Raw genomic sequence first — 576,716 nt, 5'->3', positions numbered from 1 at the left:
GAAATTCTTACATAAGGAAATATGCACAGGAATATTTCTTCAATATTGTTTGAAAGAGTGAACAAGGCCGGGTGTGGTTGCTCACGCCTGTATTCCCAGCACTTTGGGAGGCTGAGGTGGGAGGATCACAAGGTCAGGAGATGGAGACCATCTTGGCCAACAAGGTGAAACCCCATCTCTACTAAAAATACAAAAATTAGCTGGGCGTGGTGGTGCATGCCTGTAATCCCAGCTACTCGGGAGGCTGAGGAAGGAGAATTGCTTAAACCTGGGAGGTGGAGGTTGCAGTGAGCCGAGATGGGAGTCTCAAAAAAAAAAAAAAAAAGAAAGAAAGAGTAAAAAGAAAATGCATGCAACCTAAATGTTAATCAAGAGCAGAATTGGTGAATAGGTTGTATAACTCTACTGTAAGGTACTATGTGTCAGTCAAAATTAAAAAAAAAAGATCCAGAGCTACGTGAATCAATGTGGGGAAATCTCACACACACACTATTGGATGAAAACAAAACACAACAGGACAAAACAAAAAAACAAATCGCAGAAGGATATACAGTAGGATAACATTTGTATGAAGTTTAAAGGCAGGCAAAATGATACTATATAACGTTTATGTTCACACAAACTCAAAAACATGCAAAACGATACTATACAATGTGTGAAGGAGTATAGGAGCATAAGATATAAATGGAAAGGATACATCCTATCTGGGAGGGTGGTTACTGTAGTGGGAGGGAAAGGAATGAGGTTGAGGGGAGGTCCTCAGAGGTCTTCAATTATATGTATATTGTTTTTATTCTTATCAGAATAGTGGGCACTGGGTGCTCATTTTCTTATTCTCTGTACCTTCTGATGTCAGACATATTTTATAATTGCAAAAGACTAAGTGTTCCTTTACAACAATAATAACTAACTAGAAAATCGAGTAAGTCCCCCTTTTTACAATAACAATAGAAACTATAAAGTAGGAGTTAAGAGTGTGCAAGAACTTTATGAAGAAAAATTTCAAACTTTAAGAAAATATAAAATAAGGCCTTAATAAAGGAATAGAGGCAACACGTTGATGGACTGCATAGCTGTTAATTCTCCCCAAATTAACATATAAACTCAGTGTAGTATTATAACATTTCCCTCTCCCCTCATGCTCACCCTATTCTTTGAGAAAGACAGTTGATGTTTTCTTAGTTTTATAAGCCAACATGTCTGAAGCACTGAGCAGTGTCTCACACACAGTAAACACCATCACATGAGACTATTATGATGGTTCAGTCCACCACCTCATAACGTGGACTCTTGCACTTTGATTTTTTTGGGGGACTCCTAAAAGATCAAGGTCCTTTGAATGTTAGCAGAATAAACGGTAAACCACTGATTCGTCAAGGGTGTGTGTGTATGTGTGTGTGTGTGTGAGAGAGAGAGAGAGAGAGAAGTAGCTATGAGAGAGGTTACCATTTTCAACTTACAATGGAGAAAATGGGACCTAGAGAAAGTTTTATTCAAGGTGTGCAGCAGTTGTGCTGAGAAGGAGAAGGAGGAAAGGTTGTGGAAGGGACTGGTGAGGAAGAAAGCTGGGATGGGAGAGAAGAGAGAGAAGGGAAGGCACAGTGAGGTTGCTGTGGAGGTAAGATTCCATTTGTGTCCCTCTGCTGGTTCACTGGTGATGGAAATAGTATTTGCTCTCCCCACTCATGGTCAACGACACCTCCACCTCCTCTTCTGACAAGGGAATTACTTGTCAGTCTTCATGGAGCTGTTTCATTTCCCCACTGCAGTGGGGTTCTTTGGCTAGCTGGGCACTTCCAACCCTGACCGCATCTCTCTGCACTCTCATGAAAAAACCACAAGTTCTTAAATGGTCCAAAACACAATGTCAGTTCCTGGGAATTGCTACTGAAGGAAGATTATTCATGACACTTGTTAAAGATGGTAAGGGAGACTTTTTCCAAGTAGGACTATTGCAACGGGGGTTTTGCAGGAGGGGAGACAGATCAGGCTCAACTCCGAATACAGCAGGACAAATGGGGAATTATAGCCATGGAGCAGGGTGGGGGGCAGTGTGTATGGAAAATTACTAAGAGGAAAGAAACATCAGGGGGAAGAGGGATTCTGGGTAACCTGACTCGACAGGATTCTTGCTGAAGGCAAGTTGGGTGATAAGCTATAGAGAGTGGGGATGAGGAATTTGATCATATATGGAGGGTGATCAGAGGCCGGGGATTTTCACTAAACTGATCAGCAGGATTTTTGCTAAAAGTGCACTAAGCAAGCCAAGGATAGGGCCCTGAATCAGAGCCTAGTCCAGAAGAGGGCTCAGAGGAGCTGACTCAAGATCCGTCAAGGAGCAAGTCCTTGTCATTTCAGCCAGGAGAATCCCTGGGAGTTTGGTGAGGGATGAGTGCCTGGGCCCTGCTTGGAGCAAAATCCCATGACTTCTCCTGGGCCAGTCCCTTGTGAGATGTGAGTCCAGCAGAACAGGATCATCAGTGGGACTGGTGTAGGTCTCCAACCTGGGGACAGATTCACCAAGGGTCTCAAGGCGCATGGGAGGGCTCTCCATCCCGATATCATAGTCACCCCACACTGTCCATTTCACCTGCACCCTCTATTGGACACAGTTGCATCTGCATGCACAGGAAGTGGTGAGCTGCTCTCTGGGGTAAGGCTGGAGATTCCTTGACTGAAAACATGCCACCCTTGTGGAGGGGACAGAACAGCCTCTCACTACAAGAGGATAGAGCAGAAAGTAAGGAAGGACACTGGTTTCCCTTCTGAATTCTGCATTCTGAATTGTTTAATCTTCACAATAACTCTATGAGGTGGGCATGACTAATTCCTGTTCGCAGAAGAAGAAAGTGAGGCTCAGAGGGGTGAAGTAACAAGGCAAGGAAACATAGTGAGCATATGGGGCTGATGGTGGTGGAGTCAAGAGCCAAACCTACAGACATCTGGTTGTAAAACTAGCTGTTTCTGGTACTATTCTATGATGCCTTGTGCTAGAATCACATGGCAGGGAATAATGTTAGAATTACTTTCTAAAACACTTGAGGCTGGAGCCAGAAAGAGAATGATAGAATCCCGGAGCAAAACCTTGGAGATTGCAAGGGAAGGACTCTCAAGAAGGGACCTAGTCCATGTCCTGATTATCTCAGGACATGAGGTCCTCTGGTCTTGCCTCCAAGTTTCCCTTCAGGTTGTAACTGCTCAAGCCCACAGCTCACTGAGCTCTCTGGAAAACCAGTTGTTCACCTCTAAGCCTCTTTCCCCCATATCACAATCATTATCCTCTGGGATGTGGGTCTTGGCCCATGGCATGGCTGCAGAGCCCAACCTCAGGCATGGACACCTACGGTTCCCACACTGGACTCCTGTGAAGTGAGAGCCAACATCTTTGGTAGGTGAGGATGGGAATGTTTTATACGAATGGTGGTGGGGGGCATGCCTCCAGGCCTGGGGCACAACCCTCTGTTGGAAGGAAGGGATCATACTGAGGCAGCCAAATCTGGAATCTGTTAAAAGTCGTCATCTCCAGTCCTCAATTTTCTTGTCCATGTTCCTAACTCTGGTGCCATACAGGTGGGTGTGCATGGGTGTATGGTGGATGTATATGCTTATGGCAAGTATGTGTAGATAATATTTACTTTGTGAAGTGCCTCCACTCTTCCTCATCCTTTTGCATTAATTCACTAAATCATGCAATCCAATAGGAAGAGCCATAAGCCTTTCCTTGGGTACCCGCACCTCTGGGATAATGTCCAAGCTCCTCTGTAGACTACATCAGCCCTCCCTGACCTGGCCCTGATGGCCTCTTGGCCTCTTCTCTTGCCATTCCTACTCACCACCTGTACTACTCCCTCACCTCAGGTGCTTGCCATTCTCAGAGGCACCAGACTTACTTACCTCTACACTTTTGTACATGTCTCTCTGCCTGCAATGCCCCTTCTCTCCCCTATGTCTGGCCAACACAGTCAAGGGCCACTTCCTCCAAGAAGTCTCCTCTAACCTGACCAGGGTGGGTTGGCTGTGCTGGCCTCTGCTGAGGAACTTCCCCACACTCACCTCTGCCTTTGCCCCACCGTAATGACTAATTTTTTTATTCTTCCCCTAGACCGTGACCTCCTTGTGGGAAGCGGGTCTAAACCATCAGGGTGTTTCTAGAGCCCAGTCCAGGGCTGGGCACGATGGAGGCATTCAGTGAGTGTTTGATGAATAAATGAATGAATGAATGAGTGACACAGTGCCGGGGTTTGTGAATGCTGGCCTTGGAATCCTCCTGCTTGGGTTGGAATCCCAGTTACTGAACTTGTTGTATGTGACTGTGAGCAAGTTACTAATTTTCCTATGCCTCAGTTTTCTCATCTGTAAAATGGGGCTACATAAGAGAAACTATCTCATAGTGTTGTTTTAATGACTCAATGAGTCAATACATGAAAAATGTTTAAAATGGTGCATGGCACATGGTAAGCAGCACAGTAAATATTAGTCATAATTATTGCAACTAAATCATTTATTCATTGATTCAATCATCACTCACTTTTTTCCATAAAAAAATTTTCATCTAGTATCTTTTCTGTGCTAGGCACTTGGCTGGGCCTTGGAGCCACAGATAAAAATCAGACAGCTCTTGTCTTCAATATGGAATCAGGGGAACACAGAAGCAGATACTGGTAATTACATCCCCAGGGAGGGATGCCCAGTGCTTAGAGGGGCATGGCTCAGGGCCAGCGGACAGAGACCCCGCACTTGGAATAGACAGACCTCTCTCCTCCCAGAGATCCCTGAGGACAAGGCAGCTCTCGGGAGAGGGATATGTGTAAGTGAAGGCTGGGCCTGGAAAGCCTGTGGGGTCTGGGAGTCTCGGCTCGGCCTTCATGGACAGCTGAGCCCTGAAATCCAGGGCCTTTGATTTTTCATTGACTAATGCTGCATTTCATTGAACAGAAGCTTCCTGTTAAATCAAAACAGATGAGGTTTCAAAAATAATTCTAATTGATTCCATTCCTAAAGTTCACATCAGTAGCTCTCAGACCCAGCCAAGAGAGAAGAGTTGTGTGTGTACGTGTGTGTGTGCACGTGGCTGTGCATGTACATGCACAGGTATGTATGATAGATAACAACAGCGGTCACTTTTCAAACACGTGTGATGCGTTTTTCCTATTTGACTTCATGTAGACTTCACAGCACCCCCAGTAGGTAAGTGCTATTATTAGCACCATTTCCAAATAAAGAGACTGGAGCTCAGAGGGCTCAAGTAACTTGCCCAAGATCATAAAGCTGTAAGTGGTAGAGTCAGGGCTTGATCTTCTTTCTCACTTCAAAGCTTCAATTCCTAGCAACACGAGGGAAAGATTAGGAGAGGAGGAGGCCACTGGGTGATGGAGTCACCGAGCCTGTTTGACCAGGCAAGGAACCTGAGAGGCATGGAATAACAACGAAAAACTATCATGACAGATGCCATCTAGTGACCCCAGCTACTACTTGCCAGGCTCTGTCACTGGTGATTTACAGATACTAAATCCTCACACTATTTCAGTGCAATAAGTATTATTTCCACTTTTCAGATAAGAAAATTGAGGTACAGAGGGATTTAAACAAATCCTCCAAAGCCATATCACTAATGAATGTTTCCGTTCCCCCAAACCCTTGTTTCTTTGTGGATATTATGTACATTATATGCACGTGTATATATGGCAGGGAGGTATGAATTAGGCCTGTTTCTTCAGAATATTGCATTTAGTTCTCATATTATGAGGTGTGAGCAGCTTCATTCATTTATCCATTTGTTCACTCAACAACTCCCCTGGGCCCAGCTCTGTTTCAGGAAGTCAGAGCAGACAAGATGGACAAGGTCTTTGCTTGTCAGAGACAGACAATATGCCCCTGAATTGAGATAGCAGGAGGGCTCCAATTGGCTAGGGATTGGCTACTTTGGTAGGTAGACTTAGAAAGGGAGAGCATTTACAAAAATAAAAAAAGAGCTGACTATGTAATATTCTTGGGGAAGAGTGATTCAAGCAGCGGGGCAGCTACTGTAAAGATCCTGGGACTGGAACAAGCTGGGTGCGTTGGAGGACCAGAAAGAAGGCCAGGGCGGATGGTGCTGGTGACAGGGAGCAGATGATTCCAGAGGCAGAAGCCTGGATTAAGTAGGCCTTGTAGACCAGCACAAGGAGGTTGGATTATGTTTTAATTGCAGTGGAGAGTCAATGGAGGGTTGTAGCAAGTGTGTAGCTTGATCTGATCTCCATTTATAAGGATTGCTTTGGCTACAGAGTGGAGAATGTTGAGGGACAAGGTAGGGAATGTGGAATCAGAGCAACCTGTCTGGAAGCTACTGCAGTGTCCAGGAGAAAGATGACAGTGACTGACTAAGATGTCTCAGTAGAGATCGAGGGAGGTGGATAGATTTGGGATGTGCTTCTGAGGAACAGTGCTTTCTGATGGATTAGATGAAGGGCAAGTGGGACAGAGGAATCAAAGATGATCTTTATGTGAGCAACCTGGGGCAAGGTGGAGACATTTACTGAGATGCAGGAAGACTGGGGAGTAGGATTTCGCGGTAAATCACGAGTTGGACAGGAAAGTGGAAGATGCCAATTAGAAGCCTAAGTTGATGCATCTGGAGTTCATGGCTATGGATTTAGATTTTAGAGTCATGGTCAGAGAGTCAATATTTATAGCCAAAACACTGGCCAAGATCACATAAGGGAGAGTAGGGGACAAAATCAAAAGGAGCCAAGGGAAACCCAATGCATATGCATGAGTCAGCCATGGTTCTGTTTCAAACTAGAAAGTCCAAAGTCCAGCCTTATGTGGATCTTTCAGGGCAACCATGGGGAAAGCAATGGGGGCTTCCAGGGAGGAGATCAGTGTTTGATCTCAGTCTGCTACTTTTATTATTTCCTAACTTCAGTGACTGCTCTTCATTGTGCCTTGGTTTATTCATCTGTCCGATGGAACAATAGTGCTCACCAGAGAATGGAATGAGTTAATGACTGCGACAGTAATACAAGTATGAGGGACAATACTCTTGCTTTGGGATGAATTGGGAAGGAAACAAAGTGCTTCAGGTAATTTAAGGTTCTGGTTTGAAACTGGAATTTCAATAGACCATGCTAATTGTAAATCCCAACCAATTTCAAATCATCCTCAAGTAGTCTCCTTTAAAGACTTTCTCTAATCTCTCCAGTGCAGTGATTGACACCAATGCTACTCTCACTCCTGATTGTCCCCTGGGGTAGAGGAGGAGGAGGGAGAGGAAGGAATTATCTGATTGCCAAGGTTGGGAAAAAAAAACTAGGCTTGAGTACCTGCTCACAGAGCACTTTCCCAGGTGACCCAGCCTCCTCTTATCTCCCAGCACCCCCCACCACCTCTCTCTCTCTCTCTCTATATATATATACACACAAACACACACACACATATATGTGTGTGTGTGTTTGTGTATAAATGGGGTCTCACTATGTGACCCAAGCTGATCTCTAACTTGGGTTAGTGTTCCCCCTACCTCAGCTTCCCAAAGTGTTGGGATTACAGGTGTGAGCCACTGTACCTGGCCAACACACTCATCTTCTACATGGGTGAGCCAAACCTACCACCCTGTGGACTTGTACTTTCTCTCCTCCCTTTTGCCTTCCTCCCTGAGGATGCTAATGAATTGGCTAGAGAGCCATAGGTAGTGCTTCTGTTCAGCTCAAGTCCATAGACTGTCCTCGGCCTCTCTGTGCAGACCCTGTGTTGGGCCTGAGGAGATGAGACAATCCCATGAGAAAAAACTGGGAATAGATCCAGGAGGGGATCAAACCCAGCATGGAGTGTGTCACCAGGATCCTTCCAGTGCTGAAATAGTGGACTGAGACAGCCAGGGACACACCGACCCTGACTCCTCCTCTGGTCCCCAAATCCCCACATCTAAGCTTCAGAGTAGACATCTCCACTACAGCCTCCAAGTTAACATGGTCCCGGCTGAGCCCACCATCTTCTCCACGTGCCCATGGAGTGTGTGCCACTCACTTCTGTCTCCTCCTAGACTGTAGGCGCTGTGAAGGGAAGGAAGGTGCCAAATTTGCATTGTTTCCTTAGTGTGGGGTATAAAGCTAGTGTGGAGCTGACCTGCAGAGGGGTGATGAATGAGGGAACTGAGGCCATAGACCCTGAGGCTGCAGGGCTTGTGGAGAGAAAGAGACCCAGCAGGCAGGCTAGTGGGGCACAGGGAGTAGCTCAGGATGGGTTCAATACTGTTGGGTATGGTGCTTACAAATGGCTGTAGGGCTTTCTGAGAAGTGAGGGAAGACTTCTTGCTTGATCAGCCCAAAGTCTAGCTCTAGAGTCAGAATCACAAGAGACTGAATGAATTGGCCATTTACATGGGGGAAATTGTAAATGGGAAAGATAAACTTTGGAAAATTAGGCACTGACCCATGGGCTCACCAGTGGGACAGGGAAATCTGAGCCGAGCTCATGGAAAAACTATAACCAGAGCAGGCTGAGCTGCATAGTCCCAGAAAAGCAGATGGGGGCAGCCATAAAACATGACCCCTTTGAGTCAGCCAGGCCAAGCTGCACACTATTTTTAGATGCCAGGATATTTTTAAAGCATTTCTTTTCCTTTAAGTGCTGCCCTTTGCCCTTGTGGGCAGTGTGATTGGGGCAAGTCACTTAACTTCCCTGGTCTTCCATCTCCCCATCTGTGGAATGGGGTTTTATCTCTCTTTCTCTCTCTCTGTCTACCAATACAAGTCTGCTTGGGTTAAGAGCGTTCTAGAGAGTGTTTTTTGCTAGAACATCCTAGATACTCTGAGATTTTTGATTCCCGCCTTCACTTCCCCTCTAAGCCCTAATCTGACCAGGGAACCATGTATAATCTTTCTCTGGGTGTCTCTGGCCAGTCCAGTGCTCACATGGATTTTTGTTTATTGACATTCCGACATGGCTTCAGGGTTTCCGTCCTAACTTTCAGACATCATGTCCTCTAGAGTAGGGCAAGACCTTAAAGATGATCTTGTCCAACCCCTACTTTTATAGTTGGAGAAACTGAGATCTACATAAGGGCAGATTTAAGACACGAGTGTGGATCTTCTGATTCTGAGGCTAGGACTCTGCCCAGCCCATGGCCTTCCTTTCAGAGCCTACAGCGTCCTGGGCAGAATAAGATGGGGAAGCAGGAGGGAACTGTGGCTGGTGGTCCTTGGATCTCACTTCTTGGGATATGATCAGTCTCTCGAGGGACCCCTTTGCTTGTCATTTCCTCCCATCCATTTTAAGGGCAAGTTGCTTGTAAAACAGTAAAACTTATGTCATTCATAGCTGGGAAATTTGGAACGGGTTATGAAAATGTGTGGTTGGAGTAGGGAGATTGTTTTTCTTTTTCCATTTCTCTTTTGACTTTCTCTTCCAAGAGCTGAACTGGAATTATCTGGAGCCCAGAACTCCCCAAAAATGAATGCCAGCAAGGGCCCAATTGTGGAAAACTGTAAGGAGTGGGCATCACTCAGGCAGGCATTTCCAGGAAAGATTGGGTGTACACCTTCACAGGAGTCTGAGTGGACTGTGGAATTCCAAGACTACAGCCTCAGAAACATATCTGAGACATTTCTTAAGAAGAAAGAGAACATGGAAGAAGTGAAGGAGATAGACAACAGGAGAGACTCAAACTGAAGCTGGAGTTTGGGAAAGAGAGAGCCCCACAGGAGCAGGGAGGGGGCCAGGGCCAAGGTGGTGGGACAGTGTAATGTTGGGGAAAGTGCTTTTGCCTGGGTGTCAGAAGGCCTTGTCCAGCCCCTACTGCAAACTCTGCAAGACCATGAGCATCTCCTGACCCTTGCTGTACTCATCCCCAAAATACAGAGACTGCTCCCTGACCTGTTCAAATGGCTGTTAGTCCATGGAGATTCTGGAGTGATAGCTTCATGTAATGGTCTAAATAAAGAAAAGGAAGCATTTTGGACATCATTGTTATTATTTGTGAAGGATGGTAAATCCTCATCTTGGGCCTTGGGAGAATCACAGCTGAGAGAGCCTGGCCTGGGCCGCCATACAGCCCTGAATGGGCACCTTGCCCCAAGGCCCTGTCCTATGGATCCACTGTCCAGGACAGGTCAGTGGCATAGTCTCCCATGTGCAGAACCAAATGGTACAGTGCTTCTCACTGTATAGGCCCACCTGTCCACCATCTAACGGAGTTCTTTCCCCAAGCCTACAGAGCAGGTACGGCAGAGATCATTGATATGATCTTATGGTAACTTGCTCAAAGCCATGTAGTTACTACATGGAAGAGGCAGACCTGGAGCCCAGACTTGCAAATTCTGACCACTGGGCCCCTTGCCTCCCTAACAAGTGAGTACCAGCAAGTTGGCCTGTAGCCACAAACAGAGTAGGTGTCACTTGTTGGCTCTTGCTGGCCTGTCTCCACACTTACTTTGTGCCAGGCACTCTCCTAAGTGCTCCACATGCACAGCAATGCACTTTAATTCTCACATCAACTCTAGGAAATCGGTGCTATTATCATCCCATGTTTTCTGGGGAAACAGAGGCACAGAAAGAGCAAATCAAATTGCCTGGGGTCACGCAGCCAGGAAGTGGTAGAGCTGGGATTTGAACCCAGGCAATCTGGCTCCAACACCCCATCTTCTTAAACACTAGCTATATGCACATTCCCTGGAGGAATTTCTTGGAATAAGGTGGCATGTGATGACTACCTTATTCTTTCCTCAGATCAGTTCATAGCAGGAAGGCCAGAGAACCCCAGGCCGGTGGTGGGAAAGGCAGTCCCTCTGAGTTCCAGCATGAGGTTTATTTGAGTCTCTCTTGGTACTGGGGAATCTCATGTGCCATGGGCCAGTTGACAAGAGCACTCTTGCCTCCCAGGCTCCTCCAACTCTATATGCAGCACCATAATCTGCCTAGTTCTGTGAGCCATAAACCAGGGTGTGATTCCTGATCCCCCAACCCTTTGCTCTCCTTCCCCATAGCCAATCCATCTGTGAGTCCTATCCATTCTGCACCACCTGGTGCAGTGCCAGCCTCTTGAATCTGTCTACCTCTTCCTGCTTCCCCTGCTGCCACCTCCTGGACTCACAGCCTCTGCTTCCCCTCTCACCCCGCCGTGCTCCATTCTCCACACAGCTGCAGGAGGGATTTTCTTAAAATATAAATCAAATCATGTCACTCTTCAGGTTAAAAACTCTTCATTGCACTTAAATAAAATCCAGATTTCTGGCCATGACTAGAAGATCCTGCGCGACCCAGCCCATTAACCTCAGCAACTTCATCTGTGCCTCTTTGCCTCTCACTCATCAGGCTCCAACTAGACCAGTTCCTTTCAGTTCCTGTAACATACCAAGCAACTTTCCTCCCCAGGGCCTTTGCACATGCTGTTCCCTCTGCCCACACAGTTATCTCTCACTGTTCCTGAGGCGAATCCTCATAAATGCCATGTTCTCAGGTCTTCTCTGGCTGGCGTCTTGTTGGTTTTCTTCATATCTCTTGTTATGGTTCAGGATTATTTTAGTTAGTTGTCCATTTTTCTAACCTTTCCCTTTAGAATGTAAAATCTTCAAAGAGAAGGATTCCTATTGAATCACCTAGCATCAACTGGCACATGGTAGATATTCATAAGTACTCTTGGATGAATGGATGGATAAATGAATCCTGGATAACCAAAAGGGAGTCTATGGAAGCTTCCCTTTGCCAATTACCTTCTTCCCCTGCCCACCCCTGGCCAATCTCTCCACTCACAGACAGCTAGCTCCTCTCCTCCCTAAAATCCCTTGGGTGGTGGCACATTCACCCATTTTCCTGAAACAGCCTCATCATTCCTAGCCTTGGTCAAGCTTTCATTAGCTTGTTTGATCTACATGACCAGCTCATTTGGTTTGGCTGTGTCCCCACTCAAATCTTGTTTGGAATTGTAGTTCTCATAATCCCCATGTGTCATGGGGGGGACCCGGTGGGAGGTAGTTTAATCATGGCAGTAGTTACCCTCACACTGTTGTCTTGATAGTGAGTGAGTTCTCATGAGATCTGATGGTTTTATAAAGGGCTTTTCCCTCTTTTGCTCAGCACTTCTTGCCATCACGTGAAGAAGGATATGTTTGCTTCCCCTTCCACTATGATTGTAAGCTTCCTGCGGCCTCCCCAGCCGTGCAAAGCTGTGAGTTAATTAAACCTATTTCCTTTTTAAATTACCCAGTCTTGGGCAGTTCTTCATAACAGTGTGAGAACGGACTAATACACCAGCCTTTAAGGAATATTCCCATTTTACAGATGGGAAAGTGAGGAAAGGTCATGTCATTTGCCAAGGCAACAGGGATAAGAAGTAAAGGAGGCAGGCAGGACTCTAACCCAGGCAACCTGAGCCTGGAGCAAATGCCCACACCACGGCCCATGTCCACTTTCTGTGACAAGCACATGGGTGTGTCCCTCCAAGGCACAAGACTGTTGAGTGACTTGGCAACTCACCCAGTAGTGTTTCCCAAACTTGCCCGGTTCATAAGAATCACCTACGGCACTTGATAGAAATACAGATTCCAGATTCCCAGGTCTCTTGCCAAGGGGCTCTGTCTCAGTAGGGCTGAGGTGGGGACCTGGGAATCTGTATTTTTAAGAATTGCCACAGGTAATTCTGATGATCATGAAAGTTTGGAATACACTGGTCTGGAAGATAAAACCTCTACTACACAGCCTAGCCTACAAGGCCTTTGCTGTGGCAGCCCCTGTTCACTTCTCTGGCCTCATCCATCCATGACACCCCCTGGGCCAGCGCTCCATTCTTTCTATGCCTGTTTACTCACTGTTGCCAGAAAACCCATATGGCATCCAGCCCCTGTGCCTTTGCTTCTGCTGTGTCCCCCACTGCAATACTCTCCCATCTTCTCTCTCTTGCCTCTTCCTCCTTCCTAGATGGGTCTGCTGAAATGTCCTGTTCCTCAAGGATATTGTATCTAGATTGGACCCCTAGGGCAAGGTTGCAACTAGGGCTTAGAATTTCAGAACTTCAGAGCTGGAAGAGACAGGGAGACCTTGCCATCTAACCTCTTTATTTGACAAGTGAGGAAACTGAGTCCCAGAGAGAGGAATGGACCTACCTGAGGTCACAGAGTGCTGTGGCAGAGCCAGGAGTGGGTGGATCTGGGGACCCACCTAACCCCTACTTAATTCAGTTAATTTTTCAGACTTCCTTCTCAACTGAGTATTTCTAGAAAAATCTATTCTCTGGTCATGAAAATGCAGGGCAGACAGTGGACTTCTTAGTCACTCACTCAACCAACACTGAGTTCCCACTGTGGGCCAAAGGGTAATGTTGGCTTCACACCTTGGAGCTCACAGATCAGGGCAGGGACCAGGCACAGGGGTCACGAGCCGCAGTCATTGTGGTTGCCATCATGTAATAATACGTGTAATGGATAATTTTAATTGAGTGATGACTCTATGCCAGCCTTTGAATCAATGTTTACTTCTCACTATAGCCCCACAAGGTAGATGCTATTACCATCTTCATGCCATGGCAGTGCCTGCTCTGACCTTCAAGTCAGGGCCCAATTTGGGGATCCATGGAGGAGAGCCTTCCCTCTGCTGGCTGGAGTAGGGAGAGCTTTTTGAAGAGGAGTGATGAGCTCACCTTGAAGGATGAGTAGCTTGGACTGAAGATGTGAGGTGGGGAGGGCGTTTCAGGTAGCAGGAAGAGCATTTCAAAAGACTTGGAAGAGGGGACATGTTTAGCATGGGAAGAGGTGAAGAGGGTGGAGTGGTGGTAGTGGGGATCCCAGCAAGAGGGCAGGGCCAGGTGGGAAGTCAGCCCTGCTTATCCCTGAGGGCAGGACTCCCGGCCTGTGTTATCTCCACAGCCATATTAACAGCACCATCAGCAAGGCCTGGGGTTGTCTCTGAACTTGGAAATTGAGGCCAGAGAGCCTAGTGAGGCTGGGTTCTTAGTTGCAAGGCCCTGGCAGCAGCGACTTTTCAGGGTTGTCTGACAGGGGTCTCCACCCGGGTGACTGTGCAAGGTGAGGAGCAGCAGGCATTCCGGTGTGCTGGCCAGATAGGGCTCTGTAAACGCCTGTGGAATGTGCGTGCGTGTGTGCATGGTGTGGGTCTTCAGGGGGTTGTGCAGGCTGTGAAGTGTGGGATCTCTGTGTGTGTGCGTGCGTGTGCATGCACGTGTGTTTCTAAGGGGTGTGCTGCCTGTTCGGCTTTGTGAACCTGTGTGTCTGTGAGTCTCTGCAGGCGGGTGCATGCGTGTGTGTGGCGTATGTGAGAGCTGTGGGTGTGGGGCCGTCCTGTGTGTAGTTGCTCCCCTCAGCTGGTGTTAAACACTCTTTGGACAGCTCAGTAGGTAAACATTCAATAATGTAATTTGGAAACCCGTCCCCAGGGCTCTGCTGTGTGGCCAGGCAGCTGGCCGGTGGTGGCCAGATTAAGATATTAGCGCATTAATGCCATATCAAAGCCCAGCACCCTCAGCCTCGGGAGTGTCTGCTGACAGCCCCACCATGCCCAGGGCTTCATGGGCCGGCCACCCCCACCACATCCCTCTTGGAATCACAAGGAGGCCTTGTGTTCAGAGCCCACTCTGAGAGCTGCAGGGCTCTGCAGACATGAGCTCATGCCTGCCGGTTCCTTCGGGAGGAGGTGGGTGGCCTGCCCAAGCACCAGGCCTCTTCCCCACCGCAGGGGCCAGGCCATGGGAGCAGTAGAAGCTGGCCTTTGGGTCTGAGCTGGTCTTTTGACCTGGCCAGAGTAGGTGCTTATGTATTTGTTGAATGAACGAATGACTGAGTCTCTTTCCAGGAACTTTCTTAAAATTCCTCAATAGCATGGGCCAAGTCCCTCTCACCTTGATACTCCCAGCGCCCTAGCAGTGCTTGGTACTCAGTTATTGTGTATTGAATAATAGACTGCTGGACTGCTCACTGCTAGAGCGGTACTGGACTGGAAGTCAGGAGACCTGGAATTGAGGCCTGATTATTACCTTTAATCTGCTTGGTGGCTGGGGATGGGGTGGGGGGTGGGGCGAGGCAGAGGGCCCTTTACCTGACTGGGGACACCCGGCTCACCATGACGTAAACAGTGATTCTGATTCTAGCCTTTAGTGTCACACTCTGTGGGTATGCAGGTGGTGGCTGGGTCTGACTCCCTTTCCCTGGGAACCGAACACATGGAAGGTTGAAAATATTGACAGAAATCATTGTAAGGGGAGGTCCTCAGGACTGACAAGAAGAAAAAGGGCCAATGTACAGATTTCTACTGAGTAGATGGGCTGGGGAAGGGAGGGGCACAGCGCTCAGATAGATGACTGAGGTGTCTGAGGCTAGGGCCATCTCAAAGAAAATTTAGCCTGATCCTCCATTGTATAGCTCTGCAAACTGAGGCCCGGAGGAGAGAAGGGATGTGCCCAAGGTTGCTCTCCCAGAAAAGCAGTGTCCAAGCTAGGACTGGGACCATCTCTGAGCACAGGGAGTCTGCTGTTCCTGGCATCTGAGGCTGCAGGGAAGAGGCTAAATAAGGAAAGGAAGAGGGTAGAGAGTGAGGCTGGGCACTAAACCTCAGGCTGGTGAGAAACTTTATCTTTTCATCCATTTACCTGGGGCCTGCCCTCACCTCAGGTAGTCAAGAAGCATTTTCTGGCCATTAGACTGCTAAACAATGGCCAGTATTGTCAGTAATAACAGTAATAGGCCAACAGGATTAGTGATGGTAATAAAAACTACCTTTGATAAAGGCCTCACTGTATGCTGGGTGTTATGTTAAGTGCTCTACACATTTTGTCATATTAATCCCCACGAAAACCCTATTCTCACAAAAATCTCAGAAAGGGACAGTTATTTGCCTCAGATAACAGTGCTGGTAAGCCAAGGACTTCTTTACCACTAGATAATACTGTGATCCCTTGAGGTCTTGGGCTTGCTGCCTCTGGCACCTGAGCAGGGGCTGGTGGCCCCTTTAGGGGAGATGTGGAGGGGTCCTGGTTTTGAGGCCAATGAAAAATGGGGGAAAATATCAGACCTGATGACTTGTGAGTCTATCATTCTATTCCTGGAAGAGCTTCTGGTTGCTGTGAATCTGTACTGTATATGAAAGTCAAGGAGTTTGAGGACTTATGTTAACTTCTACCAGCCATCATGATTGTTTGCTCCTCTGACCTTGAAGGAGGTTGCTGATAAAAATAAAGAAACTGTCCCAGAGCCCCATGTCTGCTTCCCAGACCAAGGAGGAGTCATATCCACCAGCAAGTGAGGGACAGAGTGGAAAGGACACACTTTCTGCCTGTGGGGACTCTTGCTTCTTGGCGTCCTAGTTTTTCAGAGTTGGAGATTCTTTGGAGATCACTAGCTTAAGGCTCGCCTGCTATAACAGAGCAAGTTAATAGAAGAGTCATACTATGGAATCATCTCATCAGTTCATTTTTACCCCACTCAGCTCAGCTTACTTTAGCTCAACTCAGCTTAAATCAATGCAGTGGAACTCAACTCATCGCTCAGCATGGTACACATGGAGCTCAACCTACTCATCCAACCCAAACTAAACAAATGGAGCAGAGCTCAATCCAAACCGATTAATCAAATTCTACTCAACCCTCAACTCATCGCAACTCAACTCATATTCCAGGCAGGAGAGACAGCATGAGCAGAGATATGAAGGCAAGAACACTTGCTTGGGGGAAAACAGGAGCATAGTGGGCCAGGGCAGCCTGACCAGAACAGCACAGTGGAGCCAGAAGCACCAAAACGGCACAGATTGGGAGGAACCTGGGGGTTCTCACTGCCATGCTGTCCTGCAGGGTCGGGCAGACAGTTTTGTCTACCTCCACACTTGCCTGCCTCTCAGCTGATGCTGTGAGTTCCTTGAAGGAGCTCAACTCCGCAGAAAGAGGGGGTACCCCAGAGCTCTGCTGAGGAGCTGCGAGCAGCAGCAGCTGCCTACTAGGCCTCTGCTGTGGTCTTGAGGAGGATGCTGTGAGGGGAGGTCTAGCTGCTGCCCCTCCCACAAAGGCTTTCCTGGGGAGCCACTGAGATTCTCCATAGTGTGGCAGAATCTGGAAGAAGAGGTTGCCTTCCTTTTCCAGGAGCTCCAGAAAGGAAGGGGGCAACCACCCCACGCTGCATGGCTTTGGTCCCTGCCATGCCACTTGTTAGCTCTGTGTATGGCCCATGGCAGGGCACATAGCATCTCTTAGTCTCCATATCTGTCAATGGAGCCCTCATATGTTATCGTGAATGTCTAATGAGGTGGCATCTCCTAGATGCCAGGTGCTGTAGCTTGAACTTAGCTCATGCACGGCACTTGGCATCTAGGAGCTGAGGACAAACAGCAGAGTTCCCTACCTAACTTCCTGCTCGCCAGGCGGGAAGAAGGCCAGGCCCATGCTATGGGGAACGACAACCTGGGTGACTATCCCAGCTCTGCTACTTACATCAACCAGTGATCTTGGAACAATTACCCACCCTCTCCTGAGCTTCAGTTTTCTCAAGTGAAGCCAATTCAGCATTTATCTTATGGCATTGACAGGACAGTTGAAAGCACTTGACACAGATCCTGGCACTTAGCAAACATTCAATACATGCTTTCATTATTACCCACCTTCTCCCATTTGAGGTAGAAATCAAAAATAAGAAAAAGCTCATTTTCCTCTGCTTTGGGCCGCGACATCTCCACCTGTCTAGTGGGTGTGCCCAGCACACTGCAAGGTCCCTTGCTTCTGATACTCTAGGATTTCTAGTCTATGCGGGGCACGAGTCTCAGGGCCAAGTAAAGGCAAGGGGACATGGGGTTGGGGGCAGTTTTCCAATATGCTGGGGTGAGCCCCAGAGTGTCCCTGAACCACAACCTCTGCAGGGCCCCGAGCCCGCCCCTCTGTTCTCCCCTGGGGCTGTCATGGGAACAGTGCAAACCGATGTGCAGCAGCTTGTGATAAATATGCATGAATGGGCTGTGGCCGCGGCCCCTCCTCAAGTCCATTTGGGGCACCTCAGTGAGCTAATTGAGGGTGGCCATTGTCCCTGTGCTCCCAGTGCCTGGGCCCCGTTTTCACGTTCAAGTGCCTGGCCTCGGTTTGAAGTGGCCGAGTGGCGGGTGCTATTTTATTCAACAAAAGCCCCTTGAGAGGGTGGACAGAGAACTCTGTGGGCTGGCCCACTGCCTGAGCCCATTCCTGTCCTAGGCCAGGGGGAGGGGGGGCCACACCAGACCACCTGATCGCAATTGAGGTGGAGGCGGCAGGCTGGGCACAATGGGTGCTCGAGAGGCCGCTCAGCCGCTGGGATGAATAGAGGGGACGCTTTCCTTCAGTCCCCATTAGAACCTGGTATAATTTCCCCCTGAATGGCAGTGGTGTGGGGTGGGCTCTCCAGGATGAGAAGGGGAAGGGGAGAAAGCCAGAGGCCCTTTGAGAACCACCCAAAAGGCCCTGCTCCTTTGCCCCCCTCTGCTACCAGGAAAATGTCCACTTAGCTTGATGATGCAAGTGGCCTTCATGAAAGGCAGAGAACTTCAGGACCACGGGTGGAGGGGGAGAGTGCAGTCATGTCTTGGGGTGTCTCACCCCCACCCACAACTCCATGGTGGGGGCTCTCAGCTGAAATATAAAGAAGAAGACAACAGCAAGACACCACCCCCCAACATACAGACACTCAGTGGTGGCCCCTTTCAAATGCAGAGGCCAAAGACTGGATGGTCCAGGGCACCAGCTCTGTGTCTGAGCTATCAATGTCACTAGCAGAGAGGAGAGGGCAGGAAGAAAGGGGGCTACTGCGCCCTAACTCCATCCACCGACAGGGAGCACATGTGGAGAGGGTGGCAGCGCCAAGGTCCCAGCACCTCTGTTCTGGGTGCTCCTCAATTCTCACAAGCCCACAGGAGAGAAGGGGTCAGTTTGGTGTGATGGAAAGGCTGAGCTCAAACGGCTGGAACGACTTGCCCAAGAGCAGGCACCGGAAGGCAGTGGGGCACAGTGGTGAGGACACAGGGTGTTGGAGGCATTGGCTGTGACCATGAACCCCATAGGGTGTGTAGTCAGAGCCAAGGACAGAACCCTGGGGAACTGAATATGCAGAAAAGGTGTGTATTCAAAGAATAACAAGCAGAGAAAGCAGAAAAGGAAGTGGCCTGTGAAGAGGACAGTGGGAGAACTGAAGTGAGCACTGTCCCAGAAACCAAGAGAGGAGAGAATTTCAAGAAAAAGAGTAACCAACAGTTTCAAATTCAGCAGAAGCTCAGGCAAGATGAGGACCGAAAAGTGTCCATTTAGCACAGGGAGGTCCCCAGCAGCCTTGGTGAGCACTGGCTCCTGGCAGCTGATAGGTACCAGCCAGACTGGGGTGGGTGAAGGGGTGAGTGTGGTGTGAACGGTTGGAGAAGGGCTTCGAGAGGTAGGGCCAGAAAAGAGGGGCCTGTGGGGGAGTGAGTGAGGGGCTGGGGGGATTTGAATCTGCTCAGAGGCAGAGGGGAGGGGCTTTTCAGCTCTTGGGCCATAACGCAGTGCCATCAGCTGTAGTGGTTAAGAGCTCAGACGCTAGAGTTAGGCTTCCTCAATTCAGAACTTGGCTTTACCATTCTCCAGCAATAGGCCTTGGTATTCCTCTCTGAGCCTCAGCTTCTGAAGCTTCATCATGGTATTGTCATAAGGATGAAATGAATCTATGTCACCCCTTAGCACAGTGCCGGGATGTAGCCAACACTCAATAAAAGTGAACTCTGTTATTATCTTACTTTTATTATTATTCTCTGCATACCAAAGCTAAAGATTTCAAGCCACATGGCACTGGCTGTGAATTCCACCTTTGCTACTAGCTGTGGAACTTTGGAGCAGCTCAGTGCATTCATTTCTTTCTTAAGGTGGGACAGCAGTGCCTATCTCACAGAGCTGCTGAGGGGTCACCCAAATCCAGCGGTCCTGCAACTGCCCCAAACTTTTCACCTGTTCCGTCATTTTCTTCATCACCAGCGTGTGAAGTGGTATCTTTATCGCTCCCATTTGACAGATGAGGATACCGAGGCTTACACAGGGACCTGATTTGCTCCAAGTGACAGAATGACATCTGGCAAAGCCACAGTTAGAATCCAGAGGTGTCTGGCCCTAACCTCTACTTTCCATTATTTCAGGCTTTGGAGAGGAGACACTGTCTGAGGACCACCCCAGTCTCAACCTGTCATGGAAACAAGGCTGGACCACAGCAAAGCCCAGGGGAGAAGTAGCATAGAGAGCTCGGAAGGCTTCCAGGGGGAAGTGGCTTGTGGGGTTACGGCATGGTTGGAAATAGTGTTCCCATCCTTGGGCATAGGATAGGAAAAAGAAGGAAGTGGCTCTGATGACAGAGAACTAAAGGGCCAGATGGGAAAGGACCATCTGTAAGGATGGCCACCACACATCCCACTCCGTGCTGATGGGAAGATTCTAGCTTGGGCATGGACAAGTCTCTTCCTTCTTTGACATCTTATCATCCTGTCCCTCCCTGTCTTCCTCCCTTTCCCTGCCCTTTACTCCATCCAGCCACTGTGTCAAGTTCTTCACTAGGCACTTGGGATGAAGACACGAATCAGAGTCCCTGCTCTGAGGGTTTCACAGTCTGGGGGACAGGGCAGGGTGCAATAGAAAAAGGATATTAGTAGAAATCACTATGCAAGATAGTATTGTTTGATTGCCCCCAGGAATAGAGAGCTCACTACCCCATGAGTTCACCTTGCTTTCTGCTTTTTTCTGGATATGCAGAGGCATATCCCAGGCCCAGAGAAGGTGTGGTTTTGCTAAGGACACATGAACCTTCACATCGGAGTCAAGACCTGGCCTCAGGGGCTCAGTGGGGCTCCACTCAAATCTGCCTCTGGGCCTTTGGCAGCTTCCCAGAGCCAGGGCGAGACAGCAGGGGGACAGTGAATGGTAGAGATTTTTTTTTGTCATGAGAGGCGGTGCACTGGGGGAGTTAAGAGCACAGATGGTAGTGCCAGACTGCCTGGGTTCAAATCCCAGCTCTGCCATTTACCAACTACTCAACCCCTCTGTGCCTCTGTTTCTTTATCTGTAAAATGGGGATAGTCGTAGCAGACATCTCCTGGGGCTATGGTGAAGGTTACAGGAATTAAGATACATAAGGTGCAGCCAGGCATTACAGTTGTTCCTCTGTAGCCATGGTTTTGCTTTCCATGGTTCAAGTTGCCTGTGGTTAACTTTGGTCCAAGAACACGTGGGTACAGTACAATATTTTGAGAGAGACAGCGCACATTTACGTAACTTTTATTATGATATATTGTTATAGTTATTCTATTTTATTATTATTGTTGTGAATCTCTTACTGTGCCTAATTTATAAGTTAAACTTTATCATAGGTATGTATGTATGTATGTATGTATAGGGAAAAACATAGCATATATAGGGTTTGGTGATCCGTGGTTTCAGGCATCCAGGGCGGGGGATCTTGGAGTGCCTTCTTCCAGAATCAGTGGGGACTGCTGTACTTGACTCTCAGGCAGCAGGTGCCAGTGCAAATGGCCAGGCTTGGTCTCAGATAGGCCTGATTTTATACTCTCTGCCTAATTGTACAGTGTGGCTGATCCCTCCGTGAACCTCAGTACTTCATCTATTAAATGGGACCATAGTAGTACCTGCCCCCCAGGCCTGTGGTGCAGATGGGTTGAGATGACAAGGCATGTGGACCGGGAGAGTGTCACATGCGTTACCTGCCTGCCACATCTCAGGTGCTGTCCCGGGGGTCAAGTGGTACCCGACAGGCACTCAGTGGAGACTTTCAGGGCCTAAACCTTTCTGCCGACTTGGTATTGCCCACTGTGCTTAATGTGGAATTAAGTAGAGGAAGCCAAAAAGGCCAGGTGCACACATTCCCCTTGACCCCTGGCTTTTCCAGCTGGATGCTTCCACCTAGGGCACTGAATCTGGAGCTAGTGATGCAAAGAAGCAGAGATGATTAAAATTTATCCCAGCAGGAGCAGACAGGCTGCCTGAACCTGGCTGTTTCTGGGGAATGACCCTGGTTGTGATACTTTTCCCTGGTTCCTGCCTGTTTTCTGAGCCTGGTTCTTCATTCAGGATTACCTTTAATCCTGTGGACCATCCAAAAGCATCCTAGTACATCCTTCTCCTCTTCTTCCTTTTCTACATTCTTTTCCTCCTCTGCCTCCCCTCTTCTTCCTTGCCTTCCTCATCTTCCTCATGGTTGTTGCCATCCTCCTCGTCCTTCTCTTCATCCCTTTTCTCCTTCTCCCTCCACCTCATGTTCCTTCCTTTTCTCCTTCTCCTTCTTCTTCTTTAAGTTAGCTAGAGTTGATTTCTGTTACTTGCAACTAAGACCCATGACTGATTCATTTGGAGATTTACTCATTGCCAGAGCTAATCTGAGGTACTGATTCATATTGAGATGTGAGTGGTTGATAGAGCCAGGAGGGCCTCTAGAGATTACAAAGTGTAGCTTTCTCGTTGTGAGAAAATGGAGGAAACGGAGGTCCTAGGAAGTGAGGGAATTAACCTAGGATCACACAAAATTAATATCAGGGCTGTAGCTTGAATGCCAGCCGAGGGTACCATGAGTGGAAATTCTCCTGGAGACATTTTTTGAGGCCTTTTACACCTTCTATGTTGCACCAAGAACCCTCCATTGGCTATATTTAAGTTAATGATGGCTATTTTTGGCACAGAAATACACCAGGGGAGGCATCATTGTATTGAGGCTTTGTCTTCTCGTCTCCCCACCCGTTAGGCAGTGGCCACATGAAGGGCCAGCCCTGAACTCTGGAGCTTCCCTCCCTGCCCTGCGCCCCTCTGCCTTCATTTCCCCTGGATGGGATGGCTGAAGGCTCTTAGAAACGCCAAGAATCCCAATAATTTGAACATATTATTGCTGCCTCTGATTTCTTTCCATCATGCTTTTCCGTGGCTGGTAATTTCCCCCCCAGCCCTGGGCTCCTGTCCTTTCTGTGCCACTGACTCCTTGTGTGACCTTGGCTAAGTCACTTGCTTCTCTATGCCCCAGTTTCCTCCCCAGTAAAATCAGACCTGTCAGCTCTCAGAGTCACCTACCATTCTGCTCTGCATATTTTGAGGTCAAAATATGGACTGGACTAATGATAAATGGTGACAAAAATCCCACAAATGGGAGATTTTAAAAGTTTTTATAAAAATCTCAATGATAAGAAAAAATTCCAGAGAGGAAGAAACTGAGAATGTTTTGGAGAAGAAGATGAGCGGAGGTGAGCATGGGTGGAGAGTAGGGTCTCCTCACCTTGTAGAATTGTCACAGACCAGATAAAGCAGCTATGATCTGTGTGGGGCACATTCCCCCTGGAGGCTGGGGTCAGGTAGGTTACAGGCAGGCAGATGCCAGTCCTATATGGGGAAGAGCTTAGCAGTCAGGGCTACTCCACAGCAAAGCTAAAGCCCTTCAGGTAGTGAGGTACCCGTCAACAGAGGTGTGCAAGCGGGGAGTGATGCCGCCTGAGATGCTGCAAGGAGATTGAACAAGATATCTCTATATGCCTTTTATCAGAACCAAGAATCCTCTCAGTCACTGAGAGTGTTTTAAGTGTGCAGGGTAGAGTGAAACCACCTGGAACTACTTGGCAACTAACTGCCAGGCGAAAGGCTGCCTGCTGTGCCAGCCCAGGAGGAATGTCCATGAGGGAGCCATGGCAGACCACAACCTTGGCAAGACCAGATTGTTCCATCACAACTGACAGGCGTTGCTAGGAACTTCGGTGGCTGTTCACAAGAAACTAGGCCACTGGGATTTATGGGAGTACAGAGAGGCGGTCCTGGGTCTGTGTCACTCACAGGTGGGGGCCTGGCCAAGTGGGTGAGGTGTATGTGCTCAGCAGGGCCCCTGCCTGACCATTGGCCAGTCGGCAAGTATTTTATTGAGCAACTATTATGTGCTGGGCACTGTGCCAGGGCTGAGGCTACCACAGTGAATGAGATGAGCTGGGCCTTGCTTTTAGAGTCTGGCAAGCAGACACAGAAGTACAATAATAATGGATAACCCTTACCTGGCAGAAAGTGTCCACTTTCCACCAGGCCCTATTCTAAATGCTTGCATTGGTCAGGATAGGACAGTTTTGCTGTAGAAACAAATGCCACCCAAATCTTGGTGGCTTAAAATAACAAGGCCTTATTTCTGGTTCATGGCATGTGTGCATATGGGTTAGCAGGAGGTGCTTGGCACATCTCACTTAGAGACCAAGGCTAAGGCAGAGACAGAACAAGGGGGCATGGCAAATGTCTTTTAAGCTGCCTCTGGAAGTGGCACATATAACTCAAATCACTGGCCAAAGCTAGTCACATGGCCACCATTTGACTTCAAAGGCAGTGGGGACATCAGTTCTAGGGGCGGATGAGGATAGCTGTGAACAGTGGCTATCACAGGGCTTCATGTCCGTTATCAATGTAAAATTCACACAAACCTCTGGAGTAGGGAATTGTGTTATCCCAATTTTACTGGTGAGGAAACTGAGGTGCAGGGAGGTTGTGGGATGGTCCTAAGGACACAGAGCTGGTGGATGGCAGAGCTGAGAGGTGAGCCAGGCAGTCTGGCCTGGAGTCCATGCCCTTAACTGCTGTGCCTCACTGCCACTCACTGAAACAGGAAGGATACAGAAGTATGATTGCAGTGGCAAAGGGAGCGGGGCAAGGGGCTGAGGGAGCTGAGTGCAGGGGACTCCGGCACAGTGTGGGGTCCAGGACGGCCTCTGAGGAAGTAACCTTTGTCCTGAGCTGGGAAGAAGGAATATGTGAGAAGACAGCACCTTCCGGGTGAAGGAGGAGCACTGTGGCGGCCCAGGAGGGAGGCAATGTGGCATATGAAGCCCGGGCTTAGTGGGTGAGGTGCCTGGGTCGGTAATGAATAAGCCAGCCGTTGTCAGGGGGTCACCTGCAGGGATTCAGGGGAGCTGGAGCTGGGGGCTGCAAGATCCCAAAGATGACTCCATCCTGAGGGCATCACAGAGAGCTTCCTGGAGGAGGTGAGATCTAAGCTGGATAAGGGGTAGGGGAGGACAACCATGTTCCTCTCAGAGGGAGCACCATAAACACAAGCCAGGAGGAAGGAGGAAGTGTGGAGGGCCCAGGGAATTGTGGTTGGCTCACCAGCCTGGGGTGGAGAGGGGGAGGTGTGAGGGTGGGCAGAAAAGGACTGTACCAGAGAGGATCTCTGCTTCTCGTCATCCTGGACGCTAGGAGTTTGGGCTGAGAGTGTAGAGGCAGGACTGTTTGATCTGAGATATTGATTGAGAACCTACTGTCTGCCAGGCCTTGGACCTGGGGTTTGGGCTGGTTGGAGTGGGCTGTCTCTGGCTGCCACACACCCTGTTCTTATCTGACTTCCTTGTTGGTAACTGTCTGGCTTCAGGGTACCAGGAGCGCCACTCATGCCTCCTGTCTGTCTGCGAGGGCCACCAGACCCTTTTTCTTGGCAGGCAAACTAGGAGCACACCCAATATTCCATCCCAGAATGAAGCCTGGATCCTTGAGAGGGCAGCTGTCCACTCTTTGTCTCTGGACGGGACTGGACTGCTCCTGTGTGCTGTGGGCTTGCCCATCTCCAGGCCTTCTCCTAGGCTGGCCCCCTCCCAGCAGAGCTTCCAGGCCCATCCTGATCCTCAGGTGAGGTGGGCCTTCACGAGTGGGACACTGTCTATTGGGAAAAGGAGACAAATCACCTCAATTTAAGTCAACTCATCTCAACTGCACACCTAACATGTGCTCTGGCCCTTGCTAAGTGCTCAGAAGTGACTGCTTATGGCCACCTTTACCCCTATTCTCCACCCGAAGCTTGCATGTATAATGTGTCCAGAGAAAATCCAGTCCTTATTAGTGGTGTAAGAGTCCCACGTGGGAAAACCCAGAGCCACTCATCCCCATTCTCCCTCCAGCATCCAGTCAGTCACGAAGTACCATCCACGCTGCCTCCGAAGCAGGTCTCAGATCCATGGCTGCATCTCCACTGCCTCTCCTGAGTACAGGTTGTCAGCATCTCTCTTACAGAGTCTGCTGGAGCCTCTTAACTGGTCTCCCACACACATCACAGCCAGGGAGACCCTTCTAACGTGGAGATTTAATCATGGCTTAATTATAAACATCTCCTACTTAAAATCCCTTGATACTTCCCCACTGACCTCAGGATAAAGTCCAAACTCATAAGCTTGGTATGTGGGACTCTGTCTCTTCTTATCCTTCCAGACTCAACTCCAACCACTCCTCCTCCAGGAAGCCTTCTCAGATCACTCAATAGTCGGAGATTTCTGCCGCTTCCTCCATCCTTCTTGTCTGTCCTACCAGTTCTGTTCCAAATCAATTTAGCTGTTTACCTCTCCCTCACCTTTCACTCTTCTTCAACAGATGTTTTTGGCCAGGTCAATAGATACTAGAGACTGGTGAACTACTGACTGACTGAATGAATAGATGTATCTCACTCCTTACAGGGCAGGAATCCAAGAGACATTCCTAGAGGAAGTGAAGACTGAACCAAGACTTAAAAAGGAATTGATATTTTCTAGGAGAGAGGAGTTTCAGGTAGAAGGGACAGCATGTTCAAAGTTGGAAAGCGTAGGAAATGTTGCACTTTTAGAAGTGCATGTGTCTGGAATGTGGAGTGGTAGGGGAGAGGTGGCAAGAGATGAGACTGGGAGAGGGCAGGTTAGCCAGGGCCTGAACACTGAGAGTCTTGCAGGTCTTCGTCTTGACTCCAGAGTGTAAGGTTTTAAGCAGGGATATGACCTAAGCTTGTTTGGGTTTTAGATAGATGACTCTAGCTGCTACAATAATTCAGGTGAGTGGACAGATTCTAGACATTTAGGAGGTGGCCCTGGCAAGTCTTGGTGACTGATAAGATGGTTGGGGGCGGGGGTGGGGTGAGTGGGAGGAGGGGAGAATGAATATCATCACTGTGGAAATCCTAGTCCCCTGGGCTCTAACCACAGTCCACAGTGGGTCCCATTGAGTGCCTGGACACCATCCGTGGGGCTCTCAGCTTGGAGCTCCAGTTGTCACTTACACTGAACACAGACCCCATGTCTTCTCTGGCCCTTGAGGCTGGTCCAAGGGCTTCACATGCCAGAGAGCCTTGGCTGAGATTTACAAAGCTTGAGGGGTGAAGTCTGAGACTCAGTGTACACATCCCTGTCTGCCCCTAGGCACATCAGTGTGGGGCGGGGTGGAACGGGGAAGGTGTCAGGGGCCAACATCTTGATGATTAGAGGGACAGGCAGGCTGAGCTCTCCTGAGGGCTTGGAGAGTAGGGAATGGATCAGAGTTAGATTTCACAAGCACTGATTGAGCTATTGCTATGTGCCAAGCACTGTGCTAGTTGCTGGGGGAGCCAGAGCGACACAAGTCTCTGCCGTTGGAGAGCACCCAGTTTCGATAAGTAAAATGTGCTGAAGGGTCTCTGCCTTTTAGCTGCCCCAGCTGTAGGTGAAGGAGGCTGAAGGAGGCCAGAGGATGGAAGAGAGGGTTCAGGACAGCCAGGGGAGCAGCTGTGGCTCTGGCTGTGCACAGGACTCTGCTTTTAGACTGGGGCTCTGTGACTGGCTTTGGACTGCTGGGGGGTTAGCTGCAGGTCGTCATCCCCCTTCTTCTTGGCAGCCCTATCAAAGACCTCCTTCCCCTTTGCTCCACTAGCCAGCCCATGGCATCTGCCCTCTGGAGCTCACCCAGTATGGACTAGGGCTTTATTCCCAAATCTCCACGCTCCCTGCCACTCCTGATAGCTCTGCCACTGGATCTTAATCTATTTCTGTCATTCATATACTCATTCATTTATTCATTCAACACATTCTGAGTGTCCTTCCTTATGGGCGTTTGAGCAGGCACTAGAGTAGGGTAGTAAACAAAGTTCTCAAGTCCCGGTGTTCATGGAACTCACAGTCCAAGAAGGAGCAGACGATAAGTAGCCAATTCTCATTGAGTGTGAGTGGAGCTGAGAGAGCCTGGAGGAGGGGCTCCCAGCAGAGTGGGAGATCCAGAGCCAGCTTCTCAGGGCGAGGCCAAGGATGGGCAAGTGTTACCTAAGTGACTTAGCATGAGGGCTTCGGGCAGAGGGAACAGCTTTTCAAAAGGCATAGCGGTAAGAGAGCATGGACTTTCAAGGCACTGAAGGGAGTGTGTGACTGGGGTGTTATCAGCTCTTCCTGGCTCTCCCCTTCTGAGCACATGGGAGGGTGGCCCTCCTGGCTCCTTTGCGGGTGATTGGTTCCACGTGACCAGTTCCAGCCAATGCATGTGAGAAGTAGCATGTGCCATTTCCACATTTCCAGACCTAAGTAATTTGTTCTTTTTTCTTTTTTTTTGAGACAGAATCTTGCTCTGTCGCCCAGGCTGGAGTACAGTCATGCGATCTCTGCTCACTGCAACCTCCGCCTCCCCCAGGTTCAAGCGATCCTGCCTCAGCCTCCCGAGTAGCTGGGATTAAAGGCGTGCACCATCATGCCCCGCTAATTTTTTGTATTTTTAGTAGAGAAGGGGTTTTACCATGTTGGCCAGGCTGGTCTCCAACTCCTGATCTCAGGTGATCCACCTGCCTTGGCCTCCCAAAGTGCTGGGATTACAGGTGTGAGCCACCAAGCCCAGCCCAGGCTGAAGTGTTAATTGCCAATGCACCACCTTCCAAGGCAGTCTTTCCTTCCATCACAGTGACTGACAGCTTTCAAGATGGCAGTTGCTCCAGCAGCCCAGCACCTGAGTGAGCCCCCATCAACTCTTAATGGCCATGTATGAGTGAGAAACATTGATAGTTTAACTTTGAGAATTCTGAGATATTAGTTACCACGGCATATCCTATCCCATCTGGACTAGCACAGTGATGATGTGGGGTGTATTTCCTATGAATAATTAATGTAAGGGTTTTGAGCAGAGAGAGCCCAGGTAAGTTCTGTGTTTTAGGAAGATGGCCCTGGCTGCTGGGTGGAGGATGAATGGGTAGGTGGGGGGTCTGGACATCATTCCAGTACATGCTGTGGTGAGGCAGGCATGAAATGGTGAGACCTGAACAAGGGTATGGTAGTGAGGCTGGAAAGATGTGAATGGATTTGAGGAATCAGGGGAAGAAGGGATGGATGGGGCTTTAGATTTTGGAAACTGGATGTGAGAGGAGAGGGCAAGAGAGGTGGCAGGGAGGAGTCCCTGGGTTCAGGGTGGGGCACCTGGTGGATGGTGGTGCTTTCTCTGAGATGGGGAACACTGAGGAGGAGCCACTTCAGGGTGATGAAGAGTCCTGGTTGGGACGTGCCAGGTCTCGGAGCCTTCAGACATCAAGGAGAGGGTGTCTAGCAGGCATTTGGATACATGGCTCTCCACTCAAGGCGGAGGGGCAGGCTGGACAGAGAGTCAGGGTCGGAAGTACAGAGCAGTGGCCTGGGGCAGTTCCTGGGGCAGAGGAGCAAAGGAAGTAGAGAGGCCCTGACTACCCGCAAGGGGAGCACATCCCCCCTGTGACCCCACCCAGCACTCTGGGGCAGAGACCCTTGCCCGGAGGCACTCCTTGTCCAGGGGTGGGAGCCTCCCTTCTGTCCCAAGGGCTCTCCCAGTCCCTGGAGGCTCAGGCACCTGTGTGGGTCTCCAGGCTTCCCAGGCCCCACTACCACCTCTTCAGCAAATCAACACTTCCAAGCATGGAGACAAGTTCAGCATTTGGGATTCCCTATACCAAGGGGAGAGGCTTGGAGAGTCTAAAGTTTCTAGAGCTCTCTGCTGTTAAGGGTCTGTGCTTCCAGACCTCTCAGGCAGTTGGATGCTCGGATCTGCAGATCCTGTTATTCTAAGACCAAGTGACTAGGGCCCACACTAACCCCTTCCACCTCAGGACGCTGGTGGTGGAACAGATAGGGTCCCCGGTTTTGGCCTTGCCTGTGCTGGCTATGCCATGCGTTAATGTGGCCCAGTGTGTGAGTTCATCTCAGCAGGTTCCCTGAGCGTGGCAGATGCCGCCTTTGCCGACTCATCACCAAAGATGCCTGGAGTCCTCCGGGGAGTGTGGGTGTTTAGAGGGCCAGGTCTCATGTGGGGACTGCATGAGCTTCAGCCCTTTCCAAGTCTTGGAGTCCGGAAGGCACCAGGAACCCAAAGGATCTTTGCAAATCATTGTTTTGCAGCAGTTTCTTCTCCAGGGCAGCCAAAATCTGGCTGGGGTGAGCCTAGAATTTGACCTGAGGCTGTTTCCCAGGAGGAGGTGGCCGGAGCTTCCAAGGAAGAGGGCAGTGGGGGTGGGCCAGGACTCTGGCCCTGGGCCCCTGCTGTCCTCTGACTCTCCATCTGGTGCTCGGGCCATATTAATGATTTAAGGAACAATTATTGTAAGGCCGAGTTTCTTTTTGCAAACACCGTGTTCCATCCTGCAATGAATTCCAGATGGTGGGAGCTCTCAGTGAGGGAGCTGGCTCCTCCGAGGATGGCCTTCCCCTACAAAGTGACAGCAGGCCGAGGACGAGCCAGCATCTCCTCAGCACTCCAGGCTTTACAAGTTACCCGACCCCTTTCCAGTTTGTTTAAAACCTTTTTCTTTTTCCATGCAGATGTTCCTCTGGGTGAGCAATCTTTATAGTTTTGAAAAGATTATATCAGTTTTCCATGATATTGTGTTACTGTATTTCTTGGGCTCCCCCTTTTTCTAATAGCACTAGAAAGGCCAATTCCTTAATCAGACATTACTAATGGAATGCAGAGAGGGAGGGTGGAAAGCCAGGCGAACCGGGAGAACTAAGCCCTGGGCTCAGAGTAATGCAGAAGGAAAACAGACTTCCAACGGACTCCTTCCAGAGGCGGCTGTTATGGTCAGAAAGCTGAGAAAACTGCTTGGGCCGTGCATTTTTCGATGATTATCAAAGGTGTTAAAATAGAGACAGAGGCACATGTTTGGCTCAAGGGTGGGAGAGGCTGCCACACAGTTTTGCAGGCTTCAGCTGTCTTGAATCAAAACTATCACTTTGATACTGGAAAATTATTATGAAAATGTTAGTTTTGGGCCTTGGAGCACAAAGCAAAGATTGCTTGGAAGGCTGGGGGCTCTTCATTTAGCATTTGTGTCAGGTCCAAAAATAACCTCTCCCAACTGTTGGATTTCACCTTTATCCAGGCTTAGAGGCGGCTCCCTTCTGCCCTGCAGCTCTTCGATTAAGGGACCGACAGAGACGTGAGTGAGCTGGAGGCCACCTAGTTTCCAAGCTCAGCAAAGTTGGAGGATGGGGAGGTCAGGGAAAGCCTCCTGGGCAAGAGGGATTAACTCCTGATATTGGGAGAGAAAAACAATTTATACAGGGAAAGAAGGCAAGAAAGGGGAAACTGACATTTTTTGAAGGCTTGTTCCGTAGCAGGAATCAGCCTCCTGTTTTAAGGTGGGGGTTCGAGTAGTCACGCCACATCCAGGACACCTGGTGAAAGAGTTGAGGTTCCGCTTGCACTTAACCCACTCCACTGGCCAAGAGGGAGAGAAGGGAGAGCGGAAAGGGAAGCTGGAAGCACGTGGCCCTGCGGGGTGGGGAATAAATGATCCGAGGTCATCTCAGTTGCAATATGAGAGGGTGGGGTTGGGGCAGCCGTGACCCTGGGGAAGGCTGGCTGAGGAGGACTTTATTCTATTAGATACTGGGAGATTTAAACAACCACTGTTCAAATTTCAAATTGGTATTTTTATGCTTCAAGTCTTTTTGCTGGGCTCTCTTCCCAGAAAGGAAAGGGAAGAGATCTAGACATTTACTGACCTCCTACCACATGTGAGGCTCCAGGAACCGGGAACCAGGAAGACATAAACCCTGCCCTCACAAGCTTCACAGTCCACCTGGAGAGGCAAGAGGAGGATGGGGCTGCAGGAGCCCAGAGGAGAGGCTCCTCCCTGAGATTGGAGGAGGCTTCCTGGAGGAGGACTAGGGTACCTGCTCTGAGCTCTGGAGGACAGGGAAGAGATGGCTGAGCTAAGCCTTCAAGGACGGCAGGCATTTGCCCAGGAAAGAAGCTGGAGCAGTCTGTGGGACGGAGGGACTGTGGGCAGGCCAGTGCTGCCACAGCTCCAGGGGAACAGCAAGAGTGGTCCTGAGTATCACATGGCAGTGGAAGGAGTTAAATCTGGGCTGAACTAACAGAAAGATCATGAGAGAAAGAAGGGGATCACAGCCCTTGCAGACTCCAAGCTGCTTGGACTATATTGAGGCGGGGTTTGTGACTCTGGCTGGGAGAGACACTCTGCAAGGGAGATGGAGAGGGACTGGGGTTCCGTCCTGGCAATGATGATGGCAGGAGCTGGGCAGCTGTGCCAGGAGTTGCTCAGACACAGGGCAGAGCTACTGCCTTTAAGTATTGATAGGCATGTTCTGGGGCAGAGAAAACAGGTACGCTGTGGGGACGTAGCTCCCAGGAAAGGCTGGGACAAGTCAAGGGCAATCATCAGCACTGTGGGCTTTGCACAGTGGTCAGTTGTCTACATGGTGTTCTCAGATGTGCCACCATGTTTCATTCCCCTTCACTCCCAGACCTTCTTTCCACTGGACAAATTTTGACACCTTGAGCCTCATACCTATGCTCCTTTGGTGTGACATCTGCCTCCTTTCTCTGCCCTAACATTTTATCTCAATCTTTGAGGCTGTTCATTCCCACAGGGCCGGGTTCTTGATAGAGTGCTCATTCTGGGGAATAATCTCATCTAACTTCAGGTCAGAGGACAAGCTAGTGAGGCCATGTTCCACTGATGTGTTGCATGATGCATGGTAAGCCCATTCACCTCCCTGGGCCTGGGCTTCCTGAACTGGGTCAGGGAATTGAAGACCTCTGTATCTGCCTCCCTCGCCGAGGGCTGGAAGGGCCAAATGAGGTCAAGGATGGCAGTAAGCACATTCTGATTGTTAAGGAGGCAGCCCTGGGCCTGGGAAGGACCTGCTTATATACTAGATCCTGGCACTTACTGGCCAGATGACTTTGGGCCAATTCCTTCATCTCTGAAGCCTCAGATCCTAGAAGTTCTTGCAGATGGGAGGTGAAGAAGTTTTATCCATGATCACAAACTCGCATTGGCATGATCTTTTAAAGCTGTAAGTAGAGTTGTACAAAGCCCCTGTTGAACACAGTTGGGGGCTTCCTGCCTGCTCTGTTCTGTCTACTTTACCAGCTTCACTTCATGCTACTTCCTCCTCTCTTTTTGCTCTCTGCCCATGAGAAGGAAATGAGTCAAGTGCTTCCCTGCCTCAGGGCCTTGGCACATGCTGTTCTTGTGCATGACACACTCTGCCCCAAACCCTTCTTCTGGCTTACTCTTACTCAGCATTCAGGTCTCAGCTCAGATATCATTTCTCCAGACAGGCCTCCTTCACCCCTACCCCTTTGAATGCTCTCTAGCATGCACACATGCACCTAGCATGTCCTTTTCAAAGCATTAACCCAATTTGTAAATTGTATGTTTGTTTGTGTGTAGACTTGTTTTTCCTGTCTATCATGTCTGTTTTGTTCACCATCATATTCCCAGTACCTCATCCAATGCTTGACCCACAATGAATGCCCAATAAGTATTTGTTTAATTGAATGAAGGAACTACCCAGTAAACTAGGAGGTCATTATTAATGTGCCCATGTTGCTTATAGGAAAACTGAGGCTCAGAGAGAAAAGGCAATTGCCCAATTTCTCCTCACAAGGGAGTATAGTTTAGACATTAATAAATCCTCAGAGCCTGTATTGGGAATTAAGAGGAAGGGGAAAATAATCAGCGGTGGGAACTGTCCCAACAGCAGTCTATGGCCTTACCCTACAGCCCCACAGTTCCTCCAAGTTCAGGAAAGTTAGGGGCTGAACTTGGTGGGCAGCCTGAAGCTATCCTGCGTCCAGGCCGCCTACAGGTGCAACCCACATGAGCAGGTGAAAATGCAGAGGTGCTGACAGCTCTCAACCCTGCACGCCCTGGGGCATCTGGTTTGGATTTGGTCAGGGTTTTTACTAGTTGTTTTAGAGACACTTAAGCCTGCACATTACACCTTGAGCCCACCACATGGCTCCTCTAGGGCCTCATTGAGCCACCCAGGGGCAGGGAAAGGGCATCTCACAGACCTGCCACAGGGAGAATAAGAGGTCCCTGCCAAGACCCCATTGGGAACCAGGCAATGAGCAATCTCCCCTGGCCTCTGACAGTGCCATAGACCATGCTACCAAGAGATGCAGGAGAGGCATGCAGAGTCCAGCCTCTGAGCCTCCTGGGCCTTTGCCATTTTATCCCAGCATCCAGCATCTTCTCTTTTCCATTGCCCCATTGTGCCCTGGACACCCTGACATATTTACCTTCTGTGAACATGCCCCATGCTCTGGCCTCTCTGCTTTTGCTTATGTGCTTGTCCTTGTCAGGAGTGCCCTTGCTGATGTGGGACAAAGTATTGTGAACCCTCTTCCATTAGTCTGACATTCTACAGAGGCCAGAACCAGGACAGGATGAGGAGATTCCAGATTAAATTGATTCCAGAGCCATATAAGAAAAGTCTTCCCATCAGAGCCACCCAGCAATGAGCTGACTTGCCTCAGCTTTGTCCGGGACCTGGGAAATCCTCCATTAGCAGGAAATGAGACCAGTCAAGAAGGTCTGCCTCCAGCTTGGCCTTTCCTTATCCTATCTGGGGTCTCTGTGTCCTTGGTCTTTATTTCAGAGCCACTTCATGCCTCAGCAGAGCTCCTGCCATTTGCCCCTTTCTCATCCTTCGGGCCAGTTTCCTCTCGCTGGTACGTGTCCTGGTTGCCACCCGCTCACTGACATTGTACTGGAAATGTCTTTTCTCCTCCAAACTTGCCTCCCGTGCAGGGTGGGCTGGCCTGGTTGAAACAGAGCATGACGTACAGAGACCTCCAGCAACCTGTGCTGGCTCTGTGTAGCCCTAAGGTTCTGGGTTTCCAAGGTCCCGTGATTCTAGATTTTATTTATCTAATGTCTTGTGATTCTAGATTCCAGGATCTGAAGAATTCATGACGCTACAGTTTGTAGGATTCTCTGACTCTAGACTGTCCTGTACTTTCAAGTCTCCAGGGTCCCACGTAGGGCCTGACACCTTGTGCGTGTTTAATGTTTGCCTGTATGATTCTCTGAGTTGATTACTGGGAAATTCTATGCATTTCCAAATTTCCAGGACTCCCCACATCTGTAGTTGGTCATTTCATTTAGCATCAACAGGGACCAATCTTTCCATTTTCCAACTGATTGTTGCAGAGACAGCTTAAAAGAGGTTACAATAAGTCAGCGTTTGGGGAGTGGGAGTTTGGAGTGGGGAGGTGGCATGTAACATGGACGGCCCAGTTTTTTAGCTCATTTCCTCTATTTAGAGGTGGGTGGTTGGATGGAGTCTTGGGGGTCAGCTTTTATTGGGGCAGGCTTGTATACTTGATAGGGTATGGAGGGAGTCAGGATTGATGGCCCAGCATGTGTCTCAGGACAGCCTGTGTCTCAGGCAGGGAGGAGCTCTAACAAGTCACAGGCTGGAGCCAGCACAGGTCTTGGGAGATCCTCTAGGTAGTTGCTGTGCCCCCTTGGGACTCTTGTGAAGGAGATGGGAGCTTTCTGGGTCTTTAGCCCCTCACAGGTTGGAATCCCCGGGCGTTTGAGGACAAAAGGACTTTCAGTGCTCCCCTAAAGAAAAAACACGAGTGGCTTCTAGGCTATCCTTCTATTCCTTTTTAAAATAAGTTTTTAACTTTTGTGGGTACATAGTAGGTATATATATATTTATGGGGCATATAAGATATTTTGATACGTCCTTTTATTCTTATGCACCAAAGGTGAGCCTACCCCAGACAGATCAAATTTCCTCTTAAGGTGGAAGGTGTGTCTGGTTTGGTTTGAGGCTGAACACCTGAGTATGAAGGCAGTGCATGGGGAGGACCCATCTCTGGGAAAGAATCCCCTGGGGGCAAGAGTGAGGGGGTCAGCATCCTGAGGGCAACAGAGGGACCCTGCCCAATACTCATGGCAGAAGCCCTTAGGAGGAAGATTCTAGCCTGAAAGTGAGAGTGATCCAATCTTGGATACATGCAGGGAATATGCAAGAGACTGCAGAAGCCCCAGGCCCAGGTGCTTTTGAAGGGAAATTGGTGACATGACTTCAATGGTCCCTTTCTGTTGAGGGGGTCTACAAATTCAGGGTGCCAGCGCAAAAAGTGGCCCTTAAGATAAATCTCTCATTGTGCATATGGAGAAACTGAGGACCCAATGAGGAAATAACTCCCCGTGTGAGTAGATTGCAGAGCTGAGACAAGATGCCCCAGACTTTGTTTCAGATCGATGTTAGCATTTTTATTATTAGCAGAGTATTGAGTTTACATTTGTAACCCTCTTGGCCTCTGGAATACAGTGGTTCTAAGTTAAAAACCTTTAGAGCAAGAGGGACTTGGTTGGGTTCAAGGACCAGCTAGACCACTTGGAAGGATGGACTTAGGCAAGTTAATCGTTCCAAGCTTCAGTTTTTCATGTATAAAATGGTAATAATAAGACTGCCATGGAAGCTTTCCTGGCCCCCAGTCCTCAAACTATTTGTGGTAAAAGACTATTTTTTATTTTCAATCTTTTGCTGACCACTGATATTTCCGTGAAATACAATCAATGTCATGGCAACGCCAACTATCTATAAACATTTCTAATTGTTCTCTCTCAATTTCTGTGAACTCATCACAAACCGGTAACCAGGCAGGGGCTGGCTGGCACCAGGCCCTGGAGCACACTTGGAGTGGGCTGATCTAGGCTGTGTGTACTCAAGCACTTCTCGAGTAAGTTCAGGGTGGAGGAGTGAATCAGCATGAATCACAATATTGTCATGTATTAAGCACCTGCTCAGCGCCTGGTGGGCCACATACATTATTTCATGTAAAATCCCTTCCGCCTGCCTGGGTGGCATGATGACTTCATTCTGCAGGCTTCTCTCTGTTTCCGTGTTCCTTCCCCTGAGAGAAATGCCCTGGATGATGATCACATTTTATTCTCTGCTCTGCTCTAGAATTGGCCCTACAAGGGTTATTGAGGTTGAGAAAGTGAACATTTCCTGTTGCTTCCATGGCCCTGGTGAGCAGCTCTGGTCCCCATCTGGGGCAGAGAAAACCAGCCAGCACCTCCCCCAGCTCCTTTGTGGGGGTTCCAGACTTCAAGGGGACTCACAGGGACTTGACCCTTGGGTGATTGGGCACAGGACTCAAATCCATGCCTTGCTCTGCCACTCTGAGTGCACATGGGAAGGGAGATTTATGGTGGCAATCTGGGGGAAGGGATAGTTTATCTTCTAAATGAAAACTTGGGAATCCTCTGCTTGGGACCCAGACCTCACAAGGATCTCATTAAAGGCCTATTAGTCAAACTAATTCCTGACATGACATCGGTTTGCATTAGACAAACATCTCTGACTTTTCAAACACCCTCTTGGGAGCCAAGACTAGATTGTGTGACATCTATTGATACATTATTGGGGAAATGGCTGACACAACATCGGGCTATCCGATGCCAGGGAGCTCAAGTGCTGGGAAATTCGGAGGGCTGGTTTTATATGGTTGGCAGGTGTTCATCTCATAAAACCCGTGGGACCCCATAGCTCTGCAAGGTGATTGCTCTCTTTGGTTTATCGATTAAGTGAATGATTAAAGATCTAATAGGGCCCTCGGTAGTGTCTGTGCTGGGCCAGAGGCTGCTCACCTCTGAACACTCAGCAGGTGTTCAGGAGTGAGGCAGAAGGAAGGATCAGTGACAGCAGCCTGGCCTGCAAGTGAATAAACAGTCCCTGCCCTCAAGGAGAGCAGAGGCCAGAGGGTGGGTGCACACATAAACAGTGATGCAGTGACAAGTGCCGTGGCTGGGGTAAGGAGCGGTGAGAGCTTGGGAGGGAGGAAGACTGTGCTTTCAAAGGCAGGCTGCGCTCCACACAGTGCTGAGTGTAAAATATGTCTGCCTCCAGCATCAGGGATCTGGACATTGCTCCAGGCATGGCTATGAGCTGCACTGAGCCTTTTACATTCATTGTTTAATAACAGGCATCTGTTCATGAGGCCGTAGGTCAGAGTCAGGGCTCAGTTGTGACAAGGATCTGGACTCAGTCTATAAAAGAATTAAACTTCAGACTGAAACTGGGCCCAGTCTGAGTTGGGCCTAGGGCTTAGTTCAGGGCTCAGTTTGCTGTCCAAAATTAGGGCTGAGTCTAGAAGAGAATCGGGCTCGGACTATGATCAGGGTCAGGGCTCAGTCAACAGCCAGGGTCAGGGCAACATCTGTTTTCCCTTCTGAAAACTCTCGGAGGCAGGAACCAGTTCTTAACCATCTTTCTTCTCATAATCTTGTTGCACAGTGAGTGCTCAGTTAGTGTTTATTAAATCGAACTCTGCCGACTTAAATCAAGAATGATCACAGACTTTGCACAGTTCTGCTGTGGCAAAGGAAACAGACAAAGGGCATTCTCTGAGTGACCCCACACAGAGAGCTTCCCCACAGCCTTTATAGGTAGTGAGCTTCTCATTACTAGAGGTGTGCAAGCACTGTCCTCACAGTCTCACATCAAGCTGAGGGAAGAGGGGATTCCTGCTCTGGCAGGGGATGAGCCACAGTTCAGAGGTTTGGATTATGGGCATTTAGCTCCTGGACCCTGACCAGCATGATAAAGAATCTGCACAGATAGCAGCAGCTTCCCAAGGCACAGCCAGGGACCAGTCCCAAGCTTCTGATTGCTCCCCATGTCTTCAGCTCGCCAGGGTCAGCCTCATCCATCAGCAATGCTGCCTGTCATTGGCGCTCTGACAGGCCTCTGGCCACCAGGGTCTGCTGCTTGGTGAAAGCCCTTATTAAAATTAATCTCATTTTTACGACGGCACCATCTATCTTCTATCCAGTGGGAACTCGGGGTCACTGTATTTTTGTTTACTGTCAGGCTACTTCCTTTGGCCATAAATTGCTTCCCTTCCCAGCTGAGCTGGAGCCCTAGAGAACAATCCAATTCTGGTGTCTGTGTGTGTCTGTGTGTGTGTGTGTGTGTGTGTGCGCGCGTGTGTGTGTGTGTTTTCAAAGCCAACCCTGCTTGGCTGCCTCATTTCTCTGGCCTCTGCTGCTACCCTCCATCTGCTCTCTATTTGAGGAGTCTGAAGATTTCAGCTTTTCCTGTCTCTTGGTGGCAGCCACCTACACTCTATCCTCTGTTCCCTCTTCTTGTTTAGAGAGTCTGGTTTTTCTCTTGAATGTTCAAGAGATAGTGCTGAGCATTTGTCACAACAGAGACTTGCACTAAGGAACCAGGGAGCATAGTCCAGTAGGCGAGACCAATGGGATGCACAGGGAGTGCTGCTGCTCCTTCTGCTTACAGTGCTTTCTCCCATTACCTTCCTCCAGGGAACTCCTACTCATCCTTCAAAACCCAGCTTCAACTGTGCCTGCTCTGGAGGCTTTTTTTTTTTTTTTTGGAGACAGAGTCTCACTCTGTCGCCGGGCTGGAGTTCTGTGGCCCAATCTCTGCTCACTGCAACCTCCAGTTCTCTGGTTCACGCAATTCTCCTGCCTCAGCCTCCGAGTAGCTGGGATTACAGGCAAGTGCCACTACGCCCAGCTAATTTATGTATTTTTAGTAGAGATGGGGTTTCACTATGTTGGCCAGGCTGGTCTTGATCTTCTGACCTCATGGTCCGCCCACCTCGGCCTCCCAGTGCTGGGATTACCAGGTGAGTCACCGCGCCCCGCCCTCTGGAGGCCTTTTTGGATCCTCTTCCAAGGCTGAGTTACTTGTTATGTCCTCTGTGATTGTACAGAGCACATCCCATACTATTTTGTAATTATTGGTTTAATATATTGTTCCTTGAAAGTGGCAAACATTTCTGTATTTGTTTCCTAGGAATGCCGTAACAAAATACCACAAACTGGGTGGCTTAAAACAACAGAAATTTATTCTGTCACAGTTCTGGAGTCTAGACATCTGAGATTAACATGTTGGCAGGGCCGTGCTCCCTCTCAAGCTTCTTGGGGAGAAGCCTCTTTCAGCTTCTGGTGGCCCCAGGCATTCCTTGGATTGTGGCAGCACCTCTGCCTCTGTGCGTCTGTATCTCTTCTTGTACTGATACCACCCTACTCCACTATGGCCTCATTTAATGTTACTAATTATATCTGCAATGACTCTATTTCTAAACATGATCACATTTTGAGGTACTTGGGGTTAGGACTTCAACTTGTCTTTTTGGGACACACAATTCAGCCCATCACAATCTCTCATTCATGATTATATTCCCGACATCTGGCACAACCCTTGGCATGGAGCAGGTGCTCAGATCACATCAAACAAATGAACACTTTCCTAAATGATTAAACAAATATATAAAATATGACAGCAAGATATGTAAGCCCCAGTGAGAGACCGAAGTGAGTGTTCCATGCACCCAGTGGGAGGGGGGCTCATTCCACCTGGGGCTTCTGGGATGGCACTTCCACGAGGCTTCGAGGAATAAGTAGAGGTTCAACTCATGCAAAAGTTGAGACAAGGCACAAAAGGACCAAAATCATGGACACAAAGTGAGGACTATTCACATTGACCTGAGGACCAGCTGAAGCTTGGACGGTAGACTTTATTTTGGGCCACACAGCTAGGAAGTGGCAGAAGTAGCACTGAGACCCGTGACACTCTGTCACTTTCTCTGTTATTATGTTTCTCTCTTGTGTTAAAAACAAGTTCCCTCTGTGGCCCCTGAAAGACCTGTGGCTTGGCTCTTTTCTTGAAAGATCTTACTTGCCTTAAATAGGCAAGTCTCTGAAGCTTCTCTCCGAGACTTTTGTAATTTATGTTGTTATTGTGGGTCTGTGGACAGATGTTAATTTTCACTTTGCAAGCCCATTTTTCAGATTGGCTTGTGGAAGCAGAGCGTGCTTTGGTGGCTGGTCCTTTCAGATCACCATGGAGTGTAGGGAACTGGACAGGCCACAGAGAGTGGCTACTTACCTGCTCCCACAAAATGCCTCACATCCAATAATTCCTCTGGCATTTCTTTTAAAGCATATATTCAGAGGAATATGGCAGGCATGGAAAGCCCGCCCATTAACCTCTTTCTCTTCATCAGAGTCTTATGAGTGATTAACCCCACCAATGAAGCCTATCCATGGGGTTGTGTGAAGGGAAGAACTGGGTCCCAAATGACAAGCAGCCAAGAGTGGGGGTGTGCAACCTGAACCCCAAAGACACATCCTGGGTTTGAATCTTGGTTTGGCCATTCATTAGCCAAAGCCTGTGCCTCAGTTTACCATCTGTCAGTGAGAATTCTGGTGGCATCCACCCCATGAGGCTTTTTGTGAGAATAAAATGAGTTGGTAGATGTGAAGTGCTCAGAGCAGCACCTGGTACAGAGCAGGCGCAGACAGAAGTGGTAGCTGCTGCTATTGTTATTGTAATGAATAGAGCTTCATGTATGGAGTATGGAGAGAACTGGGTTGGAAGGTTTGGGTTGCTAACATATTATCTATGATGATAGTAACTTTTGGCTAAAGACCTTTAGCAAAATCCAGCATTATATCAACATCATTTTCATTGCACAAGAAGGCTGCTGCATGTTAGAAGGAGCTATTGAGAGAGAGTGGGAGGACAGGGTTTCAAGGCAGAATCTTAGTGAACAAATGCCTTGAGGCAGCAGGGTGAGGGTGCTTAGGCCTCGGAGAAAACCAGAGACTTAGGAAGCAATCATGAAACACAGATGAAACTAGAGAAAACATCAGTTTGTGCCTATTCCACATATTTATTTCAGTCTTGCTCATTTAAAAAATCTTGCTTTATATATATGTATAACTGAGATTAATCTTATCTTTTAAAATATGCTGTTATTTGGGTCCAAAAAATGGCCCATAACCGAGGCTGGGGAAAACCAGAGGACTCTTTAAGGGCAGCTTTTTCTTCATCATCCTCAAGTGAAGTCAGCTTCCAGATGCTTGAGTCCCCCTTTCCAGCCGCTCATATCTGTCCCCTTTCTCCATCCAGCCTGCCCTGGCCCTGCTGCCTCAGTATCCCTCACTTGGAGCCCTGCAGGAGCTCCCCCAGCTGGGGCAGGTTGGGCTTCCGTCCCTTCAGCCTCTCCTCCCCGTGCCAAATGGCTCTGTTGCTTCAGAGCTGGGCTGGCAGAGATTGGCATCTGAGGCCCCCCAGGATTTGGTCCCAACCTCTGTTTCCAAACCTCTTTCCCACCACTCCTCGAACATATCCTCTCCTCTAGCCAAACTGGACAGCTTGTATGGGAAAAGAAAGGAAAAACCATTAGGCCTCGTATGCAAAACCACAGTTAAAAAAAAAAGTTCATGTCTCTATAAAGTTTGTGATTTCTTTCTTCGCCATGTTTCCTGAATGACTTCCCAGCTCTCTCCCCAGTTTATCTACTGAACCTCCCCTCCCCTAGCTCCCACCAGTTGTCCCAGCTCCACTCTGCCAGCCATTTCCCATCCCCAGCCCTGCCAGAGAAACTTATGTCCACTCAGAGCCTCTACAACTGTTTATTTTTCCATTTCCTTTGACATTGATCATTTTCTGCCTTTTATTATTTTTTCTATAGTTTCTCTACCAAGCTCTGAAGTCCCTGAATGAATAAGCTGTCATTCATTCACTCACGTACTCATTCACGCATTCATTCATTCATTCATTCCATTGAACGTCCAAAATGCCAGGTCTTTTCCTACACAGTGATGACACCAAGATGAATAAGACAGGTCCTTGTCTCTAAGGAGTTCAACTCTCAATTAAAAAGTTGAATAAAAAAGCCAGTGATTCTTAGCCTTTTGGGGTATTTCTCCCCTTAGAGAATTTGATAAATGTTTTCACCAGTGAAGATATGCACAGAAAATATTGTCTATCACTCGGGGTGTTTCCAGATCTTCAGAAGCCATGGGCACCAGGGTTAACAGAGATGAAGAGAGCACCTACTAAGTGTCAGTTCCTGCAGAAGGTGCCTTGTTTGTTTTGCCTCTAAATCATCACATCCACCAGTCTCTCCCGCCACCCACTGCAGACTGACACATTGGCAGCTGGAGATGAGCAAACATAGACATGTATGAGGGGTACAGCTCCCCCTGCCCATGCAGCCAGTGCCCAGGTCACTTGGACCTTCTCTTCCCTGCCCTACTGAGGGATGGGTGGAATGGAGGCTGCCAAGAAATTGCCCTCCAGATCAGAGGCTGTTTCTTTTTGCTGGGTGACTCTGTGTTCTCAGAGGCAATGGTTTCGTGTTTCTCTAAGAAACGGTTTCCTATTTTAGACTTGTCACTGGAACAGGATGGCCTTTGGCCAGCCAGTCTCACTGTGGGGAGGCAACTATGTTTTGGAGTGGAGCTGTCCCAGGCCTATCACACGAGAGCCTCCGTCTGGGCCTCCCTGACATTTATGCCTGTGTCTCTGCCTATTACAGCCCAGGAGCAATGGGAGAGGGTGAGGAGAGGTGCCCAGACTTAGCCTTTCTGGACCCATGGAAGTAAGGAGGAGTGGGGAGGAGAGGACTCAAGTCTCCAAGGAGCTGTGGCTGAGAGTTCTCACTGCAGCACAGACATGGGTCCTGGGACCTTGAATGCAGCCATCTTGGGTCATGTTTGCATGGAAGAACAATCTAGAAGTCCCTCCTTGGTCACTCTTTCTTTTTTTTCCCTCCAGCAGAAGATTTGTGGTATCTGGGAAAAAAAGAAAGGAAAAACTATTAAGTCTTGAATGTAAAACCACAGGACTTTTTTAAAAAGTGTTTATTTTTCTGCAAAGTTTGTTTTTCTTCTGATGGGAGCCAAGACGCTCTCTAATGCTGGTCTTTGCTGGCAGCGGGGAGCAGTGGAAAAGATTGCTCTATATGGAAGAAGTCTGCTGATTGGGAAACAGCAGGCCCAAGTGGAGCGGGTCTGATTCACACGTCTTCCTGCGAGTGGCTCATGCAGGGCAGGAAGAGGTCGTGTCTGAGGAGAAAGCGGACCAAGAAGAATAGGAGGGCAACACGTGGCCCCCTTCCCCAGGAAGAGAGCTTTCCCGACTGCAGGGCAAAAATGATGCTACCAGTTCCTGAATACCTACTATGTGCCAAGCACTGAACTAGGTGCTTTACATTTATATAATTTGCTCCCCACCAGAAACTCGTGAAGTTGGTATTGTTACTATTTCACAAATGGCAACACTGAGGCTAGAGAATGTAAGTCATGATGATTCCACGGCAGCCAAGTGGTATAGCTGGGACCTGAACCTAGGTCTAGCCAGATTCCCATACCTGTGCTTTAGAGTTCTGTTATTTAGTGTCTCTCAAGTGACACTTGAGAGACACTAAATATGCAAGTTACTCAACCTTTCTGAGCCTTGGTTTTCTGATATGTAAAATGGGTACTGCAGAGTTTTTCTGAGGATCCAATGAGAAGATAGGTGTAAAGCAACTTAGAGTAGGGCCTGTAAATCGTTACTGTGTAAGAGTTTGCTCTAATAAAAGTAATTATTAGTGCTACATTCTAACAGGCTTGTGCTTGACAACATGGTATTGAGGGACAGATGAAGAAGGACATTGGTCTTTGTCCTCAGGGTGTGCATAGTCTGGTTGCACAGACAGGCCCCACCTATTTGGTCATTAAGTCCTTCATTCACACATGTGTACCCCCTCCCCAGCATGTGCCAGGCCTCAGGTCATTGCAGGGCTCCCAGGTGAGAGTCAGATGTAGTCGTTGCCCTGCGGGAGGACACAGCTTGTTGGGCAGAACAGATGGGTCCACAGAGGAGGACGACACAGTGTGATCAGTGCTGTGATGAAGGGCACGCTGTGATCTGCCCTCCCCTCTACCCTGGCTTCTACCTCAGCTCTTGCCTGGGCTGTCCCCTCTTCCTAGAGTGCCCCTCTGCCTGGCTAATTCCTCCATCTTTCAGCACCGACTCAGGTGCCATCTCCTCCAAGAAGAGTTTCCCAACCCAGGCTTCACCCCCAACCCCCATCTCCAAGCTCCTGGTGCTCCCCTCTCCCAGTCTTGTGGTCATCTACTCCTCCGTCATTCCCTTGCCAGGTGGGGACTCCGGTGCCTCACCCTGACCCTAGCACATGCTCAGGGAGTTTTTGCTGAACTTCTGTGACTCTCATTTTTTTCCCTCAAGGTAAGTGTGGCTTTGTCAATCATGCCAAAGGAAGTGCCAGAACGGTGTGACTTCAGGCTCTGGTTGGAGGAAGAAGGGATGGGTTGGGTGGGTGGAAAAGGTTTTTGGCCACAGCAGTTGCAGCAAGCCTGCATGTTGAGCATGCTTGTTGGAGTTGGACAAACATGGGCCAGAGACCAGGTTCTGACACTTTCATTAATGCCCTTATGAATGACTTATTTAATCTTAGTTTCCACATCTGGAAAAGGGGTGCCAATAATACCTACTTCACAGAGTTGTCAGGAGCTTAAATGAGTTAATTAATATAAAGTTATTGTACCCAGTGCCTATCTGTGGTCAGAGTACAATAAATATCAGTGCTGTCACTGTCATTACCATGGCGATGATGACAGTGGTCAACCAATGCTAGCTGGACTGAGCCTTGGCAATGACCAACAAGTTATCTCTTTAAGGCTGATTTCCTTGAAGAGTGCTAAGAGAGCCATTGAGACATCATCCTCTGTGCTGGAGGAAAGAGAAATGTGTGTCGCTGTGTAACAGTCATATTTGAAATGTCACAGCTCCTGCGTGGGGCTCCTCCTACAAGAAGCTTTCGCTGACCGTGCCTGCTTGGTCTGTTCTCTCCTCTTTGAGCTCTCACAGCACGTAGCCCCAAGCTGCCCATTCAGCACTTGATTATAGACTGTCTGGCTTGCCCTCTAATTGCTTTCTCTGTGTATGGGCTTGTCGGCCAGGCTAAATCACAAGATCTATAAGAATAATGATTGCCTCTCATTTACGTCTCTCCAAACACCTAGTTCAGTACTTTCTACACAGTAGAAATTTAATAAGTAACATGTTGATTTGACCTCCTTAGAAACATTTGGTGTAGTACCTGTCATAAAAGAAACATTAAGATCCCAGTAGAAATAGGGCAGAAATGGCCATGTAAATGGCCAAGAAATATGAAAAAAATTAATTTGGCTTATTAGAAATCAAAGAAATGTAAATTAAATTGAGATCCCATTTTCCATATTTGTAGACACTCATTTAAAATGATAAAAGTGCTAAGGAGGTGGGCTAGGGGGCTCTCTCAAACGTTGTTGACGGGAGGGTAATCCATTTCTTTCTATGACAATTTGCGGTATTTAGCAAAAGTCTAAAAAAAGCCTGTACCTATTGACTTAGTAATTCCACTTCTATAAATCTTTCCCAGGAAATACTAAGAGATATAGACAAATATGTATGTACGAGGATGATCATCACACTGCAATTTTTAATAGTGAATTTTGAAAGATGGGCTAAGTAAATTATGGCATAGGATGGAGTATTAAGGAGCCAATAAAACAATGGTTTTATTTGAAAAGATGCTGAACTCTTCCACAGTGAAAGAGATGAAAGTTAAGGCACTTTTTAACTACAAAAATAAAAAATAATAATTTATGAAACCCACCCTAGAAAGACAAGCATTTAAACAGACTGTGAGGATATTCATCCTCAATGACAATTTTGCAAAAGACATCACATTTTAAAAATGCACATACCTTTTGTACCTCTAAGAATCTAGTCCATAGATATGACTTCCCTTATATGCACAGATAGATGAACATGGTTATTTATTGTATATTATTTAAAATAGCAAAAAATTGAAAATAGCTGAAATACAAATCTCCTGCCTCGCCTCCCATTGGCAGCATCCAACCAGAGGACAAGGAAGCCACTGGATTAATTAAAAAATGAGATAGACCTTTATTTAAGGAAAGCGTGTGAAGGTATGTCAAATGAAAAACAAAACAAAAGGTATAAGGCAAGAACTTAAAGATATATTATTAAGTGAATGAAATCACGATCGATACATATAATATCTTCAATTTATATAAAATCAACAGACAATATTTAAATGAGGATAGATGTAAATGTTAGTGTAGTTTTTTGAGAGGCAATGTGTGTAAGTATATTTAAGAGCACAGATTCTGTAGCCAGGTTACTTGGGTTTAAATCCCAGCTCTTCCACTTATGAGCTGTGTGACCATGGGCAAATCATTTAATCTCTTTGTCCTTCAATTGCTTCATCTATAAAATACTATACATGTCAGCAATTATTATTTTTAAACAAATAACTTTTGAGGGTGATCAACTTTGAGCAGAAAACTTGGGAGCCTGCCAAAACCAGGGAAGAAGACTCTTCTTCCCTGTATAACTTTGAAATGGCTAATTATCAGTGCACATGAAATTTTTATCCATGCACATGTTGTGCATGGATAAAACCGTCAGGGCCCCAGCAGGAAACAGATGGCCCAATCAACCTGGATAATTTGACAAGAGGTTAACAAAAGGGCTTTTTAGGAAAGTGTAGGCAGGGAGTAGGGATAGTACGCTAAGACTAGCAACCACAGGTAGCTGTTAGCACCCCGGGCCTTCGGGGCTAGGGGAGGACACGGTTAGTGAAACTGGAAAGACAGCTGTGTGGAGAGGGCCTCCTGAGGGGGGCTGTGGCTTTGGGTAGAGGGAGGCAGCCAGTCTACAGCAGCCCCAGCAGGAACAGAGCCCTGGGAATAACAACTCCAGCTTCTCTCTGTCTCCTGCCATGCCTCCCTTTGGCATAACCAACCAGAGGGCAGAGGAGCTGGTGGAGGCCATCCATACACATGAGCCCACTGAGGCCTGGGGCAGGGAGAAGGGAAGAGAGCATCCCAGCACATGGGGGTAACTCAAATGACGTAATTCCTAGGCTGGGAGAATGAAATGGCTCCATACATATGAAATCCTGGAAAGGTGTTGACATAGTGAACGTTCAAGAAATGTTAATAACCATGAGTACTAGCATTATTCTCCATGTATCAGAGCAAATAGAAGACATCCTACGCACATGTATTATTAATATTGTTGGCCGGGCTCGGTGGCTCACGCCTGTAATCCCAGCACTTTGGGAAGCCGAGGTGGGCAGATCACGAGGTCAAGAGATTGAGACCATCCTGGCCAACATGGTGAAACCCCGTCTGTATTAAAAATATAAAAATTAGCTGGGCGTGGTGGCAGGTGCCTGTAGTCCCAGCTACTCAGGAGGCTGAGGCAGGAGAATCACTTGAACCCGGGAGGCAGAGATTGCAGTGAGCCGAGATCACACCATTGCACTCCAGCCTGGGCGACAGAGCGAGACGCTGTCTCAAAAAAAAAAATTTTATATATATATGTATACGAATTATATATACGAATATATATATACAAATATATATACATACGAATATATATACAAATATATATACATACGAATATATATATACAAATATATATACATACGAATATATATATACAAATATATATACATACGAATATATATATACAAATATATATACATACGAATATATATATACAAATATATATACATACGAATATATATATACAAATATATATACATACGAATATATATATACAAATATATATACGAATATATATATACAAATATATATACGAATATATATATACAAATATATATATACGAATATATATATACAAATATATATACGAATATATATATACAAATATATATATACGAATATATATATACAAATATATATATATACGAATATATATATACGAAAATATATATATACGAATATATATACGACTATATATATACGAATATATATATACGAATATATATACACGACTATATATATACGAATATATATACATATATACGAATATATATGAATATATATACGAATATATATATACGAATATATATACGAATATATATACGAATATATATACGAATATATATACGAATATATACGAATATATATATACGAATATATATACGAATATATATATGAATATATATACGAATATATATATGAATATATTCATAAGAGTTTTTTTAAATTTTGCTTTTGAGCCTTTGAAGAATTTCTAAGGACATGGGAAAAGTCTTATGGTGTGACATTAAGAGAAAAAAATAAAATTCCATATAGCCTAGGACTTCAAATTTATGAAGGTAAGCAAGCAAACCATGTCCTACAGGATAAGAGACTTGGAAATAGCTACAAAATATCAGCAATGGTTGGTTCTGAGTAGTGGGATTATGGGTGATTTTTAAATGTTCATCTTTGTACTTTTCTATAATTTTTTTAAAAGAGATGGGATCTTGCTGTGTTGCCCAGGCTGCAGTGCACTGGCTATTCACTGTTCACAGGTGCGATCATAGTGCACAGAACCCCGAACTCCTGGCCTCAAGGAATCCTCACACCTCAGCCTCCTGAGTAGCTGGGACTACAGGTGTGCACCACTGTGCCCAGCTTGTACTTTTCCATGTTTTATGAGTTTTCTGTAACAAATATATTTTGCTTTTACAAAAGAAAGAAAGAAAACACAGAAAAAACCAACACTTTTTAATGTTTCTTCATGGATCAATAATAACAGTGGTTTGACTCACAACAGGGTCATTACTAACCCTGTTTTGATATGAGGAAACTGAGGCACAAAGAGACAAGTGACTTGCCAAAGGTTTACATGGATAGGAAATGGCCAAGCCGAGGTTCAAATTAAGGAGGCTGCTTCTTGAGGCTGCTCTCTGAATTACTTTCGTCACTTTGCCACCTCCCTTAGTCAGTAAAGCTCAGATTTTACCTGATGCTGTTCGCTGTTCCAGCCTCACTCTGCCTACCCTGACTGCTGTCCCACCTATGTCACAGGGATGCTTTCCTCCCAGATGTCACCACTGCCACACCAGTCCTTAAGACAGGCTGTTTCCTCTGCCAGGAACATCTTTGTCACCTTGTTACCTGCCTTACATGTCTTCATTCTTCATGAACCAAACCCAATGTCTCTTGCTTCACAGTCCATTCCTGACCTTCTTTGGCTAGGTTAGGTGCCTCTCCTGAGCTACTGCAGCCCTGGGGCTTAACTTTCCCTGCATTTAACTCCCCCTTTTAAGATTATTGTTTGTTATTGTTATTATCACTGTTGTTGCCATTTAAAGTATTCCCTTTCTTCCATCAATTTAGAGTTGCAAGCTGGAGGCCTGTGGGCCAGATTAGGCCTGCAGATGCTTAGACTATGCAGGTTAAAGATAGTTAAATTGTTAACATTTAAGCATTGGAAGATCTTGCGTAAGTGTCCTGATTTTTGGCTTGTCTTTAAAACTCTGCCTGGCAACCCTGGGTACGCATTCCTCAATGGCAGCAATTAGAAAGAGCTGAATAGAGGCTGTTTCCTTTAGTTGAAGTCCATTTGCCATCATTTCCACTACTCCCTGTACCAAGCTAGTTTCACATATTTACTTACTGGCCTGCCTTCTAAGGTAAAGAGAGGTCTTTATGAGCAGTGTCTCAGTTATTTTTTGCTGCATAACAAACCACACAAACCTCAATGTCTCAAAACAACAACCACGTATCTAGCTCACGATTCTGTGAGTTAGTATTTTGATCTGGGCTCAGCTGAGTAGCTCCTCTGCTGGTGTTAGCTGGGCTCACTCAAGCATTTGTTGTTGGTTGGCTGTTGGTGGGGGTAATGAGGTGGCATGATTTTCATCATTCAGCAGGCTAACCTGGGCTTCTTCATAGGGTGGTGGTTGCAGGGTTCTCAAGAGCAGCAAAAGGCCTCACTGACAAGGTGACATTTGAGGAAAGTCTTGATGGAAGTGAAGCTATGGGAATGGAGGAGAAAGCCCCCAAAGGAGTGGATTCTTATTTGGGGTCTGTGAGCAGAATTCTGGAGTCTGGGAGCATCTGGAAACTGGGTGGATGTGTGTGTGTGTGAGTGTGGACAAGCTCAGTGTACATGTGCTTTTCAAGACATGCCTCCAAGTCGCATAATGTCCCATTGGTCAAAGCAAGTCATGAGGGCAGTCCAGAGTCAAGGGGTTAAAAAACGTATTTCATTTCTTGGTTGGAAGGTTTGCAAAATGACATTGCAAAGATGCAAGAATGAGGAGAGTTTGTGGTCATTTTTCCAGTGTACTGTGGGAAAAGATCTTATTTATCTGTGTGCCTGACATACAGGAAGGTAATCAGTAAATGTTTAATTAAATGGAAATGAATGCAAATGAACCTATCTCCCTCTGGCTTTGAAATTTCTTCAATAGACTCTTCTTGTAGGCCTTCATTAGCTCACCTTGCATCTTCAAAGGCCCCTGATGCTGAGAAGAAGCAGGGAGGATGGACCTTTCAGGACCCTGAGGACAAAGGCCCTGGTTAGGGCAGACTTCGGAGGAAAGCACCATTCCAGGCAGGGTTGTTGGGAGTGAGATTCTGTTGGATCTATGGCCACTCTAAGCAAAGGCCAGTGAAGCCACAATCGAAATGCTAGTTTGTTGGATTGGTCCCCTGTGATTCTGAAATTGTGGTGAGAAGTTCCCAACATATCTAAAGATGACCTTGTTTCGGGCGGGGGTGTAGTAGAATCCTCTTGCTAAATGGCTGTACCTGCCATGTAACCTGACCTTGCCCTTGACACGGCCCATGGCCCACTGCTGAGACCACAGCCACCCCCGAGGCAGAGCTGGAGACAGAGGTACAGATGGTGACAAAGTGGCACCAGGCTGGTGATACATGATGACCTGGTTTTCCACTCATGGAGCAGCCAGCTACTAAGTCCTGGGCCAGGAATTGGAAGATGTGAGTTCTCATCTCAGCCCAGCAGATAACTTGCTCTCTGCAAGTAAACTCAGACTTCTGCAGTAACACAGGAAGGTGGGGATAGGATGAAATGTTCTTATTTTTGTTTGTTTGTTTGTTTGTTTTGAGACGGAGTTTCACTCCTGTCACCCAGGCTAGAGTGCAACGACGTGATCTTGGCTCACTGCAACCTCCGCCTCCTGGGTTCAAGCAATTCTCCTGCCTCAGCCTCCTGAGTAGATGGGACTACAGGTGTCTGCCACCATGCCCAGCTAATTTTTGTATTTTTAGTAGAGACGGGGTTTTGCCATGTTGCGCAGGCTGGTCTTGAGCTCCTGACCTCAGGTGATCCACCCGCCTCGGCCTCCCAAAGTGCTGGGATTACAGGTAAGAGCCACCGCACCCAGCCAGAATGCAATGTTCTCTAAGTGCCCTTCCAGTGCCGAGACTTGAAGAGTTTGTACACACACACACACACACACACACATACACACACACACACACCCAGCTTCAAGATGCTTCCAGACTCCAGAATTCTGTTCACAGATCCTAGATAAGAATTCCAATCTCTTTGGGGCTTTCTTATCCACTCCCATGGCTTCCGTTACTCACCTTCACGATTTGGCTCAAATGTCACCTTCTCAGTGAGGCCTACCCCAACATCCCATTTAAAACTTTCGTCCCTTCCCCTTTGCTGCCCTCCCCTCATCCTGCTCTACTTTTTCTTTTGGTCATCACATTTATAACCTAATATGCCACATGATTTACTTATGCATTATGTTTGTTGTTATTGTATGTCCCCCCCCCACAGAATGCAAGTGCCATTGGGCTGAATCTTTATTTGATTTGCTGATGTATCAGTGCCTAGAAAGTGCCTGGCACAACAGTAAATGGTACAAAGGTATTGAATGAATTAATCAATCTCTGTGCCCGTAAGTGCCCCAGTCCACTCCTTCAGCTCACTTCTTTGGCCTGAGTATCACACCCATAGACCTAACTGCCCACTGGGCTTGCCCAACATCCACGCCAGGACCTGGTTTTACCCTCACTGCCTTCCTTCTGGTGGTGGCCATCATTCCCATTTTATAGGGGAAGAAACTGAGGCCCATTGAGAAGTGGAGGCTTGTCCACAATACGCAACTTCTTTGCTGGACTCACCCCTGCACTCAGTCACATTTTGAGGCTGTTCTGAGGTGAGCAGGGTAACGCTGATTCACCTGATCCATCTGCCTAATGCTTTCCCCACAGGTCAGCATGAGAGAGACCCTCAGAGGAAATGATCCTAGCCGGAGCAGACCAGAAAGAGCCAGATCCACAATAGCAGTCACTGGAATAAAGGACATCTAGTCTAGGTCAGCCTGACGTCTCTTCCCTCCAGACACTCCCTCTTCCTATGGGGAGACAGCTCCTCTCCTGTTCCATGAGACAGGTGCCCAGTCAGTCTGTCCTCTCTGTTCATGGAGTTCTTTAGAATACCCCGTCTTTTTGAGCACAGAGATTGGCTCAGGGGTAGGCACATGACCAAAGCTAGACTATGCATTAAATCCTTCCTTAGGATTTAATATATGGACACCAGGAAAGAGAAAGTCTGGAGTCATCAAGCTAGGATAATGTAAGAGTGGAGCTGTCAGAGATCATCCCTCCCCATCCCTCCACTCTCCACCCCAAGGCATGGAGGACAGCTGTCTAGAGACAGGAAGCCTGTCTACAGCAGAAAGTATTAATAACACAATGCAGAGAGCCTGAAAGAGAAGCGGAGTGGAAGCAGGTGCACACACGTGAGAGATCCGACAATTGTCCTTTGGTCCTGATGCTAGTGCCACTCCTGGACTTTCTAATAAAGTGAGGTAATAAATCCTCTTTTTGGCTCAATCAGTTTAAGTTGGGTTACTGTCAATTACAACTGAGAGTGCCCTATGGAATGCTCCAGGTCAGGTTAGGAGGAAATCAACCAAGGAAACTCAATCCAACAAAACCCAAATGAATGGAACTAAACCAGTGCAATTCAACTCAATGATTCCAATCCAAATAAAACCCACACCAATGGAACTTAGCAAGTGGCCTTTCTTGGCTCCCCGGGCTTCAGTGTCTGAGTCAGTGTAGCATTGAAAGAGCCCTAGCGGTAGTCAGAGGCCTTTTTCTTCAGGCTTGTTCCTGGCCTAACAATAAGCCTTGGGTGAGCTGCTGTAGCTCTATGAAGCCTAATTTCTTTTTTCTTTTTTTTTTTGAGATGGTGTCTTGATCTTTCACTCAGGCTGGAGTGCAGTGTTACAGTCTCGGCCCACTTCAACCTTTGCATCCCGGGTTCAAGTGATTCTCCTGCCTCAGCCTCCCAAGTAGCTGGGATTACAGGCACATACTACCATGCCCAGCTAATTTTTTTGTGTTTTTAGTAGAGACGGGGTTTTACCATGTTGGCCAGGCTGGTCTTGAACTCTTGACCTCAAGTGATCTGCCTGTCTCAGCCTCCCAAACTGCTGGCATTATAGGCATGAGCCACTGCACCCAGCTGATGGAGCCTAATTTCTTATCTGCCACATGTGGTTAATATACACCCGACCTGAGAGTATCCAGTGAGAAAAGAGACGGGGCAAAAACGGTCAAAGTTGAGTGGGTTCCTACTGTGGTTTGAATATTTGTGTCTCCTCCAAAATTCATGTTGAAACATCTCCAATGCAGTAGAATTAGGAGGTGGGGCCTTTTGGAGGTGATTAGGTCATGAGGGCTTTTCCCTTGTTAATAGGATTAAGGCCTTTATAAAAGAGGCTTCATACAGCAATTGCCCCTTCTGCCCTTTGCCCTTCTTGTCTTCAGCCATGGGAGGACACAGCATTTGTCCCCTCCAGAGGGTGTCATCTTGGAAGTAGAGAACAGCCCTCACCAGACACCAAACCTGCTGGTGACTTGATCTTGGACTTCCCAGCCTCCAGAACTGTGAGAAATAAATTTCTATGGTTTATAAATTACCCAGTCTCAGATATTTTGTTATGGCAGCACAAATGGACTAAGACAGTTTCCTAGCATGTATGGCAATGACCCTGAGGTCCTATTCCTCATTCTAATGCTCCCTGCTACTCCCACAAGGGGGCTACCTGGCACTTACCTGGAGGAGAAAGCTGAGAAACCCTCAGAATGAGTTCCCTTGAACCATGGCAGGAGGCAGCATCAGGTAGCTCTGAGCACAGGCCCCTCTGAAGTAGGACTGCCTACATCTGTTTCCTGACTCCAGCACTTCTTAGCTGAGTGACCTGGGGCAAACTACTTACTCCTAAACTTCAGCTCCTTCTCATGTAAAATGAAGCTGGTAATTGTTAACTGCTTCCTAGGATTGTAAGGGTTTCATGAAATAATATCTATAAGACACTCATAGCCCTGTGTCCGACACATGGAAAGTACTCAATCAGTGTTTTGACTATCATTATTGCTATTGACATTTACACGGCATTTTTCATTTCCTAATTTTATGCATAATTATATGCATAATTTCAGTTAATTATGATCTTACCCGTGTGAAGGAGAGTTTAAAATCCCATTATACGTAGAAAGACACTGAGGTTTGGAGAACAAAGGGACTTATCCAAGGTCACGGAGTTGGTGAGCGACAGAGCTTAGCACCAAACTCAGCGCATGTATCACCATGACTTTAACCAACACTTGGCTGTTTCAGATTTCTGCTCTGAGACAGAACACATCCATCCTCTGCTCTGAGACATCACAACTTGAAGGGAGGGCATGACTGAATCAATAAGCTTTTAGTAAAGACCCTCCAGGTGCCCAGCCTGGTACTGGGGTCAGGGTGGAGGTGAGAGAAGGAGGAGGTGGAGGGAGGTCCCTCAAGGTGAACCTCACTTGGGGACATCCCTATATCCTTCAAAGCCCGCCTCTGGGAATCCTTTGCTAGGGAGGGAAAGGGAAAAGGCTAAATCTTGTTGAGCACCTACTATGTACCAGGCATGTACCTGTGTTATCTTATTTGGCCCTCAAAATATCTTGGCAGGATCCCCCTGCTTTACTGATAAAAAATCTGAGGATGGAGAGTTTAAGGAACTTACCAGGAGTCCCAGCTAGAATGTGGTAGAGCTAGGACATGCCACCTGTCTACCTGATACTGACCCATGCTCTTCTTTTTGTTCCAACAATGGTTCCTTCAGCCGCAGCCCGAGGTCGCTTAACGCTTGCACATCTCTGCTGTTGCACTGAGTGCATCATATTAATTTTTACTTGCTCCTTCTGTAGACTAAATTCCTTGAGGGCCAACACTATATTAGCCATCTTTGTACCTCTACTATCTAGTATAGGGTTGGGTACAGAGTGGGAGAAGAAGAAAGTTTTGATAACAATGAGTTTGAGGGTTCTGGGAGAGGGCTTGTTCATGGTATAACGTTTGAGTTTTAAGAGTCAGATAAGACATCTGGAAGATGGAACCACTGGAGTGTAGGAAGAAGATTAATTTTTTTTTTTTTGTTTAGCCTTTTATCTAATATAACACACTACAGGAAAGTGCAGAAATGAAGATGCGCTCTGATCATCGCGAAGTCTATGCATCAGCACGCCAGAAGCTTTGCTTATGACCCTCCCCAGTCTATTCTCGTCTTCTCCCAAGGGTCACCACTACCTGACAATATCATAAATTTGTTTTGGCCATTTTAGAACTTTATGTAAAGCCAGGTATGGTGGCTCACTCCTGTAATCCTCACACTTTGGGGGGCCGAGGTGGGTGGATCACTTGAGGTCAGGAGTTTGTGACCAGCTGGGCCAACATGGTGAAACCCCATCTCTACTGCAAATACAAAAATTAGCCAGGCATGGTGGTGGGTGCCTGTAATCCCAGCTACTCGGGAGGCTGAGGCATGAGAATCGCTTGAACCCAGGAGGCAGAGGTTGCAGTGAGCGAGATGGCGCCATTGCACTCCAGCCTGGGTGACAGAGTGAGATTCTGTCTCAAAATAAATATAAATAAATAAATAAATACGTAGATAAAATCATGTATGTAAATAGAATTATATTTTTTCATTTCTTGCTGCTTTTGGGTAGCATTTTGTTTGTGAGACTTACACATATTGCTGTATGTAACTGCGGTTTATTATTTTCATTTCTGTATAATATGCGATTGAATATGCTACAATGTATTAATTCATTCTACTGTCATTGGACAAATAAGTTGTTACTGGTTTGGAACTGTTACAAATACTATTGCTATGAATATTCTTGAGCATGTTTTTTGCTTCACATGTCCACGTATTTATGCTGGACATGAATACCTGCCTATGAGTGAAATTTCTGAGTAATAGGGCATGTATATTCTCAGGTTTAGCAGATAATGCCAAGCAGTGTCCCAAAGTGGTTATACCAATTTGAACTCCCACAAGCAATACATAAGAGCTCTAATTCAAATCGTCTCCAACACTCATTACTATTAGTTTTGTTTGTTATAAATTTTAGCCATTTTAATGGGTGTGTACTATTCTCATTGTGGTTTTAATTTGCATTTCCCTGAGGACCAGTAAGGTTGAATACCTTTTCATATATTTATTGACCATTTGGATTTCCTCTTCTGTGAGTTGGCTTTTGAAATCTCTTTTTAACTTTTTAATTGGTTCGCCCTTTTCTTGTTGGCTACTAGAATTCTTTAAATATTCTGAATCAATTTCTTTGTCAGTTATACATGTTGGAGATATCTTCTTCCACTCTTATAGCTTGCCTTTTTGCTCTCTTAATCAAGTCTTATAATGAACAGAAGTTCTTGATTTTAATGTAATCCAATTCATTAAAGCTTTCTATTTATGACTAGAACTTTTGTGTCCTCTTTAAGAAATCTTTCCCTATGCCTAGTTCATGATGATATTCTTCTATGTTGTCTTTATTGCTTCTTGTTTCACTTTAGATCTATAATTTGTTTTTAATTGATTTTGTATGGTGTGAGGAAGGAATTTGTTTTAATCCTCTCCCTCCCTGCATATTATAAACATTTGACTGAATACCATTTGTGAAAAAGTTCATTCTTTCTCTAATGATCTGTGGTGTCATCTTTCTCTTTAAAGAAGCCCCCATATAAGCACGAGTCTTTCTGAACTTTGTTCTGTTGATCTATTTCCCTATCCTTGTGGCCAATTAGCAAAATAATTTCTGTAGGGTACTATCTCTTTGTAATATATTTTTGTATCCACAGAATAAGTCTTCTAATCTTACTATTCTTCCTGAAGTGAATCTTGGATGTTTTTAGCTCTTTGCATTCTATGTAATTTTAGAATCAGCTTGTGAACTTTCATAAAGCAATTGTGGGGAATTTTATTAAAATTCCATTGAATCTATAGATCAAATTGAGAAGAACTGATATCTTTGCAACACTGAGTTTTTAATACATGAATTTGGAATGTCCTTCTATAGGGTTTCTTTAATTTCTCTCAACAATGTTTTATAGTTTTTGATGTAGAGATTGTACATGCCTTTAATTAGATTTATTTATAGGTAATAAACATTGTTTAGTATTATAATATCTGTCACCTTTGAAGTGTTTGGTAAAGAGATACAGAAATAAAATTGAATTTTTGATTATTGATCTTATATCCATCAACCTTACTAAAACTTTACCTTAAAGTTTACATAGTCTGATATTAGTATAGTTACACCAATTTTTAAAATTATAGTTTGCATGTTATCTTAGTCTATTTTGTGCTGCCATCATAGAATACCACAGAAAGAGTAATTTACAAAGAACAGAAATTTGTTTATCACAGTTCTGGAGGCAGGAAGTCCAAAGTGAAGGCACTGGCATCTGGTGTCTGATGAGGGTCTGCTCTCTGCTTCTAAGATGGCGCCTTGAATGCTGAGTCCCATGGAGGAGAGGAACGCTGTGCTCACATGGCAGAAGGCAAAAGGGGAGAAAGGGCTGAACTCCCTCATTAAGCCCTTTTATAAGGGCACATACTCCTAGTCGTGAAGGAGGAGCCCTCATGGCCTAATCACCTCTTAAAGGCCCCGCCTCTTAATACTGTCACATTGGCAACATATTCAAATCATAGCACATGTTATGTCCTTTTGCATCCTTCTATTTTCAATCTTTCTGTATATTTATATTTTAGGTTCATTTCTTATAAGCAGCATATAATTGATTTCATTTTAAAATATGGGCTAACAATTTTTGTTTTTTAATTAGAATACTTTAGGTCATTAATATTTTAATGTAATTATTAAATTATTTAGGTTTAAATCTTCATTTCATCATTGATTTTCTATTTGTCCTTCCTGTTCTATGTTCCCCTTTTTCCTTTTCTTGCTTTCTTTTGCATGTATTATTTTTATTCTTTTACTAATATTTATTTAGAGATTATAAAATGTATTCTTAACTTATTGAACATTACATAATATATAAATTTATACTTTTACTTCTTCCTGAAAGTGCTAGTTCTTAGAACAATTTAACTACATTTATCTTTTCTGAAATGTAATAGGATTCTTTCATATTTTTAAACTATTTATATTTCTAACCCAAACAAGATATTGCTGTTGTTATTTTACATCATCAATATTCCTTTCTATTTGCCCATACACTCATACTTTTTATTGTACTTTCTTTCTTTCAGCCTCTCCAACTTTCTATCTGGGATATTTTTCCTTTGAGAAATTTCTTAATATTTCTCATAGTTCAGATTTGCTGGTTGTAATTCTTTTATTTCTTAAATTTTGTCTAAAAATGATTTTACCATCAATTTTTGACGGATATTTTCCCTGGGAATAGAATTTCAGATTAAGATTATTTTCTTCCATCTGTTTGATGTTATTCTATTGTGTAGTTTTATTGTTTCTGTTGAGAAGTAAGCTTTCAATCTACTTATTACTCCTTTGAAAGTAATGTCTTTTTTTTTTAATTTGGTTGCTTTTAAGATTTTTTTTGGTCTTTGATCGTCAGCAGTTTAACTGTAATATGAAATGGTTTACTTTGAGTTAATCCTTCTTGGGTTTTTCAAAGTTTATCGATTCTGTGGTTTGGTGTCTTTTGGCAATTTTAGAAAGCTCTCATTTATCATCTTTTTATATAATGCTTCTGTTCTATTCTTTCTCATTTTTCTATCTGGGATTCACATTATAAGTATGTTAGGCCTGTCTTATATTCTCTTTTGTATTTCACATTCCTTTGCTCTCTGTATGTCATTCTGGTTATTTCCTTCTAACCTATCTTCTAACTCACTAATTCTATCCTCAACTACATCCAATTTGCCATTAAACTGATCCATTGATTCACTAAGTTCTTAATTTCAGAGATTTTAATTTTCAGTTCTAAAATTTCCAATTAATTCTTTTTTTGTTTTATTTTCTCTGCTGAAATCCTCCAAATGTCACTTAATTTCTTAAACACATTAATGATGTTTTAAAAATATTTTAAGTTGACACATAATAATCGTATATATTTATGGGACACAGTGATGCTATGATACATATAATATATAGTGATCAGATCAGGGTAATAAGCTTATCCATCATCTCAAACACTTATCATTTTTTTGTGTGTGAACATTCAATATCTTCCTTCTAGCTATTTGAAACTATATATTGTTGACTATCGTCATTCTACAGAACTGTCTAACAGTAGAACTTATTTCTCTCACAACAATGGTTATTTTAAAATCTATGTCTGATTAACTAAATTATCTGGCTTCCCTGTAGGTCTGTTTTGTTGTATCTTATATGTTTTTTTAAATTTGCAGTCTTATGTGCCTAGATATTTTAAGTTGTTTTCTAAACATTGTCTATGAAAAATTATAGAGATAATTTTGAGGCCTGGGCTGATATTATATTTGTCCAGAGATGATTTACCTTTTCCTAATAGTGGTTGTGGGTACTATCTATGCTAGATCACTTTAATACAATCAGTGATTAAAATCATTTAAAACTAGGCCACAGTCCCTCATAGAGCAGTCTATTTCCTGTTCACCCTTTTCTTTTAGGATGTAGTCACCAGGATCTCCACCAAAAGCCTTAAGTGTTACTAGAATCCTCCCTTCTTGGCTGACTTTGAACTCCAGCTTTTGTTTCCTTGGTTTCGTGAATCTGTTGAAAGTTCTGTTCAGTTTCTCAGCCTCTCAATGGGTCTTCTCTGAAATCAGCAGATACACCTAGTCAAAAAGCAACCTTAAATGCTAAGTCTCCCTGTCTGAGTTTCCTTTTTCTTTCAGTTTTGTTCCTATAATTCTTCACTGCCTTGTTAGCTCTCCAGTGTCTTCAAACAGATGTGTTTTATTATTGTTCAGCTTTTCTATAGTGCCTAACAGGAGATTCTGGTCTGAATTAATCAGTCTGCCAGTACTAGAAGTCACACTGAATTATATGTAATAACAACGGTAACAAAATTAATGACAACAGTGGTGTAGTGGCAAATATTTAAACCTGTCCCTCAAGAAATGTGTATATACGTATAATATACATATATATGTTTATTATACATTTTACTGATACAAAGAATGTGTAGCACACAATTTACACATAATTAAATGTACAGTGTATTTATTTTATTGTTGATTGCATATTGCCAATTAATTCTTACAGAATGCTTTTGTTGATTTTTTTTTATCCATAGCCAGCTAATGCTTATAGTTGATGAATGAAGGTAGTTCTTACAGAAACCTTGGTTGATAATTTTGTTTACATTAACAAGAAAGATAAAAGTATATCAACAAAGATATTATGTCACAATTTCACTCATTCATCAATGATGTGAACAAATTTCTTGCTGAATTGCACAATAGTTTTGAATGCTAAAGAGAATTTTTTCAAATTTTTGTGGTACAGACATGACATACTTTTAAGTTTGCATTGCATTATTACATTTTCTCCACCATTTTCTTAAATCTAGACATTCAACAAAACAGTAACTCAAACCCTGATTGGTAGCCTTTGCAAATTTTGGGTATAATTACTCCTATCATAGCTAATTCCAAGCTACGAACCTGACGTCATTAAACAGGCTTGAGATGGGATGCACAGTAGCATATCATTATGTAGTATCTATCTATGCCACACAGATACAACAGCTATTAAGAGTATAAATACCAGTAAAGTGTAAATCATTAGAAAATGATGAGGTTTGAATGTTACCATTGTTTTTAATATAATGCCTTTAATTGTAAGTTTATATATTTTAAGTTTTAATAATAGCTGGCTTATACAATTCCTGAACATTTAATAATCTTTCTTTTACAAGAGGAAAAAAGCTGACTCCAACACTCACTTGACCGCCCACTTCCGTATTTCCTCTGTGTCAGACACCATGACAAATTTCACACATTCATTATCTCATTTAATCATAACAACTGTGCAAGGGAAGTTCTGTTATGCTCTTTTTTGAAGGTATATACTCCGAGATTCAGAAGTTGAATAGTTTGTTCAAGGACACACAATTCGAATCCATATCTGTCTGACTCTTAATTATCAATAATAATTATTGGGATCATGAGTACCTTTTACTGAATAGTAACTGTGTAGGGCTTTACCTAGGTTAGTTCGTGTAGTCCACTTAATTCTTTCAACCACCACCTTTGTTCTCTGCAGTCAATGCAGTCAACACTTCCGGAAATAAAAAGGACATTCTCCTGCAGGAGGCAGCACTAGAAGGGTGGGGTGGGAACAAGTAGAGTGGCAGTCAGATGGCAAGGCAGGCTCAGTCTGCCTCACATGGTCTCAGCTCCTTGGGCTTCTGTGGATGGTCCACAGGGAGTCTCTGAGGCTCTCTTTGTCCCTGTCCTCCTGACTGCATGCCTACTGAAAAGTGTCGGTGGGCCTTTCTGGACGGCAGGTCTGAGCACCACCCAGGGGAAGCACTGGCTCTCAGTCAGGGCTATCCAAGAGAGCCCCAGGAGGTGACAGCAGAGGCGCAGGGCCCTGGCAGGGAGGCCGCGACTCCTGCCTCTCCTCCTCATACCACACCCACACCAATCTGTCTGCAAATCCTGTGTACTCTGCCTTTGAAACATCTAGAACCTGACAGTTTCTTACCACCTCCACAGCTAGCACCCTGGTCCAAGTCACCACCATCTCTTGTCACACCTATGGCAGTCACCTCCTAAATAAAGTAAGTCGTTTCACATCACTCCTCTGCTCAAAGCCCCCACTGATTCCTTATTTCACTCAGAGCCCGAGCCAGCACCTACATGGGCCTGCGGGACCTGCAAGGACTGGCCCCTCTTCCAGTCCTACCCTCATCTCCTACTGGGCCTCGTGTCCCCTCCCCTCAGGCCCACTCTTCTTGCTCTCCATGGACGTGCCAGGCCCGTTTTCCCTAGTGTCCTCACAGCTCGCTCCTCCACACTCTCAAGGCCTCTCTGCTGGGTATTCCCTGAGCTGGGCTGGTGTGAGCACCCTGCTTAAAATCACCAGCCTCCTAGCACTCTCTCCTCCTCCCCTGCTGCTTGTATTCACAGCTCCCATCCCCGCCTGCCAGGCCATACATTGCAAGCCTTTGTTTCTTATTGTCTTTCTCCTCTCACTAGGAAGCAAGCTCCGTGAGGCTACATTTCTTGTCTCTTGTGTTCACTCTGGTATCCCCAGCAACAGGAGGACTGCCTGGCACTTAGTAGAGGCTCAATAAATAGTTACTGAGTGGATTCCTGTCCTAGTGGAGGCTGGACTTCCTAGCTTTCAAACTGGAGTCTGATTCTATGAAAAACACAGTGGTCCTTGGCCTCAGAGCAAGTGGGATCCTTTCCTTTCTTCTCTTCCTCCCCATCAGCTCAGCCAGGATTCCTGATAGCTCTCGCTTCACCAGCCCTCCATCATCACCACCACTGCAGCCCCCGCAAAAGGGCTCTTTCCTCCACCTCCCTGGGCTCCCCTCACGGCCACCCACCCCAGGCCTTCGACACAGTCCCCCTCCCGTGGGGACCCCATGGACCTGTGCTCTCATCCCCTACCTGTACGTCTGGGGACTTGCTGCTGTCCAGGAAGTGGGTGAGCAGGCAGATTTGCATGACAGGGCCTGAGATTTGAATGGCCCATACATTTGTTCTAAATGAATGTGGAACCAACCCATGTCTTTCACTGGGGTCACAGAGATTTGGTTTTCTCACCTCAGTGTCCTGTGTGGACTGTGACAGCCTCCTCCACATTGGCCTCTCCGCCCACAGCTCTTTCCTTCTCTCTCTCCTGGCCCCTTCCTTCACTTCTTCCTAGGCCCTCACTCCCTGTCTGTCTCATCTTTCGGCTCTGTCTGGAGCTCTCTCTTGCTGTCTGTCTGTCCTTCTTGCTGCTTCTCCATGGCCCCAGCCCATGCCGCGGTCGCTTACTGCACGGGTTTACCGTCCCCTCTCCCTCCTTGCTCTGTCCTTCCCTGTCTCCGAGGCTCTCCATTACCATGCGCTTTTGTTCTTGGAAACTTCCTCTGTTCCTTTCCTGCCCAGTCTCTGTCTCTGTGTCATTCTCAGTCTTTTTGACTTTGGATCTCTCTGTGCCTGTGTCTACATCTCTGCCTGTCTTCCCCCGTCTCTACATCCCTGTATCTCTGTCTCTGTGGCCACTCTGCAGCCTCTGAGACCAAGAGGGTCTGGTGTAGAAGGGGCAGAGAGCCAGGCCAGGCTTCCCTCCCAGCACACCAGAGCTCCGTGGCCCTCTCAGAACTTGCACGAGGCCGTTCTGCCTGGCAGAATGTGCTTGGGCTGAGGCCTGGAGCTAAGGAAGTCCATTTGTCATTTCTGATGGCAACGGCCCCTTCCCAGGAGGCCCCTGCCTCCCCGTCGCCTGCCGGTGAACTCTGTGAGCACCTGAGGGAGAGCTCCTTGCCGGGAAGAGGGTTCCACGCAGGAGCAGCTTTCCAAGGAAAACATCGCCCTTGACAGATCGTGTGTCGGGAGAGAGTTGGTCCCACACACCATAAATTGCCAGCCTGACCTTCCCCCGCAGGGCCCCGCGGTTCCAGAGCTGAGGTTCTCCTGCTGGGCCAGGCTGGGTCAGCACCGCTGGACTCGACGCCCAGAGAGGGAGGCCTGGGTGCAAGTGGAGCTCGAGGACGCCCAGCAGCCAGGCTAAGACACCCCAGCCCAGGAGCTACAGGGGAGACTGGAGCCACATTCAGGGGGCTCCCTGGGGCTTTGTAGTTTACAAAGTGTGCTCACAGCCAGCACCTCCTCTGTTCTCAAATCAGGGGCCTTCCTGCCCCCCATTTTAGGGAAAGGGGTATTAAGATTCAGATTCTAATAGGTCCACAGAAATTGGGGACAAAACTGAGAATGTCTGGCTTAAAATCCCATCCTTCCTCCCCTCCTGGTACGTATTTATTATCAGAGAAAATCTTGGAAGAGAAAGGTGTTAGCTTAGGCCTGAATGTTGAGCAACATCATTCATTCATTTATACACCAAATATTTACTAGGCATCTACTCTGTGCTAGGTGCTCAGGAGACACAGGGTTGAATCTTACATAATTTTTGCCTTCAAGAAGATCATAGTCAGCCGAGCACAGTGGCTCACACCTGTAATCCCAGCACTTTGGGAGGCCAAGTTGGGCGGATCACCTGAGGTCAGGAGTTCGAGACCAGCCTGGCTAACATGGTGAAACCCTGTCTCTAACAAAAATACAAAAATTAGCCGGGCATGGTGGCTCATGCCTATAATCGCAGCTACTCAGGAGGCTGAGGCAGAAGAATCGCTTGAGCCTGGGAGGCGGAAGTTGCAGTGAGCCTAGATAGCACCACTGCACTCCAGCCTGGGTAACAGAGTGAGACTCCATATCAAAAAAAAAAAAAAAAAGAAAAAATAAAGCAGCTTACAGTCTGTGGGTTGACACACTCCAGGTAAAAAGTGAATAGGGCTGTTCGGGGGAAATACCAGTGGGAACTGGAGGAATCTAAAGGAGAATCTGGGGAAATATAAAGTCCCCTTCTAGCTGGGACTGAGGCAGTTAGGGAAGACTTCCTAGAGGGAGTGGTCTGTGAGCTGCTCTTAGAGGAAGGGTATTTCAGGCAGCTGGAACAGGCAGGGTGGTGTGGAGGTGCAGAGACCTGAAAGCAAACTGTGTTCAGGAAGCAGGCGGCAGCTAACTTGGCTGGAAGGAGGGGCACAGTTAGAAGCAGAGGAAAGGAAAGGAAAGGGTAGTGAGGGGTAGGTCACGGGGCAGGCCCTGAGGAGGGAAGGTTGGATTTCATTCTGAAGACGAAGATGTCATGGGAGGGTTGAAGCATGGTGGGGGTGTAACAGGCTTAGATTCACATTCAAGATGTAGAATCTATGGAGGGGGTTGGCAGGAATGCTGGTCAGGAAGATTTGGTGACCTGGTGTAGGGACTAAGATAGCTTAGAATCCTGACTCGGTCACAGAGCAGCTGTGGAACAAGTTAACTTCTCTATGCCTCAGTTTCTTGATCTTTACAAAGGGACTAATAATGGTACCTTCCTCTTAGAGCTGTCCTTGGGATTAGATGAACTCATGCAAAGACCGATGCTGGCTATTAACACTATCATGGGTGTGAATCTTAGTCCACACATTCAAGTATGCACGACATAGTGAGCCCCTGTATTGCTTAAAAAAGAAGTTGGCGTTTGAGTCCCCACTTCGCAGAGCTGATAGGAAAGGTGACCTTAGTCACTCGCGATCCAGGATTTTGCACTATGCTAAGGTGGGGAGGGGGCTGCTGTGGTTGTCAGCCAGCTGAACTCACAGCAACATTAGAGCTGTCCCTCACCCCGTCACATGGCCCCATCTGGCCTGGCAGCTCTGGGAGGCTCCTGCGCTGTATTGGGGGTGTGTCTGTCTAGACATACCTCCCACAGATGCATTATCCCCGGAGCAGTCAGTCCTCTCCACTTAGGGGATCCACAGATCTTGCTCTGTTCCTCCGCACAGCCTGGGTCTGTGGAAAACCCTGCCTCTTCCTGTGTCTCCAAGCTGGTTCGTCTCATTTCTCTGTTTTAGCAATTCTGCACAGCCCTGCTTCTCTTTTCCATCTCCTCTGCAGGCCCTCTCAGTGCTCTTGGGCTTAAGCTTTTGGAAAGAAAAGCCAGGAGCCTTTGCTGACCACATTTTTTCTGCCACACACCTCTCATGGGGCAACGAGCATAGAGTCGGTCTCTGCTGGAGTGAGGGGGAGGGCAAGAAGAAACTACAAGGGGAGGAATGAAACATAACCATTATCTTCACATACTATCCATTATCACTGTCATAGTCATCATCTCAATAAGAGAAACAAAACCAGGAGCAGGGAACAAGCGCCCCGAGAGGGGACACATTACATAGGCAAAGGTCTGACCGCTGAACTGAGCGTACTCTGTATAGGGCAGTGGGTCGGGGACAGGGACAGGTCCAAGGGGAGCCACCGCTGTCTCAGTTTCTTAATTTTTCCCCTCCACCACCCCTCAAGGCTGGGCCTATGCTAGCTGGGCCCAACCTCACTTCAGAAAGCGCTTTCTGTGAGTCCACCTCATGGAGGGCCAGCCGCTCCAGCTCCGACGCCTTCCAAGAACTCAGCTGGGGCAGAGACCCCATCACTGCCCCAGCCACAGAACATTCCTGGAAGAGGAGGGTGGACACATATGAGTGCAAGGACATACTTGACACACAGAGACCCAGACTTGAGTTCACATGCACCATCACTGACATGTTTAGACCCATAAAGACAGGCACACACTCATTGTCATGTGAGCACATGGATATGCCCAGATGCACACTTGTGTGGAAAGCTCACGGACACACACAGCACCATCCATGCTTACACTCCCGCATCTACCACACCTCTGTTCACACCTGGCCATGTGCCCACTGGCAGGTACATCTGCTCTTACAGATAGATACACTCGGAAACACATATTCACACTGTATCACAGATCCTTGCACGCTCCCACATGTATAAGCGTCACACACATTTATGCATATTCAATCAACAGATATTTACCTAGAGCCTACTTCGGGTAGGATGAAATGCTATGCTCAGGAGAACAAGGAGTAAAGAAGACAGTGTCCCTCAGGGAGTGTATATCAGCTCAGGCTGCCACAACAGTGCCACAGACTGGCTCACATGACAGAAATGCAGATTCTCAAAGTTCTGGAGGATAGAAGTCCAAGATCAAGGTGTTGGTAGGGTTGGTTCCTTTCGCAGCCTCTCTCCTTGGCTTGTAGGTAGCCGTCTTCTCCCTGTGTCTTCAGAGGGTCCTGCCTCAGATCTGTCTGTGCTAATCTTCTCTTCTTATAAGGATCAGGGCCCAGACTCATGACCTCATTTAACCATAATTGCCTCTTTAAAGACCACACCTCTGAATACAGTCACATCTGAGGCCCTAGTGGTTAGAATTTCAGCATGGAAATTTGAGGACACAATTCAGTTAACAAGGAGCTTGCCTCAAATAGGGCAGATGGGCACAACAGGTGGAAATAACGAGTCAGCTGTGATGAGGGTCTGAATGAAGAGCACAGGGTTGAGAGAGGCACAGGGAGAGTGGAGTCATGCCTTTGGACAGGGCAGTTGGGTAGGAGCCTCTGCAGAGCTCAGGCCCCCTGCCCTGCCCTGGGCTGAAGGCTGAATGCACTGTGGGGCGGGGCGGGGGGTTCATGAATCTGTTCACCTTCCTGTCTCCAGGCTCCACACAGGCTGTGGCCCAGAGTGGAGCTCAGTGAGTGTGTTGGGTGGATGGGTGGATGATGGAGGGTGAGTGAGTGTGGAGCTCCCTGCAGTTGAGGAGGCTGTGCTGTCATGCAGGAAAGCCCTGCAGAGGCGTGCGAGGCTCATCCTGGACCTGAGTGTCTGGGTGATCGGACAGGGTGTGGACAGCCTGGTGGGAACCCAGAGCCTGAGCCTCGGAGAAAAGCAGGAGAGAGGGAAGGATGGAGATGCTGAGGGCTGCCCTGAATACCAGCCTGGGTCTGCTGTGTGACTTTCGGCAAGTTACCTTACCTTTCTGAGCCAGTTCCCTCATCTGTAAAACGAGAGATAAAACAGGAGCCGCCTCACAGAACTGCTGTGAGGATTCAATGAGATCATGCATGTAAAATGCTTAGCACATTGCCTGGCACATAATACGTGCTCAATACATGCAAGTGGCACCATGAGTGACTCATGTGTGTGCCGTGTGTGTGCCCTTGTTTGTTTTCCTGAAGGAATACTGTGGCTATTAATGGTATTCCTTCTGGAAAACAAACACAGCACACGCCTGAGTCATTCATGGGCCCACTTCTCCCTCACCACACACATCCTCCAATCACCAAGCTCCTGTCAGCTCTGCCTCCTGCATGGGGCTTCAGTCTGGCCATGCCCCTCCGTGCCTCTTGGTGATGGCCTTATCTATCGTCTCTCCCCTGGACATCCCACCAGCCTCTTCCTTGGTTTCTCAGCCTCCAGCCTCTTGCTCATCAGTCCAGCCTCCTCACTGGCTTCCAGAGAAACTTTCTAAGCTGCAAATCTGATACATGACTCTCAGGCGTAAAATCCTCCAGAGCTCAATGCCACCCATGTGATAAAGGGCACTTGAGGCCTTTCAGGCTATAGCTTTGAGTTCTAGCCTCATCTCCAGCCACGGTCAATGTGCCCCATACACTACAGGCATATGGGACCACTTCCCATGCCCCAACTATCTCAGGCTTTCTCAGACCTCTGTGCCTTTGCACTTACTGCTCCCTCTGTTGCTTTATTTGCACTTACTGCTCCCTCCCATCTTCTCAGCCTTGACTCTCTTACTCATCCTTCCAAGATGGAGCCTGAGGGTCAGGAAGTCAGTGAAGCTGCCCCTATCACCCCAGCCAGAGTCAACTCAGCCTTCTGGGGTACTGGTGAACTGGGCCCAATCCCTGGGACAGCCCTTCAGCTGCTGCACGGCCACGGTCTGGAGCCCCTTAAGAGCAGGAGCGTGCCTTGCTCTTTCGAATGCGCCTGGCACCTGCACAGGGCCTGGCTTAGTCGGTTCTCAGAACATTTTTTTGAATGGCTAAATGAAGGCTTGACCCTGCGAGGCCCATACTGTTCTCTCAGTTTCACAGATAAGAAAACAGGGGTTCAAAAAAGCTAAGCCATATTCCCAAGCTTACATAACCAGGCTGAATCTCATTCAGGCATCTTTCTGCACACCGTTTTACCATTTTCTCTGTCTGTAATTCTCTCTTCTCTCTTTTTCCTGGCTCATTCTTTAGACTCAGCTTAGATATCACTGCCTCTAGGAAGCCCTCCAGGGTCTTTCTTCTGGGCTCACCCAGCACTTCTCTCCCAACACTGCAGAGTAGACTGTTTTTCCCACTGGATTGTGAACACAGGGACCAGGACTGCCTCTAGGGTGTGTGAGGCCTCTGTCTCCGGAAACAATTTGTCACCTAAAATCAGTATGTCAGCGCCATTCTGGAGGCCCAATTTCATGGGATTCTACAAAAGAAGTACTACACTGGCCAGTGGAAGTGATCCATTTGCCAGACTGCTCTACTGGGACCAGGGCCTGGCCATGCAGCCCCAGGTAAAGCCTATAGGAGTGAATCTTAGAGCTCCTTAGGACATCTGGTCAACGCCCGGTGTGAAGGAGAGGGTTGGAAAAAGCCCCGAAGGGGAGAAATGGACCAGGGCCTATACAGGTCTCAGTCTGGGCTCACAGCATCCCATCTGTAAGATACTGCAAGCCCTAGTCGCCTGATACTGTCACCTGATCCAAGTACCCACAAATAATACTCAAACCTGGCTCAGATGTCACCAGCAGGGATCAGCAAAGACTAGCATATTCTAGGCCTCAGTTTCCCCACTTGTAAAATAAGGCTGTTAGGTTGAATAGTCTCTGAGGATTTTAGGATTGCTCCAGGAAATCAGTGAAGGATCATTATTGATTGCCTCCAAATATTTCTTGGGATTTACTGCAAATCCCAAGTCCCAGGCAATGGAGAGGGATTTAGAAAATGTTGAGGTTGGCACTCAAAGCATGAGGCTGCTTGAGAAGTGAGGCAGGAGCAGTGTCCCTGCACACCCAGGTGAAAGAGCAGTATTGGCAGAGGCCTTTTCCATCCCATTCACCATTGGGGCAACGTAGTCATGGGCCATGCATATGGCCTGGGAGGTATACACAACCCAAACCCAAGATGAGCCTATGGAGTAATGAAGTTGCTAAATGTGTGGGTGGCCCTAGCAGAAGAATAGTCTCTAGATCAAGGGAGGTCAGTATCTGCTATCCTTGCTGACCAACCCACATCTAGAATTAGGCATTCTGTGATGAGCTTCGTGTTTCAAGAGGAACATGGAGGAATTATATACTATGTCTAGCTCTTAGAAGGGTCGTTACATAGAAACAAAAGCAAAATTAACATTGTGAGACGCCAGAGGGCAGAGCAAGGGTAGACGATGCAAGTAGGGAGATTTCAGCTAGATTTGAGAAAGTATATTCTAATAATCCCAGCCGCTCAGAAATGGACTCAGCTGCCTGGGGAGATAGTGAGGTCTCTGCCCCCAGAGGTGTGCAAACAGTGGGTGGATGGGCTATCTCTGAGAGGCTGCAGGGCAGGTCCCTGCCCCGAGAGCAGTTCTGTTAGACTCCCTTTAAGGTCTTTCACAACTCTAAGATTCTGAGACTAAATCATCATTGAGAATCTATCTTGTGCTGGATGCCGTGGAGGTGAAAAGAGAAAAGAGACAGGACCCCAGCCCCCAAAGTGCTCTCATTCAGGTGGGCAAGACAGACAGGACATTGTCATTTATAATTGAGTGGCAACTGTCATGATGGGGGTAGTGAAAGTACTGAGGGCTGTGAAAGCCTGGAGGAAGGGGCCACCTTGCACCATGACCACAAGCATGTCCTTGGGGGCTGGTGATGGTGGCCCTTAGAACAGCGCTATCCAGTAGAACTTTCTACAGAGATGGAAATGTGTTATATCTGTGCTATTCAATATGGTAGCCCTTGAATTGTGGCTGGTTGGACTGAATTTTAAATTTTACTTAATTTAATAGCTGTATGTGGCAAGTGTCTACTATATTGGGCAGCACAGACAGAAGACATTTCTACCATTGCAGAAAGTTCTATTGGACATCACTGCTCTAACGAGTTAAAATAGGCAGCTCCGTGATCCCAAGGCCCCTTCCTTTCCTGCCCTCACCGTGTCAGTACCACAGAGAGGGAGGCCTGCACACATGGGTGTCAGAGCACCGCACGGGCCAGCTTCCTATGTGACACTGAATCAATCCCTCCACCTCTCTGGGCTACAGCATCAATAAAATGAGGCATCAAACTATAAGGCTTTACAAAATAATAACAATAAAGACTCTGAGGGTCTAGGACTAGGAGAAAAAAGGAAGCTTCACTTTTTCTCCTTGTTCTTCCTTTTTCCCTCTATTGACCCCAACCTTCCACCACCCAGACCACAGCTCCCAAAGACCCCAAGAACTTTTGTATTTACCGCTTAGCACTTGCTATACGGGTCTATGACCTTCTTTAGAAACTTTTTCTTTACGAGTTTATTTTGGCTTGTGCTGAGCATTCATAAAATTCCTAGGGAACTGGAGGTTTAAACGTTGGGCTTGTAAAAGGAGTAGGTGGGAGGGAGTGGGAACCCGGCAGAGAAGGGAGAGGACTGCAGCCAGCCCTTGGAAGTTGGAAGACAAGGCTGAGTTTTCCACTCTCCACTCAAGGCCTCGCCTTCTGTGAGTCCTGATTCTTTTAGGTCATGAAAAGGGAGAAGAGGAGAAGGAGAAAGAGAAAGAGGGGTGGGGTGGGAGGCGGGTGGAAGGAATTGGAGGCATGAAGGGCTGGGATTTTCCCACTGAGTGAGCAGAGCAGGGCCCATTTCTGATAAGTGTCTCCTCTTGGGTTTTTCTTGTCATTCATCTCTTCTCCAGCCAAGCTGCTCCTCAGCAGGTTGGAAGCGCTGGTGAATGGCTCAGAGAGCTTGGGGCATATGAAACAAATTAGTTCTCTGTTACAGCCACCCAGAGGCGGGTGATGGATGGGGGCCTGTGTTCACGGCAAAGCTAATTGGCAACACACAGAGACATCCAAGAAAGTATATTATTTTGCCAGACTTCAGAGTCATTGGACTTTTTTTCTTATGGTAGAACATTATACAGCCAGAGATAAGCACAGTGAAAGTTTTAAATCTAATAAAAGCTTTTGACTGCGGAGTAAAAATAACATACACATAGAAGTTTGATTTGGATTCAGGTTTTATTAATGTTCTTTCATTGCAAAATGTTTCCAATTATAAAACAATTCGGAGAGCTCTGCATTAATAAACTTGCCTGTCTTTCAGAAGGGCCAGAGATTTTGAAATGCCTGGTGGACAAACACACACATACACAAACACAGATACACAGTGTTACCAGAAGGTTATTACAACAATATCTAAAATATTCCAAATTCGGACTTGTGTGGCTCAGACCTGGGTAGAGGTGAAAAACCTCATGACTGAGCTTAGAGAAAAAGCACCTGAAGTTTACTTAGCATCACCTGATCCAAGTACCCGCAAATAATACTCCAACCTGGCTCAGATGTCACCAGCAGGGATCAGCAAAGACTAGCATATTCTAGGCCTCAGTTTCCCCATTTGTAAAATAAGGCTGTTAGGTTGAATAGTCTCTGAGGATTTTAGGATTGCTCCAGGAAATCAGTGAAGGATCATTATTGATTGCCCCCAAATATTTCTTAATTTTTACTTTAGAAAAAGTTAACTAAATCTGAATTTGATCAGCAATGGGAAGAAGGACCAAATCATAGTTCTAACCTGACAAACCAAGAGCTGAAGCTTGTGACAAGCTGTTTGTAAAGAATAACTACTAGCATGACTAACTCCAAGTGGAAGTTTGCAGAATAACCAGCCATCTTCATCAAATAGGAGAGGGATATCAGATTGTTTTAAACCAGTAGTTTTCAAAGGAACTGCATGTTTGCAAAGTGACTGGTAAATTAATGTTTCTTGGTGAATTGCGGACAAGTTGTTTCTCAAATAACTGGCCATTTTCAATTCAAATACTTGCTTAACTATATCCAACTGTTTTGTTTTCTGCCCCCACATAACTGAAGTTTTAACCCTGGGGAGGAAATACAATTCTAGCTCCGGGCTTTTTTTAGGTGGCTTCAGCTGTTTCGTCCAAGAGGCCTGGCCGGTGTGGATCAATTAAGAGGAGGTAATATCTTCTTAGGAGACTTCGCACATGCTCAGTCAGCCCGGGGCCAGGAATTTTGATCATAAACCTAAAGATAAGCACCTCCTTCCCCAAAGGCAGGAGCAAGATCTGTTCCGGCAGGGTGTCAGAGAGGGTTGGGCTCAGGTTTCACTGTTTGCAGATTTGGAAGCCGAATGTACTCCTTAACAGCATCCCCCACCCCATAACGTCCCTCTTTCCCATCCATCCTCCTAGTCCCAGTCCTGGCCCCTGATCTAGAGCTCCTCAGAGAAGAGCAAAGACAGAGTCACTCGGTCAAGACAGACACATGGAGACAGGTTTCCAGAGCTTTCACTTCCACGAGCCCTATGCAGCCAGCTCAGCACCAGCTTAAAGCCCACTGCTTTTCCAATGGATGAGAGAAGGGAATTTACTTTTCTTTTCAGTGGCTCCAGATCATACTCCAACCAGCCCTTCCCCACACCTGCGCTGCCCCATACTGACTTCAGGGGTCTGGAGAAAGGACACGGTCACCAGTGTGAAGTCCAGGCCTGGTTTCCCCGGGGAGAACAGAGTAAGCCCATCTCCCTGCCCAACCTCACCACCTGAGGACCTGTCCAGGCCCCTTGTCTACACCACACCCCCCAGCCCTTGGCTGGCTCGGCCTGGCAGTGACCACAGGCCCCGGGCTCTCTTCTCTCCACCTTCCCAGGGCCTGGATGGCCTTTGAGTAAACAGATAGCCCAGCGAGGTATGTGATCAATTAGCTTTGCTGAAAATACAATCATTTTGTTATTCCAAGCTGATGAGAAGGCCTGCTCTCCCAGCCTCCACATGCCAATCAGCCCGTGTCACCGATATAATTTTCCACATAAACACAACCTTTGTGCAACATCTACTCTTGTAAATAGATGTAATTCCCAAACCAAATAACGCACTTGGAGGGGAAATGGATATTATGCATGCAAAAAGAAAAGCCGGCGATTTTTACACATTCCAGGCAACAAAAGATCACCCCTAATTGCGAACAGGGGAGGGGGTGGCGGCGAGGCAGGGAGGTGGCCCGCTGCTAGGAAGCCGGGGAGGCCAGCTTCCAGGCAGATTTTTTTCTCTCTCTGCACATGTGTGAGCACAGACCACCAGGAACTGCTTAACCAGGGACTTGTCCTGTTTAGGCAACTGGGGAGAACGTGGTTGTTGTTGTTGTTGATATCTTAAAGGAAAGGAGAGTTAATTATAAGGTTTGGACTCTCTTGCCAGGAGAGACCCCCTCCAAACCCTAAACTATACACATCCTGTTGCAGAACTTCCCCCTACATTCCTGGTAGGGAATGGCCTCGCTGGGTTGTGGAGTGTGTGAGTTCCTCTGAAATGCATTGGTGTGTCTTTTTCAATGTTCTGCTCATTTAAGTGAATCCGTAAATTAGACCTTGAAAGCAGCGGAAATTCTCGGGCAGCCAGGGAGTAAGAACGCTGCAGAACCCACTTATAATCCTGGCCAGGTTCTGGACACGGGCTGCTCCCTGGGCTCTGTGAATGCTACGGAAATGAAGGCTGGGACGCCTCTCCTGAGACCCTGGCCTCTCCTCATCCCCTGGCACAAGAGGGAGAAAGCTCTTTGGGGTCACTGTCAGCCCCCTCAGAGCCCCGGGCCAAAAGGAGAGAGCAGCCCGGCACAGGGAACAGCAGGATTGCTGAGCTGCCCCCGTGTGGTGCCGGGGGGGCCCAGGGGCTGGCATCCCCAGGGACCCCACAGGCAACCCCACCCCGGGCCAGGCGGTGTGGCCCACATGAGAGCTGACAGCAGCCTCTGGATGTACTCCCGTGCATCTGGAAGGGGAGAGAATCACAGACGATGTAATTTCAACAAGGATGATGTCTGTCTTTTGCAAAGACCCTTCTATTAGCAGGTGAGTAATCACATCTTGGCCTCAAGAAGGCCTCGATGTTTCCTATAATGCTTCTGGGTCTTTATTTCATCAAGGTTCAAAACAGTGGGTGAGGCGTTAGAAAGGGAGTGTGGGTCTCTATATTGACAGCAAGCAAACATGGGCAAGCAGGAAGGAGCAAGCAGCGTGACCGCGGCTCTAGCTCCTTTCCAGGTTCTGTCCCCAGGCCTGGGAGGGGTGGACGGCCCCTAATACTTCAGCTACAAAACATTCTCCTTTCTGACCCCCACCGCTCCCCCTGCCCACGGAACTCAGCCTAAGAACCTCCTCTCTGAGCGTCCATCCATCCCTGGCTCCCAAAGCCCATCTGAAACTCATTAGCTGCTTGAAATGATTGTCATGGGAGCCCTTGATGGGGAACAAGAAAAGGAGAGGGATACTTTTAAAGGACAGCAATCGGGACCCAAATGCTGGCAGATGTTTGGAAACCTGGCTTTTGAGGAGGGGCCTCCCGGAGGCATGGGGCCAACTCCTCGGCCTGACCCTGGCTGGGCCCCCACCTCCCATGCCTTTGTCTTCCCAGGCAGCTCCTGGAGCCCTGGCTGGGTAAAGCAGCTGTCTTCAGGTCTCCTTTGCCACTGAGGAAGAATCCATGGCCCTGGGATATGCTCCAATCTGATTAGGAGGACAGCTGTGGAGGTCCCTTGATTCTTTGTCACTTGCAGCTTAATTCCTGCATTTTGTAGATAAAATGACTTTGTATTTGTAATAATGATATCATAAAACATGAGACATGTTGGAATCATGATAGCATATAATATTAACGTTTCAGAACTAAGACTCCTTGACATTTAATCTTCAAAATATAGAACATTGGATAAAAAAAAATTTGTGTTGTAGGATCTTAGAAACCCAGTATGTTAGAATCTTAGATTGTGGGAATTCTTGAAAAATTGATTAACAAAATCATATAAATGCTTTAGATTTTTAGTAGCATGAAACATTAGAATTCTAGAATTTTAGGATTATGAAATCAGAATTCTAGAATACTAGAATTGTAGAGCATTATAAATATAAAAGAAAAAATTTATAGAAATACAGAATCATGACCTCTTTCAATCATAGAACTTGAGAATGGTGGAATATTAAATTAAGGAAACATTGATAGAATCTTAGAATTACAGGATGTTAGCATCATGGAACGGTAGAGTTAGAGAACCATAGTGTCTACAATTAGAGAATCATAGCAGTTTATAATTACACACTCATTGGATTATAAACTCTTAGAATCACAGAACCTTAGAATCAGAGTGTCTGTTAGAGAAGTGTCAGATCTATGAATTACAGAATTTTAGAATTATAGGCTTTTAGACATAGCCTTGAGGAATTTCAGAGGCAAAAAGGGATTTAGAGGCCATTTGGCCCTACTCCTTGCTCAGTCCTATTCACACACACACACACACACATACACACACACACACACGAAACCTCTTGGTAACCCTGTGCTTATGTCTAGACAACACAGTCTAATTTTATCATTCCTTACATCCCCTAGAGCCGTCGACCTCCTGTTCTGTCTCCCCTCTCTGCCTGCCTCTCATCACAAATTCCTACCAGCCCCCTGTTTTTCAAGGGAGAGCTTGCTTTTCGTTTTGCAAATCATCCAGCATCTCAACTCACCATGCCTGTGTCTTGCAGGACAAGGCTATTTCAGTGATTAACGTATCAGTGAAAGGAAGCCTTGGCTTCATTTGGGATATGGGAGGGAGAGCAGGAGGGACAGGCAGGGGTGTATGTGTGGCCTCCGTCATAGAAACAGCATCAAGCAGGCCCACATAGGAACCCATGCTGCCCATTCCCTCTTGGAAGGAGGTGGGAGCCACGATAGTGGCTGCAATCATGCAGCCTGGCCTATCTAGGGGAGAGGAGATTCGAAACTATAAGCCATTTCATGCTTATTTATTTTATGATCCTCATGGGCTGGGTTTACACAGATCAGACAACATGTGGATTAGATAATTTGCTGGGAATTAACAGCCTCCGATGGTTATCAGTCTTGGGGATTAAAGCTGGGTTGATGAGGATGGTTCAGTGATGAGTTGATGATGTTATCCATGTCCTCATCGGGGTTCAGAGAGACGTGGTGGCTCATCACCCAGTCATAAATCCCCACCGGGACAGCATAGTGGAAGAGGATGGTTAGGTATCAGCTGGAGATTAACACTTGGGATTCTATTACATTTAGGAATAAACCAAAAGCAAAACAAAGTCGGCTTCAGAGTCACCCTGGTAATTTAGAAAATATTGCCTTCGGAATGAATTCATCCCAAAGCTCTGTATAAGAACTAGCCGAAGATAAATAATTTAAATATGAAACCTCCTGCTTTTTATTTAAGCACTGTAAAGACAGAGTCTGAGCAGTGACCGCCAAAATACGAGGCTATCTTCCTCGAATGATCTTTTCTCTAGCTCAGTTCCCATGCAGAGTCTCCCAGCCCCAGGTTCACATAAAGCGCCTCCTAGGGGAGGGAGCAGCCTGGGTTAGAAATGCTCAGAGATCGTGGCAATCTTCCCACAGATGAAGCATTGAAATCAACCGCTTTTGCTGCTTTCACGTCTATTCTTTTATTATTATTATTATACTTTAAGTCCTGGGATACATGTGTAAAACGTGCAGGTTTGTTACATAGGAATACACGTGCCATGGTGGTTTGCTGCACCCATCAACCCGTCATCTATATTAGGTATTTCTCCTAATGCTATCCCTCCCCTACCACCCCCTCCACCCAACAGGCCCTGGTGTGTGATGGTCCCCTCCTTATGTCCACGTCTTCTCATTGTTCAACTCCCACTTATGAGTGAGAACGTGTGGTCTTTGGTTTTCTGTTCCTGTGTTAGTTTGCTGAGAATGATGGTTTCCAGCTTCATCCATGTCCCTGCAAAGGACATGAACTCATCCTTTTTTTATGGCTGCATAGTATTCCATAGTGTATATGTGCCACATTTTCGTCATCCAGTCTATCACTGATGGGCATTTGGGTTGGTTCCCAGTCTTAGCTATTGTGAATAGTGCTGCAATAAACATACATGTACATCTGTCTTTATAGTAGAATGATTTGTAATCCTTTGGGTGTATACCCAGTAATGGGATTGCTGGATCTAATGGGATTGCTGGATCAAATGGTATTGCTGGGTCAAATGGTATTTCTGGTTCTAGGTCCTTGAGGAATCACCACCCTGTCTTCCACAGTGGTTGAACTAATTTACACTCCCACTGACAGTGTAAAAGTGTTCCTATTTCTCCACATCCTCTCCAGCATCTGTTCTTTCCTGACTTTTTAATGATCGCCATTCTAACTGGCATAAGATGGTATCTCACGGATGTATTCTTTTTTTTTTTTTTTTTTTGACGGAGTTTTGCTCTTGTTGCCCAGGCTGGAGTTCAGTGGTGCGATCTCAGCTCACTGCAACCTCTGCCTCCTGGGTTCAAGTGATTCTCCTGCCTCAGCCTCCTGAGTAGCTGGGATTACAGGCATGTACCACCATGCCCTGCTAATTTTGTATTTTTAGTAGAGACAGGGTTTCTCTATGTTGGTCAGGCTGGTCTCAAACTCCCAACCTCAGGTGATCCACCTGCCTTGGCCTCCCAAAGTGCTGAGATTACAGGCATGAGCCACTGCGCCCGGCCTGACACATCTATTCTTAATAAACCATTTAGTTTAGAAACTGCAAAGCCACACAGCTAACCAAATTGCAATGCCCAACTGGTTCTAGGAATACCATTTCGATGTAGCCAAGATTTTTCCAACACTGAAATGCCTGCCGGAGAGGTAGAGGATAGTCAGGCCAAACCTGCCTGCCATGCTGTGTGCCTTTGGGCAAGTTAGAGCTCCTTTCTTGTCCCCAGCAGGCCCACCCACAAATAGGTAGTTGGATTAAATAATCTAAACGTGGGAGCAAAAATATTAGAAACAGAAAAATTACAATTTGGCTTTGTTCCTTTTCGTGAGTTGAATTTCAAATTAGTCAGGTGAGTGTTTCTATTTATTTTAGAGGCAGTTCAACAAAGATCTGCTATTTTCATGGCTCTAGCTTTTGATTTCAGATGTGAAACAACAAAACCATGACCCCAAACTTCCTAGACTGTTGGCTGCAGCCATTGTACACAGTTTTCAGTGGTGTGGCATATTGTTAACACACATGACAAATGTCATTACCTCCTCAATTCTGAAAGAAGAAAAGAAATGGGGAGTGAAAATGAGCTAATGGAATAGCACACTAGGTGTCAAGAGGCCTCATTCTATGACTCTCAGTTTCCCCATCTGTAAAATGGGGAGCGGGTGGAGGCAGGAGAAATCTAGAGGTTGTCTTCCGGCTCTGAAACAAAATTTGAGTTTCTGAGGCCTCAGCCCTGATTCTAAACAAGGGTGTTGGGTGTGTTGTGCTCTGTTGTGTCCATCTGCAGCTCTGCAGGGGCCACCCCTACTGATTCTGGAGATGGGAGGGGTGGGGCTGAGGGAAATGGAGAGTCTTTACAAAGGGCACAATGGTAAATCCCCGATTTCTGGACAAGTCCCTTTCACCGTGAGCCTGAAAGGCCAAGGAGGGGTGGGCAGGGTGAATGGGCCTGGGGGTGGGCGGGTGAGTACCCTCTTGCCAGAGCCCCATTGAAAGCTGGTGGACCTGTCAGCAATGAAAGGAAGTGAGTTAAAGAGGCAAGTGAGGGGGCTGTGCTAGGGGCTCAGCAATCCCCCGACACAGATGAGGGACAGAACCGCAGGCTCGGTCCAGCCCACGTGGACTGCCTGGCAAGGCTGCAGGGCACAACAGGTCCTCCACTGGGACTTTCTGCCCTCTTGATTTGAATCCCAGTTTTAAACCCGTGACAATAGTGTGTGTCCTTTCATGGTGGATTTGGCCAGGATTTATGCCTGGAACTCGTGGAACTGCAATTCTCTGGAAAGGCCAAGGCTGGTGGTGAGGTTGGGGAGTAGGGCTGGGGTGATTGCAGGGCTCAGACCAGTACATTTCATCAAAATATCTAATCTGGAAAGCTACACACCAACCAGCTCCACATCCACAGCTGACCGTGGCCGACAAACAGCCTGTCAGTTGAGTCCAGCAACCGGTCAGTTTAGATGAACAACAGCCCAGTCCAATCAAAGCAATCAGTTCAGTTATAAAAACGGTAGGGGGGAAAGGAACAACAGAAAAACAACAATACCAGCAGTTCCATTTTTACAAAGTGACCGTGCAACTTCCTTGACTACGTACAGGGAAGCAACCAAGCGGTTCCCCAACACAATTGCTCAGCCTTGTCCGGTCAATCACTTGGCAGGTCTGGAGGTAGAAGCATTTAGAAATGATCCTGTGGTCCAGTCTGACCCCCTGTCTCATGCCGTGGAACCTCAGAATTATGACATTGTCAGAACTGGTAGAGAGTGGGGCTTGGGAATCATGCAGCCTCACCCATCCTCATCCCAGGGGTTACAAAGAGTCCAGGGTCCTTACCAAGATACCACGGCACCTCAGGAGATTCCGCTTCTTTCTCTGAGCTGAATGTCCCTCAGTGGCAGCTAGTTCTTCCTTGTGTCTAACCAGAGTCTCTCTCGCTGCAGGAGCAGCTTGGATGCTCCTCCTCATGGCCAGTCTCCAGAGGTGAGTGTGCTGGGATCCTCGCCTGGGAGTGGGCTGGTGACCCCTCTTCCCTGAGGTAGCAGAGGCCTGGAGGGCCGTCTCTGTGTTTGGTGAATAAACATCAGAGTCCAGTTGCCGGCCTGTCACTCTGCAGCCTTTCAGCGTGTGAGAGGCCAGGTGGGCCGGAGGGAGTTCCCATGGGCGGCATATGAAGAGGCCGGGGTCTGCGGGGGCTGTGGGGGCTGCAGGAGCTGGGGCCCAGGCAGGGCCTGCTCTGGATAGCCAGTAGAATCAGCTTTTGCAGGCCATGGAACTTCACACCTTTGAAAGGCTCCAGAGCGGCCCACAGAAAAAATAAACCGTTCCTCCCATCCGTGGCAGATCGGCCATCCTTAGGGGCTCCCGGTCATGCACATGGAAACCCTGTAAAAGGACCCAGTGTTTCCTTTTCCACTCCCTGAAAGGATATGGGCTGAGTCTTGCCATGGCTGCTGGGGTCGGGCAAGAGTGCTTCATCCACACCAGCGAGGCCTGGGGCCCAGCCCCGCTCCCCTGGGACAGCCACCCCAGCCTCTGAGCCTTAGTTTACACATCTGGCAAGCAGGCATTTAAAAGACCCACCTTAGGGTTTTGTGTGTGTGTGATGGCAGAATAAGGCATATATATGTATGAACATACTTAGCACACAGTAGATGCATGATCAATGTCTTCCTCCTCCTGCTGTCTATGGAACCTAGAACAGGTCGGATTTCCTTTAGGAGCCACAGTTCACTTTCCTGGAAAGTGGGGTAGCATCTATATGTGTCAGGATGAAATGAGACAAAGGGCTTAGCACAGGGCCTGGTACCAGAAGGTTCTGTTATAGTATAATTTCTTTTTTCTTTCTGTTCCTCCTCCCCTCTGGGTCTCGGGTACATCATCTTATAAATGGGAATGGTAATACTTTCTTGACCTACTAGGTCAAGAATGCTGAGGATAAATGCAATGCTACCAGCACTTGATGAGCTTCATTATGCTGCAAAACCATAGGAGAGACTAGATCTCAAAACACTTTGACAGCAAGAAGAAAGATTACAAAGCTTAGAGAGTCCTAGGAGTATTATGACAAGACTTAGATGAGGACATGGCTCTTGTCTCATCGAGTGATGGTTCAGGAAGGAATGTTGGGAGTCTTAAGGAGAAAGAAGGGTCCCTGCTTCTTGTTGGTACCAGGGAGGGCTTGCTGGAGGCATGGTTTGTCCAAAGCTGTGGAGCTCTGTCTTTTCATGGGTCTAGTTTGTTGCAAATGCTTGAGGCCCAGGCTGCTGCTGGCTCCCAGCAAGTTGGGAGATGTCCCCAGAAGCGTCCGTGGTCTCTTGCCGGGGCTTTTCAGAGCTGCAAAGAGACAAACTAGGACCAAGGGGGTTAGGAGGAGCGAAAGTAAGAGCAGATCCCAGTGTGAGCTCTCCAGCCACAGAGCTGGCTGTCTCCAGTGGCAGTGAGCTCCCCAACACGGCAGGTGCCCAGCAGAGGCTGGAGGACACTGTGACAGGTACTGAGGAGAGACTGTGGCAGTGGGTGAGGAGTAGGATTGTCTGAGACATAGGCTTGGAGTCAGGTACCCTGGGCTCCTGCTCAAGCTTTGCAATTTACTCCTGTGGCCTTGGATTAGTCTCCTACCTTTGCAAAGTTTGTTTCCTTACATGTAAATTGCCTGTAATTCCTACTTCCAAGAGTTGTTTTGGAGATTAAATGAGATAATGCACATAAAGTATTTAGTACAGTGTCAGAAACTTGGGGGCTCTCCCTGTCACAGCTTAGATTCTAAGATCTTACAGGCTGAAATTTGTAGGGGAAGGTTAAGATCCTATTCTTTGAGGATTTTGAAATTATAGGAGATTGAATCCATTTATTTAACAGGTACTTGTTGTTTAAAGCTTATCCTATGCTGAATACTTTTCTATGGGCTTTATAAATATTCATTCAGTCTTCACAGCACTATGAGCTAGGTACTATTCTTACCCCAGTTTATAGATAAATAAACTGAGGCAGAGAGAAGGTTAAGTAACTTGCCCATAGTCACACAGCTAAGGAAGTGATAGAGCTGAGATTGAAGTCTGGTTCCAGAGTCTATGCACAGAAGATTCTAAAACCATGAGACTTTAAAACCATTCCATATTCCTAAGGTTACAGAGAATTTGAGATTATGGGACTTATATTAATAATCGTAAATGTCCAGGATGAAACAGTTCCAGGGCATACTTTTTCTGCAAAGGACCAGGTTGTAAATATTTTCCTTTGGCTTGGCAGGCCATAAGGTCTCTGTCACATTACTCAACTCTGCTGTTGTAGCCATATCTAAACAAATGGGTTCCAATAAAACTTTATTTACAAAAGCAGGTGGCAGGTGGATTTGGCCCTTTTGTTATAGTTTGCTGATCCCCGTTCTTGATGCATTGTCTGCTCTGCTGAGTGCCTTGGTGGGGGCTCCCTTCAGGACTGAGCCCCAGAGGAGCCCAGCTGTGCCCCTCATTTGGAGATGCAGAGGGGTCTGCGGGGGCCAGGCTGGCTCCCAGGGTGCGGGTGCCTCTGAGTGTGGCTCTCCCTTTCTGTCCTAGAGAGGCTGTTGAAAAGGCTCCTCTCTCCAGCAGTGGCGCCTCATTACTCATGGTTGGAAAACAATGTTAATTTCCCCCAAGCGGGAAGCAGCTGCACTTGTGAGCCAGGGCTCATTTTGCTGCATGAATATTTATAGCATGTCCCTTAATTAAGCTCAGAAATAAAATTTATCCTGCTAACAGGGTCCACAGAAGACTGGAAGGCCGTGTCAGGAACCATCCTCTTATGCCTGTGAAGTAGGGTTGTCAATGAAACATTTGTTTCCAGAGCCACTTGGCCAGGGACAGTGTCCACAGGAGCATTTCCTGGAAGGTCAAGCACCCTTGGTGTAGTCACATGCTTGTGCGAGGGGACACCTACGCCACCTTGCCGAGCAGTGATGGATGGCTGTTGTCCCAGGCCTGCATGTGGTGACACAGAGGTGACTCCAGGCCAGAGCCCTTAGCAATACTTCTTTTCTTTTAGCCAGTGTGACTCAGGTATTTTCTGATTACATGTCAAAGGCCACCCCAGTATAAATAGCCCAGGGAGAAAGCGCCCTGGCATGGGAACCAGGAGAGATGGGTTTGAGTTGCTCCCCGACACTGATTCTAGCTGACCTGGGGCCGGCCTGCCTGCTCTCCCAGCCTCAGGCCCCCATTTCGTTAAAATGATGGTGGACTGTCAACATCATGTAGTTACTGGGAATCATGGGAGACGATGGAAGATAAAGTCTTTTGGGGAATGAATCTCACCATAATTTGGAATTTCCTTTACCTCCAGGCCCTCCCTCCCTTTAATCCCCGGAACCAAGGAAAGCCTAGGCCTAGGCCAGTAACCTTGAGGGCTTCCGGAAACCATAAATCTTGGCCTTTCCTTGAGGGGTCCTATCTCCAGAGAACTGCCTGGGCCCTCATATCCTCTTCCACAAAGCCAATAAACCAAGCAAACACCATAAAGCTCCTCACCCCACCTGAGCTTTCCCCCACGGTCAGAGTCGGACCTGGTCAAGAGTCATGAGTTTCAGAACACAGCTATAAAATTGCACATGGCTCCTCCCCCTTTCCTTTCCAGAATGGAACTTACCTTTGCTTTCTCTCTTCCATCCTCTTTTCGATAAGTTTCCTCTTTAATTTCTTTCCAGCACCTGAGAGATCCCATCTTGTGTTCCCAGCCCCACCTCCCAGTTGCTGGTGGGGGCTTGGGGAGGAGGATGATTTCCTAAGGCAGGTCCGGGGGTGTAATCAACCGGGGGCCTTGGCAACTGGCACACCTTGTAAATTCAAAAGTCAACAAGATGTGGAAGCAAAGGAGACCCTGGAGCTGGAGAGGAGGAAGTGGGGAGGTGAGGGTGGGCCTTATCTTGTGAAGTCGGTCAGGGGTGGCTTCTGTGCCCTCTGCCTCCCCTGGCGGGGCCTGCCCCACCCCCTGGAGCCTGGAACTTCCTGCTCTTATTCTTCACCTTCACATCCTGAGCTCAGAACTGATCACAGCTACAGCCTGGACCCTGGAAGGGGCCCTAGAGGCTTTCTCTCCCACACCCTCTCACTATAGATAGGGAGGCTGAAAAAACTGGGAGGGCCTTGCCCTAGGTCAGTGTCAGAGTAGAAATAACAGTGGGCTGGGGCCAGGAGACCTGGTCTCTGGTTCTTGCCTGGGCTGAGTCCAGACCTCAGTTGCAGACTGTAGCCTTACCTCTAACCCCTAGGTTCCCGTGAGATGGGAGGAAAGATCACAGCTTCTTAGGGCCCATCTCAACCAGAGAACCATGGGAACCACTTAATGGCTATTTACATCAGGGACACACTCTTCGCTGAAAAAGGATGCCATGATCTTACCAATTTGGAAGTTTGGTGCAGTGGGCTCATTAGAGCACTGTAGCAGAGGTGTGACATTCACAAGAGACACTTTAACGTCTCTGGACTTGAGCTTCCTCACCTGTAAAATGGGGATAATAGTCCCCCTCGCACCCCTCCACCCCCTGGCAACTATCCCCTCAGCTTCTGATGAGGGGCAAACGAGATACTGATTCAGTGTTTTGTCAGATGAATGTGTTTACATGTGAAAGAATAAATATTAAAATTATACCTATTGTTTTGTTATTATTTGGTGTTTACTCTCCTTCCTGGCTAGCCAGAAGGAGCTGGTGTTTTCTGAAGATCTAAGCCCGGGAGCAAATTTTTCCTGGTCAAAGAGGCCAAGAGTGGTCCCAGGATCTCTGCCAGCGCCTGCCAGGGCCCAGAAGATTTGGGGAGGGGAGCTGCAGCATTAGAGGGCTGAGACCCCTTTATCCTTGATTAGGTCCAAAGCTGTTGGGTGGAACTGTGGCACCTGCAGAGTTAACCGCATCCATGGTGTATTATTGCACTAAGACAGGCTTCAGAGAGAGCTCAAGGGGCCTACATTTAAATACACACCTTTCTGTTTCCACAGCTCATGTATTTTGGGGAGGAAAATTTAATCCGTATACTTTTAGTTCATTTGCATTAAAGTCATCACAAAGCTTTGTCTGAGCCATTTTGAGCTTGTGTGGCCTGTTGGGGAATCTTCACTATCTTTCGAAGGCCTCTTCCTCCTCTCTAGGCAAACAGGAAATCATTACTCTGCCCAGGAGCAACCAACCAGAAACCTACAGTGCTGCCTGCCTCACCTGCCTTCTCACACCTGGAAATGACAGGCCCAGATCAAGTTCCCCTGGAGCCTAGCAAACTCTCATGCCTGGCAATTAAATGCCTCCATGATTTGCCCCAAGCTATCTTGATAGCAGTTGTCCCCTAACCACTAGGCAGGGTGATGTTCATGGAAACCTCTGTTCCTGCCATTCCCTCTCCCCCGGCTACATTTCCTCCTGACATTTTGCCCATTCTTTGAGGCCCAGCTGTGGCTCAACCTCAGCCTTCCCTTGATCATCCTTATGCAAGCAGTTGCATAAGCAGTTGCCGGCTCAGGATTCGGTACTAAGTGTCATCGGTAAATGTTTATTGGATGGATGAATGGAATGGTGGATGACAGGGGCTGGGATAATTTATCCCATATTTTCTTCTTGCTTCTCCCTCTTCTCCTGAAATGTGTCTGGCCCAGGTTTTGGTACCCACGGAGGTTTGAGGAATGCCTAAAGAATGAAAGCATGTGCAGTGAATGGATGGCTGTAGAAATCCATTTATAGAGCACATGCTATGGGCTCTGCATGGGGCCAGATATTGGTATCACAGCTGTGAAGAAGACATGCTGCCTGCCCTCATCTTCCACACTGTAGCTGAGAAGTCAGGCAGACACCGGGAGTTGCACAATCTATTATGTATTTAGTTACTCTTGTGATAAATGCGAGGAGGGAGGAAAATGAATATGTGTATGAGTGAAGAAAGGAGTAAACGAATAGAATGAGGGAGGAAATGAATATGTACATGAATAAATGAATACTAGGGAGAATACTTAATGGAATGATGGATGAAGATGAATTCATTGTGAAGGAAAAGACCCCAAGCCGTGTGACACAGTATTTGTGGACACAAGGCCTAGAGGCCACTAGGCCACTGTGGCCTGAAGTCAGCCCCTCTCTCGTTTCCCAGGGGGCAGGAGCAGCAGGCGGGTGGGGAGAGGTAAGTCCCTCTGCATCCTGAGGTCAGCAGCACAGCTACCGTCTTAGCATCTCCCAAACTTTAGTCTCAGAAAGGGTGGGTGTTTGTGACTTTAACCTGGAGAATCTCAGGGCCTGCAGGATCGGATTTTTCTTTTTTTTTGAGACAGTCTCACTCTGTTGCCCAGGCTGGAGTGCAGTGGTGTGATCTCGGCTCACTGCAACCTCCGCCTCCTGGGTTCAAGCAATTCTCCTGCCTTAGCCTCCTGAGTGGCTGGGACTACAGATGCACACCACCATGCCTGGCTGCTTTTTTTTTTTTTTTTTCGAGATGGAGTCTCGCTGTGTCGCCAGGCTGGAGTGCAGTGGTGCAATCTTGGCTCACTGCAACCTCCACCTCCTGGGTTCAAGCGATTCTCTTGCCTCAGCCTCTTAAATAGCTGGGATTACAGGCATGCGCCACCACGCCCTGCTAATTTTTGTATTTTTAGTAGAGATGGGGTTTCACCATGTTGGCCAGGCTGATCTTGAACTCCTGACCTCAGGTGATCCACCCATCTCGGCCTCCCAAAGTGCTGGGATTACAGGCGTGAGCCACCGCACCTGGCCACAGGGTCTGAGTTTTGCTCAGCACACGGCATAATCCTCAAAGCTTTCACAATCATATCCACACCACACGTATCCTCCACTGGGAGAAATTAGCTGGAGAGGGAGGGGCCTGCCCAAGGCCCCAACACCAGAGTCCTGACCTCCAGGAGCCTGAGACAGACAAGGCCCATTTTGACTTAGCTCCTTTCGTCCCCCTCTGAGTTCTCCTAATCCTCTCCCTTTGTGCCCCCTCCAGCCCCACAGGCCCTACCCTTTCCTGGCACATGCTGGGCACGCTCCTGCCTTGGAGCCTTGGTGCTCCTAATTCCCTTTGCCTGGGATGCTCCCCCTAGATGTCTGCAGGGCTCACTCTCACTTCCTTCCAGTCTTCTCTCAGAAGTTACCCTGTTAGCGAGGCCCTCTGTGGCTACCGTATCCATAATTTTGTCACTGACCCCTTCCTTTGATATCCCATTCCCTTGCTTTGATGTTTCTTTATAGCACTTATCCTTATCTAACACTGTATGTTTTTCTTATTAGTTTATGATCTGTTTCTCCCATGATCTGTTTCTCCCACTAGGATGTAAACTCCAGGAGGGCAGAGATTTCATATTGCTTTGTTCACTACTGTATCCCAGCAGCTGGAATCCAGCCTGACACACAGTAGTTGCCCACCACATATGCACTGAATGGATGAACGAAGCAAACTCTCAAACCCGGCCTCTTCTCTCCATCTAAAAGTCACTCTCACTGTCTTTCCTTGCTGGGACCGTGCAACAGCCTCTTACCTGATTCTCAGCCTCCTCCCTGACGCTCAGCCTCCTCCCTGACGCTCAGCCTCCTCCCTGATCCCCGGCCTCTTCCTTAACCCTCAGTCCCCTCCCTGACCCCCAACCTCCTCCCTGACCCCCAGCCTCCTCCCTGACACTTGGCCTCCTCCCCTACTCCACAATCTCTTCTTTGGCTCAGAGCAATGTTTCCTCTGTGGTAAATCTGACCATATTTTTTGACTTCTGGAAACTTCTTACTGTGCTCCCTTTCCTTTCTCTTGGTTCTGTCTCTCCTGATCCTGTAAAACATTGACCTAAAATAACACACGTGTAGTGTCTGACCCACAGCGTGCACTTGTAAGTGGTAGTTCTCGCCACCCCTGATGACAGGGCCTCTGGACGGACGGTGCAATGAGGAGGGGAGGCTGTGCGAGGGTGTGCTGGGTGTGGACGGCATGGGCAAGCAGCTGGGGGTGCAGTGGTGTAGAGTGAATGGACAGGGTGTGGCCAGGCCCTGCACACCAATTTTAGTAGGAGGATCCTGGGACACCAGGTGAGAGGATTGGTTGGGATCAGGTCCTAGAAGGTATTGACTGTAAAAGTGAGAGCTCTGCCCCATTCTGCAGGCAATGGGAAACCTCTGTGAGCTCCTTCAACAAAACTCAACATGTTGCCAAGCACTGATTGTGAGTAAGTGCTATAATGGGCACTCTCATGGGCAGGCTTCAGTAGTATCCTATACTAATCCATGGACATCTGTATTACCGTCCCCATTCTACATGTGGGGAAACTAAAACACAAAAAGGTTGAATAATTTCCCCAAGGTAACCTTGGGAAACTCATACAGCGGGGAATTGAGCCCAGGCCTAGGCGACCCTAGATCTTTGTATCTTTTCACCATCCAGAGGCCTACTGCTCACCAGATGTGTGGATGAACAAACCTGAACAGCCTGGAGGCTGGTGATATCTACCCCCACAGCGCTTCCTCCTTGGTCCCCCAAGCAGGCTCCATAACTCCAAGACTTCACACAGCCTTTTCTGAACTTGGAAGTCAAGAGAAAATTCACAGAACTTTGGAAAATACATTTTCTTTTAAGGAAGAATTTTTTGTTTTCATTTCAACAGCCGTGGCTGGTGATGAGGGGTGAAGCGAGGTGCCCTGTTTTCCATCCTAACACCTATTTCCAGGTGGGGGCAGGGAGGGCTCCAACCTGAAATGTTATTTCAAAACCTTTCCGGGCCTTGCAGCTCCATTTCCAGGCCACATGCTACAAAGCACGGCACGATTTCCCATTACGTGCTGTTGCCCTTTCTGGTCTGAGCACCTTTCAAAGTGGGAAGACCCAGCCTACTCCAACACCCTCCCTCCTGTCCCCATAAATTAAGTCTCACTGCCTGATGTGAGGCTTAAATAAATAGCCTTGCCCGGCACCCGATGGCCACACTCCTGATAGATGGGCTTGCCAAGAGCAGCAAACTCAGCTCGCTCCTCCTGGCCCCTCCACAGAGAGAAGATGAAACTGGTGTTTTGCAAATGCTTCCTTCCTGATTTCTGCCAGCCAAGGCACATTCCAAGAAGGAGCAGGCCAGCAAAGTCTTGTCATCTGACGGGGTGAGGACAGAGATGGATGATGCGCTCTTTGCCAGAGAAGGCCATGTTCAGACACTCCCAGATAGCCAGCTGCCACTTTATTAACAGCAAAGATCCCCATCTGAATGAGGCTGGGAAAGAAAATATTTATGCTTGCCTGTCAGGAGGACCTTCATTTTTCTTCTGGGGAGCCAGCCAGGGTGCTAGTCCAGGGATGGAGGAGTGTGACGTGCCCATGGGGTTGCCCGAGGCCCTTCTGCAGCCCAGGGTTGATGGAGAGTCCAGAATGTTCCCAGGGCAGCTCTGGATGGGGTCGGGAGGTTTCAGAAGAGCTGGACATAGGGAGTTCAGGGCCTGAGAAACCAGAACACACCCTGGCACCTGTTAACTGTAAACAAGAGGACCTGGGTGTGGGAGTGGGTGCTACAGTTAGAAATCAGTGGCAAATAGGCCATTAAATGATCTCATTATTAATTAAAAACACATAGCAGCATGCATCTGATAAGAAACTTTGTACTAAGAATAAAATAATTTTGTATTGGCAGAAAATAGCAACACTGGAGCAGAGCTTGTCATTTAAGCTGGGCATATATTAAAATCAGTTTATATTATTACTCTTCTCATGGTCATTATTTTGAACGAAAGTTGAAAACCAGTTCTTTAACGGTTTCAGAGATGCCTGTGAATCTGCACTTGGGAAGACCTTGCCGCACTCTGGGAGACAGCTGTACCCAATTATAGTAAGTGAGTCATAAGGTGCTAGGCTGAACAAGTCCCGCGCCCTAGGGAATGGAGGCTTTGGCCTCACTGGAGCGCCAGGATTGTTCTCTTAGACCCTACTGAGGTTCCTCTCCCCCAGCTCTGAATGCTGGATTATTTATGATCCCGACAGAGCATGCACATTGCAGTCAGCAGATCTGAGTTCAAATCCCAGCTCTACCACTTAGCAGCTGGGCAATCAACCCTGAACACCTTATTCATTTTAGCCTCCTGTTTTATAAAATGGAGCTAATAAATGTCTCCCTCTTGGGGCTGTCCTGAGAATAAAGTGAGAGGAAGTCTGTGAAATGCTTGCCACGGTAAGAGTTGCATACATAAGAGGCAGCAGTAATGGGAGCAGTGCGCACACATTCCACTATGTCTCTATGAGTGTAGCAATAATTTTTATTGATGTGTGACTGAATATGTGCAAATGTGTGCAAGGACCGTTCCTAGTGCGTATCTGTTTAAGTCTGCTCAGGCTGCTATGACAAAATACTATAGACTGGGTGGCTTAAACAACAGACATTTGTATCTCATAGTTTTGGAGGCTGAGAAGTCCAAGATCAGGGTACCAGCAACTTTGGTTTCTGGTGAGGACTCTTTCTGGCTTGTGCGTGGCCACTTTCTCCCTGTATCCTCAAGTGGGAGGGGAGAGAGAGACAGAGAAAGAGAGAGAGAGAGAGATCTTATAAAAACACTAATCCCATCATAGGGTCCCACCCTCAAGACTTGATCCAAACCTAATTACCTCCCAAGGGCCCAACCCCAAATACCATCACACTGGGGGTTAGGGCTTTGACATGTGAATTTTAGGGGAACACATTCAGTCCACAACAGTATCTACATCTGATATCTGTATAGTTCACATCGCTATCAGCTGGTGAACCTGTACATTGTGTAGGTGTTATTGTCACTTATGGAGGTATGGAGGTTTATAGATATTGTGTACACCTCTATGTATGGACCTTTCTACACATGACAGTGTACCAGAGGTTAAAACCAAGGGCTCAGACTACAGGTATGTGTAGCATGTGTACACATGTGTATACAAGCATGGGAAGGGCATGACGGGCTACAGTAGGCAGCTACCCCTCAGCCCAGTATGGCAAGTCTCCTGCTCCCACCAGCCCATAGCACTGCCAAAGGGACCCAGGCAGAGGGACTCAGAGGTTCACTAGGACTGGGGATCTGTCAAGCCTGAGATCCTCTGCTGCAGGTACCTGAGGATTTGTCCTGTGCTGTGGCAGAGCCCCTGCCCTTGAGGGTGCAGTTTGCCTGGGGAGGGGACATGGAGCCTGTCTTTGATATTATGGGAACTTTATTAGCTCATCTTCATCCAGTGTGGGACCCATCTTCATCTATTCAAATGGATCATTTTTCTCATTGAGAGCCTTCCAAGCTCCAGCTGAAATGACATTTGCTTAGCAATTGGCCTGTTTGAAAAAGCCAACATATTGGAGCTGAGGCATGCACAGGCTGCACCATCTTTCCGAGCTGAGGGTGCAGGGAGACAGACCCACGGGAGAGGGTAGAGGGAGGTGGGGGCATTCAGTTGGTCAAGGATCCCGCGGAAACAGGCAAACACATTATCCACTCCAACGCAGGCAATTTTTTCCCCAGGGTAGCTAATTAGCAGGCGGCTGCACGGGCTCTCGACTTGACTTGCAGAATTAGAATGCTCAGCACAGAGATCTGTGTTTATGTTCAAAATCTGTTGTCCCTCTTCTCCAATCAGGAGAGGAGCTCTGTCAGCTCTGGAGCCAAGAGATTGCTCAACTGGCATTTCAGGGGCCTGATGGGCTCCTCCTCCAGAGAAACTTCTTCCCTGTTGGAGGCTTCAGAAAATGGCAAGCCCATCAATGCCCGCACAGGACACATCCACACAAGCACAAATATCTCCTTATTTACATAAATGTGACACAAAGGCACAGTCACACACATTGGCCCAGAAGCATAGGCACCCACCCCCAGAGACACATGTGTGTAGCATATGCACCTTCACAGCTTCTGGGAACACATGTGTAAGGGTACACACATAGAGAAATTGCTTAAATCTACAGAAACAAAAATTCTCAGAAACCAGCCTCAGTGATTCTCAACTGCAATCTCAGAATCAGACGAGATCACATAAGAATGATAGGTATCAGATATCTGATACTAGACTCAGAAATTATATGAGAATCAGAATTCTCAAATCGGAATCACCGGGGGGCTTTGTAGAAATACTCATATTGGGTTCCTCCAGAATCTGGTAAGTCATCAAGTGAGACATCGTAGTAGCCATGTGAATTTTGAAAGGCTCACTTGTGTAATGAAAACAGAACTTTTTATTATTAAAAATAAAATTAAATGGCTCATCCCTATTAAGATGAAGAATAATTTGATTTGGTGAGAACTGTTATGATTTAAAAAAATTTTCCTAATTTTAGTTTTTTTGAGACAGGGTCGTGCTCTGTTGCCCAGGCTGGAGTACAGTGGCATAATCTTGGCTTAGTGCAACCTCTGCTTCCTGGGCTCGAGTGATCCTCTCATATCAGCCTCTCAAAAAGCTGGGACTACAGGCACACACCACCACACCTGGTTAATTTTTGAATCTTTTTTGGTAGAGATGGGGTTTTGGCATGTTGTCCAGGCTGGTCTCGAACTACTAGGCTCAAGCAATCCTCCAGCCTTGGCCTCCCAAAGTGCTAAGATTACAGGCCTGATCTACTGTACCCAGCCATGATTTTTTTTTAAATCATGATTTTTTTAAAATCGTCATGGCATTCTTGTTTTGTTGTTTCAAGAACCGAATTAACTTGAAGCTGGAACTTTTCTGGTGGATGCCTTTATGTCATTTAAAACAGATAGGAACAGTGACAAATACAACTTGTCCAGGAGATTTTGTTTCCATTACAGGTGTTTCAGACTCACCGTCTAAATAGGGAGGGCCTCTGGTTCCACCTTTCCTGCTACAGATAGGGAAACTGAGGTCCAGGTAGGACGAGCTACTGCTTGAAGTCATAGAGCCATTAGTGATTTCTGTGAGTAAATGTATACAGAGCACACAGTAAGTGCTCAATAAATGTTAGCTACTATATTACTATTATTGTTATCATCATAAGTTATTAAGATTAGCAGAGCAAGGCTAAGACTCCAGAACTCCTTCTCCCTCTGGTTTATGGGCTCAAGCTCTCTCTCCCAGTTGAGAAGACACTGAAGGTGAAGTAGAAATCTGGGCCCCCACCCAGTCCTATCTTCTGTAATTAAGCCTAGTGGATGTACTCCAATTCTTCCAGTTTCCAGAGAAAAAGGCTAAGGAAGGTTGTTAGGAATAAGTGGGGGCAGGGAGAGGGGGCAGCATGATGAAACTTTGAAGGGAGGTCCTGTCTTGGTGAGGGGCTTCAAAAGACAGCAGCCTCCTTCTGCAACCTTGGGAGAGGCCAGCCTTTGGAGACACCATCTTTGATTAGCATGGGCAGGACACAGCAGCTGCAGGTTGTGGGGCTGGCAGCACCCTTTCTGCCTTCAGCTCCCTGGGGAGTCTCTTCAGGCCAAGGAAATCTTTGGTTCTAACCACTTCTCCGAGCCAGGACTGCTGGGTGGTCTAGGGGCAGGAGGGCAGAATGAGGGTGGGTCAGGGAAGGCCTCTGGTGCAGCAAGGGGTGTGGGGTGGAAGACTTGGGATGGGGGGAGGTGGAATCGATGTGAGTGGGGTGGGGACGGGGAGGGCTGGCGCAAAGGGAGAGTTGAGGTCAGCGTTGGGAAAGTTTGTGGGGAGGGGGAGCAGGGAGTAGGCGGGACCAGCAGATGCCAGAACCCTAAGAGGGTCCAGGGGACCCGGTAGGGGTCCATGACAGGGTGGAGAGGAGACTCCCTCACTCCCTCCCCCCAAGATCCCGCTGTCCCAGGTGGCTAGCAGGAGGGGTACACCGCGAGTCACTGAGCCCCCCCCTACATTTTGTGTCTGAGGCTCCAGAACATGTGGCCGACACGCCCCCCACTACCAAAGGGCTGTCATTTGGAACGTATTTGCAGACACATGGATTGTTTTTAAGTTAATGCTTTTTAATTCACTGTTTCCCAGTTGTCGTTTTTTATTGCAAAGGCGGATTCTGCCCGTGTGTGTTCCTTTGCGGGGGCGGGGGATGGGGGGGTAGCTTCGCGGGCAAAGATCCGATGATAGAGAGGCAGAGACAATGAAAGGCAGAGACAGAGGCAAAGGCACAGCGAGACACCGGGGAAACGGGGAAGCAGGTCAGAGAGGAAGAGAGAAACAGGCCAGAAGAAGCTGTGCCCAGGAGCCTGGACAAGGGATGCCGTGCCCAGGGAGGGGAAGGCCAGGGGCCGCTCTAGCGGCGAGGGGCGGAGGGTGTGCTGAGAAACCCGGCTCCGGGGATCTAGGCTGACGCCCCCACCTCCGCCTAAGGCCCCTGGCGCTGAGCTTGCTTCCCCCTGGCTCTCTGGTTCCTTTCCGAGTAGAGAAGGGTGAACTGGCCCTTGGGAGAGGGCTGGAGGGACGCGGCGGGAACGGGCTGAGTACGCAGGACCCGGGTCTGCAAGGGCTGGGGTTCTGAGATCAGAGAGAGAAGAGGACCCGGGAGTCGGAGGCGATCTGCCTGGCCCCAGCCGACCCTCTGAGCTCTAGCGAGCCTGAATCCCGCTCTGGGGGTGGCGCCCCCCGCCTGCTGCGCCGCCCGGGGCCAGCGCCCTAACCTCTCGGAGCCTGGCCCTGCCACCTGTAGAAGGAAGGCGCGCTGGTGGCCCGTTCAAGCAGGCGGTGGCAGCACCGGGGGCCTTCAAGAAGGGACGAAAAGGCTCAGGGGCCTGGGAAACTTGTCTCGCTTGACAACGCCTGGGCTGGGCGGTTGCAGCAGCAATCCCGGGATTCTCGGCCCCGGGGGGTCCTGTTTACGCAGGACTCGCGGCGGACTGGAGGGAGTGGGGCGCTAGAGCTTCCTTCCTTAGCAGCTGAGAACCATTTCATCCCCACCACCGCCATCCTGAGACCCCTCCTCTCCCCATCTGCGTCGGCTTCCCGCGAACCTTCCCCGGCGGCATCTTCAAACACACAGCGGCGGACACACAAAGACGCTTGCGAGCCAGCACTAGTGTAGGCACTCGGGCACACACAGATACACGACGCAAGGTCCCGGGGACTCGGATGGAGCCGCAGTGTCCCCGGCCCAGGCGGAGAGGGCTCGCGCGTAGGGGCAGCTGCTCCCGGGCCGCTCTCACCCCGGGTGTGCGGCTCTCAAGCCGGGAGTTGGCGAGCTGAAAGCCCAGTTTAATTAGCGCTAATTACATGTGTGCAAACAGCCGCGGCAGAGGGCGCGGGCTGGGCCGCGGGGCCGCCCCTCCCCCGGCCTGACCCCGGCAGTCCCACCGCAGTGGAGGGGCTCTGCTGGCGCAGCTCGAGCCGACAGCTAGGGAAGGGCGCGCAGGAGGACCCACGAGACCTGGGAATCGGAGTGCGCCGTCCGCGCCCAGAGCCACCGATCCCCGACCACACACGCGGGCGCGCGCTGCGGCCCGGGAATCTCGGGATGGCGGATCACAGTCTGGCCAGAGGCTGAGCCCAGAACTGGGGGCCGAACACCCGCTGCCCTTCGCTGCCCTTCAGCGGGGCCCGGGCGGGGTGGGGCTGAGCATTCTGGCCCCTAGGCTTCTCCGACTGTTTTGGCCTCCGGAGCAACCCAGTGTGTGCGGAAGATTGGAAGCGACTCTCCAGCACCCCGCTGCCGAGGCCCGCTCTCCCAGGCCATGCAGGCTGGCGCCGAGGCCGCGGGACCTGGAAGTGTCGGAGTCTGGTGCTGGTGCCGGAAGGCCAGCCAGTCTCTGTCCGGATGAGCCACATGATCCCCGAAAGAGCAGCCTGAGCCTTAGTCTGAGCGCCCAAAAAATGAGAATGCAGAGACCATGCATACCTCGTTGGAGGGGCTTCAGATGCTGAGTATACGGGGGTGGGGGCGGGGAGGGCAGCAGAAAGGGCTTTACACGAATCCTAACGTGTGAATGTTTGCACTGAGAGCCAGACTTAGCGATCTCTTTTCACGGGCTTAGGTGCCTGCGGCGGCTGGCTTGGCGTGGCGGCGGATAATTATATTCCTATAATTATAAATGAAGCTCAGAGAGGCCAAACGTCTCACAAGAGGTCACACAGCAGTAAGAGGCAGCTGGTTTTTCTGACTTCAAATTTCAAGTTCAGACTGCACAACTCTCCGCCATCCCTCCCGGACGCCTCTGGAACCCCAAGCACCTCCGGGCCCTCAGCGAGGCCTGGAAGCTGCGGGCGAAGCGGAGCGCAAGAGAGGTTGCGCTCTGCGGGTCGAGCAGCCGGGGCTCGCTGCAGGCCCATGGCGCCCTCTTGCGTTCGTGGCTGGAGGCGCAGGCGGCTGCTGGTCTGACCCGTGTCCCGCGGTCCTGCTGGACTTGGACGCGGCATCTGACCCCTCTCCCTCAATGATTGCGCAGGCGAGGGTCGATTAGCTGCGGAGAGGGTGACCTGAGACAACACGAGGATGCATTTTGTATACCGTACGCTTCGTATGCTGTAAAGCACGTGGGACATCCGGTCACAGCGTTTGAACACCACGGTAGTTTTCCACTCGCTTCCACCCCGTCCTTGATTTTTTACAGGAGTCCTGTAAGGCCAGCAGGACAAGAATTATTATTCCCACTATACAGATGGGGCAACCAAAGCAGGCCCAAGGCCACTCGCTGGCGAGTAGCGGAGCCAGCACCCGGACTGGATCTGCTTCCCCCGTCACGTGCACCCGGCTCCCAGGCTGGGGTCTGGCTCTCACCGAGGTTTAAGGAAGAGGGCTTTGGGGTCAGACAGACTCGGGTTCAAATTCTAGTCTCGAACAGGCTGTGAGGTCTCAGACAAACTACAGAACATTTTTGGGTCTCAGTTCTGAATCTGTAAAATCGGGAGGACCCCGCCTCTTAGGACTGTTGGGGGAGGGGTGAATTACGAACCAGGGCCAGGCGACTGGAGCACCGAGTACAGCGCGGGGTACAAGCGCCATGGCTGCTTTAATCAGGGAGGATGGCATTTGGTGTGACTACCCCAGCTGGTGGTGGGTGGGCGGCAAACCGAGGATTACATACCTCCGTGGCTAACCAGAGAACCGAGAGCTCAGGGTTGGGGCTGCTGCTGGGACATGAGCCCAGCACTGTGTTGCCGGCTGCCCACAGCCCTGCAATTCAGCAACCTTTCTCCAGGGCCTTGGACAGGTTCTGGGAGGCCTCCTCCTCCTTACAGGTGGGGACACACAGGCCCCGAGATGAAAGCTGTAACCTTCCCCATCTGCAAGACCCAGAGTCTAGGGCTGTCTTCAGAGCCAACAAAAACCAGTGTGGGGAAGGTGGGGCTTCCTGAGATCTAGCTGGGAAGACATGTGCCTGGCTGCAGGTGCAGGGAGTTGGTGCAGTTTGAGCCCAGTGGTTCTCAAACTGCTGGAGCATCAGAATCAACTAGAAGCCTTGCTAAAACACTTGCTAAGCCCCTTCCCCTAGGGTTCTGACACAGTAGTTCTGGTGTGGGGTAGGAGAATCGGCAGTTCCCAGGTGATGCATGACACTTTGAGAGTCACTGCTCTAACCCTTCAGAGAACTTCCTCTGAGGCTTCTCAGTTCACCAGCTCCACATTCACACTACCTCTGTCTGGGCTGCTTTTATTCTGGTCAGTTTCACAGAACATTTCTGGGCTAGCCCTCAGCATCAACAGGAGCAATGTGGCTGGGCCTCCAAGCCCCCTTCCTCCTGGTCCCTTCACACCTGTGGCTCAGAGGAGCACGACTTCTACAACTGCCAGATAGGACAGTCAGGCCAACTTTCTGGAGGAGAACTGAACTTGAAGGTCTGCTAGAGGGGAGTTAGGGCCACAGCCTGGCCAGGGAGTGAAAGGTGGACACTGAGCCAAAGTCAGACCCTCCGAAGGTTGCGTGCATCTAGTCGGCAGGGACTTAGGGTCCTGGCTGTAATCCTCCCGGTGGAACACTCAGAGCCCAGGGCTGGAAACAGGGGTGAAGGGGATGGCAATAAGCACTCAAATGAATGAACCGCTGCCAGCCAGGCAGGCCAGGCCCAGGTGGCAGAAAAGTCCTTCAGATGGTGGGTTTAAACAGGAGTACGGCAGGGTGGCCACAGTAGCTGCCCTTCCTGCCTTGGTTTCTCCATCTGAGGAATGCACATCATGTGTTTGCTGTTTCCCTGACCTTCCCAAGCTGCCAGCAGGATAATATATGGAAATTGCTTTGACCTCCTGAGAAAAGAGGGTCTCCAGGAATAGAAAGTTCAGCTGCTAATCCCGTCCCCCCAGACTTCCCACTAATTCTGGCTTCCGATGTCAGCCTGGCAGGTTGAGTTTAGCAAAAGAAAGAACAACTTAGAGGGCTGATGGTTTTTCTAATGGCCCCAGTTCTCCAAACACACCCACACACAATACACATGCACACACAGCCTGGTCACAGACCTCCCCACGTGCACAGCCTTCCCTACCCTCGTTCACACACGCACCTCCCGTGGAGCAGTCATAATTGTAGAGAATAATTAGAACTAACATTTGCACAGCGCCCTGCCATTAACAAAGCAGTCCCACCCAGCACTTTCATTTAATCCTCACAACCACCCGAGAGGCAGGGATTATTGCTATTATTAACTGAGGCTCAGCAAGGTTAAGTGACTTGCCTAAGGTCACTCAGCTAGTAGGTGACAGGCATGGATCCAACTTGGGTCTCCTGACTCCAAATGTTATTCTCTTGCTGCTGGCCCATGCTTCTTCATACATTCACGTGCATTCATTTGTTTACTCGTTTATTCATTCATTTATTCATTCATTTATTTGTTCACTAACTCAACAAATATTTATTCTGCATTAGTCGTGGACCAGACTCTATGCTAAGTGCTAGCTGCTTTGCTGCACCTTTTCACCTATCCTCATAATGACCTGGTGCTTTTCCCATCCTCATTTCACAGTGGAAGAAATGGGGTTGACAGAGTAAGTAAGTGACAGAATTGAGATTGAGCCCACAGTGTGACTTTTCCAACCCCTCCTCTCCCAGGCAGGGGCTGGAACAGCAAGTAGCTCTGCCCATGCCCCATGGATCAGAGCTCCTAGCTCGTCCCTGTCACCCAGACATTTCAACTGAACAGGCCCAGAAAATCATGGATAGGATTTTCTCCAAAATGCCATTGGCATCTCTGGGGACAGAGTCACATTTTCCTACTGATTACACAACACGGTAGCATTTACAATAGTCACTCCATCCATCAATATCAGTCGGAGCCAGCAAGAAATGTCCCCCTTCCCCCAACCCTGTGGTGACCCAGACTGAGAGCAGAGGCAGGATGGAGGGAAGAGGGGACATGGCTCTGCTCTTCACAGAGCCCAGGGATGAAGGGGAGATGCGCCCCTTCAGGGGGGAGCCTGGGAGTTTTCTGGCATTGACACCTATGGACCTTGGAGTCACACAGACGTGGACTCTGATCCAGGCTTTGTACTCTCTAGCTCTGTGACCTTGGGCAATTCAGTTACTTCTTCTCTAGAAGCCTCAGTTTTCTTATGTTCAAAATGGGTATAATGACCCCTCCTTCTGAAGCTTGTCTGGGCAAACTGAATAAGACCATGTTCTGAGCAGTAACTGCTTGGAGGCTGGTTGACTGAGTAGAGAGATATGGTCTCAGACTCCTGTCTGGGCTGGTTATCCTGTCCTCTCTTGGAAGGGCGAGCCCATTTTCCAAATGGAACTGTCTGGCATCTCCTCTATTCTCTGCCTCTAAAAAGGGTCTAACTGAAGGCAGACGATGGAGTGGGGTGATGTTTGTTGTACACCTACCATACCAGGACTGGGCCAGGCATGCTCGGAGGTCTGAGTGCAGAGGCCTCTTCCCTTGATCCTGAGCCAGTGTGTCAGGTCCAGGAAAACCCAAGGAGCAGAGATGGGATAAGACTTCAAGGACATGGGACAAGGGGCCCTTGTCACAAGGGCTGTGTGTGTATGTGTGTGTGTGTGTGTGTGTTTCTGAACATGGGTTTCTGATACTTGGATTTCTTTCCCCATTTATTTAGTAAGCGTATATGTGCATTGAATAAATGTAATTGAGCACCTACCATGTGTCCTAACTGTTCAAAATGCTGGGGCTACATCCATGAACAATGGGGCAAAATTGCAAACCTCATAGAGGCTGGATGCTAGTTAAGGAGACAATGTTTATGTAAACAACAACCAAAAAATCAAATCCTAGCCCTGCTGTGTGACTTTGGACAAGGCACTTAGCGTCTCTGAGCATGAGTGTCTCTCTTTGGGATGTTACCTAATGACTCCTGCCTTACAGAGCTACTCGGAGAGAATGTATGTAAACTGAAACTGCATTGCAAACTGGAAAGCTTTGTGCTTATATGCATTACTCTGCATGTAAACATGTGTGCTTGCCAGCACCCATTTTCCTTGGCTCAGTGAACACAGCACTTGTGGGACTCTGAAACTGGTCCCAAATTCCATAAAATCCACAACTCCTCCCACCAGAAATGTAGGGAGGGAACCATATGGCTCTGATATCCTGACTTTGGGTTTGATTTTGCCCCAAGACAACACATCCTGCAAGTTTCTCTGCTTGTAACTTATGTCCCAAGCCTCTTGCTCTAATAGCTTTCATGTTAAGGAGGGCAGAAAAGGTTGAGCTGAACATTGGAAATGCCCTAAGCCTGGAGAGAGGTCTGGCTTCAGTGAAGGGGACGTGAGCCTGGCCCCAGGAAGTGGAGAGGAAACCCAATGAGGGTGGACTGACAGAGGTGCTACTATCATCAATAATGTCATTCTCCAAGTCCTCCCTTCCTGGCTGTGAGTGAGTAAAACACTCACACTCCACTGCTCTCAAAGGGCTTGACACCAGTGCCCAAGCACTGGCCTCCCTGAGGCTCTCAACATAAATCACCTATCCTGATCCAACTCCTGCCAATGCTGCCTAACCCAGCTCAGTCCGGCTCACCTAAGTATAGCCCATACTTTCCAACATAACCTAGTCCAACCCATCCAACACCTCTCTTAACCTAGCCTAGTCCAACCCAGGCAACCTCGCCCATTGCAACTCATCCCAGCCCAACCTGTGTAGCTCAATGATGGTAGAAACTGTAGACTGATTCATTCAGCCCCTTTCCCTCGCCCTTTCTAGCGTGCCCTTTTATCTCACAGGGGCTGAAAAGCTAAAAACTGTATTTCCCAGACTGCCCTAGAGTTAGAAGGCAGATGTTATGTAGGTTTTACCACACGCCATACATTCATGCAAGGCTTGAAGTCAGAGGTGTATCGAATGGGCAGAAAGGCAAGGAATGAGCCGTCCTTTCAAAACAATAACCATAGAAACAAACTCATGCAAAAGAAGAGAGAATAGTGTGATGTACCTCTATCTGTATGACCCAGATTCAACAATTAGGAATATTTTTCCAATTTTGTGTTACCTGCCCAAATAATTTCCTCATCATACTTTTTTTATCTGGAGAGAAGACCTGTCAATGCTTTCACTGAAGTGTGCATTTAGCTAGTGTGGACATGCAGGCGAGCATGTTTCTGGAGTCAGAAGCCAAATTGGTGGCTTCCTGACTTGGCAGATGGTTTCCTAATGGTTGCAAAAGGAGCAGCTGCCTTGGTGGTCCATTCTGCAGCCTAACTTTGGGAGTTGGTCCTGAAGATGAAGCCTAGAATCTGTTTTCAGCTCTCCAAATATTTCTGTGAGCCATGAAATACTGTTAATACATTTATTTTTGCTTAAACTATTCAGAGTAGATTCTGTCTCTGCAACTAAAAGCTAATACATCCCCAACCAAATATATCCTCAGCTCAGTCTAACCCTGCTAAAAACCAACCCATCCTAAAATCATTCCAACCCACCCAAGCATGTTAAATCCAGCCTGATTCAAATTAGCCTAGCTCAGCCAAACCCAGCCCCAACCAAGCTACCCCTGACTCACCTCTTTCTACCTCAGCCCATCTAAACTCAATGCAATCCATCACATCCCAGCCTAGGTCAATTCTCTTAATCTAAACAAGCCATTTAATCTCCACCTCAGCCTGTACGACCCATCCAACTCATCTCAACTCAGTCTCTCCCAGCCCTAATCCCAACCTACCCAATGAATCTCAACCCAACCCATTCCATGGGAGTTGAGTGACACAGCCCATTTAATTTCACACATATTTACTGAGTATCTTCTGGGGCCCCCTTGAGAGAACAAGGGGAACCTGAACTTCTTTACAGATGTAAGGCTGCATTCTTTTTTTTTTTTTTTTTTTTTTTTTTGCATTTCCTTTGTTCTTTTTTGCCTCCTTCTTTCCGATTTCCCCCCCACTATAGACCCTGCCTCCTTGTTTATGTCCTTTCACCTTGGCTATCCAGTGTCCCCACAGTGCTTTCCAGGTGCTCAAGACCTCCAGGGGGAAGCCCCTTTCCTTCCCAGTCCTACCTGTCTGGAGAGTACCCCTAGAACCTCCACTCCTGCAAAGCTTATCTATTGTAGTAGTCAGAATTTCTAAAATGGGCTCCCAAAGATGCCCTTCCCTGATTCCTGAAACTTGTGAATCCGATTAGACATCACTCCTGTGATGATGTTATGTTATATGGTATAGTTGGCCTTAAGATAGGGAAGTTATCCTGAAGTATCTGGTGGTCCCAGTGGAATCAGATGAGCCCTTAAAAGCAGCAAGCTTTCTTTAGCCAAGAGCAGAAAAGGAAGTCAGAAGAAGGAGAACTTGGAGATATTTGAAGTATGAGAATAACTTGCTGCATCATTGCTGGCTTTGAAAATGGAGAGGACCACGTGAGAAGGAAAATGAATGGCCTTAAGGAGCTGATGGCTAGCAAGGAACCAGGGACTTCAGTCTACAACTGCAAAGAACTGGATTTTGCCAACATCTTGATTGAGCTTGGAAGGGCATTCTTCCCAGAGCCTTCCCATAAGACCCCAGATGGCTAACACCTTGATTTTAGCCTGTGAGACCCAGGGCAGAAGACTCACATGAGCCCACCCAGATTTCTGGGCTACACAATTATACCATAGTAGATGGGTACTGCTATAAGTTGCTAAATTTATGGAAATTTGTTCCATAGCAATAGAAAACTAATATGCCTAGCCTGTGTTCACTCTCTCAGAATTATCTTGATTTTTTTTTCCTAATCAACCTAAGAGATGAATCATCACAGAACAGGGAAAGAATACAGTATTGAACACAAATACACCTGGGTTCCAATCCTGGCTCAGTCACCTACTAGCCATGTGACTTCAGCCAAGTTACATAACCCTTCTAGGAAGAGCTTTGTTCATCAATAAAATATGAGGATGATAACTTTCCTGGTCAGTTTGCTTGGAAAATTAAATATAATGCACATTGCATGTCTGACACATAGTAGGGGCTTAAATGTTTCTTTTACTTGTTTGGGATAGCAATAAGCTAATATTAAGTAGTCAGTTTAAAGATGTTAGAGTAAGTGCAGTTATTTTTTTCACTACCATCATTAATAGTAGGACAATTTTAATAGCACACCACTGACTTGACCTAGAGGGAGAGCTACTAGTGGAATTGAGGCCATGCTGATGAAGAGGGGTACTTGGTAGAGTGCCCAACATCACAGATCACTAAGCCTATGTCAGAGTCTGGGTCTTGGATTAGTCACTGGACACACTATGAGACCAGGAGGAAGGAAATAAGCAGTGGAAATGACCCAATGTTAAATTAAGAAATACATGCTGTACTCTGGAAATAAAATCACCTGATCTCCCTTTCTGGACCCAGGGAGCAGGTGACCCCAGCCACGGCTTCTTCTCTCAGGAACTGCAAAGCAGGCAGGACTGAGCTCACACTGCCACATCCTGCTCATAATCTACGAGGGTATCAGGAACCAAGCCATTTCCCTTTCTTCTCCCCAAGTGTAAACTTTACAAGTTATCAGAGAGAGCATAGAACAAGCAATCTTGAGTGTGTGGAGAAGGAAGACCCACTGAACTTTTCAGAGTTCTTCGAGGTTCAGCATTTTGTCCCTCCCCTTTTCCTTCTATCCTCATAGCCCCACTCCTCATCTACATGGACCCTTGGGGCCGTTGGATTTGGTGGTATCCTGTAAAGGTCTCCAGGCTTGTCAGAAAGCCTAGGTTCTGGTCCGCGGTGTGCAGAGCTTGTTTGCACCCACTGGCCAGAGCTGACCGTAAGTGCCTCTGTTCAACTGCACTATCAAGTGATTTCACTTTCAGTTTGAAATCTGCCATGGTGAGAACACACCATAGAAACTGGCAAAGACTGCAAATCAGGCTTTATCTTCTCTAGAGAGCTGGTGTTAAATTTACCAGTAGACTGACGCTTCTAGCCGTGGCGGCCTGGGAAGAGGCAGATTCCTGCCCTTTTCTGGGCCTCAGTTTCCTCTTTAGTCAGTGCCTTAGCTATCCTCTAAGGGCCTTTAAAAAAAGCTCATTAGATACCAAAGAAAAGAGACAAAGTGTGGATAACAAAATTATTGCTTTCATGGTAATACTTTCACAATAAAAATAGGGTTCACAATAGTCATATTTAGAAAGAACTCTCTCTGCTAAATACCATGCTATGTATGTCATCTAAGGCCCTCCCTTGCCTTACTTAACCCCCCCCACACCTGATTCAATCAGCTAGTGAGGTACGCAGGGTTGAAGATTTTTCCCCACTTGGCTCTGAAATTTGAGTGTCTGCATATGATTCTGGGCTCCACCAGAATCAGTTAGTTTGACTAAGTTATTTAATTTCTTTGTCTCTTGTTTCCTAACATGTAAAATGGAACAATAATAAAAGTTTCTACTTCTTCAGGTTGTTATGAGTATTAAGTGAGAAAACCCATGTAAAATGCTTAGATTAATGTCAGTCACACAGTAAGGGCTAAAGAAATGTTAAGAAATGTCTTAACATTGTCTATCCCTGCATCTGTGGAGCCCACACAGGCCTGTTCCATGGTAGATGCCTAATAAATGTTTGTAGTGGAAAAGAAGGGAGGCCAATAGACAAAAAATGACAGAGAGAAATATTTTGTATTAATAACTAATGAATCTTTCACCTTTACTCACCTCGGTCTTTCCCATTTACTTTCACCAACTAATCTCATGACCGCCCTCATAGATGTTCTACAAAGAGTTGGAAATTCATTTACGTAGTCACTCAACAAATATTAATTGAGCCCCTCTGGTACCAGGTCCTGGCTAGATGCTGAGGCTACCATTGGGAATGAGCTCTGGGTTTAGCTGGCGTTAGAATCATGGAGCCCTTGATCTTCTGGTGGGCAGACAGGCTCTGAGGGGCCACAAGCTTTGTGCTTGCAGGTACAAGGGGTGATGTGCTATGTTCCACTGCCACCTGCCACTCTGATCCCTGGGTTAAATGATCCTACATTTGAACCTTGGCTCTGCTATTTACAAGCAATGTCTCTTGTTCTTGGGCAGGTGGTCCCCTCTTTTTTCTAAATCCCGCTTTCCTCTTAAGTCAAATGGATAAAAACATCCACCCTGCTTCAAGGTTCAAACCTGTGTTTGAGGGGTAGAGCGTGATGCTGGCATCTGGCATGGAAAAAAACACAATAAGTACATGCTTGCCCCTTCCTTTGGGCCACAGCCGGAGGTAGGCCCCCATTTTTCAGGTAAACAGAGGCCCAGAGAGGTGAAGAAACTTTCTTAAGCTCCCCGAACCTTGTGCATGCGGTGGGGAGCAGGATTCCAGCCCACCTCTGCAGCCTGAGCTTTGCCACTGCGTGGGTCCCCTGCCCATGTGGAAGGAAAGCCACTGGGGACCTCGGGCTACAGCAGGCCCAGGCGGGCCACAGGGGAGGGTGAGGGGTGTACAAGCCTGGGCCGTGGACATGCAGAGAGCCCTCGCTAGGAGATTGGCTAGCCCCACACAAATAAACCCAGACATGGGGGCTGGGCCTGGGACTCACTGGGGACTGCTCCAGGGCAGGGCTGGAGTTTCACTTTTCACCCAGCTCAGATGGGGAGTGACAGGGCTGGGGGCTGCCTGACAGTTCAAAGAGGGTATGTGGCTCTGAGGTCGCAGTTCAGCAGAGAAGTCATTCCCCAGCCCCCTCAGCTGGGAAAAATGTGTTCAAGCTGTTCCCCCTCCTGGAGTGTTCTTGCCTCCCTCTCCCCTCCCCGCCGTCCCTCCCACTGCACTGCTTGCAGGGGTTGGTGGGGGTGGTACTCCGGGACCCACTGGGCCACTCCTCCTGCAGGAGGTCTACCCTGAACATTCTTGCCCCCTCAACCTCTTTATTTCCTTCACTCTCATTTCACTGAGCACCTGCTATATGCCAGGCCCTGGGCCAGGCACAGGCGATGCTGAGATACATAAACTCTGTCGGCTGAAAGAGCTCATGAGGTGATGAGAGAAATAGACAAAAACAGATAATGTCAGTGCAACATGATAGGAGCTAAGATAATGGTAGTTTCTATTTACTGAGTGCTTGTTATGAGCCACAGGTTTTATATGTAGTATATCATTTGCTCCTCACAAGAAATGTAATCCCTGCACAGTAATTACTCCATTTGACAGCTGAGAAGACCGAGGCTTTGGAAGGCAGCCTGCTCATGTCATATGACAAGCTCCAAAGCCTTGCCCTTTCTACCATCTTCTCCTGCCCATGGGGCTATGATAAGTCTGGAGAACCTTGGGAAGGAGAGGTGGGTTGGGGATGCTTCCTGGAGGAGACTGTACCTGGGAAGCACCTTGGACTAGGCAGTGGCTAGCTGGCTTGGTGGGGAGATGGCTTTTCAGACAGAGAGAGGAGTTTGTGTAAAGATCCCGGGAACTGAATGCCAGTCCTGTCTTGGGCGCCATGCTTTGCTGTTCTGACTGCTTTCTCTGAAGTCTTTTCCTTGCTCATCCTCTCGTCCCAGGTGGTTAACTTCCATTCTGCTTCCTCTCCCCACAGATTCTCTCTCCTCACATGAGCTCATCCATGCCCTTGGCTTCAGCCACCATCTCTCTGCCAATGACATGAACATCTCTCTCCCATAAGAACCGTACATCCCACTGCCTGCTTGACCCCTTCAGTTCAGTGTCTTAAAGGGACTTGAAATGCCAACAGGCCCCAAAGAGAATGTCCATTCCAGGGCTCTTGTCTCTGGGTCTGGTAACAGCCTTCAGCCTGCAGCCTGTCCCTAGGGCAGAGTCAGCCTGACACCTCCTCCTCCCTCACCTCCGCAGCTGAGCCCTCACCAAGGCCCATGGATCCTGTCCCCATCCACATTTCCCATCTCCACTTCTGCTGTCCTGTCTGAGCTACCATCCCATGGCTGGATTATAGCAAAGCCTCCCCAACTGGGCTGTCCTCTCCACTTCTGTTCACAATGCAATCCATGCTCCACATCGTTGCCAGTGTGATCTCTTGAACACACCTTACATTCTGCTGCTTACATCCATGGCTTGCTATTGCTTTTAGGATAAGAGTCCAGTTCCTTCCGTGGCTCCCAGGGACCTGTGTGATCTAGGCCTGCCAACTTCTTCAGGTTTATCTTTCACCATGGAACCCACTGAACAATCACATCACCACTGTGGACTCTTGCTATTTGAAATGTTCCGGGCTTCCTCCCACCCAAGGACCTTCAAATGTACAGATTCCACTGCTAGGAATGCCCCTCCCAACTCCAGGCCAGCCCTAGTTAATTCCTCTGTGCGGCCACATCTTACATCCACTCCTCACTCAGGAAAGCTTCTCCCGACACTCACAGTAGGTCGCCCTTGCCTGTTGGTGTGCTTATTGTCCCCTGAGCTTTTCTATCACAGCCCTTATTCACTTATGTATCATATTAGGTTAAAAATGACGCTGTTTCTCCATGAGGGTATGACCATGTGTTTTTTGCTCACTGCTGTCTCTATCCCTGGTGACTGTCATAATCACTACTTCTCTAGTAATTTCCTTTCCTTCTTGGTGGTGCCTTCTCCCGCATTCGGCCGTGAGCTCCTCCAGGGCAGGCCTATGCCCAGGTCGTCTCTTTCCCCCACAGTGCTCAGCACAGTGCCTAGCCAGCCTAGGCCCTCAGCCAGCCTCTGCTAAGGGAGCCCCCGGGAGCTGGTGTGGTTTAGTGGCAGTGGTTGTTGTGCAGGCTGTGGCTGAGATTGGCCAGGGAAATGCTAAGCGGCATCTGAGAAAAGCATCGCATCTGCAACTCACCCTTTATGTCTCAGCGAGTAGGCAAGCTCTGGCTTCACCTCTGGCTTGCTGTGTGACCTAGGGCAAGATCCTGTACCTCTCTTGGCTTTGAATTACTCAGGGGATTGGACCCATGACCTTGTGGCTCAGTCTAAGACTCCAAATGGATAAACCCTCTGATCCTGGAGAGGAGGTTGGGGTGTCAAGGGCCCATTTGCAGAAGTCTCTGGAGACAGTAGAGTGCTCTGAAGCTGTGGAAGAGGAAGATTTCAGGCTCAGGGTCCATGGAGCTCTTTTTCCTGCTCCTACTGCCCATGAGGAGGCAGCCACAATAAGCCTCAGCCTCCCCCTGCCACTCCCTGTGACAGCTACCACTCACATCTGGGGAGCAGCCTGGCATCCCCAAGGTCACGTTAGGACAGGGAGCAACACACATCTTGTGTTCATAAAAACGTAGTGGCAGCAATGGATGGAGGCCTTGGCCCCCCAGAAAGGTGAACACTGCCAGTGATGTGCCCCTACTCTTTATCTCAGGGACCTGGCTTGCCATCTTATTTTACAATGGGGTAAACAGAGGTCCCAAGCAGGGGCATTGTCCCCTAGGGCCACACCGCCAGGTACTGAATGGCAGAGCTGGTACTAAAGCCAGCCGTCTGAAGTCATTGCTCAGTGATATGTTGGTTGGTAACCCAGGCCTGGCTGTGCTAGGGGAAGGTGCACATTCAGAACCCTGGGCAGGGAGCCAGGAGCTGGTGTGGCATGGAAACCTGGGCTCTAGAGCCACTGACTCGGTGTTGTGACCTGGGCAAGTTGCCTTGTTTCTCTGGCCCCAAGGTTCTCACCTGCCTGATGGGAGAAGAGCAAAGGATCAGGCTGAAGTGGCACAGCATATGTTGGAGCGTGGATGGCGGCCCCTCAGCTCCCAGAGCTCCGAGACAGCATGGTGGGCCTGCGGGTGGCGTGACCTTGCCAATGATAACCCTACGGGGCTCGGGGCCAGGCCCCTTCTCTCCGTGGGTCATTCATTTACCAAGGCAGGGGCACCGGGGAAGAGGACTGGGCAGGACCTTATCTTATCAGGACTGATCAAGGAAGGGGCTGCTAGGGGGCTGAGGGGAAGAGCGGCAGGAGAGGGGCCACTCCTCAGCTCTGGGGCCACCTGCTTCCCTGGCTCCTCAGAATCTCGAGTCAGGTCCTCCTGGGCATGGCTGGTATTCTGGGCAGACAGTTATTCTGTGTAAGGCATTAGCACCTATGGCAACTCACTGTGACAAAATGTTCCCAAACATTCCCTAATGCCTCCTGGGGTGGCATGCAAACCCCTCTGGGCCATCCTGTCATCCCTTCTGCTCAGAGCTCATGAGTACACCTGCCTCAGTGCACGGATTGGGGCCTAGGCCACAAGAAGGCCGTGGGGGAGAGTGAGGTACTCATTCCCCAGTGGGGAGACTGCCTGAGTCTCTTTCCCCCGACCCTGTCACGCTCATGCTGATGGCTGCCATCTAGAACCTGGGCCCCCTCCATAGCACACATTGCAGGCAGCCAAGACCAAGGCGAGCAGCACACCACAACCTATCAGGAGTCTAATCCCTGTTCCAGTGCTAACTTGCTGAACAAGCTGAGGCAACTGTCTTCCCCTCTCTGAGCCTTAGTTTGCTCGGGTGTAACATGTGGGGGTAGGGGGAAGGATCTCTAAATAAACCAGAAGACATTCTCTTAGCGCACAGGTGGGTGCACTAAGGTGGGTGCACAGCATTGTCCTCACCCGCTTCCTGCCAAGGGTCTGCCATTTCAAGTTGCCCATCCCCAGAGCTGTCACCAGCAGCAGCAGCAGGGTGCAGTAGGCAGAGCATGGTTTGAATCCCAGTTCCTCCCTTTGCTGACTTTTATGGTTCTGGGCAAGTTGCTTCCCCTCTCTGAGTCTCAGTTTGCTCATTTGCAAAAAAAAAAAGTGGAGAAAAGAATAGGTACGAGAATTAATGTGATACCTTTGCTGCGTTGGGCGCTTCAGGGGCATTCATTAAACACGCACTGTGGCTCCTGTCCTGGGGGGAGCTGGTCTAACGCGGTGGTATATGGTGTGAGGCTGCCTGTGCTGCAGTTTCCAACAGACCGCAAGGGGATTCCCAACGAGGAATCACTAAGACCTAACTCTGATTGCTGCAGCACCTGGGCACACACCGCAGCCACACCTTGGGCGTAGCCACACCCATGTCCATGCACACATCCCAGATGTGCACTCACACAGCCTAGCCACCCACGAATACGCGTGTGAATGTGTCCTTGCCTGTCCAGGGCCAGGTGCCCTCTGACCTGCCTGTTTCAGGGGATGAGTCTGAGGCTGAAGCAGGGAAGTGACTTGCAAGAAGAGACAGGGCAATGGCAGAACCAGAATTCTGGCACACAGAGCTCTGGCTTCCCAGACTGGCTGGCTCCAGTGTTCCAGGTAGCCCACGCCAGATGTCCAGGTGCATGGGTGCACGCCCAGGCACACTCTCACAAGGTTACACAGGCCGTGCATTCAAACGAGTGGCCCTGGAGCAAAAGCTAAGGCACAGCCACATTACCCTACCCACCCAGGACCCACTGGAGCCCAGGAGGGTAACCCTGAGGGAGACAGACCAGAACACCGCACACTGGGTCCCAAGCACATCTACCCTGCGGTTCCCCTGCCCCGGCCTGCCGGCCAAGCCGAGTCCTCCCCAGCACAACAGCGCGGCCTCTCGGCCTCCGCTTAACCTGGGCGCGCGGTCCGGCTGGGCCGGGGCCATTATGCAGGCGCATGGCCGGCCGCGCAGGGGCGCAGAGCAAACTTAACCTTCATTTGGGAGCGCCCAGCGGCCGGAGCGCGCGGCGCAGCCATCGATCGCGGCTAATGGCCTCGTCTAAATGCGGAGCCGCTGCCTCCGCCCCCCGGGTCAGGGCGCCCCCGCCCTCGCCCCGCGCTCCGTGCAAAATGGTGTTTACCAAAGTCAATATTGGCCGCGGCGCCCGCCCGGGGCACCCGGGAGCCCCGCTGGCCTCCCCCAGCCCAAGGCTGGATCTGGGCCACCAGAGCCTCATCTTGGTGTCCCAACTGGCCCCGGCCCTGACAAGGAGTCTTTTGAGGGCTAGACACAGGCGGGTCTCGCTCAAGGTCTCCTAGGACCCGACCTGGAGTCTCAGGCCTCCTTCCTGTCTCGGCGCTGTACTCCCTGGGCAGCGACTGCAGTGGGAAGAGAGAGCAGGAGTTTCGGCCTGGAACACGCCTCGGCTTGACTCCTGACTCCATCTCTGTATAGATCTGGGCAGGTCCCTTCCCCTTTCTGAGACCTCAGAGCTGTCGTTTTTTTAACGCCTTCCTCAAAGGGTTCTTGAAAGGATTGCATTAGAGATAATGCAGACCAAGTGCCCAGCACAGAACCTGACATTCGGGGTCGTTTTGGGAGGGGCTGCTCTGACATAAGGCAGAGGGGTGTCCGCCCCTGTCCTGTGTCACCCTTCCCTGTCTTCTGTCTGGTTCCCTCCTTCAGGGCACTGCTGAGCGGGCTGCTGCCAGCATCAGCTTAACAGGGACACAGCACCGGCCGTGGAACATTCTTTATCTGAATCCTACCTCACTACGGAAGAGCCTGAGGCAAATCCTTGACCCCTTGGATGCTCTCGTCTGTGAGGGCAGCAATGAGAATTCCTGCTCTCCCGGCCGCCGGGCAGATCTGCCCTCCCAGATGAGTGGGTGTCTGAACTGGGGGCACTGAGGACCACACAGCTCCCAGGCAGGGCGGCGGTGTGAGAGGCCCGGAACGTGCTGATGCGTCGTCTCTGCCTTTCCAGCCTGCAGCCAGTGAGCCGTGTTGAAACGGCATCATATTAAGCTCATTTCGTTATGAAACCTCCGCCCCGCTCTGGGTCGCCTTTCATTCTTGCATTGCGGATCTTTGGATTGATAAGAAAAACACGGTAATTGCAACTTCCCCTTACTCCCCCTTCATTCTCTGTTCACATCAGAGAAAGGAACTTTTAAATGAGAGCCAGAGAGAAGACTTTTGAGGGCGGGTCCCAGAGCTCCTTGGCCCACCAGATTATGGTTACGGTAACCTGAGCCTGCCATCTGGTGGCCATGGCTGTGCTGACAGCCTTGCTTCTAGAATGCGGTCTCAGTCCTAGTCCCTGCGAACTTAGACTGATGTGTGACATCTGAGAGTCACAGAGTCCTAGAATCACAGGATGGTACTTACTTAGGATGGGAGAATATTCGATTCTTGAGATAATGCATTCATGGAATGTTAGAACAATAACAATAGCTACCATTTCTTGATAGCTTTCTCTGTGTCAAAGTATTAAGAAAGTGCTTTTGTGGGCGCTGTTTCATTTAATTCTCTCTCCATCATCATCACATGGTGACGGCATTTACCCCCATTGTATAGGTGAGAAAACTGAGAATCTCATTAAGTAATTTGTTCAAAATCACATTATGATAAGCAGTGGGTTGAAATGTGAACCCAGGTCTCCTGACTCCAGACCCAGGCTGTTAACCACCATACTTTACTATAGAACCTTAAGATAGTACAATCTGAAACTGCCAAATTTTAATATTATAGGATTGTCGGGTATGAGAATCTTAGAATTGGAGAATCTTAAGATTTTGGAATCATAAAATTCTGGGAGGAGTGCATCTTAGACTTGTGGACTCAAGAACCATGGACAGTTAGGGCTGAGAGAGTCTTTAGGGGCCCCCGGTTTTGCACATGAGGTCAGACAGGAAAGGCGCCTGGTTGGATGGTACAGCACAGGGTGGGAAGTCTGGGCTTCCTGTCTCCTGACCTAGAGTTCTTTCCACTGTGGGTTTCTCAATCAAGGCTTTTCCAATTATGCTCTTTTATAGCCACTGCAATAAAGCTGTGGACTTTTGCTCCAGAACAGCACATAAAATATCCCATTATTTGCCTCTTAACCTGAGCTTCTGTTTTACATCTTAAGTCTAAAGTGTAAGCCTCATAAAAGGTAATCATCTAAGGCCTGTTCAAAGAGAAGCCATAAATTGACCATTTAGTCCAATCAGTGTTTATTGTGCTCCTACAGGGTACCCAACCAGTACTAGCGTGTGTTTTGTGGAGAGGAAGGGGGAGCATAAACCTCAGTCCTGACCGTAAGCTGCTTAACTCTCCTTTGGGGAGGAGTGCAGAGATAACAGTGTCAACCCGAGACAGAAATATCATAGGAGGTGTCACTCCATAGTTAGGTACAAGACAGGATGGGGGACACGGGAGAGGCCAGTGTGGGCTGTGGAAGAGTGAGAGCAGAGGGGGGCTTTCTTTGGCTACTAATTATTAAGTAATGACTATGCCCTAGACCCTGGGCTAAGTCTATGAGGTACATTATCACACAGAATCTCATAATAATTTTATGAGGTCGTATGGGCAAACCGAGGCTCAGCGTGGTTAAGTGGTTTACCCATAGTCACATAGTAAATTCTGGAGCTGGGATTTGGACCTAGGTCTATTTGACTTCAAAGCCTTTGCTTTTAACCGCTGTGTCACACTGCTTTGGAGCTGAGCCTTAAATGACCACAGTGGTTTATGCATGGAGGCCATGTGGGGTATGTGGATGTGCAAGGTTGGGAAGCAGGCAGAAGGTAAACTCAGCTAGAAAATAGCAACTCTCCCTGCTGGGTCACCCTGCTCACTCTGGTCTAATTCTGCCCTTCAAAGTCTCTGAGTTGAACAAGAAAACAGGTCTTCCCATAGGACTGGAAACCCAGAATTCAGCTCCACTGTTAGGCTGTCCTGGGCTGGGCCGGGGCCACGCTGCCTTAGGCAGCCCAGGCTCCCTGGAAGCCATCTCTCAGGGAAATATCCCAACCCAGTTCCAAACCTCCTCACTAGAGGAGCCTCCCAGCTGTCTCCCCTCTCTCCCACCAACTCCTAAATCTTCCCAAGACCCATAAAAGCCCAGGTTTGTGGCTCAAAACTATTACACAAATTAAGATTATTGTATTATTATTATTTTCCTTTTTAGACTTCGTTCCTGTTGCCTGTCAAATTTCTATAGCAGTACAACTCTTAATGAAATAATGTTTTCCCAGCACTTTGAGATGATAGCTAACACTTACAGAAAACACAAAATTAAATTTAGCAATAGATACTGGGTAGACAGCCTGAGAGCCATGCCCTCCAAACACCCCTTGTTGCACAAACGTGGCTAAATGGGTTTTCACCCATTGCTTATCATGATTGGTGACTCACTCCTAGTCATCATTTTCTCCAACGTGAGACCAGACCAACAAACTGGGAGGTCCATTCCGGCACTGAGGGATGATCAAAATCTAACTATGGGGTGATTAATCAGCCATGCTTTCAGAGAAAGATCTTAATTAAAAGGAGAAAATGTGAAAGTTGTCAAAATCAAAAGAAAGCCACATGCTAAAAATTCTCACAAATGGAATCAGGGGAGGCCATGAAGGAAGGGTTGTCTTGTACAAATACCTGATAACAGGAACTATCACAGAAGACTGTGTAAAAACCACAACCTTGAACAAAGGTGACCATACTCTTACACACACACACACACACACACACACACACACAAATACTTGTATGAGGCCCAGTAACTGCCTGTCCAACCTTGGACTGGCAACACCCTTGTTATTGATCCTTGTAGCCAAAGACAATTACCTCAAAACAATTAAGTAATCCTCCTCATTTCTTTCTTTAAAAACCTTTATCTTTCTTTACCTACCTGATAAGCACATAGTTGACTTTGGCACACATATTCCAATTGCAGTGCCCATTTCCAAATAAATATAATTTTCCTTTAGAGAGCTGATATAGTTAGGCTGTGTCCCCACCCAAATCTCATCTTGAATTGTACCTCCCATAATTCCCACGTGTTGTGGGAGGGACCCAGTGGGAGATAATTAAATCACAGGGATGGTTTCCCCCATACTGCTCTCATGGTGGTGAATAAGTCTCACGAGATCTGATGGTTTTATAAGGGAAAACCCCTTTCGCTTGGCTGTCATTTCTCTCTTGTCTGTTGCCATGTAAGACATGCCTTTTGTCTTCTACCATGATTGTGAGGCCTCCCCAGCCACATGGAACTGCGAGTCCATTAAACCTCTTTTTCTTTATAAGTCACCCAGCCTCAGGTATGTCTTTATCAGCAGCACTAAAATGGACTAATACAAGAGCCCTTTAGGTTGACACCTTAAATGTGGTCTGGTCTGTGACCGCTTTGACCAATATAGTGTAACAGAAGTGACACTATGCTAATTTTGGGCCTGCCTTTAAGAGGACAGGCTGTTTTCATTTTGGTATCTGGGAGCCTTGGCCATGTGAGAAGTCTTCTGACCATTCTCCTGGAGAGACGATATGGAGAGGCCCTGAGACTTCATAGACAGTGCCCAGCTGAGTTCAGCCCTCTAGCCATGCCCACCAAGAGACTAGACTTCTGAGTACATCTGTCTTGTATCCCAAGCCCAGTTGCTAGCTGAAAACTACTGAGTGTTCCCAGTTGACACTCTGTGAAGCAGAAGAACTACCCTGCCAAGCCCTGCCTGAACTCTTGACCTGTGAAATCAAGGGATATAATAAAAAATTTACTGAGTTTTGGGATAGTTGGTACACAAAAGTAGATAACTGAAACAATGACCAAGTGGTGTCTGGGCTTGGAGAGAAAGACTCACTACCACTGGTATTTTAAAAATATTTTTAAAAGATATTATTAAACATCAAATAATAATTAGAAACAAAGCAATATTTAAATATTTTAATATGCTATAAACTTAAATAAGCACATTGTTTTACATAGTTCAAACTGCAATTATACATTTTGCAATATATACTTTTGACTCTTTCAAACTCAGGAAGCAAACACATTAAACATATACAAAACAGAATTATTATAACTTATGACTATGTTGCCATTTATACTTGTTGGTTTCTTTTTTGTTTTTTTTTTTTTTTTGAGATGGAGTCTCACTCTGTTGCCCAGGCTGGAGTGCGCTGGTGCGATCTCGGCTCACTGCAAGCTCCACCTTCCAGGTTCACGCCATTCTCCTGCCTCAGCCTCCTGAGTAGCTGGGACTACAGGCGCCCGCCACCATGCCCAGCTAATTTTTTTATATTTTTAGTAGAGACGGGGTTTCACCATGTTAGCCAGGATGGTCTCGATCTCCCGACCTCGTGATCCGCCGACCTCGGCCTCCCAAAGTGCTGGGATTACAGGCATGAGCCACCACGCCCGGCTCTACTTATTCTTAAAGCATCAGTTCCATGGGTTAATTTATTTCTTTGTTATTTCTATACTGTTATATCTTCTTAGCTTTTCATATATTTATTTTGATATCTACCTAGGGCGCAATAACTTTCTAGATTGAAGCAAAAAGTAATAATAACCCAGGATAGGATCTGGGTTACCTATTCGATTCTTAATTCGACATGGAAACTGATTACTTTTTCCAAGGGTTTTGAAGAGCCATTGGTCAACAGGCTGGGCTGCCTTTTTTTTTTTTTTTTTTTTTTTTCAACATCAGTGAAATTTGTAAGTCTGGGTCTTTTACACAGTCTTCCGTTTTATTGCAACCTGGTGTCTCTCTCCAAAATTTTATACATTGCAAGTCTCACTTGGCCAATGTTACATAACCCATTGTCCTGTCATTATGACATATGGATCTGGTCTGTGAGCATTATTTAAGACTGCTAGATACCTTTTATTATCTTGTAATTAGTGGGGTCATCTAGAGGTTTCACAGGAGATGAGAGATGGGGTCTGTGTGTTTTTCTCCTCCCCAAGACATTCAGCTAATCCATCACTATGAAACACCTGGCAAAATGTTCCGTCTACTTGGTTACTGGGTCCACATGCCTGCCACAGCTGGCTCACCAAGCTCATCTTCCATCTGATTGTCAGTGAGGCCAGCAGTGCCACCTTGTCCTTTTGGTTCTCTTACCATTTCCATGACTTCTTAGCTTACTCATGGGTCCCCGTGATTTTTCTTTCCTGTTTCTATAGCTAGAAACAGCTACATGGTAATACATTATAAAGAAATACAATGAATAGCAAAAAATAAAAGATCCATATGTAACCACACCTCAACTTATTGGAATAATAAAAACAAATAGATCTTGTTATTTTACCTTTTAATTACAACCACCTTTTTGTATAATTTATATTAACTTTTTTAGTGTCATGAATTCATGGCTTTTCATTAACTTATCTTGTTCTAATCAACTATATTTCTTCCTCTCCTCCTCATTTCCTTCCTTCTTTTTGCTGTTCAGATGATCACAACTTTGCCAGTGGAAAGCACTTTCAGCTGCCCCCTCCCCTCTTTTAATGCTACACTGATATCCTTGAAAGCAATCTTATTTTCCGGCAACAGCAGGATGCTTGATAGCCATCCTTACTTTCCATTTTTTTCTCCAAGGCATAGAACCACCTACCCTCTAAAAGATCCCAATTCCTTTTAGTGGGAGAATAGTGTTAGAGCCCAGGATCTGAATACGATGTGGGTGTGTGCAGTCTCGGTGCCCGGGATCTGAATGTGATGTGGGTGTGTGCAGTCTCGGTGCCCGGGATCTGGGATCTGAATACGATGTGGGTGTGTGCAGCCTCGGTGCTGTGACTCCAGCTGTTCTGTTTGGGTTTCATGTCATGCTGCCCCATGGGACCAAACGCAATTGTACTTCAGACTCATGGTGCTCTGCTAGAGGCTGTTCTTTCCACCACTGGCCTTGTGAAGCAACAGATGCTGCTCTTCCCACCACCACTCTGGCCTAACATTCCCTTAATTTCTCACAGAAGAGTGGAGATTGTTCATATCTTTTGATGGGAAGGTTCAGGAACAATGGAGCGGGCATTCCATAGAGGATAACATAATCTCTACTATTGGGGGTTTCTCTTAGAGCCCTAGAGCCCAAGTCCATTCTAAAATCAGTTTCAAAGCATTGCCTGCTTACCTCCCTACATGTCTCTGCAGAAGAGAGGCTGGAGCACCCCTCCCATCCCTGCTCCTAGCCAGGAATTCATTGAGGATGTGTATGTTACAATTTTGGACCAAACACCACAAGGCCCAGTGAGAAGGAGTTTTTTCTCATTTCCAGTGTCACGATCAATGGCTGGCCTAGATGATTGACAATAGGGATGTCTACTTCCTTATCCGTATTTGTAAGAATGAAGCCTTGTCCTATGTGTCCCAAGACAATTACATCGGAAAGCAACAATCAAACATCAGTCAGCACACTTCCCAAAGCCTGAGTCATTTAGGCTTAAGTAACCTGTGGAGGACATCATAACCGTGGTCAGCTAGACCCAGCCAGCTAACCCAGCCCAGTTAATTATTACCATTGGTCCTTCAGGTATCATGTCTGGACATATCTCCAGACTCTCAGCTTAGACTGTCTGGAGAACTACTATTAAATAAGAACACACACACACACACAATCACACACAATGAAGTGTAACTCATATAGAGCAAAGAAATAGTTTTTCTATTTTTGTGTGTTTTTTTAAAAGACAATAAAACCTACAGAAACACAGCCCTCACCACAACCACAAGATCAAATATCCACTTCAAGCTACTTAAATGTTCCCCAAAAAGAAATTGGAGGGTATTTGCTTTATAAGATATTACTAAATGGCCAGTTCATGTATTTTCCCAAAATGAATAGATATTCTGCCCCCAAAGACTGAAATCACATGTAAATTTTTGTTTTTCTAAAAAACTTTATTTTAAAAATTTATTTTAAATTCATGTGACCCTAACTATAGAAGTTACAAAAGGATATACAGTGAAAAGTCTCCTGCCACCCCTGTCTCCAGCCTTTCAGCCATCCCCTCTCCTGACTCCCACTTCTGGAGGATCCAGTGTCTCTTTCCAGAGACATTTTTATTCATTTGTAAATGAATGTGTGTATATGGTCACCCCATCCTGCTCCTTTTTAAAAAACAAATGGAAGCATACAAAAAATTAGTGGGGCATGATGGCAGGTGCCTGTAATCCCAGCTACTCAAGAGGCAGAGGCAGGAGAATCACTTGAACCCAGGAGGCAGAGGTAGCAGTGAGCAGAGATTGTGCCAATGCACTCCAGCCTGGGCGACAGAGCGAGACTCCATCTCAAAAACAAAGAAACAAAGAAACAACAAATGGGAGCATACCGTACACTGTGTTCTTCTCCATCTTTTTTGCACCTAACAATGTATTTTGCAGAACATTCCTTAGCAATTCGCTAAGATCATTCTTATTCTTTTCCATGGTTGCAAAGAATGGAATTGATGAGTACACCTCAATATATTTAAATGTCCCCTATTAATTAACATTTAGTTTATTTCTAATTCTTTACTGTTACAAACAATGGTACAAATAACAATTTTTGTGCCAACATCACTTTGCAGGTGCGTAATTATGTCAGCAGGATAAATTCCTAGAAATGGGGAGTTGCTGGTACACAGAGTATGTACATATGTACTTTAATTGCCATTCAAGGGAGCAGAGCCAGTTTACACTCTCCAGCAATGTGATGTTGGCTTCAACATATCCTTGCCAACATCGTATATTATTGGATTTCTTTTATCATGGCCAGTCTGGTAGGTATAAAAGAGATCTTAGTGAAGTCTTAATTTGCATTTCTCGTATTTTAATCGTGAACATCTTTCCACACACTTAAGAGCTGTTTGTATTTCCTTTTCTCTGAATTGTGTGTTTTATATCCTTTACCTATTTTTGGAGGTGGGGGTGAAGTGTTGATCTTTTTAATCAATTTTCAGAGCTTACATTTTAAAGGAAATTTACTTTTGCCTGTGATATGAGTTAAAAGTATTTTTCTCAGTTCATTATTTGTCCTTCAACTTTCTTATAAATCATTTTTACATATTTACTTTTCCATATGAACTTTATTTAATTTGTTTTATTTTAGATTCAATGGGTACATGTTTCATATGAATGTTAGAGTTTGTGAAGTTCCAAAAAAAAAATTTTTTTTTTTTTTTTGAGACGGAGACTCACTCTGTCGCCCAGGCTGGAGTGCAGTGGTGCTATCTCCGCTCACTGCAGCCTCTGCCCTGCACCCCCACTCCTCTGGGGTTCAAGCAATTCTGGTGTCTCAGCTTTCTGAGTAGCTGGGATTACAGGCGACTGCCACTACACCCAGCTAATTTTTGTATTTTTAGTAGAGACAGGGTTCCACCATTTTGGCCAGGCTGGTTTCGAACTCCTAAGCTCAAGCGATCCTCCCACCCTGGCTTCCCAAAGTGCTGGGATTACAGGCGTGAGCCATGGCACCCAGCCACGTTCAAAAAAATTCTGTTGATACTTTTATTGAGTGTTTTTGCCATGAATAAGATTTATAGTTTTTTATAGTCAAACATTAGCTTTTTAAAAATTTGCAACTTCTTGATTTTGTCATATTTAGAAAGGTCATCCTTGCTCTGAAATTATAAAATCATCCTCTCATGCTCCTTTGAACTTTTATTTTTTTACATTCAAATCTTTGATTCATTTGAAATTTATCCTTAAGTAAGGTGTAAGGTTAAACTCAGATTTACTTTGTCCTAGAAGACTACCTAGTTGTTGCCATACCATTTATTAAATAATGCATCTTTTCCCTACTGATATGAAATGCCACCTTCACAATACACTAAATTCCAGTCTGTATCTTCATCTTTCTCTGGACTTTTCATTCTGTTCTGTTGATCTGTCTGTGTGCCAGTACCACATTGTTTTAATCAGCGTGGCTTTGTAAATGTTGTTTTAACTATAGGGCTAGCCATCCCTCATTACGCTTCCTTTTCAGACTTTTACAGAATATTATTGCATACATTTTACCATATAAACTTTAGAATTGACTATTCAGTTCAAAAAATATTGTTGATCCTTTCATCAAGATTACATTAAATTTTATATTAACCAAGGGATAACTGGCATCTTTATGACGTTGTGTCTTCCCATACAGGAACATGGGCTAGCCTTTCCCTTTGTTCAAGTATGTTTTCATGTCTCTTGGGAATGTCTTTAGGGTTTCTATGCATAGATCTTGCACATTTCCAGTTGAGTTTATTCCTAGATATTTTATCTTTATCGTTGCTATTATAAATTTTTCCTCCATTACACTATATCTTTGAATTGAATGTTATTTGTATATATAGGAGCTATTTATTTTGTAGTCAACTGAATTCCTGAGCCCTCTTAATCTTTCTGTAGATACTTTCTCAGGTTTTCTCTACTTCATTTCATTTTTTTAAACCTCAATTTTGTTCGTCTTGTCTTACTGCATTGATTAGTACTCACGGAGTCTCAGGGAATTCGATTAATACTTTCCTCTTCCCTGCTCAAGACAGGGAGAGTACAAAGCAGACGCCAGCACCAGTTTTATCCACGAGGACTAGTTATTGGAGAATGTGGCTCGTATCTGTAAGGTAAGGGGATTTTCTAAAACGGACTGACTTACCATGTCATGGGCACTGTGGGATGAGTATGGACGCTCTCATGTGGTGGAGTGAGTGGCAGCTGCTCCTGTAAGATTAAGGTATGGGGGGTGGGTGCAAAGGGGAAGGTGTACTCTCTGTGGACAGGTCTCTCCCAAAGGAAGGCTCCCAAATATACCAATCTAAGCAACTCCATTTTCCCTGGAGTGGAGTGAATGAGGGGTGGAGAAAGGCCAGGTGTGTTATTCTGATTGGGCTCCCTCCAAGATGAAGAAAACATCAGAAGTGGAGAGGAAACAGTTCTGCATCCCTGTCTCCTGCAACAAGTATCTTCAGAATAAGGAAAAATAATAGTTGAAGAAGTGGCCATTCTTATCTTTCTCCTGGATTTCAGTGATAGTGCTTTTGTGACATTAAAGCTGATACTGCTTTTCCTTATCCCAAGGAAGATATACTTAGGAACATCCATCCATTTCCACTCTATTTTGCATTTTGTTTCTTTTTCATCAAGAATTGTTGAATTCTATAACATATCTTGTCATCGTCCCTGGGGATCATCATCTGATTTTTCTTCTTTACTCTTTTAATATGATGAATAATAGTAGATTTCCTAATATTGACCTATCCTTACATTGTGAAATAAATCCCACTTGGAAATAGTAGTATTCTTTTAACGTTCTTCTGTATCCTGATTGTTAATATTTTACTAAAGATTTTGCATCTAAATCTCTAAGTGAAATTATCCTGTAGTTGTCTGTTTTTTGTACAGTATTTATTGTTTTTTTCTAACGTTATGGTCCATTTTTGAAAGATGTTTTGAAGATTTCCTTATTTTTTTCTACGCTTTTGAACAATTCAAATAATATCAGCGTCACCCCATCTGGGACCATGTGTCTGTGTGTGTGTTTAATATTCACAGTAACTCTACAAGGGAAGCATTATTATTGTCTTCATTATGCAGTTGAGGAAACCAAGGCTCCAAGCAGTTTCTTGCCCAAAGTCACATAATGAATTAGTGGGGATGACACTTGATTCAGGGTCAGGTCAGACTCAAGGTCGGGTCAAACTCAAATTCAAACTTCTGTTTCCCTTATATGCTCCTTCATGCAGCCACTCTCAAGACAGAGAATGTGGGGCTTGCAACAGACAGATCTTGAGACAACATCTCAGTTCCGCCACTTTCCAGAAGTGTGCCCTTGAACAGATCACTTCACCACTTGACATATGTGTTCCGTTCTCTGACAAATAGGTATAATAATGCCCTCTTCCCCATGGAGTTGCTGTGAGGATGCAATGGGGCAGGATACGAGCAAGAACCTAGTGGAGAAGGATTCACATTCAGCAAGTCTTCAATGCTCACCCACCGTATGCCTGGTAATGCCCACAGGGTGTGGAGAGGAGATGTGGCCTCAGCCCCTGCTCCTCTGTAATTGCACAGCCACCACACAGGGTGGTCACTGTGACATATCTTAAAGTGGTGGGAGTTGGGGGGGGAGCAGTCACACCTGCAGTAACAGCTTTCACACAATTGTCCCCAGTGTTTGATGTGCTCCTCTCAGTAGACTGTGATGCTCTGTGGCAGGCCCAGTGGTTGAGATATGTTCCCTAATGCTGGGATCCAATCACATTTCTAAGTACCAAGGAGATGTTGGCTGGCCCAGGGCAGTGGGAAGACATTTGTGCTTCCTTCTTGACCTTGAATCTGGTGGGTCTCAGAAGACCTCGAAACTCTCTATCCCTGGAGTCGAAAAAGTCCAAAGACTTCCCAGTTGGATAATGAGCTTTATAGACTATTTGGAGAACCATTTCCCCGCTAATGCAATACAATTTTATTAGCTTTAGTTTTCATGTGGTACCTTAGGCCTCTCAACTTGTTCATCCTACATATGTGCTATTTTATATGCTTTGACCTGCGTCTCCCATTCTCTCTTCCCTTCTCTACCTGTAGTAAGCACTGTTTTATTCTCTGAGAGAACCATCTTAATACAGATTTATTTCATATTTTTAAATATTTCTTTTCTTTCAGTTTATTCTACTATTTTTTAGGTTTATTCTAATTTTTCATTGTAAATGAAACACAAGCTCATTACAAAGATTTTAGGGAATAAAGAAAAAGAAAAAATGAATTCCCCAGAACAACCATTAAGAATATTTGAGAGTATTCTCTCATAATCTTTCCGCACATGTATTTTTATTTTACAGAATTGAGATAATACTTCCTATACAAGTTGTAAACTGTTTTCCTACCCCCAAATTAGCTCAAAACTAAGTCCTCACATTATTATACAACATTTATATGCATTATTTTAGTGGCATAATATTCAAGCAAATGGATGTGCTATAACTTAGTCTTCTATTGTTGGGCAGGTTGGTTGTTTCTACATGTTTGCCATTACATACAATGATGGATTGCGCTTTCTTATTCATGAACCTCTGCCCACATGATGAAATTACCAGACCAGTTTTTGAGGCATTCAGTCCAAACTGCCAGAACAATGCCTGTGGGTTTAGAAAAGAAATAGTAGCTGAGAATAAGAGAAATACTTGTTTCCTTTCACATGCCTTCTCCCATAACTGTAAGTTCCTCTTGATACCTTGCATGGGGTCTTAAATATTGTTGTTGCTCATGAAATATTTGCCGTATTGTAATACCAATTGGAATTATTAGCTAAAGTGACAGCAGAGAAAAACAGAACTGGAGAGAAGAAGGGAAAGACAGGTAGATCAAACATTAGAGGGAAATACTTTGAACCACATCTGTCCCTCTCTCTGCCCTGCTGCAGTTTTCTGTTTTAAAGTCCCCACTAGGCACTTAGGGAATTGTAGAAAGGGTAATACATTGAATCCAGGAAAATGAAGTGTGAAGACCCAGAGATGTTCCCAGAACATAAGGTGGAGGGGCCAAGGCAGAGTTGGGCTGCACTGGGCTGGACAGCGGTCAAGGGCTCCGGGGTTGGCCCATCTCATAGATGAACTCTAGGTGGCGCTGTGGCCGCAAAAGTTTTGGGCTGAGGAATTTTGGCAAAGCTGTTAGGAATCTCTGGGCGGGAGCGAGGAAGGGAGAGAACTAAAGAAAGAATAGTGGACTGGAGTGAAGGAGACACAGACACACACACACACACACATAGATGGGTGGATGGGGGGTGGTGGTGGTGGCAGGAATAAGGGAATGGCTCAGACAGTGGTTGGTCCAGAAGAGAGAAAATAAACTGAGGGATCATCAAATTCATTCATTCACTTAATGTAAGCATTGATCGAGACCCATCTTGTGCCTGTAGCTGGGACAGATGGTGGGGATAAAAGGGCGGCTGAGCAGCCACCTCCCTGAGGTCCTGTGGCTTATGGGTAGTGAGTGTGATGGCCATCCATTAGCCCCCAGTGAATCAGTAGTGGCAGATTTGAGATGGACCCTGAAGAAAGAAAAGGGGGCCTATGAAGGGCTGTGATGATAAGGTGACCTGGTTTTGTAGAGAAGGAGGGATTGCAGAGACGGTTGCCCAGTGGAAGGTACTAAAGGTGAGATCTGAAGGTAGCCAAGACTGAACCAGGGAGAGAGGATTGCCTGCAGGCTTGACATATTCTGCTCTGCTCCTTCTTTCATGTAGGAAGCATGTTGGGGCAGTGTCTGGCCTGCCTTCTAGAGTTTATCCAGAGTTTGTACCCTCTTTGCTCCTATTATTGTGGTTCAGTGGGCATATAGAAGTGGTTCTGCAGGAACATGTTTGCTCTGCTGACCCAAATGCTCACCTGGGTGCATCACCCAAAGGACTTGTGTTGGGATAAGTTTTAGGCAGTATGATTGTGGCCATACAGCAAAGCAGCCTTTTCAATCTAGATTCACCAATACTGAGGCTGATATTTTTATCTCCTCCTATATGATTCATATATCTGTCTCTCTCTTGGTTTTGAGTGGAAGAGATGAGTGTGAATTATTGCCTTAGAGACAGCTAAATGCAGATGTCAACTAGGTCTGAAGCTTGGATGAGAGGTCTCTCTGGGCCAGAGAGATAAATGTGAGTCACCAATGAGAGATGGGAATGGAGGAGAAGAGACGAGGCCTTAGGCTGAGCCATGGGGAGCTCCGACATTGAAAGGCTGGGCATAGGAAGATAATCTTACAAAGCGATCAAATGAGGGAGAGTAGAAATAAATTCAGGAGGAGGTGTCACTGAAGCCTGTAGAAGAGGGTGTTTCCACATGATTATCTCAACAGACACAGAAAAGGCTTTCAATAAAATCCAACACCTCTTCATGTTTAAAACAGTCAATAAACTGGGTATTGAAGGAACATACCTCAAAATATCAAGAGCCATCTATGACAAACCCACAGCCAACATCATACTGAATGGGCAAAAACTGGAAGCATTCCCCCTGAAAACTAGCACAAGACAAGGATGCCTTCTCTCACCACTTCTATTCAACATAGTTTTGGAAGTCTTAACCAGAACAATCGACAAGAGAATGAAATAAAGGGCATCCAAATAGGAAGAGAAGAAGTCAAACTATCTGTTTGCAGACAATGTAATTATATGTGTAGAAAACCCCATGGTCTCAGCCCAACAGCTCCTCCAGCTGATAAACAACTTCAGCAAAGTTGCAGGATACAAAATCAATGTACAAAAATCACTAGCATTCCTATATACCAACAATTGACAAATGGAGAGCCAAATCAGAAAGGCAATCCCATTCACAATTGCCACAAAAAGAATAAAATGCTTAGGGATACAGCTAACCAGTGAGGAGAAAGATCTCTACAATGAGAATTACAAAACACTTCTCAAACAAATCAGAGAAGACACAAACAAATGGAAAAACATCCCAGGCTCATGGGTAGGAAAAACCAACATCATTAAAATGGCTACTGCCCAAAGCAGTTTACAGATTTGATGCTATTCTTATCAAATTACCAATGACATTCTTCACAGAACTAGAAAAAACTATTTTAAAATTCATATAGAACCAAAAAAGAGCCTGAATAGCCAAGGCAATCCTAAGCAAAAAGAACAAAGCTGGAGGCATCATGTTACCCAACTGCAAACTATACTATAAGGCTACAGTAACCCAAACAGCATGGTAGGGATACAAAAACAGACAGATGGACCAATGGGACAGAATAGAGAGCCCAGAAATAAGGCCACACATCTACAACCATCTGATCTTCTACAAAGCTGAAAATAACAAGCGATGGAGAAAAGACTCCCTATCCAATAAATGGTACTGAGATAACTGGCTAGCCATATGCAGAAGATTGAAACTGGAACCCTTCCTTATACCTTATACAAAAATCAACTCAAGATGGATTAAAGACTTAAATGTAAAACCGCAAACTATAAAAACCCTATAAGACAACTTAGGCAATACCATCCTGGACATAGCAGCAGGCAAAGATTTTATGACAAAGACGTCAAAAGCAATCACAACTAAAGCAAAAATTGACAAGTAGGATCTAATTAAACTTAAGACCTTCTGCACAGCAAAAGGAAACTATCAACAGAGTAAACAGACTACTTACAGAATGTGAGAAAATATTTGCAAACTATGCATCTGGGTGTGTAGTGCTGTGAAGTAGAAAACTCTCCCTCTCCCTCTCCCTCTCCCTCTCCCTCTCCCTCTCCCTCTCCCTCTCCCTCTCCCTCTCCCTCTCCCTCTCCCTCTCCCTCTCCCTCTCCCTCTCCCTCTCCCTCTCCCTCTCCCTCTCCCTCTCCCTCTCCCTCTCCCTCTCCCTCTCCCTCTCCCTCTCCCTCTCCCTCTCCCTCTCCCTCTCCCTCTCCCTCTCCCTCTCCCTCTCCCTCTCCCTCTCCCTCTCCCTCCCCTTTCTTCGGTCTCCCTCTCCTTCTTTTTTCGGTCTCCCGCTGTTATCGAAGCTGGACTGTACTGCCATGATCTCGGCTCGCTGCAACCTCCCTGCCTCGGGCTCCTGTGACTCTCCTGCCTCGGCCTGCCGAGTGCCTGGGATTGCATGCGCGCGCCGCCACGCCTGAATGGTTTTTGTATTTTTGGTGGAGACGGGGTTTCACCGTGTTGACCGGGCTGGTCTCCAGCTCCTGGCCTCGAGTGATCTGCCTGCCTCGGCCTCCCGAGGTGCTGGGATTGCAGACGGAGTCTCGCTAACTCAATGCTCAATGGTGCTCAGGCTGGAGTGCAGTGGTGTGATCTCGGCTCACTGCAACCTCCACCTACCAGCCTCCTGCCTTGGCCTCTTAAAGTGCTAAGATTACAGCCTCTGCCCCGCCGCCACCCCGTCTAGGAAGTGAGGAGCATCTCTGCCTGGCCGCCCATCGTCTGGGATGTGAGGAGCCCCTCTGCCCGGCCGCCCTATCTGGGAAGTGAGGAGCGCCTCTGCCCGGCCGCCCATCGTCTGGGATGTGAGGAGCGCCTCTGCCCGGCTGCCACCCCGTCTGGGAGGAAGTGAGGAGCGCCTCTGCCCGGCTGCCCCGTCTGGGAGATGAGGAGCACCTCTGCCCGGCCGCCCCGTCTGGGAGGTGAGGAGCTCCTCTGCCTGGCCGCCACCCCGTCTGGGAGGAAGTGAGGAGCGCCTCTGCCCGGTTGCCCCATCTGGGAAGTGAGGAGCGCCTCTGCCTGGCCGCCACCCCGTCTGGGAAGTGAGGAGCGCCTCTGCCCGGCTGCCACCCCATATGGGAAGTAAGGAGCGCCTCTGCCCAGCCGCCCCTTCTGGGAGGTGAGGAGCGCCTCTGCCCAGCCGCCCCGTCTGGGAGGTGAGGAGTGCCTCTGCCCGGCCGCCCCGTCTGGGAGGTGAGGAGCGCCTCTGCCTGGCCGCCGCCCCGTCTGGGAGGTGAGGAGCGCCTCTGCCTGGCCGCCATCCCGTCTGGGAGGAAGTGAGGAGCACCTCTGCCCAGCTGCCCCATCTGGGAAGTGAGGAGCGCCTCTACCCGGCTGCCACCCCGTATGGGAAGTGAGGAGCGCCTCTGCCAGGCCGCCCACTCTGGGAAGTGAGGAGCGCCTCTGCCTGGCCGCCCACTCTGGGAGGTGAGGAGCGCCTCTGCCTGGCCACTCCGGCTGGGAAGGGAGGAGCGCCTCTGCCCGGCCACCCCGTCTGGGAGGTGAGGAGCGCCTCTGCCCGGCTGCCACCCCGTCTGGGAGGAAGTGAGGAGCACCTCTGCCCGGCCGCCCCATCTGGGAAGTGAGGAGCGCCTCTGCCCGGCCGCCACCCCGTCTGGGAGGAAGTGAGGAGCGCCTCTGCCCGGCTGCCCCATCTGGGAAGTGAGGAGCGCCTCTGCCTGGCTGCCACCCCGTATGGGAAGTGAGGAGCGCCTCTGCCCGGCCGCCCCGTCTGGGAGGTGAGGAGTGCCTCTGCCCGGCCACCCCGTCTGGGAAGTGAGGAGCGCCTCTGCCCGGCCACCCCGTCTGGGAAGTGAGGAGCGCCTCTGCCTGGCCACCACCCCGTCTGGGAGGAAGTGAGGAGCGCCTCTGCCCGGCTGCCACCCCGTCTGGGAGGAAGTGAGGAGCACCTATGCCCGGCTGCCCCATCTGGGAGATGAGGAGCACCTCTGCCCGGCCGCCCCGTCTGGGAGGTGAGGAGTGCCTCTGCCTGGCCGCCACCCCGTCTGGGAGGAAGTGAGGAGCGCCTCTGCCCGGCTGCCCCATCTGGGAAGTGAGGAGCGCCTCTGCCCGGCCGCCACGCCATATGGGAAGTGAGGAGCGCCTCTGCCTGACCACTCCGTCTGGGAGGTGAGGAGCGCCTCTGCCCGGCCGTCACCCCGTCTGGGAGGAAGTGAGGAGCACCTCTGCCCGGCTGCCCCGTCTGGGAGATGAGGAGCACCTCTGCCCGGCCGCCCCGTCTGGGAGATGAGGAGCACCTCTGCCCGGCCGCCCCGTCTGGGAGGTGAGGAGCGCCTCTGCCTGGCCGCCACCCCGTCTGGGAGGAAGTGAGGAGCGCCTCTGCCCGGCTGCCCCATCTGGGAAGTGAGGAGCGCCTCTGCCCGGCCGCCACCCCATATGGGAAGTGAGGAGCGCCTCTGCCTGGCCACTCCGTCTGGGAGGTGAGGAGCGCCTCTGCCCGGCCGCCCCGTCTGGGAGGTGAGGAGTGCCTCTGCCCGGCCGTCACCCCGTCTGAGAGGAAGTGAGGAGCACCTCTGCCCGGCTGCCCCGTCTGGGAGATGAGGAGCACCTCTGCCCGGCCGCCCCGTCTGGGAGGTGAGGAGTGCCTCTGCCCGGCCGCCACCCCATCTGGGAGGAAGTGAGGAGCACCTCTGCCCGGCCGCCCCCTCTGGGAAGTGAGGAGTGCCTCTGCCTGGCCGCCGCCCCGTCTGGGAGGAAGTGAGGAGCGCCTCTGCCTGGCTGCCCCATCTGGGAAGGGAGGAGCGCCTCTGCCCAGCCGCCACACCGTCTGGGAAGTGAGGAGCGCCTCTGCCTGGCCACCCCGTCTAGGAGGTGAGGAGCGCCTCTGCCCGGCCGCCCAGTCTGGGAAGTGAGGAGCGCCTCTGCCCGGCCGCCCAGTCTGGGAAGTGAGGAGCGCCTCTGCCCGGCCGCCCTGTCTGGGAGGTGAGGAGCGCCTCTGCCTGGCCGCCACCCCGTCTGGGAGGAAGTGAGGAGCGTCTCTGCCCGGCCACCCCGTCTGGGAAGTGAGGAGCGCCTCTGCCCGGCCGCCCGGTCTGGGAAGTGAGGAGCGCCTCTGCCCGGCCGCCCCGTCTGGGAGGTGAGGAGCGCCTCTGCCCGGCTGCCACAGGGTATGGGAGGAAGTGAGGAGCGCCTCTGCCTGGGCGGCCCCGTCTGGGAAGCGAGGAGCGCCTCTGCCCGGCCGCCCTGTCTGGGAGGTGAGGAGCGCCTCTGCCCGGCTGCCCTGTCTGGGAGGTGTACCCAACAGCTCCGAAGAGACAGCGACCATCGGGAGCGGGCCATGAGGACGATGGCGGTTTTGTTGAAGAGAAGGGGGGGAAGTGTGGGGAAAGGAAGGAGAGATCAGATTGTTGCTGTGTCTGTGTAGAAAGAGGTGGGCATAGGAGACTCCATTTTGTTCTGACTAGGAGAAATTCTTCTGCCTTGGGATGCTGTTGATCTATGGCCTTTCCCCCAGCCCCATGCTCTCTGAAACATATGCTGTGTCAACTCAGGGTTAAATGGATTAAGGGCGGTGCAAGATGTGCTTTGTTAAACAGATGCTTGAAGGCAGCATGCTCTTTAAGAGTCATCACCACTCCCTAATCTCAAGTACCCAGGGGCAGAAACACTGCAGAAGGCCGCAGGGTCCTCTGCCTAGGAAAACCAGAGACCTTTATTCATGTGTTTATCTCCTGACCTTCTCTCCACTATTATCCTATGACCCTCCCATATCCCCCTCTCCGAGAAACACCCAAGAATGATCAATAAATACTTCATAAATTTAAAAAAAAAAAAAAAAAAGAAAAAAAAAAAAAAAAAAAAAAAAAACTATGCATCTGACCAAGGTCTAATATCCAGCATCTATAAGGAACTTAAACACATTTTCAAGAGAAAAAAAAAAACCATTAAAAAGTGGGCAAAAGACATGAACAGACATTTTTCAAAAGAAGACATACATGTGACCAACAAGCATATGAAAAAAAGCACAATATCACTGATCATTAGAGAAAAGCAAATCAAAACTACAATGAGATACCATCTCACACCAGTCAGAATGGCTATTACTATTTAAAGTAAAAAAAAAATCAGATACTGGGGAGGTTGTGGAGAGAAGGGAACACTTATACACTGTTGGTGGGAGTATAAATTAGTTCAACCATTGTGGAAAGCAGTATGATGATTCCTCAAAGAGCTAAAAGCAGAACTACCATTTGACCTAGCAATTCCATTACTGGGTATATACCCAGAGGAATATAAATCATTCTACCATAAAGATACATGCACATGAATGTTCATTGCAGCAATATTCATAATAGCAAAGATATGGAATCAACATAAATGCTCATTAATGGCACAAGATAAAGAAAACATGGTATATATACACCATGGAATACTATGCAGCCATAAAAAAAGAATGAGATTATGTCTTTTGCATGAACATGGATGGAGCTGGAGGCTAATATCCTTAGCAAACTAACTCAGGAACAGAATATCAAATACCACATGCTGTCACTTATAAGCGGGAGCTAAGTTATAAGAATCCATGGACACAAAGAAGGAAACAATAGACACTGGGGTCTACTTGATGGTGGAGGCTGGAAGGCGGGAGAGGAGCAGGAAAGATAACTATTGGGTACTGGTCTTATACCTGGGTAATGAAATAATATGTAAAAACAGACCCCTGTGAAGTGTGTTTACCTGTGTAACAAACCTTCACATGTACCCCCAAACCTAAAATAAAAGTTAAAAAAATTCCCATTAACTGATGGGAGCACTTTGGTTTATAAGAAAAGGCACATAGAGCTTAGGAGACAAACTAGCATGGTACATGAGCTTTCCCTTACTGCCTCCCTCATACCTTGTAAATTGTCACAGAAGTCTCCCACACTAGATTCAGTTTTAGAACAGGAACATAGTTTATTTTTGTTAAATCAATCAAATAAATTTGCCAAATACTGCTTAACAAAAAAAAAGAAGGTGTCTGTTAGGTTAAGAGAAAGGGAGTCCGTTGGTGACCTTAGCAAGCCATGTTTGGGAGAGTGATGGGGGTCGTATAAGCTGGATTGCAGTGGGGAAGAGAATGGGAGATGAACAGAGGTAGCTAGTGTAGACAACTCTTTTGAGGAGTTTGTGTGAGGTGTAGGAGTAGGCACCAGTCATTCTTTTTGGTTGCCCAGTAACTGTATCATCTCCCTATTTTTGGAGAATTCTCTACCTATGAATCTTGCTGAGAAACAGAGCCTGTCTCACATTACACATGAGGAAGGTACCAGATAAATACAGTACCTGTCTTCCCAGCTGGCCTGGAGTGGGGATGAACATAGGGCAAGGCTTATGTATCAGAAGTGTCATCCCAGACTCAGAATCAGGAACAAGTGAAGCACAAGAGGAATGTGTTCTGAGAGCACTGCTGGCTGTAAAATGATGAGTTCCTGGGATAGCAGAGCTGGCTACAGTGGTGTAAGCAGGGCTCACCGTGGCACCAACAGAAAGGGAAGTGGTGGTAGTGGTAGTGGTGATGGTGTTAGTGGCGGTGATGGTGGTGGTGGCAGTGGTAGTGATGGTGGTGGCGGTGGCAATGGTAGGGGCAGCGGTGATGGCGGGGCGGTGGCAGTAATGGTGATGGTGATGGAGGTGATGGTGGTGGTCGTGTTGGTGGAAGTGGTGGTGGTGGTGGTGGTAGTGATGGTGGTGGTGGTGGTGGTAGTGATGGTGATGGTGGTGATGGTGATGGTGGTGGTCGTGTTGGTGGAAGTGGTGGTGGTAGTGATGGTGGTGATGGTGGTGATGGTGATGGTGGTGGTCGTGTTGGTGGAAGTGGTGGTGGTAGTGATGGTGGTGATGGTGGTGATGGTGATGGTGGTGGTCGTGTTGGTGGAAGTGGTGGTGGTGGTGGTAGTGATGGTGACGGTGATGGAGGTGATGGTGGTGGTCGTGTTGGTGGAAGTGGTGGTGATAGTGATGGTGGTGATGGTGATGGTGATGGAGGTGATGGTGGTGGTCGTGTTGGTGGAAGTGGTGGTGGTGGTGGTAGTGATGGTGATGGTGATGGAGGTGATGGTGGTGGTCGTGTTGGTGGAAGTAGTGGTGGTGGTAGTGATGGTGGTGATGGTGGTGATGGTGATGGTGGTGGTGGTGGTGATGGTGATGGAGGTGATGGTGGTGGTCGTGTTGGTGGAAGTGGTGGTGGTGGTGGTAGTGATGGTGATGGTGATGGTGGTGATGGTGGTGGTCGTGTTGGTGGTGGTGGTGGTAATGGTGGTGATGGAGGTGATGGTGGTGGTCGTGTTGGTGGAAGTGGTGGTGGTGGTGGTGGTAGTGATGGTGATGGTGATGGAGGTGATGGTGGTGGTCGTGTTGGTGGAAGTGGTGGTGGTGGTGGTAGTGATGGTGATGGTGATGGAGGTGATGGTGGTGGTCGTGTTGGTGGAAGTGGTGGTGGTGGTGGTGGTAGTGATGGTGATGGTGATGGAGGTGATGGTGGTGGTCGTGTTGGTGGAAGTGGTGGTGGTGGTGATGGTGGTGATGGTGGTGATGGTGATGGTGGTGGTCGTGTTGGTGGAAGTGGTGGTGATGGTGGTGATGGTGGTGATGGTGGTGGTCGTGTTGGTGGAAGTGGTGGTGGTGATGGTGGTGATGGTGGTGATGGTGGTGATGGTGATGGTGGTGGTCATGTTGGTGGAAGTGGTGGTGGTGATGGTGATGGTGATAGAGGTGATGGTGGTGGTGGTGGAAGCGGTGGTGGTGGTGGTGATGGTGATGGTGGTGGCAGTGATAATAGTGATGGTGATGGTGGTGTGGTAGCGATGGCAGGAGTTGTAATGGTGATGGTGATGGAGATGATGGTGGTGGTTGTGGTGGTGGAAGTGGTGGTGGTGGTGGTGATGGTGGTGGTTGTGGTGGTGGAAGTGGTGGTGGTGGTAGTGGTGGTGGTGGTGGTGATGGTGATGGAGGTGATGGTGGTGGCGGTGGTGGTGGAAGTGGTGGTGGTGGTGATGATGGTGGTGGTGATGGTGGTGGTGGTGATGGTGATGGTGGTGGCAGTGGCGATGGCGGGATTTGTGTTGGTGATGGTGGTGGTGGTGGTGGAAGTGGTGCTGGTGGTGGTGGTGGTGATGGTGGTGGTGGTGATGGTGATGGCGGTGGTGGTGATGGTGGTGGTGGCAGTGATGGTGGTGGCAGTGATGGTGGTGGCAGTGATTGTGGTGATATTGGTGGTGGTGGCCATGACAGGGGTGGTGGCAGTGATGGTGATGGTGATGGAGGTGATGATGGTGGTCGTGTTGGTGGAAATGGTGGTGGTGGTAGTGGTGGTTTTAGAAGCAGACCCAAACTGGTTTCCCCAACCTCCTGGCAATTCTGTAAGCCAACCAAGTGTCTATGCACCTGTTAACTATGTATGTATGTATGTATGTATATGTATGTATGTATGTATGTATGTATCTATAGCTTTAAAAATACACTTCATTGAGGTACAAGTCAATGAATTTTGAAAAATGTGTACCCCTATGTGACCACTTTTGTAATCAAGATATGGAGCACTTCCATCACCCCAAAAAGTTGCCTTGTGCCCTTTTGCAGTTCATTTCCCACCGACTTCTGGTCCAAGGGAACTGCTTATTTGTTTCTATATCTATAGTTTTTCCTATTCTAGAGTTTTACACAAATTCAATCAATATTATTGTATCTGACTTCTTTCTCTCAGCTTAATGTTCTCGAGAGTCATCCATGTAGGTGTGTGCCTACCTACAGTAAACATGTTTATGTACAGTGGTTAATGCTTTCTTGGTGCTGGATCATATTCTGCACTATTTAATATACTGCATGTGCTTATCCACTCACCTGTTGGTGAATATTAAAGCCATGTCCAGTTTTTGGCTACGATGAATAAGGCTGTGATGAACATTTGTGTACAGGTCTTTTTGTGGACGTATGTTTCAATATCCTTTTAATCAGTTCCATTTTTGCTTAAATCAGCAAGGATTAGCTCCTGTTACTTGTAGCTAAGAGATCTGACTGCAATAGAATGAGAGAAGGGAAATTAGCTGGCAGCTGGAAGGGGATGTTAGGTCACAGAGAGGATTTTATTTTTAAGGTGTAAAAGACTTAAGCATGTTTAAATACTGATGCTCATAATCTGGTTGAGAGGGAGCTGTTGAGAAGAGAAAATTGATCTTGTGAACCCCCGCAAAGGTGGGAGGGGAAGAGTTCCAAAGCCGAGGTGGCAGAAATGTCTTTGAAGGGGAGCAGAAGCAGGGCCTCAAGTGGAGCAAAGGGGAATGAGGAGAGGACAGGAAGGTGGGTACGGAGGGAGGGTAGCAGGAAGTTGAGGAAGCTCTCATCTAAGGTCTTCAACTTTTACTGGGAAGTAGCAGGCAAGGTTACATACTGAGACTGAGGGAGGAGGTGGGTGTCAGAGGTCTAGGGATGGGGCAGGTATGCAATGGTCATTACAAGGAGCTCAAGAGGGAAGTGATTGCAGAAATAAAGCAGCAATGCCAGGCAGCCTTGAAAGCCCAGCTGAGGCTGGTGACCATAACATAGAGTGATACCAACAGCTCCACTGTTGATGTCCCAGCAGAGCTGAGGTCCTTGGAGACAAGCTTGGGGAAGGGGGTAAGGGAATGGGAGATTTTTCCAAGAGTTAGGGGCCTGTACTGAAGATCCCTGCCCTACCCCAGGATCTAGCACAGCACCCTGAGTTGTATGCTGTTCTAACATTAATATTTGTTGAATGGATGAATGAGTTCAGAGGGCATGAAGAATGAGAGCTTAGCATTGGATTGATATCCCCTCCTTGTTGTATAGAGAGAAACCCTGATGTACAGAGAGGGGAAAGGACTTGGCCAAGGTCACATGGCAAGCCCATGGCAGGGATGGGATTTACCTTTGGGTCTGTCTGATCTCAAGTTCAGGGCTCTTTTTATGATTGACTGGACAAAGAGGTCTGTGTTCAAATCCTGTCTCCACCAGTGGCTCGCCATAAGACTTCGGGCAAGTCACTTAAGTGCTGGAAAGCATTATTCACTCATTTTGTTGTTGTTGTTGTTGTTGCTTTTTAAAATTTTTAAAAATTTCACTGTAAGTTCTGGGCTACATGTGCAGGTTTGTTGCATAGGTATACATGTGCCGTGGTGGTTTGTTGCACCCATCAACCCGTCATCTAGGTTTTAAGTCCCGCATGCATCAGGCTCCATTTTATAGATGTGGATACTGAGTCTCAGAGACATTAAACAGGAAGCCCCGACTATGTCACTGGAAACAGGTAGAGCAGGATTTCATGCATTCCTTCGTTTAGTCAATATTTATTGGTTACTGGGGTAGATTAAATTTTGGGTCCCAATTCTTCATTCCATTGTAATAGGATTACACACCTACACTCTTTACCACATACTTTTGCACTGAGAAAAGTACTTCCTCCTTCCATTGATGTTGGCTTAGCCATATGACTTGGTCAGTGGTAAATTAGTGGATGAAACACAGCAGAGGATGTAAAGGAGCTGGTGTTTTGGTGATTTCCATAAGAAGAGCATGCTTTAGAAAGCCACTGCCCCTTCAGCCTGCCCCAGAATGAACACACACAGGCTAGACTTAAGCTCAGCTGCATCCTGGAGCCCATCCAGCTGCTCTTCAGTGTGGACATCATCACCCAACTGAACCCGGATTAGAACAGCCACACTGAAGTTGGCCTGCAGTCAGCTCCTGAGCAGGAGAACAAATGTCTGCTGTTGTAAGCCATTAAGCTGGGTGGTTTGTTATGCAGTATTGTTGCAGCAGTTATTGACTGATACAGGACCAGGTCCCATGCTAAGTGTAGACTTGGCTTACAGAGATGAATCAGATACTGTCTCTATTCTCAGGAGTTCACAGTTCAGTGGAGGTGGGGAGTTTTTTTTTTTTAACAAATTCTTATTTCTAAAATTCATATCTAAATCTAAGAGGCAAATGAAAATTTGTTCAATGCTTCTTTTAAGGGCAGACTTAGATTATCCTTGGAAGATGAAACTGACAAATAAAAAAACACTTAATAATTTCTGCAGTTTACAAACGTCAGAATTTATTTTGGGATAAAAAGAGATGGGTGAGCTGGGAAGCTGCCTTTACTGAATGATGTCATCAAACAATATATTTGATGAGTCCAAAGGCAAACGTCTTTGGCAACTATTTTAATGAATGAGATTAACTTGATACTTTATCCTAGAGTTGTATAAAAACATGGATGTTAATGATTTGGCCATTTTATTACCTTTTTCCCCCAATGTATAATATGAAGTCTTTGCATGTTAGTTTACAAAGTGCTTGAAGCAATTTTCAATCAAACGTGAGTGTTTGGTGAGGGTTGAATCTGCTGGACAAATCCATGGCTGTGTGAGCACCTGCACTCAGGCCACTGTGTGGTCCTAAGTCAGGGACTCAGTTTCCTCATCTGTAAAGGGGATAATACCACACTGTCTAGGGTCATTGGGGAGATTCACAGAGGCGATCTGAATGCAGCACACAGCACTGGCACGGTCCCACCTCCCCTACACCCACCTCCCATCTCTTCTGTATGGGACGAGCTTCCCTGCTCTCTGACTCCACCAATAGCTTGCAAGTCAGTTTCCCTCTCCAGGTCTCAGTTCTCCATCTGTAAACCCACCAATACCACATTGATTTATGGCCCCCTAAACTGCAAAGTCCTTGAGAGCCAGGCCTGTGTTTGACTCACACCCACAGCATCCCTAGGATTTGCCCAGGGCTGAGTGTATGATGGGCTGAGTCAATGCTACTTTTCATGAATATTATTATTGTTTTGGTAGAGGTTTCTGTCACTACGACCCAGAGTAACACCTTTAGTAGGGCGAGGGTGTAATGTCCATGGTTTAGAAAGCTTGCTTGCTGTTAACTGGTGGTCCACTCATACGGACCAGAAAGAAAGTTCTTTACTTCAGCCTTCAGTCATATCCTGAAGAGCATGTGTTATTTCTCTGTGGGTCCTCATGGTCCAGGCAGGGATTGACACATTGCATACATCTGAGATCTGGCCAATGAGTCAGGCCCCTGAATTGAGGTTTGAAACCAGCCTCAAATTTTCCTATAATTATTTTATTTATTTATTTAGTCAATCAATCAATCAATCAATCAATCAATCAATCAATCAATCACAGGGTCTCACTCTGTTGCCCAGGCTGGAGTACACTGGTGTGATCACAGCTCACAGCAGCCTCAACCTCCTAGGCTCAAGCAATCCTCCCAGCTTACCCTCCCGAGTATGTGGGACTACAAGCGCACATCAGCAACGCCTGGCTAATTTTTTATTTTTTTGTAGAGACAGGGTCTTCCCATGTTGCCCAGGCTGGTCTTGAACTCCTGGGCCTGAGCTATCCTTCTGCCATGACCTCCCAAATTGCTGGGATTACAGGCGTGAGCCACCATGCCCAGCCTAAATTTACCTATAATTACACACATTTCATAAAAATATGTAACCCTAATTTCATCACAAAAAAAACTTTTCAACACTCATAGCACAAATATTTTTTTGAGAGCTGGCTCTGGGCCAGACAGTGGAGGCACAGCAGTGGAGATGCAGAAAAGGTGTGAGCCACAGGCAGTTCCTGTTCTAGTGGTGGTGGTGAATGCTGACCTCAGGCACAGAGAAATCTGCAATACGATGTCAGGTGGTGACTGGTGATACAAAGAAAACTAATACAGGAAAAAGGATAGAGAGAGTCTTGGGGGTAATATTTTATATGAAATGACCAGGGAGGGCCTCTTTGAGAAGGTGATATTTAAGCAGAGATGTGAGAGGAAGTCAAAAAATGTCTAGGGAAGAAAGTTCTGGGCAGAAGGAACAAGTGCAAAGCCCTAACACCGGAAGATGCTAGGGATGTTTGGGGAGTGACAAGGGGACCACTGTGGTTGGCACAGAATAAGCAAGGAGAAGGGGGTAGGGAATAACGTCGGGGGTAGGGAATAAAGTCAGAGGAAACTGGATCCTGGCAGGCCATGGAAAGCAATGGTGATTTCATTCTAAGTCTGATGGGAAAGCAATGGGGGCTCTGAGCAGGGGAATGCCATGATCTGATTTACATTTTAAGGGGTTTGTGACCTTGTGGAGTGTAGACTGGAGTTGGTGGCCACAATGGCAACAAAGAAAGCTGCTGGGAGGCTGGAGAGATGAGGGTGGCTTGCTCAGGGTAGAAGCAGTGGGGGATGAATGTGGCCCGTTTCTAGATACGTTCTGATAGTAGAAGCAAGACGATGGAAAGGATGTAGGGGATGAGTGGGGAGAGTGATCAGGGTTGACTCCACCATGTCTTGTCTAAGAGACCAAGTAGATAGTGGCACTATTTACTGAGGTGGCTGCTGGAGATCTGGGGGAAGACGTCACAAGTTTGGTTTTGAATATGCTGCCTGGGAGATGCTTTCTGACCTCCAAGTGCAGAGGTCTCAGTGGCAGCTGAGTGTCAGGGGAGAGGTGGTCTGGAGTGTAAGTTTGGGATTCAGCAGAGTATTTAGAACCATAAAATGGATTAAGGTCACCGGGGGAGTGAGTGTGGACAGAGAAGAGGACTTAGACCAAGGGAGGCATTAAAAAAAAAAAAAAAAAAGATCTGGCTACCTGTAAATATCATTATATTAGTCAGACTGTCGTGTGCTGTAAGAGAGGGCAGTATTGTAGTGTGATGGGGGTCGGAGGAGGAGGAAGATTCTTTGAAAGATGGAGTTGGGCTGGGGACTGGGGGTGGTTAAGATCTGGACACGGCAACATTTTAGGTTCCAAAAGTCAGGGCTGGGGCTGGGGCTAGGTCAGCCCCTGGCTGAGGGTAGTTGAGAAAGCACAGGTTTAGAGTCCTATGGGTCTTAATTCCCAACCTTGCAGCCACTTCTTAGGTGTGAGGTCTGGAAAAGGTGACTCACCTTCAAAAGCTTAGTGTCCATGTCTATAAAACAGGGTCAGTAGCACTGACCTCATTAGGGAAGTGCATGAGACAATTTATGTACAGTGCCCTGCACAAGAACACCAGAAAAATGAGGCCTGAAGATAATGGATATTAATGGGTATTAATGGATGTTTCATACTGGCCTTTTCATGTGAAATGTGAACTTGAGTGCCAAGTTTGTGAATCAAGATCTTACTTTAAGTCAGAGATATGTCACTTTTGAGAATCTTTCATGGAGAATCCTTTGATAAAATTACCACCCCATGGTGGTGGGTGCTGGATGCTGACTTGGTTCTCTCTGGGCTCCAGAATCTGGACTCTGATGATCTACCCAGTTAAGTCATATCCACATAACAAAATTTGCAGGTTTAAAAAAAAAATAACTCAGAACTTTCATTTGGGGAGTGTTTGAGCCATACCCTAGAATGAAAATTATACACAGCTTACTATGTACTTAACACAATCATATTGAATTGCTCTGAAGTGCCCCATCAGTGGCTTCTGAGATGGGTCTCCAATACCTCCTTACAAATGAACTGGAAAGAATGATTATGGTACCTGAGGGCAGAATCCCAGTGACAGTCTGGTTTGAATTCCTTTTCTCCTTGCCCCGCCTGGTGCTACTTGTGTGGCCTACTCCAGGGACCTGGTTTCCAAATGTAGCCCGCTATTGATCCAGTTGAACTTATTGGAGCACCAAGAGAAAATAACTTTAATTTTTTTCCAACTCCCCCTGCCCCTTTGACTGGCTATATGGCAGACCCCTTCCCCATCCCTGGAGGGCCTCTCATGTAGATTCAATAGCTTTCCTTGTCACTATCAGGGACACTATCTCCTTTTCATCTACAAAAAAACTCTCATCTGATCAAAATCAATCTAAATTTTTCACCAAATTCAAATGTTTGTTTCCCCTTAGCTCAGGGAAAGCCCAAGACTCTTGTCCCCTCTGGAGGCTGCTTCTGGCTCCTGCAAGGATGGGTGGGAGGTGAAATGAAAGGAAAGGAGGACATCGGTGCCCTCTGTGTGGAGACATCCAAATGCTAGCTCTTTCCCTGATTAGGGGCTTATATGTGGGTTTTTTCAGAGCCACTGTGCTCTTCCTTGGTGTGGGCAAAGCTCTCCCTGGCTGGTGTCTTCCAACCCCCTTGCAGCTTCTGCTCTGACAGTCCACTCCTCATACCCTGAGGATGACTGGCTTCAATCTGGCCCATCGGTTGGCTGGTTGGGGAAAAGTGAGAGGGTGGGGGCATATGAGGTTCCCAATCAGTTTTGCTCTCCCTCAGCAAGTCCTGCATGAGTGGACTGGCTGCCTTCTTCTGAATAGGAACATACTATCTTCAGCTTTGGAGCCTCAGATGTGACTTCCAGATACCAGAAAAAGTTCCAAGTAATATTCTGTTATATAAGATGTTAACTTGTTCAACTCAAACGCTCCACTTTTATCTTCAGCATAGAAGAATGGTTAAGTCTGCAGTTCTGGAGTCTGACATTGGCCGGGTGACCATGGGCAAATCACTTAACCCTTCTGGATCTCAGTTTCCTGATCCGTAAAGCAGGGGCGATGTCCTTCACTCTCAAGTATGTTGTTTAGATTGATTTGTTCTTCAGGTGCCAGGTGGCACACAGCAAGCCCTCAATAAACGGAAGCCCTTATTTGTATGTTTCTGAGGAGTCCTCATTTCCTCCAACCTAGACTGGATGTCAGTGCTTCTTGCTAATCCAGGTACCATTCCCTCCTGCCATTTGCCTGGCCTGCATGGCTGTCTTTGATAATAACACTCAGTGTATCTCGAGCATCACTATCTTATTTACATCTCACAACAACCTTGCAGGATACATATTATCATCATTCCCGTTTACAGATAACAAAACTGAGATTAAGGAGGAGGGTGAGTCACTTGCACAGGGGCAAACAGCTTGTAAATAGCAGAACTGGGGTTTGCCCCCAGACCTGTCTGATCTCAAAACCTGCCTGTTCTACCACCCATTTTATCTCCTTAATTATCTGTCCTGTCTCTTTGTGCCTTCTGCCAAGAGTAACTCTTCTGCACTCTATGGACATAATAGCGGATCCTTTGAATGAAATCACTTCCTGCTTGGAGCGCACCCTGAAAATGGATCCCTCACTGCCCAGTAAAATGATACTTCCTGTGTTACATAAAAACAAATTCCCAAAGCAGATTTGTAGAGGTAATATTGACTCCATCCACTTCCTGTGTACAGTTATTCAAGTTATATAAAGTTGCATTCTCATGAAAAGCATCCGGTTACTGAAGGTGTCCAATGCTGGATTAGCCAAGAAGGGAAAAGTGTTTTCTGATCTTAAGCCTAGAATCTATTTTGAGTGTAAGACAGGTAAAAAAAATTACTGCCAATGCCAAGATGTATGTAGTAAATACCTGTGAGGGGTCACCAGAAGTTAGTACCATGGGAACTTAAATGTGGGAAAAATCAAGTGGCTGAGTGGGTGGGGAGGGGCAGGGAGGAAGTCACAAAAGGCTTCCTGGAAAATCTGGAGCTGGGGCTGAGCATTGAAGGCCAGGTAGAATGTGCAGAGGTGAAGGTGAGAAAGACATGTTTGGTGTGTTTGCAGCAGAGGAGCAGGGGCCCAAAGAGGCAGGAGCCCAGCATGGGTGCAGAGACTCATTCTTCCAAAATAGTCTCTCTTTTACAACTGTGAGCCTCTTTGCTCCCTGCCTGGGGATTTTTATGACCCCATCCATCTGTTTGCAGTCAGCCTCAGGTTTGCTTTGAAATTCAAAAGCTGAAAGGGAAGTGTTATATTGGAGCCAGAGCAGCAGGCTGGGCAGCTTTCTCAGAGGAGGAGGAGGGAGCGGCCTCATGGAGCATTAACCACTGCAGGCAAACACCTCTTCTTGTTGGCCTGAGTCCCTGTGAAGCATGGGACCAGGAGTGCTTAAAGGGGCGGTGGATGACCAGCCAGGGAGGAGCTTCCAGCACGGGTCTGAGCTGGCGGCTTCATGCTCACCAGTAGGCAGGCCGTGAGCGTGCATGGCCAAGCATGGAGATTCAGGAGACCTTCAGCTGGGGCTTCGTGCCCGCTCCGGATCCATCCGGCCTGTGTTTATTTCTCTTTCCTGCTCTGGCAGACGGGCCTGGGCCCGCTGGGAGAGTTGGCTCAGCCCTCCCCTGCCTCCTGAATTCCCTGGCCCAGTTACCACCCCCTGCATTCCTTAGGAGCCTCAGTGTCCCAGGGAGACACGATTTTTTCCATCCTCTTGAATAAAAGACTTTTAGGGACAGTCACTGATCAAATCCAAAATCCACAGTCCGGGCTTCCAAGTCCTGCTCCAGACCCTCTACTTCTCTCAGTTCCATGTGCTCTAAGACCACATCCTCGCTAACATGCTTTGCCCAGCACCTCCTCTAGCACGTCTCTCCATGCCCTCCTTCTCTGTCATTCATACAGCCACCAATGGTCTACAGCCCCCACCTCCCTCTTGAAAGTCCTGCTGGATGGCTCCGTCTTACCCAGCCTGTCCACGCCGCACACTCCCACAGCTGTCTTTCCTGCCTCCCCTTCTGAGTACCCCCTGAGCCCACTCTCTATGCCCCACCCACCACTTACTCTGGCTGCACCTTCGTGCCTCTGCCCGAATGCGTGTGGAACGCTCCTAACGTGGATCTGGAGCTTCTCATCATGTCCTGGAGACCTTAAAGGGCCCCTTCGAAAGAGGATCAAGCTGCCAGGTTGGAAGCTGCTAAGGGCAGCAACTAGTTGTTGGGCTTTAGCATTTGATGCAAATTAATTTTTTAGAAGGGATGGCTTCAAAACTTGGCAGTTTTTTATTATTATTATTATTATTATTATTATTATACTTTAGGTTTTATGGTACATGTGCGCAATGTGCAGGTAAGTTACATATGTATACATGTGCCATGCTGGTGCGCTGCACCCACTAACTTGTCATCTAGCATTAGGTATATCTCCCAGTGCTATCCCTCCCCCCTCCCCCCACCCCACAACAGTCCCCGAAGTGTGATTTTCCCCTTCCTGTGTCCATGTGTTCTCATTGTTCAATTCCCACCTATGAGTGAGAATATGCGGTGTTTGGTTTTTTGTTCTTGCGATAGTTACTGAGAATGATGATTTCCGATTTCATCCATGTCCCTACAAAGGACATGAACTCATCATTTTTTATGGCTGCATAGTATTCCATGGTGTATATGTGCCACATTTTCTTAATCCAGTCTATCATTGTTGGACATTTGGGTTGATTCCAAGTCTTTGCTATTGTGAATAATGCCGCAATAAACATACGTGTGCATGTGTCTTTATAGCAGCATGATTTATAGTCCTTTGGGTATATACCCAGTAACGGGATGGCTGGGTCGAATGGAATTTCTAGTTCTAGATCCCTGAGGAATTGCCACACTGACTTCCACAAGGGTTGAACTAGTTTACAGTCCCACCAACAGTGTAAAAGTGTTCCTATTTCTCCACATCCTCTCCAGCACCTGTTGTTTCCTTTTTAATGATTGCCATTCTAACTGATGTGAGATGGTATCTCACTGTGGTTTTGATTTGTATTTCTCTGATGGCCAGTGATGGTGAGCATTTTTTCATGTGTTTTTTGGCTGCATAAATGTCTTCTTTTGAGAAGTGTCTGTTCATGTCCTTCGCCCACTTTTTGATGGGGTTGTTTGTTTTTTTCTTGTAAATTTGTTGGAGTTCATTGTAGATTCTGGATATTAGCCCTTTGTCAGATGAGTAGGTTGCGAAAATTTTCTCCCATTTTGTAGGTTGCCTGTTCACTTTGATGGTAGTTTCCTTTGCTGTGCAGAAGCTCTTTAGTTTAATTAGATCCCATTTGTCAATTTTGGCTTTTGTTGCCATTGCTTTTGGTGTTTTAGACATGAAGTCCTTGCCCATGCCTATGTCCTGAATGGTAATGCCTAGGTTTTTATGGTTTTAGGTCTAACATTTAAGTCTTTAATCCATCTTGAACTGATTTTTGTATAAGGTGTAAGGAAGGGGTCCAGTTTCAGCTTTCTACATATGGCTAGCCAGTTTTCCCAGCACCATTTATTAAATAGGGAATCCTTTCCCCATTTCTTGTTTTTCTCAGGTTTGTCAAAGATCAGATAGTTGTAGATATGTGGCATTATTTCTGACGGCTCTGTTCTGTTCCATTGATCTATATCTCTGTTTTGGTACCAGTACCATGCTGTTTTGGTTACTGTAGCCTCGTAGTATAGTTTGAAGTCAGGTAGTGTGATGCCTCCAGCTTTGTTCTTTTGGCTTAGTATTGACTTGGCGATGCGGGCTCTTTTTTGGTTCCATATGAACTTTAAAGTAGTTTTTTCCAATTCTGTGAAGAAAGTCATTGGTAGCTTGATGGGGATGGCATTGAATCTGTAAATTACCTTGGGAAGGATGGCCATTTTCACGATATTGATTCTTCCTACCCATGAGCATGGAATGTTCTTCCATTTGTTTGTATCCTCTTTTATTTCCTTGAGCAGTGGTTTGTAGTTCTCCTTGAAGAGGTCCTTCACATCCCTTGTAAGTTGGATTCCTAGGTATTTTATTCTCTTTGAAGCAATTGTGAATGGGAGTTCACTCATGATTTGGCTCTCTGTTTGTCTGTTATTGATGTATAAGAATGCTTGTGATTTTTGTACATTGATTTTGTATCCTGAGACTTTGCTGAAGTTGCTTATCAGCTTATGGAGATTTTGGGCTGAGACAATGGGGTTTTCTAGATATACAATCATGTCATCTGCAAACAGGGACAATTTGACTTCCTCTTTTCCTGATTGAATACCCTTTATTTCCTTCTCCTGCCTAATTGCCCTGGCCAGAACTTCCAACACTATGTTGAATAGAAATGGTGAGAGAGGGCATCCCTGTCTTGTGCCAGTTTTCAAAGGGAATGCTTCCAGTTTTTGCCCATTCAGTATGATATTGGCTGTGGGTTTGTCATAGATAGCTCTTATTATTTTGAGATACGTCCCATCAATACCTAATTTATTGAGAGTTTTTAGCATGAAGGGTTGTTGTCAAAGGCCTTTTCTGCATCTATTGAGATAATCATGTGGTTTTTGTCTTTGGTTCTGTTTATATGGTGGATTACATTTATTGATTTGCATATGTTGAACCAGCCTTGCATCCCAGGGATGAAGCCCACTTGATCATGGTGGATAAGCTTTTTGATGTGCTGCTGGATTCTGTTTGCCAGTATTTTATTGAGGATTTTTGCATCAATGTTCATCAAGGATATTGGTCTAAAATTCTCTTTTTTGGTTGTGTCTCTGCCAGGCTTTGGTATCAGGATGATGCTGTCCTCATAAAATGAGTTAGGGAGGATTCCCTCTTTTTCTATTGATTGGAATAGTTTCAGAAGGAATGGTACCAGCTCCTCCTTGTACCTCTGGTAGAATTCGGCTGTGAACCCATCTGGTCCTGGACTTTTTTTGGTTGGTAAGCTATTGATTATTGCCACAATTTCAGCTCCTGTTATTGGTCTATTCAGAGATTCAACTTCTTCCTGGTTTAGTCTTGGGAGGGTGTATGTGTTGAGGAATTTATCCATTTCTTCTAGATTTTCTAGTTTATTTGCATAGAGGTGTTTGTAATATTCTCTGATGGTAGTTTGTATTTCTGTGGGATCGGTGGTGATATCCCCTTTATCATTTTTTATTGCATCTATTTGATTCTTCTCTCTTTTTTTCTTTATTAATCTTGCTAGCAGTCTATCAATTTTGTTGATCCTTTCAAAAAACCAGCTCCTGGATTCATTAATTTTTTGAAGGGTTTTTTTGTGTCTCTATTTCCTTCAGTTCTGCTCTGATTTTAGTTATTTCTTGCCTTCTGCTAGCTTTTGAATGTGTTTGCTCTTGCTTTTCTAGTTCTTTTAATTGTGATGTTAGGGTGTCAATTTTGGATCTTTCCTGCTTTCTCTTGTGAGCATTTAGTGCTATAAATTTCCCTCTACACACTGCTTTGAATGCATCCCAGAGATTCTGGTATGTTGTGTCTTGGTTCTCGTTGGTTTCAAAGAACATCTTTATTTCTGCCTTCATTTCGTTATGTACCCAGTAGTCATTCAGGAGCAGGTTGTTCAGTTTCCACGTAGTTGAGCGGTTTTGAGTGAGATTCTTAATCCTGAGTTCTAGCTTGATTGCACTGTGATCTGAGAGATAGTTTGTTATAATTTCTGTTCTTTTACATTTATTGAGGAGAGCCTTACTTCCAAGTATGTGGTCAATTTTGGAATAGGTGTGGTGTGGTGCTGAAAAAAACGTATATTCTGTTGATTTGGGGTGGAGAGTTCTGTAGATGTCTATTAGGTCCGCTTGGTGCAGAGCTGAGTTCAATTCCTGGGTATCCTTGTTGACTTTCTGTCTCGTTGATCTGTCTAATGTTGACAGTGGGGTGTTAAAGTCTCCCATTATTAATGTGTGGGAGTCTAAGTCTCTTTGTAGGTCACTCAGGACTTGCTTTATGAATCTGGGTGCTCCTGTATTGGGTGCATATATATTTAGGATAGTTAGCTCTTCTTGTCGAATTAATCCCTTTACCATTATGTAATGGCCTTCTTTGTCTCTTTTGATCTTTGTTGGTTTAAAGTCTGTTTTATCAGAGACTAGGATTGCAACCCCTGCCTTTTTTTGTTTTCCATTTGCTTGGTAGATCTTCCTCCATCCTTTTATTTTGAGCCTATGTGTGTCTCTGCACGTGGGATGGGTTTCCTGAATACAGCACACTGATGGGTCTTGAGTCTTTATCCAATTTGCCAGTCTGTGTCTTTTAATTGGAGCATTTAGGCCATTTACATTTAAAGTTAATATTGTTATGTGTGAATTTGATCCTGTCATTATGATGTTAGCTGGTTATTTTGCTCATTAGTTGATGCAGTTTCTTCCTAGTCTCGATGGTCTTTACATTTTGGCATGATTTTGCAGTGGCTGGTACCGGTTGTGCCTTTCCATGTTTAGCGCTTCCTTCAGGAGCTCTTTTAGGGCAGGCTTGGTGGTGACAAAATCTCTCAGCATTTGCTTGTCTGTAAAGTATTTTATTTCTCCTTCACTTATGAAGCTTAGTTTGGCTGGATATGAAATTCTGGGTTGAAAATTCTTTTCTTTAAGAATGTTGAATATTGGCCCCCACTCTCTTCTGGCTTGTAGGGTTTCTGCTGAGAGATCCGCTGTTAGTCTGATGGGCTTCCCTTTGATGGTAACCCGACCTTTCTCTCTGGCTGCCCTTAACATTTTTTCCTTCATTTCAACTTTGGTGAATCTGACAATTATGTGTCTTGGAGTTGCTCTTCTCGAGGAGTATCTTTGTGGCATTCTCTGTATTTCCTGAATCTGAATGTTGGCCTGCCTTGCTAGATTGGGGAAGTTCTCCTGGATAGTATCCTGCAGAGTGTTTTCCAACTTGTTTCCATTCTCCCCGTCACTTTCAGGTACACCAATCAGACGTAGATTTGGTCTTTTCACATAGTCCCACATTTCTTGGAGGCTTTGCTCGTTTCTTTTTATTCTTTTTTCTCTAAACTTCCCTTCTCGCTTCATTTCATTCATTTCATCTTCCAGGGCTGATACCCTTTCTTCCATTTGATCGCATCGGCTCCTGAGGCTTCTGCATTCTTCACGTAGTTCTCGAGCCTTGGTTTTCAGCTCCATCAGCTCCTTTAAGCACTTCTCTGTATTGGTTATTCTAGTTATACAGTCTTCTAAATTTTTTTCAAAGTTTTCAACTTCTTTGCCTTTGGTTTGAATATCCTCCCGTAGCTCGGAGTAATTTGATCGTCTGAAGCCTTCTTCTCTCAGGTCGTCAAAGTCATTCTCCATCCAGCTTTGTTCCATTGCTGGTGAGGAACTGCGTTCCTTTGGAGGAGAGGTACTCTGCTTTTTAGAGTTTCCAGTTTTTCTGCTCTGTTTTTTCCCTATCTTTGTGGTTTTATCTACTTTTGGTCTTTGATGATGGTGATGTACAGATGGGTTTTTGGTGTGGATGTCCTTTCTGTTAGTTTTCCTTCTAACAGACAGGACCCTGAGCTGCAGGTCTGTTGGAGTACCTGGCCGGCCGTGTGAGGTGTCAGTCTGCCCCTGCTGGGGGGTGCCTCCCGGTTAGGCTGCTCGGGGGTTAGGGGTCAGGGACCCACTTGCAGAGGCAGTCAAAACTTGGCAGTTTTATTAAGAGGTTAGAGGGTAGAGAAAGATCTTGGAATCCTAACCTACCAAACTTAGAAGGCTCTTCAAAGATCATCTGCTCTAATTGCTGCATTTTTTGCATAGGGAAACTGAAGCTCAGTAAGGAGATGCCATTGGCCTAATGTTATTTATGAAGTCAGTGGCAAAGCAGGAATGGAACTCTCTTTGGGTCCTGAATTAGTCAAAGTCTTCCACTCACAGCACCTGGGGTTCTTGAGTGAAGGTTGAAGCATTGTGGAAATTCAGGGGCACATGCTTCTTCCCTCTTTCAAGAACCATGATAACATGCATTGAAGTTGATTTTGCAGATATAAAGCACTTCAGGCCTGTTGTCTCAGGTCATTGCCATTACAGCTCTGTAAACTAAGTCATATTTATCTCCATTTCCCAGATAAGGCTAATAATACCAGGGTTAAGTGACATGCCCAAGGAAAAATAATCAGTAGGTAGCCAAAGAGGGTCTTGGGCTCAGGCCTGTTGCTATGTGCAGTGTGTCACTCTACCTCCTATTCCTCGAAAGGTGCTCCACTCTTTTAGAAAATCATGCAGAAAAGGCTGCGGTAGAAAATAGAATAGCTCCAGGATCCAGGGACTGGTACAACAGCTCAGGACCTTTCATTTCTCATAGTGGAAAGAAACATCTAGAGCAGGGGCTCTTTATCCTTTCAGACCTAGGGTCCCATTTTATCACAAATACTTTAAAGTGTCCCTTCTGTACTGAAATGAAACTTATGAATAATTTAACACACCTACACATATGATTTTTAAAAATTAATTCAATACCCTAACTATAAGGAAAAAGAAATAGTAGCTTATAATAAAATAATATGTAATTTGGTTTGTCCACACTTGGGTCCATCAACACCTGTAGACATAATGTAATAGTCAAAGCTTGTACCTAACTGCTGAGTCACCCTGAAAGTGACAGCTAAAATACCAAGGAGTACAGCTGTGTGTCTCTCTAACACCTGGAATACACAGGCATTGCTGTTAGTAAGGTGACACTCAAAAATAGTGAACAACTCTTGGTAAAGTTCAGAACAAAATGAAGCACATTCTTCTCTCAATCTACATGGCAATTACATTCCTGTAAGATTTAGTGCATATTAAACCTTTACAAACAAATACTACGTGTTTACATAAAATGGATTCAGGTTCTAGGCTCAGAAAATTACAAATGATTTTTTTTCTCCCCTAATGAATGTTTGGCAAAACATGCAAAAATTGTGCAGGATGGGGGATAATTCTTTATGTGGGACTCTTAGCAGGTCACTAAGTGTCGCTAGCCCTTGACCACAACTACCCCCGCACCATCCCGCCCCCGCAACAACTGTATGAAAGCCAAAAACTCCCCGACGAATTCCGAGAGCATCCTGTGGGTGTCGATACTACCCCTGCTGAAAAACACTGATTTGGAGGTTTTCTCTGAGAAGCCAGGCATGGAAGAGGGAAGGCTCAGACCTCTGTTGTCCCTAGATGTTTGGATTTCTCTCAGTTTTGCTTTTGATGAACATAATTTAATACTAAGTTTGGATGATGCTTAGTCTTCAGACTTAAAATTAATGCAATAAATGTTGACCACGTGTCCTTTATTTTAAACACTGTTCATCCAGGGGATGGAAAAATGAATATGACCTGGGCTCTGCATGCATGGCTTTCCCTTTATCATATTCCAAGGGTGATAAGCCATACGAAACCCATCATCTAAGACTGGATGCATACAAAGGCTGGGGCTTCAGGAGAGGTGGAAGTGTGAGCCCAGGGGACCAGGGCACGCTTCTACGAGGAAGCACAAATTAAGTGAGGCCTTGAATACCAGGAAGGAAGTTTTCAGGTGAAAATAGGGGGAATGAGCAGCTAGCTGTGGAGGGGACAGTGGGGACGGAGATGGAGTTGGGAAATTGCAGATATGTTCAGGGAGCCCGAGTAGCTCTCTATGGCTGGAACATGGTTTTAGGGGAGGAGAGGAGACACACATCTGGAGAGGTTGGTTGGGCAAACTGTAGAGGACCTGGGAGGGAGGACTGCTGGGAGGGGAAAGAAGGGAGAGAGGAAGCAAATGCATATTCCATATTAATTTTAACTTCTTGAGGAAGGTCCCCAGTACTATGGTAACCATCACATACTTGATGGATGCTACTCAGTGTCTGCCTCCCCCACCGAGCTGCAGGCTCCGTATTTCTCTAGTTGGGCCTGACACCCTGCAGGCTCAGGTTTGGGATGTGGAAGGCTTTTGGACCCGAGGTGAACTGGACTCTTTGGGCCAGTTCTCTGTATCTAGGTGAGCCAGTGTGCTGAGGCCAGAAGCGGGGCCTGGGAGTCTGGACTCCTGGGTTGGCCTCTGACTCGCACATGCCAAGAGGCCTTGGGTGGGTCCATCTCTTGCTGTTCCCCTTGTCTGTTCAGTGAGGGGCCTGAGCCCACAGAAGAATCATGTCCCCTCCAGCTCCTACGTTCCCGCCTTGTTCCGTCAGGTCACCTGTTTAGAGCCTGAGGTCATGACCTGAGCAGCACTGCCCCCTGGTGGCAGCTGCTGGATGGCAGGAGAGACAGTAGTACCTTCCAAGTCCAATCCCCCTACCAGTACCACCTTCCAAGTCCAAGCAGAGGTTGGCCCAAGCTTCAGTGTCTGTCTTTGGGTATGGCTCCAGAGCAGAGGGGTGGGCAACTCGGCAGAGTCAGTCCCTTCCCAGGGGACTCCCAGTAGTGCTTCCAGTGCCTTCCCATGACCACCCACCATCACTGAGGAAAGTCCCTGGGACCACATGACTTCATGGGTCATTCTGTCCCTGGGATTGGGCAAGGGGCATAGGGGGAGGTGGGGCTCAGGAAATACCGTCCTCCCTTATCTTCATCATCATCACCACCACAAAGCTCTTGGGGTCTACGAGCACAGGCGCACCTGCCTTATCCTAAGTCCTCACGGTAACTCTGTGGGGTGAGGCTATCCTCTCCCATTTTATTGATGGGAAAACTGAGATTCAACGGGAGGAGGAGATGGCCCCAGGGCATCAGGTTTTTCCTCGACCTCTATGCCACTCCTCTGTTCTTAAGCTGCCTGGGGCTCCTGCTGCCCACCGGATGGTGTCCTCATGCCTTGACCTGTGAGTCACAGCCTCTAAAGCCTGATTCCACCAGCTCCAGAGTATCCCCTCTACTGCCACTTGGAGCCTGGGCACTCTGAGGCCAGCCCTCCACCTGTGCTGCTGGTCTCTGCCACCTGTGGGGGTGGCAGTAACAGCTAACACATGCTCTGGGCCATGGTTTCCAAAGCTTTCTTACATCCACCATCTCATTAAAACCTCACTGCAGCCTGTGCCAGAAATATTTTTATTAAACTTACTATAGAGATGAGAAAAACGAGGCTGAGAGAAGGGAGGGACTACTTGGGGCAAAAGCAGGTCCAGGACTCTGGCTCCCCCTGACCATAAGCCCAAGACCCCGACTGAGCCTGGACAACCTCTGGGACAGGGGTGAAGGGTGAGAGGCTGAATGTGGGGAGACTGGCTGGCCCTGGAAGCAATTTGTGTTTTCAGGTCTCCCTGGGAGCAGGAAGACTGCTGTACCCAGGAGCTGTCTCCAGTGGCCCGTCTGTCTTGGCCCCTCCAGCCAGGCCCCAGCCTGTGCTGTGGGTCTGAACCAGGCCTCCTCCCTCTTGCTGAGATCCTGCTGTGTTCTGACTCCAGCCAGTCCTGTCTCTCACTGTTTCCACCCATGCTCATCTGTGTTTTTCTGCCTCCCCACCTAGGCCTCTTCCGATGACTCCCTTTCATTCTCCCCCTTTCTCTCTGCCTCTCTCTTTGCTTCTCTGTTGCTGTCTCCTACTGTGTCTTCACTCTCTCTCCATCCATCTTTCTATGTGTTTTTGTCTCTTTTGCTTATCTTCTCCTTCATTCTTCATCCCCACCCTTGGTCACCATCCTGCTCAGCCCCCTCGTCCCCCTCCTGGGCCTCAGGGCAGCGGAGGTGAGGGAACACTGGGAAGGGATGTCTGGGGACCTGCAAGTTCCCAACCCTTCCTTGCCTGGGAACTTGTGTCTTCAGGTTGGGAATTTTATCAGTTTTTTTGTGGCTTATCAGGGAGGAAGAAATGAAAACTAAGAAAAAACAAAACAACGACAACAACAACAAAACAAACCAGGAACTGTTTTGCAAGCCCAGAACCAACTGATATGAAACAGGATTTTACGAATATTTTCTGAAAATAATTTCATTTTACGATACCGTAACAGTGGCCGGCCCAGCTCCCCTGGCTGGCGGCTGCTATGAGCAGCAGCTGGAGCCCCTACCTCCTCCCCTCCCAGCCCAGCTCAGCCCATCCCAGCCTTCATTCTGTCCTGCTGGCTAGGCCAGGGTGCTCCCTCTGCCGCAGCACCCCTAGAAGGTAGTTGTGAGGTGGGGGCTTTCTTGCCTGCCTGAGAGAGCCCTGCAGCTCCCGAGTCCCTTACCTCATGAAAGCCCAAGGCTGGCAGGTCTAAGCTTGTTATTCCCATTTACCTGTAACCCAGTATTGCTACTGCAAAGTACCTGGTTAAGACACTCTTGGCACCCTACTCTGTGGCTGAGGTTCCAAGCCCTCCCAGAGTGCATGGGCTCCCTGGGGCTCACACACTTGTGATCTTGGTCTCCAGCTTGCAGCCTCTGCTTTACCCCATGTCTACTTGGGTGCAATCAGTGCCTTCCATGGTACCACCCTGCTCCGTCCCAAATCTTCACAGGCCATGAGGACCTAGTGGAGACTGGCAGAGCAGTTGGGGGAGGGGTTCTCATGGCCACTGTGAAAATGACTGCTGTTGGCAAGTTTTCTCCCCATCAAGATGTTCCTCCTCCTTCGGTTTCTCTCCATTTGCCTAGCTCCTGACTTCTCGTCCTTCTCTCTTGATTCCTTCTGTCTCCTGCTCTCCTTTTCAGGCGTAAAATGATAAAATTCCTACCCCAGTCATAAAGAATATCTTCTCTCTACCTCCTTTGAGGTGGGAGACAGTGGTTTTCCTTCCTACCTCAAGCCCCGGTAGAAGCAGTCTTTCAAAGAAAGATGCTGCTCTTTCTAAAAGGTATTTTAGTGAATACAATTTGCTCCACTTTTTGCTCTTTTTATGCAGATAAGGAGACAGAGGTCCGAGAAGGGCAGAGCTTGCCCAAGGTCACACAGCAGGCCAGCTGAGCTGGGACTGAAACCCAGCACCCGTGGTCGTCATCTCAAGAGTCCGGCTGCTGCAGGACATTGTCCCATGGTTCCTCTGAAGGGCTAGGCTGTTGAACCCTAGATGTTCAGGGACAGAAAGGCCTCAGAGAATGTAGAAAGATGGAGAGGGAGTGAAGACCTGCTGCCGTACGGAGAGCAGTGTGTCAGGAGCTCTGAGGAATCCTTTGCCCCTCCCTCAGCCACCCATTCCGTCATGTCTGAGAGCCTATTTCTGGGCCACGGCCTCTCCAAGGAGTAAGTGAACTGGGGACTACAGCCCCTAAGAAAGGACAAGACCTCATTTGCTCACTGAACTTCTGGGTGGATGGACGACAGCAGCCTCCTTCCTGTGTGTGAGGGGCAGAGAGGCCAGGGGTCACAGCCGCAGCAGGAATCCTCACACCATTGACGTCAACTCCTAAAGACCATCATCGGGGGTGGTGGGGAGTGCGGCAGGGCTTCTCTGGACCTCTGCCCAGAGTCTGGTGGGTGGGACAGAGGTCTGGGCAGGCTCCTGGACATGGAAGAGGCTCACTGTGTTGGGCCTCAGTCGCTTCCTGACTTTGTCCCCCGCCTGTGAAATGTGGATGCTGGATGCATCCTTGCCCACCTCACGGGCCGCAGCCCACACCTGACATCGTGGAATTGCCGGATAAAAATGAGGAGAATAGGCCTGGAGCTGGACTACTTGGGTTCCCAGGCTGGCTCCAGCATTTATAAACTGTGTCAGGTTTCTTAACCTTCCTGTGTCTCAGTTGCTTCATCTGTAGACGGAGACAAGGAAGAGCAGCCGCGTGAGTTAAATGATTTAGTATTTATAAATGCCTAGAACATTGTCTGATGCATCATAAATGCCCAACAAATGTTAGCTTCCAGTTGCATTGTTGTCACCGTATGTGCAGGTGGGGCCACTGTGTGGAGTCCATATTCCTCTTAGTAGGAACCAGAAGAACTCAGTAACCATGGGCAATAAATCGCCTCTGGTAGAGGCTTCTGGGGCTTTAGAGTACAGTCCTCTTCCTCTCTAAACTTCTCAGTGACCTGTCCCTCCTTCCCCCCAATTCCAGTGACTAAGTCTCTCCCGGGTGAAACTTGCGGCAGGAATACCTTGTGTGGATCCCAGTCAGCTGACACTGGACGGTATGCTGTGCTGTGATAGAACAGATATGACATGTTGTATTTGAAGTCTTCCCTTCTTTCTTTCCTCTTCATTTACTCCATCATTCTTCCACAGGTCCCCGCTATACATAGTGTCTATATGGCATACATAAACCACTGTGCTGAGGCTGACTTCACAGAGAGGCAGCCCGTGGCCCTGGCACGAGGAAGCCAAGGGGCAGAGTGAGCACTGCAGATCATCTCAGCACAACCTTAAGTGCTCCAAGGAACAGCGAGCTGTATGAACAGAGGGAAGACATGGCTTGGGGAGTTGGGGAAGTCTGTGCAACAGATGCCATTGGAGCTGGGTTGTGCAGGATGTGTAGGAGTTCAATAGAGCAATGGGTGAGGCATAAAGAGGAAAGTGTGGCAGTGCTGTGGGAACAGCAAGTGCAGGGGTGGCGGGTGGTGAAGCGGGGGATGGAGTTAGAAAACACTGAGGCTGGCAGTAACTCTGGAATGTGGAATGCTGGGGAAGACTTGGCAAGAGGCGGCTTTCTTGTAGGAGGCATGGGCAGGGACCAGATCTTAGAGGGCCTTGTGTAACCTTTGTCAACATTGAGGAGACACTGAAGAATTTTCAAAGCAGGGGAGATATGTGATCATTTTTGTTGGTTGACAGCGCTCTCTGGCTGCTGAAGGGAGAGTGGACTGGAGGGGCCTGGCTAGGTGGCAGGGGCTCAGGTAAAAGGTCTGGACCAGGGTGGAGCAATGGGGGATGAGGGAGTGTGTAGGAAGAGCTGATCGGGAAGAATCAGTAGGTCTTGGTGAGTGAGAAAGGCAAAAAAAAGGGAGACTGCAAGCCTGAGCCCCAGATTCGAGCTGTGTTTAAAGTCCCCGAGCAGCTCCTTCTCCACATTGTTGGGCAGCTCAATCTGGCTGGGGAGAGGGTATCTGGACCTCATTTGGCATGAGGCCTCTCAAGCCACTGGGCTCCTGCTGAAACCACCCTCCCAAAGTCTGCCCGATTCTGTGCATGAAAACCGGGCTCATTCCAACTCCTCTGCTCCACTGCAGGCCTCGGCCCTCACAGCAAAGGCAATTTTCCTGAACGTTCCCTGGCAGGAAGAGGGGAGCTGTCACACAGAAACACTAAGCCATTGGATTCATAATATCTTTTATTAATATATTATGCTACAAAAATATTTTTGGCAAAATAACATTAATAGCATCTTTCTTTGTCTTCTATTATACTCTTAAAGGACTCTTCATGATAATTCACAGAGGTGAGGGGCAGAGGTGATAAGAGAACAACATCATGAATACCTTTCAAATACATGAATCTGAAGCCTGTGTTGCACAGTGAATCAACTTGGGGACAAGCTCTGTGAGGCTCAGGAATGGCGCAGGGGCTCCGGCTTCCTCTGTTCTGGGCTAGAGCCTCCTTTGGCTGAATCAGCCCCTGCCCACCCCAGCCACTGGGGACCCAAGATGTTTGAGAGCCCTTTGTCCCTGGCAGCTCACCGGAAACATCTTAGACTTGGATCCTGTTCAAAGCCCACTTTCCCCACAGCAGGACTGGGATGAAGGGGGCCTTCGAGGCATGCCACTCTGTCACCTTTCCCACCTCCACATGCTTTCAATCCCATGGCAGCCTGTGGGTCCTGGGAAGAAAGCCAAGCACCTCATCTCCATGGAGGCCCAAGATTGTCCATGTCACCCCTGCCCTCCAGCCCTAGAACCGCCCAGGCAGGAAACAAAGTCTTCATTTGACAGATGAGGAAGTGAAGGCTCAGAGAGGGACAGGAACTTGCCCAAGGTCATCCAGCAAAGTGAAGGAGTATCCAGAGTATCTCCGGAAAGGAAGAGCCCAGCTCCTACCTGGAGAAAGGGTGAGGATAGCCGATGCTCCCTGGAAAGAGCCAAGTAGGGGGTCAATCAGTTCTCGTGAACCCTTTCTTTCCTCCCCTGGGGTCAGGGAGTGGGGCAGAGCGGGAAGGAGCTCTGGGCTGGGCTGCGGGCCTGGGTTCCAGTTCACTCCTCCTCCACCTTTCAGAAGTTCCCCCACCCAAGGGCAGCAGGGAAGCCCAGCTGGGTCGTTGAAGGGGGCGCTGTGAGGGGTGGTGGTGGTTGTGGGTAGAGTGGGGAGGCTGGACTTATTCCCGAACCTTACTGGTTTAGACAGCCAGCGGGGTGATTTTTTTTGGCTGCTCAGATGAATTTCTGGAAAAATAACAATGTTCACAGAACCTGATCATTGCAGAGCCAGGAGGGACCCTCAATGTCATCTACACCAGGCCCTTGCCAAGATGTCAACTCTCCTACCACTTCTTCAGCCAGTAGGCACACTGCCCCTGCTCAAACACCTCTCCTGATGGGAAACTTGCCACCCTCGGGGGCTCCGGGCCATCCCCAGACAGCTTTGGCTTGGTGGAAATTATTCCACTGGCGGAACTAAGGTCTGCCTCTGTCCTTCTTTTCTGCCTTCATTCCTTTCTTCCTTCCCTTCTTTCTGCTTCCTTCTCTTCCTCTTTCTCTCTCTACACATCTGTTGGGCACCACCTTTGTGTCAGATGAGGATACAAAAACAAATTTACATGACCCCTGACATTAAGCTGCTCACAGTCCAAGAGAGGAGCAGATACACAACTAGACAGTCACAACACTGGGCAGTGGGTATTGTCATAGATGCTAAGCAAGCACAAAGGAATGAGAGGGGGCTTCCTGGAGGAGGTGCTATCTGTGTTGATCCTCAATGGATGAGCAGTTACAGGGGAGAGAAGGGAGTTTCCAGGGGTAGGGAGCAGCATGTGTGAAACATCCTGTCTATTCTAGAGATGACCGCACATCACGCTGGCCAGGCACAGGGTAAGAGACATAAGAGACGTGGCTGGTCAGCAGGGTTGGGTCATGAAGGGTCTAGAGGACCCTTCATGGGTGAGGCTGAGGACTTTGGTTCTTATCTCACAGTCACTGAAAAACTATCACCAGCCCCAATTCTGCTGTCTGCCACACAGGATGCCATCAAAGCTGCAATTCCCTGGAGAACTTCTCTTGTCCTTCACAGCATTTTCAATAGACTTTCCTTTTGGTAGAAGGACTTTCCCTCCTATTTGGGATCCACTGTGACAATAGCCCTGGGCTGGAGATTAGGCAAGTGGGACAAGGGGCCTGAGCACCTAGGCTTGCCCAGGTCTAGCCGAGGCCAGGAAGTTGTAGATAACACAGTATTTAGCACAAAGAAAATATGCTTAGGGTCTTTCAATGCAAGGACAAATTTGTTCATAGCCAGCACAAGGTTCCATGCTTCCTAGATCCCAGATCTTTGACTCTCAGGGCTGGAGGCGCCCTCAGCAGCCCTTTGCAGCTCCCTGGCAGCCTGATTCTTCTCCCTCCACTGTGGATGACAGGGCTCTCCCTGTCTTCATCTGGCTACTAGTGCATCAGACCCACCACTGGAGGAAGACCTGGAGACATGGCCATTCTGACATGCCCCAGAGAGCCCTTCATCACACAGTCAGCTTTCGTGAGAGGTAGAGGACCCAGGGCCACACTAACATGCTGCCCGACCTTAAGCAGATCACTTCACCTGCTGGGTCTCAGGCCTTTCATCTTTCCTGCCTGCCTCACAGTCAACAGAAAAGTCTAAGAAGTGCACACAAATATCTCAGAGGAACAGGAGCATTTTATGAGGCTAGGCACAAAGAACATTTTTGGAAGAAATGTCAGTAAGTGGTGGATAGATCGTGTCAAAGGTGTGGGTGGCTGCTTATGGAATGGTGGTTCTCTGGCTCAGGATGAGAGACTTCAAGTGCCCCAGCCATGCAGATTCCTGCATATGTGCCTCAAGTCTTTTGGGTCATAAGTCAGCAAGTTGAGTTCATTTCAGACCCTGGCCAGCTGGTGGTCCTCAGGGATCAGCAAACTTTGGCACCAGATGTCTGACCACATTGGCTCTTGCTCTCCTGTAGGTACATGTCTACTCCATCAGTTAGTCCAGCCATCTTTCTTTAAACACTTGAATTAAGGTAAGGAAGAGTTTAGGATCCCCTAATATGCCCAGAGGAGGGATCTGGGAAAGACTAGGGCTGAATCTTCCTGAAGTTAGGGGCCAGGACGACATAACCTAGCATTGTGCTGCTTGTCCCATCTTGATAATGAGTTCCTCTGGGCCAAGGAGAGTGGTTAGATTCAGCTCCACTACAGAGTCTGGCATTGCGTGTACTCAATAATTACACGCTGCATTAATTTACCTTCTTGGCTCAGTGCCTGGCACAGATCTGGGCACATGGTCAGGTGTCTGGACTGTTTACCCAAATGCTTCATCTTTAATTAACCTCAAGCTCCATCTCAATACATCTCATGCCATACTCTGCCCCAAACAGAGAGGAATCTGGCCTGTGTGCTTCTAATTCCTTTACACTTATCTCATCCAAATAGTGCTCTGCACGATCCGTTTGATGTCCAACTTCTGAGCCTGCTTTATAAGTCAGCTAAGCCCCTTCCCGCTCAGAAATAGGAAGTCACATTTTTGCCAAGGATAAACCAACTCCAGCCTGGACTGAGGTCAAGTTCAGTTTAGAGCATGGTGCCCACGGGGCTGGCTGGGCCCTCTAAGGCAGAGCTCCAGTCTCCTGCCAGGTCTCAAGCTCAAACACGTCCATCAGGGCTGAGCTGTAAAGAATTCAGCTGCCTGCCAAGATGCCCGTGGGACTCCTGACCATCCCATGAGCTGCCCAGAACTTGCCATCTCAGAAGGGAGAGAGCTGCCAAGCTGGGCAATATGGCACTGGGGCCAATTAGCTGCCATCAAGCCTGCCAGGGAAACCCACGAAGCTGTAAAGTTGGGGTGTACTGGGCTGGGAGTCAGCAGGCCCACCCGGCTGTGCAGTCTTGGAGAAGTATCTCCTCTCTGTGGGCCTTATTATTCCTCCTACTGTTACTATTATCCATCAAGTGAAGGGTCCTTTCTGCTGTCAGGTTCCAGAACTCTGTAATTACTGAGGCACCTGCCCCGTGGGGTTTCAGCCTGGGAGTTAGCCCACCTGGGTCCTCTGTCTCCTCAACCACCACCTTGAGGAGCCAAGGGGCTAAAGTCTCTCAGAGTCCCTGTCACCTGCCTCCCCACTTGGCTGCTGTGCCTCCCCAGGTGCCCCACAGCTGTGCCCACCTCTCAGCCTTTGATTTGGCAGGAAAGCTTCTCATGGGCTCCAAGATCTGGCAAGTCAGGATATGCGACACGTGGCACATGCAGTTGCCAGAGCCCTTTGGCCAGAGGGGTCAACATAACCAGCCGGCCAAAAGGTTACTTGGTGGACTGAAAGCTTGTGCTGGCCCCAGTTTGGGTGAGATCTGCCTCCCTTGGAGCTTCCCTGGCAGAGAGAACGCGGCAGAACAGGGAGCAGGAGGCAGGAATTGTTTTGCATCACACTGATCTGGGGCCACATCCTGGCTGGGGGATCTTCAGCAAGTCCCTTCACCTCTTTGGGGGGCTCAGTTTCCTCATGTGTGAAATGGGGATAGTCACATCTCACAGAACTAGCGCAAGGATCAGTGAAGCAAGTGTGCAAAGTGCTTGCCACGCTGCAGGCTTTGGACAAATGGCAGCTCTCATTACTATTAACATCATGTGAGGCCTAAGCCCCTGTCTCTAAAACTGCCCTCCTGTGCCCACTGCAGTCCCTCGGCCCAGCTCAATCCATTTAGCCAGGACTTCAACAGCCTCTCCTTTAACCCAAGCTGGATTCATGACACCAGAACAGAGAGGTCTGGATTTATGTCCTTGCTCTCCCACTTGCCATGTGACCTTGGGCTACCCACCTGGTTCTCTCTGGATCTCAGTTTATTCATCTGTTCTGTGGGGTGGGGACTGCTTTTCTCAGCACCAGTATCCCACCTCCCACCCCATCCCAGCACTTTGGTTGAAAACACTTACCAAGAGCTCTGGAGGGCCAGTTCATAGACACTCAGGGGTTTCAAAATAGCAGCATTCTCTTTCCTAAATTGTCTTCCCAGGCCGCAGGTGCATCCAGCGGAGGGGAGGATGGCCAGCTTTCACACCTCTGGCTCCCAAATCCAGCTTCACAAAAGCTAAGCCTGTCTGCCTGCCCCTCCTGCTGAGGGCCCCACAGTCAGAGAAGCCAAACCCAGACCCAGGAGGCTTCGGTGATCCAAGAGCAAGCCAGTCCAGAGCCACAGTCCACAGGAGGTCACTGATGTCCCGGGTTCCCCTCCCGGGCCAGCACTAGGGCTAGGGGGTTATAACATAGGCCACATAAAAATAGTTTTATCGGTAGAATAAATACATTTTTCTCTTTTAATATGGACATGTATTTTACAAAAGAGCCCCATAGCACTATGGGAAATTAAGATCCTTCTACAAAAAAGAAGATGTAACTTGGGTAGAGTAAAGCTCTAGAGTGTCTAGCCAATCCCATCTGGACTGCCCTCGATGTGTTGGGCACCCCTGGAGGTGGTGGCAGGAGCAGTGGGGTGTGGCCGAAGACCCCTGTGTCATTTCTCTGGCTTCTCCACTTGGGGTGGCCGAGGTCAGGAGGGCCCAAGGGTATGCAGCAGGAAGCGGACAGCGATGGTGGTGGCGACGGTGGGGAGGAGGCCCAGGGCGGGTGCCGAGCTGCTGGCGGGCCCTGGTGGGTCCTGCTGTTGTAGCTGGTCTGAGAGCTGGAAGAGGGGCTTGGCGGTCCCCGAGCTGTGGGTGGGCTGCAGGGGCAGCGGGGGCGGCGAGGCGGTGGTGCTGGAAAGGAGGAAGCACATGGCAGAGTGACCATCGGCAGCCTGGTCCTGGGCAGAAGCCTTGGGGCTCAGATCTGATTTTTTGAGGTCTATTTTGCCTCATACAATGGAGAAGGGAACAAGGAGCTTGAGCAGGCAAACCGGGCAGCCCAGAGCCACACAATCAGCCTGGCTGAGCTCCAGAGTCCACACGGACCCCCTATGCCAGGCTCCGGGGGATGGGCCAGGCCCTGGCAGCCACAGGTTGTCACCTCTCAGCCACTCAGATGTCACCACTCGAGAGAATGGGTCCTAGGCAGGAAGAATAGTGTTTTGGGGAGATAGATCTGGGGTACCATGGGGTGGTCAGTCATCGAGGTACACAGGTGCCCTGCCTGCTGGCTGCTCTCCCCTTGCAGACCACCAAAACACGCAGAAAACAAGACAAGCAACCCCACCGCGTTCCCTGCCATCATCATAACTACCGCCTGTTGAGCATCCATCATGAGCTCAGCACTTTACAAGCAATATTTCTGGTCCTCATAACAAGCCTTCAAAATGGGTCTCATTGCTCCCTTTCCATGAGTGAGAAAACTGAGGCTCAGAGAGGCTGTGTGGTGGCTGGGGAGGCTACCTGGTGGTCAGGTCCCAGAGGAAAGTGGGAGTGGGACGCCATGAGGCAGGAGCCCTGGGCCTGCCTTACTTTGCACAGCTGCAGGATATGTTTAGTGAGAGTTGCAGTCCTTCACAAATTTACAAAAACAGAACCTAGTTTCGGAAATAACAGGTGAGATTCTTGGCTCAAGAAAGCCCACGTGACAGAGAGAGATGGAAGGAGAGTCAGGGCAGGAGCCAACTGGAGGCTGACCTGAGCCCAGCACACGGTGGCCTTGGGAAGCTGGAGGCGGGGGCAGGGGGTACTCAGGGCCAGGTTACTGGCTCAGGTCCAGGAAAGAGACACATAGGAAATGGACAGGCAGAGAGAGACAGAGGCTAACACAGGGACTGAGGAGGGAGTGCACAACTACAGAGGCCTAGCAGAGAGGTCAGCAGTCTGACAGGAGACCTGCGGACGAGAGGGACAGGCTCTGGGATAGAGAAACAGGCTGGGCCCAGAAGCAATGGCCATGCCTATCCTCGAGGAACCCTGAGCAGGCAGGAGGCAGACAGAGATGCAGATGCAGACAGAGGAACCCACAAGCCCCGTCACCCAGAGGGGAGCACCGGGGGGCAGCAGGTAGATGAAGGGAAGGCCATGAGGGCCTCCCGGAAGCAGGGAGGCCACAGTCAGCCTGAAAGGCAGAGTGAATTTAGTTCGAGCATGGGGAGGGCACTCCTGGACGGTGAGAAAAGAACGTACAGAGCCCTGCCCCTGCACCAGGCTCTGTGTGAAGCACTGGCCACTCCTTAACCTTTGGACCTCACAACAACACTGGGAGGCAGGGATGACTGTTGTCCCCATTGTACTTAGGAAGAAACTGAGGCACAAAGGGGTTACGTGGCTTTCCTCCAGGATACAAAGCAGGGCCAGGATCTGAACTGGGCACACAGTAGGTGCTCACTAGCAGATGGGTGGGCAAGAAGCTTGCCCTTCCCTTTGGGCTGGCCAGCCTAGAAGGTAGGCTGTAGAAACAGGGCAGGGCAGGCTTCATGGGGTCTGCAGCATGTGTGCCTTCCTGCCACGCGTCCCATTGCTTGCCCCCCCTGGACAGGCTGCCCTGGGTAACTCCGGGCTGCATTTCCTCGGGCTGGGCCGTGAGGTCCTAACAGCTGGCCATAATCACATTGGTGAGAGCCTGTAATCATCACCACCAGAACTCAATCCAGGCCACCGTCCTGGCCAGACGCCTCTCACACAGCCCTGGCTCAGCCTCAGCTAGGCCGGGTGGGCAGGGGAGGGAACCCAGGGCCACCAAGCACATCCCGAATCCACATGGGCTCTTGGCTTGGGAGCAGGTGTCCAAACGGCCTCTGGCACTCTGTCCTGGCTTGATGTATGTCATTAAAGAGAGGGGTCCTCACTCACTGCCCCATCCCTCTCTCCCTCTACTCTCTTCTGGTGATGCTCTGGCCTTCAGAACCCCCCGCAGTTGCATAAGGTTCCTTTCAACCTGGTGTGATAGGTGCCATGATCTTCTGTCTTTAGAGAGACTCCAAGGAACTATCAGGAGGGGAGGGAACAAACTCTTGTTCCACCCAGAGGATGCAGGGATGGCGTTTCTGAGTAGAATGTGTGTGTGTGGAACGAGGGGGAGGGCCAGGTGGCTTCCAATGTCCCTTACACACCCGCAGAATCGAGCACGTTGTGCCTCCCACCCCGTGCCAGCCTGATCTGGCCTGACTGCCCTCCCCTTTCATGATTCTCTCAACACATACCACCCTCTCCATCACACCTACAGTCTTGCTGCCATTTTCCTTTGAAGCCTCACCTTTGAAGGCCAGACTCAATGCCCTTCCCCTGGAGGCCTTCTTTGATCTGCCTTCCATCCCTCAATGCCACTTGGGGCAGTTAAGGCTTCCCCCAAACCTTGTACATTTCTCATTGACCTCTCTGTGTTGTAGGTCTCCATTTATTATACGTAGTTTGCATGGGTTTCTATATGTAACGTGCTTTGAACAGTGCCTGGCACACAAGAAGTGCTAGATGAGGTTGGCTATTTTTAGCATCATTATTAATATTTTTGTGTCTATGTCTCTCCTAATAACACCTTCCATTTATAGAGCACTTACAGTGTGCTGGCAGACATTGCTTGGTGCTATACATGTGTTATGTTATTATTATTCCCCTTTCTAAGGTGTGGAAACTGAGCTTGAAGGACTTCAGATTTCTTGCAAGAGACAGTGTCTCCCCAGCCTGAGACAGGCCAAGGAGCTGTCCCTGACTGAACAGATGAGCAAACCCCTGATGGAGAGCCCATGAGCGAAGCGTGGGTGCTTCCGGCTGAGATCTCTCAAACCCACAGACGGAGGCTTGCCAGGCAGGGACACTGAGGCCTCATCTGGCCTCAGCCCCTGGAGGGGATTAGTGCCTGTGCCGGGCAGGGATTATTACCTCAGCCCCTTTCCTCCCTTTCTTTTCTAATGAAAACAAAAACAAAAATAAAAAAAAGAAACCCACATACAAAACACAAGAAGTCCATAAAAATGTCCTCCTAGCTGCTGCCCCATCTTTTCAGCCTGAGGAACTGTTGGTTTGGTGGGCTGGCTTCAGGACAGCAGGCTGGTGTGCCCCTTGAGGTGCCCGGAGCTGGGGCCCCCACCGTCAGAAGTCGAGACCAAGTAGGAGTTATGAATACTATGTCTCACAAGGCGCCTAAAGGCATTTTCTTTCACACTTTGAAAACCAAAGATGAAAACTCCCGCTTGGAGCCTGAGCAGGCTTTTTATTGCTTGGAAGGAGTCCCAGAGAAATGGGGCAGGACTGGTGGGGGGGGTGGGTGGAGGACAAGCCCCTCCAAATGCCCCCAGCCCACCTCCTGAGCCTGACTCTGCTCACGAAGCTCAGTCCCCCAGTCCAGATCCCCACCCCTTCCTAGGCTCACAATGGGGGAAACTGTCTCATGGCAAAGTGGCCTCAAAGCCAAACCAAACACTGCAAGTGTTCCCAGGCTCCCCAGATGGCTGGCACCAAGAGGCCACGTCGGCTCTGAGTCAACAGGGACCCCAAATTGGGGAAGAGGCCCTCTGCTTGGGCAGACGGCAGAAACCTGGCTCTAGCCTGTAGTGCGTTCCTGGCTTGCTGTGTGACCTTGGGCAAGTGCTATCCTCTAGACAGACCTCGGTTTCCCCATCAACACAATGAACAGGAACTGACCCATGGACTTTACAATGTTTCCTAGCAGCAGAAGCCAGAGCGAGACCTTAGGTAGGAGCCCAAGGCAGAAATCACAAGCCCAAGGCAGAAAGCAAGGCTGTGTGTGTCTGAGACACTGTCAGTTGTCTGACCATGAGGCACCTCCAAGGGGCTCCCTGGAGCAGGGGTGGATCTTGGCACTAGAGGGTCTCTGAGAGCCATCCCAGTCTAGGTTCCGGGCATCCCGGGCCTTCTTGCCAGTACAAGGGGCTGGTGGGCTGTGTCCTGACTGACCTCCTTAGAGAGCTTCAAGGAGACACAGAGAAGACCGGATTTGGGGCGCACAGGGCCTGGGTCACAGGTGGCCCTCTGCCTGGGGATAGAGATCTCACTGTGATCACTTAGCGGAGACCCTGTTGTGATTCCAATCTGGGCCTCAGCCTCCCTGGGCCAAGCAGGTCGGATGAGAGATCCAAAGCAACTGGTTTGCCTGCAGCTCTGGATATCTAGGACTTTGGGATATCTAGGGCTCCTCCCACCTCCACACCTTTGTCCACATGATCTTCTGTGCTGGGAATGCCTTCACGCTTTGCTCAGCCTCACTGGGCCATGACTGATCAATTCCATCTTGGGCACAGGGCAGACAGGCTTGTTTTCTAATAGCTTCATAGCAAACCGTAGCTGGAAGGGCCTGTCTGTCCCTCAGATGGGAAACTGGGCCCAGAGAGGAAACGGGACTTACCAAGATCACTCAGGAGAGCTGAGGCAGGGTCTCTGGACTGTGGCTCCGGGGCTCTTCAGTGGCACCACACTGGGAGCCATCTGTCCCTGGCCATGACACGAGACTTTTCCTCTTCCTGTCCCTCACTAGCACTAAATGCAGTATGTGCCCAACATGTTCCTGTTAAACTGGGGGAAGTTCACAGCACCCACTCAATGCCTCATTTAAGGGTTCAGGCCGAAGGCCCCTTCTGCTAGGGTAGGGGGCTGGTCATCTCAGACCAGAGACTCTGAAAGTCACAGGGGTCAGTACGAACTGCAACTGTTACCGAGTGTTACTGGTGGTCTGATGCCAGCTTAAAGCTTACGAGCATCATCTCACATAATCTCTAAGCCTCAAAGCAAGTAAAAGGGGGGACTGGATTTGAACCCCATTCTGCCTGAATTTGTCTGTTTTTATTCATTGGATGATCCTGCTTCTCATTCTTGTGGGGGCATCTTCTACCTCTAATCTGATGGGGTCATCTTCTGCCTCTAATCTGGTGGGATCCTGTCCTCACCTGGAGACTCTGCCCATCTCGAACCATCCCAGAAGGAGGCCTGGTTGTGCTATGGGGAACTGGAGCTGGAGAATCTGGGGGCAGGAGGGAGACACTGCGTCTCTTCCCCTCTTTGAGAGCTCTAACCATCTGCTCAAACTTCAGGGGAAGCTGAGACCCAGAGGGCAATGACCCTGAGGCACATGTGTCCTGCACCCCCTTCTCCTGCATGGTGGAACCCACCAAGGCTCTGCATCTGTCTTGTCACCCACCTCTGTGCTCTGCTTTGGGCCCTGCCTGGCACTGGGAAGGTAGTCTCTTCCCTACACCTGGCCAGCATGACTTGCCCAAGGACTTCCAATCTAGATGGCCCAGACATTCTGCTCCTTATTTATGAAACTCCCTTTCCTCTCCCATGTCAGCTGTGGACTTGGAGAATAAGAGCTGGCATGACCTCCAAAAACCCATCAAGGCCCTAACTGCACAAAAGGAGAAACTGAAGGAGTGCTACAGGTCCCACACTGCACAGAAATGACCTCTACCCTGTTTTAGAGCACCCTGGTCACAGCCCTGCCCTTCCCCCAAGCCTGGCTCTCAGAGGTGGGGGTTCCCCAAGAATATTCTGCCACTGTACAGCCATCTGTGGACACACGCTTTGTCTGCCCTTTCCATGGGTCCCCATAAATCATCCTGCCATGGGCTACTGCTTCTCTAAACTTCCTTCAGTGTGTGTTTACATCTCGGGTAATGATGGGCAAGGGGGAGGCCAGCCTGTTCCAGGTGGCATCCGGGACAGGCGCTCCAGGCTCGTCCCTGGCTCACTCCCTCCTTCTCACACTCGCTCCCAGCCCAACCCAGATCTGATCCTCACGGCCTCCCGGCCTAGAGCACGAGTGAGGACTCGCAGTCTGTGCTACTGTGTCAGGACAGGGGCACCCACCGGCACTGCGTAGAGGAAGGGAGGGCTTAGCTGGGCTGGGGAGAGGGGGAAGGGCAACCACATGGTGCTGGGTGATGACAGTGACCCTTAGAATCAGGCAGGTCTGCCTGACTCTCTGCCTGGCCTTAGGCAAGTTACCTAACCTGCTGAGTCTGTTTCCTCTGGTATAAAATAGGTCTACCTTCCACAATTCTTGACAGAAAAAGGGACAGAATGGAGGCAGGTATCTGGCACAGCAGGGGAAGTTTGACAAATATCCACTGGCACCCCACTCCAAGCAGAGAGAGGAGCAGGATGAAGGTGTGGAGGTGGGACGGGACACCTCGGGTGGCACACAGCCTGGTGAGGACAGGGGCAGCAGACCCCGAGGAAGCAGGGTGATGGCTGAGGCGGAAAGAAGGTGAAGGCCCTGCATCTGGGCTGAGCAGCAGTGTGGGGGGCACTGTAGGACCCCAGGCCGAGGAGCAGCCATGCAGGAGGGCACTCGGGGCCAGGATGACAGGTGCAAGATGAGCTGGGAGAAGTGATGGGGAGGAGGGGATGGCTCCAATGGGGTTTCGGAGAAGAAAAATGAGAAATGGGAGTAAAAGCTTCCCCAAAAATGGTTTTGTTAGAAGGACTATCAATGGGCCCCAGGTCACCCCCAGAGAGCTCTTATCTGCTTCTCTTAGAAAATTGGAAACCTGGGGACTGCAGGAGGGTGGAGTGAGTCCCCCTGGGAGCAACGGAGGCTGTGCCCTGCACCTGGGCCTCTCAGGGAGCTCAGGGCCTGCTCCCCTAGAAGCGGCAAGAAATTTCAACAAACAGCCTGCCAGGCAGTGGTGGAAACTTTCTTCTCCAACCCAACCAGATGGAATAAAGTTAGCCAACTGCAATTTACCTGTGGGGATAGAGAAGGGGCTCCCTTCTTGCCAAAGAAAAGCTGTTTTCTTCTCCTGAAATCAGGCTCTGTGTTTTGGAGTTATGTGTTGTGAGAAGGAAGCCGTTTGGAGTCATTTGCTGAAATTTACCTTTCAGACATGGTTAGGGGCTGGAGCTCCATTGCTGGAGCTGACAGCCCAGCTTCCCGTCACCCTTTGGGCTGGCCCCACCACTGGCCAGGTCTCCTGATCACCCTGGTGTGTTGATCAGGGCTCTGAGTGACCAGCCTAATTGGAATTTTTAACGGGCTGCCAGCTCCTTCACTTGCCTCAAGCCTCCTTGGCAGACTGCAAACCCTCCCTGCCACTGACGAAAGTGGCTCTCAGTAACTCTATGCCCTCACTCCTGATTAGAGGGGGGAGGCCCATGCTGGGCACATGACCCAAATGTGTCATAGCCAATATAGCCACAGTAATGCCTCTGCCTTAGGCAGGCAGGGTGATATGGTTAGGCTGTGTCTAAACCCAAATCTCATCTTGAATTGTAACTGCCATAATTCCCATGTGTTGTGGGAGGGACCTGGTGGGAGATAATTGAATCATGGGGGCGGTTTCCCTCATATTATTCTTGTGGTAGTGAATAAGTCTCATGAGATCTGAAGGTTTTATAACCCCTTTCGCTTGGTTCTCATTCTCTCTCTTTGCCTGCTGCCATGTAAGATGTGGCTTTGCTCCTCCTTGCCTTCTGCCATGATTATGAGTCTTCCTCAGCCATGTGGAACTGTGAGTCAATGAAACCTCTTTTCTTCATAAATTACCCAGTCTCGGGTATGTCTTTATTAGCAGTGTGAGAACAGACTAATACACAGGGCCAGGTTCTGCAGAAGTACACTTCTCAGTAACCCAAGGTTCTCTGAAACCAATGCCCAAAGGATCAATGGGCTTGACTCTTATTTGCTGGAAGTCTTTTAAAGACAGTGTGTACCCCACAGTTTATGATAATGGGCTGGACCATGTCAACATTTTGTCATTGGCTCTGAGACCTGGCTATAGGAGATTCATGAAGTGCAAAGTGCAAGAGGCAGCCCTTGATTCCTTGTGGGGACCCTGGTCAAACCCTCTCCGACTTGGGCCTTGGTTCACCATCTATAATGCAGAGCGTAGTCAGGGTTTCCCACAGCTGCTCAGAAGTATCTCCAGGTGTACACGCAAAATACAGATTCCCAGGCCTTTGTCCTCCACATTCTGATACATGAGGTCTGCTGTGGGGCCTGAGAATCTGTTTAACAAGTAGCCAAGGTGATTCTCTCTAGGGTTTTGGGGGAAAATCCTGGATGGTGATCTCTAGGGTCCAGATGGAGAGTCTGAGGCTCCCTCTGATAGAGACTCTGAGATGGAGACTCTATGACTGCTGAGCATGGCATATTCAGGGCTGGGCCACTGCAGTGGGTAGGACTCTACCCCATCACTGACAGTCCCTCCCTGGGACATTCCCTGTGCTCTAGCAACACTTTTCACTAAATATGGAGATTCCTGCCAAAAAGTGGAATCTAGGGAAACTCCTGTGTACTGAGATTGCAGGCACAGGTTGGAAGACAGCATCCTGGTCACAGCAGGACTTTGGTGACAGACAAGCTGAGGTGGGTGGTAGAGGTGGCAGGAGGGACATATAAGAAGAGGACAGAAGGGTCTCCGTACATTAGGATGATTTCTTGTATCTGCCCATTTTCAACAAGGTATATCACAAATCCCCCATCCGCTCCCAAGATGGAGCCCACAGCTTCAATGGCATTGATCACCATCTGTCCCATCTCTCTCTTAGAGCACGGTCTCCTTTGCAGCCTCCCTGCCAGGGTGTCGGCTACTCACACCTTCTAGGCACAGGGAGCTCATGCCTTTTGGCTTAGCCAACTTGTTCCATTTTCTCCTAGTTTCACCTCCAGTCCATGGGACAAATGGTGCCCTGTTTGTACAGGTGTGTCCCAGGAAAGCTGAGTGCAAAGCAGATTTGTGCACTGTGCCTGAAGAAAGCTTCTATTTCCTCACCTTTAAGATGCAGAGAACTGTACTTGTTGTTGAATTGCTTTTGTTTTGAGAATAAAACTAAAAAATCAGATGTGAACGTGCTGTATAAAGCCACCTGCCACACTTCCTTAGAGCAGGGCTGGCCTGACGACAGTGTGCTCAGCTGTGGGGGGTTCAGGGTATACTACCCCGGGTGCAGATGCCCAGCTCCTGGGCAGACCTGCCCTCCCTGGCTCACCTGTCCTCGATGCGGACCCAGAGGTCATTGAACTGCCGTGGCCGCTGATGTGTGCTCTGCCTCTTGTGCCACTTCCTCTGCCGGCCAAACTCCTCCAGCTGGCTGAGGCTGTCGGGGAGCAGGAGGTGTGGCGACAGGGCTGGATCCTCATCCTCAGGTGGGGCGGTGGGGGTCACGGAGGGTGCTTCGGGGACAGCGGCAGCTGGGGTCACTGGGGCCGGGCTCGTCGAGGTCCCCTCAGGAGAGGGCGCTGGGCTCTGGGGGGCAGGGCTGGAAAGAGGTAATGACACATGGGGCACGTGTTGGAGAATGTCATCCATGTGTGGCGGGGAATACAATCCAATTCAGTGGGAGTTTGTCATGGCAGGAGAAAGTGCCAGGGTGCCCCTGCTGGGCCCGATGACAGCAACCCAAGAAACCTTGTCTGGTGCTGAGAGCCAGTGCTTTGAGTCATGCTTTCATTTGTTTAGTCGACGGATATTTACTGAGCACCAACCCTGTCCCAGGCACTTTTTTAGGAGGTAGGTATCAGCATGATGGAAACAGACAATGCCTCTGATCTCTGAGTTTACATTCCAAAGCAGAAGACAGAGAGTAAAACAGAGGATGTCAGACACTGCCAACTGCCGAGGAGCAAATGAAACAGAGACAGGTGTGAGAGTGGGGGTGAAGGGTGCTGCTCAGGGAAGGTGGTCTGGTCACCAGCAGGTGATATTTGAGCCCAGGCTAGGATGAGGTGAGGGAGCGAGCCCTGGGTAGGTCTCTGGGGCGTATCTGAGCTTGGTCAGCGTCTCATTTATTCAACAACTCTGGCTGAGACTTTAGGTGAGTTTAACCTCACTGTGCTCAGTCTCCTACTCTGTGAAATGGGGGTGTTGCAGCCTGTATCTCACAGGGTACTTCATCAGGATTATGAAGGTGAACACCGGCAAAGCACCGAGAACAGTGTCTGGCAAATAGTAAGCAGCCAAAACATTTAAGTAATTAATATTATTAGCATTGTGCATTCATCCAACCTTCCATTCATACATTCAATACACATTTCCTGTGCATCTTTTCAGTGGAGCAAGGACAGTGTTAAGCAGTCAGAGTTTGAGCTGGAGGTAGACTGATGTGGGTCCACAGCCCAGCTCCACAACTTGCAGGCTGTGTGATGAAGGGCAAGTTATTTAATCATCTCAAGCAGCAATGAGCTATAGCACAAGAATAATACTACTACATACTTCACGGGGTTGTCATGAGGATGAATGAGATGAGGTCTTAACACAGTGCCTGGCACATAAGCCTCTCTTGGATGTTGGCCGACAAGCAAATAGACCTGGCTGTCAGGCAGGTGCTAAAGTGTCATTTGTCACATTGTGGAATTCATGTGTATACAGGGGCATACACGTGCACCGCTTAGCCCAAGGGCACCCTCTGTTTTTCTCCCTTTTATTCTTTCCTCTCCATGGCCACAATAGAATTTGTTTTAGGGACGTGTGATCCTGGGAGAAGGTTGGGAATGGTTTCAGGAATTGTGGCTGAGTGGGCAGCTTGCATGGTTAGGCAGTACCCAAGACAGCAGGCAGGCCGTCTTCCCAGCCCACTCTCACACGGCACGATGGGTGAGGAGCCTCTCTCTTGGAAGGCAAGAAGGCCATCAGCTCAGCCTCTCCTCCCCTACCCCCATGGTAACCCCAGATTCTCAGGATTCAGGCTGCCTGGCGATGCCGCAGCTGCTGGGGAGATAATTCAAAACAGTCAGACAAAAAGCTAGATCCAGGAAGCACCTGTGGCCGATGATGGCTTTTATTGTTGGAGCCTCCTCAGCGTCCCCGCCCCCCTCCACCCTGCCAGCTCCCTTGCTCCCCCGTGCAGGAGGCTAAGGCTGAGAGTCCTTCGAGCAGAGCCCATGGGGGAGCTGTGGAGGGCCCCCTCCCCTAATGCCTGGGCTCTGAGATGAATAGGAGGCTTGCTAGCCTCACTGGCCTGCCTGCCTCCCCTGCCCTGGCCAGAACAGACACAATAAGCTTCAAGGGGAAGGTCCTTGGGGCTGCTGGGGTGAGGGCTGGGGTGAGGGGAGAGGAGGGAAACTTGAAGAAGGCTTTGTCCCTGAGGCTACCTTGGAATCCCCACCCCTCAAACACATGCTTGCCCCTGGCCCCCAGTACAAACTAATGTGTGCTGCGCTCAAACGGTTCAGGCAGGAAGAGCAGCCTTGTCAGTTTGACTCTGATGATAAGTGGTGGGAGACTGGGATGAAGTACCAATGTGAGGGTTTATCGAGACCTCAGTTCACCCTCAGAGCTGGTACACGGAGTAATAGGAGTTCAGGGAAGCCCTGGAGCCAGACTGCCACTTACACCGCTGTGTGTCCTTCTGCAAGTGACTGCACCTCTCTGGGCCTCATGTTCCTCAAGGATAAGGTGGGGAAACTCATAGCTTTGACCAGACAGGGCTGTTATGCAGATTAAATGAGTTAAAAGGTCTTAGAGCCTGGTACGGAGTGAGCAGTTAATAAATACTGGCTATGAGGATCCAAGCTTCTTTCAAACTCCGGGCCTTTATGCTGGAGCACGAGCTGCATGGAACCCTGGAGTCTGAAGATCCTGCCACCGACCTCTGGGGCTCCCCGGGACTCAGAGCCTGGCTCTCGCTGACACCTCTCATGCCTGGCCTGGTGCTGGTGCTGTGGAACCACAGATGGACTGAGCTGGTTCCTACCCTCGGGCAGCTCCCAGACTGTGGGGGTGGGGGTTGGAAGACCTGGCAGGAATAGCGGATGGCCACTAGTGGCTATTTGAGCAGGGTGGGTATGCCCTGGCAGGAAAGTTAGGGGTGAGGGGCATAGCCAGAGACAGCAACGGAGAAGGTGAGAACCAGGAGTGGGTGTGGCAGCAGGGCTGCCACAGAGTGGGGCTGTGACCCAGGAAAGAGACCAGGGCCCTGACCATCCTCCCAGGACCATCTCGATTCAGAGCCAGGGCAGCCACACAGTCTTCCAAGCAGCACCCAGGAGTTCTACTGAGTCCCTCTACCCCCGACCCAACCCACCATCTGTAAATCATAAGCACCTCTCCAGTCCTAACGCTGCTCTCACTCCCACCCATGCTCTGGCCCTGCTGTCACCTACAGCCAAGATGGCTCACCAGCTCCTTCCCAATCTCCTGCCTCCAGCCCAGCCTTTCCATTCTTGCTTCCTGGTAGAGACCCGCCCCTGCCTCACCAGAAGCTTCTTCACAGCTCTCCTGAAAGCCTGGGTAGGAAGGCAGGGTCAGTGAGGGCCAAGGCACACCCAGATGTGGCTTACCTGTGTATGGCCTGCCCGGCAGGTGTGTGGTCCACCTCCAGCCCTGCCTGCCGCAGGATGTCGATGACTGTGTTGTTCCCCAGAAAGTGACCTGGAACACAAGTGACAAAAGGGGCTCAGCCACATGCCAGGCCACCGGCCACAGGGGACTGCCCCAGGCCATCCCCTAAGTTTGTATCTGGGCCAGTGACCTACACCAAAGTCAATGCTCCAGATTCCCTGAGAGGCAGTATGGCATAGAAGGTAAGACATGGTCCTGGTGCCACCCTGCCTGGGTTCAAGTCCTGGCTCTGCCACTCATTAACTGTATCTGCCCATGCCTCAGTTTCCTCATCTGCAAAGTGAGAATGGTTATAATGGCAACATCCAGGGTTGCTGTGAGGATTATAAGAAACAGCTACCTGCACATAGTAAGGGCTCTCTGTGCTTCCCTGGTGCATCTCTGTGCCTCATACCACGAAGCTGACCCCAGCCCCCAACCGTCCAGGCTGGGACAGCCTCCAGCAGTCACTCAAAGCCCAGCTCCAGTGAACCCTCAAGCCCTAGCAGGGCTATGGCTCATGTTGGTAAGTTCTACCAGCAACTCAGGTCTCCCTCCTTTAGCATGGGAGTGGGGTTCTGTGTGTTCATGTGGGCCTCCTCACTCAGCTCCCAGAGAGCAGAGATGGCATCTCCACTGCCCTGCACAGGCTCAGCACCTACCGGCTGGATTCACAGACTCATCCGCCCAGTATCTGTGGAGAACACACTATGGGCCAGGTCCTGGGACTCACTGAGGTGTAAGATCCCGGCGGGGGTAACCAAAAAACCCTGACTGATTGCAGGGCCCGGCAGACAGTGACGGTGACCTACAGGAGGCACAAACACAGAACTGAACCCTCCAGAGGTGTGTGTGGGGAGAGGGGCTGGCCTCCATCTCAGTCCCCTACTCACTATTCATTCATTCAGCAAACATTCATGACAACCTTGCTCTGTGGTCAGTTCTGCGCTAGGCACAATGAATACAGAAATGGGCAATTTAGTTGAAAGCCCCGGATGGGAGTGGAAATCGTCTTCCTGTGTTGGAATGCAGGCTTGATGTCTGAGTACTCAGGGGAGCCTCTCCTGGGCTCTAGTTGTGAAGAACCCTCAGGAGGCCCAGTGGCTGTGGACACAGGAGGTGCTGGGAGTCAGCACTCTGGGATGTCCCTCTGCCTCGGGGGCCTCAGTCTCCCCCACCTGCTCAATGTGGACACTGGGTGCTTGTTCAGGGCCCCTGGGCCTCTCCTGCCATGGGCCTGCCCTGTGGCAGCACTCATTAGGGAAGTACTCTCCCCTCCTGCTCCCTGTTCATCCCGGACCCTAGGGTAGATCCCTACACTATTCCTCTTATTGCCTGTGAATGGTGGTGACAGGTGGAAGCCAGAAGGTCAGCATGCTGACAGCCCCAGGGAGGTCTAGGAGAACAGAAAGTGGACAGGCTGTTGGGGAACAGAGATGATCTGGCAGAGGAAGCCAACACGGAACTGCATAGTGGCTGGAGCAGAGAACGAACCGTGCCGCTGTCTTGCCCCACTAGCCTTGCACACCTCTGGGCTGGTTTCACAACTCCTCAGGAAGTCTCCCAGCCCAGTGATCTCCCTCTTGCTGACCATGCCCCGCCAGAGCATCTGGAGTTACCTTGGGCCTGGCTGACCATGCCTGACTACGTGCCACGTGGCTGGCTGACCCTGCCTCCCTGAAGTTTCACTTGAGGATCACTGGGAAAGGTCACTGGGCTTGGAATGTCAGAGGGCTCTAGTCTGGCATCCACCACACTTACTCTGAGACCTCAGGCAAGCATATTACCCTCTAATGCCCTCAGTTTCTTGCTACGCATAATATCTATGGGCTCTTCTGGCTCTCAGAGCCTATGGGGAAGGTTTTTATTTCATTCCAGAGACCCTTATGAAAAGATACCTCCCTCTTTTATTTCTTTTCCTCACCTATTCATTTCATTCATTTAATGAACACTGCCTAGGTGCATATCTTGTGCTGGGTAGTGATGAAGAGGCAGGGTCCTTTTCCAGGCACTCACAGACTTGAGAATGGGAATCCTGTAATCCGGGCACTAAGTATGATGGAGAGGGAACTGTTCACACAGGAGGCTGTGAGGGCACACAGGAGGCCTCTAAGCCAGCCTGGGGTCAAGCAGACTTCCTGGAGGGGGCACTGCTATCTGCAGGGTGGGATAAGAGTTATCGAGGTGAGGACAGGAGTGGGTGGCACAGTGGGGGAGGCTGTTCCAGTAGGGGGAACAGCATGTGCAATGACTAGGAGGTGAATGATGCACATTTGGGAAGCTAACTGCAGAAGAGGCATGGGCAGCACAGGCATGAACAGGCCCTTCCAGAGCTCTGGCCCTGACCTAGTGCTGTTGAGGACAAAAGATCCAGGCTCCTGCCAAGGCTCTCATTCCACCCCTCAGCCTGTGATCTTAAGCAAGTGGCTTCCCTGCCACCAGCCTCAGTTTTCTTGTGTGTCAAATGGGCCTACAGTTCTTTGACCGACTCCTTGGGGCAACTGTAAAGCCCTAATGAGGCAGAAGAAGTGGATGTCCCTTGGAAAAGCCCAGAGTGCAGTACTGAGTGATGGGCTGCAGACAGTCAATGGCAGGGCTGGGGTCATCAGCACTCTTGCCTTTCCCCACAGCACCATAAGGCTGGAAAGGGATGGGAAGAGGCAGCCTCCAGCACACAGGCTAGAGGAACTCTCTGCAAGCAGTTCTTGGACTCTACTCCTGGCAGCAAAGGCAATTCCTTTTCTGCCTCCATGGAGACCTGTTCAAAGACAAGGCCTCCCAGCCCAACAGTGGTCCTTGCGTCTGCCCAGAGGATTTCAAGAGCTGCCAGGGAAAACAGCCCTGCCTCGGGCTGTACAGGAGCAGCAGCAAATATTTACTGACTGCTGTGTGGCTGCTCCAAAAGGAGCATTTCTGGGACTTAGTAGAGGAGACACTTAGAGGGCCCAGGCCCCAGCCCAGCTGACAGTGCAGGCCTCACAGGATGCCCACTGGATCCTGAGCACTGCGTGGCAATGGTTCACGTGTCTGGCCAGTGTTCCTATCCATCCCCTCAACTTCAACCATTCCAGACCTTTATTGTTTTCTGTAAGACCCAAAACAGAAGACTTCAGATGCTTTGAGAAAATGAAACCAATCAGGAATAATCCTTCCAATTCCCATTCTCTCCTTCTCTAAGCCACACTCACCTTCCTTTCCCTCTGCCAGGGCAGGGAGAATGGTCACCTCCACCCAGGTGGCTACTCCTTGCACAACTCGAGGAGGCGCCACTCCCATGTGGCCTGTGCCCCAGAACTGTGTAATGCAGTTCCTGCACTCCTGAGCCCGTGTTTCTACCACCCTTCCCTCTCTGGGCTTGGTTTCACAGCACCCCACAGCTGGGTTGGCAACACTGGCAACTGCCCTAGTGCTCACGACTCCATTCCATCCTGGTTCTCTCTGTACTTCTCTCACTGCCCCCTATCTGTCCTGTTGGTGAGCTCCTCCTTCTCCTGCCCAGTCAATGTGGGAGCCCTGGGAACCATGCCCTTGGCCCTCTTCTTCTCACCCACAGACAGATCATCCACCCGGATGGTTTTGGTAACTCCACAATGCTGACCACTCTGGAATTGCCATTTTTGCCCAGATGCATTTGTCCAGTGACCTACTGGACATCTCCACCTAAACATCCTCAGAACCTACAGAATCCAACTCATCCTTCTCTGCAAGAATGTCTTGTGTCTCAACCAGGCTCTGCTATTCAACCTAAATAGGTCCTATCTTGATTCTCCTCTCCCCTCATCTTCATACAATCAGTTCCCAGAGGCCCCCTGATGTGACCTCCTAAAGGTGCTTAACTTTGGCCTAGGTCACCATCACCTTCTGCCTGAATCACTGCAGAAACTGCTCTCCTTGTTCTCCCTAGTTCACACCCCAGAGCTGACTTTGTCAGAACGTGCTCCCAACCCACATGAGGGGGATCTAAGAGCTTTTTGAGGGCAGGGGTCATGCCTGATTCATCTTTATCCCCAGAGGTAAACTCAAGTGTGGCATGTGGCAGTGGCTTTGTGAATGTGTGTTAAATGAATGAGTGAAAAAACCTGTTACTCCATATCCTTTCCATGATCTCATCCTATCCCCAGGAGACCTGAGCTCATGGATCTCCTCTTCTTGTAACTCAGCCTTGCCCCTTGGTGGTGCTCCTCCAGATTCTACCAATCCCAGGAATTTGGCCCTTGGACCAGCCCCTGAGTCAGGGCCCAGAGCATGCTGTCCCCAGGAGCTGGCAGACAGGAACTATGTTTGCCTCCAAGGTCAGAAATCCTAAAATAGGTGCCACACCTATCCTGGAACCTGCAGGGAAAGTCATGGAAAGTCTCCAAAGGGGCCCCACGATGTTGGGGCTCAGCCTGCAAGGCTTGCCCAGGCTCCCCAGGTCTCCTGGCCACGGCTCAGCAGCCCCTTCCAGCACTGACAGCTGTTCTCTGGCCAGCTCTCTGCAGGAAGATACGTTCCATTTCATCTGCTGAGGCCTCGTGGATAAGAAGAGGAGGAAACAGAGGGAGGACCATAGGGTTGGGGGCGGGGGGGTTGCGGCACACAGAGCCATGCAGACAAAGAGAGGGAGAGAGGAGACAGAGAGAGAGGTAGGGAGAAGAGCAGAGAGACACTCACAGAAAGGGGCACGGAGGAGGAAGAGAGCTTCAGGACCAGATGGGGAGCAGAAAGACAATGTGGAGAGAAAGAGAAAGGGGCCCAGAGACAGGCAGTAAGAGACACAGAGACAACAGTAGGGAGAGATGGAAGAAGAGACACCAAGAAAAAGAGAAAGAGACAAGGACAGGACAAAGAGATACAAAGACACAGAGACAGACAGGTAAGGAGAGAAGGGAGAAACAGGAAAGAGGGAACCCAGAAATGAAGACAAAAAGCGTGGTGGAGACCAATTCACTGAGGACATCAGGGAAGGCTTCCTAGAGGAGGGGCTCATGTATCCAGTCATGTATCAAGGACTCCCCCAAGATGGGTGGGATTCAGATGCAGATGTAAGAGAAGACAGGCAAAGTAAGGAGAAGCAAGGGCCTGAAGGTGGATTGGATCTTAAAAATTGTGGGGCTGGGATGGTGCTTGTCTATCTTGAGAGAAGCCAGGGTCCCACATAAAGGACACTTATATACAAACAGGAAGAGGTGCCCTGCTCTGAGCATGTGCAGCCCCCATGATGTTTTAGTGCAAAGAAAAAGACTCCCTTTCTCCTAAATGCAATCTAGCCTATGCCAGGGCACAAGGCTCAGTGAGCAGAGCACAGGCCAAGGCCAGATCTACCCCACCTCCCATCAGCCTGGCACAGCCTGATAGCCCCTGTTGATCCTCTGACATCGGAAGGCAGGGTAGAGCGAGTCCTGTCCTGGGGTTAGGACTGTTAGAACACCCCACTCATCAATTAACCATGTCACCATGGGGAGTTTCCATTCTCGCTTTCTGCCTCCGTTTCCCCACATGGTGTTGGGCCCCATGGTCTCATGGGTCCTCCAACCTCTCTGATTCCTTCGTTTGATGACCTGAACACACACTCATACTTAGTGGGCCTCCCGAGTACAGGATGCTTCTCAAACGTCATTTCATTTCATCCTTGCAGCGGCCCTTTGAGGTGTTGCCAGTTTCCAGATGAGGGAACAGGCTCAGTGAGGGGACCGGACTCGCCCAAGGTCACACACCTGGTAAAAGGCAAAGCTTGGACTTCAATCTAGAGATGTCCCAGTTTACTGCACGTCCTACTACACCTACTCTGAAGTATTGGCAGCTGCGAGGGGTCCTGAGTTCACATTTGGGGGCAGGAAATTGTCAGAAACATGTGTCCCTTCCAGTGTTCACCAGATTGGAGAAGAGAGTGTGCAAGTGCTCAGCAAGAACAACACACAATTAACAGGGCAGTTTCAGGACCGTGTTGAGGGGCTGGGCAGAGGGAGGAGGGGAGAACCAGATGTTCCCACAAAGGCTCCAAAGCAGCACTGGCTCCCCCTGACCAGCACACATGTTTTCTCTCCAGTGAGTATGCTGGGTTTCCAGTTTTCTCCTCCTGGAAGAGGCATCCCAAGCCCATATTTACGTTCCGTCTGAAATTAATGCAAGGAAAACTTTCAAATGCTAATCTAGCTGCCAGGACAGGCCAGCCGGATATCAAGCTATGGCGGTGTTTGTTTTCCTGAGGAAGTATGACAGGAGGGCTGGATGGGAGGGCCAGTGGAGGATGGACAACTGGTCTCTCAAAGAGCGTCTGGAGGGACACTGGCAGAGCCAAGCTTCCTTTCTCCTGCTTTGCAGGCTGCCCAGGGAAGGGCTGGGGACCTTTCAGTTCAGTGGGGCCTGAGATGACACCACCTCTGTACCCAACCTTGTGCCAGGAGCTGACACACAGTCCCCTCCCCTGAGGCGGTCACAGTATGGAGAGGGGGAGATGGGCAGGCAAACACTCACAGGACAGCATGAGCCATGCAGTGCCAGGGGCCATGGGGTTGAAGTGGAAGGAGGGGGACCCAGACTAAGGAGATGAGTGAGGAGTGAGAGGAAGAGAGGAGGAAGGGCATTCCTGGTAGAGAGCACAGCAGGAGCAAACGCACGGAGGGGAGAGGTGGTGTGGCACATGCTGGCCAACAGCAGTTCTGGGTTGCACTAACATAAAGTGAAAGGGGAGGTGGCAATAGCGGGGGGTTGGAGCAGGAGGGTGTCCCTCCTCCATGACATTCTGATTGCTGCAGGACATGGTGAAGGGGACAGATTCAAGCTGGGACCAAAAAACACTCTCCCAGGCAACTGTCCAGCTGTAAGGAAGTGAGTGCTCCACCTTGGGAGGTGTGTAAGCAGAGGGTCGAAGAGCACTTGTCAGGCCTGTGAGGGGTATTCAGACATCCTATGGGGAACTGCTGTGTCTGGGTGGAACCAGAGATTCTGCCTGCTTTAGCAGCCTTTACCAGCTGCTCCTCTTTGGAGGCTGTTAGAACGCAGGACGTCAGAAATCAAAGTGCCCCAGGCTTCAGCTGGACAGCTCAGCTCTGCCAAGAACAGCGCAAAGATGGATACAAATTCCGAGAGGAGCAACCCTGCTGAGGCTAACAGAACTTGCCCTGTGTCACACTGGCAGAAAGGGGCAGAGCTGGGCTCAAGCCCAGGCATGGCACGGGGTACGTCCATGTCAAGGCCCAGACCCAGGCAATGGCCATGCAGGGTGATTCCAGGTCAGCACAGGACAGAGCCTGTGATGGGTTCTGTGAACTGCAGGAGGCAGTGCTCAGTCAGGGATCTCCTCGGCCATGGCAGTCACTTTTTACAACATCCAGAGGCTCCTTTTTTTAGAATCACAATACCCCAGGATTCCTGGGAGCTCCCTGTTGGCAGGGACAGGGCCCCATGCCTACTGAGCCTCAATGCTACTTGGAGCTGAATTTGGCTCTTGGGGTTTTGCCACAGTGTCCCAGTTGCATCCTCAGAGGCCACCAAGCACTTCTGCCCCTAGACCCCAGTGGCTCTACTGTCTCCTGTGTGGGAGTCCTGTTCTTAGAGGACGTTGAGCTCTGGGGGGCCAGGGACCCTGAAATAATGGTGGCAATACAAGAGCTCACATTTACGGAGTGACTGTGCAAGGCCAGGCCCTGAGCTGTAGTGCAAGGCCAGGCCCTGAGTGCTAGTGAGCTGGATCTCAGGCTCATCTGCAGAGTGGGAGGCTGCAGGATGAGAGAAGTGAAGCAACTGATCTGCCCAAGGCGACTTCTGATCAGGAGAATGCAGGGTTTCTAACTCACACAGTCTGGGTCCAAGCCCATGCTCTTAATCTACACTTTTTTCTCCTCTTGCCTTTCTCACACTGTCCAGGAAGAACGTTGAGCTCCCTGCCAGATTCGTACATTCTCCTTCACTGATGGAGCAGACCTGGGATCCAGCCTGGGGTGTGGGCACTCTGTTCTTCTAGACTCTCCCCTGTTTCAGAGGGTGAGGGCTGGCTCCAGCCAGGGACAAGCCAGGAGGGGGTGTTCCTCTGGCTGGCTGGATGTTCTGGCCCGAAGCAGCAACAGCGACTCTGGCCAAGGATTGCAGCCCTTCACAGGCATGCCAGCTGCCAGATGCATGCGTGGTGGGGTGGCAGGGCCCTTTGAAGCACTGTTGGAAATTCTGAAACACTTCAGATGCCGTGGCCTCAAGCTCCAGCTTGGGGAGGGTGGCAGACCAGGGCGCTTGCCAGTGAGAGAGGATAGCAGCTGTTATTTTTGTTTGTTCATTTGTTTTGTTTTTTTTAGAGATGGGGGTCTCACTCTGTCACCCAGGCTGGAGTGCAGCCTTGGCTCACTGCAGCCTTGACATCTGGGCTCAAGCAACCCTTCCACCTTAGCCTCTTGAGTATCTGGGACTATAGGCATGCATCACCATGACTATGACTAGTGAATTTTTTTATTTTTGTAGAAATGAGGTCTTGGGATATTGCCCAGGCTGGTCTCAAACTCCTGGCTTCAAGCGATCCTCCTGCCTCAGACTCCCAAAGTGCTGGGACTACAAATGTGAGCCACCGTGACTGGCCTGCCTCTTGTTTCCAAGGTGAAAAAGGCCCTATATGGACCATGGCTGCTCTTCTGTGCCCAGCTATGAGCTCTGAAGGGCTGCCATTTCTGAGGCCACCAAGTGAAGAACCACGATGGAGAAGGAGGTGGGTGTGGGTCTTGCCCTGAGGACTATGGAGATGATGAGTAAACTGGAAGGCAGCTGGATCTGCATCAGGGAAATTTCAACCGGTTTTCACCTCCTCCAAGAGGCTTTCTCTAACTTACCCTGCCTCCTTTCAGTGCCAGTCACTCAAATCTCTGTTAGATATGTGTGGAAATGCTGAATGTTGGGGGCTAAAGGGGATCTTGGACCTAGCTCTGTCTAAAGCCCCTCACTGTGCAGACAGAGGAGGAAAGACTCTGAGAAGGCCACATAGAAGATCTCAGAATCCCCTTTCTACCTTCACGTCTTTGGCGTAACTCTCACCTTGCTCTATTTTCTTTCTTTTCTGGCTTTTCCCTACCTAATCATCTTGCCGCCTCCCCTCCCTACAAACGCTCCTGCTTAGCACTCAACTCCCCCTCCTCTAGCTGTGATTGCATGGTTTACTCAACAGTACCTGGGACTCTCTTTCCTTAGGTCTTTTCATTTGTCAATCTGCCTCAACTTCCAAAGGCAGATGTGATGTGGCTGGACCCCTCAGTCTCCCACCATGGGGGCAGAAGATGTAGGTTTTAGGCTGGGTTTTGCTGTGGGGTAATGTAGAAGCAGGCAGCATTTCTGCTTATGGACCTCAGGGTTGGTGCATTCATTCATTCATTCATTCATTCATTCATTCATTCAACAAGTGGGTAATACGCATCTTCTTAATGCTCAGGGAGTGGACATCCTAGACTGGGAGCATGACAGAGGCTGTGATAGCAAAATCCTGGAGGCCTATGGGAGCCCAGAGAGGAAATCAGGGAAGGCCCAGCAGAAGAATTCCCAGCAGAACAGAGGGCCCAAGTGACAGCTAGATGGATTTTTTAGGGATCAGGATGACTTCCTGGTCATCAGGAAGAATGACCTAGATAATGTGACCACCATTTCACTCCAGTTCTAAGACTCTCTGACATCCCGTCTGTACTTGGATTTACTGATCTGCCAAATGGAATAATAAATACCATCCTGTTTCCCTCCAAGAGGAATTGAGGATGTGGAAGGGCCATATAAGTTGATGGATATGGGAATTTTTTCAAGCAGGATGGTGTCCACTCTCTAGGAAGCAATTTCTATCGTTATGAATTTTAAAAGGTGTTAATGGTATTCTGTGTGTTGGTCTTATATCTCTCCCTTCTCTCAAGCCTGGGTCTTTACCTCTGATCTGCTTCTGTGTCCCAGCTTCACAGGTGTGTTTTGAATTATGGGTCTGCAGCACTCTAGCTGGGGTAGAAACAGGCTGGCATGAGCCTGGGGGCTGCATGTGCCAAATGTGTGAGTGCCTGGGTAATGGAGCCAGCCTCTCTGTCTCTGGTGCTCACACTGTTTGCCTCTTAACTCTTCAAGTTCTGCCTTCTGCGTGGACTTCTGCTCCCTGTGGAGCAGGTGATAGCAGTCCTGCGAAGAGTGATTTCCATCCCTGGAAGGCTCTTAGCTCCATACTCCTCCAAAGGAATCCAAGAGAGGCTGGAGCAATAATGCTAGCATGTTAGAAGGCTCTGATTACAGCATGCTGGAATGTTAGAGCTGTGCAACTTTAAAGCAACAGCATGTTAGGGTCAAGGATTTTGGAATGTCAGAAGTTAGAATTATACTCAGATTATAGCACGTGCTAGGGACGGAGTGTGTGATAACCACTGGTTCTCAGAGTTTGAAATGAATGGGCCCTAGAGGTTACCTGGTCCACCCCTGAGTCCGGCTCATGTCTCCAGCCCAGTTCCTCTAATTCCTACATTACTCATTTTAGTCCAGGAAAAAAGAATGCTAGATTTCTGGATGGCTGAACAAGTAAATATCCTGAGAAACCTGTTTCCCTGGAACTAAGGGTAAAATTGTAATTTTCTTCTAGTGCATAGGACTGGACACCACCCCCGCAACTGGGCCTGGAGATACCTTGACTCAATGGAATGAACTTCATTCTGTGTGATTTGGTCCAGTATGTCCTCATAGAACATCTCCTAGGTGTCAGCAATTCTGAGGCGTATGTGCCCTGTCCTGGAGTAGTTCACATGCATTGGGATGATCACTGAGCAGTGGGTGCTAGGATAAAATCAGCACACAGGCCTGGGTGACAACATCCACATTTATACCCCAGCTGCTTGGTGTTGCTGGAGAAAATCTTACACCTGTGACTTGGCACGTTCATGGGCCCTCATTGCAGTCAGCATCCTCTGTGTTCCTAGCATAGACAGAGCAGCTGGCATGTGCCCTAATCTCGGTCCCTAGCAGAGATCACAAATCAATCAGGGCCTCTTCTCTGCTGGGCTCTGATGTGACTTTATCATCTTATACCATAACATTCCAGGCAGGTGCTACCAATCAATCATAAGGGCCCACGGGAGGAAACATCTTTAACTTCTTGTCCTGGTTGGTTCTTGTGGTCAATTTCTCTTATGTCAAATAGTCTCACCTCTTCAAACCAAGAATCCTCCCTTCTCTCTCCTCTTCCTCTGTGGATGACTTCACCTTCTACTTCAGATAGTGGTGCTCTGATTAGAAGCCATCAGCTGAGAATTTGCTCCCTGTTTGGCTGCCAAATTACTTGCCTGCCAGCCTCCTCCCTCCTTCCCTTCAGTTATAGGTGAAGAGGTGTCTTCCTCCACCCAAGGTGTCCTCCTCAACCCTGCACCCAAGCTCTGGTCCCCACCTTGCTGCCTTCTTGGAACCTCAGGCTTATCATTTTTCCCCCCTCTCTCCTGTATCATCAGCCTCACCCATCCTAGAATAGTCTCTTCATCACATTTCAAGCATGCTCAATTTTTTCTCATCTTAAAAAAAAAAAAGTTGGGTGAGTGGGGAGAACAATGCAATTACCAGATTTTCATTTTGCCAAGTAAGGACTTTGAGATTTTTATCTGCCTCCCACCATCATCTTTTTAATTTTCTTAAGTAAAGAATATTTTAACTTCAAAGACAGTTGAAAGAAGATAATTTCAGAATATAAACCTGTAAACTGAATAAATTTAGCTAATAAGGAATTCACCACCTTGTACTTATTTTTCTGTTAATTGTAGACCAGAGGAAACCCAAGGACCTGCATCTACAAGCAACTGGACTAGAAAATCTTGGGGGGCTCTTGAGGCTCAGCCTGTCCAGCTACAGGAGCTCAGCAGACAGAAAATGGGCTTTTTCTCCCCTCTGGATGACATGCCCCCTCCATGGCCACAGCCTGGCTACTTCCAGAACATCTGGGCTTGCACACTGGCCACAGCCACCTCCTGGATAGGGAGAGCTTCCATCTGGGCCCCCCCAGCATCACCCAGGTCTGCTCAAGGTTGTCACACAATTGCACCCCACCTGCCCCGAACTGCAGAGTAACCTCCAGAAGAGGTCACACAGTGCCCGGTTGCAGAAACATCACAGATGCTAAGAGTATTTCATGAGATGCACCAGTTAAACAGGCACTTGTTTCCACAAAATCATCAACATTTTTGTACGCATACAGCAAGGGCACCACGTGCAAGGGAGATGGCCACACCTGGGACTCAAGAGGCCAGGGTTCACATGGCAGGTCTGCCTCCATGGCCTTGAGGAAGCCGTTCATCTTCCCTGAGCCTTTGTTTTCATCTGCAAAATGAGCATCATTAAAACCCATCTCGTGGTGTTATGTAATCAGAGAGCCTGGAATGGTGGCTGGCACATAGTAAGGGCTTTTATGATAAGAACCCTTCCACCATGGAAGAGCATTTTAATACTGTGTTCTCAAATGAGTGTATCCAGAACAATCCCATGAGGCAGATGTATTGTCCCAGTTTTACAGATAAGGGACTGAGGCCCTTGGAGGTGAAATGGCTTTCCCAGCATCTCTTAGCTCACAGTGGCAGAGTCACACTTTACACCCAGGCCTCCTGACCCCAAAGCTCTTACCCTTTGCACTGAAGCCCCCTCAGAGCAGAAGAGAGGAGAAGCCAGACTGCTGTCAGCACTGGAAATCCCTGTCTGTCCTCACAGGCTCTCATGGCAGGATTCTGGAGCTGGGCTGGGCCGGGGTTGGATCCTAACAAGCACTGGAGGGGCCAGGCAGGCGGAGGCTCAATCTCTCACCTTCACATGCTTGGCCCCATCCAGACTCCAGAACCACAGAGCTTTCAGGAACTTCAGCTGGACACTGAGGCTGGGCCTGTCGTGGAATGACAGAAGAGCCCCCAGCAGGGGCTTGGCTCAGACGCCTGGCAAGGCTGGGTTGGGGTGTCATTGGTGTGTCTTATAATTATGTTTCTATTTCCTGAGATATTTCTTAGAGATACCCATGGACTCTAGGCTTGAGAGACATTTGCATGAGCAGACATATGCCTGGGGGATGGATAGGTGCGTTCTTGGTAGTATAGACCCTTCCTACATCCCATAGCCTTGGGGGTCTTATGAGTTATTTGAGACCTCGCAGGCAATGGGCTGCAAGAGCCCAGCTAGTCCCAGGGTCCCCACTGCCCGGCAGTCCGGGGACAGAACAGCAGGGGCCCCCAGGTGGGTAGGTGAGGAGTGGAGCGGGTATGTCTTCAGGTCTCACTCCACCAAGAGAGTGCTTAGTCCCAGCTCTGCACATAAGTCAGCCTGTCACCGGATGTGGGACTCAGAAATTACATGATCATAAGAATGTAACGAGGCCGGAGTGGGCTTCCCTCACCACACCTTTCGTGCGGATGCGTTCCATGTCAATACGCTGACTCTGCAACAGGCCTGCTGGGCTGGCTCAATGCCCCGCACACAAAAACAGAGCCCTTGGATCATAGATCCTAGGCCTGGGGTACAGTTCTGGCCTTGTCCTGGACTTTCTGGGGGCTTTGCTCACGTCCCTGCCCTCTGTGGACCTCAGTTTTCCCACAGCTAGGATGAGGTGGGCAGCTCAAGCTCAGAGGCTCTGTCCAGCTTGGAAATTCTTGGGTGGAAAGGAGATCTGCTGTGCAGAGTGGGCCGTTTGTTCCGGGCATGGCTGAGCCAGGAGAAGTGGCAGCTGCCAGCAAGATCTGTATGTGGCTCCAGATCTGTTGTTTTTGGAGAGTGGATTCATGAGAGCGGAGGTGAGTCTCCCTTTGCCCTGACTTTACTGCTGGCCTATCCTTATAAATTCACCAGCCCAGAGGAAAACAGGATGGGAGACCCTGGTCAACGTTCATTTCTTCACTCATTCATTCTTTCATTCACTCAGCAAGCTCAAAGTCTATTACACGCTACCAAAGACACAGCGATGATTAAGTGGTGCCCCACCTCTGAGGCGAGCATGGGAGACAAAGCCAGCACCACTCACTGACCACAGTGTAGGGAGCAGTCCAGAGGCAGGGAGGAGGGGAGGAGGCTGGGACTGGGATAGTGCCAGTGGGCATGGACAGAGTGGATGGGTGTGAGGTCTTTCTGGTGGCCTGTCAACAGGATTCACTGGGGACTGATTACATTTTGGAGATGGGAGAAGTTGGCACTGGGCATGATGCCTGTGTGCTGGCCTGGTGCTGGAGTGGACGTCGGTGCCCCCACAGACCTAGGGTTTCAGGAAAAGGAGGTTAGCGTCCACGGCTCCCCTCACTGCTGTGATTTTCATTGTTAGACTCTTCTGCTTTCTTGCTTACAGACAGAGCTGGTGGTAGCTACCCCCAGCCCTGGGAGACTCTGCTCCTGGGTCCTGGGGCAGGCAGGACTACACAGGTGGGGTGTGTGAACTGAAGGCCCCCTCACTGACTGCACTCTCTGGGGGCTCCCCTTAGGCCTGGGGAGGAGCCTGGGGGCTGGATGACTCGGGGTGGTTCCCCATTTGGAGTCTACTGGGGGCTGTTCCAGAGCAGGATGCACTGCCCTGATGCCTATAGGAGGGAGGGCGGACGAGGCAGCTGGATGGTGGGAGAGTGGGAGGGGACTCTTCCCTGCACAGTCTTCAAAGCTGTCCTGACTCACACCGAGCTCCCAGAAGGTGCCCTGCCGTTGGAGAGTGGCTTACCCTCTCCATGCTGCCAGTCAAGGTCCTGCTCCTGCCTCTAGACCCCTACAGGAATCCCTCCCTTCTCTAAAACCCATGGCTGAATAGCTCTGGAATCCTAGATGGCCCAAGTGAGTCCTGGCTCCTCCTGTTCAGATGAGTAAACTGAGGCTACAAGAGGGAAAGAGACTTGCTGGAAGCCACAACAGGCCATGGCAGAGATCCCGCATGAACCCAGAACTCTTTCTGCCTAACTGCTGTGCCTTAAAGGGGCTGTCCCAGGAGGACTGTATCTACTTCTGAGCCCCTCCCCTGTGTCTCTACTACATGAGGGCTGCAAAGGAGGGGCGAGGCCCAGCAGATGTGCCCCTGGCTCTTGCCCTTAGGGGTGAATGTTCAAACAGTGGACATATCCCATTACAAAATCAGGACATCCACAAGGGCCCTTGTGGGTTAGACTGACTGCTCGCCCTGGAGGTTGGCATGAGGGTGGCAGGAGGGGAAGGGAACACAGTGGCACCAGGTGTGGTGAGCATGTCCAGGAGCCATCTCATTAATTCTCACAATGCAGGAGGTGAGTTCTGGCAACCCAAATTGCAGGTAACATGAGCAAGAAATAAATGTCTGTTGCTGTAAGTTACTGAGCAAAAGCTGGTTAGTAACAGGAGGCAAACACAATATCCTGGTCCCAATGTAAACATAGTGTTACTGGCAGGGACAGCCATATAGAAGGGAACAAGGAGTGAGGGAGGAGAGGAAAAATGAAAGGAAAAGGAACAGGGAGAGAAATGCTAAGTGAGCCCGGCACCTGAACATGTAGACTCCCCTTTGCATGAGGAGGCCACATCCCCCAGAAGCAAGCATCAAGTTCATGGTTCCACAAGTGATGATCATACTTATACTCAGTATCACCATCATCATGATGATCACTGCAGCTGCCTTTTTGAGTTCCTACTATGTGGCAGGTTGTTTTTAAAATATTATCACTAATTTTTACAACTATTCTACAAAGTAGATATTTTCAGTTCATCAAATAGTTATTGCTATCACTGCCCATTTATATAAGAAAGAATTGAGTCTTTGAGAAGGTACCAGCCAAGGTGATGTGGTTGGGCTGGGACCTAGAGCCAGGACTGTGGGACACCAGAGCCAGCCTCTCCGTCTGGGGCCACATGGGCTTCACAGCCTTGCTCCTGGCTCTGTGGGTGGGCCTGAGGCTGGGCTGGGCAGTGGGAGCTGGCTTTAGTTCTGGGCTCTCACGTGGCTGCCTGGGGGCATGAAGGCACCACAGAAATTATCCTGGCCATGGCAGGGGTCATCACTCCCCTTTCCTGTGGGGACCGTTATGGAAGAACCCTTGACCCGAATCAGGAGAACTGCCTTGGATCTTGGTGCTGCTGCTAAGCACTGTGTGGCTTTTCCTGCCCCATCCTGGGCCTCGACTTCTCCCTCGATGAAGTAGAGGTTAGGGGAGAGCCAAGCAAATCTCCCAGGATTCTGCAAACAATCCCTTCCCCACACTGGCCCAAACCTGCTCCGAAGGCAAAGAAGCAGATCTTGTCCTCGTTCTCCCGTAGAAGCGCCATGACCCTCTTCCCCATGCGCTCATTCCTCTTGTAGATGAGCTCCTGGCGGAAGTAGCTGTCAATCTCCTGGGCCGTCACCTGCTCGTGTGGCGGGAGGGTGGTGTTGATAAAGTTGGGCAGCTGCAAAGGCAAGACAGAGGCTGCCTTCAGTTTTTTTTTTTTTTTTTTTTTTTTTTTTGATAAAGGGTCTTACTGTCACCCAGGTTGGAGTGCAGTGGCTCACTGCAGCCTCAACTCTCTGGCTCAAGCCATCCTCCTGCCTCAACCTCCCAAATAGGTATGCACCACCATGACCAGCTAATTTTTAAACACTCTGTAGAGATGGAATCCCACTATGTTGCCCTGGCCGATCTTGAACTTCTCCTGGCTCAAGCAATCCTCCTGCCTTGGCTTCGCAAAGTGCTGGGATTATAGGCATGAGCCACTGTGCATGACCTGCTGTCAGTTCTTTATGGAGCAAGGTGGACTTAGGATAAGTATGCACAGCCCCAGTGGGGCTGGGCAACATCCTTTTATGAGGCCCCTACAGTGGGCTACATGTTTTGTACATGTTTCTCGTCAATTCCCAAATCCTCTCAAATAAGCATTGTTATTCCAGTTTTACAGATGAAGCAAGCAAGAGTGGAAAAGATCCAGAGATGTGCTGGCAGTGCCAGGATAAGGCTTAGCTGCTGGGCTTCCACATGTGTTGCTCTGCCTTGTGTCTTTGCCCTGTTGAACCTCAGCAGATGCTGAGGTCTGGGGAGGCTGGCACTGTGCTCATCTTGTTAACTGCTCTCACTTCACCACCGAGCCCAGTGCTGGCAAGTACAAGGAATTTAGTTCAGCAAGAGGATGTGCAGGGTCAGTTGAGCTGCCTGGTACAGCAGGAAGGCCTCTGAGTACAACAGTAGGCTCACCCCCTGTTCTGATGCTGCATGGCACCAGGCAAGTTACTTAACTTTTCCAAGTCCCAGCTTTGTCACTTGTAAGATGAAACTGATGATATTGTAGGGATTCAATAAGAGGATGGGGGCTGTCATGGCTGCATTCAGCACATGCCACCCTACAGAGATGAGAGAAAGGATCATCACTTTTGATTTTCTCAATGCCTGAGCCACCATCTCCTGCCACCACCAACTCCCCATCCCTACACCACCACTTTCCAGGACATAATGCAAATGTCTCCATCCCTTTTTGAATACCTCAACCCCAGGACCACGGCTTCCTCCATGTTGGCTTGCTCAACAACCTAGCTTGGAGCTGCCTAGGTGTTTCGCCATCACCCCACACTATACGCCCAGCCACATGGCCTGGGAACAGCATTAACAGGGTCTTGAACTAGGCAGAGAGCTTCCTGGGTTCAGGGACAGAGCTTTTGTCATTCCTGGCTCCCAACACCCGGCACAAAGAAGGTACCCAGATTCCTTGAACCTTGAACTTAAAGTTGTGCTGTCCCTTTCTGACCACAGTTGCCCCACTGTATTCTTCTATTCCCAACATTTTGTCTTTCCAACCTGGATAACAGGCCCAGGTGCTGCTGCACTGCCTCCTCCAATATGTGCGTGGGGCTGTTGAGGAAATTGAGGCAGGGAGTCAGAACATACTCTCTCTTTCCTCACAACCTGTCAGTGTTATTCCAACCTCCAAGCTCCTGCTCACAGGATGGTTTCCACCTGGTGTCCCCTCTTCCACTTCTCTATCTTCACCTACCCAGGCCCAAAGCACAAGACACCAGACCTTGCAAACTGAAGGGTAAGGTGGATGGAGAGCCTGGCATGAAGAGGCTAATTTTCTACAGGTTTAAGCCTCCAAATGGTCCTGCAGCCCAGCCACATGGCTTCTAGAGCCACTGCAGTGTTGTCAACACTCCTTCTGAGGAAAATGGAGTCAATGGAGGCTGAGCCCTAAGGGACTCTAAGGAGGCTAGGATATTTGCCTCTGCTATCTGCTGGCCAAGGCCTAGTGTGTTCCCCAGAGTGAGAGGAGAGGTAAAGGTACATGCACCATGGGGCTTCTCTGCCAGAAAGGCCTGACTCACCGCTCTGGGATGAACAAGACAATAACATGGCTGATGTCCCCTAACCTCGTGCAGTGCGCAACCTGGATAGCTGTAGACAGCAGTGTTGCTAGTGCCCAATCAGAGTTGGCAATGGAATTCTTACTTCCCTACATGTCCCCTTTGAAAGCGATGATTGGAAACCCTAACACAACAAGGCACGCTTGAACTTGATGCAGCTATGGGAACACTGAAGGCTTCTGAACTGGGAGAAGCACAGAAAGCCCATGACTCAGAGGAGTTATTTCTGCAAATATGACCCTCACAGGTTCTCCCTGTTCTTTAGGTATGGAAAATAATGTGAAAACTATGTTGTACCACCAAATAAATATTTGTCTAATCAGTGAATGAAGGAGTGAGCTGAGGGGCCTTAGAAGTATGGGGTTATGAACGTAGGGCCTGAAGTCAGACAGCCAGGACAACTTGGGTTGGAATCCCTCCTTTGCAGCTTACTAGCTGAGTGGTCTCTCTAGAACCAGAAAGTGACTTGGCCTCTCTGAGACTAAGTTTCCAAATTGGTAACATGGGGGTAACACACATTATTGTAGGGATTAAATAAGATGCATTTTGGAAAGTGCTTACTGAGCACTGTGCCTGGCACAAAGGAAGTCCTGAATCAATGTCAGCTATTACACAACTGGCCTGGGGATGGAGCTGGCTTCATCACTTTTCCCAGTGAAGGGTGGCCTTGGGCAGAGGGTAAAGATGAAGATGACAAATAAATGGCTCTGAACCATCGGAGAGTACCATGAAGGCAGCCGTCCACTTCCCCTCTCCTTCCAAGGGTCCCTGGAACCTGAACGCGTGTCCAGCCCCTCCTCCTATGCTTCTTGACCACAAATGTGCATGAACACAAAGATGATTCTCCATTTTTCATTGGGGAGTCAAAAAAAATTAACAAGGACAAGAATCCGAAAGTGAAAGTTTAAAGCCATGAAGGAATTGGGCTAGCTCCCCAGGCTCCCGGGGCTGGCCAGCCGCTGGCCGGCATTCTCTGCATGTTTCATGCTGATGGGCCTTGGCTCCTTGCCAAGGATGAGTTCTGGGTTTGGGCCAGGGCTGGGATGGAAGCAAATTAATGATGTCATTAGACTTGTTGGGGGTCTTAAATCTTCTATGACAAGTTTAAGTGCAGGATGCACAATAACATTTTAAAGAGGACATGTGAGGTCTCCAGGGATGGGGTGATGCAGTGATTGGTTGGACAGGGCTGGGGTGGGGCTGTGGGGAATGAGTTCAGTGTAGTCTTCCCTGACCCATGAACCATGTCAGGTCTAATGGTCAAATGCTCAGGTCTGCTGACACCACCTATCTCAACTCTGCACCCCTTCCTTGTAGCCCATCCATCCAACAGACACCCTGTGGGAACTTCCATGAGCCGGGCCCTGTGTTGGGCTAGTGGCCTGAGAGCTTCCTCAGACTGGGTCTGCTGCTCTCGATGAGGCTCACAGGCTGATGGGGGAGTCACATATGTGCACAAGAACACTGATGGATATGTGCTTTGAGAAGACAACGAGGAATGTGTGAGCCCAGAGGAGGCACCTAATAGGGTAACTACGTGTCTTGGTTTGACCAGAACAGTCTAGGTCGATGGCTGGAGGAGATTGCTCCATGCCTGTTAATTATTTTGATCCTGAATTGTATCTGCCTCTCAAAATTATCTGGGTTTGGACAATAAATGCATTCAGCAACTCTACACCTAAGGCAGTCTTGAGGCTCAGGCCAGGCTTCCAAGGGGAAGGCCTTTGGATCACCCTGCTGTTGCTAGGCACTGACAGTGCCAGTGGCCTGGGGGCTGCAGAGACCAGGGATGCAGCCATTGCTGCAGGTGGGGACAGTGGAGCCAGGATGCAGGCCAAGGATGAGGTGCCCCTGGCCCCTTTCCCAGTGTTACCCACCCAGGACTGCACCTGTCCTGCCCTAGCCTCCAGATGTTGCTTCCTCATCCTCCACATTATAGCCAGAGGCATCTTTCTGACCACACTGCTCTCCAGCTTGCGCTCTCCACCCCTCAGCATCCCCTCTTTACCCCCATCTAGGGAACTCTACTGCCAAGCCTGGTTCTCTTATCATTTTCTCCCTAAAGCCTTCAGGCAAAGGGACTGTGGCCCCACAGCCTCCATATCCTCAGTGCCCTGCAGACTTTGAGGCCCCCAGCTACAGACACAGCCCCACCTCCACCAGATCCCCATGGGAACTGGATTCAGCCTTGCTACCCTGACACCAGGCTTTTCTGCACCTTGGAGTAGGGTTGCCTAGCCCCTCCTCAAGCGACTAGATTCTATCTGTGCATCCTTGGGGCAGCCTGGGTTGCTCTTCGAATCCAGGTGGCCCAATCCACCTTCCCTCTGTCCCACTTCAAGTATGGGAACTGTTGGGAGACCTCTGAGGCAGTTCCACTTGCCAAAGACAAATCAGTGGTCTGGACCCAAGCTCAAAGAAAATCTGAGCTTGCCTTCTCCTGAGGTCACCTCATGCCTCCATTTCTCAGCTTAGGGTCAGCCACAGTCTGGCCAGCACCCTGTCCTGCACACTCCCACCCTCCTGGCCACATCATGGTCAGACCATCCTGAGTCATGACCAGGGCCTCCTTTGCCACAGAGCTCCCTGGCTGCTCAGGACTCATGGGGGTCTCCCTCAGCAGATGAAGCAGGGTGGGCCTGGCCACAAAGGGGGTCACTCGTAGGTGAGATTCCTAGGAGCCTCGTGGTGTCAGGGTTCTTCTCTCCACCCTCACTTCTCTGCCACTGAGTCAGAGCTCTCAGAATCCTGAGCGTCCTGCGGCAAAGCCTCCAGTTCTTTTCTCTTTCATTCTCTATGCTGCAGCAAGGACGCCACATGCCTACATTTGCTCGGGTGACAGTCACTCACTGCCATGTGCTCTGTGCCAGGCCTAAGCTGGGCAACGGGGACCAAGATAGGTAGCACACCATCACCCTCAGGAGCTCCTGGTCGTGTGGGGGCAAGTACTGATGGAACACCATGGCCCGGCCTGGCTCTGTCTGCAGGCTACACTCTCAGCACCCCTCTGCTGTTCTCTCTGGCTCACTGGTGCATGATTTCCTCCGCTGGAATATTATTCCTCCCCTTGTCTATGGCCAACTCAGGCTCTTCCATGCCCTCTCATCTTGCAAAAACTTTCCTTCTCTCCCCAGTCCCAGGCCCTATCCACAAGCCCATCTAAATCAGCTGTTCCTTCCACAGGCTCCAAATGCTTCCTCCACTCCATCCTCATAGCAAGGATCACACTTTGGTGCAATTCATTCTCGAATCTCCCCATCTTCCCTATGTGACTGTAAGCCCTTTTTCATACCACTGTGTCTAGCATTTATAAACTATTTCATTCATTCATTCATTCATTCATTCATTCAGCAAATGTTTACTGAGTCCAGCTCTGGGCCAGGGGCTGCTCCAACCAGTTGAGATAAATCCATGAATAAAACAGACCAAACTCCCTGCCCTCACGGAGCTTATGTTCTAGTAGGGAGAGCAACCAATAAACAGTCACTAATCAATGAATCAAGTAGATGGTGTGTTAGAGGATGGCAAAGGCCATGGGGAAAAAAAGTGGAGCATAATGAAGAGGGTGAGAGTGTGGGCATGCAGGCCAGGTTGCAATTCTGAGTCGGGTGGTTGGGGCCAGCCTCATTGAGATGATGAGATTTTAGTTAAATGCTGCAGGCAGAGAGGGAGTGAGCCATGGTCATACCTGGGAGAGGCATTCGGCAGAGGGAGCAGCGAGTGCAAAGGCAGAAGCTGGTGAGGTGGGTTCACACACCAGCAAGAAGGCCCATGCAGCCCAAGTGGTGTGCAGGAGGGGAGAGCAGAAAGTGACAGGGTAGGGAGAGAGCATGGGGGCCATGCAGGCCACTGTAGAGACTCTGGTTTTCACCTTGATAAAAATGGGAAGTCCACGCAATGTCCTGAGCAGGGAAGTGGTGTATTCTGCTGAATTCAACTGCTTCTTGAATGAACGGGTATTCAAGCACCATGACAGAGGAGGCACAAGGGCCTAGAGGTGCCTGGGAGAATGCCTGACCCTATCCAGGGGCTCAGGAAGGTTTCTCAGGAGGTGACATATGACTATGACCAAGTGGGAGGAACCCTGGAGGAGAAAGGAGCCTGAACAAAGGCCCAGAAGCTTGAAAAGACAAGGTACAATTGAAGAGTTGCAAGTTCCATAGTCTGCAGAGCAAGGTCTGTAGGGTGGGGGACCTGGGCTGTGACAAGGCCAGCAGAGGGCACGTTGTAAGGTCCTTGAATGCTGGAGGAAGCATCTTGGAATTCACCCTGAGAGCAATGAATGGGGAGGCATGGTGGAGTCTGAGCAGGGGTGAGCCATGCTCAGCCCCTTAGGTTCTACTTGCTGCCCGACCAGCTGGTGACAATCTTTCCTCTGAGACTCAAATCAAAGCAGAATGCTCTGGGCTGGACTCAAGTCCAAGCTCTGAGTAACTGTGGGCTTTTCCTTCCCTGGAACTTAATTTCCCCAGATGTAGAACTGAACCTCTCAGAAGCCTCCCTGGTCTTACAAGTTAAGTTTCCAGGGTCCTAGGCCCCAGAGCCACATAGATCTGGCTCAAGTTGCTGCTCTTGGTAACTTAAAACTCAACAACTCATAAGCTGTGTTGCCTTGGACAAATCTCTTCTCATCTCTGAGCCTCAATTTCCCCACTTATAAAAGGGGAATAACGATAGCTCCTTGCCATGGCTGGAGAGAAGATTACCTATGCCTGGCACGTAGTAGGGATCTAATAAATGCCAGGTATCCAGGTCTTTGGAGAGGAGCCTCACCTGGGATGTGTCATGGTTGAAGATGACTGTGCTGAGGTCTCCGCAGTTGTAGTGCTTGATGAGGTCCTCCGTGGTGTAGGAGGCTTGCAGGCTCCCGGCCCGCACACTCTCCTGCTGCAGCAGGGTTTGGTTCAGGGCAAACAGCACCTGGGCCGAGGAAAGAGAGAGGAATGAGGGCTGTGCTCAGGGACCCTGGCTGAGCTCTAGGACTGGCCCTCCTCCCTCTGGACTTCAGAGCAACAGGCCTGAAACAGAGGTGTGTGGGGCTGGCACCAGCTGGCTCAGGCTGCATGTTTCCAGTTTCTGCTCCTGCCTCATGTCTCTGAGCACGTTCAGCCTGCTCTCACCTCCAGCCCTTTGCCCACACAGGTCCCCACTCCTGCTCTGGGTCTCAACATCTTATTAAAGAAGCAGCAAAATGAGAACCCAACTTGTGTCTGGGTTTCGGAATGATGGGTGAGTTTTTCTTTTGACTCCTTTGTGTTCCTGTGCTTAAAAGTGCATGAACTAATTTTGTAATCAAGAGCATCCTGCAAACAAAGCAACAGGACAAAAACAAAAGGCCCGGTTGGATGTCAAGGCCCAACCTAAAGGCCGCCTACCCGGGAAGCCTTCCTCCCCCAGGGAAAGGCCTGAGGAGCTCGGTCCCGAGCATCTGATCTATCCTTGTATTCAGCATGCAAGTCCTTAAGCTCCTCTGTCCTCCGGGACTCGTGCCTGTGCCCAGCCAGATCTGTGGGCGTCAGGATCACTTGGAGTGCTAGACAAAATGTCAGATGCCCAGACCTCGCCCTCTGGGATCAGAGGCTCTGTATTTTTAACAGGATCCCTGCACACCTCCTAAGCAGTCTGACCGCCTCTGGCATTTGAGGATCGTGGCTCCAATGGAACACAACCTGCTCATTTTAGATGGGGACACTGAGGCCCGGGGAAGGGAAGGGAAGGGAGGGACTTGCTCAATTCACACGGCTAGGCCTGGAGCTAGTTTTAGGTGACAAAGTATCCCAGACTCCTTTGTTCAACAGAAGGGAGGAGGCTGATCATTATTTGGGCTATTTAACACAGGTAAAGAGAAAAACTTGGTCCCTGTGCAGAAAGTCAGGAGGCTTTCTCAGGGAACTGGTCCCTGCTGTTAGCCCAGCCTAGCTCTCAGTCTTTAGGCTCTGCTCATTCTGTCTGCACAAAGCCTTGGACATCAAGTTCCCAGCCTCGTCACCCACCTCAATTCAGGCCCAAGCATCTCTCGTTGAGTCCCCTGCACCAGTTCCACCCATCTCCTGGCACACCCCCTCCCTTCTCTTCTATACCACCCCCTCCCTTCTCTTCTATACCATAGTTATCTGTCATGGTCATCTTTTAAATGCACCCCCTCCCTTCTCTTCTATACCATAGTTATCTGTCATGGTCATCTTTTAAATGCACAAATCTGATGATTTCTCTCTCTCTCTTTTGCTCAAAACGTTCACAGGTCCCTCCTGCCTGCAGGCTAAAGGGCTAGCTCTTCAGTAGAGCCTCCAAGGCAGTAACCTGGACCCTGCTGTGGTCAATAACCTCATTTCTTACATGGCTTTCATGCCTCCAAATACTAAAATACTCAGCATTCCTTTAAGCAAAAAAAAAAAAAAAAAAAAAAATCTTCTGCCTTTGTGCCTCTGTATATGCTGTTCCATAGGGAAATCCGGCTCCCTCCAGTCTCCACTTGCAAACTCAGACTTAGCTGTCCAGACTCTCCTCAGCTGTCTCCTCCAGGAAGCTTCTCTGACCACCTGGGGACTGGGTTAGCCCCTCCCTGGGGTTCCCACAGCCTCCATGGGTGGCAGACTGATAGATTAATGGCCCTAAACCTTAGCCCCTCCCTGTATTCATGCCCTTTTCCATGGAACTTTGTAGCTCCTTTCCATGCTGACCCTGGACATCCTTCAGCCAAGGGGATGCTAGTAACCATTATAAATGCAGGCCTGAAAAGTAGTTATGTGCTGCTGATGCTGCTGCTGCTGCCTGCACCTCTGCCACGGCCCTGAGAACAATCCAGGCTAGCCTGCTGGATGATAAGAGACGTGGGGCAGAGCCGTCCAGTGAAGGCCATCCTCCACCAAGACCAGCCAACAGCCTGCCAATCCCCAGACATGCAAACCAGCCCAGCCAAGATCAGCACAGACTATTCACAATTGGCCCCAGATGCATTGTTATTGTTACACAGCATAGTTGTGGTGATAGATAACTGATACACCATGCTTCCTTCCACTATGGAGTGAACATTATATTGTATTTGCTGTTTAGCTACCAGCCTTCCATATTAGGCTATGATCTTCTTCAAGACAGGAATTGTGTCTTGTTCATTTTTGAATCTGCAGCACTCAGCACTGCCTGGTGAAGATAAAGTGTCACTTTATTGTTTCTTTATTTCTTTGACACCTGCTATGGTCACTTCACAGTTCAAGGCTGCTCATTGAGTCCTTAAATCTAATCCCTACAACTTCTGCACTCTGCATTTTGAGGCATGCCACCACCTTGTGGCAGAAGGTCCCACCAAGTGGCAGCAGTCACTTGGTTCAGGAACACATAATCTGACCAGAAAAGCTCATAAAATAGGTGTACACAGCCAGGCCAAAGTACTAACACAGGCAACAGGGCCAAGCGTGTGCTCGTGAGATCACCTCCCTCCCCTCTCATTTTTGTTCATGGCTGGGCAGGAGCGCTAGATTGCACTGGATGCAGCCCAGGCTGCTCCACATAATGAGCTGGCTGGAGATGAGGTCAGCCCCCACCACCCCCTACCCAAAACTCTACCTCTGGGCCTTCTCCAGGCCTCTAGGCTCTGGCCGCCACCACTGAAATCTGATATGTAGCCATCTGGTGCAGGGTGTCGATGGCAGCATGGTGGCTGGGGACGGATCACAGGAGGCAGTGGCCCTGTTGCTGTGGGCATTGCTAAGGCAACAGGCACTCCCTCCCACACAGCACATGCCTCAGATGAAAGTGTCCATGTCGAGTTGATCCACTCTCCTCCTCTGAGGGCCTGGGACACAGGTTTCCCGTGACTACACTCGGCCACTGCACACACCTTCTCCCTTGCTTCTCGGCGTTGGCTTGGCCAAGGCACCACCTGACCTGTAGTGAGGTCATCGGCTCAGGCACCCAGAAGACCTGACTGGAGGAGAAATGTCTCCCCAGGACCTTGCTCGACTCACAGAGTTGCTTCTGCAATCATGCAACCATCACAGAGCTGGAAGGTGTTCCAGTGAATTTAGTATGTTATAATCTGTGGGGTGCTAAAAACAGTCCTGGCATGTAGTAAGTGCTGGGTAAGTGTTTGTTAAATAAAACTGAGAGGAAAATAGACCTAAAGTTTCCCAGATTGGAGCTGGAAGAGCCCTGGAGGTCATCTGGTCCAGAGGCTTTTCAGGCCTTTTAAAGCCATGTTCTTGCTGTTGTTTTCCAAAGGAACCTTACTTAGAACTCAAAATATGGAGAAGGTAAAAATGGAAACTTCCCTGGTTGATGTAAGGGAGGCAGGCAGGCGCCTGAAGTCTCACTAGCTCAATGTCTCCCTGCAGCAGGGACTTCTGCACCAAGGCCCTTCTGTGGAACCCACAGGTACCCTGGAGCCTAGTTTGAGAACCACTGATCTCATCCTGTGGCCTCCTCAAATTAAAGAGGAGAGGAGGCTAGGGTCCAGAGCAGGCAGGATGGGGCTTGCCTAAGGCCACACAATGAGCTGAGGGCAGAGTGGACTCAACCCCACTCTTAACTCCTGGTCCAGAACTCTGCAGTGCCCTGGACCACATAGCTGAATTTCCAGATGTCCACAGGCACAGCCCACATTCATCCACACACACTGCCACACCCATTTTTTTTTTTTTAGAGCCTTGTGAAATAGCCAGGGAATATTTATTGTTAGTCTGTTACTAATAAGTCTGTTATTAATAGTCTATTACAAAGATATAAAACAGAGGCCAGACCATTTATGAGGCCTTCCCATGTGTCACAGTAGGAGTGTGGTGGGGCCAGGACTGAAACCCAAGCCTATCATCCTGATTCTCCCTACCTGGGTGAGGTTTGGTGTCTCCCAAAGACCCCTGTCCTTCTTTTGCTCTAGACACTTACCTCACTGAATTGCCCTTCTCTCTGTCTCTCTGTTTCCTGCTGAATCGCAATGTCTCCATTAGCAGACATTCAGGAAGCACTGCAAGAAGAGGGATGCTGATCCAGAATCGTGCGCACTTTCCCTTACACCTCCTGCCCTGTACCATCATTTTGCAATTTATAAAGAAGTATTCATCCATTCATTACCAGGATTACTATGTTTATTGAGCACTTACTATGTGTCAGGAACTTTCTAAACTCATGTTCATTTATTTAATCTTTATGGCAACTCTGAGGTAACTCTATTATTAGCTCCATTTAATTAAAAAAAAAAAAAAAACTGCAGCAAAGAGACAGCAAATACCTTGCCAAAGGTGACAAAGTTGGAGAGGGATGGATCAGGCATTTGGGCCAGGCCTGGAATGTATCCTAGTTAACCACTGCCCTGTAGGCCCTCCCTCTGCTCTCCCTGGAAGAGAGCCAAGAGGGATGTTGTCCATAGTCACAGATGGGAAACCAAAGAAGCAGAAGGGAGTGATGGGCACAAGGCCACACAGCTGGTAAAAGACAGGGCTGGGGTTTGAAATTACGTCTGGCACCAGACCAGGTTCTCACAACCAGGACTTCAGCACTGTATGTGCTCCTTCACCAGCATCCTTGGTGCTTCCAACAGACAGAGGGAAGCTACATCCATTCATTCACAAACATTTACTTTCAGCTCTTCTCTGCAGGGATTTGAGATTAGTAGATTAATTGGACTTGGCTTCCGTCTGTGCAGAGCTCATTTTAGAGGCAGATGTGCCAACTGGCCAGCACAGCAAGGGTGGTAAGTACACAGGCTTTATAATGAAGCGCCTGGCCCTGACTCCTGCCTTCCTTTCACTCACCCTGAATTCCCAAGCCTGGTGCTGCTCAGACTCGAGATGTCTTCTGCTCCTGGCCACCTTAGAATAACAAACCTTCTTTGCACGTAGCCTCGGTGGCCCACTCTAGGATAATGTTTATGATAAGGCTTTGACATGGAATAACAAACATCGGGTGAAGGCTAGAGCTGCCTCTCTCCCCCTGGATGGCTGTGTGGAGGCCCGGCCACCAGAAGCTCCAGAGCATCCTCTGTGGACTCCCCTCACCAACGCTGGCCGGACATGAAATGGCTTGTGGCATCTGCTGAATGTAGGCCCAGAATTTAAACACGTCTTCAAACGAGGAGCTAGGAAGGAGTGAGGCAGGCGCCAGGAGGGTGGGAACAGATTTATTGTTCCAGAGTATTCCCATAAACAGTCCTAGATGGGCTGGAATGGTAGACATGAAGACCTACGTTCACTCGATGGCCCAGCAATGGCACTGAGAAGGCAGCAGGACCCCCTTAGTTAAGAAGAGGGTTTGGAGTCAGGGTCCCTTGGGACAAGCCTGGCTCTCAGCTTGCAAGTCTGCTCACCCAACTCAAAGCCCAAGGGAATCACTGCAAAGGCCCCAATCCACTCAGCCATTCTTCCTGAGCACCAGGCATTGTTCTAGGTGCTGGGGAGTTAGCCAGGGACAAAACAGACTTAAAAAATCCCTGCCCTTACAGAGCTTACCTGCTAGAGGGGTAAAGAGAGAATACATAAATTATTAGTAAAAATACTAATATGCAGCATGTTGGACACACAACAATGGCTTCATTAAACTGGAAGTGAAGACTGCCACCCAGCCACTTGGATTCCTCACACCTCTGAGTCAACAAGCAAAGAAGGGATTACTATGCTGCCTGGAATGATTGATCCTGACTACCAAGGGGGAAATTAGATTGCCACCCCAGTGGAGGTGAGGAAGAGTGTTTCTGGAATGCAGGAGACCTTTTAGGGCATCTCTTAGTATGACCATACCCTGAGATTAAAGTCAATGGAAAACTACAACAACCCAATCCAGACAGGACTACTAATGGCCCAGACCATTCAACAATGAAGGCTTGGGTCATGCCGCCAGGTTAAGAACCATGAGCAGTTGAGGATGTTGTTGAAAGCAAAGGGAATACAGAATGGGTAGTAGAAGAAGGTAGTCAGCAATACCAACTATGATAACGTGACCAGTGACAGAGATGAGAACTGTAATTGTGATGAGAGTTCCTCCCTATTTTGTTATTCATATTTGTGTCTGTGTGTCTGTGTGTGTGTTTCTATCTCAAATATCTTTGCTTTCTTCCCTCTCATGCCTTTATCATATAACATAAGATATATTGACTTACAGTATTTAGGTATTGTTAGCTTTACATCATATATTTAAGGTACAGGATATCAACAAGAGTAAATGTCACCCAAAGAGTTTGTATCCTCTTCTGGGGAAAGAAACAGAGCATTTTTGGTGTATGCAGGATAGCTGCATCATGTTAGGTTGAACTACGGCCATGTTATTATCAGTATTTGGAGATTCAGTATGGTTTAAGATGTGTATGGGAGCCCAACTGACAAGGCGTGAACTTGTGATGTTAATTTTATGTGTCAACTTGGTTAGGCCACGCTATCCAGATATTTGGTCAAACTTTTTTTAGATGCTTCTGTGAAGGTACTTTTTAGATGAGACTCATATTTAAATCAGTAGACTTTGAGATGCAGATTACCCTCCATAACGTAGGTGGGCCTCAACTGCTCAGTTGAAGGCCTTACTAGAAAAAGTTTGACCTTGTCAAAGAACAAGGAATTCTACCAGTAGACTGCTTTTGGACTTGAACTGCAGCATCAACTCTTCCCTAGATTTCCAGCCTGCTGGCCTGCCCTGCAAATTTTAGACTTACCCACCAATACCACCACCACTACGTGTGTGTGTGTGTGTGTGTGTGTGTGTGTGTATAAAATGTATATACCTATATATATATTTACAGAGATACATACACACATACATATATTCTATTGGTTCTGTTTTTCTGGAGAACTAACACAGAATATGTTATAGAAAAAAATAAAGCAGTAAATCGGATGGGGAGTGATGAAGGAAGGGGAACTAGCAGGTGCAGATGCCCTGTACATATGTGAGGAGAAGCAGAGGCCAGCGTGGCTGAAGCTGAGCCAACAAGGAGGACAGTGATGGGAGACAAGGTTAGGGTTAATGAGCATGCCCCCAATTACATGGAGCATTGTAAAGATGCTAGGACACCATCTCACACCATAATTCTTTCAGATAAGGACTATTTCCATATGACAAACAAGGAAACTGAGGGCTTGAGGAGGGTAAAGTCATTTGCATAAGGTCCCACATTGAAGAACTAATGAGCTAGGATTCAAACTCAGGTCTAGCTGGCAGGTCTGGGTTCTTTCTGCTGTCCCTGGGCCTGGCCCACCAAGCCACCTCCACCCAACCAGCTGGTAGGAAGTACAGACACGAAGAGACAGGTAGGGGCCGGTCTTTGAGGCCCAGGTTCTGAGCTGTCAGCTGGGAAGGAGAGGGGGTGTTAGAACTTTAGCGGTGGAGCGCTGTCAGAGCTGCCATATGAGAATAAGAAAGAGGTCACCCTTGCCAAGGTAACCTCAACTGGTTCATGGCCTCCCCAGTCTGTTTTCACTGCCCAGGCTGATGAAACCTTGCTCCCTGCCCAGGATCCCCTCCTCTGCATGTCCTCTGTCTGGAAACCTCTCTCCATCTACCAGTTCACACTCCCCTTTGCACCTGGCTGTAGAGGCTCCTTCCCTCAGGAGAACTCTGAGCCATGGACTGTACAGGCCCCCTGCTAAGTGCCCCCAAAGCACCAGACACTTCCCAGGCCAGGCACTCCCCATTTTATTACTAACACTCGTCCTTCCTGCTTGAAGATGAATGCTCTGAGGGCAGGCAAATCCCTGTCTTCATCTTGACTACGTTCCCAGAGTGCAGTGGCCAATACACACATAGTAGATGCTCGAGGAATGCTTGTAGGATGAATAAGTGAATGGAAAGCCAAGTGAGTCGCCCGTCACAGGACCCCCACCCTTAGCAGCTCCCTGCCAGAAGCCAGTATCTCTCATGGTGCAGAGCTGGGAGGAGCTGTGCCTGCTAGATCCTGGGCCCAAATCATCCCTCAGCACTGGGTAGGGGTGGAGGACAGCTCGCTTCACAGGAAGCCTTCTCTGGCCTGGGGGACATTTCTTCAAAGGTTAGAGCCTGCCAGTCTCTGGCTGAGATTTATTTATTTATTCTCCTTGCCCCATCGGCAGCACCAAAGCCATGCCGACTACTTCCCTGCTTCCTGTTCAGTATTCTGAGTCTCCTAGGCCTCCAGCACTGAATCCTGTCTCCGGACACTGGGCTACTGAGCAGCAGGCATCCAAATAAACACAAGATTTCCTGGAGCTGGGGACTGGCTCTGGGCTGGGAGCAGGGACCAGGCATCTAGTCACCACTGGACTCTTCACTACGAACCTCTGGGTGAATTATTTTCCTTCCCTGGGTCGTGGTTTACTCACCTTTGAAAAGAACTAATTTACACATTCATTAAACAAATATTTATTGAGCACTTATGTAGCAGATGCTGTTCCAGGCCCTGGAGGTACAGGAGTGAACACGGCAAATAAAGATCTCCACCCTAAAGGAGCTTTCATTCCAGTAGGAGAAAGCTGACCATAAAGAAACAAGAAGTAAACCATCCAGTATGCTGGAGAGTGATAGTTGCTATGGAGAAAATAAGGCAAAGAGGAATATAGGGTGTGTGTGTGTGTGTTTGGAGTTGATATTTTATTATTATTATTTTAAATTTTTTTAGAGTTGGGGCCCTGCTCTGTTGTCGAGGCTGGAGTGCAGTGGTGCAGTCTCTGCTTGCTGCAGCCTGAGCCTCCTGGACTCAAGCGATCCTCCTGCCTTAGCCTCCCAATAAACTAGTACAATAAGTTCGTGCCATCACCCCCTGCCCCCCCACCCATTTTAGATAAGATGTCCAGGTAAGGCTGCAATGAGAGGCGACATTTGAGAAAAGATCTGAAGGAGATGAGGGAGGGAGCCATGTGGATATCAGAGAGAAGAGGGAACAGCAAGGGCAAAGGCCCTGAGGCAGAGCAGGCCTGATAGGTTTGCAGCCAATGTGGCTGGAGATGCATGAGCAAGGGGGAGTGAGAAAACGGACCTGTGTTAGGCAGGGACCCAACAGCAACCAAGTGGCACACTGCCAGTGAGATGAGTTCCAAAGAAGTAAGTTCAGCTGAAAGAGTGACTGAAGAGCAGTGATTTGTCAGAATATTCACGAAGGTGTGGGCAGGCCATAGTGAGGCAGCAGGGAGTAGCTGCAGGGGGAAGCTTACCTGTCCCTAAACCTTTAGGGGAAGAGAGGGAGCAGGGACCTGGACCCGGCCACAGCCACAGGCTTGAAGGGGAGCACAACTATGGCTGAGCATGGCCTGGACCATGGCAATGCCAGGTAAGGAGGAGAAGGGTGGGTGGAGGTAAGAAATATTCAACTCCCTTTCCCTTTTGCCTGCCCATCTCCTGCCAGGGAGGACAAGGCGGGAGCCCAGGTGATGCTGCATCAGCTCATGCACAGGGCGGGGCAGGGAGAGCAGAAAGTGGATCTGGAGAGGAAAGTGGAGAATTTCCAGCACAAGGGAGAGAGGTCATAGTGAAGCGGGTGGCGGGCAGGGCCTGTAGAGCCCTGTGGTCTTTGAAGGCCTGTGGCTTCCTGCTGAGATGGGAAGTCACGGGGAGTCTGGGCAGAAGAATGTGGGGGGAGCTGTGTTGATAATGGAATCTAGGGAGGCAGGGGTGAAGCAGGGAGGTCCAACTGAAGATGAAGGCAGCTCTGCCCTCCTCCCTTCCCCTCACCATCCCCCCATCGCCCACCCAGTGCCCAGCCACAACCCAAGAAGCATGGACTTGGCCTCTAGTACAGCTGTTGCCTGCCCCGTGGACCTGGTGGTGCTGCCCACACCTCCATCTGCCTTGCAGTGGGCTGGCTGAGCTCTCAGTGCTTTCCTGGGCGGCCATCGGGAAGCCTGACTCACCCTAGCTTTCTTTCCTTCTTTTCTCTGAATGCTTAGTTTCTCCACCCAAAGACCACCCTTAAAGATCCTAGTGTTCCTCCTCTGTCCTTCATGTCATGCCAGAAAATGCTCATAAATCCGGAGCCACCCACATGATGAGATTAGCATTCTGCTGGGTGGGTAGGGAGGCTGATGGTTGGGACTGGCTGGGGCTGGCCCAGAGGCTTGGGGTCTCCAGGAAAGGAGTTTATGTGGGGTCTCCCCTGTTGGAGGGCAAAGGGATCCCTTCGATTTTAGCTTTCAGTACAGCTAAGCCCAAGGGAGCTCAGAGATGCATATTCTGGTGCTGTGGGCTCTGACCCAGACCAGCTGTGGGACCCACTCTCTGGGCCACAGGGTTCCTCTGAAACAGGAGGGTGTGGGAGTACCTCCTAGCTCTGGAAGACCTATTCCAGGAGCCCAACATTTCAGAGCATTACACCTACCATCCCATGATTTCAACAGTCTATGTTTCCAAATACTTTACATGTGGAGGCTCATTTATTTTTCTTCAGAGCCCTGTGAGGACAGCATTATTGAAAACCCAAGGCTCAGAGCAGTAAGTGGCATCCCTTGTTCCCCAGCGATGGGGCACCATACCCAGGGCCTCCACTCTGCCCAGGCTTAATGCATCAAGCTCTCTCTGCTTCTGCTGTGAATCTTCTATTTCTATTCTAACTACCTTTGATTTCATAAACTGAACACACTCTGTCCATAGAGGAAAAAATAAAACATACTGGAAAGTCCCAGAGAATCACCTACACCAACTTATCCTCAATTATAAAGCTTTGAGCAACTTCAAGGTGATGGAGGAGATGACAGAAGGAACGGGTAATTATAATGTGGTAAGTTAATGATAAAACACAGAGGTTGGGGGCCTCAGAGGGGGTTTCTGACCCAGCCTGGGAGTCAGTGAGGGAATCACAGGCTTCAGCTGGGCTGCAAAGATGAGTAGCGTTGAGAAGGAAAGTGTTCACCGCAGGCTGTGCATGGTGGCTCACATCTGTAATCCCAGCACTTTGTGGGGCTGAGGCAGGAGGATCGCGTAAGGCCAGAAGTTTGAGACAGGCCTGGGAAACACAGGGAGACCCCATCTCTAAAAGCAACAACAACAAAGAGCCAGATACGGTGTCACGTGCCTGTAGTCCCAGCTACTCGGCAGGCTAAGGTGAGAGGATTGCTTGAGGCCAGGAGTTCAAGGCTGCAGTGAGCTATGATCTTACCACTATACTGCAGCCTGGGCAACAGAGTGAGATTCTGCCTCAAAAGAAAAAACAAAGAAAGAAAGAAAAAGAAAGTGTTAACTGCAGGAGGATATGGAGGAGCATGGCGTGTTTAAAGATGAGCCAGCAGTCAGGGCTGGAAGACATCCAATAGTGGAGGGTCTTCAATCTCATGCCATGGACCATGCACTCAACCCAAGCAGCATACATGACCCTCTCTACCTGATCTTCAGACATTGGACAAGTCACCTATGGAGGCTGGAATGGATGAGAAATCAGAGATGAGCTGACTGAGGCCCATGGAGGGATAATGGTCTACACGGGAGGCGATCAGTTAGCGGTAGCCTTGGTTACCATTATCACTGTTATTGTTATTAAGCAGCTGCTTCCATTGGTTCGAAGCATGTCATTTTTATTTTTCCTGCTGTCTCAGACCTGCCCTGCTGACACAGCTGCCTAAACTTCAAAAGGCAAGTCTCCATTTTCATTTGCAAAATCAGTATGAAATTCCTAGAGGGCCCCTCTAATTCCTCTGGTCTGACCACATAGCAATTACCAATTTGCAGAGGAGGGAGGGGGTCTCACAGGCCCTCCAGCAGTATGGGGACCTCTGCTCTTCCTTGGTCCTGGGCAGTAGCCAAGGAGGACCGGACTGGAGGGGGCACCTCCAGGTGGCCAGGGGTGGAAGGAGAGGAGTTGAGTCTGGGAGTGCTCAATACTGATGAGAGAAATTGTAACATGCCTCTCCGTTTGTCTGCTAAGCCACCGGTTACCAAGCCTTCAGAGACAAACAGCAGCTGAAAGGGCAGAGATCTGACCCAGTTTCAAACCTAGGACCTGCTACATGCAGGCTGTGTGAAGTTCTTATTCTGGCTCTTTGGGGCAGACTCTTCTCTTCTCTTTGCTGCGTCTCAGCTCACCCATCTGCCAAGTGGGGTGTATATTTGTCCTGCCTGCTTGAGACTAGCATTCTAAAAACCTTGTGAAGCAATATTGCCCTTCCTTAGGACACACACCCACACCCACACACACACTTTAAGAAATTTCTGTTCCCTAAGCACCGGGGTGGGTCCCAGCTGCAGGAGATGTTCTGAAGAGAGGCTGGAATTCTGCATATGTGGATGAGATTTCCGTTCCCTCTTCAGTCTGCAGTATGGACTAGTGCTAGGCTCTGTGCTGGGTGCCAAGGCCACGGGACCAAATCAGTACCCTGTCCTCCTTGACAAGCTCAAACGCAGGGTGGAGCAAGGGAGGAAGTTCCAGGAAGACTTGCGACAAGATCAAGTAACATTCATTAAGGCTGGGGCTAAGGGATGGACAAGGTGCTGTGAGAGTCCAGCAAATGTGGGGGACCACAAACAAGATTCCCAAAGAAGGTGGCTCTGGCTCTGCAGCAATCCCCTGTGGGGGCACATATTTGCCACACAGAAGGGAAAGAAAAGGAATTCCAGGCAGTGTCAACAGCCCATGCAGAGGAATGGGGGCTGCGGTGAAGCTGGCATGTTCAGGGCCGTGTCAGTGACGGCAGGGGCTGGAGTGCAGCCTGTGGCTGGTGGAGGTGGACATGGGATAGATCCAGAGCAGGGAGTCGAGGTGGATCTGGAGCTCAGACTTTACAGACAATGGGATGCCACTGAATTTATTAAGGAGGGAGTGATCATCAGGCTTTCTCTTTAGAAGCTGCCCCTGGCTGCTGCGTGGAGAAAGGCTTTGAGGAACACTGACTGTAGCAAGAGACATTCTTGGCTCTGGACAAGGAGAGGTGAGAAGGCCCCACCTGGGCCCCAGGGGCTTTGGGGAGGCATGGAGGAAGGGAGAGGCAGATTAGAATTCCAAATCTTTCCTGGCTTGCATGTTTTAGAACTCTCCAACTCAGGGCTCTGAGGCTTTCCTATTGCCCATCACTGCTCCCTCTCTCCTTCCCCGACTTTTGAGTCTGGGCCCTCCCCACTCCCTTCCCTTTTAGGAATCCTTGAGCCCCACTTGAGGGAGCGGTTGGACAAAGGCAGATGAGACCCAGAATGGCCGGAAGAAAAGAAGACTGCGTGGGACCCGCCTGGGACTCTGTGGTGCTGGCAGTCCAGGGAACAGACACTCCTCCCAGGGTGCATCAAAGGAGACAGCTGCGCAGAACTTGGCCTCAAAGACAAAACTAAAATGCAGTGCCAACTTCTCCTGCTTTTTGCCTGTCTGAAGTCATAGGAGACACTTCTTGGCAACAGGATGGGAATGCTGGAGACTCTGGCACTGCAAGAGACGGTCAGGCAAGGGAGGGTCCTTAGATCCTGCATGGGGCTTCTCATTGTGCAGAGAGAACACTGAGCCCCAGAGAGGGCAGCAAAGTGCCCAAGGTCACACAGCAAGCCAGGGGATGCAGACTAAGGCAAGAACAAGGGATCGGTCTGCTTCATTTGGGCAGCTCGGGTCTCCTATGCCCCCTTATCCCCTCCTTCCCCCTACCACAGAAAGGGAAAATGTTTTTAGACCCAAGGCAAAAGAATGTGAAACTGAAATCTGAGCCTTGGGTCTTGGGAAAAGAACACAGAGAAGTGAGACACATTCTGGATGAGCACAGATCTGCTTACATTGCAGATGGGAAATACTCAGGGCTATCCAAGGCCTCCTTGTTGTGCAGGTCTGACCTGGGATGGGGGGCTGTGTGTGAGGCGATGAGAGCAGACAGGGGCCCTCGAAGGAGCAGGTTAAAGGGGCCAGTCTGCTTCCAGGATCCACCTTGGGCAGAGGGAGTACTGCTCCAGCATTTTAGCTCCCTGCCCAGAATCTTCTCAAGGAGCCTCAGGCTCATGCAGGCATTCCAGCATGGACCTGCCACCAGGGACCCACCAGGTCAGAAACAGGGGTCCCTGCTGGCCACCACTTGTCCACAGCCCAAGCATCCATCCTGCCCTACCTGGAAGCTCACCTCCTCTAAGAAGGCCTCCCCTTCTGCTCCAGCCTATATTTGTCTTCCTCTTGTGTGAGCTCCTGCAACCGGGAAGCACAGCTGCAGGCCAGGGCTTCTTTCAACCTGGAGTGTCTGGGGCTCCAAGTGACTGAGGGTTGTGTAAGAATGTGTGTGCACACATGTGTGGGCAAGAGAGAGGTAGAGATAGTGACAGAGATAGATAGATAGATAGATAGATAGATAGATAGATAGATAGATAGATAGAGATAGAGTCAGGGGTGTGGGCTGTGCTTTGTGTTATCCCAGCCATCAAGAGACCCAACCACAGACTTATATTCACACATGTAACAAGCGTGTGTGTTTGTTCTTGGCCAGGTGCTGTGTAGGGGTCCTGGGGAGACTGAGATTAACGGGACTTGGTTCCCTCCTTCCTGATACCAAGGAACCCCATCAATCATTCTCCATGGTCTGGTCTTAGACTGACTTGCCAGGCCCTTTGTGATCTGGTCTGGCTGTTTTTGTGTCTTCAACCTCACCTCACCCCCTTCCACTCTCTCTCTTTTACTTTTACTTCTCTTTGCTGATGGAGGGCATGCACACAGTGATCTCAGGCCCTGGGGCCCAGGGTCTGGGCTGCATCTTGAATCCTGAGCAGCCCTGACCTGAGGTTCTGGCCTAATGGGGAAAGGGGATGCTGTGTGTGGGTGAGACCATGGCACTTCCAGGCTTAAATTCCCCATGGCTCCCCTCTGCCCTGGGAATAACCATGAACTTCTTCAACATGGACTCTCAGAAGTACTTGGAAGGGACCTGTCTGTCTCTCTGGACTCCTCCTGCTCCCTGACCTCCTTGCTTTGGGTTTTTACTGCCTTCATGTGCTGCCCATATAGTTTTTTTGAATGTGCAATTTGTTTCCTGCTTCAGGACCTTTGCACATGCTGGTCCTTCTGCCCGGTGTGCCCTTCCTATCATCTCTCTCCTTTGCCTCCTTAACTTCTAATATTTCAGACAGTTGCTCAAGCACCACCTCCTGCACACTCCTTCCCTGATCCCCCAGATCGGCTCAGGGGCCCCTGTTTGAAGCTCTCCTACACCCTGGACTCTTTATTCAGAGTACTTATAATGGTTTGTCTTTATATACTTATGGGGTTAATCATTTGTTCCATGACAGGGAGTATGTGAAGTTTGTCACAAGTATTTCATTCAAATCCTGCCAACTCTGTGAGGTGGTTCTCAATTTTATCCCCATTTTACAGGTGAGACAAAGGAGGCACAGAGAGGTTAAGTGACTTTCCTGAGGTCACACAGCAAGTAAGTGGTGGATGAATGAAAATAGTCTAGCAATTTTAGCCATGTGCCAAAGAGTCATCTACCGACTTCTCCGCAGACATAACGAGAGTGGGGGCTATGTCAGCTTTACTCATTCTCGTATCCCTGTACCTAGTCCAGGACCTGCCATTTGTAGCCACTCACTAAAGGGAAAAAGGGAATGGATAAAGGAAGTGGGAAGGAAGGAAGGAGGGGAAGAGTGGCTGGTGTGCCAGCTGTTAGAGAGATATCCTTGAGCAGCCATTCCTACAGGAGCGGCCTCCAGAGGCCATGTTTTCCAACCCCCACCCCCAACACCTCTGCCCCAGCTCCTGCATCCAGGAGAGCCAGTGTTCAAAACCAGTCAGTGTGCTTTCTCAAAAGAGGATGGAAGGAGCACACTGGGAACCCAGATGTGAGCCAGAGCACTCCCATCTGGGTTCCCAGTGTGAAGCCAGGGCAAAAGCAACAGAACCTCGGGATTAGGGGGCCCTGAAATGGTGCGTCCAGGGGTCCTCAGCTGTGGGACCTCCCTTTTCAAAATACCTCCCCTTCCCTCTACCTCCAGCTCCCACCTCATCTCCTTGGGGAACATGCCTCAGCTACAGGGAGGGACTTGTCAGTGTAGTGACAGGGAGCTCATCACCTGCCTGGCTGCTCCATGCTCTCTCGGGGCATGGATGTCGGCTGTGAAGAGGACCTTCCTTCTCTGGTCCTGAAATCTGTCCCCAGGAGGCTTCATCTCTGCTGGGGGAGCCCAACTCCACCCAGCCTGCTCCCGGGACTGGCATCTGCTCCTCTAGGGATGAGGGCCCAGTCCCTTCACGGGCTCCTCGCAGGACATGCAAGGAGGCCTCACTGCTCTCTCTTGTGGCCAGACTCCCACCATCCCCAGCCACACCCAGACCGGAGCTGTCCTAAGCCGCTCTCAGGGGCCGTGGGTCCAGGAGCAGGCCTGGGAGGTCAGCAAGCCTGGGAGGCTTCCACCCCAGCTCCTCCACCCTCCTTTGAAGGGGATCAGGTTCCCCCACAAACATAATTGAAAGAAAATATGAGAGAGAAAAGGTCTTTGTTCTCCCATTTACAGCGTCAGAAAATATGTAACAAATTAGCCGTTTATGAGGTAAGAGAGCAGGGCTGTGTGCCGCAGCGGCGAGGCAGGGCTGCACATAAGGGGGCCTTTCAGCCAGCTTCAGGGGGCGGCCAGGCAGGCGGGCGCTGCGGGGGACCGGCTCTGCCCCAGGCCTGCCAGCACGGCCTGGCACCCATGGGATGGAGGGCTGGGAGGCCCTGGTTGACCTCTGGCTTGGACTCTGGGTGAGGCTTGGCAAATGGGGACGTGGTGCCCACCAGCCCAGGGTGCACACAGCTCTTGGAAGTCAGGTGGCCAGGAGGGGGAGTGGCGACGGCAGGGCTTGGTTCCCAAACATGCCCCTCACCTGGTCCCCTGAGTAACCCCGAGTCCTTCTTCTCCTTCTCGGGACCTGTTTTGCCATCTCTGACAGGAGTGGGGTGTTCACAATGATATCTAATAGTTTGTCCAATGCTCTTGGGGCACCAGTGTCCAACTGCACGGACTTCAATATCTTCCCCGATGGTTTCTCTGAAACTTAGGAGCTGGGAGGTGGTTCTTGGTATTACATATGACTTTCCTCTCACACACCTTTGATTTCTCTTCCAAGGTTTGAAGAAGAGTTCTAGCGGAAGCATCAGCCAGTCATTAATTCCAGGGGAGGGTGCACGTGGAACCGGAAGGGGTGGCTGGCCAGGCAGGAGGCAGCCCCTCACCAGGGAGAGGAAAGAGCGCTCCTCTCTCCAGCCTTGCTGTGGCCTTTAACTTGCTTCACCGGGTGTCCAGAATCACAGGTGGGTGGAATGAGAGCAGTGTGAATGACACCTGGTGGGCAGACAGTTTGGTATTGAAGTGCTGGGATCTCGCGTCCTCTGGGTTGTCTCGCTGCGGCTCCGATGCCTTTGACGTGAGCAGCTCACAAGTCCATCACTCGCATTCTGTAGCTTCTGGCATCTCCCGATTTGGAGTTTCTGATTCTGTGGTTAGACCTTATGTTTCCAGGGCCTGGGCTTTTCATTCTTTCTAATTTTTTTAAAATGTATGATTATTGTCTAGAGACATTATTTTTAAAAAGTATAAACCGTCCCAGTGCTGACAAGCCTGTTGTGGGGAGGACTCAGTGTGATAAGGCATCTCAGGGCGCTGGCATTTAGCCTCCAATACAATCTAGCAGGGCTAGGGCACAGGGCCAGCGGCCACCCTGCAGGCTCACAGGGACAGGATTCCGCTCTGCAGTTAGCCCCAGGGATGGGACTCTCCAGCACTTTTCCCTCCAGTCGCTCCAGGGCGGGAGGATCACGGCCCGTGCCAGTGGAGTGTAAGGAATCCCCTGGAAAAGCGGGGCGCTTGAATATCCTGAGTGTTTGGTCTGCAGTCACAAACACATCGCTTTCCTGGATCTGATTTTATTTATTTTGATTGGATCTTTAACAGCTCTTTACAAGGCTGAAACCGAAGCCGCCTGAGGTCCCCGGGAGACTTGCTAAAACTTCAGCTGCACCCAGTTTAGCAGAGCAACTTGAAAGTTAATCAGCGGTGAGGGACAATTTGCCTCATTATTTCCAGCCCTGGAATTTGGCGGCAGATGGAATTTGGGGCCTGGTGTGGACACGGCAATGAACACAGCAAGGACCGTCGCCTCTTGGTATGGCCTTGTGGGGTCTGGGCCTGGATGGGCTGATACTCCCTCTGAAGATGGGCGGTGCCAGGAAGGATTTCCCACTTGAGAGAACAAGGGCAATAAGGCTGCCCTATCCCAGGTCCAGGCCAGTGTGGAGTAATCCTTAGATACACAATTCTGAGCACGTATTCGGGCTGAACCCTGCACTGGATTCTGGGGAAACAGAGGTGGAATCCGATACAGTTGCATCCAATATAGGATGCAGACCAGAGACACTGGGGTAAATTCTCACAGGAGAGGAACACCTGTGGCTGGCACCTTCTGCATGAATCTACGAAAAACACATCTGCCCCACTTGCCCTCACTTTCTCAATAAGGTCCACTCAGACCCTTGACTTTAATGGTAACCCCCTCCCAGGCACTCCCACCTCCACACTCTGCCATACTCTCCACAGCACGTAGCACTGACCACCTTCTAACACACTATGTTAGTTCCTCACTTATCATGTTTATTGTTTATCACATCACCTTCCACAGGAAGGTAAGACCCTCCTTCCATGAGGGCAGGAATGTTTGTTTTGTTCATTAATGTATCTCCAGCCCCAGTACATAAAATGCACTCAATAAATGTCATGTGAACAAATGAATGAACTGTGTGGCCTTTTATTACCAGTTACCAGTCCCGGGCCCTCCTATGTAAGTAAGTCCAGTCCCCCTGAGCCTCCATCCTTTCAGCAGCAAGGTGCTGGTGCCTAGGGAGAAGGCAAGGTGGTGCTTACACAGCAAATGAAATTGCTTACTTTACAGAAAAGCTCAGAGAGGTGCAGGGGCCTGTCCAAGGTCACACAGCACGAGAACACATGTTTAGACAGACTGGGATATGCCTGGGCCTGGCCTACCCCAAGCTTGGTGAGGTACCAAGAAAGTGCCCCTAAAAGGAAGAAGTGGAAGCTCTCAGTGAGGTCAGCAGCGGTGGGCAGGGCTAGGGCCCCTGGCTTCCAGGGCATCCTTTCCCACCTTGCTTTTTTCCCCAGCCAGCCCTATGCCCTCACTGCTTCCAGCACCTGTGACTCAAGGGCCCACCTTCCCTTGCTGGTCTCATGTCCGTCCTCCATCAGTGGGTGGGAATAGCAACGTTAAGGCAACAGATACCATTTATTCAATACTGAGAACTTCACACACACCACACACACACACATACAATCTTACTTACTCTTCCCACAATCCATGAAGGAATTATTATTTCAGTTTTTAAAATAATAAGACTACGGCTCAGAGAGGTTGAACAAGTTGCCAAGGTCACTCGGGTAGTTGCAGGAAGTTCTGACCTCAAGGAGTTCTTTCCTTCCTCCTGGACCTTTGGACACCCACTGTCCTTGCATCCTCTGGGCATCTGTGTATTGTGATGGTGCCCCTGTCTGGGTTCCCCTCTCCTTGATGCTGTCTTGCAGACCGCTCCCTGCAACATGAGCACAGGCTCTCACCCTCTGAGCTGAAAGGGCCTCCTGTTTCTCCCAGTAGTGTTCCAGAAATGCCATGATGGTGCTACAGAGGCAGCAAGCCAGTCAGTGGCTACCCACCAGTGGCTGTTCTGTATAAGGCTCTGTGCTATGGAGTCTTGAGAGGTGGACAGAGAAACATATTAGCAGTCAGAGGCCCTGGGTTCAAGTCCCCCTGAACATGGTTAGGGCCAATCAATTCACCTCTCTGAGTGTTCCATGTTCTCATCTGAAAAAATGGATATAAGAAATCCCAGGACTGTTTGAGGAATGGTAGGGGTCCACAGGAGTCTGACTCAGCTACAGGACTTGGCTGTGGGAGCAGAAATGAATAGCCCCAGATATCAGGACTGGAAGGAACCCGATTGTTTCTCCAGGGCGGGTGTTGCCTTGGCAATGCCCCTGACAGGCAGATGCTCAGGGCTGTGCCATGCCTCTGTGGCAGGAGCTCAGTATTCCCAAAGCAGCCTGCCACATCCTTGGACCACTCCCACATCTAGAATGCTTTTCACACTGAGCTTGACCCTGCCTGCCTGCCTGCCTCAGTCCAGCCCAGTAGCCCCTTAGAACTTGTCTACACCCTGTGATCCTGCAAAGGCTTGCAGAGATTTAGGGCAGCAACCACCAGTGTCAGCCAGTCTTTCTCCAGCATGGATTCCAGGATGCCCCTCAACCCTGATCACCCTCTTTGTACACCCTTCAGGCTGTCATCACCCCTCTTCAAAAGCAGCAGATGCAGACATTTGAGGAAAAAAAATATTCTACAGGGGTTGGAACAATGAGGCACTGCTGATTAACTCTCAGCCAACCAGAAAATGTAACTGCCTACCCCTGCAGCACCGGGTAATGTGTTCTCTCATAGACATTCACACATAGACATGCACAAACACATGCATGCACACACCCTCAGTCATATTCATACTCTAAAACATACCACTGACATCTTACACAAAGGTATATTTCATGTACAGACACAAATAGATGCACACAGACCCCAGGCACATGTGTGTGCACGTACACACACATGCACACAAACACACATACACTCCTCCAGTGGAGATTCAGCTCACCCCCGAGGCCTGACTGATCCACTACACATTGCTCTGGGCTCTCTTCCTCCTTCCTACACACCTGTGGGCTCACTCTTGGGAAAGAACTCTCCACCTTTCTACTCTGGGCATCTATAAGTCCCAGAAATTAGGCCCCTGCCTGGTTTTTAGGTTCTGGAGTGAAGTGCAGATACCACCTCAACTATCTTGGGACTCAAACAGGCTTTTCAGTACAGTGCCTGCTGAGCTCTGAGCTTCCCTGTCACAGGGGTGATGAGGGGAGGGGGGCAGGTAGAGAATCAGGCTGTGGAATCAAATTCTGGCTTTGTCACTTGCTCGCTCTGTGACTCTGGGCCAGTCCCTTGACCTCGCTGATGGCATTTTCTCATCTGTAAAATGGGGATGTCTTTCTTGCAGGGCTGCTGTGAAAGTTGGAGATAACATACATGCTATGCTTTTCATTTGTTAATAACTCTTTTAATCCTATAAGGTAGCTACTCTTATTATTCCCATTTCAGAGATGAGGAAACAGAAGTTAAATCACAATACATGGTTGTGATGATAATTTGTAGCATTGCCCTTTCCCAAGATGCCTTCACATTTTAATTCTAGCAGCTGAGGGTCAGGACACCAGTAATAAGAACACACTTGTGAGCATTAGCAACTCCTGATCCAGGTGGTCTTGTAGAAGGCTGTGGTTCCATCCAGCATGTCATCCAGAGAGAGTGCCACCTGGCCACACCCTCAGCTCCTGGATTATCTGAGTACCTCCAAGGTGCCATCTTCCCTGAAGGCCTCTCACCCCAGGGGTGGACTCCTTCTCCACCCTAAGAGAAGAGTGGTAAAGGGGACATGATGCTGGTGACGCATTCAGGGCATTGAAGTGAGAGATGGGGCCGGCCTGGCAGATCCATCTGTGTGATTGGGTCTTGCTGTGCTCATGCATCCCCTGGGACGCCACAGGTTCTTGCCTGGAGATCTGCTGCAGGCTGGGAAGGCAGAGGTACTGAACGTGTAGCTGCACGGGGGAAGCAGACGGCAGAAAGTCTGCCAAGCTGCTGCAGTGTCAGCACATTCTTGGAACAAATGCCCTGAAAGGCTGGTCCTCCGATTCCACTTCCAAGTGAGAATCAGGACCTTGCTGCCCCAGCAGGGTCGTGCCTGGGTCACTGACTGCGGCTGGAGGCTTCTGGGGGAAGAGGAGAGGCTTCAGAGCTCTGCCAGCTGCCATTCTACACAGGCAAGCCCCTCTGGCCCCATCTGGCCTCCCTGACCCAGGGCGCTGGCCTCTGATTGCATTCCCCTAGTGACAGGGAGCTCATTAGGGCCTGGGGCTTTGGGGAAGGTTGTTCCTCTGTAGGCATGCCTGGTTCTAGAGAATGGATATGTGTGTTTGCTGGGGCTGTCAGAGCAGGGGGAGGTGCAGACAGATGGGGAGGAGAGAGGCACATCCTTGCTACAGACTGAGAATGGGGTGGTGAGAGAGAGGCCTTCAGCCCGGCTGAAGAGGAAGGCAGAGACTTTGTTACAGAGCAGCAGCATCAAGGCAGCCGAGGCCTGTAAAGATCTTCCTTCTAGTCTAACCCTCTGGGTTTTCACAAGGTGGAACCAAGGACCAGCATCAAAGTCTGTCATTTCCTACTTCAGAACTCTTTCTGTGGGGTAGCCACGTAAGGGGTGAGATTTGAGGGGCTCCGGGAATCACTACCAACCTCAACAGGGCTCTTCTGGGGCCTGCCTGCAATGGCTCCTTGCTCCTTCTCTGTTTGGAAGGTTGTAGGTGCCTGATAATGTGCACAGCTTCTTGGGTGCCCTGCCTGGGGGAATGGGTGTATCCCAAGTCTGGAGGCCTGATCGCTGTCACTGGTCTTCAGAGGAAAGTTGGCAATTCTCTCATCCTTCCTGAGCCTGGATTTCCTCACGGTGAGGTGGGGGCTGCTCGTATCTACTGGATAGGGTTGCTGTGAGGGTCAATGACACATAAGGATGTCACCCAGCACAGGGCCAGGCTCGCTCGTGTCCTCTTTCCTCACTCCTTTTTTTTGGAGAAGGCAGTGTCTGGGCAGGCCCAGCTCCTTAGGCAACACAGATCGGTAAATCCATTTCCCGCCAATTCCACAGAGGCAGGTCTGGTGGGGAATCCTTCAGCAACGTGAGTTACCAGCGCCCCCTCAACAGCCTGCAAATTCAACCCTGACTCTGGCGCCCACCTACTGACCACTCACTTTGTGCTGTACATGCCCTTCATCCCATGCTATAACTGGTCAGACTGGTCTAACAAACCTGTGGGTGGATGGGGTTAACACACCCGCTTCACAGATGAGGAAACTGAGGCCCAGACACACAGTTCACCTGGTAGGCAGAGGAAGTGGCACTCAAACCCATGTCTGCCTGACTTCAAAGCCCATGCCCTATTCATTCTGATCTCAAACTTGCTGGAAGCAGAGGACACAGGCAGAGAAGGCCTTCGTGGGAGAGAGGCCCCACAACCAAGAGGCTGAGGGCAGGTGCAGGATGAATTATTGAGGGTGACATTCGAGGCTCCTGGCCCTTTAATAGTTCCTTTCCTTCCTCTGTGTTCCATTGTTCCCCGGGCCCAGAGCTGGCCTGTGGAGCCCCTAATCATCGGCAGTTACCACAGTGGCACATCATAAATAGTCTGTAAAGGGCCCAGGGAGCTCAGCCCACACCCTCAGAGCCAGGCAGCACCCTCCAACATACACACATTCACACGGCTGCCCACAGGAGGAGGCCAGCTTGGCCAGCACAGCCCTGGCTTTGCACTGTCTTCTTCATGGTCAGAAGTCCCTGCAATGAGGAGGAACCGCCAGCCCAATTTTACCCATGGGGGATCTCAGGCTCAGAGAGAGGGATGACTTTGCCAAGGTCACAGAGCGGGCTGTGGGAGGAGCACGGACAGGATGTCTTTGTTTCACAGAACAACATGAGCAGGAATAAAGGCAGGCCCCACTGTGTTTTCCAAAGCTCTTCCAAATCTGGGGTCTCGCTAATTCTCACAATATCCATTTTGCAAATGCAGAGAGTCAGGTTCAGAGAAAGAAAGTCAAAGTCCATCACGAGCCCCAATGATGGAATTACCTTCCCACAGCAAAACTCCAACTGCACTGCCTTGCTCCAAAGCCCTGTGTGGCTCCCACAGCCTCCTTATCCTCCACAGCCTGTCACCTCCTTCTTACATCACTGTCCCCTCATTCACACCACGGTTCTGAAAAGCCAAATAACAACTCATGAGTCCCCCAAGACCCCATTCTCTTTTACTCCTCCACACTTCTGTTAAGCTATGCCCTCCGCCTAGAAGGAACTCCTGCCAAACCTCCACCTGGCTGACACCCACCTGCACTGAGCACCCATCATTCTTTACCTGTGGGATTGGATGCTGAGCTCTGCCAGGGCAGCATCCTTGGTACTGTTCCCAAAACCCAGCCTGGTGCGGAGTAGGTGCCCAGAAAGGCCCTCACTTCAATAATCACTGTCTATACTCTCAGAAGGCACCCACCCTCCCAACCCTTAGTTCAGGAGGTTCAGGAAATCCTCAGGGTGGGCACTGAGCCGGGAGGAAGTGGCTGAGTTCCCAGCACGTAGTTCTACTCTTAAGGAAGGGAAAGCAACTCCCTGAGGCTCTAACAGTGTGTAGGGCCTTGGACTGGGAGTCAGGAGCCTGGGTTCATGTTCTGCCTCCACCAATAACTTGCTGTGTGGAACTGGGCAAGTCGCCAACCCTTGCTGGGTTTTGGTTTCCTCATCTGTTCAACAGGGAGAGGTTAGAGGTTTCAACAGAATGGAGACCAGGTCTGTTTGCTCACCAATGCAGGTCCCCCACGCCTGGCAGATGGTAGATGCTCAGGAAACATTTATTTACCCAGTGGCAGTTGGGCAAGTGAGGTTGGAAGGTCGCATGTAGTTTGAAAGTCTAGCAGCCCAACTGGCTTGAAGGGGACTGTGGTGAGCTCCATCCATCACACATACATCAAGGCAGAAGGGCTGGGCTGGAGCTGAGCCACAGACTTAACTGTGGTCAAAGGAGAAATACCTATCTTTCTAGTTGAAAGGACATTTCTAATTTTACCATTGTGTTTGGCTGTGGTTTAGCTCATGACATATAATTTATTTAATATGAAATATATTTAAGTGGGGTGCAAATCTGGAGTCTCACTAATTCTCACAACATCATTATATCATATGTCATTACATATGTGATATATAATGTATTTTACATATGTAATTTCTTTTAAAATGTATATTTATTTCAAATAAATAAAAGAGAGTTTGAGCTGCTCAAGTTGCATTAAAAGGAGCCATGATGTTAAACATACAAAGAGTTGAGAAACACTGTCTTAGGTGAAGGGATGTTTGTAGGAGCCATTTTTTTTGGTGGTTGTTTGTTTTTTTTGAGACAGGATTTCACTCTGTCACCCAGGCTGGCGTGCACTGGCGTGATCATAACTCACTGCAGCCTCAAACTCCTGGGCTCCAGCAATCCTCCTGCTTCAGCCTCCCGAATAGCTAGAACTACAGGTGCGTGCCATCATGCCTGGCTAATTTTTAATTTTTAGTAGAGGCATGATCTTGTTATGTTGCCCAGGCTGGTCTCAAACTCCTAGCCTCAAGTGACCCTCCCTCCTTGGCCTCCCAAAGGGTCGGGATTACAGGTGTGAACTACTGCGCCCGGCCTAGGGAGCTGTTCTTGGAGAAGATGATGTTTAGGAAGCCTGCCCTACTGGGGCAGGACTCTTGAGTTCTATTTCTGTAGTGACCCCCACATGCTGTGGAGCCTAGGGCAAAGACGGGGAAACCTTTGGGGCCTCATAGTCTGGCTCTGCCAAGGGGTCCACACTCCATGGAGGACTGAGTATGAATGGGTGTGTGACTGTAGGGTGGGGAGGGCGAGGATGCAGCAGGGGCCTCGCTGGGGCTGCCGGGGATGCCACCCAGACTCTTTACTCCCTGTAATGCCATCTATCCCAGCAGGCTCCCCAAACTCAGCCTCCGGCTCATAGGGTGTGTAATGGAGGAGACAGCCAGGGAATTCCCCAGCTCATCAGCTCAGGGCTCTGGAAACATGAATGCATCAGGGAAATCTGCAGGCAGTGCCGAAGACACGCTTGATTTCTCAAATCGAGAGGCACATTTTCAGCATCTGCATGTGCTCTGCAGTGGGACCACCTAGGTTGGAATGCCTCTGTCTGTGTGGCCCATGGCAAGACCCTTATCTCTCTGCTCTGCATGCAGGGCCTTTAAATTGCTGGGACATGAAACATTTGGGGTGGAGCTGGCCAAGGGAGCTCCTAAAAGATCCAGAGCCTGAAAGAAGCATTTCCCTCCCTTCAGATTCACAGCACCTGACTTGTCCTGTTTGTGGTGAGGTCAAGGCCCACAGCCCTGAGAAAACAAACGGCAAACTGAGAAGGGGCCTGTTAGGGAAAAATAATCAGAACAGCCACTTGTCACTGCTCTGAGAATGGGAGCTGAGGCCCCATCAAGGGACAACCACCAACACTTTGGCCCACAATGAGGTACCCCCCTTATTAAACAGGAGGGATTTAAACAAGGTTTGAGTCCACTTTGGCCCACAATGAAGCACCCCCCTTTTTAAACAGAAGGGATTTAAATAAAGTTTGAGTCAAGCTGAGCCACCACCACCTGGGGACAGCTAATCCAAGGCTCAGTCAAGTGAGCTTGGATGTGGGGGCATAAAGGGGTGGGAGTCCAGCAAGGTCAGAAGGCTTGGCCACCCTTCAGCCCGGGCACCTCAGGCTGGAACCCTCAGTTTCCTCCTGTTAACTGGGGACAATGAGCCCTTCCTTGCAGGCCTGCCTGAGGTATTAACAACATACATACAAACGGGAGCATAAGGGATCAGTCCAGGGCCACACACAGTAGGTGTGACCTAGATAGCCAATGTTTCCTCCTTCTCTCTAGGGCTGCTGGGTTCTAGCTCTCACCCTCTGTGGTCCCACCCCCATGGGCAGCACTGTCCCCCTCGCTGGCTGGTCCTTGGAATTCTGAAGTCTTCCAAACTCCCCTCCTTCCTCACAAACAGGCTCCTGAACTGAAAATCCCACCAAGTCCCTGGCGTCCCCCTATGTGGGCGAGAGGGGACAGTATAGGCAGGAGGGGTGAGTGGCGACCACATCACTTGCCCCTCCTGTCTTCCCATCCCCTTTAATTGTGCTAGAAAGTCACTGTGATTTGACAGTGCATGAGGGCCGCTCAGTCAGCAGCTGCTGCAGCCTTTGAGGAACATATGACCTACGGTTTGTAGAACAAATAATAATGGAAAAATACTCAGCAAATGATTCCCTTTTGTGGCCAGAGCATGCCGAGGCCAGAGGTATAAGTCCCCTCAGTCAGGAACTCTAAGTGGCCCCTTGTCAGGATTTGGGGTCCCAGAGGGGCTTCTTCACCCTCAGCCTCTCTCAGAAGCTGCCCCTGGTATTTCCTATTGTAGATGGACTGACTTTAACCCAATGGCAACACTGGGTGAGCCTCAACATTAAGCACCCACATCCTAGAAAGTGGAGCCCTTAAAAGATCAGGGAGTTTTAGACTTTCACATGACAGGTGCCACCTAGAGCAGTCTCACAGCACACAGGTGGCAGAGGCAGGGCTATGACCCGGCCCCCTTCCCTATGAGCCTCTCAAGCTCCACAGCCTGCCTCTGTCCTGTGCACACCTACTGTGCATCTGCATCGGCCAATGCTACGGATGCGGGAATCATGGCTGGAGGACAATGCTCTCATTTGATGCCTACCCTGAGCCTGTGATGTGGGGAGGGCAGGGAGGGTCATTACTGCTGAGGAAACTGAGGATGACTGGCCCCAGGGACCCCAGAGAGGTCTGGCGCCAGACTTGTCTCTTATGCTGGGACATCAGTACGGGTCTGGTCTTACTTAGCTTTTCAAATGCTTACAAGAGACTAATTTTAAATATCCCAGGGGACAAGAAGGAAGGAATGTGCTGGCTTCTCAAACCTCGAGCTGCCCATAGAGTTCTTCTTTCAAGGAGTAGTCTCCAGCCAGTTCCCGGAGGGGCTTCACTTACCCCCATTCCCCTGGGAGAGGGGCTCAGCTAGGGCAGGCTGTGAGCAAATCCCAGGTGTTTAGAAGCTGCAGCTTGAAGAACCTGAGGTTGCAGCTCAGCTCCTACGCAGCCTAGGAGTGACTGCTGGCATATCACTCCTGTGCGCTAGACTCCTCGCTGTCGATGGGGTGCATAATCCACATCCATCTGCAGGAGCAGATGCCCTGGGCTGGGGTCAGCCTGGACTCCATCCTCTCCATCACCACTCCCTGCCAGATCCCCAAGCCTACCTCCCAAATCTTCAACCCAGAACTCCTCTCTGTCGCCACTCCCATGCTCAGGCCACTTTCCTGGTCCTCCCTTCCTTATCCTTCACTTCACTCTTCATCAGTTCTAAGATTTAAATTGGAACACAAGCACCTATGGCACATTCAAGTGCATATGTCAAGTCATGCATGACACTTAGGACATTCTAAAAAATATTACCAACCACAAAAAGTCCTTTACTGCACCCCATTGTTCTTAGGAGAAAGTCAGTTTTGTCCACTGAGCACTGGGGCCACTGGCCCCCATGGCCACTTCCTCTTGGTCTCTTGTCACTACTCACCCCATGGTTTTGCCTGGCTATACTGGGCTTCTTTGTGTCAGGCCTTCCCTGGTCTCTGGGCCTTAAACTTTCTTCTGTCTTTCCTGCCACCCCCTAAGCCTCTTCCATGACCCCCTCTGCCTAAATTCCATCCGTCCTTAGAATTCCCGGCTAAGTATTACTCTTGAGACCCTTTCCTGCCTGGTCAGAAGTCCTCCTGTGCTCTTGACTCTCCATCTGCTCTTCTGGGGTCTTACTGCCTTGCCCCAGGATGTCCCCCTCCCAGATGGGACCTCCCTGAAGGCAGCAGCATCACACCCTCATTCACCCCTTGCCCCGTTCCCAGCCCCAAGGATGGGCCTGGCCCAAAGGATGGCCCTCAATACATCTTTGATGAACACATGAAAGTCAAGTTGCCATGATAACATTAAATTCTAGACCCTTCAGGAGATAGTAAGGACAGAGAGATCACAGGGGCTGCATATGCCCCAGGCATTTGCTACCAGGAAATGAAGTGACTTCGTAAGTTCACTTGCATGAGAAAACCCACCAAGCTGGGAATCAGAAGGAACTGGGTTCTAGTCCCAGCTCTGCCTCAAAGCCAAATCAACTTTATTCTCCAGGGCCTTGGTTTCCCCTCCTAACAAAAGGGATGTGCCCCTCCCTGCTTTGCACATCTTTGAGGATTAAACAATGTAAGAGTGGTGAAAGGAAGCTTTGACAAGTACAAAGCTCTAGTCAGACATATAGATGACGGATATTATTCAGGCACAAAGAGAGGTTTCTCCAAGGCCTGTTATCTCTTTTTTATTTTCTTTCAAGGAAATGGCTTAGCCCAGCCTGCCTGCATTATTGTTGGCACTGTGAGCCAGGGAAAGAGGGAGGCAGAGAGGGAGAAGGAATCTTTAAGAGAGACTCTCTGGGGGACACTAATATTTTTAATAGTTTGTGGGTTATGAAGCAAATCTCTGTTCTCCGTATTATATATCTCAGCTGAGCCCGAAGAATGTTTCCAGCGTCTTTAATGAAACTGAAGCAGTAACCCAGCAGAGAGAGAGAAAGGCAGAAAGAGGAGATTTATTTGCAGAGATGTTTGCTCAGAGAAAGGTGAAAGCGACCAGAGGCAGGGGGCCCGACTGAGCCACATTCCCCCAGCCCTTGAGTGCCCTGATTCTGTCCTTGGTTGTCGCTGGACCACCTGTCCTCACCTTTGAAGAGTCTAGGCAGCTACGTGTGCTGGTCTCCTATCCCCATGGCTGGGGGGTGCCTGTGCTTTTCCCTCTAATTGTCTGGAGACGGGGGCAAACTCACCAACAGTTGGGAGGACTGGCTTTTACAGCACGTAAGAAAGCCGGCTGTAGCCCAGAGCCTCGGTGGGAGAGCAGAATTATTAATAGGTCCTACTGAGGCCTCGGGAAAAATGCAAGACTGCATGGAGTTTAAAAGGTCAGCGTGAATAACAAAAACAGACTTTCTGGGGAGTCAGAATGGATTTAAAATACACTCAGAGGAGCCTGGGGCTCCTTTGCTGCTGTGGGCGCAGCGTGAACGTCTTTTGTGTGTTCGCAGGCGTGTGTGTATACACCTCCGGGATCTGCAGACATTTGTCAGCTCCCAGGGAGCTTGCAGCCTCACAGGGTGTGTGCTCTGGGCAACTTCTAGGTGCCAAGAATGGCAGCTCAGTGGCAGAGCTGCTGTATGCTGGGTGATCACTCCCCCCTCTCTTTATAAAGAGAGGAGAGTGGATTAATTGGTCTTAAGGACATTTCCAATTCGAAAGTTGAAGCCGTGGAGGATGGAGAGAACCTTTCAAATCACCAGCAGGTCGCGAACTGGCTAGGTGACTCTGGGTGAGTTGGCATGCTCCTTGGCCTGGGTGTGTAGCTCCCACTCACAGGGCTACTGCAGGACGACTGGCACACAGAGCACCTGGCTCTTTCTCCTCTTGCCAGGCCTATTCTTCCAGTCTGTCCTCGCTCATCCTTTACTTGAACTTTGGAAGACTCATTCAATTAGATGAGTATTTACTGAACACCTACTGTGTGCTCCAAGTGCTGTTCTAGGCACTGTGATACAGTAAAAAAAACTCCTATGGTCTGGAGCTTATGTTTTATGATCACTGGTGTCTGCCTGTCCTGGAGTCATGTGAGTCAGACTCTTAAAGAAGAGGTCGGGCTGGGCGCAGTGGCTCATGCCTGTAATCCCAGCACTTTGGGAGGCCAAGGTGGGCGGATCACAAGGTCAGGAGATCAAGACCATCTTGGCTAACATGGTGAAACCCCATCTCTACTAAAAAAATACAAAAATTGGCCAGGCATGGTGGCGGGCGCCTGTAGTCCCAGCTACTCGGGAGGCTGAGGCAGGAGAATGGCGTGAACCCGGGAGGTGGAGCTTGCAGTGAGCCAAGATCGCGCCACTGCACTCCAGCCTGGGCGACAGAGCAAGACTCCATTTCAAAAAAAAAGAGGTCAGACGTGGGTCCAGTCCGACCAGTCATGACCACAGAGGAGGCACATCATCTCTCAGAAACTTGGCTTCCTAAACTGCAGAATAGGGATAACAATAGCAATCCTCTTTTGGGGGGATGATTTAAAAGCATGGGACTAGTAGGGGCTTAGCAAATATTTGTTAGTGGATAACTAATAGGTACAAAAGCATTTACAAATTTAAATGGCTATAATTCTTCCTTCCTCTCTCCCTTTCACAGTCCTCTGCAGGTGCTAAAGGGCTGCACTGTGACTATCAGGAAACCCTAGTAAGTCCCAATAATTTTATAATAGTGGGGACTAACATTACTTGAGCACCTGCTGTCTACAAGTCCTGACGCTGGGTGCTAGGGGCACAGAGAAGAATCTGGTAGTTTCTTTGTTCTTTTTATATTTGGTGTGGTTAGGGAGACACAGTTGCAAATAGTCACTAGCTATTTGGGGCTCTCAGAGTAGGGCAGAGGGAGGCACGGGAGCTTGTGAGGACCTGGGAAGGCACCTAACTCTGCTTTGAGGAGCTGGGAAGGCTTTGCAACTCCCTGAAAAAGTGACCCTCCACCTGGCTGTCACAGTCATAGGCTCCTAGTCTCAGAAGGTCCTTATTTAATAAGATCCTCCTGTTTATTTTACAGCTATAGAAATTCAGACCATATAAATTGTGTGGTAAGTGGCAGAATTCATTAGGATTGACTCCCAGGCTTGTAACCCCTTGAAACTTGTATTTTAGCAAATCAGAATTCATTTAAATACAGATGCTTGGACCAGACAATGATGTAGTCAGCATTGATGACTGGAATCCCAGGCTCTGTGGGGGATGGTGGCAGAGAGGTTCTGAGCCAGGGAGTCTTGATCTGACTCCTGATTTGCCAAGGAATTCTGAGTCCAGATTTACCTGGCCCTGGGCTTTTAGGTAGCAGGGGAAAGGATATATCACAGGTGAGAAGAAGATGTGGAGTTAAGATAAAGTCTCAGGTCCTACCTGGCTGAGCAGGTTAAAAGGTGCAACCTTGAAAATAAGTTGAAATTTAAAAACTAAAACCAACTTTCCCAGATAGGGCAGTAGCATTTGGTTGAGTTAAGATAACCATGACCCTGGTCAAAGGTCTGGCTGGGGAATGATCATTGGCAGAAGAGGTTGTCAGGAGACAGAAGATGCTGGGATGGGTGAAGACATGCCTAGTCCTTCCCTCTTGGTGCTGGAGTAATCTGGAATCTCATTGCCTCTAGTAACATTTACCTGTTTTTCAATCTACCTTAATCATGCCCTTCTGAGGGCTTCTATGACCCTTATAATACCCATACCTTTTGCCACTTAGTAGATCTTCAAGACATTGCCTTCTGCATTCTCTTACATCCAACTTGCCCTTTCACACCTGTATATCCTGCCTCCTGGTAAAAGTGGAAGGAGTTGGATATTGGTGAACCATTTGGTGGACTAAGGACCTCTGAAAATTCCCCCCTTCATAAAGCAACAAGAACACAGACAAAAATGGTCAGAATAAACTTTTTCAGAACTCTGGAAATTAACCAAAGGCTTGCGGGATTCCAGGGAACATTAATCAGCAAAATCTCAGTAAAAACAGTAAGCTTTGTGGCATTTTAACTTGCCCTATTTCCCATACGCCTTCTGCAGCATCCTTGAAAACCAACACCTGCAATCCCAGTGAAAACCAGCAGCCTGGCAGTCACTGGTAAAGGAAAAACTGGGTTGGATCTCCCTCAAAATCCCATTCCCAGACAACTATCACTGTTTGACCTCTCTGATGGTTCTCTGGAAGATCCCACCCTCAATGCTGTCTGTATTTGATCTGACCTAAAGCCTGCTAAGTGCTAACAGCATTTTCCTCAGGGGTGTTTGTTGCAGACAATCAGAGTCAAGTTTTTGAACATCACAGCAGCCTGAGGCATTCGAAAACAGCTGGATCATACAAGAGAATAACCAAAAAGCTTAAAAGGAAATGCTAGGAAATAAGATATTCACAGGGGGCTCTAAAAGAGCTCCAACATATTCCTGAGAATCTAGAAGGCTGCATGCAAGCATAGGGCTGTGTAAATGCCCAGAGCTATGTACATGCTCAGGAAAGACCTGAGAAGGCTCTAAGCTCTCACCTCTGCTAACCTTGAGGCTTTAAAACAGGAAGTGAAGGCTAAGGCAGAGTTGTAAACTGCATGCATGGGTGTTAAGGATGTGCTCCAACACACACACACACACACACACACACACACACACAGAGCCCTTCAGCAAAGACTGAGGAACTTATTGGTTCCAGACATTTAAGTAAATCTCTGTCTAATCATTAGCTGATCACAAAGCTAACTGAGCAGAGACTTCAATGGCTTTACAGACTTTACAGAATTAGTTCAGAAAAGTCATTAATTAAATAGTGACAACAAACAGCAAAGGCAACAACAAATCCTGAGAAGGGAAGAGAATCTGATTTCCAGCTTTGCCACATCATATTCTTTTAAGTGTCAAATTTTCAACAAAAATATTACTAGAAATACATAGAAACAAGAAAATATGAGCCATAAATAGGAGAAAAAAGCATTTAATAAGGAGTATCTTTGAGGAAGTCCAGAAGTTGGACTTACTAGGCAAAGACTTTAAATCAGCTATTTTAATATGATCAAGGAACTAGGAAACCATGTCTGAAGAACTAAAGAAATGTACGAGAATTATGCCTCATCACATATAGAATAGTAATAAATAAACAAATTATTTTAAAGAAAGAACCAAATAAACATTCACATATTGTATGGTTGAAAAGTACAATAACTGAAATGAAAAATTCACTAGAGGAGCTCAAAATATTTTAGCAGGCAGAAGAATCAACAAATTTGAAGATAGGCCAATTGGGATTATTCAGTCTGAGGAACAAAAAGATAAAATAATTTAAAAAATGAACAAACATGGCACACCATCAAGTGTACCAACATATGCATACTGGGAGGTCAAGAAGGAAAGGAAAGAAAGAAGGATAAAGGATTTTGATGAAATAATGGCTGAACACTGCCCAAATTTGATTTAAAAACATTAATCTATACAACCAAGAAGCTCAGTGAACTCCAAGTAGGATAAATTCAAAGAGATCCACACCCAGACGTATCATAATCAAGCTGTCAAAAGCCAAAGACAGAAAGAACCTTGAGAGGGGCAAGAGACAACTGAACCATCATATAGCTCAGTAAGATTAATGGCTGATTTCTCATCAGAAATCATGGAGGCCAGAAGGTGATATATTAAAAAGTGCTAAAAGGAAAAGAACGTCAATAAAGAATTCTATATCCAGCAAAACTATCTCTCAATAACAAAGAAGAAATTAAGATATTCTCAGATGAACAAACATTGAGATAATTTGTAACCAACACACCTTCCCTTCACTGAATGCTAAAGTGAATCATTTAGGCCGAAATGAAAGGACACTAGACAGTAACGTAAACCCAGGAAGAAATAAAGGGTACCAGTAAAGGTAACTGTGTAGGTAAGTATAAAAGACAGTACAAATGAAAAATGAATTTTGAAGGGTTCCGGTTCTTAGTTCATTTCTTCATTTGTGACTTTTTTTCACTGTCTGATTTAAAAGGCATAAAAGCAGTTATAAATCTATACTGATGAGGTACAAGGATGCAATTTGTATGACAATAATGGCACAAAGGAGGAGGGAGGGAAAGGAGCTACAAAGAAAAAAGTTTTTATATATTATTGTAATTAAGTTGATATTAATATGAATTTATAATTCTTCAGGCAACTACTAGGAAAACTAACTCAAAATGCAAGTAGTCATAGACCTGGGTTCACATGAAAAAGCTGTCATTTCAGTCTAGATGACCTTGGGCAAGTAATGCCCCATTTTTGAATCTTAGTTTCCTTATCTTTCAAATGGGGATAACTATGCACAATCCAAGGTTTATCTATATCCCTAATAACGTAATGAGTGTGCTGTGCATGTCAAAGAGAAGAGACTGACCTCCAATGGACTGTGGGAGGCCACCCTGGTGGCCTGGCCTGAATCTTGCCCCTCAGCCTTCTTAGCTGTGTGGCTTGGGGGCAATCATTCAACTTCTCAGGGCCCCACTTCCTTCTTTTGAGCAAAGGAGAAACAACAGCCCCTCATCTGGAGACTGCATGGAATTATGTGTGTTGTCCTTAAAGGAGAGTGCCTGGCATGTAGTAGATATCCAATAAATATTGGTATCCAAGAAATGTTGGTGATTATTCTTAACTGTGAGCAATCCAAGAGGGCAGTGATGCCTTCAGAGACAGAATGTTTTTGTCCCCTCAAAGTTCATTGTTGAAACCTAATTCCCACTGTGATAGTATTTCTACGTGGCGCCTTTGGGAGGTAATTAGGTTATGTGGGTGGAGCCCTCATGAATGAGATTAGTGCTCATAAAAGAGACCCCAGAGAGGTCCTTTGCCCCTTCCACCATGTGAGGACACAGCTAGAAGACTGCCTTCTATGAACCAGGAAGCACACCCTTACCAGACACTGAATATGCTGGTGCCTAGTTCTTGGACTTCCTGGCCTCCAGGACTGTGAGAAATAAATTTCTGTTGTTTATAAGCCACCCAGTCTACGGCATTCAGATCCAGTAGCCCAAATGGACTAAGAAACCCTCTTAATCTGGGGTCACCCAAAGCCTGTCATAGAGTGGCTTCCTATTAGGTGGGGTATTTGTTCACTGAACTGAAATTCACTGGCCCTTTTGTCATCCAGAGAGAAGCCTAAAATCCTGTGAAAGTTCACACCACAGGGGAGAGCACTGGGGCTCAGGAAGCCAGGGCTGGGATAAGAACAGTTGCTGGTGGGATCCAACCCTCTCCCCTGCTGGGCTCTGGGAGTCCACAGCCAGAGCCAGCAGTACAGTGGACTCCTTAGGAGGAAATGTCATAACCCCAGCACCAAGAGGGAACAGATCTGCATTTTTCCCACATTAGGACGTCTTGTTAAGAATGGGTTCTTGGCCCTGACAGATATTTGGGATCCAAGGGTGACCAGGCCTGTTTAAAATCTCTTAAAGGAACCCTCACACTCCCTCTACCCGACGCAGCCCCATCTCCTTCACAGCCGATCTCCACAGTCTCCATTTCCTACCTCCCCATCTCCCACCAGATCTAATTTGACTTCCACCCAGACCCTCCCTGCCTCTACTCCCACCAAGGTCTCCAAGAGTCTCCTGTGACTGTATCTGAGTTCAGCACCTTGGACTTGCCTCCTGTGTGTATCACCTTGACCATCAGGCCTCTGCAGGGCAGAGAGAGAGACGAACCGGGCTTCTGAAGAATGCACCTTCCGTGGACCGAGTCCTCCTGAAAACTCTGAGTGATGAGTGGAAAATGATTCCTGAGGGCAATTATTGCACCAGGTTTGCACAGCGGTGCAAATAAGCAGGAAAAAAGGAAGAATGTAGCCTGCTATGGGCCAGGCCTTTTCCAGGCCCCTTCCATGGGTTTCATTTAATACTCACAGCAACCCTAGGAGGCAGATACTATTATAGCCCATGGTTCATCTCATGAGGAAACCGAGGCACAGATAGGTTAAATTATGTGCTCAAGTCCACAGAGTGAGGAGGTGGAGCCAGCACAGGCATTCAAGTAATCTCAGGGCAAAGTCCAGCCCTTAACCAGAATCCCATGTAACCTTTGAAGGCTGGACACCTGCCCTGGGCAGGCCGGCACAGCCCTGCCTTTGTGTAATTTAGGGCCAATTTACACAGCACTCGAAGGAAGCAGTGTGAGACAGTCTGTTTGCAATCAGACTTTGCCACTGTCCTCCCTCTCACCCTACCCCCCTTCCAAGAACACTGGTTTCCCTTTGTCAGAGACATCCATGGCTGGTTTCTGAGCCAGCCTGACCTTTCTAGAAGTCATTCATCCAGGGACCCAAAGGCATCTGGGCAAGAAGGCGAATGTTAATTGTCCTGCTTGGAAAATGAGGCAGGGAAGGCTGAGGCCTGAGATTATCAATACGCATAGCAGAATGGACTTCCCAAGGAGGTGGTGAGCATCCATCTCTGGAGGAGGGTCAGCAGGGTCTGCAGCCCAAGAAGAGCAGCTGCAGCTCATGTCTGAGGTTCCTGCAGGCTCTGTGAGGCTCTGAGTCTGTCTGCAGCTTGCTGGGTGCTTTTGGGCACTTCACTAACTTCTCTGAATCTTCTGTTTCCTGGTCAGTAACCCAAGAGTGTTGAACAATAGTCCCTAGGGTCAGTTACAGCTGATAGGTTTAGATATTCACTTCCGAGTCATCCACTGAAGAAGACTAAGTTCCTTTGGTGACATTTGTAAAGTGACACAGTGTAAACCACAAATGGTCAGTGCTGGAGAGACGTGGCTATCGACTGATGCAGTCACATGGCTGACAGATGTGATGACTGAGGCCTAGAAGAGTAAGGGACATACTGAGGGCCACACAGCAGATTCAGCACATCGGGGCCTGACCAAGCAGAGAGGAGGAAATGGAGAAACGAGCGGTCCAATCAGAGGGTCAAGGCTGAGCCCTAAATACTCCTGAGACGAAACGGGAGAGATGTCCAGGCAGGGGCGAAAGCTGGAGCTCCAGCTGGCTTGCGGCCTGGGCTGTTTCTGTCTGCCCTTGTTACTCTGATACCCTCATGTGGCGGGAGGGCGCTGGGTTGGCACAGAGGCCATCAGTCCTGGTCCCCATCTGCTGTGATAAAGCACACTCTTGGCGTCAGGCCTTGTGGGATAGATTGGAACGCTGCCTTTGAGACATTGTGGGATACGGTGAGATCATGGATGCCAGGTGCTCTGGTGATAGGACATGTTATACAATGGTGTAAGCGTTACCCGAGAGGTCACAACCCCACCGCAGAGTCTATTCTTAGAGAAGAGACTACCGCATAAAGGTCAGGGGCCTGACATGCACACCCGTGAGCAAGCAGAGGAGTGGGCACGGGGACATATGTGATGGCCTTTAGCTCTGTGCACACCTCCACTGCACATGCCAGGAGCCTGCCCCCTCACTCCCACCACACACACACACTCACCCACACACATACACACTCACTCACACCTAACCAGTCCCCCAGTCAGACTGATTCAGCCTCTTAAATGTCTCTGGATGCTACAGCTTTCCCTTTACCAAGCTGACACTACCTGGCTTCAGGCCTCATGGTCCTCCACCCAGACTAGTGGATCAACCTCCTCTCTGGATCCCTGCCATCCACGCTCTAGCCTGCAGCCAGAGGGAATTTATGAAATGCAAACTACGCCTCTGATGGGAAGGGCAGAGAGAGAATGAACTGAGGCTGTTCAAACCCGACGGTCTGGAGCAGGCCCAGCTCCTGCATGGAGTGCGTGGGGACTTTGGGCAACACTGACAGTGTCCTTGCCATCATCACTGCTGTTACTATAATGGCCAGCAATAAATGACCAGGGAAGGGCAACCACTTAACTCCTGTCACACCATTTAATCTCTCTCTGTGGCTCTCTCCATAGCAGTAAAGCAGAACCCCTGGCTACCTGGTAGAATAAAGTTGAGGGTGGGGAGCTGGACATGGGCAGTGTTGAGTACTGTGTCTGGCTGCCCCCTCCATCGATGGCCAAGCTTGTTGCTGCCACTGTCATCAGCCTTTCGGTAGGTCCAGGGTAGTGTGGACATCTCCCCTGTAAACTGTGAGTTCCTGGAGAGTGTTTACCTCCTCGGATTCTGTTCTGGGGCCTGGGGTGCAGCCCAGGGCCTAATGAAAGTGCGGGTTTCCTGAGTGAACAATTGGAGGATCTTGGTCTCTGGACCAGGACCATGAGTCCTGGTCACCATCACAGCAGATGGTGGGCACTATCATGTAGGGACTGGGGAAGTTAAGGATGCTCATTCCAGGGTCGTCCTTTCCTCAGTCAACAACTGATGGGCACTCGCTACATGCTGAGCCCTTTCACATACATTGCCTTAAGCAGTCTTCAACAAGGCCCCCAGAGGTATGTATCATCCTTTCCATTTCCAGCAGTGGAGACTGAGGCCCTAAGAGATTCAGTAACTTGTTCAAGGTCACACAAGTCAAGCTAGTAAGTGGTACAGCCATGATTCCAAGGCAAATCCCCTGAGTCTTCCTCTAACATTCTTTTCTCTGCTTAGACAGACCCTATAGGCCCAGTCTCCTGTCCCTCCCTGGTCCACAGCATTCTTCAGAGCACTCATGTTGGCAACAGAGTTTGGCAGACCCACTGGGATTAATTAATGACAGGCCTGTCTTCAGGGTGGCCCTGGCGGCTATCGAGGCTGCTTCATACCTGTTGATTACATAATCCATAAATATATTTGACATCTTTAATTGGAATCAGGCCCCCCCAGGTCCTGACCACAGTTGAGTTATGAGCTCCAAACTCCCTGCTGGCAGCACTGAGCTTCTGCCTGAAGTGGGGCCCAGGGAGAAGGAATCAACTTGGGGTGTGATGACATTTCTCAAGGATTAAGAAAAAGAGAAAATTTGCTGCTTAAGTGTAAGGATGGAGACTGTCCTTAAGCTCTGTGGCTGTAGCTCACCTGCCAATTCCATCTCCCCTCCTCCAGAAAGCCTTTTTAGACCTTCTGAACCCTGGGCTGCTGGACCCATGTGACAGGGAAGGAAAGAGACAGAGAATGAACTGAGGCTATTCAAACCTGACAGTCTGGAGCAGGCCTACCTCCTGCATGGAGTGCTTGGTGACTTTGGGCAACACTGACAGTGTCCTTGCCATCACCACTGCTGTTACTAAAATGGCCAGCAATAAATGACGAGGGGAGGGCAACTGCTTAACTCCTTAACTCATTTAATCTCTCTCTGTGACTCTCTCTCCATAGCAGTAAAGCAGAGCCCCTGGCTACCTGCTGCCTGCACCCATTTTGGTTTTGATGCAGGGCCTTTGGACTCTCTTGCTAGAAAACTGGGTAAGGCACCAATTTGCCTTACCTGTCTTGTCTCCTAAGGCAGGCCAAGGCTTTCCCCAGCCCAACACACATACCAGATGTTGCAGCAACAAGATAAGACTCCCTGCTCCCCTGGATACAAGGTTTTCACCTGTTCCTATATCTGCAGGGGCAGCCAGGCCAGAGCCTGAATCCCTGAACTGTCACACAACCCATCCCTATCTTCATTCACTCACTCATTCACTTATTCATTCATTGTCACTGAATGCTTACCACTTGCCAGGCTCTCTGGGAGGTGCAGGGAGAGGCATGGATGGGGAGCTACACTGCCGAGGAGCTCCTGGTCTAGAGGAGCCCACAGCCTGGTGGGAATCATGTCAGCAGAGAAGCCAGGGGAGGCACAAGACAGGCACTAATGAGCTCAGCTTGGGGAGGGGCAAGGTGGAGGAAAGGGAGGTTCCCAGAGCCAGGGGCAACCAGTTGAGCAGTCTTTCTGGACAGGTCTTGCAGGGATGACCCAACCCTCTCCTTTTCTTTTCTTTTCTTTTTTTTTTTGAGACAGAGCCTCGCTCTGTCGTGCAATGGTGTGATCTCAGCTCACTGCAACCTCCGCTTCCTGGGTTCAAGCAGTTCTCTGTCTTAGCTTCCTGAGTAGCTGGGATTACAGGCACCTGCCACCACGCCTGGCTAATTTTTTTGTATTTTTAGTAGAGATGAGGTTTCACGACCATGGCCAGGCTGGTCTTGAGCTCCTGACCTCGTGATCCACCTGCCTCGGCCTCCCAAAGTGCTGGGATTACAGGCATGAGCCACCGCGCCTGGCCGAAACCAACCTTCTCTTTTGCCTTGTTTGATAACAAAGCTGGCTGCTGTGAAAATTTAAACAAAAGGTTTGTAGAAAGTGCCGGGCACAATGTAGCTGTTTGATTTTAGGTTCCCTTTCTGAGCTTTACCCCATCTAAACTCTCATAGAGAATGGTGATACTGGCAGGGCACACTGGGGTAAAAGGCAGAGACTGCCCATGGTTGGAGGCCACTGACCCAGGGGCTCTGGCCACCTCAGACTTCGTTTGACCACCCCCAGGGCTCAGGGGATCACATTTTGGCTCACCTTGCCTCAGGGCAGGAGACTCCATCTGTCCCCAGGCTCCCTCCCTTGCCTTTCTTATTCTGCCTGGTCCCTGCTGGGGCTATACCCTCCCAGGGGGAGGATACTGGTCCTGCAGGCATGTGCCTTTCCTCTCCCTCCAGCACCAGCCTCGGTGGAAAGCTTCCAGGTGACATGGTTTGGAAGTTCAAACTCCAGGAAAGAAAAAGCATGCTCTATAACAGAACAAGTACGCAGCCAGGACTAGATTCAGTCCCCAGTGTGGGCACTCACTTGGGCAAGTGGTTTACTTCTCTGAGCTTCATTTTCCTCCCTGCAATGCTTCTGAAATAGCTAATTGGATGATTCATTCCTATGGATGCGTCTGCCCCATTCAGAAACTGTTTATGGCAGTGAACAAAATTAACTCTCTAACGTGTGGAGATTTCATTGTAGCAGAAGAGAGGAATTAACAAGTGGATACTTGGTGTGTAGGGTGGTGATAACCCCTGTGGACAAACATAAAGCAAAGTAAGGGAGGTGGGCAGGGGCTGTTCTGTTTAGTGTGGCCAAGGACAGCTTCACTGGCATGGGGACGTTGGAGGTGAGAACTGAAGGGGCTAAGAGAGCTGTCCTGGGGAGATCTAAGGACCATTTTAGACAGAGGTAATGCCATGATGAAGGAGCATGGCAGCTGCCCGAAGGACAGCAAGAGGCCAGTGTGGCTGCTGTACAGTGAAAGGGGGTGGAGGAGGGAGGTGTGAGATGAGGTCAGTGGTGACAGCAGGAGTGGGGTGATTGTCAAGCAGGACCTAAGGCCATCCTGAAGACACTTTTCCTTAGAGCAAGGAGGGAGCCATTGGAGGGTTTTAAGCCGGGGGCATAAGACCTGACTTGCATGTTAAAGGCTCCCTCTGCCTGTAGAGTGGAGGAGAGAATGCCAGGGTGCAGGGCAGACGCAGGGACCCTGGTCCAGAGGCTTATGAGAGAAGGGGAGAAAGTGAGCAGGGGTGTTCTGGATGCAGACTGAAGGTAGAGCCAATAGGGTATGCTGACCAACTGGATGTAGGGTGAGAGGAAGAGGGGTCAGGATGAGCTCCGTTGATCTGGCCTGAGCAACTGTCGGAGTGGAGCAGGCTTGGGAGTAGGGGAAGATTTGGAGTTTGGTTTAGGGTATGTGCATTTTGAAGTGCCTGCTGAACAACCAGATGGAGTGTCAGGAAGGAAGTCCAGGATGGTGTTATACATTTGGGAGATGACTTTTTAAAGGAAGGAAGACAGAAGAGAGGTTTATGGGTGGAGACCTTAATGTTTAGAGGTCAGGGGCAGGAGGAGGAACCAGCTGGAACACTGTGAAGGAGTGGCCAGCCAGGCAAGCAGTGAAGAGAGAGGGGTGGCCCGAAATTCAAGTAAGAACTGTTTTAAGAAGTTGCCGACTCAGTCAAAGCCTGCTAACAACAGGACTCCCTTGCAGTAGAAGGCAGATGAGTGGCGTGTGGAGCCTGAAAAGAAGAGGGAATCAAACATGAGGTAGTTTATCCCCTCCCAAGATGCCAATTCAGAATGGATCTTTTTGGAAATGGAATGGCCAGGGCTGTGGAGCCTCTCTCGATGGGCACCCAGCCCCAGGCCCGTAACATGTGGAAGAAAGCCCCAGTAGAAGCTGACTTTAGCCCTAACTGCTGGAATGTCTTTGAACCCCACAAGGAAAGGCTGGAGCTCGGAAGCAGGTAATTTCAACCAAGTGCACTGTGTTTGCTTAGAGTTTGGGTGCAGCAACCAGTTAATTACTCAAGTAAATCATGTCACCGTCCCCTGCAGCCCCAGTGCAATAACACCGTGCTGACCACACTTTAAAAAGTGATATAAGCCTCTGAGTGCAAGCTAAGAGGTTTTATAGGCCACCCTTTGAATAGGCCTTTTTCTCTCGGAGCCCACAAGGTCGTGTGTGTCCATGCTTGCCCAGAGTTGGGGAGGGAGGGTGGCTCTTGGGGGCCACCTTCTTATACGAGGTCCATATGAGTTGGGGCCCATACAGGGCTGGCTGGCAGCCCAGCTTGGAGGTGGGAGAAGTTCGTCTTTTCTGTGTCCTCTGATCACATCAATGTGATGTGTTTCTCTCGTTGCCCAGATGCCATTAGCCCTCCAACTCCAATCCCTATGATCTCAATGAACATCTTCTGGGCCAGGCTCTGGCCTGAGTGCCTGGGACTCAGGTGTGCCAAGGTACGGTGCTTACTCTCTGGCAAACACAAGAGATGGGCAGACGCTCTGCTCCAAGGGTAAGGCAGAATGAACTAAATTCTTCACAGGAGAAAAAAGCATAAGGTGATGTGAGTCCTGGAGAGGGGATGATGGATTCAGGAACATCTGTTGGGCCTACGAGGATAAGATTTCAACAGACAGGATTCATGGTAAAGGAATTACAGGCAGTGGAAGCAGCACGGGTAAAGGTCAGGAACTTGGGTATATTTTCCAATCGGATATTCACAGAAGCTGAGATCCTTTGACTTAGACACTCAGAGTCAGACTCTCAGGTGGCTTGACTCACAGACTGACGGGCCCCTGTAATGTAAGAACTGCAGTTCTTTGAGCGAGACAGAAGTGCACCTGGTTACATCCCTCCCCCAGGGCAGGAGATCCTCCAGCAGTCACCAACAGGTAGCACCTTCCAAGACAGGTGGAGACAGGGCGAGGATTCCATCCTGTACAGGCATCCGCTCAGCATCACTGTCCCCCGTCCATCAATCTTCAGACGCTGGTCAGGTGTGCCCTTGTGACCAGCTTTGGCCCCCGTGTTCCAATGACTATGCCTTGCCCCTTCCACCGCCAAGAAAAGCTCAACTTCCCACCCCTTTTTCTGCCACATGTTATGGAAAGAGCATGTCCGTTAGCATGGTAGTGATTGATAACTGGAGATGATCTCATTTAGGAGCTTGGTCTCAGGTCTAACCCTACCCTGACATATTTTACCTCCTTAATCCACACTTTCTCTTCTTAATATTAGGATAATAACAACAAAAATAGTGAGTAATTATTTTGCTCTTACTAAGTGTCTGGCACTGGGGTAAAACCTTGACAGGCATGATCTTTGCTAATTTTCAAAACAATCTATGCTACAGGCACTATTATTCTCTTACATATTAGGAGACTGAGGCACAGAAAGGTAAAGTAATTTGCCCACAGTCACCCAGCCAGTAAATGGTGAAACTGGGATATGAACCAAGGAAGTCTGACTTTAGAGACTGCTATTAATGACAATGAGAAGAAAAATTGTAATCATAATCATAATAAACTATCTCTCCTCAGGCATATGTGCAGCAAATTCATTATAGAGTGAGTGTTTAAAGTCTGCTTTTAGGGGCTTTAGATACAAGGTATGTGAATATAGGACCACAGACAATGTGGCTGCTGAGAGATTATTTTTGTATAATAAGGAATTTATTTTTATAATCTGAATAGTTACCTCCTAATGTGTTTAGTCCTCATTGAACTGTGGGCTTCTTAAAGGAAATGAACATGTTTTATTCTATTTGAAATCCCCAGAACAATGCCTGGCACATAGTGGGTGCTTAGTAAATGCTTGCTAAATGAACTGACACACACAGTAGGTTTCCTCTTTCCAGGGCTGACTTGCATGCTGAGAAAGTGAAAGGGTGGAGGAAGTGTCTTTATCTTTATAAATTTGCAAAGGGGGTCTGCGTGAGTAGCCAGGCTTAAGGACTTCCCACACCTGGCTTTATGGCAATACTTTAATAGCTGCTATGCAAAGACTGCTAGAGCTTCTCAATGAAGAAGTTAAAAAAAGAAAAGAACCAGCATATAACTAAGATGTGGTTAATACATTCAGCATGCTTCCCCCTCCAGTTAATTAAAAAACTTTATTACAGGAAAGTTGAAGTGGCTTTTCTTTCCAATGGAAATGCACCAACTTCTGAGGAACGGGAAAGAGGAATGCCAAGAGCTGCCCCATTCCCATTTCCACCTGCTCCAACTGCCCATGTGGCTCATCTGTGAAATGAGCTAGACTTACTCCTGGGCAGTGAGAAGGAGCTGAAGTGGCAGAAGTGATATGTGCTCGTCTAAGAGCAGAAGGCCTGAGTTCCTAGCCTGTTTCTCTAATTCTCTACATGACCATAGCTGGGGCTGTGCCTGTTTGGGTCTTCATTTCCTCACCTGTGGAGGGGATTGATTGTGACCCTCACGTCTGAGGTGCTGGGGAGGTTGAGTGAGACAGTGAGAGTGAGGTGCATGAAACATAGAGGCCAGGTCTCAGGGAAGGCAAGGCATCTGGTCAATTCAGCGAACAAAAGGAAAAAAATTCCTGCAGGGGCTCACTGAGTCCTGTAGATGACACATCTGGGGGACTTACTGTATTTTTCAGTTTGAACCACTCTTGAGTTGGAACATGGACAATGGGTGACCATCCATATAGACCATCCACCTAGACTGGGAGTGATTCACACCTGTAACACATTCTGGCTTAACATAATGCAGGCCAGGTTAAGTTAAAACATGCATACACACACACGTACACACACACACACACACACACACACACACACACACACACACAAATGAGGGCTGGGTGCCCTCTGACCCTCAGCTCGATAGCTACCTCCTGGGCAGTGATCTGCGGGAGATAGGAGTGTCCAGATCAAAGGATGGAGAGGGGTAGATTTATGGTGTGCAGGGATCCTCCCAGGTGTTTCTTCTCTGACCTCCTCCCCACTGGAGCATCTGGAGAGGAGGTGTTGGCCTTGGGAAAGGAGAAAGAATAAGCGCTTTTCCTGGAAACTGCTCCTTTTGGGGAGAGTTTTGGGGGAACTTGGAGGTGGTCTTGTACTTGGGAAGCTGGGCCTGCCACCAAGGTCTTAGCTAAGGTTAAAGAGGACACTACCTCAACTGAAAAGCTCTGCAGTGGGTCATTCCTGGCCAGGTAAAATGGACTTATCCTCCATGGTGCACTGCCACACCACCCCCTTCACAGGAAGGACTGGTCGCCTCTATGTTCTGAAAGCATGCAACTCGTTTCAGAGAGTTCTTCCATCTTGGAGGGAGGGCCCATATTGATTATCCTCGTGCCTCCAATGGCCAGCACAGTGGCTGGCATGCGTCATTATGCATGGAAATGTCTCGGGTTGCAATGAGTTGAATAGTTTTGACATTATTATGTCGGCTGACATTGAATGGTGTCCTCTCGCTGGACTGATGGGGAAACTGAGGCCCAGAGCTGGAAAGTCAATTGCACACAGTGGCTGCAGGAGTCAGCAGCAGATGCAGAACTGAGCTCAGTATTCCCTCACATCTGCTCCAGAGCCCTGCAGCTCTTGGACATGGATCTGGGCCTCAGAAAAAAGCTCTCCCTCTCCATCCTGCCTTAATCCACTCAACTAGGTTGTGCACAGCCCAGTCAAGAGGGGGAAATGTCCACATTACCAAAATCATACGAAAGAAATTATGGATGGAAAAATCATTACCTTATAAATCGGCCGAGCTGTTCAGAACTTGTAGGAAACAGGGTATATAAAACTCATACGGCACATTAGGGCTTTGATAGCGCCTCATTACAGCCCTCAGACTCCGGTGAAAAATGTCCTCACCCAGAGAGGGCTAATTTTCCTTTATTAATGACATGGGGCGGGGCTGACGCCATAAATTCCAGCTACCTGAGAGTCCTGAGCTTGAGACAAACTCTTCTAAGAGACGTATCTCTCCAGGCTAGGCTGCTCCACCCCGTTTTACTCTGCTGTATGCAAAGGAAGCAAGACTAGAGAAGACAGCCTCCCCCTGACTCAGGACCCCAGCCCCTAGACTAGAGAAACACATGGAGAGACAGCAAGATCTTTCTTTTCTCTATGAGGGCCAGACCCAAAATGTTAAGTAATTCAGCCACTTAATAGAAAGTAGAGGGCTGAGAAACGGGGGATACACATATTACCCCCAATTTTAGGTGTGATTTCTATAATGGAAGTTGTGTGCATTCTACCATCCACATTCCTCACAGCCAGTCTGTGACCAGGGTGAGGGGTCAGCTATGACCAGGATCAGGGCTCTGGCTGTGACCAAGATTAGGGCTCAGGCTGTAACCAGGATCAGGGCTCAGGCTATCCTGAGTGGGCAGAACTAGACCCTGGTCACAGGCCCACAGGGGATTTAAGAATGTAGTCACAGTCATCATATCAGAAAACACTCAACCAAACCTGGCCCCTAAAAGCAAATGTGGCTTCCAGCCCATGGTTTTGCCTTTGTTATAGATGCATGAACCCCCAGAGTGACACAGCTTAGCATCTTCTAGTTTAAATTCTCAGCTTGCCCATGACACAAATGAGGAAACTGAGGGCTGCAAATATTCCCTGAATGTTGGGTTAGTAACCTGGAAGGGCAGGGAAAGTTTGTCCAGGTCACTAGACCCCCAGCCAAACACAATTTCCTAGCTGCCTTCACTTGCTCCACAGCAAAGGAATAATGGGAAATCATGGCCTGTCAAGTCTGGCTGTATGGTTCTAATCCTTGACCATGTGTCCCCAGGAGAAAAGAAAAGGGAGAGTTTGTCTGTCTTCTCAGGTAGTCACATGTCCTTAGGGATATTAGGCTATCTTCCCTATGGACATGGCTCCCTGAAATGCCAGGGGCCTTCATCCCTGTGGGTCCCCATCGGCAACCCTTCCTGTCTATATGTGGTCATTAAAGGCTTCATGCACATTGCCTGATGTGAGCTCTGCAGCAGCCTTTCAGTCTCCGGTACAGCTGAGAAAATAACTGAGGATCAGAGCAGTTAAGTGGCTGATAAGGCTGAATTGTGTCCTACTCCCTCCTGATTCATATGGTGAAGCTCCCAACCCCAGGACCTCAGAATGTGATGTATTTGGAGATAGGGCCTTTACAAAGGTAATTAAGTTTAAATGAGGCCATTAGGGTGGGCCCTAATCCAATCTGACTGTTGCCCTTATAAAAAGAGGTAGATTGGCAAACACAGAGACACCAGACATGTGTACAACTGGACAATCACGAGAAGAGGCGTACAGAACACTGCCATCTGTGAACCAAGGAGGAAGGCCCCAGAGGAAACCAATGCTGGCAGCACCTTGGCCTTGGACTGTGCCTCCAGGACTGTGAGGAAGTACATAACTGTTGCTTCGGCCACCCAGTCTGTGGTTCTTTGTTACGGCAGTCTCAGCAGATGAATACAGTGGCTCACCTAAGATTTGCCAAAATAAGACGGGAAAATCTTCCCAGTGCTGAATTCTTCCCTACTGTGAGCGGGCACCTCTCAAAGCTCCAGCTAGCTAGAATGTAAGTTCTGAGATGGCAGAAGTTGTGTCTTTACCTCTCTGTCTCCGTCTGGCATTGGGCATTGTCAGTCTTTGTTGTTTTGTTTGACCTGGTGTGAGCCGGTGGGGTTGGCTACTGAGTGAGGGGATGGGGTGCGGGAGGGAAGACAGGGCAAACCTGGCCCCTGAAGGCCAACATGGCTCCCGCCCAGGGTTTTTGCTTTTGTTACCACTGTGGTCAGCACCCTGCCTTACACAACTGCCTTCCTGCTCCATCCCCACCCACTGCAGCCCAAAGTAGAATCCCCTGATGGGACATTTGGCTTAACCTGGCATTTCACAGGCCTGTTCCTTCCAGAAGAAGCTGCAGCCCCAGCCAGCACTGGCCCACAGACTCACAGGAGAATTGCAAAACCGAGGCATGCACCCCAGATCATATTCCCCTGCCTTGGGTCTTCGAGCTACTTGTTTATACAAAAGAAAATCTATTTCCCACCCTCAGCTGGGAGGTGGCTGGACCACAGACAATCCTGTCATTGGGGCCTGCATAGGAGGTGTGGCTTCTAGGGAGCCTTTCCCTAGTCACAAGTCCTAGAGGATGCTGTAGACTTCTCACAGGAGCTGGCCCAGCCCCTCTCAGCCAGGACAGGGGCAAAGGCCTGAACACGGAGTCAGTAACCAAGAGGACGTGTGATGGAGGACTTTCTCACAGTCAGTGCTGTCTCATGATGGAGTAGGCTGTCCCAGGCAGGGCTGAGCTCGCCGGCAGGAGTATATGCAAGCTACTATCAGAAACTGAGGAAAGGCCCCTAACACCATACGGAAGCTTGGCCAAAATAATCCAAAAGGCCTCTTCCAACCTTGAAAGAGCAGGGGTCTAAGAATCTAGATTCATGCATTCAGTGAACATTCATAGGTGCTCTCCACCCTAAGGGGACATTGCATGGACACTGCAGAGCTAAGCCTTGACCCTTGGTCTCCCACACTCCAGCTTGTGCCCTTCCCTCCAGGCCAAGCCACCTCCCCATCTCGGTGCCCCAGTGCCTGACTTGGGATTTGGCCTGGACCAACGGGTGAGTGAGTGTTGCCTGGCACCACCAAGTAGGAAGTGTAAATGAGAGGGAGGGAATGAATGAATCCTGTGGGTGGGCCCCTGCCCACTCTCCGCCTCCTCTGGCTCACGTCTTCTACATCAGTGGTCCCCAACCTTTTTGGCACCTGGGACCGGTTTCATGGAAGACAATTTCTCCACAGACTGGGGGGTTGGGAGATGGTTTAGGGATGAAACTGTTCCACTTCAGATCATCAGACCTTAGATTCTCATAAGGAGCACACAACCTAGATCACTTGCACGCACAGTTCACAATAGGGTTCATGCTCCTCTGAGAATCTAATGCCACCGCTGATCTGACAGGAGGCGGAGCTCAGGTGGTAATGCTTGCTCATCTGCTCACCTCCTGCTGTGTGGCCTGGTTCCTAACAGGCTATGGACTGGTACCAGTCCACAGACCAGGTGGTGGAGACCCCTGTTCTATATGAATGTTCTACCTGAGAAGGAGGGCAGGAGTCTGGGCTCACTGAGGACTGACTGGTGACAGGCCCCATTCTCCTTGTTTCAGGCTGTCTTGGACTCTGCTGCACACTCATGACTCTCCTTCTTCCCACCCCATGCTCCATGGCCCACCGCAGCCCTTCAGAACTAAAGCAGCTCATCAGCACATACAATAAAACAAATTATAAATAATCAAAATGGGAAAACAGCCTCTTAAATATCAAGGCCTCTTGGGATGATAACCATGTCCCCCAACCTAAGGAGAGTCACAAGAATGTATGTGAACCTGTGGGGTGGTGTGTGTAGTCACAGAGTGGGACATGGGTGAGGAAAGAGAGGGAGGAAGGGAGGGAGAGAGGGAAAGAGATTGATTTTTGACATTATGCTCAGTAAGAAATTTAGATCTTCTTTTGAGTTATACTGGAGCTGAAGAAATGTCAGAGAGTTTTCTAGAGTCAGAAGCTTCTGTTCCAAGTCCTTCTCTGCCATTTGCTTGGACAAGTGATATTCAGTGTCCCAAGCCACAATGGGAGCGACAATCCCCACTTCCCAGGGCCACCGTGAGAATTAGTTGAGTGTGTGTGTACATATCCCACAGAGGCTGACCTACTAAGTACTAGACATGAGCAAATTGCACCACATGCATCACTGTCCTGGACCTTCCCATTGGCTCTATGAGCATTATCATTTTATTGACGAGGAAGCCTAGGCTTAGAGAAATTGCAGAAATAGCTCAATATAACTCAGCTAATATGTGCCAGAGGTGGGATTTGAACCCAGACTGTCTGGCTTCAGAATTTGTGCTCTTAATCAGTGTGATTCACAAAGTAGGCTCTTGACAAATGTCTATGAAATGACAAAAGGGCAACCCAAAGGCAGAGTGAGCAAAAGCAGGGGAGGCTAGCAAGAGTCATTCTAGAGCTCTGTGCTAAGTGAAAGGAAAACAGAAAGCTAGAAACTGTCCAAAGAATAACCCCAAACCCAAACACCCACCAGCCACCGCCATGGGCCCTGGGGGGCTAAGCTCCCGAGAAACCTCGGGGGCTCTGGAATGAGAGCTGGGCCCAGACTGCGGCCTGAGATAGACGAGGCCAGGCAGGGGTTTGGGGCAGAGTCTCTTGGTAAGGCCTGCGGGACTCCTGGCCCCATGGAGTCACACACATAAGGATTCTAAGGCAGCCTTTGTTGCTGTTGGAGGCTAGGAATTCCAGGCCAAAGTAATCTAACCGACCATGAACAGAATTAAGTTTCTGCTTCCCCCACCTCCTGACCCACTATGGGATTCATTTTCACGATCCCCTTTCAATGATGTGAGCCTGTTTCAGAGAGCTGGAAACAGGCCCCATGTGGCTGCGCAACGCCAAGAATCTGAGCCTTCCCTGCAGCCCACCAGGGCCACCATTGCTGGTCACGTCTGGCCAGAACTCTCTGGGAATGTCAGCTCTCAGCAGGACCAGCAGACTCTCAAAGTACGCTGTGATTGCCCAAGCTCCCTCTGAGCCTATCCATTTCTGCTGTGTTCCAGGCACTGGTTACCTACTATTTCAATAACCCCAGAGGAGGAGGTACCATTGTTATCCCCATTCTGCAGATGAAGAAATGGGATGGGTGGTGGTGGTGCTGTTGAGGTTAAGTTATTCATCCAAGTTCATTTTCCCAAGTGTCTTAGACTGAAGAACTCTTAACAACCATAATACCTGCCCCAAAGCTGAGTATTTCAAAGTATATATATATTTTTGGTCATCTTTAAAACAGGGCGATGGTGACTAATACCTCTTTGAAGGCCTAGCTGAGTTCTCATATTCTTTTTGATGGGGTTTAAGAGTTTCACTTCCACGGCTCCCCAAAGGCAGCCAGGGCTGGTGGGGCAGGTAAAGGGGGGTGGGTGGGAAAGCCTCCCCAACATCCTGGAAACATGCCTAGCAGAGAAAAGCCTTTTCTAATGAATGTTGGCTAAGCAGAGTGGCCACTGAGCAAATACCCTGAACAGGGGCTTGGTTGATGCTAGGGCCGAGGGCCACTCACTGGGAGATGGTCAAGCCGGGGAATGTCAAGCTCTGGGAGTTGAGCAAACACATATCCCTGGGACTCCACATTCCTCAGTCTGCAGCCTGGGGCCCAAACCCACCAACGTGCCCCGGCATTGTCTAGCAGTGGCCCGAATTAGCCAAGGGGCAAGATCAATATTTGCTGGTACATATTGGGTCCCACCTCCGGCAGCATCTGTGTTTGGACAGTGCTGCCTCCCACTGCCCAGCATCTTTTCCCAAACGCACTCTGGGCCCAGCAGGTCTCCACAGGGTGGTGGTCACTGAACTTGGAGGCTGAGGGTTGGGGATAACTCTGGTGGGATTTCTCATCATGTCTGACCTCAAACCTTTCCACATATTTCAGAACCAGGAAAGTCACGCAGGAAGGAGTCTAAAAGGATCTGTGGGAGCCTAGCTCAGGGACTGTGTGGAGACCATGATGGTTAATATGGGTTATCCTGGGAGGAGTCATCTTTGATTCTTCTTCTCTCTTTCCAAACCCTACCATCCACTCACCCATCCATCCACACACCCATCCACCCATCCAATATTTATTAGATTTTGAATAGCTCTGTCAATCTGTCTTCTTCTCAGCTGTCACTGGCCCTACCCAAGCTTAAGCCCTTCTGGCCTAGAAAACCATAACAAGACTTCTAACTGGGGTCTCTGTCTCCCACCTCTTACTCTGCAATTATTCTCCAAGTTGTAGCTAGAGTGGACTTTCTAAATCACAAATATGATCACATCTCTCCCTGTTTAAACCTTGCAACGGCTCCTGCTGCCTGCAGGAGCAGGCAAGCCTAGCTCCTTAGATGGCTTACAGAGAGACTATAATGATTTCATTACTGTTTCCTTCTCCCTCTAGCCTCATTCTGGCCTATCTCCCACAATTCATATGACATAATAGTTACAAGCAGAGCTTTGGGGTCAGAAACACATGGGTTTCAACTCTGCTACTTACTAGCTATGCCATTTTGGGCAGGCCACTTCAATTTCTGAACTTCTGTAAAATGGGGACAGTCTCCTGGGTTTGAAACTAGGAAAATATATGTCAGATTCTTAGCACAATGCCTACTGTCTAGAGTTGGCAGGGTCAGTCATGCTACCTCTTGGGAAGGGGTTACTAGGAAAGGATGTGAATGACTTACCCTCCTTTGGCCTCTCTCATGAGGCTTTTGCACCCCTGTTCTCTTCCTTCAGCTGATCTCGAGAGTCTGGTTCTGTTTTGATCAGGGAAGGAAGGTATTGCAGATGATGCTTCAGGCATCTGAATTAAGGCTTTTTTCCTTTGAGGTCACATAATCAAGATGTAACTGGAGCAGAAACGTTTTATCCAATCAATGAAACTAAATCACTTTGCTAATTGCCTGGAATAAGTCATAGTCCTCTGTGATTTGATGGTGAGGGTCTCAAATCAGAGTGTAGGGTGCCACAAGCCACTTTAGCAAGTACTAATGACACTAACGAGGTGCTTTAGACCCTGCTAGGGAAGTGACCTCGCAATTTGCATTTTGCATTTAGAGCAAGTAAAGCTGAAAGAGGGAAAGTAGTTCACCAAAGGTCACAGATAGGCAGTAACAGAGGTAGAATTCAAGGTCAGGCTCTGCCCCTGAGCTTGTTTGCATTTCGTTTGGTGTTTGTTTATTGAAGTTTGTAGTATTTTATTTAAAAAGGCAGCTTGTATAGGTGGTGAGAGGTAGGGGAGAGAGTATGCCTTTGGAGTCACATGTAAAAAAGTTTGGAGCTCACATTTTTCAAGTGAATAGCTGTGTGATGTAGGGCAAGCTGCTTACCACCTCTGAGCCTATTTCCTCATTTGTGAAATGAGGGTAATAGGCCTTCTTGGGATGATCAGAAGATATGACATAAAATGGCTCAGAGTACCTTGGCACTGAGCTGAAACTTCAGAGGCCCTTAGACTGTGGTTCATGTGGGTTTTTGAATAAGACTGGGTTTTGTTTAAACCTTTTTATTTAAAATGAAATATTTCAAAAGAAGAGTACAGAGAAATCGAATAAATACCTATGTATTTGCTACTGAGAGTTAACACACATTGATCTTCCACTATATTTGTTTCCCATATTTTTTAAAAGATTGATCTTCTACTATATTTGTTTCACATGTTTTTTAAAAACAAAATGTATAGAATCACAAGTTCCCTTGCCTCTCCTTAATCCCAGTCCCTTCTCTTCTCCTCCAGAGGCAATCACTTCTGAGGCTGGGTGTATCCTTGTCCGCATTTTTATTCTTCTATTACATGCACATATGTGCATAAACAGTATAGGATATCGTTCTGTTTTTAAATTTGCGTAAGTAGAGGACTGCACATATTGTTCTGATTTGCCTTTTTAACCGGATATTATCTAAGTAAGATTTACCCATGTTGACACACATAGGTCATCCATTCTAACAGCTGTCTAGTATTTCACTGCGTGAACATAGTATGATTCGTTTATCCATTTGTCCACTGCTATGGATGGAATGCTTGTGTTCTCCCAAACTTCCTATGCTGAAATGTGATGGTAATTGGAGATGGGGGCTTTGGGAGGTAATCAGGTCATGAAGGTGGAGCCCTCATTAGTGCCCTTACAGGGAAAGACACAGAGGGCTTACTTCCTCTCTCTTTCCACTTTGTGAGGGCACACTAGAAGACAGCCATCTGCAAACCAGAAGAGGGCCCGCATCAGAACTTGACCATGCTAACACTCTGATACGGAACTTCCCAGCTTCCAGAACTAAGAGAAATCAATGTCTGTTATTTAAGCCATCCAGTTTGTGATATTATGTTATAGCAGCCTCAGTGGATGAGGGCGCTTGCAGATGAAAAATGCCCCAGACCCTGGCCCCTAGTTTTTCACTGTGCTGTCATGAAGAAGAGAGACGCGAGGAGAGGAGAAACCATTTTCCCTGGAAGGATGGACAAGCCACTTTCTAAGCATGAGATCGGACTCAAAGAAAGGCCCCTGAAATGCTGTTCAGCCTGGCTGAGTGGCACAGAGATAGCTCCCTTTCTGCCCACCATGTAAGTGGGGTCTGCGGGCAGGACCCCTGCCCGCTTCCAGGCACCCCTTCCACACACACTGTGGAGTGCTTCCTGACCCTACTTTGGGATCTCTCTGCCTCCCTTGCCATGGATCCTGCTCTACCCTCTGCTGTCCTACTGCTGCCATGGTGCTTGGCACACAGTATGTGCTCAGTAAATATCAGTGAGTGAACGCATGAGAGTGTGAAGTGAAAATGAATGAGTGTGTGAATAATGAAAGGGCTGGGTGGATGAATGCAGTTAGTTCTTGGATTTAGGATATGTTTGGGCTAGAAAACCATCTCCCTCAACTTTGAGAAGGCATTTTGAGGTGGGCTGAGAGTCCCAGTCCCTGATTCTAGGCTCAGCTTTGCCATCGTAGGACATAGCATGGTGCTTAGAGAGGCTCAGAGGTTTTCCAGTCATGATGTCCTGATGGTCTAAGTGGACCACTTCACTCCAACCATGCACCTACCCTCAAGCTCTGGTTACACACTGTCCACACACAGCCTCTCATTTTTCAAGAGCACAGTCTGGGTTGAATTCCTTGCTCACCACCTACGGTAAAAGAGATTTATTACTCCTACAAACTCTTTTTATCCCACTCCTTCTCAGAGACTTTGATAGATCTTTATCTTGATAAATGATGAGGCCTGGGCCCCGCAGGCAGAGAGAGAGGTGAGCGGTAAGATGTGAGCCTGGAAAGGAAAAGGAAAAGGAAAATGTACTAGAGGCTGTCAGCCATTGATGTGCAGGAGAAGCTGTCACTCAGAGCTCCTCCACAGCCAGCTGAGAATAGCTGAATAGGAGGTTTTTTGACAGTTTCAGCAATGGTCCAACAACTTGCCAGGTGACCGCAGTAGCACTGCCTTCGGTCCTTGAGCCTGTTGGGAGATGGCCTTTGCAGCCAAGCAAACCGTGGCCTCTGTTCACCTTTATGTTTTGGAGTTGACCATCATAAAGGCACCTTCTGCGTCTAAGTGGGCAGTCTTGGTGCATTGTAAGGATTTTCCTGAAGAGGCTTCCCCTTCCCTCAGCCCCTGGGCCTTTAGTAGGTGCTCCCTAATCAGGGAAACCCTAGTATCCTGGACCCTCCCCCTTCCTGAAGCCACTCCCAGAGCTTGCTGCCTGAGCTCTCATCTTCTTAGCCTGCAGACTTGACAGGTGCTCCTGTTTAGGCACAATGAGCCGGGCCAGCCACGGTTGCCGCATTAGCCCTGCCCTACCGTGTGCCTACCTAGCAACCTTCTATGCCTCCTTCCAGGCACAGAACCATAGACTTCTCCTTGGGGAAGCCTTCCCTGATCCCGTGAGCAATGGGGTTAAGGCCCCCTTCTCAGTACCTACCTCTGGGTGTCCCTCTGAATTCCTCCTGACTGCTGTGCCCGAGGTCTGTCTGTTCACTTGTCTGTCCTTTCAGCTGAACTCCTAGGGCATCATTCTGATCAACGTCAGTTTCCCAGGGCCCTGCCCTGGGAAATGTGCATCATTTTGACACACAGTAAGTCCTCATTGAGGAGTAACTGCTAATAATGTCTGTGTGCAAGGCCTGTGCCAAGCACTTTGTATCTTAGTTAATGTGGTACCTATCCCCGACCCCTCATCCACAGTTTCACTTTCCATGGTTTCAGTTACTTGCAGACAGGTGAGTACACACAATAAAATATTTTGAGAGAGATAGATAAAGATCCCATTTGCATAACTTTCATTAAAGTATATTGTTATAACGGTTCTATTGTATGATTAGTTATTGTTGTTAATCTCACTGTGCTGAATTTATAAATCAAACTTTATCATATGTACGCATTGGAAGAAACAGCATATACAGGGTTTGGTACTATCTGTGGTTTCAGGCATCCTCCAACAAGCGGCAACTACAATAGTCATTCATTCTTTATTTTACTTTATTTTATTATTTTAATTTTATTTTGTCATTTCATCATTTCATTTCATTTCATTTCATTTTTTTGAGACAGGGTCTTGCTCAATCACCCAGGCTGGAGTGCAGTGGTGCAATCACAGCTCACTGCAACCTCAAAATCTTGGGCTCAAACAATCCTTCCGCCTCAGCCTCTCGAGTACCTGGGACTACAGGCATGTGCCACCATGACTGGCTAATTTTAAAATTTTTTTTGTAGAAACAGGGTCTTGCTATGTTGCCCAGGCTGATCTCAAACTCCTGGCCTCAAGTGATCCTCACCCCTCAGCCTCCCGAAATGTTGGGATTACAGGGGTAAACCACCACACCTAGCCATACTATATTCTTAATAGCCTTACAAAGTGAAATTTATTAATCCAGTGTCAGATAATGACAGCCTCAGCAAAGGGAAGTGACTTCCAAGTTTCCCACAGCTTACGAGTACAGTCAGGATTCAAACATGACTGCCTTGTCCCCAAAGCCATGTGCTTTAACTCTGCCTCATCCTGAACGGTGGTAGGCAGCCAGTGTTGCTGTCTCTTCCAGAAGCCTGCCAGACAAGAAGAGGCCTTTGCCCCGCTAGAGTGGCTAAGCCTGCAGACGCCTCTAGAGAAAGGTCCTCAGGATGGCGGCCTAGTGGACTAGTGGGATAACTGGGCACAGCAGAGAGCTCCTGTCTGGGCATGGGAACCGTGGTGGCTTAGTCAAGGTGGGCAAAACCTGTCTGCTCCTTAAATGAAATCCAGCCACAGTTACCACCCCTCCTCACTCACATACACATACTCACGGGCTGGTCTTTGAGCCTGCTTAGGGGTGGTCTTTGCAACCAAGCAAGCTGTGGTCTTTGCTCAGCTGGCAAGGAACAGAGGGGTACTTGCTGAGAGTTATCATTTTCTGGGACACAAAGCTGCCCCTCTTGAGGCTGGCATGGTGCTTCATTCCAGCAGACTGCAGCTTTGCAGGCCTGACCCTTTTGTTTCCCCCATCCTTCCTTTCTTTTTCCTCCTCCTGCCCTCTGTAACCCATCTGGCCTGCTCCTCCCACCACCTTTGCTGTGGTCTGGTGGTTACCCAGAGCCAGCCAGCCACACACTGGCTGGGAAACGGATAGGCGTAACCAGGTACTCACCTGGCCTTTGTGGTTCATCTGAGCTCCAGTTGGACCCCAGCCCTGTACTCAGAATCAGCCCCACAGCCCTGTCCACCCCACACCCTCCTTTTATACTTCTTCCCAACAACTGTGTGTAGGATAGGCTCATGTAGCCCCTGGGCATTACCTGCCTTAGTTTTGACTTGTAGAGCTCTGGCCACAGAATTCAGAAGTCTTTCTGCAGCAGCCCCTTTCTGGCCTGACCCTGGAGTTTGGGGAGGTTTCTGCATGCACCAGCAGGCATGTGGCCAGAGCATGCCTTAGCTGCTGCTCATCGTGGTGGAAGAAGCAGTGATCACACCTCCTGGCTCAGAGTGGCCCCCACTTCCCCACCATCTCCACCTGCCCAAATCAGACCAACCTGACAAGTGTCTGCCCAGTTTCTCCCTTGAGGATGAAGTCCTTAGCACCTTCCAGCCTTGACACTTCTATCACAGGACTGATGTCATTCTATTTTGTATGATAATGATCACTCCTCACATTGACAACTCTTCATGGTTAACCAAACCCTCAGATTCATGAGCTCACTTAGCCCTTACTACAATCTCATTAGTCCTGTTGACAGATGTGAAATGAAGCTCAGGGAGGTGACGTATCTTGCCCAAGGTCACCCAACTGGAGATGCAGTGGAACCAGGGTGTGAATCTGCTTGGTCAGACTGCATTACCTTGTGTGCCTCCCAGGTGCTAGACAGTGCAGGTACCAGGGCTGTGATGGTGGACAGGGCAGGCACTGGCCCTTGATGTCCTGAGGCTTTCATTCCTGGAGAACTAAATGCTGGTTGATCTAAACTGACTCAAATCACCACCTCCACTCCTTCATTCCTGCTGTTTCCCTCTCTTAAAACTCTCCTTCAAATTCCTGAAGGCTCAGCTGAAGGCTGCTTTCTCCTATAAGTCTTTCCCACCTCGTTGTTACTAAACACTCGCCCTCTTCCAAGCTACCACAGCTGCACAAGCTCACCCTGATGGTGTGCAGCCATTACTGTGACCTATGTGAGTTGGGTCTACCCGAACATCTCTGTCTCCTCCTTCCCTTTATCTCTTAATGGGTGTCTCCTGGCATAGGACTGGACACTCAGAAAACATGCCTCACAGACCACCCAGGGGCTTGAGTCTGCTTGAGAAATGGTCCCAGGTGCCAAATCCCTGTTACAAATGACATAGGGACCTGGGTGAGTCCTGGATTCCTGAATGACTTTTCTCCTCTGGGCCCCATCATCTTATTAGTAAAATGAGGGTGTGCTATGGTTTGAATGTGGTTTGTCTTTGCCGAAACTCATGTTGAAGTTTAATTGCCAGTGTGGCAGTATTGGGAGGTGGGCCTAGTCAGAAGTGTTTTGGTCATGGGGGGTCTCTCAAGAATAGCTTGGTGCCATTCTTACAGTAATGAGTTCTTCTTTCATGGGTTGTTACAATACAAGGTTCCTCCTCCCATTTGGTTCCTTTTGCACATGCCTGCTCCTGCTCTGTTTGCCATGTTATGATGTAGTATGAAAGCCCTTGCTAGAAGCCAGCACCATGTCCTTCAACTTCCCAGCCTGCAAAATCATAAGCCAAATAAACCTCTTTTCTTTATAAATGACCTAGTCTCAAATATCCTGTCTAAGCACCATGAAATGGACTAAGACAGGGTCTCATAGACCAACGGAATGTTAGCCTTGGTGATCATCTCTTCCAATTCTCTGTGCTAGAGGGGAGGAGATGAAAACCAGAGATGTTTACTGGTTCCCAGAAGAACCAGGACTACATCTGGTCTGGCTTACGTGACCTCAATAATCCCTTTTAGGTTTAAATTATTTGATTATCTATAGCAGTGGTTCTCAAACTGGGGACAATTTTGCTATTTCCCATCTCCAGGAGACATTCAGCAACGCCTAGAAGGCATTTTTGGTTGCACACATGGTGGTGGCGGGGGTATGTTATTGGCATCTAATGAGTAAAGGCCGGGAATGTTGTAAAACGTCCTACAATGTACATGACAGCGCCCCCCACCCTGCAACAATGAATTACCCTTCCTAAAATGTCAATAATGAGACGAAGAGATAATTAATATCAGAAATAAAGGAGGGTACTTCCTACAGATTCCATGGACATTAAATGGAAAATAATAAGACACAACTTGATAACCTAGATAAAATGGGACAACTCCTTGAAAGACCCACAATCTGCCAAAACTCACACAAGAAGAAATAGACAATCTGAATAGGCCTATTTCTACTAAAGAAATTGGATCAATAATTAAGAATCTTCCAAAACAAAAAGCACCAGGCCCTGATGGATTCACTAGTGAATTCTGCCAAACATTTAGGAAAGAGATTATACCAAGTCTCTAAATCTCTTTCAGAACACAGAAGCAGGGGGATATTTCCTAGCTCATTCTGTGAGTCCTAACCTCAGCCAACCTCAAACCAGACAAAGACATTACAAGAAAAGAAGGTTACAGACCAATATTTTTCATGAATATAGATGTAAAAATCCTCAACAAAAGATTAGCAAATTGAACCCAATAATGTATAAAAAGAATTACATACCACAACCAAGTGGGATTTATCTCAGGTATGCAAAGCTGGTTCAATATTAAAAAATCAATTAATATAATTCATCAAATCAGCAGGTTAAAGAAGAAAATACATGTAAAAAAAGTATTCGACAAAATCCAACACCCATTCATGATCAAAGCTCTCAGTAAGTAGGAATAGAGGGGAACTTTGTCAAGTTGATAAATAATAACTACAGAAAACCTACAGTTAACATCACACTTAATGCTAAGAAACTTGAAGCTTTCTCACAAAGATCAGGAAAAAAGCAAGGATGTCCCATCTTATAATTCCTTTTCAACACAGTACTGGAAGTCCTAGCTAATGTAATTAAGAAAATGAAATAAAATATATACTTATTGAGAAGGAAGAAATACATCTTTTTTCACAGATGACATGATTATCTATGTAGAAAATCTGAAAGAATTGTCAAAAAACTCCTGGAACTAATAAACAATTATAACAAGTTTGCAGGATACAAGATTAATATACAAAAGTCAGTCACTTTCCTATTTGCCAGCAATAATGATGATGAACAAGTAGAATGTGAAATTAAAAACACAATACCATTTACATTAACACCAAAAATATGAAATGCTAGGTATAAATCTAACAAAATATGCACAGGATATATATGAGAAAAACTACAAAACTCTTATGAAATATAAGAACTAAATAAATGGAAAGATGTTCCATGTTCATAGATAGGAAGACAATATTTTCAAGATGTCAGGTCTTCCCAACTTAATCTACATATTCAACACAATCCTAATCAAAATCCCACCAAGTTATTTTGTGACTATCAACAAACTGATTCTAAAGTTTATATGGAGAGGCAAAAGACTGGATAGTGAACACAATATCGAAGGAGAAGAACAAAGTTAAAGGAATGACAGTACTGAATTTCAAGACTTATTATAAAGCTATAGTCATCAAGACAGTGTGGTGTTGGTGAAAGAAAAGACAAATAGATCAAATGCAACAGAAAAGGTGCCCAGAAATAAACTCACATAAATGTAGTCAACTAATCTTTGACATAGGCACTACGGCTGCCTTTTCAACAAATAGTGCTTGAACAAATGGTCATTCGCATGTAAAATAATGAATCTAGGCACAGACTTTACACTCTTCACAAAAATTAAGACAAAATGAATCACAGCCCTAAATGTAAAACACGAAACTATGAAATTCCTAGAAGGCAACATAGGAGAAAATCTAGATGGCTTTCAGTTTGGTGGTGACTTTTTAGATAAGACACCAAAGCATGATCCATGAAAGAAAGAATTGATAAGCTGGACTTCATTAAAATAAAAAATCTCCTCTGTGAAGGATACTGCCAAGAGAATGAAAAGATAAGCTCAGATTGGGAGAAAATATTTGCAAAAGATTGATAAATATAAATATATATACACTGGATAACTGGATAATTGGATATATCATATATATATGTATCTCTCTTAAAACTTAACAATAAGAAAACAAACAACCTGATTAAAAGATGGGCCAAAGACCTTAACAGACTACTCACCAAAGAATGTACAGATGACAAGTAAGTATATAAAAAGATGCTCCACATCCTATGTCATCAGGCAAATGAAAATTAAAATAACAATGAGATACCACTCAACTATCAGAAGGGCAAAAATCCAGAACATTGATAATGCCCAATGCTGGAGAGGATGTAGTGCAACAGGAACTCTCATACATTGCTGATGGGAATGCAAAATGGTACAGCCACTTTGGAAGATGGTTAGGTCTTACAAAATTAAACACATTCTTACCATGTGATCCAGCAATCATACTCCTTGGTACTTACCCAAAACATTGAAAACTTATGTCCATACAAAAACCTGCACACAGACATTTATAACAGCTTGATTCATAATTGACAGAACTTGGAAGCAACCAAGATGTCCTTCAGTAGAATAATGGATAAATAAACTATGGTACATCTAGCCAATGGACTATTACACAGCACTAAAAGGAAATTGGCCATCAAGCCATGAAAAGACATAATGGAAACTGAAATGCATTATTACTAAGTGAAAGAAGCCAATCTGGAAAGATTAGTTACTATATAATTCCAACTATATGACATTCTGGAAAATGCAACAAAACTATGGAAACAATAAAAAGATCAGTAGTGGCCAGGTGTTGTGGGGAGGGAGGAATTAATAGGTGGAGCATAGATAATTTTTAGGGCAATGAAATAATCTGTATGATACTATAATGGTGGACACATGTCCACCATTTGTCCAAACCCACAGAATGTACACCACCAAGAGGGTCCATTAGATAGGACTACATTAGTCCTATCTAATGTAGTCAACTAATCTTTGGACTTTGGGTGACGTGTCAATGAGCTTAATCAGTTGTAATGATGGACACACGTCCATCATTGGTGGACACGTGTCAATGAAGTTTCATCAGTTGTAACAAATGAACCACCCTGGTGGGAGATTTATAACAGGGGATGCTGTGCATGTGTTGGTCAGCAGGTGTATGAGAACTCCGTAACTTCCTCTCAATGTTGCTGTAAACCTAAAACTGCTCTAAAAAAAAAAATAAAGTCTTACAAAAAGGTCAATAGTGTTGAGAAACTTTAGTCTACACTAAGGAAAATTACTCAGTTTTCTCAAAAATTCGTCCTTGTGATATCTGTGGCCTTTTCCAGAGTGATCTGAAGTAGCCTTAGTTTGCTTCTTAGGAACAGATGGTGCCTCACTGGGTTTTCCTCTTGGGTTAACTTTTCCTTCTTCTGCATCAGGCCTCCTGGGAGCCTCTCCCAAATCCACATGGCTGCCTGAAAACTAGTCATCTGCCTGGAATCCCTGCCTTTCTCCTTTCTCTCTGTGCGTTGGGTGGACGATCAGGGCTCAGTTACCCCAACAGCACCCAGGTTTCTCTATTTTTGTCAAATAGCCACTCCTAAACCCTGCCCTGGATGAGTAGAACCCTTGACTGCCCTCTGCCCTAGGCACACCACCACCGGCTGGACACCTGGCCTTGGCTTCTGCAGCTCTCAAATCATGGGGGTTGGGGTGGGGTGGGGTGATCTCCCAGGGAGGCAGATGGGACTCTGCAGAAAACCTGACTGCTGGCGGGAAAGGAGGTTGCAAGTGGGTCCTCCCCAAAAACTGGGCATAAGGCCTAGCAATCTGCTCCCTTCTTTTGAGCAACACTTCTTTGGGAGGTCATTGCCCATTTCTGCCTTCAGCATCACAGTAGGGCCCAGGCCTCCTCTCCACTTGCAGCTGGGACCAGGAAGCCAGGAGCAGGAAACAAGGCCTGGTTTCCTTCTGGTTGGTGGTGTCTTACCCCCGCCATTCCTTCCTCTGCTTGCTACTTCTATTTTACAAGCTGACCCAAAGGCCCCACTTCTCGCAGTACTGATTTATAGGGACTGAACTTCCACCCAAACACTGGGATACGGGGCCTGCTGGTGGACGCTTTACCTGACCAGCTAATGATTCTGACCAAGTTTCACTGAAGGTTGAACAGTTATGTGGAATTTTGTTAGACATCTGATGGTTCACTTTTATGGAAAAGAATGCAGTTTCATAGCATGGGCACTTGTCCCACGGTTCAGGAAATATGGTTTGTGGAAATACAAAAGTTAAGACACTGGATTCTCTGCCCAGCTCCAGAGAGGTTCTCATCCTCTTTCTGAGCCTTGTTTTCTCACTTTAAAATAAAGGGTTTAGACCTGCAGGTTTCTAATGATCCTCTGGCCTTGCATCCTAGGCGCCTGTCACATCCGTCCAATGGTGATGATAATTCACACCAGACTATGGCTCTTAGTCAAACATGCAGACAAGTGAGAGTGGCAGACACTACCAGGAGGCAGAAGGATGTTACTGTGCACTCAGTGGGTTTGAAATCAGTTGAGCCTGGGTTCGCATCTCAACTTTCCACTTATTCTCTGTTGCCCAGACAGGCTTCTCCATTCCTCTGTGCTTCAGTCTCTTCATCTATAAAGGGAGAGACTCAGGACTGCTTTAAGGATTAAAGTCTGAACATAAGGCTCTAGTAGAGTGCATGAGTAAGTACTTTGACTCTTGTTAATCATCATCACAGGCCAAAGAGCGCATTTGCACTGCCACTGTATTCTGCTCTGTGTGCAAACAGGAAGGTGAGCCCTGTCCATGTGCTTGGCAACCCCTAGTCTGGAAGGAAATCAGCCTCGGCATATGAAACATCACGAACAAGCAGGAATGAGCAGACCCAGGCTCTAAAGTCGATGTCCGAGGGGCTCTGTCCCTTGGAAGTCATAGTCCAAGGGAGGCAGACACACAACCAGTATCTCAGTTCAGGGCTGGCTAAGACAGTCAAGAGCAAAAAGCAAATTTCTGTATTAAAAGGGAGCCTTTAATTCCTAGAAGATCAGAGAAGGCTCAAGAGATATAATTTGACTTTAGGCATCTTGACCATTTCTCTACACCCTACCCTTTTTCAGAAGGTCACTGTGAGGCCACAGGGAAGCGCCTCCTGACTGCTTCCCATGCTCTGAGAGGGAAGACACTGGCTCAGTTTCCTTGATGCTTCTGAACCACTGAGTGCCCAGCCAGGACAGCGCTCCCTGTTTGCCAACCCTACTATCACCAGCACAAACTTCCCAAACCCTTCCTAGTCTAGGAGAGTTCTGGAAAATTCCCAAGGCATGCACTGGAATGAGGGTGAAGGACAAGCCAGAGGAGGCCCCTTGGCTGTGTTCCTCCTATGTTGTAGAACTTGGCTGTGCCTGTGATGCAATCCAATGGTTGTGCTCCCTCTTGGATCCCCTCTCCATCCCACTGGGCCCGTCCAAGCCTGTTATTCCCTGACTTTCTAACAAACACCCAAATGAAGGCAGACTGAAAGGCCTTGGGGGCCCCAAGGTCTAGAAATGAGCTACTAATGGATTTCAAAGGCCCAGGTTTGATTGCAAAGCTGCAACCAGCTAGACCCCCATTCTCAGGCCCTGTCACAGCCAATCTGCCCCTTACCTGCTGGTAGGAGGAGGCTGCCCTACACTCAGCCATACAAACTTCACAGCCACCCGCCTGTCTCCTGCAAGGAAGTGAAATGTGTAATGACAACTGCGTTTACAGTGCTGCCCTGGATTGTGGACCCAGATGCTCTGAAATCACTCTTGGCTGTAATGTTTGCAGTGGCACATCTGCTTACACATGAGAAAACATGGTCTTTAGCCAAGAGGGAAGGCAAAAATGTTGGTTCTTTTCTAGCTTGTACCAATATCCGGGCTTCCATATCTATATCTTTTTCTACAAAGTGGGAAAAAAAATGGTGTGGCATCAGGATATGAAACTAGGAGCTGGTGGTGGTAGGAAGGGAGGAAACTCATAAAAATGCAACAAAGTGTGGGCTGCACGTGCTGCTTCCTCGTGGGTGACTTGAGTCATGTTAGCCAGCTTGTCTGAGCTTCAGAAGGGGCTGCTAGGAGGATTAAATACGATAATGTTTGCAAAGTACTTAGCATTACATGCACTGGCTTCCTTCCATTTCTCTGGAAGGAAGGCGAGGACAGAGGGAGTGAAGAAAGAAAATGGTGATCCCTTCCAAGGACAGGCAAACATGCCCAATGGACATCAGAAGTGTAAAATTGTGTTTTTGCAGCTCCAGAGTAACTTCCTTGTGACATTTGGGGTTTTAATGGATTCCAGAAACCTGAAAGTTTCTCCGCAGTCAGAACAGGATGTTTAACTTTAGTCCTTTATGAGAAAAAAAAAAAATGATGCACTCACTAATCTCTTCATTCACTGGAAATACGTGGGAAACAATGAGAAATGGGCTCAAAAAAGCAAACGTGAAATGTGCTATTTTAAAATACTAGCAGCCAACAGAGTGTTGCAAAATGTGGCTGGAATCAATAAGAAAACTTTTGGAGATGAATCATTGAAATCGATGCTTTATCAGGGGTAAAATGCTTGGGAAGCTCCAATTTTGGAGGCCTGAAATGGAGTTCGGACTTCCTTTATTACCTCGAGGGCAGGAAGAGGAGATGCATTTGTTAGAAAGGGGTAGGAGGCGAACCTGATTGCTGAAAAAACACCATCTCCTTGTTTGTTTCTCTTGAATTCCTACCTAATGTGAAATGAGGAAAAGGGAACTATTTTACAGAAAACCTCAATGTGGAGCAACTCAGAAGTCCCAAAGCACCATTGGCATTTGGTGTCTAGAGGGACAGGATCATTCTTCAATTTAAAATGACATGAATTTGAATTCCTGAACTAGATGCTTTATGAAGCCAAGGCCTGTGTTGACTTTGGATATCACTATTCCCAGAGCCTAACCTAGCATCTGACATATGGCTGGTAAACACTTTTCAGTGAAGAAAGAAAGGACAGAAGGAAGACAGCAAAGGAGGAAGGAAGGACAGAAGCAAGAGAGAATGAGGTCATGGTTGGGACTCTGTAGACTCTAAAGCAGGGGTCCCCAATCCCGGGTCATGGACTGGTACATGTCCATGGCCTGCTAGGAACTGGGCCGCATAGCAGGAGGTGAGCGGTGAGCAAGTGAGCGAGCATTACTGCCTGAGCTCCGCCTCCTGTCATATCAGCAGTCTGATTAGATTATCACAGGAGCAGGAACCCTATTGTGAACTGCACATGTGAGGGATCTAGGTTGCATGCTCCTTATGAGAATCTAATGCCTGATGATCTGAGGTGGAACAATTTCGTCACTAAACCATCCCCTCCACTCTCCTCACCCTAGACCGTGGAAAAATTATCTTCCACCAAACTGGTCCCTGGTGCCAAAAAGGTTGGGAACCACTGCTCTAAAGCATCATCCAGATTGGGGGGACATCACTCTACTCAAGTGCAATCTGCCTAGAAACATAAAGGAATTTTGAACTGTGAGACTTCACCTTCCCCAGCTGGGCAAGTGTCCACAGCCATTTTTGTAAAAACTGAGATATTCATTTGTTGGTAAACTGGAGACTCTTCATCCCAACAGTCCCTTCTTGGGTCCTCAACTCTGGACTCTGCCCATGAGCATCACACAGCAGTTAGAGAAAGGTTTGATGCCTTTGGGAAGGTTCTCCTAATTGGTCCCCTTCTTCTTTCCTCCCTCCCTCCTTCCCCCAAGTGAATTATGCTCATCCTCTATCTGTGCTTCCCCCATAAGAATTCCATGTCATGGAATTGTCTCTTAAAGTGTTCATTTCTCCCACCTTGAGGGTAGGAACTGTCTTACACATATTCCATTCACACACATACATGTATACATATATACAAAACCATTCATATTAGGTTGGTTCTCAATAAAATTTTACTAAATAAATGGACAGACATTGCTGATTAGCAGGAAAAAGAAAAGGAAAAGTCTCAAGACTTGTTGAACCTAAGACAAATAAAAATATTTTCTGATTTCCAGCAATAGGTCTGCAATGTGCTGGAAAGTAAACTCATCGTAACCACCAAATCAGTCAGCAACAACAGGTGTGATCACTGATTTAAGCAAACATGCGCCATGGTGGTCCACAAAAGAAGATGATGCTGTGATGGCATGTGTCCTCTCCAAAGGGCACCCTGTTTTCCATTCTGGATATCTGCAGTCTCCCAGGTTCAGAGATTCAGCATGGGGAGGTAAGGACTGGTTCGCCAAGTCTTGGGGCTGTGGAGTTAACCAGTTCTTGGCCAGGGTTACTTCCTCTTCATCAAGGGAGAGGGCAGAGAGAGGGTGGGAAAAGAAGGCTTGAAGAACCTATTTCTGAGGCTCAACAGCCATCAGATAGTGCTCAAAATCGCATTGCCTTTGAGCACAGGAGAGCTGAATCAGAAACACATGGCACATTTCCTCCCAATCACATGCGGTTTGGGAAATCAAGGCAAATCAAAAGCAAAGAACATTTGGAAGCCACGGAGGCAGCTGGGGCTGGGTCCCAGCAGTTGTGCTACAGAAGGGGTACGAGGGTGGTGGAGGGGGAGATTCTCTGCAGATCTAACCCATCAGACCAACAAGAAAGTGGGAGCCCCTGGGTATCAGACAGGATCCAATCAGGAAACCACACAGTAATTTGAGCACACCTAGTGTCCCAAGAGCTGGACTGAAGATCCCCATTTCTCACCTTGAATAATGATTGCCTTTGCCTAACTGGCAAGGAAACCTGCAGCTAAAGATTTAAAATTTCACCAATCAATATGTTATCTGGTATTTCTTGTACTCCCATCCCACCTGTAACTGCGAGGGAGAAGCAGGCCTTCATCTCAGAGTGGAAGTAGAGATGGGGGTTAGGGAGGGGAGCCTGGAGATCAGTGGATAGATCACTCCCCATTAGAGATGCAGACCTGAACCCAGCTCTGATGACGATAAACAACACAGCATGATGATGTTCTTGCATTACATAGAGAAAACTGATGGGAATTCTGTGTTGCTGGTAGCTGCAGAACAATTTACACCTATGAAGCACTTCCACAACTAGCTGGGGGCTCACAGCCTCACCTCATCTTCCTCAATTCCCTACACCCCTTCCCCCCAGCCTCAATCAGAATGAATCCCTCTCCCAGGCACCCACCTATGTCTGTCTGTGTCTTTATGGTGGCACTTGTCACCATGCATCAGGATTACTCATGCACACGTCCCCTCCTGTCTTCCAGCACACACGGAAGGAAGGAAACATGCATTGCCCACATTGCCTGCCTCAGGCCTTGTGTTTGTGTTAGTGTCACAAAAATAAATCAGTTGTAGTTCCTGCCCTCAAATGGCTCAGGGTCTAGTGTGGGACACAGACATGGGAGGAGGTACATCACAAGCCAGCATGACCTACGTTAAATGGGAACAAAGTGCAGCAGGAAGCCTGACTGGGATGTGATGCACTCTTAAACTTAGTGTGTCAGGGAGGTTGGGTCAGTTTGAGCTGAATCTTGAAGGACAATGGGATTTTCTAGGCAGATCAGACCAGGAAGGGCATTTAGGCAGGGAGAAGAGCATATGAAGAATGTGGAGGCACTGAATTTTATAAAGCATCAGGACTGCGGGGAGACATTCCTTTGGGTTAGAGCATACAGCATAAAAATAATCATAATCAGGGTAATAATGATAGCTACACCTACATCTTTTCGTGTTTTCTATATGCCAGACTATTCTAAGTGCTTTACATGTGTTAACTCTTCTTAATCTTCACAAACAAGTCTATGAGGTAGATAATATTATTCCCATTTTACAGTTAAGGAAACTGAGGCACAGTCACTCGCCCAAGTAGTAAGGGGCTGAGAGTTATGAGAGTTACAGGGTGGAAGCTAGAGAGGTGGGCAGGAGCAGGAGAATGTGCTTGGGTGAACTGCAAAGGACCCAGGAAACCCCAGCATACCTGCCGTCAGTGTGGCCCCTCCCAGATCCTCCCCTGCCCTCAATCCCTGCAGTAACCAGAACCAGACCCGGATTAGGGTTTGAAATCTGATAGGAGGCAAGTTGGCTCAGAGCCAGCAAGGAAATTCATTCACTTCCAAAAACAAACCAGCCCCCACACCCACCCCGCCACACATACACACTGGATGCCTACTGAACAGAATGACTTGGAGCCCTGAATGAACCGCCCTCAATGGCCGCCCAGGGAGTGGAACCATTTTCATCCTCTGTGGGCTGGTTCCTGCAAGGCTCATACCTGCCGCACAAACACTCAGAGCCAGAGATGGTCGGGACAGGTGGGAAGATGTGTTGGAGGGAGCTGACCCTGCCCACTTCACAGGTAGGGAAAGTGAAGCCCCGAGAAGGCAGTGGTTCCCAGTGAGCTGGTTAGGGGCAGAGCCTGCTTAAGGATCCTGGTGCTCTGACCTCCATTCCAGTGCTCTGTCTTTTCATCGCTCATCCATTTCCTCCCAGCCCCCCAGGAAGTCATTAGCTCTCTACACCAGCAACATGGGGATCTTGGTACAAACAATGGCCAAATGGCCTCTGCAGTGATCAGGGACTTCTCCAAGGAGGGAGAAGGACCAAGGGGGCCAACAGGTGCCTGTGCGTCAGTGCACTGGTGCACAACCAAGGGATATCTGGGATATGAGTCATCTTGCATCTGCCCTGGGGAACAAGAGTCTATTAAGGAGCCACTGAACTCTGGGTTCCTGCAAGGCAGGGCAGTTCCATGTTCAGGATGGACCAGGTGTGTGATGTGTCGGTCTGATGCATCCTGAGAGGAGAGCAGTATGCAGGGTCATGGCAGCTCTAGTCCCATCCTCTCTGGGGACCCTATGTCTGTGGGCTCAGGCCTGTTTTGCATCTACAGTCTAATTCACTCCAGTCCCTCTGGACCTGTGTCTGGCCTCCCAGGATAACATTCCACTCCCTTTCTGGGTCATGGCTCAGGCTTGCAAGTCAGGCTGTTGTGGTTTCAGATGACCTTGAGCAGGCTGCTTGTATTCCTTAGCCTCATAGACCCCACTGGCTGCCACTCTCCCTGCCACCTCTGGGAGACTGAAAAGAATTAATGAATGGAGGAATGGATGGATGGATGAAGAGGTAAATGCCAGGCCCCACAAGGAACAGGGGCAGCAACAGAGCTAGCAGCCTAGGGTCCCAACTCCCAGCCCAGGTATTGCATTTACCTCTCTGGTTTCAACTCCCCATGTGCATGTAGGGAGGCAGCTGAGCAGAAGTGGATGGGCAGTTGGTACAGATGGTGAGAGAATGAAGATGGAGGGAGAGGTAAGGCCAAGGAAGAGTCAGAGAAGGACTGAGATGTCTACTAAGAAGCTGTCCCATGAAAACAATCCTTATACATTATTTACCTTATCTTGGGGAGAATCTGGCTCCCTGGAGGGATAGGGAGTCCCTTGAGAAGACTAAGACTGGGTTGGCGGGGAAGGTCCAGGGAGTGCGGGTAAGGTTGGGAGTTTGACCTGGGCATGGCTGCTGCCTGTAGGGGCCCTCAGGGCTCCTGTGCCTGACAGACAATGATGTCTCCTATCTTCGTCCTTTGGGGCTGCTATAATGAAATACTATAGACTGAGAAATTTATAAACAACAGGAATTTATTTCTCACTGTTCTGGAGGCTGGGAAGTTTAGATCAAAGTGCCGGCAGATTCAGTGCCTGGTGGGGGCCCGCTTCCTGCAATCATAGATGGCGCCTTCTTGCCATGTCCTCACTGGTGGAAGGGGCTAGCTAGCTCTAGGGGGTAGCTTTAATCCTATCATTAATCATTAACAAAATTAATCATTAACAGCATTAATCCTATCATGAGGGCAGAGCCCTCATGACCTAATTACCTCCCAAAGGCCCCACCCTAATACCATCACCTTGGAGGTCAAGATTTCAACATATGAATTTTGGGGGGATAGAAACATCTGGACCATAGCACCTCCCATGCTTAGAGCCCAGAACCTGAGAGAGGGATGAAGCTGGTGTGTGGCCCACCCAAGTACCAGTAAGGGAGCTTTTTCCAATGTGTCCACAATGTTGATGTGAGGTAGTCTTTATTTGCCTCTCTTTACCAAATTTATGGGGTGGATATATCCATTTCTGGCTCACTGTCTAAAGAGCTCCAAACATACACTCTTTACAAGCAAAAGTCAGCAGGGGCAGCAGACAGCATGTGGCTGGGGCGAGGGCGTGTGCTACACAGAGCAAGCTCACAGGGCCAGGACAATGAGGGAAGCAGGGTGTTGGCTGCATCATCTTCCAGATGTGTCTACACCACCAGATTTTCCTGTCTAGACCATGCGACTGATTTTCCACTCCCAGTGGAGAAGGTCTGAACACGTGTCAAGCCATGCACAGTCTTGGTGGCCCTGTGAAGCCTGAGAGAGGACCACACCAAGAATCTATTGTGCGCCAGGCCCTGGGGACTAGAACATTGTCCAGCACATTATTTTACTATGTCAGAATCTGCATGAATTAATACAAAGGACTAAATACCAAGAGTGGGTTTGGGAGTCATTTCTGACACTATATAAAGTAGGTGTTTGCTTTTTTTCTCTCCTTTTAAGACAAAACACTGGCTTTCTGTGTAAGAACATGGGTTATGAGAGGACACAGATGCTAGGGGAAAAAATGTGTGACTGGAGAACTTGCTGTCACTTGTCTCAAAGCTAACCATGGCCAGACTGTGACCTTGTCTTAGAGAAAGAAGACTACCTGTCTAGCAGAGGTCAGGATAGAGTGAGTAGCTTGTAAAAATGGAAACTTGGAAAGAGAGCCCCGTCTCTAGTGCAAGGGGTAAGTGGGTAAATTCCCAGTGGGCAAAGTGGCCTAATGAGTGAGCAACTTGGGAACTTAGAGATAAAATAGTTCAATTCTGTTCCCTAACTCCCAGATTATTTTATTTTTAAATTGACTAATTAATTAATTTTTTTTTTTTTTTTTTTTTTTTTTTTTAAGAGACAAGGTCTCCCTGTTGCTCAGGCTGTAGTGCAGTAGCAGGATTATAGCTCACTGAAGCTTTGAACTCGTGGGCTCAAGGGATCCTCCCACCTCAGCCTCCTGAGTAGTTGGGACGACTGACATGCACCACCAGGCCTGGCTAATAGATAGATAGATAGATAGATAGATAGATAGATAGATAGATAGATAGATATTTAAGAGACAGATTGGTCTCCAATTCCTGGTCTCAGGTGGTCTCCCCGCCACAGCCTCCCAAGTGCTGGGATTACAGGAGTGAGCCACTGTGCCCAGCCTGCACTCTCATTTTAGACAGGAGAAAACTGAGGCCTTGAAATGAGAAGTGGTTATTCTTGTCTCCTCACTCACTGTTTCTGAACCCAGGAGCTCCTCAACTCAGTCTGTCCTCACACACTTGCTCATAGTGACTTCAAGATCCTGGTGGGGTTTTGGTGAAGGATGTAACGCTTTCACCCAGGACTCTGCATGGGAGACAAGATCAGTGCTGTAAGGCTCATGGGCTCAGACCGAGAAGTTTGGAATATGTCTCTAGGGCAGGCTGAGCCTCAGGTGTTAAAAGGAGATCGGCCCCTCCCAGATAGGAAACAGTCTGTTCCAAGTTGTTAAAAGCATGTTAGCACTCCATGGAGACTTCTTCCTGAGTACAGTGGAAGACTGAAAATTTCCTACTACAATAGGAGCTGAGAGTGTTCTTTAGTATTCACACACACACACACACACACACGTGTGTGTGCACGCGGCAGCACTAGATATGCTGCCCTTAAAGCTGAAAAGTTCTAGATTTCAATAAGCTTTCTCTTAAGCTAAGAAGGACAAAGTGGGCTGGGCGTGGTGGCTCATGCCTGTAATTCCAACACTTTGGGAGGCGGAGGCAGGAGCATTGCTTTATCCCGGGAGTTCAAGACCAGCCTGGGCAATATGGCAAAACCCTGTCTCTACAAAACATATAAAAATCAGCTGGGTGTGGTGGTGCATGTCTGTGGTCCCAGCTACTCAGAAGGCTGAGGTGGGGGCATCACTTAAGCCCAGGAGATGGAGGTTGCAGTGAACCATGATCGTGCCACTGCACAACAGAGTGAAACCCTGTCTCAAAAAAAAAAAAAAAAAAAAAAAAAAAAAAGCAGGAAAGGAAGAAAGGAAGAAAGAAAGAGCAGAAAAGAAAAGAAAAGGACAAAGTGACTCTTTCTATCTGCAGGTAGGTCATTATACTTCCTCAATATCCCAAGTCCCCTGAGAGTTCTGATCCTGGCCCCCAGGTGAGTTCTCAACCCAGCCACAGATCAGTGCTGGCTCTGGCCACAGCCCTGGCCTCTCTGCACACTCACATCTATTTATATTTGTGTTTCCCACTGAACCTTCCACCGTGCTTTGTGCTGCATCAGCACGTGATGTATATTTACAAAATGAACATGTGAAAGAAGAGTGTCACAAACAAAACCAAGACAGACAGATATATTTTCCACAACCAAAGGAAATGGTGCTCCCTCCAGCCCACTGGAGGTCCCAGCCTCCCAGAAGGTCCACTCCACTACTCTACAGTAACAGGAATGAAAAGAAGTGTCTGGAGTCACACAAGCCTGACTTGTCACTGAGCTTGAACAAGCGCATCACCCTCTCTAAGCCTCAGTTCAGTCAACTCAAGTGGGGAGCATAACCCTGAGATCACAGGGCTGCTGAGAAAAATCAAATCAAATAACTCATGGGAAAGAGCCACATAAACCCGAACACAGAACAGTGTGATGTCGTCATTGCCCTGACTTGAGAGAACAAAGCACAGATCCAGTGAAGGGACTTCCCATGGCAACCTGGGAACCATAACTGTCTCTGACACCTGGCCCAGGGCACAGACTCTAGGTTAGCCAGCCAACCCCATCTCTGCAACATTAATCATTAAGTCAAAAGGTCAAGAGGCCTCTAGCTGGGAGACAGACTAAATACCTAAAAGTGGGGCCTGTGTGTGGTGGTGGGGAGGGGCTAGGAAATCCCCGGACCTTCAGGATTCAGAGCTCTCTGGAGAAGTAGTACAGGTTCATGGAGAAGGAAGCCATAGCCCTGTTCCTCAGAAGCCTACCTGTAACATGCCAGAAATTTCCCCTGGCCCAGCCGGGGGCCCACAGCCTCCAGCAGTGCTGGGAGGGGTTCCAGGAGGGAGGGAGTGCTGCCCCACTCAGAGAGCGCTGACAGCAGCAGGCAGCACTCGTTCATGTCTTTGCTTACTCTTTATATATGCACATACTAAGCACCTACTGTTTGCCAGGCACTGGGCTACATGCTAGGTCATTCATGCATTCATTCATCCACTCATTATTCCTTCAATAACAACTGTCTGTCGAGCTCTTCCGGTGTGCCAGGCACTGCGCTAGGCACTGCAGATCTATAATAGTAGCTAGTAAGTCATGCATGGCCCCTTTCACATTAAGCTTACAGTCAGGTAAGGAACAGAGACAAAGAAATATACGTTGCAATTGTGATAAGTATCATGAAGGGATCAAATTGGGGTTAGGGAATAATGATGCGGACAGGAAAGAGGCACTCAGAAAGGGACATCTGAAAAGGACTCTTTGAGTTTGTGAAATACAAGCAGGGGCCCAAAGGACTAGAAGTCAGTTCTGTGTATATTTTGGCAATGGGGCTGGGGGGTGGGCAGGCGAATGTTTCAAGCAGAGCAAACAGCCCATTAAGGCTGTTGGGAAGACAGCTTGGTGTGTTAAAGGAGCTCACAGGAGGCCAGCTCCAGCGCAGCTGGAACAGAGGGAAGGGAGAGAGTGGCCAAGCAGGGGATGGTGATCTACTCTAAGTGTATATCCAGCTTCAAATGGCAAAGCCTTGGGTCCTTTGAAAAAGACAAATACATTTGTGTCCTCCCTTACTTTCCTCCCTCCCTCTTCTGTCCCTTGAATAAATGATGGTACCCCATATTGGCAGGTGCTGTTAACACAGGGATTAGTGGAAACCATCTGAAAGCATCTTGCCATCTCTATCAAAAACCTTAAAAATGTTCAAACTTTCTGAATAGCAGTTCCACATCTCAGAACTCACTTGAAGAAAAACACACTTTGGAGGCATGCAAAAATTACCTGAAGGGATGTGTGTAGTAGCAGCATTTATACAATTATAAATAATCTAAAAGTCAATCATAGAGAAGTGATTTTAAAAAGATGCAGTCTTCCATAAATAAAATATTATGCAGCTACTGGTGGATTGCCTGAGGTTAGGAGTTCAAGACCAGCCTGGCTAACATGTTGAAACCCTGTCTCTAATACAAATAAAAAATTAGTCAGGTGTGGTGGTGCACGCCTATAGTCCCAGCTACTCGGGAGGCTGAGGCAGGAGGATCACTTGAACCCAGGAGGCAGAGGAGTTGCAGTGAGCCTGAGATCATGCCACTGCATTCCAGCCTGGGTGACAGAGCAAGACTCCATCTCAAAAAAAAAAAAAAAAAAGAACATGTTTGTGGTTGGGCATGGTGGCTCACTCCTGTAATCCCAGCACTTTGGGAGGCCGAGGCAGGTGGATTACCTGAGGTCAGGAGTTTGAGACCAGTCTGGCCAACATGGCGAAATCCCATCTCTATTAAAAATACAAAAATTAGCCGGGTGTGGTGGTGAGCACCTGTAATCCCAGCTACTTGGGCAGTTGAGGCAGGAGAATTGCTTGAACCCGAACGGTGGAGGTTGCAGTGAGCCAAGATCGCACCACTGCACTCCAGTCTGGACGACAGAGAGAGACTCTCCCCTGCCCCCAACAAAAAAATAACATGTTTGTAAAAATGTTTTCAGTGAGTAGGTTATAATGAGACAACATGATGTGCCTAGACAGAAGGGATTACACTGTGGCGATTCACACAATGCGGCATCACACAACCACAAACTAGAGGGGCCACCAACACAGGCAACATCAGGGAAGATTTTTAGTGACACGATAGTGAGTAAAAAAGCAGGTCTCAGACATCTACGCATGACATCATTCTCTCCTTAATGACATCAAAAAAGCAGGCACAATCAAGCAATAGCATTTATATGACACTGCTACATTTTTAAAAATTAAAGGAATGAGAAATACAAAATCTAGAATTGAGTTATCTCTTGGGAGGCAGGGGCCAGGAGAGCAGGTGAGCACACAGGTAAATGTGAGTTACTGATAAGATTTTAGTTCTTGGGTTAAGTGGTAAGTTCAGAGTTTTTATTACGGTATTCACAAATAAATAAGCAAACAAGGAAAAAGAAATAAGGTTATGGGCCAGGCACAATGGCTCCTGCCTGTAATGCCACCACTTTGGGAAGCTGAGGTAGGAGAATTGCTTGAGTTCAAGAGTTTGAGACCAGCTTGGGCAACATAGTGAGACCACATCTCTACAAAAGATATATGTATTTTTTTAATTAGCTAGGTATGGTGGCATGCACCTATAGTCCCAGCTACCGAAGATGCTGAGGTGGGAGAATCACCTGAGCCTAGGAGGTTGAGGCTGCAGTGAGCTGTGCTTATGCCATCACACTCTAGCCTGGGTGATAAAGTAAGACCTTGTCTCGAAAAAAAAAAAAGTTTATGCATAGACCAGTGATGATAGTACGACATGTAGGAAGCATTATGATAAAAAACATTCACCAGTATATGGCCTAGTCTCAATTTTATTTAAAAAACTCACATACATATAAATATATAATCATGTGCCACATACTGATGTTTTTGGTCAATACAGTCAGCATATGCAACAGTGATTCTGGAAGATAATATTTTTACTATGTAAAATTTTTATTTTATTTTATTTTACTTTTTTATGTTTAGATATGTTGAGATACACAAATATTTACCACTGTGTTACAATTGCCTACAATATTCAGTATAGCAACATGCTGTACAGGTTTGTAGTCTAGGAGCAATAGGCTATATCAGACAGCCTAGGTGTGTGTAGAAGGCTACACCACACCTTCTAGGTTTGTGCAAGTACACTCTATAACGTTTGCACAACTATGAAATCATCTAACAACACATTTCTCAGAGCGTATGCCTGTCATTAAGTGATGCATGACTCTATACCTGTGGAAAATAGGTAAGAAAGCAATACATTGACATGGTAACAATTATTTCAGAATTATTTTTATATTATTTGTACTTTTCTATTTCTACAATAAATTTATATTTAACAACTAGAACAAAAAGTTGTTTAAAAGAGACAGCTCATTTAAATGTTATCTATAACTTGTTCTTAGGGAGGCCAAAAAGGGCCAGAAGTGAGAGTGGGGAGACCCCAGAGCCCAGAGGGGTGATGTAGTGTGGGGCTGTTACTGGTGTGGCTGAGATGCAGACAGGGAGCTGTGGGGAGGCCACCCCTGCCAGGCTGACCCCTTTCGTGCTTTCTCCCTCCCATTTTAGTCATCTGTGTTGATTCTTTGTCTGGAGTAACAACTGTTTCACTCCTTTTCCACCCTTAGCTTCTAGGAGACAGGAGGCTCCTTAAAGATGTAAATACAGGCGAGGAACAGTGGCTCATGCCTGTAATCCCGGCATTTTGGAAGGCTGAGGTGGGCGGATCACTGGAGGTGAGGAGTTTGACACCAACCTGGCCAATGTGGTGAAACCCATCTCTACTAAAAATAAAAAAATTATTGTATACTTGGGGGTGGTGGTGGGCACCTGTAATTCCAGATACTCAGGAGGCTGAGGCAGAAGAATTTCTTGAGCCCAGGCGGTGGAGGTTGCAGTGAGCTGAGATTGTGCCATTGCACTCCAGCCTGGGTGACAGAGTGAGACTCGGTCTCCCGCCCCAAAAAAAAAAGAAAGAAAAAGATATAAAAACAGAAATGAATTGATCATCAACCAATCAATCATTCAGTCAATTCCTTTTGGGCGAAGGTTTTTATTTTTATTTTTTGAATCAGGAAGCAATAATTACACAGAGACTGTGAGACAATCAGTTTTGTTTTAAGTCGTTAAGTGTATGGTCATATTGTGACACAGCATGGAACACGGATACTAGGTCAAAATAGGGGCTATGAGAGAACAGAGTGGGGAGTGGCTAGGTTTTAGACATCAAGGAGAACTGTCCGGGGAGGTGTCATGGGGAAGCAATGTGGAGGCACAGCGTGTACACAGGTTCTCCTCTGTCCCTCCGTGTTCTAGGTCTTACCTGGGGAGATGCTCCATGGGAGGCCTGCCTCCTCTGGCACTGTCTGAGTCCTGGGACTGGGTCTACCCAATTCTGGGATCCAGTTAGCAGGCTTCTCTGCCTCTCACAATAAGATATGAGGGCCAACCTGAACTTTCTTAGTAATAAAGGTTATGCTTGGGCCCCCACTTGCTTTTTTTCCTCAATTGCTGAGAACTAGAGGGTACTGTTCATTGGGGGTCCCCTCGCAGCAGTGAGAATAGCAATCCAGCGGGGAGGAGTGAGGTTTGGAGAGAGACGAGAGCATCGCATGGAGGTCCATAAATTCAGGCTCGAGCTTAGATCTTGTCCTGTAGGCCATGGAGAGCCACAAAAAAGTCTGTGTGTTTCAGTGGCTACAGACTACACCACAGGGCATGGGCCTCCACAGCCAAGAATCTGGTTTTCGGTTTTCCTTAACCCTGCATGGTCTGGTCCCATGCCCATGATCAACTTGGGTTGCAGTGGTGGTGGTGGTGGTGGGCCCAGGAGTGTGTGTGCAAGCACAGGCCTACGTGAGGTAGGTCCATGCAGGCTTGCTGTGAGCTCATGTGAATGGATCTGTTGTCTCTCTGTGTCCCCCTGTGTCACTTGGTGCAGATGTGTGTTTGTGTGTCAGAATATATTTGAGTGTCCCATGTTTATGTGTAAGCCCATAACTTGGACGGTGTTAAGACAGAATAATACCAGTTAATATTTGTGGAGTGCTTAGTATACAACAGGAACTCTGCTAAGAACTTGACATCCATTTTCCCATTTTTATCCTCATAATGACACCGTGAGATTGGAACTATTGTTACCGCACTTTACAGTTGAGGAAACTGAGGCACAAAGAGGCTAAGAAACAAACCCAAAGGCACAGTTCTAGCAAAAGGCAGATTCAGGAGCAGACTGAAGGTTTCTGGTTCTGAAGCCATGTCTACATGTATCCTCGTAAGTCTGTGGGTATGTGACCACGTGCTTGGGTGACCGTGTTCTCATGGGCTCTGAAAGCACGTGTGGCAGGCTTATCTGAACCTATGTGGTCAGACTATCTGTTTCACTATGTGCTCATAGGCACCACGTGTCTGCATGGCTTGTGGCATCTGTCTTTGTGTCTGCATGTCCTGATATAACTGTGCATCCTGGTGGCCCATGCTTATTTGCATGAATCAACGTGTCTCTGTGTTTCTGTGTGTCTCTGGCTGCCTGTATGTGGCCGTTCATCTGCACACCCCCATGAGGAGCTGGGCAGGGCTCAGAGCCACATCTGGCTCTGACGCACTGCCTGTGGGGAGAGGGTGACTGCAACAGTAATCCCCGCCCTGTGAGCGTGTGTGCCTTCTGCCCTCAGAAGCCTGGAGAAATCCAACAGACGCCCCGCTCTGCAGCAAGCAGGCAGGCAGGCTGCATTGCTGGGGGCCTGGCTGGGTTTATTTTCAGCAACCGAGGAGGCCCTGTGGCATTTAATTAATTCCACTCCTTATGTAAACACCAGCAAACACAGGGCTCCAATGGCAGAAGCACATCCTGCCTCATGCTCCCCATGCTGCCGTGGCATGGGACTTCACTGTGGGGACTGCACGTGTGTGCCTGACCACCCGCCACAGTGATCTCGTCCGTTCTGCCACTGCATCTCCCCCAGGATCTGCCCCCTGAGTCTGATTCCTCATCCCTCTCCTCCACCCTGTGACATCTCCCCTGGCTCAGGCCTTGACAGCTCTAGCCCAGACCTTTGCAAAAGTCTTAGGGTCAGGGGTGAGGCGGTCTCTGTTCTCAGCTCCATCTGGTGGTCCCAGGGTGAAGGAGAAACTTATAAAATGCAGGTCCATCAGATGTTTGGTTCAGATAGTCTGCTGACTTTGTCATGCACATAGGGGTGTTTGTGTATGCAACAGTCACCTTGTATCTAACACAGACAGCACCTATGTGAGCAGAAGCAGAATGCCCACCATAGCCACCAAGGCCCTGGGTTTCAGTCCTGGCCTTACCAGGAGAGCTCTGTGAACGCTAACATGCCGTGAAGCTCTGGAGGGGAGCAAGGGTCACAATAACCTCCAAATCCGGTCATCAGGAAATAGCTGTAAGTTGGTAGCTTGTGGGGAAATCTTTTATTTGAGGAACGAGGAAGGTAACAGTGAGGAAGGAGGCACCTGGAGGGGCAAAGCAGATGATGCACCCCAGGAAGGAGGCAGGTAAAAGGATTGGGAGAGGAGTCCTGGAGAAGCTGCTCATTCCCACAACCCCGGGCAGGTCTCGCAGTACCATGTGGTAAGAGCATGACCCTGGGCAAGTCACTTAATAACACAGGAATCTTTCTCCAATGTGAGCTTTCCTTGAAGAACTTACAAATAATAATTATCATTCTAGTAGTTCTCACTTTTCAAGACACAGTGTCAAGTGCCTGATTTGTCTTATCTCACCCACTCTTTACAACATCTCTATCAGCTCTCTGCCTCCATATCCTCTGCTTGTAGGCCAGGAAACAGAGGTTCAGAGATACTAAGTACCTTGTCCAAGGCCACACCTGGGTTAAGCAGCAGAGTTGGGACTTAATTCTAAGTCAGGCTTCTCCCAGAGCCCTTGGTCTTGACATTGTCTCAAAATTGAGTTCTCTAGCTCAAAATGCTGGTATTTGAGTTCTGTAGCTCAAAATGCTGGTATTATAGGCTTGATGTTCAAGTTCATCTCAGTCATCATGAGAATTTTAGTTCCACTGAAACTCATACCTATTGGCAACAAGACAGAGACATAACTAGGGGATAGGGGGTAGAAAAGGAAGGCTGAGGCAAGACAGCTGGAGGAGACTCAGGGATGGAAAGTAAGTGTGGCCCTGAATATGGATGTGTCTTGGGGCAGCTTCTCTGAGATCTTAGAAGGACCAAGAGCCTGAAGCCCTCAGCTGCGTCACACAGTCAGGACATCTGGATGGTTAGCTAGACCCAGAATAAATAAATGCCCCAGTGCATATGTAGTGTCTTCACCAAAACACATTTACAATCTTCTTGTTCCAACTACAGGGAGGCAGATGCTCAGAGGGATGGCAAACGCAAACCCACTGTGCAGTCTCCATGATGTCTCACTTAGATGTGTAAGTGCCACTGGCTTTCTCTTTATTCAGCAAGTTGCTTGTATTGCTCATTTTAGTGAAAGTAAAAAATGTACTCAAAGCATCTGGGAGGTCCATGCCTACTCAACTTTACCAGAAGCTCTGAGGTTCCTGAGCCATGATCTGTCTCTCCATGGGGATTTTAGGAAGCTGAGCCTGGTGTCTTGGAAAGGATGATTGTGCTTGACCCCCAGGGGAGGTGGGAGGATAAAATGTGGCCAGGTACATGGAAATAAATTCTAAAAGCACTGGATCAGCATTTGTGATGGTTGTACGATGGGAAAGCCACAGAGCCTCTAGTCTCACAGTGCTAGTCATTAGGTGCCCAGTCCATAAATAGTCTGGTTCTGCAATCTTCCCAGAGCCCTGTAGGGTGGCTCTTTCCTATGCTCTTTGAAAACAGCAGTGGCCATGTGATTTGCTTTGGCCAATGACATGTGAATGGAAATGATGCCTGTCACTTCTAGGTGGAAGCTTTAAGAACCAGTGTGGAATTTTCCTGTCCTTTTTCCCTCTCCAAGTTCTGGACAGTGGCTGGTCTGAGGCCCCCAGCAGATCTGTGGTGTTCACATAGCATGGTAGAAAATAACTCTTTCTTGTTTGAAGACACTAAGAGTTTCGGGGTTGCTTGTTCCAGCTGCACACCCTGGCTATCGTGATGAACTCCTTACAACCTACACACCGGCTGGTAAGCCCCAGAAGCAAAGTGTGAAGAGCATGTGTTTCATCCTAACTCTTCTAATGGAGTCCAGCCTCAGTCCCAACAGTCCATTCTCCACACAGTAGCCACGGTCATCTTTTTATTTATTTATTTATTTATTTTTTAATTTTTTGAGACGGAGTCTCACTCTGTCGCCCAGGCTGGAGTGCAGTGTTGCGATCTCGGCTCACTGCAACCTCCACCTCCCAGGTTCAAGTGATTCTCCAGCCTCAGCCTCCCAAGTAGCTGGGACTACAGGTGCGCGCCACTATGTCCGGCTAATTTTTGTATTTTTAGTAGAGATGGGGTTTCGCCATGTTGGCCAGGCTGGTCTCGAACTCCTGATCTCAGGGGATCCACCCACCTCAGCCTCTCAAAGTGCTGGGATTACAAGTGTGAGCCAATGCACCTAGCCAGGATCATCTTTTTAAACTACAAACGTTATCATGGCACTCTGCCTCCCACTTTAAGTGCCCATTCAAAACCTGAACATAGCACCCCTCCCCTTCCCCTGCCACCCAGCTGCTCAAAACCACAAACGATAAGGCTCAAGGATATCATGGACCTGGTCCAATTCACCTCTCCAGCCTCAGCTCTTGCCACCTCTTGCTTCATACTCTAAGCCCTATTAATCAAAATTACTTCATTACAAGGTGCCATGCTTTCTTTCACTTCCAGAACTTTTGCACATGCCATTGCCTGTACCTAAAACACTCTTCACTTAACCAACTCCTACACATCCTTTCGGCCTAAGCTTAGTGTCCACCTCCTCCAGGAAGCCCTCGCTGACTCCCAGGCCAGGCTAGGTGTGTTCTCAGCGCCTCCACTCTTACCATGTGTATCACTGTGGACCGTCTTATTTACTCGCAGCACCCCCTTTCAGGCTGTGGGCTCCTTGAGAGAAAGGGCTGTGTCTGCTTTTTTCCCCATGGTATCTCCAGTGCCCATCACAGCATCTGCCATCTGGTAACTGTGGAGCATCTTCTGAATGAATGGATGATGAACCCCTCCACATACAGGTCCTCTGTTGGTGGCAGAGGACAGTGATTTAACGAAGCAGGGGTAGCTCCTTTTTGTGCTTTCCCCCCAAATCTCTGGGTTGAAGCGGGAGGCAGGGAGTTCATGGTGATAAATGAGGGCCTTTCAAGTAGCTCGGTGGCTGGGACACTCAGAGGGCAGCAGCCTGGGGCCTCCTAGGGAGCTAATGGTTTTCAGGAGCAGTTTGGGAAGGCATCCTGCAAACAGCCAAAAGAAAACGTAACCTCTCTAGGCTCCTTCTGTCCTGAGTGCTCAGCTGAGATAGAGCTCAAAGGAGCTTAATGAATTATTATGTCCACATTGCTTGCTGATAAATGACAGTCTCATGCTCCGTTACCAAACGCTGGTTGTAATATTTAATCAAAGTCTAGTTTTATGCATCAGTTGGTTTTGAAAATAATATTTATGGGTCTGGAATGCCTTCAACCTTCAGGCATATGGCTGAAGAGAATCTTTATTTTGTAGCTATTGGATAAGAATATAGGAAGTGAGATAGAGAAACTGCGAAGCTCACTTTTGCCTGCTCAATGCCAGGTCCTCTACCAGATGTCAGAGATGCTGAGATGAATACCAATTCCTTCATGCCAAGGATTCATCCTCAGGTACAAACCTTTTCCCTAAGATCCTTCCATCCTCACCCAAACCTGGTTCATTGTCTAACCCATCAGTTCAAACCTGATTCATCATCTAACCTACCTCCTCCAGGGAGCCCTCCACGACCAACCCAGTCCCCAGGGATCTCCACTCCTCCAAGCTCTACTTGGTCTCGGCCACTATGCAGAGCATATGCACTGTTCAGCATGATGGATGAACTTTACCCGCTGAAGTGTTGGCCGTTCCGCTCGGCTCGGGCTCCCATGGGGCAGGAGCGGTTTGCTTCTTGTTCCTCTCTACCTCTCCTCACTGCTGGACACCTAGCTGGTGTTAGGGAGATTTCTATCAAATGGTTGACAGAACTGAATTTATAGTCTCTGGGCTTTGCACACACGAGAAGTTTAAAAGTTATCTGAGATTCTATTATAAACCACTCCCTGAATTTTGTCGTCTTCCCTGTTCTCTCCACTTCAGTGAACACGCCAAGCCAGACACCTGGAAGTCATCCACGAGTCACCCCCCCTCCTCTTTTAATTGTTTGTTCATTCGTTCATTCATTCATTCTTCTATTCCTTCAGAAATAACAACAAAAAATATTATCTGTTTACTCACTGCCATGCCCTGTGTTAGGGGCTGGGGACAAACAGTGGTGAATTGGCCAGAAATGGTCTAGGGGGAATTTTAACTTCTAAACAGTTTTTCAAACAGTTTTTCTCTTGTACCTCCAAAGGGCCTGCCTTGGTCCGGGGCCATTTCATCTCTGACAGGTTTCTAATGTGTCCCTGGCGCCCTGCTCCAGCCTTCTCCACCTCCACACCATCATCATCACACTTGGTAAACGGTTTCGAGAACATGGAAGTGGGAGTGGGGTGGCGCAGAGAAAGCACTGGTCAGGAAGGCTGGGTTCTAGCTCCCCGTGAGAAGCTGGATAAACCCTTCCCTCTCTAAGTCTCAGTTTGTTCAAAGGTAAAGTGGGCTAATAATCTACAACTTGAGTGTGGCTCTACCTTGAGGTAAATCTAGTGATAATAATTCCATTTCTGAGCAGGCCAAACACATTACATGTATTAACACAATCCTCTCAACAATCAGGGACAGGCAGAAGTTCCTATTACTGCTATTCCCATTCTGCAACATAGCAACTGAGGCTCAGAGAGGTTAAGTAGCTTGCCCAAGGTCACACAGCTATAAGTGGAGAACTGGAATTCCATATACAGGACTGACTGACCCCAGAGGACCCTGATCTTAACTTTGACATTCTACTAGCTCTCTCAGTCTGTGGAGGATGCCCTCATGCCTAGTGGTTTTATCTGTGGCTTTGAGTGGGGTGGGGCTTGGGAGTCATGACTCAATTTCCCCTAAGTAGGGACCAAGAGACATCCTATGTTTTGAGATAAGCACACTCAAATCTCCCACTTGTCAAAACATTTTCAGGTTCTTTGCCATAAGTGAAGGGTGTGAAAGTCCTGGGGTGGCGGCCAGCGGGGGGTGGGTGATTACATGACAAAGCCAATGAACAGTCTTAACCTGAGCAAAGCATGTGGATTGGGCCAAGGGCACCAAGTGCAAACAGTGTTGCTGCAGGCAGGGGTACCCGGGGAAACCAGCCTGCTTCCTATTAGTGCTGAAGAGCAGCGAAGACAGGATGTAAATCAGGAAAGGACGGGGCCAGGTTCTTGTCTCCCAGAACCGCCTTTAGGCTTCTTCCCCAGGTCCCTCCAAACCAGTCCTGGGTGCTCCCCGCCACCCCTGACAGCTTCCTCTCTCATTAGGATCTCTCTGACAACCCTGAGGATTTACAACGTGAAATGTTTCCATTTCCCTGACAAGATGTCTCTGCTTCAAAGCGCCTGCGCCTGCCCTCCGGAGCCCAGGATGAAGGTGACTTCGCAAGGGAGACAAATGAATCAAAGGGCTGACACCCATCCCTTTCTTTCCCCCCATAATACATCTGTTTATTATTGAACGGGGGCTTGCATGGTTTGTGATGAATTGTCTTCTCCTCCATAGCCATGTCCCCAGATGGCTGGGGAGGCTAAAGTGTCTTCCAGGAGCATTTGCTTTTGATCTCCGGTCCTTTTAAATCTTGGGTTAAAATCTTTAGCCTGACGGGCCTGAAAGGCAGCCTCCAGCAGCAAAGCAGGGGCAAAGGAGTGTTAAAACCCTGGAGAGGATCATCTGGGTTCTCCCCAGAGACAGCCCCGTGGAATTCCCTCTGATGGGCTGAAAACAGAGCAGGGGGCTTTCTGTTCGGAGGGAGGCCCCTGCTTGGGTCTGAAGGCAGGGTTCTCATCTGCAGGTGCAGTGCCCTTGGGACCCTGGGAGAGGAGTGGAGGCTCAGGCTGTTCACCCCATACAAGGCTGGGCACTGGCTGCAGAGAGGAGGAGCCTGTGGTCCTCTGGTCAAAAAAGCACCAGTCACCTGCCATCGCTACCTCCTGTCCCTTCTTCAGATCTCCTCTGAAATGTCACTTCTGTAGGGAAAATTCTCTTGATCACCTCTAAACTGGGAGTGACAGTGACTGTCACCTGCTTACCACACCCATATCCTCTTCTTTCCAGGCACACAATTTAACTGCCTTCCCCCAGCTTCCTCTGTAGGTAGACAAGGCCATGAGACTGATTCTGGCCATTGGAGCATGAGGTCACTTCCAGGCCTGGCCCCTGAGACCCTCCCAGTGTGATCCTTGTCCCTTCCCACAGACGCTGACTGCTGTCTCTGCCCACGAGAGAGCTTCTGTCCACCTGGGGCCCTGAGTTTTCCCTGGCCCACTGGGAATACTCACATTGGAGCTGTGAAGCTACTGAATGATGGGGGCTTGTTGTCACAACAGTTAGCATCACCCACCCTAGGTCAGGTGCCTGTGGGCCCACACTCCCCAGCTCCTGTACTTCTGGGTTGTACTTGGCGCCCTTGCTTACACTGCACTCTCTGGAGTAATTTGTATGATGTCTGTCTGTCTCAGGAGACAGTGTTTTCCCTGAGGGTAGAGATCATCTCTCTTCTTCACCACTGAAAATGTGGGCCTAACACAGAGCCCAGTGCACAGAAAGAACCCAATGAACAGCTACCAGATGACTGATGGACCAGGTGACGGTGAATCCCTCTGAGATCCACAACACACCTTAGCCTCATGGAAGCTGCCCAGAATGGGAGGTCAGGAGTGCTGGCTTGGATCCCAGCTCTGCCCTACCATGCAGAAGCCGAGTGTCCTTGGTCATTTCACAACACTTCTCTAAGCCTCAGCTTTCTTATTTGCCAATTGAAACAATTTCTCATCTCTCAGGGTTTGGAGGAAATAAAGGACAGAGAGCCTGTGCAACTGCCAAGCACGGTATGTGACTTGTCATGTCACATTATTCATGTGTTCATGTCACATTGATGGCAGATACCTGAATCTTATTGCCAGAGGTGGGGATGAGACCTTGGAAGTGACTCAAGCCACTGTTGACTCTGCCAATAGCAAACTGTGAGGGCAGTGAGGCAGGTGTCACCAGAAGATTGTAAAAATAAGACCCATACAGGGTTATCTATTAGGTCAAAGATGCATAGCTGCTGAGAGTTGGTGACCGAAGGATTCAGTGGAAGGATTACTCTCCAGGTATCTAGAATCCTGGACTGGGGCATTTCTACTCAACATCCCATCCTTGGCCCCTGAGGCATGAGCTCTGGAGCCAGGCAGTACCCTGACACTGCCCAGCTGGGTAACCACAGGCACAACCTTTACCCTCTCTGAGTCTCACTTTCTCCATTTTAGAAACGAGGAAGACAATACTTAACGTCTTAAGGCGCAGTGTAGATTACATGGGTCAGAATTTGTAAATGTGCTTAGGGCAGTGTCTGATCTAGAGGAAGCCAAAGTAAATTATTAGCTCCCTTTGTTCACTGAGCTTTTTGCTACCTGGATGGAATGAAGTTGCTGAATATCTCTGGCTGAGTCTCCTTTTTCTCATCTGGTACAGGTTACCCTGCCTGCCTCACCCGCCTGCTGTGACAGTCAAAGCAAGCATGGATGTCACTCTGCTTTGTACACTGCAGAGTATGCTACACAGGTAGGTTGTTAATAATAGCTACAACTATTAGTACTAGTAATAATAATATCAGTAGCTGTGGTTGGAAATGGTAGAAGTAACTACAACAGACTTGGGTAACAGGATCGGGGTCAGGTGGTAATAGCAGCAGTGGCTGTGATGGATGTAATAGCAGTGAGGGTGGCCAATGCCTAACACTGCCCCAGTTAGTAGCAGTGGCCATGACCAGCATGGTCATGGAGGCGGCAGGTACAGTAACAGTAGCAGCAGTGATAGGCTGGTGGCAGAAGAGGTGACAGAGGTAGTCACTGTGCTCAAGCCTTGCTGGCCTCCTTTCTGTTACCAGGCCCATGGAGCCTGCTGTTCTGGGAGATGCTGCAGCTTCCTGGGCATCAGTGTTCTACAGGGTGACCAGGCAGTGAAAGAGCATTTCTTCAGCTTCCTACTGCTGGGGGGGCCCAGGTGTCCATAGGTGACTGCGCACTGACAGGTGGGCCAAAGGATCCACAGACCTGATGCTGCAGGCCTCTCATCTGCCAAATGCCTTCTCACATGGTCACCCCTAGGAGCCTTTGAGAATCTCCTGGGCAAAGTTAGGTGTTTTTTCCTCTACTGTCCCTTTAACATTCATTCAACAAATATTCAATGGAGCCTACTGTAGGCCCTGAAGAAGAAGAATATGATTCCCAACTTCAAAAATGCAACAGCTTCGAAAGAAATCCTCTGTGCATCTTCATTACAGCAGGTAGGTTGCTGTATTAAGGACATTTATGTGGCTGTCCTTGGCACTAGTGCCGGTTCCCATCCTTATCTTGTTTGGTATGGAGTCTGGAGGTGCACAACAGCACTCGCTGGATCCCATTCATCTAAGAGGTATTTTTGGAGTAGTTACCCAAGGAGAGGCATAGGGAACAGTGGCTGAGTTCCAATCCTGGCTCACTATAACCTTGGGCAAGTTGCTTAATCTCTGCCTCAGTTTGTTATAAGGATTAACTGAATTATTATTACAAGTAAACTGTTTAGAATAGTGCTTAGTGTACATAATAATGCTATAGAAGTATTAGCTGTGAAAATGTGCCAAGGATCATACTAGGCACTGTTCACATAGCAATGAGTCAAACAAAGTTCCAGCTGTCATAGAGCTTACATTTTAGCAGGGGAACAGATGAGAAACACACAAATACACATGCCATGTAGGAAAAGGTGCTATGAGCAATAAAGCAGGGCGCAGAGACAGAGAGGAAGGAGGGCTACTATGCAGGCAAGGGAGGCTTCTCTGGGCAGGTGATATTTGAACATAGGCTTGGATGAAGTGAAGTATATATGAGCCACGGGACTACCTTGGGTAAAAAGGGTTCCAGGCAGAGGCAAGAATATGTTTTGTGTGTTCAATAAGAGCCAGGCACGGTGATTCATGCCTGTAACCCCAGCACTTTGGGAGGCTGAGGCAGGAAGGCTGCTTGATCCCAGGAGTTCGAGACTAGCCTGAGCAACATAGTGAGACCCCCATCTTTACAAAAAATATTTTTAAAAAATTAGCTGGGTGTAGCAGTGCACACTTTTAGTCCCAGCGACTTGGGAGACAGAGATGGAAGGATTGCTTGAGCTTGGGAGGTTGAGGCTACAGTGCACTGAGATCAGGCCACTGCCTCCAGCCTGGGCTACGGAGCAAGACCCAATTTCAAAAAAAAAACACCAAAAAACAAAACAACAACAACAACAAAAAAAAAGAAAAATGAAAGGGAAAAAAAAAGAAAGAACAAGGGACTAGTATGGCTGGAGTGGAGTAATGGTGTCAGTGGTCCAAGATGAGGTCAGTGAGGTAGCTGGGGTCAGATTATGCAGAGGCTCTTAGGCCATATTAGGATTTAGCTTTTGCTAGGAGTAAAACAGAAAGCCAGTGGAGAGTTTTCAGAATTAATGTTTTGAAGGATGGCTCCACGCTCTGCGAGAAGCACAGCCTCCTGGAGTGGGAGAAGGCAACAGAAGGGAGACCTGTTACACGCAGCTTATTACATGCAACTGTGATGGTGGCTGAGGCCATGGTGCTGAACGGGAAGGGTGGGGAGAAGTAGTGGAATCCTGCTGTCTGTAGGATGTAGACATGACAGAAACTGCTGACAGACTGGATGGAGGTTAAGAAAGAAAGAGAACAGTCAAGGATGACTCTAAGACTTTTGGCCTGAACAGCTGGCAGAATGGAACTGCCACGTGCTGAGTTGAAGAAGTCTGGTAAGAATCAGGACTGGGAAGCCATGAGGAGGAGAATCAACTATTGGTTAAAAGTTGTTAAGCTCTTAGAGTTGTGTATTTGCCACCCAAGTGGAGATTCTATACCACAGCTGGACATATGAGTCCAGAGAGTTTGTACGAGGAGAGAATTTGGGCTGCAGACTGAAATGAAGGCCTCCTTGGTACAAAGTAAGAATGGGTAAGTACAGAAAGAAAGGACTGAGGACTGAGCCCTGGGACCCTCCAGAGTTTAGAGGTCAGAGAGGTGAGAAAGAACCAGCAAGGAGACTAACAGAGGCTACTGAGGTAGGATGAGTGAAGGACGTATTTCAAGAAGGGCCATGTGTTGATGGGTTGAGGAAGATAAGGACTGAAAATGACTCTGGGATTCTTCTATGTGAATGAATGGTGAGGAGGTGATAACAGCTGAAGAACGTACTACACAATGGAGGAAATGGAAGCCATCATCGGAATTCAGGTTGACCATGTGGCTCTGGGAAGGCCAGCACCATGAAACAGCAGGTACAAATCCAGTCTCCAGTTTTAGAGCCTTGGGAAGTGCAGTCTGACATGCAAAGCTTTTAAAATTTTACGAGGGCATCCAGAGGAATAGGAAGAGGAAAAAAGGTAAGCTGGTGGGGAGTGATTTATACACATAACAGAAGTACATAAACGGTGCCAAGGGCTTCCGGCACCTTGCAGAAGCCATTGTGAGGTCAGTGGTGAGACAGGTCTATGTCCAGATGCAGTGTCATCTGGCCAGATGGCCCCTCAGCTGGTGGGTGTGTTTCATCTCCCCTGGGTTACCAGGAGAAGTGGATAAAGTTAGTGACTTATTTATTGTTTTCTGTTTCACATTTCAATTCAGTTGATTATATACACAGTTTTCAAGTATCTAAAAACAAAACAAAACAAAACGAAACAAAACTGATTTGCTTCCTAAAAAGTGTCCTCGTTATCCCGACTCCTGGTGTTCTATGGGACAGAGTGCATTCACAGAGCCTCTGGGGGGCCAGGCAGAGGGAGTGGCCAGCATGTGGAAAGAACATCCTTTGAGATCAGACTTAAGTAGAAACCCTCACTCCGTCACATACCACCTGGGGGATGTTGAACAAATAAGAGCCTCCCTGAATTCTACTCGGGTTTCCTGGGTGTTGCCTTTTTAGGAAAGCCCTACTTATATCTGCCCTTAGCCCAGGCTGGTGTAGGTTCTCTTTATAGCCATGCTCTTAGTGCACCTTGCCTCACATTTCAATGCTTGAGAGCTTGTTGACACTTGGCTATGAGCTTTTTGAGGGGAGCCCTTGTGTTTGATTTGACAATGAGTACACTGTACAGAGAAGTCGCCAAACATGCTGTTGTTGATTAAATGCACAGTTGCTACCTTCCTAGGGTTGTTCCAGGGACTAAAAGAGAAGAGTTATGAAAAAGTTCCCTGCCCACAAATCAACAGAGGGGTCAGGCATGTCTGCAAACTGCCTGGATTCATCAGAGGGGCAGGCTCTTGGACTCTGGTGGGGCCCAACTTCTCTGGCTGCTTCAGGATCCTGGCTTTGGTGATGGGATCACCAAAAAGCGATTTGTGAGACAATGCTCTTCCAGGCCTGGCATTATCCCCAAACCCCCAAATAACCTGCTGTGGATCCTCCCTCTGAGAGTTGATTGTGCTCCTCCTTGAACTTACTTATATTGTCAGCCTATATTCATTCATTTATATTCTTTCTTTACTTCAGTAATTCAAATACTATTATTGAGTGCTCGGTGCATGGGGAGGCACTGTTCTGTATGCTGGGGATACAGTGATACTCAGTGTGGGTGGGGGTGTTGTGGATGCAGCCTACAATAATACTTAGGACTCTGCAATTGAGAGCCAAGCCGCCTTGGTTCACATCCTGGCTCTGATACTTAGTAGTGTGACCTTGGGCAAGTTACTGAACTTCTCTGTGCTTCAATTTCTATATCTCTGTAATGGAGATATAATGGTACTTGGTTACTGGGTTTGGGAGGATTAAATAAATTCATCACATAAAGTGCTTTGAACAGTGCTTGACACATGGCAGGCACTCAGTAAGTTCTTGTTATTCTTACAGCAGTGAACACAGAAAAGTCACTAACCTCACAGGGATTACATTCCAGTGGGGAGACACACAACAAGCACCTTGACAAGGAGCTACCTAATACCAAGTGCCACAAAGAACAGCCGAGTGAGAAGATGGAATAGAATGGGACCAGGGTGTGCTATGTGAGATATGGCAGTCAGGAAGGCTTCTTTGAGGAGGTGATATTTCAGCAGGGCACTGAATGCATTTCGGACCACATGAGACCAAGTCATTGTGTCAATTAGCACCACACCAGCAGTATGTGTGAGTGCTGGTAGTGAAGGAGGACACTTCCAGTAGCAGAATGAACAAGACAGGAGCGAAGAATAGGGACAGGGAAGTGAACATGACGTACCACTCCTTTCACAAAGAATCTGGGGCACCATGACACATGCTCTGCAACATGTGCTGAGGACACAGACATGACTCAGATGGCAATCCTGCCCTCAGGGGAGTGGCCAAACATGGCCACAGACAACCAGAATACTGGGTAGGAAGAGCTCAGGAGAAAGAGCTCTGCCAGTACAAGGGCAGGAGCCTCCTGCCTCCTCCTTCACCACCCCAGTCCTGGCTCAGCTTCCTGCATAACAAGGGATCTAAAAACGCATCTCAAAGGGTTGGGAGATATTCAAAAAGCCCTCAGGACAAAATCATATCCTGCAGCCCCTGCCTCACCCCAAGGATATAGATTTGACACTCAACAAAGGAATTCCCCAGGAGAGGGCCACAGGGAGGAAGACCTGAGTTTCACAGCCTGAGCCTACACTGGACACAGAGGATGAGCTGAGGGGACATGGATAATCCCTTGCAGCCCGCTCGCCCCACCCCCCAGCCAGGAAGCCCAGCCCAACACCCGCTTCTCACTGAAGTTACCATAAAGCACAGCCTGTATCTGATCACTCTGTGTGAGCACTGAGCGAGCTGTGGGTTGCTCTGCTGAGCGGAGGGAAGCATGTACACTTCCAAGTTCAACAACCTTGATGCCTGGCAGTGGGTGCCCTGGGACTGCCCAGCCTGGACCCCACTGCCCCCCTCCCACCACAGTTAAAGAAAGGCTCCTTGTCGAGGAGAGGAGCTGGTCAGGCTGCCCTCAGGTCTCGCTTCCCCAAGGACCAGGTGTTTTACTCGGCAGCAAACCAGAGCTGTCCTGGAACCAACCCTGTTCAGACTTTGTCACCCTGTCCATCTCCCTGGCTTGGCTGCAGGGCCCAAGGTGGCAGGAGACAGAGTTCACTCCTCATTTATTTTCAACATCCACTCTAGGGAGGCTGGATTAAAAGTCTCCTGGAATGACAGTGCCAGAAAGCCCTTGGGTGATCCTCTGGGCTGAAAGGGACCCATAGGGCAGAGATTTCCTCAGGTTGCGCTGCTGAGGAGGGAAGGGCAGAGATGGTGCTGGCACAGATCCCATGCCCACCCCACTCCCAGGCCTGCCTCCTCGTACTAGTGTTTGCTTTCCCCCAGGCCTGCTCATATTCTCCATCACTGGGACTTGCCCCACCAGTGAAGTGGGGAAGGCTCCTGTGTGCCTTGGCCCCAGTGGCAGGACTCATTCCAGCAATGGCTGCCGGGGGCATGGTGCCCAGCACTGGGCTTTACAGGCACACATTGTGATCTTCAGCCCCTAAACCACAGGCTGTCCCTGCATCTGTCAAGTGCGATCTCTCCCAGCCCCTGCTGGCCCCTCCAAACAAGCTATCTTTATGAAATGCAATGACTGCCCTCCATATATTAAAATAACACCTCCCCAGGAAGGACCTCACGTCAGGGCTGCCGCACAAAGGGACATTCACAGGATGGCAGAGGGAAGCCAGTGGAGGCTTGGCCCAGGGCCTAGAGGGAAGAGAGGATGGGGAGTTTGGGGGTCTTGGGTTACAGAGAGAAGGGTGGGTTAAGGGAGGCAGGGATGGGGCTGTGGAGGCTCAAGGCTAACAAAGAAACTCTGGGTTCAACAGAGCCACACAGCCCACTCCACACTGATGAAGCAGACCCTGGGCTTGGCTATTTACAGCCTGGGTCCAAATGTCATGGCCTCTACTGCCCAAACCTCCCTCTGGAACCCAAGCAGAGACCCTGGTGGGAAGTGGGGATGGAAAAGGCCTCAGATATTAGGATCTGCTTCCCAAAGATGTTATAGCAAGAGTGGGCACAGAAGCCCAGTCTGTGCGTCACTAAAATCAGGCAGGCTTGGGGAACTAGGCTTGCCAGGCTATGTGTGATCTGCCCACGAGCTGAGCTCACCCTCTCTGAGGTACCTCTACCTCTCAGCCTGGGGAATACAGTCTAGATTCAGATTGGCCTGGGTTCTGATCCTGGTACTGCCACTTCTTGGGCAAGAAACTCCAAATCCCTTGGCATCAGTTTCCTCATCTGAAAAGTGGGGATCATGACAACTCATCTAAAAGATGTGTTATGAGGATTAAGCAAGATAGTGTCAGTAAAAGTAGTTGCACATAGTAGGCTCTCTCTCTTTCTCTCCCTAACACATATATACTGAGCCCCTAGTATATGTTGAGCACTGTTCTCAGTATGTGGGATATTCGGCATGCAACAGGCCCAAATCCCTGCTCTCCTGGATCTCACAAGGTATTGTATGTGATAGGGTAAGATGACCAATAAACAAAAAACATAGCAAGTAAATTATATAACATGTTAGATGACAGGAAGTGTTACGGGAAAGGAGAAAGTGGAGCAGGAACAGGGGACAGGTGCACTAGGCTGCAGTTTTAAACAGAGCAGTCATTGAGAAGGTGACATTTGAATAAAGACACACAAGAGATGAGGGAGAGCAAAGACCCTGAGACAAGATCATGCCTGGCATGTCCCAGAAACAGCAAAAGGAAGCCAATGTGGCTGGAGGGGAGGTAGGAGATGATCAGAGAGGAAGCGAGCTGGGGGCAGCTGATCATTTTGGGCCTTGTAGGCTGCTGTACAGCACTTCCTAGGTGGCCATAGAAGGAGTTACCTGCAGAATGGCCCTGATGGATGAGGAGAAGTTCACTGAGCCAAGAAGCAGACAGGCTCAGAGGTGTGTCCAGAAAACAGGCTCTTCCAGAGGGGGAGGACCCTGGAGGGCAGCTGGAAAGATGGAAGATTTTTGATGTGAGTTTTGATAAAAGGTGAATTGCATCTGAGGAAGAAATAGCTCTTCTTTTAAAAGGCAAGGTAGGGCCACCATATCTCAGATCCTGTATTCACCACTTTTCTTCCTAAGTACATACTTGTCCTTATCACAGCTCAATCAGTTTCCTCCCTACCCCTCATTTGCACCACACACGTGTACACACACACATACACACATATACAATCTGACCTGCCCCTGCCCAGCTAGAGAGCAGGTACCCAATGGGCCAGAGAGGTAGAGTAGGTAGCAGCCGACCTACTCTACCTCTCTGAGCTTCTGTATTCTTAAGCTGGAACTGACCATATCTTTTTTACAGGGTTGATTATTGGTAAGGATTAAACTAACATGTGCAAAAATCCCTTGCAAAGGATAGCATCCTATACAAACAGAAGTGCTAGCTATTTACCTGATACAAGAAAAAAATAACTGGAAGTTACTTTTATCCTATAAGAATTTTCCTTCAGTATCTACACTGTCCCAATTCATTGATAATCACTCCAACAACACAGGTTGTTGGGTGGCACAGAATACTGGCTCAGAACATTTTTGTTAGATGAATGAATGAGCAGATGGAGGAAGGGAAGAAGCCAGGCATAAAAGCAGGCAGGTAAGCTACTGGTGAGGAATGTGGAGGGGGCTATGAAGGCGCTGGAACCCTGAGCCCTAACAATGGCAAGAAAAACAGTCACAACCTCCCCCATTCCCAGAGGCCTCCACCCCAATCTTTGAGCCCTGGCTGCTCTGGCTCTCCCTCTGATAAAAGTCACTGCCCTCTCACTTAGGTGCCATTAAGATGCTAATGATGTGTGAACAGACCTGCTCTGAGACTCCCATTTGACTGACTCAGGATGGCAGAGGTTTGCCTGGAGGCCAGGAAAGAAAAACACACAGAAAAGGAGAGACCCAGGGAGCTAAGGCGCAGCTTAGGCTCTGGAGGGAAGCCAGGGAGGCACTGGGTGGGCACAGTCAAGAGCAAGTTAGGGGCTCTGCATCTTCAAGGGGACTTTTTTGAAGCCAGAAAGAACCCTGATGGTCATATGAGCTCTAACTCCCTTATCCACAACTCTGAAATCCAAAACGCTCTGAAGAATGTCTTTGGTAACTTGACCTGAACGTATCCAAGGCTATATGCCTTGATTTCTCCCACTTTTTGTGAATATTCATGTTTTGCTGCACAAATGTTAATATATTTGATTAAGAATGCTGCTCCAGGCCACAATGGGGTGTTAAATGATGTATGGATATATAGCATATTTTGCCATCTAACATCCAAAAAATTCTGAATTCTGAATTCTGAAACAAATGTGGCTTCAAGGGTTTTGGATGAGAGATTAGAGATCTACTCTACTCAGTTGTGGATTTCTTTAAATTGCTTATTCCTCCATTGACTCATTCACTCATTCATTCATTCATTCATTCATTCATTCATTCATGCATTCAGTCTTCACGGCCTTCACCACCTACATGTATCCTTTTGCTGTTGGAGAAGGCCTTACATCCATATTTTTCCTCAGCAAGTGCCCACTGAGTCTTTCTGGATGTGAGACCCTGGCCTGGGCCCATAAGGGCTCATCTTACATATCCTTCTGTCTCTGCATTTGTCCACTGGGCTGTGTCCTCTTGTTTCCATCTGACTTCCACTCCAGGTGGGGGTTCTTATGTGCACAGGGCATGATCTTCTGCTTGCCCCACAGATCTTGGCATGCATGTTGGTCTCTGCAAGTGGAGTGCCCTCAATAACCTCCTACAGACATGGAGAAGGCCCAGGCCCTGTTCTCTAAGGTGCTCATGCACACCTGGAGGAGTGGGCCACCCAGAGTGGGACCTAGAGAATCACAGACCAGTAGGGCAAGAAGGACCTGCCAGCGCTTCTGGTTCAGCCCCTTCTGGTGCTTTGGTCCCCTGAAACAAGGCCCTGCAAGGCCACTGGGACACTGCTGTGGCCCACTCCATTACATACAATGCCACCTCTGGAAAACTGCTGTCTGATAAGAGGATATCTGCCTACGTGGCACTCTGCCCATGAATCTTGGGAGCAGTGAGAGATGCAATCTTTCAAAGTCGGGGAAACCAGGGAAGGCTTTCTGGAGGAGGTACTATTAGAACATTTTGAAGAAGAAAAAGGATTTTGGTAAGCTTTGTGTGTTTGTGCAGTAGTGGTGGTGATGGTGGTGTGTGTGGTGGGTAGATACAGCATTCCAAGGGAAGCTCTTGGAAATGATAATGAGCCCTGGTTGTGGTGGACAGGGTGATGCAGCCCCCAGGTCCCATGTTAATGAAGGACTTGTTGCCCCAGCTGCTGTCAGTGCTGTCAGAGTGCAGCCTTGCACTGTCAGTCTCTTTTGCCCCAGTTGCAGAGCCTCCTTGATCAAAGTTGGGCCCTTCAATGCGTGACCCATATCCAATGAGAGTCAATCCAATGAGGAATAAAGGCAGGTATGTAAAGGCACAGCCAGCTATTTCAGATCTAAGTTTCCCTGTGGAAAGTGCTTGAGCCTGCATCTCAGCTTGACTTCTCCCTCTGCTCCATTTGTTTCCTCCTCCCACCCCCAAGGACCTCCCTAATAAATACACATGGAAACCACCTCAGAGTTTGCTTCCCAGAGAACTCACCTGCCAGACTGAGGAGGTGAGGGGGAGGAGGTCAGAAGAGGGTGCTGTTGGCAGACTGTTGTTGGAGGGACTGTTGGAAGATTGGGCTGGAGAGGCAGGACCTGGCCAGCCCACAAGACTCTCCCCATTTGGGTTTAGGGTTCCTAAGGCAGGGCCCACTTGCTCTCACATGACTTCAGGAGAGGGTGCTAAAGCCATGAGTTGGCAGGAACCGAGCAAGTGCCACCTGCCAGGCACTCTGTTGGGTACTTAGTGACTGTTATTTAGTGGGATCTTCACACCAACTCTACCTGTAGGTTGTATAATTATCTTATCTTTAATAGATGAAGGAACTGAACACTGTAGAGTTTCAGTCATTGCCAAGGTCATGCAGCTAGAAAGTGGGAGCACCTAAAAGTGAAGTCTGATGCCAAATACACAAGCCTGTGTATTTCCTCCAAGAGGCCCCCACCCCTCCAAAGAGCAAGAGCACTGTTATCTCTGATGGCCAAACCTGTCCAAAATTTCTATGTTTGCTAAAGGAACAAAGTAAAAACCTAGTTTCCTTTTCTTGGTGTCAGCTAAGTGCTCTAACTATGGCCAGGGTCGGGGCTCTGTGCCTCACCTGATGCCAAGGCCTAGTTGTGTGTGTGATTTTGGGTTCAGTCTGAGACCACAGGACAGCATTTTTGTCTTGGTAAAATTAACTAGCCATGACACTATTGGAGGGCCATCCTGCTCTCTCAATCCAAGCACCATCTTTTAAGAGAGAAAGAAAGCAGAAAGGGCTGGGAGTGGGCACCAAGGAGTAAGGAGACGGATTTGAAGGGGTTCTATTCAACCTTTTATCTATCATCAAAACCCTCCATCATTAGGTTAGCTGTGCCCGTCTGTCCCATAACATTTACAGACAATCATAAAAGGGAGGGTAATGACTGCAATTACAACTGAAGGACTGGTTTAATGAATATTAAACAGCTTTGAACATCAAAGTACTGGCTAAAGTGGAAACCTAATATCTCTCCTCTCAGCCCCTGCCGCCCTGCAAAAGGGTAAGGCAGATGGCCTGGCCTTCTGCAGGGCTGTCAGGAACAATTTGCAAAAGTCACCAAGTGGCACTTGGAACAAGTCCTTCTGCCTGGAGGCCAGCCCAAGAAATAAAGGGATCTGCCATTATCTTCTCTGCAGCAATCAGCAGGGAAGAACAGCCATCTCACAGAGGAAACAGAGTCCACAAGAAGGAGTCTCCCTTCCTAGCGAAGTCTGCTCAGGTGGGACCACAGGGAAGCTCTTGCTCAGCCAGCATGGCTCAGCGGCAGGGGGCATGGACAGCCTGCTTTCACCCCTCCACCCCTCCCAGCACCTTTCCTGATTCTGTCTGCCTCCAGGCCAGCTGCTATTCAACAGCCTCCACCTCCCTGACTTCACTCATTCACTCAGGTATTTAGAGAGCTGAACAAGACGTAGCCCCTGCACTCAAGGAGTTCATGGTCTAATGGAAGCAACAGGTACATAAGAAGTAACACTGATATAGATTGATTACAGCCATGGGGGCAGACTTCTGGAGAAGAGTGGTTCAGGCTAACGGAACAGCATAATTAACCAGGCAGGTCTGTGTCCTCAAAGAAGCCCAGGGTCTAGTTAGGGGGACAGGCACGTTGGCAGTCTGTGGGACAAGCGTCATGTGAAAATCCAGGATGAGGGGCAGTTGGGGCTCCTTGAGCAATCAGAGAAGGCCTCACAGAGGAGATGACATTGAAACTGAGCACAGAAGAGGAAGAAACTCATCTGTGGGGCAAGGAGCCACAGGGTGCCCTAGAAACAGGCAGCTACTGTCCTGGTAAGTCTCCTCCTGATCCCTCCACCCACTCTTCTGCCCACTCCCCCAGTACAATCTTGAACTGGCCAGCCCCTCATGGTTGCCCCAGTGTCTACTGTTCATGAACGGCCAAATATTTTGACCAAGCCTCCCACAAGGTGCATCTTCCCTGGTGGGCCCTGACTGGTCTTTACCAAGAGTTTACACGTGTGCTGTGCTCACTGCTTTCTCACAGGACCCTTGGAACCTCATGGCTTGCGGTTCTGAGGAGGCTTCTAACCCTTCTCCCATAACCAAGTTCTCAGGCATGTGCCTCTCTTGAAAACCAGGGGCACAATAGATGTTGATAAAATGGTGGGATGAAAGAGAAGCCTCTGAGTTCCCAGGGTGACTGCCAAGTAGATGGGCAAACAGGGGGTCCAGAGAAGAACTGAGACCCACGAGAAGGAGTCCAGAGTCCTCAGGCTCTTTAGGATCCACAGTGGCTCTATACTCTAAGGCCAGCACTGGGCAACTCAACTTCCTGTGGAAGGAAATTCTTTCTTTAAGAGACAAGGTCTTGCTCTGACACCCAGGCTGCAGTGCAGTGGCACGATCACAGCTCACTGCAGCTTTGAACTCCTGGGCTCAAGTGATCCTTCTCCCATATCCTCTTCAGTAGCTAGGACTACAGGGTTACACCACTATGCCCAGTTAATTTTTTATAGAGATGGGGTCTTACCATGTTGCCCAGGCTGGTCTTGAACTCCTGGCCTCAAGCCATCCTCCCACCTTGGCCCCCCAAGGTGCTGGCATTACAGGTATGAGCCACCCTGCCTGGCTTGATGATGGACATTCTTAAGTACATGTGGCTGTTGAGCACCTGAAATGTGGCTATTGAGACTGAGGAATATAATTTTAATGTTGTTTAATTTTAATTAAATAGCCACATGTGACTAGTAGCTATCATATTGGACAGCACAGGTCTAGTCATAAATTCATCCTGGTATCTTAAACATGCCAGATTTTTTCATGCCTCACGGCCCCTTCTGCCTGGAAAGTCATTCCCCTCTTCTCTGTCTGGGTTCATGAAGCCATTCAAGAGTCACCTCCCTGGAGGAGTGTTCCCAAGGCTGAGTGAGATGCCTCCTCCTGTCCCTCAGAGCTCTTGGGCTTCCTCTGGTCATGGCACTCACTGTGCACAGTGTTGCTTATTTATGTGTCTGTCTCAGCTTCTAGACTGGTGACGTCTGTTGGAGGGTACCCTTGAGAGTGTACATCAAATTGCCTTGGGGCTTCTATACACCCCCTCCACCTGCAACTTCTGCACACCCTACGTCAGAGGGCTTCTGACACCCCTCTGCCTAGGGGCTTCCAACCATCCCCTATGCCTTGCCATTCACAGAGACCCAGCTGTGCCTCTCCTACTGCCCAGCTGTGCCTCAGGGTCTTGGTGTGAAGACCTCACTGTGAGGTAGTACATAAGAAAAAGGGTTGGGAATCATTTTCAGAGCAGGGGCTCCTTGAGGAGAAGGAGCTTTGTCTGCGCTGTGTCTATGCCCCCAGGGCCCAGCAGAGCCAGGCACAGAGATGGGGTGAAGATTGTGTGAGTAGAGAGGGAGGGAGGCAGTGGGAGTTTCCTGCGGGGTGGAGTCAAGCCTTGAGACCCTGAGAAAATAGTTGGAAGGGAAGGCAAAGCTGAAGCCCCACTACCACAGGGCTTCCTGGGCAGAGGCAGTTAGAGTCAGTGCAGTTCTGAACCCAGACTGCACGCAGGTGGAGGAGTTTCCTTTCCAAATCCCCCAGGGTGGCAATGCCTCTCATTACCATAAATGAGAATGGCTGCTAAATCCTGCATTAGGCTAAAAACTTAACACCCAGTAAATATTTATTGATCACATGTAACCCTGATTAACCCCTAGAGCACTGGGGGCTCACCAGGCCAGGCTACAGGATCTGCCTGCCTGCTCCAGTTCGGTCAGATCAGGTCACTCTCCTGCCTCTGCCTCCTGCTCTGAGGTGTCTCTCCTTGACCCACACCCACTGAGCACACCCTTTGGGCCAGGCCCTGTGTGATGAACCCATGAGCTCATTCTGGGGAATAAAAGAGATGGACATATTTCCTCCAAACCTAACTTGAGCACAAACTAAAATAAGGCCTGCAGAAGAAGCTGTAACAGGGCACTGATTGTGAGATTTGGAGAGTGGGATGATGTTTGCAGAGGGAAAATGAGGGAAGGCTTCCTGGAGGAGGAGTGATCTGAACCTAACCTTGAAAGATGGGTGGGAAGAATGTGGTAATAGGTCAGGGTCTTGGAGGTCATTAAAAGAGAAGGAAATAGCATGATCAATGGCTGGGATGGGGGAAGCACAGAGTGTGGTGGAGAAAGCACTGGGGTCTGAGAAGCAGGCAGGAGAAATTGAGGAGTCTAGATTTTACTCAGTAGGTGAAGACATTTATATGACGGTTCCTTTCCCATCATGGGGCAACTCTTATAGGAGCAAATATTCAACCCCTGATGGAAACCATGTTACTGTGTTACAGCAGCGGAGCAGTCCCACTAACCAAGCGCCCAGGGTCCCAGGGCTCTCACTCTTCACCTGAGAGAATCTCATCTTCATAACAGGATCATGCACTCCCAAGGGAGAGACCATGCAGCCTCCTTTGTCTCCTGCAAAGCCTAGCACAGGAGAGGAGGAGGGTCCTGGAAAGCCATGTTGATTCACAGCCCAATTCCTCTCTATCATACTTGCCTCCATGCCAGAAATTCCACCATTAACACTGTTCTTCTAATTGAGTTAAGCATTGCCCTCCATATATTATATCCTCACTCTGCTTTCAAAATATAACATCCTCTGTGTTCTCTCCCGATATAGGCTGACTCCTAATGCTCCAAATCACTTAAATTATATTCAGTATGCCTCCCTAAAAATTAATCAGATTTAAGTTAACATACTCTGATTCTACAGAAACCAGCTGACATGTTGAGCCCATAGCCTGGGGCTCTCTGTGGAGGACACAAAGGTAGACACAGGCTGAGCTTGCTTTCGGGGAGCTCATTGTCAAAGGGGAGAGGAGAGGAGACAGGGAACAAGTAACTGGAAAGAGGGAGAAATCATGACTGCTAAAGCAGGGATTCACAGGACAAGGGGTGCTTAAGAAAAGCAAATGGAATGAGGTAACACATGTATAAGCATCTGGCTCATGCCTGGAGGGGAGCAGGTTCTCAATAAATAGTGGCTAAGTTTAAACTCCATTCCTTCATTTTTCTCAAAGGATCCAAGACCTGGGGACCACTATGGCGTGAGGACCAATGAGAACCAACTTCCCAGAGGAGCAGTCCTGGCAGCCGGGGATGGGGAAGGGAGTGGTAGCTAGATGTCTGAACAGGGAAGTGTCTGAAGGTTTCCCCAACCCAGACTTATCTTTGGGCCTGTTTCTGGTTGGGGTTCTCAGGAAGTACATGTTGCAACCTACCCCATCCCACTCAGCAGAAATAAACTAGCACCCTACATCTACATGGTTCCCTAGCCATCCGTGTCCCCAGCCTCCCATGGCTGTGCCTCCACTTCGGAAAAGAAATCTGCATTTCACATCCTTTGCACCTGATGCCACAATTCTTCCACTCTGCTGCTCTACGTAAACTCTCTTGACATTCTCCTTTTCTCTCTCTGTATGTCTATTTCTCTGCCTCCTTCCCTCTCTCTCTCTTTTCTTTCTCTTTCTACCTCCCTTTTGTCCCCAGCCCTCAATCTCTATGGCATATGGTGTGAAAGAATACAGCCATACATATTTTGGAGGGGTCACCTCACTGGCCCCCAATACTGAACCAGCTGCAGAGAGAGCGAGAAGTGGAAGGCAAGCCTTTAATTCTGGGGAAGGGCTACCTGATGGTTCTTGCTTCCCATTTGGAATCTCACCAGCCTCTACCCCTTGCACCTGCCGCTCTTAACCTCAGCACTCCACATTACTCCTGGGCTTAGAGGTCTTCCAGCTTTCCTGCCATGTCTCATTTTTTTATGCCCAGAAACAAGTAAACAATGGCTCAGAGAATAGCACACACTTGCTCAAGGTCATACCACAGGCCTGCGGCAGAGCTGGGATCAGAAGCCAGGATTTCTGAGTGCTCCCCACTTCAATGGCCCTCCTGTGGCACTGACTAAGGCCCCATGAAAGAAAAACACTATTGGCTACATCGTGTGGTGTGCACACAGTGTACCAGCCACAGGGCTTCGTGCTTTGAATAACTCATTGAAGAAACATAACTCATTTATAATGAGTTACAGTCTTGATAACCCTAGGAAGTGGACACTATTATTTTCCCTATTTCACAGATGAGAAAACTTAAGCTCAGAGAGGTTAAAGTACTTACTAAAGGTCAACAGCAGTGAGTTCACGTTAGCATTTGATTCAATCCAGGCTTTCTTGCACCAAGCTCCATACTCTTAGCCATGGCGAGATAATGCCTTTCTGAGAACCCAGGAATTCTGATCCCAGTTTTGAGGTTGCCTTTCTTCCCCTCTTCTCAGCTCCATTCTCCCAGATAGGATTCGAGTGTAGCAGGGCTCAGTCCAATCTCCCCATGGGATGAGACTGATTCCCTAAGCCTAGACGGGTAATACTGCAACCCTGCTTGGTAGCAGCCTGGCTGGAGGCTGTCAGCCGGCTGTCAACCACACCACAGGAAAAGCTGGATTTCTCCACAGCTGCCCCTGCAGTTCAAAGGAACAGGGGCCCAGAATCTTGGCTAGGATGGCCTGTATTATGACAGGTCTAGGAACCTTAAAAGCAAAAGACAGCTTAATAATGCAGCAAAGAAAACACAAGTCCGTTGGCCTGGCTCTTGAGGGCAGCCAGAAGCTTAGCAGGGGGACCTGCCAACACCAATCCCTTGTGCTGTCGGTCCCCCTCCGGCAATAGGCACAATGTTGGAAAACACAGTGCCTGCCCAGTTTCAGCCCCTTCCCTGGACAGTGATGGCCTGCTCCCTGGAATAGGCTTGGCGGTCTCCTGCCTGCACATGACAGGCAGCCCGTGCGAGCACTAGCCGGCCGCTGGCGTGGGGAGGGAAGGGAGGGGGGAGTCTGGCTCCAATAACACACATTTTCCAGGCACAAAAGTGTGGCTATTCAGGCAAAGATGCTATAAGCTCCAGCAGCTGGGGCTGCGGGCCCCAGGCTGCCTTCACAAATACACTTTCATGCTTATCAGAAACACTTTCTTTCATGACCAGGGATTTGTTCATTAGTCGGGCTGGGCTACTAACATGGCTTTTTACAAGAGAGTCATGGTCATTGAATTTGGTTTTCTAGCTCTCCTCAAGCCACTGAATAATGGAGATATTAAAGCAAGAACAGGTGGGCCCATCTCTCTTAAAGAAAACTTCTGAGAACAGGAAATGATATAATATCAAAAAGTATTTGTTGAGTATCTATTCTGTATCCTGCACCTACCAGGTATCTTTCATGTTGCCTGTGTTCCTTCCATTTAATAGATGAGGAAACTGAGGCTCCAACATGAGTTAGGGCTTGAGGTTGCCCTGTAAATAGGGAGGGGAACTGGGATTAGAACCTGGTTTGTATGACTTTTGGGCCTGGTGCTTTCTCCATTATGCCATGTCAGGAGGGAGAAGCCAGTTGCTGGGTACATTCATGTTTGTTCTCACTCTTTAACCATCTAAAGGAGGAGGATCCCAGGTCGCTGGAGGCCACGAGAAAAGCAAAAGAAGGGAGTCCTGATTCTAGAAGTCAAATTGGTAGGAAAACCCTCACAATATTTCCTTTGACCTGCCTCCCTTCTGTGTAATAACTGATTGAAAGAACTGAGCTTTAACTGTCTTTCTAGCAATAATGTTAACTGCAGGATTCACTGGCATCACAATGTCGTAGAACTCACTTGGGAAGGCAAATTGAGGTACCTGGTTGTGGGTGGAACAAAGAGAGGGACTAGGTGAAGTTTTTGCCTCCTCTCTTCCTCCAAATTTTCTGTATTTCTTTTCTTTTCTCATTAAAAAGTAACCTGAGAAGTGTTCTCTCCCATGAAACGGTGGAAACCTGGAAATGACCTAAATGTGGTCTGTGGCCATTAGAAATGAGACCATGGATATGTATTTACCTGTAGTGGGAAGATGTTCATGATATATGGTGAACTGAATACAGGAAGTTTCTGAAGAGTATGTATAATAATAATCCCATTTTTATAACTATGTATTCATGTATATGCACATATAGAGAGAGACACAGACTTGCAAAGGGAAATGTCTAGAAGGATATACATCAAATGTTAACAGTGGGTATCCCACCAGACGGTGGAATTTTATAATTTTTTTGTTTATGCCTTTTATGATGATTACATACTATATAACAATACATACTAGTATGGTTTGTTTTTTAAAAAGAGGAAAAATTTTGCAATCAGATAATTGATTGGGAGAACTCAGGCCTATCAAGAAGTCCTCTGGGCCTCAGCTTCCTCATCTGTAAAATGGGCTTCCTACCCCACCTCCAGAGTTGATGCAAGGGTTAGATAAATTCCATGGACAGACCTGGTGCCTGGGACTACCCAGTCTGCACAGGCTCCTATTCTCTCCCTTCTGTGCCTCTCCCTCACTCCCATTTCCTGTCTCTTGCCACCTCCTCTGTCCCTTTTCCTTCCTCCATTCTGTCTGCAGCTCTTTCTCCTCCAAGCCTCGCTGGCCTTTTCTTCAACCCACAATGGCCAAGGAGCCAGCTCAGCCAGGCATACAAGTCCCATCAGTGTCCCAACTGGGAGGCAGCAGGCCATGGAGGGCCCTGGCTCCTCATACCATGTACAGAGATGGTTTTGGGAGGAGGCAGTTCCAGCATTCTGGAACACCTGCCCCCTGAGGCCCTTCCGACTGCTCCTCAGGACAGTCTGTCTGAACTGCAGCTCCCAGAAGACATAGCAGACTTCCTTTACAGAGCTTCAGTGCATGAATCTAGGATGGCTGACAAGGGCTAGACATCAGGAAGGTCTTTCAAACCTCCAGGAACCTCCAGCAAAAGCTTCTGCCGAGCTCCTGCTGTTCTTGACTTTCCGCTTTCCAGGCCAGCCTCCTGAGTGGCCTGTGCGGTTAGTCACCACCTGACCTTGGCTCCTGCCATTCTTTTTGCTAGGCATGCTCTTGATAATAACTGACATCTATTAAATACATGTGGACACGTTCTAATTCCCACTTCAACTGTGCAAGGTAGTGTGCTAATCTGTTTTGCATTGCTATAAAAGAGTAACTGAAGCTGGATAATTTATAAAGAAAAGGGGTTTATTTGGCTCATGGTTCTGCAAGTGCTACAAGAAGCATGGCAGGAGCATCTACTTCTGGTGGGGGCCGCAGGCTGCTTCCACTCCTGGCAGAAGGAGAACAGAACTAGGCATGTCACATGGCGAGAGAGGGAGCATGAGAGAGAAAGAGAAAGACAGATGGGGGGGGGGAGAGAGAGAGAGAGAGAGAGAAAAGAAGAAGGAGAAGGAGGAGAAGGAGAAGGAAGAAGGAAGAGGAGGAGGAGCCAGACTCTTTTAAATGACTAGATCTCATGGGAACCAATAGAAGGAGAACTCACTCATTATCATGGGGAGGGCACCAAGACATTCATGAAGGATCTGCCTCCATGACCCAAACACCTCCCCACCTCAAACACTGTGGCATTTCTTTTCTTTTCGACACTCTTGGTCTGTTACCCAGGCTGGAGGCTGGATGGAGTGCAGTGGCACGATCACGGCTCACTGCAACCTCCACCTTGTGGGCTCAAGCAATCCTCCCACCTCAGCCTCCTGAACAGCTGGGACTACAGGCACGTGCCACCACGCCCAGGTGATTTTTGTATTTTTTGTAGAGATGGGGTTTCACCAAGTTGCCCAGGCTGGCCTTGAACTCCTGAGCTCAAGCAGTCAGCCTGCCTTGGCTTCCCAAAGTGCTGGGATTGTAAGTGTGAGCTACTGTGCCCAGCAGGGATCATGTTTCAACATGAGATTTGGTGGGGACAAGCATCCAAACCATATCAGGAAGGTATTCTTACTACCTTCATCTTATAGGTGAGGAAACCGAGGTTTAGAGAGGTTAAATAAAGTGTCCAAGGTCAAAGACTAGACAATAACTCCAATTCATCCTCTAGGACTGACTTTCATAAAGCCTGACTCCTCAGAAGGCCTTTCCTGACTATTCAGCCAGGATCAGGGACTCCTCCTGCCAGCCTTCACAGCTCTGTCTGTCCAGGATGGTCTGCTCATTATTTGCTGAACGGAAACAGTCGCAATTAACCAACAAAGTTCTAGGATGGCTATGGGAAGTAGTGAGTACCTTGTCACTCAGAGAGTGCGAGAATGAGTCAGTGACCCTCAGTCACAGAGCCATGCAGTGGACCGGCACTGGGTAGATGTACCCTCCCCCATGGGAGTCCAGGACGCTTCTTGAAGCTCAAAACCCTAGAGTGTAGTAGTTAGAAAAAGCATAGACCTGTATGCTGTGCGTCCTGGGCCACGCCATTTCTCTCTCGGAGCCTGTGTCTTCATCTATAAAACAGAGGTAAAATACCTATCCTCATATGGCATAGATTGCTCTTTTACCTGCATGTCGATTCTCTCCTTTTTTGCATAGTAATAAAACCCCTCATTTTCATCTGGGCACATGGCCACCCAGAAGAGACCCCATTTCTCAGTCTCCTCTCACAGTTAAGTGTGGTCAAATGACCAAGTTGTGGCCAATGGGTCATGAGCAGGACCGACGGGTCTAATTCCGGGCTCTGCCTTTCTCCTTGCCCAAGGCTGGAATGGCCAGGCAGAGGATGGAGCAACCTTTGATCGGAGGCAATTCCTGGTTATGTCGGAGAAGCAGTGAAAGGAGCCTGAACCCTCCATAGCTTCCTGGAGCAGAGCGCCAGCCCCAGCCAGGATGTTTACATGGAGAAAAATAGAAAAGTCTAATAGAAAGCCAGCCTACCTTTAGATTAAATCTGCATTCCTTCTAACAGCCTTATAGGGTAATTGTGACAATTAAATGAGATAATGCACATAAAGGGACACCTCAGCAGGGTGTAATGTGCAGGTGGCATTCTGGCGGTTAAATTCATTTTTTCCAGCGAGCTGACCCTTGAGGACCCACTCTGCACAGGCCTGGGGAGACACCAAGCCAAGACCAGTCTCCTCAGAAACTACTGGTGCAAGTTACAACCTTTTCCCCAGGCCTTTCCTGTGACAGAAAGAGTAAGATGTGATAGAATGATAGAAAGACACAGACAGGAGGCAGCAAATGACTTTCTCCTTAGAGAAAGAACAGGCCGAAGAACTCCTGAGTCACGGAAGTGGCTGGACTGACTCAGGCTAATGTACCATCTGTCAGTTCTGTAAGCAACACTCACCTTGCGAACACCACCCTCATGTGGACGGGTCCCTGGACATGGGTCCCACATGGTCCTGCTCCAGGAGGAGCTTATGGGCTATTGTGAGCCCCTTGTGTCCCCTATGGAGCCACAGCTCCGGAACGCAGGCCCTCGTCTCCTCTATCCCTGTGTTGTCTCTATGCTTTCTATGCTGTCTGTCCACCAGGACGGGCTACATAATTTGCAAGGTCCAGTGCAAAAGGAAAATGAGGAGCTCCTTATTCATAAATCATTAAGAATTACATAACAGCAACAGCAGAAGATGAAATAAGCACAGGGACTTGAGTGACACACAGGTTTCATGCCTGTGAAGGAAGTCCTGCCACACTGGGTGCCCCATGCTCTGTGCCACACACAGTAGGCAGTCATGGAGTGAATGTAATCAGTGTGGATCGCGCAACGCCCAAGTACTATGGCTTCATCATCAAAGCAGTTGGGTTGGATGTGGTTTTGTTTTTCTTTTTCCCAAGCCCAATTCTTTACATGTTTTGGAGGAGGGGGCTGAGGGAGGCATGGGGATCAGAGGCCAGAGGTCAAACAGAAAACAAACTTCCCTGAATGACTGAGTGGGCAGGAGTGAGCAACAGGCATTTCTGAGCCGTTCTCCTTGTTTCTTGCCACAAGATATAAACTAATCTATTTAGTTAGAAAAACATGGTTTATTGCAATTGAAGTAATTTGTATTTCTTTTTCTACCACAAGATGTAAACTAATCTAGTTAGCTAGAGCAAGTTGGTTTAACTGAATTCAAAGTAATTACCTTCCAAAGCAAAGCGATGTGTGCGTTTTTTCAGTTTGCCTGGTTTTAAAATTTTTTTTCCTTTCCAGTACTCAAAGGTTGAGACATATATGTACTTATGATTAAATAAAATCCAGCCGTCTTTTGGTTTTGGTTTGCTAGGACCTTGGCCTTTCTGGAGGGTCTCAGCCTCCATCCCACCACCTGGGATTTCCCGAAAATGTGCTGGAGGTGGCATGGAAAATCCAGTATGTGTTCTAGTGGAAAAACAATTTGTAACAACATTTCCTGGAGTGGTGGAGTTTTAACTCATTGAGAGGGTATTTGCCATATGCTGGGAGGGCTTAGAGAGGGCAGCCCAGTGCTGGGGAGACACTGGGCTTTGTCTCGGTCACCTCAGGTTGGGGGTCCTCCGGGGCGGCCCTTCTGTGTATGCTCAGCCTTGTGTGACAAGGGACACTCACTCTTCTCAGGCCCACCTCGTCCCAGGAGCTGGCAAGGAAGCATCTCACTCTCCCTAGTCATTACCATCTCCAGGGCATGGGTGAAGCCTGAGGCTCAGCGGGAAGAAAGGACTTGTCGTGGCCACAGCTCTAGGAAGCAGCACAGGCCGACCCTAGCACTCCTAATCCAGAACCCCCTGTGCCTTCCACCAGAGGCCACAGCAGGTTACTGACTGATTTCAAGTGTCTGGGCAGCTCTTGACTGTGAAAAGGTTCTTTTTACTTCTTCAGTTCAGTTCCCCCACCAGGCCCAGCTCCATGCTCTGGAGCCCTCTCTTTACCCTCCACTCCAGGGCAGCCCAACAGACATTTGGGGAAAATGACTTTGTCCTTCCCAAGCTTCTCCTCTCCAATGCTTAGCCCCAGTTCTTACAGTTCCTCGTAGCTCCCAGGTTCACTCTCACCACCTTCCTCTAGATCGATCCATTCTCTCCTGAGCACTCGTGGGCACTGGGTGCTGCCTTTTATCCAAACTGTCCTGGGGCTGGGAATGGGATTAGGCTGGAGCAAGCCAATATGGTTTCCAGCGTTAGCTCTCTGCAAGCGGGATACTTGGGCGTGACCTAAGTGTGCTCTGCACCCACCAGAAACGACACCATTTCTGATGGCAGAGAGGCACCCAGTCGGTTCTGGGAAACCCAGCTGACTGTTTACCCAGTGCCTATTTTGCACTTTGTCCCCAGACAAAGGTGTCTGACCTTTCCTGCCTGGCTTTCTAAATGATACTTTTGAATGGCTGCTTTTTTGTCCCTTGAGGTCCCAGCACATACCCAAGACAGGAATGCATGCAGCGGTCAGCACCCCACAAATACGAACCGCTATGAAAGCAGTCCGGGGCAGCACGGAGTTCCCACTTTCCTCCTCCCTTCCTTTCCTACCTCATCATGCTGCCATCATCTGGCTCCAAGAGAAGAGCAGCCATGTCCTTTCTGGTTGAAAACATCAGGAAAAGAGCAATAAACAATTAAATAAAGAAACTTAAGGCAAGGAGGGGAAAGAGCCTTCTATGTGCCTGCACAGGAAAACTCATTTCTTTTAATCCTCCTATCAACCCTTAATGAGGGGTACTATTGCTGCCATTTTATAGATGAGGAAACTAAGTCATGGTTGATTAATTTGCCCAAGTTCAGCAACCGAATAAATGGCAGAGTCAGGCTGGGGCCTGTGTCATTGGCTTCTACAGCCCCAACATGGCGCCTGCCTCGGTAAAGTGCTGGAACTGCTCACTCTGTCGCAGCTTCTCAAATTCTTTGTAGACTTCCAATGTTCCCAAACACACCATATGGCAAAGCCTGGATAATTGGAAATGGGGGCAAATTATCCACCTTTGAAATCAATTCCAGCACCTGGCAGGTGAAGTTGTGAACCCCAGTCCCAAAGATTACAAATACCTTCCTTTGCAGTTGCCTTGGTAAAATGACCCCTGGTTGAGAACTAGCCCAGGGAATGCAAGCATTGCGCAGACACGAGAGTAGCAGGAGGAGAGGTGTCTGACCTGAAACCTCTCACAAACACAAGTGTTTTTCTTAGGGAGTTTCCTCCCCCTCAGCTCTTTCAGGCTACCGTCCTGGTGACCTGGACAGATTCCGTGGTGCCCACTGTGGGAAGAGCGGGGAGCTCCTTGGTGACAGGGAGGGAGCCAGAGCAATATAGGGAGGGGGCTGCTGGAATGAATGGAGTGAGGGCCCACAGCCAGCTCATTTGCCCAGGGGCAGTTTTAGCAGCAGTGTGCAATCGGATAACTGAAATCTGGGGTGAGTGCTGGTACACAAGGAGTGGCTTCCAATACAAATAGAGAAGACTACACCAGCGCCCACTGTGCCGCTTTCCCTCCATTGCCAAATCTTCCAGGGTGTCTGGACCTGGCCCCCTCCATAGAAAGAGCTGGTCCCTTGGCACTGCTCAGAAGGCCTGAGTCAGCAGAATCGGAACCGGGTCTTGGTAGAGGATGGAGATGGAGTTATCCTTTCTGTGAGGGCCAGGGAATGAGCAGAGCTTACCTGAGCCCTTCACTTATTCATCCAAAGGCACTGGCTTTAGGCTGAACGCTGGGGGGCAAGGATGAACCAGATAGACACAGTCCTCTGTGGTCCGTGCTCTGAGTATAGATCTGGTTAGATGTCCCTGCCTTCCAGGAGCTCAGTCATGGGGAAGATAGACATGAAAGCAGCCCACTTCAGTACAGTGAGACAAATGCCGTGAGGCAGATTCATTAACAAGGAGTAGAGGCACGTGAAGCATAAGGAGGGTCTTGCTCACTGGTGTATTCCAAGTACTTGCAACAGGGCCTGGCACACAGTAGGGGTGCAGTTAGCACATCTTGTTACTGCAAGGAGTGAGGAGATTAGGTCGAGGCATTCTGGGCAGATGGAACATCATGCACAAAAGCAGGGAGGTGCAAGAGAAGGGTGACCTATGCAGGAGACTAGAAGCAACTCCAGAGAGCATTGCCTCGGTAAGCAACAGTACAGTGGAGGCTACAGACTCTTCTCAAAGGCCTCTGAAGTTGGGAATACCTTGCTGAAGTTCACACAGTCTTTCAGCGATGGATTTCAGAGCCAGAGGCATGGGGACTTACACTTAACAAGTGTATTACACCCAGGCCCTAAACTGGATCATTACCATTTGCATGCGTATACGCTGCCTGGCCCAGTCCCATCCCACTAACAGGCTCTGAGAGTCTTTACTGACCCATTTTACAGATGAGTGAAGTACAGTTCCAAGAGGAAAATGAGTGCCTAGGTTCACATAGCTTGTAAGAGGCCAGGCAGGGATTCAAAGCCAGGTGATTTAGGACATTCCATGTTCCCACACTCCCTGGAGTGCAGCTTAAATTTGAGATGGTGAGGTGGGAACAAGGGCCAGGTCTTTGTATCTAGCTGTTCATACAGAACCAGAACTCCCTGGCTCCTCTTGCCTTTGGGGGATGTGCTGTCAGTCACAGCCTCCTGTCGCAGGGCATGAGGTGGCTGCTGCGCCCTGTGCCGGACCCTGGGAGCTGAACATGCAGGGTAAGCCCTGTCGTGCCCCCATACTCCCCTACCCCCACCAGGCGGTGACCCCAAGCTGCTGCGTAGCTATGGCTGACAGGTCTGCGGGAGACACCTGTTTTTCATTGCTGGCCCCTGTGGCTCTCTGGCAGTGACTGTGTTTGTTTTGGGGAGGAGGGTGCAGGCTGGGAGGAAAAAGCCTTTTCTGCAGGTCTGCAAGGACCTGGGGTTGCTGAGGACGCCGCAGACAGCCCTAAAGGGGACAAGAGAGGGGAAGGCACCGCTGGAGCAGCAGTGGACAATGGCTGCTCGCCTGCTCCTCACCCCTCAGTAGTTGGGTGGGGGGCGGGGTTTGAGGGGGAAATGCAGTCTCAGCAGCAGCAGGAGATGAAATCTGCTGAGGCCCAGCCCTTACAGAAGCCTCCCCCACTTCACCGCCTCCCCTCGCAGCTGTTCACTCACTGATTCATCCATTCATTCAACATTCCAACATCCACTAAGGAGCCCACTACTGTTGGGAGCCCTGGAAGCACAAAGATGGATCAAACATGCCCCTGGCATCAAGGGACTTCCAGACAGGTGGGGGAACACTGAAGGAGGGGACCAGGCGTGGGATGAGCACTGTGACTGAGGGCAGCAGCACAGGGCTGGGGGAGGCATGCAGGGCTGGAGCAGCTAATTACTGGGGACCAGGTCAGTCAAGGAAGGCTTCCAGGAAGAGGGAGCACTTTGCCAAATCTTGGAGGTCAAGTACAGGTGGAGGAAAGTAAGAAATAACATCTCACAGAGGGTGACGAAATGGAAGCAGGAGAAATTTCTGCACATTGGCTGAATGACCAGAAAATCCACATAGGTGGAGAAGGGCCCATTAGGGAAGCTGCAGGACATGGGCCAGCAGGGGGCAGGGTCAGACTGGGGGGGCTTGCACCCCCTCTTCTAATGCCTTCCCACCTGGCTCTCCTCCTTCTCTATTCAAACCCACTTCACAGTTGCCTTCTCTTGTCTCTTTTCTTCTCCCCATTATGTTTCTTATCCTCCCCAGTCCCTATCCTGACTGTGATCATGAGAGGCACAGTCGAGAAAGCTCCGACTATGTCTCAGGCACTAGCCAAAGCACTGTACACAGTTTAACGTTTGCACTTAAAACTGTTCTATGAAGCAGGTACTGTTTTCCCATCTTGCAGATGAGAAAACAGACCCTGAGAGGTTAAGTGATTTGTTCAAGACCACGCACAGCTCCTGCAGAGCAGGGTCAGTGATGTATCCAGACCCAACAGATGGTGTTCAGGTGTCATGGACCAAGTCCAGCACACAAGGACCGGCTCCAGGACTCCCCTGGAAGTTGGTGGGCCACAGAGGTGAGAAGAGAGAGTTCCACAGGCCCTGGGCAGGCAGTCCAGATAGGCCAGGAACCCCAGAAACCCTTAGAAAGTGAGTCTGAAATGCTGGGTACTGAAGTCCAGGATGCTCCACTGAGATTCTAGCCTATCTTTCCTGCCACAGTGAAAATCCATTCCCTCATATCTGCGGATGGGTGGGCGTCAGGCAGCAGGCTTAGAGGCTATTATCTCTGTCACTCATGGGACACTCCTCCCAAGTTCTAATGGGCTAGAAACCAGCGTTCTTGGCCAGGTGCAGTGGCTCACGCCTGTAATCCCAGCACTCTGAGAGGCCAAGGTGGGAGGACTGCTTGAGCCCAGGAGTTTGAGACTAGCTTGGGCAATATAGTAAGGCCTTGTGTCTATAAAAAATTAAAAAAAAAAAAAAGCCAAGCGTGGTGTCATGTGCCATGTGCCTGTAGTCCCAGCTACTTGGGAGGCTGAGGTGGGAAGATCCCTTGAGTCCAGGAGTTTGAGGCTGTAGTGAGCTATGATTGCACCACTGCACTTCAGCATAGGTGACAGAGTGAGACACTGTCTCAAAAAGAAAAGAAAAAAAAAAAAAGAGCAAGAGAAACTAGTGTTTTTGCCTCCCTCTTGTCTTTTCCTGAACAAATCCTCCTGAATTCATTATGATCTATGACACGCATGTTGGCCTGCAGGCATGTGCTGCTGGGGAAGGGCTTTAGACTCAGATTGGCTGGGTTTGGTTGGTTGTTTTCATGAAAAAGTGCTCTTTCCCATTACAAAGCTTCTTAACATGTGCTGTCCTGTCTCATTCTTGCAACAGTTATTATTCCCATTTTGCATTTGGAAGAGCTGAAGGTCAGAATAAAGTAATTTAGCAGTCAGAGGTGCTACCTGGATTTAGAAAAGAAAGCCTCCTATGTACTCTGCTTTTAAGGCCCAGTCAGAATGTCATCTTCACTCTACAGCCTGCTGTGGTTCCTTGAAGTGCCCTGAGTGGACCTGAGACCCCGGCAGTACCACACTGCATGGAAGGCAAGAGTTCACCTGTCTGTCTCCGTGGCTAGGCTGTGAATGCTTTATGTGTCTGCATCGCCAGCTCCTTTCTGGCAGTCCTGCACATGGCAAGTGTGCTACAACTGTGTAGCAAGTAGATGAATAGGAAAACATTAGCCACCATATTTGGAGAACAGACTGTCTGTCAACAATGGTGACACAGAGAATGTGACCCACCCTCCGAGTTACATGCTATTAGCCACATTTTACAGAGAAGAGAACAGGCTCAGAGGGACCTGTCCAAGGTCGCATAGCTAGTACGCAGCACGGCAGAATCTGAATCAATGTATATCTGATTCCAAACACAGTGGCCTTCACTGCTATCCCGCCCATAAAGAAATTCTTGTTGAGTTTATGAATACCCCCTCCCTCCTTCTCTTCCTTTCCTCCAACTCAGGCAAGCAGGGGTAGAGAAGACCACATGGAACTGTGCACCCAGATAATAATCAGGAAGCCTGGCCATAAGCCAAGACGGGGGCGGAAAGAAAGGACTCCAAGCTCTTCATGCCCAGCCGGACTCATACCATTCTATGCCCCCATGCAGACTGGGGAAAATCAGCGACTAAGGTCCAGAGTCAGGGCTAGAGGTAAACATATCCAAGAACTTGATGTGAGCCATAGTCTGGGCTGTGGTTCCTTCTGCCTAGGCCGACCAAAAGCCAAGGGATTTGGGAAGCTCAGCTCTAAGCGGCCCTAGAAAACCACATCAGGAGCTAACAGATGTTCCTTCCTCCTCTCTCACCTGGAGAATCCTTGCTCATTCTTACAGGCCCTGTTGGGACGTCACTCCTCTGAGGTGTCTCCTTGGAGCTTAGTCACTCCCTCTTGGCCTCCCGCAGTCCGCCAAGCTGCCCACTGTACAATCATTGTGTGTTGTGGTCATCTGCTTTATTATAGGTCTCCCCAGTTCACGCAGGCAGAGTGCTCTGTGCTTGTTAAATGAATAAAGGAATAAATGGGTCAGTGTATAAGTGAATGAACAGACAATTACCTGAACAAATGAAAAAGGAAGTAAATAAATGTATGGATGGGAGGATAAAAGAGAGTGAATGGAGTAAGTGGTGGCTGGCTGGGCCAGTGAATGAACTGCATGCGCTCAGCCCTCCCCATGGTGAGCTATCCAAGGAGACTGAAACATCTCTTAGCCATAGAGGGCTCCAGAAATCTAAGGGGAGCCAAACAGCAAAGTCTATCTTAAAAGCTGCCTGGAGCTATAGTACTATCCCAGTTGGGGGTAACAGGAAGCAGAGAGGAGCTTCCTGCCTTCAAATCTCTCCAAGGGAAGTTGGAAAAAGCAGCTCGACTGCTGGTTGGGTTCCACCTTATCTGCTGGCTGACCGTGGGGAAATCAGCACCTCTTTATGGACTTCAGTCTCCCCATCTGTAAAATGAGAGGATTGGGCTGGACTAGACAGTTCGTGAGGACCATCTAGTGGAGCAATGCACAGGGCAAGAGTTCTAAGGAGGACATCACTCAAGGGAAGAGAACTTGCATGCCCATGTCAGTTCCTGTGCCTGAGCTGGGTCACTGCTCCAGTCAGCACGCCCTTCCAACAAGGCATGCTAAGTGCACAGCACTGCATGCCAAGTGCTCAGAAGGAGGGATATGGTAGGGCTTCCTGGAGAGGGGGGTGCTGGTGCTGGGGCAGGAAAGAGAGGGAGGATGTAAATAGGAGGAGAGGGGTTGAGAGGGCTCCTGGATGTGGCACTGAGCATTAGTGATTGTTCCTTTAGGTAATGGGACAGGAGATGAAAGAGATCTAGGAACAGACCTGCTTCAGCTTCCTGAACAGACTTTACACAGAAAGCTCAATTATCTTTGGAGACATTGGTCTGCTACTTTCTAGTTGTGTGTGAGACTTCGGTACATGTATAGTAAGATGAGACTCATTATGGCACCTGTATCATAGGGTTTTCCTGAGGATCGAGTGGTGAATGATGCCCAGTGCCTGGCAGAGTACTCAGTGGCTCTGTGAATCAGAGGCAGGTGTTATAATTATTCTTGTACAGTGAAGGCAGTGAAATTCAGAGAGGGGAAGTGATGTGCCCAAAGTCACACAGCAAGTCAACCCTAGATTTCTGGATGTCCTGTCCCCAGCTTAATCCCCGTCAAATTAGAGGTCAAGAGGGCTATAGGTTTAAGATAATGGCCTCTCCTGTCTTGAAAATGATGACCTAGACCACGTGACTCTGAATCAGAGCACTTTCCATCCAAAAGATTGTTTCCCCATTCAAGGTGGCCCTGGGGAGGCTGGGTGTTTTCCCCTGGGGGCGGCCCCACTGACCCTTCCCTGGGTTGCTGCCTCTTTGGAAGCCACTCTGGAAGCTGAAAAGCATTCTTTAGCATGGCTCTGAAGTGGGGAAACCTTGGTCTTCTGAGCTGGAAGCAGCCAAGATGTGCAGTCAAAACTCAGAGAAAAATGGAATTTAGCCACTAGTCAAAGGTCCCTGGCAGTGCCTGTCCCCTATCCTGAGCTGTAACTCCCTGCAGGGCAGGGACCCTCTTTTCCTTATTGGTGTTTCTACAGTGCTGAGCACAGGGCTGCGTGCTTAACAGGTACTTCAGGATGAATGAATGAATGACACTATGGGAGATCTGGAGGACCTCTCAGACACCATGTGGTCTATCTCTTGTACTTTATGAATGGTCTGGCAAGGGGAAGGGGCTTTCTCAAGGTCATACAGTCAGTGATGCACACAGAACTGCAATCCACCCTCTTGGACTCCTCTCAGACTATAGTGTTCCTTCTGCTGCACAACTGCCTTCACTATGGAACTACCCATTTTATTAAAGGAATTTAGAAACACCTTTGAGGTATGCACTCTCAACTTGCTGCACCATACTTGTCCTAGACACACACTCACTAAATGTTTGTCAAACTGGACCACAGAATTTGATCTGTGCTTGGTGCTCACTGAAACCTTTCCCTGCCACATCTGCACCCTTGGTGGTCTCTTCTCAACTTCAGACTCCTTAGGAATGACAGGTCATGGTAGACCAACTGCTGGGTCAGAATGACCTGTGAATTTCCAGAAGTGGAGATGTTTTCTGGGCTGGAGATGATGATCTCCAAAGACACAAATATGCAAGTTGCCTCCGCTGCCAGGGCCAGCAGCTAAGAAAGACAAGTCCCAAGGTGGGGTTGGTGGGCAGAGCAGAAGCTTCCCAGGCCCTTTCCAGATTCCTTCCAACAACCATCAGACCTCCAAAGGGTCTCCAGACTGTGATACACACAACTTTCATGACAAGAGAGGAAAAATGAAGTCACTGTTTCCCTCCAGGCATCCCAGATGTCTCTCTCTTCCCACCCACCTATGTGACAATGTCTCTGCTGTATTTTAGAACTGGATTATTCTATGTTTGTATTTTTGTTGTATGTTGCAAAAATGCTTCTGAGAATCTGATAATGCAGGGCTCAGCAAAGCCAACTGTCTCTAAAACCCTCTTTGGCTTCACGACCTTTTATTTACAAAGCACCTACTATGTGCGATGGAGTGTGCTAGAAATTCTGATGCAATGCCAGGAGACTCTGGCCGTCACCCTTGTATCCTCAGCATCTAATAAAGGACCTTGAATCCAAATACATAGTAGTCACTGAATAAGTGACTGTAAAGAAAATTAGGGGATCTGATATGTATTGAGTACCTAATATAGGCTAGAGTATATACAAGCTCACTAATCCATACCTCAACTAGAAAAGTAGGTCTGTGATCCCCAGTTGACAAGTAAGGAAACATGTTCAGAGAGGGAAAGTAAGCTGTCCATGGTCACACAGCTAATGAGAGGCAGAACTGGGGTGCAGACTCAGGGCTGTCCATCTGCAAAGCCCACGCCATTTCTGCCATCTGTGCTGCTGCAGTCCTCCAGGTCTCTGCTTAGCCAGCAGGATGATTAATATCTACACTCTCTCATCTGGTTCCCTAGATAAGCAGCAGTGTGAGCTGGCCTGGGGGAGAGAGATCCACGCTGTGGCTAACATGTACCTAGCCTACTGCCATGGAGAGTGGCTACTTGCTATCTCTACCAAGAATAACAGAATCAACAAGCCTTGGCCCAGGCTCCAAGAGCAGGAGTGAGTGGGTGACCAGGGTCAGGGCCTGGTCGGAGGCCAGGTATGAATCACTGGGGCCAGGTCAGGGCTGAAGCTTGTGGTCAAGGACTCTGAGTGGTCAAGGTGGATCATAACACAGAGCCTAAACCTTGGCTTCATCAGCACCACACAGAATCTAGCACAATTAAAGAAAACCAGCCAGAAAGGTGCCAGGGGTGGAGTTGCACGGGCCTGGGCTGCACTCTGGTTTCGCCTGCCACTGGGTGGGTAAGTACGGGCATCTCCCTGGGTCTCTCTGAGTCTCAGCTGTCATCTATAAAATAAGATAATGATATGCACCTTTGATTCCTTCCTTTCCTTACCTCCCAGATCGGAACACACACTATGCTCTGTTGATTCCACCTCCTCAATGCACTCAAATCTGTCCTCTTCTGTTCATCTCCACAGCACTTCTGCCCCTGGAAATCTAGACTTCTTTCCTAAGTTTCCACATCTACTCTGACCTCCCTTTAGGCCATTCTCTGCAGTCCACTGATGGTGTGCTTTTCAAAAGAACAAATCTTCTCATGAGACTCCCTTGTTTAAAACCCTTCAAGGGTCCTTAGTGCCCTTCAGCTAAAGTGAAAGATCCTGAACGGCCTTATAAAGCTCAGGGTCTGGCCTCGGCCTTCCTCTCTGTCTCAAAGACGACCTCCCTTCCTTGTGCACTGCAAGGCATGTACACAGTTGCTTCCCTCTGAGCCTCAAATGCGCCAAGGCCTTTCCCACCTCAGCTCTTCACATTCGTGGTTCCTTGGCCTGAAACCTTCCTCTTCACCACCTTCCCCTGCAGGTCAACCTGCTCAGCCTTCAGGTTTCAGCCTGAGTGTCACCTCCTCAGAGGAGCCCCCTCCGGCCTTGGGTCTCAGGCCAGGCCCCATGCCAGTCATTCTTACATGCTCTGTACTCCTCCTTCTCTGAGGGATTCATCACCCTGGTAATTAGACAGTAATGCATTCAGGCAATTACTTGTTCAAGATGAGTCTCACCACTGGATTCTCAAGAGGGAAAGGAATGGGAGTGACTTGGTGGACGCAGTATCTTCAGCACCTAACTGTGCCTGGCATAAAGTCAAGGTTCCATGCAGCCAATTTACAGGATGAATCAATGAAGCCTGCCCATCCCTGACCACTGCACAGGCTGCTAGAGGATCTTGGGAAAGGATGGCTGAGAAAGGGATTTTTCATCATAACTGGCTCTTCAGATGTAGATGATGGTTAATTTTATGTGTCAACTTGGCTGGGCCATGGTATCCAGATATTTGGTCAGACATTATTCTAGATGTTTCTGTGAAGATATCTCTTTAGATGGGGTGAACGTTTAAATCAGTAGACTTTGAGTAAAGCAGATTACTTCTATAATATGAGTAGGCCTCATCCAATCAGTTGAAGGCTTTAAGAGAAAAAGCCTGACCTCCCTCAAGGAAGAGGGAATTCTGCCAGCAGACAACCTTGGACTCTTCCCTAGGTCTCCAGTCTGCTGGTCTACCCTGAAGACTGTGGACCTGCACCTTTAAAATCTTGTAAGCCAATTCCATAAAATCAATCTCTCTCTCTCTCTGTCTCTACCCACACACACACACACACACACACACAAACACACACACATCCTATTAGTTCTGTTTCTCTGGAGAACCCAACTTATGCAAGTGGCCTGAGATTTATGGTCTAGAATGTTTCTGGTCTTTATTCAGCCTTCAGTATCACTCAAAGGGGCGGCTGCAGAGCCTCGGGTCTGCACCTAGGATTCAAGGGGAAGTTTTCACTCTGCCACGGAATACGTAGGTGGCCTCCCCCATACCAGAGTCCCTGTCCAGGTTCCCACAGGTGGAAAGGGAGTCGCAGTGAAATTTACCAGCTCAAGCATCTTGGCTGTTTCCAGGAACTGGACTCAGAAGACCCAGGTTTACCCCCTTCAGAACCATCTGAGGAATGATACAGGCTCTCAGGCAGATCAAAGCAGAACACAGTACAGCAGTGCATTGTGAAATGAAAAGTACAACTTAGGGCTGAAAAGCTCTTCTCCCCAGCCGACACCTGATGCTCAGAACGTGGACTCCTACACCGGTACATGGTCCCTTAAGGAATTCAAGCCGAGGCTGCTTTCTCTGAGAACAAGAGGAGCAGCGATTGGGTAACACTGAATGATGTAAGATGATCCTATTAGCTGGAACAGACGCACTCAGCCCTTTCTGTCCCCTGTCTAGTTCCCACCTTCTCAGACTTGACCCCCAGCTGCGGAGGATGCCAACAGAACCCAGGGTAGACTGCTGGACAAACGACATGGCATTTTCAAAGCAGTAATTTTGCCTGCTCTTAGCCTGAAAGAGGAATGCAAGTAAGCAAGTAGAGGACACATAAGTTCAAAACCTCTTCCTACCACTCTGCCTGCAGTCTCTTTTCTCAGTGAAAGAAACTTCCCCTGGGGCCATCTAGGGCAGAGGACCGGTGTTCCCACTGGCCTGCCTGCAGGTGGGAAAGGTGCAGGGAGCTATCCCCCACCCTTTCTTAGTCATGGTCTTTTAGTGACTAAGAACCTACTCCTGTGAAAAGGGCAAGTCTCTGTCTGCAACCAGAGGCGGGGCTTGGCTCAGTGTGGGGCCAGGGTCAACTGTTAGGCTGTGACCCCCAATGGCTTTGATTCCTGGGAAGTCACCTAGCCCAGAAAGTAACTGAATCTTTCTCTTAATATTTCCAGCAAACTGATCAAGCCTTTTTGAAACCCAGTCCAGAGATCTCACCTTCTCTACCTCCTAAGGTAAGATAGAAACTCTCATGATTCCAGTTTTGATTAGTCTGACTTCCAGTCCTTCTTGTTACTCTCCCTCAAAACATCCCTATCCCATCCTCTGAGGTCCTTACACAGTTTCATGAGGATCTTATAGAAAATAGGCTTTAAAAACATATTAGCACTTCTCAGAGCCTTTTATCCCTCATAAACTAAGAATTCAAAAAGTATTAAGGAATTAAATTGAAAAAAGAAAGCAAAGAACAAGGATATGAAAGAAGATTTTTTGTATTTTATACTGAAAATAATTCCGATTAAGATTTTACTTCACGAGATTCAAGAACTGACCTCCAAAGAAATGGGAAAAAAATCTCTGTAGTGTAATAGCATCAGTAAGTAACATACACTAAGAACTAATCACTTAGCAAGTTCTGTTTGATATACTTTCTTTCACTTAATCCTCACTAAATTGCCCAGTGAGGTAGTTTCTATTATCTGCATTTCGCACAGTGCTGAAGATGCTGGAGACTCATGCTTTGGTTTGGTTTAAATTAGATCTCAGAGGACACAGTTTGTCCTAAGGAGTAAGTGTTTCTCTCAGAGTTCAAGAGATGGAGCTCGTCTTTCTTTGAGCACTTACTACATGCCAAGCATAGGCTAAGCAGTTTACAAGCATTATTTTGTTGAATTCTTACATACATTTACAAGTATCATTATCCTTTCTTACAGAGACAAGAAAGAAATGTCTGAAAAGTCTAGGCTGCCATGGTGCAGGAGGAGAGGGATTAAAGAAGAGGCTGGTGTATATCTTCCTTTATTTATATCTTTATTTTCTTTCAATGCATTTTGTAGTTCTAGGATAGAAGAATTATACCTCTTCTGTTCAACTTTTACCTGTGTTATTCGTATAAGTGTGATGCAAATGTTATAATCATTTAAATTTTATGCTCTATTTGTTTTTGATACATAGAAATCTAATTGACTTTTATATGTGGACATAGTATCAAGTGACTTTGCTAAAGTCACTTGTTTATTCTTATAATTCGTTTTGGATATTTTAGGTAAATCATATGTTATCTACAAATAATAAAAATGGAATCATTCCTTCTCAAAAATAAAAAGAAGAAGAGCTGGGTCCCTGCCCTCTCAACTTCTTACCATGTCACAGAGGAAAAGGCACCGAGGCCCAAGGATGAGACTGGGGAAGTAAAATCTCATACATACAGCAGCATGGCTCCAATAGTGCGCTCTATTGCACTGCAGATCTGCCCGGGCCAAGTCATGGCTCCTGGGGGCTCCTGGGGACGAGGTGTTCCCAGCATCTGGGGAGGAGGAAAGCATCCCAGAGGTTCTTGCTCCAGGAATGAGTGCTTGTGCTTCAACCCTACTTGATCTGCCGGGGCTCTCCCACTTTGCAGGACTGTTGGTCCTGGCTGTGCAAAGCATTCTGTCCTTTTAAGATCCCTCTCTTGGCATCCACCTAGACCACCTCCAGATCCTGCCGTGCTGTGGGATAAGATCTGGTGGCAGGCCCCCTTCCTGTTGAGAAGGGCAGGCATTACTACCCAATGGTTGTGGGTACAGAAGGGTTGGAGAGAATGGGGAGGGTTGAGGATAGGGCATAGTTTCCAAACATTTTTTAGAGGAAGGAGGCCAAGAGGAATTCCCTGGAGCATGCAGCACCACAGACTGGTGCCAACCACTCAGCCCTACTCCCTTCCTCTCCAGCACACCCTTCCTGCCTTGCTTTAGAGAGCTCATCCTATAGTCTTTGCTAAGCGCTGACTGTGTATTCAGCTGAAGAATGCAGGTTCAGTACACGTCCTGGTTCCTAGGTTCAAGAAGTAGGTTAAAAACAAGATCCACCCACAAACAAGTCCATGCAGCATACATCTATACACAGGCACTATGGTAGGCAAGTGCTGGATTGTATGACGCAGGCCAAGTTCACAGAAAGGATTGATGGAGGTGAGTGGGAAAGCTTTCTTGAAGATCTTTGGAGGGTCTAGCAGGACTAAGATTGAGAATGGCACAAGATAAGAGGTCATTCTTGGGAGGGGGACCTGCATGAGTGAAGGTGAGGACAGAGGCTGAGCTGGTCTTGGTGAAGGCCTGGCACAGTGGCCCCAGGGCTGGGTGTGCTGAGACCACCAGAGGTGCCGGGTGCAGCCTTCCTGCTCTGGCTGACTCAGTCTTGCAGCCCCGTCTCCCTGACAATATGGTAAATACAGAGCCTATAAATCCATCTGCAAACATTCACTCTTCCGGTGCCTTCTCCCTTCCAAGCCAACAAGCCCAAAGCCATCCCATGGAACGTGAGCCTGCCAGTGCCAAGCACTACGGAGCTGGCTGCAGGCACGTGGACAGGCTTCCGGGTTGAAGCTGGCTCCTTCTCAGAGCACCTTCCTCCAGAGAGCTCAGGCCTGTCTCAGTCTAACTAGGCTGCAAGTGAGAGACAGACAGATGCTCCAGCAGCCACTAGCAGCGGAAAAACACTGAGGCCACAAAAAAATGCATGTTTGTCAGGAGGGACCTCTCCATTAGGGGAAATATGGGGGCCATCCATTGTGGGAGGTACCTACTAAAGAGGCTGATCCCCAGTGTGCCAAGAAGAAGCTATCAAAGGGGGAAAGGCACCCTGCAAGCCCTGTTCCTCTCTGAGCCTCTGATTCCTCATCTGCGAAATGGGAGACATTCTCCTTGCCCTGATCTCTGCATAGAAGCTGAATGGAATGGAAAAGAACTGCAAGAATAATCTTGGCCTGAGCAAGACCTCTGCTTCTCTCCCCAACAAGAGTCAATCTTTCTGGATAGGGGGACCCTTGGATAGAGTTCAGCCCTTGGTATTCAAAGTGCAGTCTTGGACCAGAAGCATAAGCATCCCTGGAAGCTTGTCAGAAATGCTGCCTCTCGGGCCCTACACTAGAACTTCTGAATTGGAATCTGTATTTTAACAAGATCCTCAAGTGATCCATGGGCACAGTAAAGTTTGAGAAGTATTGTTCTAGTCCATGGAATGTAACCCCTTCATGTTACCAGTGAAGAAGCTGAGACCCAGTAGAAATAAGTCACTTACAGGAAGCCACACAGTAAATAAGTGGTAGACATGGGCCCAAGTAGCAGTGTAGTGCAAAGGAAGAATCACAGGCCCTGAAATCAGAGCTACTTAGGTTCAAATCCTGCCTCTGCCACAACATACTCTGTGGCCTAGGAAGAAAGCTAATTTCTCTGAACTTTGGTTTTGCCACCTGTAAAATGGGTATAATAATAGCTATCTTTTAGGATTAATGATGAGGATTAAAATGAGATGATGCATCAGATGCCTTGCACTGCATGCATTTCATGTTTGATGTTCACAAGCTTTGCCTTCAGCTGCACCCCACAACCTCTAAACTCCACACCCCATGATTATTGGGCCCAAGAATCCGTGAAAAGACTGCTTTTCTGCCTCCAACAATGCAGACACAGTTGCTGAGCCGAGAAGAAGGGAAAGGACAGGAAGAGACAGCAAGGCTCTTAAAGTCTAGACTGACTTATCCTTTAAATTCTGAAGAGTTCCCAGTCCAATCCTCTAGCAAAAAGTCAATCTGCAAACATCATCAGTTACTGCAGTGCCTAAATGTACTAGTACATAGCCCATGCTCAGTAAGGTTGATGAATGCAGGACTGAAGGGTCCCTCAGGCCCTCACTCTGCACTCGTTCAAGCTCACATCCCTCATTTTCACGTGTCCGGATTCTGGTCATCCTTCAAGGCCCAACCTACACATCATGTCCTCTGAAAGTTCATGACTAGATCCCCTGTTAGAATTGATCTCCCAGGTAAAACCCTAACTGCTTTAACATAACTTAAAAGGCTATCTACCTCTCAGCCTTGCATTTTGACCCTAGATTAGATAATTTGCAGGTCTCTGGGCACAGATGCTTCTTGCTTCAAGGCCTTTGCACATGCTGTTCCCTTTATCTGCAATACTCTTCTCGTAAAGCCCCCTCTATCTAATTCCTACCCAGCCTTTATGTCTCAGCCTAGATGTTAATTTAGACATACATTTTTCCTGCAGAACTGGGACTAGGATGAGGCAAGCAAGGCACCTGGAGCACAGAATTTACAGAGATCCCGAGTCTCATGTGCCAACCCTGCACTTGTGTGACTTGGAGAGAGAGAGCCTCCTTAAATTTTGAGTCCTAGATGCCTCCTTTGCCTCTCCCTGGTCCTCTGGATGTCTCCTTGAATCCCCTGCTATTTTAGAGTCCCTGCTCTGTGGCATCCCCTGGTTGTAGTCTTTACTTAAGAGGACTGTGATTGCCTGGGTGTTTATCAGTCCTCTCTCTGAACTGTTAAGCTCCAGAGCCAGAATACTTCTTCCTTGCTCCCCATTTCATTCTCAGAGCCTGGCAGAGGGCAGACATTGAATCAGCACTTGCTGGATGTGCATAAAAGTTTGATCTCCCTCCTCCTGTGCTCTCAAATCCCACTGAAGGACCCAGTGTCCTAGCACCTACCAATCTCCGCCTTCTGATCCACAAAACTGCCCTCATCTGGCTAGACTGCACTCCCAGGGGCCGGCCTTCACTTTGCATGCTCAGAACCCAGCCTGGGACCTGGCAGAGAGTGGGTGCTCATGCGCATTTGCTGGGCAGGGTTAGCACTGGAGGAATGCTGTAATGATGGGCAACGCACACTGCTCGGACTAAACCCGGTGTGGACAACTCCAGCAACATCCTCATCTCCCTCTTCACCTCTAGGCTTTCCCTGCCCAGCTCCTCTTTAGCCAAATGGGCCTGTCAGAAACATCTAACTGTCTCTAGCTCCACGTCCTGAGCCAAATGCCCTTTCCCAGCCCCCCACTGCCCTGCTCCGGTATGAAAAGAGGTGGTTACTGTGCCTACCTGGCTCTCTACTTCTCCCGCCTCCCTGCTCCACATATATACCAATTCTACTGTGATACACTGTGAGACCAACTCTCCCTCGTCTTCGGTTCCCCAGGACCCAGCCAGGGAGGTGCCCAGTTCTGGAGTGGAGGCTGTGGGGAACAGCACACCCTTCCCCTCCTCCCTGCCAAAAGGCAGATCCTGAGCCACGGTCGGCCAAGGTTTAGGGTCCAGTTTCCCGGATGCCTTTCAGTGTCTGATAGGAGATGGCAGAGAAGAGAAAGACCAGGAGGCCAGGTGATTTATGAGGGAAGTCTTGGCTTTGACAAAGCTTTAGCCCCAGAGATTAAGGCAGGCGAAAGCAGAGTGCGCAGCCTCCTCCTGAGGGGTGTTGGGGTTTCTCCGGGATCGGGATCTGGATCTGGATCCCTGTGGATAGAGCTGAGCTCTTGGCTGACTCCAGCTACTCCTCAGCGCCACATCCTGGAGCAGAACAAGGCCCCTGGTGGCTTAGGAAGTGGGGAGAGAGGAGCTACGAGTCAGCAATAGTAAACCAGGCCTGCTCTGCCTGCCCTCCTCCCCGCTACTGCCCTGCAGAGGCTTCAAAGGACAGCAGGAGCCTCAGAACTGGCTGTGTGACGGGAGACACACACATACCTTGGCTTATAGTTGGCAACAAACAGGTGGAGACTAATTTTGCCTTCATCTTCTGGTCTCCTCTCCAAGGATCCCTTATCCCGAGAAAGAACATCTCAAGCCTGTGAGTCACACAAGTCCTCTCTCCCTCCCAATGGCCTTCACCTCCAGGGCTCTCTGTGGTTAGAACATGCTCATGTCCCTCCCTTTACAGACAGGCAGACTGAGGCCCAGAAAGGAAAAGGGACTGACCCAGGGTCTCACCAGCAACCTATGAGCCAAGCTGGGACCCGACCCCACAGCTGTTGATTCTCCCCTGGTGCTCCCAAAGACCACCCCTTCTTGATGGGAACAACGTAAAGACCGTGGCCACCTTCAATCTGTGACACTGACATTCCAGAATGTGGGCATCTGCTTACTTTATATATCCTGTGTCATTCACCAGAATATGGGCTCTGTGAGGGCTGAGACCTTTTCTGTATTATCTATTGCTCTATCCCCAACACCTAAAACAGTTCCTGGCACATAGAAGAGATCAGAACAAATGGGTGAAGGAATAAATGAATGAGCTAATGAATGAATGATTATGTGTAGAACAAGCCACTTGTCCTATACAGGCTTTAAGATTCCTTCTTTTTTAAAAAAGGGAGTTGATTATTCTTGCTTCGGCTTTGGAGTCCTAGATTGTTCTAGAGCAGGAAGAACTTTAGAGAGCCTCTAATGCAGCCCCATGAAGGTATAGCCAGATTTTTCTCTTTTCACCACCAGCAGCCATACCCCACCTTATGTTTTCTCCATCTGGACAGGTGTGCTGAGAAGACCTTTGGCAGGGGGTCTATGTCCCCACTCCTCAGATCTTGGTGGGTTCTGCAACTACTTTGACTAAGACATCAGGCAGAAGAGATGCTGTGCCTGTTTTCTGGCCCAGGACTCAGTAACACTGGCCATTCCCACTTCCTGTCTCCTGGCATATATACATGGGTTCCTGAGGTGCCACGTGAGAAGTCCAACTATGCTTCTGGAGACACCACATGGGGAGGGCAAGTATCGCAGCTGCCATCTCCCAGCCACACCTGCCTTCTAGAGGGAAGCTTCTAGAACTCATCACACCAGCCCAGCTGCCTGCCTAATACCCGAGTGAACTCTCAGGATGCTACATACAGCAGAATGGCCCAGCTGCTCCCTGGCCAAGTCCTGATCCCATGGATCAGGAGCACAATAAAAGTACTGTGAAGTCACTAAGTCTAGGGTGGTTTGTCACACGGCAATAGATAACCCCAACATCCAAGCAGTGACAAGTGCTGTGAGGGAAATAAAGTAGAGGAAAGGGACAAAGGGTAACAGGGCTGTACCTCTCTGAGAATGTCTCTCTGAGAATACGATATTTGATTACAGGACTTAAAGGAGGGTTACGGGCCTGAATCATTCACTGAGATGAAGTCTTGGGAAGGAGGAGTTTGAGAGGTGCAGGAAGAGTACCTGAAATCAAGAGTTCTTTTATGAACATGTTAAATTTAAGATGCCTGGTGCACATCCAAGAAGAGTTGCAGAGTGAACACTTGGAGACTAGTCTAGAGCTTTGGGGTAGAGACTGCTCCAATTTTAAGACCTCTACATGCGTCCATGATGTAAACAACAGCATCAGTGGAATGCCAACATGGATTCAAGGCCATGGAGCTGGGTGGGATTCCCTGGAGTATAGCTACAGAAGGTGCACCAAGGAGAGGACCAAATGGCTGACCAACGGATTGAACAAAAGTGGTGGCAAAGCAGAAGTGAGAATGAAATAGCGATAAGGATTGGATTGAGAAGTCAATGGAAGGCAGTGAGGACAGACAGTGGAGGAGCTGAGTTATAATGGGAAACTGAGAAATAAGGCAGGAGCTGAGGAGGGATGTGGAGTCAAGGGAGTTGTTTCTAGATGGGAGATCCTATAGCATGTGTGTCTCCTGAGTGATCAGGAGAGAGTGAGAAATTGATGCAGGGAAGAAAAGGGATAAGCACAAGAGCAAAAATTCATGCAATAGGAGAAGGAACTCGTGATTAAGGAAGCAAGTGAATAAGCGGGTGTAATTTATCCACAAGAACAGCCATAACATGGCAGAGCCTTGGGTTCTCAAAGAGGAGAGGCCACAGGTGACAGTCCCAGCCCCACTATTTAATGGCTGGTTGACTCTGCGCAAGTCACTTCTTCCTCATCTGAACATGGGGATTAATGATCCTTATCTCACAGGGCTGTCAGGAGGATCATAGATACTGACAGTTGTCAAGTGACTAGTTCAAAGAACGGGTGGCTCTTGCAGCAGTTGATACTGGGGTTCTTGGTCCCAGAACGTGGGCTTGGGTCATGTGATCTGCTTTGTCATGCAGCAAACCTCTTTGAGTCTGAGCTTTGTGGTTCAGCACCAGCACAGGGCAAAGGACATGAGTGGCAATGAGCAGACCAGGAATTGAACTCAGTCTCCCATCTCCTTGGCATTCAGAGCCCTCCTTGAGCCCCCATCTCCTGTCAATCTCTTTTTTTTTTTGAGACGGAGTCTCGCTCTGTTGTCCAGGCTGGCGTGCAGTGGTGCAATCTCGGCTCACTGCAAGCTCTGCCTCCTGGGTTCATGCCATTCTCCTGCCTCAGCCTCCTGAGTAGCTGGGACTACAGGCACCTGCCACCATGCCTGGCTAATTTTTTTTTGTATTTTTTTTTAAGTAGAGACGGGGTTTCACCGTATTAGCCAGGATGATCTCGATCTCCTGACCTTGTGATCCACCCGCCTCGGCCTCCCAGCCTCCCAATCCCCTGCTGAGATTACAGGTGTGAGCCACCACACCTGGCCTCTCCTGTCATTCTTTACCTTGCACTTTGTGCTTTGGCAGCAATGAGTTTCTGATAGTCTCATATATGAGACTATGAAACAACCATACTGCTGTTACTCAGCTTTATATCTTTGGGAATGCTCTCCTCTCTGCCGTGCTACCTAGAATGTCATTCTCCACTTTGATGTATATAAATAGCAGCTGACACATTCCCCTCCAGAGAAACTTCTCTGACTCCCTCTAGTCCTATGTAGGTACCCTTCCACTGGGGCTAGCTTCTTGCACACACTGCTCTGTTGGTACACTGTGTGCCCCTGGAGAGACAGAACAGAGCTCCAGTCTTCTTTGTAACTACAGGGCTTGACACAGTGAGTATCTGCTGAACCAAACTTTTCCCAGATAGCAGATGAATCAGAGGGATAGACAGCACTGTCCAACAGAACTTTATGCAACAACAGAAATGTTCTGTGTCTGTGCTTTCCAATACAGTGATCACTCAACACAAGTTTGTGGTTATTGAGCCCTTAAAATGTGCTGGTGCAACTGAGAAACTGAATTTTTAATTTAATTTAGTTTAGGTTTAAATAGTCACAGATGGCCAAGGGTTGTTATATTGGACAGCACAAGTTGGAGGGCAGAAAGAAGGGGTTGGGGAAAAGCTGATGTTATTAAACACTTAGTATGTGCTAGGCTTTTGACACTCTTCAATATGTTAACCTTTACAATAATTCTGTGAGATGGCAGGCACTATTTTCCCGTTTTAGACAAGAAAGTTGAACCTCAGAGAGAGGCAGTGACTTGCTGTGAGCCCTCAGCTTGGAGACTGCACAGCAGGTCCCTGATCCCCCAGTCTCTGGTTCATCCCACCACACTAGGCTGACCTCACACCTATGCAGGGCCTGGCCCTGGAGGTGCTTTGTGAAGGAGTCCTCCCCATTCCCACGCCCCCTCCCACAGTCCCTGCAGGCACACAGGTCAGGCCCACAGCCCTGTCCTAGCTGGCAAGGCGCATTCCTCTGGCAGTGCTGCTGCATCACTCGCAGACGTCTGGGGGCAGAGGCTGAGTGTGGTGAGGCAGGAGGCCTTGGCTGCCAGCGGGAGGGGCAGGCAGGGCCCAGAGCCTGCTAGCATTCTGCTCCTTGGATCTCCCCTCGCGTGAGCAGCTTTGGGGAGTTCTCTTGGTGCTGTTGTAATTTATTGTTTCTGCTCTAATGATTGCTCCATGTCTGATTATAAATGCCTTCTGGCTGGGGGCCCAGACTCAGAAAATTCCCATGATCTGCTTCCAAAGCTGATGGAGCCACAAACGGGACTCATGTCTCTGTTTCGTCATCGGCCACATTTACAAGGGAGGAGGATCCAAGGCCAGACACAGGGCTCAGAGTGGGGATGTAACAGAAGGCATCTGGTGACCTGGAATTCCCATCAGAGCCCCAACAGGGCATCTCCTGGGTCCTGGAGAACCTTCAAGATGGTACTCAAAAGAGCCTGCTCCCTTCCTCTCAAAATGCAAGGCAGAGTCCGAGTTGGAAGCAGCGGGTGATACAGTCACAGTGAAAGGGGCCTCCGAAAAACACTGTCCAACCCTGCTAATGCCCTCTCTTTATCCACCTGGAAAATTCCTACTCATGCCTCGGGAGGCAGCTTTGGCGTCCTGCAAGAAGCCTGCTCTGACACCCACAGCCTCCCACCCGCAGGTAGACAAGTAGTCTCTGCTCCCTGTAAATCTCTTCTAGCATGGCACACCATAATCATAATTACACCTACTATTTATTGAGGGTTTCCTCTTTGCCAGGCACCATGTATCTTATCTATTTTTCACCTCATCCCTGGGAGAAAGGCACTATCCTTATCCACATTTGACAGACTAGAGAACAAAAGCTCAGAGAAGTTAAGGGAGTTGTTTAAGGTCAAACAACTGCCAAATAATGGAGCTGGACTTAAATTCAGGAGATTCCAACCCCAAATTTAAGCCTTACACCACATGTGTTCACACCCGTCGTCACTGTATTGCAACAGGCTGTTTTGTCTCTTGCTTCATTAAAATAGAGCTTCTGGGGACATATCTGACCTCAATAACACGGGTGCTCAGGAAATGACCACTGAGCAAACTTCACATAAAGAAAGTCCTAGTGCACTAAGTAGGTAATAAAATTAGGGCAGTCACTTATTACTGCCCTACTGCAGGATATTTAAAAGGACTCAAAAAAAGCAGTGGGCAAAGGCTTCAATGAGCAAGTAAGGCAGGACTGCAGGAAAAAAAATGCTATATCTCAACTGGGACTGAAAGTCCTGAATTTTCTAGTGTAGTCCTACTTTTAAATACCATATCTCATCAGTTCCTTATGTCACCAGAATGACCTAGAAACCCCAATATATATCTAAACTGTATCTCTTATATGATATTTCATGCCCAGAAGAGGCATCCCAAATATCCCACTATGTCTTGTAATTTAGGATGCAGGAAATAAAGCCACAGAAAAAAAGAGCATCAACTTTAGAGGAAGGCAGACCCATGCTCAAATTCCAATTTTGCTGCTCATTAGCTGTGCAATCTTGGACAAACCGTTTCCCTTCTCTGAGACTCAAATGTAAAAACAGAGCTAAGAGCTGCTGCCTTGCAGGGCTGTTAAGCGTAGTAAACAGAAGAACATATGGGAAAGCACCCAGAATGGCACCTGGCACACAGGAGGGACTCAGGAACTATGAGGTCTCTCCTCTCTCTCAGATGAGGTCAGACAAGAAAGCCATTCTTAGCAACAGACTCAGCTGAATGCAAAGGGTGTGATGTGCTGGTGGACCAATGATCAAAGAGAAGAGATTGGCTTACTTGGGGCTGAGGTCATGAATTGACTTCTTCATCATTTATAGACTCACAATGAGTGCGGATGAAATAACAGGCTACCCTAAGAGCAGCCCTACATTAGGGCAGATGGAAAGAGATGGGTAAAATCTTGCCCCACTCCCAACTAGGAGCTCACAGTGTGCTGGAGCAGAAAAACAACAGGAAAGGTGAACAGAGGACCCAGCAGGTATGAGGGCAAAGGGCAGACAGACCATGAGGAGCTCTACCAAGCCTAGAGATGTCAGGAGAGGCTTGTGGAAGAGCTGAGTCTTAAGGAAGGGATAGAACTTCTAGGAAAGTGTATCTTCGGTTACAGAGGGGTGCCGTACAGACAAAGGAAAACGCATAAAAAGGATAATAAGTTTTAAAAATTAGTTTGCCATTATATTTCAGATTTTGGAGGAAGCTTAAAAAAATCTATTGCACTCTCCTTGTTGTCAAAGGTATTCTGTTTCCTCTGCTTATGAGCTGCATGATCTTGGCCAAGTTAATCACTCAATTTTTCAGTTTTCTCATCTGCAGAATAAGTATGATAACAGTACCTGCCACATTGGAATGTTCTATGGAATAAATATGTGGAAACCATTTACAACACATTGATCAACAAATAACAATCATCATCATCATTACCACCACCACCACCATCATCACCATCACTGCCATCACCATCATGATCATCACCATCACCACCACCATAATTATCACCATCACCATTATCACCACCACCATCATGATCATCACCATCACCACCACCATCATGATCACCACCATCACCATCATCACCACTACCATGATCATCACCATCACCACCACCATCATCATGATCATCACCATCACCATCATCATCACCACCACCATCATGATCATCACCATCACCACCACCATCATGATCACCACCATCACCATCATCATCACCACCACCATCATGATCATCACCATCACCACCACCATCATGATCACCACCATCACCATCATCACCACTACCATGATCATCACCATCACCACCACCATCATGATCATCACCATCACCACCACCACCATCATGATCATCACCATCATCATCACCACCACCATCATGATCATCACCATCACCACCACCATCATGATCACCACCATCACCATCATCATCACCATCATGATCACCACCATCACCACCACCATCATGATCACCACCATCACCATCATCACCACTACCATGATCATCACCATCACCACCACCATCATGATCATCACCATCACCACCACCACCATCATGATCATCACCATCATCATCACCACCACCATCATGATCATCACCATCACCACCACCATCATGATCACCACCATCACCATCATCATCACCACCACCATCATGATCATCACCATAATGATTATCACCATCATGATCATCACCATCACCACCACCATCATGATCACCACCATCACCATCATCACCACTACCATGATCATCACCATCACCACCACCACCATCATGATCACCACCATCACCATCATCACCACCACCATCATGATCATCACCATCACCACCACCATCATGATCATCACCATCACCATCATCATCACCACCACCATCATGATCATCACCATCACCACCACCATCATGATCATCACCATCACCATCATCATCACCACCACCATCATGATCACCACCATCACCATCATCATCACCACCACCATCATGATCATCACCATCACCACCACCATCATGATCATCACCATCACCACCACCATCATGATCATCACCATCACCATCATCATCACCACCACCATCATGATCATCACCATCACCACCACCATCATGATCATCACCATAATGATTATCACCATCATGATCATCACCATCATCATCACCACCATCACCATCATTATCACCACCACCTTCATGATCATCACCATCACCACCACCATCATGATCATCATCATCACCACCACCATCATGATCATCACCATCACCACCATCACCATCATAATCATCACCATCATCACTATTACCATCATGATCATCACCATCATCATCACTACTATCATCACCATCATCATCACTACTATCACCACCATCATCACCACCACTGTCACTATCATCACCATCATCATCACTACTATCACCACCATCATCACCACCACTGTCACTATCATCACCATCATCACCACCACTGTCACTATCACCACCATCATCATCATTATTACAAATGAGAAAACTGAGGCCCAGAAATTGGAAGAGGTTTGTTCAGGGTGACTCAGAGAGTCAGAGGTAGGCCCCGACACTTTTACTTTTCTAACATTCACATAATTTTTAGGAAAAAAAAAAAAAACAAGCTTCCTGTCACAGGTAAGAGACCTAAGATCCTTGATAAAGGAGTAGGGTTCATGGAGATGGGGCCACCCAATGTTTAGATGAAGGTATTGTCTCTTAAGGCCAATCATTCTGCCTCCTGCACTATGGATGCAAACTGTCCTTCAGCTCATACCACCTGCAGCCAAGGACAGAGGGGAACATTCCAATCCCGATACCCAGGGAGAGGAATCAAATGCTCCATACTCAGTGAAGGATTGAAGCAGGGGCAGTGCACACGTCTGTCATGACTTCCTTGTTCCAAGAGGATATGGGAAAAAACCTTAGCTCCCCACCTCAATCCCACAGTGGTCTCCAACAATATTATCATTCTCCAGTTCTACTACTCATGATATATTTTGCCAGCCGCAAATGGGGCCTAAATTACATATTGTAGCCACCAAACTTCCGGCACAGGCCCACAGAACAAGGCCTGAGGGAAATTAGATGAGGCCAAAGGGAACTCAGGCCTAGAAGAGACTAGAAAACAGAAAGGGAAGTACAGTCCATTAGCAGGACCCTTCTCTCTTTTAAGTGTTATATAGGTGAGCGGGGTTCAACGCTGCAGGCACAGAGAGGGCACAGAAGGTGAAGGAAAGGAGAGCAGAGAGGCCAAGCAAGAGTAAACTCAGGATTAAAGAGTCAAACCACCACTGGTTGTTTTAGTCCCAGCTCTATCTGTCTCTGGAGTATGGCCGTCTACAAACCTTTTCACCTGTCCATCTGTTTTTCTGAAAACTATGGTCCCTTCTGTCTCAAGTCCTGGACTAAACATAGTGGTGGATAGGGAGGTAGAAAGCAGTGGTAGAAGGCATCTGCTCCAACCTGTCTTCTTTTTGGAAGCACTAGACACTGGGAAAATGCATCTCTCTCCTCTGCTTTGAGAATAGTGCATACTCCATGACTTTAGCTTACTAACAGCTGGAGGGATCCCAGAGGAATTCTTCTCTCTGGGATTGAGAATGGGAAATGGAGAAGAGGGATCTCCCACTTTCCTTTTACCGGAATCATGTGTCCCTGTCTAAAATGATGGTGTTGGACTGGATTCAGTTCAACTCCAGCAGGAAGCACACAACATTTGAGACCTATTGGGTGAAGACAGTGTGCACAGCCGGAGAGAAGGTCGTGGCTGAGAACCAGAGGACTCATTTCTTCTGGAGGCAGGGATTTGGGATAGTTTCTTGGCAGGAGGGGGATAAAAGGTTGACTTTAATGGGTTCCGAATCTCATACACAGAAAAGTAAGAGTGTGTGCATGAGACAGACAGAGAGAGACAGAGACAGAGACAGAGACAGAGACAGAGACAGAGAGGGGCAGACTGACACAGGGTGTGAATTAGGAGTAAGAAACAGCTTAGGGAAAGATGAGTGGCATGTAGGAAAGAGCTTTCCAGGCTTGGGTTCCTGGGGTAATGGTGATGAGGAAGAGAAGGAGGATCACGGAGACCATATGGTGAGGAGCCTTGAATTCCTAATGCCACCCCCCACCCCCAGGATTCTGTAATTATCATTAATTAATAAGTTCCACTTTCGATTAGGGTACGCAGGCAGAAGATGGGTTTGAAAGCACAGGCAGAGAGTTTTGAAAGTTTTTGAGGTCAAAATCCAATAAAAGCAAACATGACAATGAAGAGAAGACATTCAATGAGCAGGCTGGTGCGCACAGACCAGGATACCAGGATGGATGTTGTGATTTAAGTTAGAGAAGTTCTACTTTTAAATGTTATCATTAAATGATAAGAAGATTTTAAATGATAGTAGTAGCAATACTAAGAATAAAATAAGGTAGCAGTGAAGAACGCTGATGAGAGCTTACAGTTATGTAGGATTGCCGTTTGCCAGATGCCATGTTCTCTGTTCTGAGTTCTCTTTTAGTCCTCTCAACAGCCCTATGAGACAGGGACACTGTAATCCCCTGGACAGAAAACTTACAGGAGCTTGGAGAGGTGGAGTTACTTGTCCTAATTCACCCAGCTCATGAGAAGCTGGGCTGAGAGTCTAACTCTGATATTAACCACAAGACTATTTCAGTGTCACTGTTACAGTCAGGAAAACTGAAGCCTCCAGAGGACAAGTGACTTACTCAAGGTCACACAAGGAGTCCTCCTTTCCAAGTCCTTTATTCAAACATAAACTCAGAGCTTCCTAGGAATAAGGCTCTGTCTAGCTCAGGCCTCTGGTAACTTCTGGACTATTCCATAGCCTCCTTACTGGCCTTCCTGCCTCTGGCCTCTCCTTTCTAGTCCTCCTCCCTCCCACACTGAATCCAGAGTGGTCCTTCTGAGATCCAAGCATACCTTGCAGAGCTCCCAATGCCCCAGGAAACACTGTCATGGAAGGCCCTTTGCAATCTGGCCCCAAACTAATTTCCCAGCCTTCCGTTCCCCACCATCCCTGATGGACCCTTTATTAAGCTTCTCCCTGGCCCTGATCACCATGCGGTTTCCCACAGGGACTCTTGCTTACACTGTCTGCTCCTCTGTTTACAGTGCCCTTAGACCCCTTCTCTGTCCTATCCGTAAACTCTGACTCTTCAAGATGCAGCCTTGGTGAACCTCCCCTGGCTCCCAGGTAGAATGGATAATGCTTCCAGCACCCAGCACCCCGTAGAATTCTCGTGCCGCAGGATCACTCTCCTTGCTTCACAGGTAGCTGAGTAGTTACCTGTCTCCACTATCAGACTGTGAGCATCTCAAAAACAAGTCACTGTGTCCGACGATGGCGATGATGGAATTTGTTGGGGTGTACTATGCACAGGGACTATTATTATCTAATACTTGAGAAAACTGAGGCACAGAGACAGAGGAATGGCCCAAGTCCACACGCTCTAGGAAGGATCAAGCTGGAGCTGGTGCAGAAGTCACATGCCTGCCTGCTGTGTCACTACTGCTTCCTGGAGAGCTCTGGATGTGGCAGATGTGACTACACGTTCCCTCCCATGAACTGAAGATCAGTGGCCACAGGGCCAGGACCCCACAGGCTTCCTGAGCCTCGCTGCAGTGCTCTGTCCCCATCTGCCAGGCGGGCTTGCTGGACAGGACCTTGCCATCCAGCCCCGACCTGAGTCATCTCCTAAAGTCCAATAAAACCCAGGGACAGAGGCAGGATGCAGGAATAAAAATAAGCTTCAGCCAGAGAGAAATAAAGGCAGCAGTGTGGGGGAATCTCGAGAGCATGGCAGTCCAGGAATCCGGAGGGGAAAATGCCCATAATGGCGTATTTTCCAGCAGTGAAAAACATTAAGACCCACTTTAGAAATGTAGTTCTCACCACAGCTATTCCTGGACTCCAGCCCAGAAGAGCAGTAGGGCCATATGAATGACACTCTCCACCCACACTTACCCACTCCTGACTGGCTGGCTGTCTCTGTCCCAAAACATCTTGTGCTTCTTCCGTGCAGCCTTCCCAGACTTACCCCTCCTCCCTTCTCTCTGTGGCCAGAGGATGCCAGAGAAGAGCAGCACCTCTGAGACTCTCACCCTGGCCACTCCTCATCCTAACCAAGGAGAGGAGAGGGGACCTATTCAAGGTCCCAGAACCTCAGTGGTAGAGCCAAGATGAACACCAAGTTCTTTAGAGTAGAAGTCCCCAAGCTTCTGCTAGCCACACTGTGTCTCATTACCCTCTCCCGCCACCAGACCCCATCCTGATAAGCACACACATGCATGTACACACACCCATGCACACACATACACATCTATGTGTACACATGAATATACACACAAACACACTTGTATGCACACACTCGCAGACATACATGTACACACATATACACATACTTGCACACACAAACACATAGACATGTGCCCACTTACCCACAAAAATGTACCTGGTTCAAGAAAAAGTGAACTACATTGAGAACTGGGAAACCTGACTTCCAATTTACCTGGACGCTGCCTAGCTATGTGAACCTGGCTAAGTCATTTCACAGTCTCAGTTCTCCATGTATAAACCAGGCTAGTAATCACCTTGCCTACCTCTCCAGACTGTCTGTTACAAGGTTGAAAGGAGAGCTGTGAGAAGGTACTGATGAGCTATGCTCACTTGCCTGTCTCCTTGGAAGCTGATGGCTTGGCAGCTCAGAGGCCCAGCCACTTGAGTTTGAGTCCCTTCTCTGCCACATACTATCTGTGTGACCCTGGGCAAGCACCTTCACCTCTCTGTGCTTCGGTTTCCTCATCTGCAAAAAAGGAACAATCATAGAACTTAGCCACCAGGTTTTAGTGTGAGGATTCAATGAATTAACACTTGTGAGGTTCTTGGAACAATGCCTGGGCTATTATAAGTGCCAATAAATGTTAGTCAATGGAATACCATTGTCAAATTAATACTTATTAGCTTAGTTTTGCCTGGTGCAACACAGGAGTTCAGTAAATGTTTGTCTAATGAATGACTAAACACTATTGGAAGAGGAGGGTGATGCAATCAGATTTACTCACACCTGGTACTGGGAGTAAATCTGATTGCATTATGGTCTCTCTGAATTAGGTTCTGCCTTCCTCTTCCTTCTTTTGTTCTCAGACTCCCTGGTTCACCAGGGACACCAAGAGTCCCCAGTACCCCATTCAGTATGTCACGTTCTCTACCTATGGGTGAGCAAAAGCCTCCTGCCCTCTTTGGAAAATAAGCATGGCAGTTCCTAGGCTCATTGGCCCAGAGCATTTAAGCACTTAAGAGCAGAGCAGGGCCAGAGCTGGAAGTGGTTGGGATGGGGTGAAGGGGACGATCAGGGGAGGCAGTGGCTCCATAGCTGCGGTGTTTATACATTTGCAGTGTCCTGCTCCAGCAATCAGCAAGCACTACTCCAGACCAAGTAGGGTTCAGGCACTCTGCTGTTCCTCTGCATGACTCAAAGGAGCTGTGGCTGCTGCTATGATGACACTCTCAGGACATCCCTCACCACCCACCTACTGCCCTCCTGATCAGAAGAAATCTCCCAGATCCCAGGCTTGGATCAAAATAATGATGACTACTGCAACAACAATCATGTTAATGACAATAATTTTGCATATTTACCAGGTTCCAGGCAGGCATGACTTTAAACTCTTCATGCATATTAATTTATTTGATGCTTATAACAACCTAGGAGGCAGATACTATTATTACACTTATTTTACAGTTGAAGTAATGGAAGCAGAGGAGGCTAAGGAACTTGCTCTACACAGGAAGACTGGTAGGGGCCCGAGCTGGGATTTGAATGAAGCTGGCAATGTGAGAGCTCATGCTTCTTACTTGCTATACCCAAGCATTTACTGATCCGTCATTTCTAAGTATTTTAGTTGTTACTGGATTTTTCTTTTCTATTTTGAAAGCCTAAACCCAAACGTACTTGACTCCAGAAGAAGAGCACAGGCTTTGAAGTGAGGGAACAGTGGGTTCAAAGTCCAATCATTTGGTTATTCTGAGCCTTTAGAAAAGTTTCTTCCTCTCTCTGAGCCTTGGTTCCCCAATTTAAAAAAATGGGGACAACACTGGTTACTGCAGAACGGGGTTCTGAAGATTCAGCGAGGACACGCACACACAATCCCCACTCAAGGACATGGCACATGACTAGTGTTTAATCCATGTTAGGGTCCTCCCACTTTTGGCATGAAATTTCACATGTGTGTGAAAGATGCCAATGTTCCCCCACAGGTAAACTGTAAAATGTAATTAATATCAAGTTATAAAGTGATTATTGAGCTTCTACGTCCCATTATTACAAGTCAGTATTGTGCACTTTCAGCCTTCATGGAGAAAGGAGGTTGAAAAAAGCACAAATAATCTCAAACAAAAAACAAATGCAAGCTCATTTCATTGGTTCTACACCCTAATGCAAGACCTTAGTTCCACAAAGATCACAGAAATCAGAGTCCAATTCTTCATTACAGATGGGGAAACTGAGGTCCTTAGAAGGACAGGGTCATATATTCAGCTACTGGAAGAGACACCCCCATTCACGCTAGAACTTATTCTCCTGACTCCAGCCTGGTGTGCTGGCACCACGAGAGGCATGCACATTTGCAACCTCTGCCTCAAAAAAGCAAAACAAAAACACAATGTAGAAAATTTCACTGTCTCTCTCTTTTCCAACTATACGTGAGATGCATCCAGAAAACAAAACAAAACAAAACACACACACACACACACACACAGAACACAATGGAAAGAAACATCAGCTGCAATTTATGAGATATGCCTTCAAATAGAATTTACTGGAACTCAACCACGAGCATTTACCACACACCTACTGCCTGCCAGGCCCCATGCTTGTTGCTTTACACACATTATGTCTTCTAATCAATGCTAACAATAGTCATCTGAGATTCAGCCAGACACTCAGCTAATCATTTCTGCAACCTAATATATGCTATGCACTGTCATGAGCAATAACCAGGGCCGGGGCCATCGAAGGAGGCTTCCCAGACCTGAGGCTTGGCAAAGCCTTAAAGGAGGAAGCTACCTGGGGAATAAAGGGTGATGCTGCCAGACATGGGAGTGCATGAGCCCAGGAATGGAGGGGCCACAGGACATGAAATTCTCAGGAGTGTGGAGAGAGGGAGCAGGGGGAATGGCAGAAGAGTTGGATCCAGCTAGGTCCTATGAAAAGAGAGCAACCTTGGCACTGAGCTGTGAATGGTGGGAACTCTGGATGGTGGTTCTCAAGAAATATTTGTTGAATAAATAAATAAATGTATGAATTCAGAGCCAGTGGAGAATGAAGTAAAGACCAATGGGAAAAAAGAAATAACCATTAGGAAGTGTCTCAGGGAACAGAAGCCAAGACAGAGTCAGAGGTGCAAGCAACTCACTGGGAGTAATGCTTACGAAAGGCAAAGGACAGAAGAAGCGCAAGTAGGCAAGGAAAAAGTTGACTGTAGTGCAGACCAGACATGGTGAAAAGAGCAGGTGGAGGAAGGAAGAAGGATCAGGTAGGAAGTGCTGCAGACTGAAGCCCCTCTACACATGTCTCAGTCTGCCCAACAAGAAGCTCCGGTCCAAAAATTGTCCATACAGGAGTCTGGGCAGAAATGGTGAGGCTTGACTGTTAGCTGGAAGTCTGCCACTTCTCTGTACTCCCTGGCAGCAGACTCTTCCCGAAGGCAGATGTGAGCAGCTCGCGGACATGGCTACCACAGTAGAAGATGTGATAAGTAGGCTGATTCCAGAACACCAAGGAGGAAATAGCCAGCTCTGTCCTGGGCAAACTTCCCAGGAGGGAACATCTCAGAGGAGATTTGGAGGTTGAGAAGAAACACTCATTAGATAGAAAAAAGGGGGCTAGAATTCTTGGAGTAGAAAATGAACCCCCAAAGGCACCGATGCGGGGACAAGTCTGACACGTGCTGCAGGACAAGTAGTTCCGTGATTCTGGAGCTTAGGAAGGGCTGGGGAAGTTGGGGGTAGGTGGGGAACAGATCTCCAAGGGCTGTGTATACCACGGGACTGATTCAGACTTCACAGCCCAGGCAATGGGGAGCTCTGAAAGAAGGAGTTGTGTGTGCATTTCTGTTTTAGATCTCTGTAGCAGCACTTGGAGATAGGTAAAAGGGCAGGAAGGCAGGGAAGCAATGTTGCCATGTTCCAGGGAGACGATGAGCCCCCGGGCACATCTTGGATTGGACATGGATGTAGCCGTAGCTCTGAGCTCTGAAACTAGTCTAAGGGAAAGCGGCTTCAGGAAGGATTTTACCAGGTCCAACAAACATTTGCATGCTTTCTGCCTGTGTTACAGACCTTAAAGCTTTACTAACCTGCTCTCAGAGCTTTCATGGTTTTCATTATTAAAAAATAATTTACATACAATAAATGCACCTTTTTTTGGTGTATGGTTCTGTGGGTTTTGATGAACATGTACAGTCATGTAACCACACAAACTGAGATATAAAACAGTTCCAACACTCCAAAGAATTCGTGTCCCTCTGTGGTAAACCCTCCCTCCTCCCCAGCCCCTGACAATCACTGATGTTTTCTGTCTCTATAGTTTTTCCTTTTCCAGAATGTCATATACATGAATCATTTTTGAGTCTGACTTCTTTTCATTCAGCATCATGCATTTGAGATTCATCAGTGTTGGGCCTGTATCAGTAGTTTTTTCCCTTTTGTTGCTGAGCAGTATTTCATTATTTGGATACACCACAGTGTGTTGTATCATCTCCCCCGTTTAGAGACATTTGGGTTGTTTAAATCTGGAGTAGTTACAAAGAAAGCCACTATAAACATTTCTGTGTGAACAGAGGTTTTGATTTCACTTGGTTAAATACCTGCGAGTGGGATTTCTGGATGTGGTAAGTGTATGTTTAATGTTATAAAAACTGCAAAACTGATTTCCAGAGTGGTTGTACCATTTTGCATTCCCAGCCACAATGTATGAGATTTGTAATAGCACCTTAATCTCATCAACCCTTGCTATTATCAGTTTTAATTGTAGCCACTGGAGTAAGTGTACTGTAGTACTCCACTGTACTTTTAATTTGCATTTTTCTAATGACTAAAAATGTTAAGCATCTTTCATTATGGTACTTACTTGCCATTCATATATCTTCTTTTGAGAAGTGTTCAAATCTTTTGCTCATTTAAAAAACTGTATTTGTTTTCTTATCATTTAGTTTTGAGCATTCTTTATATATTCTAAAGACAAGTTCTTTATCAGATGTGTAATTTGCTTTGTCTCTGATCTTAGGGGAAAGTATTTTATTTTCACCATTATATATGATATCGCTTGTAGGTTTTTTGTAAATGTTCTTTATCAGACAAACAAAGTTCTCTTCTAGTCCTAGTTTACTGAGAGTTTTTATCATGAGCAATATTGAATTTTGTCAAAGGCCTTTTCTGCATCTAATGAGATGGTCATATGGGTTTTTCTTCTTTAGTCTACTGATTTAGGAAATTACATTGATTGATTTTTGAACATTAAACCAGCCTTGTATTCCCAGGATAATTCCTGGGTCATACTGTATTATCCTTTTTATATTTTGCTGGATTTGAGTGACTAATAATTTTGTTGAGAGTTTTTGCATCAATTTAATGACACAAGGGGTTTTGGTCTATAGTTCTCTTATAATTTCTTGGTCTTGTTTTGGTATCAGGGTAGTCCTGGCCTTATAAAGTTGGGAAGTGAGTTAGGAAGTGTTCCCTCCTCTACCCTCTCAAAATTTTATATTTTGTCCTTTCACTATTCTTTGTAGTCTTTTTCATCTGTGTTACTAGTTTTGCTAATTCAGTTTGCTTCAGAGACTAAATTGTGCTACACACAATAGCTCAAGGTGATGAAAAAAGACAAGTAAGACTAGGTTTTTTTTTCCATATGGAGGTAAAGAGAAATAATAATAATAGGTACCTACCCTTTATTGAGCTCCTGGTCTTTTCCATGCATTTTACTCATATGAACACCAAACCTTTGTTGCAACCCTGTTATGCCAGCTTTAAGGATTTTAAGGATGAGAAAGTTTAGGCTTAGAAGAGGTAAGTAGCCTGTCTAAAGTCACATTATTCTCAAAGGCAAGAGCTGTGATTTGAAGCCTGGTTCAAAGCTTATGTTCTTCCCACCTTCTTTTGTCATCTCTACTAATGCTTATGAATACCTACTAAGTGCCATCTATTTTAAATCTTTTATTTCTTGTCACCGTTAATCACTGCAACTCTATGAGATTTGTGCTACTTTCTCCCACATTAACAGCAAGGAAATTAAGATTCAGAAAGGCCAAGGGCCTCACCCAAGGTTGGTCAATACTGTTAGGCACCAAACACCCAGGAGTGATGGGGCAGGAGGTAATTAGCGTAATGGCATCATTAACACATACAATATATAACTCATACAAAGCAGCTTTGCAGAGTGCCACAACTGAGGCATAAACAGAGAGGCTGAAGGCAAGGGAGGGATTAATTATGACTTGGGCACTCCTAGAGAGTGTACAGGAAAGAGGGCAAGCAGCCAAGACCAGAAGACATGGTTGGAGGAGTTCGGGTGTCAATTGAGTTAAAAATCTTGGTAAACAGCAAAGGATGGACATGGCCCATAGAGTGAATAAAAGCCAAAACAAGGAGGTCATGCAGCTAGATTTTCCAGTGTCATGACGCTGACGCTGAGCAGAGCTGACATGCACTAACACAGGAATAGCTCACATCTGCAGAGCACTTGCCTTCCAACACATTATCTCCTGCAGCTCACAGGGTGATTACCCGCACTTTATAGATGAGGAAACCGAGGCTCAGAGGGTAAAGCCCTTGCTGGTGACTATACACAACCTATCAGAAGCCCCAGGCCTAGACCTGATTCCTAGTCCAGTACTCCTTAAGACAGAAAGTCAAGCACAGAGCAGCCCAGGTGTCATGAATCTGAATGAAGCCAGATAAGTACCCCAAAAGGCTCTGGGACTTTTGGTGACATGGACTCTTAAATCTGTGGCAATAAAAATGCTGGAATTTGGGGGGCCATGGGCTTTGGAATCTTGAGGTCAAAAGATCTGAAATTCTGATGACACAGGCTGTAAAATCTTAGGGTCAAAGACTCCGAAATAGTGCTAATAGGCTCTGGGACGGTGGGGATAGAGAGACTTGGGCATGTGGGCAAAGGTGCTGTTATCCTGAGGGCATATCCTGAGTGACGGCTTGCCAGGGACGTCCTTTAGGGGGAGCAGACAGACCAGCTAAAGGCCAATAAGCAAAATGGCTTTGCAAAAGGTAAAAGGGGTCTAGTCAAACATTAAACTTCCCAATCAGGCCGGAACTGTCACCCCAGCCAACTTGCTGTGCTTAGAGCACCCGGTGGTAAACACACCTATCTCAGGCTGTTAACTTTTTACCTCTTCTTGCCCCTGGAGACAGGAGACAAGAGACAGGAGTTGAGGGTCGAGTACAGCCTTCAGATTTAAACCTCGAATGTCTAGACCTCCCTATCTCTTTCCAACACTTAGGTTTAAAAAATCAGACCATATTTTCATTTTCAAGAGAATGAGGGAGAGGAAATGCAGCTCCAAGACCTCACCCCAAATTCTTTTCTTTGCACTTGGTTTATTGAGAAGAATACAAAATTCTTACCCCTCCATAAGCTTCTAAGACCGTCCCAAGTGACAAGTAAGATGACCTTTCTTTCTCCTTAATCTCAGTATTCCGCCTTCAAAATTTCAAGATGTTTCCCTTCCACTTAGTTACTTACACTTGCCACTTCTGTGCATCTGAATCATCTCTTCTCTGTGGGCCCCACCCACCCTGTCGCCCAGCCTCCTCATCACCCCTCTCTCACTTTGTCTCCATCTTTCTGTCCCTACATTTCCAGCTCCCATGACTTTGCTAAGTTTTTTAATTAAATCCTCATGACAAATCTATAAGACTAATACACTGACATTAACCATATTTTATAAATAAAAAAACTGAGGTTCAAGGGGGTTACGTGACTAACATAAGGGCACATGGGTTGTAAATGTCAGAGCTGGGTTCAAACAATAACTTTAATACTATTACTAATAATAGTAAAATTGCTAATACATAGTAAGAGTAATTGCAATTAACGCTACTATGATGCATGCTGTGGGACAGACACTATTCTAAGCACTTTTAAAATATTAAAGTAATTTTTGAGGGTGATATGGCTATTATTATTCTCATTTTACAGATGAGGAAACTGAGGCCCAGAGAGCTGAGTAAATTGCCCAAAGTCTCAAAGTTCTGTTTGACTCTGAAGCCTGTGAAGCCTGGTCACTTCCCTGCCCAACTCTATTGAACTCTCCCATCAGTCCACTCTATGATTGTATTTTCTTTTCTTTTTTTTTTCTTTTTTGAGACAGGGTCTCACTCTGTCACCCAGACTGGAGTGCAGCGGTGCGATCTTGTCTCACTGCAACCTCTGCCTCCTGGGTTCAAGTGATTCTCCTGCCTCAGCCTTCCAGGTAGCTGGGATTACAGGTGCGTGCCACCATGGCCGGCTAATATTTGTATTTTTAGTAGAGACAAGGTTTCACTATGTTGGCCAGGCTGGTCTTGATCTCCTCACCTCAAATGATCCACCCGCCTCAGCCTCCCAAAGTGCTGGGATTACAGGTGTGAGCCACTGTGCCCAGCCTATGATTGTACTTTCTAGGCCATGGTTCTTCGGATCTGTGTCCTCAAGGTCCCAGAAACTTTCTAGAGAAAACAATACATTTTTCTGAGAAAAAGTCCCTGAAAATCAAGACACAACATTTCAGATTTCATTCATTCATTCACTCATTCAAAAAATAAACACATTTACCAAGCTCCTAGGATGTACCAGGCATGGAGCCTACATTTCAGTGGGAGAGACAAAAATATAAGAAGGAGGCAAGTAAGTGCCAAGATTTCAGGAAGTGACAAATGGTATAAAGAAAGGAGAGAGAGGTAGGCGGGGCGCGGTGGCTCGTGCCTGTAATCCCAGCACTTTGGGAGGCCGAGGCGGACGGATCACGAGGTCAGGAGATCGAGACCATCCTGGCTAACACAGTGAAACCACATCTCTACTAAAAATACAAAAAAATTAGCCGGGTGTGTGGTGGGCGCCTATAGTCCCAGCTACTCGGGAGGCTGAAGCAAGAGAATGGTGTGAACCCGGGAGGCGGAGCTTGCAGTGAGCCGAGATCGCACCACTGTACTCCAGCTTGGGGGACAGAGCAAGACTCCATCTCAAAAGAAAAAATAAATAAATAAAAAGAAAGGAGAGAAAGGCAAGGTGTTCAGGAGCATGGGCAGCGGGAAATCATGCAAATCTAATGGACCCTTTATCTGTCCAGGACCAGCCACATATACACATCAGAAGAAGAGAGCTCTGTGCAGATGAGCTCAAGTATAAAGGCCCAAGACAGAAATGAGTTTGATGAGCTGAAGAAACAGCAAAGTTAGAATGAGATCAGAATGGGAAAAGCCAAGGGAGACGATGAAGCTGGAGAGGCAGACAGAGAGCACAGAAGGAGACAGGGGCCAGGGGATGGCTCTGGATTCTATTCCACATGTGAAGAATGGCTTCAGCAAAGTCACAAGGGGAGTGAGAAGAGATGGCTGCAGACAAGCAAATAGGGAATGCTGAGCTCACCAACGGAGGCTGCCTCGGTCACCCTCAGCCTCTGCTGATCCATTCATCTTTGCCTCTACCAGAGTGGTGGAAAAATGTGTCCCCAAATTTTTAGCCACCAACACCTCGCTATGTGAACTTGGCAAGTCACTCAGCCCCTTGATGTCTCCTTTATTTTTTATCTGCAAAAAGGCAACGGAAACTCCACTGGCAGTGGTGAGGGGGCACTGGTGGGAAGGGCACTGACGCTCACCTGGGACCTGAACCCTTGGGCCCGCTTCCAGTAGGGAAGAGGGTTTCATTTCCGTGGGCACAATGCCCCGCACACAGTAGGCCTTCAATGCATTTTTATTAGCTAAATGTCCCAAACAGAGATCTGGAGGGCACAGGGGCATGGTGGTCCCAGAAGTCATGCAGGGCATGGTAAGCCAGGCTGGACTGATGGGCTGAGACCTCAGGCATCTACTCTCCTTTCCTCCCCAGCAGCCAAGCCAAGCGGGCAGCAGCAGGCCCACTGGACCAGAGGCAGACAGGCAGGCGGGCAGGCAGGGGCGAGTCATCGGGCACACGGAGAAAGGAGGGCATTGTCTGATGAAACCCAACCAAGGGGCCAGGGCCACAATGCGGGGGATTCTTTTGGGAGAAACAGACATGGCTTTCTTTCCGCCAACTGCTGCTTAAACAGCCCACTGGATTTGATTCTATCCCATTTCACCCCAAACAAATGATACATAAATAAACCTTGGTGAGCTCAGAGCACTGGAGCCAGGACCCTGAGCCCAGAGCAGACTGGATGCCGTCCTCCCAGGGCCAGGGAGTTCCTTTGTCAGGTGGGCCCGCCTGCACTCCTGCTGCCAGGCGTGTGGGTGAGTTTGCAGAGGGGCAGGCTCCAACCTAGGCTGCTGCGGCCTGAGGAAGTGCCTCCAGATGTGGGGCACAGCTGGTTGGCTGTGCCATCTCATACCCAATGTAGAGAGGGTGGGGCAGCAGAGGAGAAGATGGGGGCCTGGCTGCAGGGAAGCAGGCTGAGCAGTCCCAAGTAGCCCGGTATCCTCTGACCCCTCACCTTGGTCCAGAGGCTTGGTCTGGAGAGACCATCTGCACAGTCCTCTCAAACTCTCAGTGAGGTGACAGCAGTGGCCCATACTTCTCCCCACTTTATATACTAGGCAACAAGTCCCAAAAGTGACGTGCCTTGCTCAATGTCACAAAGTGAGATAATCACAGAATGCCAGAGGTTCCCTCCGGTGTCCTTTTTTTCTAGATGGTCAAACTGAGGCATAAAGCAGTCAAAGGCATTGCCTGATCCCATAGGAGCTGGGAGTTCTGACCCCTGCATCACTCAGCACCCTCAGTGCCCTGAGGAGGGAGCAGCCACTTCTATTGCAGAAGCCTTCTTCTGACCCAAAGCTTCCTCCCTGGCACTCATTGCAATTGGGAGAAGTAAGCTACAGCCTCACCTAAAGGAACCAGGCATTATGCCATGTGCCACACTCTAAGGCACCTATAGTCTGAGGCCCCCTCCATGTCACGTTCCCATCCCGCCCCTGGTTCTTTGCTCCTGTTGAGCTCCTATCCTGCTTTCCTTCCTACCTGTCCAAATTTGCTCCTTCATTGAGGCCCCAGGTACATCTCCTCCAGGAATCCTCCCTTGCTCCCTCCTGCCTCTGCTCATCTAGCCCTTCTTACAGCCTCTGCTTCCCATTCTGATAGCTGGGCTCCACTAAGACCCTGAGCAGACATCTGGTGGCCTTTAGATAAGGTGCAGAGGGCAGCCAAGCCCACAATGGCCACAAACAGAAGAATGCCAGGCTGCTTCAGGCCTCCAGTCCCATCTGCTGACTGCTGTTCCCTGTATCTAAGACACCCTTTCTCCTCTTCGTATGGCAGTTCCTAATCCTCCAGGACTCCTTCCCTGACACTCGAAGGCCTCAAGCACACCTCTCCCTCTGTCTCAGCACCTGTCGCCCACTCCTGGACTCACATGTGTCTGTCTATCTCTCCCACTAGACTGTGTGCCCCTCAAGGGCGTAATACATTGTGCAGAGAGAAGGGCCACCCAGGGCTCCTGTGACCCAGGCCCTCCTTGACTTATTCAGTATTTACTGAACACCGAATGAGCAAAATGAACTATCCCCACTCTTACAGAACTGCTCTCCCACATGACCTGTCTCCTGGAGGACACCGAGGCCTCCCCAAGGGCAGGTCCAGTCTCTTTCTCTTCTGGGTCTTCTCGACTACCAGCTCCCAGAGGAAGGTACGGGTCTCCTCTTGCCCTGTCTTTTGGGACAGCCGCACTCTGCTGTGACAGAAGAGGGACTCTGCCTGGCTGGCATCTCTGGCCCTAGGTTCTGGTCCAATCCATGGGGCAACTCAGCAATCCCTAGCTACCATTAGGGGAACATTTGCTTGGGGGAACATTTGCTTTGTTTTAATTTTCTTAGCTCCTGACAGTGCATAATTGAAAAATGCCACAGAGGACTGCCCAGCCCAACCAGCCCAGAAAAATGGGCCGAGAGCACCAGGCATGCAGGTACTGCACTTGTCCCAGTGCAGATGACGCACAGAGGGATGTGGGGCAACTTTGAGAAAGAACCAGCTTTTTGAGAGAAATCAGGACAGCATAAATGGAACACATACAAACGTGCAAAACCCTAATTTCTTCCTTGGAGCTTGGAGAGACGCACTTTCACAGCTTTTCATGACATCATGTCAAATATTTCCAGGCATCCAAGACAGAGTTTTGCCCTAAATACTGTGTATTCAAGTCACACGGTCCTTTGCTCTTAAAATCACAGGGCTGGACACAGGAAGCTCCCCACCCTATACCTTCCTAAAAGCTCAGTCCTACCATTTCTCAGACAAAAGGAAACCTCTCCTACTTACAGAGGCCTCCAGGGCAGTTGGGATGGCCAGAAAAGACATACAATCAGGCAACCTATAACTTACCAGCTCTGAGACCTTGAGCTAGTCACTTCACCTCTTTGAGTCCCCGTATGTTCTTAAATAAAATGAAGATAATGAATCAGCACATAAGCCAGTATCCCAAGGTTGCTATATGGATTAATGAAATAAAATGAGTTCTGACCTTTATGCCTGGCTTCAGAAGACACTTACGAAATGTGAGTTTCTTATTCCTTCACCTAGCTTGGGGTTTGGTGGCTGAGTGGGGGCTGAATCCACCCAGTGCCTCCCACTCCAGTGCTCCAGTGCTCTTTCTAGTAAATGGCTCAGCCTCCCTCATAGCTGTTCACATGAATTCGGAGAATCAGACAACGTGAGCTCCCTTCTGCCTGAGTGGCCGACTATTTTTCTTCTTTCGACAGTTCTCATTTTAAGAATGTATAACATTTAATTCAAACTAGCATTTCTTGAAGGCCTACTATGTACCCAGTTATGGGAGAAGCTCAAGTCACAGCTTCAAAGGGATTGCAGAGACAAGAGATGCAAGTAACAAGGAAAGGCCAGTGAGGGTCACTACAGATTCAAATCACGGTAGAGGTGGTAAGGAGGTGACTGGCAACTTGGAGATGAGTGATTCCTGGCAGCTGGAAGTGTAGGGTATGTTCCCCAAATTGGACTTCCTCCCCTACCACCTTCCATTCTGACTGCAGTCTCAAAGGCCATGGCTGAACACCCAGGGGCTTTTCCAGGCCTCCGTTTACCCCATTTCCCTCCCTTTCCCTGGCAACTGTCTCCTCAGTGGGCTGATATACATTTGGGAGTCACTACAGTATCAAGTACTAGCCAGGGCTGTGGCACCACAGAGAAAAATCAGACCTGCAAAGCTCACAGTCTAGTGGGGAGACCCTGAACAAAGCAGGTGACTGCAATAGAGTCTGACGGGTGCTATGGAGAGGGAGGAGCCATGGGCTTACAGAGGAGGGAATAACTAAAATGGTGCTTGGGCCAGGAACTGCTGATAGTTTCCAAGGAGAGATAACAAAACATTTGAGCTGTCATGTGAATAAGGTCGCGGGGTTGAGCTATATGCATGTCTCTGTGTGTGTGTCTGTCTGTGTGTGCCTGTGTGTTGCGGAGAATGGATTTCAGCAGAGGGGCCAGGCTGGGCAAAGCTGCAGAAGCTCTCAGCGGCTGGCACAGCAGGAAGTTGCACTCTTTTTGCTTCCTGCATCTCTGGCCACTGTGACCCTTGCCTTCTGAGGCTACCACATCTCCTCTTCCTGCTCTTGGCCCCAGGGATGGCTGTGGTCCCAACTTCTGTTATTGGTCTCCTCTCTTTGTCTCTGTGCTCCAACCCTCCAAGCCTGTGGCTTCGGCTCTGCCCAGAGGCCTCCCGCATCTTCATCTCCAGCCCAGACCCCACTCCCTAGGGCCCAACTGCCTGACAGCCTGTCCACTTGAGTCCTTCACATTCACCTTGAGTCCTGTGGGATGGAAATGGAATTCCTTTCTACCTACAGCTGGCCTCTTGGCCTCTCCTCCTAAACAGTCCCCCATTCCCCATCCATACATGTCTTCTTTAGCTCATCAGCCACTAAGCCCTAGGGCTTTTTCCTTCATGACATTTCTCCCATCTCTCCTTTCCTCACTGTTCCTACTGCCTCCACCTAAGCCTTTTCATTTTCCAGACTATAGTTACAACTATTACGTTAAGAACCTGCTCCAGCTGCTTCTAGTCACCTCCTTCCCCAATCCCTTTCTCCTTCCACCACCTCTCCCAAATCCCGCCTGTTACTGATCTAGTTGTCTATAGCACAGAATAGTACAGACTCCATGTCACCATCTGATCCATTATCCTAATATTCAACTCTGACTATAACTGTCTGCTCAAAGAATGGCCAGTGGCTCTTCACCACCAGCTCAGCCTTCAAAGCTCCCCATTCTGGCCTTATTTCCTCAGTCTGATCTCAGGCTTCTCCCCTACAAGCACTGGCCATCACTTTGTTCCAAACACACAAATTTACTCATATTTCTGGATCTCATAATGCCCAAGCCCACCTGAATCTCCCCTTGATTTCCTTCCTCTGCCTGAATTACTCAGCTCTGGTCATCCAAGCCCTAACCCTCCTTCTAGGCCTCATTTCAACTCTAAGGCCCTCATGAAGCCTCCCACCCCAACTCATTAGCCTCAGATGTCTCCAGGACCCCCTCCCATCCAGGCTGCAGGTCACTGCAGACTGTGCTCATGTGGTCGTTGGGCCAAGCCTGCCAGGCCAGGAGTCCACTGCTCAGCAACCCCAGGAGGAGGACAGATAGTCTGGCTACCATAGATTTCAGTTATACCTGCAAGGAACTCTAGGCAGCCTGTACCTCCTAGGCTGCTGCCTCAGTCTCCTTGCTTGGCACGTAGATGAATCTCTATATCCTGGCCTACCTAGTTGGCTTCTGACTGCCCTGCCTGATCTTGCCAGTTTCCTGGATGCTATTTGCTAACCTTGCTGCCATTCAGTAAGAGTATATGGGGGTGGGAGGTGGTGAGAGGTATTTGTTGCTCAGAACCAGAACAAGGAGGAAGCTGCTGGCCACCTAATTTTGCCTATGATCTCCTGCCTCTACCACCATAGAAACCCACCCACCACATAAGACCTGAAGACTACAGAGAACTACAGCTTCAGAAACCCAACTCATGGAGGTTCCAAGATGGCTGAATAGGAACAGCTCCCAGTGTGAGTGACGCAGAAGACGGGTGATTTCTGCATTTCCAACTGAGGTACTGGGTTCATCTCACTGGGGCTTGTCGGACAGTGGGTGCAGCCCACGGAGCATGAGCTGAAGCAGGGCGGGGCATCACCTCACCTGGGAAGGTTAAGGGGTCAGGGAATTCCCTTTCCTAGCCAAGGGAAGCCATGACAGATACCTGGAAAATTGGGTCACTCCCACCCTAATACTGTGCTTTTCCAATGGTCTTAGCAAACAGCACACCAGGAGATTATATCCCATGCCTGGCTCGGAGGGTCCCATGCCCACGGGGCCTCGCTCACTGCTATCACAGCAGTCTGAGATCAAACTGCAAGGCGGCAGCGAGGCTGGGGGAGGGGTGACCGCCATTGCTGAGGCTTGAGTAGGTAAACAAAGTGGCGGGGAAGCTCAAACTGGGTGGAGCCCACCACAGCTCAAGGAGGCCTGCCTGCCTCTGTAGACTCCACCTCTGGGGCAGGGTATAGCTGAACAAAAGGTAGCAGAAACTTCTGCAGACTTAAACGTCCCTGTCTGACAGCTTTGAAGAGAGTAGTGGTTCTCCCAGCATGGAGTTTGAGATCTGAGAACGGCCAGACTGCCTCCTCAATTGGGTCCCTGACCCACGAGTAGCCTAACTGGGAGGCACCTCCCAGTAGGGGCTGACTGACACCTCATACAGCCGGGTGCCCCTCTGAGACAAAGTTTCCAGAGGAAGGATCAGGCAGCAACATTTGCCATTCTGCAAGATATGCTGTTCTGTAGCCTCTGCTGGTGACACCCAGGCAAACAGGGTCTTTTGGACCTCCAGCAAACTCCAACAGACCTGCAGCTGAAGGTCCTGACTGTTAGAAGGAAACTCACAAACAGAAAGGACATCCACACCAAAACTCCACCTGTATGTCACCATCATCGGAGACCAAAGGTAGATAAAATCACAAAGATGGGGAGAAACCAGAGCAGAAAAGCTGAAAATTCTAAAAATCAGAGTATCTCTTCTCCTCCAAAGAAACGCAGCTCCTCACCAGCAACGGAACAAAGCTGGACGGAGAATGACTTCGACGAGTTGAGAGAAGAAGGCGTCAGATGATCAGTAATAACAAATTTCTCTGAGCTAAAGGAGGATGATCGAATCCATCACAAAGAAGCTAAAAACCTTGAAAAAAAAGATTAAACGAATGGTTAACTAGAATAAATAGTGTACAGAAGACCTTAAATGACCTGATGGAGCTGAAAACCATGGCACAAGAACTTCACGACGCATGCACAAACTTCAGTAGCCGATTTGATCAACTGGAAGAAAGGGTATCAGTGATTGAAGATCAAATGAATTAAATGAAGTGAGAAGAGAAGTTTAGAGAAAAAAGAGTAAAAAGAAACGAACAAAGCCTCCAAGAAATATGGGACTATGTGAAAAGACCAAATTTACATCTGATTGGTGTCCCTGAAAGTGACGGGGAGAATGGAACCAAGTTGGAAAACACTCTGCAGGATATTATCCAGGAGAACTTCCCCAACCTAGCAAGGCAGGCCAACATTCAAATTCAGGAAATACAGAGAATGCCACAGAGATACTCTTCGATAAGAGCAACTCCAAGACACACAATTGTCAAATTCACCAAAGTTGAAATGAGAGAAAAAATGTTAAGGGAAGCTAGAGAGAAAGGTCGGGTTACCCACAAAGGGAAGCCCATCAGACTAACAGCTGATCTCTCGGCAGAAACTCTATAAGCCAGAAGAGAGTAGGGACCAATATTCAACATTCTTAAAGAAAAGAATTTTCAACCCAGAATTTCATATCCAGCCAAACTAAGCCTCATAAGTGAAGGAGAAATAAAATCCTTTACAGACAAGCAAAGGCTGAGAGATTCTGTCACCACCAGGCCTGCCTTACAAGAGCTCCTGAAGGAAGCACTAAACATGGAAAGGAACAACCGGTACCAGCCACTGCAAAAACATGCCAAATTGTAAAGACCATCCATGCTAGGAAGAAACTGCATCAACTAACGAGCAAAACAACCAGCTAAGATCATGATGACAGGATCAAATTCACACACAACAATATTAACCTTAAATGTAAATGGGCTAAATGCTCCAATTAAAAGATACAGACTGGCAAATTGGATAAAGAGTCAAGACCCATCAGTGTGCTGTATTCAGGAGACCCATCTCATGTGCAGAGACACACATAGGCTGAAAATAAAGGGATGGATGAAGATCTACCATGCAAATGGAAAACAAAAAAAAAGCAGGGGTTGCAATCCTAGTCTCTGATAAAACAGACTTTAAACCAACAAAGATCTAAAAAGACAAAGAAGGCCATTACATAATGGTAAAGGGATCAATTCGACAAGGAGAGCTAACTATCCTAAATATATATGCACCCAATACAGGAGCACCCAGATTCATGAAGCAAGTCCTTAGAGACCTACAAAGAAACTTACACTACCACACAATAATAATGGGAGACTTTAACACCACACTGTCAACATTAGTCAGATCAGCAAGACAGACAGTTAACAAGGATATCCAGGAATTGAACTCAGCTCTGCACCAACTGGACCTAATAGACATCTATAGAACTCTCCACCCCAAATCAACAGAATATACATTCTTCTCAGCACCACATCACACTTATTCCAAAATTGACCACATAGTTGGAAGTAAAGCACTCCTCAGCAAATGTAAAAGAACAGAAATTATAACAAACTGTCTCTCAGACCACAGTGCAATCAAACTAGAGCTCAGGATTAAGAAACTCACTCAAAACTGCTCAACTACATGGAAACTGAACAACCTGCTCCTGAATGACTACTGGGTACATAATGAAATGAAGGCAGAAATAAAGATGTTCTTTGAGACCAATGAGAACAAAGAAACAACATACCAGAATCTCTGGGACATTTAAAGCACTGTGTAGAGGGAAATTTATAGCACTAAATGCCCACAAGAGAAAGCAGGAAAGATCTAAAATTGACACCCTGACATCCCAATTAAAAGAACTAGAGAAGCAAGGCCAAACACATTCAAAAGCTAGCAGAAGGCAAGAAATAACTAAGATCAGAGCAGAACTGAAGGAGATAGAGACACAAAAAGCCCTTCAAAAAATCAATGAATCCAGGAGCTGGTTTTTTAAAAAGATCAACAAAATTGATAGACAGCAAGACTAATAAAGAAGAAAAGAGAGAAGAATCAAATAGACGCAATAAAAAATGATAAAGGGGATATCACCACCAATCCCACAGAAATACAAACTACCATCAGAGAATACTATAAACACCTCTACGCAAAAATCTAGAAGAAATGGATAAATTCCTGGACACATACACCCTCCCAAGACTAAACCAGGAAGAAGTTGAATCCCTGAATAGACCAATAACAGGCTCTGAAATTGAGACAATAATTAATAGCCTACCAACCAAAAACAGTCCAGGACCAGATAGATTCACAGCCGAATTCTACCAGAGGTACAAAGAGGAGGTGGTACCATTCCTTCTGAAACTACTCCAATCAATAGAAAAAGGGAATCCTCCCTAACTCATTTTACGAGGCCAGCATCATCCTAATACCAAAGCCTGGCAGAGACACAACAAAAAAAAGAGAATTTTAGACCAATATCCCTGATGAATATCGATGCAAAAATCCTCAATAAAATACTGGCAAACCAAATCCAGCAGCACACCAAAAAGCTTATCCACCACGATCAAGTTGGCTTCATCCCTGGGATGCAAGGCTGGTTCAACATACACAAATCAATAAATGTAATCCACTATATAAACAGAACCAAAGACAAAAACCACATGATTATCTCAATAGATGCAGAAAAGGCCTTCGACAAAATTTAACAGCCCCTCATGCTAAAAACTCTCAATAAATTAGGTATTGATGGGACGTATCTCAAAATAATAAGAGCTATTTATGACAAACCCACAGCCAATATCATACTGAATGGACAAAAACTGGAAGCATTCCCTTTGAAAACTGGCACAAGACGGGGACGCCCTCTCTCACCACTCCTATTCAACATAGTGTTGGAAGTTCTGGCCAGGGCAATCAGGCAGGAGAAAGAAATAAAGGGGATTCAATTAGGAAAAGAGGAAGTCAAATTGTCCCTGTTTGCAGATAACATGATTGTATATTTAGAAAACCCCATCATCTCAGCCCAAAATCTCCTTAAGCTGATAAGCAACTTCAGCAAAGTCTCAGGATACAAAATCAATGTGCAAAAATCACAAGCATTCCTATACACCAATAACAGACAAACAGAGAGCCAAATCATGAGTGAACTCCCATTCACAATTGCTACAAAGAGAATAAAATACCTAGGAATCCAACTTACAAGGGATGTGAAAGATCTCTTCAAGGAGAACTACAAACCACTGCTCAATGAAATAAAAGAGGACCCAAACAAATGGAAGAACATTCCATGCTCATGGACAGGAAGAATCAATATCGTGAAAATGGCCATACTGCCCAAGGTAATTTATAGATTCAATGCCATCCCCATCAAGCTACCAATGACTTTCTTCACAGAATTGGAAAAAACTACTTTAAAGTTCATATGGAACCAAAAAAGAGCCCACAATGCCAAGTCAACCCTAAGGCAAAAGAACAAAGCTGGAGGCATCATGCTACTTGACTTCAAACTATACTACAAGGCTACAGTAACCAAAACAGCATGGTACTGGTACCAAAACAGAGATATAGACCAATGGAACAGAACAGAGCCCTCAGAAATAATGCTGCATATCTACAACCATCTGATCTTTGACAAACCTGACAAAAACAAGAAATGGGGAAAGGATTCCCTATTTAATAAATGGTGCTGGGAAAACTGGCCATATGTAGAAAGCTGAAACTCTATCCCTTCCTTACACCTTATACAAAAATTGATTCAAGATGGATTAAAGACTTACATGTTAGACCTAAAACCATAAAAACCCTAGAAGAAAACCTAGGCAATACCATTCAGGACATAGGCATGGGCAAGGACTTCATGTCTAAAACACCAAAAGCAATGGCAACAAAAGCCAAAATTGACAAATGGGATCTCATTAAACTAAAGAGCTTCTGCACAGCAAAAGAAACTACCACCAGAGTGAACACGCAACCTACAGAATGGGAGAAAATTTTTACAATCTACCCATCTGAAAAAGGGCTAATATCCAGAATCTACAAATAACTTAAACAAATTTACAAGAAAAAATCAAACAACCCCATCAAAAAGTGGGCAAAGGATATGAGCAGACACTTCTCAAAAGAAGATATTTATGCAACCAACAGACACGTGAAAAAATGTTCATCATCACTGGCCATCAGAGAAATGCAAATCAAAACCACAACGAGATACCATCTCACACCAGTTAGAATGGCGATCATTAAAAAGTCAGGAAACAACAGGTGCTGGAGAGGATGTGGAGAAATAGGAACACTTTTACACTGTTGGTGGGACTGCAAACTAGTTCAACCACCGTGAAAGACAGTGTGGCGACTCCTCAAGGATCTAGAACTAGAAATACCATTTGACCCACCCATCTCATTACTGGGTATATACCCAAAGGATTATAAATCATGCTGCTATAAAGACACACGCACATGTATATTTATTGCGGCACTATTCACAATAGCAAAGACCTGGAACCAACCCAAATGTCCATCAATGATAGACCGGATTAAGAAAATGTGGCACATATACACCATGGAATACTATGCAGCCATAAAAAAGGATGAGTTCATGTCCTTTGTAGGGACATGGATGAAGCTGGAAACCATCATTCTCAGCAAACTATTGCAATGACAGAAAGCCAAACACCACATGTTCTCACTCGTAGGTGGGAACTGAACAATGAGAACACTTGGACACAGGAAGGGGAACATTACACGCCAGGGCCTGTTATGGGGTGGGGGGATGGGAGAGGGATAGCATTAGGAGATATACCTAATGTAAATGACGAGTTAATGGGTGCAGCACACCAACATGGCACATGTATACATATGTAACAAACCTGCACGTTATGCACATGTACCCTAGAACTTAAAGTGTAATAAAAACAAACAAATAAATAAATAAAAAGAAACCCAACTCACTGACTGCAGCCCAGCAATAGACTATTTCCTATTGTAGCTCCTCTTCCTTTCACCCCTTCACCCATCTAGAAACTGAGGTGTCCTACAGTTTGCTCTGTCTCTCAGATCCGGACACCTCCCCCTTTGCCCTTAATAATAATATCAGCATGAACAAGAGCTAATACTTAATTAGTCCTTACCACGTGCCAGGCACTGCTCTAGACACTTTACATATGACTGATTCATTTAGGCTTCACAGCAACCCTTTGAAGTAGGTACTGTGATTCCTCCATTTTATAGATGAGGAAACTGAGGCACTGGTACAAAGTGGTGAAGTTAGCACACAAACCCAAGCAATTCAGCTGCAGAGTGTATGCTCTATACCTCTCCGTTTCTCCCCAGATCCCATCCCACCCAGTGGGGCCACCCTGCACACTGGTGCATTCTGACTCTAGCCCAAGGGCTCCTGGTGAGGAGAAGCCATGCATTGAGCACAGGGCTGCCTCCATTCACAGGAAGGGGTATCTACTCCCACATAACAAAGATGCCATGCAAGCGGGCCTACTGCCCCGCCGTGAAACACAATTAGCCTCCCTGGTTTACCTCTGAGTTGGAATTGAAGCTCTAGAATTTTGGTATCCATCCATCCATTCATTCATTCACTAAATATTAATTGTATGCAGGATGCCATTAGATGCAGGGAGACCAACTATGTCTGTGCCAGGGCAGTGAGCACAGACTGACTTAAACACACGTATGAATTTATCTGATGGATCATCTCCCAAAGACAGATTAACGTAACAGGTTTCTGGAAGCAGGGACCATCTCACAAATAGGTGACTTGCAATATGCATTCACTGGATATTCAAGACATGCATGTTGAATATAGCCACAGATGGCAGGTGACATCTGGACAAGGCTTGGAAGTGCTCTGCTAGCCCCATCCCCAGGTTACAGGTGGTAAACAGAGAGACCAGCAAGGCATCAGAGCCCATCCCTCTTGATTCTCAGGCCAGGGCATTTTCCTACTGCCAGGAGCTGCCTCTTAGGGACCAAAGCACTTACGAGAAAAAGAGCAGGCCCTTGCTTTAAGCCAGGGCATAAAGAAACATGAGAGTAACTTCAATTAACCCAGAATGTGGGAAGAATTTTGAAGGTCAGGGAAATGGAAAAGGTAAGTCAGGAAAAAAGTTAGCGTTCAGCAGTGGAGATAAACTGAGCTGAAAAATGGCCTTTGAACATTTGGGTTATTTATTTATTTGCTTCCAGTCCTTGTGCAGTTGTTAATTCCAGCTAAAATTCCCCAGTGCCTTGCTTGCATGTGTGGTACATTATGTACCCATCTGGCAGCAAGACTGACACCTCCCCTGGCAACCGTCCTATGAAGTTTCAAACACACTTACATGTTTGCGTCCCAATAACAACACAGAAAGGGAACAGAAAAAGAACACCCCGGAGTTTACTGCGCTGACTCTCTGGCAGAGTTAACAATGTCTAGTCTGCAATAGGAGCTCAAAAAACATGTGAGCAAGTGAACTTGGGCCAGGCCCAAAGGCCAGACTGAGACACTTCATGAAGCAAAAGAAAGATACAGGCCATGGTCACCGTGAGGCTACCATCTGAGGTCCCCTTTGCAGAAATAAAGATAATTTGTTCTGGAGTGTTGTTTTTTCCCCCTATATTCCCCCTGCTTAAACAAACCCTGGTGAAAAGAACTCCTGCTCTGATTGCCCATGGAAAGGTTCCCTGGAATGTTGGACCGAGTTTCTGGAATGTATAGATTTAAGGAGCCAATTTGGAAATTAACGGAGATGAAAAGGGAGCGTTACGGTCACGTTACACACTGAAATCACTACCTGAGTCAGGCACGGGGGTCAAGCAGGTTCCCTGAAACTTCCCATGAGTGGGCTTAGCAGGTTCCAGACCCAAAACCCTGTCCAACCCGCAGTTTTAGAGGAGAGTCCACAAAGATCACCCATAGACTTGCTGAGGAAGGAGCACAAACTTCATTAAGAATTCTGAAACACTGTAAACATCGTTTCCAAACTTTTTACTGAGAAGAGACCTGCCTACCCTTAGACTACTGAGTGTCATGTTTTGAAATATTTTCCCTATTAACCAAACCACATCCCTGTCCCAAATGATTGTGTCAAACTGCCAGTCCAGGCTTCTAATCAGGAAAAAGATGACAGTTTGAGCCACGGATATTGATATATTTTGGGAGGTAGAAACTTGAAATATTAGTTATCTTTATAGTTTTGCCTCTAACAATTTGTTTGTTTTTAATGCTGAACAGCCTTGGGATTTCAACTAGGGTATTACGGTAACACCGTATTACTGTATTCCTCCATGTCTAGGGAGCTCTGGGGTCCAGGCCGGACTTAGTTACTTCATCCAGTTTCTCTCATGTTGCAAAGGAGGGAGTGGAAGCCCAGAGAGAGGAAACAATGTACCGGCCAGGCACTGCATAAGTCAGAGACCCCTTGGAAGTCCTGCCCAGGAAGGATGAGGCCCCCACTTCCTACCCCAGGCAGACACCATTTCTTCTCATCCCAGGGTTTTACCTAACTCTTTACAGCCTTTTCCCCTCCATTCAGGGCACTGAGCCATCTGACTCGACCTTCAAAGAATAAGTCTTTTTTGTTTAGAGATGTACTAAGGGGCTTTAAGCATTGCACATGATTCTTCCTCAATAGCCTTTGATTTTTATTCCAGGACTTGATCAAATAGGTTCAACTCAAGCATCAAGACCAGGTTGCGGTTTCAACCAAAGCCACTAGGGAAGAGGGAATATCCCATCAGATTTGGGGGGGGTTGTGGGAGTGGGGGGGTGGGAGGCGGGGGGAAGTTTCAACAAGAGTACAAGTCTGAGTTTTCTGCAAAGTTGGGGCTACATCTCTGCATTCCAAAGCGACAAAGTTACAGATCTGGACTTGAAATTAAGCATCTCCTTCCCTGCAAAAAAAAAAAAAAAAAAAAAAAATCTCCTTGGGGGCCAGGAAGTCTAGTGCACTCCTGTGAATGAAGTCCAGGCAGAGGGAGGGCAAACCAGATGCCCCTTGACTCACTTTGGCAATATCTGACTGCCCCTTCCCTCCCCTTTTCCTGAGAATGTCTGCCCTGCTGACCTGGGCCCCAGCCCTCCCCCAGCCCCAACCCCAAACCCAGGGGACACTGGGGGAGTCTGTTTCTGAAAGGTCTCTGACAAGGTGCCCAATACCTAAATGTGACATCGCATCTCTCTTCCCACTTCAGTACATGGGGAAATGGGGCTACCTCTTCCTTCATAACACCATGTGATCTGGCATTGTTTTGGGTCTATGTTGAGTCTCTTCCACTTCTAGGATACTAGGATGACCGCTCAGGATTTCAGATCATGAAGAGCAAGGGTACTCGAAGAAGGGTCTGGAAACCTAAGGCTACCCCAGACCCACGGAGAATAGAGCAGGAAAGGAAGAATCCCCGACTCTCCCATCTCTATCCCCTCTCTATCCCATCAAGAAGAATATTTTGTAGCAGACACCCCTCACTGTTTATAAAGGGGGAAATAACCTAAACAAACAAAAAGCCCCAGCTGCACTCCACATCACAGCCATATGAAGCCACACATGTCACTTGAAGAACTGTCTGGCGCTGTTTACAGAAAGGCCTATTAAGTCCTCTTGAAGGTCAGCACAGGGTCTGAGGGTTTGAATCCCATACACTAACTCAGGCATAGACAGCAGGGAGGTGGCAGGGCTGTGTGTTATGACATCTGGAAGTGCCAGGGCAGGGGGGCTGTGGGAACCCTTAGAAACCCCAGCACCGCTCCCCAACACTGACCCATGTAGCCCAGAACCTCCAATGTGACTCTGGAAGGCAGCCTGGCCACGCTTTCAGTATTTATGGCCACACAGCTGGGCTCTTGACTTGCCCAGCTGTCAGCTGACACCAAAGGAAATGTCACCCATTTCTAGTTGTTAAGGTGAATATCTCACCTGAGGAGGTGAGAAGAGACATATCTCCACTCAGCTTTCAGTGGGATGACAAAAAGGAGGCGCTCACCAGACTGCCTGCTGAGTACATGACAGAAACTGGTGATTCCAGCCCACCTGGGAAGAGGAGTGCTAAGCTGAGCCACATGTATACAGTAGATGTGCAGATTTATATTTGGCTAACACAGCTTTGCCAATCTCAAGAAGGATTTAAAATCAATCAGGTTGGCCTGGTGCAGTGGCTCACACTTGTAATCTCAGCATTTTGGGAGGCCGAGGTGGTCAGATCACTTGAGGTCAGGAGTTTGAGACCACCCTGGCCAACATGGTGAAACCCCATCTCTACTGAAAATATAAAAATTAGCCAGGTGTGGTGATGCACACTTGTAATCCTAGCTACTTGGGAGGCTGATGCGGGAGGATCGCTTGAACCCGGGAGGCAGAGGTTGCAATGAGCTGAGATCACACCACTGCACCACAGACTGGGTAACAGAGCAAGACTCTGTCTCAAATAAAATAAAATGAAATAAAATAATCAGGTCAATCCTTCAAATACATGGTTTAGTGTAGTTCAATAAAGTTGAACAAATCTTAAAAAGGGGAGAAAAACAGTTCAATAGCTTGGCAGATGTTTAAATCCCCTTGACCATGTGCTTGGATGGTTAGTGGCCTGGCCTCTGCTGGCACACAGCTCCTTGACAGGAGCTCATACCTCCAAGGCAGCTATTCTAAGACTGGACTTCTCTTTTAGCAAGTTCTTCCTACTGAGCTGAAATTGCCTCCTGGAAGCTTTTATTCACTAAGCAGGGCCATAAAAAACACATTAGATCCTGGTGCTTAGAGACAGCCCTTCAGAAATTGAATTAGCTGAGTTATCCACCCCTCACCATGTATTATCAGTGTATGTGAATAAGCAAGAAAACACACACACACACACACACACACACACACGCACACACACAGAGCAATACTTCACTTATCCAGAAGTCCACTATCTAGCAACTTCCCATATCCAGAACATATGTTAAAACAACAAAATTAACACCACATCACATCCATACACTTGACTCCTAGAAGAATACCTCACCATCTTCATCTGAAATTATTTAGTTTATCTTTGGACTCTCTTTTACATCTGGTTCTCTGGCTTTCTAGCTCACAAAAGATTAAAAACAACCAATACACTGCAAAGGATGCTGGCTCCAGTAAGAAGTCAAAATGTTCGGCCTGACTCTGATAAGAGATAGACTGGAAACTAGAAAAATAGGAACTAGAAAATAATAGCAGCCTAGAGTCATCCAGAGAAAAGGCAATACTATATACATCTCATCATGTGATATCCAGGAAAATTATAAATGACGCTGAGTCTCCAAGAAAACTGCGAACCAGTTCAAGAGTTGGCTGCTGTACACAACAAACATACTTCTATAAACTTTTCATCCAACATGGCTATGCCAACTAACATCATGATACCTAACGGTTACAATTTTTTATCCAGATAATTCATTTCGGTGGAAGACTTCACTCTACAGTGATACTGACTAAATGAGGTGTCACTGTGTGTTATCTTACAGTGTACAGCATGGTTTTCAAGGGAAGATGAGACTGATTGTAATGCATAGTGCAATGATGAGCATGTGATGGGCACCACCCTGGCTGACTGATTGCCATGGTAACTGGAACTAGGCAAGAAAGTATTACCTACTAGAGATACTTACATTATCTGCTTTCACAGAGATAAGAACTGTTCAAATTAGCATATTAATATTTGATCCCAAACAAATAACATCCCTGCCTTGTGATAACTACATGTTCATGACCCAGATGCACATTTCCTCATGAATATGTATTTTCATTCTAATTTGCTCAGCAAATCCTTTTCCTAGAGTCCGAGAAGGTAAACTGCAGGCTGCTCCTACGACAACCACTATGGTTTTACTCCCTCTACTACTCAAGTCCCCAAACCAGCTGCCAGAAGGCCAGGACCCTGGGCGTGAGCTGCCACAAAGGGACAATAACTCTTAGCTGTCTGGGCAGCTAGAGGAAGTACAGCTAATATCAAACAACGGTTACTCCAGAGTCATTCATCTTGGGCTCAGGAACACAGGATCACACTTTGGCATGCACATGCATGCGCGCGCGCGCGCGCACACACACACACACACACACACACACACACACACACACGTGCTCCAAGACAACATATCCCTTTGAATCACCTCAACCACTCACCATGTATGAGCCCCTAGGCAGAAGCTCCAGCAATGGTTAGGGTTCATAGGCTGCTCTAACTACATCAAACAAGACTAGCTCTGGGGTGGGCGTGGAACTTCAGAGCCTTTTCACCCTGTTCTTCTCCTATTTCCACAGCACACATTACCTTCCAATCTACTATTTTATTTACTTGTTATGTTTATTATTTGCTATCTGTCCTCGCTAGAATGGAAGCTGCCTGAGGACCCTGAACATTGTTTTGTTTTGGAGTTGCGATTTCAGTACCCAGGCCACTCCCTGACACTAGAGTAGGGGCTCAGTAATAACATGCGGAATGAAGACAAATGAATGGTGGCTGATCCTGCAGACTAAAGAAAGACATCAGCCCTGGCAAGCATATGCTGAATCGCAGTGTCCCATGCCTATCATTAACACATTATAGCCCTGTGTCAAGTCCAATAGAGCCTCAGAATCATTCTCAACCCAAGATTTCAGGAAGCCACTACCATTAGGTCCTCGTTAACATAGGAGCTCTGCTTGCCATTCCCAGCCCAGGCTATTATCACAGAAGCCTGGAGGTTTTGTTTGCTTGCTTGTTTGGTTTTCTTTTGAAAGTGGATCCACAAGCAGGGATTTAGTGTCTTCTGACCTTGGGTAGGAACTAAGTGCTCACTGGGTATGTCTGCTTATAGGCAGGAACTCTGAGATGCAGGGGCAGGCTTTTAAAAAGCTGGCATTCTCTAAGTTTACACTCAGCCTGTCTCCCAGGTGCCATCCTCCAAGATCTTCATGCCTTGCAGAGGGAGATGAGACCACCACTCACAAGGGCTCAGTTAAGCAGTGATTCACTCAAGGACAGAAGCCAGCATAGGGCAGTTTGAGTAGACCTTTCAGTAATCATTTCACAGATGAGGAAAAAGGCTGGGAGAGGTCCATGATGGGCCAAAAGTCACACTTTAGAAACTTACAAACACTGGACTGTGCCCTCCTCTAGGGAAGAGACCTCTCAGTCACTGATGTTTCCCCACGCCCAGGTCAGTGACTTAGAACACATAAATGATCGAAGGCGTAGACACAAAGCCTAAAACGATTGGACAGCATGGCATTAATAATTTGGCCTAAAAAGAAAGGCCAAATAGAATCAGATTCACAAACCTAGTGGCCCTTGCAGAGTCAGCCCTGGGGTTCAGAGGGAGGACAAGTGATGCTGTCTTGGTCCCAGGTGAAGCCAGCAAGGTGATGTTTCCCCTGCCATGTCCTCGTGATCAAGAGAAAGGAGCATGCCCTCCCTCGAAGCTGCCCCTTCCAGTGTCCGACTTCACCTCCCCCACCGCTCCTCACTCTCACACTGCAGGCTGACCTCCTTGTTGTTCTGGTCCCTTTTCCAAAATGTTTGAGGAAGGACCCTATGGATCTCTCTTCAGGCTCTATCCAGCCCTGACCCCAGACTCAAGCACTTACTCATTTTAAGAGCTCAGCAAACATTGGTGAATGGATGAATGCGTAAACGGATGACTTATCAGAGACTCCTGTTTTCCAAGTCCTCATTATCAAGTGCCTGGACAATTCTGTTACACATATATTCATTCAACAAATATGAATAAATATGGAGTACCTACTAGATAAGAGGCAGGGTGTCAGGCTCTGGAGTTCAGTGGGAGACAAAACACAATAGCTTTTCAAAAGGTCTTTTGACCTTTAGTTCCCTCTCCATTTTAACCATTTTGCACTTATTTTCAAATTTACCCTTCTATAGCTGGGTTTGGATTTCATTCCTCCTGACTCAACAACTTTCAATGCCTCCCACTGCTTATTGGAAAATGGCCAAATTCCTTACACTGACATTTAAGACCTTCTAAGATCTAGCTGAAATCTATATTTCCATTTTCATCTCCCATCTCTCATTCCCTCTTTCCCTCCATGACATATTTTATGGTCCTGCCCTTGCCTGAAATGCCCTTCTCATCTGTACTGGTCAGCTATTGCTGTGTTACAAACCACCCCACGCCTCTGTGGCTTAAAGCAATAATCATTTTCACTTGCACGTCTGTGGGTCAGCCGGGGGCTGGTTGATCTGAGGTGGACTTGGCTGGACTCAACCTATGTGTCTTGGGTGTGACTCTTCATTGTGGGTTGGACTCAGGTCTGCTGTGTGCATTCTGGGACCCAGGCTGAAGAGGCAGCAGCTACACGGAAGAGTCCCTCCTCATGGCGATGGCAGAGGCACGAGAGAATGAGCTGAACTAAAGCAAGCACATCTAAGGCTCTGGTGGTGCACGTCTGCTAGTGTCTCACTGACCAAAGCAAGTGACAAGACAGACAGAGCCCAAAGTCAAGAAGCAAGAAGTACACTTAGCCCACCAGAACGCCAAAGCAAGTGACATCGTCAAACATCACTGGAGGCTGGGGGAAGGAAGAGGCAGGGAGTGAATATGTTTGAACAGTAATCTAATCTAACACACCATCTCTGCCTAATGAAATTTGATAGTATGGTAAAAGAAATCAGGCTTGGAAATGGAAGACCTGGCTTGTATCATAGCTACACATCCTACTTTCTGAGAGACTCAGACACAGTATACTCCCCCAATACTTCATTCATTCAGTGCACATAAGCTAACAATCTACTATATATAGGAATATCATGCCAGACCCTGAGCCAGTTTCGTAAACAAAACAGACATGTCCCTGCTATCCTGGTGGTATGAATGAAGTTCTTAACCTTCTGAATGTCATTTCTCTCAATATATGAGAAATCTTGCAATAAATGGGAAAACCCGTGGGAAGCCAGCCTTGGGTATAGTTATAAGTGGAGAAAGGCTTATCTCCTTGGAAATGATCTCTCTCACCAATCTGAATTCTTAAAACAATTAATTACCAAACAGGTAAAGGCCCAACCAATCACTGAGAATTTATCCAGATCTACCTTGTGCCAGGTAGGCCTGCCCAGCCCTAACTCCCTACGCTCAGATACCACACCCTAACAGGAGGACAGGTGTGTTCTTCATGCCTTCCCTGACAGCACCCAGCCTAATGCCACACCCACAACAGGTACTCAATATATACTGCTGACCAAGACTCCAGAACCTCCTCAATTGCTTTTCTTACTCTTTCCTGGATACAGCCTCAAACACTGAGGTTTCCACCAAAGACTTCCCATTCACCCAGAAAGAAAAATGCAGTTAATCAAAGCAATCTGGCCTTTTCTTTCCATTCCCACCACCCCTCCCACTCTCACCCCAGATGAAACCTCCCTAAGTGATTAAATGTTATAATAAGGATTTGACATATTTGCCTTATCAAAGATTGTGCTTTTGTGGTATTTCATGGAGCACAAACAGATGAAAGAGCCAACAGTGAGATGGACTATCAGCAGAGACCAACCAGGAAAGAAAACAGCAAAACTCAAGATAAGTCCACAACCTCTGATCACACAAAGACAGGGCCAAGCATGCAACTGAGACTTTCCGGCAAAAATAATGCCAATTAAGTAGTTATAAAAATTATTGTTATTATTAGCAGTATCATTATTATTACAATAAATTAAATACTGGCTAGAAATTCAAAAGTCTTTCTTCGGGATCTGGTTTCTTCCAGTTTTCTTGCACATGGGTTATATCCAGCAGTGGTCCCCTACTACCCATGGGAGCCACTGAATTCCTCATTCTGGCCTGAGAGTCCCTCCAGGCAGCAGCATCCACCTACTTTCCAATCACTTACTCATTCAACAACTAGTTTTTCAGAACTGTTATGTACTGAATGTTTGTGTCCCCTTAGCCTCCTGACCCAAATTCATATGCTGAAATTCTAACCCACAATGTGATAGTATTAGGAGGTGGGGCCTCTGGGAGGTAATAGGCCATGAGGGTGGCACCCTAGTAAATGGGATTAGCACCCTTATAAAAGAGACCCCAGAGAGCTCTCTAGCCCTCTTTCCGCCACGTGAGGACAAAACCGGAAAACGGCAGTCTTGCAATCTGAAAGAAGACCCTTACCAGAACCCGAACTTGTTGGCTTCCTGATCTCAGACTTCCAGCCTCTAGAACTGTGAGAATTTTTTTTGTTTATTTATAAGCCACTCAGTCTGGTACTTTGTTACAGCAGCCTGAGCTAAGACAAGCATCAATTTTTGACCCTCATGCTAGTCAAAGTCCATAAATTTACCTCTCCAATCCTTTCTCTCGCTAATTCTCTAACAGAAACCCCAACGACATGGCCCAGTCCCCTCAATGCCCTTCAGATCTACAGTCTGTGTCCATCTCCAGGGAGCCCTCCTGGATCCCTCCTAGTAAATGAGGCATCTCTACGGACATGTGCTTTCTCTCTTGTGGGGACTGTATGTGCATGGTTGTGTACTCTTTACTGGACATGCCCCCACACACTTCATTCACCTTGTGTATGCCTTATCTACCCACCTAGACAGAGATGATGGCTCCTGTCTAAGACAGCATTGCACAATAGCTGGTGTTCAATAAATACTTGTTGACAGACTTTACTGTGGACGTAATTCAACACAAACCAAGAGATGCTGATTTAGTGGCAGCTGGGATAGGAAAAAATAAATTGCTACGGGCTGGACACTAGGAAAGGCTAGAAGGTGTACAGTTCAATGCCAGGCACACAGGGCCTGGGCCAGCAGGGGGCAGCCCCCGCAGCCAGGTCTCTGGCAACTGGTGTGCTCTTTACATCCAGGGTCCCCAGCCATGGACACTTGATATTTGCATCTGCTATTTCAATAGTATGGACTACTGGGGAGAAACGGGGCATGGGAATCAAGAAACAGGGCATTATTCTAATCTCACCAGGTATGTGATGTAACCCGAAGATGCCACTAACAATGTTGCCAACAAACGAATTCCAGGGAGCTTCTCTAATGAACCACATAGTACTTGAACTTTTACAAGTACTGTGTGTATACTCGTACTTGCTCCTCCTCCAGCCTCCCCTAATTTCAGTGAATGGCACCACCATGGACCAAAATGTGCAAGTGCCACCCCAGTTTCTTGAAATCTCCACAAGCAACCAACAGTCATGTCTCAGCTCCACCTCCAAAACAGAGCCACACCTACCTCACTCCTCCCCCAGGTCAACCACCAGCGTCTCCCACCTGGACTATTCTACTAGCGTCCACGCTGGCCTCCCAGCTTTCTCTATTCTGTCCTCCAGGAAAGTCCATTTTGCATACCACAGGCAAAGCAATGTTACATTTAAAAATTTAATTAGGCCAGGGCCAGTGACTCACACCTGTAATCCCAGCACTTTGGGACGCTGGGGCGGGCCAATAGCTTGAGCTCAGGAGTTCGAGACCAGCCTGGGCAAGATAGTGAGATCCCATCACTACAAAAAATACAAAAATTAGCTGGGTGCGGTGGAATGTGCCTGCAGTCTCAACTATTGGGGAGGCTGAGGTAGGAGGATAGCTTGAGCCTGGAAGGTCGAGGCTGCAGTGAGCCATGATCACACCACACCACTGCACTCTAGCCTAGGGAACAGAGTGAGATTCTGTCTGCATCTCCTCCAAAAAGTAAATTAGATCACCCCCTGCTTCAAACCAATGACTTCCACTGTTGGAATAAAATCCAAGTACTGTCCTATTACCCGTAGGCCAGATGAGATCTCACCTCATCTCCTCTCTGCTCCATCTCCTGACATGCATGTCCTGTACATGCATGGCTCCAGTTACATCCTTTCTGTCCCTTAAGCAGCCTCAGGGCCTTGGCACGTGCTGTTCCTTCTACCCAAAATGTGCCTTCCCCAGGTGTTCATGGCTGGCTCCTCCTCATCCTTCTGGATTCAGCTCTTAAGGCACCTTCTCCCCAAACCCCAAGGACACCAAGCAGCTGCTCCCATCCAACCCCCACCCACTTGCAGCCTGGTCCCTCTCTAGTCTACTGATTTTTGTTTTTCATTATACCCTTATCATGCCCTAAAATTATTTATTAATTCATTACTAAATCCTCACTGGAATAAAAGTTCCATTCAGGAAAAAAAAAAATCTTTTCTGTTTTGTTCACCACTACATTTTCAGCATCTGTAACAGTGCCCAGTGCAGACTGAGCCTTCAAAACGCACTTGTTAACGACAGAGCAGTTAACTCCCCACTTTTTAGGAATGGGTTGTTCACAGCAACTCCTTTCCAATGTGTGCAGTATGAAAAGATGGAGGGAAAAAAACGGTACCTCTATAGTGGAGAAACCTGACAAATACTACTTCATCCAGGTGATCAAGGTTAATATCAACAGTAATAAGTCATGTTGCTAGCATGTACCTTTGATATGATGTGAGGAGAATAGCACTTTGCCTCTGTGGCCTTCCTCCCCAAAACATATAATTCCACTCTAATTGTAAGAAAAACATCAGACAAATCCCTACTGAGGGACAGTGCTCTTCAAAACTGTCAAGGTCATCGAAAACAAGGAAAGTCTGAGAAACTGTCACAGCCAAGTGGATTCTAAGGAGGGATGATAAGTAAACGTGATACAGTATCCTGGATAAGATCCTGGAATAAAAAAATAACTTTAGGGGAAAACTGAGGAAATCTGAGTAACACATGGACTTTAGTTAATAATGATGTATCACGTTCATTCATTATGACAAATGTACCACATTAACATAAGATGCTAATAACAGGGGAACTGGGTGTGGGGAGCTCTCTGTACTATCTTCTCAATAATTCTGTAAATCAAAAACTGTTCTAAAATTAAAAGTTTATTTAAAAAACATTTGTTAGGTGAATGAATGTGCAGTAATAAATGCTGCACATATATTTTCAGGTCTTTTTGTCAGCATTTACTGAGCACAGGGTTTAGCATGATACTAGAAAACAGACGAATTCCTGAAGTCTGTTAAGCACTGTCTGGGTCATACCATTTGCAACATTACTTTGTGCACCTGAAACATTGTAAAGGCAGACATCGGTTCACCCAAAGCTGAACCATCAGTGGTTCTAAGTGAGGAAAGTTGGGGTCAATGACAAAAATAACAAATCTTGCCCTTTTTGAGGATGAATTCAGTTATCTCACTGTTCTTAAGTCCATTCAGCCACAGCACTGCTGAGGGCCTACTGCACACCCAAGCCTGGGTTTGGCTTAACAGCCAGCTCTTGTCCTAGAGGGGCAAACACAAATCTGGCCAAACACAAGACTCTTCTAAGGGGTCAAATGATGTAATACAAACTATAAATGGCAAAGATGTTCAGAGAAAACTGATCATGGGAGTGGGGTAGTCAAAGAGGCCTTCCTGCAGGAAGGGCCAGGCTGGACCTGAAATAGGAAACAGGATTTGGAGTGACAAGAGGAAGGACAGAGGGCACCCCAGGGTGACCACAGAGTCCAGAATTAAGTGCAGAGGGTAGTCTGAGTAGAGCTGTGGGGTTCCCTAGAGGGACAATGGAAAAGGAGGTTAGTAGTTGAGCTGGGGCCAGACCAGAAAAGACCTTCCAGACCTTCAAGGTCCCCTGCTTCATGTTCCTTTTCATGTGTCATTTGCATTCTTGTCCCATCTCTCCTATTCCACCTGTAAGCTTCCTGGGGGCAAGATCCTTTCCTGCCTAATTTCTGCCTGCTCTAAAAGGTCCTGCACATAGTAATGGCCCAAAGGAATATCTGGTGAGTGAATAAAAGAGAGAATTAATCAGTGAATTATAATCTAAGAAGCCAACCTTCTAACCCTTACACACCGGGAGGCCTGCAGGGTTTGTAGAAAAATCCAACATCACAATGACATTTCCTCCACTATCTCCCCAACCCCTTCCTTTGCTTGTTTTCATTCAGCATTTATCCCTCCCTGACTTCTTATTAATCATTTGTGTACTTTGCGTACTTGTTTCTTATGTCACCTTCCAGGCATTCAACAATCATTAACTGATTACCTACTATGTGCTAGACATGTTGTAGGTGCTAAAGATACAGACAACACACAAACATTTCTACTCTCATGGAGCTAGCATTGTAGTGATGGGGTGAAGAGCAATATGTAAAATGTATAGAATGCAATTGATGACAGGTGCAATGGTAGAAAAGGGCAAGGAGAAAGGAAAGTAAATTCAAGGGAGTGATTTGCAATTTCAAATAGGGTGGTCAGGGGAAAACATCTTTGAGCACCTGAGGTAGATAGGGATGGAATTCTTTTCTTTTGCACACACACTTGGTACATGAGCAGTACCTGGCATGCAGCAGGCACAGAAGAATGAATGAGTGTATGAACTGAGGGTGTTGGGAAGATTGATCCATTTTTTAAATTAAACTTTTAAGAGAATTGTAGATTCACATGCAGTTGTAAGAAATAATACCCTTTACCCAGTTTCCCCCAGTGGTAACACCTTACATAACTATAGTACAATATCAAAATCAGGGAATTGAGGTTGATAACAATCCACTGATGTGATTCAGGTTTCACCAGTTTTACATGCACTCAGTTATGTATATGTGTGGATAGTGTATTTAGCTCTATGCAATTTTAAGGTTTAGTCCTTTTTTTTTTTTTTTTTTTCTGTGAGACAGAGTCTTGCTCTGTTGCTCAGGCTAGAGTGCAGTGGTGCAATCTTGGCTCACTGCAACCTCTGCCTCCCAGGTTCAAGTTATTCTTATGCCTCAGCCTCCCGAGTAGCTGGGACCACAGGTGCACGCCACCATGTCACCAGCTAATTTTTTAAATCTGTAGTAGATGGAGTTTCACCACACTGGCCAGGATGGTCTTGAACTCCTAGCCTCAAGTGATCACCCGCTTTGGCTTCCCAAGGTTCTGGAATAACAGGTGTGAGCCACTGTGCCCAGCCAGGTTAGTCCATTTTTAATATGTGAGTTAGAAGGCCACTTGAAGGGTGTAGAGCTGAAGGGGAGTGGGACGAAGTGAACCACCAGCCACTAGGCACGCTGTTCATTTTCACATGCCTGAGCTCCATTTACCCGAGCAATCACCCTAAGAAGATAGGTATTCTTATCTCCATTTTACTTATGTGAAGACTGAGGCACTCAGAGAAAGAATCTGTTGGAAGTCACAGCAGGCAGAAAAATCAGAACCCCAAATCTCTGACCATCTAGCTACTTCCTGGGACTCTTTCTTGAGCACAAGAATGGCCTAGATGAAAAAAAAAAAACAAAAAACAAAAAACAAAAAACAAAAAAACACAGGAATAAGGAACCAAGAGGAAGGACAGGCTCCAGGAGACATTGGAGGAGAGAGGAAATGAGAGGGAGTTGGAAAGGATGCCTCTGGATTCTCAGTTAGGGAGAAAAGAAGTATCATCACAGGAAGAGGAAATGAAGAGCTGGAGGGCTCTAAAGGAGAAGAAAAGGGAGATGTCCTGGTTCAGCCCTGATTTCATGTGTGATCTTCGGCAAGTCGATTTACATAGCTGGATTTCATGTTCCTCATCCATACAAGGGTGGGAATGGCCACCCCACTCCATCCATCTGGTATGCTCTACATGTCCATAATACGTTCCCATTCACAAAATTCTCCCCCAAATTTGTGTCCCTCCCCCACCCCCAAATTTATATGTTGAAACCTAATCCCCAGTGTGATGGTATCAGGAAGTGGGGATTTGGGGAGGTCATTAGGTCTTGAGAGTGGAGCCCACATGGATAGTATTAGTGCATTCATAAGGGACTGAAGGGACCATAGTTCTCCCCTTCCACCATGTAAATACACAGAGACAAGGCATCATCCATGAACCAGAAAGCTGTTCCTCACCAGACACTGAATCTACTAGTGTCTTGATCTTGGACTTCCTGGCCCCCAGAACTGTGAGAAATAGATTTCTGTTGTTAATAAGCAAACTAGCTTATGGTATTTTGTTATAGAAACATGAACAGACTAAGACAACTACCCAGGACTGCTCTAAGGCCAAGGAGTGATGATGGGGCAGCCCTCTGCAAAGCAAGGTGCAAAGCCAACTGCCAAAACCGGAAGCAAGGCAACCCAGCACAGGCGCAGACTGCCTGTGGTATCCCGACCCGAATGTCTGGCTGGCATTCCCAAAGATGAAAATGCAGAATTTAGGTCAGCACACACAGAGAATCTCACTTTGTTTACATGAGACAGAGAGTGTGTGTTCCTACGAAATGCCTTTGAATCCCAGCGATGATGAGAGACCCAAGGCTGTTTATGGCTTTGGATATTTACTTTTCTCATAAACAAATCAGCTTGGGTGCCGTCAGAGCTGACGCCACTTCACACTGGCCCTCTGACGTCCTCGCTCCTCCCTGGTGTCCCACACATGGTTTGAATTTATTGGTTTTAGCAGCTTTCATTTATATTGTGTGAGGATCACGGAATGACCAGCAAACAGAAGCTCTGATCCGTGCCCTGGGAAAAACACAGAAGCACGAGGAGAGAGGTTGTGGGGAAGAGCTGGGAAGTTTCCTCCAATCCAAGGTGAAGCAGCTCCCACCCACAGGGTGGCCCAGTCAAAGCCCTTAGGGCCCCTTTGGGAATGGAGGATCAGGGGGATGCTACAGCCGCACCAGGAGTCGGTCAGAGCACGAGGCTGAGAAGGCTCTCAGTGGTCACGGCCTCCCAAAGCCAAAGCACCCGAGGACTGCCATGGGAAGTGGAGGTGGCTGCCGAGGTACTTGGCCTCCTGGAACCAAACATCGAGAAATCTGGGAACAATGCGGGAAGGGGGCTTCCTGTTTTCTACCAGGATACTCAGGCAATGATGGGTAGACATGGTCAATAATTTTACAGCTAGACACAGGGTCCCTGCATGTGTACTCAAAGCCAGGTGTCAGGGAAACCCAGATTCATTCTAGGAGGTTCCTTCCCGCAAAGAACTTCAGTTTATTGAAGGAGACAGACATGTTAACATATAAAATACAATAACATTTAAAATGCCACTTTCCAGTGAGGTCAGAGCCAGCTTAGAAAGTGGCTTTGCAGCAGCAGGGGTGTGGTTTATGGTTTACCAACCAATCTCACACCCACCAAGGGGGCTGAGCGAGGGGAGGGACTTGCTCTGGTCATGCTGTGGGACTCCCAACCCAGTGCTCTATTCACCGACCAAAGATCCTCCCATCCCCCACTTCTGCTGGGGCTGGGGCCAACATCAGGAATCGCCTGCCTTACCCTGCCCCCACTTTGAACAGGTGGAATCCCACAAATAAATCACATAAAATAAGCGACACAAAATGCAGGGAAACGTTATCCTCCAGCAACGACGTTAGAAATGGTGGTCAGGGTCTCAGGCTCCCTCACAAAAGGCCCTATAATATATAACTACTCTGGTCTCATTCAGTCACCAGACCATTTTCACCACCTTGTTTCTAAAGGAAACCCAGTCCTGAGTTCCTGTCCCAGAAGCTGGGAACCCTTCTGCTCTGGCTCAAGCAAGAGGCTTGGGAAGGTACAGACAAGCCTGGGTGAGGTGTTCCAGTTTAGCCAACAAAGGAATGAGTGGGTGGGCCAATTATAAACCAGAAGGAATTCTGAAATGCAGAACATGAGAGTGAGGGTCAATGGCCCCCAAGTGCACCCAGGATGAAGCCCAAACTTCTTAACATGGTTGTAAGGCCTCCATCATGTGACCCCTATGTGCTTCTATAGTCAATTGCCTAGTCTCCCCTTGCTTCCCACTAGTGTTCTCCACATGTGAGTGGTATGAGTAACTATATTCCTTCAATCCAGATCAATATCACCATCAGCACCCACCCCCATAACATAGTGCCACTCCTGAACCCAGGACATGCCCACTTGTCCTTCAATACAGCTCAAGCGGTATCACACTAAAGCCAAACCAGGTACTCACAAGGAGGTGAGGCCGGTCTATTGTATACAATTGAGTATATGCAACAGCAAAGAGAACTAACTCCTAGACAGCAAGAATACAGGCTCATCCATTTGGTAGCATCCACAGGACCCTCCAGATCACCTGAGCTCTGCAAAGCCCCAGCTGCCATGGGGGTGGGGGGACTCAGGGTCAGTGCTCAACAGTACACTGACACAGTAGATTGAATGACAGGTGGGAAGCGACATTCTGTCCAGCTACTGAGGCAAATTGAACAGAGATTCCTCTAGGCTGGGGGCGGCCCTCCATCACATTTCCCCTTTCCCTGCCCTACACTAGAAAGCTCTGCAGAGAAGCATCCCAGCCATCTAGACTGGTGCCATTACAAATTTGGCACCTGTACGTCTGTTGGGCCCCTCACCCTGCCCTGCCATCGCTTCAACTGCCAAGGTCAGCTTCTACTCTGAATGCCCACCACAGACTTTCTCCTCACATTCCCTCCTCATTCTATCTCCTAGAAAATGGACTGTCTCACTCTCTGCTTCCCAGGGCCACAGCCTTCCTCAGAAGTCTCTCAACTCCTTGTCCCTGTCACCTCTTGGCCTCTTACCTTTCATCACATCTCCAGTTTCAGAAGGGCTGTTGCCTCTACTCTCAGATTCCAGCTCCACCTCCTCTGGGTCACATTCCCTCTTTTCTTTTCTTTTTTTTTTTTTTTTTTTTTTTTTGACAGTCTTACTCTGTCGCCCAGGCTGGAGTGCCGTGGCATGATCTTGGCTCACTGCAACCTCTGCCTCCCCAGTTCAGTTCAAGCAATTCTCGTACCTCAGCCTCCCAAGTAGCTGAGATAATAGGCATGCACCACCAAGCCTGGCTGATTTCTCTACTTTTAGTAGAGACAGGGTTTCACCATGTTGACCAGATTGGTTTCGAACTCCTGGCTTCAAGTGATCCACCCACCTCGGCCTCCCAAAGTGCCAAGATTACAGGCACGAGCCACTGCACCCGGCCACATTCTCTCTTTTTTTTAGATGCAGATAAGTCAAGAGCACAGGGCTCTGCAGCCAGAGTTTCTATGTTTAAACTCCAGATCCTCCACTCATTAGCTATGTGACCCCAGGCAAGTGAATTACCACTCTGTGACTCAGTTTCCTCACCTGTAAAATGCAGCTGAATCTACCTGAGAGAATGCCATGAGGATTAAGTGGGGCAATGCACATAAAGGGCTCAGAATCATTCCTGGCACTCTGCAGTGAGGTACCTCTCTCTCAGGTCTCTTCAACCCCACCCCCTTCCCCACTAGCCCCATATACGTCTCTGAACCCTCAGGATCTGGAACTGAGCCTGGCACAATGTAGTTCCCAGCAGTGCTTTTCAAAGAAATGAACAAATAAATGAATGAACAGTTTAATAATAACTAATTCAATTAATTATTTACGAGGAATTTCACTTTGGGAGAAAAAGAAGAGGAAAAACACATGCACCTCTAGCACTACTGAGAGCACAGGGCACCTGATGGCTGATAAAGGCCTTCTCAGACTTGATCCCACTGGATTCTCCCAAGAGCTGTAAGCTGTTGCTAGGTAACATCCAACCTGTCTGAGCAGTAGAGGAAAAGGATGCTGAGAGGCAGGAGCCCCAGGTCACATATCTAACCCAGGGCAGAGCCGGGCCTCAGGCTGGGGACTCCAGCCTAAACCTTTCAATCCCTCCTTTGGTGTGTCCCAACTCCAGAGAGCAGTGGCAGACCACAGTGAAGGCAAGCCAGAATGAATACAGTCAGACATTACACACTGCAGATGGTCAGAAAAATAAATGGCCATGCTCTGGGTGGTCCATAGTTCCCATTAGACCAACCAACAACCCATCCCTGCACTGGATGATGCTCAGTGTGTGAGACAGCAAAGGACTAAGAGCCATCTTTTGTTTGGGATGGGATTCACCTCAAGACAGACATTGTGAAAATGGGCCAATAATAATAATGAAAATGACCACTGCTTAAGCCACCACAGTTAACATTCATTAACTCTTACTGTGTGCCAGCCACTCAGCTGTGTGGTTTATATGCATTATCTCATTTATGCCTCACAACAACCCCAGGAGGTAAATACTGTTGTGAGCCCCATTTTTTCAGATGTGGAAACAAATGTTCAGCCATCTAGCCAAAGTGGAGGAGCTGGATTTCCAACTCCAGTCCAGTTTCTTCTTTAAGGTATCAAAAGATCCAAGTAGAAATCCTGGCTCCATCATTTTGAACAAAGTACTTAGCCTCAATGTCCTCAAAATGGGGGAAAAATGCTTACCTTTCAGGATTGTTTTAGAAATTTACTGTGACAAACCAGAGGCCTAGCATATAACAGGCACCAAATAGCAATGGCTCTCTAAGGGGCTGGATAGGAAAGAGAAAGAATAAAGCCAGTGGAGGGAGTGTAGAAAGGCTTGTTCTGCATTCCCTCTGCATTTTCCCATCGTGGCACTTCCGTGTAAGTCTGCTTCCTTTCCACCTCATCTCCAGCAGCCCAAATCCTATCTCACCTGCAAGGTGTCTCTCAAAGCCACCTCCATCAAAAAGCCTCCCCACAAAACTACTGATGGAAGCAGAATATTAAATTACCTCCAAGACCACCAGCAGGCCTCAGCATGCGGGTTCGGTAGTGGTGGGTCAACAAACGTCACTGTCTATACCCAGAGGACTATAAATCATTCTACAATAGAGACACAGGCATGCTAATGTTCACTGCAGCACTGTTCACAATAGCAAAGACGTGGAATCAACCTAAATGCCCATCGGTGACAGATTGGATAAAGAAAATGTGGTACATACATGCCATGGAATACTAGGCAGCCATAAAAAAGAATGAGATCATGTCTTTTGTGGGAACACGGATGGAGCTAGAAGCTATTACCCTCAACAAACTAACACAGGGACAGAAAACCAAATACCACATGTTCTCACTTCTAAGTGGGAGCTAAATGACAAGAACTCAGGAACACAAAGAAGGGAGCAACAGACACTGGGATCTACTTGAGTGTGGAGGTTAGGAGGAAGGAGAGAAGCAGAAAAGCTAACTATTGGGTACCGGGCTTAATACCTGGGTGATGAAATAATTTGCACCAAAAAACCTCTGTGACAGTAGTTTACATATGTAACAAACCTGCACATGTACCCCTGAACCTAAAATAAAAGTTTAAAAAAAAAATGACAGTCAAGGTCAAGCACAATGACCAAGCATTGTTATCACCGAAGTCCCCAAGTGGCTCAGTTTACCCATCCTGTGACCATCCACAGCTCTTCCAGCTGCAACTCGGCCCCAATACAGGGTCTGGTGCTCAAAAATGTACTATAATCCAGTGGATGCTGGAGCCACCCAGCTGGATATCTGGGGGGTCCCAACACCTGGCACTCTGAAGCAAATCCACTTCCCTTTCTGAGCCCAGTAACCACACTGGCAAAAAAGAAAAAAAAAAAAAGAAGAGCCAGGAACAGACTAACACTCTTCTTGGTGTCCTTGTTGGTGACGGGAGGGAACGCGGTCGTGCATGTGAAAAGCCTCTGGAAATTGCAAACCGCGATGCAAATGGTTGAAATTATCATTGCCAATTAGGCTTTTGTCTCTTTTCAGACTCAAGGCCAAGCAGCTCAAGAAAGGGAAACCGTGTGAACTAAAGCTAAAAGATGAGCCAGAGAGATTTCCAAATGGCTTTCTCCGCTGGTATTCTAAAAGGGGCTGTCGAATGGGACCCAAGGCTTACATTAAGTCCCCAGGAGATAACACTGGCCAGGAAACTTTAAATAACCTTAACAGGGAGGAAGGAGGCAAATCCTTTAAACAGAAGACAAGGAGGGGAAGGCCTGTCCTTTTATCTTTGCACCGTGGATCCCCGGGCAGGGCTGGGCGCGCGCCGCGCCGCCTCCTCCACCGCGGGAACGCGGACTCGCCTCGCCCCGAGGTGCCTGTCCGCAGGGCCCCGCCTGTGTCGCTGCCTGATCGAGTGACGGGCGGGTACATATACGCTGCGGCCCCCAAGGCGCAGCCGCCCAACCGCTGCTCTTTTAGGAAACGTGCACTTGAGCTCGCGGAGGCCAGGCCAGAGAGGCGGCGCGGCTCGGGCCAAACGCGTCATGCACAGAGCGCCCGCCTCTGCACCAGGGCGTGAAATGGGCACAGTCATGCAAGCCTCCCGGAGGAGCGCCAAGGTGAACTGGAGGTGGAGGGACACCAGCAGGCGGCTTTGTGCAGCATGGTCTCTCTCTAGTCGCAGTCCATGCAGAGAGCGGCCAAGCTGAACTGCTCTCGGCCCTCAAATGCACAACTCGCGCCCCGTCCTCTAGCGTAGGTGCCTCCAATCTCCTGAGCCTAGTTCTCCCTAGCCTTTACCTGGCTTTTTTACTCCTTCCGATCTCAGGTTCACCTGGGCTTCTTCCAGGAAGCCTTCCTGGATCTCCTCAGGACCGAGGAAGCTGTGCCTCTTCTGTACTCCCACAACACACCACAAGACAAGCCACAGCCTCCCTCCTCCCGGCACCTGCACGGATGCTGTGTCCCCTCCCTACCCAGAAAGGAAGCACCTGGGCAACAGCAACGTTCTTCTCGCTCACTACGTCCAGCACGATATTCCATGTCTGGCACTCAGTAGGAACTAACAAACATTTCTTGAAAAGTTGTATAACGATAATTTGAAAATGAAGTAATAACTATGAGCTAGTATGTACTGAGCATTTGTGTGTGTGGCACTGTGCTGTAGTGCTTTACATTAATCAGTTAATCCTCACAGCAATCCTATACAGTTGACATGAGAAAACTGACGCACAGACAGCTTATGTAACTACCCCAAGGTTACTTATGCTCCCGATAAGTGCACTTATTCTGGGAACTGAAGGAGCACTGGGCCATCCGGCCAATGTCTGGAAGTTTTCCAGTGGAGGGGACTCCTGAGCTGAGTCTGCACTACGATGTGTAAATTTAAAGACTGACTTTTGGTTCTGAAGGTAGAATCAGACCAGGATGTTCCTCTGAATAAGAGAGGTGGGAAGGAGCTTAATGTCTCCTACTGCCCTTCCTGAGTCAATGTGAAGTAAAGGGAGAATCCCAAGAATGAAGGTGACAGAGTGTCAGCATTCAGGGCAGGGGTGGTCAGGTGCTGTTCGGAAAACCCCGGGTTCTCCCAAGGAAACCACCTTGTCTAAGTCCTTCAGAAGGAACACAGAATCCAGCAACAGGTGTAAAGGCAGAGACCACACATCTCTTAAGGCCCTAGGTTGTCCCTCAGAGATGGCCCCAGGGCCCTGACTTTTATAGGCATGGTCTGATGACCTCATGGCTCTTTTCCAGGAAAGCCAGGCATTCAGTGTGGCCCAAGTACAATTTACCTACCAGTTCTTTCAAAAAACAATGCTAAAAGCCAATTACATTGTTGCACCTAAACTCAAACTACTGAGTTATGATTACATGGCATCCATCCAATCTGATGACCATGGATAAAAGTCTTGCTGTAAAGTGACATTTGTTTGACGAGGCCAAGCTTTTAACGTGGATGGTCCTCAGGGGCCTTTACCAATTCAGAGGAGTAAGAGTTAGGCAGAAAATAAAAACTGGGAAGGGGTTCCCAGGTAGAGGGAACAACATAAGCAAATGCATGGAGGCATAACTAAGGAGTGTATGTGAGAGGGAGGGAGGGAGAAATCATACAGCTCAGCAACCCTGGTGCTCCAAAACCAAGATAGCAAGCAAAGAACAAAAAGCATTTTAACATGAAAATAAGTGGAGGGATGCAGTGAGCCTGGAGAAGATCATGTGTGCTCTGGATAGTGAAGAGGAGAAAAACAGAGACTTGTTTGCAAGTAACAGTTGAAAAGGAGGGAAAAAAACCCAAAATATCCCAGGATGGAGATTAATGAATCCAATAGGGACCCATGAATGTTACAAAGTTTTGACCAAATGGGCCAGCAACAGTACTGAATATGTCTCAGGTGGAAAGCCTAAGAAGTTTCTGAGAATTACAGAGGCCAAGACATAGTCCCTTTTTAGCATCCAGAGCTGCCAACACTCCAACCACAGAATATACCACAAAGCCCCAACTTCAGAACTGGAGAACATTCAATCTAATTTTGTAATCAATTGTGAGCACATTTTGAGCTAGGTTTGAATCAGAAGAGAAAAGACTGCCTGAGAAAAAATTATAAACAAAATATATAAGTGCTGAAAGAATGTCATAAAATGCCGTAAATAATTCCACAGAGGGGAAAAATATATGTGGCTGGGTCATTAAGTAAAGCTTTGGCCCAAGTCTTTCCGAGCAGATTAGACCTGGGAACGTTCTAGGAAGACTTCCTGGAGGAGGTACAGCTTTGAGCTGAGCCTTGAAAAATCTCAGGATTCAGAAATAGAATAGAAAAGGAGGAAATTCCTAAAGAGGGAGGGGGCCTAGCAGAAGCAACAGCGTTTCCAAGCTTGGGGCAACAGTTTTGTGTTCCAGCAGATATAGTGCACAGATTTAAAAGCCTGCGGATCCTGGAGGAGCTGCTCGGCGAGACGGCTTGACAGCCGCTGAACAGAACTGAAGGCTTGGCCACCGGCTGCCTGTGGATTAAGTGGGCGGACAGAGAGCCAGTGATGGGAGATAAAAGGGAGTGAAGTGGATAATATTTAGAAGCAAACTCAAGGGGAAAAGAGCATCAGCAGCCCGGCTGGCAGGCTGTGGCGCTCGCGCCGGCATTCTTGTTTCCTCCCTTGGAAAGCATTACCAGGCGACCTCTTCCTGGCTTTGAGAGACGTCCAAATGGGAACTATTAACAAAGGCACGCTCCCATTTTTATCTCCGTCAGAAAGTGCTTTGCCGGTCAGGTTTTCTCTGCTTGGCCTGGGATTGGAGAGCGGGTTGGGGGAAGATCAGACAATATGTTTGTGGATGAGGCTTCTTGGAATTCTTAAGAGCTGGCCCCTTCCAACTCTAAGATTTTAGAAGTCTATGTCCATGAGCTAACAATTCTTCAAAGCTAAGAGGCTAGGATTTCATGAAGTGAAGATTCTTTGAGTCCCAAAATGTCTCTAGGCCTAATGTTCTGAGATTTCACCATTCCTAGATTCTTTGAGCCTCAGAGTTTGGATTTATGGTTGGAGATTCTCTGAGCCTAGAAGTCTTCTTGCTGTGAACTTCCAATTCTGAGACTAGAATATCTCATGACATTTTGGTCACCTCCAGCTTTAGGACCTCACTCTCCTCTGATGGAGGTGCATAAGCTATCCTGTGCTCCTGCTTGTGCGTGTGTTTTCCCCCTACATTTAGATAATATATTAAATATTAAGACATGAATGAACCAGGTCATGGAGAGGGGATGGACAGAGCTCGCCATGCCTGCAGGGGTTCTTCACAAACAGCCCTCTGGGCACAGAAATAATCTGAGTGAGCACATGCCCAGGGGTCGCTGCTGGGGGACACCCAGTGACGGACATTTGCTGAGCAGCTCCTTACCAGATGGCTCTGTGGGGGAGACACAGCAGGTGTGGCAGACTACCGAAGCACAAGGTGAAGGTCGCGCCAGAAGAAGCCTGTTTCTCAGTCCAGGTTCTGGAGGTATATGGTGTAGGCGATGCCAGCCTGTGTTTAATTCCACAGTGATGGAGGGGCTCTCCCTCCGTGGATGACTTCCTGGGAGAAAAGGCTTCAGCATGGTCTGAGGTCTTCCAGGGGTGTCTGGGGCCTCGGGGGAAGCTTGCTCCCTCTACTCTAAGGAGCGCACAAAGATCTGACAGGAGATCTGACAAGGTATTACACTGTGGGCTCCAGGGCTGCCACAGAGGCCCAGAGAGGGCTGGAGGACTCAAGAATGGCCATTCTTGGAGGACAGGAAATTACAGAATGGTTCTGAAAGGTGGGAGCATACAACCGAAAGGGGAAGAACAGGGTCTCTATCAGAAGTGTAGAGAACCAGGGCACAGGAGAGGCTAATATTCAGGTGCTCTGTGCCTCAGTTTCCATGCTGCAAACAGGACTAATAATACCCACCTCTCAGGGCATAAAAGCAATGGGGTGCACACTCAGGTAATGAATTCTCGGCAGGCAAAGACACATTTCCAAGTCTCTTCCCAGACCCTTCACTGGCACAACACAGTGAGGTGCTCTGGTTGAATGAGTGAGGAGCAACAGAGGGAGAAGAGTCACAATGAAGGAGAGCAGCTGAGGCTGGGTGGGTGTCCAGCAGCCTGTGCCGTGACAGGCTGGGGCTCTCCTGTCTGAAGCCTGGCAGCAGGATCACCCACTGGAATCAACAGGCTCTGGACAAATAGGTATCAGCAGCAACCGCCAAAGACAAGCCTGCCAGCCCCTCCCAACTACAGATAACTCAGGCTCAAAATTTCAGACTTGGTTGGCCTAGGCTCTCCAAAATATGGGAGATACGCATCACAGAAGTCAGACCTGGGCCAACACTGGAAATCACCTAGCCCAGCACTCTCATGGGACAAAGGGGGCAACTTGGGCCTAGAGAGGGAAAAGGGCTGGCCCAAAGTCACAGGCAAGGTACTAACAGGATCAGGATTAGAACTTGCTTTGAATATGACCTGCCTATGCTGTGGTCCAAATGTATGTGTCCCTCCAAAATTCGTATGTTGAAACCTAACCACCAAGGTGATGATCTGAAGAGGTGGAACTTCTGGGAGTAGATTAGTTCATGAGGTCTCTACACTCACGAATGGGATAAGGGCCCTTACAAAAGAGGCTAGAGGAAGCTTGTTCACCCTTTCCACCATGTAAATACACAGAAGGCATCACCTATGAGAAACAGGCCCTCACCAGACACAAAATCTGCTGGTACCTTGATCTTGAACTTCCCAGCCTCCAGAACTGTGAGCCATAATTTCTGTTGTTTATAAATTACCCATTGTAAGGTATTTTGCTATAGCAGCCTACATGATAATTTTGACATTTTTTGTCCTTATAGGATGGAAAGGAGCTTTCAAAGTTCAGAAGGGGGCTCCTCGCTGTGATTTATACTTCTCTTCATCGTTCATTCCTTCAATGGTGCTGCATGGTGGAACAGAATCAGGGATGGTCACATCATGATTTCTGACCATTTGCTCATTAATTCATTCATGCTCCCAATATTTACTGAGCACTTACTAATACCTGCTGGCCCCGCCAGGGTGTAGACGTAGGAGCTCTGACTATAAACCAAGGAGATCTTTATTCAACTGTGCAGGCTTAGCCTATATTGGGGGTGGGAGTGTGTGTATGTCTTCATAGCAGTGGCTTAGAAAGTTGGGGACATATTCCCTGGGAGTAGCTGATGCCCAGAATGTCTTTGAGAACTCCTATTTTAGAATCACCTTGAGATCCAATTTATAAGTTAAGGAGAAAATCAGTTCCAGCACTTTTCAATTCTCTCTCTCTCTTTCTTTTTCGGCAAGAAATGATGATCTACCACCATTCCAACACACACACACGCACACACACACACACACACACACACACAAAATTCAGCAGAAATGTCATCTAATAAAAACCAGGTCATCTTTCAGACACTGGGAAAGCAGGGATTGTGGTAATGGACTCACCTGAGTTTGAATACTGAGTCCACTTGGCCGGTCTGTGTCATCACAGCCAAATGACTTCACCTTTTCAGATCTCAATTTATGGTCTTAAAAATAAATACGATAATAAACGTTGCTGCATCTCTGTGAGGGTTAGAGATAATGTAATTATGAGGTCTAATGCAGCACCCTAAATAGAGACAAAACTCAATAAATGGTATTGTGGTTTCTAACTCCTTAAGTGAGGGACTTGTAGAATTTTACAAACATTTTGCACACCTTTGGCAGGCACGCTTCAGTGTTCAGGCGCTACATATATTAGATGGGTAATGCTCACATGCTTGGTGAAGTACAGAATAGCAGAGTCCTTGTTTTCTTATTATACCTCAGAGAACCATGTAACTTTGAGGTCTCATCCAGTGTCTCCGACTCTGCCACGCAGGGAGTTGAAGGGGAGGACTCAGGTCCCATAGAGGGAGAAGTAGTGGCAGCCAGTACCAGTCCCTGGAGGCAGCAGGCAGAGCTGATAGAAATCTGCAGGTCTCAAGCTTGTCATAAGATCTGGACTCAAGACTTAGGCATCCTCGGGCCCCCAAGGGCAAGGGCTCACCGCCTCCTAATACTCCAACTTTACTACGTTCAGCAAGGAATGATGAGTGGATATGGCTGCTGGGAGAAGGTAGTGGCAACTTCCCATGCAGCCTTCCTCTTTCCCTGCCCTGGAGCCAGCCTAGAGTGTTTGCCAAGCACAAAACCAACATCCAGGTAGTCGTTTTAACCCATCAATAACTTCCCACAGGTAGTATCTTCTCATGTCCCCACAAAAACCAGCTCAACTTTGAAAGACTGGTAATTGCGGCCCCATTGGATGGACGGGCATACCAAGTCTCGCCCAAGATTATATACAAGTCGTTGGTTTTAGTGTTGAGGCTGGGACTGACACCTGGAAGCAAGTCTCCTATCTCCAGCCCACTGTGCTGAGCTGTCTACAATACATCAAGAAAACCTTCAGAGACCTGCCTCACCACCAGCGTCATAGCCGAAGGAAATAATATCTCTACAAGTAAAAATTTTCCAAGAAAGAAAATTTTAAGCCCTCAAGTCCTAAAGGGGAGAGAGAAACAGAAGAAAGAACTAAGGAATGATTACAGAAGATATCAAATACCTAGACAGGAGGAAGTCTAGAGAAACAGCGTGGGGAAGCTGGGAGAACACATCCTTCATACAGAGTCAGGCTGACTGGCTCTGTTCCTTATTAGCCATGTGACCTTGGGCAAGTCATTCAACATTTCTGGATGCCCACCTTAGAAAGCCATAGGGTTGTTATGAGAATTCAATGCAATGGAAAAGCGTGTAGAGCCTCCTGCAGGGTGCCTGGCACGTGGAATTGATTAGAATCATCCTATGGAATGTCAGGGCTGGAAGGAGCTTGAACGATGACCTCATTTCAGCGTCTCATTTCACAGACCAAGAAAACAGGGCCCAGAGAGAGGAAGTGACTTGCCCAAGGTCACATAGCAAAGTCATGGTGATGTTGGGTCTAGCACTCTCAGTTTATTTTGAAATCAAAGACCAAAACCTAACAATAGACCTGATCTTCCAAGCTGTGCAAGGGTCGAAGAAGCTTTTTCCAGGGCTCCAAAACTTAAGCTTTCTTTCTCCATTTAACAAGCAAAATTATGGTATTTCTGTCCAGAAAAAATTATAAAAATTTTAAAAACAACATTAATACTAAAATCCCAGATCTTAACAAAAAGACACTCTTTTAAGCCTTATTTTTCCCACCTTCTTCTCTCACTGCCCCCCCAACCCAAATATTTTGCAATAACAGTAATGCTGCAAGGAAAGAAAAAATAAAAATCTGATGCACTTAACAGATATTTCAGTACACTAATGCATCACAGATGTTCATATCAAACTGTGCACGCGTGCATGCAATTTTACTGAGAAGGCTGTTGCATTTCTGATTTTGAATTGTTGGATCCCTAATGACCTCATCTGCCTAGGCTCCAGAATCCCACCCTTCCCATTTAGTCCAAGGCTGCCCAAGGGGATAGAGGAGAGATTTCATCGCCTCCCTACAAAATGATAACAGGACAAATTGGCATGATTGGACACTCTGGCAGGTGGTGAAGGGTATGGAGATTAGGGAACTAAGAGGAGTTCTGTTTTCTTTTGTTTGGGACTTGCTTTCTGCAGCTCATTTGAGGAGCTGGACCCAAGAACAATTTTAAGAGTGGGCCCAGGCTGGTGATGGAGTGGGCACATTTTTGAAATAGAGATTGGAGTCTGTTTGATCTTCCAACATGAGCTTTGGAGACTGTCAGCAGGCTCCCTCCCGGCCGATGAATGGCTTTCAGTAACTTTTCCTAAAACATAACCTCGCATACGCTTTCCAGCAAATGTTTTCACCCTACCAAAGCCATCATTTGGTTGAACAGCAGTGTTTCCCGACCCCAAAGAAAGATAGTTTTGTTGTTTTAAGAGAGACGGATTAAAGACAGGGGCTGCTTAGCCAGAGTTTGTGTGTGCTCCCTTCAGTCTTTGTCGGATTCCTCTGTGGTTGGTGCAAAGAGAGTGTTGAGAGTGATGGTGGATACCTCACCTCCCCATCCTAAAAAAGATATCGAGGCCAGACCTAGGCCTCTGAACAGAGAGGCCTCCCACAAACCTGCCTCCAAAATGAGATGGGCGGTGAGCGCTGGGGGTCCCGACACAGATAATATCAGCTCCCGAGGCTGGCAAGGGAAAAGTCACTTCAGAGGGAGAAAGCGGCTATGTTCAGAGGAATCAGCACTGGGCCAGAGAATACACAGGATTTTCCCCCATGGAGAAGGAGTCAGGCGTAGTCAGAACCCTGCAGGGCGTGACTAACTGCCCCAATACTCCTGCCACTGGGGCCCTCTGGGTAAGGACTCCACAATTATGGGAGAGCCAGCAGGAGAACCGACAAACCCGCCTTTCATTTGGCCGGCAAATCAATCTGGCTTCTTACCTCCCGAGGGACAATATTGCATTTCCCTTGGAAAAACAAAGGCCAGAGATCTTGGAAAGGGGATCGGTTTCTGCTGCTGTTTCCCTGGTGAAGAGCTTGCAACATCTCCGGAGCAGCAAGCAGGTCTGATTCCAGTGGTAGTTTCTGGTCCAGCCAATTTATGAGGCTGTCTCCTTAATGGGCAGCATGTCTCTGAGCCATGCCTCACTCGGGAAATGACCCAAGCCCCATCTTGGGGCCTCTTTGAAGGAGTCCCCATCCTGGGACTGACAGCCCCGTTCTCAAGGCACAGATGTGAACTCATTGTTCCCAGGGTCTCAGAGTTGAGTTTGGGGCCAGTGAGTAGCAAGTGACCTCTGCCCATGGAGAAGGGGCTTTTAATGACATTTTGCTCTATCAGATCTCTGGCAGCCAGAGACTTTAAACCTCTTAAGCCCCTCCCTTCTCTCCTACTTCTGAGGTTCAGAAATCAGGACTGTCAAACTTTAAGCGAACACGCTTCTCTGAAATTATTAACCTTAAAACTCTCCTGGCTGACTCTCCTGGCCTTAGCGAGGCAGTCCGAGGGTCACCTAGAGCTTTGCACAGTGCCGGGAAACTGATGGTGCTTAACCTCAAATGGCAAGCAGCACTCTACTGTCGCCAGGTCCCAGGCAACTCCTTGTTGGCTCAGCCCCAGGAGCTATGCCTTCCTCTTGCTTTCTTGGGCACTGTCCACACACCAGCCTCAATACAGCCTCCAGGGCCTCAGAAAAACCTGACACAAACCGGAAGCCCTCTCTTTTTGTTTTTGATCACTCTGATGCTCTGAGGGAAATTCTTTCTGCCCAGGCAAGCACAGCAGGTGAGGAGTGTACATCCCCAACATGTAATACTGCTGAAATAGAAGCAAACACTCAGACTCTTACCCCAAATTCCAGTATACGCCACTCTCAAATGATACCACCAGAGCAGCCAGGTGCTGCCTCGCTGCCCAGCAGAACCTCTCCTTCCAGAAAAAGGACCTGACTCTGGCTGCCTCCCCCTCCCCCTCGGAGAAGAAAGACAATCAGAGAAGAGGACCCAGGCACCCAGGGCTGTCAGCTCCGGGCTGGGGCACTGCATGCCTACCTGGGAGAAGTTGAGCCCATTGTTGAGGGGATGGCACTGCTCTTCCACCTGCTCCACAGCCCCTGTGATCTTCTTCATCTTCTCAGCCTGCTGGGCCAGGTAGAGGTCGAGCACGGGCACGCCGCGGAAGCGCACATCCCTCTCTGTGAGCGAGTTCACCATGAGCATCACCCAGACGGGCCTCTTGCGCTCCCAGTTGCCCGCGATGGCATTGAATAGGTAGTCAGCATAGAGCCCCTTGCCCCGCTGAGCAGGCGTCATCCAGGAGGGCATCATCAACTTCACGTAGTCCAGGTGGCGCTTCAAGCGCCAGTAAAGCTCGTGGGGCAGCACGTCCTGCAGGTTTTCCCCGTGCGGCAGCAGCTGGCAGCTGGCCAGGGCCGAGATGGTGTAGGGGTCTGTCAGGTCCAGCTCAAAGTAGACATGGGCGCTAGCCTGAAAGGCTGCCTTGGAGTTGTCCGGGATGAAGTCCCAGACGCGGGTGTAGGGGACGTGGATAGTGCCAAACAGGTAGGCCGGAGGATCACGCCGAATCGTCCACAGGAAGGAGTTCAAGTCCCTCTGCTGCAGGAGTAGAGGAGAGGCAAGGCAGTGAGGCCGAAGGCAACAGAGTAGAGTCAGGGTAGCCCAGAGGCACGTTGCAGAGGGAGGTGGGGATGGCAGGCAGAGACCATACACAGGCCGTGGTAAAGAGCCAGGGCTTTGGAGCCTGAAAGACCCACATTGAAAACCTAGCTTTGCCCTGTCTTAGATGTATGATCTTGAGTGAATCATTTCACTTCCCACAGGCTCGGTTTCCTCATCTGTAAAATGGGGGTGAAAACAACTACCTCGGGTTGTTGGGAGGATTAAAAGATACAATATATGTATATTAAGCCCTCAGAGCAGTGCCAGGCACAGAGGAAGTCAGCAATGAAGGGAAACTCTCATGATTAGCATTCGCTGTGAGTGCCAAGGACTGCCACACCACCTGAGAATATTCACGCTTGGCCAAGTCAAACCTTCACCGGTGGTGTTTCATGTGGAGGGTGGGGAAAGGGGGACCAAGAGTCCTGCTCTGGCAAGAAGGGAGGAAGTCATATAACTTTTAAATCCAACCATTAGAAGATATAGGCCAAGAGCACTTTGAAAGCAGAACACCTATTAAAAATAGCACACCTATTTAAACGGCTACTTCACATTCATCACGGTGAATACACTTTTCTTTTTGGAGGGCAGGTCTGGGGTGTCAGCTACTTTGCTCGACCAGCTGAGACCATAGATGAGAAAGTGCTTTAAAATCTTGCAAGGCCAAGTCAAGTTTCAGAATCTGGTTTGGGAGGAAAGGATTCCATTACAATTAGTCCCAAGAAATGTACATATTCTGGGTACTTTCCAGGCTCCTCCCCTAAAAATGTATACCTGATCTCCAACCCCAGTTGTTTGTCATTTTCTATGACCTAAGCTCCGACTTAGGGGAGTGTGTGTGCGTGTGTGTGTGTGTGTGTGTGTGTGCATGTGTGTGTGTGTAGGAGCTGAGGAGAGGCATGCAGACAGGGGTCCTTTCTACAGATCCAAGTCAGGGCTAGGCATAAAGGGCATGAGAAGAGGACTGTCATTTCTCTTAGGCAAAGCCATTTTCCATCCTGAAAAATCCCTGGAGTGTCCACTGACCACTTGCAAGCTTTAGACCAACTCATAACACTTTCCTGCCTGATTCTGGCACAAGTGAAAAGTATGTGTTGGGATGGGTGGGTTGTGGGAGAACAGTACCTTACTTTACTAACAACCCCAAACTGTTAATCCCAGCATGTTGGCGATAGACTGAGAGCCCAGCCAGCCAACGAGCTCCCTGTTTGTGCACAAGGCAGGCCGCTGGAGGTGCACCTTGCCCAAGGTCAGCGAATTCCGGGCTAACAGGCAGCACACCTACAGCAACCAGACCCTATGGTCTCCTGGCCTCCAATTCAGGGTTACTGTCAATGCATTAATTCACACTTAGAGGGAAAGATACTGAAGGAAATAAAGAGGTTCTTTGTTTTGGAAGGAAAATTAGGAGAACCAGTAATTACTCGACCCCAAGAAATATTAGGCCAGTATGTCCTGGCATTGCCTTTTCCTCTCCTCTGAAATCTTCCCTCTTTTCACGAAAGATGGACGCTTGGGAGAGTAGGTGGTGGGAGCCTGGGCCGCAGAGATGGAGGTAAGAACCAGCAACAGGGAGAAAGTTTGTCTTAGGTCAGAGTGGGAGGACAGGGAGAGAGAGGGAAGCCTGGGAGGGGGCAGAGTGTGTGAATGGGAGAGCAAAAGGGTTGGATGGAAGTCAAGAGAAGGGCAAGGAATGGTAGAAAAACACAGTCAGAAGCGGGCAGAGACCAGAAGGGTAAAGACAGAAAAAATATAGGAAAGGAGAGACAAAAAGGGGCACAGAGAGAGGAGGCGTCCAAGCAGGACCACAAATCAAGAGGAGAGCCCGAGAGCCGCAGCGTGTGGAGAAGGAACCGGAGAGGAAGCGCCCCTTCTCGCTCCTGGCTCGGAGCTGGAGCCGGGGCAGTCAGGAGCGAAGGAAGGGCGCCCGAGGCTGCGCCCGGCGGGTGGAGGTGGAGCGGGTGGGCTAAGGAAGCAGGACCCAAACCATCGTCCCACGGGACTGGAATACCCAGGCAGGCGGGAGAGTGGCCGGGCAGGCGCTCGCTCACCGATCCGGGCGGCCGGCACTGTCCTCCGTCCGGGGGCTGCGGGCGGGCGCGAGCGGTGGCGAGGAGGGCGGCGAGCAGCGGCCCCGCCAGGGCGGCGTGCATCCTGCCGGGGCCCGCAGGGCGCGGGGGACCCTCCTGGGCGGCGCCCCTCAGCGGGGCGGAGAGCCCCCAGTTGGGCACGGAGTTTCCTCTGGAGCACGGGGCTCCAGCCGCAGGATGCTGGGCGCCCTCTGGGGCGTGGCTGACCGTCCCTGTCGGACCTGGGGGTTTCTCTGGGGCGGGGCTCCGTCTGTTGGAAGAGGGGGGACCCTCTAGGGCTGGGCCCCTCCCTCGGGCGCTCAACCTCGCTGGCCGAGCCCCTGGGTGCTGAGGGCGTGTTGGGGTCCGGGGGCGCGCGGGGTCCCGGAGCTGCGTCGGGGTCCAGGGGCGCGCGGGGTTCCTGGGGCAGAACCGAGAACCCGGAGTGCGCTAGGGTCCCGGCGTTATGCTGGGCACCCGGGGCACGCAAGGGTCCCAGGGGTGCGCGGCGCTCCAGGAAGCGCGCAGTGGGACAAGTGCGGCGGAGGGCGCGGCAGGGGTAGGGGGCGGCTCTAGGGCGACCGGCTGCCCCCAAGCCCGGCTCAGAGGGGCGGCGGGCGGCCGCGCGGCCGCTGCCCGGGCTCCGCCATGCTGCTCCGCGGCCGGGAGGGAGGGAGAGAGGAGGGCGGGAGAGCGGCGCGGAGCCGGGCCGGGCGGGGGGCTGGGGCCGCTGGGGCGGGGGAGGGGAGGACCTGGCGCGGGGGGCGGGGGGGCGGGGGGCTGGGGCCGCGCCGGGCCGGGCCGGGCCGGGCTGCAGGGAGTCCGGGCTAGCTCCACGCCCGGGCGCGGCGAGGCGGGGTCTGATGGGCATGGCAGGCGCTCGCTCGCTCCTCTCTCGCTCCCTCGTTCGCTCCCTCACACACGCGCGTAGGGAGGCGAAGCCCGCAGCAGCCACTTCCCAACTTTCCAAACTTCCCAGCGCAACTTTTTCCTCCCCTCCCCTGCCCGCGCCTCCTCCTCCCCCATCCCTCCTCCTTCCCTTCGCCAGGCGCGACCGGGCCGCAGCTTCCCCGTGCGGCCGCCAGAGGGCGCCCGGGCTAAGGACCGGCTCGGCCAACCTCCGCGGGCTCCGCCGCGGACGCGGACTGGGTGGCAGCGACAGATTTGGGGACCAGCCTCGCCCAACGCATCCGTCCCGCAGATCCTGGCAGGAGCGAACAGCGAGAGGGACAGGAGTTGGACTGGGGAGGTAGCAATCACAGAAAATTCAGAAAGCTGCTGTGTGCAACCTTATGTCACGCGTAGCTCTGGGATGCGCTTGGTAGGTGCTCTGCAAACACCAACTGTAAAAGAAAAGAAAAGAAATCCTCAAAATTTCTTGGAATCTTCCATTTAAGTAATCCCCTCTTATCTATGTCCTTGGACCCACGCAGGATCCCTGTGTCTGTCTCTGGAAGAGTGAGGATTGATATCCCAGTTTCTTAGACCACAAGACTTGAAAGACCCCTTAAACCAACCTACTCGTCCTCAAGAGGCAAATGAGACTTAGAGAAGGCCAGGGCACAAGATCTAAGCTTCTGAGCTGTTTCCAGCAAATGAAGAAAGGGAGGCACAGGCACCCCTGCTTGGTTCTGTTAAAGGAGAGTTTGTCGTCTCTTCCTATCCTGACAACAAAGATTGACAGATGAATTAGGTTATACTGTCAGGAGCCCGCAGCCTAGAGGAGACAGACAGGGACAGATATGCAAAAAAGCCATTAAAATACAGATGATGAGGGCCAGGAGAGACAGAAGCACAAGGAAATGGGAACAGAGAGGAAGAGCTCCTAACACGGCCCAGAGGCCCAGGGAAGACGCCTGGGAGGTGGTGTTGAAAAATAAGTCAGAGGTAGCTTAGAGAAGGAGGCGCACACGCCTTCCAAGCCGAGGAAGAGCAGGTGCCAAGGCGCAGCAGTGTGAGAGCACACCTGCAGGGGACTGCAAGCAGTTACCCATGGCTGCGGCAAAAAGCAAGTAGCAGGAGCCGAAGTTGTGTCTTCTGGCCAAGCTGGGGAGTCTGTCCGTTCTAAGTATCAGGTGATAGGAAGTCACTGCAAGATTTGAAGTTTAAGGTAGCTAGAGTAGATCTGTGCTCATCGGGGGCATGAATTGGAGGGGGCAAGTTGGAGGCAGGGAGACCAGTGGGCAGATAGTCAGTGAGGAGGGAGCCAGAGCCCAAGCCTCAGTCTCCTGACTCCCAGCCCAGCGTTCTCCCCACTTCTCCCACTCATGCCTGCAGGTACCAGATTGAGCAGCTAGAAAATGACCATACTAGAAGGCTGAGTGAGAAAGACCAAGCAGGGCTGGAGGGTCAGAAAGGTTTTCCAGAGCACAGGATCTGGGTTGTTGGGAAGAACATGGGAAGGAAAGAAGGGGACACCAGACACTGGCAGGTTTACCCTCATGTGCCACATGAAGTTGCCACTTTTGTAAGTTACAAGTGAATGCATGTTGGCAATTTCATATGGTTCAACTTACTGGGTGTCTGGAGCAACCTCAGCCTCTTAGCTACACACACACTTGGTGACAGACGCCAAGCAGGCCAGAGTGCCCAGACGGTATGTATGAGAGCACAGGAGAACGCCATGCTTCCCACACACAGAGCTCTGAGACCGGCAGCTCTGACATGAGATGTCCTTTAAAGAGCCTCCACTTTCCGGAGCTCCAAAACTCCCTACAAGGTCACCACTCTGCTGGTAAGGATGAGGGGAAGTGAGAACTGAATTCCACTGGAGGGAGGGTCATGGTTCTCATTGGAGAATTAGAAGACACAAGTCAGATAGTGGATAAGAAAGAGCCCGATCAATTTAAAATAATGATGTGTGTAAATATGTGTGTGGATTTAAAAAACCTTCCCCTGCTGTATTGTAAACAAAGCTTCCCTGGTATCTTTTTTCCTAAAATTATAAAAGTTTTGTTGGCTAATTTTCATGAGTGTCAGCTATGACTTCCTCCTCCATGGTACATGTGGTGTCTGTGACCAGGGCAGGACAGTTAGCTTCTCTGTGCCTCTCTTTCCCCAGCCAGTTTCCTGTCCCCCTCACTTTCTGTGAGTCAATGTGTGCAATAATGTCTTAAGATCTTTACCAGTATTGTTACTGATATTCTTAAAGAGATGCAAGAACAAATAGATTTTTCTATTCCTAGATATGTACCCAAGAGAACTGAAGACATTCATCCACACAAAAACTTCTACGTAAAGCCTGATAGCAGCATTATTTATAATAGCCAAAAGGTGGAAACAACCCAAATGTTCATCAACTTATGAATAAATTAACAAAATGTGATATATAAAAATATCATATCATATGCTTCAATATATACACTTAAAAAACACGTTATAGTCATATGATGGAGTATTATTTGGCCATAAAACAAAATGAAGTACTGATACATGCTATTTCCAGGATAGGATAAATCAATCTTGAAAACATTATGCCAAATGAAGCCAGTTGCAAGAGGACATATATTATATTATTCCATTTATATGAAATGTTCAGAATAGGCAAATATATAGCAAGGCAGAAAGTAGATTGGTGGCTGCCTAGGGCTAGGAAAAATGGGGGCAATGGTGGGGCCATAGCTGAAGAGTTCTGGGTTTCCTTTTGGAGTAACGAAAATATTCTAGAATGGTGATGGTTGCACAACTCTGTGAATATATTAAAAACCATTGAATTACATTTTAAATGGGTGGATTATAGGGTTTGTGAATCATATCTCCATAAAGCTGTTACCAAATAAATAAATAAGTTTGGGGCCTCAGGAGAGAGTGTTCCTCAAGACTCAAGAGCAAGGGTCTCAGTGTTTTCAAACCATTTTTTTCCTCCCACATTGTGTAGTGTGAGAAACCCTGGATGATGATAGTCCTAAGTCCTGGAGACTTATCCTTCTTCTGCTAACATCTCACGAGGTAGCTTTGGGTAATTCACTTGTTCTCTCTGGACCTGAGTAAGAACTGAGGTTCCATGTCATCAGTATGAGGAAGTTTGTGGAGCAGGTCACCTTTAGGAACCTCTATATATAACACTGGAATTCTGAGCCCCTTGGCCACAGCCTGCTTAGAGCCTTTAGGCAGGATAGGGACGAGCACAGGGCTCAAGAGAGAGTCAGGGGACTCATAGCTTGCCTCCTCTCCCCTGGGCACATCTGGCTCACTTTCCTTTTATTGCATTTTAATTAAGTTGTTCAATCAAATTGGTACCAGGGATTGAAGGCTGTAACAGCTAGGGCAGGAGCAGAAAGCCTTGTAGTGGAACTAAACCAACAAAGTCTGCCTCCTGAGCAGATCCAGGAGCCCAGTGCTGCTAAAGGGCATCTCTCAGGGAGGCAGATGAGGGCTCCCCTGCTCCAGTCCACTGAAAGGAGGAGCTTTGCTCTGGGCCTGAGGGCTGCCCTCCTGCAAGGCCATTGCCCTGGACCTTGGCCACACTGGCATTTTCAAATGGGCCTGGCTTGGCCTGACTTCCAGCTCTGACTCCTATCCCAGTCCTGCTCCTTCCTACCCACCCTCAGGCTCTATCTCCTCCACACCCTCTCCCCCCACTCCCTCACCTGGGTTGGCAGTTAATCCTTGATGATGGAAGGACATAGGGTGTGCGAGGGAAGAACATGGGGCATGGCAGGGAAGGAAATGGGGCATGGGAGAGAAGGACAGCTGACTTTAGGACCAAGAGGTTGGCAGTTAAGACAGTCTAGAGTGGTGGAAAGAGCCAGAAAAAAGGCCAGGTACAGTGGCTCACGCCTGTAATCCCAGCACTTTGGGGGGCCAAGGCAGGCAAAACATGAGGTCAGGAGTTTGAGACCAGCCTGGCCAACATGGTGAAAACCTGTCTCTACTAAAAATACAAATAATTAGCTGGGCGTACTGGCAGGCACCTGCAATCCCAGCTACTCGGGAGGCTGAGCAGGAGAATCTCTTGAACCCGGGAGGCGTAGGTTGCAGTGAGCCGAGATCATGCCACTGTACTCCAGCCTGGGCGACAGAGAGAGACTCTGTCTCAGAAAAAAAAAAAAAAAGAAGCAGAAAAAGTGAAAAAGTGCAGAAACTAATTCAGAAAACGGCATTTCCTCCTGGCAATGGGAAAATAGACACATAGTCACAAAAGTGCAACAAAGGATTAAAATTGCCATATAATATGGCATTCATTAAAAACAAAAACCCTACGTGGGCCTGCCCAGTGGGGGAGTAGAGAGTACACAGGAAGTCAGTCCAGGGTTTTGTTCTTAGGGAGCTTGCTATCCGGTGAGGAGGACAGAGATGCAAACAAACAGGGCGCTTTGGGAAACAAACAGAGGGGACAAAAGGAGCAACGAAGTCAGCCTTAGGAGAAAGGAGATCAGCAAAGGTCTTTGCTGAGAAGGTCATGTTTGAGTTGCTTTTTAAAGATGAGCAGGAGTTGGACAGGGAAGAGGAAGAAGGGAAGGTCAGGCAGTGGGAGCTGAATGTGCTAAGGCATGGGACTGCAAGTGCTTGGCACATACAGGGACTGTCAACAGTGAAGGCGGAGAGGCAGAATGAAGGAGAACTATTGGGGAGACTCAGAAATCAGACTGTACCAGGAAGGACTATGCATTATCTTGGAAATCCCTTCATCCTGCCATTCAGAGGAGATAATCCCCTGAGCTTGCTCTGCATAAATTGTGGGTGCTGGTTGAGGTTGGCTGACCTGCCAGGTACCAGACGGGCTGTGTGCAGCCTCAGGGATATAACAGTAATGAGAGGCATGGGCTGTGTTAACTCACAAATATTTACTGGGTCCCCATATGAATTGTGGTGTCTTAGGCAGGAAGGAATATAGTCCTGCCCTCTGGATACTTGCCATTTCTGAACAAGACAAAACATGGGTAGGTGGTAAGTTAAGATGCGTTTACGTGAATAGTGCTGCAATGAATATGGTAGGTACAGATATCTCTGGATCATGCTGTTTTCATTTCCTATAGATATACACCCAGAAGTGGGATTGCTGGATGAAATGGTAGTTCTATTTCTAATTTTTTGAAGAGCATTCATTCTGTTTTTCATAATGGCTTTACCAATTTATATTCTTACCAACAGTATAGAAGGACTAGTCAAAAGTATAAATTTTCAGTTATATGATGAATAAGTTCTGGGAATCTAATATACAGCAAGTGTGGTGACGGATGTGTTTATTACTTTGATTTTAATAACCATTACACAATATATACATATATTAAATTATCACTTTGTATACCTTGAACATATACGATCTTCTTTTTTTTTTGAGACAGGGTTTCGCTCTTGTTGCTCAGGCTGGAGTTCAGTGGCACAATCTCGGCTCACTGCAACCTACGCCTCCCAGGTTCAAGCAATTCTTCTGCCTCAGCCTCCTGAGTAGCTGGGATTACAGGTGCCTGCCACCACGCCCAGCTAAGTTTTTGTATTTTTAGTAGAGATGGGGTTCACCATGTTGGCCAGGCTGGTCTTGAACTCATGACCTCAGGTGATCCGTCTGCCTTGGCCTCCCAAAGTATTGAGATTACAGGCATGAGCCACAGCGCCTGGCCAGCGTTTACAATCTTTATTTGTCAATTAAATATTTTAAAAGAGAAAAAGAGTTAGAAATCACTACCCACCCACTCGCATGCATGGAAGTTCCAGGTGAGTGGTGCAGTATTGTAAAAGTCCAGGCAAAGTCAGTGAGCTGAAGACTCTCACCTTCGTATAGAACTACCAAATAATCCTGGAGGAGGCAGGATTTGAATTAGGCTGTAAAGGAAAAGTAGGATTTAAATCGATGGAAAGGGACTTGCTTGCATTCCAGATAATGGGAATGAGGAAAGTGAAAGGGCCAACGTGGGGTAGGGAAAAGAAGTTTCTGGCTAGAGTAGAAGGGGTGAATATTGAGATAGCAGGCTGAAGTTGGGACTGGGCTGGGGTGCAGTTTGGCCATGGAGGAGGAAAAGGAGCTGGGGGTTATTGCAGACCAATTCTGTGCCAGACTCTGTATCTAAAGGATTTTAATGATGTTGTGAGACAGATATTTTTATCCCCATTTTAAAGATGAGGAAACTGGGTCTCAGAGGGGAGACACGACATATTCAAGTCATATAGCTGATAATTAGAAGAATGGACTGTCTAGCTCTTTCCACTAAAGCATTTGCTTCCTTTAGGACATGAGTGGGAAGGTAGCACAGATAGTACAGGCCAGATGGTATGGCTAGTAAACACACACACACACACACACACACACACACACACACACACACACACACACACACACACACACACTGGGGGGCACATGCATACCAAATATGGCAATTCCTGTGCTGTGGTTCCCAATCTAATTAGTGGGATGATTGCCATTTAGGAGACTTTTGCCTTTCACTTTAGCCCAAGCTGTGTGAGGCTCCACTCCTCTATTTAGGATTCAATAGGAGTATGGAAAGGGAAAAAAGAAATGTGATGCTTGAAACAAAATACCCCATCGAGCTGACCACTAAATAGCACTTAGACCCCAAGTATACACACAGCTGCTTTATGTAATGAAGGCTGTGGACCATGTTCCTGGATATAAAATAACAAACCACATATAAAGTTTTATGTTGCTGTGTAATTAGCACAGATCTGTGAGTGAGCATGCAGGCCCCGGTGAGGGGAGGGGTGCTTAGGCCCGGGGCAATGAGCTGTGGAGGAGAGAGCATGCACGGTGGAGCCCAGAAGACAAGAGTTTGAATTCCTGCTCCACCACTTTGTAGCCCTTTGACCTTGGGCAAGTTATTTAAACACTGTAAACTTCCAATTTCATACCTGTCAAAGGAGGCAAAGCGCATGTCTTATAGCAGTGGTTTTGCCCTCATCCTGGCCTCCAGGGGCATCTGACAATGTCTAAAGACACTTTTGTCATAACTTGGAAGGTGCTACTGGCATCTAGTGGGTACAGGCCAGGATGCTGCCCCCACCCTACCCTCAAAACAAAGAATTATCCTGCCCAAAATGCGAATCCTGCCAAGATTGAGAAACCTCGCCTTCTAGGGTTGCTATGTGATGATATAATAATTACAAACTTTTACTGAGCATTAACTATATGTCAGGCACTGTTCTATCACTAAAGTGTGTCAACCAGTACCTGTTAATAGCAAAGCTAAGAGGGTGGTACTACCATTATCCTCATTCTCTAGATAAGGAAACTGAAGCATAGGGAGAAAACGTGCCCCAAATCACACACCTAGTAACTGATGGAACCAAGGCAGTGTGCCAGGGTTTGAATCAAAGCAGTGGCATGAACTCATGTGTGTCTACTTCAGTGTCTGGAACATGGTGGTGACAGTGACTTCTCCACCTCCAGAGTGGGAAGATTCATTCATCCATTCATGCAACATATACGCATTGAGAGCTTAATCACAGCGTGGTGATAAAGAATTGGTCGACAAGATAGGCAAGGTCCTTGCTCACACAACTTATTTTCTAGTTGAGAAGAAAAATTATAAACAAGCAAATCAATAAAAATGGAGATAATGTAAGTGATAGAGAATGTCTGGTGAGTGTTGAGAAGGAGTCTGCCATGAGAAGAGAAGATGTAGGGGAAGAGCATGTCCAGCAGAGAGAACAGGCTGGGAAAAGGCCCAGAGGTGGGGAGGCACCTTGGTGAGTTCAGGAAATAGAGAGAAGTCCAGTGAACCTGGACCTAGGTCATGAGGGAGGAAATTCTGTTTGTTTGTTTGTTTGTTTGTTTGTTTGTTTGTTTGGAGACAGGGTCTCACTCCGTTGCCCAGGCTGGAGTGTAGTGGCGTGATCTCCGCTCATGGCAGCCTCTGTCTCCCGGGTTCAAGCGATTCTCCTATGAGGGAGGAAATTCTAAGAGATGACATTAGAGAGATAGGAGGGGCCAGGTGGAGTAAGACTTTGTAGGTCATGGTAAGGAGTTTGAATTCAGGCTTTGCTGAGAAGCTATGGGAGGGTTTTGAAGAAGGGTAACAGGATCGATTTACATTTGTAAAAGAGCATTCAGATTTTGATGTGGGGGATGAAGAGGCTGACACATGGGGAGTTCAGGGAGTGATTCAGTAAGGACACTAGGGCAGTAGTTAAAGGGTATGATGATAGTGTCTTGGCCCAAGGTGATTGTAGTGAAACTGGAGGACAGTGAGCAAATGTGGTTCACATGCAGTGACCGTTTTGTGACATATATCATGTGAAAGGGAAAGAAAGAGAGGAATCAAAGGTGACACTGAAGTTTTTATCTTAAGCAACTGGCTCCATCAGCTGAGACAGGGAGGCCTGAGGGAGGAGCAGGGGTTGGAAGGCATGGAAGGAAGATATCAAGAGGCCACCATTAGGTCATGTTAAGTAAGAGCTGCTTGCTAGGATGCAAGTGGAGGTGTGAAGAAAACAGCTTATAAATGAGCCTGGGGCTCAGGGCAGCAGTCCGGGCTGGAAGAATAAATTTAGTATCCATTGCACAAAGATGATATTTGAAGCCAAGGTGCTGTTAAAGAGAGGGAGAGAATGGAAGAAGGCCTAGGTGTAAGTCAGGGAACTCATTCATTTCAAGTTTGAAAGAGAGGCATTCATCAAAAGAGACAGAAGTAGGAGAAAAAACAGGAGAGAGAATTATCAAGATATCCAACAAAATAAAACAAAACAGGGAAGTGACCATTAAATTTGACCACAGGAGGCTGACATGAGACATTTCAGTGAACTCTTGGGGATGCAAGCTCGAGTGAAATGGGTTGAAGACAGAGAGTTGAGCAAGTGGAGACAGCTGCTACAGGGAACTCTTTCGAGGAATTTTATGGTAAAGGGTAAAGAAATGGAGTGGAGTAAGAACAAGGGTCAAAGGTGAGACTGTTAAAAATATGAGTCATATATGTATTTGCAAGCCAATGTGAAGGATCTGGCAGACAGAAGGGAACTTCTGATCCCAGAGAGACGGGGGGTTCACAGGAGAAGTCCTTGAGAAGTACTAGAGCAGCAAGAGGCTTGGGATCCAGAGAGAATGGAGTGGCTAATTTTTTTTTTTTTTTTTTTTTTGAGACGGTCTCACTCTGTCACCCAGGCTGGAGTGCAGTGACAAGATCTTGGCTCACTGCAGCCTCCGCTTCCCGGGTTCAAGCAATTCTCCTGCCTCAGCCTCCCAAGCAGCTGAGACTACAGGCATGTGCCACCAGGCCCAGATAATTTTTGTATTTTTAGTACGGATGGAGTTTCACCACATTGGCCAGGATGATCTTGATCTCTTGACCTCGTGATCCTCCCGCCTCAGCCTCTCAAAGTGCTGGGCCCTGGAGTGCTTGCACCTGACCCTGGAGTGGCTAATTCTTGTTAGGATATTTCATCTGTGATTATAGGAGAGAAGGCCTCAAGCATGTGAATGATGTAGGTAGTCTGGTGGCTAGATAATGCTGTTCTGGGAGAATGATTTCCACTTTCTCAGAGAGGAAGATCTGAGCTCTGACCTGAGCCACTGGTCAGCTCCTAGCCCTGACCGTTGATACAGACTGAGCCAGTCCTGGCGCCAGACTGAGCTCTTCTTGTAGACTGAATGTCTAGTTCTGTCCAGCCACCTCCGTTTGTTGATAAGAAAGAAGCTGGGAAAGCTTCTTTCACCATGGTGACTCAGCATAACCCATCTCTACAGCTGAAGAGAAAACTTGAAGCAAAGCCAGGCTCAGCAGGACCTGGATAGGTCCACAGATGAAAGGGAATTCCCCAAACTTGTCAGAGGAGGGGTTGGTAAGAGTAGAACCATTGATGGGATATGTCATGACCGGATAGAGCCAAGAACAGGAGGCTATCGAAATGGACCAAAAGTTGGGATTCATTAGAAGGAAAGGCCCAGACTAAAGTAGGAATGGAAAATGAATGAGACTGGCCATGAGGACATGCAAGCAGATCTGAATGAAGTGGGTTGGGTGGAGTTATGGGTGATCCAACTAAATCTCGGACTGCTAAGTTCTCTTCAGTATTTTCCTTCTTTGTGGACTCTTGCAGGGCCAATGTTGTCTATGCAAATAGATTTACACATTTGCATGGTGATCGAGAGTTTGTAACTGTAAAATATATGCTGGGTAAGAAAAGGCTTTGGCCAGGCACAGACTCACATCTGTAATCCCAGCTCTTTGGGAGGCTGAGATGGGCAGATTGATTGAGGCCAAGAGTTTGAGACCAGCCTGGGCAACATGGTGAAGCCCCATCTCTTCAAAAAATAAAAAAAATTAGCAGGGCATGGTGGCACACACCTGTAGTTCCAGCTACTTGGGAGGTTGAGGTGGGAGGATGGCTTGAGCCCAGGAGGCAGAGGTTGCAGTGAGCCAAGATCATGCCATTTCACTCCAGCCTAGGCAACAGAGTGAGACCTTGTCTCAAAAAAAAAAAAAAAAGAAAGAAAGAAAAGAAAGCCTTTACTACCATTAGTAGCGGATTGGATTGGGTTGGATTCTCCGCTCCCATTTTATGTTTGAAAGCCCTTTTTGTCAGTCTTATCAAGCAGTTGTCCGGACACTGCTTATGATATTTAGTGACAAGAAGCTCACTAAAGGCTTCACTTAAGGCCTAGCTTAATCCCTCCAGACCTCAATTTCCTCTTCTGCAAAGTGAGGAACAATAGTAATGTGTATCTTACAGGTTTGTTGTGGGAATCAAGTTAGATAATACATGTGAATGCACTTTGTGTACTGTAAAGGGCAGTGAATACTACTTCTGTCATCATTATTAACAATACTAAGAAAAAGAAGAGGCCTCAAATGTATTTCCTGTACTACTTTCAAGTTCTCTTAAAAAGTCATGAAAGGGCCTGTATCACCTGCAACATGGATGCCCTGTGGAAGGAGCCATGGAAGTCTGTGTCATGGTGGCACCCGGGGCCACTGCATGGAGCAGGTGGGCAGGTTGCACTTCGCAGGAGGGGGCTCTGTTAAGGAGGTGAGTGGTAGTGAAATCCAGCCAGCACTCCGCTTGTCCAGCCGTGTGCCCTGGCAAGGAGCTGCATCTACAGCGATTCTGCCAGGCACCATATAGGCTAGCACCCACCGGCATGCTTCCTGAAATGTTTAGGTTTGCTTGACCTTTAATTAGCAAACCCAGTCATGGAGAATCAGATGAATCTTCAGCCATTGGAATTTTATGATGACTTTTCCATCCCTATACCCAGCCTGGTCTTTCCTCTACTTGAATGCCTTGCTTTCCTCTCAAACTCATTATGTCCAAATTCATACATCCATTTTTCTCAGTTGAGAGTTTGGGCTGGATTCTCTACTCCCATTTTATGTTTGAAAGCCCTTTTCTTGAATCTTATCAAGTAGTTGTCTTGACACTGCTTATGACATTTAGTGCCAAGAAGCTCACTACCGCCTCAGGTAGCTGATGCCGCTTTGAAGCAGCTCTTCACATTCAGAAACTTCTATCTACTGAGTCCGCACCCGCCTACCTGGAGCTTATACCCACTAGTCCCTGGTTCCTGCCCTTGGGACCACATGGAACAAATCTCTGTCTTCTTCACAACAGCTATTCATTGATTTGGATAGAGGGATCAAGTTACCCTGTGTCTTACTGCTATTTCTTCCATTTCTTATATAAAATCTTTTGCTTCTTTTCACTCTCCTGTCCACTAAAAAATTCTTTGTGTCTAGAAATGGCACCAATAATTTATAGTTTTTTTCTTTCATTGATTTACTAACTCATCCATCCAACATCTATGTGCCCTGGGATCCAAGGCTAAGAGAGATGAAGTGATTTGTCCAGGGTCTTACAGCTCCTAAGCTTTTCTCTGACCCAGATCCATGTTATTTCACTAATACACAGCTGCCTTTATGTAGAAGCAGTGGCCCTGGAGTCCAGGCAACTTCTGAAGTGGCAGAAGCTTTTGCAGACTCACCAACTTAATTGATTCTTTTGTTGTTGTAATTTTTAGTTCAGCTTAGTTTTTTGCTTCTGAGCTTTTTAGTAATCTATCTGTAGTATTTAGCATTCCCATCTCTTTCTCCCCTTCTCAAATCAGCAGCTTAGCCAGGCACAGTGGTTCATACCTGTAATCTTCGGGAGGTCACTTTGGGAGGCCAACCAAGGTGGAAGGATGGCTCAAGCCCAGGTGTTTGAGACCAGCCTGGGCAACATAGGGAGACCCCGTCTCTACAAAAATTTAAAAAATTCACTGGACATGGTGGTAAACACCTGTAGTCCTAACAACTCAGGAGGCTGAGGTGAGATGTTTGCTTGAGCCTGGGAGATCGAGGCTGTGGTGATCCATGATTGCGCCACTATGCGCCAGCCTGGGCAACAGAACAAGAACTGAAAAAAAAAAGAAAAAGAAAAAAAAATCAACAGCTCCTGGTCTAACCTATTCAATATAAACTATTTTCTCACACTTCTAGATCTCTTTTCCAGTAATGCTATAGATGGAAACCACCATTTCTAGCTACAACATAAAGCATTAACCCAGGACTAGAGAAACATGAGTCTTTAAGAGAGTGCATTCAAAAAATTCTCACATATACAGGGAACAAGTGTGGTTAGACAGACGCTTCATGAGAGTAGAGACCATGTCAGCGTTTTTCATTTTGCATTGTGTGTAGCTCATATTCATAATAGCTGCTACTGCTAGCTGCTATGACTAATTGCTAATATATTGGAGCACTAATTATATGACAGACATTTAACAATGTATGGGAGTTCCAGTTGTTCGCCTCCTCACAAATACTCGGTCTTGCCAGATTTTGTAATTACAGCCATCCTAGTGAGTGTGAAGTGGCGTCTTATTGTGATTGTAATATGCCTTTTTCTTTTCTTTTTTTTTTCGTTTTTTTTGTTGTTTGTTTTTTTTGGTAACAGGGTCTTGCTCTGTCATTCAGGCTGGAGTGCACTGGCGCCATCTCAGCTCACTGAAAGGGGCTCCTCATGGGCTCAAGGGATCCTCCCACCTCAGCCTCCTGTGTAGCTGGGACCACAGGCTTGCACCACCACACCCAGCTAATTTTTTAGTTTTTAGTAGAGATGAGATCTTGCTACATTGCTCAGGCTGGTCTTGAACTCTTGGGCTCAAGCGATCCTCCTGCCTTGACCTCCCAAGGTGCTGGGATTACAGGCATGAGTTACTGTGCCTGGCCACTAATGATTAATGGTGTTGAGCATCTTTTCATATGCTTATTTGCCATTCTTACATTTTATTTGGTGAAGCCTTTATTCAAATCTTTTGCACATTTATATTGAGCTGTTTGGCTTTTTATTTTTGAGTTGTGATAGTTCTTCATGTATTTTGTATGCAAGTGGTTTGTGAAACATAGTTTTGCAAATATTTTCTCATGGCTTGTGTTTTTATTTTCTTAACGGTGTCTTTTGGACAGCAAATATTTTAATTTTGAAGAAATCCAAATTATCAATTGTCTTCTTTAGTAATCTGTGCATTTTTTCTTCTATTTAAAAAATCTTGGCTTAACCCAAGATCACTAAGATTTTCTCTCCTTTGTTTTATTGTAGAATTTTTATAGTTTTAGGTTTTCCACTTCGGTCGGTGATCAGTTTTTACTTGGACCTTGTATGAGTTGTGAGATAAGGACCACGGGCAAGGGTGCCGCTGCTTCTTTTCCTCTTCGTCCTACTACACTCCCTCCACCTCTCCCCTTGTTCCTCTTCCTCCTCCTCTTCCTCATCTCCTTTTCTTTCTTCCTCCTTCTCACCTTCTTTTCCCCACTTCTTCCTCTTTATCCTCATCTTCCTCCTTCTCGTTCCCCCTTCCTTTTCTTTCTCTTTCTCTTTTCCTTTTTGCTAATGGGTATCTATGTCCCAACACCATTTGCCTTTTTCACAGCATCTGGAAAAAAAATCTTTAATTTCCCTCTTTCTACAGCCCCTTGTAGCCTGAGAACAAAGACCATCAATTCTGAGATTTGTGAGGCAAATCTAGACCCCTCATTGGTTGCCTATATTTTGGATGAGTGGAGAATTCCATCTCTCAGGGCATTTGCTGCATCACAGCAGTTGCTGAATTTTCTTCAGGCAACAGAAGAACACTGTCTACTGAAGCTGGCAGTCCCTGAATAGCCTGAGTCCAGGGGAAACTGAGATGGATCTTCTGGTCACTTGGGAGTGAACTCAGCGTGGAATCTGTAACAGTGGATATGATGTAAATCATTGGTGGGCTGGGTGATTACAAGCTTTGCTTTCACTCGAAAGCTAAGGGGATTGAGCATCCCATGATGTTTCAGTTTACTACGTATTTGCCTGACAACATTTATTGAAAGATTACTCTTTCTCTATAGAATTGCCTTGGTACCTTTATCAAAAGTCAATTATCATTTTTGTGTGAGTCTGTTTTTGGACTCTGTTCTGTGCCATTGGTAGACATATCTACATTTACAGCAACATCACACTGTATTACTATAGTTTTATACTTAGTCATGAAACCAGGTATTAAGTCTCTAATTTTGTTCTTCATCTTTGATATAGTTTGGACATTTGTCCCTGTGTAAATCTCGTGTTGAATTGTAATCCCTAATGTTGGAGGTAGGGCCTGGTGGGAGGCGTTTGGATCATGGGGGCTGATCTCTCATGAATGGCTTGGGCCATCCCCTTGGTGATAGGAGAGCTCTCACTCTGAGTTCACATGAGATCTGGTCATTTAAAAGCATATGGTACCTCCCTTCTACTCTCTCGCTTTCTCTCTCTCTTACTCCTGCTTTCACTATGTGAAGTGCCTGCTCCTGCTTCACCTTCCTCCATGAGTAAAAGCTCCCTGAGGCCTCTCCGGAAGCAGATGCCTGTATGCTTTCTGTACTGCCTGCAGAACTGTGAGCCAATTGAACCTCTTTTCTTATAAATTACCCAGTCTCAGGTATTGCCTATAGCATTTGTTTGGCTATCAAATTATTTGTATTTTCATATAAATTTTAAAATCAACTTGTCAATTTCTGCAAAAAGTCTCCTGGGATTTTGATAGATATGGTCATGAATCTCTAGATCAATCGGGGAGAATTTACATCTTAATTATATTGAGTCTTATAATCCATAGGCATGGTTTGTCTCTGTTTAGATTTTCTGAAACTTCTCTCAGCAATATTTTGAGTTATTCAGTATACATATCTGTACACCTTTCGTAAAAACTTTTCCAAAGCATTTTATGATTTTTAATGCTCTTAGAAATAGTATTTAAAATTTTTCAACTTACAACTATTCTTTGAAAGTATGTAAAATACAATTAAAAGTTGTATATTATTCTTGGTTTCTATAACCTTGCATTTTCTGCATCTATTGAAATGATCAAATGGATCTGTAAATATATCCCCTCCTCTTACTCTTGCTACTAGTAATTTGAGTCTTCTATTTTTTTTTTTCCTGGTCAGTCTGGTCAGAGGTTTATCAAATTTATATCTTCCCAAATAACCAGCTTGGGCTTTACTGATGTTCTCCATAATTTTTCTCCATTCGATTTCCCTGTTTTCTGTTTTAATTTTTGTGATTTCATTCCTTTCCTGCTTGCTTTGGTTTTAGTTTTCCCTCCTTGTTCTCATGTTTTAAGATGTAAACTCAGGTCATTAGTTATCCTTTCTTTATTTCTAATATATGCCTTTAATTCTACATATTTTTCTTTATCTGCATTTCATAGATTTTTGTATTTGTTTTTTCATTTTGATTTAATTAAAAATACTTTGTAATTTCCTTTCTGATTTCTTCTTTGTCCCATGGGTTATTTAGAAATGCATTGTTTAATTTGCAAATTATTGGTTATGTTCCAGATTTCTTCCTGTTATTCATTTCTAATTTAATTATCTTGTAGTCAGAGAACATACTTTGTATGATTTTAATCTTTTTGAATTTATTGAGACTTGTCCTATGGCACTGAATAAGATTTATCTTAATAGATGTTCTGTGGACCCATGAAAAGAGTGTTTATCTGTTGTTTGGTGAAATGTTCTACAAATGCCAATGACATCAAGTTGATTATAATGTTTTTCAGGTTATCTTAATCTTATTTTTTGTCTACCTAGTCTATCAATTATTGAGAGAGGAGTGTTGAAGTCCCAAGTATGATTTTGGAGTTGTCTATTTTTCCTTTCGCTTCTGTGAGTTTTTGCTTCACGTTCTTAGAAACTCTACTATTAGGTACATATACATTTTGGTCATGTCCTCTTGATTAATTGAACCCTTTATCATTATGAAATGACCTTTTTTTTATCTATGGCAAGACTTCTTGCTCTGAAGTCTATTTTGTCTGATATTAATAAATCTATACCCACTTTATTTAGATTAGTGTTAGCATCGCATATCTTTTTTCCATGTCTTGCTTATAACCTACTGTGTCTTTACATTTAAAATGGATTTCTTGTAGGTACCATGTAGTTGCATTTGCTTTTTTGTTCCAATTTGACAATTTTTTAAATTTAATGTGATTATGGGTCTGCTTGAGTTTAAATCTACCACTTTGCTGTCTGTTTTCTATTTGTTCCTTTTAGGTTAACTGACTATTTCTTGTGATTTCATTTTCTTTTATAACCTTAGTAGCTTTTTCCCTCCTCTCGTCTTCTTCCTCCTCCTCATCTTCCCCCTTGTTCTTCTTCTCTGCTTTCTACTTCCCCTTACCTGTATCCTCCTTTTCTTTTTAAATAAATTGTTGCTTCATGGTCTACAGTGCATATGCCCAGGTTAGTGGCAGAAGTTAGTCTCTCTCTCTCTCCTTCTGTCTCTATTTATTCTCTTTTATTCTCATATCTCATTCCCTTTCTCCTCACCACATAAGCAACAATTACATGTTTAACTCATTTTTTTGTTTGTATATGTCCTTGCAAATATGTATACCTATTTTGTGTGCATATATTTTTAATTTAGATAAATGATGTTGTGTAATTAGTCTGACTCTGTTCTTATCTTTTGCATCAATGACTACACTCTTAACAATCAATTTATTTCTTCTGACTGCTATGTAACACTCAGTAGTAGTATTTCACATGTTTTACCTGTCTACTCTCTGAGTGATGATCTTTCAGGTTGCCTACAACTCCCTGACTCCAGAAATAATTCTCTTATACACCTAGATTGGCTTTTTTAGGGAATGCATATCCCGGAGTATAATAGCTGACTTACAGACTATGCATATACCTAATTGGACAGAGTGGTGGGGGATGTTCTCTAGAATGGCTCCACCACTCAATAATCCTGCTATATGAGAGTTTCCTATATTCTTGCAAATCTTGTTGTTTATCCAGCTTTCTAATTTTTATTGGTATAAATTACATAAGGGACATTTCTCTGGCTACTAATAATTTTGAGCAACTCTCCTAACACTTTTCCTCTTTTTGAGTTTCCTCTTTTGAAAATTACCTATGCACAAATATCCTTTGCTCACTTTTCTCATGGCTTTTCTCTTTTTCTTGTTGATTTGTAGGACTTATTGTATCTTTTCAATGTTAATCCCGTGCCAATTTCAGATGTTGTGAATACCTTCTATTATTTATTTATTTTCTCCATAGAGCCCTTCATTGGATAGAAATCTTCTAAAAACATAATGGAGTAATATTTATCTTTTCCCACATTGTTTGTGCTTTTAATGTTTTGTGTGTGAAATTATTCCTCATATCTAAGTCATAAAGATAAACTTTAACGTATTCTATTAACTTTAAATTTTTAAAATATTCTATTAACTTTATCATTCTTCTGATAACTTTATTTTTTCCTTTACATTTGTGTTTTTAATCCACATAATACCACCTTTGTATATGATATTAAGTAAGAGATCCAGTTTTCCTCTTCTACCTATGGTGAACTAATTTTCCAACATGACATACTTAATTTGTAGTGACTTGATTCGTCATATTCTATTGTATGTGAAGTTCTTTTATATATGTATCTGTGAGCATCCTAGCAGGACACAATATGCAAGCTGAAGTGGGGTGACAGAAGAGAACTTAATGAAGGACTCCCAGGTTAAGGACACCAACAAGGATGGGTAGGATACTCAGTAGCAACAGTGGGGAAGTTTTATCTCCCATCCTCCAGCTCCTACCCAAGTATGAATAAGCCATTGAAGGGAGTGGCTATCAAACCCAGAAAAAGCTGTAGCTGGTGTTCTGGTCTTGGGCATATGAGTGCAACCTGGCAGGGGAGAGCTAGGGCATAACTACCCTCTAACTCCTTTTCTCTCCAGCCTCCTTCCGGTGACTCTCTTTGGCCAAACTCAACAGGGGATCACAGGGCAAGTAAGTATAGTTAATGCAATGCAGGGAGGCCAGTCTCTCATATGAAACTAGAGAAGGGTGGAGAAAGGATGTGGAGGGGCAAACCTAGAGTATCCAGTGCAATACATGTGAGAGTGTGAGGATGTGTCTCTGTGCTCTCTGTTCTGTGACAGTGACTCTATCTGTTATTGGCCATTATTACAGTGTGTTTATTATCTTGCTTTTGTAGCATGTTGATATCTGGAAGAGTGAGGTTCTCCTCTTTTCTTTTTTCTTTATTACAATTTAACATTTTTAGGTTAACTCCATTTGAATTCCTCCATGTACATTTTAGAGTAAGTGTATTGCATCCTCAAGAAATCAACTGATATTTTGATTGGCTTCATATTATATGTTTATATTGATTTTGGAGAAGGGGCATGTTTTTAATATTAAGTCAGTTCATTCATGCACAGGAATGTCTCTCTACTTATTCACACAATCTTCTATGCCTTGTGTTAGTGTTATACTCTTCTACATAGAGGCCTATTGTATTCTTGGTTACATTAATTCCTAGATAATTGGTTAAATTAACCACTTATCTTGTATCTTGTTTTCTTGGTTAAATTAATTCCCAGATTAATTAATTCCTAGATTAATTCTTAGATTTCTACATTGTGGATACTATAAATCGTGTACCTATTTAGTGAATGCCTTCTATGTGCGGGCCCTATGCCTGGTGCTACGGATACAGTAGTGAGTGTGACATGGTCCCTGGTTTCACAGCCCCAAGACTGCAAAGACAGACACCACACATTTAAACAGACAAATATATGACCACACGTTGTGTTGAGAGCTCTGAAACAAAGGCCCAGCTTTCGTTCCTGGCCTTCTGCCTTTTCTGTGTCATTTCTCAGTGCTCTGTGTCACTACTCTTACAAAGATCCAGGCCAGATGTCAGGAAACAGGATTTCCAGGCCCAAATCTGATTCTGTCTAGCCAGTTTGTTCATCTTTAGAATGAAGGGTTGGACTAGTCAGTCTTTTAGGGCTCTTTAGCAGCATCCGTCTTCCTCCATCCCTCCTGCCCTGACTTTCTTCTTCCATGATTGAGTGTGAAAGAAAGAACAGTAGTACCTGGAGAAGGGAAACTGCTCTGTCTTGTTTTAAGTGCTATGGGGATACTCAGCTGTTAAAGTGCCCACCACCGTAGAACGTGCAGGTGTGGATCTTAGGAGGCTTCCATGCTAGAGGTGTACAATTGAGGGATACCACTTGAAGTCCTGATGTGAATGAGAGCACTTAGAAAGAATGTATACAGAAGAAGAGGAGGACTAAGAATAGACCCTGAGGGGCTGAGCCATTTAAAGTAAAGTAAGAAGGGAGAAGGGTCGTTCAGAGGAAACTTGCCACAGGATTAGCATTACAGGGAAAAAAGTTTTACATCTCCTATGAAGGCATTTTGGAAGTTTAATTAATGACCATAATCAATCTTTTAGAATCCTTTTTACATCATTCTTACTCTGGAAAAAAAAAAAAAAGCTGGTCAAATTGGTGACCTTCTGTGATTTCAAAAGTATAGCACTTATTTTTAATGAGTTTGTTTCTAAGATGTTAGAGCGAGCAACCTTATTGGTAGTTGCCTCCATTTCCCCATTTATAAAATGGCCATAATGAGACTTATTTGATGAGGTTGTGGTGAGGGTGAAACTAGATTCTGGGAAAGTAAGAAATTTCTGCAGAATTAGGAAATCCAACTGTTATTCTTTATGATAGTGCCAAGGGTTAAATTTGCTTTCTGTCTTTGACCTTTTTTCCCCATTCTGTGACTAACTTTTTTGTAAACTAATGTTCATTCCATTCTCATATATCTCTTCTGTCCCAGTTTCTCTGGGTTCCCCACGCCCAGCAGTTGGGAGGTCAGAAAGATACCATCTGCTGATTAATAAACAGACATGTATTCCTTCCTAAGTTGATTGAATCAGGGTGTCTCTTGACCCTGATTCTGGATGTTCATACATTCCACCACATATTCACTTATCTAAGGTCACACCCAGAGGCTCTGTGGCTGGGATGAATCACATGTGAACTGACCATCCTTCCTGGAACCCATGGGCTGCAATACGTGTGAGCTCAGCTGAAGTAGACACCTTCCACCTCCTGAGAACAGGGCTGGCTCCTGGCAATCTAACATCTTACAGTCTGCAGGGGCCCCTGATCAGTAAAGGCTGAGGATTGCAGATGGAATGTCTGCTGAGCACCCCACGTGTTCAGTCCTAGGGTGGAGGGTGTTGATGGTGGAATAAAAACAATCAAGAGACTGGGTCCTAGCTCCTCAGGAGGAAAGAAGGTGGCTGAGGATGGTGGCAGGTTTGGGGTGAAAACTTAAGGCATGTATGGGCATATTTTAATTTCTCTATCTAGATTAGATTTGGGGTCCAGATTTTGGGTCTAGCAGCCCACAACTCCCCAAAATGAATTATACTCTGCCTTAAACATCCAAAAATCTCTCAAGTCTCTCTGAGCTGATTGACTTCCATTGGCTCCCCTTTCACTCTGAAGCGTGTATTTCTCTGGGAGTTGCAGGCTCTCGTGTTCTCAGGGCTTGGCGAGGGCCTGGGTCTGTACTCCTCCAAGTGGAAATGAAGAGCTGCAGATTTATCTGGGCTCCATGGCCATCTTCTTTGCATTCTTTATCCCCCAGCTGGGTGTCCCAGAGACATTAATAAGGGGGGATTTTTTGCTTTTTCTTTCTTTTCTTTTTTTTTTTAAACATATTGAAGAAACAGAATGAAGCACAAAGCCAAGAGCAGTCAGTCATCTCTCTGCCTTAAAGTTTATAATGGCAAAAAATCCTGTTGTGAGGAACGTGTGAGAAGCACACCCAGATTAATGAGTTTGCGTGGCACTTCCACTTAACACCCAATACTCTCAGGCCCAGCAAGTTTAAAGTGCTTCTCCAAAGTCTTGAAGAAAGTCAGTACTAGAATTGAGATTAAAATCCATGTGCTCTTTCTCTCAGCTCAAGCCTCCACCCTGTAAAGCAGGGAAGACTTAGGGCAGAGGAAGAAGGAGGCTGTGTGGCTCCGTAGGGCTGAGCACACAGCTGGGACAGATCTGGACAGAGCCTGGAGCTTGTGGTTATTCTCTTCAGGGCCTGCACTTGACTCACTGGGGGCTCAGGACAGTCCCTCCTTGTTTTCTGTTTTAGTCTGTTCTCCTGGAAGTTGGGCTTTTCAGAAGTGTTACCATGAACATAACAGGGCAGACCTGGGGTGGCAATGTGGGGGCTGGGTCTGTTTTGGTAAGTCTAGGCTCTCCAGGCCAGCTCCACGCTGCATGCCCAGCACTGAAAGCAGGATCTGAAAACCAGTGGATGGTAAGTGGATATTGCTATTATAGATGAAACTGAGGCTTGAGGGTCAGACAGATCTAAATTTAGAGCCCCAATTTACCAATTCTTAGTTGTACCAACTTACATAAGCTTCTTTCTCAGACACGGTTTCCAAATTAGATTTTCACACCAACCTTTATGAAGAAGGCATATTAGAAAACTAATAGAGTATGGCTAAGCCAACGTAATACTAATAATATGAAGCTGATTTAGCTCTCATTCCATGCCAGGCATCATGTATTAATCTACACCTAAGCTTATACCAGCTCTGTGAGGGAAATGCCATGCTTGTCCCATTTTATGGATAAGGAAACCAAGGTCTAAAAAGAGTAAGCCCTTTTTTGGTACCATGTATGTCCCTTAAGTGTTTCCTGAGGCAGGCAAAGAAATCCTTCCCACTTTACAGAGAAGCTGAGACATAAAGAGGAAGATAAACAATGGTCTTAGGGTCACCCAATAAGGAGTCAGTAGTGGAGCTGGCTCTGAGTCCAGATCTCCTGGCTCACAGCTCAGGGTTCTGTCACTGCCTATATTTGCTGGGCCCAGCCAAGCCCAAGGAGGGCATCCTGCCCTGGGGTGGTGCTCTCCTAGACCAGCCTCACCCCTCTTGCCAGAGAAGCATGGCTCCATCCCCTGCCAAACAGCCTTGTTGCCCAACTTGAGGGCAGGAGCCAAGCCTGGCAGTCTTTGGTGGGCATCCAAGTCAAGTTGCTGTTTCCTGGGCTGAGTTTAGCATGTAGCATGGCTTCATCATCCAAATATGTCCTGCCAGACAGGACTCAGCTGCTGGCCAGCGGGGCATTTGGCGGCCCAAGAGAGCTTGACGCTAATTGGGCCCAGCTGACATAAATCATGTCTCTCATTAAGAGGAAGTCCAGCCATTCTCTGGAAGGGGCAAGAGGTGGGGAAGGGGAAGAGCCTCGCACTGAAGGATTGAGTTCCGCCAGGGCCCAGTGACCTTATGTAATTGTCCAAATCACTCTGGCCCTCTCTGTCCATCTGAAGAGTGAAGAGGCTACACCCAGTGATCTCTGGTGGTTCATGCCAAACTAGAGGGCTGTCCTGTGACTTTTGTGTGTGTGTGATGTTGTCTTTCCTTTCTGCGTGGAGCACCATTGGGGCAGGTCTCATATTCTGTGATGGAAAGGGCTAAGAATCACCTGACTTGGGCGAGGTGAGAGAAAGTCCTTTCCATGAACAAAAGAACTCCCCAGGGGCTGCTTTGATATCTAGAACTTTTGTAGCAGAAGGCTTGGATTCACCTTGAAACAGAGTAAAGAGCTCCAGGAGGGGAGTGCTTCTCAACTAAGCTGGGTCACTTGTTGACAGATGGGTAGGGGGGAGTTTGGCAGGGTCTGTTTTGTCCTAAGGGCAAATTTGAGCTGTCAGCAATGGTCAGCTGTGCTCAGATGAAACTGGAAAATGCTGGGTCAGTTTGAAGACAAATGATATCAGCCTTACAACTCTGGCTTTCCTAAGCATGCATCAACTTAAGCACCCATGCATTTATTAATACATTCACTCATGCACTCACCATAGTAGGCACTAGCTGCATTCCAAGTAGTATTCTAGGCACTGAGAATATCAATGAATCTGACTCAATCATTGTTTTATTCACAGCCGTGGTCTACTGAGAAGAACAAGCATTTGAAAAATTGATGCTAAAATGTGTGATAAATCCTGTACCAATGAAATGTGCAGATTCTCTGAGTAGAGGAAGAAATTAGGGACTCTGACTTAGGTGGGGTGAAGGAGACAGGCAGGCTTCTCAGAGAAGGGGCATCTCAGCAGTGCTTTGGAGAATAAGTTGAGAATACTGGAGAGGACAGTTAGAGCAGAGGAAAGGGCATGAGCAAAAGTTGAACAAGTTTATGTCCTTTGTAGGGGCATGGATGAAGCTGGAAACCATCATTCTCAGCAAACTATCGCAAGGACAAAAAACCAAACACCACAAGTTCTCACTCATAGGTGGGAATTGAACAATGAGAACACTTGGACACAGGAAGGGGAACATCACACACCGGGGCCTGTCGTGGGGTCAGGGGAGGGGGGAGGGATAGCATTAGGAGATATACCTAATGTAAATGACGAGTTAATGGGTGCAGCACACCAACATGGTACATGTATACATATGTAACAAACCTGCATGTTGTGCACATGTACCCTAGAACTTAAAGTATATTAAAAAAAAGTTGAACAAGTCTAAAAGGATGCTATGGTTAGAGAACAGCAAGTAGTTTCATGTGGCATGAGGGAGGCTGCGTGAACAGCATTAGGAGGGCGCAGGGTGCAGGTGATGGAACAAAGGCCAGAGCTGAGGCTGGGGCTTGGCTGATCCAAAGATGTCCCACCTGGGAGGGACTTTAGTTTGTTCCAGTGATTTTCTACAGTTCCCAAGCCTGTCTGTGCATCAGAATTACCTAGAAAGCATTTATAAAATGCAAATAGTTAGTCTTCATTCCTGAGATCCTGATTTAGCTGGTCTGGTGGGGTTCAGGAATCTGCATTTTTAAACAAGCTCTCCCAGGTAATTCTGAGGCAGCTAGCCAACACCTTAGAACTTTTAAAAAAATGTCAGATGCTGATAAATGCAATGGAGAGAAATAAAGAAGAGGCGGAGACAGAGAATTCTTGGGGTGGTGGGGGTGACACAACTTTAAATATTGTGTTCAGGAAAGGAAGACCTGAAGGAGTGAAGGAGGTAGCCATGGGTAGATCTGAGAAAAGATCACTCCAGGTGGAGACAATGGCAGATACAAAGGTCCTGAGGCAGGGCTGACTGATGTCCTGGAAGCCAGTGTTACTGGAACACAGGAGATGAGGTCAGAGAGGTAATGGGAGCAGACTGTTTGGATAGGGCTTACTCCTGGCCTTTCTGAAACCATTGATTTAATCGAACTCATCCACCATTTAGAGAAAAAACAGGCCTGGAAAAGGGACATTTTAATAGATGCATCTTCTCTGTGTCCTTCTTTTGCTCAAGGCTGTGTCCTGGGCCGTGTGACTTGGTGGTCTAGAGGAGCATAGAGATGAATAGAATACAGATTCTGTCTTCCCAGGGATCCCAATCAGGGAGGAGCACAGGCTCATGCAATCCTTTCCAGTAGAAATACATGCTGCTATGCTGATTCTAGATCTAACAAAATGGCAGCTGCAGTTTGAGGTGGTTGTGGAGAGAGATGGCCATGTGAATGAGCAGACTGGGACAGAGTAGCTCCTTGAAGTTGGGGGTAGGGAGTGGGTCAGACTTCAACAGACACAGCAGGAAGGACTTGCCCAAGGAAACAGAACAAGTGCATGGCTGAGACTGAGCCAGAATGGATGTCTGTTTGTGGTTTGGGGGAGGCAACTTGAGAGGATGGGGTCAGAAAGTCCTGGGTTCTGAGCCTGGCTCAGCCTTGATATTTGAGACCAATGTGGGCCACATGTCTTTACCTCTTTGAGTCTCTCTGGCCTCAATTTCCCCATCTTTTCCATGGGATTAATCCCTACTCTGAATATTGACTATGAAAATTAATGAAGTAATGCATGGTTATGTGTCTATAAGCCCAGGGGTTGGCATGTGGTAAATGCTCAGGAAGGGAATTTTGCATCACCCCCAGCGTAATTTGATCTGTTTTTCTCCCCACGTACAACACCACTTTCTGTCTTCAGGGAAGCTACTATGGGGAAGCTGCCACCCAAAGGTCCCACATAACAATTCGCAAAGCCCAATCCCGTTGGCCAATTGAGCTCCATATTTCAACTACACCCTGAAAGTGGCATTATTATTATTATTGCCCCATTTCATGGGTTAGGGGAGGTGGGAGGAAGGTAGCATCATCCTTGAAGGAGACAGGACTTCTCTGTGTTTTTTTCTTCTTTATTATGTTGACCTTCATGGCTGGGCCAAGGACACAGACCACTGAGGAGCTTTAGGAGCCAAAGGGAGCTGCTGAGTAGAGCCTGGAGCTAGGGAAGCTGTCCTAACCCCATCCACGTGGAGGGGTCCTTGGTGACAGTGGTCATTTGGCCCTGCCCCTTCTGCCCCGCCTGGGCTCCCAGTTTGGCCATGCCCCAGCCCTACCCTCTGGGCTCAGCCTGGTGTGCTCTGCCTGGCCTAGAATAACCAATCAGCAGGGACCTCCTTCTAATTTGATTTAGGTTGCTGGGGATGGGGGTAGGCTCACACATACAGGTTAGTGCTTTCTCTGCCAAGGATGGAATGTTTCCGAGGCAAGTTCTTTGTTCTTTCGATCATTCATTCCTTCAATAAGCCCTTCCATAGGTCTCTTTGGCCCTGTTCCCTGGGTTGACACGGGGGATAAAAAGGCAAGTTAGACCCAGCCGTTGACCTGGGCCACCACCTCTGAGGAGGCAGACGAGGAGACCCATGATCATCAGCTGTGCTGGAGGACTCTGAGAAAAAAACAAAGGCCAGAGTACGCAGAGATGAATTCTAGGCCAAGAAACATTCCTCTCAGTCAGCATGGTCATTCATTTGTTCATTCAGCCAACACTCACTGACGCTTGCTGGGCTCTGTGGGCCTGGGCCCTGGGGAGGCAGAGATGACTCAGACCATTTTTTAATCTTTTAAAAATCTCAGACCTTGAGATGGTGGAGTATGGGCAGACACATTGAACTCTGAAATAGGTCATTAAAAAGAGAGTGGTAGGAAATTGGGAGTGGGATGGTGCAACCACTTTCCTGGGGAGGAGGGTTAGAGTAGTGGGCAGTGGGACAGCTCCTAGGACTTAGGCCTTGAAGAAGGGAAAGCCTTTGACTATTTGGAGCTATGATGATGCGCTCCAGGAGAGCCACATTTACCACCCACCGGGTGTCCTGGATAATTCTTATTTAAACAATCAGCGTTTTAGTTGAATGGATGTATCAATTATTGCCTGACTTTTGTGTTTAGTATGTAATCCTCTTTTCACTAAAGGTAATATGTGTTCAAATTTCCTAACATTTGATTACTTTGATCAAACTTTTTGGAAGAAGAAATTAAATAAGAATAGGCCATTTTTTAGACCATGTGTTCTGATTTCTGATTCAGAAGCATCATTTCTATACTTACATCCACACAACCAGGGTCTAGTTTGACCCCTTCGCCCAACCACAATGTGTCTCAGGAAAGATTCTGTCCTCAGTCATCTCCCCTGAAGCAAGGTAGAGGTAGGGTGGGGGTAGATAAGAAAAGAGCCTTCACCAGGTAGATGGCTGGGTGGAGTTAGCATTTGCAGCTTGAAATGATCCAGGCCTCAAGAAAGTTCAAGGATCAGGGTGTCTTGGCTATATTCATGGTTAAGGACAAGGGATTTTGAATCAGCTGCAGCTGGGTTTAGTCCATTGTCAGATACATATGTCTAGACAAGACAATTAACTAATGTACCTATGCCTTGTGCAATTTCTGTAGGATTATTGGCAACATTATATGAGATAATGCCCTGTATCTGGCATTTAGTGAAGACTCGAGGAAAGGTGACTGATAAATTAATAGTAGTAGTTGGAGGACCTCAGGTCTGCAATGGATATGACTTTTGAAACCAGAACCTTCACAGCCCCTGAGATCCTGTTACCACCAAGGCTGTCATCCAGTTCTCCCTCCCCACTTACAATTCATACCCACCTGAGCAGATGTGATCAGGGGCCGGAAGCTGAAGTGCTCAAAAATCCTAATAACACACTGAATGAAGACGACGTCAGTCCTGGGGCTGCCATGTGAGGATCTGAGCCTGCCCCCACCCCATCCTCCCTAAAGCCAGCAGCACCTATTTGGCTATGCACTTCAGAAGAGACCCAGATCTCTGCTTCCTGCCCAGGGTCCCTGCCCCTTTAAAAGACTCTGTCTTCTCATCTTCATTCCGCTGGTTCTATCCATTACCCCTGAATGGAAATTGAAGCTTAATTTTTCTTGCTTGAAGCCATTAACACTCTGGGCCCTTGACAGGAAACACAGCTCAGCTTTAATTAGCCACAGCAAGCTCCCTGCATGAGCTTCTAGCACAGCCCAGGGACTTCAAAGATAAAGGCTTCTCCATTCTCGCTAATCACAGCTATTAATGAGCCAATTAAGGCCGACTGGGGCCAAGGCAGGCAACTCTCTTAGTACCTTAAGCAGACAGCTCTGTCTCGCTGCCGGGAAGCTCCTCCCCCTACAGAGCTGGAGTCTGGTGTCCTTGGGAGCAGAATGACTGGGATTTGATGTCCCGTCTGGGTTGGGACCCCAGCTCTGCAGCTTATCTCCTGTGAGTCCTAGGACTGAACAAACGTCCTTTCTGAGATGCCTTCTACAACAAAAAATAATAATGCTATTTTCATGAGAAGCTAGTATTATAATGGGAATATAGGTCAGAGGTTCTCAAACTTGAGCATTCTTCAGAACCACCCTGAGGCCTCATTAAAACTCTTGACTGGGCTCTACCCTGACTTTCTGACTCAGGTGTTCTGGGAGGCGTGGTGTGCAAGAATTTGCAGTTTTAACTTGTTCCCAGATGATGGTGATGATGCTAGTTCGGGGACCACATTTGAGAAGCCCTACTCCAGACTACATAAGGGGTTGTACAAATGTGAGCTATTACTTAAAGATTCTGATTGTATTTCCCTCAATAAGTGTCTCCCTGCCACTTTCCTTAACCTATGTCTCCTATGGCAATTTCTAGGAGCTTCCCATCTGGGCTATCAATACTTGGACACCCCAGCATTTGTCACTGTGTGGTGCCCTGATAGTGTATAATACTCCAGGTATGCTCAGTCCTAGGCAGAAATTGGCAGGACCACTTCTTTGCCCAATGTTGGTACCAAGATTCCAAATCCTGACATTGACATCTTAAGTCTCCAGCATCTTCTCTGGAAGGACAAATGCATTGGGACCTCTGATTCCAGAGAAAGCAGAGAGCATGGAGCCTTTAGAAGTCTTTTTTGGGAAATGAACTGCATGGTGGAGGCTGGGAAGATGGAAATGTGCAGAAAGGAAGATATTCATCGCTGGAGGCCATGCTTCTTTCACCTGAGCATTACAGTGTGGGGAACATAAGCAATGGGATGGTGGTAGGACAATGCGTGTGGTTTGGGGGGATTGATTAGAATTTTCTACCGATGGCCTAACTAATGTCTAACTAAAGTCCTTCCTGCTGCATTCTGCTGTTTCCTTAGGCAACAGGGACATGTACTCATATTTATTTCAACTACTGCTTCCTGCTTGCAACACCTGATAGCATGACTCAGAGTCACACTGAGCTTCTGGCTTTAAAGACAGGCTTTTGTGGTCAAAGAAAATAACAGTTCATGGACTTAAGATGTTGAGTTTCAGCTGAGGCTGTCTTCTCCTGGTCCTGACCCCTCATGCTGCTCACTCTCAACTCTGTGCCTTTTCTCTGTTCCACCACCTCACATACCCTTCTTTCTACTCCCTCTTATTCACATCTCATTCAGCTTTCACCACCCACCTCAGATTTCTCAGAGAGCTTGTTCCAGAATACTGCCATTTTGATGATCTTTGCTTTATAGATAGCGTATCTCAAAGTGTGTGCCCAGGGGCTTTGGAGGATGTTATTAGAGAAGCTATAATGCAACTGAGGTGTCCCTCAGGAATGTTAGGCTAGGTAACGTAAGTCTGGTGTCTTCTCTGCAGGACTTCTCAGAGCCTCGAATATACGACTGTGGTTTGGGAAACTTAAGAGAAATGCTTAACAAGCAGCATTTTCTAAACACGTCACCACAGTATGCATAATGTACTCTTTTTCCCACAGAGGATCTTGCTTTGATATGGAGGAAGTAGGCCCTGAAGGACAGATGACTTTAGAAAAGCTTCAGAGTCCAGCCAACTTGGGTTCCAATTCCAGAACTTACATCTCTTTGAGCCTGTCCTTTCATCTGTAAAATGGAGATAGTGGTTCTCACATTGGAGAGCTGTTGCAAGATTTATGTAAGATGACATGAGAAGTGCCTAGCCCGGAGTGAGTTATACAGTAGGGGCTCAATAAGTGTGTACTTTCTCCTCCTCCTTTTGCCTTTCCTAGTGGATTTTTACAATCTGAATCAAGAATGAACTGTACAAACCAGGATGTGTTGCACATACTTGGCATATGAGAGTGAAGCCACAGTCAGGTGCACAGGGTTGGAGGAGTAAGAGCTCGTAAGTGACCAGTGCAGTCCAAGCAGGCTTCCTGGAGGAGGCAGGCCTTTGCTGGGTCGGATTCCAAAGATTGGTTCTCCAACAAAATCCTGGGATGGGGGAGGCGGGGAGCTTTGAGAACTGCATCTCTCTGTGAGCAAGCTATGGCAAGAATCCTTCTCTTTGTTTTCCTTTTCCACCCTGGAGGCCTACTTCCCCACCAAATCCAGCTGATGCAGCACTTGCCTTCCCCTCCCACAGCCTGAACTTAGCCAACATCTCAAGTTCACAAGGTGTGAACCTCAGACTAGGGCCCTCCTGGCTTGTGAAAATTCGCTCAGCAAAGCCTCTCTGGCTGCCTTCTGTGCTAGTGCCCTCTGGAAGCTCTGGGCAAACAGGTCACCAGACCCAAACAATCTGGGGTGCTGCCTTGGGGCCTACTTACCCTAACCTTGTCCACAGGTTGAGGGGGAAGAGACAGTTTTGTAGATTTTCTCTCTGAGACTCTTTATCACCTCCTGCTCCCTGGCCCCCAGCAACCAACCATTTCAGGAAACCTCACTTTGAACCAGGCACATTTGCTCCAAGGTCCTTTAATCTCTGTAATATACCTAAAACAAGCATTAAAATTCCCATTTTATGGATGAGAAAACAAAGGCTCAGTTAGCTTGAAAACAAGCCTGTCTGGTCCAAAGTCCAAGCTTTCTCCTCTGATGCTATGAAGCCCTGGATTTCCGTTAGTGCCTTTTCTAGTTAATCTGGCATGTCACCACCTCCAGAAAGCCTTCCTAGTCATCACTCAAGGCCATGCTCATATCCCCTTCTCCTGAGCGTCTGCAATTGGAACCACATTGCGCACTTTCCTTTAATCCATATTTCTGGGCAGAAAAGGACTGGGTTAATGTTCTGCCACTGTATCCTAGTGCTTGGAACAGCACACATATTAATCTTCATCGAGAGAAGGAATAAAGAGGTATGATTTTTGAGACTACATGGACATATCATGTACTTTGCATCCCTGTCAGTCCTGAGTCACTCAGTAGCTTTTACACTGTCCACAATTCTTCACCCTCCTCTTACACCACACATGGGTGTTTCCGGGCTGGGCTCACAGGTACTCACTGACTCGACTTTGTAACACTTCACCTGGTTTACCCTCCTGCACATCGGTTTGCTTCTCAGGTTTTGTCAAGGCCTCCAAATATTCATGGGCAGACCCCTGTGGCTGGACCCACTCAGGAGGGGCCCTGTAAGATCTCGGCTCCAATTCTCTACTCATGAACTAGCTGCAGTTCAGCATGCCCGCCTCAGACCCACCACCAGCCAAAACTCCCTTCAGTGATTAGCAGAGGTGGCAGGGAAATTATGAAAACCATGTGACAGGTAAATGGCTGTTTCTGCAACTTCCTTAAGTTTCAAAGGGATAACAGAATGCTTTGCTCCAGCATGCGGGCTGGGAATTCAGGCTTTGCAAGGGCTTTCCAGAACACACAGGGAAGAGCAGACCTACCAGAATTCTGCGTTTCCCTTTAGTGGAGTCCAGCTGGGCCTCTCTGCCTGTGGGACTGAGCCTGTTCATAGAATGGGCTTCATGCAAACAGGATGGCTTTGTTCCCCTGTGTGAAGATGAGACATGCAAGTGAGTTCTGAGTAGAAAGAGCTTCTTCTCTCAAACCCCAGGCTATTGTAACTTTAAAATTTGTCTCAAATCTGTCTCTTTTGGATTTTTTTTTTTAAGACGGAACTTCACTCTTGTTACCCAGGCTGGAGTGCAGTGCAATCTCGGTTCACTGCAACCTCCACTTTCCAGTTTCAAGCGATTCTCCTGCCTCAGCCTCCCAAGTAGCTGGGATTACAGGCACCCGCCACCACACCCGGCTAATTTTTGTATTTTTAGTAGAGACAGGGTTTCACCATGTTGGCCAGGCTGGTCTCGAACTCCTGACTTCGTGATCCCCCTGCCTTGGCCTCCCAAAGTGCTGAGATTAGAGGTGTGAGCCACCACGCCTGGCCAATCTGACTCTTCACCATTCACATCACTACCTCCCAGATCCAAGCCACTATTGTCTCTTGCCTGGTCTGCTGCAGTAGGCTCCTAACTGGCCTCCCTGCTTCCAGCCTTTCCTACTACAAACCATTCTCTACGCAGCAGCCATGGCGTCTTCTTGCCATTGTAAATCAGATCGTGTCCCTCCTATGCTTAAAACCCTCAGACTGGCCTGGCGCGGTGGCTCACGCCTGTAATCCCAGTACTTTGGGAGGCCGAGGCGGGCGGATCACGAGGTCAGGAAATCGAGACCATCCTGGCTAACACGGTGAAACCCAGTCTCTACTAAAAATACAAAAATTAGCTGGGTGTGGTGGTGGGCGCCTGTAGTCCCAGCTACTCTAGAGGCTGAGACAGGAGAATGGTGCGAACCTTGGAGGCGGAGCTTGCAGTGAGCCGAGGTTGCGCCACTGCACTCCAGTGTGGGCAACAGAGCGAGACTGTCTCAAAAAAACAAAAACAAAAACAAAAACAAAAACAAAAACCCTCAGACAGATCACTCAAGCCCAGGAGTTGGAGGCTGCAGTGAGCTATTATCGTGGTACTGCACTTTAGCCTGGGCAACAGAGCAAGATTTTGTCTCTAAAAAAAAAAACAAAACAAAAACTCTCAAATAGCTTCCATTACAATCTTTACCATGTCTTAAATCACCACTCTTGCCTGTCTTCCTATTGCCACATCTTCCACTCTGCCTTGTTCTCCATGATCCAGCCACATAGCCACTTTCTTTTTCCTTGAACAATGTAACCTTAGTCTGTCACTTTTGCCTTTGTACTCCTCTGGAAGGCTTCTTCCAGATCCTCTCAGGGCTGGCTGCTTTCATAATTCAAGCTCAAATATCACTTCTTGGAGAGGTCTTCACTGACCATTCTACAGAGTAGCCTCTGTTATATCTGCTGTTCTATCGTTTTCACACTAATCATCTCTATACCAAGAAATTTTGTGTATTTGCTTCTGTATTTCTTTTCTGGTGTCTCCAGCTACAATCAAAGCTCAGTGACGGCAGAGATGATGTTGACTCTCTTTACTGACATATCCCCAGTGCCTCTAGCACTCGTGGTGCTGAACACTTGATAGATAAATATCTTTGAATGATTGCATGGAGTGGCATCTCAGCATCCAAAACTTTATGGGAGAAGGCCTTTGTGGGCTTTCTGGGTGAGCCGTAAATGATGGGTAGGAGTTGCATAGGCGGAGAGAATCAGAGCAGGTATCCCAGGAAGCAGGCTTGGCAGGGAGCGTGAGTTGAAGTGTTGGAAGGAGAGAAGAGTACAAAAGAGAGCACCGCAGCAGCAGGGAGGCTGAGTGCCCAGCAGAGACAGAGAAAAAATTAGTTCTGCACCCGGGCCAGAGGCAGGGGTGGGGGACACAGGTGGCAGGGAAGGGGCAGGCTCTGGATGCCCTTGAAGGCCAGACAGGAAAGCTCCTTGTACCTTTCCCCTCTGCCCCCTGCCCACCTCTGCACAGTTTCCAAATCCATTCCCTGCATCTTTCTTTTTCGTAGGCATATGGTATTATTTCCAACTGAAAATGTAGATGGGAGCCACAGGAATGTACAGAGTCACATAATAAGTGGAAATGACGCTCACCTCTGCTTAGGCTGAGCAATGTACTTGCCAATACGGGGTCCTTGCCAATACAGCTCACATAGAGAAGCCAGGGCAGGATTTGTCTGGATGGGTAGGAATAGCAAGTCATAGAATCTTTGCCCACAAATGGGCTTAAATGGAATCCAGCTACAGAATCCTTGAGGCACATACTTTCAGAACACAGTGCTCTACAGACTCGCAGAGGCCATCTGGTCCAACCTCCTATGCCCTTTGGCCTCTTGTCCAAAAGGCCATCAGTTGCTCCTGGCACACCTCTAGTGATGGAAAGCTCCCTGCTCATGTCACCGGATGGCCCTGACTCTCAGAAAGCCTTCCTTTTCTTCATACAGAAATGGATCCAGTTTCCCTAGAATACTTCTCCCCAGACTTCTCTCTGTTTCTGGGGCTGCTCACTCTGCCCCCAGGCAGCATGGTGGACATACAATGGCAGCTGTCACATCCTCCAGGGCCTTCTGGCCAAACCCACACTCTGGGCCTTCCACTGCCTCCTCAGTGTGGCTTCTGGGCCCTCCGCATGCTGAGCACCTCCTCCAGGCTTGCCGTCCTCATCATCACTCTGCTTCCATTGCTTTGAGGAACATCTTCAAAGCAGGGTGCCAGGTACCCCTGGAGGGAACTCCTACGTCGAGACCACACACGTCATTGCTGGTGGGAATATACCATAGTACAGCTGCTGTGAAAAACAGTATGGCAGTTACTCAAAAACTTAAACATAGAACCAGCTATTCCACTTTTTAGTATGTACTCCAAAGAATTAAAAGCAAGGACTCAGACATGTTTACCAATGCTCATTGCAGTGTTATTCACAATAGTCAAAGGGTTGAAACAACCCAAATATTCATCAATGGGTAAATGGGTAAATAATATGTGTATATACATACAATGGAATATTATTCAGCCTTAAAAAGGAAGAAAATCTATCGTGCTACTACATGGATGAACCTTGAAAACATTATGCTAAATTAGCTAGACACAAAAGGACAAATATTGTGTGATTTCACTGTTATGAGGTACCTACAATAGGCAAATTCATGGAGACAAAAAGTAGCATAGTGGTATGTGTGTGTTGGGGATCAGTGAACAGGGAGTTATTGTTTAACGGATACAGAGTTTCTGTTTAGAATGATGAAAAAGTTCTGGAAATGGATAATGGTGATGGTTGCGCAACATTGTGAATGCAGTTGTTTTTTTTTTTTTTTAAGAGACAGGATCTCACTCTGTCACCCAGGCTGGAGTGGAGTGGTGAGATCATAGCTCACTGTAGCTTCAAAATCCTGGGATCAAGTGATCCTCCCACCTTAGCCTCCTGAGTAGCTGGGACTACAGGCATGCACCACCATGCCTTGCCTGGCTAATTTTTTTTTAGTAGAGATGGGGTCTTGTTATGTTGACAGGCTAGCCTTGGAACTCCTGGGCTCAAGCAATCCTCTTGCCTCAGCCTCCCAAAGTGTTGAGATTACAGATGGGAGCCCACCTCGGCCTCCCAAAGTGCTGGGATTATAAATATGGTAAATTTTTAAAGATATATTTACCTTAATAAAAACAATTTTTTTTTTTTGAGATGGAGTCTTGCTCTGTCGCCCAGGCTGAAGTGCAGTGGCGTGATCTCGGCTCGCTGCAAACTCCACCTCCCCGGTTCACACCATTCTCCTGCCTCAGCCTCTTGAGTAGCTGGGACTACAAGCGCCCGCCCGCACCCGGCTAATTTTTCGTATTTTTAGTAGAGATAGGGTTTCACCATGTTAGCCAGGATGGTCTCGATCTCCTGACCTCGTGATCTGCCCGCCTAAGCCTCCCAAAGTGCTGGGATTACAGGCGTGAGCCACCGCACCCGGCCTAAAAACAATTTTTTTTAAAAGGCCACACATATCTACCCTCTGTTTCTTGCCAAACATCAGTTAAACACCAGGCATTCATAAGGTGCCTACTAAGTACAGAGCCTGTCTTAACACACTGTGGGCGGATGTGACTAGCAGTAGGGACTGCCCCTGTTTACACTCATAATAATAACCAAGCACTAGGTTAAGCAATTAACAAGCATTCCTTTATGTAATCCACACAGATTTCTCCAGTAACTATCATTGTACCAATTTGATAAATGGAACTGAGGCAAAGTAGCTTGCTTAAAACTACATAGAGATGAGCTCAGGATTTAAATGTGAATGTCTCATTCTAGAGGCGAGGTTCTTAATCACTATACTTGCCTATTTCTTGAAATAAACATGGGAAACGCTTAAGAGCAAACACACACACACACACACGCATACACACACACACACGCGCGCACACACACACACACCCCTGAGATGGTTCAATGGGTGAAATGTGTGCAAAGGTTTCCTATAAAAGGTAGTGGCCATAACCCCACGAGTGGACAACTCTTCTCTCTCATCCGCTGCTCTTTCCTCAGTGAGTATTTGTTGAATGGTGCCTGTTGAATGACCATGGGTGTGTCCTGAAATCAGATTTCCTGAAGGAGGTGGCCTTTCGGCTGGGTCCCTTGGTTTGGGGAGAAGAAAGGAAAGAGCAACTCAACCTGGACTTTGCCCAGAAGCCTGGGCTGACCTCCAGGCTGGGCTTTCAGAAGCCTGTGTCCATGTGCCCTCCTCCATCCCCAGGATTCCTTGTTGATGGAATCTATAGCATCATGGGCTGAGCTTGTCGGTTCCCTGCCCAGCTAGATGGGCATTGCTGGCAGTTAGGGCCCTGTCTAATCATCTCTGTGCCCAATGCCCAGCCGGGGACTGGCACAGAGTCAGTGCTCTGTAATTTCTCATGGAACAGAAGAACAAAGTGGGGGTTGGAGAAACTCTACAGAAGAGTTCAGCTATGAGGAGCTCTTGTTCAATTCTCCTTATTTCCCTATAATTAGAACAAACTCCCTGTTAGCTCAGTTTCCATTCCCAAAGATGGGAGGAATTCAGGAAACTTCTCCCAAGATGCCGAGCCCCATTCTCAGTCTGACTGTCTAGACATATGACCCCCAGGCTGCCCTTGGCATGATCTTGCGCAGAGCTGGTGGGGGCTGCAGCAGCAGCTGGGGCACATTACGTCTGGGGCTGGCAAGGCATCCATTCTGGGCTGAGGAGTCCTCATCTTGGAGAAAAGCAGCCCTGACTAAATGGCTGAGGCACATACCTGGCTGGCAGTTGCTTGTGCACATGAAGGCTGGGCTACTGCTGCGATGCACAACCCCATGGGGCACAATTCACATGGAATACAGAGTGGATGGTGTTCCCTGGAGTTGTGTATTGCTGCTGTACTGGGGCAGAAGCGAGGCTGCTGGGGACAAGCCTATCATTGGGGCCATCCCAGCTATATGTGAGCCTGATGTCCTCAGAGCTCCAATGCCTGCCCAAGATTTCTCTGTTCTGTGGCCTTGGATCTCCCACTGTTTGCACTGCATGTTACTTGGATTTAACTTCTCTTGCCTCCAAGTGAACAATCCAGAGTTATGAAGGAGTACAGGACAGATCAGAATCCAGACCTCAATGATCCACTTCTTAGCTGTGTGACCCTGGAAAAATTACTTGGCCTCTTGGAGTTTCAACCTTCTTAGTAAATTGCAGATAGTAGAACCTACCTTCAGAGTTCTTAGAAGTATTAAATGAAATAATATTAATAAAGTGCTTAGAACAGTGCCTGGCACATAATAAGTTTTACATAAATGTTGGTTAAATGAATACAAATTTATGTAAGTAAGTCAAGTTCAATCCTAGAACTTGGGAGGTGGTAGAAAAATGATTGCGGGATAAGTGAATAAATGAAACCTGGATCTGCATCCTAAGCTTACCAGGAACATGTGATGTGGCTTTGGGTAAGTCCTGTGCCCTCTCTGTGACTTCCTTACCCGTTTGTACAACTGGGGTCTGTGACAAAATAATCCTGAAAGTCTCTTCCAGTTTGAAATTCTACAACACAAAAGTTTGTAACACTAGATCCACCATCCTCCTTCAGTCAGCTCTAGTCTTGATCTAGTTCATTCCCAGCTACCCTCTGATGCACAGACCTGCAGCCTAGAAGATCTGGGCCTTCTGTGCTGCATAACTCAGGCCCTATGGACACGACTGGGCCAGGGACTATAATGACAGATCAGTTCTGGAAAACAATAAGGCCAGCAGAGTGCTCCAGAAGACCTACCACTGAAGTGGCCTCAGGGGAGAATTGAGAGAAAAGGGCAGTGGAAAGCTGGCATTGGAGGTTTCTTGATCCTGGGGAATTTAGAGCCACTACAAAGTGAATTATTCAAAAACAGGAATTTGCTTCTCCTCCCAGCCTCAATAGACTGCCTCTGCAGAGAGAGAGGTTTTGGCTTAATTTGGCCAAGCTCACAGTTGAGCACATTCCTCTTTTGGAACTAGTCTGGTGGGGGATGGAGGGCTCAGAACTAGTCTGGTAGGGGGATGGAGGTGCCATGGGAGAAATTAGAAGATGTTCTCTTCAGGTGTCCCCTACATGGACACAAAATGTGCCAAATAAATGTGGAGGGGGTATCCTTGATCATCATATGGCATTTGTGGTGGCTTAATAGGCCTCAGAGTTGTCTTGTGTGGTCCTTTTAGATGGAGAAACTGAATCCCATGGAGGAAAAAAGACCAGCTCAAGGTCATTCTGGAGCAAACTAAGTTTATGTCAGAGCCAAGGCTAAGATCTGGGTCTCCTGACCCTAAAGTTCTCTGATTCCTACTTCTTTAGACATGCAGCTTCTGCACCAGCCACAATCAGCATAAACTAGTGCAATGAACAATTTTACATGCTGATATTTATTCAATACTCATTTACTAAGCCTTTGCATGTGCAGGTTGTGAACCAGGCATAGTCATGGACAAGGGTAATGCTTGAGATGGGACAGAGATGAACCAGCTGCTTGACCTCCAGCTGCTTAGGCAAGAACATTAGCAGCCTGAGAATAGATGCTTTCAAAGGAAAGAGCAGGGGGAGGGATGCACATCTGGCTAGAAGGGGGAAGGGGCAGAGGGCTGGGAATTGGAAAGCCTCTTTTGTTTTCTATTTTCTCATTCTCATTTGTCTTATATCCTCTCCTTGGGTAAAAGAGGGATTAAGTCTCTCTCATTAGCCTGGGAGCTCCCTCTAACTGGCTCTCTGAGTCAGCCTCTCTTCTCCCAACCTCCAGCATGTCCTCCATTGAGTCTCCAGCTTCCAGCATGCCCTCCCATTGAGAATCAAGTTTCAGCATGCCCTCCCATTGAGAACCAACCTCCAGCATGCCCTCCCATTGAGTCTCAGCCTCCAGCATGTCCTCCCACTGAGTCTCCAACCTCTAGCATATCCTCCCATTGAGTCTCCAGGCTCCAGCATGTCCTCCCACTGAGTTTCAACCTCTAGCATGTCCTCCCATTGAGTCTCCAGCCTCCAGCATGCCCTCCCATTGAGTCTCCAACCTCTACCATGTCCTCCCATTGAGTGTCCAGCCTGTAGCATGCCTTCTCATTGAGTCTCCAAGGTTTAGCATGAGCTTCTATTGAGCCAGCCTCAAGCATGCCCTCCCATGCAGTCTCCAATAGATGGCCTCCCATTCAGTCCCCAACAGCAAGACTTCTCAATGAGTGGCCCTCTGGCTTTCCCCAGCCCAGATCCTGCTTGGCTCAAGCCACATCATATTCCACCTGACGTGTTAGTGAGCTCCTCGTCTCCAGCCCCCACCAGTCTTGTGATTCCTGCTTACTGGTTCTAGAGTGGCCTTTCTGAAGCCAAACAATCTTTAGGAACTGAGTTTTGTAGGAATCTGACATTGCTTCCAATTCTCTTCAGAGCTGTTCTGGGACATGTACAGCCAGAGAGGGCCTGTGTGGCCCCAGAGGTCAGAGTTAAGACCAGTGGGAGGAGCACAGGGAGCAGGTTTCAGCTCTGAGGGAGGTAGCACAACTACCAGCCAGAGGGTCTACTGTTGTAACAGGCTGCTCTGGGGCAGAGAAGATGGGGTAGTAGTGGTTTCCCCCATCAGTAGAGGTGTATGAGCAGGAGTTTGAGACCTCTTTTCTTCCTCCAACATTGTAGAGGGTTCTTAGGCATCAAATACAGGTGTCGAATTCCAAACCAGGACCCAAGATTGTAAACACTCCACTGCACTGACTCTGTTTCCATGTCTGCATCCCTTCTTGGGCTGGGAGCAATTTGAGAGCTTTTGTGGTTGGAAATAAGCATGTGGGTCTGATTCATCTCCAGAGCCTAGCACTTGCTAGGTTCAGTAAGCACTTGCTGAGTGAATGAATAATGTGTAAGCTTCTGAGATTCCGGAATTACTGAGCCCAGCCTCTGCAGCTGAGGAATGGCAGGGACTTGGTGTGGAAAAAAGGCTCCCCTCTGGCTGCCAGTCTCTGAGAGCTCCCTACTTCAAAGGACTTGTAGATAAGAAGGGCTTTCTGGGGTAAGTGAGATCCTGCCCCACCCCTCCCTTCCCCTTTCCACATACACACCAAATGTGCACATGAAAATCTAGCTTTCTTATCTGCCTAGGCTCAGATTTGGCACCCTGGGGCTTAAAAGGCTAAGGGAGGGAACTCACGGTCCATCCAGATGTCCTTAAAGGCCTCCAGCTGTGGACCATAGGACATTGCTCCTTCTGAGGTGTCAGTTCCAACTTCTACCTGCATGGAGGTGTGAGGCCCTGCAGAATGGGAATGGAAGAGGCTGCCTGGAAATAGGAAAGGCAGAGAATATCAATGAGGGCAGCAGAACTGGCTGGAAGGATTCCAGGAGAGGGAGAATGAAAGGGGACAAATAAGGCAGAGGTTCTCACTTTTGGAGGGGAATTCCCTAAAGAGGACAGAGTCCTTAATTCACGTGTGATGAGTGAATGATTGGAGATGGATGGTTGAGTGGATGACTGGAATGAATGGCAGTCCATTTAAGGACTTCTTGAAAGTTTCCTTAGGCTCTGTGCAAAGAGTCATACCCAGCGTCTGTCCCCAACGAGCTTACAGTAAACAGATGGGTGAGACCACAGTTGTAATTCAACATGGGGACAGACCTTGAAAGATGGAAAGGGTGTGGCTACAGGCTGAGGACAAGGTTGATCCAAATTCTCAAAGAGAGTTCAGGGTCACTCCCATAGGATTTGAGAAGCTCTGAATATTTCATGAACCACTTTGAGGTGAAATTCAAAATGGCCAAATATCTTGGTTGGTGTTAAGTTTATGCCTTCTTAAATTGGGCTTTGGCATGGATAAGATATAGTATTAGGATAAATAGCTAATGCATGCGGGGCTTAATACCTAGGTGATGGGTTGGTGGGTGCAGCAAACCACCATGGAACATGTTTACCTATGAAACAAACCTGCATGTCCTACACATGTATCCTGGAACTTAAAATAAAATTAGATTTAAAAAAAAGATATAGTAGGCATAAAAATTCATGAAAAGCTTATGGAAGAAAATTAAAATAGAGAAAACCATATTCTTAATGTAATTTGTTTGAGTGTGAATTGAAAACTTGAATGGGAAGTGTACTCTGTGTACATTGTTTCATTTAATACACTTCATATGAGAATTATTACATACACTTTTCATATAGGAATGCTTGAGTTCAGGAAGGTTAAATAATTTGTTCACGGTTCCACAGCCAAAGGGGCAGAACTGAGATCTGGTGCTTCAGCCCTGACTTGGAAGCCTGCTAATCTCTATTATACCACAGGGATCTTAAGATCTATCTCAGCAGAAGGACTCCTGAGTACAACTCCTGGAATTCCTGAGCCCACAGGAACAGAGCTTGGAAGCTTTGAGCCTGAACAAAGACCTGGAGGCAGGAGAACCAGGGGTGAGCTTGTTGGAGTAGTTACTCTTCATCATGACAGAGGAGAGTGTTTGCTTAAGGGAGGGGAGGGAGCTGACGCTAAGAGGGGAATTTGGGCCTGTGCACTGGGGGCTTTGAACATGAGACCAAGAGCTGCTCACACTTTGCAATGCTCCTAGTATAGAGTTAACACCAAATAGCTATTTGTTGGAAATATTTGCAAGCCAAGAAAATGCAAAAAGAAGCTTGGTATTGTGGGGGAAAAATGAGATTTGAGTTATTTCTGTTCAGTTTCTGCTGTTCCTATGAACAGAATTTATAACAAGGTCATTAAATATTAGTTAACATTTATTGACTACTTACTTTGTGCCAGGCACTGTTTTAATAACATTACATGAAGTAACTCATGTGTCCTCACAATAATCGTATGAGGTAGGTACTGCTATGAACCCATTTTACATATAAGCAAATGCAGGTAGCCTTGGACAAATGACATATGTTCTCAGGGTCTTGGTTTTGCATCCATTACATAGAGAAATGAACTATATAAAATTGCTCATGTATGCATGGCCAACACACAGTTGGTGTGCAAGAAATGTTCGTTGAATCTCAGTCTGACACGAGTCTAACATGAGTAATGAAGTGACAAGGCCAAGGTTTTCTGACTCTAAACTTTGGTTCCTCTGCCACCCCATTCCTCATCCCAAGGGTTTTGCACATCGTAGGTGAGCATTAAATGTGAGTTAGACGAATTCCAGGGTCCACTCTGGTGTGGTTGCCTCCCTGCACTTGACGCACAGGAAGGATGGGTTGGGCTCTCCTTAATCGGGAAGTCCCCGCCTGCAGACAGACACTGCTTCCCTGATTCACAGGGCCTGATCTCCAAACGGAAAGTTTTCAGGCAACTTCTGGGGACAGGTGGCGGGCATCCCCTGACAAAGTTTTTTCTTCCTTTATGCTTGTGTCAGCCCTCGGGCAGGGTGGATCCCCAGCTCTCTGGGTGGTATGTGCAAGACCGTATCAGCTTGTCTGAGAGCTAAGTGTGGATGAAAAGCGAATGTGTCTCACATTGCTGGGTGGGTGTATAGCAGCTTGTGTTTGTGTTAGTGTGAACCAACCAGTCTTCATGCCCATTTCCTCCTAGATGTGGATTATCTGATCCTTCAGGAAAAAAAAAAAAAAAATCACTCAGCTGAGGAAACCCAGGCTGGGAAGTTCTGACTGTGGGTGTTTGGCCATGGGTGTCCTGCACGTGCTCTTTGCAGGGAGATCTTTTCCCTAACATCGACTCCCTTCTGAGATTGCTGCTGAACTGGTGACAGGACCCTTAGGGTCACAATATCTGCAAAGGCTCTGGCTTTAGATGGGCTCTGCAGGGAGGAAACAGAGAGATGAAGCTAGTGCTGTGTGTAGGACTCTGGGGCAGGGAGAGGACAGAGAGGGAGGGTGCAGTCAAGCAGACGAAGAAAGCCAGTGGGGGTTCCCAGGCCTTCTGTCCCTGCCAGCAGCATGGTAGTGGAGTGAGAGGTGTGTATGTCACACAAGCCTAGGACTTGCTGGAAGGTTTTTAGTGCATTGCTAACCAGGCAGGGAACCTGCTGCACTTGGAATGAGGGTAGGGGGTTGAGGATGGAGGTTGGGGGTTGGGATTTGTGTGTGGGTTTGGGGTGGGACACATTTTCATTTTTAGAGTCCGACTGCTGGCTGAGGTCTCAGCCTGGCTCTCAGCCCCTCTCCTGAGCCTGCTGAGGATGGATTCTAGGCCACCTTGGGGTGGGAGCTGTTCTCAGAAAAGCCTGGCTCACCGGACCTGTCAGACTCCTAGACCCTCCCCCAGCACTCCTTGAATCGCCCAGCTGGAGTATGTTTGCACAGCTGGGGATGGGGAGAGGAGTGGGTGGGGAGGGGCTGCCCTGTGGGACCTGAGGCTCTGGCCAGATCTTCTTCGGATGGTTGGAAGTGGCCCAGAATGATGGAAAGGGCTGTGTGGATCCATGAGTGGACATGGAGCCACAGGGCTGCTGCTTTCCAGCAGCAGGTCGTGCAGCTTCCATGTCCTTTTCTGTAATGTGGGGAGGATACCACACGTAGCAGTCTGTGGTGGGAGCTAAACCTAATCATTCACATAAGGAACCAGCCTAACGCCTGTGACACACAGTGGGGGCTTAAAATATGAGTTCCCTTTTGTTTCTTCTTTTCTTTCTAGCCTGTTTCTTCTGTTTTTCATTCCGCAGAATCATCGTTAATTATTGCTGTATACATTCACTGAGTGGCACTGGCAGCAGGCACTGTGGATGCTGTGGTGAGTGAGATAGGCCCCAGCCCTGGGAGCAGCCCACAGACTCGTGGCAGAGACAAGCAGATGAGGACAATCCATATAGTAGGTAGGAACAGGGACATCACAATCCCCGGAGCAATGCTGTGAAGTGCTTAATATGATCACTCTCATTTACAGATAAAACACTGAGACTTAGAGAAGTGAGTGAACCATGGCAGGATACAATCTTCATTCAGCTCCGAGTCCAGGTTCCCAGGCTCTTTGCCACTTCCTTGGGTGTCCTTCTTCCCTGGGCTTCCTCAGCTCCTCTCAGAGCAATGATCTTCTGGGTCCTCATTATTTGTTTGCTGAGCTCTTGTCCCTACCAGTCTAAAAGCCCTTCAGGAGCTGGAATCATGCCTGGACCAGGGGCCCAGCATAGGGCCTGGCACAGAGCAGGCATCAATGCCTGTTTGTTGAAATGGAACCAGTACAGAAGCACAACAGGGCAGCACTCCCCTCAACTTCAGCTCCCCAAGGGAGCGATGGGCAGAGTCTGTAATTCCAACAGTCACCCTTACCTCTGGATTTGACCTCAGCAGCATGACCCCACCCTAGTTGGTCTGGGTCATTCCCTCCCTCCTTTCTTCCTGGTCACACATTCAGGCCAACAGGATACACAGGGCAGGATGCCCAGTGGCCAGGCATGTCCAACCAAGTAGGCCAACCTAGGAAGTGAGGATGAAATCCAGGGGAAGGAGAAATGCCTAAGAAGAGTTTGCATCTCCTAAAGCAGTAAGCAAAGGAGCTTAAGGAATTTAGGATTGGGACTAAGTGTTCAGAGAATTGGCTTAAAAAGCAGGAGGCTGAAAAAGCATGTGTCTGTCTGTTGTTGGCGTCTGAGTGGCTGCTTCCTTTCCTTGTCAAAGCCCTGTACATGTTGCCCATTTGCTTGGGTCCCAGCACGCCCTGAGGCCAAGGGAGCCTGGGAAGGAGCTACCCTGGGAAGGAGCTCTCCTGGGGGAGTGACTGACAGGTTGTCAGGCAGCACGGACTCTTGGATGGGAACTTGGCTCTCGGGGCAGTTCAGGCAGCAGCTGAGATCCCAGGATGAACTGGCCCTTGTGATGGTAATGGGTGCTCTGAGGCTGCCTCATCTGCCTCTGCTCTGTCTCTTCTGCACACCCCCAACCTCCGTCTTGCCTTCTTGTCCTCTCCCTGTTTACTGGCCAGTGATGTGGTGGGTGGAAGAGCCAGTAAATCCATCAGGCGGGGGAGGCAGGAAGACTTGGACCATCAGTTCATGAATCAGCCCAGCTCTGGGGCTCCTGTCAGTCGAACACAGCACAGCAGCATCTGGAGTCAGTGCCCCAGGGGCACTGTGGTAGGGAAGGAGAAGGCAACTCCAGGACCAGACAGACCTGGCTCAAATCCTGGCACCTCCACTCACCAGCTCTGTGATCTTGGGTAAGCAACTGGACTTCTCCAAGCCTTAGTATCCTCCTCTGCCGAATGGGGATAATAGAAACTGCCTTGCCTAACTCACAGGTTGTTGAGAGGATCAAATGAGAGAAGGGGTTTCCAAATTGCTACCAATGGACATTACCGTTATTGCCAACCATGCAGTGGGCTCAACCCAGAATCCAGCTCAAACTCAGGTCTCTTGACTCTCAGAGTTTGGTTCTTGCCCTGTACCAGACCCTCATATTGATCTAGCCTAGGTTTTAGCCTGGTCTGGAAGCAGGGTGATAGACTTGATGACCTTGGGTTGACCCTTTCTGGGTCTGCCTGATTCAGCTGGAGAGGGTGTAATAAGAATTGAGCCCAGGTGTGTTGTGTAAAACTGATTAAACGGCTGGTCAGTAAATGTGACTGATGAAATTGTATCTCCCACTGAATCCCTGAACAGATCCCTAGAGACTCAGTGTAAAGGGTGTGTCTTTCTTGCGGAGCAGTGGTGGGGGTGACGGGGGAAGGGGTGGGTGTTAGGGATAAGGGAGGAGGCAAATATATACTCCAGCCCTCAAGGAACTTGCAAACTCCTTGGAGTTGTGGGACACCTATTTAAAAGATGTTAGATAAAAATACAGGGCGTCCAAGATCTCATGTCTGGTCTGTTCATAATAGTGCCCCAGTGCCTCATGCACATAGTCAGCATTCAATAAATATCTAGACACATGAAGGAATAAGGCAAGCAAATGGCACAATGTTTGTATGTTATATGTATGCCCTTTGGGACTTTTATGCCCCTGGGAGATTTGGGTCAACCTTGGTGTGAAGCTCAGATTGCTTGGTTATTCTGCAGGTGTTTGTCTTGCTTCTCTGTTCCTGCTCCTGGGAGTCTGCAGCACCCTTTGTGCCACGTCAAACCATAGAATCAGACATAAAGCTTTGCCTTTCTCCTTTATCCACAAAAATTTGATTGTCCTGAGGATTTTGCCATGCTTTGTCGCTTGACTGAAGATTTGAGGGTGTCATGGGGAGGGATCACAGGTTTTGCCAACTTTATAGACTGCCCAGTGGATATCTACCAGCTCCTTTCTCACTCCAACCTGTGGCTTTTCTTGCAGGGAGAACTACCAGTCTGCTTTCCTCAGTCTCAGAAAATTCCAAGGAATACAACATTCTCCATTTTTTCCCTTCCACATTAATCTTCCCAAGAGGGTTCCGGGCTCTTTGAATTCCCAGATGAGTTCACTGAGGGCAGTGAACCAGATTCAGACTCAGGATAGAGAAGCCCTTTCTAACGCTGAGAATTATCCAGATTGCCTAGAGGTGCTGAGCTCCCTGTCAAAAAAGGTGTGCCAGCAGAGTGAAGTTGCAGAGGAGCCCCAGGTGTGCAGATGAAGATTCTCAGGTACTTGTGGGTTGGAAAGTATATGAAGCCAAGCAACAGGAGAGCTGGGTTTATGGCTCCAGCTGTCTTAGTAACACTCACTATGGGTCTGACTAAATTCCTACCTTTGTCTGTGCCTCACCATGTCCTACCTGTGTCTATGTCATCGTTTGTTTGCACAACAGTCTCCTCCTGCACAGCAGGGGCTAGGCAGGTCTGAATGGGTGCTCACTTAGGATCAGTCACTGCAGCTCTAAGACACTGTGATTTCCTGGTATCTCAAGAGTAGAAGGTGATTTGTTTTTTTCTGCAACAGGAATTGGGTGTCAAGTTTGTGGGAAATTGAAAGTGAGTGACTGAATCTTCTTATCTTTCTGGCTCTAGGCCCAGCTGGGGCTCTGTCTGGCTCTAGCAGATGGGAAACGGGCCTTGGGTGAGGGGAGCTGGCCTCAGACCCTCCTCTTGTCTGTGGAGAAAATGAAGCAGGCTCTCAGCATCCTGCATGGAGTGGGCCCAGCCAGGTGGGGCTGAGCTTCCTGATCTGTGGTGGCAGAGGAAGAGAACGGCATGGACCAGTGTGGCTTCTGTGTTGGCGGCTTGTAGGGAGAGCATCTTCTGCATCTCTGTGCAGCCCAGGCTCAGGGAGGAAAGCAGTGCTGTTGGAATGGGACTGGAATATGAATGGAGCCTTCCTCGTACAATGCAGACTTCATGGGCTCTTAATATCCAGCTTAACAAGGCCCAGTGTGATCTGCTCCCTGCCCCCTGTAGTGGATTTGTAGTGTGTCAAGTTAGCTAGGTCGGAACTGGGTTTTCCAGAGTTCCCTTCCCTGCGTAGAGTCAGGTGTACAAGGGGCACAAGAGACATTTTGTGGGAGATTTGGAAGGACATGAACAGCAGTAGTATTCTTTGACACTCGGAAGGGCAGCGCAGGGCCCCAAGCATTGGTGCAGCCACACCTGTTAGCATGGGAAAGCAGCTGGGCCTGCAGTTCCTCCACCTCCTGTGATATTTTCCCTTGGCCTCTTCTTCTCCTGCCCTAAGGATGTGTTCAATTCTGTGGTGAAAAGCTGCTTCTCGTGGAGGCTAACCTCACAGCCCAAGCTGGGACTTTGGAGTTAGTGAGACCTTCAGGATTCCATCTTCACATCCATCTTTCCTCTAATTGTCTGCCCTTGTGACTTCAGGCCCCAGCATCAGACCCAAGAAAACAGCCTCAGATAGATAGTTAAACCACCCCCACAGCTGCATCAGGTCAAATCCCTGGAATAGAGCCCTTATTATTCTGATCACCCCTAGCAGTTCTGCTTCTCTCATTAAAACTTGACCGGCACCTTGCCTCTCCAGGATCCTCTTGTGCTCTTCTCCCTGGTGTTCCCTGCATGCCAGCTGCTCTGGCCTTCTTTTCTTTCTTTATTATTATTATTATGTTTGAGATGGAGTCTTGCTCTGTCGCCCAGGCTGGAGTGCGGTGGCACAATCTCAGCTCACTGCAACCTCCGCCTGCCGGGTTCCAGCGATTCTCTTGCCTCAGCCTCCCAAGTAGCTGGGATTACAGGCACTCACTACCAGGCCTGGCTAATTTTTGTGTTTTTAGTAGAGACGGGGTTTCAGGCTGGTCTCAAACTCCTGACCTCAAATTATCCTCCCACCTCGGCCTCCCAAAATGCTGGGATTACAGGCATGAACCACTGCACCTGGCCTGCCCTGGCCTTCTGTTTGTTTTTTTGTTTGTTTCCTTGAACATGTGAAGCTCCTTCCCACTGCAGAGCCTTTGCATGCACGACTCCTTCTTGCTGAATATGATCCTTCACACTCCTCTGCCGGGCAACTCCTGCTCATTCAGCGGATCATAGGTCTGTTTTCTAATGGTGCTAAATGTCTCTCTCACTCTCTCTCTTTCTCTGATAGACCTTTGCGGGTTTGTGGTTTTTTCGTGTGTATGTGCATATAGGGTGTGGTCATGTATATTATGTCTGTCTCTCCAGTAGACCACAATCTTCATGTAGTCATGGGCCACAACTGACTACATTCACCTCATATAGCCTGGCCTAGGAGAGTGGTTGACACATGGTAGTTCTTTAGTGATGACTTATTTAATAATTGAATGAAAGATAGAATAAGAAAACAAAGGAAAAAGGAAAGAAAAGAAGAAAGAAGAGATAGGATAGAAGGACAAAAGAAAGAAGGAAAGAGGTCCTATTCATCATCTAATTTCTAGCAGCTATTGCTTCCCCAGAGCACCTTCCGGGGCAGGCTGGGCAGAAGCCTCTCTGTGTCTCCATTATACATCCATTCTTACACTGAATTTTGAGTGTGTCTTGGTTCCTTTTCTCCTAACTAGACCGTAAGCTCTCTGGGGTGGGGACTGAGTCTGGCACAGGGCAGGAGTGCAATGAATGTGTGAACTTGTGGAAAGTCTGGGTATTTTAGCATGGCATTCCAAGTCTTTTACCATCAAGCTCTGGCTCACCCTCGGGCTCATCTCTTCCTGTCCCCAAACTCTTCCTTGTTCCCTGAACAAGCCACATTCCCTCCAAGGCTTTGTGTATGCAGTCACCTTGGATGGCCTCCCCACTTCTTCCTCTGGCCAACTTCAGGCTATTTTTCAAGGCCAGCTTTAGAGCAGCTTCCCAGGGCTGGCCGGAGGGTGGGAATGCTGGCAGGATGGTGAAGGTGTACTTGGGCTGAAGTGCTGACTGATTTTTTTCCCCAAGGGGTTTCTTTCTCCCAAATGCTTCCCAGTGATTCAAAGGCTTTCTAGAAACAAGAGTGGTCACTGGACCTCAGAATAGAAGGGAGGCTCCGGTAAATGAACTGGACATCGTTTCCCTCTCCCTCCTGCTAGCATTTCCTTCACTCCACCCCCAGTTGCCCTGACACACACCTTCCTTCTATCTCCTCTCAACTCAGTGGCTTACCCCTTGCACAGGGCTTGGAGTTCATTTGGGATCACTAGTATCCCTGTCTGTGGTGTGGAGTTCTGGTCCTTATACTTCATTCATCCGTATTCATTCATTTTGAATGAACGGAGAATGGAACATTCTATTCCTGATCCTGCAGACAAAATGTCATTATGGTGATTCATGGATTCAGAATTCCAGAACGAATTCCTTGAGCTGGGCACTGGGAATACAAGATACTCAGTTACTGACTTGGTGAACTCTCAGGCTGACTGGAAACAGAGACAACTATAGCCTGGGTTGATAGATGGGATCATATGGGCCTGTGGCACAAGGGGCGACAAGGGAGCCTTTTCGGAGGATGTGGCATCTAAACTTACACCTGAAGGATTATCTCACTTGGCCAGACAAAGGAACAGCGAGAGTACTAGGCAAAGGGGTGGGGTCCCAGACACAGAGCACAGCAAGGAAGGCCTGGAGGCAAAAGAGGAGGGCCCATTCCAGGTACTGGAGGAGTGCAGTGCAACCTGAGATGGAGGAGGATGAGGATCCCCTCCTGGTGAGGGTGTCCACTAGGAGATGAGGGTGGACAGGTTGGCTGGGATCACACCACAAAGCGACTTAGGGAGTCAGGATAACAAATTTGAACTTTATTCCAAGGGCAACAGAGAGGCACGCTGGGTCTTGGTCTATCTAACTGTAAAGCAAAAATAACAACCCTTGATTTTATTCTGCTGTGAAGGACAGCATTGTAGCGTATCCTCCGCTGCTATCTCACTGTGCAACCTCGGACCTGTCCTTCTCTACCCTCATGTCAACCCTCCCCCACTTTCCAGCTCCAGGCCCCTTCAACTATTGAGTAAGGCATTTGGACCAGATGATTGTTAAGATCTTCTAGCTCTGAGATGCTCTAATTCTAGGATATTCTGTATGATTAATTAATTAATTAAATAACATTTACAAATTTTGTGCCAGGCATTTTAGAAGACCATGATCCCAGTCTGCTGGAGAGGCAGATACACAAATCCATACCCATAACACAAAGCAGAATGAGCTCAGAACTGTCAGAGCACAGTGGAGCAAGTGATTCATTCTCCCTCAGGGATCTGAGGGCAGCTTCAGCGAGGAGGCAGCGGATGATCTGGGCCTTGAAGGATGTACTGGGGGACAAAGATAGGGCCTCCTTTGTTCAGGGAGAATGAGTCACTTGGGGGCTAGAGACAGGTAGCCAGATACTCATGGGGGGTCCTGAATGGCTGAGGGGTGTGCTCTGTCCTCTATAGGGCACGGCGAAAATGTGGAGGACCTGGGGAAAGGAAGGTGGCTGGAGCAGGAGGGTGAGCTTGCTCACTCTATGGGAGACTGGAGTGGAATTTGTTTTATTGATTGAAGTCAAATTCATGTGGTGCATACAGGAAAGGGGTCATTTCAGAGCCCCATCTATAAGTCAGACTGTGAGGCAGGTACTGAATACTTGATCTTTCTTGTTTTAACCCTGACAACAACTCTCCAAAGCAGGAATGGGAATTCAGCTTTCGATAGGAGGAAACAGGCTCGATGGTGAAGTACTATGTCCCAGGTTACACAGTCAGAAGGTGGCAGAGCTAGAAGTGCACCCCCATCCCCACCGCCCATGGGGTGCCCACCTCCAGAGCTGTGACCTTTTTACAGGCCGCTCTGGCTGCTTGGTACCCAGCCCTCCCTGGACTCTGAGGCGGATAGTTTCCGCTGGACCCAGCACCCGTGTCCAAGACATTTCCCGCTGGCCTCTGGTGATGCTGGGGTGTGGAGAGGAGTGAGTGCTCGAGGGGAGAGGAAGTGCCTTCCATCTCTCCTATCATGGGACACCCTCCAAGAATGGGCACCAGGCTCCCCACTGCCCCGGGTGGGGATAAACTCTTGAACTCTCTGCAGAGATAAAAAGCACTATCTTCTCCCAGCCCTGAGTGTTAGCAGATGGGGCCTCTAGGGCCAACCTCCAGCTGCCTCCACCCACACTGTGAGGAAAAGCTGTCTGAGGAGGGCAGGAGGGGCTTGTCCCTCAGGCTCTGCCTCCATCTGGAGCTGCCCGAGCACAGCCATTCAGCACAGCCCCTGCCCAGCAGGGAGGACCCAGAGGTGAGCGTGCAAGGATCTGAGATGAGTGTTCACATCCTAGTTCTGCTACTTTTCTGAAATGGGCAGAAGATAGGCAAATTACTTCTGTGAGCCTTAGCTTCTCATCAGTAAAAGGGAGCGGATAACTCCTTCTAGGTGCTAAGTGATATTATTCTTATAAAAGTGCCTAAATTAGTGTCTGGTGCATAGCACGCCCTTTGCAAGCAGATGATCTTCACAGTGTTGGGATAAAGTGAAGTCAGACTGTCCATGTCCAAGTGCATCTGCACCTCTAGCTGTGTGACTTTGGGGAAGTTCACTTCAACTTGGTGCCTTGGTCTCCTCTTTTATAAAATGAGGGTTGTTGAGAGGGTGATGATGAGTTCACATAAAGCATCTAGGATAGTGCCTGGCATGGTGGCAAACACTATGGAAGAATCAGTTATTTATTATCAGCATCAGTCTATGGTCCACCTTCTGACTGCTGAAGCCCCAGTGTCTTTTGCTTTCTTTCTCTTCCCCTGGGCAAACTTTCTCTCTCACATTCACATCCTCTCTTATGTCTCAGGAGGAAGGATGCTCTGTGGATCCCTTAGCAGCATATGTGGAGGAATTTGAGGCTGATGGGGACACAGCCTTTCTGGCCCAGCTTAGATGAGACCATGAAGGCTGCCTCCTACTCCCTCTGTCCCATGCTGGAGAATGGAACATTCTATTCCTGATCCTGCAGACAAAATGTCGTTATGGTGATTCATGGACTCAGAATTCCAGAAAGCCCAGGCTGAAAGGGGCCTCAGAGGGCATCCTCCCTACTCCATGGCCTTGCCCTTGTCTCTCCACCCACCCGATAGAAGGCACTAGATCTCAATATAAGCCTCAGGGCAGCAAGACTGATCTAGCTTCCCCATTATTCCCCTTGGGAATAATGCCCAAGGACCACTAGGCCTGAGTCTCACAGCTCCAGGCCTGGAAAGGAGCCTACTTGTCCCGTCACAGATCACAACTAGGCGGGCCAGCTCTGAGCCTTTGCTATTTGAAGGGATGTTTTGATAACCTCTTACCGCTCCTACCTCACCCTGCAAAGCCCCACCTGATCACCCCACACTCTGGGCCTCCTCTTATCTCCTTACTCTAAGCTCCCCATCCATTACTGTCGGCTGGCAACACAAGTTTTATCTGAGCCTCTGTGGAATGGAATTGATTTCTGTGAATAATTGGAATAGCTGGCTAGTGACCCAGTATTGCTGCCACCAGGGTAGCTGGAGCTTCAAAGCTCTCATCCAACTCTTCCTCTCTCTCTCTATTCCTGTGGCTGTTGTCTGGTCCAAACCATCCTGACCTTCTGCTTGGATCATGATTACAGCTTCCTAACTGCGCTGCCTCTTTCTGATTACCCTGCATCCCATCATCCACTTCAATCCGTCCTCTAGATAGCAGCTAAATAGATCTTTAAAAGCTCAAACCTTGCTAGACAGTAACGCTTTCCTACCTTGGCCTGCCATTTAGGAGTCTTTCTGATGGAATTCCAGCTTAACTTTCCAGCCTTACAGGTAAAAATTCACCTTCGTGTTCCCTAAGCATCAGTCAAAGGAGGCCTTTGCCCAATCCACTCCCTCAGGTGTATTCATTCATTCTGCCAACCACTGTTGAGCACCTACCTTGTTCAGGGCCTCCATGGGGCACTAAGAACACAGACAGGGTTTAGGTGTAGACCTTGTCCTTAGGCAGCATGTGGATTTGTGGGAGATGCAGATTCATAAACAGATCATTTGCAGTGGTGTGAAATGGGTTTTTAGAGAAGTCTAGGGTTAGAGGGATTGGGGAAGGGGCTGTGAGAGCCCTAACCCAGCTTGGGTTTGGTGGGGAAGGTCTTCTGGAGGAGAGAGCATACAGTGAGGCCTCAAAGGATGAGAAAACTGGCCAGACAGGCAAAGGAACCTTATCTGTTAAACAGTACTGATCTCTTTAACCAGACCAATTCAAATGCTGCTTCTTCCAAGGATTCTTCCCAAATTGGCAAGACCTACACAGCCCTCCCTCCAGGCCTGGCTTCTTGGGCGTGCAGCTTGTGTCCTCACGTAGGACTCTGCACTCGGTTTAATCCTCTGCTGTTGTTGTCTTGAAATTAGTAGTAATTTTTGAACAAGGGCCCCACATTTTCCTTTTTTCACTAGGCCCTCCAATTTTGCAGCTGGTCCTGCCTCCCTTAGGTCTTGTCGCTTTTGACCTTGTATTACATTTGTCCACTCAAATGCCTTATCTTTTGTCTGGTGAACACCTGCAATTCCAGGTGGGTCTGACTCATCTCTGTCCTCAGGGTCCAGCACAGAGGCAGGCACCCAAGAGACATCTGTAATGATGTTGGTGAGTGCAATAAGACCCTGCTGAAACCCAGCCATTTAATCAAAGCTAGGGTAGCATCCCGTGGGAAGGGGTGTGGCCCAGCTTGCACATGCTCCAGGAATTCAGGGGGGAAGAGATGGCTTCAGCTGGAGACAGCAGGAAGTGGTCCCCAAAGGACCCTCCACTGCTCTCCTCTTGTCAAAAGGCCCTGTAAACAGCGCAAAGTCCTTTCCGATGTGTAGTTTCACTTCTTCTAGCTGTGCAGGTCCCCTTCCCATCTCATTAGGCCCCTCCCCAGGCCTTTGGGTGTAGTGGCAAGAAGCTGGGAGGTAGGATGACAGCATCTTAATTTCCCTGCTAATTACAAGTGCTGGGAAGAGGGGTGCTAAATGCCAGATAATTACCCAGGAGGAGACACGCGCCAGACTCCTGGCTGCTCCCAGCCCCAGGAATTTTGCTTTAATGGTTTTCTTTTTTTCTTCCTTTATTAAAAAAAGAGATAAAAAGAGTTAAGACCCTGGCCCCTGGCCTTCTCTCTCCTTAGGCTTAGGAGGTTAAAAAAAAAAAAGGAATCTTTTTCCTAAACTTTTTTCTACCCTCTCCTTATCAGGGACCTAGATTTAGATGCTAAGCACTGGGTTTGCGAAGAGAGTCTGAAGAGCAGCAACTCCATTTATGCTTGAGTTAGGCTGAGGGTGTGGAATGGGATTGGGGCTGGCGGGAAGGGGAGCCCCAGCCCTCTACGCTGCTCTGCTCACTACCCCTAGACATACAAGCACACACACACACACACACACACACACCCACCCCTCCACTTTCGAGAATGGGAAACTGAGCTGCTTGTATTGTTTAGGATTGCAGGGTATGAGGAGTCAGGGAGGGGTCCCCTCTGTCGGCTCTCATTCCCAAGGGCAGGGGGCAGAGGAGGGGGCAATGTCACCCGGTTGTTTGGCCTCACTCCCACACCCTGATGCCTGCCAGCTTCAGGCACAGCTTGAAAGGCTCCCAACAGGAAGCTATTAAGTTGATGAGCATTCTTGTGGTCCTGGATTGATACAGCGACGCTCTGTTTTGTAAAGCTGTTGTAATTTCCATAATAACATTTTCCTCTTCTTAAATAAACTTGGACTCTAGCCTGAAGAATGTGGCGGGCTTTGCCTGGGGAATTCACGACCTGAGACTATGGAAGGAACACCCCTTGTTAAGGTGGGAAGGGGAAGGGAGAGTCACAGCTCCTCCAGCCCAAGGGCTGGGACTGCAACAGGCCAGTGGAGTCCAGGTCCAGCAACAATCTCAGAGGGCTCCATAACTTTGCTCTGGGCCTGGCCAGGGCTCCTGGATATATTCCTTTTATAGCACAAGGAGGCAGCCTAGTACAGTGGTTAAGATTATAGACTCCATGTTTTGGTTATAGGACCACTATGTACTACTTGTGTGATCTTAGGTAAGTTACTTAATCTCTCTGTGCCTCAGTTTCCTCACCTGAAAAGTATGGATAATAATAGTATGTAACATACACTGTGAAGATTAAATGAGGTAATATATGTGAAGTAGCTCATGCAAGCATGTGCTTAACACATCTTTAAAATAAATGTTCAGAGATGACCATGTCTCAGATAATTTTACAATTCTAAGTATCCCAGGTTCCAGAGTCAGGGAATAATAAAGTCTTAGCATTTTTGACTCACTGAACTATGAAAGTCTTAAGATTATATGAATCACTGAACTACGACAGTCTTAAGATTATGGAGTAATGGAATCAAATAATAACTTTCAATGTGGACTCTTAGGCTATGAAACAGAATGATATTCACATCCTGAGGCCTTAAAGGTCAGACTAGCTAGCTGTCCAGGGTCTGCTCTAAAATCTCCGTGACTGACAGCCCATTACCTCCTAAGGCTGCCCCTGGGAAGTTGTTGAATATGGAACCCAGTTTTGCCTTCTTTTGTCAGCCCCTGTTGGTCCTAGTTCTCTCTGGCCACCAGAACACATCTGCTTCTTTCTCCCACGAGAAACTGGGGCGAGATGGAGGCAGTACCCAAAGCCTGCTCTTCTTTAAGCTGTTTCCTCTCAACTGGGCTTTCCATCGTGCCATTGCTGGGCTACCTTGGCTTGGCCAAGCCCTATTTCCTACTGTCCCAGTGTGAATACCAGGTAAATATGCCTGTGGCAGGGCTTAGAGGGATTTCTGTCACCCTCCATATCTCTTAACCTGGTCCAGGACCAGGCTCTTCCTGGCAGGTTAGCTTCCCTGGAGCTCAACTCCTAGAGCCCATTTCAGCAAATAGTTCCAGGAGTGAGCATGCATGTATATGCATGTGTATGTGTGTGAGCCTATGTATGTGTGCCTTTGAGTAGAAGATTGGAAAGGGAGTTTTGAGGCTGAATCTCAGAATTTAAGACTATCAAGACTAGAGGGAAAAGGAAGGAAGTACAATGGCTGAAGTTCTCCCAGTGGAGACTGGCCCAGTCCTCATCATGAGGGCACTTGCTGAAGTGGTCAGATGGGCAGCAGGCTAGCAAGGCCTTTGTCTTATGTAGCCTCCAATGGGTCTGCAGAACATCTACAATATCCCATTTTATTGTTTCATAATTTCCCCATATTATTTCCTTTCAGAAGAAGTAAACGGCCTGCAGATGGGACACCTATTCATCCCTGATACAAGTGTGACTGTGAGTTGAAGGCATTTCTCCCAAATGTAGCTTGCTGGGCATCTGGTGAGCATTGGGAAGATATGTAAGGCTGTATGGGTGTGTCCTGCACAAAGGTGTCTGGTGAGGGGCAAGTTAGGGCTGAGATCCAGCCAGAGCTCTGCTCATAAGACACACTCCCCTGGCCTGGGGCAATGTCCAACCAGAGGAAGGGGCACTTTTTTCTAATGCATACACTGGTGTCCCAAGGTCTAGCAGCACACAAAAGGAGGTGGGGGGAGTGGGTGATAAAATAAGGGAAAATGCCAGCCCAGGAATATAGGAGCTGGGAAGGGTGACATTTATCTGGCCTTTTCCTGAAGGCTTGCATGCTTCAGGCCTTCCCAGGAAGACAGAGCACAGGACTGACCCAGACCCAGTGCCTTCGTGTAAGAGCTCTAGTCCAACACAGGAAACAGACACCCAACCAACCATGAGGAAAAGCTGTGGGAGCTGGGGGTCGAGGGGTGGTCTCCACATGCTTCCCAGCTCCAGGCTGTGAAGGATCAACAGGAGGACATCGGGTAGGAGGGCTGGGGTGGGAGGCCTAGGCAGCATGTTGACACTGGAGGGTAGGGAGTGATTCTCAGCTCCCATGCAGGGCTCAGGGTGAGGAAGACCTTTAGCACCCATTTGATGCACGAGTAAGTGACTGAATGCAGGTACATGGGTGCCCGTGGGGGAACTGGAGAAAGGTGAAGCTGGGGAGGTGGGCAAGGCCTGAATCTGCAGGGTCCCCTGGGCTGTATGTGAAGATGCTCAAATGTTTCTCTTATTGGTGACAGGGAGCTATTGAGTGACTGATGAGATCTGATGGAACAATCATTCTGGCAGAGGTGTGGAGATGGCTCAGAGGATTGAGCTGGGAGCAGGGTGGCCTCAGCCACATGTGCTGCCATGGCTCTGAGCAGGGTGAGTAGGCCTGGGCAGAGTTTGGTGCAGAGCCCTCAGAAGGCTGAAGAAGGCAGGGCTGCGTGGATGGAGAGGCACTGTGCGTGTTCCCCAAGCCTGGCTCTCACAGGTGTGGGGCTCCTTCTCCACCAGCAGCAGTGTTTCCTACCTGGACCCTGAGCCTGCCAGTCAGAAGCAGCATGTGGTATCTCTCCCAGGCTGGACATGAGCTTGGAATCCAGGGACCACCTGAGTCAAACCAGCAGCTCTGACCCCAATTTCAGGCAGGGGGTGATGTCACACCTCTTGGGTTCTGTGGAGGAGGAGCTGGAGGCGATGGGGGGCACATAGAACAGACAGCAGACAGTAGAGCAAGGCAGTGGGGGGCACTGGGGTCTGAAGAATAAGAAAGCCTGGGGCAAGAGGATGCTGTTTGAGCCCAGCTCTGCAAGGTGACTGTGTCCAGGTCACCACTCCCAATCCTGTCCATTGGGAGAACTCATAGAACATCAACCCAAGGAAGGGGTACAAGCACCTCTTCAGCCCCTTTGTTTTTCTGATGGGGACTCTGATGTCCAGGGTTTTCTAGCCTGCTTTGAAGAGGCATGTTTAGAAAAGGAGAGACTCTGACACCCATAGAGGGCCGTGGGGTGGGGGTGTACTGTAAGTGACTAGGGGGTACGCAGTGCGCACAGGAGGCTGGGGCTAAAGCCGAATGACTGTTCTTTCCTCCGTATTTCCTGTGGCCTGGCATTCAGGACCCTTTCTGTTGAATCCTCTCCTGTTTCTGTGTCCGCTTCTCTACCTTAAGCTCCTCCTCCCCACACCCCCTGGATCCCGGCTCCTCCCTCTTCTCCAAGCAACTCCCTCCCTCTTCTGCCTCCACCTGCTGCACATCCTGTGTCCCCGCGGCACCCTTTCCCACCTGCCGTCAGCTCAGGTGCCTCTGTCCTGGCCGGCCTCCCTTGCCCTGTTGCCGCCCTCTCTTCCTGCTTCAACTTCCAGCCTGAGCCAGGTCTCACCCTCTTGTTTTAGAAAACATTGTTTCACCTTGAATTGTCATTACTTGTGTCCATGTGATTGGAGTCAGATGGGCTGGTTTGAAGCCCTGCTCTGAAGAGTGGTGGAAATTTGGGTGTGGACCTTAACTTCTTCATGACTCTATTTTCTCGTTTCTAAAATAAGGTTCTTGAATATGGGCCTTGTAGACAGGGTGTCCATCTGTCCTGGCTTGCCTGAGACGTCCCAGTTTCTGCCTGTTGTCTCTGTGTAATTATTAATAGTGTGCCCTTTTACTCGCAAAAGTGTCTCTGTTTGTATGATAAATTATATGTTCACTCTACTCCTAAAGCTCTTATGAAGATCAAATTAGATGATACCATGAGATAATCCATGTAAAGTTTCCCAGCAGAGTGCCTGGCATAGAGTAAGTGCTCATTAAATCTTTGCTTTTGTTATTTCTCTCTCCAGCAGACTGAGCTTGTTGAGGGAGGGACTGTGTCTGATTCAGTTACAATTACCAGATGAGAATGGCCAATTATGAGAGAATTCAGAGTACAATCAAGTCCAATAAATGCCATAGTGATGCTGAGGATAACTTTGTCTCTCTTTCATGACTGAAAAGCATTACTGCAACTTTATTACCCACCTCCTCTTTGCACTGTGCTGTGGCCCAGGAGCACTGAGCAAGGGAGCCACATATCTTGTGTACCTACTGTGTGCAAAGCTTTCTTCTTTCTGTCATTGAGTCCTCGCATTCAGCCAGAGAGGCAGGTCTGGTGCTAGGGGACTATGGCCATTAAAGAGCAGTTCTGTTTTAGGATTATAAGAGATAGGACTGGGAGTGGTGAGATGTGAACCTGGGGAGTTTGCAGGGAGCACAGGGCTCAGGGCTTGTGAACCACAGGAAAGGAGCATGTACTGTTCTTCGAGGGCAAAAGCCATGGAAGGGTCTTAATCCAGGAGTGACATGGCATAGTCAGATCTGTATTTCAGAAAGATCTTTGGGCCAAGTGTAGGGGCTCATGCCTGTAATTCCACAATTTTGAGAGATCGAGGCCAGGAGGATTGCTTGAGACCAGTAGTTTTGAGACCAGCCTGGGTAACACAGTGAGACTCCGTCTCTACAAAAAATTTAAAAATCAGCCAGGTGTGATGGCGTGTGCCTGTAGTCTCAGCTACTCAGAAGGCGGGGGTGGGAGGATCACTTGAGCCCAGGAATTTGAGGCTTCAGTGAGCTATGCTTGTGCCACCACACCCCAGCCTGGGCAATACAGTGAGACCCCATCTCTAAAATAAATAAAGAAAGATCTGGTGTGGGATGAACTGGAGGGGTGTGAGGCCAGATGGGAGATGACCATCGTAGTAATCTAAATGGGAGATAATAGGGCCAAGTGAGCCAGAGAATTATCTAAGATATTGGCTGTCATAGAGCTTAGCACCATGCCTGGCACACATGTTGTTAATATTAATTAATAATATTCATTATGAAAACAATAGTAAGAAGAATACTTCTGCCTATTTATTGAGTCTTGTAATGTTTGGTATAAAGTACTTTATCCACACTATTTTGTTTAATCCTTGTAACTATCCTATCAAGTAGGTGCTTTACTATCCCTATTTTACAAATGAGGAAACTGAGGCCCAGAGAAGTTAGGTGCTATGTCAAAGGTCACACACAACTGGAGAGAAAGAAAACTTCAAGGCACAACTGTCCAACTCAGAGCTTATGCTCTAATTAAGCCACCACACCAGCTCCTTCTTGGGCAGTCCTGGGCACTGAGGGGAGACCCAGCAGGAGAAACCTGTGTCAGGCTGCTCTTGGAGGAGAGAAGGAAGGGGTAAGTTTATTGTGTAATGGGGTGTCTGAGTGAGAAGAGCTCCTGTGGAATTTCCAGGGCAGTTTCTGTCCCTGGAAATTTCCTCCCACTGATACAAGCCAAGGCAGACCTAGGGGAGGGAGAAATAGGCAGGGGAGGGATCCAGCAACCTCCCCCTACCCCAACAGGTTTTGGTTCCCTAGTGCTTCTAGGATCATCTCTCTTCTGCTACCAGCTCCTTGCAGAGGAGCCATCTTCTTTCCTCCAGAGACCACCATCTCTCTCCTAATTGGTGGAAAATTGGTTGCTAACTGTCAGGAAATTGCCGATTTTCCATCCATTACTGGGAGGACCAGAGCTGTGTAGCTGTGGGGGACTCTGGGTGGGAAGCAGACGTTGATTAGGCCTTGCCGTTAACGATTAGGTTCGTGGACCTCCTCAGGCAGTCCTCCCAGGCTGCTTATTAACTCCCTGTGAAGACCCATTGGGCAGGAGATATTGGTTAAATGGAACGCAGAGCCACAAAAGAGTTACTATTCATTAGGCCTCGGTTGTGGGGAGGGGGAAGACCGGGGAACAAACTGTGGCCTCAATCCAGGAATGTTAAACAGCCCCGTAAGCTGGCAGAGAACTTTGTAATTGCTGCTATTAAAATATATGTATTTATATAGGTGATTTGTTGGAGGAAAGAATTTCAGCATTCGGGTGAGATCCCTGCTATGATTTTACCAAGGATTAAGTTGTTAGGGACTAGATATTAATTAAGGCTGAGGGCCCCAATCCTTTCCTAATTAGCTCATGGAGTATAATTTGCCTGCAAATGTTACTGTTACAATCACCTTGAATTTGTCTGAAGCGCTCCTCCAGTGTGTCAGGTGGGCTTTACCCCATTACATGAGCAGAAGGGAGGGGAGGGGTCAGGAGGCCTGGGCTCCACTCCCAGCCCCTGCTCCTGATTCATGAGGAAAGGGTCTTTTTCTGGCTTGTCACCTACAATGAAGAAGTACTTAAGGGAAGGGATGCGATATGTCTGAGTAGCCCTTCTCAGCCGGGACACTGATACCCATGCTGTTGGTGAACAGTCAACACAGGACTGAGGATGAAAATACCTTAATGCCCATGCTCTTCTGGGTTCTCCACAACCTGAGAGATCTAAAGGACTTGCCTAGGGGAAGTCAGAGAGTTCTTCTATGGGGCTTTAACTTCAATTGTCCACAGGGCTCCTTTCTGAACAGCAGGAAATGAGAGCTTTTGTCAGTTTCTGTGACAGGTAGAACCGTGCACCCAGCAGTTCTCACCTGCTAGTAAACCCCAGGTGGGCCCCTCTGTCCTCCGACTAGTCCATCCCTATTCCCTGAAAACCATGTGGCCATCAATATTGATTCATGCTCTACCTGCTCTAGAAATTCTTCTCTTCTGCTCACCACCTTCTCTGCCTAGCAAACTCCTACCCATTCTTTAGCACCTGATTCAAATGTCCCTTCTTTATTAATCCTTTCCAGATTGTCCCAGGCAGGGCTAATTAGGCCCTTCCCTAACTCTGCTTTTCATGAATCCTCTATTCAAGCATTTAGCTAACCTTGCTCTGCAAGATGGCTGTTAATGCCTTGGTCCCGCCTATCAGACAATGAACTTCTTAAAGGCAGGGGCCTGACAGTGTCTAATCAACTTGAAATCTGCACAGCCCAGAGAAGAGTAGGTGTCAAAGTTGGTTGAGCTTAGTTTATGTTTGGCTTGTACAGTGTCTTCAGGGAAGGGCTCCTGGTCCTTTGCCCCTGGTATGAAGAGGAAAACAGACTTTGAGAATAGGTGGGGCCCTGGTCCTTGGTGTTCTCTGGGGCTGTGAGGTCTGGATGCTCTTCTCAGCCCTGGCACAGGTGGTTAAGAGGGAGTCTTATATCCCCACCTTACCCTGGGCTTCTGGGCCTGGGGAAGGGGCGGGTTGAGAAGTCAAAGCCTGTATCTTTCTCTCTTTCTTTCTGAGATCCCTAACACAGACCTGGGCATATAAATGGGGTTTGGCAGGAGGAAATGAGGCTGCATTGCACTGTATCAATTGGCCATGATGCAACCCACAAAAAAGACTGAGAACAGTTGTTCAAACACAGGCCTATAGGCCAGTGATCTTGCCTGTAGCAACCTGGGCTAGAGACTGGGGATCAAAAGCAAGGGAGGTGCTGCTGACTGTGAATATAAACAGGTTCAAGAAGGGCTTAAAGAAATTCCTAGATGACAGATCCCTAGCAGGTAACAGGTCATTAATAACCATGAAAGATGATGATGGTAATAATAATAATAATTAATAATAATAGCTTCAAGGGAGCTTTTATACTTTTAAAAGCTTTTTTCCTGCCAGTATCTCATTAGATACTCACCACTGCTTTGGGGAGGGTGTAGATGTGCAGAAAGGTGAAGGGACTTGCCTGAGGCCACACAGCTTTTTCAGGTTGTTCAGGGCAAAGCTGGCACTAGATTGAAGGGGCGTTCCTGACTCCTTCCCCAGGACTTTCTTTGAGGGTGGGGTAAACTATTGAAAGGAGATATTGGGTGTGTCCTGATCCTAGAGCCTCATTCCTGTCCTCCTCTTCCCATTTCAATGGCCCCAGTCCTGCATCATCATACGGTTCCTGTAAACCCTTCATTCTAAGGTGTTCACCGTGGACAGCAGAAATCAGCGTCCTAGCCCTGTCGCTGATTTGTCATGTGACACTGAGCAACAGTCTTCTGCTCTCTTCAGTTTTCCCATTTGTGCAAGGTGATGGTTGGATATTCTGGGAAGTTAATCTTTCAGATCCACTGATTCCTCTTGGTAAAATGGGATGGTGGAAGTACCTGTCATGAGGCGTAATTGACACATGCATGTAACCAGCTTAGCAATATGTCTGGCACAGAGTGAGCACTCAACATATATAAGTTTTGGGCAATATCTGAGAGAATAGACCCCAAGGTGAGACATTCCAGGTTGTTACAGAACAGGCTGGGGAGAGAATTGTGTTGTCTTTGGGTGGTTGGTCTGCTGTTCCCCTGCTCAAGGGTTTTCAAGCTGGGTTCTGTGGACCCTATGGGCTTCTGGGGAGTCTTCCTCAACTTTCATCTTTGCAATGGTTCCTTAAAACATTTTTGGTGATCTTACTAGAATCTGGAAGGGGCTATTCTGTAAGTGGAGTGAGGCTTTAGAAGTTTTGTGAGTTCACCAGATGCATCCCATCTTAACTGTGTGAGAACATTTGTTCTGAAGCTAGTTAATCTTATTCTATCTTCGCATTGTCCTGTAATTTGCTCTTGAGAGGAGCACTTGTTCTAAATGACAATCAAGGTCCCCCTTGGAGAGTGAAAGGGGCCGGTGCTGCCACCTACAGACAGAAAGGTGATTAGATTCATTTCATAAAGAGCCTGGTTAAACAGCAGCAGAAAAAGCTAGGAAAGCTTTCTTCGTCAGCCCCAAAAATCTCCCACACCTTATTACCCTACTATTTAAAAATCTATCATGTTTACCACTATTATCTTCAGACATCTCACCTTAACAGAAATCACTGATTGCCAACCAGGATGCATATAGTGCCATTTCCATTTGGGGGGCCACCATTGGAGCCCTGAAATCACCATGGCACCTTGTATAAGAGATGAGATGATTCTGTATCCATTCATTGATTGGTTTAGTACATATTGTATCATTGCTTTGGTACTGGATCAAAATTGTGAAGGTCCTGTATCTTTGCAGAATTTGCAAAACTTTGGCTTAACAGATTCCATTGGGATGGGATAATCTAAATGTAAGTACCAAGAATTGACCAAATGGGGAATTCTTACTCTTGAGGTTTAGTGAGCTCACAGGAGTTTCCTCCAGAGTTTTCTTAGGCCAGTATGCAGATGCAATCTGTCCAGTGTGGGGAGCCAGAAAGAGAGATCTGATCTCTGCAATTCAGGGCTCAGGGTGAATTTGAGATTTACTGCCAACTTTCCTTGGCCACAGAGATTGTCAACAGGAAGTGAAACTTGGGCCAGACAGCCTGGGGGTGCAGAGCTAATATAGACTGAGGAAGGCAAACATGTATAGATCATTCGCAGGGCAACCCATGCTAAAGCATCACTACAAATCCACTTATCAAATGTTTTCTTCATTCATCAAAGGAAAAAACAGGAGCTCAGAGTGGGGAACTGCCCTGTGCAAGGCCCCCAGCAGATGGAGAATGGAGTCAGGACCAGAATCCAGGCCTTTTGACTCCTTACCATATGCTTTCCAGGGAGACTGGCCTCCTAACCCTTCATTCCCTGTAGACAACCTGACATTGCAGGTCCTTCTCCACTTCAGAGTTTATAGCTAGTTCCCTTGAAGATCCACCTGAAGTAGCAGTCATGGATACAGACACAGGACAAAGGTTCAGGAGCCCCCAGAGTTCTCTCAAACATTGTCTCTACTCAGATGCTCCTGATGCCTCCTGTTCATAGTAGGTGACCTCCTGGGATAGGACCTGGCTCCCCACCCAAAGCTCCCTTTCCCTGAGGGCTATGGAGATGAAGCTTAATCTTTAATTAACTGGCTTTCAGTTTAACCGCTCCCTTGGCAATGATTAATACCCAGTGACCTAGTCTGGCATCTAGTGAACCTGACCAGGCCTGACCCAGGAGAGTGTTGGTGGCCTTCAGGCCCAAGTGTGGGCTCATATGCAGGTGGATGAGGCTTGACAATTGCTGGAATGGCCTCCTACCTGAGAATAGCTTCCCTGTCCTGTGCCTGAAATTCTGTTATTTAGATGGTCATTCCTCAGAAGTAGGGTATCACAAATGTCCCTGGCAAGAGGAGCTAGTAATGTAAGTTGTGTTTCAAATACTCCTTGGGCTGTCGTTTGGCAGTTCTGGTGTCCAGCAGCTCAGAAGAATTACAGGATTCATGACTTTTAATCCCAGGTTAGCAAGCTGATGAAATATCACTGGATCTGCAGTGAAATTAGACTGTAAGCTTCTTGTGGGCAAAGACAAGGGTCTGGAGATGTGTGGGGAGAGAACACAGATTTGGAGCTGGAAAGGCCTTGTTGCAAAGTCCAGCTCTGATAGTCACTAGCTGTGAGGACTTGGGCAAGCCTCCCTAAGCTTCAGCTTATTTGTCAACCAAATGGAGAAAATAATACCTCTCTCTAGACTCTTCTGAGAATGAAATGAGAAAGCATATGTAAAGTGTCTGGTTATTACAGAGGCACAGACTTAAGCCAGGCACAGATGCTGTTCCTTCATTTTCTCTCCTCTTAAATTTGACTTAGCTGACCCTTTGTAGTGAGGAAGAGAAGATCACTGGTTCATCTGGGGAAAAGAATTTTTCTTATGTACTTTGGGATTTTTACAAGGATGGCCTCTCCCTGTGAGACTGGACAGTTAGCTAGATATCAAGGCTCCATCCTATCCTACCTGTTGAAGCATCTGGAACCACTGAGCAGGCCTGGGTCCATCGCCCTCGGTATCTCCTTGCCTCTTCTGATGATTATAAACATTGCAAACTGAGAAACTGCATTGGTCAGAGTCTGTCACAGTCTTCTGCCTCTGTTTTGTGTCTTGATACCAGCCTGCATTAACCATGGGTCTGGCAGCAACTCCCTCCCTCTGCTGCCTGATGGATGCTCTCACACATTGGCATCTCTGGCATGGTGTGGAGATGTGGCATTTCAGTTCCCTGCCTAGGCCAGTGCAGAGTTTGTATCCTTCATCTTGGTGTCCATCCTTGAGAGGAAGGACACCAAATGGAAAGGTGCTATTCTTCCCTCTATGCTCCAGTGCCACGTGGCACTGTCCCTGACTGCCTGAACGTGCCATCCTCTTTCATGTTCCTGTGTCTTCCTCTTCCTCTTGCCTCTGCCTGGAATGCCTTTCCTAGAAGCTCTGTCTGGAGAACAGCTCATCATTTAGCTCAGGAACATCTGATGGGCAAGGACAAGGGTCTGGATGGGAGAGATGTGTGGGAGAAGAACACAGATTTGGAGCTGGAAAGGCTTCAGTGCAAAGTCTGGCTCCAATAGTCACTACTTTCCACTGCTCTGTGTGTATCTATTTACCTGCCCATCCCTCTTACAGTCTGGAAGCTCCATGAGGAGTCCCCCAGTCCTGGTCTGGAGCTCAGTGCCCACGACTATGTTCCTGGGACTGCTGAGATGAAGTCATGTGTGAAGGCAGGAAAGTAGCTTCTGTGACCTCCCTCATGAAGACAGATTGGGAGCCAGGGTTGGAGGTCAGGCAGGCTGAGCAGGGGACCACAAAGCCCCCAGCGGAAGCCATGGCCCCTTCTCTGTTTTGGTTTTGCTTTTGTGGGCTTTTCACTTCAGAAGTTAATCTAGTTAATGCCAACAATGTCATTTAGGCAAGCCAGCAATTTCCTTTTGCCCTTTATTTAACAAGCCCTCACCCCACCCCAATCTCTATAATAAAGGCATGCAGGTGGGTAATTACAGAGGTGTAAAGTGAGGGTGCTGGGCCAGGGCCAGCTGAGCGTTCTGGAGCATCTGCTGGGGAGGGTCCTGGGAAACTCCACAGCTCCGCTATTCAGTTTCAGGTAGGGACATGGGGTCTTAGAGAGGGTGAGGCATTTATACAAGGCTACATAGAAAGTAGAAGGCAAAACCAGGACAGGATCCAGGTCCTTTACCCTTAGCTGAGGTCCTTTCCACTCCTTAGTGCCAGTACTGTCACCGTACCTGTGTCCTGTGGAGCATCCCACAGACATGCCTGCTGTCTGTCCATCAATCCGTCCATCCATCCAACCATCCATCCATCCATCCATCCATCCATCCATCCATCCATCCATCCCTCCCTCCATCCACTCATCCACTCATCCATCTATCCATCCATCCATCCACCCACCTATGTATTCTATAGATACTTATTGAGGGCCTACTACATGCTAGGCACAGTGAATAATTACCAAGACTGTGGCAGCTCTGTGATCATCACAGAGATGATGATCTCAGGTCACAGTCTCACACTCAACCTGATGGAGGCACGATGTGTGCACCGATTATTTTAATAGAGAGTGGTAGGTGCTATGTCAGATGTGAGCATTGTGTCTCTGTGGGAACACATACAACTTCTCAGAGGAGAGAATATGGCAGTGTCATGATTCTTGGAGGACAAATAGTTGTTTGCAAAAGGTGGTGTGTGAGGGCAGGGAAAGTTTTTTAAAGAATCTGAGAGGATATTTATCCAAATGTTAACAGAGTTCATCCCTGGGGACTGGGATTTGCAGGGCTGCAAGGAGGTATAGGACAAATATTACTTTCTATTTTCTACCTTTGGTATTGTTTGAATTAGAGTGTGTATATTAGCATTTTAATAATGCTATAATTTTGAAAAAAATAGTATAGTGTATTTAGAGAATAAAAAATGTGACAAGTACAGAGTGCTGGAGGGGGAAAGGAGAATATGGGGTCAGCTGGGCTTTATCTAAGAAGACCCTGAAATGCTGGGCTGAAGAGTTTGGGTTTTAACCACAGGGGCCCATGGCTGTGAGGGTAGAGGCCACATCCACAAAGCCTAGAAATGTCTGCACATAGTAGATGTTCAATTAATCTATACCTGATGTTGAATGAAAGGGGAAGGCCACATAATGTGGAGTCATCTAAGGTCAAAGAAGAGGATTGTAAAGGTGTGGTGCTTTGCCGCCATGTGTTGGTGGCAGTGGGGAACCCACTACGGGAGAGTGTGAACCTGCAGAAGTGGGTAGAGTGGTATGGAGAATTCTATAATGTGAAGAGAGAAAAGAACGCTGTGGCTTCTTCTTAGATCAGAGGAGTGTGGAATGGGTCAGATCCAGGGACCTTGGCATAAGTTGGCAACCATAGGACATACTTTTTTATAATAAGAAAATACCCCACACAGAGGCTTTTCCAGACTAGATAAAAGTTTTTGGTGTCCTTTGTGGCTAAAACCTGATTAAAGCAGGCTACCACCATCTTTTGCCTCCCAGATAGTGTCTTCTTCATTTCCCCAAAGACATCTTCAACACAGCAGAGGAGGGGACATCCTAAAAAGCAGTTCTGACCCTGCTGCCTTCTTGCTTGAATCCCTCAGGGTAAATTCAGTCCCCTTGCACCAGCTTAGGAGGCCTCAGTGTCCTGTTCCTTGCATATTTCTCCAGCCTCATCTCCCATGCTTTCTTACTCAAACCCTACCTGCAGCCCAAAGTGCGCTATACTATTAAATGTATTTACTATTAAATATGCTCAATATACTTACTACTTAAAGCACCATGACACCTCATTGACCTCACTATTTGCATACCTATCTCTCCCATGCCACACCACCCATCTCCCCCTCCTCCCTGATTCTAAGCTTCTTGATGCCAGGGACTATTTTTTGCCACTCCCAGCACTTTACACAGCAACTGGAGCATACTGGGTTTTCAGTATTTGTTGAAACAGTGTGTGAACAAATAAAAGGGCCCTTCTGCAATGATTTCTCTTGTGAAATAAAATATCTTATCACATTTCTACCTTCTCTTTCCTCAAGATACCAAGAGGGTCTAACATCCCTGAAAGAGACAGCCTCTTGCTCTGGAAAGATGCCAGAGAGGGAAGCAGGAGACTTGAGTTCTGAGCCAGATCCCTCTGCTGTTGGGCAATCCCCTGCCCTCCTCTGGACCTCAGTTTCCCCATCTCTACAGTGAGGATAATAATCCTAGTGCTATTTCCCCATAGAAATGTTGTGAAGCTCAAAGGTGAGACCAAAATCACTCACTGGACAAACTCCAGGCAGGGTGGGAGTGTTGGTTGGGTAGATGTGGTTGTCCACCAGGTGGCCGTGCTGAGGCTTTGGGGGCTCTACTCCCACCACCAATGGGGTCCTTCTCAGAGACTTGCACTCTCTTCTTCCAGCTCACTCATATTGTGGGGCTCAGAGAATGTTAATTATTAGGCCCCAGCCCACCTGGAGGGCTTAAAATGAAAGCAAGCTCAGAGTGTAAAGTCTAATCAATGCCCCACACTTGGCGTCAGGGCCTCGGCTTGATCTGCCTGGAGATGGATCATTAATCTAGACACTCTGACCTGGAACACTGGGCACAGGAAGTCCTGAAACATTCCTGACCACCCACGGCTCAGCCTGTCAGCCCCACGAGGCAGCCAGTCCTGCCACTGACTTGCAGAATTTTACCATCTCAAAGTTAGATCAGACTCAAAGAGCAGCTGGTCTAGACTCCCACCCAGGGCAGAAGTACAGGTTCTGTTTGTACACTCGCCATTGTCCAAGAGCTCATTATCTGGAGTGTGTGTGCTTGATGAGTGGTGCTGGACTTAGAGTGGACAGATGCATGCATGTGACTTGAAGCCCCGCCTTCCCCTTCTGTAAAAGTGGGATGAGGTTATTGACCTCACAGGATCGATGTTAGAAATAAATTAATTTTCTTGAAAGTGTTTTATTTCAAGATTTATAAGAATGATATTCACATGTGAGTTGCTATTGTCATTCTTGACATTATAAGCTCCTATCCCTGGGATATATTAATTTCTTCATCCCCAGAGTCATCTTCTACAAGGAGTGGCTTCTCTGGTTGAACACTTTATGACCCCTAGGGGGTTAAATATAAAGTAAGGACTCCGTTGCCTTGCACCCAAGGCCCTTCTCTCCCTCATCAACTGAATCTCTTGCTTCTCCCCACCCATCAGCTGCCCCCTGAGACCCAGCAAACTGATCTTGTATAGCTGTTAGCTTGGTGCATTGAAGCTCCCATCCCCTTTTCTCTGAGAGAATTTCTACTCATCTTTCAAGGACTTGCTTCAAATGTTCTGTCTTCTGAAAAGCCTTTCCAGTTCCCTATCAAAAACCTCTGGTGAAGTTATTTGTTGCTTCCCCTGGGGACTGGCATTTTAATTATGGTCATTGGTTCCTTGGCATGATTTTTTTAAACAGCCGAGTACCTGGGCTCTGGAAAAAATAACTCTAGAATCTAAGAGATCTGGGTATGAATCTATACTCAACCACTTCAAAGCCGTGTGACCTTGGATGTCATTTTATCTCTCTCAGTCTGTTTCCTCGTTTGAACAAAGAGGAATTTAACAAAGCCTACTTCTTAGGGTTCTTGTGAGGATTATAAGAGGTATCTACACTGAATAGTAGAATATCTCATCCTGAGGATATCAGTCATGCTATCTGAGTCCCAGCTCTGCCTCTCTGGCTCTCTGTAAGATAACATGATCTGACTATCTCTGCAAGATAACATTTCTCAAGCGGTGATCCTTGGTCACAGAGCTCTACCGTACAGGCCATGGCCTTCTGGGAGGCCATTCTTGGCCTGCATCACACAGCTTCATTCTTACTGATTTCTTAGGTAGTCTGGTTTCTAAAGGCCCTTTGCCTCTGATCTCTCATGATGCCATGATTTCATGAGTGAGGCAGGTAACTGGAAAGAGTTGTGATGAGGGAACAAAGAACGACAAGGGACAAGAGGCTGAGAGACTTGCCTGGTCATGTCCTAGGCCATGGTTTGAGAATCCCAGGCACCTGGGGAGGTAGAGAGGACAGAGTTTTGTCTGTCTTTGCATATTGCCTTACTCATGCCTTGCATGGTGTCCAGCAAAGAATATGTGTTAAGTGAGTATCTCCTGAATGGAGACAAGGAGAGTCCACAGGAATAGTTCTTCAGACCAGATAAACTGAGATGATGCCCAAACCCAACCAGGCCTGTCCCGATGACTGTCTTGGGGAAAGACCCATTGAATTCACTCACTCAGCCTAGAAGACTCAAATTCCAACCTCAGTGGCCACTACAGCAGATCACATTTTCACATTGGGATACAGAGACTTCCTAGAGAGGTGCAGGTCTGAGGAGAGAGAAGGGCAAGAAGAGCTTCCTGCTCAGGGAAACTGAGGTAGGCAGCAGTTTCCTGAGATGACACTGAGTATTTCAGAGGAGGTGTCAGGAGCATCTGAGTAGAGACAATGTTTGAGAGAACTCTGGAGGCTCCCGAACCTTTGTCCTGTGTCTGTATCCACAACTGCTACTTCAGGTGGGTCTTCAAGGGAACTAGCCATGAACTCTGAAGTGGAGAAGGACTTGCAAGGTCAGGCTGTCTGCAAGGAATGGAGAGTTGGGAGGCCAGAACTCCTCCCAGAAAGGAGCCCAGGATGATCATTGATGAGGACAGAATTCCAGAGCCGAGGAGGGCAGCAGGCAGAGATCCTGGGGTTTACAAGAAAGAAGAAACACGAAGAGCATTGGGGAATAAAATGAGCCTTGTCGGCCACCCTCATCACTGACATTGTAAGCTCATAGAGAACAGGACCGGGGCTCCATGTGGTTTAGAGGACAAAACATGGGGGCACTCTGCTACCAGCATGGGCTCTGCATTGTGCTTTGCAATTAGTGGATGCATGAAAAACACTCCTTGAACTCAATTTCCCCTCTTCCATTTTGCCCCTTTATTTTAAGCTCAGATCTTCCTTCTGCAGATGGAGTTCTCCCATCTGGTTACAGAAACTGGAACAGTAAATACAGAAATCCTAGGATGTTGGAATTTTAAGAACGTTCCACGATGCCAAGAAAAATAGCTCTGTGATGAACCAATGGCATCATGATGGCAGATCTGGAAAATACATTCGACTCTGTCTGAGTCACAATCTTATAGGATCACAGAGACCTTGAGTTCATCCAGTCTACTAGATGGAGAAGTGGAGGCCCTGGGAGGGGCAGAACTTTCTGGTAGCAGAGACAGGTCTGGAACCAAGGACTGGCTGCTCACCCGGCTCTGATCGGATGCCAGGCCTCGGCTGTCGGGCTCTTCTAAGAGCTGTCTGACATGTGTAGCTTTACCTTATCAGGAGGAAGGAAACATGACAGAGGGCAGTCATTCCTGGCCAAGCATCCATCAAGACCCACATAAATATTTTCCCAGCATCTGCATGGCCGGCATCTAGTTGGCTAGGTTCCAGGTGACAGTAAATAATTCAGATGACTGGTTGCTTCCTGGCCACTTTCTTGGGTGTGTCTTCTGACAACTGTATTTTCTTGGAATGAACATTGATGAGACCTTGATAAGGGCAGTATGCCAAGCCCTTCCTGGACTCTCTGATGGCATTTCTGGTCAGGAAGAAAGTACCCATGGGGACTTGATGTGTCAGCGTGCTTGGGGTAGAAGATTACTTTCACTCAGTCTGAAAGGCCTTTCAAGTGGGGCCAGGAATTAGTTTCAGGGATTAGGGTGGGGTGAGGTTAGAGACTCTGGAACAAAAAAGTCAGAAGAAATCAACTCAATTGAGGTAAAATGGGTAAGTTTGACCAAAGGCATGTTGGGGTTTTGGCAGAGAAGTTGGTGGGGGAAGACAAAGGTAGTATTGGAGCTGGCATAGCCTCAGGCTATCAGAGTGACCAGTTTTGGAGATCAAAGTTCAGGAGGGGGTGTGGTATTTAGGCCCCATTCATTCTGATGCCTCATCCAGGGCCTCTGACTAGGGTTGGCAGTGGGTATCTCAGGGACATGCATGGCAGTCTTGGAAGGCAGGTTCTGCACATCCTGTCTGGTTTATAGTAGGACGTCAGTCAGCGATTTGAGGAAATGGGAATAGAGTAGAAAGCAGGAAACATCTGAAAGAGTGGCAGGGCTAGAGAGTCTCAGTGCAGTTGAACCTGAGACAGGCCTTAGGAAAATCAGAAAAATTCTAGATCTCAGCCTCCAGTGGGAGGGGCTCATTATCCTCTCTGCATTAGACAGGGTGGGCTCAGGTGAGGAAGCAGGTCTAAGTGTGCGGCGTGAAGGCCTTCAATGCCTATACTTGCTCAGGGTGAGGGAACCAGGCTGGCACTGATGCAAAGACCAAGCCTTCTGTCACTGAAGGAAAAGCACATTGTGTCTGCGAGTGGATGAGGACGTAGAATCCCAGATGGTGGGAGCTGGAAGGACCCATATCCACAAGGTCTTGCCTGGGCCTCACAATGAAATTATTGGGACCCTGTGTCCCACATGTCTTGATTTCCAGCCTCCAACCCCATATGGTTGCTCTTGGGACCCAGTAGAGACCACAGTTGCTCTACCCCTGAGAAAGGCAGGCAATGGGATTTAGGAGACCCAATCTGACTTCCTGTATGTGGTTTTTGATGATTAGGAATAGGAATCTTCAATCTGCAGCATGGACTTATCACCCAGGCATTTGATAAAACTGTTTTGAATCAGCCCGTAATCTAAACCTGTACGTTCTCTAGGGATGGGAATTCCTAAATCCACTTCTTCCTAAACTACTGCATGCACATGTGTTCTGATTTTGAAAGGAAATGCAGAATCATTGAAAATGATGGGCATTGGAATCAGATGACTTGGGTTCAGGTACAGGTTGAACCAACTGTGTACTCTTGGTCATACCCCTGAATCTCATTTTCTTCACTGGAAAAATGGAGAAAGGGTCATCAGAAGGCTTACACGAAGTAATGGGCCTAAAGTGCCAAGTACAGTTCCTGGCACAAAGTAGATGCTTAATAAGTGATTGTTGACTTATTCAATATTTTGTTAAGCAAATAAGACCTGGGTTCTTATTTTGGATCCACCAAAATCAGACTACGTGTCTTTGGGCAGCTGCCTCTCACTCTGAGCCACAGTTGTCTTCAGTAACATGGGGAAAATAATGGCCTCCTCACAAGGCTATTGAGAAGTTTTAATGAGATGCTTGTAAAGTCTCCCAGGCTCCTCCTGGTTCTCAGGTTTAGGGGAAACTGCCTTATTGTGTAAACGATTGGAATGTGTGAGCTCACTTTCCACATCCTAACAGATATAAAAGCCTCTGATTCTAGGCTCGAAGCATTCCCCTGTCCACCTCATCCTTTTTTTATTTTTTTTTTGAGATGGAGTCTCACTCTGTCACCCAGGCTGGAGTGCAGTGGCGCGATCTCTGCCCACTGCAAGCTCCGCCTCCTGGGTTCACGCCATTCTCCTGCCTCAGCCTCCCGAGTAGCTGGGACTACAGGCTCCCGCCACCATGCCTGGCTAATTTTTTTTGTATTTTTTTTTAGTAGAGATGGGGTTTCACCATGTTAGCCAGGATGGTCTCGATCTCCTGACCTCATGATCCACCTGCCTTGGCCTCCCAAAGTGCTGAGATTACAGGTGTGAGCCACCACGCCCAGCCCCACCTCATCCTTTATTCCCCTTTCCCTAATTCAGGTGTCATCCTCTCTCACCTGGACAACTCCACCTGCCTTCTCACAATCTCTCCCCTGCAGTGTCTCTTGCTCCAGCTGATTTTCTCCACAGCACCTAGAAGGCAGAAACCTGACCACTCTGCCCTCCTGCTCAAATCTTCCTGGCATGGCATTCAGGGTTCTCCATATTCGAGCCAGGCCAACCTTTCCATTTGCTCTCCCAGATTCTTCCTCGCAGATGCGCAGTTTACATTCACATTTACACACATCCTCATTAGGAAAAGATGCCTGGGCTCAAAAGCCGTAGGTGTATATTCTGGCCCTTGTTTGACCATCTGGTCACCTTATACACACTGTTTCCTTTCTCTGGTTCCTTATCTGAAAATGTTAAAGATTGAACTAGATGAAAGCTCAGAGTCTCCTATGGTTTGAATGTTTGTGCTTCCTCCAAAATCCATGTTGAAACAGAATCCCCGATGCAACAGTACTAGGAGGTGTGGCCTATGGGAGGTGATTAAGTCATGAGGGTTCTATTCTCATGAATGGGATTTGCCCCCTTATGAAAGAGCTCAGGTTGAAGGGAGCACTGTCTCACCTTCTGCCTTCCACCATGTGAGGACGCAGTGTTCCTCCCCTCTGGAAGATGCAGCAACAAGGCATCATCTCAGAGGCAGAGAGCAACCTTTACCGGAGACCAATGGCAGTGTTTTGATCTGGGACTCCTCAAACTTCAGAACTATAAGAAATAAATTTCTGTTCTCTGATACTTTGTTATAGCAGCACAAATGGACTAAGACAGGGTCTTTCAGCTCTAAGGTATTTTAACAAAATTTGATGCGCTCTAGGGTGACCAAGAATTGTTTTTCTTTTTTTCTCTCACCACACATAGGTACAAATACACGGATTCTCAAACACTCACATGCAAACTCTTACACAAATACACACTTCCTAATACATAAGGACATGTGTTTTCACACAGATATTCTCACATATGCACTTAATACTCCATACACTTAAGAACTCATGTTTTCTTATAAACACTCTTACATACATGCAAATGCTAGTCTGTCTTGTTCTCCACTGAATCTCCAGGATTTAGAGAGCAGAGTAAATCCTCAAAACTCATTCGTGGAATGAATGAATAAATGACCCTCCCTGTCCACCATATTGACACAGGCATTCACACACATCACTTTTGTATATACAAGAAATAAGATGTGCACACTCAGAAGTGTGAGTGCATGCTGACATACATTAAATATGCCCAGCACAATCACTCCCACCCACAGACTCACATTTTATATCTCCTTCAGGGGCCCTCTCAGGAGCTGAGCTAAGGGAGACCCTTTTCTCAGTCATGCTGAAAGTTTCCTTGTTGTCAGGTTTGACTCCAGGAACATCCAAGGACCTCGCTTCAGATGTCAGAGATAACACCAGCGCCTTCTATTTGGACAGTGCTTTGTAAAAGTCAAATCACTTTATCAGATGATATCCCACTTGATCCTCTCAGCAGACCTGAGGGAGGCCTTTGAGCTGGGGTTATCCTCTCCATGTTACAGACAGGGTAACAGAGACCTGGAGAGGTTAGGTCATTCGTCCAAGGTCAGAAAGCCAGCTAGTAAGTGAATCACCAACCAGAACCCACCCCGCCTGCTCCCCGCCCCCGCTTCCCCCGTCTCGAGCTCTTTCCGTTGCCTCTCCCAGTGACTGGTTTAAGAGGATTATTTATTCTTCAGTTGTTTTCACCCCCTAATTTCTGTCTTTCTTTATCCTTTTTTTATCCCCTGTTTCCGCCTCCAAAGAGTAGAGTTTCAGTAGGGAGTAAGGGAGGCCAAGTTCACCATCAGAAGAAAAATCTAAAAGTATCTTTTCCTTGTAAACCTCAGCCAAAATTCCTGCCAAATAAAATGAGAACTTACCACACTCGCACGCACCCACCTTCGCAAAGAACCAACTTAACTTGCAAAAGGAACAAAGTTAATAAAGTTAATATCTACTTCAGAGAACAGAGTAAGGCCCCTCTGGCCATGTAATTTGCCAACTAATTAAAAGTTATTCAGCTTTATAATTTTAAAAATTTGCATCACTTTTAGTTGCTTGGAAGGAATTGGTAATGTGCAAGCCTATTCTGGTCATTTTGGCTTCGGGCGAGCATGTGGGCCAGTCTGCACCATTTCTTTTCCACAAAGATGGCACTGTGGGAAGCCTGGGGGCTCCCTTTGGGGCTTTGAGGACCCACCTGTAGCCTTGCCGACGCCACTCTTTTCTGGCTCCAGCAGCCCTCAGGAGAGATGGTAAGGCAGTGTGACAAGATCACTGGCTTTGGAGTCTGGCTGACTGGTTTGAATCCCAGCTTTACCCCTTAATGGCTATATGACCATGGACGAGTTGTTTAACCTCATGGGCTTCAATTTCCTCATCTATGAAAAAGCTACTGATACCACTACCTTGGAAGGTTATTATTAGAATTAGGGCTAGCTTATATCCTGGCACATAGTAGAGGCTCAATAAATGGTAGATGCCATTTACTGGTCAACCTAGATTGGTCAACCAAGCACTTAATTCTACCCTGTCTTAGGTTTCTAGCGGGGGTTGTGTGGAGGGAGTAATAGGATAGTTAGGGAAGAGGGATAGAGGAGAACCAGGTTCCATGCCTGGCTGTATAATGGATTTGGGAAACTAACCCCTCTCTGGTCTCTGCCACCCCATCCATACATCTCTAAGGGGCTTTCTAACCCTGTGACCTGCCTGTTGGCCAAGGATTAAGACTGGGTCTCCTCCTATCTCTACCCTTGGGTTAGAGAAAAGGCCAGATCCACAGTAGCTGCTCGAAGACAACGTAGCTGTTTGACTTTGTCCACTGCTGGTCAACCAAGCCCAGAGACATGGTAGATGCAAACTCAGATATACTCAGGTCAACTGTGTTCAAGGAAGGGATGACAATGTTGTCTCATGTAACTGTTACATTGAATAAGCCAGACTTATGGGGGAATAATCAAGAAACAACTTTCATCAGTCATTCTGCACATCTGAGTCTCTTTTGTCCTTTTTGATGAAATCTGGGACTTACTTTATGACTCTTTTGTTTTCTCTTAGGTAATACAAATTTCCCCATCTGTCTTAAATCACAAAACATTGTTTCTGCTCAGTAATTAACATGTCTAGGATATTACTATTACTCATTTTAGTCCATTTTGTGCTGCTATAGCAGAGTAACTGAGACTGGGTAATTTAGAAGGAAGAGAAATTTATTTCTTATGGTTCTGGAGGATAGGAAGTCCAAGATCAAGGAGCTGGCATCTGGCGAGGGCCCTCCTGCTGCATCATCCCATTGTGGAAAGGCAAAGAGAGGGCAAGAGATTGAACTCCCAGCCTCATGCCCTTTTATAATTGACATTAATCCATTCATGAGGGTGGAGCCCTCATGGCCTAATTACCTCTCATTAAGCCCCACCTCCCAACACTGTTGCATTGGGGATTAAGTTTCCAACACATGCTTTTCAGGGAACACATTTAAACCATAGCACTACTGTTAACCTATTAACAATAATAGCAGTAATAAACTTCAAACTTCCTTTAAAAGCAAGATTTTTTTTTCCTCACTACTTGCTTGGACCTGGAACTGCTGCTGGCCTGCAGTGAGAAAGAGGCTCAGTCTCCTGCAGTGAGAAAGGGGCTGTTTCTTCTTTCTACTTCTCTGTCTACATCTTGCTAACCATTGTGGATTTTTTTTTTTTATATATCTCTATTGTCAGGAATGGGAAGAGAAAAAGAAGGAAGAGGAACAGGAAAATTCTTACTGGACAAGTGTAGAATTAAGATTCAGGGTCTCTCTGATCTTGGCAGGCATTAACCTTACTTCTTCCTTCATTTGGTATTTTTGTGGGTTCTTTGGAGAATCCCCACCCCAACTCATGCAGGTGATCCCTGATGTGGGTAAATGCATTTTGATTCCAGCTGGCTCCTTCAGATTCCTTCCTCAGCCCCTAGGCATCTTCCAGCACCACCTGCCTCTTTATGCTGAGGTCCTTCATCCCACTAGATGGTCCTCTGACAGGGTTTAGGAAGACTTAGACCATCTCTCTTTCATATGTTCCAGATCTGGTTCAAGAAAACACATCTGCATTCTCTACCTTGATAAACTGAGAATTTAGGTTGTCCCCAGTGCAGCAACCTCCCTTTATTCTTCTGTTGGGCAGCTGGTCAGCGGGCATCTAACCTTTTACATTTAGCAGTGGGAATCAGATTCTAGTTTATAGTATCCCCCAAATATAGGGAAAACATCATGTTCTCCGACTATCCCGTTAAAGCCACTTTCCCTAGGCTTGAGTTAATGGAGGGAGTGGACAAAGACACACGATGTACTTACAGCTCTTTCCAGAAAAGCCCTACCTAATCCCCCACTTTGTTCTTGGCCTCTCCTGCCTCTTTTATATGCCAGAGTTGAGTAAGGATCAGCAAGGAACCTCAAAAGTAGTTTTTAATACAATCTTTTGCAGTTCTTCCAGGTTGGTCCTGCACTGTACTTGCAGAGGTGGTATCCATTATCTTGGGGCCTCACATGTAATATGGACTAATGTAGTTTACATTTTTTTTCCAAGGCAAAACTCTGAGGTAGATATTGCTACCTGTATTTAATGGTTGAGAAAACAGATTGGGAGAGGCTAAGCAACTAGCTCTAAGCATACAGCTAGTGGGGATTAAAAACCAAGTTAATCAGATCAAAACCTGAATTCTTTTCATCCTGCATGAAGATTGAGCTTTACCTCTATAGCAGCTGGTGGATATAAAAATGCTTGAGGGCCTGCCACACAGCCAAGTTAAGCATCCACATCACAATCGAGTGTGATTGTCAGCTACTTATTAATCTTGAAGCACGTTCCTATCCATGAACTCGTTTGCTGGGACATCATCCAGGACAAGAACCTTCCCAATGCCCATTGAATTGCTTTTGAAGAACCCAGCAGATAAAGTCTTTCCTGTGTTTGACCCAAGCATTGATTACCTCTCTCATTTTATCCCTAAGGTTTTTAGTTAATTTCTTCTGCTTTTCAGTTCTGCTGATTATTATGTTGGAAAGAGACCCTCAATTAACATAATCTTTATAATCACCAACAACATGTATTTAAAAAGTGTTCATTTGTTTGTAATATCTGCCTTTATCTTGTTCATCTCTGTGTCTGCAGCAGTCTTAGTACATATTATTACTCCATAAAGGGTAGTTGAATTAATTCATTGGCTAAACAAAGTTAATTTAAGAGTGGGTTAGAGTTGGGGAAGGAGAATGAGAAGGAGGGAAATGCGTACCTATGGGAGCTGTAATGTCAACCAACAATGGCTCATACTCCCAATTCCCTGGGCATGCCTGGATAAGGTGGATAAGGGTCTGTTAGCTTCAACTTTCTCACCTGACCAGCAGGGTTAACGGTCTCCATCCTGTCAGCCTCACTGGGAGTGTAAGATGAACCTCCAACAAATCATCGAAGTAGAAAGAAATAAAAAAGTATCACACATGTGGGTTTAGTCTGGGAAAACAAAACTTCTGACTCAGCCTGGGTCTCCTCAGACAGTGGGCTAGGAGGACCCAGAAAACCACTCTGGCCTGTGTGAGTTGCAAACAGAGGCTTCTACTTTCTGGGATAAATTATCCATGAGGCAGAGGCGTCAGGGCTGTCTGCTCCCTGTCTGGCCTCCTTTGCCATCTCACTTCATGAGGCATAAATCCCCAAGACTCCCCAGTCATTTCTTATCTGCGTCAGTGTTTATTTTTTTAAATTGTGTTCCGCCCTCTTTTCTCTGCTTGCTATTTTATAGGGATATGGGCCAGGAGGGCAGAATCCAACTACAAATCTCACAGCTCTCCCTGCTGAGACATTGGGACAGAGGGAGTGAGCTATGGTGGTCTGAAGCATAGATGTTCCAGCAAGGGCCAGAGAAAGTGCCTTGGGGTATTTCCTGAGAAGTGGGGCTCTGAGATTTGCTCTCCTGGTGTGCCCAGACCTCAGAATGCAGAATCCAGAGAGAACAAAGAATGTGCTCATGTGAAAAGGACACCAGGTGTGGTATTGGACTCATCTCTATCACACCTAGCTGGGTGACATTGACTAAGCTACCGAATGTCTCTTAGCCTCATTTTAGTCTTTAATGGGCATGACAATAACTCTTAAGGTGATTGTGAGGATCAACTGGGATGACCCAGGCCACTGTGTCTAGCATACCACCTGCCATGGGAGGTGTGCAGTACACATCATTTCCTCTTATCTTCAGCTGTGATTGTGAAGTAATGCATTTATCATCTAATCTTCCTCAAGACTCTTGAATGTAAGCTCCTTCGAGGCAGGGACTTTGTCTGGCTTGTTCACCCCAGGATCCCCATCACCCAGTAGAATGCCTGACATATTATCTGTGCTCAGTCAATGCTGGCTGAATAATGAATGAAACCAAATTCTCTGTATGATTTCCATAGGCACAGAGAAATTTCAATATGAGAACATTGCCACAGAGACGTACAGACATTCAGAATCAGAAAGGGCTTTTGAACAACATGCAACTTGAGGTCTTCTTTGTTGAGAGGAAGACATTTAGGTTCAGAGAGGGAAGACACTTGGCCAGGATTCCACCAGATGTTAGGGCTGGAACCCAGCTCTTCTGACTCCCCATCTGATGTTCTTTATACTACATTATGCTGTCAGTCATGTCTTTAAGGTAGAAGAGAAGGGTAGAGAATTATGAAACAGAAAGACCTAAGAAAAGGAAAGCGAAGGGAAAGAAAGCATTTCCACTCAAGTTGAGAGAGAGAGACAGATAGTCAGAAAGACAGACAGACACAGATATAGAGAAAGACAGAGAGACTCAGGACTGGGACCTAAGAGGAATTAAATCCAAAACATACTATGTTACATGACAGACAGCCTGAGTGTTACTTCAGAACACTGAGAACTCTCCCCTCACTGTGGGCTCAGCAGTGCCCTTGACCTTTATCCATGTGGGTCACAGCATGAGTAACCTTGGTAAAAATGGGGAAGCCTCAATTTCCACTAGAAGCCAACCTCTATTGCCTATTTCAACCTGGCTAGCAAGGCTTTGTTTTCCTCATAACCTCCACAATGGTGCCACTACTACCACCACTGTCCTTTCCAGCAGTTCAATTACTACTATAAAAGTTCATATCTTTCTAATGCTTATTATGTGCCAGGCACTGTCCTAGTATTTTACACACATGAACTCAGTTAATCCTCACAGCCACCATCGTTTTACAGATGAGGTTAAGTAATCTGCCTGTGATCATCCCATTGGTAAAGAGAGAAGCAGCAGCACAAAGGCCAGACATCTCTCTGGGGTTAAAGCCCGGCACAAGCTGTCCTCATGTCTCACTCTGGTCTTTCTCCTGCTATCCTTTCAGAGGTCACCTTGTTTTCACTGAATCAAAACAGATTCTTCCATTTTATTCTGACATGCTTTAACCACACTTCCTACTCCTCCATGTCTGCAAATATCCAAATAAAATACCATCCCAGGCCCTGTGCTAGGGGCTGGGAATGCAGATATGAGAAATGGTACAGTCTAATAGGGAGGCTGACATTTAAATGGAACATTACAAAGTAGTTCTTTAAGTACTAAAGAGACGCATGACCCCAGCACCTGGGGAGTTAGAATAGGATTCACAGAAGAGGAGGAAATATTTCATCTGCATCTGAGTTGAGTAAATGACCACCAGAAGAGGGAGGGGACAGAGAGTGCAGGCTGAGACATGCCGGTGCAAAGCAGAATTTGGGGGGAACCAGTGGGGTTTACAATGGAGAGGGCCAGAACGTGAGACTGGGAAAGGGCTTGAGGTCAAGATGTAAAAGATTTGAAGACCAGGCTAAGGGCTGGCTTTATCTCAATGATAATGCTTTATTGATAATGATCATGAAGGACAGACCTGGCTGACCCCCATATTGACTGACACACAGAGGACTTGATTGGCTGATAGGGGTATGTGTCAAAACTTCTCCATAGCACCAGGGAGTATATTGGAGCCATTTCTGTTGAAGGCCCAGCCCTGCTACAACAGAAAAAATTCTCTTTCTGCCCTCAATTTCCTCCAAGCTGAGTCTTCCTTGCTTCTGGCTGCAGATGATGCTCCTGGCTCTGGGATGTGTTGGGCCAAGAATTTCTGCCAGCCTTCTGGGCTTCTTACGAAATCAGATATTTGAACGGGGCCCCAGTTTCCCAACACATGCCTAAATCACTTCCACTGTTCTGAAACCTACTCCATGTATCCACCACTCACTAGAGCTAGAGGGGTCTGCAGCCAAGCTGGGAAGAATCAAACCTCCAAAACTCTGAACCGTGGGAGATGTGGGGCTAGGACCAAGCCTGCAAAAGGCCAGGCGGTCCCACCCTTAGCCCTGGGAGGAGAACTTCCTAAATGTACAGCCACTAGCAGTTTAATAGCTCCGGGGCCAGCTCATGTACATAAACTCTCAGTTTTATTTTGATATTTATAGTCACTTGTAAAATAAATAACACACTTGATTGGAGGTTGTTAAGTTGGTGCTCACTGCTTGCCAAGGGCCTGGGAAGCCTGCTGGGGTGTGACCACTCTGGGCATTCTACAGAGAAGCTTGATTGCTCTTCCTTCCACCCTGAGTCCACAGCACTCTTTCCATGTGGTGTTGCTCCCACCTTAGATCTATTACTCCCTCTCATAGGCTCTCTCAGAGCTGGCTAAGGCCTCTCTGACTTCCTTGATTCCAGAGCCTCTGAGAGGGAGTAGGAGATACTCTGGCATCTCTCACCGAATTAGAAGCCTAGTGTTTTAGAATCTAAACATCTTTCAAGCTGAGATTATTAATGTCCAAGGATAGTCAGATTATAAATTGTGAGAAACTTGGAATTCTAAACTATCTGAAACAGAAATAGGGGGCACTGAAATATCGAATGATAAGAATTTCAGAAGTGAGGAGCTTAGTTTGAGTCTAGGCCTCTGTCCTCCATTGGGTTTAGATGAGGCTAAACAGATGTAGCTAACTGGTGTGTGTGGTGGAGGTAGGGGTGGGAAATGGCCGGGTAATGATTGGCAGTAGACAGGTAGACCTGGCTGAAGAGTGGGGAAAGGTGGAAGCTGCAGAGAGGAACAGAAGGTGCTGCATTCTCACTGACCAAATGTGTTCGTAAGGACATGAAAGATACCTATGAGGAATTTGGGAATCTTCGGGGCAGGAGCCAGTGAAAATTTGAGCTATTACTATTATGTAACCTCATTTAACTCAAGTTAGTTAGAAGTCTGGACTTCTAGGGCTTTAGAATTAAGACTCAAAGAGCCATGAATGGACTCATGCCTGTAATCCCAGCACTTTGGGAGGCTGAGGGAGGTGGATTGCTTGAGCCCAGGAGTTTGAGGCCAGCCTGTGCTAGCTGTCTAAAAAAATAGACCGGCATGGTGGCACAAGCTTCTAGTTCCAGCTACTTGGTGGCTGAAGTGGGAGGATCACTTGAGCCTAGGAGTTTGAGGCTGGAGTGAGTTATGATCATGTCACTGCACTCTAGACTGGGCAACAGAGCAAGACCTTGTCTCAAAAAAAAAAAAAAAAGAAGAAAGAATTAAGACTCAAAGCCTTTTAGGCTACCAGATGTTTAGACTAGAATCTAGAATAGTAAAGATGTAGATTAGAATCTTAGAATCCTAGAATTCTAGGATAATATAACTTAAGGGTCCTAAGAATGTACCTAGTCTTTTTCCCAGTGAAATAGGCTGGGGTTTGGAGACAGTCTGGGATAAAGAAGACCTACTGTGGGCTATTGCCGCTTTATGAGTTTCACAACATCCAAAGTTGAGCTGGACCTGAGGAACAATGAGGGAGGGAAAAGCAGCAGCACGTGGTTACCATTAATGATAGATGTAAGACAGGATCTTGATTTAATACTTCTCAGTGCAATTAAAATAAAAGAGATGCCCCACTTAATATCCATACCTTATGCAGAGGGAACGGAGGTCCAGAGAAGGAAAGTAATATGTCCAGTTTGGAATAATCAGTTAGCAACAGATCAGATCTGGATGTGGGTCCATGTTGCTTGGCTTCCAGCCAGTTATTTCCTTTTCACTGGTCTGCTCCTCCCGGACTGAGGTCACTCATTGCATTCTCTTGACAGCTTTATGCGAAGCAGTTAGTATATCACTGGCCTGTTTAGAAATATAAAGGACAATGAAGAAAGGAAATGGATTGTGCGATGGGAGCGCTGGGCAAAATTCATGAGTTAATTCAGGATGAGGCTGTGAATTTTACCCTTCTCCAGCCCGGTTCTGTTTTCGTGTCACAGACCAACTCCTGTCCTTGATGGGCTGAACTGGCTAGTCCCAAAGTGAGGCTTCGGTCTAGTCACAGATGGACCCTTGGCCATGGCTGAAGACTGAGCCTTGACTTTGAAAACAAAATAAGATAAAGCATTTAATGAGAAAATGAGAACACAGGGCATAATTCATACTGAGCAGAATACAGGTCATTTTCTGTACTGAGTCAGATCTTCTGGTGTAGGGGAAAGACAACAGGCTCTAGGGTCTCCTGGAACAGAGCCTCCTGGTTTCATGAAGAGGGAGTTTCTGAGAAGAAGGCTTTTTCACTATGCACATTTCAGATTTCTCTGCCCCTGTAGATGAGAAGTGACATCTGATTGGTGAATTTGGGAAGAACTTTAGGGCATGTAAAGCTCAGTTCTGCTACTTTGTTTATCTTAAGAGCTGTCTGTCTACAAGAAGCATACTTTCTGCTCTTGCTCTTGGGTCATGTCCTGATAGCCAAGGATGGCCTCGTATAGTGCTGCTGTGCTTGGTTGGGAAAGTCTGCCTACTTAGGGGGATGATTTAGCTGTACTGTGTCATTCAGGATACCTTTTGAACCAACATCTCCCAAACTGTGATAAAAGTTAATTTCTTTTTTTTTTTTTTTTTTTTTTTGAGACAGGATTTACTCTGTCACCTAGGCTGGAGTGTAGTAGCAGAATCACGCTTACTGCGCCCTCAACCTCTTGGGTTCATGTGATCCTCCCACCTCAGCATCGCAAGTAGCTGGAACCATAGGCACATGCCACCACACCAGGTTAATTTTTTGTATTTTTTTGTAGAGATGGGGTTTTACCACATTGCCCACGCTGGTTTCAAACTTCTGGGCTCAAGTGATCTATCTGCCTGTTTTGGCCTCTCAAAGTGCTGGGATTACAGGCATGAGCCACCATGCCCAGCCTAAAAGTTAATTTCTTGCTCATGTAACTGAAAGATGTGAAAAGGGTGCTCTGCTTCATGCAGTCATTCAGGACCCAAGTTCCCTCTGTTGTGTGGCTCTGGCATCTTCTAGAACAGTGGTTCTCAACCGGGGATGATTTTGCCACAGATTGGGGCATTTGGAAATGTCTAGAAACTTTTTGTTTGTCACAACTGGAGAGTGGGGAATGCTACTGGCGTCTAGTAGGTAGACACCAGAGATGCTGCTAAATATCCTACAGTATACAGGACGATCTCTAATAAAGAATTATCTGGCCTAAATGCCAGTAGTGCTGAAGTTGAAAAATCTTGTTCTAGGGCCTTCTTGGATCATTCAACCAGCAGATGAAGAAAAAGAGGGAGAATGGAGAATTATATGTCGGAGAATTTTATGGATCTCACTGGTAAGTGATGTGTAACACTTCTGCCCACATTCTACTGGCCAGAACTAAGTCACATGACCACATACAACGAACAAGGCTGGGAATTGTGGTCTAATGATGGCCAGCGAAAAGAGGAAGCAGGTTTACTGAGCATCTATCCACTCTCTGCCATAAGACCCATTTGTCTCCAACTATAACCTGTAAAGGTGCTGTTTTGGCCTCCATCTCTATTCTCTTTTATTTCTTAAATCATTCAAATTTAATCACCCATGGATTAAAATACTGAGTAGGGCAAACTGCTTTAACTCTTTGGTCTTCCCTTTGCTAATCTACAACACAGAGTTAGTACAAATGACCTTGCAGGGATTGTTGGGAGGGGTTCTCCTGCTCTACTGCTCTATCTGCATTCTTAAAGGTGATCCCTCCTCCTTCCAACCAAAATAAGACTCTGAGGTACCCCATTCCAGAAAAGGAAGTTTCATCCTGATTATGAAACTCAGTCCTCAAAGAAAGAAAAATGAATATGTTTGCAGGATTCTGAGACATCTTGCAGTTACTCAGAAATTTTCTCTGAAAATAAAAATGGCTACAGAAAAGAATCCTTGGCTGAGGGGTAGAGGGGCACTTGACTTCTAGTTCCAGTCCTGCCTCTGAATGGCATGTGTAGGCTCGGACACATTCCTTCCCTGGATCTTAGGGCTCTTGTTACAGAGTGGGCACGGTGATTTTTCTGTAGCTCTAAGATCCAATGTAAGTTTATCTGTTGCTTGAATTTCCCTCTCCCCCACCAAACTAATCCCTTTCTTGGCATCAGTACGCACTTAAAGAATAAGATCTTGTTTGTAAGGGAAGGGCACAGTGGAGGTGGATGGTTTAATGACCACCTCCTCTCCTAGGGAACCAGTTCGCAGAGAGAAGCCTTCAGGAGGTTGTCATAAATAACTAGACCCTTATCCTGACTTCCTCAGAAGGCAGTCAGAGCAATGATTGACGTAGCCCATTTGGGCAAGGTTGGAAGCCCAGAAGAATGCTCACTGGCAGATCTGCTTGTAAAGTTTCACATTAACCACAACTGGGCTGGGTGTCAGGGTCTCAGACATCCTTGCAAGGCTTGCTCAAGAGCCCCAAAGACGAGGCAGAGAATTTCATGCCAAGTTAGAAGTGAGAGGTCAGTTTATGGGAATGAAGAGTAAAGGATGAACTCCAGATAACAGTTCAGAGAGAGAACCTTCTCTCTGAACTGTCAAATCTTTTCACTTCCCTGGGCCACATCAGAAAAAGAATAATTGTCTTGGGCCAAATATAAAATACATATAAAATACTAATGGTAGCCGATGAGCTAAAAAAGAAAAACTCAAAAAAAACTCATAATGTTTTAAGAAAGTTGACAAATTTGTGTCGGGCTGCATTCAAAGCCATTCTGGGCTGCATGCAGCCCATGGGCCTTAGGTTGTACAAGCTTGTTCTGGAGTTTCCTATGAGACCCTTACAAGGATATTTTTTCTCCCATCTCGCTCAGAACCTCCAGAATAAGGCAGGCATCATTAAAACCTACTCTAATTGACATGATGTGTGTATGATTTAAATATTTAATTACTTTTGGTCAAGAGTAAACAATTGTATGTTACAAATTACATTCATAGTAGAAAAATATTAGACATAAAAGAGTTTTCTATGTTTCCTTCATCAGCAATGCTGAGTGCTGAAAGGAGGAGCAAAAAAGGGGAAAAGAGTGTGGGGGAAGAAAGCCTGAGACAAAACACTGCTGCCTTCCCTATCTGGCTGCCCCAACTCTTAATTCTCCCCAAAGAGAAGTCATTAAAGATTTACTTTCTTAGCTTGATAGGCAGCTTGAAGCTTTCTGGACCCACGGCTGCCCCTACCCACTTCCCACTTAGAAAGACTCCTCCCCTTGCAAAGCCTGAGCCAGTCAGCAAGACTCCCTTTCTCCTGAGTTTTCTATCTGAGCAGGAGGTTGCCCTGCAGCTGCTAACAATCAGGGTCAGAAATCACCTTTGGAGGCAAATAAACATCCCAAGTATGCCTAACCTTCACTGAAGCTTTGAAGAACCACCCACTCCCTGCCCCCGACCAGTCTGCACAAGAAGATAGGTCAGGAGAGGGACAGAAATTTGTTATAGTCATCTCAGAAAGTGCAATGTTTGTAGAGGGGATACTCCCTTCTCACTCCCATCCCCCCACTTCTCTCCTAACTTAATCTAAGTCGGGGAGGTGGTTCCAAGAGAGAGCCCTGTAGAGATTGGGAGCACCTACAGGAAGTGGGGACAGGGAGAGGTTCATTTCCTGGTTAGAAGTTTGCTGATGTGCAGAATTTGCAGGCTCATCCCTATTAGGGCACAGTGGAACTTAGAGGGAAAGTTCTAGGAAGAGCTTAGCCTCTTCAAAATTCACTGGAATTTGAGGGTACACATGAACCAGAGATTGAGATTTGCTGTTGCTTCTTTTTTAAAAAACAACTTTATTGAGGTGTAATAGACATATTACACATACTCAAAGTGTGCAGTTTTACAAGTATTGACATGTATATACACATCTAAAGCCCTCACCACAATGAAGATAGTGAATAGACCCATCTTCCTCACTTTTATTTGGTAAAAGTTTGCCCCTTTGTGATTACTCCCCCATCTCATCCCCCACCCACCCTTCCCAGGCAACCATTGATCTGTTTTCTGTTGTTATAGATTAGTTTGCATTTTCTGGAGTTTCATATAAATAGAATCATACAGTATGCACTCTTTTCTGTCTGACTTCTCTCACTCAGTATAAATATTTTGAGATTTACTCATATTGCTGCTGTATGATTTCTTCATTCCTTTTTACTGCAGAGTAGCATTCCATGGTATGTAAATACACTCATGTATTTAAATATCCACTCACCTGTTGATGGACTTTTGAGTTGTTTTCAGTTTGGGGCTATTACAAATAAAGCTGTTATCCACATTCATGTACAAGTCTTGTATGAACATATGTGCTCATGTATTTTTAGTTGGAATGGTTAGATCATATGGTAGCTGTAGATTTTGAGACTGCCAAACTATTTTTTCTGAAGTGGTTCTATCATTTTACATTCCCATTAGAAGAGTATCAAGTTGAGATCCTCACCAACACTTGGCATGATCAGTCTTTTAGATTATAGCCATCTTAATAGGTGTGTCATGGTTTTGTGGTTTTAAAATTGCTAAGGATGATGAGCACCTTTTCATGCGCTTATTTGCCATGCACATATATTCTTTGGTAAAATGTCTCTTCAAATATTTTGTCTATTTTTTTATTGGATTGCTTGTTTTCTTTTTATTGAATTTGAGAGTTCTTTATAGATTTTGAATACAAGTCCTTTGCCAAATATATGCTCTGCAAATATTTTCACCCATTCTGTAGCTTGTCTTTTCATTTTCTTGTGTCTTTTGAAGTATGAAGTTTTAAATTTTGATAACATCCAATTTATCAAAATTTTTTTTTATGGATTGTACTTTGATGTTGAATCTAAAAGACTTTGCCTATCCTGTGGTCACAAAAATTTTCTCCAAAAAATGTTATAAATGTATGATTTACATTTAGATCTATAACTTAGTTTGAGTTAATTTTTTATATACAGTGTGAATTACGAATTGGACCCTCTCTTTCTGTTTTGTTTTGTTTGCTTACATACATCCAGCTGTGTTAACAACATTTATTGAAAAGACTGTCCTTCCTCCCTTGACTTGCTTTTAAATCTTTGTCAAACATCAGTTGTCCATATATGTGTGGATCCATTTATGGACTCTGTATTCTGTTCCATTGATCTATTTGTCTAGTTTGATTCTAATGTCACACTTTGATTACTTTATAATAAGTCTTGAAATCAGGTAGAGTTATCCTATCAACATTGTTCTTTTTCAGAATTGTTTTAGTTATTCTAGGTCTTTTTTATGATCACATGAATTTTAGAATCAACTTATCAATTTATGCCATAAGCCTGCTGGGATTTTGATGTGGAATGCATGAATGTATAGATCAATTTGGGGAGAAGTAAAATCTTAACCATGGTGAGTTTTCTGATCCACAAACAAAGAATGTCTCCATTTATTTAGATCTTCTTTGCTTGCTCTCAGTGATGGTTTGTAGTTCTTAGTGTATAGGTCTTTCATACCTTCTGTCTGATTTACCCCTAATTGTTTAATTTTTTTTTGGTGGATGCTATTGTAAATATATTTTTAAATATTTTATTTCTGATAGTTTGTGTATCTGATGTGGAAATACAATCGCTTTTTTATATTGACCTTATATCCTGCAATCTTGTTAAACTTATTAGTTCTAATAGATTTTTGCACATACCATTATTTTCTACATAGACAGTTACATCGTCTGGGAATAAAAAATGATTTTATTCACTCCTTTCCAACCCGGATTCTTCCTATTCTTTTCTTTCCTGACTGCACACATGGCTAAAACATCCAGAACAATGTTGAAAAAATTGCTGAAAGTAGACATCTTTTTCTTTTTCTTGATATTAGAGGGAAAACATTTAGTCTTTACCATTAAATAAAATGTTAGCTGTAGATATTTTTGTTGACTTTTTAAAATGAGAAAGTTTTCTTCTATTCCTAGTTGGTTGAGAGTTGTTATCCAGATTAGCTGGATTTTGTAAGGTTGTTGGATCTTGCTAAATGCTTTTTCTTGTCTCTGTTGATATAATCATGTGGGGTCTTTTTTTTTTTTTTTTTTTTTTTTTGCTTTTCAATGTGTTAAAATGGTGAATTACATTGATTTTTCTTAAAAAATTTAATTGTGATAAAAACCTTGCATAACACACATTTTCTATCTAAACCATTTTTAACTGTACGGTTTATTAAGTATGTTCACATTGTTGTGCAAAAGATCTGCAGAACTGGCACTGATTTTCGTATGTCAAACTAAGCATGCATTCCTTGGAAAAACTTCACTTGGCCATAATACATTATCCTTTTTATCTATTGGATTTAATTTGTTAAATTTTAATATGGATTTGATTTGCTAAAATTTTGTTTATAAGTTTGTATCTGTGTTTTTGAAAGATATTGGCTTGTAGTTTTCTGGTATTGTCATTATCCGGGTTCAGTGTCAGGGTAATGCTGGCATCAAATAATGAGTTGGCGGGCATTCCTTCTTCAGTTTTCTGGAAGAGTTTGTGTAGAATTAGTGTTATTTCTTCTTTTAATGTTTGGGATAACTCATTAGTGAAGAAACTAGAGTTTTCTTCATTAGTGGGAAAGTTTTTTTTGTCTGTAAGTTCTATTTTATTAGTAGAGACCCGCTGACTTTCAACCCCTATGGCTTCGGCCCCGGAGCACCCAAGCCACGGTTCACCTACTTCCCCTTCTCCCTGGGCCACCACTCCTGCGTCGGTCAGCAGTTTGCTCAGATGGAGGTGAAGGTGGTCATGGCAAAGCTACTGCAGAGGCTGGAGTTCCAGCTGGTGCCTGGGCAGGGCTTCGGGCTGCAGTAGCAGGCCACGCTCAAGCCACTGGACCCAGTGCTGTGCACCCTGCGGCCCCGTGGCTGGCAGCCTGCACCCCCACCTCCCCGCTGCTGAGGGGGCCTCCAGGCAGGACGAGACCCCCTGGGCAAGGGCCGTGTTCATCCACCTCTGCTGTCCACGGCGACCCACCCTTCTCCCCTGCCCTGTCCCCTGGGCCACCCTTCATGCTGGCTTCTAGCGTGCCCTCTGCCGACCGCCTGCTTCACACCCCTCAGCGCTCCCTGTTGCCTGCGGACTCCACGGCCCTTCCTGGACTGGCCCTTGCTCAACTCCCAGCCGCCACCATTGTCCCTACCACTGAACCCTTGCACAGGCCACTTCCTCAGACGAGACACCCTCTCGTTCACTCCCTAAAGCCCTCTTCAGGTGTCACCTCCTCCAAGAAGCCCTCCTTGCCACCCCCAGCTGGGTCAGGGGACCTTTCTCTGTGCTCCCTCGGTCACCTGTGCTACCTCTAACACCACACTACCACACTGTATCGTGAGTGTCCATTGACGTCACCAATTGCCCTGCCAGGCTGTGAGGGCCTCAATGGTAGGGTCTGCGTTTGATTCGTCTCTGAGCCCCCTGTGCCCACCCAGGGCCCGGCACAGAGTCGATGCTCAATAAATGTATGGTGACTGAAAAAAACAAAAAAACAAACAAAAAAGAAAAAAACAAGTAGATACAGAGATGCTAAGGTTATTTCTTTTTGACTGTGCTTTCATAATTTGTGTCTTTTAAAGAATTGGTTTGCTGAGTTGTCAAATTTATAGGTATAAAGTTGCTCATAATATTCTCCTATTTTTTAATATAGGGGAATGTGTGGTAATGGCACCTGTCTCATTCCTAATCTTGTAATTTATGTCTTTTTTCATATTTTCCCTGATCAACTTGGCTGGAGTTTGGTCAATTCCATTGATCTTAAAAAAATCATCTCTTGGTTTCATTGATATTTTCCCCCTACTGTTGTACTGTTTTCTATTCCATTGATTTCTGCACTGAATTCTATTATTTTTTCTTCTGATGTTTATTTTGCCATTTTTTTAATTGCTGTGTCTTCGAGTTAGCCATTCTTCTGCCATGTTTAATATATCCTTAATCCTTCTCAGAGTATTTTTCATCTAAAACATTGTAGTTTTCATCTCTAGGTTCTATTTGAGTATTTTTGAAATCATCCATGCCTCTACTTAACTTTTGAACATATAGAGGACAATTATAATAATTATTTTGACATCTTAGCCTGACAATTTTAAATCTGTTTCAGTTCTTGGATGGTTTTGATTGCTTGATTATTCTCTCTGTGTTTTCTTGCTTCTTTGCATGCTTGGTTATCTTTGATTAGATACCAGAAATGGTAACTTTTACCTTATTGGGTGGTGGATCTTTTTGATTCTTATAAATCTTCTTGAGCTTTGTTCTGGGATGTGTTAAGTTGCCTGGACATTGTTTGATCTTCTTGGGTCTTGCTTTTATGATTTATTTGGCATATCTGAGCAGTCTAGGGCTAATTATGCCCCACTACTAAGCAAGATTTTCTGGGGTACTCTACCCAATGCTCATAAAGTATGATTTCGTTCAGCTGTCGGGGGGAGTATGCAATATTCCCAGCCCCATGTGAGCATCAGACAATGTTCTTTAATCTTTTCAAATTATTTTTCCTCCATCCTCAAGTGTTACTTCATATGCATGTGCTAATCAGGACTCTGTTGAATATCAGAGGGGGATGCTCTGCAGATCATCAGGGCTCTTTCTCTGCACGTCTCTTTCCTTTTATTACTTTGTCCATCCATGAACTGTAGTCCACTTGGTTTCCCTAACTTGCAGCCTTATCATCTCAGTTCAGGGATCCTACTGGGCTCCACTCAGACTTTCTTCTCTGTCCCGTAGCCTGGATATTCTCTGAAGGCAGCAAGCTGGGGCAGTCATAGGGCTTACCTAGTTTGTTTCTTGTCTCTTAGGGAGTAACTATCCTTTGTTGTCTTAGGTCTAGTGTCTTGAAAATGGCTGTTTCTGACATTTTGACTTTTTTATTTTGAAGGCAGGAGGGTAAATTCAATCCTGGTAACTTAATTATGGGCAAAAGTGCAAATCTCCTGGCATCCAATTCTTACCACAGATTTCTGATGTCTGGAAGCATGGTGGAGCAACCACTTCCGAAGGGAGAGCAGGTGCTCTAGTGAAGTTTTCCCCAAAAGAAGAAAATGCTGTGCTCTTTGTCTACCTCACCAACTTCCCTTCAGCCCTTGGGGAGTGTAGAAGACCTCCATGTTCATCAGGGCTCCATTTTAAGGAGAGAACAGAAGTTGGAGGATAAGGTGGAAGTTCTGATTGATGTGGACCAGATAAGGTGACATCTGGCCAAAGAGGAAGCTGGGAGCCACAGACTGCTAATAGGATGAAGGGAGACACAGCTACCCCTCTGTGGGGTCATCAGAGATGGAGGGGGCTGGCATAAAGATGAACATCTGCCTCCAAAACCATATAACTCCATATACCACATCATCTAATAGGAGGCCAACATATTGTCAGAGGCCATCAGCAACAGAGGGAAGCAGGTAAAGCCTGTGTAAGATCAGGAACCCTTCTCCACCAATGACAAACAGCCACTTATTTAGAGTGATCTCTGTTATTCCTCTTATTTTCCCTTCTTCCCTCAACATGAAAGGCACTAGACCCAGAAAAGAAAGGAGGAATATTAGAAGACAAGACCACAACCCTTTACCACTCTTTGTGGGTTTTTTTCTTTTTTTCTTCTTTTTTTGACAGTCTCACTCTGTTGCCCAGGTGCTGGAGTACAGTGATGTGATCTCGGCTCACTGCAAACTCCGCCTCCCAGGTTCAAGTGATTCTTGTGCCTCAGTCTCCCAAGTAGCTGGGACTACAGACATGCACCACCATGCCCACCTAATTTTGTATTTTTTTGTAGCGACAGGGGTTTCTCCATGTCCCCTTCCCACTCTCGTAACTTGAGGTACAAGTCTGGCAAACATTGAAGCGAGACGAGGAAATGCTATTGAAACTGGATACGAGATGGGAGTTGTGAACTAGACCAGACGGGACTTTTGGTAACTGATATTGATGGGAAAGCAATAGGATCTACCTGAAAATATCATTAGAAAATGATACTGACAGATAGGACAAATCATGGTTAACAGTTGTGGCTAGAGTAAATAAGTTGAACTGTTTATACCTATACCCCAATGGATTGCGGCTTCTCAATAAACTGGTTACATCTGATCTGCTAACAACAGCTGCTAAACATTGAAAGGGGTACTGTGCTGAGTGCTGTACACACACTATGTAATTTGCTCTTCACAACCTATAGGATAGGCACTAGTTTTTCCCCCACTTGGCAGATGACAGAAACCGAGGCACAACCAATTTGTCTAAATATAGATTATAGAAATTTCACATGTATCTCTCCAGTTCACAGGAAGCGTCATTCTCCTTAATCACTTTGCTCTTATCCTTGATGTTTTTCCAAACATTTTTGCTTATGTTGAGTGTTTTCCATTTCTCTAAGCTGTGTTGTCAGTCCATCTCCTGATGAAGCAAGGGCAGTTTGAATGCTGAATGGAGGTGGATGAGGAAGGGGAACACTATGTGAAAGTATTTGTTTTACGCAGATGAAATGTTGGATCAGAACGCACGGAACTACATCCAGGTGAGAGGCATCAAGTAAATCACTTAACCTCTTTGTACTTTAGTTTCTTTATATGTTTTTATGGGCGTCATGATAGTGCCTACTTCACTGGGCTGGCGCTGGAAATGAAGTGTGAATACAGATGAAGCTGTTAATCAGTGTCTGGCACATGGTCTGCTCTATCCGAGGATTAACCATGGTTATTATCTGTCCTTTATTACTAGTTAAGTTCTCTTCACCACTGAAAGAAAAAGTCCAAATGAACCCAAACATATGCGTTTATTTTCTCCTCCACATCTTCGCTGCCCCTGCTTCATTACTCTATCTCCATCACCACCCCAAGAAATTAGATCTTTGCATAGCAGAAAACACTTTTCCCATTCATAAGAGAAAGAATGGGACTTTTTTTTTTTTTTTTTTTTTTTTTTGCTATTCCAAGAGAGAACCCACATTTGACACTGGATTTCCACCCAGTTTTTCTAAGTACACCTCTGGTTACATTGCTGGAGGTGTCAGTGTGAGGATTTAAGCTCAGCTATATCTGACAGCTGGTTACCCAGATTGAGAAACCCCAGAGTCCTCTTCCACCCTTTGCAGTGAGCTGCCTGGACCTGCAGAGTCCCTGCAGTACCTTCTATGTGCACCAGGTGGCAGGTGCTGCTTCGGAAACGCAGGTGCGGCAGCTGCATAACTGGTTCTACGGGTGGATCTGAGCACCGGGCTCACCTGGGAGATTTCTAATAACACAAATTCCCAGGCTCCGCCCCCGAGATTTTGACGCCGTGGGTTTGGTGTGGCGGCCTGGCATATGTGTTTTTATAAAGCCCTACAGGTAGTTATGATTCAGCTTTGTGCAGGGACCTGCGTTTCGAAGCTGCTGCTTCAGAGTGTTCCAGAGAATGGCAGCCTCACACAAGCATGAAGCGTTTAACTGTGCAACACAAATCAACAACCTGGGCTCCTAGAATTCAGGGTGAGGTTTCACAGAGTGTCAGAGTTGAAAAGGATCTTGGGGCTTACTGATGAAGCATTAGCGACGAGGAGCCTGAGGCCAGAGGGAACGTGCCACGGACAGCCTGAGCTACAGTGCAGGTCTCATCCCTCCTCCGCAGCCCTGCTGACCGCGGCTCCCCGTGGTTATAATACTGTCACTTCCCCGCTAGCCCAAGGATCTGAAAATACTTTTGGTAAGCCACGGGAAGGACCTCCTCCCTGAGTCAGTACCTTTAACTGCTGTTGGAACAACTCCAAGCCTCAAATAATTCAAAACTGTGTGAAACACGTTTTTGCCTGCATTAGGGTTCACACCGGGTGGCCTTTGTCCAGAGGCCATGTTTTAATGGCTCTGCAGCGCGGCCTCCCTGCCATCCATGACTGTGGGGATGCTCGCCCCTGTCTCCCAGCCCTGGTGCATCCCCAGTCCCGTGCTCCAGCCTTCTCACGGTCCTTGGGCATATCAAAACGTCTCTGAGCCTCCATTTCTTCTCTGTGAGACAGGGGTGAGGATTACTTGAGAAAATGTTCAGCATTTCTGTGTGTAACTGTCGGAAAAAAACCAGAGCTTAGTTTTCCTCTGTACTGTGTCTTTCAACACTTTTAATTTGGACTCTAGCTTTGCAGAGGCAAAAGTTATCAGAAAATCTATAACCGAAACCCTTAACTTTATACTCGGGCAAACTGGGTCCAGAAAGCTGAATGATTTACACAGGGAGTTACTGTGAGAGGAGGATTGGCATGTAGGTGTCCCGATGTCCAACCTTCTGCCCTTTCTTCCGTATCACAATCACGCAGTCCTGGGGCCTCTCCGGTGGAGCCTCTTACTATCATTATTCTGAATAGTTCTGATGCTAACTGGTGTCTTCCCCTTCCTCCTTTCCTTTCATCAACATTTAGTAAGCACCTGTTTTATCTTGTGCCCTATACTTGGTTTCTGTTAGAGAACCTTGCCTTACCTACAGTAAGTACTAAATAAATCTTTGACGGTGGTTTAATTATTCACATTTATTCATATATTTAGTGATAAGCACTTGCTTTGTGCTAAATCCTTTTTAGGGAGGCCGTGAGGAACCCAAGGGGAGCAGATAATGACATGGTCCACAGTGCACTTAAGGAGCTGGCAGAGTTTGGGATCAGGGGATTCTGCGCGTGTGTGGATAATCAGCATTCAGGAGAAGGTGTAGTGCACGTAAGTACTGCTGTGTGCACCGCAGTGGCAGGAGGTCACTTTGGTTTGGGGCTGGAAGGCTGGGAAGTCAGACCCTGCACTTTCTCAGTGTAAACCCTTGATCCCCCTTCTCCTTTAGCCTCTCTCATGACTGGTTCTGCAGGCTTCTGTCCTGGACCTTCTCTTCTCACTCTATGTGGTCTTTCTGGAGCATCATCCATCTTCCTGCCTCAATGATCGTCTAATTCTTGATGGCTTCTAAATCTATATCTCCAGAGGAAAGTGTTTCCCTGAATCTCAGACCTTTACCTCCTACTGTTTCCCGAATGTCACTGATTGCATAACTTGTCACTTGTACGGAACTGAACTCCTTTCCCCTCCAGTCTGCTTCTCCTCAGTGAGCTCAGAAACCTGGAAGTGGTCCTTGACTCCCCCCCCTTTTCTTTACTGTTCCACCACCCCAGTAATAATGAGGTTCTTTAAACCCCAGAATCCTGGAAATCGAAACAGCCCTGTCACAGATTCCTTTCTCTCCAACCCACCTTTTCTGCCACTGTCAATCTCTGGGTACAATCAAGATTCACCAGCATTTTTGTAACAACTTTTTACCCAACTGGTCTTCCTATTTTGAGTCATGCTCACCTATGAGTCCTCCAAATTGGACCCAGAGAAGTCTTCTTATATAAAATAAAACAAACAAATGAAGCCCCTCCATCACTTACAGCTCTTAGAGTGTCTTCCCTCTGCTCCTAAACTTTATACTCCTGTAAGTGGCCTCTGCAACCTGTGCTATGGATTGAATTGTGTCCTCCAGAAATGTACATTCAAGCCCTAATCCTCATACCCCAGAATGTGAGCTTATTTGGGAATGGAGTTGTTGAAATGTAATTAGTAAGATGAGGTCATGCTGGAGTAAGGTGGGCTCTTAATCCAGTATGACTGGAATCTGTATAAGAAGAGGGAAATTTGGACACAGACATAGGAATAGAGGGAGGACAGCCATGGGAAGTGAAGGCAGAGATTGGAGTTATGCTGCCACAAGCCAAGGAACACCTGGTGCTGCTTCCAGAAGCTGGAAGAGGCAAGGAAAGGATTCTTCTTTCCAAAAAGGCTTTGGAGGGAGCAAACCCTTACCAATACCTTGATTTTGGATCTCCAGCCTCCAGAACCGCGAGACAATACATTTCTGTTGTTTTAAGCCACCCAGTTTGTGGTAATTTGTTATGGCAGCCTTAGTAAATGAACATAAACTGTCATGATCCAAATACCAGGTATCTTTCCAGCCTCCTCTGCAGTCACGTGCCTCCATTCACCCTGTTATCCCAGGCACACTGGATTACGTACAGCTCTTGAAACACACCGTGCACCTGCGTGCCTTTGCTCACACTGGTCTCTGGTGGAAGGCTCTTCCTCTTCTCTGCTTGCCCACCTTCTCCACAGCTTCTTCCTTCTGCTCCTTCTGCACCAGATATGTGAACAACGATGACTTGTTCTGGCCTCCTTGAGAGCAGGGACACTGCTGCCCTATTCTCTATCCCTGTTGCTTTAGCACTGAGCTGACGTAGCATAATGCTGCAAGAATTGATTTGAGTTGGGTCACATGTTCTCCCACAGTTTATGATGTTGCTGGGTGGTGGGATTCAAAATGCTCATTCCTCCCTCCTCACTGGATTTCCAAAGAGGGGTTCACCCTGATTTCACCACCCACTAAAAGCTAATTAACCACAGGGCATGAATTCTTCTTGGAAACCTCCAAACTGCCAACTTCTTCTCCCTCATGCTGTTGCCAAGGCTCTCAAGCGGGCTTGAAGGAAGGAAACGTGGACAAAAAGATTTTGCTCGCTTCTTTGAGGCCAACGCCTAATCACTGTCCCTCTTCGAGTGAAAAATGGGGAAAACACTAGCTAACTGTTGTTTAGTGACCCCAACGCCCACCCCTTTAAAATAAACACTCTTTTCAATTAGGAAGATTTGTCACCGGGGACAGTAATTCCATGTCCTACCAAAACAAACACAGTTGTAATTAGTTTTATCCAGGAAGAAAATTAACTCTGTTTATCTTAGCATAATTAATCACTGACCTCTTTCTGTCCGGGCAGCTTGGGGGAGGGTATGGGAGTGGGGGGTTGTGATCTACAGCACAGGGGCGTTCCGGGCTCCATCTATCTCTCGTCTTGGTTACACAGCTGTCTGCGTGAGTTATTTGAATTAATATTCCTAGCCAAGAGTTGTGGAGCTGCCTCAGAGCTAGACTTGGAGAAACCACTAAATAAGGCTATGATTTTATGGCTTCAGTCTGTGGAGAATTTTAGATGAGTACGTATCAGACGGGCATTAAGGCACGCACTGACACTGAAATTTGCTTGGCTCCTTTCATGCCCTTCACCTTGACCTCAACAAGTCTTGAGAAAGGGGAAGGATCCTCAGGCAAAGGCGTTGGTCCTTGGTTATGGAAGAGAGGCTGTTGCTGCAGTGAGGAGGGACAGGCTTTGGGGCTATGGTTTGGGTGTCAGTCTTTTTTTTTTAATTTTTTTTTTTATTATTATACTCTAGGTTCTAGGGTACATGTGCACAACATGTAGGTTTGTTACATATGTATACATGCGCCATGTTGGTGTGCTGCACCCATTAACTCGTCATTTACCTTAGGTATATCTGCTAATGCTATCCCTCCTCTCTTCCCCCAACCCCACAACAGGCCCCAGTGTGTGATGTTTCCCTTCCTGTGTCCAAGTGTTTCTTATTGTTCAATTCCCACCTATGAGTGAGAACATGTGGTGTTTGGTTTTTTGTTCTTGCGATAGTTTGCTGAGAATGATGGTTTCCAGCTTCATCCGTGTCCTTACAAATGACATGAACTCATCCTTTTTTATGGCTGCATAGTATTCCATGGTGTATATGTGCCACATTTTCTTAATCCAGTCTATCATTGATGGACATTTGGATTGGTTCCAAGTCTTTGCTATTGTGAATAGTGCCGCAATAAACATACGTGTGCATGTGCCTTTATAGTAGCATGATTTATAATCCTTTGGATATATACCCAGTAATGGGATGGCTGGGTCAAATGGTATTTCTAGTTCTAGATCCTTGAGGAATCACCACACTGTCGTCCACAATGGTTGAACTAGATCCTCTAGCTATATTACTGTGGGCAAGATACCTCATCTTTCTGAACCATAGTAACCTCCTAAGTGAAAAAACAAAACAAAAACCCAGGATGTGTGTGCATGTGCGTAGTGGGGTCAGAGTTAGTAATATATATCCACAGGGATGAATAAGGATTAGAAGTGAGGTATGCTATGTCCCTAGCACAGGGCCTGGTACTAAATAGTAATTCAGTGGACACAGATAGGTTTTGCTATTTTTGCATGAACTGACTGAGGTTCCAGGGATGGAAGGACACAATGAATGTCCTCTCTATTTCAATAGACCCACAACTCATGGAGACCCTACTGTATGCTGGGCTCTGCATTAGGCCATGGAAATAAAAAGAGGGTTTAATCCTGGCTCCTGTCCTCGAGGAGCTCACAGCCTACTGGAGAGAGAGACATACCCAGATATTCTCAATGTGTTGCAACAAATGCTAAGCTGGAGACATGGGCATGAGGTCCCCTGGTAGAGAGGTAAGCAGAGACTGAAGGGAGGCTGATTTAACTTGTTCTGAGCCATTTAGTTAATGTATAATTCCTCACTTAATCCTCATGATAACTGTAAAAATAGGCATGAGGGAGGGGGTCCCAGGGAAAGCTAATTGAGGCTCACAGATGGTAAGTCATTAGACCCCAACTGCATAGCTAGAAAATGGTGCAGCTGGGATGTGAATCAGATTTGTTTGACACGGGAGCCTGTGCTTTGTCAGTTTTCACCTTGGAGGTCCTGGCTGGGATTTAATGACTGGTATCCTTCCCCAGGACTTTGAGTCAGGAGCATTAAAGCAGCAAGGCCCTGAGGGCTGGTGTCAGGAGACCCCAGAGTTAACAACGCAGCTTCTTGAGCCTCACCTCAGGCTCTTCCATATTAAAATCTCTTGCAGGAGGATAATTTTAAGCAACTATAATACCTAAGGTGATTCTTATGTTCTCACCATCTGCTGTAGTTTTAAAAACTTATCTTTTGCTCATGATGTTGAAATAGCTACTCCCACACAAGTGTTTGCAGGTGGGTGGGGAGAGCGTGTCCTCTAGGTAACAAGAAAAGAGAACTATGAAATCAAGAAGGCCCACATCCTGAACTGAGAGGGATGAAGAGGGGAGGTGAGATGGGCCAGGACCCCTTGAGACTGGCCTAAATAGCTCACACTGGGGTGAGTGTCTCTGGCTGCCAGAGGCAGAGTGGTGGACCGTGCACCTGCTGTGAGCACAGGCCACTCACTCCCTGTTCATAGGCTTGTAATAGTGGGTTCAGAAGCAGGAGAGAACTGCATAGGTCCTTTCTTGAAGCAGAAGAGGGCTTCAGGCTGGGAGGCACCTACTGCCCACTGTAGACAGGGAGCAAGGCAGCCTTTACTGATGCACAGGTTGCTGGGAGGATGTGGGGCTTTTGTCCTCTCAGATCTAGAAGAGAACTGGAGCCAGGAAGAGTCAGTTTCTGGTGCCATGAAGGACTGCAGGGAAGGAGCAACCAAAAAATACTGAGGGCACTGAGGCTGGTTTTTCCAGGCCATGGTGACGCCTCGTCCTGCAAGAGTGGTCACTCAGATGGCAGGGGACTCCACACATCCTGAGATGGACAGAGAAAGTGAGATGGGCTATCAGCAGAGGCTGAAGAATCAGGCAGAACTGTATTCTATGTCCCACCTCTGCCTCTGCCAGTGACAAGCTGTGCAAACTTGGAAACTTTTTTTTTTTTTTTGAGACAGAGTCTTGCACTGTTGCCCAGGCTGGAGAGCAGTGGTGTGATCTCGGCTCACTGCAGTCTCCACCTCCCAGATTCAAGTGATTCTCCTGCCTCAGCCTCCCAAGTAGCTGGGATTATAGGTGCCTGCCGCCCTGCCTGGCTAATTTTTGTATTTTTAGTAAAGATGGGGTTTTGTAACGTTGGCCAGGCTGGTCTCAAACTCCTCACCTCAACTGAACTGCCCCCCTCAGGCTTCCAAAGTGTTGGGATTAGAGGTCTGAGCCACTGGGCCCGGGCAAACTTGGAAACATTTTTTTCCTTCCTAGTGCCTCAGTTTTCTCAAATGCAAAATGGGAATAAAATATCTACCTTGTAAGGCTTTTGTGAGGGTCTAATAACTATGTTATATACATTATCTCATTTAATCTTCACAACAACCTTTAAAATAGGGATACGATCATTCTCAAATTTACAGTTGAGCGAGAATGAGGCAGTTCAGATGGCTTGACCAAGGTTACCTGGCATTTGAGTGGCAGAGCCAAGATTTAAACCCAGCTCTGTCTGATGCTAGACCCTTTGCTTCAACCATATTCTGTAATGTCTCATTTCTAGGAATGAATGAAGGAATGTTCTCACATGTATCATCCAGACTCTGAGGTGCCTCTGACAACCATAATTGCCTCCTCATGAAACCGGGCCCAGTTCCTCCTGTGACTCTTCCTGCTGCAGCCGTGGGCCTTGCTGTCCTGGCTGGAAACGCTGTTTTCATCTTATCTGGGGATTCTCATTGCTGATGGTGCTGGAGGCTGTGGGGCACAGTGGTTTCAAGCACAGGCTCTGGAGTCAGGCAAACGTGGGTTTCAATATGGCTTAGGAAGCTGTTGGGCAGGAGGACTCTTGGTGAACAGGCACTATCTGATAATGGGGTTTCCCAGGATCCCAGGTTTCTTGGGGGCACACAAGTAGGCCAAAGATGATCTGGGAACCTCCCGGAGAATTGCCTCATACTGTACTCTCCCCAAGAGGCTGCAGCCAAGAGAATAGGGGCCACGTCACAGGGGCTCATGATGGAGTCTGGGCTTTGTGGGAAAGGAAGTGGGGAGGGTCTCAGAAATGTTTTTACAATGTAAAATCTTCCAGTTAGAACTTTATATGCAGGATTTAATCAGAAGGAAATTTGGACAGGACTCATTTTTCTCATTGCTGCTCTAAGCAGCTGCTCTAAGCAGCCTGGACTGGCTCCCCTGTGGCTTTGTTGAGTTCCGCAAACATTTATTGTGCACATACTGTGTGCAGGCACTTTGCTGGGCATACAGGGATGAAATGGGGACAGTGCCTATGCCTGAGGGCATTGCCCTGAAGCTGGACGTTAAGGCCGTCTGTGTGTGTGTCTGTGTGTCTGTATGTATCTCTGTGTCTGTGTGTGTTTCTGTGTCTGTGCGTGTCTCTGTGTCTGTGCTTCTGTGTCTATGTGTATGTCTGTGTGAATGTCTGTGGGTCTCTGTGTGTTTGTGTGTGTATCTGTGTGTGTGTTCTCTGTGTGCCTTATGTGTCTTTGATATGTGTTTCTGTTTGTGTCTCTGTGTGTGTCTATATGTGTGTATCTGTGTCTATGTATGTGTGTGTCATTTTGTTTGTTTCTGGGTGTGTCTACCTCTGTGTGTCTCTGTATACCTGTATCTCTGTGTGTGTGTCTGTGTGTGTGTATTTTTGTGTCTCTGTATGTGTGTCCCTGGGTGTGTGTCTGTCTGTGTGTGTGTGTGTTGAGAGGGAGGGAGAAAGAAAGAGAGAGACAGATGGGTCAGCATGGAAGATGTATCCTCATTCACAGCCCTGGGAGGAATCAGTCAATCCACCTACTGGTCAAGACCAACTTTGGTGGTGCCTGGCTGACAGTGGAAATGTGACTTTTCATTTGAGAATGGGTTTGCATTTCCTAGGAAAAGAATCTAGGAGTTGGAGTCTCAAGGAGTGTTTTTTTTGTTTTTTTTTTTTCTTTAATGATTGAGAGAGCTGAGCCTTGTGTGCATTGGCTGACAGGTAGATGCCAATCTGCGTGTTGGGGATAGCCACAGAGAAGAGGCAGAGGGAACCGCAGACAGTGAGCAGGAGTCTAGTGGAACCAGTCTGCCTTTATGCCCAAACCCCCAACTATGAATACCTCATCTTAGGGAGCTCAGTCTTTTGTTTGTTCATAAAAAACCAATCTGGGAACCAGAGGTGGACAGGAAAGAGGAGGCTGACCTGCTGCTCCCATGTTAATGTGATCTTGGCTGGTGTTGACAAGTGTATTATGGTTCATAGCATAGCACAAACCCTTAGAGATCCCCTTGCCCTCACTGGGGTCACCACACCAAACCAGGTATCTTCAGGAGTGAGGGCCACAAAAAAATTGGAGATCTCACCAGGGTGGGCAGAGATTTTTTGGTTAAAGTATGAAGGAGAGAAGACTCAGGGGCATCTCTCTGGCTTCAAATCTCTGAAGGGCCAAAGGCAGAAGCGCTGGGGGAGTGTCAAGTTTTCATTTACAACAGGGACAGCCTGACAGTGGCTGCCTTATGTGGCAGTGAGTTTCAGTCAACAGTCAACAGAGGCCCAACGACTACTGACCAATGGGACCAGGTGGCCATAGAGGGCTGGGGAGGGCAGAGCAAGGACCCTGCAGGTCACCGCAGGCTCCTGCCTCAGATCCTCTGACTGAGGGATGATCTGGTGGAGGATTGGTGACAGACAAGACCATTTGAGGCAGTGTTCATCATATCCTTGGGACATGTAAAGGCTACAACTTAACATTTATAGGCTCTGCAGGAGAAGCTACATCATGAATTGCTACCCATGGTGGAGGGGTGAATGCTCTGCAGCTCAGGCCTTCCCTGCTCTATGTGGCTTCTCAGGAAAAGGAAAGAGAATAGGATGAGGATGAAAGAAAGCAGGGAGAAAAGGAAGGGGAGGGGCTGTCAGAAGATGGAACTCCCGTTGATTGGGCACTTGCTCTGTTCCAGCACTTATATACTTGGCCACATTCGATCTTGGTAAAACCTTCTGTGGTTGCTTTACAAGTGATGGTCCAGGCGAACTCTCAGCCAGTGAAGTCCTTGGTGTGCCTGTCTGTCAAGCCTGTTGTATTTGTGGTACCCTGTGGCCTTCTTCAGGTGGGCAGCACGGTGGCTCAAGCCCGAAAGGTCACTCGGAGGTCATTTCTTACAGCCCTCGCCCACTCCCTGCAGGGCCTGCCTCCTGCGATCCACTTGCTTGATTTGTCCAATCTGTGGATTTATAGAAAAAAGAGTGGGGTGCTTGGCTCCCTCCTGTGGTTAGAGCAGTCAGAAGCTGTTGCTTGCAGGAAGCCTTGCCTTTTAGGAGTGCTAAAAAGATCACCGCAATGGAAAAGATTTGGTAGAGCTAAGACATAGGGGGATATTCCAGGTATGGGGTTATCTGGCACATAGTAGGTACTCTGCACAAGTCTAATGAATTAGTGAATGAAGTAGAAACCTGGAGGCAGGGGTGGGCTATTGAGGGAAAAAGGAACCAAGGTAAAGAGATGTTAAGGCACAGCATCCAATCAGGAAGGATGCCAGCTGGGGCAAAATACCAGGCTCTGGACCCAGCTCTCCAGCCATCCCTGGGAATCCTGCACCAGCTATCTCCCCTGTGGGGCTAAAGACCCCTTGTACAATCATGGGGTTGATGTATATGGGTGGTACTCATTCCAGGCTGTACTTATTAATCACCTGGGAGGTTTTCAAAAATGATAACTGGGCCCTATAATTACAGATTTTGACTTAATAGATCTGAGGTGGGGCCTGTGCAATGCATTTTTTGAAAGCTCCCAGGTGATTCTGGAGTGCCTCTGAGGCTAAGAACCAGGCATGGGTTATTTTTCTGAATGCTTCCAGCTCATACTGCTTGTGATTCAGAGCTTTTTTTTTTTTTTTTTAAAAGAAATTTCACTAAATTAAATTTGTATCCTGTGCTAGTAGACTGCTATTTCACCATTAGGACAATGGGCTGATATTTGTCCCCAATAAATCTAAAGATAGATCTTGATGTTTGCATCCATAAGGTGATCCCCACCATAGGCAAGGGGAATATGATTTATTCCCCATGCCTCTAATGTAATTAAGCGTACATTATAAAGAAAGATGCACTATTGAGATACAAACTAGTAATGACAGTTTAACTTTCAAATTGCTATTTTGTTAAGGCTACCATTGTATTGCTTCAGTGCTTAACAGTGCATTATTCATGTAGCAAACATGGAAAATCCATTGGGAGAGAAAGTGTAACACACTCATGATTTGAGGCCTCTGGACTTTGTCACATCCCTAAGAACTATTACTTCATTCCCTCCTCTGTTTGTTCTCCTCTATTCTGTGCAAGAAGGTTAACACTGATGGGGGAAAAGAAAAAGGAAAAATAATCTACAGCATGGGTAGCTACACTTTAGATACATCACTTAGAGCAAGTTGCTCCTATTAGACAAGAGCAAGTTGCTCCTATTAGACAAGTCCAAAGGGCAAGCATTACACTGAGGCATTTCTCAGGTCTCTCCTTGCTGGGGAACATATTTTAAAATTTTTGAGTTATGTCTGTGCTGGCAGCCTTGGCTGGCCACGCTTCCCTGCCATCTCTCCCTCCATCCTAACAGGCACTGGCCTACCACTGTGTGAGCTAGAAACGTTGTTAACATGGCTAGCTCATAGAGAAGTTGCTAACTGGGCCCAGATGAGACTGTTGCCAGATGACACGAGCTCTGGGTTGGATTAGCAAGAAACCACTTGGAACAATATCAGTAATAAGAACCACCATTGATTGAGTGCTACCACATACCAGATGTGATGCTGCATATGAATAGTTGGATTGATTTTCTTTATCAGCCCAAGGCATAAAAATAGGTTATATCACTTTTGCTTTTCATTTAATTGCTTAAGGCCTACCGGCCAGTCATGTCCATCTTCCTTGACTTTTTCATGAACGTTGTGTAGTGTAAAGCATTTGGTGATGTTTCCAAATGTATTCAATCTATCAGAGAGAATCTAATCTCGATTGTTAGGGGGAAGAGATTGGCTTGACTCTGTCCAAATTTATTTATTTTATTTATTTTTGAGAGAGGGTCTTGCTCTGTTGCCCAGGCTGCAATGCAGTGGCGCAATCTTGGCTCACTCCAACCTCCACCTTCCAGGTTCAAGCGATTCTCCTGTCTCAGCCTCCTGAGTAGCTGGGATTACTGGTGCCTGCTACCACATCTGGCTAGTGTTTGTATTTTTCGTAGAGACAGCGTTCCACCATGTTGGCCAGGCTGGTCTTGAACTCCTGACCTAGGTGATCTGCCCACCTCAGCCTTCCAAAGTGTTGGGATTACAGGCATGAGCCACCATGCCTGGCCACCCCTGTGCAAATTTAGCTCCCTCTCCCAAGTAGCCAAATCTTGGGACATTTTGCAAAGGATAATCTTTGTGAGCCTTAAAGAATCCTATTACAGCTGTTCCACATCTGTATTAGTCTGTTTTCATACTGCTATGAAGATACTACCTGAGACTGGGTAATTCATAAACAAAAGAGGTTTAGTTGACTCACAGTTCCACATGGTTAGGGAAGCCTCAGGAAACTTAGAATCATGACAGAAGGCAAAGGGGAAGCAAGGACCTTCTTTGCAAGGTGGCAGGAGACAGCGAGAGAGCCAGGAAGTGCCACACTTTAAAACCATCAGTTCTCATGAGAACTGACTCACTTATCACGAGAACAGCATGGGTGAAACTGCCTTCATAATCCAATCACCTCCTACCAGGTCTCTCCCTCAACACATGGGGATTACAATTTGAGATGAGATCTGGGTGGGGACACAGCCAAACCATATTAATATCTTAGTGTGTACCTTGTGGTCTTTTGTTTGCAATAACTCAGAGATGCAACTGAAGTGTTCAGAGAAAAATAAAACATCTATTTCAAGGTGATAAAACTTACAATGTTGTCAGATAGAAGCCACTGGCGGGTTCTCTCTTTTTTTTTTTTTTTTTTTTTTGAGATGGAGTCTCACTCTGTCGCCGACACTGGAGTGTAGTGGCGTGATCTTGGCTCACTGTAACCTCTGCCTCCTGGGTTCAAGTGGTCCTCCTGCCTCAGCCTCCCAAGTAGCTGGTACTACAGGTGTGTGCCACTATACCTCGCTAATTTTCATATTTTTAGTAGAGATGGGGTTTTGCCATGTTGGTTGGCCAGGCTGGTCTTGAACTCCTGACCTTACGTGATCTGCCTGCCTTAGCCTCCCAAAGTGTTGGGATTACAGGCGTGAGACATCATATCCTGCCGAACGCACTGGCAGGTTCTCTTGATGAAAAAAATTCTAAGTTCTGTTTTGCCTGGCAGTCCATCATACATGTGTACAGAATTTAATCTTCACAACAACTTTGCAAAGTAGATGACTTAATCTCATAGAATTTTTATTATCATAATGATAGTGAAAGTTTATATTTTCTTACCACTTTTTCTTTGTTCCAGGTTGTGCCAGGTTGTATATAAATAATAAATACTGGGTTGGGTGCAGTGGCTCATACCTGTAATCCCAACACTTTGGGAGGCCAAGGAGTGTGGATCACTTGAGGTCGGATCACTTGAGGTCAGGAGTTCAAGAGCAGCCTGATCAACATGGTGAAATCCCATCTCTACTAAAAATACAAAATTAACCGGGCGTGATGGCGCATACCTGTAGTCCCAGTTACTCAAGAGGCTGAGGTGGGTGAATTACTCAAACCTGGGAGGTGGAGGCTGCAGTGAGCCAAGATCGTGCCATTGAACTCCAGCCTGGACAACAAGAGCGAAACTGTCTCAAAAAAAAAAAAAAAATGTGCTATTGCTAATCCTTACCATAAGACCATAGGTAGGTATTATTTTTCCATTTAACAACTAGGAAATCAAGTCTCAGAGATGTTAAGTCCTTTGCCCAAGTTTCGGTAGTTCACACATTTCACAAATCACAGAGGTAGGATTCAATAGTACATCTCACTGACTTCCAAACCCATGATTTTCACTGCGGGAAGTTATATGGCTACAAATTTTTACCTGTCTTAGAGCAGGTGGGATGTGCTTTTCCAAAGGATCCAGTTCTAAAAAGGTTAGGAAGTGCATTTCAGAGATGTTATGCAGGGAACTCCTGTCACAGGGAAGGAGGGGATGGACAATGTCCCTCCAGCTCAGGAAGTGACTTGTGAACCAGCAGACAGTCCCATTGCTGAGCTCAGAGTCTGATGCAAAGAATATATCGAGAAAGATATTTGTTGAAGAGAGAACGTGTTCTGACTTGGGACCGATTAAATGTTAAAGAAAATACCCTAGGATCTATCAGAGGAGGGGAGGTTACTGTGGTCTGCAGCGGTCAGGAAAGACAGAGGCAAATTTTGACTCGGGATATGAAAAACTTGCTTACTGCCAGTCATTGATGATAGAGCAGGATCCATCAGGTGGTCATGACAAGTTTTCCCATCACTTAGGGGTTTCCAGGAGCAAATTTCTCTTTTCTCCTGAGTATGAACAGCCTTTAACAACACTGCCGTGCTAGTTTTGCCTCTAGATGGCACTCATGTACTTTTACAGCTTTTACTGCTTAGCTTCCAAAGAAACACAGCACTGGTTCTGTCCAACGTTTTTCCAATTTCTTTTTGTTGTATTTCTCTAGGTCATAGTGTCCATTTACAGTGAATGAAATGCCAGAGGACAGACACATGTTTATTTTATTGATTATTAATTCATGCATGTGTACCTTCTCTGTGGATAAAAAGAATTTGAGGCTGAACGACCAGTCTAGCATCCTGTATTATACATATTCGAGGCAGACAGCACAGGTGCCCTTGAGACAGTCCTTCTGATCCAAGAGCAACTTTCATTCTCTTTGGATCCTTGCACAGAAGGTCAGGCTTTGGACTTTGAGTCTATGAAGGGACAAGATTCTGACACAGCCCTGCCCTGGGGAAAAGAACCAGTTTTGTCTCAAGTGGCAGAGAGGTGGAGGAAATTTGTTTTCTTCAATTCCATATTTATTACTTTTTGTTGCTGTTAACTATTCTATTATTCTGAGACACATCTAGGTAGACAGGATGGAGGTAAGGCACAGTCATAAGCATTGTATTTAGGGAAGTCATGAGAAACTGTGAATTTGAAATTACCAGACAGATGTAACGATCAATAAACTAGGAACATAGGAATTGGAGGTGAGGCAAGGGTTGGTAAAAGAGAGATAATATTATCCCGGGTTTTCTAAGCTTGGATAGGGGAGAATGAATTTGAGTTTGGAATGAGAAGTTCTGGGAATGGGGCTGAGCCTGGGCTAGTTGAATTTTGAGATGGAGCAGAAGCATCTCTCCTTCTTCTGACCTTGCCCAGTATCTTATGACTATGTCTTTATTTAATAAATATATGACCACCTCTCGCATTTCAAGTATTGGTAAAGGCATTGAGGAAGTAGCTACAGATGAGGCAAACAAAACTTCTTCCCATGGGCTTGCATGCTAGTAGCGGAAGTAAAAATCCAATAACAAAATCATTTCAGATGATGGTAAATGCTATGAGGATGACAAGATAGAAAACCATAATAGAGAGTGATTGAGATGAGGTTTATTTAGATAGAGAAGTCATGGTAACTTTTCTGGGGTGATGTTGGAGCTGAAACCTGAACAAAGAGAAGGAACCAGCTCTCTATTGATATTTGCAATTCCAAGGAAACTACAGTTAAAGGCAGTCAACTCCCCTGGTAATACCCTAGAAAGGCTTGAGACTGTATGCATAACAAAGAATGAGAATTAAAAGTGAGGGCCCAGACAGAAGGACCAGTTGAAGCTTTGTACATGCAAGTCGACTTGCATCCTATCCCCATGTGCAGAATGGCCTTTAGGCAGTATTTATACCTTGGCAAAAGCAAACCAAACAGGCCATAACTTTGATTATATCAGACAAACAAAATAAAATAGAAGTTCCTTTTAAAAAATATTAAAGAAGCCATTTAGGAGAGCAGGTGTAGCTACTGCCTATCTGTGTAAACCTTTCCATAATCTGGCACTTTTCTGAGGGAGAGGTGCTTTAGAAAAATGACTGGTTTTCTGGTAGCTGATAAAGTTTGATGGTCTGTGAGTCTCACTCTGACTTCATCTTTCTTTTTCTTCAGTCTTAAATATATATTGGTAAAAATGATTCCAAGATACTCGAGAAAAGTGTGCAATGTTAAGGAAAGAAATTCAATATTAAAAAAACTGAAAAAAATAAAGATATATTTAGAGAATAGGAGTTCAAAATCAAACAGAAACAAACCCCAAATACCCACCTTCTCTGCCAATAACATCAAAAAGGCAACACAGTAATAAAGATTAAGGAATTACAACAAATTACTGGAAATTAAAATTTGGATTATAAAAAACTTAATAGGAAATTGAGAAGATAAAATAAAGTCTCCTTCAGACAGTTAGCAGGTAGCCATCTGCAAGCAGCAAGAGAGTCCCCACCAGAACCAGAACCAGACCATGCTGGCACCCTGATCTCAGACTTCCAGCCTCCTCAGAACTGCAATGAAATAAATTTCTGTTGTTGAAGCCATCTAGTCTATAGTTTTGTTATGGCAGCCCAAGCTAACACAGATGAATAGATGGAAAGTTTAATAGGTAATTGGAATTTATAAAAAAATTAAGTGGGACTTAAAAACTGAAAACAAAATCTGAAATTAAGTCAATTGAGCACAGCAAAACAACAGAAAGACAAATAAATAAAAAGTATCCAAACTGAAGCACAGAGAAAGAATGCAAAACACATAGAGAAATGTAAAAGACATGAGGGTCTGTGTCAAAGGGGCCAAATTACGTATAATAATAATCACAGAAGGAGAAGAATCAGGGGATGGTGGAGAGGCAATATGTGAAGAAATAATGGCTGAGAATTTTCCAATACTTTATATAAATGGAATCATACAATATGAACTTTTTTGTGTTTGGCTTCCTTCACCCAGCATGATTATTTTGAGATTCATCTCTGTTGTTTTGTGTACCATTTATTTCTTTTCTTTTTTTTTTAAATTTTTTAATTATTATTTTTTAAATTTTATTATTATTATACTTTAAGTTTTAGGGTACATGTGCACAATATGCAGGTTTGTTACATATGTATACATTGCCATGTTGGTGTGCTGCACCCATTAACTCGTCATTTAGCATTAGGTATATCTCCTAATGCTATCCCTCCCCCCTCCCCCCACCCCACAACAGTCCCCAGTGTGTGATGTTCCCCTTCCTGTGTCCATGTGTTCTCATTGTTCAATTCCCACCTATGAGTGGGAGCATGCAGTGTTTGGTTTTTTGTCCTGGTGATAGTTTGCTGAGAATGATGGTTTCCAGTTTCATCCATGTCCCTACAAAGGACATGAACTCTTCATTTTTTATGGCTGCATAGTATTCCATGGTGTATATGTGCCACATTTTCTTAATCCAGTCTATCATTGTTGGACATTTGGGTTGGTTCCAAGTCTTTGCTATTGTGAATAGTGCCACAATAAACATACGTGTGCATGTGTCTTTATAGCAGCATGATTTATAATCCTTTGGGTATATAACCAGTAATGGGATGGCTGGGTCAAATGGTATTTCTAGTTCTAGATCCCTGAGGAATCGCCACACTGACTTCCACAATGGTTGAACTAGTTTACAGTCCCACCACCAGTGTAAAAGTGTTTGTATTTCTCCACATCCTCTCCAGCACCTGTTGTTCCCTGACTTTTTAATGATTGCCATTCTAACTGGTGTGAGATGGTATCTCATTGTGGTTTTGATTTGCATTTCTCTGATGGCCAGTGATGATGAGCATTTTTTCATGTGTTTTTTGGCTGCATAAATGTCTTCTTTTGAGAAGTGTCTTCATATCCTTCACCCACTTTTTGATGGGGTTGTTTGTTTTTTTCTTGTAAATGTGTTTGAGTTCATTGTAGATTCTGGATATTAGCCCTTTGTCAGATGAGTGGGTTGCAAAAATTTTCTCCCATTCTGTAGATTGCCTGTTCACTCTGATGGTAGTTTCTTTTGCTGTGCAGAAGCTCTTTAGTTTAACTAGATCCCATTTGTCAATTTTGGCTTTTGTTGCCATTGCTTTTGGTGTTTTAGACATGAAGTCCTTGCCCATGCCTATGTCCTGAATGGTATTGCCTAGGTTTTCTTCTAGGGTTTTTATGGTTTTCGGTCTAACATGTAAGTCTTTAGTCCATCTTGAATTAACTTTTGTATAAGGTGTAAGGAAGGGATCCAGTTTCAGCTTTCTACATATGGCTAGCCAGTTTTCCCAGCACCATTTATTAAATAGGGAATCCTTTCCCCATTGCTTGTTTTTGTCAGGTTTGTCAAAGATCAGATGGTTGTAGATATGCAGCATTATTTCTGAGGGCTCTGTTCTGTTCCATTGGTCTATATCTTTGTTTTGGTACCAGTACCATGCTGTTTTGGTTACTGTAGCCTTGTAGTATAGTTTGAAGTCAGGTAGCGTGATGCCTCTGGCTTTGTTCTTTTGCCTTAGGGTTGACTTGGCAATGCGGGCTTTTTGGTTCCATATGAACTTGAAAGTAGTTTTTTCCAATTCTGTGAAGAAAGTCATTGGTAGCTTGATGGGGATGGCATTGAATCTATAAATTACCTTGGGCAGTATGGCCATTTTCATGATATTGATTCTTCCTACCCATGAGCATGGAATGTTCTTCCATTTCTTTGTATCCTCTTTGATTTCATTGAGCAGTGGTTTGTAGTTCTCCTTGAAGAGGTCCTTCACATCCCTTGTAAGTTGGATTCCTAGGTATTTTATTTTCTTTGAAGCAATTGTGAATGGGAGTTCACTCATGATTTGGCTCTCTGTTTATCTGTTATTGGTGTATAAGAATGCTTGTGATTTTTGTACATTGATTTTGTATCCTGAGACTTTGCTGAAGTTGCTTATCAGCTTAAGGAGATTTTGGGCTGAGACAATGGGATTTTCTAGATATACAATCATGTCATCTGCAAACAGGGACAATTTGACTTCCTCTTTTCCTAATTGAATGCCCTTTATTTCTTTCTCCTGCCTGATTGCCCTGGCCAGAACTTCCAACACTATGTTGAATAGGAGTGGTGAGAGAGGGCATCCCTGTCTTGTGCCCGTTTTCAAAGGGAATGCTTCCAGTTTTTGTCCATTCAGTATGATATTGGCTGTGGGTTTGTCATAGATAGCTCTTATTATTTTGAGATACGTCCCATCAATACCTAATTTATTGAGAGTTTTTATCATGAAGGGTTGTTGAATTTTGTCAAAGGCCTTTTCTGCATCTATTGAGATAATCATGTGGTTTTTGTGTATCAAGGACACACACTAAGGTCAAATTATATGTCCTTCTGTCTGAGATCCTATCCTTGTTTCCTCTATAATTCTTATTCTTTCACAAAGCTTTGTCAAGTTTTTGCAAGTTTTGTTGCAGTCCATGGTTTGGTTTTTGCATTCTGGTCCCTTTTGCTGAGCACTCTCTAGCCTGACTTTCGTTCTGCCTCTATCTATGACCCTACAAAGCTCTCAGCCTCCTGTTACTGTGACCTAAGTAATAGTATGAACATATTCCTAGTAGACTTTCTGGAGAGGGAGGATGGTCTGGTATGCAGTCCTCTGCTTCCAGAAATAATGCATAATGGTCATTGCCATGTATTTTGAAAATTAAGCTCAGCCTGTCTGAGCTTGCACAATTTACCTTGTTTGTGTCAACGTTGCTGCCTCACCCAGGAATTGGTTCCCCTTATCAACTTTCAGTTTTATTGCATATGACCTAGCCAAATTCAGCTCAAATTTTGCATAAGTCACAAATATCCTTTTCAGGAAAGATTGCAGCAAGTCAGTATAAAAGATAAATATTAATTCTGTTCTCAATATTGGATGTATTAAATGGCATTCCAGGCAGGGCCAGCAGGAATGTGAACTGAAATAATAAAGCAGTATATCTAACAATGGAATGGAGGTACAAGGAAAAGTAGATGCTAATATCAATCATTCATTTTACTTTCCCTTCAGTTACCAGAATTTAATCCAGGTATGGCCTGAGTTCTTTCCTAGGTTCTCTGTACTCTCTTCAGTCTAAGCTCTTAACCAATCCAAGCTCCTACCTCTTAAATGGAATCCCGTTTTCTCTGGACTGGGTTACTGCTTGGTTCAAAATTGTCCTGCATATTTCTTATCTTTGTCATCACACCACTTCAACACCTAAATGAAGTTTCTGCAATGCTCATTAAAATTACTCACAGTCCCATCCTATATGCTATTTCAGCTAGAAAAAGGCTTACTGAAGAAAATACACAATTTTACACATATTATACCTGCCCATTGTTGAGGAAAATGTAACTCCTGTTCTTCTAGTTTATTGGTTGTCTGCCTATCATTGGCATCTACTAAGAAGGAAGTGTGTTGGATAGTGGGTGAAAAGAAATGTGTCTTTTATTATTTCCTCTCTTTTCTCCTTGAATATTCAGGAAATGTTTCCTTTTCTGGCTCTCAGAGAAATAAGAACTCAGCTGAGATAATGGAGTGGAAATAGGAGTAAAGAAGAATAAAAATTCAATTTCTCCAGTTTGCTTTAGAATCAGCTGTTTTGACATATATTTAATATTTCATAGTATATAATTGCAAGTGGAAGAACTTGCAGTTTAAAGAAATCTTTTGAAAAGTAAGTGGTATAATCCCTCCATGTTTATATATTCTACATTATTATGTTTGATGCTATAAATACTATAGTAATCAAGGTTTTCTGGCTGATTAATGAGCAGAATCAAGGTTCTTAAGTTTCTCTTGTACCAGAGAATGCAAGTAGGATGAAAGTCCTATTTCTGTTCATTCATATTTACATTTAACAGACTCAACATTGATCTTTTGCTGAGTAGTCTGGTAGTTTGGCTTCACAAACATGAGACTAGTTCCATTTAATATACAATATTGAGCACAGAATTAATATTTATCTTTTATACTGACTTGCTGCAACCACACAGCCAGCAAATAGCATGCAAGATTATAATTTAGAGCAGTCTGATTCAATCCATTACGTCACTACTTTCTCAGGGTGTGTCTGGGTTGTCACATGGACCATGATGATATCAAATTTGGAGCCCTTCTTCTTCTTTTTTTTTTGGAGCCTTCTAGTAGGGGATTTTGGAAGTCAGTAAGATATGAATCTGGGATCTGGTAGAATGAAACAAATTGTCTGGGCAGTTACTCTTATTTAGCAGGCTGTCCGGGTTCAGGACATAGGAACTCAGAATCAGCTAAAATACCCCCTCAGAGTAGATTGGGCAGATAGGCTTTGTTATTGTTATTTGTTTTGTTTTTGTTTTGTTATGTATGAGCTTTGATAAACCTATTGTCAGAAATATTTTCAGAAAGGGCTTTGAGTGTGCTTTATTATGGCGCTACAGGAAAGACTATTTGGAACCAAGTTGCATTGGGTCAAGGCAAGGAGTAGTGCTGAGGAGTCATTCTCAGGAATTTAGGAGGAGAGACCATGGCAGAAGCAGTGGCCACACATGAGACACCAGAAAGATACAAAGATAACAAGCAGACCAAATTCCAGCAGGAGGACAGCCTCCATAAACCAGTTCTGACTTGGACAATTGGACTGGGTGAGCCTCAAAAATGTAAAATGGTGAAGTGGAGTGTCACGCACAGTTGGATATCTCATAAATATCTCAAATTAGATAGTGGAAATATTAAAGGTGTGGGTGGAGAATTGAGAAAAGTCTGAGTTAGCTGGTAGATTTAACTGAAGCAATATGGAAAAAAATCTACTCTTTCTCAGGTCCACTTCCAGAGCTTAGGGCTTTCTGACCACAAGAGAAGGACTGATATTGATGAGTTGCTGCTAAGGTGATTAGTCCCTCTCTGTTTCTAAAAGAACTGCTCCAAGAAATTAGAATGGTGCCCTACAACATTCCATTTCAATAATGAGAAAGACTCAGTCTATTAATCTGCTCAGGCCTCCAATAGTACAGGACTTTACTAGCTTAGCTTTGACCCTCCCTTCAAGAAATATCCATTTTACCATGCGTCTTATCTTTCTCATCATAGGGCACTCCAAAATGCAAATTCCTGTAGTCTCTCATTTCGTGGATCCTTTTATGCTTTTAGTCTTTCATTTATTTTTTCTACCCATTCTATCTGTTGATCCAGGACATTCATCCTATTTCAGTTTACTCTACCCAATATTTCTGCCTTATTTATATAATTATCTTCTTTCTTCCTTCCTGTGATAGTTAATTTTATTTTCCAATTTGGCTAGGCTATGGTATCCAGTTGTTGATCAAATAGCAGTTTAGATGTTGTTGTGAAAACATTTTTTAGATGTGATTAACATTTAAATTCATAGACTTTGACTAAAGCAGATTACCTTCAATAATCTGAGCAAGCCTCATGCAATGAGTTGAAGGCCTTCAGAAAAAAAACCTTCCTCTTTCTGAGGAAGAAGAAATTCTGTGTCCAGATCCCCTTTGGACTCAAGGCTACATCAGCAACTCTTCGCTGGGTTTCCAGATAGCTGGCCTGCCCCGCAGTTTTCAGATTTGCCAGACTCTGCAATCATGTGAGGCAGTCTTTTCAAACAAGTCTCTCTCTCCATATACACATCTTACTGGCTTTTTTTCTTCAGAGAACCTTTACTAACACATTCCCTTAAAGAAAACTTGACTCTGCCCCATGGAAACCACCTACCTTGTATGTGTCACTAATTGTTACTGCTTTTCCTTTCCCACCCTAGACCAAAGAGCCAGGGGGCAGTGTCAGCATTTTTAAGCTCCCTTATATGTCCTCAGAAGGCATGTTATTTTCTTATCAGGTAAAAATCCACCTTTCTTTGTTACTGAGGCTATCCAACCAAAACAGTACACACTACTTTTATGCCTCTTGATTTAACAAAAGCAACCAACTTTCCTATCCCTTCCACTAATTCTTTCCAGATAATGTCTGGCTTTAGCCTATACATCTGGGACAGTGATATATATCTTGAAGGGTAATTGTCAGAATTAGAGCCAATGTGTACAAAATATTTAGTAATATGAGACCATTAGCAGGCACTCAATACATAGGAGCCAGCAATTATTATGTTTTTATTCAGCATAGGTTCTTATATAATCATACGAGGCTTTAGTGACCAAAGGAAAAGCAATCCAACACCCCAGTTTCAAGATTGTTTGACCCTCATTCCAAAACCCTTCATCTGAACTCCCTTTGGCCACTCATTACCATGGCAATGTCCCATAACACAGTAGTTTAAGAAGAGCACATGCTCCTTAAAGCTCTCCACCCACTCATCACAAACACATTTTATGCATTTCAGTTAGAAAAATGGCTTATTGAAGAAAAACATTGCTTGCCTATTTTTAGTTTTGTTCCAACTGCTTTTGAAGAATTTGTCATGAAATCTTTGCCAAATGGTACTTCATAAGTTTTCTTCTAGGGTTTTTACAGTTTTAGGTCTTATATTTAAGTCTTTAAACCACCTTGAGTTGATTTTCACATATGGTGAAAGGGAAGGGTCAATTTTCAATCTTCTGCATATGACTATCTGTTTATCCCAGCACCATTTAATGAATAGGGAATCCTTTTGCCATTGCTTTTGTCAACACTGTCGAAGATCAGACTATTTTGACAAAGTCTCCAAAAGCAAGTGCAACAAAAACAAAAATACACAAGTGAGAGCTAATTCAACTAAATAACTTCTGTACAGCAAAAGAAACTATCAACAGAGTAAACAGAAAAACTACAGAATGGGAGAAAATGTTTGCAAGCCATGTATTCAATAAAGGTCTAATATCCAGAATCGATAAGGAACTTAATAAGCAAAAACTAAACAACCCCACTAAAAAATGGGCAAAGGAGATGGACAGGTACTTATTAAAAGAAGACATACACACAGCCAACAAACATATGAAAAAATGCTCAACATCACTAATCATTAGAGAAATGAAAATCAAAACCACAATGAGATACCATCTCCCACCAATCAGAATGGTGATTATTAAAAAGTAAAAAAATGGGCCGGGCGTGGTGGCTCATGCCTGTAATCCCAACACTGGGAGGCCAAGCTGGGCAGGTCACTTGAGGTCAGGAGTTTGAGACCAGCCTGGCCAACATAATGAAACCCCTTTCTACTAAAAATACAAAAAATAACTGGGCATGGTGGTGGGCACCTGTAGTCCCAACTACTCAGGAGACTGAGGCAGGAGAATCACTAGAACCTGGGAGGCAGAGGTTGCAGTGAGCCAAGATCACACCACTGCACTCCAGCCTGGGTGACAGAGTAAGACTCCATCTCAAACACAAAAACCCAAAACAAGTAAATGGATAGCAGGTGCTGGAAGCCAGTTTCTCGCAGAAAGAGGGAAGTTACAGACGCACAAGTACAGAAGGCTAAAGTACACTACATCATATTGGAGTAGTGTTAGAAAAAAAGTAAAAAAATAACAGATGCTGATGAGGTTACAGAGAAAAAGGAATGATTATACGCTACTGATGGGACTGTAAATTAATTCAGCCACTGTGGCAAGCAGTTTGGAGATTTGTCAAAGAACTTCAAATGGAGCTAACATTCAACCCAGCAATCCCATTACTGGATATATACCCAAAGGAATATAAATCATTCTATAAGAAACACACATGTGTGCATATATTTATCTCAGCACTATTCACAATAGCAAAGACATGGAATCAACCTAGGTGTCCATCAGTGGTAGACTAGATAAAGGTAATGTGGTACATATATACCATGGAATACTACGGAACTATAAAAAAGAATGAAATCATGTCCTTTGCAACAACATAGATGTAGCTGGAGGCCAGTGTTCTAAGCAAATTAATGTAAGAACAGAAAACCAAATATAACATGTTCTCACTTATAAGGGGGAGCTAAACATTGGGCACTCATGGACATAAGGATGGCAACAAAAGACACTGGGAACTACTGAAGTGGAGAGGGAGGGAGGAAGGCAAGGGTTGAAAAATTATTGAATACTTTGCTCACTACCTGGGTAACAAGATAATTCATATTCTGAACCTTAGCATTACACAATATATCCACATGACATACTTTTTTTCAACATATTAATAAAGGTCCCAGCCAGAGGTATTAGATAAGAAAAAGAAATGAAAGACACCTAAATTGGAAAGAATGAAGTAAAATTATCTGTTTGTAGGTGACATAATCATATATGTAAAAACTCTAACGACTAGTAAAAAACTTTTAGAATTAATAAATTTAGTAAAGTTGCAAGATTCAGATTTGACATACAAAACACACTTGTCCTTCTATACACTGACAAAAATTGACACATAAAAAATTATGTAATAAAAGCCCATTTGAAATAACATCAAAAGGAATAAAATACTTAGGAATAAATGTGACTCAGAGGTAAAATACTTATACCTTAAAAAGTATAAAGCATTGATGTGAAAAAATTAAAGAAGATCTGAGTAGCCAAAGCAATATTTAGCAAGATAAAAGCTGACATCACACTCCCTGATTTCAAAATATATTATAAAGATATAATAATTAAAACAGTATGGTACCACCATAAAAACAGAACATATAGACCAGTGGAACAGAATAGAGACCCCAGAAGTAAATTTACACATTTACTATCAACTGATGTTTGATAATGATGCCAATAAAAACAATGTGAAATGGAGAGACTCTTCAAAAAATGATGTTGGAAAAACTATTCCTGCATGTAGCAAAAGTAAATTGGACCTTTATCTCTCATCATGTACAAAGATGAACTAAAAATGGATTAAAGACTTAAATGTAAGAACTGAAACCATAATACCCCTAGAAGATAATATAGGCAAAAAGCCTTTTGACATTGGTCTGGGCAATGATTTTTTAGATATGACATCAAACACAAAGGCAGTGAAAGCAAAGATAAGTAAGGCTACATCAAATTAAGAAGCTTCTGCACAGCAAAGGAAATAATCAAATGAAAAGTCAATGTATGGAATGGAAGAAAATATTTGCAAGTCACATTTCTAATAAGGGATTCATATTCAAAATATATAAGGAACTCATTCAACTCAAGAGCAGAATGCCAAAACACTCAATTACAAAATGAGTAAAGAGCCTGAATATATATTTTTCAAAAGAAGACATGCAATTGGCTAAGAGGCATATGAAAAAGTTCTCAATACCACTAATCATCAGGGAAATGCAAATCAAAGCCACAATAACGTATCATCTTACACATGTTCTAACGGCTATCATAAAAAAGAAATAACAAATGTTGGAGAGGATGTAAAGAAAATGCTTGTATACTGTTGGTGGGAATGTACCTTGGTACAGCCATTATGGAACAGTATAGAGGTTCCTCAAGAAATTAACAATACAATTGCCTTATGATCCAGCAATTGCACTTCTGACTACATATCTATCCAAAGGCAATAATATTGGTATGTTGAAGAGATATTTTCACCCCCATGTTCACTGCAGCAGTATTCACAGTGGCCAAGATATGCAAAAAAATCTAAATGTCCATCAATGAATGAAAGGAACAAGCAAATATGGTGTATATATACAATGAAGTATTATTCAGCCTTAAAAAAGAAAAAAATCCTGCCATTTGTGGCAACATGGATGAAACTGGAGGACATTGCGTTAAGTGAAATAAGCCAGTCAGAGAAAGACAAATACTGAATAATCACATTTATATGTGTAATTTCAAATATTCGAGCTTGACATATCATACTGAATTTTGTAAGGTGATCTTTGAGAGGGGATTTCCTTCACTTAGGAGTCTGACTGATACTTTGATGTTCATGCTGCTGTTTGTTGCTGCAGTGACTTACCTTGTCTTGTCTTGGTGCTGCTGATGTGAATCACCCACTGTGAGTGAGCTGGTTGCTACTTAAGCTCTATCTTGCTGTCTCAGAGGCAGAGGGTAGAATCGTGTTTGCCAGGGGCTGGAAAGAGGAGCAAACGGGTTGATGTTGGTCAAAGGGCACAAATTTTCAGTGATGCAAGATGAGTAAGATTTAGAACAATGTAACTATAGTTAGCAATACTGTATTGTATACTTGAAATTTGCTGAGAGGGTAGTTCTTATGTGTTTTTATTCGCCCAAAAGAAAAAGATAACTATGTGAGGGGATTGATTGAGGTGATTTACATGTTAGTTAGCTTGATTGTGATGATTATTCCATAGTATATATGTATACCAGAATGTCAAGTTGTACACCTTAAATATACACAAGTTTTATTTGTCAATTATACCTCAATAAAACTGTAGAAAGTACGAAATTGAGTTTTGTAAGGTTATCTTTGAGAGGAGATTTCCTTCACTTAGGAGTTTCACTAATACTTTGATTTTCATGCTACTGGTTTATTGCTGCAGTGACTTGCCTTGGCTTGACTTGAGTTGATGTGAATCACTCACTGTGAGAGAGCTGGTTGTTACTTCAGTTCTGTCCTGCTCTTTTCTCACCTCACAGCAGCACTGATTACCAAGGTGGTGTTTCTGAGAAATTGGAGGGAGCAAGGACATGTTACAAATCTGGATTGATTAAGTCATATTTGGGCGATTAGTCTAATACTTCTCTTCTGATTGGGCAGTGGCAGTCCCAGGTTCTATTCCGTAATTTAAAAAAATCTTATTTTCCTATTTTATTGGCTCCTCTTTTGTGTCAAGAAGGGAAGTTTGCTACTGGCTAGTTTTAGGAAAGTTAATTAAGATAAACATCTTGAGTCTCATAATTAGTTTAGAGGCAGATAGATCCTGGGAAAGGCAAATAAAGAAAATAAGTTTGCCTTCTCTTTTGTCAGCTTGGTTGTAGCTACTAACAGAAATGGAACTTAGGGAAAGTATGTCCACATTCAGGATAAGAGCAAAGGATACTAATTTCTCTTTAAGACAATGAGACAATGATTCGTCCTGATTTTTCCTTGTGATCAGCATCATTTAAACTCATCTTCCTCGGATTTATAGTGCTGTCTTCTTCAGAGGCTTAGTGTCAATGGACTGCAGTATGATGATGTGGAAGCAGTTTATTACAGAAAAGACACATTTGTACTCTACTAGGGGACATCTGTCTATATTATAAGTAGCATGTTTCTTAGAATAGCAAAATTTCTGGTCAGCTCTGATTGCCAGTGTTTCAGCTACACATTTTTATTTTTACTTAGTCCCACAAGAAAAGATTATGTGGAGGATGCTTATAATTCCTCCTCAACAAGAGGGAGAATAGGCATAGCTGTGACAGTCCTCTTTTCAGTAATTAGTTATAAAGCTATAAATAATAGTTATACTTAATACTCCCTGCTCCAGATTCCCTTTTCCCTCAGCCATTCCTCTCTATGTTGGGATTATTTTTTTATCTGGTAAGAAGACTCAAATCTGAATTCCTAAAGCATCTGAGTCTTTAGTGACCCTGCCTTCATTGCATCCCTGTGGTCTTTAATTAATGTCTACTACTGAACTTGAAGTAATTACATGTTTCTCAGAGAACTCCTTGGATTTTAGGCATAATTCTCTCTACCTTGATGGTGTTTATTTCCACTTGATAGCTGGAATCAATCCCTTTTTATTGACCAGTTGATTCAGTGGCACTGGGAGCCTAACTTGGCCAGGTGGCAGTCTCAACTTCCATGTCACCAGGACAGATGTTGCCTACTTATGTGAAGTCACTCCTTTCTTGGGAAGCCTTTTAGACTGACAGACCTCAGACTCGTGGGAGTGAGAAACAAGAGTATATAATAAATAGATTGTTGAGTATGATGTAAAAGAAACCACTCCCACTTTTATCTCTCTAGTCTTGAAATTATGCATTTTGGTCACGAAACTAAAAAGCACCACATATAAGTCATTGATCCAAATAAAGGACTGCATTTTATGGGGTTTTTGCAGCCTTGCAGATGGTGCTTTTCAACTAGCAACATGGTTTTAGTAGGATATTCCAAAGATCTAGATGAGCAGCTGCTTCTATGTAAAGAAATATATATATAGTAATATTGGTCAATTCCCTAAGTAGGAGCTCTTCACTGTACTTTTTTTTTGTGGTAAAATTAGTTCCTTGATCAGAAACCATTTTGCACAGAATAGCATAATGATAATACAAATGTTGTCATATGTCTGTGCTTGATGATGCTGGCAGAAGCGCTGCAGCCAGGGAAGGCATATTCATATATAGGATAATTGTCTAATCCAGTGGAAAAGAATGCTCTTCTCTCTCTATGGTGGAAGAGGTCCAATATAATCAATCAGTGGAGAATGCGTGCCAATCTGGGACTTAATGTATAATCACTATCATTGACATTTGGGTAATGAGTTGTTTCAGCAGGCAGAGAAGCTGTGGGAAGAGAAAATCCATTTTGTTGACCTCATGCATAACCTCTAGCCCATCACCATGGCTGTTTTGTACATGAGTCCATTAAACAAGCACCAGAGTTGCTCAAAGAGTGACTGACATTCACAGGATGGGGCACCTTGTGATTCGACTGTAGAAAGCTTCCTCTCCAATAGGCAACTTTGTATAATGATGTAAATAATTCACGACTATATCATACTTTGTGCTCATTCTGAAAGTTATATTAACACGTTTCCCAGACTTCATTTACTAACCTTTCAACTTGATTTATGCAAAGATTCTGACCAGCTGACACACCCATCAGCTCATGTTAATGGGCTAGTATATGTTTTTATGGTCAATTAGTGTCTTATTATCAGGCATCTCTTTTTATTTGTATACATTTATTTGGTACAAGTACAATTTTGTTATATGCATAGATTTCATAGTGGTGAAGTCAGGAGTTTTAAGGTATCACCCTAATAAAGTACATCATAATCATTAAGTGATTTATCATCATCCACTCCCTCCAACCCCCTCACCCTTCTGAGTCTCCATTGTGTATCATTCCATACCTGATGTCCATTGGTATACATTATTTATTAATAGCTCCCACTTATAAGTGAGAATATGTGGTATTTGTCTTTCTGTGTCTGACCTGTTTCACTAAAGCCTTCAGTGTCATCCATGTTGCTACAGAAAATGTGATTTCATTACTTTTTATGGCTGAATAGTGTTCCATTGTGTATATATGCCACATTTTATTTCTCCAGTCATCTGTTGATAGACACTTAGGTTTATTCCATACCTTGGTTATTGTGAATAGAACAGCAATAAACATATGAGTGCAGGTATCTTCTTGATATATAGATTTCTTTTCCTTTGGGTAGATACCCAACAGCGGGATTGCTGGATCAAATAGTAGTTCTATCTTCAGTTCTTTGAGAAATCTCCATAGTGTTTTCCATAGAGGTTGTAGTAATTTACATTCCCACCAACAGTATATGAGCTCCCTTATCCCTGCATTCTTGCCAACATCTGTTATTATTTTTTTATTTTTATTTTTTTGAGACAGAGTCTCGCTTTGTCTCCCAGGCTGGAGTGCAGTGGGGTGATCTTGTCTCACTGTAACTTCTGCCTCCCGGGTCAAGCAATTCTCCTGCCTCAGCCTCCCGAGCAGCTGGGACTACAGGCATGCACTACCATGCTTGGCTAATTTTTGTATTTTTTAGTAGAGATGGGGTTTTGCCATGTTGGGCAGGCTGGTCTCAAACTCCTGACATCAGGTGATCCACCTGCCTCAGCCTCCCAAAGTGCGTAGTAATGGTTATTCTGACTGGGTCAAGATGATATAACATTGTGATTTTAATTTGCATTTCCCTGATGATTATTGATGCTGAGTATTATTTCATATACCTGTGTGTCTTCTTTTGAAAAATATCTATTCATGTCCTTTGGCCACTTATTAATGATATCATTCATTGTTTTAGTTGTTGTTCAGTTGTTTGAGTTCCTTATATATTCTGGATATTAGGCCCTTGTCACATGGATAGTTTGCAAATATTTTGACCCATCTTGCAGATTGTGTCTTTATTCTGTTCATTATTTCTTTTGCTGGGCAGAAGAGTTTTAGTTTAATACAGTCCCATTTGTCTGTTTTTGTTTTTATTGTATTTGCTTTTGAGGACTTGCTCAAAAACTCTTTGCTTAGGCCAATGTCTAGTAGAGTTTTTTCTAGGTATTATTCTAGGATTTTTATTGTTTCACCTTTTATGGTTAGGTCTTTAATCCATTTTGAGTTAATTTGTGTCACTGTTGAGAGATAGGGGTCCAGTTTCATTCTTCTGCGTATGGCTATCTGATTTTCCAAGTACCACTGATCGAATAATGTGTCCTTTCCCCAGCGTATGTTCTCATCAAATTTGTCAAAGACCAGTTGGCTGTAAATACGTAGCTCTTTTTCTGTGTTCTCTATTCGGTTCCATTGACTTATGTGTCTATTTTTATACCAATACCATGCGTTTTTGGTTCCTAGAGCCTTTTAATATAATTTGAAGCCTGGAAATGGGATCCCTCCAGCTTTGTTCTTTTTGCTTAGAATGGCTTTGGCTACTTGGGCATTTTTGGGGGGCTCCATATGAATTTTAGATTTTTAAAACTTTTTTTTTTTTTTTTGAGACGGAGTCTCCCTGTCGCCCAGGTTGGAGTGCAGTGGCGCCATCTCGGCTCACTGCAGGCTCCGCCCCCCAGGGTTCACGCCGTTCTCCTGCCTCAGCCTCCCGAGTAGCTGGGACTACAGGCACCCGCCACCTCGCCCGGCTAATTTTTTGTATTTTTAGTAGAGACGGGGTTTCACCGTGTTAGCCAGGATGGTCTCGATTTCCTGACCTCGTGATCCGCCCACCTCGGCCTCCCAAAGTGCTTGGATTACAGGCATGAGCCACCGCGCCCGGCCTTAAATCATTTTTTTAAATTTATTTTTATTATACGTTAAGTTTTGGGATACATGTGCAGAACATGCAGGTTTGTTAACATAGGTATACGTGTGCCATGGTTCTTTGTTGCACCCATCAACCCGTCATCTACATTAGGTATTCCTCCTAATACTGTCACTCCCCTAGCCGCCCACCCTCTGACAGGCCCCAGTGTGTGATATTCCCCTCCCTATGTCCATGTGTTCTCATTGTTCAACTCCCACTTATGAGTGAGAACATGTGGTGTTTGGTTTTCTGTTCTTGTGTTAGTTTGCTGAGAATGATGGTTTCCAGCTTCGAAGGACATGAACTCATCCTTTTTTATGGCTGCATGGTATTCCATGGTGTATATGTGCCACATTTTCTTTATCCAGTCTATCAGTGATGGGCATTTGGGTTGGTTCCAAGTCTTTGCTATTGTGAACAGTGCCACAATGAACATATGTGTGCATGTGTCTTTAGAGTAGAATGATTTATAATCCTTTGGGGTATATACCTAGTAATGGCATTGCTGGGTCAAATGGTATTTCTGGTTCTAGATCCTTGAGGAATCACCACACTGTCTTCCGCAATGCTTGAACTAATTTACACTCCCATCAACAGTGTAAAAGTGTTCCTATTTCTCCACAGCCTCTCCAGCATCTGTTGTTTCCTGATTTTTTAATGATTGCCATTCTAACTGGCATGAGATGGTATCTCACTGTGGTTTTGATTTGCACTTCTCTAATGACAAATGATGATGAGCTTTTTTTCATATCTTTGTTGGCTGCATGGATGTCTTCTTTTGAGAAGTGTTTGTTCGTATCTTTGTCCATCTTTTGATGGGGTTATTTTTTTTTTCTTGTAAATTTGTTTGAGTTCTTTGTAGATTCTGGATATTAGCCTTTTGTCAGATGGATAGATTGCAAAAATTTTCTCTCATTCCGTAGGTTGCCTGTTCACTCTGATGATAGTTTCTTTTGCTGTGCAGAAGCTCTTTAGTTTAATTAGATATCATTTGTCAATTTTGGCTTTTGTTGCCATTGCTTTTGGTGTTTTATTCATGAAGTCTTTGCCCATGCCTATGTCCTGAATGGTACTGCCTAGGTTTTCTTCTAGGGTTTTTATGGTTTTAGGTCTTACATTTAAGTCTTTAATCCATCTTGAGTTAGTTTTTGTGTAAGGTGTAAGGAAGGGGTCCAGTTTCAGTTTTCTGCATATGGCTAGCCAGTTTTCTGAACATAATTTATTAAACAGGGAATCCTTTCCCCATTGTTTGTTTTTGTCAGGTTGTAAAAGATCAGATGGTTGTAAATGTGTAGTGTTATTTCTGAGGCCTCTGATCTGTTCCATTGGTCTATATATCTGTTTTGGTACCAGTGCCATGGTGTTTTGCTTACTGTTGCCCTGTAGTACAGTTTGAAGTCAGGTAGCATGATGCCTCCAGCTTTGTTCTTTTGCCTTAGGATTGACATGGCAATGCGGGCTGTTTTTTGGTTCCATATGAACTTGAAAGTAGTTTTTTCCAATTCTGTGAAGAAAGTCATTGGTAGCTTGATGGGGATGGCATTGAATCTATAAATTACCTTGGGCAGTATGGCCATTTTCACGATATTGATTCTTCCTGTCCATGAGCATGGAATGTTCTTCCATTTGTTTGGGTCCTCTTTTATTTCATTGAGCAGTGGTTTGTAGTTCTCCTTGAGGAGATCTTTCACATCCCTTGTAAGTTGGATTCCTAGGTATTTTATTCTCTTTGTAGCAATTGTGAATGGGAGTTCACTCAAGATTTGGCTCTCTGTTTGTCTGTTATTGGTGTATAGGAATGCTTGTGATTTTTGCACATTGATTTTGTATCCTGAGACTTTGCTGAAGTTGCTTATCAGTTGAAGGAGATTTTGGGCTGCAAACAGAGACAATTGGAGTTTCTCTCTTCCTACTTGAATACCCTTTATTTATTTCTCTTGCCTGATTGCCCTGGTCAGAACTTCCAATACTTCCAATATTATGTTGAATAAGAGTAGTGACAGAGGGCATCTTTGTCTTGTGCCAGTTTTCAAAGGGAATGCTTCCAGTTTTACCCATTGAGTATGATATTGGCTGTGGGTTTTTCATAAATAGCTCTTACTATTTTGAGATACATTCCATCAATACCTAGTTTATTGAGAGTTTTTAGCATGAAGGGATTTTGAATTTTGTTGAAGGCCTTTTCTGCATCTATTGAGATATTCTTGTGGTTTTTGTCATTGGTTCTGTTTATGTGATGGATTAGGTTTATTGATTTGTGTATGTTGATCTAGCCTTGCATCCCAGGGATGAAGTCAACTTGATCGTAGTGGATAAGCTTTTTGATGGGCTGCTGGATTCAGTTTGCCAGTATTTTATTGAGGATTTTCGCATTGATGTTCATCAGGGATATTGGCCTGAAATTTCCTTTTTTTGTTGTGTTTCTTCCTGGTTTTGGTATCAGGATTATGCTGGCTTCATAAAATGAGTTAGGGAGGATTCCCTCTTATTCTATTGTTTGGAATAGTTTCAGAAGGAATGGTACCAGCTCCTCTTTGTACCTCTGGTAGAATTTGGTTGTGAATCCGTCTGGTCCTGGGTTTTTTTGGTTGGTAGGCTATTAATTACTGCCTCAATTTCAGAACTTGTTATTGGTCTTTCAGGCATTTGACTTCTTCCTGGTTTAGACTTGGGAGGGTGTATGTGTCCAGGAATTTATCCTTTTTTTTCAGATTTTCTAGTTTATTTGCATAGAGGCATTTATAATATTCTCTGATAGTAGTTTGTATTTCTGTGGGATCAGTGGTGATATCCCATTTATCATTTTTTTATTGCATCCATTAGATTCTTCTTTCTTTTCTCCTTTATTATTCTGGGTAGTGGTCTATTTTGTTGATCTTTTCAAAAAATCCAGCTCCTGGATTCATTGATTTTTTGGAGGGTTTTTCATGTCTCTATCTCCTTCAGTTCTGCTTTGATTGTAGTTATTCCTTGTCTTCTGCTAGCTTTTGAATTTGTTTGCTCTTGCTTCTCTAGTTCTTTTAATTGTGATGTTAGGGATCTTTCCTTCTTTCTCTTGTGGGCATTTAGTGTTATCAGTTTCCCTCTAAACACTGCTTTAGCTATGTCCCAGAGATTCTGGTACTTTGTGTTTTTGTTTTCAAAGAACTTATTTATTTCTGCCTTAAGTTTGTTATTTACCCAGTGATCATTCAGGAGCAAGTTGTTCAGTTTCCATGTAGTTGTGCAGTTTTGAGTGAGTTTCTTAATCCTGAGTTCTAATTTGATTGCACTGTGGTCTGAGAGACAGTTTGTTGTGATTTCTGTTCTTTTACATTTGCTGAGGAGTGCTTTACTTCCAACTATGTGGTCAATTTTGGAATAAGTTCAATGTGGTGCTGAGAAGAATGTATATTCTGTTGATTTGGGGTGGAGAGTTCTGTAGATGTCTATTAGGTCCGCTTGGTGCACAGCTGAGTTCAAGTCCTGGATATCCTTGTTAACCTTCTGTCTCATTGATCTGTCTAATGTTGATAGTGGGGTGTTAAAGTCTCCCATTATTATTGTGTGGGAGTCTAAGTCTCTTTGTAGGTCTCTGAGGACTTGCTTCATGAATCTGGGTGCTCCTGTATTGGGTGCATATATATTTAGGATAGTTAGCTCTTCTTGTTGAATTGATCCCTTTACCATTATGTAATGGCCTTCTTTGTCTCTTTTGATCTTTGTTGGTTTAAAGTTTGTTTAATCAGAGACTAGGACTGCAACCCCTGCTTTTTTTTTTGTTTTTCATTTGCTTTGTAGATCTTCCTCCATCCCTTTATTTTGAGCCTATGTATGTCTCTGCACATGAGATGGGTCTCCTGAATACAGCACACTGATGGGTCTTGACTCTCTATCGAATTTGCCAGTCTGTGTCTTTAAATTAGGGCATTTAGCCCATTTACAGTTAAGGTTAATATAGTTATGTGTGAATTTGATCCTGTCATTATGATGTAAGCTGGTTATTTTGCCTGTTAGTTGATGCAGCTTCTTCCTAGCATGGATGGTCTTTACAATTTGGTATGTTTTTGCAGTGGCTGGTACTGGTTGTTCCTTTCCATGTTTAATGCTTCCTTCAGGAGCTCTTGTAAGGCAGGCTCGCTGGTGACAAAGTCTCTCAGCATTGCTTGTCTGTAAAGGATTTTATTTCTCCTTCACTTATGAAGCTTAGTTTGGCTGGATATGAAATTCTGGGTTGAAAATTCTTGCCTGGTATCACCAGCGGAGGCTGCAGAAAATTCTTGCCTGGGTATCACCAGCGGAGGCTGCAGAACAGCAAATATTGCAGAACAGCAAATGTTGCTGCCTGGTGGTTCCTCTGGAAACTTCGTCCCGGCTGTGTGAGGTGTCAGTCGGCCCCTACTGGGAGGTGCCTCCCAGTTAGGCTACTTGGGGGTCAGGGACCCACTTGAGGAGGCAGTCTGTCCATTCTCAGAGCTCAAACTCCATGCTGGGAGAACCACTGCTCTCTTCAAAGCTGTCAGACAGGGATGTTTAAGTCTGCAGAAGTTTCTGCTGCCTTTTGTTCAGCTATGCCCTGCCCCTAGAAGTGGAGTCTACAGAGGCAGGCAGGCCTCATTGAGCTGCGGTGGGCTCCACCCAGTTTGAGCTTCCCAGCCACTTTGTTTACCTACTCAAGCCTCAGCAATGGCAGATGCCCCTCCCCCAGCCTTGCTGCTGCCTCGCAGTTCGATCTCAGACCGCTGCGCTAGCAGTCCTAGCAGTGAGCAAGGCTCCATGTGCATGGGACCCACCGAGCCAGGCATGGGACATAATCTCCTGGTGTGCCGTTTGCTAAGACTGTTGGAAAAGCGCAGTATTAGGATGGGAGTGTCCCGATTTTCCAGGTACCATCTGTCATGGCTTCCCTTGGGTAGGAAAGGGAAATCCCCAACCCCTTGTGCTTCCTGGGTGAGGCAATGGGGGTAGCAGCTCATCCAGGGTGAACTCACACATGTTTCAGGCAACTTAAATTATCTTTTCTTATGCTAAACTATTTATAGAGTTAGCCCATAACAGCAAAAGATAATGTTTCTTAGACCTCCCTTCTACTTGATCTATTCAACTGGCTGAGGGCCTTTGGGGCCCACAAGTATTAGAATATGTTCTACATCCTGAACCTCCATTGATGGGACCCCAAGCTTGATGGACATTGCTTCAGCATCAATTTGCTTGCCATGGACCCCAAATAAATTCTCAGCCCCAATCGTTGATATAACCCCTGGAATCTTCCTTCCTGGAGACACCCCACAAACCTTGCTACTGTTAACTCTGTGATGTTTGGAAACCTCCTTAGTCCTGCAAAAAAAATGCCAGAAGATGTGGCCCATCTAAATTGGTGGGATGTTAAAGGCCAGAGATTACATCCAGGAACCAAAGGAAAGATCATAGTTGGCCATTGCCTCTGAAGGGAAAACATACAAAGTGGTGCTGTTGCCCACCTAAGATCAGAGACATCTGAAAATCTAAGATGGGACCCTAAAAGGGTACACCTGGGGGTCCAACGTGAAACCAAAGACTTCCCCAGAGGGACACCCCAGGCAGAAACTTTGGATCAATAAATAAGCCCTCCTTAGGCTTTTTTTCTTAGAATCTTTTTTATTCCTTACCATTATGGGAAACACTGCATCTATTCTACCTGATTCTGCCCTTGGCTGCATCCTCAACCATTGGAATCAGTTTGACCCTGATAATCTAAGGAGGAAATGCTTGATACTCTTTTGCAGTACTGTTTGGCTTCAATATTGTTTGGAATCTGGAGTTTGCTGTTGAATGGGAAAGTGGAATGAAGTTGCACATATCCAGACTTTTGTGCTGCTGTTCTAAGCAGAGTCAGGCTGTGCATAGAGTTACACCCTATGCAACTGTGATGCTCTCTTTTGGTGCTGTTGGTCCTCAGTGTTCTTTGGAGTCTAGGGAGGTTTGGCCTTTAAAAATCAAACTTTCATAGAAGCTGCTTTACCTAAAATTTTGATTCACAGTCTTTGTGGGATTACCTATTGGGGCAAACAAAGTGTAACCATGTAAAAACTGGTGAGCTTGTGTTGTTATCTTACAGCTAAAGTTCCAAGGCAAAAGCTACTGGATCTTCATTTTTATGTGTGTATACATGTCTAGATGTGTTTATTTGTATGTACACTTATTCTTGTGGCTACCAAATTGGCTTATAAGCAGAAGAGCGCTCATAAACTAAGTAAATAAGTGCAAGCAATTTTCAAGTTCATATGACTTAAGTATATCTTGAGTATATCTTCAGTAAAGTATATCTTTACTGAACAAGCTGGTTTTAAAATTATCGGTAAAATAAAAATAGAAATGTCTTCAGAATTGTAAACATACATTTTTTTCTGGGTTTTATATTTGTCTTTGCTAGATATTTTGAGTTGTCAGCGTTTGGCATAGAAGGTAATAAACCTATTAACTCAGCCAAAACAAAATCATCTTGATTTGTGTGCCTTCTTTGACAAATGAAAATAGTTTAATGTTGTTAGCTAAATTTTTTGAGTTATCAGCAAAAATACCTACGTATTTAACTTTGAGGCTTTTATTTAGGTGAGCATATGATGTTCATTGGCTATTTAAAAAAAATGGTTAACAAGAAAATAACTAACCTTAAATAATGGTGTGTAATAGCTCGGTTTTCAGAAGTAATCTAGATAAACTGTTAAAAATGAAAAAAATTGAGTATGTGTAAATGGGATAAATGTTTTAGGTTAATTTTTGTGTAAATTAAAATTCTAAAATTATTTTTATGCTTATTGGATATCTGGGTTATTTCCAATTTCAAAAGGATTGTGATATGAGGAAATATGTTTCTAAAAATTGTGAAATTGTTCTCATCTATAAAAATGATCATATCTGATAGTTCAGGATTTTTTTTTAGGTTTCACTAAAATTTAATGTTACTAAGGATAAGAATTATAGTTAACACATAATTCTGTATATAAAATGTGCCCAAATTTATGTTATTAGTAAAAAATAATAATTTTGTGTAACTCAGAAGTTATCTGAAAGTTAATTAAAATTATGGACTTTAAAAAGGTTTTGAAACAAAGTAATAAGGAGCTTGTAAGTAAGGGAGAGAGATGTGAAGAAAGTTATTATATGAAGATGTATTTTTTATAAGGAAGGATATAAAGTTAATAATTTTGTGTGAGAAAGGATCTTCCATGGTAGATTTTCTTGTCCTGGAGTAAAATGACTGGGAAGAAGAAGAAGAAAGATGGAAGAAGGAAGAAGGAGGAGAAGAAGGAGTAGAGGAAATCTGGGACTTAATGGAAAGCTCAGGCATGTTGTGGATTATCTGTATGTCATACATAGTTTTTTTTTTCTGTTTTTCTGTGTGTTTATCTTCATGCACATACAGAGAAACTAAAAAGTTGAAACATTTTAGATAATAAAATATTCTTTAAAACCTGATAGACAATTGGAGAAGTAGGGCTAATTAACATTTTCATAGTTAAAGCTCTGAGTCTTAAGTAAATTAAAATAAGAAATATTGTAAAGAAATGCACTGGCAGTTTGACAATTCTTTTTTAATATAGTTAAGGATGAAGCCAGCCTTAATGTACATGCTTACATTGCTTCACGTTATGTCTGCTGTTTTGCTTGGATAGTGCTGGCACTAGAGTACTTACTGGTCATGTGCCTAGAGTAAATTTCTTGATTGCACAGGATGTATGCTAATATTAGTGGACTTAATAATATTGAATTGCATAACAGGACTAAAGTATTCACTATATGTTTTGTGGGGGACTCTGAGTAACACTGTAGCCTCCAGAGTAGATAGAGTAGGAAAAAGGTTGAGCGTTGGTTTTCTGTTTATTTGTTTTTGCTTCTCATTTTCATTTGTTTGCTGTTTGTTCTGTTTGGGGTTTTGCTCGTGTATGCATATATATATATATATATACATATATATATATATATATAAAATCATTGATTTTTTTTTAGTTTCTGATGGAAGGCTTTCATTTGGTTCTCTGAATGGTTATTTCATTTCCTGTGCATTTCTAGCAAGTCAATATTTTTTCCCTTTATCTTGAATTCCTAGGCTATCTTTGTTTGGTGTGCAGAAATTGATGGAGCCTACCAGCTATTTGGAATTTGGTTGCTTTTGCTTGCCTCTGGTGATCCAGAGAGCTAAAAAAAAAAGACTTAGTTTTATATGATATAAACAGAGAAAGTACATTATATATTTTGTTTTTTGGAGAGGTGGATGAGAGTGCAAATGTTTGAGTAGTATTTGTTTCCAGGGTCAGTCAATTGAATCAATAGTTTGAGTTGGTTTTAGAACTTTTCCTTTGATGTATAAAAACTATGATATAAGTTCCAAATTTGGGGCTCATAGCAAAACCACTTTATGAAGCAATAAGGGAGGCAGAAAATAAATCAATGGAGTGGACCCCAGAAATGAAGGGAGGCTTCACCAAGTTAAAACAGGCTCTCAGCCAGGTTCCACCAGTTGGTATCCTGAAACTCACTTAGCCCTTCTCATATCTGGATGGTCTAGGAGCATGGGCTGGTATTTGGTTAACCTTTCCCCTCTCATCCAGATGTATCCTTTTATTTCTAGGACTGACCTTACTTGATGCGAGGTTAACACATCCAGTGGTTGACCCAGGGTGATTTTAGTGGTTTCTTCCACAAAAATAGCAGTGGTTACTATTGCCCACAGGCAGCTTGGCCACCCTAAGGCCACTCTGTCCAATTTCTTTAAGAAGTAGGTGGTTGGCCTGGGTTCTAGGCCTAATATTTTATTGAGCACACCCACAACTATGCTTTTCTGTTCTGCTACATACAACAAGAAAGGCTAAGTGGTTGCTTTACAAAATAGAAGGGAACTGGATCTCCTAACTGCTGAAAAAGGTGGCATATGTCTTTTCCTAGAGGAAGAATGCTGTTTTTATGTCAACCAATCAGGATTAGTAAGAGATGCCATCCAAAAATTAGCTGACCATGTCTCTAAAATAGGTTGATAGTTGTCTGAGTTATGGGGCTCCTTAGCTTAGTTGGCCCATTATTAATAATTATAGTTGCAATGATTTGTAGACCATGTTTGTAAATCTTTTAACCAGATTTATTTCTTCTCACCTAGAGACCATTAAGCTTCAAGTGATCATGCAGAAGAGCTACCAGCCAGTTTCAGATAATGGCCCTGGTCACTGAGAGGTCACACTGTCTTCATTAGACAGAGAAGGGAGAGCATTTTGTGATCCTCAATAGGTAGGGACTGCATACAAATCATCATGAAGCAGTTACAGAAGAAAGACCATTGGTCTCTCTGCCTCCCATAAAAATGTATGGGGCTTACATCTCTCAGGGGGAAATGAGATAGAATAGAGTCTGGAGACAGGGAGCCTAAGGCCAACCCATGGCTGGCTTCTTCTAATTAAACTAAAGAAAAACTTCAGCCTCTTACTGGCCATGGGCCAAGCCCCCATTTCAGCCTCTGGTTGGCTGTGGGTGAATCCTTCATTTGCATAAGGTGTAATCAACTGGAAGCCTCTAAAAGATACCTAGGGGTGTTACCAAATTCTTCTAGCTTAATAAAAACCCAAGGAACATTGCAACTGGCGCTCTTGAGCCTCTTGCTCAAGCCTGCTCCCACTCTGTGGCGTGTACTTTTGCTTCAGTAAATCTATGCATTCATGTTGTTGTTCTTTCATTGCTTTGTTTCTGTGTTTTGTCCAATTCCTTGTTCAATAAGTCGAGAACCTGGACGACTCATAGTCAAGACCCTCCACCAGTAACAGCAGCACTGGAGTCTCTCTGAACTTATTATGGTTTAGAAGGTTGCCTGATTAATTGTTCTTTATTCAATTAAACTTTATTTAATTTGTCTAAGGTTTGTATTTTCTTTTTTTAATTATTTTTTTATTATTATATTTTAGATTTTATGATACATGTGCGCAATGTGCAGGTAAGTTACATATGTATACATGTGCCATGCTGGTGTGCTGCACCCACCAACTTGTCATCTAGCATTAGGTATATCTCCCAATGCTATCCCTCCCCCCTCCCCCCACCCCGCAACAGTCCCCGAAGTGTGATGTTCCCCTTCCTGTGTCCATGTGTTCTCATTGTTCAATTCCCACCTATGAGTGAGAATATGTGGTGTTTGGTTTTTTGTTCTTGCGATAGTTTACTGAGAATGATGGTTTGTATTTTCAAAAGAGTTTATGATCAGAAGTATTTATCCAATGTATCAGTAAGAAATAATCAGGATCAGACCATTTAGGGCTTTGAAAACCAGCTTAAGCAATGAGCAATGAGCTCACTGTGTGAACAACAGAAGTTCACTGAAGTATTTTAACAAAGTGCCAAGATCCTATAGACACATAGAGGCTTATTTTGACTGCAGTGTAAAGAACATATTAAAAGCTGATAGAGGAGATTCTGGAAAGATGAAAGAGTAGAAGGAACCTTCTCATGTAAATAAAAATTACATCAGCAGAATATGTGTGATGTAAACTTGGAATCTCTGGAGCGTATTGAAAGTTTGCAACTACCAGGGGAAGTCTTGGATACTAAACTGTAGTTAATTACAGTCAATTTCAGCTTTTAGCACAGCAGCAACCCATTCCCTATCCCTATCCTCTTGACAGACAGTTGTGTGTGTGCTTCTGGAGCAGCCTGCACATAGATTGCAACAGCCACAGCAGGCAAAAAGAACTCTTTCCTCTAAATATTGGTGATCTGTTGCCTGATCACTCATCACTGCTTCTAATCAAAAGGTGCAGGCACCGAAAGGGAAACCATTGTTGTTGCATCTCCTCTGCTGTTGCAACACCCTCCCTTTCCATCTGAGGTGACATTCAGGATGCAACTATGAGGAAACGTGGGGGAGACACACAGCCAAGAAAGAGTCTACCAACTGACCAGTAAGCCTACATGCCACCTGCTGGATCACACCCCAAAGCTTCAACATCAAAAATACCTGGCTAACATTCCCCAACTCTGAAACAAGAGGCAATAAGTCAGCTTCAAATAAAGACCCTACAAAAAGACCTGGTCCAGTGAAAACGTCCAGAAAAGAAGTCTTGACCGTACTCAATCTACATTGCAGTCAAAAGAACACCCACATGCAGAGTGAGAAAGAACCAACACAAGAACTCCAGTAACTCAAATGGCCAGAGTGTTGTATGCCCTCCAACACCAGGTCTCCAACAAGAGTTCTTCACCCCGGGAGGTGGAGTTTGCAGTGAGACGAGATAGCGCCACTGCAGTCTGGCCTGGGCAAAAGAGCGAGACTCCGTCTCAAAAAAAAAGAGAAAAAGAAAAAAAGAGTTCTTCACCAGGCTGAACTGGCTGGGATGACATAAATAGAATTCAGAATATGGATAGAAATAAAGATAATTGAGATTCAGAAGGATGGTAAAGCCCAATCTAAAAAAAAAAGTGTCAAAATAAAGTGATACTGGAGTTGAAGGATGAACTAGCCAGTATAAAAAAGAAGCTAACAGGTCTGACAGAGCTTAATAACACAATATAAGAATTTGACAATGCAATCACAAGTATTAACAGTAGAATAAACCAAGGTGAGGAAAGAATCTCAGAACTTGAAGACTGGTTATCTGAAATAAGACACACAAAAATAAAGAAAAGCAATAAAAAGAAATAAGCAAAATATCTAAAAAAATATGGGATTATTTAGAGACCAAATCTGAGAATCACTGGCATCCTGAAAAAGAGAAGGAGAAAGCAAACAACTTGGAAAACATATTTTAGAATATCATTCGTGAAAACTTCCCCATCCTTGCTAGAGAAGCCAATAGTCAAAATCAGGAAATACAGAGAACTCCTTTAAGATTCTACATAGGAAGATCATAACTAAGACACATAATCATCAGAGTTTTCAGGGTTGAAATCAAAGAAATAATGTTAAAGGCAGCTAGAGAGAGAGCAGTCACCTACAAAGGGAATCTTATCAGGCTAATAGCAGAACTCTCAGCTGAAACCTTACAAATCAGAAGAGATTGGGGGCCTATATTCAACATTCTTAAAAAAATCTTCATTCAAGAATGTCATGTCCAGTTCAGCTAAGCTTCCTAAGTGAAAGAGAAATAAAATTCTTTCCAGAGACACAAATGTTAAGAGAATTTATTATCACCAGCCCTGCTTTACAAGAGATGTGAAAGGACAACTAAATATGGAAAGAAAAGACTGCTACCAGTTAATACAAAAACACGCTTTAACACAAAGACCAGAGTCACTGTAAAACAACCACAGAAACAAGCCAACATAATAATCAGCTAACAGCACAATGATAGGATCAAATTCAATATATCAATACTAACCTTGATGTAAACAAGCTAAATGTCCCCACTTAAAAGGGACAGAATAGCAAGCTGAATAAAGATCCAAGACCCAATGCTATGATGTCTTCAAGAGACCCAGCTCACATGTAATGACACTCACGAGCTAAAAATAAAGGGATGAAGGAAAATCTATCAAGCAAATGAAAAACAGAAAAAAAGCAGAGGTTGCAATCCTAATTTCAGACAAAATAGATTTCAAACCAATAAGACCAAAAAGACAAAGAAGGGCATTAAAAAAGTGGTAAAGGGTTCAATTCAACAAGAAGACCTAACTATCATAAATATATATGAATCAACACAGGAGCATTAAGATTCATAAAGGAAGTTCTAAGAGACTTACAAAATGACATAGGCTCCCACACAATAATAGTGGTAGACTTCAATAGTTCGCTGAAATATTAGATCATCAAGGCAGAAAATTAACAAGGATATTCAGGAACTAAACTCAACATTGAACTAAATGGATCTGATAGACCTTTACGGAACTCTCCCCTACAAAACAGCAGAATATACATTTTTCTCATCACCACATGTCACATCCTCTAAAATTGACCACATAATTGGACATAAAACCACCCTCAACAAATGTAAAAAAAAAAAAAATTATACCAAAAACAGTCTCGGGCCACAGCACAATAGAAATAGAAGTCAGGACTGAAAATTGCTCGAAACCATGCGATTACATAGAAATTAAACAACATGATCCGGAATGAGAATGAGACCCGAGATACAACATACCAGAATCTCTGGGACACAGCTAAGGCAGTGTTCAGAAGGAAATTCATCGCACTAAATGCCCACATCAAAAAGTTAGATCTAAATTCACAACCCAACTTTACAACTGAAAGAATTAGAGAAGCAAGAGCAAATCCACCCCAAAGCTAGCAGAAGATGAGAAGTAACAAAAATCAGAGCTGAACTGAAGTAAATAGAGACCCACAAAACATTCCAAATATCAATGAATCAGGAGGGTTTTTTTAAACAAAATTAATAAAGTAGGCCACTAACTATAGAGAGTAACAAAGAAGAAAATAGAGAAGATTCAAACAAATACAATTAAAAATGATAAAGGGAATGTTACTACTGACCCCACATAAATAAAAACAACCATCAGAAACTATGAGCACCTCTACAAACAAAAAACCTAGAAAAGATGAATAAATTTCTGGACACATACACCCACTCAAGACTGGGCCAGAAAGAAATTGATTCCCTGAACAGATCGATAATGAACTCCAAAATTGAATCAGTAATAAATAGCCTACTGACCAAAAAAAAAGCTCAGGGCCTGATGGATTCACAAGCAAATTCTACCAGCTGTACAAAAAAGACCTGGCACCATTCCTACAGAAACCATTGCAAAACTTGTGGAGGAGGGATCTCTCCCCAACTCATTTTATAATGACAGCATCGTCTTGATACTAAAACCTGGCAGAGACACAACAACAACAAAACAGACCAGGCCAATATCTTTTATTAACATTGAGTCAAAAATCCTCAAGAAAATACTGCAAATCGGATCCACCAGCACATCAAAAAGCTTATCCACCATGATCAAGTAGGCTTTTCTCCTGGAATGTAATATTGGTGCAACATACACAAATCAATAAATGTGATTTATCACATAAACAGAACTAAAGACAAAAACCACATGATTATCTCAATAGATGTAGAAAAGGCTTTCAGTAAAACTCAACACATCATTTTAAAAACTCTCAATAAACTCAGTATTGAAGAAACATACCTCTAATAAGAGCCATCTATGACAAACCCAAGCCAACATTATACTGAATAAGCAAAAGCTAGGAACATTCCCCTTGAAAACTGGCACAAGTAAGGATGCTCTCTCTCACCATTTCTATTCAACATGGTATTGGAAGTCCTAGCCAGAGCAATCAGGCAAGAGAAAAAACTAAAGCACATCCATATAGAAAGAGAGGAAGCCAAACTCTCCCTGTTTGCAAATGACATGATTCTATATCTAGAAAACCCCACAATCTTGGCCCAAAAGCTTTTTGAGCTGATGAACAACTTCAACAAAGTTACAGGATACCAAATCAATGTACAACAGTCACTAGCATTCCTCTACACCAACAGCCAAACCAAGAGCCAAATCAGAAAGGTAATCCCATTCACAATTGCCACAAAAACAATGGAATACAGCTCACCAGGGAGATGAAAGATCTCTACAATGAGAATTACAAAAAAAACTGCTCAGAGAAATCGGAGAAGACACAAACAAATTTTAAAAATTCCATGCTCATGGGTAGGAAGAATCAATATAATTAAAATGGCTATACTGCCCAATGAAATGTACAGATTCAATGCAATTTTCATCAAAACACCATCATTATTCTTCACAGAGCTAGAAAAAAATATTTTAAAATCCATATGGATTCTAAAAAGAGCCCAATTGGCCAAGGCAATCCTAAGCAACAAGAACAAAACTGGAGGCATTATATTACCTGACTTCAAACTATACAACAAGGCTACAGTAACCAAAACAACATAGTACTGCTATAAAAACAGGTATATAGACCAATAGAACAGAAAAAATAGCCCAGAAGTAATGTTACACATCTGTGATCATCCTGATCTTCAACAAAACTGATAAAAGCAAGCAATGAGGAAAAGAATCCTTATTCAATAAATGGTGCTAGAATAACTGGCTAGCCATATGCAGAAGATTGAGGCTGGACCCCTTCTTTGTGCCATATACAAAATTCAACTCAAGATAGATTAAAGACTTAAATGTCAAATCCAAAATTATAAAAACCCCAGAAGACATCCTAGGCACTACCATCCTGGACACTGGAGGAGGCACAGATTTCATGACAAAGACACCAAAAACAATTGCAACAAAAGCAATAATTTACAAGTAGGATCTAATTAAACTTAGGAGCTTCTGCACAGCAAAAGAAACTATCAACAGAGTGAAGAGACAACCTACAGAATGAGAGAAAATATTTGCAAGCTATGCATCTAACAAAGGTCTACTATGCAGTGTCTATAAGGAACTTAAACAAATTTACAAGAGAAAAACAACTCAAGTAAAAAGTGGTGAAAGGACATGTACTTCTCAAAAGAAGCATACATGTGGCTAACAAGCATATGAAAAAAAAAAGCTCAATATCGCTAAGTTTTTAGAGAAATGCAAATCAAAACCACAATGAGATACCATCTCACACCAGTCAGAGAATGGCTATAATAAAAAAAAAGTCAAAAAATAATAGATGCTGGCAAGGTTGTGGAGAAAAGGGAATATTTACACACTGTCGGTGGGAGTGGTGGGAGTGTAAATTAGTTCAAGCATTGTGGAAAGCAGTATGGTGATTCCTCAAAGAGCTAAAAAAAAAGAACTACCATTAGACTCAGAAATCCCATTACTGGGTGTATACCCAGAGGAATATAAATCATTCTACCATAAAGACACATGCACAGGAATGTTCACTGCCACGATATTCACAATAGGAAAGACATGGAATTAACCTAAATGCCCATCAATGACAGATTGGATAAAGAAAATGTGGTACATATACACCATGGAATACTGTGCAGCCAAAAAAATGAGTGAGATCATGTCCTTTGAAGGAACATGGATCAAGCTTGAGGCTATTATACTTAGTAAACTAATGGAGGAACAGAAAATCAAATACCACATGTTTTTATTTATAAATGGGAGCTAAGTGATAAGAACTTATGAACACAAAGAAGGAAACAACCGATAATGGGGTCTACTTGAGGGTGGAGGGTGAGAGGAGGAAGAAGAGCAGGAAAGATAACGGCTGGGTACTGGGCTTGATATCCAGGTGATGATATATGTACAATAAACCCCAATGACACGTGTTTACCCATGTAACAAGTCTTCACATGTACTCCGAAACCTAACATAAAATTTAACCTGGGAGAAAGAAAAGAAAATTGTCTAGCCATGACTTTTTCTACTTTTAAGTGAAATAATAGTAGTAATAGTTATTATTATTGGAGAATTGCTTGAGTTCATTGTATATCCTGGATATTAGTCTCTTGTTGGATTAATGGTTTGCAACTATTTTCTCCCACTCAACATGTTGTTTCTTTCTTCTGTTGATTGTTTGTTTTGTGCCATGGGAGACTTTTAGTTTAATATAGTCCCATTTGCCTATTTTTATTTTAATTGTCTGTGCTTTTGAGATCATAGTCATAAAATATTTGCCTAGACTAATGTTGTGAAGTGTTTCCCCTATGTTTTCTTGTAGAATATAATTTAAGGTCTTACATCTATGTCTTTAATTTCATCTTCAGTTGATTTGTGTACATGTTAAGAGATAACAGTCCAGTTTCATTCCTCTGCATATTGATATTTGGTTTTTAAGAGAGTGTCCTTTTGCCAGTGTATGTTCTTGGTGCTTTTGTCAAAAATTGGTTAGCTGTATGTAAGTAGACTTATTTCCGAGTTTTCTGTTCTGTTCCATTGGTCAATGTGTATATTTTTATCCCAATACCACGCTGTTTTGGTTATTATATCCTTGTAATATATTTTGAAGTCAGGTAGTATGATACCTCCAGTTTTGTTTGTTTTGCTCACAATTGCTTTAGTTATGCTGGCTCTTTTTTGGTTCCATGAAAATTTTAGAATTATTTCTTCCATTCTTGTGAAAAATGTTAATAGTATTTTGATAGGAATTGCACCAAATTCATACATTGCTTTGGGCAGTATGGTCATTTTAACAAGACTAATTCTTCTAGTCCATGAGCATGAGATTTCTTTCCATTTATTTGTCTTTCATCAGTAATGCTCAACGTCACTAATCATCAAGGAAATGCACATCAAAACCACAGTGAGAGAGCATCTTACCCAAGTTAAATGACTACTATTAAAAAGTAAAATAAATAAATAAATAAATAAATAACAGATGCTCATAAGGATGTGGAGAAAAGAGAACTCATACACTGTTGTTGGGAATGTAAATTAGCATGACCATTGTGGAAAACAGTATAGAGATTTTTCAAAAAACTAAAAATAAATTCATCAACCTCGCTATGTGGTATCTATACAAAAGCATAGAAATCAGCATATCAAAGGAATAACTATACATGTATATTTATTGTAGCACTATTCACAACAGCAAAGATATAAAATCAACCTAAGTGTCCATCAGTGGGTGAATGGATAAAGAAAATGTGGTATATATACATAATGGAATAGCATTTGGCAATTAAAAAGAAGAAAATCATGTTATTTGCAAAAAGTTGTATGCAACTGGAGGTTAAGTGAAATAACTCAGGCACAGAAAGACAAATATTGCATGTTTTCACTTCTATGTGGGAGCTAAAAAAGTTTGCTTATAAACGTAGAGAGAAGAATGATAGATACTAGAGGCTGGGATGAGGGGATTCAAGGGGGAATTAAGAGAGATAGCTTAATGGGCACGCACATGCTCATAAATAAAAGGCATAAGTTCTATTGCTCAACTACAGAGTAGGGTTAATAACAATGTATTATATGTTTTAAAGTAGCTAGAAGAGATAAATTGTTCTCAACAGATACAAATGATAAATACTCAGTGATGGACCTGTCACAAACCCCTGACTTGATTATTACACAAAATACCACATGTACCCCATAAAATGTAATATATTGGATTCAATTTTTAAAAAGTAAAAGAAGAACAAAGCCAAAAGACTCACACTTTCTAATTCCAGACCTACTACAAAGCTACAGTAATCAAAACAGTGTAATACTGTACAGTATTACAAAACAGTGTAATACTGACATAGAAAAAGAAACATAGACCATTGGAATATAATACAGCCCAGAAATAAACCTTTACAAAATGGTTAAAAAATCTTTGACATGGGTGCTAAGAGCATTCACTGGGAAAAGGAGAGTCATTTCAATAAATGATTGTGGAAAAACTGGATATCCACATGAAGAATGAAGTTGGACCCTTATATAACACCATATTCAAAAATTAACAGAAAGTAGATCAAAAGCATAGAGTAAGACAATTATTAAAAGAAAACATAGGGTAAAACTTCTTGGCTTGGATTTAGTGATGATTTCTTTAACATGAAACCAAAAGAACAACAATGAAAGAAATGATAAACATTCAGACATTGGACTGCATGAAAAATTCTTTAAATTGTGCCTCAAAAAGTCATCATTCACCAAGTAAAAATGCAACCACACAATAGGAGAAATTATTTGAAAATCTTACATCTGACAAGGAATTAATATCCAGAATATGTTGAGAAATCTGAAAAGTCAACAACAAAAGACACACAACCCTTTTCAAAAATGAGCACATGAATTGAATAGACATTTCTCCAAAGAATATATGTAAGCAGCCAATAGGTACCTGAAAAGATGCCCAATATGCCAATCATTAGGCAAATGCAAATAAAATCTATAATGAGAAACCACATGCATTTGGATAATATATATATAATTATTATATTACACATACATAATATATATGTGTATTATATAAATACACATTTTGTATATAGTTTTTATATATATATACACACATATGCTATGCAAATGGAAGTATTTGGATAGTGTATGTGTGCATATATTTCATAAATATATTATCTCTATACAATATTATATATATACATACACACATACATACATATGTGCAAGCATTGGCAAATATATAAAGAAATGAAAACTCTTGTGCACTTTTAGTAGGAATTTAAAAGGGTACAGCCACTGGGGAAAACCATGTGGTGGTTCCTCAAAAAATTAAGAATAGAATTACCATATGAGCCATCAGTTCCACCCTGGGTATATACCCAAAAGGAATTAAAAGCAAAATCTTGAGGAGATATTTGTACGCTCTTATTTATAGTAGCATTATACATAATAGCTGAGATATGGGAGCAACACAAATCCCAACTGATGGATAAATGGAGAAGCAAAAGGTGTTATATTTGTAAAATGGAATATTAGTCTAAAAAGGAATGGAATTCTGCAATGTGTTATAGTATGGATGAGCATTGAGGACATTATGCTGAGTGAAATAAGTCTGTTATAAAAAGGCAAATATTTCTATAATTCCACTTATATGAGTAACTTAGAGTACTGAAAATCATACAGACCAAAAGTAGAATGTAGGTTGCCCGGGCTTGGAGAGAGGGGCAAATAGGGAATTATTGTTTGATGTGTACAGTTCCGGTTTTGGAAGATGAAAAGATCAGGTGAATGGTGGTGATGGGTGCGCAACAATGTGAATGTACTCTGTGTGTCCAAAATGTACACTTAAAAATGGCTAAAATAGTACATTTTATGTTACATAGATTTTACCAAAAAAATAAAATTTTCTGCTTTTGAAAATACTTTGTGGGAGAATGTATCCCACAGAGTGGGAGAAAATATCTGTAAAACATATATTGACAAGAACTTGAATTTAGAATGCATTATGTCTCAATTTCATGATGCATTTATAATATTTTTTTCTATTTTCTCTTAAAACCATATACTAAGATTGTTGAAACACACGGTGAAGGCATGTAAGTGCCTGAGTTGGGATCCTGGCTCTGCCATTATTTAGCTATGTCATCTTAGATAAGATATTTAGCTTCCTTTTGTACCAGAATTTGTCAACTATAACATCTCTTTCACTAAAGATTGAATATATTAATCTGTATACAACTCTTAGAGCATATAACAAGCATGTAATGTATATTAACTAATATCAAATCACTTTGCTCCTTTTCTTCTGGTAAAGGTGAATATGCAATTTAGTCTACTAACACAGTAAATATTCACTGGCTCAGGTATGGACATTTTTGGAGTAAAATATAAAAAGCACTTTAACCTTAATTTGGTTTAAGGCCACTTGTGTCTTCATTTCACAGGAGAAAACTATTGAACAAAACTCTCTGAAGAGTCCAGCCCTACTTTATAACTTCTAATTGTGATTTCTGGCTATAGCTCCAGCTTATGAAGAAGAAGAAGAATTATTTTATCTGGCTGATTATTGCCTTGCATATGTCATTTCCATAGGGACCTCAAAGATAAAGCTGAGGGCACATGTCAAACATTTTGGGTTCAGCTATCCCGACATTTTCACAATTACCATTCCCATTTTACCAAAAAGGAAAAGAATCAATTTCAGGTGTCCATGCAGACCATGAAATTTAGCAAAATGTGTGTGAACATGTGAATAATTTTGAGAGGAGTGTGATTTACACTGATATCTGAAAAAATACCTATGACCTAAAAAGTTAAAGATATACTGAATTATTACCCCTTCTAGGCTAAAAGTACGGTAAAAATTAACATAATTTATCTGACGATGTGACGGCCAATGTTTGGCAAAAATAAAGCTATCAACTAAAAGAAAAATTTTCTTTTCCTAGGAACAGAAATATCAGCAGTTTGTAGCATTAAGCCCACAAATTTTAGGAAGCTGGATTCCAAACTCTAGGACATGAGATCCAAGTAGGTATTATTCCTGTAGTTCAAACAAGCATTACTGCTCTTTGGCTAAACGTCTTACCAGAGAATGGGCATTTAGGAAATGAGATATTTTCAGGACATCCCCATCCTTTTAATCCACATACCTCTGTTTCTGCGATGCAAACCGATAATGAGTCCAACAATCACACACATTGAAAAGAAGACTATCCCAATGCGTATCAGGCAGGGAGAATTCTAGTCACACCAGTTACCTGAAGAAGAAGAGATATTGTAATTGTTAGTTATTGGTGTGGAGGCACTTTCGATTGGGGCGCAACGTGTCAAGAAATCAAGAGGTATGTTTTGATGCCATCCCACTGAATTCATTTAGATTTGGGCTAAGGCTTAGGTCTAAAGATCAGAGAGCTGTGGGTGACAGAGACAAGAAGAATGGCTGTTTCTAGGATGGGATAGGTTTGGGTTGAGGCTAAACAGGTCTGGAGAAAAACAACTCATCTTTCTTTTTCTCCATCTAGCCCATCAGTAAATGGGCCTCATTAGAGCACTAGATGGAGTTACGCTCCGATTGTTATCATTTCACCTGGGCTTGAAAGAGGCTGGGAGTACAATAGTTCTGGAGACCTCTGAACTGCCTAAAAGATCATATGAGCTTTGGAAATATGACTCTCATGAGTGAAAGGGTTTTCAACAACATAATATTAAAAATATTCTTCAGCACGCATCATAGCAACATCATTTGGCTATCTAGTCTGTCCATAAAATAGCCTATGGTGTGGGGCTTACTACCACAAGTGATGCCATTCCACCACTGGAGTGGCATAGGCACAGTGTAACTTAGTGGTTAAAATATGGGATACAGTGTCCGTATGGCTTATAATCGATCTTGTTTCCTACCATTACTAGCTGTGTGATTTTAGGTGCAATAGTTAATGTTGGTGGGTTTATTTTCATAATATAGAAATTGGAGTGGTAATAATATTTAACTCAAAGTGTATTATGGAGGTTAAATGCACGAATTTCTGTAAATCTGTTGGTGTGGAGTTTTTCAGTCGTAAAAATACAAAAAATGTTAGCCTCTAATGATGATGTAATAATTACTATTATAAAACTAATTCTGCATCCTTAAAAATTATTTATTCCAACTGATTCACCAATACCTTTTAGATAAAGTTGAAGAGATTTTCAGAAACTCAAATTATGCCCATGAGAAACAGTTGAATAACTGGGCACCCTCAGCTTGGCAAAGGTCAAGTTTGAAATGTTCCTGACTGCTAATCTCTGAAGAGCTATCTGGGAAATGTCAGCTGTTACACATGTGACCTTTGAATGTTCAATTAAGTGTAAGATACAGAGAAGCAGGTCAGTACTAAATAAGGACAAGCATTAAAAGATGTATTGAAGCAGGAACATTAGAAAAAAACAAATCCTCTAAAAACTTGGATAGTGTGAATAAGCCGATAGAAGCTACAGTACAGTTTGTTTTGCAAAACAGCAGCTAGCAGAGATGAATGTTGTGAACTGGTGGCTTTCTGGTGGAGTGGTGTCTTCCCCAAACCCCACAGCCACAGTGGTGGAAAATGGCAGTTCTGAGGGTCAGATAAGAGAGTTCAGGCCAGAAGAGCAGCTGCAAATGTAAACGGAAAATCCAAGAAGTGGAGAGATATTTAGGAAGACCAAGACCCAAATCCTTCGCTGACAGCAGAACTACATGTGGTGGGAGGCGGCGCAGGAGCCTGGTGAAAAGTAGGGGGAAAGCACAGGAGACTCTACTCCTGAAACAGAGCTCTGCCAGAAGAGATCTGTGAGTCTGAAGCTTCTTAAATTGAGCACAATCCCAAATCATGAACAGCTATTTTTTGGTGTCTTAAATTTTTTTGCTTATCGTGCAAGTTCCCCCAATCCCCGCCCCCAACACCATAGTTGAGAATGAATGAAAACTTTTTGTTTAAGGAAAAGTAAACCACCTGGTGTTGCAGCTAGTGTAACTCTCCCTATGTGGTATATTTTCCTGATGCTGTGCAATTAAGACTTTATTTTATGCCCCGAAGGGTCAGTGGTCCCTTTAAGAATTCAAGTGAGAAATATGTGTAAATTTTGTTAGGTGTTAAATGTTAAAAAGCTTTCCCAGGTTGTTTGAAAATCTGTCACCATAAGGACAATGGGTTTCAACTTGGTTGAGATACAAAAAGGTCACACTTTCAGACAACAGCATTGTCAACAGCTCCAGCAACAAAAGAGAACAGTATGTAGGATCAAGGAATGGGTGGAGAGCATATGTTTAACATACATGGAAAAGTTCAGAACTTCTTGAGACAGACAGACTTGAGAATTATGGGTCATGCAGCTTTAGCTTCCCCACTCCCATTAGCATCTCTCACCCTTCAAGCCAACTTACGTTGCTCTCTTTGCTGTAGTTCAACACTTGGCAACATAATGAAGAATAGCAGAACAGCCAAGATTGCAACCAGAATCAGTATCCAGATAGAATTCCATGGAAACAGTTTATCTGAAATAGGGAGTCACAAATTTTACCACTTAGGAAACTTGAACCCACCCAAACTAGGAATGATGGTTCATCCAAAGCATGTTTCTGCTTAATACCTGTCACCTTCAAATGTAAACCAAGGCCAATTTGGGAAATTAATTATAATTGTGCATGTGAAAAATGGGATAGGATCTGGAGTAGGGAAGAGCTGAATGTGAGTTAGTTTGAAGATGGAGCAAAGGTGAGTGAAGGCTGCTCTCCCATGTTTTCTGTTTGTTTGTTTGTGACAGAATCTTGCTATATCATTAAGGGTGGATTGCAGTGTCGTAATCACTGCTCACTGCATCCTCAACCTCCCTGGTTCAAATGATCCTCTCACATCAGCCTCCTGAGTATCTGAGACCACAGGCACATGCCATCATGCCCGACTAATTTTTTATTTTTTAATTTTTCATAGAGACAAGGTCTTGCTATGTTGCCTAGGCTGGTTTCAAACTCCTGAGCTCAAGGCATCCTGGCCGCTAGGCCTTTCAAAGTGCTGTGATTACAGGCATGAGCCATTATACCTGGCCTCTTCCATGTTTTTTGACATTCAGTGAATACAGACAAGGTCTCCCTGAGATGTCTCTATTCCCAGGACTGTAACTCATGCTCAAAGTTTGTGCTAATTATAATTCTGTTAAATCATCATTTTTAAAAGTGCATATACTTTTAAAAAGCATTTTTCACTAAAGTTGTAAATAAATCAGCAGGGCTTCCCCCAGCCCTGCCTTTTTCTTTGTTTGTTTTATTCATATATATATCCTACTATGAACTTGGGGGAAGGAAGGTATGTAGTTTAGTCCTCCTTTATCCGCTGTAACTGTTGGTATTGCTGTTTCTGACACAACCATAATATGAAGCTTTTTTTTTCTGGAAAATCAAATGAGAAAATAAACGCAAAAATGTTTGAATGTAGTAAATTGCTAAATTGTTAGGGGAGTCATTCCTGTAAGTGATAATGTCCCTTTCAGCATGTGACTCTAACAATTTCATGGAATACACAAACACTAACACATTCATATTTCCTTGACAGTTTATAAGACACTTACTAGGGTGTATTTCTGCCATTCAGGTATCAATGATTTATTGCATTCCTGCTATGTGCCGTGCAATGTTTGAAGCAGTTGGAGTGTATTAGTGTATGAAACTGACAAAGATTTGTATCTTCATGTTTCAGACAGGGAAACAGATAAGTGAAAATAAACATAATAAATAGGTTGTATGGTGGGCTAAATGGTGAAAATAACATGGAAGAAAGAAAAATTAAGGAAAGTAAGGAGAGAGGGAATCAAGTAATTTGGGGGCAGGTGGCATTTTTTTCAAGCTGGTTTGTCAAGGTACTCTTCATTAGGCAGGTTGAGTTGAGAAGAGACTGGAAGGACATAGGGGAAGTTAGAGCATTCTAGGAAGAGGGACCAACTAGAGATAAGCCTCCAAGGTAGGAGCATGTCTTGCAGGTTTAGGAACAGCAAGGAAGTCTGTGTGACTAGAGTAGAGTGCACAAAGGAGGGTGTTAGGATATGAGGTCAGATAGGTAATGGGGGCAGAGATAATGCAGGATATTGAAGGGCATTTTACTCTGAAAAACAATGGGGAAAAATTGCAGGGTCTTGAACAGAGGGTTCCTATTTATATGTTGAGAATGTACCATAGTGGACAAGAATAAAAATAAGAGGATATTTAGGATGCTATTGCCAAAGTTGAGACCATGGGTGATACTGTCTCAGACTTGGATAGCAGTAGTAAGTTGGTGACAAGTGATGAGATGCTGAATATATTTTAAAGGTAGAGCTAACACTATTTCTTGATGTGTTGCAGAATATGAGAGAAAAATCGGTGTCAATGATGAATTCAATTATTTTGTTTTGAGAAACTGAAAATATAAAGTATGATTGGAAAGACATTAATTAAGCAAATTTGGAGGTAATCAGGGGTTTACTTTATGATGTGTTCGGTTCAGGATATTTATTAGACTTCTATGTTGAGAGGTTGAGTTTGAAAATGAAAACCGAGTTTGGAGAGAGGACAGGGCAGGAAATACTATTGGAGGAGCCATAGTCACACTGATGATATCTGAAGTCTTGAGACAGAGTGAACTCACAACAGAGGAAAGGCTCAAAAAACTACATCCTGGGAAACAGAAAACCAAATACTTCATGTTCTCACATATGAGTGGGAGCTAAATTATGAGAACACATGGACACATAGAGGGGAACAACACACACTGGGGCCTTTTGGAGGGTGGAGGGTGGGAAGAGGCAAAGAATCAGGAAAAATAACTAATGGGTACTAGGTTTAATACTTGGGTGACAATCTGTACAACAAACCCCCATGGCATAAGTTTACCTATATAACAAACAAACAAACAGATAAACCTGCACATGTGTTTAAAATAAATAAACTTAAAATGAAAGTTAACATAAAAGTTAAAATAAAAGTTAAAAATCTAAAAAATAAAGCAAAACAAAAACTATGTCCTGGGAATCTGAATAGCAAGAAGGCAGAGTGAAAAGAAAAAGACTATCACAAAAAGAATAAGAAAGAAAACAAGCAAGAAGACAATGAATAAAACCAAGAGAAAGTAATGTCTTGGAAACCAAGTGAAGAAAGTATGTATATGATTTTTTCTCTTTAATTTACAAATTTTATGTCAATGGCCATCGTTTGAAGAACAAACACTCAGATCGCACCTGATAAGACAATGCTTGTCCTTTCCTCTTGACCAGTTACAGGGTTTTGAAGGTAGCAAGTGATGTTGCCATGGGAGCTATCTCTAAGGAGAAGGCTCATCTTCATGTTGAACAATTTGTTTCTATCCTGGGAATGGGATTTTGATGCAGGCGGAATGATCTCTCCTCTGCTGTCTCTCCATTCCATTTGAGGCTGTGGGAACCAACCTTCTGAATTACACTCCACTAAAAGACCTTTGCTATTCGGAGGATGAATAAGAATTTGTATTTCTAAACTTGTAGCTGGCTGGAAAACAAAAAGGGAGAAACTATTTTTAGAGGAAGACAAGGAACACAGAAGAGATGAGGGAAAAGCCTTCCTGCCCTCTTTAATCCCTGTGTCCTTAGATGTTGATAGCTAAGCTGTGAGGCTGATTGTCATGACAAGCCATTCAAAAAGGAAAAGGGATAAGCCATAGTGAAGTGTTATGATAATCATGTTAACAACATAGTCCAAAGTAAGTGAGGTGAGGAAATGCCTGTTTTCTACATTTATTCATTCACTCAAAATATGGGCTATTTACTAAATTTAAGTAGCTTGGCTAGGTCCTTGGATTATGATAAACAAAAAAATCAAGATCTCAGTCCTCATAGAATTTATGGCTTAATGTTTTTTTCTTTTATCTTCACCATTGGCCACTTCTGAGCCACCATAACAAATTACAAATCTGTATTTTGCATACAATAGGTATTTTTACATGCAATATGTTTTACAAAAAAAAGGAAATACATTACTGTTTTCAAAATATGGTGCATATTACTTTAGAGAAAATAAAGAAGTCTTTGAAAAATTTCAGGATATTACCTAGAACATAAGTCTTGCCTAATATGTGAGCAAAGAAGGAATGAACAGAGATTTAAAGTGTGACTCTAAAGCAGCTCTAATAAAATTTTCTGCAATTATGGAAATATTCTATATGTGTGCCCTCTAATGCAGTAGCTGCTTGCCACATGAGACAACTAAGCACCTGAAATGTGGCCATTGAGACTGAAAAACTGAATGCTTAATTTTATTTAATTTTCATATGAATTTAAATGGCCACATGTGGCTAATATATATCATATTGGATAGCTCAGCTGTAGACTATAGAGTTGGGTGTCATATAATATCCAGTAAAGATGTTAAGCCTGAGTGCCCTGGATCCCTCCACATGTGTCCTCACATTTGTGAAGACCTTAGCTTGCTTCAAGCTCTCCATCTCCCCTCCATTTCTTTGCCATTCAGAATACTTCAAGGGTGAGTATTCACCTTTCATTCAGAATACTTCAAGGGTGATTGGCTTAAATGCTACATATTTGCAAATAACACCTATATAGTATATAGACTGTAGAATTTTGAAGATAGTAGGTGAAGGCTTTCTGAAATACATTTAGTGGAGTGAATCTGTAACTAAGTAGTCAGTAATTTGATTCAGGGAGAAATGAGAATAAAAATTATCATTAAAGAGTCTATTGTAAAGATTCAGGTACTTTTAAAAGTCAAGTTTTACTAAAGTGTTGCCAGAAATAATTAGAAGGATTGTAAGAAATTCTAAAAGGATTCTGTTAATTTTTTAGCAATCTAGCAATATATGTAGATGTAAAAAAGCAGACAGTATTTACTGATAGTTTTGATGTCTGAACAGATATAATTCTCATTCTTGATCCTCCACTCTTTGCCAATCAAACTCTAAACTCATAAATTTGACCTTGTTAACCAGATCATATAATATAAAAATAGAAATAGTGAGAATTTTCCTAATACTCAGCCTCATACAGGTTGAGAATCTTGGATGCATAGAAAACTCACAGGGATCCATCCTTACCTGTGACCTTCGCTTCTGTGATGGCCTCTTCATAGACATCTCCGTCTTTGAAGAAGCAGTGGCACTGCCCGTCATCATCAGCACTGACATTAACGATCCTGAGGGTCACTTTACCTCCAATGGCTTCTTTCAGGAGCTCTGTCCGCTCCACGTACTTGGAGATAGTTTCTCCATACAGGTCTTTACCATCCTTATACAGGTAAACAGGTCGTGTGTAGTGACTCCAGAACCAGCGTATTTCCATGTGTTCTGCGCTTTGTGGTGGAGACAGCTGGCAACTGAGCTCAACTTTTCCACCCAGTGGAGCCAAGATTGGCCTCTATAAGCTATTCACTATGAATTGTTCTGTGAAGGGAGACAGCAACCAAAGGGTGAGAAGTGGACCAAGACAAAATTTTTATTTGAATTATTATATCACAATCACCCATAGACACACACACACACACACACACACACACTTTATTGAGAGTACATTCTACATTCTTTTGTTTTCTCTTTTCCTTCAAAACACCTTTACTTTGCACTTCGCTTGAATGGAAATTCATCAAATTATTTACTTTAAGAAATATGTGGAGGCCGAGGTGGGTGGATCACCTGAAGTCAGGGGTTCAAGACTGGCCTGACCAATATGGTGAAACTCTGTCTCTACTAAAAATACAAAAAAAAATTAGCCGGGCATGGTGGTGTGCCCTGTTATCCCAGCTACTTGGGAGGCTTAGACAGGAGAATCACTTGAACCCAGGAGGCGGAGGTTGCAGTGAGCTGAGATCACGCCACTGCACTCCAGCCTGGGAGACAGAGCGAGACTCTATCTGAAAACAAAAAACAAAAAAAAAAAAAAGAAAGAAATATAAAAAATGGTTTCCATTGTTGCTGTATGGTTTCATTTCTGTTAAAATAAAGAAAAAGTACTACTACCAGTATAACAATTGCCCCTCTTCATTCTTTTTTTTCACCCTAGTTAAAGCAAATTATTATTATTATACTTTAAGTTCTAGGATACATGTGTAGAATGTGCAGGTTTGTTACATAGGTATACACGTGCCATGGTGGTTTGCTGCACCCATCAACCCATCATCTACATTAGGTATTTCTCCTAATGCTATCCCTCCCCTATCCCCCCACCACCCGACAGGCCCTGGTGTGAGATGTTCCCCTCCCTGTGTCCACGTGTCCTCATTGTTCAACTCTCACTTATGAGTGAGAACATGCAGTGTTTGGTTTCTGTTCCTGTGTTAGTTTGCTGAGAATGGTGGTTTCCAGCTTCATCCATGTCCCTGCAAAGGACATGAACACATCTTTTTTTATGGCTGCATAGTATTCCATGGTGTTTATGAGCCACATTTTCTTTAACCAGTCTATCATTGATGAGCATTTGACTTGGTTCCAAGTCTTTGCTAATGTGAACAGTGCTGCAATAAACACATGTGTGCATGTGTCTTTGTAGTAGAATGATTTATAATCCTTTTGGTATATACCCAGTAAACGCATTCCTATTTCTCCACAACCTCACCAGCATCTGTTGTTTTCTGATTTTTTAATGATCACCATTCTTACTGGCATAAGATGGTATCTCATTGTGGTTTTGATTTGCATTTCTCTAATGACCAGTGATAATGAGCTTTTTTTCATATGTGTGTTGGCCACATAAATGTCTTCTTCTGAGAAATGTCTGTTCATATCTTTTCCCCACTTTTTGATGGGGTTGTTTGTTCTTTTGTAAATTTGTTTAAGTTCCTTGTAGATTCTGGATATTAGCCCTTTGTCAGATGAGCGGGTTGCGAAAATGTTCTCCCATTCTGTAGATTGCCCGTTCACTCTGATGGTAGTTTCTTTTGCTGTGCAGAAGCTCTTTAGTTTAATTAGATCCCATTTGTCAATTTTGGCTTTTGTTTCCATTGCTTTTGGTGTTTTAGTCATGAAGTCTTTGCCCGTGCCTATGTCCTGAATGGTATTGCCTAGGTTTTCTTCTGAGGTTTTCATGGTTTTAGGTCTTACATTTAAGTTTTTAATCCATCTTGAGTTAATTTTTGTGTAAAGTGTAAGGAACGGGTCCAGTTTCAGTTTTCTGTATATGGCTAGCCAGTTTTCCCAACATCATTTATTAAATAGGGAATCCTTTCCCTATTGCATGTTGTTGTCAGGTTTGCCAAAGATCAGATGGTTGTAGATGTGTGGGGTTATTTCTGAGGCCTGTGTTCTGTTCCATTGGTCAATATATCTGTTTGGTTACCAGTACCATGATGTTTGGGTTACTGTAGCCTTGTAGTATAGTTTAAAGTCAGATTGAATGATGCCTCCAGGTTTGTTCTTTTTGCTTAGGATTGCCTTGGCTATATAGGCTCTTTTTTGGTTCCATATGAAATTTAAAGTAGTTTTTCCTAATTCTGTGCGGAAAGTCAATGGTAGCCTGATGGGGATAGCATTCAATCTATAAATTACTTTAAGTGGTATGGCCATTTTCACAATATTGATTCTTCCTATCCATGAGCATGGAATGTTTTTCCATTTGTTTTTGTCCTCTCTTAATTCCTTGAGCAGTGGTTTGTAGTTCTTCTTGAAGAGGCCCTTCACATCCCTTGTAAGTTGTATTTCTAGGTATTTGATTCTCTTTGTAGCAATTGTCAATGGGAGTTCACTCATTATTTGGCTCTCTGTTTGTCTATTATTCATGTATGGGAATCCTTGTAATTTTTGCACATTGATTTTGCATCCTGAGACATTGCTGAAGTTACTTATCAGCTTGAGGAGTTTTTGGGCTGAGACCATGGGGTTTTCTAAATATACAATCATGTCATTGGCAAACAGAGACAATTTGAATTCCTCTCTTCCTATGTGAGCACGCTTTATTTCTTTCTGTTGCCTGATTGCCCTGGTCAGAACTTCAATACTATGTTGAATAGGAGTGGTGAGAGAGGGCATCCTCGTCTTGTGCCGATTTTCTATGGGAATGCTTCCAGCTTTTGCCCATTCAGAATGATGTTGGCTGTGGGTTTGTCATAAATAGCTCTTATTATTTTGAGATACATTCCATCAATACCTAGTTTATTGAGAGTTTTTAGCATGAAGGAATGTTGAATTTTATTGAAGGCCTTTTCTGCATCTATTGAGATAATCATGTCGTTTTTGTCATTGGTTTTGTTTATGTGATGGATTAGGTTTATTGATTTGTATATGTTGAACCAGCCTTGCTTCTCAGGGATGGAGCCAACTTCGTCGTGGTGGATAAGCTTTTTGATGTGCTGCTGGATTCATTTTGCCAGTATTTTATTGAGAATTTTCACATTGATGTTCATCAGGGATATTGGCCTGAAATTTTCTTTTTTTTTTTAATTGTGTCTTTGCCAGGTTTTGGAATCAGGATGACGCTGCCCTCATAAAATTAGTCAGGGAGGAGTCCCTCTTTTTCTATTGTTTGAAATAATTTCAGAAGGAATGCTACCAGCTCCTTTTTGTACTTCTGGTAGAATTTGGTTGTGAATCCGTCTGGTCCTGGGCTTTTGTTGGTAGGTTATGAATTACTGCCTCAATTTCAGAACTTGTTATTGGTCTATTCAGGGATTCGACTTCTTCCTGGTTTAGTCTAAGGAGGGTGTATGTGTCCAGAAATTTATCCATTTCTTCTAGATTTTCTAGTTTATTTGCATAGAGGTGTTTATAGTATTCTCTGACGGTAGTTTGTATTTCTGTGGGATCAGTGGTGATAACCACTTTATCATTTTTTGTTGTGTCTATTTGATTCTTCTCTTTTTTCTTCATTAGTCTGGCTAGCCATTTATCTCTTTTGTTAATTTTTTTCAAAAAACTAGCTTCTGGATTCATTGATTTTTGGAAGGGTTTTTTGTGTCTTCTTCACTTCTGCCCTGATCTTAGTTATTTATTTTCTTCTGCTTGCTTTTGAATTTGTTTGCTATTGCTTCTCTAGTTCTTTTAATTGTGATGTTAGGGTATCTTTCCCACTTTCTCCTGTGGGCATTTAGTGCTATAAATTTCCCTCTAAACACTGCTTTAGTTGTGTCCCAGAGATTCTGGTACATTATGTCTTTGTACTCATCAGTTTCAAAGAAATTACTTATTTCTGCCTTAATTTTGTTATTTATCCAGTAGTCATTCAGGAGCAGATTGTTCAGTTTCCATGTAGTTGTGCAGTTTTCAGTGAGTTTCTTTATCCTGAGTTCTAATTTGATTGCACTGTGGTCTGACAGATTGTTTGTTATCATTTCCATTCTTTTGCTTTTGCTGAGGAGTGCTTTACCTCCAATTATGTGGTCGATTTTAGAATAAATGTGATGTGGTGTTGAGAAGAATGTATATTCTGTTAATTTGGGGTGGAGAGTTCTGTAGATGTCTGTTAGGTCCACTTTGTCCAGAGCTGAGTTCAAGACCTGAATATCTTGTTAATTTTATGTCTCGTTGATATGTCTAATATTGACAGTGGGGTGTTAAAGTCTCCCATTATCATTAAGTCAAAGTCTACATCTCTTTGTAGTTCTCTAAGAACTTGCTTTATGAATCTGGGTGCTCCTGTTTTGGGTGCATATATATTTAGGATATTTGGCTTTTCTTGTTGCATTGATCCCTTTACCATTATGTAATGCCCTTCTTTGTCTTTTTTGATCTTTGTTGGTTTAAAGTCTGTTTTATCAGAGACTAAGATTATGACCCCTGCATTTTTTGCTTTCCATTTGCTTGGTAAATATTCCTCCATCCCTTTATTTTGAGCCTATGTGTGTCTTTGCACATGAGATGGGTCTCCTGAATACAGCACACTGAAGGTCTTGACTCTTTATCCAATTTGCCAGTCTGTGTCTTTTAACTGGGGCATTTAGCCCATTTACATTTAAGGTTAATATTGTTATGTGTGAATTTGATCCTGTCATTATGATGCTAACTGGTTATTTTGCCCATTAGTTGATGCAGTTTCTTCATAGTGTTGATGGTCTTTACAATTTGGTATGTTTTTGCAGTGGCTGGTACCAGTTTTTCCTTTCTATATTTAGTGCTTCCTTCAGGAGTTCTTGTAAGGCAGGCCTGGTGGTGACAAAATCTCTCAGCATTTGCTTGTCTGTAAGGGATTTTATTTCTCATTCACTTACGAAGCTTAGTTTGGCTGGATATGAAACTGGATATGAAATTCTGGGTTGAAGATTCTTTTCTTTAAGAATGTTGAATATTGGCCCACACTCTCTTCTAGCTTGTAGGGTTTCTGCATGGACATCCACTATTGGTCTGATGGGCTTCCCTTTGTGGATAACCCGACCTTTCTCTCTGGCTGCACTTAACATTTTTTCCTTCATTTCAACCTTGGTGAATCTGACAATTATGTGTCTTGGGTTGTTCTTCTCGAGGAGTATCTTTGTGGTGTTCTCTGTATTTCCTGAATTTGAATGTTGGCCTGTCTTGCTAGGTTGGGATAATATCCTGAAGAGTGTTTTCCAACTTGGTTCCATTTTCCCCTTCACTTTCAGGTACACCAATCAAACATAGGTTTGTTCTTTTCACATAGTCCCATATTTCTTGGCAGCTTCATTCATTCCTTTTCATTCTTTTGTCTCTAATCTTGTCTTCATGCTTTATTTCATTAAGTTGATCTTCAGTCTCTGATATAATTTCTTCCTCTTGATCGATTTGGCTATTGATACTTGTGTATGCTTCACAAAATTCTCGTGCTGTGTTTTTCAGCTCCATTAAGTCATTTCTGTTCTTCTCTAAACTGGCTATTCTATTTAGCAATTCCTTTAACCTTTTTTAAAGGTTGTTAGCTTCCTTGCATTGGGTTGGAACATGCTCCATTAGCTTGGAGGAGTTTGTTATTAAGAGGTTTTCTGGTTTGTGGAATTTTCAGCCTTTTTGCCCTGTTTTTTCCTTATCTTCGTGGATTTATCTACCTTTGGTTTTGATATTGCTGACTTTCAGTTGGGGTTTTGGTGTGGACATCCTTTTTGTTGATGCTGATGCTATTCTTTCTGTTTGTTAGTTTTCCTTCTAACAGTCAGGCCCCTCTGCTGCAGGTCTGCTGGAGTTTGCTGTCGGTCCACTCCAGACCCTGTTTGCCTGGGTATCACCAGCGGAAGCTACAGAACAGCCAAGATTGCTGCCCTTTCCTTCCTCTGGAAGCTTTGTCTCAGATGGGCACCCACCAGATGCCAGCCAGAGCTCTCCCATATGAGGTGTCTGTCAACCCCTTCTGGGAGGTGTCTCCCCATCAGGAGGAACAGGGGTCAGGTACCCACTTGAGGAGGCAATCTGTCCCTTAGCAGAGCTCAAGTGCTGTGCTTGGAGATCCACTTCTCTCCTCAGAGCCAGCAGTCAGGAATGTTTAAGTCTGCTGAAGCTGTGCCCACAGCCAACCTTCCCCCAGGTTCTCTGTTCCAGGGAGATGAGAGTTTTATCTATAAGCCCCTGACTGGGGCTGCTGCCTTTCTTTCAGAGATGTCCTGCCCAGAGAGGAAGAATCTAGAGAGGCAGTCTTGCTACAGCGGCTTTGCAGAGCTGCGGTGGGCTCTGCCCGGTTTGAAATTTCAGGCGGCTTTGTTTACACTGTGAGGGGTAAACCGTCTACTCAAGCCTCAGTAATGGTGGATGCCCTTCTCTGCACCAAGCTCAAGCATTCCAGGATGACTTCCAACTGCTGTGCTGGCAGCAAGAATTTCAAGCCAGTGGATCTTAGCTTGCTGGGCTCCATGGAAATGGGATCTGCTGAGCTAGACCACTTGGCTCCCTGGCGTCAGCCCCATTTCCAGCCAAGTGAATGGTTCTCTCTCCCTGGCATTCCAGGAGCCACTGGGGTATGAACAAAAACTCCTGCAGCTAGCTTGGTGTCTGCCCAAACAGCTGCCCAGTTTTGTGCTTGAAACCCAGGGCTCTGGTGGCGTAGGCACCTGAGGGAATCTCCTGGTCTATGGGTTGTGAAGACCATGGTAAAAGCGTAGTATCTCGGCTGGAAAGCACTGCTGCTCATGGCACAGTCCCTCATGGCTTCCCTTGGCTAGGGGAGGGAGTTCCCCAACCCCTTGCACTTCCCGGGTGAGGTGAAGCCCCACCCTGCTTCAGCTTGCCCTCAGTGCACCCTCTGTCTAACCAGTCTCAATGACATGAGCTGGGTACCTCAGTTGGAAATGCAGAAATCACCCATCTTCTGCAATGATTTTGCTGGGAGGTGCAGACGAGCTGTTCCTATTCAGTCATCTTGCCAGCCACACATGCCCATCTTCATTCCATTATTTCATTTACTCTAAACATACTTTCAGGCAGTTCTTAAAATTTACTCCATTTTAACTATAATGAATCCATGTATGAATGCATTTGTCTTTTTCTGGCTCTTTCATAGTGCTTCTTGAATTGGACGATTCTTGTCTTTTTTAAATTCTGGAAAATTCTCACACATTCTATGTTTAGTTTGACCTCCTTATTCTTCACAGTCTGCTATTATGGAAGTACTATGCTTAACACGTCGCGTCTCTCTATTTTCTTGGATGTTACCAACAAGATGTCTTAAACTACCACCACCTGCCCCTACAAATGTACACAGGTTAGGATGTTTCATTTATCATTTTCTGTTTGTGATACAACTTGGCTGTAACAGATGTTCTTTCAGTGTTGAGGCTCAGAAACTCTCAAAGTTGATATTTAGTCCCTGACTACAATAAGATGTGGGAAGAGGGGACATTTCAAACTCTCCATGTTGGTCCCTTGCCCCACTCATTGAGGAAAGTGAAATCGATTTTGCAAAATTAAGACTGAGTCAGTGAAAGAGACCTAACGTAACTGCCTCCATCTTGCTTCTAACACCCAAACTGTCCTTGTTCATTCCTGGGCGTAGGCTGAGCTAACTTTGGGAGAAACTTATTTATAGTTTATAGTTTAAAACTAAGATGATAACAGCCCTTTCCCAAAGCAGGCCTCCTTCTTGCCTGGCGACTAGATTGCCTCTGTAGGACTAACATTAGCCACAAGATTAGGAATTATGGCTAAAGGGCATTGCAGCTTGAGGCTACAAGATTCTTACCCTCCCTAAACTGCTCCTAAGATCAGTGCTTGAGATATTTTGCAGACTCTGCAAGTTTTAGTGCCTTAATCAATTAAACTCCAATGATATATTTAAAATATTGATTATTTTGAATGTGTTTTAAATGCATATGTAACAGCAAAATATCACATATAGAGTGATTACAAGCTAATTGTCATATTTACCTTTATGTCTATTCTAAAATAATAATAATAATGCAAGGTAAAATTATTTCATTGTTATTCTATACTAGTTTTTATATCTAACTAGATATATAATTTGATATATTCTTAAGGTTGTATAATACATATTTTATCACATTTTCCAGTTTACAACAATCTTAGAGAAAATAAAGAAAAAGAAAGAAAAAAATTTGAAAGGCATAATGGAAAATATCGAACATTTTATGTTAAAATCAACAATACAGCACACATAACTTGATGTAACCATTTGAGATCCTGAAAATAAAAATATCTTTAAAGTACTTCAAAAAAGAAAATATGCTTATAAACTTTAAATAGAAAAACTATATTATAAAAAACACTGAGCAGAGAATATTTCTACAAGATATTAAATTAATTATATAAATACTACATTTTTTAAAAAGTTCTATAATTGGCCCATGAGAAGAGAGTTCGATGGGACAGAGTTTGGAAATGTAAATCCTTAGGGGAATTTGGTTTATGATAAAAATAACATCTGGGATATCTGAAGAAAGATGGATTACTTAATAAATAAAAAAAAAACTAGGTATTTTTTGAAAAAAATAATGTCAGATTTTAATCTCAATTATTATATAAGAAATCATTTTGCATGGGTTAGTTTCAAAATTTAAAATAAATGAAAGAGTCATTGTTATAATCTTGAAATGTGGTCTGGAAAACTCTTACTAAGCAAACGTAGGACTTGGACACTGTGAAAAGAAGAAACTGTTGAATTGCACAACATAAAAATAAGTCACTAAATTGAATTTCAAACTGGTCAAGAATGTATAGAAAAGGTATAACAGATCAAACACTAATTCATTATATTCAAATTTTGGTTCATTAAAATTAAAAATGTCTGCTCTGCAAAAGCTTTTGTTAAGAGAAGAAAAAAACAAGCCACAGACTAAAAAAAAATTGCAAAAGATAGCTGATGAAGGATTCTATGCAGAATATACAAATTAACAGTGTAAAAACAAACCACACAATTAAAAATAGACAAAATATCTGAACAGTTTATTAAAGAAGATAGATGACAAATAAAGATGTTAAAATGCTCAAAATCATATATCATTTAGGAATTGCAAATTCAAACAATGGGATACTACCCTAAACCTATTATAAGAATGGCTGAAATCAAAAATACAAACAAGGACGTGAAGAACAGGAACTCTCATTCATTGCTGGTGGGAGTGCAAAATGGTATAGGAACTTTGGAAGGCAGTTTGACATTCTTGCAAAGCTGAATATAAGCTTACTATATAATCTAGAAATTGTGCTTCTAAGTATAACCCAAATTAGTTGAAAACTACATTCACACAAAAACTTGATACAAATGCTTAAAGAGTCTTTTCTAATACTTGTTAAAATTGGAAGCAGTCAGGATGTGCTTCAGTAAGTGAATGAATAAACAAACTATGATAAGTCCATACAATGAACTATTACTCAGTGATAGAAAGAAATGAGTTATGAAGCCATTAAAAGACATGTAGGAAGATTAAATACATATTACTAAGTGAAATAAGTCAGTTTGAAAAGAGCACAGACTGTATGAATCCAACCGTATGAAATTCTTTTTTTTTTTTTTTTTTTTTTTTTTAGGTAGAAAAGTTTGCTGAATTTATTTAGTAGTTTAAATCCCAGTAATCTGACAGTCAACAGACTGAACTCAAGCCTGGGGTCAGGAAGCTCAGCCTCTCATCCCAGCATAGTCTGTCTTTGTTTTTTTTTTTTTTTTTTATTATTATTATACTTTAAGTTTTAGGGTACATGTGCACAATGTGCAGTTTAGTTACATATGCATACATGTGCCATGCTGGTGTGCTGCACCCATTAACTCATCATTTAGCATTAGGTATATCTCCTAATGCTATCCCTCCCCCCTCCCCCCACCCCACAACAGTCCCCAGAGTGTGATGTTCCCCTTCCTGTGTCCATGTGTTCTCATTGTTCAGTTCCCATCTATGAGTGAGAATATGCGGTGTTTGCTTTTTTGTTCTTGAGATAGTTTGCTGAGAATGATGATTTCCAATTTCATCCATGTCCCTACAAAGGACATGAACTCATCATTTTTTATGGCTGCATAGTATTCCATAGTGTATATGTGCCACATTTTCTTAATCCAGTCTATCATTGTTGGACATTTGGGTTGGTTCCAAGTCTTTGCTATTGTGAATAGTGCCGCAATAAACATACATGTTCATGTGTCTTTATAGCAGCATGATTTATAGTCCTTTGGGTATATATCCAGTTATGGGATGGCTGGGTCAAATGCTATTTCTAGTTCTAGATCCCTGAGGAATCGCCACACTGACTTTCACAATGGTTGAACTAGTTTACAGTCCCACCAACAGTGTAAAAGTGTTCCTATTTCTCCACATCCTCTCCAGCACCTGTTGTTTCCTGACTTTTTAATGATTGCCATTCTAACTGGTGTGAGATGGTATCTCATTGTGGTTTTGATTTGCATTTCTCTGATGGCCAGTGATGATGAGCATTTTTTCATGTGTCTTTTGGCTGCATAAATGTCTTCTTTTGAGAAGTGTCTGTTCATATCCTTCGCCCACTTTTTGATGGGGTTGTTTGTTTTTTTCTTGTAAATTTGTTTGAGTTCATTGTAGATTCTGGATATTAGCCCTTTGTCAGATGTGTAGGTTGCAAAAATTTTCTCCCATTTTGTAGGTTGCCTGTTCACTCTGTTGGTAGTTTCTTTTGCTGTGCAGAAGCTCTTTCGTTTAATGAGATCCCATTTGTCAATTTTGGCTTTTGTTGCCATTGCTTTTGGTGTTTCAGACACGAAGTCCTTGCCCATGCCTATGTCCTGAATGGTAATGCCTAGGTTTTCTTCTAGGGTTTTTATGGTTTTCGGTCTAACGTTTAAGTCTTTAATCCATCTTGAATTAATTTTTGTATAAGGTGTAAGGAAGGGATCCAGTTTCAGCTTTCTACATATGGCTAGCCAGTTTTCCCAGCACCATTTATTAAATAGGGAATCCTTTCCTCATTGCTTGTTTTTCTCAAGTTTGTCAAAGATCAGATAGTTGTAGATATGCGGCATTATTTCTGAGGGCTCTGTTCTGTTCCATTGGTCTATATCTCTGTTTTGATACCAGTACCATGCTGTTTTGGTTTCTGTAGCCTTGTAGTATAGTTTGAAGTCAGGTAGCGTGATGCCTCCAGCTTTGTTCTTTTGGCTTAGGATTGACTTGGCAATGTGGGCTCTTTTTTGGTTCCATATGAACTTGAAAGTAGTTTTTTCCAATTCTGTGAAGAAAGTCATTGGTAGCTTGATGGGGATGGCATTGAATCTATAAATTACCTTGGGCAGTATGGCCATTTTTCACGATATTGATTCTTCCTACCCATGAGCATGGAATGTTCTTCCATTTGTTTGTATCCTCTTTTATTTCATTGAGCAGTGGTTTATAGTTCTCCTTGAAGAGGTCCTTCACGTCCCTTGTAAGTTGGATTCCTAAGTATTTTATTCTCTTTGAAGCAATTGTGAATGGGAGTTCACTCATGCTTTGGCTCTCTGTTTGTCTGTTATTGGTGTATAAGAATGCTTGTGATTTTTGTACATTGATTTTGTATCCTGAGACTTTGCTGAAGTTGCTTATCAGCTTAAGTAGATTTTGGGCTGAGACAATGGGGTTTTCTAGATATACAATCATGTCGTCTGCAAACAGGGACAATTTGATTTCCTCTTTTTCTAATTGAATACACTTTATTTCCTTCTCCTGCCTAATTGTCCTGGCCAGAACTTCCAACACTATGTTGAATAGGAGTGGTGAGAGAGGGCATCCCTGTCTTGTACCAGTTTTCAAAGGGAATGCTTCCAGTTTTTGTCCATTCAGTATGATATTGGCTGTGGGTTTGTCATAGATAGCTCTTATTATTTTGAGATACGTCCCATCAATACCTAATTTATTGAGAGTTTTTAGCATGAAGAGTTGTTGAATTTCCAACCGTATGAAATTCTGAGTCAGACCTATAGAGACAGTAAAAAGAGCAGTAATTGGCCAGGCCTTAGGGGAAGGGAGGGATGAACAGGTGAAGCACAGGACATTTTTATGATGGTGAAATTATATCCTATGATACTATAACAGTGGATACATAGCATAATACATTTATATAATGAATTTGAGAATTTCAGAGGCTTATCAAGGAAAAAGATAAGACCACAGGTGGCAGTAGCACACAAAGCTTCTATTTGGACACTACTTGGACAGGGTTGCAAAAAGAACAGTCCTCACAGCATAAGGCCTTATAGAAGCACGGGGACCACTATCCAGAATGCAGGAGGACAAAGGAGCTCCCAACGATGGGAAGGGAGATGCTGCATGTCTAGATAACATCACTTCACAGCATGGTAAGAAGCTGCTGGGTCAGAGGGCTCTGAAGGGCAGCAGCCTGCAGTTTATATAACTACAAGATTTTTCTTATCTATGGCTGGCAGATGTTGGGTGCAGTTTCCCAAGGTGTACAAAGCAGGAAGACATAAAATGGCAAAAAAAAAATCTGCCTGTTGGAGATATATTTACAACAACTGGATGAGAAAACATTTCAGTTTGGCATTGTGGGCTTTTGAGCTAATGAGTCTCAGCCTGATTTAAGAAGTAAGCAGCAAAGGGCCAATATGCAAAGGCTATCTCTGGCTCATTTATATAACAATTTGTTAAATCCTAGAGAAAGGTACACACAGAGTGTCTAATGTAAACTTGGACTTTAGTTAATAATAATCTATCAATATTTGTTCATTAATTTCAATAAATGTACCACACAAATGCAAGAGGTTAACAAAAGGGGAAACTCTGTGGGAGGGGGGCAGGTAGGGAAGAGGGAGTGGGGCTATGTGGGAACTTTGTATACCTTCTGCACATTTTTTCTGTAAACCTAAAACTTCTATAGAAAATAAAGTCTATAAAAATGTTAAAAGTCAATGAGGAGAAAAAGGAGGGCAAAATAAATGGAAACTTGGGGGAAATTTTGTAATTCACAAAATAAAATCAAAAGTCAAAAACCAAACAATTCTGCACATCCAAAATATAACTAACAAGTCTATTGAATTATAAACTGGTCAGAAACACATGCAGCAGTTATAACAGATCAAAAAGAGATTTGTGCAAGTTTAATGCAAACAAAATGTGGAGTAAGGCCAGCAAGTAGGCAGTTTAGAGAAAATGAATACAATTTTTTGAGAGGAAAGAAGGCTACCCTAACTCAATAAACAAGTAAGATATTAAAATATTATCACTGCGAGTTTCTATTTTTCATCTGTAAGTGTGGAAAATATAAAATACCCTGAAACCTGTAACACCCACCTGACAAACTCACATATGCTGTTGGTGGACATGTACATTGGTAACTATTTCAGAATAATATTTTTAATATCATAATAAAAACAGCACATAGCCTTTGACAAAATAGTTCTATTCATAGAAATATTTCCTACATTCTTACTCATAGATATGCTCAAAATATATGTACAAGGGTGTTTGTGGCAGCTTTTGTTTTATTAGCCAAAGACTGAACACTACCCAACTATGCATCGGTAAGATTTGTACCATGCAACAAGTAGCTTTTGCCAGAAATTTTAAATTTTGTGTGCCACTTATTGGTTCAGGATTTTAATGTATATGTCTCTAAATAAACTATATTTATGTCTGCTTTGCATTAATCCTCTTCCACTGCAAATTTTCATCACCTATCAAGGTCCCACCAGCCTATTGTGTCTTTGCTTATCTTACTCTACAGAGAACTCACATGGGTTCCAATATGGACCACAATTTGGACAGCTTCTTCATTGTATAAGATATAAGTAAATCATGTCACCTCAATACAAATATTGAGTTCGTGAGGGCAAATATTAGGTCTTCTTCATTTTTTTTTCTCCCTGGAACCCAATACATGATAAAGACTTGCTGATTAGAAGTAATTTTTCCTAACCATAAGACAGTTTTTATAGTACATATCCTCATTACATAACTATGTATTAAACCTAAGGAACAATGCTCAAGAGTTTGTCCCTTTTGTTTGGTCCTTGCTTTTTCTGGCACACTTCATATTGCCAAGGCCCGTAAGGGTAAGAGAGAGTCATACCTGAACTTGATGTTGTCATCTGGAGGAGATTCATAACAACAAAGTATCTGGATAAAGATAGCCCTGTAGTTTCCATTATACCTGTGATAAGAAATTAGGCAGGTTCAGTGAGAACAGGATTAATATGTCACAGAAATCACATATCTCCACATCTTCCTGCAGTAATTAACTCTCAAATAGAGTTACCAGATAAAACATAGAACCCCCAGTTAGATTTGAATTTCAGATCGGCAGTGCAAGTTTTTTGGTATAAATATTTCTTGTGCATCATATAATTTTTATTTTCTAAATCTGGTAACTCTACTTTTAAGATGTTCAGTATAATGACCAAGTCCAGCCAGCGGCTTCTTTCTCATTAAAGGATTTCTTCCTCCCAGGCTAGATGTCATTTGTCTTCCGGTGTTGTAAATTTCATCAAGTGAACCTGCTTCTCCAGAGAAAGTGGCAGCAGATCTAGGGAGTAGGTCCTGTTCTCCAAAACCTTAGTAGCCTAAGCATCTGCCACATTTAGTTTCATTTAGGTTCAAAGAAAAATTTAAAGACACATTTAGATCTATTATTCTTATGGAATGAATAAGTAACCACTTTATAAGAGAATATGACTTTCTTTTCTTTAGTTATGGCAATCCCTCAGAATTTCCTGCTTCTGAAGAACTCACAATTAGAGACAGATGAATGAGCCTACTATGGCCATGGAGAACAAAGGGTAAAATACAATTGCATATTTTAGTCTAATGTGAAGGTTTTTCATCAGTTCTATAATGTTCTGGCTTTTGTTTCAGCAGACAAATGTGATGGTTATCTATTTATCCCTCAACAAAAAAAGGTTTGCTAGATTCTAGGGTCATAGACAAGTGAACAGACACTTGGACATTAACAATAATGTAAAAATGCCATCTTATGTACATGGGCAGTTCTTGCAACCTTGGAGAGCAATTCACTCTGCAGCATCATGGCAGAGAGAAGATCCACAAAGTGAAGACTTTACTAGTGAGGTGGTGTCAACATTTTGAAGAATGAGGTGGTTATCTCATAGAGTATAAAGGGAATGGGGACATACACCAGATTCAATATGCAGAAACCCTACTGAGCAAGGGAAATTGAGGAATATATTTGTCTAGCAAGATTAAGGAATGAGGCAGAGAGCACACTGTGAAGGGCTTCATATGCTAGGGTAATGAATTTAAGCTTTATCCTCTAGGATAGGAACTACTAAGAGGCTAAGAGGTAGTAAGCATAGTGATTAAAAGCGAGGTCCTAAAATGGTACTGCTAAGTAGAAATCCTGTTTTTACTATTTAGTTGTATGAACTTAGGCAAGTTACTATAAAAACACTCTGTGACTCTGTTTATTCAGCTGTAAGTAAGGAATAATAATTTTTCCTCATTACATTTATTGTTGGAATTGATGGAATTATTATATATAAAGTGGTCATAATGGTGCCTAATAGGTACTATACTATAATGTATAAGTACTACAAGAAAATTAAGAATGATAAAGTATTAGTTCACTCATCATTTTTAGTATATTGAATTTTATTGTTTAAAAGGGATAAAAAGCAGGGGCTTTGGAACCAGATTCAAATCTCGACTCATAATTTTCATTAAAACAAAAAAGTCCTTGTTGTCCTCAAGTTTTAGTTACTGCTTCCTGCTCCTGCTCCCTCAAGCCCAGGCCTGGTCACAACCCTTTTATTTTAGCTCCAGGATATTGCAATAGGATTTCTCTACACCTTGTTCGCACATTTGTAAATGATCTTTTATTTGAATGCCCCAAAATTTGAGCATTTCAACTTTTTTTTTTATTAGAACCATGACTGATGCAGGAACTGGTACTTAAATTGCCTCCCAGAAAGAAACCCTCCAAATATGATTCTGAAATTGGGTTGCTTATGTAGTCGAGGAGGGCACAGCTAATATATGGATGCAATTTGCCAATATTTGAGGCACAAAGATTAACCGCAAGTGAGGAGTAAGGTGCAGAGAAGAAAACAAAATGACTTGGTTGCTATGGCAAAAAGTAGCAATTGTAAAGACTGTGCAGTCCTCTACCTTCTTCAGACTACCCTGGAAGACGGACTTAAGGAAAAGGGGAAATTTAAAGTTCTAAATAGACAACTGAGCACATGTTTGAAAAACCCAGAGGTCTCCATTTCAGCTCTGAAGGAGTCCCTCATCTTCTCCCTAGCCAAAAGACATGCAGTAGAGGACTTTTAGTTTTCAGGAACCTAATAGGTTAGACGGGCACATCTATAATTAAAGGGACACTCATTTACCTTGAAGGGACAGATACTCTGTTATTGGATCTGATGTCCCTGCCAGCAGCACTTCTTAATGCACAACAACTCATATACATACAGAATGCCTTTTCATTCCGTGATATCCCATACAACAGCAGTCCCCAACCTTTTTGATACCAAGGACAGATTTCGTGGGAAACAGTTTTTCCATGGACTGGGGGAAGGGAGGATTAGTTTGGTGATGTATCAAGTGCCTTAAATCTATTGGGCAGTTTATTTCTACTATTATAACATTGTAATATGTAATGAAATAATTATGCAACTCACCATAATGTAGAATCAGTGGGAGGCCTGTCCTGGTTTTCCTGCAACTAGATGGTCCCATCTGGGCGTGACAGTGGGAGACTGACAGATCATCAGGCATAAGGAGCATGCAACTTAGATCCCTCACATGCACAGTTTACAATAGGTTTCACACTCCTATATTAATCTAATGCCGCTGCTGATCTGACAGGAGACGGAGCTCAGGAGGTAATGTGAGCACTGGGGATGACCTATAAATACAGATGGAGCTTCGCTTGCTGGCCCTGCACTCACTTCCTGCTGTTGGCCTGATTTCTAACAGGCCATGGAGCAGTAACAGTCTGTGGCCCAGGGGTGGGGACCCCTGCTATACAACATTGTCTCTCACAAACAGAATCATTTTACAGCAAATGAAGCACAGCAATGGGCTTAACACCATGACATTCTCTAGTCTCACCACATTCCCACAACCCAGATACAGCTGACTTCATAAAGCCTCTAATAGGCTCAGGTAGGACATGTGGGATATGCCTTAAACTAGTGGCTAAATACAGGACTGTCAAGTCCCTGGAAATGTGGAGTGGAGTTCCCCCTAGAAGGCACAAAGAAGAGAGAGGAATAAAAATGAAGACCATCAATGAAGCAAGGACTGTGTCCCTAAATCTTACTAAATCTACTCACCCACTTGAGCCAGGTGATCCAAATCAGTTCTCTGTTGTCCCTACAGAATGAGTCTCAACTGAGTCACATGAATTTCGACAGTGCTTCAGCAGTTTTCTTGTAGCTAGGGCAGGATGTGCCAGAGTGAGATGGGGATCAGGGAAACTGCCTAGCAAAGCCCTTTCCTCTGCTGTCAAACTCAGGGAATCTGATTCTGCCAGCCTGATTCTTATGTTCCAGTCCAAGGGAAATTCCCAGGGAACTGGCTGCTTCAACCTGTGGGTAGAACTCTTTGTTCAGCTTCAGTGATCACAGCTGGCAGTATGAAAGTACTAACATGACACGCCTCACTCTGAAGGAAAGCAAGATGTAACCTGATGTACATATTTCATGTAATTGGTGCTGAACAAAATGGCTGCGATGAGTTTATTTTGAATGCTGTACCTGTACCTAGAAAGGAAAGGAGGGAAGCTGTGGAAGCACAAATAAAAGGCACTAAATTCAGATTAAGCATTCAAGGAAGGTTTAGGAAGCTGATAATGGCTGAGAGGAGTCTTGAAATAAAATTACCCGCTAAGCCCAGTTAAGAAAGGGATCAGAGTAGTCTTTCCAGGCTAAGGAAGCAATACTTTGAAAGATACAGGAGAAGATGGGCAACTCAGAAATTTTCAAGCAGTTTACTGTGGCTGGAATGGGAGTTCGGATGGGAGGGAAGGATGAGAGGTGAGCTGAAGAGAGGAACAAAAGTAAAATTATGAAGAGTGTAATTTCAATAAATATATATATATTATTTCTTAAGTCTCATATATGAAAGTAACTATAGATAATATAGGTTATATAAATGCATAAGTACATATAACATATAGGTACATATATAAGTACATGTATAACATGTACAGGTATACATGTGTAAAATATGTATACAATGTACACAAGTACATGTACATATTTATAAATGATTACACATGTTTATGTATGTTTACATATATGTTCATATGCATGAGTTTATATGTACACAAGTATATATATTCATACAGCACACGTGTACGTGTAAATGGTGATCCATGTATGTATGTACAGTCATCCTTTGGTATGCTCAAATGATTCGTTCCAGGATCCACGAGGATAACAAAATTCGAGGACACTCAAGTTAATGTTTGCACAGAACCTGCATACATCCTCCTATGTATGTTAAATCATCTCTAGATTACTTGTAATAGCTAAATTGATATAAAATACTATGTAAATACTTGCTATGCTTTATTATTTTTTATTTGTATTATTTTTGTTGTTAGTTTCTTTTTTTTGTATTTCTTTAAGTTTTATTTTAGGTTCAGTGACATATGTGCAGGTTTGTTATATACATAAACTGCATGTCATGATGTATCTCAACCTTAACCTGACATTTTAAACAAAATTTAATATGAGATGGAAATTTAAATGTAAAAATTAAAATATAATGTATAAACCATAGAAGATTATGAAAACGTGGTAGGCAAAAATTGGGGCAAGATACAAAAAGCAGTAACTATTAAAAAAAGATTCAAATTTCATCAAAATTAAAGACTTCTTATTAAAAGCACCATTAAGAATATAATAAGGCAAGATAGACCATGGAAATATGTGGGCATCTTAGATATCCAACAAAGGGCTTATATCCAGAATATATAAAGAACTCCTACACCTCAATATTGATTTTGAAAACAACCCAATTTTAAAAGGGCAAAAGACATAGACACTTTAAGAAAGAAAATAGAGCCAATAAGTACAATAAAAGTGCTCAACACACTCACTATTAGAGAAATACAAGGTAAAACTATAATGAGATTTCACTTCAGAACCACTAAAATAGCTGAAATTTAAAAACTGACAACACTAAATGTTGGCAAGGATGTGGATAACTGGAACTCTCATACATTTAAAGTTGTGCCTAAGACTGGCAGTTTCTTATACAGTTAAGCATGTGTCTGCTCCATGACCCAACAATTCCACTCTGACATGTATCCAAGAGAAATGAAAGCATATCTGCAGAACTCCTTGTATAAGAATGTTCATAGCAATCTTATTCATACTAGCCCAAAAGTAGAAATAGCCCAGATGCCCATCAACAGGAAAATGGATAAACTAAATTGTATTTTAACCATAAAAATACTACTCAGCAATTAGAAAAAAACTAATGAAACATGCAACAGCATGGATGGATTTCAAAATATTATACTAAATAAAAGAAGCAAGACAAAATATGTACTATATGATTTCATGTATATGAGCATCTGAAACAGGCAAAGACAAAATAAGTTGGAAAACCTCAGAAGGGCTATCACTGAAGGAGCGGGGATTGATTAGTAAGGGGCAAGAGAGAACTGTCTGGAATAATTGAAGTGTAGATAGGTACGTGGGTTACACAGGTGTATACAATTCATTGCACTGTACACTTAATTTATTTCACTGCATTAAATTATACCTTGATTATAAACAAAAAAAGATTCCACTGGTTACCTCATTGTTTTAAATGTGGGTAAACAGAAAAAGCAAAATGATAAATTAGTTGATAACCAGAATGGAGAATTTTCCATCTCACACTCTATTATTTTTCCTTGGAAATGTTTACATGTCTCTATACTACTTTATAATTTCCTTGACAATTGCCAAAACCAAATCCCAAGGTGTGAGTGAGAAAGACACAAAGGATAAATAGTAAAATATTTTTCTAAGGGAAACATTAGAGAGTTTTAGTTTTGGATATTGGCCAGAAGCAACAGTAAAACATAGCAGGTAAGACTGTAAGTTTGTAAGGCTTAGAACAGTGCACCACAGAAATGCAGTACCTTTGATGAGGGAAGCCTGGAAATATTAAATGGTTAAGGAATTGGGACTGAGCTCAAGACTTGAGGTCTAAAAAAAGGTATCTTTCATATCTTAACTCAAATATTCATTCATGAAGCACTTATCTATGGAGTGTTATTGTATGCAAGGCACATTCCAGTGTAGTTCTATCCAATAGAAATCTAAAGTACACAACAAAGATAGGAGCAGAATTCAATGAAAGTGAAAAACCATATTAAAAAGAAACTAAAACAAGTTTCTTTTAAAAGATCAATAAAATTAATAGATCTCTACCCAGACTGATGAAGAAAAATGGAATGAAAACACAAATTACAAATATTAGAAAGAAAAGATGGAACATTATGGGAGACCCCACAGACTTTTCACAGGAAGATATGGGAATACTACAAACAACCCGATGCCCATAGCTTTAACAACTTATATGGCATAGAACAATTCTTTCCAAGACACTAACAAGGCTCACTTAAAAGAAAAGAGATAATGTGAATAGTCATATATATCTACTAAATAAAATAATCTGTAGCTAAAAACTTTCCAGGAAATAAAAATAGGCCACGTTCCAAATGGCTTCACTGGCAAATCCTATCAAGCATTTAAGAAAAAAATTACATCAATTTTATACAATCTCTTCCATAATATAAAAATGAATACTTTATAATTTTTATGAGACCAGAATTGTTCTGATATTAAAATCAGACAAATTCGTTACCAACTAAACACTACAGATCAAGGTACCTTATGAACATAGATGCAAAATTTATCAAGAAAATATTAGTGAATCTAACAACGTGTAGAAAGGATAATACATCGCAACCAAGTGAGGTGAATCCTAGGAGCCCAAGGCTGATTCAACATTACAAGCCAATCAATATGTACTCCACTATTGGATGAAAGATGAAAAACTATGAAAATATCAAGAGATGTAGGAAAAAGTATTTTTCAAAATTAAAAATCAATTGATGGTTTTAAAAATCTCTTAGATATGTGGCATTATTTCTGAGGGCTCTGTTCTGTTCCATTGATCTATATCTCTGTTTTGGTACCAGTACCATGCTGTTTTGGTTACTGTAGCCTTGTAGTATAGTTTGAAGTCAGGTAGCATGATGCCTCCAGCTTTGTTCTTTTGGCTTAGGATTGACTTGGTGATGCGGGCTCTTTTTTGGTTCCATAGGAAATTTAAAGTAGTTTTTTCCAATTCTGTGAAGAAAGTCATTGGTAGCTTGATGGGGATGGCATTGAATCTATAAATTACCTTGGGCAGTATGGCCATTTTTCATGATATTGATTCTTCCTACCCATGAGCATGGAATGTTCTTCCATTTGTTTGTATCCTCTTTTATTTCATTGAGCGGTGGTTTATAGTTCTCCTTGAAGAGGTCCTTCACGTCCCTTGTAAGTTGGATTCCTAAGTATTATATTCTCTTTGAAGCAATTGTGAATGGGAGTTCACTCATGATTTGGCTCTCTGTTTGTCTGTTATTGGTGTATAAGAATGCTTGTGATTTTTGTACATTGATTTTGTATCCTGAGACTTTGCTGAAGTTGCTTATCAGCTTAAGGAGATTTTGGGCTGAGACAATGGGGTTTTCTAGATATACCATCATGTTGTCTGCAAAAAGGGACAATTTGACTTCCTCTTTTCCTAATTGAATACCCTTTATTTCCTTTTCCTGCCTAATTGCCCTGGCCAGAACTTCCAACACTATGTTGAATAGGAGTGGTGAGAGAGGGCATCCCTGCTATCTGATCTTTGACAAACCTGAGAAAAACAAGGAATGGGGAAAGGATTCTCTATTTAATAAATGGTGCTGGGAAAACTGGCTAGCCATATGTAGAAAGCTGAAACTGGATCCCTTCCTTACACCTTATACAAAAATTAATTCAAGATGGATTAAAGACTTAAACGTTAGACCGAAAACCATAAAAACCCTAGAAGAAAACCTAGGCATTACCATTCAGGACATAGGCATGGGCAAGGACTTCATATCTAAAACACCAAAAGCAATGGCAACAAAAGCCAAAATTGACAAATGGGATCTCATTAAACTAAAGAGCTTCTGCACAGCAAAAGAAACTACCAACAGAGTGAACAGGCAACCTACAAAATGGGAGAAAATTTTTGCAACCTACTCATCTGACAAAGAGCTAATATCCAGAATCTACAATGAACTCAAACAAATTTACAAGAGAAAAACAACCCCATCAAAAAGTGGGTGAAGGATATGAACAGACACTTCTCAAAAGAAGACATTTATGCAGCCAAAAGACACATGAAAAAATGCTCATCATCACTGGCCATCAGAGAAACGCAAATCAAAACCACAATGAGATACCATCTCACACCAGTTAGAATGGCAATCATTAAAAAGTCAGGAAACAACAGGTGCTGGAGAGGATGTGGAGAAATAGGAACACTTTTACACTGCTGGTGGGACTGTAAACTAGTTCAACCATTGTGGAAGTCAGTGTGGTGATTCCTCAGGGATCTAGAACTAGAAATACCATTTGACCCAGCCATCCCATTACTGGGTATATACCCAAAGGACTATAAATCATGCTGCTATAAAGACACATGCACACGTATGTTTATTGTGGCACTATTCACAATAGCAAAGACTTGGAACCAATCCAAATGTCCAACAATGATAGACTGGATTAAGAAAATGTGGCACATATACAGCATGGAATACTATGCAGCCATAAAAAATGATGAGTTCATGTCCTTTGTAGGGACATGGATGAAATTGGAAATCATCATTCTCAGTAAACTATCACAAGGACAAAAAACCAAACACCACATGTTCTCACTCATAGATGGGAACTGAACAATGAGAACACATGGACACAGGAAGGGGAACATCACACTCTGGGAACTGTTGTGAGGTGGGGGGAGGGGAGAGGGATAGCATTAGGGGATATACCTAATGCTAAATGATGAGTTAATGGGTGCAGCACACCAGCATGGCACATGTATACATATGTAACTAACCTGCACGTTGTGCACATGTACCCTAAAACTTAAAGTATAATAAAAAAAAATCTCTTAGGAAGCTAAGAGTTAAGGAGAACTTCAAGCTGAGAAAGTGCATCTACAAAAATCTACATATAACATTATTGTTAATGGTGAAAAACTGTATGTCTGAGGGGCATAAAGCAGAGTGAAAGGCTAAGGCAAGTTTTAGAGCAGTAGTGAAAGTTTATTAAAAATTATTAGAGCAGGAACAAAAGGAAGTAAAGTACATTTGGAAGAGGGCCAAATGGGTGATGTGAGAGATGCAAGTGCACTGTTTGACCTTTGACTTGGGATTTTATATGTTGACATGCTTCTAGGGTTTTTAAATCTTTTCCCCAATTCTTCCCCTGGGGGGAGGGACTGTCTATATGTGCAGTGGCTTGCCAGAAATTGGGAGGGGCTGCATGCACTGTGTGTTTACTGAAGTTATGTGCATGCTCATTTGAGGCATTTTTCCCTCTAGCGTTCTTCTAGTATTTTTAGAGGGTGGTCATACACCAATTGAATTCCATCATTTTGCCTCAGTGCACAGGCTTAAGCACTTGCCAAACTCCTTAAATCTTATCAGGAAGCTGCTCATCACCAGCTTTAGGTGTTTCCTATTTATTGGGAGACTCTCTTTTCCTGTCACCAGCCATGATCAATTATTATCTCAGAGAGACAGTTGAACAACCACATAACCATCACCTGATGGTTGCCTGACATTCCTGGGGAGGGCAACCTCTCTTTCCTTGCTCACACCTGCCTAACTACCTACTCTAACATTTCCCTCCTCAAGAATTCAAGACCCAATTCTTTGGGAAAATGGACAAAGGTCAGTCTTCTGAAACTGTTTCCTACTGATGAGGAGGTGGTGGTGCTTGTTCTGTGGGCCTTGGCTTCTTGCTAGCTCTCAGAACAGGGTGGCTCTGTGAGTTAGTGAAAGTGGTATCCAGTCAGGGCCAAGGGAGACAGGGGTGGGATTTCACTTCTGCTGTGTCCCTCTGATGGCTGGTCGAAGAGTCCTCGGTAGAAGGGTGACTTTTGAATGTTGACAGGATGGTATCCCTCACTGAGAATCATCAGGAGCTTGATGGGCTGAAGGCAAGAGAAGACAAATCAGTTACTAGATTTAGAAGACATGGACCACAAAGGATCAAATGTAGGAGACTAACAAGTGAGCCTATAAAAGAAAGCACACAGAAGAACCATTTCAAGTTTCCTTCCCAATTTAACCAACCCAAAGAGGTTTGTTCCTATAAATTGGAGGCTCGTTTTAGGAGTTGTCTGATGTTGCCTTATACTTTTCTAAATTGATTTACCCAAAAGCAACATTTTTTCATCTAAGGGTAAACAAAATTCCTTCCTGTGCCACCATTAACATTTCCAGTCCTTGATAATTTTAGAAGACTATAGCTGCTAAAGAACCTATTTGTCCTTGCATAATTAAAGTTTTAGCCATGGCATCAATATTGTTGGCTATTTCTTTTGAGAGTTGGCTATAGATTAAGGAGGCTTTTGTGATTCCATCAATTCCAGTTTCTGTACCAGCTATCATGCCAAGTCCCACAAGAAGGGGGATTAATTGAATAATGCTCCTCACCCCAGGAAAGATGGAATGGCCATAGACTGGTACTGGAAGAGAGAGATTGCCAGGAGCTATGTAGATGTCAGGGGATAGATAGCCTGTGATACAAGTCCTAGACCAGTTAGTGAGGAGGCATTGGTGAAAGGATTGGCCACAAATAGAGAAGGCTCCTTGGGTTTTAAACCAAGTAGAAATGTCAAAACAGAATAGAAGTTTGACTTGTTCCAGCATAGGTAAGGGGCATGGCTAACTCCTTTTGTCCCCAGTCCTTACATATAATTTAATGGCTTTAAAACAGGCAAATTGTACAGTTAAGAGTCACAGTAGCAGTTTATGAAGGATTTATTAGGCCTAATAGTCTGTAAAATTGTGCATTTTTATAAATTTCTTTTCACAATTCTTTTCATGACTTACATAGACCATCTACAACATGCTTAGGCTTTCTGACTTATCCTAAACATCTCTCTTTTTAAATGACAGTCATTTTACTTAAGGACAAGAATTTACCATACAATATCCTTTTTTAGACAAAATATTTTCTTTATAACCTTCCTTACCAAGAACAATACCTCTTTATCTTTATAACTTCTGAATTAGACAAAAGTCATTTTCCGTTTGTTGGGAAGTTATGTTTGTACTATGTGTTGCTGTGTGAGTCTTGTGACAGAGGAGTAGATAAAGAGGTTATCTATGTACTGTATAAGTTATCCTCCCTCAAGAGATTGCTTGGTTAGATTTTCCTAGGGCTTGTCCAAATAAGTATGGACTATTCTAAACCACTAAGGTAAGACTGTCCAGGTTGAACTTATTGGTTAAATATTTTTGTAGCTTACCCCAAGAGAAATAGGGCTATTAGAAAGAAAGGTGAATTTAGAGGTTGAGTAAATATTAAGCAGGCACTCATTTTGGAAAGTATATTTTTGCCCCAAAGAGGTATTGCATATTTAGACATTACCAGGGACTGGTGGGAGAATCGTAATTGGTCCCTTAAAGTTATATAAAGGGGTGTGGCTCTTTTCTTTTGGAGAGAGGAGATGTCATTTGCCCCCATTACCCAACAGGATTTGTAGGAGAGTTGTTCAGAGAAGGAGATTAGTGAAGTAGGCAGCTCTTGGACCTAAGAGGGAAATTTATAATTTTACTTTTCAACTCCAGAGTTGCCCTTGGCTTCATCTTGTTGATGATGATGTCTCATTTGTAAGTCAATCAGAGTAGTGAGCCTCTTCAGCTCAAGACCACCATGATGGGTTGGGATTCTGTCCCAGGGGCCCTTTGGGACTCAGAGAAGTCCCTTTACCAGTGGCCAAGCTTGTGACAGAGGGAGCAAGCTGTGCAGGGCTTTTTCCCATTTATCCTATTGGGACAGTTTGCCTTCCAGTTTCCTGGCTTCCCTCACTGATGGCAGGAACCTGGGAGTATATTCTGATGACAACCTCGGGGGGAGGCTGCAGGGCTGGTAGAGCAGCCAATAGTTGAGCCTGCCTCTTGTTCTTGCATTTTCCCTTTTCCTTAGCCCTGCCCTCCTTATTCCACTGTCAATTAGAAAAGACTAAGGAGGCTAATTTGAGGTGTTCCTGCATGAGGCACTGGGTTCTAAGCTGACTTTTGTAATTTCCTCCCAGTTCTTAAGGATGGATCTGAGGGGCATGTCATGTGGTATGGAGGTGCAATTACCCATCTGTGAAAAGAAAACAGAAAATAAAAAAGGAGAGAATGTGTCTCCTCTTATTTCCCTATTATCCTTTCCTGAACAGGTAGGTCATCCCCCATTTGTCCATAGGGTTCTGGAATGAACCAGTCTCACCAGGTACCCTTAACCTTGGTCTCATCTCATCACAATTACCCTCTTGAGAACAGAGGAGATACTAGGGTAAACATGGGGATCCTATTCATTTCCAGGGTTCTGAAATTAACCAGTCTTATGGGTACCCCTAACCTTGCCTTCATCTCTGTTCTATTGGTAATCTGTCCTGGGGTCAGCCTTCATCTCTCTGTCCTATGGGCACTTCTGTCTCTTGCATCTGCAGCCTTGGGCTGGCCTATATCCTTGTCTCCATGACCTTATAGTGACTCTAGCTTGGGGCATTCTGGCAACAAAATGATTATCTCTTTTCTTATAATCACATTTCCCCATGCTTTTTAAGTAGATGAGAAGCCTATTTTTTAGCTAATTTCTGCAAGAGGGCTGGACTTACCTCCCTTCAAACATGACCTTGAAGGTCTTGAGGTATACTGAGAAGGGCATGAAGGTGATTAGAGGAATGGAGGAAATTTTGTATTTTGGGTTCCTCATCCTCCCAGAGTAATGTGCAGAAAAAATACTTAAGCAGACAGGAC

The 576,716-nt window shown here is 46.4% G+C and overlaps 2 protein-coding genes and 2 long non-coding RNA genes across 5 annotated transcripts; 2 read left to right on the top strand and 2 right to left on the bottom strand.

Moving 5' to 3' along the window:
* Nucleotides 1–157,678: 157,678 nt before the first annotated feature.
* On the bottom strand, nucleotides 157,679–394,743 carry TRABD2B (TraB domain containing 2B). Of its 2 annotated transcripts, XR_008514901.2 has the most exons (8): nucleotides 394,045–394,721; nucleotides 391,367–391,930; nucleotides 198,727–198,873; nucleotides 191,840–192,014; nucleotides 175,655–175,745; nucleotides 172,366–172,635; nucleotides 162,454–163,272; nucleotides 158,343–158,430 (listed from the first exon to the last, which is right to left on the bottom strand). XR_008514901.2 is itself a non-coding variant. In XM_024240341.2 (7 exons), the coding sequence occupies exons 1-7, from the start codon at nucleotides 394,144–394,146 to the stop codon at nucleotides 163,068–163,070; spliced, it is 1,554 nt and encodes a 517-aa protein (XP_024096109.2). In that variant the 5' UTR covers nucleotides 394,147–394,743; the 3' UTR covers nucleotides 157,679–163,067. The 2 variants fall into 2 exon arrangements, 1 of the variants encoding a protein (XP_024096109.2); XM_024240341.2 differs by having other exon boundaries at nucleotides 157,679–163,272; nucleotides 394,045–394,743.
* LOC129050965 (uncharacterized) lies at nucleotides 215,348–217,545 on the top strand. Its single transcript, XR_008514905.1, has 3 exons — nucleotides 215,348–215,522; nucleotides 215,888–216,071; nucleotides 216,712–217,545. It is a non-coding gene; the product is annotated as an uncharacterized LOC129050965 (long non-coding RNA).
* An 85,245-nt stretch (nucleotides 394,744–479,988) lies between the features above and the next one.
* LOC129050960 (uncharacterized) lies at nucleotides 479,989–491,982 on the top strand. Its single transcript, XR_008514899.1, has 4 exons — nucleotides 479,989–480,124; nucleotides 480,604–480,689; nucleotides 489,692–489,832; nucleotides 491,864–491,982. It is a non-coding gene; the product is annotated as an uncharacterized LOC129050960 (long non-coding RNA).
* A 1,374-nt stretch (nucleotides 491,983–493,356) lies between these two features.
* LOC100435710 (putative selection and upkeep of intraepithelial T-cells protein 1 homolog) lies at nucleotides 493,357–563,826 on the bottom strand. The gene is given in 6 exon segments (XM_054549320.1): nucleotides 493,357–493,475; nucleotides 542,523–542,630; nucleotides 544,775–544,885; nucleotides 547,597–547,878; nucleotides 549,441–549,785; nucleotides 563,751–563,826. Coding segments are annotated over 6 exon segments (1,041 nt in total).
* Nucleotides 563,827–576,716: the final 12,890 nt, after the last annotated feature.

The sequence above is a fragment of the Pongo abelii genome, chromosome 1 (genome assembly GCF_028885655.2).
Source record: "Pongo abelii isolate AG06213 chromosome 1, NHGRI_mPonAbe1-v2.0_pri, whole genome shotgun sequence".
Taxonomy (NCBI): Eukaryota; Metazoa; Chordata; class Mammalia; order Primates; family Hominidae; genus Pongo; species Pongo abelii.
This window is presented reverse-complemented; position numbering and strand designations above follow the sequence as displayed.

Coding starts and splice junctions, on each gene's coding strand:
- TRABD2B (XM_024240341.2), bottom strand. CDS start 394,146: ATGCACGCCGCCCTGGCGGGGCCGCTGCTCGCCGCCCTCCTCGCCACC. Junction 175,746..191,839: donor CTTCTTTGCCTTCGGAGCAG/GTTTGGGCCAGT, acceptor CTTGTGTTCCAG/GTCACTTTCTGGGGAACAAC. Junction 163,273..172,365: donor TGGGTCCGCATCGAGGACAG/GTGAGCCAGGGA, acceptor CCTCCTTTCCAG/CACCACCGCCTCGCCGCCCC.